General features: G+C 43.4%; 2 protein-coding genes and 1 long non-coding RNA gene across 23 annotated transcripts in view; 1 reads left to right on the top strand and 2 right to left on the bottom strand.

Annotated features, from left to right (window-relative positions):
- Nucleotides 1–42,136: 42,136 nt before the first annotated feature.
- On the bottom strand, nt 42,137–381,166 carry GALNT17 (polypeptide N-acetylgalactosaminyltransferase 17). 5 transcript variants are annotated; one of them, XR_016439053.1, is made up of 12 exons: nt 361,107–361,347; nt 289,884–290,067; nt 252,433–252,599; nt 236,711–236,885; nt 234,104–234,301; nt 154,147–154,264; nt 73,458–73,643; nt 69,227–69,364; nt 67,201–67,296; nt 50,568–50,735; nt 45,159–49,883; nt 42,137–45,059 (listed from the first exon to the last, which is right to left on the bottom strand). XR_016439053.1 is itself a non-coding variant. In XM_090026684.1 (11 exons), the coding sequence occupies exons 1-11, from the start codon at nt 379,241–379,243 to the stop codon at nt 49,755–49,757; spliced, it is 1,593 nt and encodes a 530-aa protein (XP_089882810.1). In that variant the 5' UTR covers nt 379,244–381,166; the 3' UTR covers nt 42,137–49,754. The 5 variants fall into 5 exon arrangements, 3 of the variants coding, with proteins under 3 accessions (XP_089882810.1, XP_089882809.1, XP_089882811.1); XR_016439051.1 differs by having other exon boundaries at nt 42,137–45,402; nt 45,558–49,883; XM_090026684.1 differs by lacking the exon at nt 361,107–361,347 and adding an exon at nt 379,210–381,166 and having other exon boundaries at nt 42,137–49,883.
- Nucleotides 361,266–379,220, top strand: LOC149854123 (uncharacterized). 2 transcript variants are annotated; one of them, XR_016439055.1, is made up of 5 exons: nt 361,266–361,404; nt 373,756–373,897; nt 374,839–375,008; nt 375,823–376,091; nt 377,380–379,220. It is a non-coding gene; the product is annotated as an uncharacterized LOC149854123 (long non-coding RNA). The 2 variants fall into 2 exon arrangements; XR_016439054.1 differs by lacking the exon at nt 377,380–379,220 and having other exon boundaries at nt 375,823–377,369.
- Nucleotides 381,167–460,263: 79,097 nt separating the features above from the next.
- AUTS2 (activator of transcription and developmental regulator AUTS2) overlaps nt 460,264–476,730 on the bottom strand; it is a 980,474-nt gene continuing 964,007 nt past the window's right edge. For all 16 annotated transcript variants that reach the window (XM_090024889.1, XM_090024895.1, XM_090024898.1 and 13 more), the window contains 5 exons: nt 473,593–473,734; nt 473,129–473,206; nt 470,686–470,769; nt 469,492–469,714; nt 460,264–463,444 (listed from right to left, as the gene is read on the bottom strand). In XM_090024889.1, the coding sequence (XP_089881015.1) occupies nt 462,208–463,444; nt 469,492–469,714; nt 470,686–470,769; nt 473,129–473,206; nt 473,593–473,734 (1,764 nt within the window). In that variant the 3' untranslated portion in view covers nt 460,264–462,207. The remainder of the gene's footprint in view (nt 463,445–469,491; nt 469,715–470,685; nt 470,770–473,128; nt 473,207–473,592; nt 473,735–476,730) is intronic.

Below are 476,730 nucleotides of genomic sequence, written 5' to 3'. Positions count from 1 at the left end.
ACAGCGTCTCCCCACCCCTCCCACCAACCAAAGACGATGTCTCCATGGACCATATTCATTCTTAACAAGAGCAAGACTGGATCAAGTGACACAGGCAAAAATCCCACCTAAGATGGTGAGGTTTGATCCCTGCAGAACGAAGACTACAGACTGGAGACACAGCAATGAGTAGTACTGCTAACCAGTCACCTTCCGACAAGCTTAAAAAGTCTTTGTGCCCTCTCGCACAGCAGGTCAAGTTCTAGCCTGAAAAGCATTTTTATTTTTTTATTATTTGTATAGCTAAACTGTAAAAACTCCTGGAAACAGGGATTTCAAATGGAAGGGCTCAGAGACCCTTAACTATAGTGGTAGGAACAGTAGTGCTATAATAAGGGTAATCACCGCACGTTATATGGAAAAGCTCTCAAGTGATTGCTGTTTGCAGAGGCTGATTAAATATAAATTAAACTCATCTGCATGTTCAGCAAGAGATGTGAATTGAATAGCAAAGGCATCTCTCACCATCAGCTCCACTGAATACTGCTGAACATTTGGCAAAGAGCATCTAATGACCTGGCATGTTTGTACAGAGAGGCTGCTACGGGAAAGCTGGAACAGCGCCAGTGACTTTGGCATCTGCCTATTATCTAAATTAAAAAGAAACATGTTCACATACATACATACGATTTTAGGTGAAATACGAACAAGCGATTATTTATTAGCCCCACGTTCATAAGAATGCAACTTACTGTATTTCTGCTGCTACATTTGCTTTGTTTCATTTTATTGGCTTATGTTTTGAGGATATTTAAGTTCCTGCTCTGCTGTTCCAGATTCATAGCCACCCATTACTGCTTTCTATGCCCTAGCCATAAAACAATGAGAGAGGCAATTTCTGGTCAGAGACAAGATACCATGCTTCACTCAAAGGGCATTCCCCAGCCATTCTAATAATAATCAGGAGAAGTGCTCACACTGCTTTGTTTGGATGAAAAAAACCCTTCCAAATTGGGAGTATCATTTGAAAGGAAACCCAGGAACAGGACTGGCACGCTTTTTCAGGTACAGACACTAGGGCTGTGTGAAGCTTCGGTCCCCAATTCAATTTGGCGGAGATTCAGCCCGATTTGGTGGCCAATCTCTGAATCCGAATCAAATCAGAAGACCCTTTAATCTCTCCAAATTGAATTGGAGAGATTTGCAAATGTTCAGAGGTAGACACAGCTTTAAATGTTTTTTCTATATACCTCTAGGTAGCAAGGGCTCGTGAGTGCCGCGATGGTGGGGCGCATGGAGCGTCCTACTGGAGCGTCGGGGGGGGGGGGTGGTCTCCAGTATACTCAGCAGCAGACCTGGCAGTGGACTAGACGCACTTCTGGGTCCACCAGGGAGTGCCCAGGACCCCCCCCCGCCCCATGCTCCCTGGCTTGGCAGCTGGTGCCTCCTGGGTCTGGGGGTGGGCATCCAGGGTCCCTCTGCAGCCGATCACTGAGCCGGGGGCGGGGGACTGGGGGGGGGCACCCCCTGTGCGCTCCCCGGCAGACCTGGAAGTGGACTGCAACCCCCCTGCACTCCTGTGGGACGCTCCATGTGCCCCAGCATCACAGCGTTCACGAGCTGCACTGGCACCTCGAGGTATGCACAAAAAACATTTAAAGCTGTGTCTATGTCCAAATTGCCGATTGTCTGAATCGGCATCAAATCTTCAGCTTTGCATTTGGCCGAATCAAATCAGGACAGTGATCCGAATCAGTGAATCGAATCGCTGTCTCCTGAGTCAGGCTGAATCCGAAGTGAATACGGCCCGCTTCGCACACGGTTGTTTGAGGGATAAGAGAATGAGAACTCCACGCGACCTCTCCTTGCAAAGTATTTGGAAGAGTCATCGCACAGTCACGCTCCTGCCAGCGCGCGGACAGTTTAGTTCTACACTAGACCGCAACACATTAGCTGCTCAGTGGAACAGAGAATATTATTTTCCCAGATGATGCTTAATGGACAGTTGTGGAGGTGATCAACCCTGAGATAAATATTTTGTTCTTGTCAGCTTTGAGATCATCTGGCAGGGAAAGAGAATGAAGAAAACAGAAAGAAGCAGGCAGCCAAGCCGACACGAATTCAGGAAGGAGTGAGGCACCAAGCCAAAAGCTGCCTAATAAGGGCTCCCAAACCTACGGGAAAGATCAAAAGTGAAGACTTCAGCCTCATCAGCTTCATTAGATTTTTGTTTACTTCATCATGCTCATTCTTATTGAGATGCGCTAAAGTCGCACCCGTACCAATCAGACACGAAAGCAGGAGAGGGACTAGCCAAAACGCCTGAACAAATTTTCATAAGACACTGCTATCTTAAAACAGCACTTTAAAGAAATATTTCCCATTTTCTAAAAATAAAACAAAACAAAAACCTCTTAGAAAACCCTTATACATGAAGCCCCACTGAAAATAGGAAAGGAATTAAAAGTGGTTGTAGGCCACCCCTGCTCTGGGGTTAATAGTTAAGCCAGGTCCTCGAAAGATATGTTTATTAAAAATATTGATGATGGTTAAGAGGAGGTTTGTAGCAAAGTATGTACCATCTTGTGCAAACTAAGCTCCTTGGGTCTTTGAGTCTTTTTTTTACTATTACTTATTTATTTTACATGTTTGGCACAGAAAGCTCAAGGCCTTTCCTACCTCAAAACAAAAAACTGCCCTTAAATAGAAAGTCAGTTCGGTTTTTTTTTAAAGTTAAAAGATGTCTACCCTGAGCAGAGATTCAGTCCCGCAAACTGAGATATGCCAAAGATTCTCCGTTTTTTTTGACGAAAGGCTCCCAAACACATTAGTGACAGGCAGCACTAAAAATCCTAAGATAGAAACCTCTGTTCTCTCCTTTTGTCACTTTGAAAGAGAAACTAATTCTTACTGTTCGCACCAGATGCTTGTAAGCACTGCCTGCCAGTGGAGCGCTTTTGACCTCGGTGGAGGAGGGTCACTGCACAAGAGTGTGGTTTTGTTATGGGTGGTTACCTATGTATCCAGCTGGTTTTGGTTGCTTTAGCTGAGTTACAGACAGAAAGGCATCAACCTAGGTTTGCCATAGTTAATGGAGCTAAACCTTCAGTGTGTCCTTCCTCCAAGACGGAAATTACACCCGGAGCTACAAAGTTCATTTTGCATCTTCCATTACCATTGTAAACACAAAGATGTCTTGGTACTTTACCTGGTCGGCATAGGAAATGTAGTAACAGAAATCAGAGCACATGCTGCACCTCAGAGGGTCAGACTCACTGGGTGCATCTACGTGCTCTACTGCTGCAGAGCAGGCTAATTCGCTCCACAGGAAAATGTCACTGTCTATATGTGCAGTAAATTAAATTGGGGATAGCACTCTTTTATGGTAGCGTACCTTACTGCACTGAAGCGGATGTGAAGATGCTGACCAGGGGTGTAAGTTGCCCCGGTCAGCCCAGTCAGCTGCGGGCCTGCTCTGCCCTGGCTCAAACTGCTGCTGTTCCAGGCTCACATGTAGACGGTGCGCCTGGGAGCAAGTTCCTCTGGCTTGAACTGCTCTGGAGTTTATTGCTTCAAATTAGCTGCATGTCTACATGCACCCATTGCTCCCTAAAATACCATATTTTTGGCCAAGTGGATTTAAAAAAAAAAAATGTTATGTAACTTTTGCATCTTTCCCATACAATGACATGTCCCTTGCTCCTCTTTGTATTTTATATGGCTCTTTTCCAGTATTTCAGAAGCATTGCCTACCACCCCAGCCACAAAACTGCACTCGCAAAGTTTCACAGGTCAAGGTTGGAAAGCACTCACAAGGACAGAAGAGACGGTCTTGTGGTATCACAGGCCAGTGAGTCTCACTCAAAATACTGTACATCAAATACAATGCTACTCAGTCACCAGGAGACTACACTATGAGATACTGTTCCATGAAAACAGATATCCCCTTAACTATTGGCTGGGCTCAAGGCATTGTTTCATTTCAAAAGCTTTTTCTTTTTAAAAGATAAAGTTTAGTCAAATTTTGGAAAAAACATCATTTTGGCTTGACACGAAACCTGTTCTAATGTTTTCCAATGTGAAAGACTTGACAGTTTTGAAGCATGTTTTCCAAACATTTCTTGTTAGGACATCTGTCAAGATGGACCTTCTTTCACAAATAGTTTGTTTTGCTGAATCTATGTTTTTTGGCAAAGCAGTTTGGTGAACGGTTCCCGTTTTATTTTACTCCCCATGAGCTTAAAAGCACAACACCCCCCTTCCAACACATGTTACTACAACCCCAGCAGCTGTAATATATTAACCAGGCAAATTATATTAATCTCCTCAACGTTTTTATCCTGACACACTGTCTTTTTTTTTTGTGTCCTTACAAGGCGAGTCACTCAACTTTCACAAGCTATTACTTCAGTGTCTCAACTATACTTTCACAAGTTATTACTCATATATTAACTCCTGCTCCTCTTCAGGGAGATGTTGAAGGCTTGCTTTGCAGAGCCACAGAGAAAAGGAATAAAATGTTTAAATTATAGCAAAATGACGCCATAAACGGCAGTAATGCAATTCATCTATATTTAAGATCTTGCACAAGGCACACTAAGGGAGTCTATTAAGTTTTCATTAGAGACTTGATGTAACGATTGCTTATACATCATGGGTTGTCAATAACAGTTATAATTTGCTGCGTTTATTTACATAATTGCAAGCCTCAAGATTGATCATGATGGCTTTTAAAGAGAACTAAAATAAGACTCTATTGGTCTTCTCATGGTGCCTGCAATTTTACATGGAAAATAAATGGTTATTGGAAGTAAGTTAACCATAGCCCATCAGTTTAATGGTTTTTGGTGGTCGTACAGGCTTGCAGTTAGGCAGGATGAGGCCACATCCAACGGCAAACAACTATGAATACAAGTTACTAATAAAAGGCACCGATCACCTTGGTAACCAAGCACTACGTGCATACTGAAGCTAGGGCTGTGCGAAGCTTCGGTTCCCAATTCGATTTGGCCCGAATCGAATCAGGAGACCCTTTAATCTCTCCAAATTGAATCAGAACCCTCTGAATCAATTCAGAGAGATTTGGAAAGATTCACTGGTTCAGACAGGGACAGCTTTAAATGTTTTTTCTACATACTACCTCTTGGTCTCATGAGTGCTGCGATGGTGGGGCAGACGGAGTGTCCCATGGGAGCATGGGGGGCTCCCCTGCACGCTTGGCAGTGGACCTGGAAGCACTTCTGGTCCACTGGGAAGCACAAAGCGGGGAGTGTCCCATACCCCATCTGGCTCGGTGACTGGTGCGTCCTGGGTCTGGGGGGGCACCCAGGGTCCCCTTGTGGCTGACTGCTGAGCCGGGGGGGGCAGGGGGTCCCCGTACACTCAGCAGTGGACCTGGAAGTGGACCAGAAGTACTTTCAGTCCACTTGTAGGTTTGCCACAGACCACACAGGGGCCCTCCCAAACTCCTGTGGGACTCTCCATCCACCCCAGCATTGCAGTGTTCACGAGCTGCACCTGGTACATTGAGGTATATAGAAAAAGCATTTAAAGCTGTGTCTATGTCCAAATCGCTGATTCTCTGAATTGGCATCGAATCTTCAGATTCGGATTCGTCTGAATCGAATCAGGAACAGCGATCCGAATCAACAATCAAATCGCTGTCCCTGATTTGGGCCGAATCTGATTTGAATACAGCTTGTTTTGCACACCCCTAATTGAAACTCTAAATGTATGGGCTGGTTTCTATACAACTACATCATTGAGTTTGAGTAAAACTAGATTTAATCCCACATGAAAACTACACCACTGAATTAAGAAAGCGTTTTGTTAGATGATTACAGTGCTTAACTGAGCGGAGTTGTGCTCGCTATATTACTGGCTCGTTGTTCCCTGGGTGCCCTGTGGTAAACCTAGCTCAATTTAGGCCAAAATGTTGTCTTCTAGATTCATACTGAAGATTGAAGCAGGGCAGCTAGATTTCATCGTTTTTAGCATTAAATTCAACTGAACAAGCTTCCGGTCCCATTCCTGCAATACACTTCAATTAGCACGGCCACAAAATTCAGGACTTCTCTCATACAAACTACCCCTGCGTATGTAGTGTTTAATGGACCCATCGTCAGAAGTTCAAGCAAGTTTTGTCCAGTTAGTAAGGTGCGTGTAGTCAAATACTAAGTTTGGCCATCTCAGTCAGTCATGACATTGGCAATATTAAATCTGTTTCAAAAAAAGATTTACCCAAAAGCTGGAATATATAGTTTTCTGTAGGCTGCAGGAGAAAGACCGTTAATATCATTTAATAGTACAGACTGTAATGGCACTGACCAATCTATCAAAATAATTAAACCCACATGATCTTTGTAAACGTATTTGCCTCATCTATTTCTGCGCACCCCGATGCATTTAAAAACTTGTTGTGACAAGTGCGCAGGTACGCTGAAGTTTAGTAGTGGCATCACAAGAGATGTTCAAGATCTGGACTAAGATTGACCAATGAAGTCTGGAGAAATTTTTGTTCTTATTAATCCCCAAGTATCTTTCATTGCCTCCAAAGGCAAACATATTAACATTAATCAACATTACTGACCTAACGGAGGAACTTTTACCACCTCTGAACTCCTAGCAATGTCAGAAGGAGAGCTGGCATAAGCAAAGTAGAAAGAACTCAATTCCCAGAGAACTTTTGTGGAGGGTCCGGGATCCGTTAGGCAGAATAAGTAAGGGTAAACACAGTCTCGGCAGCTTTTGAAGAATAGGAAAATATTACTTTTTTTTTTCCCGTTTGCCCTGCCTGTTACATTCTTCATATACAAACAGTACCTTATTAATGCTAACTTTTTATGAAATTAAAGCACCGTACATAAAGCCTCGATTAAAAAGCCAATATACCAACCAACTACACATCTCCTCAAGGGGGCCAATATGACTACTTCTTGATTAAATATTACAATTTAGTCAATATTTAACCATTCAGTTGCACTGACTTAATCTCGACATTATTCTGGGAATAAGCGTCCCTGAAGAACTAATTATAGTTTTGCTTTTTCTTTGTTGCTTTTTGGCACTTTCTTTTTGCCATTTCTTAAAATTTCTGACATAGCAGATATGCCATTCAGCTAAAATAAGTTAATTAACATAACCCACTATATTCCATTAAGTACTTTTGAAAGTTAAAGACAAAAACCTCACATCTATTTTAAAAAGTGGATTTAAAATATTCCCTGTAATGATTTTGTTAATGTGATGTCTAAGGTATTGTTCCACAACCTTGGAACAAATTTATTAAAAGTCCACGTGAGGCATTATGTCTACACATTCATTAATGCACCTTAGATACTGTGCATTTAGTTTAGCACTCCATTAATAAAGTACTAGCTAAATATGCAGTACCTAAAGTTACTGAGCATTAGTGCTGATCCGCAATTATTTAGCGACGCTTACTGTGCATTTGCCTAATGCCACTGTGCAGTAGGCTATTAGCACGGTTTGCACGGTGACGCTCTACTGCGCAGTGTTATTAGGCCAATGCACAGTAAGCAGCTCATGTAGACGCGCCCAGTGAATAGTTTTAGCCCCTTATTCCAAACCAGCCCACTGAGCATAACCTTTTCAGAGTCCTTTGTCCTATGGACAACTTTGAGGATCAATTAACCTATAGAGAGTCCACATATTTGCCAACATCTCTGAGCTTTAAAAAATCGTTTTAAAAAGTACATCAGTTTACAGACATGTGTCCAAGTTGGCCTGTCTAGGAATTGGAAATCTGCTTCAACTGCAGCCACTGTCAGTGTTCCTATTTGCAGTGCTATGCTAATACCTGACCAGCAATTTCTTCAACGTACAATGAAAGAATGAAATTAAGGGTGAGAATGTGAAGAGGGAAATAGGGTAAATGAAACAGTTCTCTATCCCCCCTTCTTTTCAGTTTCAATCCTTCCTTCCCATCCCAACTCATTATCCTTCCCTAACAAGGAGGAGTTCTGCCATGGCAGGTCAGTTTGCTTCTTTACCCCCAAAGCTACATAAGATGATCACCTGCCATAATTAGATTCTATATATGGAAAATTTATTAATTTTCTGGGTATGGAATCTAATTATTGGAAGTTTCCCTTGAATTTGTCCCCCTCCCACTGCAACATCAGGCAAAATAAACATAGGGGGCCAGGTAGCTCTCTTGCCCTCTGTTCCCCCAGCTTCTCCCCAGTATTACCCCTTTCCTTTCTCCTTACTGCCAGGCCCTGCTCTCCTATAGCACAAATGGATGTAGAAAATTTGAAAACACTGACCCTGAAATAAACCTAGCTATAGTAATCCCCGGATCCTCCTTTTTCCCTTTCTTAAAGAGGGGAAAATATTTGTCCTTTTCCAATCATCCAGAGCCTCCCACAACTGCCATACGTTTTCAAAGATAACGGCCAGCGGCTGTGCAATTACATCCACCAACTCCCTCAGTACCCTTGGATGCATTGCATCCAGCCCCATGGACTTGTCCAGCTTTTCTAAATAGTCCCTAACCTGTTCTTTCATCACTGAGGGCTGCTCACCTCCTCCCCAACCTGTACTGTCTAGTGCAGCAGCCTGTGGAGACCAAGGTATAAAGGCTGAAGTACTCAATGCCTTTTCTTCATCTGTTATTAATTTGCCTCCCCCGTAAAAATCTCTTAGACCCACAAGGGCTGCCACTTTGAGCTGGGAAGCTCTGCGTCACACACTCAGGTTTGAACTCACCACCCCTTGGTCTCCAGCTTATTATGTAAGCCCCTGTGCAACATACTGAGTTGTATTAAGCTATAGGGTCACCCTGGCCTGAAATGCTGTTGACCGTGTTGGGGCTCAGCCCAATTGATTATTGTAAACCATGAAACTTTTGGCCTTGGACTGATATCACGCATACTTTGTATTCTCTGTATATAGGTACAAAGTGTTACTCCATAAACACAGTTTTAAGCACCTGTGCTAAAAATGGCAGCAGTTTCAAAAAAACCATGCATCAATTCTGGATGAGCTAAGTGCATGGGTACCACAGCCCAGTCAGCCCCACCTCAGCCCCTGGAAAAATCGTGGAGCAGGTCCTCAAGGAATCCATTTCTAAGCACTTGGAGGAAAAGAAGGTGATTAGGAGCAGTCAGCATGGATTCACCAAGGGCAAGTCATGCCTGACCAACACGATTGCCTCTTATGATGAGATAACTTGCTCTATGGATGCAGGGAAAGCAACAGACATCATGTATCTTGACTACAGCAAGGCATCTGATACCATCTCCCATAGCACTCTTGCAAGCAAGCTGAGGAAGTGTGGGTTGGATGAATGAACTATAAGATGGCTAGAGAGCTGGCTGTATCGTTGGGCTCAATGGGTAATGATCAATGGCTTGAGGTTTGGCTGGCAGCCAGGCTAAAGCGGAGTGCCCCAGGGGTGAGTCCTGGGGCTGGTTTTGTTCAATATCTTCATTAACAATCTGGAAGAGGGGATGGAGCGCACCCTCAGCAAGCTCATGGACAACACCAAGCTGCAGGGAGTGGTGGATATGCTGGAGGGTAGGGCTAGGATTCAGAGTGACCTAGCTAAATTGGAGGATTGAGCCAAAAGAAATCTCATGAGGTTCAGCAAGGACAAAAGTGAAGTCCTGCACTTAGGACAGACCAATCCCATACATCAGTGCAAGTCTGGGACCGACTAGGTGGGCAGCAGTTCTGCAGAAAAGGACCTGGGTGTTACCTGGACGATAACCTGATTATGAGCCAACAGTGTGCCCTTGTTGCCAAGAAGGCTAACAGCATACCGGTATGCATTGGGAGCTGTGTTGCCAACAGATTGAGGGAAGTCATTATTAGGCTTGTGCAAAGCGGCTGGTTTCCGCTTCAGATTTGGCCGATTCGTGGTGCAGCGATTCAAGTCGGTGATTTGAATCACTGTCCCAAATTGATTCATCTGAATCTCCGAATCACCCATGCCCATCCCCAACCTGCCCCAGCTCCTGGCACTTGGAACCCCCCCCTCCCCACCTCATTGGGTGCTGCTGGGTGGGGGAGCAATCCCCACTACCCTCCACTGTGTGGGGGTCTCTGCATGAGTCCCCTGACCCCCACCCCCCCACTGTCCCAGCTCCCTACATGGCTGAGTGGAGGCTTTATTTAAAGCACTGGGAGCACCAGCAGGTGGGGCAGCCATGGGGGAGCTGGGATGGGATGGGGCCTGGCAGGGGTCTCGCCCATGGTCCCCTCTCCCCTCCCTCACCCCCTGCTTTGAGTCTGGCTCCAGCTCCCTGCTGCAGCCACTGGGGACTGCCCGAACCATCAAAGCTCTCTGAATCTTTTCTCAAGATTCGGAGAGCTTTGAATCAATACGGACCTTTTAACCGGTCCCCTGATTTGATCTGGATTCAGCAATTTGGCCACCGAATTGGGCCGAATCTCCTACGACTTAAATCAGCACCCGAAGCTTCGCACAGCCCTAGTAATTATTCCCCTCTATTCAGCACTGGTGAGGCTACATCTGTGTCCAGTTTTGGGCCCCCACTACAGAAAAAGATGTGGACAAGTTGGAGAGAGTCCAGTGGAGGGCAATGAAAATGGTTAGGGGACTGAGGCACATGACTTGCGAAGACAGCCTGTGGGAACTGGTCTTCATTAGTCTGGAGAAGACCGAGAAAGGATTTAATAGTAACTTTCAAGTACCTGAAGGGTGGTTGCAAAGAGGATGGAGCTGGCCTGTTCTCAGTGGTGGCAGGTGACAGAACAAGGAGCAGTGGTCTCGTGTTGCAGCAAGGGAGGTTTAGGTTGAATAAGGAAAAATTCCGATTAGGAGGGCAATGAAGCACTAGAACGGGTAACCAAGACAAGTGGTGGAAGCTCCATCCTTGGAGATTTTTAAGACCTGGCTTGACAAATCCTTGGCTGGGATGATCTAGTTGGGGATGGTCCTGCTTTGAGCAAGGGTTTAGATTGGACCCGCTGAGGTCCCTTCCAACCCTCATTGTCTATGATCCTACATGTGTGTCCTCTAGACACCTCCCCCAAAGGATCCCCGTGCTCATTAGCTCCCGCTGTGGACTGCACCTAGGTGTTCTTGTCATGAATCCTGGGATCCTTAAAGATGAAGCACAGGGAGGCCTGGTCCTGCTCTACCTCACGGAGGGTGGGGCCACACCAGTGGTATGCTACAGGGTGAGAGAAGGTGAACTATTTGGGGCCCTGTTTGGTGATGTTTGCCAGATGTTTAAGGCTGGCAAAGAAACAGGGATCATTGGGAAAGGGAAAAAAAGGTGCAGCTCAGCTGTGGGAGTAAAAAAAGGAAGTAAAAATCTATGCAATGTGATGGCTCACCATGAATTAAAAGAGAGTTGGGGCTGAGGGAGGACTGTCCTCAATCGGCACTACTGTGCATCTTATTCAGAGAGGTTGCACTAAACTACAAGATCTCATCAGCAGGTTTGCCCAAAACGGGCCATATATTTTATAGTCATGCTCAGTGTTGGCTGCATTTAATCAACTTCCTAGCTGGCTTCCATTACTGAGCACACCCTGCTTTTGGCAGTTGTTTCCTGATAGACAATTTATTTAATGATGCTTCCTTGTATGCAGATACAAGATAAAGGAGCTCACCTTATATTCGATTAAATACAGCAACTGCACAAACGCTGTCTGTGTATGCTGACATGCGTTCCCCAAATACAACTGCAGCTTCCCACGCTTCTGTGCATTTTGGACCCCTCACAAATAGAGCTGGTTGAGCGCTTTCTCCTGGAAGCATGTTCCCATCAGGAGAGTATTGCTTCTGTATGGCATTTGAACCAAAATGTGTTTTACTGAAAGGTACTGGTTTCAGGTTTCCTTGTGTCGGAAGATTACTACCTGGTTTTGCGAGGCTCATTTGATGGGCTGTTGGGAAGTCCCAGTTTCTGCCATGCAGACTCTCTCACAGCCAAAGACAACAGGACTTTCAAGGGCCCTGCTCTAGAGTCTGGAAACTCAGCTCCAAGTGGGACTTCAGCTACTAGGCTCAGTGCTGCAGAGACAGGAGCCTCAGCGGCTTGGTTCTCCAGCTCTGCAGCTCCCAGAAATCGTCCAGGTATGTTTAATTCTGAAGATTTTTAGACAAAAACTGATTGTTTTCCCCATCCAGGGTAACACTTTCAAAGTGCTACTTTTTAGTTTCAAGCTGAACACTTAAAATACCAGACTTTTCCATGGATTGCAAGCCAGCTCTGCTCCTACTTACTGCTTCAGCTGCATCCACAAAGATGTTTCCAATAAGATTTTGTTAATGCCTATGTGTGCCCAGACCTCCCTCCCATTGGCTCTCAGTCCCTGTCCCTTTACAAAATATTCAGCTGACATGAACTTGTACAGAGATCCCTAGATAAGTTTCCATTTCCCTTTACTCATGTCAACCCCAAGAGGAGTTCAGTGGTTTCTCAATGCCGACATCCTTCAATATGAACTCAGCTGCCTCAAGCAGGGAGAACCCCAGAAGGATTCTGCTTCCCAGTGACCCCCAAGGGAAAAACCCAATCAACATTTGGTTGCAGTCTCCTCCCAACGTTAAACCCTAACACTATGATTTCACTTTACCCCACCACTGGAGACAGACCCTTCTTCCCACCCATGCACTAAATCCAGCTCTACATCTACACTCAGGTTCCTCTCCAAAGAGAACAGATAAGACAAGGCCATGTGGTGTCCCTAGTAGTCCTGTATTTGGTTGCAGTTATACTATGGTTAGTTAATATGGGTTTTTTTTCCCCTCTATTGTGCAGTGCCTTACTGAGAAGTCAGCAGTAGACAGAGCTCACAAAATGGTTCCTACTACTTTCGCATGCCAGGGTTTTGCCAGTTATTTGTGCTTGCATTTTCCTCCAAGTTGTAGCAAGGGATGCCGATGCGATACCTTTATAAGCCAGGCAGCCTTCTCGAGTAACTAGGCAAAGCTCAAAAAGATGGGCTGTAGCTACCCCCGGTACCTTTGCCCCGGTATTCTTTAAACAACTGAGCACATTCTTGCCGTTGTCAAGGTGCTTCTAAGTGCCCGTCGGCGTTGTTTTTAAGATACACGGTTATTTCCGTAGGAGACACGGTTAAGTGCTGTATTTTATGTTCCTGTCCACTGTTTGCAGCGACAGGCTCTCAAAATAGCACAGACTCTTCCCCCATTGCATCTTTCCTTTCCAATACGCTCGGCAGGAACAGAAAACAGCTGCGGACAAAGCACCCTATGGGTGAGAATGAAAACTGATGGAGCTAGAATACCTATAGAAAGAAAGTGCTGCTCTACCTCCTAGCCATTAAGCGCTTGTATTGGCTTCTTAATTGGTTCTGCAGGAACGTCTCTGATCTCTGCCAAGCGTGTGCGTCTCGCCACACACTCGGAGGCAACGCAAGCCCTTTCTAAAGCAAGTCTTATATCTTACTTAAAAATACGTTTGCAATGTTACGACTTCTAGTGGTCTCTTGTGAAATAAGCACCTGTAAAGGATTCAATAAGGTCCCTGCGTGCTTTGTACTTGCCCAGTTGTGCAGGGGTTGGATTCATAGAGATTTGATGCATCTAAATACAGTCACATGTGTGGTTGCAAGTTGCCAGGCTGACAGAATTAAGTGCAAATCTCCTGTAGCACAAGAAAATTGTTGCTGAGGCAGAGAAACTTCTCCAACTTTGCCTTATAACGGTACACTCAACCCTGCAAACATGGGGTCACAGCCGCCTGAAGAGGAACATCTCTCTCTGGTTCATTCACTTCCTGGCCCTCCTGCAGAGGCTGCCAACATATACAGGATACACCATACTGCCAACATAGGCTGCTAGGATATACAGCAGATTTCCTTTGGGAAACGGAGTGGATATTTCTGACCTTGGTCAGAAGCAAGAAAACTTAAACCTGTCTACCTTGACAGTCTTAACAGCAGTTATACGGGTATAAAACAAGACAAGTCTGTGTGCTCCGAGAGCAGCAGCAGCAGCAGCGGTGGCGTACCACCCTTTAACCCTATAAATTACAGTGATTTTATAATAGTGCTCTAGGAGCAGGCAGATGTAAGCGTCACATTAGAAGAGCTGATACACGCTCCTTAGCAGCACTTTCCCTTTTCTTTGCACATAGTTGACAGTGAACCTGTTCCCAGTTTTCTGCACCCGTTTGCCCCTGATTGACCCGAGATCAGAACTCGGAATAAGCCGGTGCTAGGAGCGTTACACATCGGCCCTTGGCAAACATTACATTTGTTGCATGTTATATGTGAGCATCGCACGACAAATCTTAACACACCAGACATCAAACCAGTTTCTCCCTGGCTAAAAATGAAGTCGTTGCAACCACGACTGTAACAAAAAGTCCCACACGTAGCTGGTTGGCATGTCACAATTTGGCGTGTGATACTTGCCTATAACATGACAAACGTAATGTCTACCAGGGGCCACTTACCTACTCTGCACATATCATAAACTGACCTACATTTTTTAAATTAAACTTTGCGATCCCTAATGTTATTTCATGCAGGCAATACAGGTTCAGGTTAGGAACACTGACTATTTATGTACGCACGGTCCTCTGAGCTCAGAAAGAACACATTTATTTTTCAAGGCTGGCCAGATATTATCTTAATCAAATTATTGTTATGGTGAGTAACGGCTGAGGTTAAACAATTGCTATCCTGAATTGAAAGCATATCGGGCTTTGTTTGGAGGAAAGAAAATTGACAGCATGCCATCTAGTGGCCAAAGAAGAGACATGTCTTCACTGTGTAGATCTGCAGGACATTACCTATGGGGTAGAGAGAGAAAGAACCACACTGAAAATACAGCCATTCTGCTGCCAACACATGCTGATTTTCTCTCTCCCCCCTAGCTGACAGTAGGCTGCATGCAAAGTATTAAAAGTCAGTATTCTATATATAACTGGCTAGTGTGCAATTTCCCTAGTGTGTTATTGGGCTAGCGAATAGTGAAAATAGGCCTCATCTGTGTCTGAGCACAGGAAGATGCTATAAATACAACATGAAATACCTTTCGGCCCCAAAGACTCGGTCTGAGGTTTTACTTTGTAAAACGCCCAACTTTACAGAGGCGCTGAGCATCCATGTCTTCCGCTCAGCCTCCCTGAAAAATCCCGTCCCTGGACAGTCCCTGGAAAACTTGTCTCAGCTTCATCTGCAATTTGCAGACATCTCAGCAAGGTTCTCATGCACCGTGGAGCAAAGTTTACAGACACTACCAAGGTCCACAAGCCAAGGAAGCTGCTCCCATACCACCTGTTCATCTCATTTTATTGAGTGTTAAGTAATTACTGGGAGGAGAATGACACCTTAGCAGGATCACAGATTTATCCGTGCTCTTGAGAAAGTCGCGAGGCGTAGCAATGCTATCAGCAGAAGGTCGGTGGCTTCTTAGGGTTCTCTACAATACATTTTTGATTCAGGAGCAGCAGCAGAGCCAAGTCATTATAATACTCACATTGAAAGTTCAATTCCATGAACAACCATCCTGGTACGGAATGACTTGCAAGTGATTGTGGCCAGAGGGAAAACACTAAAGAAGATTCATTAACCAATTCTCCTGATGTCGCTTATTCAGGCCTTACTTTAGCTATCTCCTAGAGCTCATTGAAAATAGAGACTGGAGAGCATTTATTTGGGAAGTATCTTGAATTAAGGGTGTACAATGAAGTTATGACATTCAAGCCTTACAAGCAAGAGGGGGCCAGCCCAGAGGTACTAATATAGGTAGTATTAATCTTACCCTCAAGACTTGGAATATCTTCCCCTTTTTGAAATACACTCTTTCAAATCCCTTGAAACACATACTTTAGGTACCATCTGAGCTAAGGTAGAGCCTCTATTATCCCAGCATGGGGCCTCTGAAAGTTTGTTGCATTCAGTAGATACCTCTTCTCTCTCACACGTGTGCACAATTATTACTTGGGTCAAAGACTACTTCATGTGCTAGTTCTAGCAGTGATAACACAGGATGATCCTATGGTTCATATCTGTTGGGAAGAACTGACCAATAAAGTTGGTGACTGACAAAAATAGTCACCGATGTAATTCCAAGCAATTCCAAGTGCTTGATCTGAAACAACAACTGGGTTTAAGTACAGACCATGCCACTTCTATACGCAGCCATCTTTTCATACCAGAGGAGACAATCTGCACTCCACGTGGCCACAAACCACTGAATTGAGGGCTGAAATCTAATGAGCCCCATGGAAAGAGAAGCAGCACGGATCATAGCAGTAATGTGACAAGTCAGTGATCTAGAGACATATTTATTGCAAGGTCTTATCAGTAGCAGTAAGACTTGGAAATGCACACAGCATATAGAAAGGGACAGCAGCAATGGGACCAGCAAGTGGGGAGGATGTGGGATGGGTAAAGAATAGTGTCCACAGAGCCTGACAATTGGTTCTAGTCCACAGCTGAGCCCCTGAAAAGGAAAGGGAAGAAATGGACAAAAACGCCTTTAGAAGCAAGAACAGACTGATGCACAAACATAGCCTTGTAGTGCACAACGATAGTGCTGCTTAAATGTGCACCACCTTAGCTACAAGTTCCTTGTTATTTTATTGGTACAGAATTAAGACTTGTCCAGAGTGAATCAACTGGGACCAATTTAGAAGAAGATTAATGTTTACATAGCTAAACCCAGGTCCCCAGCTGCCTTTTAAAGCTATTCTTCATGCTATAAAAGGTGTCATTAAAAAACCCCTATGAAATATCTGCCTTTTTTTTGCTTCAGACACCTTTGCATCTACTCAGGGTTTTGCAAAATGTTACACAGTTGTGCCCCAGTTGAATGGCATGATTTTTCCTAAACTTTCAAGCCCAGTCAGAGAAAGAACAAAAAGTTGGATTGATCTGAGTTCACGTGACAAAGTGAGACACAAAAATGGCATTGGGACATTTATAACACTGCTCCTCTCAACAATGCTCTGAGTGTTAACTCCGGACTCAGAGCCAAATAAAACAGAAAGAAGTCTTTGCCCTGTGGCCTTCAAGACAGACAGCAGGAGAAAGCAAGGGAGAAATTCAAGAAACGGTTGTTCCTGTGCCAAATGAAGAGTGAGGCCATGCAGATCATTATGGATCTAGAGATACGTCTCCAAACATCTGAAGAAAAATGGGCAAATGAAGGATTCTGCTCAGCACTCGGCATGTGCCCATTTCAGTCATTACTTCCTAAGCAACTCTAGTTAATTATCACCCCCTCCAGCCAGTTATTGCACAGGTCTACAATAAAATCAGACCAAGCAATTAGCTTTTGGTACAGGATTTCCATCGACATGCAGCTGTGTAGCAAATAGGGCAATACATTTATACTTACACATCTAAGCGGGTGTGTAATGTGCTCTTAGAAGAGAAATGTTTTGTGTTCTGGTTCAGGTTCTGCATTCTGTCAGACGGGTCAGCAGTAGCATCGATAATCAATGCCACAAGACCATCCTTCTCCCCCTCTCCCCAAGTATAAGAAGAAACAGTTTGTTGCTGCTCTGAAATGAGATGTGCATGCCCTTGGTGCTATTCACTGCTTGCGTATTAGCCCAGTGTGTGACTGTGAACAGGCTCATGTCTGGGCAGGGACAAGCTAGCAGGCTAGCACTGGCTGCTAGGCACATGCAAAGAGCCGTAACATAGCTGAGTTCCCTGCTGCACCAGCCTGGATCAAGAAGTTCCCTCGCTAGCTTTCCTGAAGGCTGATGAGTTTGACCATAGGCCAGGATCCAACTCTGCAGTCCACATGCAACTCCACAGCTGTTCAAGTAAACAGCAAAGATGGGGTAGACCGTTCTTCTGTCCCCTACGTAACACTTGGCTTTTTAATAAGTGCTGTCCAAAGAGAAGGACAAGAGCCCTACACATAAACTACCTGAACCCCCAGTTCACTCTCTCTTCCATGAAAGGTTGTGTTAGTTGATTTTCTAGTGCCAAACTGCACTTCCCATTTCCGTACTAAGGCACGTGAACGTGTGACAAAAGGAAATGAAAACATATTTAGCAGCTAGGAGATAAATTTCCACGCTGTTCAAGAAACCCACAAACACACAGCGTACAATTGAATTAATCCTTATTTGCTCTTTTCAACGGATTAATATAGAAGAGGTCTACTTGAAAGTGGGATTCTGCATAATTTACTCCAGACTTTTTTCTACTACCTGAAGATGGCAAGTATTAAAGAGGGACAATGTTATGTGCAACCAACGCTTCAGTCATGCCCAGCATATGCTGCATTTCTGGCAAGGATGAGATATTATAGTGGGTCAAAATCCTAGGGTCAGATGCTCATTTTGTCGTCAATGAAAACTAGGAGAACCGGGCCTGTGGATTCCTGTGACGGTGACTCCTGTGCAAACTAGCCATCTGAAAATGGTTGCCAGCCCCAATGTAGGTGGGTAGCAGGGGTACTGCAATTATAGTTCCTTCCGGTTTGGCATTAATGACATTTTTCTTGGTTAAAAACGTGCAGAGCAAAGTAACTGTGCTCTTATCAGTAGGGCCAAAATGTACCCCAAGTCTTTACTCAAAGATTGGCACCACTGGGGAGCCTCTGGACTTGGGGCCAGACTCCAAGAAGGGCCAGCTCAGCTTCCACACAAGCTTCAGGTTGCCAGCACTGCTAACTTCCAGGCTCTTGCCCCTAAAGTTTTCTCGCTGGAGCAGCTCAATCAGTGGGGACTGGGGCTGCTCACCTTCCAGCAGAGTGGGACCTTTCCATGAAACCTGTCCACCTATGAGCGCCAGAACAAGGCTAATACAGCACTTGAATGCCATTAACCATTAGTATACAGTTCAGCACAGCTTTCCAGGTGGCTTGCAATTCTGTTGGCTGCCCCCTCAAGAAATAAACTATTTGGCCCTTGTGAATACAGCTTGTGTTTTACTTGGAAGTCAGGGGGAGCAGGAGGGGGAAAGAGCCTCTCCCCCAGGCTCTTGTAATTAGAACCATTAGATGCTTAGCAACCTTGTCCATGTTTGCCAAAAATAGCAAGCACAGAGAACAAAGTCTGCCTAGCTTATGAGTAGGTAAATAGGAATATCATGGGGAAAAGACATCTCTTTTATCTTCTGTAATTTTCAAAAGGAGTCCAGGTATTAAAAACCACTAAGCAGCATGCTAGATAGAAATTTAGACCAGGGTTTGTTTTTTTGTGGTGTTTTTGGACGGTGGTAGTGGGGTCTGTTTCTTGTGTATTTATTTACTGTGTCTACTGGAAACAAAATAGCTCAAGGAGATGCGTCCTTGGCATGTAGAGTCTCATTAAAATAAGAGGACAACAAGTTCAGGAAGGAAAAGGGAAAATAATATTGTCATATTCTGTTGGGATTCCCCAGTACATGATGTTAGGAAGCATTTGGCAGAAGATTTCACTGCCCGATCCCAGGTAATGACTCAAGTATTGTATGCCGCTTGGATAGCTCATGTTGCACTAAATAATCTTCTGCCTGTTAAATGATTACATGCTTTTCTTCTTTCATCAGGAAAGCTCAAACTTAAGCATATCGATTATGCTGATGAGTTTTGATGATAAGTACTCGGACAGCTGGGAAGGGAGAACCGAGTCTCCTCCTGAAGCTGTTCACAGTTTTGCTTTTCCTTGCGCACACTGTGAAATGCCACTTCCCCCTTAGAAAAAAGTCCTGCCCCCCCCTGCAAACTGGCGAGTCTTAAAAATTAAATGCGATACAAAACACACTCCTAAGACACCATGCTGTGATAGAAGAACAGTTCTAAATGGTCTTTGTCCCTCATCACCTCCCCCCAGAATGTTCTGGTTTTCAAGTTACCTGCAAAAAACAAGGCTAGTGTGTTTGCTAACAACATAAATGGTGCCACATGGTAGCAACTGAGTTTAGGAATAACGTGTACTAGGGAGGAACAGATGTTGTTAAGTGAGTGGGAGTAAAAAACCCCAACAATAATATAAAGGGAACCCATGGACAGTTTCCAGACAACATCCATCATGATTTTACACACTATTGTACAGGGCTTCTTCTGTAGAAGACATGTTTTTTCCTTCTAAGATAATACCGAGTGCCAAAGTTATCATATTTTCATTGCAATGCATGATGTCCTGTGGCTTGACTGTATCCTTATTGCTGGTGAACCTACATCCCAGTAAAGTGACGTAAAAGCAGGTGATCACGCATCATGCAAAGCCCAAATGCCTCGAGAAGAGCCATAAGCATTTCCAGTCTCAGCTAACAAAAGCATACACATGGGCACATTTAAGGGAAAGCAATTAGGAGAGGAGTTGGAAGCTTAGGTTACTCTCCCTCTTCCATACCTCAGAAGCGTTCCGATTCATTAGTTCCTTCCTTGCACATGTGGTTCACTATCCAGATTGACACAGCAGTGAGCCCCTGAGGAACAAAGAAGAGATGAGAGAGCCCTAGAAGGGAAAGGAGCAAGTGAAGGCTGCCATAGATGCCAGCGAGTCGAGATCAGGATGCTATCTGCCTTATTTATTCTGTATTTACCCACCCAGTCAAGCACAGCGTTATGTTGTTCCATGAGCTATTTGAGCGTGTAATGAGTGGCATTCCCAGGGGCTGAAGTTTGCTGCTGTTCTTCTCCAAGCTGTTCGGCTAAGGCAGAGCAAGGCTCTCAGACTCGCTGGAGCAGAGACCATGTCCAAGCTAAGGTTTCCAGCCGGCAGTGCCAGAATTCAACAGCGAACAAGTCCAGCCCAACACAGGCTGTGGACATAGTCCATGCATTTCCATTAGGTAGGGTTCTCAATTCAGATGCGACCCCTAGACCCTTTTGCTTGCCATTCCTCGCCACCAGCTAGATTTCCTTGTCACCTTCTAGGGACAGCCCAGGGCCGAATGACACTTCTCATCTCGCTGCAGGCTGCATGGAAGATGCTGCTTCTTTCCCAATTCTTTCTCAGGAGAGAAAGCCTCCTCTTTCTACCCTGGAGAACTGGTCTCAAAACAATGCAACAACTACAGCATCACTCCAATCTTGATGGTTTCATTAAGATACAACTTAATGAGTACAAGGTGGGGTAGGGGGAATGAGAGGGGAAGTCAAAGAGCAATTCCATAAAGTATCTATAGGGCCCTGGCAAATCCATGGTGGAAGTGGGTGTGCAGCAGCTCCTTTAATCTTGCAGGTCCCCCCATGCACCTCCCATTGAGGGGTCCCGGTGGCCCTGTTTTCTGTTGACTGTCTGGGAGCAAAAAAATGATGCCATTATATAAAACTGCAGTTTTCACCTCCCTGCTGATTAGGGAGGCTCCTCAGCCAGTTGGCAGGGGAATCTGCACGATTACAGTCACTGCTGCACAGCCCACTTCTGCTATGAATAAGGTAGGGCCTTAAATATTGAGCTTGAATTTCTGCCAGTGCTCCTCTAGGTAGCTTCCAGGGGCACAACATAAAGCATCCTACCTTTCTAGAGCCCTGGACTCTTCTTTTCTTTTGTGTTGCCAGCCTGCCTGAAAGCTTGTCTTTGGTGTGGGCCCGTGCTTCTGCCATCCTCTGGGTTCTGTCCTGTTTTAGTTTGTGATACTCCGCGGCCCTTAAGCATTTGGCAGAATCCATTGCATCTGTAGGTCTCTAAACAAGCAGGACTGATTCCCCGATTAGCCAGCACTAGAAATATCCCCTCTCCCCCATTTCAAAACCAGCCATTCCACCTTGCCTTAAGCACCCTTGTGTCAAGATCTCTGCTTGCATGTCCTACATGGAGTCCTTCTGAAGGTGCGCATGCAACAGTCTCTCAAAGACAGGTCTGCACTGCATTTCCAAATATACATTTCTGCCTCTGGGAAATGTTTGCTCTTTGACCTCACCTAACCACTGCGCTTTCATCTGCTAGCTGCCCAGCTAGAAATGTCAATCTGAATCCAGCTCATGTTTCTAGAGAGGGAGGGCTTATAAAACTAAGAAAGAACTTTTATTCAATTTTTTATCACCTGTGAATTATTGACACATCCATGCCAATCCAGAGAGAGAGCAGGGCTAAGGAACTAAAGGCAAGCTACGCACTCAGTAATCCTTGCAGAAAGTTGCCGAGGTGAGGGGCTCGGGTTTGTATGTGATGAAGTTACTCCAGGCCCCGTGATCAAAATGCAAACTTTATTGAGGACGAGTGGTTTGAGTAGAAACCTGGGACTAAGGACAGACAGGCTGTCTTCCCTACTTTGCTACAGACCTGTGTGTGATCAAGGCCAAGTCATTCAGGACCAGATCCTGTCCCACCTGTGAAATGTGTAAGTGGTACTCTCCCACCCTGCTTAGGTCTCCAAAACAAGGTAAACAGTGAATGCCTTTTCAGGCATTTGAACAAGATGGAACAGGAGCAGACTTTGATACCGGGACAATAGTCTGGCCCTCAGTCTCTGTACCTCAGTTTTCCCCATCTGTGAAATGGTGCTGACAGCACTGCCCTACTTTAGGCAGAGGGATGAAGATGACTGGTTAACTAGTGAATTTTAGGAAGACCTGTTAAGCATCTTTAAATACCCCTAGAGTTATCTATCTATCTACACAGCTCAAGTGTTCAGAGGTGAATCTGAAAGTAAAATAGGTACCGAGATGGATGATTAAGTGCAAAATCCAAAGATACCCCAAACATACAGTATTCATACAGCATTGCAGAAAAAGCAGCGAAGAACAATAGTGAAGGGAATAAATTACACATTACCTAGTCCGCTTGAAACATAAGAACTAAATGGTCCCCCCCTACTACCATTTGAAAGGGGGAAGTTGATTCAGTCTTGCCCACTGCTGAAGTGAATCCAAATCACAGCCAGACAGAAATCCATATCAACGCTCTGGTGATTCATTTTAAAAGTAACACTGAACATGTCATTGAAAACAAAATTCAGGATCGATATCCTCGTCTAGCTGATATTTCCCATCCATGCTACAATGAGTCTTTGCAAGGCAACTTGAATAAGGCAGCATTGTTTCCCCATTTCAGGGGAAACAACATGGCACTCCAAGAGGTTGCTAAAAAAAATTAGTACATCAACCGTCAATTCTTATGAGTTATTCCTAGAAACAGTGCAATTACACTTCATCTTCTCTGTCGATTCTGGCCTTTTTTACCATTAGTGTCACATGGCAACACCATTAAAAACAATGCATTTATGGGGTAGAATACAGAGGGGAGGGAAGGAAACACTCAGAGGATTAAAATTATTTCCAGGCTATATTTAAATTACTTTAAACTCTAAAAAGTGCCATCATAGCAGTGCTGGGAGATATTTTAAAATTAGAAAACAGGTCTCTTTTAAAGTGATAGGAAGAATATGCTAAATGGGCATTTTGTGTATGTGTGGTGAATGATATATATTGTCCCAGAGGAAGAGAGAGAGATGAAACATAAAGAAGAGATTTACAGTGTTAACAGATGCATGAAATGGAAAAGAAATGTATGTACTGGGCAGAAGAGTTGCATTTTGGATACTTGTATAGACTAAAAAACTGAGAGTTTGAGGTCTTCTTTGCTAAACGCTGTGAAAATTGCAGACAATATACATAGGCTTGTCAGAATTTGATTTTTTTTAGTAGATTTTGATGGATAATACTGATGTTTATTTTCAAGCATTTGTTTCAATTTGATCAATTTAAATTCTCAGGATTGTATGCAATAACAGGTGCGTGGAAAGGGGAAGACAATTATTAATGTCAGGATACTATTATAATGCAGCTTAACTGCAAATTTAACTAGTGTAGGACTGCCACCAGCTGAGCGGCAGAGCTGCCATGAGGCCTGCTCCGATCCCCAGTTGCTCCCTTGTCTGCTTTGTCACTTCCTCTTCCTTAGTTCCCAATTCCCTTGGGGTTTCTGGGGGCAGAAGTCCAAACTAGTCAGCACAGTTCTGTAGGACTGCTCCCTCTGTCATCATGGGTATAGGTTGTAGCCGTGTTGGTCTAAGGACATAGGCAGACAAGGTTCTTTGGGTGAATCTGATATCTTTTATTAGACCAACTTAAATAGTTGGAAAAACTCTCTCTCAGCAAGCTTTCGGGTTTAAAAACCCTTCGTCAGGCTGAGGAAGCCTCTGCAGTTAGTGTGTGCTCTTCTTGGATGGAATGAATAGTCTCACACACTCCATCAGAGCCATCATTTCTCTTATGCTCCCCTTTCTACAAATTTTGATTATTAACAAAGGAAATATTATTTGTTGGTCTGCAAGCACGATGCAAAGTAGCAAAGTAGAGGTTTATCTATTTTTTTTTTTTAAACATTGGTAAATCAAACCTGCTAGACCTAAATGTACAGTGTTGCTACTTTCCAACATACAGAGAAAATGCCCTGCAGTTACAATTCTTCCTACTGGGTCAAAATAATGATATAACACAAAACAGCATTTTTTTATAACACCAGCATTCCAGACCACTTTAAGGACTTGCCCCACACCTGTAAGTCTGTGCTAGAGAAAGAAGTTCAGTGTTATAAGCAAGAGAGGGCGGGGGGGAAAAAAAAAAGGTTGCAGGGATTTGCTGAATGTGCATTCTCCTCTACCAGAAAGTTAGGACAATGGAGAGGGGAGTACAAAATCCTACAAAGTAGCAAGGAGAAGAGGACAAGAAGAAAACTTAAGTAATGCGAGGCATTTCCAAGAGCTACGTCAAGAAAACCAAGCAGCATTTTGTGAGGACCATCCATTATTAAACACACAAATTGCCCGCTCAGGCAAGATATTGCTCAGCTGGGCAAAGAAGAGTTTTCTTGGTACTTGCCAAGATAGTGAATCCAAACCTTTGGATCTTGGCACAAACTCCCAGCTGTGGCCATGGGGGGAAATTTAAGACCATCTGAAGCTCTTCAGAGGGTTTCAAGTGTGAAGGAGTCTTCAGCGGGTGCGTAACCCAAGAGACAGGAGAGCTTTCTGGGTCCTATCACAGAGCTGTCCATGGTGCTGCATCGTGTTGTCCCACAAACTCGTGCACTAAACAGTGCAAGCCAATAGAAATGTCCACTACAAAACACAAGATGAGAGCAGACACAAGATTTTATCTGAAAAAAGGCTGAGAAGCAATCCATATACACTGCAAATATTTAAATGCTTTGTTGAAAAGCACAGAGTTGGGGGTATTATACTTATTTCCAAACTTGATGAAGTGAGGCAGAGAAAAGAAATGTGTCCTGGGGTCTACTCACTGATTAGCAGAAACAAGAAAGATGCTCAGTGATTGTCTGCACTAGACTTTATTAACCTCAGACTCACAGAGAGTTAACACAAGAAAGTACGGTGGTAAAGACTTGTATGGATGTTCCCATAGAGGGGAAGACTGGACACCAGAAAAGTAACCCAAATAGCCTGTGAACAGCCTAACTCACCTTGACAGGACTTCCATAGGATCAGCCTCTGAATATCCGTCTTGGAGAGGATGCACAAGTATGCATGCCTTCGGTATGCAAGGGGCTTTAGGCAAAAGAAGGATGAAGATCTCTGATAAAACTATGTAAAAAAAAAATACTGGATGCTTACTTCTGATAACGGAAGCTTCTTTTCTCTTCTATTCCCCGAAGAAGATGAAAGACCCCTTTAAGAAACTGGGTATATAACACAAGACTTAAACCAGTGTTTCAGATTATAATGTAACCTGGGAAAACAGGGAGGTTCTGCGAAAAGGAACCCGTATAAAATCATGACCGCGAGTAGGCAGAGCAGATACCAATGTTTGAGTCAAGCCAATTTAGAGCAGCAAGTAAATATAGTGAACCCAATTTAAAGCAGGGTGTTAATCAGGGACTGAAACACAACATTTCCACCGATAGGAAGATAAATTATGTGTCGCATTAAATCTAATGTTTGGGACTTATTGAGGAGGGTGTAGCTGCTCATCACTAAATAATCCATTTGCATGTAATAGCTGAATGAAAAAATAAGACAGGAGCTGAGTTCATTGGGAACTATTCACATGCGTCATCTCTTTTATTAATCAGTAACCAGAAAAGCTTAAGTGTCCACAGCAGAGTTCACCCTAAGAGGTCACTCCAATAGCCTCCTAACCTTTGCTTGCCCCCACCCTCTTTTGTTTTTGCCAGCCTGATCCCAGGACAGTTATTATATTATTATGCTTTTTTCAGTCTCAAACCTTAAGTTGTTTGCTACATGAAATTGTGCGAGTCATTTATCTACCTGCAAAGCATGTCTCTGAAGTGCACTTCAAATTAACTGCATCTATCTTTGCTACCCAAGAGAAGTGAAAATGCATTGCTAGGGTACTGGGCTGCTGTCCCTAAGTTTTCCATTAACTGACACCTGCGACTATACAGTCTGTAACCAGTTTTGGACTGAATTCTATTCCAGTAAAGCTTTCCATTTGACGCCTATTGGTTATGCAAGTCAGTCTTGTTAGTTTTGGCACTGAAACATGCTCTAAACTGAATTTTATGCTACATATCCTTGCTGTAAGAAATTAAAGAGGTCCATCACTCAGAAAACCTCAGAAACATAGCTTGCACATTCGCACTATTAATTTTACTTCAATAACTTGTTGAGATCTTTAGATACGATGGTGGACATGATCTCTACAGCAATATTTACCCTCCCAACAACTCTACAGGATAAGAAGCTCATTCTTCCCTGTAGAGAGATGAACAGCCAGTGAAAGCCACCAGTGGCAATGCAGAGTTCATTTTGGGAGGGGACAAACAAATGAAGGTTACTCAACTACAACCAGAGTACTGCAACATGAACTTTGCACATTCACCATCTCCTCGCACGAGTCCTAACCAACATGGACTCAAAGAAATGGCAGGAAGTCAATGCACTGTCAGGCCTCTCTTCTATACCACCTGGAAATTTCTACTGGTCCAAAGTCTGCCTCTGATCTTTTTCAAACAGAAGGCAAGGTAGAGTTGCACTATGTATGCATCTAGCAGAAGCTTTCATGAGCCATGGTAAATATATCTTGTGCTGTACCTGCATCTATACCTATATATAAAATTTAGTATATAGGTATAGATGCAGATACAGATACTTTGGTTAGTCTGCAAGGGGAAAATCTACCCTGCCTTCTACTTGACTTCAAACTAACACATTTCTTGCTCTAAAATCCCAGAGTAAAAACAACAGCTAAAGCCAGAGAGAGAGAGATCCATGCAAAATGCTAACTGTCAACTGTTTACCCACAGGTCATTTACTGGCCCTAAATTCCCTTTTGGCTTGTGTTCATAACAACAGGTTTATTTACATATAAAGAAACCACCCTGCAGCTATGGACTTTCAAGGCATTCAATGGAGACAGAGCTACAGTGGAGAGAGAAGGTACTCACAGTCCTTCCAATTCTGGGAAGACCATGTGGATAGGCAGGGAAGAGATTCATTTCATATAAGAGGTGAAACTGCTGTTTAATTTCTCATTCCTTAGTTAGGACAATTGAGGGGTGGGGAACGGTTTTGCCAGCATTGCTCAATAAGCAGACTACCCCTCATCACTGTGGTAAGGCTTTTTGTCTTTTCAAATTTCCATACTCATGAACTTATCACAAGTCTTACAATATTTGGAACTTTTTCTAAAGCCCCATCTCCCTGTCTTGTATATGACTCATTTAATTAAAAACACCAGCCCTCCTTGTTGCAAAAGAAAGCTTGACAAGGCAACTGGCGTTTTTGAATCTTTAAGATACATTTACAAGAGCACCCCTCTCCCTTCTTCCAAAATCCTGTGCTTTTCTGGGGGCTTGACTCATTGATTTTGAGAGCCTGGAGCTGTCAATACTGATTTTCACAACAGTGCTAAACAGTTGCTCTGCATCTAGTGGACTTAAATTCTTTTGTTTTAGGAAACTGGGGACCTCTTGTGGTAAAAAAAAAAAAATAGCACCCAGCTCTAGCATGCATGCATATATATATGCAAAATCTAAAGCTGTGTATAAGCATCTGGCAGTTAGATGTCCAATTGTTTTACAATGCAAATTTAAAATTTTTATCATCATCCTGAAAAAAAAAGTAATAATGAGACCATAACCACGCACTTCTCTTGAAAAAAAGCACACAATGATAAATTACAGCATGCAATTACAACATGGTTTATTTCCCCCCCATATCTGGGCAGAACAAGGAAATAGATCAATGATGTTGTAGCACCAACGGTCCAAAAATTATGCAAGGCAGCTATGTAGTTGATCTAAAATCACACCAAAAATCCTTGCACCTAAACAGATGAAGGGAGATACAAGGGGTAAATAATAGCTTAATACAGATCAAGGGCAGCAGGTGCACTGTGTGTCTATCTCCTGGATTTGTGAGGAAGCTATCCTATGTGTTGCATTTCAAGGCCTCTCTGTTGACCTGTTCGTCTTTGCTAGTTACTTATTTGCCTCATTTTTTAAAAAAGCAACTTCTTAGAAGAGCACAGAGGCAGGAAGGCTTAAGGCTGTAGAGAGCAGAAAGACATTTTTTCTACACTGTTCCTATATTGAGATTTTAGTATGGCTACCACCATTATATTATTATACTTTGCTGGAACCAATGAAAAACACCATGCAGAAAAACTGGGCGGATTTTAGATTTCAAGTACAGCAGACTCTTTGAAAAACAACTACAGATACATGTAAGGGAATTACTTTCTTACAACCTGCTACCTAAGAGGAGTTGGTCTAGAATAATTTATGCATGTTGCATGGTGACCTGGTTATTGGAATATTTACTCTGGGATTATATTGCTTTAGTTTAATTGAAGGCTCTAAAGAAAAGCAAGCAGGAAAAGCTTCAGAAAGCCTCAACTGTTTGCTAATGGTAGTTCAGTTTAAGGGTTGTTAAGGAACAGTGCTGAAGGTGTTAGCTTTGAAAATGTTTAACTCTTCTTTACCAACTTGCAAAACTAGTTTCATCTAGAAGGGCCAAATCCCTGGAACACAAAAGACAATGAGAATCCTTGGTCTCAAAAAACGAAAAAAAAAGAAAAGAAAAAAGGCATTGGGGGATATATCCCGGGGAGTCAAAGACAAAAGCAATTGAGGCAGTTAACCTAATAGGCTAGGGACAGACATTCAAAAATCTTTGCAGGTTAGTCTACCCTGGCTAGGCTGAACTGGTTTGTCCAGGAGACTGGACAAGCACCTAGCTGGTGGTGTCTGAGCCTAGCGCTCTTTCCTGCCCAGGGCAGGGGGTCGGACTCAATGACTTACTGAGGTCCCTTCTGACCCTAACGTCTATGAATCTGTGAAACCGGACGTTCTCTCTGGACCGAGGAAATCCAGGCACACAACTGCAGTGGCTCAGGCTAGAAGCCGGGAGGTGCTAGAGCAGCCCTCCCTTCCTTTGTATAGTGTTGAGATGAGCGGGGCGTGGCCAGGCCCAAGCAGGATGCTCGAATTAGGGAGGCCTGCTTGCACCATCCCAGGCTTTTCCCTGCTCAGGGGATGGGAGTGTTGCCAGCCCCCAGCCCCTTGCTAGCACTCTGAGGCAAAGGGGCCGGGGTGTAGTGCGTGCATCTATTGACGATACAGAGCTTTTCAAATCTCCCTCCCTGCTTCGTCATGCTGTCTGCAGCAAATTGACAGGCAAGCAAGCCAACTGGGGGGGCTGATAACATCCGATTAGCAAAATAGTAGTCTCTCTCCATTACTTCAAACTTTTTCAACAGCTTACCAGCTGACCTGTTGATTAGCTCCAAAAGCCGTAAGCAGTCACTGTTTTGCCTAGGGTCCCTGGGGCTGGGGTCCATGTTATGGGAGATGGGACCGGGGGGAGGGAGGTGGGGTAGGACAGGGGGTCACTGCTGGAGCCTTATACAACATTAGCTAGCATACCGCGTGCTGGCTACAGTCTGTGCTGTGGGAGAGAGGAGGAAGGGATCGCCGCTTAAGCAGCAAGTGGTGGGAGGGGGAGAGAAGGGGGCATGGGGAAGCCAGCAAACCCTGCTGTGCCTGCAAGTCTGCCAAGCTCCAGCCAGGGAGCAGAGGGGAGGGACCAGCCCTGCTGTAAAGCAGAGAGCTCTGCCCAGCCCAGAGAGCATGCTGGGATGCTGGGGGAGTCTGGTTTATCTTTAACCAGGAAGGGGTCCGGAACAGACACTGCATAAACCAGTTTGACCCAAATCAGTTAGGTCTGAAGCCTGGTTGAATGTGGTCTCTCTCAAACCTCTTTCAGCCATTTTCAAAGTGGTTTATGTGCACTGAACATCTGTTCTGTTACAGCTTTAAACCAGTTTCTGATCACGTAATCCAGTTTGTGTGTAATGTCTGTCCCTAGCCATAAAGTTCAGTGGAATGGGACAGCAGTGCACGTAGGTCATTTTAGAAGTCTGTCTGTAAAATGCTTGGCACATACTGTGAAAACAAACACCGTCTGGGATTTAAGAAGGCCATTTGTTCAAAACCCCACTGCTCAGACTCCTGAGGAGAAGAACAACAGGTACCCAAACTTGGTTGGACCTGCTGTTTAAAGTGTCAGGTGCTGCTTGGTATTAGTATGGTCAGGTGTACAAACACCTATGCACAATTCACAAGGTAAACCCAGATGCTCCAGAGAGGAATCCGCAACATGAAAACCTTCTGACCTGCCGTGCTCCTTCCCAGTTCTTTGCAAGGGGACAATTGCTCCATTATTTTTTTTGTAGTCAAACAACAACAAGCGAAGGCTAAGAGCTGGCATTTTGAGGGGTACCTTGAGTCCAAGAAGTTTGAGAACTACTGACCTAGAAACACAGACTCCATGAACCTGTGCAGTGCAGCTCCTTCCAGAGCCCTGGAGCAGTTTGCCTTTGGTTCTGAACTCCAGTTAGGCCCAACTGTTGGCATTGCTGAGCATGCTCGATCAGCCAGTCCCGACTTGCGCTGCTTAGCACTCCTGCAACAGCAGAAACATGACCTGTCATCTCCTCTAGCTGTTCCTGAACCACCGTGGAGAATTGCTTGCAGGCAAAACCAGTCAGTCTAGAAATATGACAGTCCATCACCATCACGCAAAGGACAGTTGTCTGCATACAATATGCAAGGGCAGCGCCATCCTGCTGCAGCGAAAGTAATAATATTTTAGACTGTCACATACCTTGACTGACCTTTTGGCATACAATTGATTTCTTCAGGTAGATCCCACTTGAGGGATCTCTTAAGCAGGCCCCCAAAACAGCATTTATACGCTGGGGCAGCTCATAAACAGTACCCAAGTAGACAGCATAAGAAACCTGTCACTGACTCCTGGGATGAAGTTCTCTCTCTTTCAAGGAAGCTGGTTAAAAAAAGAAAGCCATTAACATTTTCTTCAGACTGTCTGAACCAAGTTGTTGCCTCTGCTCAATGCAATCATTTTTTAAAATCCTTGTAAAAACATTTTTTATGTGCTACTATAATTAAACACCGATAATCATCTCATATCCCTCTGATGGAGATCCAGACACTTTATAACGCCTCGTTAAAATATTAAGATACCCTACCTCTCTCTTCTGTCTGTGGGTGCTTAAATAATTAACTTGTCTTTGGTTATTAACACCACTTCTATAAAGAATGCCTGCAAGAGACTCATTTTACAGTAAGCTGCAACAGGCATTTCTCTCCTTGGTGAGGATAAAAGAACAGGGTCAGTTTGTGGCACACAATGCAGTTTCTTTCTTGTTGTGGCATTACAATTGTTCATCTCACTAATGCTTGGGCACATACTGTGAGAGGCAGCAATATAATCAGAGATGGGAACTGAAGAAAATCATTTAAGGCCTGGCCTATGCAGTTTCCATATTGCTGTATGAGTTTAGTTAAACTCATATGACCCCCGTATCTGAATGCAGGTACTTTCTACTGGTATAACTTCCTTCCTTTGCCTTTATCTATATGGGGTAAGGGAGTATGGGGGGCATGTGATTTTGTACACGCTGTGCTTTTGTGCACAGAAATAGAGATTCTGCAATAATTGCATGTACATAGCCATCCTCCTCCCAATTCAGTCTGAAGAACTGTGTACACATGGCAAGGATTTTTTCTCCATATAAAAACATGGTGTCCAATGCCAGCCAACATAGATGCAACACCGCTCCATGCTGCACTCCTCAGTCACTTTGTTCCACAGAGGCTAGCGGAGATGCATCTGAGAGCTTGTTGCCATGTATCTTTGGCTTCAGAAACCAGCCGCGCAGGTTTTGGCCACTGCAAGAGCAGCTGCGTGACCAAGAATTGGAGGAGCAGCTCAGGCATCTGTTGGTGGATGATCTCTTCTTGGAGCATGTTTCACTGGCACAGTTATTTTTTGGCCAAAAGTACAGAATCAAATTAACTGGTGAGAAAGGATCATGTTGCAGACAGCATACGAACAACAGTGGAGGGAGGGTGGCATTTTTGCACAACACGGGCCACTTACTTAGTGCTCGGTCATACAGCACTCAACCCAGAGGTGTAGCACATCACAAGAACTTACCTAAGCTTTCAGAAGTATGTGGGCATTGCCATCTGGAAGCTTGCCACATTCAACTGTTGCAGGTCAACAGCTAACTCATTTGGCATGGGGAGACTGACTTGCGGGGCTGCTGTAATGAGAATGTGTTGCTATGGGATGACCTACACAGATCAGCATGGAGTTATTTAAAAACTCAGAGCTTTTGTTTAAAGACAGACAGAAAAGTTGCTCCCTTACATTAATGGCACCGATTCTCCCTGCATTCTAGTAAATCCAGCTTACCCTCCATTTACCTGGCTGACTAAGCCCTCTACTAAATCAAAACGTTACGACTGCCGTTTTCTGCTAAAGAAAAAAAAAAAAATTAGATAAAACCAAGTGTTGCAGTTTTGGACCGCGGATGGAAAATTCCATTCTTGAAATGCTCAGTGCTTGTACCTCCAGCCCTGCTCTTAACTAGTCCATCAGCTATTTGGCCATCAAGAGGCCCATGCCATTCTCTCGCCTCCACCCCCCACTGGCTGGTGTCACATATTTCTTAACATGTTTTAGTGCAACCTGTTCAACTGGTAGCCCACGGGCCACATGCAGCACATGAAGGATGACATTTCTGGCCCCCAGGCTCCCACCCAGCTGTTGCCCCCTTTTTGCTCAAGCTGCTGCTGCAGCAGCCAGGGTCTCTGGGCTCCCCTTCCCCTGGCTTCCTGCCCCCACCCCAGGAGCAGGGTGGCATGGTGCAGCTTGCAGTGCCAGCACGGGTGCAGCAGGGGTGCCTGTGGCCAAGGAGCTGAGGGTGGAAACCTGGATACCTGCATGGTCCAATGCAGCAGGGGAAGGGGGTACCCACGTAGTGAAGGCTGGGGGGTTCCCACATGTCACCCTGCTGCAGCCCCCGCTGGTGCAGTTCACAAGGCAAACAGCTCTGACTCCCAGCCACTTAGAAGCTGGACAGCCCAGTTTAGTGAATAAGCCTGGGGTATGGAGTCAGGCGATTCCCAGCTCTGTTACAAACTTGGAATGGAAATTCAGACAAATCACATACGGCCCAGCTTTGAGTACTGAGCCCCTGCTGGCTTCAGATGGGAATTGAGACTATTCCAAGGCAAACTTTGTAATGAAGAAGGGGGCTCAGTCCAAGTGATATATAAACCGCCTCAAAGGGCTATAAATGAAATTAGCATTTGAGAAAACACTGTGATGGTCAGGCAGAAGGTGACCTTTCATTTAATTTCTTCTTGGGGATGGTATTGGAGAGAACCAAGAAAGGGTTGCCATAATAGACTGCTGTCAGGCCACTAGCTAACTGGCATCTAGGGTCTCCAGGAGTTGAGTGTCAGCATAATCAGCAGAAATCCCTCAAAACACATCCCTCCATTTCATTTCCAAGCAACCGATTTGGCTGGGGAACTTTTTCCTGCTGTCAGGTTTCCCCCATGCCTACCACAAAGCTATGGGAGACTGGGATTTGGAGGAGATGTTAAACACAAGTCTGATCATCAGAGCCTTATGTCTAAGATTGTCAGGGACACAAATGCTTAACTGAGCCAGACAACATGAGCAACTTGCCCAGAACAAGTTCCTTCCCTGTTATATGCACCATTAATCAAATGTGTGTCTGGTATCACCAGCGCCTAGCTGTTTTCATCAGTAGAGGTCAAACTGCTCCCCGAAGAAAATCAGTATCCCTATCCTCAGTGTTGTAACAAGTGGCAGAAACTGAGGCACAGGAAGATGAAGCGACTTGGTCAAAACCACCCAGCAGCTCTGTGGCTGAGGCAGGAACAGAGTCCAGGTCTGAAGAGTCCTGGCCCAGCGCTGCAATCACTAAGCCACATTGCCTCCCTTTTTAAGTACAGCATCTGTCCTGAAGAGCTTACAGTCTAGAATACAATACACTGGATGTCCCAGAGGAGGTAGCAGACCTACTGACCATCACAGGCAACCCCTTTTGGAGGATTATCACGATATTTATTAAAGACTGCAGCAATGAGACCCATAAAGCAAGCTCAGTTGGCTTTAATGGAACTACACTCTGGGCACTGCCCCTGAACAACTTACTGGAAGACCAGGCCCACATGCATGACAACTATTTGCCCGTCTCCAAGGATGCTATAAGGATGAAGGAGAATTTTGAGGGGTGCTGCGAAGCAGAAGGTATTGTTAATAGGCAGAAACTCGGTGCCACAGGCCAACAGCACATATTGAGATGGTTTGCTGGACTTGAAAGGAATCCATAAGGTGACGATTTGAAAGCCCTGCAAACAATTAATAGCGGTCAGCTTCACTGCCTAGTTTTATACACGCTGTCGCTCAAACCACATCTGAGCATCTCCAAAAAGAAAGGTATGAAAGTAATTGAAGCGAGGGCTTAAAGTTAGCTCTACATTTACAGGCTGACAGAAAGCATCCGAGTCAGTAATTACAGAGCCAATGTTTGGATTGTCACCTTTTACAAAGAGACATTTCCAAGGCTTTCAATTTATCTCCCTTTTGTTAGATGCACTCATGTTTCACAAGCTCAGAAAATTTCTCTGTTGATCCGTGGGTTCAGCTAGGAACCTGGATTTGCACCTGCTGGCAAGAATACGAGAAAAAACAAAACCATCCCCAACTACCCCCCCAAACAACTGATTGGAAGCAAACAGCTTCTCAGCCTTTTCAGGCTGCTGTTCCCTTATTCAAAATAAATTATGTTCACAACTTCCTTATGTTTCCCATGACAGACTTTGAATTACGCATACAGAAGTGATGCTAAGCCTATAGTGCACTTTGTTTCAAGAGAGGGAGTGATGGCACCTTGGCCTTGGATAGTAACAAAATTTGCCACGCATCATAACTCTCACCTCTAACCCTTGCCTGCCTTTTTTGATCCTGCCCCACACCAGAGTTACAGCCTCGGAGTCAAGGACGTCTTTACTAGGACAAAACTTTACATTAAGGCAAAAGTTAAAACTTCAAGAGGAAGGGTATCAAGAGGAAGAAATATTTCCTCTGCACACAAGTGCACACGAGCTCCATTTTGCAACTGGCCATAAGAAGGGCTGGGCTCAAACGGCCTGTGCCTCAGTATATACAGCATGGCTAATAAAGCCATGTGCAAAGTAACCCCCTGAGCAGTTATTACGTTTTCTGCTTTGGGAACATGTTCACTGTGAAAAGCTTGTCGACATCTTAACAACCAGGGTTCAAAAACATAATGAATAAGAACAGACAGCTGTTAATTTACACGGTTCCCGATAGGATGTGCATGACCACGTGCTCACCCAAGGCAAAACCAAACACAGTAAACTATTCCATGAAGGAAGACACATGCATGTCTATGAACTTCAAATGAAGCCTGACTGACTCTGCAGAGATGAGGGTTTGTCTGCAGCGTTGGGTATGCATTCATACTTCAGTCCAGGGTTAAAACATCCCTAATAAAGTCTAAGCTTTGTGAGTGAAAACAACTTGCTTTAAAAGCTACCACTGTAATACTAATGGTCAAGTCACTTTTCATAAGAATAGAAAACTGGAAAACGGAGAAATAATTTGCCCACCAATTATTTACATACCTTGAACATGTAGAATTAAACTTGAGAGCACTGTTTATCAATTCTGATATCCCCCACCCCAGAAGCTCAGTTCTTGGCCTAACTCTCAACCTTGCAGACCTCCTAGGGAAGGTCACAGAGATTCAACTTTCAAAACCTGGAAGACTATGATTAAAAAAAAAAAAATCAGACACACTTGTGACAGTGTTTTTTGGCCACAAGGTGGCACAAGAAAATAGCCTTGCCTAAGCTGCTGGCTATTAGAAAGCAAGGTCCAAGTAACCATTCACTTCAGTTCTAAACCAATACCTGAAGACAGACAATTAAGACTGCTTCAGACAAGGCATTTTGATGGATAGACATTCCTTCCTCACCAGCAGAGGTATTTACTCCAATGAAAATTTTATAGACAGTAATAAAACTGCCTCAAGGAAATATGCAGAAATATTTCCTCTGCACACAATCTTGTAGAGCTGTGGAGGGCGCAGGTTATAGACCTGCAGGCAGATTCCACCTTGTGACGAACACCCATGACACTGTTTATAGCTTCAGCCGTTACATGCTTTACCGGCAAACCTGTGCCATTGAGGCATTTGCTTCTAAGCCTGCATTTATCAGCAGCTGAGACTTCAGTGGCTACCAAAACACCACATTAGTGCATTATTACTGACCCTTGAGTTCCTACCTGCTCAGGATGCTGAAATAAATCACAGCCAGGATCGGGACACTGTTCTTCCAGGGAGACGCTCCTGCAGAAGGTGGGTTTGAAGAAGGTCTTTTGCTTGGATGCCGGTAAGTATCTGGATGTAAATGAAAGATCCCACATGGGACAGGGCCTGAGACCACATAGCTGGGGAGAAGCTTCACAGAAGGCCAAGTGAACCAATCGTACCTTCAATGCCAAACCTCTTGTGGGGAGAGGGCAGAAGAGGGGAAAGCAGACAGAACTAAGCCCACGGCAGCTTCTAGATATGCTTTCTTTGTGCCATTTAAGTCCTTAAGCATCCTTATGAATAATATAAGCAAGGCAGCACTCCAGTGTCCCCATCCTGACTTCCAGCCAAGAGAGCCCTCTCTCCTCCCTGACAAAGCTCACCATCTGCCCCAGGCCTTCAGCTTAATTAGACTCAGCTGTGCTCAATTACTGGCAGGCTGGGAGAAGCCTCCCTGAGCTGACTCTGTAACCCCTGCCCCCCTCCCCTTCCTTCAGCTGTGACGGAGTTCAAAGCAACCCACCCCACTGCCTACCTTGGTGGGGTCTCTCTAGGGGCACGTGGAATAGTCTCTCTCCCCCTGTTCTGCCCCAAGAGGGCAAGAGAAAGCTGATAGCAGATCCCAGAACAAAACCCAGGTTTTATTTTTCACTTCCACCTACTCTAACCACCCCATTACACTTCCCTCCCCAAACTAGAAAAAGTTGATCCAGAACACCTGCCTCCCAGCGACTCAGCTCTGATCACTGGCTCTACCCTGCTCCTAGAGCCCCTGTGAGACTCCCTGATTGCTAGTTGCTCTCCAGCCACTCTCAGAGGAGACCGGCTGGGGAAGAATGCAACAGGTCCAGCACATCACAACAGGTCCAGAGAAGGGCCACTCGTATGGTTAAGGGCCTGCAGGCCAAGCCCTACGAGGAGAGATTAGAGAAACTGGACCTTTTCAGCCTCCGCAAGAGAAGGTTGAGAGGCGACCTGGTGGCTGCCTATAAGTTCGTCAGGGGGGCACAGAAGGGAAATTGGTGAGTATTTATTCACCAAGGCGCCCCGGGGGGTTACAAGAAATAATGGCCACAAGCTAGAAGAGAGCAGATTTAGATTGGATATTAGGAGGAACTTCTTCACAGTTCGAGTGGCCAAGGTCTGGAACGGGCTCCCAAGGGAGGTGGTGCTCTCCCCTACCCTGGGGGTATTCAAGAGAAGGTTGGATGTGTATCTAGCTGGGGTAATGTAGGCCCAGCACTCTTTCCTGCTTATGCAGGGGGTCGGACTCGATGATCTATTGAGGTCCCTTCCGACCCTAGCATCTATGACTCTATGAATCTCACGGGCTGGGCACTTACTGGAACTGGCTTGTAACTGGAGTATGATGGAAAAGGCGGACACGCAAACTGCTTTCTATGCATGCTCCTGGACTTGGGCCTTTCCTGGTGTAGATGCTTTTGTCTTGCTTAATGGCAAATTGTAGACAGCTGGCTGCTTGGAGGCATGTGCAACATGATGGCACTCCCTGGCTAGGGGGTCTGAATCACTGTACCCACCATCAGCATGACTAACTGAGACATCTTTGGCACTCGGCAGCCTTAGCAGAGAGCACATGATTATGAAAAAACTGAAGGCAGACCTCTCTCCTTGGCATATCTTAGGCAGCTCCCTGTTCAGCATGCCAGCTTTCCAGCATCTCCTTTGGCATCCAACTTCCCACTGTGAATTGTTGAGAGAAGCGGGGGAGGCTAACTCTAAATTACAACCCCTTCTGAAAAGATGGGCACCTAAAAGTCAGGCTGTGCGCTGCTGAGTTTGAGACCTTCTGAATCTGGCTTTCATTACCCTGGTCTGAGAGGGTGGAGGTTTTAATGTGAGACAACATGGGGGATTCTGGTCTATGCACCTCATCCTAAACCTGCTGAAGTCGGGGGTAAATCTCCCATTCAATTTAGTGACCTTTGGAGCAGGCTTTTATGTCAACCTGCTTTGCATTGTGACTTGTGGGGGTAAAGGTCGTTCTCCAGTATCTAGAAAGCAGAGTAGACCTACCAGGAGAAAAACTGAATTTTGGAGCAGCTGTGACATACCCCTCCTGAACCACGAGAGGGTGCAAGAAGACATGCCTTCAGTTACCTACACAGAGCATGCAACTGAGAACAACCCCTTCCCCTGGGAACAGAGGAGGCTGGCAGGAGGGTGTGCGCTGCATCACTTTTAATCTCTGCAGCAAACCCAGAGGGCAGCATAAAAAGACAACAGTAATTCATGCTGTGAGGACTCGTGCCCTTGTGGGAGGGGCAGGAGCAAAAGGAAAGCATTGCGCCCTGAATGTGGTGCACTATTTAGAAGGGCTGAGACCCCACTGGCTCAGTGACATAGAACAGCAGGACTATAAAAGCTGGCAAACTAATACACCTCATATACCCCATTTCAACAAACCTCATGCTCGTCTTCAGGGGCCCTGTACAATTCCCTGGAGACATGATACAGGCAGTCTGGCCCACTGGCAAGGAACCTGGTCTTGTACAAAGAAAAACTGGTTCTACCACTGACTAACAGTGTGACCTCAGTATAAAGCTTTCTGTCTTATTTTTTTGTGTGCGTGTCTGTTTAGATTTGGACCCCCTTCCCAGCAGAGACCGTTTTGTGCCTTGTGTTTTGCACTGCACCCAGCACAAAGGGGTTGCCTACCCTGATTGGGACCTGTAGATGATAAAACTTCTCAGGCGACTGCTGTTAGCCATAAAAATAATGACCATGAAATGTTAAACCCTGCAGTGCAAAGCAAATCGCAAAAGCACAGCAACATTCAAACCAGCATCCTGGTCCGATAGATACGTCAACTGTGTTGGGTACAAACTTAGCATGCACATGCAACCACTCGCTTGTAGTGATGTAAAATCACTATGTTCCTCCCTCCACCTTCAGCAACCCACCTCCAAAATAATAGTGCTTTTCCTGGAGTGTACAGATAACAATCTCAGGCCACGGGAAGTCCAACTCATTAATGAAACATAGGTATTGACAGGATGTTATATAGTTTAACAGCCAAAATATTCAGGTAATTTCTTTATCCTTTTGCTGCACCAGAAACACTCTCAGACTTGGAGATCCTAATCACAATTGGCTCCTTGGGAAATAATTATTAGCATTATTGACTAGACTGCCTGTCTTGCTGCAGTTTAATGGCATAATTATGGAGAAAAAGAATAAATGTATTGGCTTGTAAAAAAAAATTAATTAAAAAAATTGCAGTGTGAAAGATTGTTCATTACAATACAGCTGAAAGCTTGCTTGACTTCTGAGGAGTAAGGGTCAGTTGTGAATAATACATTTAGTCCACCTGCCACTTTTCAAGGAAAAAAAATAGGGTGCATAGGAAAAAGCCAACCTTGACTTTGTGTGTAATTAAATATTAAGTAACACATTAACAGGCCCTTTTCACTCCTCACCTTGCAGTTCTGGCTGTTACATAATTCATGAGCAGTAAAGACAAAACCCCTTCTCTTCTGATTAGGACGGGCAGGCGGCAGCTGTAATTTACATCACTTCACCTACAGCTCACGCTTTTTAGTAGAGGAAAATCAGAGTGTAATCTGATTGCCAGGCAGTGGTAATAAGGCTGGATGTTCCCAGCACTGAGGCCACTTCTGAAGCAAAGCTGACTGGAATAGTTAATAACCAGCTTGGAAACAGATGTGTTTCCCAAGGATTCTTTTTAAAAAAGGCACGTGCTGCAGAAAAATCATGTTCTTCCTCGATTGCTATTGTCAGTGATCACTTGCCTCCCGGCAGTCAAGAGATAGCTGCTGATTAATATCAAATCTCTAGAAGCTGTTAGATATCCATCAAAGGCCTGAAGTGTGTGTCTCTTGCCTATTGAAACAGTTTAACCACTGATGGGATTATAATTATCTTGCTATCAACTACAACAAAGCGGCTCAGCTGGAGCTGTTACACTTAACAGTGGAGGTCACCAGAATTATTCCAGTGGGAAATGTACTGTGGGACTATGGCAATATTCATGAGCCCAGCCCTGTCCATAATTAATTATTTGTATTATCTGTATTGTGACAGGGCCTAGGAGATTCACTGATGGACCAGGACACACCTGTGAAGATGATGATGCTATACAAACAGAACCGCCTTCATCAGTAAAGAGATGGGAGGGTGGTTTCCTTTACAGTGTGGGAGTCATGGTCCCCGGTACTACAATTCTGATATTAAGACCATCCGATGGTTTTTAAAGGACAGAAAGCCGGGCTATGGGCATAAAGTTATCTTTCCCAGTTTCCTCCTGATCGATACCAAATTCAGCTTGACCACAGATCAGCATAAAGGCCACGTTCAACTTTCTCAGCAGAGTTCCCTGAACCTCGGTCACAAACTCAGTGTTCCTCACTATCGCCTTCCTCCCAACCCGAGCCAAGGATCAGTCGGTTTATTCTGTCTGAGGAGCTTGGGGTGGTCACTGATGAACAAATGGAAAATGCCTTTGTCCTCACGGTTTGCCTCAGCCCTCGGCCTGTTGCAAAAGCCGGCTTGGGGAAAGCATGCTGTGTGTATCCTACCAAGGGGCCCTTTCATGTCTGACCACTGAATTTAGACCACTGTGTTTTTAGAAAGGGCCCTGCCCCTCTTCAGAAACCATCTCCATTTCAACATAACCAGTCCCTTCATTTGCTGTTTACTATTTCCTGGAATTTGATGCCTTTTTCCCAGGGCCAGTCTTTGGCAGGTGATGGGACCCTGCTTTTCTTTTACAATGCTGGATACATGAAAGGCCACTGGCTTCAACTGCAACTGTGTTTTCAACGTGTGGGCATCAGGTTTTCTTTGTTGGCAACCTCTAGGACAAATGCAAGCAACAGGGGATGATTTTTCTGGGAAGATGTCTGCATAATGTTACATCTGAAAGCCAAGTGCAGGCATCACATTGGCTCAGTTTACGCTCAGGTTAGTTATATATACAGACATAATAGTCGAATGCAATGCTCTTGTAAAGATCTAACAGTCCATCTGCCTTTTCACTATGTTATGGGTGCTTCCCTTCATGGCTTTATCTATGGTGGCAGGGTAAGAAACAAATTCTTGATGGCAAAACCAAGTGTAGTCACAGGCGCCTTGCCTGCTGAATAGGAATCAAAATTATTTTGTCAGTTTTGGCACAGGCTGAATATTTCATGAGGGTTGGAAGAACCTGGAAACTTTCAAGCTCTTTCAGACTACGTTTGATCTCTTGGAGTAGACTTACCTTTTCGTATGCATTTGGATGTCCTTTACAGGCTGTAATCCTGCAATCCACAATATCACATGCTGCTCTAAGTCCATTGACTAAGACTCATCCTCTCAGTCCTGCTTTGGCATCATCAAGAATATACTGCTAAAGGAGATGGCTGTGTTTTAGGGTCTGATTCTGGGGCTTTTATCACATCCCTTTTCTGTAACGTAGCTTGGTTTTAAATGATACAGGACTATCTGAGCTGGGCAGATACTGGTTCTCTCTCAGCTTGCTAGACACAGAGCCCACTTGGAAAGTACCAACAAAAGTAACCCATGCTGTCTGGGTGCATTTCAACACTGATTAAAAGGCAGGCTTTGTTGTGTGACTATAAAAATACCAGTAGCTGTGTGGATGCTTATTTATTAGCATTAGAAAGTAAATGCATCTGAAATACAGACACTAATGGTTACAGTTTAAAGAAAGAGAAATACTTAGCCATTATGCCTATGCTGGATTCAATCTCAAAAGAGAATGAATCTGGAGAGGGAAAAAACAGAGGAGACTTAGACAGGAGATGGGGAAATCTAAACAGTAAAACAGTGATGTATAAAGCGCAAAACACCGAGAGGAGAGAACAAAGCTATGGAGAAAACAAAGCAGCAGTTAAAAAGAGATGAGAGAGCCCTGAATGAAATAACCAGAAAAAAAGAAGTGGAAATAAACAATTGAAAGAAATGGCAAAAGAGAAACTGAACAAAGAAAAATGCATGGAGAATAAAGGAGCTGAGGGGAGCTGGATGGAAAAAATTCACGCTGAGAAAAAAAGGAGCCGAATGTACGGCAGCCACAGACACAAAATAAAACAAGGTGGTGCTAAAGACAAAGGGAAAAGGGGACAGAAATAGCACTGAAGCTGAAGACAGGATGGGAGTGAAAGTAAAAAGATGGCATTAAAGGGGGAAGTTGGGCGGGGAGGGGGAACCACCTCAACCAGTCCCAGAGAACAGAACAAAACACAACCCTGCAAATACGTCTGAGATCCCTGGCTGGCATAATCCAATGTTGTTCCACCAAAGCCAGCGGGACGATGATAATTTACACCAGTGAGGATCTGATCCAAATCACACACCCAGCCCCACTACCAACAAAATACATTGCTGCTTTTCTTCCTGTTTTCTCTCATACTCCTATTCCCAGGGGCTGAGCAAGATTGGTGGGCTCCAGCAGGGTAAATGGGCCCTAGGGCACGGAGCAGGGGAAGAGTAATGTACTTTCTTCCAACTGTGATCCCCTAGCTGCAAGTAACAAGGGTTAGCCACAAAACAGAGCTAAAAAAGAGGCGTATGCAGTGAGCCTGCTTGCAAGTGATGGATTTTTACACCCAGGCCCTTTAAGAGTAAGGGCTTAAAGTTTCCCCTATCATCTTCACAGCTGACAACTCATTTCTGACCTGAATTTAGGAGCACTTTGTCTCAGCAGGCGAAGACTTACTCTTGCTATTTTCTGCGCCTTTTGCTTCTTTCATTCTGTAGGGGGGTGGGAAAAATCAATGGAACCGTAAGTTAATGGACGGACAAAGACTCCACACTGCCAGGCACGGTTCAGGGGGAAATCATTTCCATGTAATAACAAACTTCCCTTCTCGCCTTACCCCCAAAAAACTCTCTCTCCTGAAAGTCAGAAAGCACACATATGTGTGAATAATATACAGGTAACGCTACCCGCTAGGCTTCCCAATATCTTCTCTTTAGAGACAATCCAAGGTGCCTTTGTGTAGGCAGTGAAGGCTCTTCATTGATGCCTATTATGGTATCTTAAGTCGGTAAAGGTCATGGAGAAATCCTTGCTCAGCTCCCTTTTGTCCCGGCCAGGGTAGGGGGAAGGACATGAGATCAACTACTTTGGCTCTATGCAACTGAGCCCCCTACACCGGGTTGATTTTCCCCATGGCCACTTACTCCAATATTAGGGGCCCTTTGTACTCAAGAGACCATTTCCATGCCTGGATGAAACTTGGAGGGCTAGCAAGATCCAGCTGCCACTGTACTCTCTCTGAAATTACAAAGAGCTGATAGAGGTTTCCCACAGGGCTCCTTTTCTTTACTATTACAGAACAGGGTACTTTCCCTATATTTACGATGTCAGAAGAGCACAATAAGGAATTAGTTCCTGCACAGGTTCTTGCTTTCCCGTGAGACACTTGAATATAACCAAAAAAACCCCTTGTAGTTACAATTGCTAGGGAAAAAAGTTCTGAGAGCTATTATCCGCTGTGTCTCAGAGCATAAGTGTACTGCCAAGTGAGATTAAAAAGAAAACCTTCCTTTGAGAGAAATGTCTAAAGAGTTGCCCAGGTGTATTATTATTATTTTTATTTTGCTTTTTTTCTGAAGCGTCTGATATAGGCCTCTAACAGAAACACAGCACTAGATTTGAAGGATCTGGAGTACCAATTCTTCTATTTCTTCTAAACAAACATTTAGCATATTGGGAGATATTGGAGCCGATGCCAGGATTATTAATTTGCTGATGTTCAGTATACATGGGACATTGCAGACAACAAATTACTTAAGATCTTGACGTGGAAACTGTGGTCCAATGTATTTATATGGGGCAAATCCCACTGAAATTAAGGATACTTTGTGCCAGACTGGCAGTAGATACTGAACTGCTCTAAATGGGGTGTGTCTACATGAGATATTTTGCTGTGCAGTGAACTAATTTACAGTGCAGTAAAGAGTCCCTGCTTAAATGTGCACACATTATTTACTGTGCAATAAATTAATCTACTGCACAGTTAGCTACTACCTGTAAATACAGGTAGTAAACTAACTGTGCAATAGACAATGCACAATAACACTTGTGTAGATGCAAACCAGCAGCAAATTTGCTCCTGATCAGCCTAGGCAGCAGGGGACCACAGGAGACGGGGAGTGCTCTGTTGCCTGATCAGTGCCAGGACTGGGTCCTGGCAGGAACTGGCAGTGGGGGCTGGGAATCCAACACCCGGCTGTCCCCGCAAAGCAGCGTGGAGATGGCTGCTCTGGGGAGCAGGCAGGACCTGGGAAGCCAGCCCTCACCTCTTCCCTGGAGCAGGTCCACATAGCATGGACCAGGCAGTATTTTACTGTCTAGTAAGCCTACGTACTGCGAATTAACAGCCCATGTAGATGTGCCCGCGCTGGCCCAAATCTGTTGGTCCATAGCCCAAATTTTCAGTGGGGTTAACAGAAGCTTTTAACTTCTTGTCAGTACTGGTATCACACCATTCCCTGATGAAGATCCACTACCTCTCAGACAGGACCATTTATCAAGATACCTCCCTGTCTGGAGACAAAAACGTTACCAACTTTTGAGGGTAGCAGAGTTAGAACCTAGTTCAACAACACTGTATGAAAGTTAGGACGGACAATAAAGATACTTTACCTGGTTAAGACTACTGTGGGAGTTCACCGAGGAATCTGTTTAGGACATTAGTTTTCAAGCCTGCAGCTGAGACTCAACTTGGCCGATTTATTTTATTTTTGGCTCAAAGTTAGTCCTTCCACTTCTGACAGAACATGCCCATTTTGTCCATCTCTGGCCCTGATTCTGCAAACGTGCACGCAGGCATGCACAACTTTATGCACCTGAATTGTCCTGCAGCCTTCCAACTCCTTCCAGGAAGTATCTGTAGGATTGAAGGCATCGATAATTTCAATTTGTACTTAATGATAAAACTAGTTTTGACACCTGCCCACCTCCCAAAATACCCAAAAGCTCTCAACTAATCTTTCAATTATCCACCAGGCCTCTGTAAAGAGGCAGAATACTGTGAGGCCTTACCTTTTTTTTAGTTGTCAGGCTGACGAGGCCAGGAGAGCTCCAGAATTCAGATCACTGAACTCAACAAAAAGTTAGTCTGACACTTACTGCAGATTTACAGGACACTTTGGTTTAATTTAGAAAGGACCAGCCCTTCATGCATTATCCAGATGGCCTGGGAATTTCAGGTGGGATTTCTAACGGTCACATAAGCTTTCTGTATTCCTCTTGCTAAAACAAGGCAAAATTCTCATCTGTGGTTTCTTAGCTGCTTCACAGGGCTATATATATAGGCTTCAGAAGGCTTAATTTCACACTGCATAATGGAGTGCTTAACTCTATGCTCATTAGCTGTGGATGAGTGCTTAAATTGCTCAGTGGTCAAGCAGAGAGCTTTTTCTGTTGGGGGTGTATGAGTTAAACTTTGACTTTGAAATGAAAGCAGTTTGACTTCATTTGACGGTTTAAAGTGAACTTTCTAAAAGTCTGGCTATCTGCCCAGGACAGCGGCAAAAATACACTAAATGGAGCGTGAGAATAAGAGCTCATTGTTGACTTCAAAGTCCCATGAAATAGGTTGATCGGATAGTTCCCTCTGACCTGGACTTGGCCCTTATAAAATCATACATTTACAAAATTGTATAGCAATAAAAATGCAGGTGTTCTTTCATCAGCCGCATGTTATCCTTAAAAAGAGTTTTAAGCACCCAGTCCTCCCATCAGGGTATGGAATGAATCACTCAGAAGCAACACATTTTCTTGTGCCTTTTCTCTTCTCTGATTCTTTGTATATAATTTCATTATCTTTGTGACTGGCAGACTGCATGGATGGATGAAATGGCAGGTTAATCTGCATAGGCAATCTCTCCTGATCTCTCCTTCATTTTCATTTCTTTTTTTAAACGTAAGTTCCATTAAAAACACTTTTGTATTTAATAGGCAGCAGAGAAGAATGAATCCCTCTATATTTCAGTGGCATTCAATCCTTTTGAAATTACTCAGGAGGCAAGACTCAAATCATGTATTTAATAAGAACCACCTGGATGTCAGTTGCTAAAGCAATTAACATATTACTAGAGATAGGCACAAGATACAACAGTTAATCTAGGTTTGTAGGAGAATCTAACTTGAGGAGTGTTTGTATCGGACTGTGATTTGGGCCATCTCCACATACTGCCATCCAAGATGCAAGAACGATTTGTGCTACATGAATGCCTCCTTTCTGTCCATCAGCTCAGCTGTGACAATAGGACTGAACAAAGTCTTGCTGTTCATTCAGTTTCTAGAGCCTAATATTTGTCAAGTGTTTGACCCGACTCCTTGCCTTGCCTGGCATTCCCAGCTGTTCTTCCAGTCAGGTACAAGCAAGTCTAAAGACCATTTAGCTTCCACATTTATTCAGAATAACCACCTGAAACTATATGAGTGCAGAGGGAAATCGAACCCAATCATAACACAGGTTCAGTTTCTTTCCGACAATCACCTCCAGAAGGCAAATCCCCAAGCCAAGCAAAGGGTTTTAGCCAGAACTGGAAGAAAATGCATCAGTGATACTACTTCTTGGCCCATCTGGTCCAAGCGGAGACAAGAAGTAAAAGAAATCTCACAGAAAACTCCATTCAACATGAGATAAGAGCCCATTTTTCAAGATTCATTGGGAACACAGGCCTGTAAATACTGTCGTAACAATGTAGGCGGCTTTTGGAATGCTAGTTAAGGGTTCCAGGCTGGTAAAACTAATTCCTAGGTTTGTAATCACCCCAAGAGTTTGGGATTGTTTTAAGATTTATCCCTGTTCAGATGTCCCAGCATTAAACATTATGAGATTTTTACTGCTGAAAATCCAGACAAAGTACTTAAATAGAGCGAATTTTACTGCTTTTACGTTTATTTTCCACCAGGACCCCCAAACTGTCTTGACATTCATTTCCTGGCAAATTGCTTTCCTTGGAAGGGGCAAAAATTAATATACCTTTGAAAACATAAATCATATTGGTTTTGTAAGTGCTAAAATTTATTACACAAGAGATGATGCAACAGCTAATAAGAGAGCAAAATTCTACATTGACTCTCTACTTTGCAATTTGGGACAACTAAAAGATTTCACTTCATTAAGGACAGTGGGGTAGGGGAAAGGGGAAATGAGAGAAAATGCCAATTGATGAGGGAGCCTTGTCAAGCATGAATGATCGCTCCTACATGACATTCATTGCCATAGAAGGAATAATGAAATACATCTGCTTCTCTCCAATAAATTACTAAATCAGCAGCTATAAACCTGTTGCATGGCACTGAAAATTAAATTCATTAAACATCAAGGTAGCATCTTCTTGACCCAAACGGAAGACAGGCAAGAGTGCTCTGCAGCAAACAACTCTGTGCACATCCAGTCTTTGGGAATCATATATACACATACATCTCATATATTAATATATTTTTAGTGCACCCTAACCAGAGGGCAACCAGAAAAAACATTATTATTCTGTGAGAAAGATAAAGGGAGGATTATTAGCCCCCCTCCCCCAACCAGCAAAGCTCGTCATGGAATAAACTCTTTAACATCCATGTAAAACACCATAACTTGGCGTGTTCCTACTTCCCTTTCTTAGTAACCCTGAACTGTAACCCGGCATAAAGGTCACCAATGATTACTGAGAATATTTGGCAGCAAATATCCTTATGGTTCAAAAATGAGAAGGTGAGAGTGCCTCCAGCCAATCATGATGGCTGGAGAAGAAACTAGCACCAGATCAGTATTGAACCAAATTGCTGTTCATTTATCTGTTAACCCCCCTCCCCCTTTACTTAGCCAATGCTCATAAAGAAACACAAAAGCCAGAAAGGTTGTAAGCAGGCTATAACAACACTGACACATGAACAGTGGTAGAGCAAATCCATTGGTGGGAAGAGGATGAACCAAGGGAAGAAGGATTATTTTTTCTTTAAGTCCTTATTTTGTCTTCACTCATAATTAGGGTATTTTAAGAATGTATCCCACTGCTTCGGTCTGAGGAAAGCCTAGCAGGATCTTCTCTCCTGGTGCTTGTTCTTGGCATGTCTGTGGGCCTTGTATGGTTATCACCACTTTGAAAAGCAGAGAAGAGCAAAGGGGATAAAGATGAGATTTAGTTCTGTCACAACTCTGCAAGGCTCCCCACGGTGCTGACTGATATCTTGCTTTTCTACTGATAAGTCTGCCTATCGGGCAGGGAGACTTCTGTTGGTCCTCCTTGCTGAGAGCATCCCGCACTGGTCCTGCAGTTGGCAGTCCATTGGAGTTGCTGTGAAAAAGTATCAGTCAGCCTCGGGGAAGACCTGGGAAAGTATTTTTTTCTTTTCTGGAGGAGAACACATTGAGGATGCTGGTGGGATATTGCTGCAACGGGGACAAGAAAACCTGTTCCGACAACGTGTTCAGCAGTGAGGAGGGCGGCGATGACACCGCGAAATGATTTTAAGGACTGAGGCTGGGTATTGCTGCTGTTGTAGGAGGCACGTGTGCATGGAGGTGGGAGCAACAGAAAAAAAAAAATCAACATTTTTATTTCAAACTGACTTAGGTCAATGAGATCCCGATGCTGGGAGGGGCAAATCAAGGGGATAAGGGGGATATTTCTGAGACCTTCATTTTAAAGCATGCTTGTTCCAGATTCAAATAGAAGCTTTGTTGTATAGGGTTGTGGGGTGGGGGGAGAGGGAGAGAGAGGAGCACATCTTAAAACACCCAGTAGATTTATCTCAGCTCATTCTAAGCTTGCAACCTTGGCAGCCTTTTTCTTTCAGATGCTTGCTTGCCAGGGGCGGGGGTGCTTTCCAAGGTTTCTTGCTTCTGATCCTGGTATAAGCTTTGCTGGCCCTTCATCAGAGCTTCAAGTCATCTGGGAAAGCAACACTTCTCTGTCAGTACAATGTTCACAAGACTGCATGGGCTTATTACAGTCATCCCAGCAGAAATAAGCAATACCTTCAGAGTGCTTGCTAGAATTAAATAGCAGTTCTGACCCTATTTCACTCAGTTGGGGCCAGCTGCAAGACACTAATATCCAATAAAAAAAAAAAAAAAAGACACAAATGCCCATTTCCCTCAAGGTTCTCTACAGGTAACGTGAACAGAGCTCCGATTTTACTTTTCTTTCTTCCCAAAAGGTTCCAGTCGGATTGGTCCAAGTCAGGCGTGTTTCAAGACAAGTTCTTCAGACTGTTCTAGCCTTGATACCTTTACTTGATGAAGTTTTTAATGGTCCACCTTTGCCCTGTACAGCTGCGAAGAATCAGATCGATGCCAGACATTCCTCTGTTCTCCACTTCCAGACAGCGGCCGGTCCCCTTATTCAGGATTGCACCATTCTAAAAGCAAAGGCACAGGTAAGTACACATCCTCTGCAGAGCAAACCCAGGACTGCATGCACGCTTGTCGGGACAGGGTTGGCGTCATCCTTTATATCTGCAAAGTGCATTAGCACGGCACTAATGCAAAGTAATAACAGGCACTACGCGAATCACTGGAAACTGCAGCAAGGCTCCTTCAGCCCCCAACTAAAAGTCCCTACTTCTTCAGGTGATGCTGAAAATCTGCAACCTGCAATAACCCCTGTGTATTGGAGACAGAAGCCTATACACTGAGCCTTCATATGATATGCTACCCCCTGTCTGGAGAACTCTTCTGTAATAAAACCATGGCCATATGGACCCAGGCACAACAGCAGTCATCAGGCCTTATGAATTTGAGACCTTATGCACCCAAAATATAAGACCCTCTACCCACCTGAGCTTAAAGGAAAAACACCTTTTATATGTTACAATATTTCATTAAGATGAAGTTGTTCTGAGGCTGAATGAGCTATTCCACAAGGCCAGAACAGATTTCTGGGCAAGTATAAGTGGTGAATGGGAGGAGAACACCTTTCTCTCCAGTGTATCAGAGAACATCCTTGTTTTCAAAGAGAAGCTCTCACTCCACATTATGTCAAATAACAAGTGGTGCAGGCCAGCAGAGCCACGCGAGGCAGAATATGGGCGTGCTGGACAAACCTGTAAGAAATTCCAGCGTTTATGGAGGCTGCTCTTGACCTTGTCGCAATCGAGGAGCTGAGGGAACCGGCTTTTCATGTTATCCACCAGGCAGCGGGTGTCAGGCAAGAGAGTCGTAGTCCCAAGGGCCCCTAGGTGAAGGAATCCCTCCTTGGTGTAGCGGGCCAGCTGGGGACGATTGGGGGAGAAAGACAGTTAGTACTTCTTGAGAGTTATGAGAAGAGACGCAGGAAGAGACCGAGCCACATCAAACACTAGCAGCCACCTGATCCCAAACTGATTTCTCCCACGAACCAATGAGTCTGGGAAAAGGAGCAGGTAGGAACGACAAGGGAAAGCCTTTTCTCAAGAAATTTCCAGCCCAATTTTATGGTCACACTCGGGGGTGGGGTGGGGGGGGCGTTACATAAGCTCTGTATAAAGTCACCCATATATTCAGCTATACCCCTGATCACTAGCTCCACCACACATTTAGATTCTTCTAGATTGTTCTTTGGGTGACGATAGCATGCTCATCAGGGTGATTAATAATCTCCTAGTTTTAGATTCAGGCCAGCTGGCTAGTTTGGTCATGCTGCTTCCAATGTGCTTGGCAGTAGATTCTGGTTTTGGCAACTAAATGATGGGGCTGCTGTGTCTGGAACTGTCCTGCAGTAGCTCCGAGACTGGAGCTAGTTGGCAAGTTGGCCGGCTGAGGGATTTGGTCTGTAATCGCATCTCCCAGGAATGTCCATGTTTGAACTGGGGAAAGAGGTGGAAGTGGGCCATTGGGTAAGACCATGTCTAATGTTGGGTTCTTCCCAGTATCTTTGTGGCACAAAACCGATTTCTCCCATGAATCCTGAAAATCCAGTCTCTCGTTTGGAGGTAATGTCAGGGTTGCTAGCGGAAGGAATCAGAGCTGGCTTGTAAGTATCTTGGAAAAAGATATTTTGCAGCTGGGTAAAGATCATCTATTGGAAGCAGATCTTTCGCCCTCCACCTCTCCTCCCCTTCATTTCCCTCCATTCATAGTTGGTGCACCTGACTTGGTTAAAAAATAGTCCAGTTCTGTGTATGGCTGTTTAAGATAAAGGGACGATACATTTGCAATGTTTAAAAAATACCACCAAAATATTTCCCTAAACATATTTAAATGCATGGCGTGAAAAGAGATGAGTGACAGCCTGCTTTTTATAGTTTGGGGGAAAGATATACACAGCTGCTTATTTAAAATATGAATCAATCCATTCTCCAGTAGACAAATGAGGCGTATTCAGCACATTAATTAACTGAGCATATCTGTGACCCAGATGTTTAAAGAGAGGCAGTAAATCACAGTGGGAGTTAGAGTTATCTTTGTTAGAATAATTAAACACCAAAAATAAAGTTAAAACAATGCACAAATGGGCTGACTTGATCCAATACAGACAGATATAGTTAAAGTGTTTGAATCTAATTTTGCCTTCCCTTTATTTTGTTTGGCTTAGTTATAAAAACACATGACCGGATTGGCATGTACAACTGTCTCCTACTTTTGGCAAGCATATTATTTATTGACTACTAATGGAGCTGCTACTTGAGCAAATTTGCAGGGATTTGTTTGGTGCAGCAGGTCTCCAGGTGGTGCAAGGGGACAGGACTAGGCCAAAACTAGGTAGGGCATATCCAGGCATGATGGTGCTATTCAGTGCCAGTTATCCAATGCTGCCTGGTCCCTTAAAAGCTCTACAGCAGTGAGGTCCACAGATACTCTCCTGACCCCACTTCCTTTACAATGAATGGAAGTCTAATAGGGGATCATGTGGCCCTTTAGCAGTAATATTGGGAACGATCTCTGTACAATAAGCATTTGTTTTTGTCTTTTTGGGTTTGCTCATGTTCTCAGTTTTGCTGGGGTGGGGCATGTGTATCAGAAAGGTGGACTGTCTAGATATTAAAGGAAGTCAAGATTCTAACTCTATCACTGATTTCCTGCCTAGGCTTAGGGAAGACATTTAACCCCTTTGTGCCTCAGTTTACCAATCTTTCAAATGGGAATTCATCTTCTCTGCGTGATGGTACCTTAATTACCTCAACGCTGCAACATGTGAGATTCTAAGCAGAGAGACATGATGGCGCACAATGTGTAGAGCATCCGAATAATGCTAAAACAAATCAAGTACAGCAGAATGGCACAATTTTGGACTATTGGTTTTTGATGGGTCTGCTGTTTTCACTGCTTCAGGCTTGATTCATCAAATGTTCCTTGACTGAGAGCATGTGATTAAGCAAAGCAACTGAACTGAATTAGTGTCTGAATGGCAACAGAAGGAAAAGACAAAAGGAAAAATAAAAACCCTTTCTTAATACTTTCACTTTAAGAAATCCATCTCTAAGAACAAACATGCAGTACAAGTCATTTCCTTTATGCTGCTTTTGAAACATTAGTTACCATATGCATAATTATTGCATTAGGCATCTTTTCTTTTATGATCTTTGGCAGCTTGTCTTCAGTCAGTTTGTGCAGTACCCACCAGGCATTATAATTTCAGTTCTTATATGTTATTTCTTAATGTGGTGGGAAAAGTAACTAGAGCAAAAATTCATTGTGAGGAAGTTTAGGGGGTGCTAGAAAATGAAATGATCTGAGAAACAAAATAGGGATTTAGTGAAAAATGCATTGCATGGATATATTAGATGTATAGCCTACTGGGTAAAACAGCGAGAGACAGAGACAGCCCTAAACACATTGGATCATCTTTAGCATACTGTATAATGTTGGATCTAGCTCACTGTCACCCAAAATAGAGTTTGCATTGCACTTGCTTTAATATTCACTGTCTGTTTTTTTTCCCACGCATCAACCCCAGGCTGTAGACAGTTATTTCAGGGAAATACCACTCCAGAAAGAAAGCTGTTCAGGACTGTTAATGTTGTGTACCTGAACTGAGGCGTTATTCTTATTTAGGGGTAGGATTTTCAGAAGACCTTAATAGTATATCGCACTGGTGCAAAGTGGTACTGGGTGGAGATACCTGAATGCAGGATGCCTATGTTAGCGAGGCATGGCACTTGGGCTAATAAGCTCTTTCTTTAATTTTCTCTACTTTGAGTCCTGTTGACACATAACACCTGAAGAGGTCCAGAGCGGTGATATGGTAGCCTGACTACTTCCAGCCCTGGACCTGACATATGCAGGCTTAGTTTGGGTATCTCTGCAAGTGACTTAGAAGCACAAGACTCAGTGCCTACATGAGATGCTTTACTGAAAAGTAGCATAGCTTACTGAGCAGTAATCATGTGTAGCAGTAATCACACATGCACATACTTACAGCTCAGTAAACCTCACTAATTGTGAGTAAATTTGCTACCTGCAAATGCAAGTAGCAAATTTACTCATGTTTAGTAGTGTTACAGAAGAGCTTGTGTAGATGCCTCATGGGGAGCAAATCTGCTCCCAGTCAGCTGGCCACCAAGGGTGGGAAATTGCTCCTTCCCACTGCTGCCAGGGTGGGATCCACCACTGAAGCCTGGGTAGGGACCATGCCCTGCTGCCCTGGCAGCTCCAAGCCCCCATTTTGAGATCGCAATTGGGGAGCAGGGGGCTGGGAGACTCTCATCTCCCAGCACCAGCTCTGTGGTTATGGGGCTGGTGCTGGGAGATCCACTCGCGCTGGGTGATCCTTATCTCCCAGCACAAGCTCTGCAGTTATGGGGCCAGTGCTGGGAGATAAGGATCACCCAGTGCCGGCCCCACGGCTGCAGAGCTGGTGCTGGGAGCTCCCTACTGGTGGAGGCTTGGGAGCCTGTTTCCTGTCCAGCTCTGAGTGTAGAGTTGCATGGGGAACAGACTGGAGAGGTGTTTTCTGGCCTGGTGCTCCCTGCCAACCCCTGGGCTAGTACCCAGGGGGAGCCTACATCTTCGCTTGGTTGTGGCAGGGGCCCATTGCCAGGCCCCATGAGGTGGGAGCAGTTTTCTACCATTAGCAGCAAATCTGCTCCCACTTGGACACCTGCCTGGGGATGTTTACTGGGGAGTCATTTACTCACAAGCAAACTGATCCTGGATCAAATTTATGTGTAGATGCACCCAGTGTGCTCCTAAATCGTATCAGTGCTTTTGAAAATTCTGCCTTATTTGTCCAATGGCCTGCTTTGATGAAAAGTTTTCGGGCGCCCTCAGTACAGCAACTAAGGGCCGTAACGAAAAAAATTAAAAAATGGAAACAAATCAGGAAATCCAATGTTAAGTCAAATAATATCCTTGCAGCAGGCACCAACTGCTACTAGTTTCTCTTCAACTGGAAAACAAATTACAGCAATAGAGTCCCTCAACTCAGAACTCCCTGTTGCTAGATCTAGATGGCTCTGCTGAGGAAATGCAAGCTGTCAGATTCTGTTATCGCTGCATCCCATAATTCCAAACAACACTGCATTCTTGTATGCTTTTGGTCCAGTATCAGATACTGTGATCAATGAGGAAAGTGATCAATGAGAATGCATCCTTAAGCTAGATATGAAAGCTAAAAGAACAACGGATAAGAGCAAAAGGTTTATGTCTCATCAATTCTGTGGGTGCTGGTAGCAAAGCTGACTGTGCAGCATCAATTCAAAACATATTAGGCAAAACACTATTTTGTGACTGTCAGAGAATGCAAAAAAGGAATGAGCAGCCATCTAATTGAAACTGGGAACTGAGCAACACTGGCTCTTCTGTTTTTTAATGGGACTCCTAAGGTGTAACCTTTTAGCAAGCGGAAAGCAAAAGGGTAGTATGGATTTACAGTTTCTGGGAGTAACCCAGGCGTTAGCAGATCCTCAGTGAAGACACATTTCCAATTATGCTCCTTCAAAACAAATACCTTTGGCATCTCCCAAGATCTCCTCCACTATGTAATTTTGAATATTAGTACACTTTCCTTTTCCAGAGTCAATTTATTCCACTCCTACCAGCCAATAACCTTCCCTTTATTCTGATACACTCTGTACCAGTATGTACTGTGGGAGTCACCCAGATGAGCTGCTCCTCTGACATCAGAGAGGCTCTATTGGGGGATTTATTTTCTGTATGCCTGCCCAGGTATTCACCTATGGGATGGCCACATGGGCACTGGATTTATTTGGAGATTTGAGAGGGGCCCTATTTCATGTAGACAATAGGATGACAACGTTTGGATTCATTCATTGGCTCTTTGATGAGAATCCTGATAAAATGTAATCTCACAGCAGCAAATGTATACAAAAGGTTATTCTTTTGAAGATATTACTCCCACTTTCCAGTCATTGGCAAGTTTTTTCACACTAACTTTTTCATCACCAATATGCCAGAGGAGAATGATGGAAGTGAGGTTCTTCTGAGAGAAGGTGGCTGCATTGGGACAAAGGGGAGGAATTCATTTCAAGATAGCAGAATCACGGTAATGATAATCCATGCAATAAAACCAAGCAAAACTACTGATGCCTGATGGAACAAACCCATGCTTTCTTGGCTGTGTGAAAGGGCTAGTCAGATAGCCAGACACATGTACAAATTCTGTTCCCCAATTGTCTTGAAAGTGCCTGAAACATAGTTTTTGTAGTTGTATTTCTAAGAATGTATTCTATACTACTGAACACTCAGTGCATGGGTACCACTTAGGCAGGGGCTGAATACACTCTGGAGAGCATAGACAGCTCAGGAAAGAAAGAATAGCAGAATTTTCCATATTATCGTAAGTGATGACTATCAGACCACAACAGGGCCTTGGAGGAGGAAGTTAAAGAGAAAGGAGAGAGAAAGAGCCAATACAACCCCAACAAAAGTATCTACAGAACAAAGAGTTTAGACAAGTTTAACATGAATTGCATTGCCTCTGGCTAAGCGCTGATTTTGTATTTGGTCGAGGGGCTACTCCTCTAAGCCAGGGCTCACCAGTACAAAGGCTGCATGATGTAGCTGCAGATTAGTCACCAAGGTTGTGCTAATGGCCTGCCTCTGGTCCCCTGTCCCAGGGGGTCACATTCTAAACATGTTTCCAAGTAGGAAGAGTGGTTTGCAGCTCTGCTATTCCTCCTCCTTCCTTTATAAAAACAAATTCAGCTGCCACACTTCTTTGAACAACACAGTGGGGGTTTTTTCCTCTCTCTTTTCTCCTTTATTTTTCCCTTTTTGCTAACCTCCAGCTTCTGAAATTTTAAACAGAGCTGGGGAAGCTGGGGCTGTACATGTGCACTGGTGCATCATTTAGTTTGATCTCCTCATTCGTAAGCCTGACGTTAACAATACATCCTCTTTGATTACTGTTTCTGGCTGGTTGCTCCTCTGTGATGGAAGAAAGTTAATTAGACTTCTTGGGACCTGCAAAATAAAAGCCTTGATGACCTTCATTGACTCCATTGGAAAATAATTTAGGGTTGTTTAGCTTCTTTTCTGCAGTGAGCAGCTCATCAACTCGCCACAATAAGTAAAGAGTACAGTATTTTCTTTTTAGCACAATTTATTCTGAAATGCTTCTCATCTACCATGACACTCTATACTCTTGGACAATTCCAATATTAATGGTTTTGTCCTCAAGTCCTATTTCTTTAAATGGGCAAAACATATTTTATCCTATAATTAAATGGAATGCTATGCTGGATGAACATTATCTTAAATTTTATTGTATTATAGTGCGTTCCATTACACCAATATATCACCACACTTCTGACACTCCAATGAAGTATTGCTGTATTATTAGTGTAATACATCATTACTGCAAGGTGTTTTGATGATGTATCACTTAAAAGATGAAGCCATCAGAAAAAGTGAGTCCAAGAGCAGATTCAATTTAATTACAGGATAAAAGGATTCTTCATCATCCACCCTGGTGATGAATTAACCTGAAAATGAATGAAAGCTTTATGTGAAAGAAGAGAAGAAGGAAAGCAAAAAGGAAGATAAACAGAGGAGACAAAACACCGACACACACGCACACGAAGTCCCGAAGACAAATGCTACCCCAAAGCAACATCAAGAAAATGCAAAAATCCATAATACACTTGGGACTGCAGGTCTGAAATCAAGCCTCCTTAGCAACCCTGCATTTTAGCAAGGCATAAAAGCCTGGGCTTGTTAGCTGAGATTAGTACCAAGCATGTAAGTGCCAAATGATATTCTTTCATGAGCATCTTAATGCAAGGTTTGGACGTTAAAGTATCCACATTTAGATTGGGCTCAAAGTTTCTACCCCACTTTAGATTCTTCCCCCACAAATGCGTCCACAACTCCAAGAGCAGTCCCCACTGACAGCAGCTGAGGAACTAGCCCAATAAAAGAAATGTAAATGTTAAACCAATTTAAATGAATATGGGAGTGGTTGCAAAGTTAGAGAGAGATGGCAAGTGAGTAGTTCCATATCAAACTAGGAGTTTAGAAAGAACGGTTAATAGAAATTAATAAATTAAAACTGGGAATTCTTAAAAAGTCTTATTAATTAAGAAATTAATACATTAAAATGGGGAGGTTGTAAAGAATGGTTAATAGAAGCACTTCCCAGCATGCTGTCTGGTAACGCAGTAGCCAGTAGGAACAGTTACTACTTGTTGTTAAATATATACAGCAAGGAGTTAATTAAACACAATGTTTATACCAGTCCTAATTGTATTGTCAATATTAAGTTACAATATACAGTCCATTAATTAAACAATAGATGTGAAAATCCAATTTCTTCCTTTGTGCATTGCCTATAATCTCAAGGGAGCCAAATATCAAAGCTTCTGCATTCACCAATAACCACTTTTTAAAAGCATTTTCAAAGAGTCACGATGCAAATGATTAGTTTGAAACAAAGGAACTGCCAGGAACTGGCTTTCAGACAGAGAGGAAAAGGACTATGTGAATAAGACAGAACAGGAAGAAAAATCTGCTTGGAGCTTGTTTGGCAGGTAGGCTGAAAGAAACTAGCAGCAATGCAACATTTTAATTCAGAACATCAGGTAGGAAAAGAAAACATCATTAAGTTTAATCAAAAAACAGCTGAAGGAAAAATAACCTGCTTTTAGTCATTCATCTCCAAGCCCAGGCTGAGCAGACAATGTCAGAGTAATTTAGTTTCTCATATAATAATAAACTTATAGGCATAGGTTTCCATCTAGAAAGTGCAATATGCCGTTGGTGCCATTTAAGAATGAATTATGCACATTTACAACAGTGGCTAAGTTATATTTAGTAGCGTGAGTTACACAGTTGGCTGCTCCTTGTAGACAGGGAAGGATAAACTAAAGCAGGATATCCATCTTGCCCTCAAGTCCTGACTATGTATATTAACTGATCCTATTCAAGATATAGGAGACTCCACTTCAGTTCAGCTTTGGTGGGTGTGAGAAGCTTATTGTCAAGACGGTTTTGGAGCTATTCTAACCCTGATAAACCTATACAGGACAGGCAGGAAATACTGAGAATAGATTCTCGAGTGACTTCTCTGGCAACTGGGCTTTCAAGTTTCCCAGCTGAAAATGGCACTTAATTGACCCTGGCAGTACCTCAGGAGTTCATTCAGTCCTTTACAACCAGGATTCCCTATTTACTTTCATCAGTGCTTCCTGGCCCAAGTACCATAGTATCTGAACATGTCACAGTCTTCAGTGTCATCACAGCAGTCCTATGAGGTGGCAAAATACTGTTATCTGCATCTTGCATATGCATCTTACACATGCTCAGTGGCGAATCCAGAAGTATTTCCGGTCCATTTCCAGGTCTGCTGGGGAGCGTGCTGGGGTGCCCCCCCCAGACCCTCCTGGCTTGGCTATTGGCTGTGGGGGGACCCCAGGAGACAGGGGAGGACACAGCCCCCCCCCACAGGAGGCAGTCACCGAGCTGGAGGGATATGGGGGGGCCCTGCGCGCTCCATGGCAGACCTGGAAGTGGACAGGAAGTGCTTCTGGGTCTGCTGCTGAGCACGCTGGGGAGCCCCCCATGCTTCTGTAGGACACTCCATGTGCCCCAGCATCACAGCATTCATGAACCTCCTGGTATCTTGAGGTAAATAGAAAAAAAATTTAAAGTTGTGTCTATGTCCGAATCTCTGAATCTTTCCGAATCTCTCCAAATCGATTTGGAGGGGTTTGATTCAATTCGGAGAGATTAAAGGGTCCTCTGATTCGATTTGGATTTGGAGATTCAGCCACTAAATTGGGCCAAATCTCCGCCGAATTGAATCAGGGAATGAAGCTTCGCACAGCCCTAATGGGCAACTAACTTGCCCAAGCTAAGACCCCCTTGCCAAGATCCTGTGTTCTAGGCTTGTATCCTAACTGCTGCACCATCTTTGAGGGAATAGTTGAGCAGAACTATATTCCCTGACAGGCAAGATAAGCCAGATCTCAAGGGCTGGCCAATTTGGCCATTTATAGATGTTACATTTTTCTAGGTTTAATCTGAACTACAGTCATCACTATATACCTGTGGATGCCTGTGGTCTGAATTAAAATTGGCTCCAGTCCTAATTAACTAATCCTAATTGAATGAGGATTCAAGTCAATGCACACTAGGGCAGTCCGAATTAGGCAATTTAAACTGTATGAATTGACATGTAGATATAGAGTTACTTTTAGGAAAAAACAGTCCTTAGGAACTCACAGAAGCATTCCTTAGGAATGCAGATAAGTATTTTGCAACACAAAAGAGGCTATCGGGCACAAAGTAACACCTTTACAAAGCCAAATGTGCCAACACCACCTCACCCCAACTAAGTATCAGTTTCCTGAGCCAGCAGCCTTGCCCAAGCCCACGAGGTGTGGACAGAAGTGCATCTCCCTGCTGTAACTGAACGCTTTGCAGGACGCGTTCTGCGTTTCAACGATCCTGGAACAAACAGAAGTGAGGCTGCAAAGTTTTGAGAATGGGAGTGGGGAAAGGGAGCAGAGGGAGCTCATTCTACAGGTTCCCCAGCTGGCGCTAGAGGGTGGGGTGGGTGAACTGAAGCTCCACCGGCCAGCAGGAGCTGAAAAACCCTCAGACGAAACTCCCTCCACTCTCTTTCCCTCCTTCCAAACAGCGATAGGTTGGCAGGCAGCACAGTCAGAAGTTACAGAAGATGCTCTGTTTTGAAACATCTTCAACTGACCCCTTGTGCAATGAGGGTTCAGATTTTCACCTAAGCAGCCATTTTTTAAGTTGGCTGCAGCCTGCAGTTGAATGCACTTGTGTTTGGTGACAGCTATAAACTGCGTTGTGGCCAGATTGGGCAAAATTGACACTTCTGGCTGAGCCCATGGGCTACGGTCTGTGAAGTAGGGGACAACCCACCTCGAATATCTATTAACCCTTGATTTGAATTGAAATTTGATTTGAACTGTGTAATGCAAATCAGTTAACATAGTTTAGAACATGGTGAGCATGTCTACAAATGGCCCATCAGTCCCTCTTCTCTATTAAAACAATCAAATCAAATGTACCTGAAACCAGGCTGCTGGCTGCAGTCTCTAGCTGTAAACTTGTACTCAAATGGCACTTTTGCTTCTTATGGAGAACTTTGTGATGAAAAGATGCAAAAAAAGTGTTGTATGGCAGTGGGAACTAAATAAGCCTCCTGTAAGAGGTTGATGTCGCACCTCTCGGAGCCACGTCGTCTCCTGATTGAAATGGTAGTGTCTTGTCATTGGAAAGGCTTTCTGCCATGCCTTAGATGTTATGGGAGATCTGTCTAGACACTCTTGGGAGACAACAGATACTATCATAAGCTCAGTATGTTGACGGTTCTTGCAGGGCTCCACTATCCCCATACCCTGCCCTCACCACACCTGATGTTCCAGACGTTGTCACGTGCCTCTGAGGCTGATGTTCCCACTCTCTCTCGAAGGACCCTTGTCTGAGTCTTTGGCTAATTGACTGCTTGCCCTGTTCTTCCCTGCATGGGTCCCAAGGCAGCTATTTCTCTCTTTTGGTCCCCGGTTGTCCTCCTGGGACTGGGACCAACTGTCTCTTCCTCCCACCCTCCCGGGGAGTAATTCTGTCCTTACCTTCTTCCTCCCCCAGGTTTCCAGAGCGGTTCTCTTCACCCCCCGGTACTGGATTTTCTGGTCAGCCAGCTCTCCCCATTGGATCAAGTTCTTCACCAGATCTCACCAGGTAAGGTGAGGGGCTGGAGCCTTCCCTAAGGCTCTGGGGTTGGTCCTCTCCTCCCGTCTGCTCTCCATTTTCCTCTCTTCTTCACTGTGCTTCCATCCTCCTCTGACCCTGGACGCTTCCTTGGTGTCCCTTAAATCCCCCTCTTTCCAGCTGGGTCTGCCATGGCAGCCTCCTATTCGCTGCCCATCTGACCCAGCTGTTTCTTCTCTTGCAGTCCAGCGTTGTCTTTTCTTTTGCTGCACCCTTTTCTCCCTCCTGGGTCCGAACCCCCGTGTTTGAGTTTGCTGCAGCAGTCTGTGACCTGCCATGGCCCCAGCTGACTCCCCAGATTGTCTGGAGCGTGGCATTTTCCTTGTTCCGGCTTGTTTCCTTCTCCTGTTTCTTGAGGTAAGTTTGGCCTTTTTGCTTCTCCCTTGGTGTTTCCTGTGGCAGGGTGCTTCAGTCACCCTGTCACACCTCCAGAGCAGTGGGTCTCAACCAGGGTGCTGTGGCACTCTGGCGTGCCTCATGGTCCTTTCAAGCATGCCACAGAGCGCCATGCAATGATAGCACTGTTATGTGTGCAAACATAATTCACAAGATAAACCCAGAGGTTTCAAATAGGAATTTATAGTGTTAAAAACCTTCTGATCGGTGGTGGTATGAGTTTTGTGCAACAGAAGAATTGCTCTGTTATTTTTCTATAGCCAAACAAGTGAAAATGAAGAGCTGGCATTTTCTGAGGGGTGCCTAAAATCTAAGGGTGCCTTGGGTCTAATAAAAGATTGAGAAAAAAAAAGAAGAACTGGTGATGCCATTTTTGTACTTGAAACTATATTCTTTACTACTACCAAGTAAGCTACAGAATAGGGCTGGAACATGGCTGGAATCAGTTAAAGAGGGACTGCCTTTTGTACAGTGAGAAAACTGACGGTTAAGTTGCAAATCTACTCAATAAATTAATTACCCCAAACAAGTTTAGGAACTTTCCAGTCTCCTGGGGCATTTTTCCCCTCCTGCACTGTTTTCTGATTCATGTGAGAAATTGATTTCCTCAGGCAAGCTTTTTATTATGCAAATATCTAGTGAGCACTTAATGTGATGGTCTTTATTGTGTTATATTTCACAGTTTTGATCTTAATGAATGCAATTGCAGTGCTGAGTTTCCTCATATAACACAGATTAAAGAAACAGCAGACTAACCCTCAGAGGCTCCCCTTCTCCGTACTTCTAATAAGAATTGCATTGACCCAAGAGTATTAGAGTAGATACTGGCTTAGAGAACACCTGGGACCAGGAATTAAGCAGCTGTAGTGAGTCTTTCTGCAACTTATCTTTTGAGATGAAAGCTTGATGTAAGCAGCTTGTCTTTGTGTGTAAAGCAAACCCATTACCAATGGGGGTGTAGCAGACTAGCTGGCAGAGGCGTGCATCAGACTGCACGTCTCAGGCCGCAGCCCTCTCCAGGTGTGCAAGGGTTGCAGCCCCTTTGGGCAGGGGGCTGGACTCGATGATCTCCCGAGGTCCCTTCCAGCCCTAATGTCTATGAAATCTATGAAATCTATGAAAAGTTGGGAGTGATTACAGGTTTGTAGGAAAACTGGGCCAGCTGAGAAAGATAGGGAAAGCCACCAGCCAGAAGGCCATTGTATTTGTGAGGAACTTCAACGTCGGGGTACGCTGGAGGAAGCTAGAGCAGGTATTCCAGGTGGCAGGGGTGATGGAGTACATGGTTGTCTGGCTAAATAAGGCTAGGAAGAGCCATGGTATGGGGACAGTTACATTTGTCCAGGGATGCCACAAGTGCATTGGCAATGTTTAACGGACAAATGTTGTGCGGCAGAGCCATGCAGGTCACGACAGACTGAAGGACTGCTCCCTATGGAGAGTACTGGACAGTAACACAGTTGCTCTGGGGTCCCAGGAACTTTGGCTTGAGATAGGGAACTGGGCCCTATCCTTCACAGAAGGAGGGACCAAAGGGGTGGCTTGTGGGGAAGTCAAAAAGACTGTGTATTGTGTGTACTCATGGAAGGTGGTCCTAGAAAGAAGGGAAAAGTTCCTCAGGTGGTGGTGGTGGGGGAATGCCTATGGTGAGCAGGCTGTAGGGAGTGGGCAGCCAGAGTGTAGTCATATGGCAAGCCCAATTAAGACTTCCAGTGGACCACTGGGAGCTACCCTGGAGCAAGCACTGATAGGAACCGCTGTGAGCGGGTAGGAAGGACGCACCTGACCAGGAGGGGTGGAGTTTGAGAAACATATTAACTGGGGCTGGTGCCAGAACAGGCAGTCTAGACCTGCAGGGGGCATGGAAAGGAGCTGTGTGCCAGGCGCCCACAGGATAACAACCACCTGATGTCTAAACTACCCTGAGAAGACAAGAAAGAGGCTTAAACCCGAGAGGAAAGTTGGACCCAGAGTAGGGTGGGGGGGGGCGGGGGAGGGGGGACTTCGGGTACAGCTGGTACTGGTGGTTTGGGAGGCAGTGTAGGGATGGTGGGGGTCCTATAGAGCCCAGTGGGGTAATCCCAGCTCCCTAGAGAAGGGCACAGAGAAGAAACCCCATGAGGGGCAATCCTAGAGCACCAGAGGGTAACATGGAGCTGAAGCAGTCCTACCCTGAGCCAAAGGGTGCTAGGGTGGGCTGGGCTAAACCAGAAGTAGATTGAGAGCAGCTTAGCCCTGAACAAGGGATGCACAGGGGAGCTGTGGCTCTGAAATTGTTGGAACTTGGGCCAAAGCCTGCAAGGGGGCCCAGAGGTAGAGAAGAGTGAGGCTGTCAAGGCATAATCCCACAGTGCCACTGGGCACGCAGAATTAAGCAGCTTTGCCCTGCACTAGGAGCAGCACAGGGGGGCCATGGCCCACTAGTCATTCAAAACCAAAGAGGGCACAACCAGAGCCAGGGGGCTCAGAGTGAGATCAAGAGCAGCTTGGCCCTGGGCTACGGATACACAAGGGGTGTTGTGACACAGGGGGAGCTGTGGCTCAGGAGCTGTCCAAACTCAGGCCAAAACCCAGGGCAATATTAGGCCTGGAGGGATGGGAGGGGCTGGGATGGAGGCAGATTAAGAGTGAGAGCAGCTCTGTCCTGTGCTAGGAGCAGCAGGAGAGCTGTGGCCCAGTATCCATCCAAGCTTGGGCAAAACCAGGGCCAGGGGGCCCAGACGCTGACTGAGAGCAGCTTTGCCCTGTGCAGTGGAACTGTAGCCTAGTAGCTGTCTAAGCCCAGAAGGGGCAAGCGTAGGGCCAAGGGGCCCAGAGTGAGATTGCGTGCAGCTTTGCCCTGGGCAAGAGACACACAGGGGGAGCTGCGGCCCAGAAGCCATCAAAGCTGGGGCCAAAGTAAAACTGTGAGGCATGGGCATGGGTACAGGGGAGGATGGAGCCCATGAAATAAGCCCTTAAGGCAACTAGGATGTAGATGGGACAGGAGTGCCCTACCTAGTGCCTGGGAGGTGGGGCGAGGGAATAGAGAATTGAAGGGGGTTCTCCTCTTGGGGGAGAGGGTGTGTAGCAGACTGGCTGCCAGAGGCTTGCTGCAAACCTCAGGCTGTAGTCCTCTTCAGGCTTGCAAGGGCTACAGCCCACCTGCAGGAGTGATTACAGACTGCCTAGGAGGACTAGGCCAGTTGAGAAAGATAAATAATTAGGTGGCTACAGAAGTCAAAAGGCCCCCAGGGAAAGGAGTAAAAATCAGATCTGACAGAGAGGGAGAGGGTTGCTTGGCCAGTGGCTGCAACACCAGGCTAGGGACTCCTGGGGTCTGGGAAGAGACCCAGGGGCTTCAGGATTGAAGCAGCAGCACCACGTGAGGGAACTGAGCTGAAGGCCACCTGAGAAGGAAGACAGCAGTGAGGAGAGAGCAGCAGGAAGCCAGAGGCACCTTCTCGGGGGCTGGAAAAGACTCGGGAATCTGAGTGAACCCTATATGGACTATGTTATTTGTGATGTTCCTGATGGGTAAGTGTGCCTGGGAATAAAGGGCTGCATGAAGTCAAAGACTGTTTGAGTGAAGCAAAAAACCCTGAACCCATTACAGGGAGTTTATGCAGCTTCAGCTTCATGGATTTCACCTTTTCTTCCCTTTCTACATATACTCCCTTCATCACTATGCTGTCCAAGTGCATTGATTTCAATGGAGTCAGGCAGTAGGCACATACATAACTTTCAAAGCATGTTCCAGCATAACTATTGTCCAACATATATGAGTCCTTCTGGATCTCAACCTCTCTCCGGGGGGAACTGTGTGAACAGTGCAGTGTTTTGTTTTTAGGTGGTTGTCGTGAACCAGACAACTAGGAGATGCTGGGACATACAGTGACATTGCCAAGCTGAAAGATGGCAGAGGTATATTAGTACAGAAAAAGAGGGAAGAATACATCATGGGGAAAAAAAAAAAGCTTTCAGAATCTCTGCAGTAATCAGTCAGTCCTTCCTTATAGCACTCATGGCTCTTTAGCTAAACTATATGGAGAAGAAAAAAACCCAGCCCTGCATCCTCCTATCATGGTTCTACTTCCAGACCTAACAGGAGCCTGTATAACTTTTTCTCCAAAAGGCTGCAAGCAAGAAGGGAATTTTGAAGAAGGACTTGAATGAAGAAGGGGTGACTATCTTTCTGATGTGAACAGAAAGAATATCCCAGGATTAAGGGGAGGCTAGACCGGGAGAAAGAAATGACAGGGATGGCTTTCCAAGGAGACGCTGGAGACTTACAGTTTCTGGACGTACACCGCAGAATCTGTCCCCTCTATTCTAAGGGTGGATATACTGGCATATTTTATGCAGTAACCCATCTGTTCTTAAACATAGGCTTTCCAATCCCATGACTGTCAAGCCAGGAGTATTCAAGTGCAGAAAAATTATTAATTTATTTTTAAAATACAATGAATAATAACATTACATAAAGGAATTAGTTATCTACATAAATAAAGCAGTTTTCACAAACTCCCCTTGCCACCATCCTGACAAAAACAAGCTCCTTATATCAAAATGGCCTAAACTGTATAATGGAGCCATGTTTTCTCCCCCTCGATTAAGATGAGAGGTAGCAGACCCTTTCAATTTGATCTGAATTTTTTGAGAAGTAAGAAAAACCCTAGAAATATAAGCCTAGACTCCAATAAGGTTACATACAATAAGTCTTTGCCTAGTGGAAATAACATCCTAGTTATCATCTCATCAGAAAGCATTATTTGTTTTGTTTTCCCAGTCTATGCCTCTTTACCCTGCTGGCATATAAACAGGAAAAAAAAAGAAAAGAAAATGCCTTAAAATGCTTTGCTTGTGCATGTTCTATTCTGCTGATTGGCTCTTTGCTTTTAGCATTATTTACCTAAGTCTGGAAGCTTTTTTTCTAAATTAAGCTTTTACTCACAGCTCTTGCAAGATTATGGTAATTTAATCTGGAAAATGGCTTTAAGAGTAGTTGGAAAAATATAGCTCTTTATCTGAGCTATTCTTTGTTCTTAACAGGAAGACTAGCCTTATCATTTGCGAGCCTAAGTCAGCACACACACTGTACATCTTTATTCTGCTTTGCAGCAATCTCTGCCAATTATTGATCGTTACATAGACTTCTGTATAACAAAAGCAAATCCTTACCTGAGGTCCCCAGCCATGGCATGGATACAGTATTGCTGTATGATTCTCCTGCGGACCTTGATCAAGGCATACATCTTTTGCTTTGTTGTTACGAAGCTGTGGGGGGGAAAAATATTGCCTAGTTATGCAGCTGTTCCCTAGGGGAGATGAATGCTGCTGACCGCTTACAGCATGGCCTCTGACCTTTAATGTTATGGGGAGGGAAAGATGCTTTACTGTGCCTTCAGGCATATTGATTCACAAAAGGGGTTAGTGTGGCCTACCAGGTTTTCTTTTAATAGAGAGTTTAATAATAACGGCTGTGGCTGTTATTTATACAATAATCACCATTACAATTACTACCACTTGGCTCTGGCACTGATTCCTGAGATGACATCAGGAAAGAAAGCACAAGGAACCCCTTCCATGCTATCAGGTAGAAGACAGACAGGAGAGCACATGCACGTAGCCGTCAGCCTAAGAGGCCAATGAAGAGGTGTTGTTAGACATCTTGAGAACATGGTCCAGGTATGGTATGGAGAGTACTGACCGACACTGCAGTCGGGAGCAAAGTGTACAGTCTTCATTTTGGAAGTGTAGCATTGACACTGCCTTGGTCTCTATGAGCATCTTTATACATGCTCTGGAGTAAGGGGTGTTTTAATTAGAGTGGATCTCAGGAGCTGCCCTAAATAAAGAGCCCACAGCGCCATGTTTATTCAGCCTCCTGCAGTTCAAAATGGTGGTCAGGGCACTTTAACTACAGTTCGTTTGATGAGCTTTAGTTAAAGCATGCCTGCCTGTATTTTGGAGCATGGGGACACTGAATATATGTGCTGTGGAGGCTGCTGAAGCATGCTAAGTAGCACACTCCAGAAGGCTTGATTAATCAAGTCTGCTCCAATGTGTGCATCAGAGCAGGCATCCAGCAGATGTATAGGTGCCCTATGTCCCAGAATTATCCTAGCCTCTTCTGAGAGCCCATCCATTTGGTGTTTCCCACTCTTAATCCTTCTGTTCAAAGCAAATAGCCCAGGTTTTGGCAGTAGGGATGAAATGAGAAAATCTTTCCCTCTGAGCAACATTATTGCCAGCAGTAAAACATTTGAGGAAACTTAATACAAGCTTGAAAACCAGTAGTAGAGACACGCTCATCATCACTACATAATATTTTGTCTGATCAGGAAGACTGAAACTGGACCAGTGATTTTTTTTTCAAGTTTAAAGGGAAACTAGCAATACATTATAAGAAACAAACCACTGTTGATCAATTCATATCATCAGGTGAATTAAGTGTTGAGAGATATTTGAGCCAGGAGATTTGCTTATGTATAGGCATTTGTTTCCCACCCAGGCCAATTGAAATGGAAATAGTACTCTGCATTTTCAGCGTCAAGGCATAAAATAACCTTAGGGCAACACACTTCCTCAGGATTAATAGCCATCTGGGGTCCTTGGGCTATATTTTAATTACTCCTTCCAGAGTGTCACTATTCCATGGGAAACTTACTGCAAAAGATTGTTATTTAATTATCATAAATACTTATTTTTTTATGCTCCTACTGCTGTCTCAAAGCCAATAAGGACTGAAATAAGTCTTTTTACATGACACAATAGTATGAGTTTGGGGTAAACTTAATTAGCCCTATAAGGAATATATATGATGATCATGCATAAGTTGAAACCCCTGCGATATCAGCAAAGGTTAGATCAAGGGAAAATGATTACAAGGGGAAAAATCATACAAAATACACAGTCAGCTGCTTATCTAATGGAGGCAATACTGCAATAACTCTCATTCACATTTTACAGAATATATAGGGTTTCTCAGGATTGGCAATAAATCTAAAGATAGAAATATTGCAGGGAATGAAGAACAAATTCTATAAGAAATAAAATATTTTAAATCCATATAGCTCTAATTTAAGGGTATTTTGGACTACACCCATTATAGCATGTTGTTACATAAATATGCATCTATAAATATTGATATCTTACTTCTTAATACTTATCAATCTCCTTTAAGAACATACTTTGTCTTAATTACCTCCCCATATGCAATAGTGTTGTTGTATCTTCTCATTTCGGGATAAACATGGTCCAGGTACCACTGGAAATTCCTACACTTTAAGCTTTTCCTTAAAGCTTTTCTCTCAGATACATCCCCGATGTCAATGCCTGGATTCTGAAAAATAAAGATATAACCTCAGCATCTTAACTATATATTTATTCTTTAAAAACAAGGTGTGTGTTTGTGTTTCATGAACATCTGATATTGCATCTAAACAGTCTGAAGCCTTTTAAAAGCTAAGTGACTCTGCATAGATGAATGATCATGCCATAGCATTTTCCCAAATCAAGTATGCACTTCCAGTGCTAAGACGAAAAAAACACTGGCCAAGAAGGTTAATAGAAAGGGAAGTCTTTCACTGCCGCACTAAGCAGGAAGGAGAAGTGTATATCACAAGAGAAAAAACAATGCTTTCAATGTTCTTTGAATTGTCAGTATTTGACAGATTTAGGCATGTGGGAGGAAATGCAGAGCAAGAAAGAAAATGCAGGGAGATGGAGAACATTACTTTTAAGCAAAGACTAAAAGCTCTTTATAGTCACTGGAAATAATCCCATGGACTTTGGCTCGGTCCCAAACACCAGAATTTTGGAGTGGCTCAGGACCCAAAATATTTTCAAGAGAGATCTAAATCCCACTCAGGTATCAAAACAAGGCCCTGGATTTCCAGAAGAGAACAATGCCATAGGTACTCATTTGGGTGGAAAGGCTTGTTAGAAGGGAGCGCCTGAGTGCTATGCTCACTCAGAGGTCTGACTCCATCGTTGGTGCTAAATGCATGAAAGTTTACCGCACAAGACCAAAATATGTGTCACTTTGCAAAAAAGCAGGAGCGTGGTTAGAAAGGCATTAAAAAAAAAGCAAAGAGCGATTTAGGATTGAAGGTGTCATGTTGGGGTTTAACTAACAGAAACAATAAAATGATGGGGAAACGAGTTTAGGCTGCACCTCTGAAGAAACTTCTGATAATCTGAACTATTTGTACTGTGAAATAGTTTCTCCAGGGAAATGGTGGAAATCCCACTACTTAAGCTGATTTAAAAGTAGATAAAACTATAGTTTATGTCTCAATGGGAATAATCCTGCAGTGGCCAGGAGAAATGACTCAACAGGTCACTGCATTTTTCATTCTACCTTATAATTTCAGGTAAAAGTCAGGAGAAGGAAAACAAAGGCATGCTACAACCATCCTTATTCTTTTAGACAGGTGTCTACTTTTCCTTTCTTTGTCAGCTCATGCTCTGGCCTTCCCAAATATTCATTAAATACAGCTGGGAAAGCAATTTTCCATTACAACACTTGTAATGATCTCCTAATGAATTATTCACCCTGCTTGAAAGAAGAGAGCATTTTAATGGGCTATGGGGAGCCAATAGGTGAATATAAATACGATTCAACATGGGCAGATGAGGCACAGTCCAAAATCAGCATGATCAAGTGAGGATTCTGTGTTAAGCAAGCCCATAAAACCAGTCTGAGACTGAAATAGTCCCTGATGGAAAAATAATACCTGAAAGGAATGAACACCTAGGTGTGTTTAATTAGCCCGGGGTGTCAAACGCACCTCGTGCCCTATGTCAGATCCAAACCATGCGGCTCCTTTCAGGTCAGATCCCAACTGGGGCATGAGGAAGCTGCAGTGGCAGCAGCAGCTCTGGTTCTGATCCAGAGCACAGGGCAGCAGCAGTGGTGGCAGCAGCTCCGACTCTGATCTGGAGCATGTGGCAGCTCTGGCTCCAATTCAGAGCACACATGGTGGCAGCAGCTCTGGCTTCAATTCAGGTGGTGGTGGCAGCAGCTGTGGCTCTGACCAGGGCAAAAGTGACTCTGGCCCCACATGTCCCACATTGGAGCTGCCACCACTGCATGTTCTGTGCCATGGCAGCAGCTCCATCCCTGGCTCCAGTGAGGGGCACAAGGTGGGGGTTGCCAGCTGGGGAGGCAGGGCCGCAGGAGTGTGGATGGGCAAATCGGCTGAAGGGCAACCCAGTGCTCAGCCTTTGCTCATCCTCCTGCTGCCAAGTGCTGTGTTCACTAGGATCTTGGATTCTGTGGCAGGCCACTTCCCCTGGCCAAGCTGTGGGCCATATGTTTGCCACCCCTAAATAAGTCTACAAGGTGCAAATCAACTCTGCCTTTCACCTAGGTACTAGCCATGACAAAATATTGTCTATGCAGATGAGTCTTCTTTAGAATTAAATCAGCATTGGGTAACTAATGAGGCTTGTATTAAAGTCCTGAGCCATGTAAACGAAGGTCAGATCTTCATCCGTAATCCCATTTCGAGTGTTGACTCCACATAGCCTTCATCATGACCCTATTAATCTTCTGAGTTCCAACAACTCATTTCAGTGCAAACCACTCTACTTTCCTCAAAACACAGGTTCATTTGAAGCTTAGGGTCTGAGCCTGCTAAGCACGATTACTGTCCCTCCTCCTGCACCTGTAGTCCTCCTTTACTGAGAGAAACCAGAAAATAACCAGTACTCAATATCCTGTTGCTTCTCTCTCCTGCTGCCCACGTTATTCTAAGAGACTGCACAACACGTGGCCTCTCTCCCCGGTTTGTCAGGTAAATGCAGCAGAGCAATCTGCCTCAGCTCATCGTTTTCTCAGCAAAATACTACTTGGGGACCTGGTGCAGTCCCCAGCACGTCAAAACAAAAATCCTTTTGGGATGTCAGTAGCTAATCAGCCACACTGAGGTTTCTTTTGTTCTCTGATGAAGCACAGAGATGCTGTTACTGGGTACCCAAATGCCAGTAAATCTCTGCAGATGTAACCTTTCTTCAGAGGAAAGTAGCAGCTCAGTTTTTATGTCATTCAAACAGCGTATCCCCCCTCAAGGATGGTGTTATCTTACAGGTGCACTGCATTTTAAGAGAGCCACAGGCTGTTTCACTAAATGGAATTCGTCTCTGGGAGTGCTCTATAAAGCCTAAATGGGGTTTTTTTCCCCAGTTCCCCACAGGCAAAAGCTCCAGCAGAAGGCAAGAGTTTTGCTTGTAAAAGTTTATCAACAGCGGTATCCTCAAAAATAAATTAAAAGAAGGGCATGTAGCAACAACCCTATTCACAAGGGGCTTGAGCACACAAGTCAACAGTCTATCACCACCAATATATGCCCAGGCCTTTAGTAAAGTTTATCAACAGCTGCTCTTGGAAGCCTTTAAGTATTGACAGCTAGGTCCCCCATTTTTTAATCTTGTCTCATTTCTGAACAAAGTTCTCCTGAAGTCAGTGAGTCTGTACAGAAGCAATGGTTCACTCCTCTTGATCAGCATGCAGGACTGGGGATTTTGTGGCATATTTAGCTTTGCAGTATCTGTCGGCAGAAGCTTATGGCTTCTACAGGGAAGCCACAGCACTTTGCTGTGAGGTAGGTTGTACCTAAGTTTCACCAATAGCTTCTTAAAGTTCAACTCTTCTCCTGGAGATGTAAATGAAAACACCACAGTGTTTCTACATATTGTTCTGTCCAGACCAGCTACACAAACACGGCAGCTGTTGGCATGGGACCTTGTTTCATGTACTGCCATCCTGTTGTCTTTTATGCCTGGCTGTTTAAGGATTTTGAAGGTGCCTACAGTCACTGTCTATAAATAGTAAGTGTCTCAATACTATAAGGCAGAGATGCAGCTTTTGAGGATCTACATTTTCAGCAGGATCATGATTTTGCAGAACACATTTGCGACAGAACAAGTTTTGGTTACGCAGCGGAGAACTGATGATGATGTTGCGACTGTGAGAGGTGTTAACATGGGCCTGGGTAACACTGGGTGTGATGTACATCTACTACCGGAAACAGTGTCAGTTAAAAAGACTCATTTACAGACTGTGCAGAAGGATTTAATAATTTGCTGTCTGCCGGTCTTACAAAACGACTCAATTCGTTGGGTAACATAGAGCTATAAACACATAATAAATAGAAGCTGAAGTGTGAGGCAGATACATTATACTATATGTCTAATCTTTAGAAAGAATAATCCAGGCTCCTCCGCTGATATAAACTGGTAGATTTCCATTAATATCAGCATTCTCCAGGAACATCCCCTCGCCATCAAAGTCAATGTAGCCACGCTGATTTATACCAGCTGAGGATGTGTTTCAATATATTTCAGGCTTTTTTTCCCTAATATAAAACCAAGTACTGTCAAATCTGACATCTTTGAAAGGTAAATAAAGGTGAGTGGATATAAGGCCATACCTCTAGTGGCAAATTCCATGCAATGTAAACGTGGGATTTGTAATCGTCCATCCACACCTCTGCAACACGCAAGGCATTGCGCTTGGTGTAGAAACCAATGTTGTTGTTATAGGGCTTCTTCTTGCGTTCAATGTGAGCCACTCTTGAGCACGGCAGGACCTCCATGCTGCCGCCACACAGCCACACCTGAAACACAACAAGATGAGACACATACTGCGTGAAGTGAAAAGGGACTTCATTTTTTTAAGATGAGAATCCAAGCTGTGGTGCCCAGAAACCAAAATGGATGACCCCTTAAAAGCAAAGAGGTGGAAAAGGAAAAAGGTTATTTTGAGGGATACATAGTTGGATTAATTCATGGACTGCAATCTAAATAGTCCAAACCATGGCAAACTGGAGTACTTGGCGATCTGATCCTGCACATAATACTGAGAAGAGTACTCACTATTGCCTATAATCGCATTGCCTTCCTCAGGAAAATGCACTGCGCGGGCAGAAAGCTGAGGGCTAATTTAAGTCAGTAGCAACACTCCAACATTTGCAGGATTGAGCCTTTAGCATACCATCCCTGGTGCTGTTGCCCAACAGGATAAATAAATGGATTACTGGAAATGTCTGTCCGGTTTGAATCTGCAAGAAGGATGCTGCAATGAAACATATTGCAGAAACAGATTTTTCTCTCTAGAAAACATTTGCTTGCCATTCTTTTCAACAAACTGCTTATAATTCCTTTAAATCACAGTTTACATTTTATCACAATCATCTCAGGCCTCCGTTACTTTGTACAGAAAAGGCTGCGTCACAGAACCCACGTATACATTTCTCCTAGACAAGTCTAATCATACCTGTCCTTTACGTTCCCTCCTTGTTGTCATGCTCGTTATTTATCTTAAACTGAAAATGGATCATATCCAAGACTCTCAGCACTAGATAATCATCATAAGCACACATGCCAATAATCCTAGTTCTGCCTATTCTGTGGTCTGTTGCTCATTACCATTTTGCATAGTTATTATAACACCTAGAGTTTCTGGGATTACTTCCAGACCTGCCACTCTTTATCCCATCTGTGTTCCCCAAATTTTATTGACCTCCTTCAGTATGATGTCCCAGCGTAATTAGCCATATTTTCCATGCCAGACTGGCTGAATCAGAGTCTGATCACCAGTGTGCTACTGTAAATCAAGGCTAATTCCGTTTGCCCAACAGGTGCACACAAATGAGGAGTGCACTGTGTGTTCACATGCAAAGCTCCATGATTCCAGAGTGACTTTTGAAAGCTTGACTAAACCAGATAAGATTATGTGCATGTAGTGGAGGTAGCCATGCCACAATTTAGCTTTGCACTCTCCCCAACCGCCACTCCAATTCCCTGCCTCTGTTCGATCTACTGCTCTTCCTTCTGCTCCCAGCCCTGTGCTGCCTGCCTAGTCTGCTGCTCTGCTTTCTGCTTCTTTCCCTGTGCTCTGTGCCCAATTTGTTGCTTTGCTTTCTGCTTCCTGTCCTATCTGCTGCTGTGGTACCTGTCCCTCCTGCTCCCCTCAGCCCACACAGAGGCTGCCCAGGCCATCTGCGCCACGATAGCATATGCAGCATGTTGCTAATGCCACAACTACCTGTTCCGAATATAACAAACTATGCTAAAAAAGTTATCAAAGCACACTGCATGTTAACAGCTACCCATTTGAATAAACAAATGCCTGTTTTCAATGTAGAAACACAGAAGTTCAATACGAGTCCATGTATTTTCCAGAAATACCCCATAGGAGGTGCTCTCTCTTCTGCATTTTTTGGTTCCCTATCACCCACCAAGTGAACTGAATAGGAAACACGAGCCTGAAAGCCCCAGCTGAGCTAGCAGCCTTAGAATTTGGGAGCTGGCAGGCAGTCAGGGATCCCAAAGAGTTTATTTCACTTCAGAAACAACAAATGCATTTTTGGGTTTTTTTAAAGAAAAAATTGAGAAAATTCAGTTCTCTGGAAGATTTTCAGCCTTTGGCTTTTTCTCCTCCTTTGGAATGGAAAATATTTCTGCGAAGTAGAAAATTTTTACAAAGTAAACATTCAATTTCCAGCTCTATTAAGCAGTCAGCTGCGCACTTGATTATTATATTTTTGGGCTTTGCCTATATAATTGCAAGCTTTTCATATGGAACATTTTTTACGTTTCTGGAATCAAAAATGCAAAGCAAATTTCTGGATAAATATTTATTGTAGTAAACTGGGGTACCAAGTTGCAAATTTCATTTGAAGTGCATTGATTGTATACAGAACTGAAAGTCAGTTCCAGAAAGATCAATAAGAGTTTAATTTAAAAAGGCAATTATGCTAGGCAAGATCACCCTTCCACTTCCCAAACAGAACTGAAGCTGTCAGGGTAATGAAAAAAAAATGCACTCAGTTCTACCAGATATTTATAATAGTTCCTAGCTGATGACAAGCAGAGCAGAGAGAAATATATCCAATATTATTTAAAACTTGATTTATTTAAATATTTTGGCAACTTTTTATGATCTTTCATCCTCGGAATGAGAAGAATGAGTCTTATAAAACTTCTGGCAGCTGGACAAATACTATGTTCGTTATATAGATGGGTAAATTAAGGTACAGGGAGAATCCAAGCTGTGGTGGATACATGTTCATCCATGGACAGAACTCAGAGTGCCATATTCTCACCACTGAGCAGCTGGATACATGGGAAGTTCCCCTGAAGTTGCCCAAAATTACATGGGAAAAGGATTTAAGAGTCTGAGGTTCCCTTCTTGTTCACTAAGCATTACACATACTTGTTTCAGTAAATTCAACAAGAAGCATTACACAGAGAACTTATTTAAACAGCACTAACATTAATTCTGAAAGCTTGTTTTCATATAAGTGCTGGTGTGAACGCTTCCAGACTTCATTTTCTTTGCCCCAGTAAGAAATGACATATAGGCCATGAAGTGGAATGGCTCAGTAGACAGCCTATCTTTCCAATTAAGTAGCTTTTCCATTGGCCTGAAGAGGCAAATAAAGTGATTAAGTGTTGAGCTTGAAGCATTGTTAAGTGTTTGAAATGCCTGAAATGTTTAAAACAGCTCTGTGCTTAAAGGCACCCACAAGATGCTTTAAGAGCCTGCAGCTTCTCAGCCTGCCTTAAATGTTAAGACAGCTTTGCACATACAACTGAGAAGTTCATTGCTAAGGACTGTATTCCAGTTAATCTTCATCGATAACCCTGTTGAGTGGCATTATATCCCAAATAAGATCATTGCCAATAAACAGGGTCCCCGTTAAGGGGTTTTCCAGTTAAGTGTACAGAAACCAGATTCAGAGCAAAGAAACGTGTCTCCCAAAAAGATATTCTCATCACTGGAACAGCTGGTTCTAACTGGTTAAACATCCTACATTGTTAATCTGTTGTAGGAAGGACTTTTCCCATTCTCAGTAAATCAGACATTTTTTTTTAAAGGAAGAACAGTAAACACATAAAAAAAATCACAATTCTTAGACAGTTGAGGGAAAAAATCTACTTACAAACCAAGTCAAATTTGGCCTATTTAACTTGGCAATGTTGCTTATGACAAACATATATACATACACACATATATATACACACATACATACATATATATATATTATATATACATATATGAATGTGTCTAACATATGTATGCATGTATCTTTGTGTGTGTATATATGCATGCTTGTATTCTAAGTGCACGTTTTAAGAGTTTAAAGATGCTGTATTCCCTGGACCTAAGAAGTGGAAAAAGGAAATCATAAAAGTCAGGAGCCTCCTCATTATTTTTCAGCAGAAAACTCTAATATGTACAACAGCTATTAGCCAGCCATTCATCTATCCAGAAAGGGTTAGGGAATTAAAACTGGAGGAGGCATCCCCCCACAGTAGATGATGGTAGTGACTGTATAACCTCTCCTTCATCAATCTAAGCGCAGAAGTAATCAAATGTACAAAGGCACCTAATAAGGACGCTAGAATACATAAATAATTAGTTAGAACTAAACTGTATGGAATGAATCCCGGAGAAACAAATCAAAACTAAATCCATCACCCTCAGATCTTTGATGCGCTTTACAAAAGAGTGGTCAGCAATGCATCTGCAATCATTTGCTACATAAAAAAGCATCACCTTATAAATTGATTGAGACAAGAATAATTATTTCTCTCCTGCAGTGGCACTTACTAGCAAGCCTGGAATGGAATCAGCAGTCCCCTATGTAGATATGTTTGTTATATGTGGGAGGGAAAAATTTGGTTAGCAAAAGATGAAGTAAAAAATAGCCCCCTTGTTGGAGTGCAGTGGTGTTATTTAGCCTTCCTTTCCAATTACCCTTCTAAAGCATGAAAGCTTTACAGGTGAGCTGGTGGATTAATGAGCTATTAGGTACCTCAGTGGTCTCCCTGAGCATGCAGCTATGCTAAGGCACTGTGGTGAGCTGAGTTGGGAAGGAGGCAAGATTCTGGCTGGTGCAACATGCATTCAGTCAGGATCTTAGAACATGCAGGTGCCCCTGCTCAGTGTTTCCCATTACCTCCCCTGCTCTGAATACCTGTGTTTCTGAACACCCTTGGCCCCAAAGCCTTGGCTCAGTGGCCACGCTCAGCTCCCACTGATTTGAATAGGTGCTGGAACAAGTAGTAGGCTGGAAGAAAACATAGTATCCTGCCAAAAGCAGAGAAAGCAGCTTGGGAAGTATTAGTTGAACCTATAAGCGGACTATTAGGATGGTGTGGACACATTCTTTCCATCTTAAATGGGGTGAGTGGCTTTGGACTGGGGTGGGGCAAGTGAATGTGTATACAAGCAGTAATGGTGACTCAATGAAATCCACTCTATGGTGCAAGTTCTATATCTGGGCAGTCTCTGGGCGCATGCTACACATGCAGGCATTCCCCATGCTGTGCTAATTTGCAATGCGTGGGGTGGGGTGGGGGAGTGGGGTGGAGAGCCCAGGGTCAAAAAAAAACCACTCTAGAAAAAAGCAGGGTGGCACATGTGGCCACCTGAAAAACCTCTGGCTCCCAGCCTGCTGCTGGCTTGCCACCACTGGAGCCCTGGGAGACCCCCAGGAACCCAGTTAAGACTGCTGCACAGCCCAAGCCTCCTCTACCACACCTGGGGCAACTTGCCACGTGCCAGAGTGTGCACGCACGGGCATTCTCTGGGGACACGTAGCAATGGTACAACCATATGCCTTTGCTATTTGTCCCTAGGGAAAGACATGTGTGCACTCATCTGGATGTGCCCCATGTGATCATTCAAGCCTGCATCTGCAAAACAGAAGTGGCTTTATTTCGCTCTTGCCATGAGAAAACCATTTTCATTGATCTATCTGTAAGGAGGGCTAAGAATCAAACATTCGCTGGAAAAATAAAGGTGACTGGCCATGTTATCAGTGTAAACTCTGCCTACTCCTGACTAGGCGTGGGCAGGAGATGGAGTGCTCTGGAACCTGCAAGGAAAAAAGGAACATACAGGCTGTGATTACTACCTGCTACGATTACCACACTCAGGTTAACAGAGAGAGAATGACAGGCTACTTTAGGAAATACAATATAGAGATGATCTTTTGTGCACATGAGAAAGATGAGCCAGCAGCTGCCAATTTAGCAAGACGAGCACATCACAGCAGCCACAGAAAATATTTTTCAAAGGGTTAAGTAGATAAGAACAATTACCTTTCCTGATCCTCTTGCCCTCAATGAGATACTGTAACCATCAATTTGCTTTGCTGCTGTCTGACAGAAGCTGCACTCTCTCTAAAGGAAAGTTATTTAAACAATATAGCCTTTCCTAATCAACCCAACTTCAAAGGAACTTGTCAGGCAAAAATACCATCACTTGGTTCTGGCGACACGGCCTGATACTGTATTTATTAAGTAGGCAAAATTCCCACTGACATACCAAATTCAGTGGGAGTGTTGCCCTGTGTAAGCAATCGAATATGGAGACAGAACACATTTCCCTTTGCCTCTGCTATATTCTGCAGCTGATCTAGCACTGATGTACCATGGGTGAATCACAAGTGTTCTCATCTGTAAAAATGGAATGAGTTGTATTTGCCTGGTTTACTGGATAACACATGCCGGAAGATCTGTGATGGAAGATGCAGTGTAAGTACCAAACATTACCTTACGTGAACTGCATGGAGAGAACAAGTCTTGTTTTGATTATGCATTGAGATGATTTTTATATTTTAAAAGATAGAAGTCATGCAGTATTTTAGCTGCTTGGCAACTTTAGCATTTGCTTTGTGGAGCAGATATTTCCAAAGCCCCAACAACAACATTTAAGAAGTCAGCTAGCTGCAGGTAAGTCTAATTTATTAAAAAACAAAACATTTCTTTCTTCCCACCAAAAATGCAAAAGCATATTAGCTATATCTTCAAATTTACATACAGGGAAGTGGCAATAACTTGCATAATTAGTAGACTCATCCTTAGGGAAACTCTTACAAACCAAAAATGTCCCAAACACGCATCCCTTGCTAAACTGGAATAGACTATAATACTGAACTCTTATGTAACACTTCTTATCTCACCAGAGTTTAACAGAGGAGATTAACATCATTATTGCCATGTTACAGGAGGGGAAACCATAGCCATGTGAGACCAAATAACTCATCCAGGATCACACAAAAGGCCAGTGCCAGAGCTAGGGGAACACCAGAGACCTCTGGAGTCCTATCTTGTGCCCTAAACAGTGAGCTATACTGAGCCCCAAGATGCAAACCATTCAGAGCTGTCCAACTGGTGGCCCTCAGGATGCCTGCAGCCCACAGGCGCTTAAACACAGCCCTCAGGCCTCCATTCGCCTGCCACTTACCCATTCCTCTGACTGCAGAAGTGGGCCAGGTCTCCAGGCTCACTCTCCCTCCAGCCTCCTCTCACCTGCTCCAGGGAGCACGATGATGCAGCATACTGCAGTCTGCAGCGCTGAGGAAGCCTCCGACCTGGGATATCTAAGCAGCAGCAGGGAGCTTAAAGGGAGGCTGGCTGCCTGGATATACAGGTGCAGCGGGGGAGGCATGACCCCCAGTACCGCAACTCCATCTAGTCTGACTCTTAGAAGCTGAACTGTCCTACTTCAGCAAATACATCTGTACTCTTGCCTTGAATGGTATGGATAGGGATGAGCCTGATTTCTCTGTGATTCCATGAATCTTTACTGCCAAACCAGTGTGGGCTCCAACAGCATAAAATGCTGCAGTCCCTTTCTATCTTTGTAATACTAATTTAAAAAAATAAAAGAAATGCAATACTGAGTACAGAATTATAGGCAGATCTGGGAGTGTCATCAGTAGTTAAGGCTGATACTTTCAATCATTACGACCTTGGTTTTAGTTGCTTACAGCTTTGCCATACTTCAGCCATCCGGAGTGAAATGTATACTGAAACAGCTAACCTCTGCCACCATTAAGATAAACAGGCATCATCTGTAACAATGTCCAGACCAGTCTGCAAAATAAACAGTTTATTTCTGGATAAATTTGACAGAAAGAAAAGGAAAGAAAAAACCTTCCCAACTTTTATTCTGCAGACTCCAGTCTTTTACAACTCACAGCTTCATTGCTAAGGTGATTAGCAAAAATACACCTTAATTAACAATAGATTCCCCATTCAACAGCTGCGCCTTACCTTTTTTTTTAAACAACCTCTCAACAAAGGGGAAACACAATTACCCAGGGCTGCAAAAATAAGAGGTCAAACTGTTCAAAACAAAGGCTTAAATATTAAAGTCAAGGACTGTTAAAAAGGCAAAGTAATAATCAGTTTTTCTGTACCTCCCAACTGCAGTTTGAGGCTGGGATTTTTTTCTGAATGATCCTCTTCTAATAAGAAATTAAGTTTTGTTTATATATTGATGTATACGTAATCTTACATATATGCCATATATACAGTTGTTTTAAGAGTTACTCAGTCTATACTTTTAATCTCTTTAGCATGAAAAAAATTGGCTATAACTTCACTGTAAAAATAGTACCACTTTTTATAACAAAGCATTTATCAAATAGCAGAATCTTGATGTAAAAATTGAATGCCGATAAGTCACAGTTGATTTTTACCTTAGTGTAGCTGATCAAAGGCAACTCTATATCCCCAACTCATCAACTAGCCACACTGAGGTAGTGACTCATCTCCATTCTTTTCTTCCTACTTTTTTTTTCAGTAAAGACATTGCCACTGTCTTCAAGAGTTAAAAGACCCCGTTGTGGAGAGGATAACTGAAATGTCTGTCTACTAAAGTACCACTTAAATCTTCCAAATAGGCACTGACCCTGTTGAAGAACTTCATGGAATAGTACAGTAGTTACAATAGCTCTTCTAACTGTCAGTTCTGTTCTGCTGTCATAAAGTCCTTGCAAAACTAATGCTAACAGTCAGATAAATGCCACTTGCTGGTTCACTAAATCCAACCCATTAGTAATGCATCTCTCCATTTCATTATCTGCTGTGTGTTTACAAGCGACAACCAGAATTTCTGTAAATCTTAGCACTACCGAGCTAAAGTTCTGGATAATATTATCTTCAGTTTTAAGTGCTGCTTCAAGGAACAGTGAATGCCATTATCTCACTGTAGCAATGACAGTTAGATTATGTCTGAGTTGAAAAAATAAAATAAAATAAAATTGCATTAGAGTGAGGAAACCACAGGAGGAACATAAATAAAGGAGAATGAAAAAGCTTCTATTTTAGATATAATTTTTTTCATATTCACCATACTGTAGCATAGTCTTTATCATCTCCTTAGTTGTTTGTTATACCCCCTTTCTACCAGGAACACCTATAACTCTCACGTAGTCAGATCTCAACAGATGGTGAACCAGAGAGTTTGCCATGTTACAACAATTTCCACTACATGGCAAGACAAAACTGATGAAAGAACTCCAACCATAATAAAACTTTACCAGCTTAATAGAAACAGGATATTCCCGTCAGAAGTACAGATTTTCTTGACTCTATTGAGCTCAGGACAAACTTGCCTCTTTTAGCACAGGTGCAGAGGCAGTATGTGATGTACATTATTTCCTTTTGCTGAATCTGGTTTCCTCTTCTTTTTTGAACAAATATCGTTTTTCAAGAAATGTGCCAGTCAGCGGGTATTTCCCATGCACCTTCCTTAAAGAGAGAGAAGTCCACTGGTCTCTATGGAAAGAATACACAAGCAGAAGGGGAGGCTGGGACCTATCCTTGCACTTCACTCTGTCAGAAGTGTGTCCTCTGTCAACGTGGTGTGTTGCAAGATCAAACGCACAAAGATCTCAGACCACAAGACAGACAAGTGAGTTGGGTGACAGGATATTATTAATGATTTTTTATATTGTGCTTGTGGAAGGCGCTGCAGCAAATGCTCTGAAAGAAAAAAGGGCCTTTGTTTATCCATAGAACAAGTACAGGATGGATGGTGACAGTGTAAAAAAGTACCAGTACACCTCAAATTCTCACTTACAGTGGTGGCAGGGTAGGCTGAGGAAGTGAAAAATAAGAAATAATAATACGCTCTTGTACTGCATTCCTTCCACCATTGTTTCTTGTCTCTTTATATGGCACAATATTTGGGACAGGGAACCTGTCTCTTCTGGTGCCGTGTAAAAGAAACACCCAGATAATTCTTGGCCTTACTGCTTAAGCAATCAAATTGAAGCCATCTGTGTTATTCATTTGATATAATCCAGTACAGTAACTGAATTGAGACCAGCAACTCATTGTATAAATCCCAGTGTACTGTAATATTATATAATCATTATATTTTATCACTTTAACTGTGGAAGGAGCATAACCAGCTTAACATTTGACACTGGAGATATTAGAATAAGGTGCATTTCAGATGCCCTCTATGGTACGTGAAGCTGAAGCAGTAAGGTGCCCTTATCACCACCAGAGCAGAATGATACACACACTTTAATTACATATGCACAAACCCAAGGCTTTTCCCATAAAAAGTTTATGCTACATTTCTCCAAGTATTCCAACACCGTTTTAAATAGAACATCATGTGCAGCTTCATTCAGTCGGGTATCATTCCTCAGCTTTGGCACCTCATGAATGTGACTTCTGTTATCTATAATTATAGATAATCAAATGTATATTGATTTGACTGTACCATCAATGAAAGATAAAATAGTAAAGAATGACTTGATGGGAGACTATATTTAACGCACTTTTAAGGCACAGACAGAAGTGACAATGTTCACTCAATTTTGCCCCTGAAAGTGCTCCACACAAGTGCATGGCTGTAGAACACTTTAAAAGGGTCCAGTCCCACAACAATCTAAACCCTCATTCCGTAAGTGTTCAGATGGACGTGCTTCAAAGTGCAGCGCCTTCATTAACTTGTGTCTGCGAACACAGGGAGCAGCAGTGGGCTGCTGCAGCCTAGCCTTGCTCCCAGTGCTGTTTTCAGAATGGGAGGAGGGAAAGGGAGTGGAGGAAGCTTGCTGTGGGGGTTGCCCAGCCTGTGCTGGGGTGCGGGTTGTGTGGATTGGAGTCACCTTGGAGAGGCTCCAATCCACCTACTCCCCCACTCCAGGACAGGCTGGGGAAACCCTATAATGGACCTCCATCCCATGCCTTCTCCCCCTCCCATCCTGAAACAGCGTCAAGGCTTGGGTGGGGAGGGGCAGGGGGGAGCTAGGGGAAGAGGCTGCAGAGATACAGCCTTTCTCTCTGGATCAGCTCTGAAGTGGAGCTCGATCCTGCACCCTACCGACCTAACAGATAACATCTGTTGGGTGGGAGGATCAGTTTAACTCATGGTGCCTTCTGTGAAGCACCGTGAGTTAGAAGCTGCACTTCTGTCTGCACCTTTAATCACAAAAGACAACCCATAGTATTAGCTGCTACTATGAACAGCTGAGAACTATCTGCTCCGGAAAACTATGGAAAAGGAATGTGTTACTTGTTTGCATTTTGGGGTTGATACTTGAGTTGTTACTCAGTTAAACTACTGTACTATTGACAAGAATGACTGCACAATCATATTATAATCTCAATATTTTGATGCCTTGAAGGTCAAAGAGGGATAGACTCTTTCTGATTGAGCTTGTAGGGATTTCTGCTCTAAAAGAGCACATTCTGCTCTAAAAGAGCACATAGGAAGACAAATTCTGCTTTGAGACTTAACCTGAATCCAAAAAACCATATGCTTAGTTCATCGTTAATATATGGTCAAATCTGCAGTCCCATACCAAGCAAATTAACCTTTATGGGCACGATGTATTTGCATGGAGGTATAAATCTCGATCTACCACAAATATGTACCACACTTAAATTCCCAGCACGCTGAGGTTATAAGACCGATCTTGGCAGCATGACAAAGACCTTATTATGTTGTAATAGCATAATACAAAGATTAGTATAGGCTCATAAAAGACAAGTACTTAAAAAAAAAAACAATATCAACAATAATTGCTATCCCCTTTGGAATAAACAGAAAGTGACAAGTGCTATGTGTTAATAGTATAGAAAATTATTGATGGAATTTGACCACAAGTTACTCAGATATGTTTTACTGCAGTGAACACATCAAAATAATCTTGATCCTATTACTGTTCCTGTCAAATACTGATTACAGGAACACTGTGGAAGATGTTCAACAGAATTTTGATCTATTTTTGATGCAAAGAGTCTTTAGAGCAAATTATCCATAGTCTGCTCTTTAGGCTAACAGGATTCAACTTTTCTTTTTTGGTGTCATGTTAAGTTTTAATCACAAAAAGCAGCTCTGAAACAGAATTATTTATGCAGAGACAGGAGTGAGCATGGCATATCGCCTTAGAGCCACTGGTGTGCGTGCTTCATTCAGTCGGGTACCACTCCTCAGCTTTGGCACCTCATGAATGTGACTTCTGTTATCTATAATTATAGATAACCTATCATCAAATGTGAATTGAAAATGTGACAGAAGGAAACTGAACCACTGCACAGACTATCCATGTTAATATAAGTGACGCAAGCCCAGCCTTTCTACAGAAAAATTGCTTGGTTTCCTCATCATGAAGAACGGATAATGAGTTTAAAGCCTAGCATGAGCCATTCAGACACCAGGAAGATGGATTTAGTTCCAAGGACGGGAGAGGATCTGGAGTGTGGACTGAGCAATTTGAAGTAGGAGCTTAGGCACTGATGCCTCAGAAAAATGGTTGATCCCCAACTGTATATTTTTATTAACTTAGTTAAGAAGTATTAAGAATGTACATAAAGATCTGCTAGAAGGCACCATTTGCAATGCATAACATATGTTGTTTAGTCCTACAAAGCCCTGGAACATGAGCACCATCTTTTGCTGCTTTATCTATTAACTACCTATAATATATGGAGACGCCTAAACTGTTCTTATAGAAGGAAAGGGGTGGGGTTTTTTGTTCCACTCATTGTCTGTCTTTGTTTCAGAGTGAACTGGGAAAGGCATCTGATCACAGATGTACATAAAGAATATCATGGCAACATAGGATGGATGGTGCAGGCTACTGCATTCCCTCCTGCTTTGCAAAGGCTGCTGGAAACAGACATCATGTGTGATACTTTAAAATGTTAAAATCAGGTCTGAAACAGATGGCTGGGGACTACTGCAGCTCTGTCATATTTTTGCCATTCATTCTGCCCATCTGCCTATCTTCCATGGCAGCCGAAAAACTCCTATTTTCATCAAGTCATTTTCTATTTGAAAATAATGAATACTTTGAAACTCAAAGCGGAGTGCAAAAATTTACAGCCCAGGCAGTTGCAATGGTGCTGAGATTTTCATTTCCAGGACCACAGTTAACTTCTGACGCTTACGGTCAGAAATCGGAACTTAGTCAAAAACATCTAAAAAAATTCAGGTATAGATGAATGCAAAATAATGTCCAAAGGCTCATAAGGATTAATAAGCTACTACCAGCTGCTTGTCTAAATAGTGGTAGAGGCTATCATGTTGAATCCACTTCTTTAAGTACAGCCAGAGCACAGAGCAGTTACCTCCAGGAATTGCACTGAAAGAGCAGCTCAGCTGGATCTGTGATTTTAAATTTGGAAGTACTATCTTCAGGGGCAATGCACCGTTCAGTAACAGTGGCACAGCTGTTTGATCTACCCATGGTGCTCTCCAAGACCATCAAATTACCTTTGGTGGCTGTCCATCTGGACTCTCTCTTTTGTCTTGAAAGGCTTCCAAAGCTAGTGCCTGGTTAACTAGCTCAATACTGTTAGTTAGATGTTGATTTAACAGAGACTACAATTCACTGGATTCTGAAATCCAACTGAGACCGGATGTACTGAGTGCAAATCTACTGACTGCAGTGGACTTGAACTTGTTTACAGCAGGTAGTAATTTGGCCTCCTGGCTTTTGAACATTGCACAAAAAGGGTAAGGAAGCTGAGGCTGTACACGTGAAGAGAATTAAAGAAGCACTTACAATGAGGATTCATTTCTGTCTGTGGAAATTAAAACCTGTCTGTTCTAAACATGTGGTAATTAACAGAGTATGTTATTTTCCTCATTTTACTCATCCTATTGTCTAAAAACAGAGCTGTCTATCACATTTTTATGAACAGTTATGTTAATTAAACCCTGTAAAGCCTAATTCTGACATAAGGCTTGTTTAAAGAGGAAGTTTTGGCTCCCTTGAAGTTAATGCAACCCCCCCATTGATTTGAGTAGAGACAGAATTTCAGCCTGTTTAGCCATGGTATTCATTTACTGAATTTAGTGCATTTTCAAGCATCATCTTGGTTCAGATTAGGACTATATTCACTGGCAGATACAATTATTTTTAGCCACTATGTCGCCGTAGCGTTGCACCATATTGTGGTAGTGCATCACTAGGGTGACATAGCTATGGCGTCACGGCTTTTGTCCGCCAATGCTGCATCCCCGTAGAGCATTGCTCCAGTGATGTACCATCTCATGTAGATGCACCCTATGTGTGGGAGTCTTCCCCATTACTGAGGGAAAATCAGCCAGCAGAGGAATAAAAGATGAGCATCCGACTTGATCTTGTGCAGCAGTGAGCTCCACAGCTACGTTTCTATTCCCAAAACCTGTGTCTTCTCTATGCATGGTAAACTCAAACCCTGATATTTTAGAATGATTCCAATGTGGTTGAAAAATCACATTTGTTACATACAGGGCTTTTCAAAGCAATGTCTTCTTTCTTTCTTTTTTTTCCCTTTTGTTTAAATTCATAGATTCATAGATGCTTCATAGATGCTACGGTCGAAAGGGACCTCAACAGATCATCGAGTCCGATCCCCTGCCTGGGCAGGAAACAGTGCTGGGGTCAGATGACCCCAGCCAGATGCCTATCCAGCCTTCTCTTAAAGACCCCCAAGGTAGGGGAGAGCACCACCTCCCTCAGAAGCCCATTCCAAATTTTGGCCACCCTTACCATGAAGAAGTTTTTCCTGATACCTAGCTTAAATCTGCCCTCTGTCAGTTTGTGACCATTTTTCCTTGTTACCCCAAGAGGCGCCCTGGTGAACAGAGCATCTCCGATCCATTGCTGCATCCCCCTAATTAAGTGGTAGGTGGCCACGAGATCACCTCTCAGCCTTCTCTTGCGGAGGCTGAAGAGGTCCAGGTCCCTCAGTCTCTCCTCACAGGGCTTGGCCTATAAACACTTAACCATACGAGTGGCCCTCCTCTGGACCCTCTTCAGGCTATCCACATCCTTCTTGGAGTCCGGCGCCCAAAACTGGACGCAATGCTCCAACTGTGGTCTGACCAACGCCGCATAGAGGGGAAGTATCACCTCCTTCGATCTATTTGTCATGCATCTGCTGATGCATGATAAAGTGCGGTTAGCTTTGCTGATGATGTTCATCTTGGAGTCCACTATGACTCTGAGATCCCTTTCTGCTTCTGTGCTGCTGAGAGGGTCATTCCCCAGCCAGCAGGTGTGCTGGATATTTTCACGCCCTAGGTGCAGCACTCTGCACTTGTCCTTGTTGAACTGCATCCTGTTGGGTTCAGGCCATGCTTCCAACCTGCCCAGGTCTCCCTGCAGTCATTCCCTGCCCTCCGGTGTGTTCACCTCACCCCACAATTTAGAATCATCCGCAAACTTGGACAGATTACACTTCACACCCACATCCAAGTCACTGATGAAGACATTAAAGAGTACAGGTCCAAGGTCTGAGCCCTGCAGGACCCCACCATCCTTCCAGGTCTATACCGACCCGTCTACTACCACTCTCTGGGTGTGACCCCCAAGCCAATTTGCCACCCACCAGGCTGTGTAAACATCTAAGTCACAGCTTTTTATGTTACATTTATCATAAAAAGTTATTTTACCCATGAAGAGTACTCAAGAGTTTCAAGAGTTTAAACATTTTTTTAACACTGAAACTCAATTTAACAGGAGTCAAACACATGCTCATAGCTATGTACCTTTTTTAATTTCCTTCCTGAATGGGGACCGTAGCTTGTTTGTGGCTTCCAGCGCACAGTCTGCCATTGTTAAGTTTTGATGGTTAGGACAACCATGATCTTCCCTCTAGTGTCCTGTATGCCCTTGAACTTCATGGGTTACACTGTCAGCCATTTACACTGCCTGCGACTGTTGGGGTGGGAGGGTGACAGGATACTGAGACTTGTTAAAAAAATACTGTCTTTTGTGGCTGCACAGAAATCATGCTGCTTTATTAGCCCTGCTTATAACCTACATTGCAAATTGTTCCTTTGATCTCCAGGATCAAACTGCCATGGTAGAGATCAAAATGATTTCAAAATATTATCTTTCCCACCTGCTGATTTCATTAGCTTTTTACAGCTGGCACCCTACTCCTCAGTAGCCTGTTTGAATGCTGTTCACTTGCTATCCCACTCCAGTAACCTCAGCCAAGAGAGGGCTACTTAATAAATTTCTATTTACCGTGGGGTCTGGTCACAGCACGGGCACTACTTTGTTGAGCATCTTCACTAATGATTTTTTGTGTAGCAAATGCTGGCTCACTGTTGTGCTCATTATGTTAGATCTTTTCAGTGAAATGTAATGGCACTGAGACCTAAATGAAATGCTATCTCTGTCCTGTCCTTTGATGGATTTGTTATTATTAGGCTGCCCAGTTGTGCTCTAGACAGTACAATCTGCTATGCTAGGATGCCACTTGTATGTCTGTCTGTCCCAGAAGGGGCTGCTAGTTGGGACTCCAGGCTGTTGCAGTGCCTGGCTAAAGGTTAAGCAGACCAGAAATAGATTGATTTACAGCAAACATCATTTAGCATAAGCCTGTTATTATTTAAACTTGTCTTCTCTTGATCAGTCCATACTGGTCCTCTGTGAAAAAAATTAAAAACAGGGAGTATATTCATGCAGCCAGGCAATATTTTTATATTTTCATCCACGCTCAGTAACAGAACTCTACTATGTATAGAAGACCCATAGTTTTTTATGCATATATAGATCGATAGACAGAGATAGAGAGAGAGAGAGTATTTTGCTACTTCATTTTTATATATAGTAATAGTTATAGTATTTTGCCTACGATAACAACCCATAAGATATCTGAATGCTATTTTATAGGATGTGTGATGCTATATGCAGGTCCAGCAATTATGCAAAAGGCAAGGATTTCTGAGGGTGATATATTTTACTGGACAAACAGAATAGTTGGAATAGAGTTACATAAAGCCTTTGAATGCAAGATATTCTTCACCAGGTGACCATGTGTGACTCTCTCTCTCTCTCTCTATATATATAAAAAATGGAGGATGCTGAGTTGCCTGACCTCTACATGTCCCATTTCCGTTATAAAATTTCTTGTTCTCTCCCACCTGGTGCTGATGGTGGTGTATTTATGGACGCCAAATATAAATCAGACCCATTTTGCTAGCCACTGTACGTAGTTTAAAGCATGAGCTAAATCCAATCTCACCTTTACATGTCTAAATAATACTTTCATAGCTGTATACCTGTAATTTCTGGCACTTCCATACAATTTGGATTTCATTTCCATCTGCAGCAGAATAGTGTTGCCCAGGTATGCACATACCTGCTGGAAGGTAGGAAAGATACAGAGGGCCCTCTCACCATAGGGCCGTTGCCCATGGATTGGGAAACTCAGAATTTGGGCCCCCATCATCCAAAGGGGGGAGGTGTGTGTGTGTGTGTGTGTGTGTGTGTGTGTGTGTGTGTGTGTGTGTGTGTGTGTGTGTGTGTGTGTGTGTGTGTGTGTGTGTGTGTGTGTGTGTGTGTGTGTGTGTGTGTGTGTGTGTGTGTGTGTGTGGAGAGAGAGAGAGAGAGAGTGTCACACATCCTATAAAGTAGCACTGAGATATCTAATGGTCTGTTATAGTATTTTGCTCCTTATACTGTGCTACTACCATGAGTGTATCCATTTATCCATAAGCTCATATCCATAACATACAGCTCGTACAACTATTAGTGGAATGGACCTGATTAAATGAACAGGGAATGGGAAAAAAAAGTGAAGAGTAAGGTTATAGTGCTGACATGAAGAACGTCTTGCATTCAAAGACTTGTCTAATTCTCTCCCAGCTATTCCATTGATCCAGTAAAAGACACCACCCTAAGAAATCCTTGCCTCTTGCATAATTTCTGGCCCATCATGGCTACAACATCACTCTCATGTAACTATGATGCAAATAATTGTTGTAATAATTTTGTAAGTAAAATCCTATTTCATTTTTGTCCATGTAAGTGGCGCTTGTGTGGTCAAGTAACTAACTTTTGGTGCTCATGCTCAGTTTGAATTCCCTGTAGCTACACTTGCCCTTTGCTTCTCCACAGAGAGTGCACAGGAGGAGGGCCTCTAGCCATGTAGGCACTGGGGTGGAATAGAATCCCTGAGACCCACGTGTATCACCAGTCAAGATATGAAACATTAGTCGCAGAAAAACCACGACTACTAGGCATTTAATGCCAGAGGGGGAGAAGGAAGACACAGACCCTCTCGCCTTTTAATCCAGTAGCTTTGTGACTAGGACACTTATGCTGGAGTGGGCTTCAGCTAACATCTACCCCATGGCCCAAAAATTGAGAAGCTTTTGCTGGGAAGCAGGAGATAGGTTCAAATACCCCTTTGGATGATGGGGGCCTATATTCTGAGTTTCCCAATCCATGGGCAAGGGCCCTACGGTGAGAGGGCCCTCTGTATCTTTTCTACCTTCCAGCAGGTACATGCATACCTGGGCAACACTATTCTGCTGCAGATGGAAAAGAAATCCAAGTTGTATGCAAGTGCCAGAAATTACAGATATACAGCTATGAAAGTATTATTTAGGCATGTAAAGGTGAGATTGGATTTAGCTCATATTGTGCTTTTAACTATGTACAGTGGCTAGCAAAATGGGTCTGATTTATATTTGGTGTCCATAAATACACCACCACCAGCACCAGGTGGGAGAGAACAAGAAAGTTTATAATGGAAATGGGACATTTAGAGGTCAGGCAACTCAGCATCCTCCATTTTAATACATAAAGACCCACCAGCTGAGTTTCACCAGCAGAGAATTTGGCTCAGCTATATTGAAGAGAGAAGAGTGAAACACGGCTATGTTTCAAGACATTGATGAACAAACTGTATCTGGCTCAAAGGAGCTCCAAACATGTCTGCTTAAGTCACCTAACCCATTCATACCTCTTCAGGTGAATTAAACTGGGTTGGGAGTTTGTGAGTACAGTCATTCCCAAAAGATTTCCAGTGCTTTTGGCTTCAGGTGTTTTATGCAAATACTTTGGACCATCCCACATTAAAGCATATCCAGATGGCAGCTTTTGACTCAATTCTTTTCATTTCTTTCTTTCTTTCTTTATAAGATTTTAGGGGCTAATATTATTTTTCTCTGCATGGAATACACAGGAGAGAAAAAATGAGAAAAAGGTAGCCAAAGCCTTCATATTTTAAAGGTAAGACTGCATTGTTTACTCACTTGATAGCATTTCTGCTTATCTCACAGCATGCACGTTCTCATGCCACATTACCCTTAAGGTCCCACTGAGCATTTAATAGTTTTTAAAATTTGTTTCTAAGCCCCCAAATGAATAATAATCACTGAAATGAATTTTAATGCCTATTTGTTTCTATTGTTTATATTTTTAAATAATTAGTGAATTTACTTTTCAGAAGAAATGGACAGCTATGATGAATTTATTCAGCCAATGCATTTCACAGGTACAACAAGCACGGACTATGGCCTTGCATTCCCTCTGACAGCGGCTTCTACTATGCCTCAGGGATATCACCTTTAAAGAGTGACGTGGAAGTTATATCCAATTTTTCCTTAATTTCCCTTGTTGTCCTTGCCTATTAGTATCAATTTGTAGTGGAAGCTTTGCAACTGTACCAATGCCACAATACTGATTTTATATAGATTAGAAACTGAGCAGCAACCAGAACGTAACAAAAATCCCTATGAAATGTTTTGAGGAAAACAACACAATTCCTTTTTTTTTTTGGGGGGGGGGGGGGGGGGTCAGGTTTTCCTTTTTTTAAAAAAATCAGGTTTTCATCAAGAAAACAGACCCTTAAGTTTTTCAATTTTCAATAACAGCGCCCAAAAAGGGGGAAGAAAATAAAAAATTGCAATTACAGTCTGAACGGACATGTTTACAGAAATGTTGGTTTTCTATGAAATATCTGAGTTTTTATCACTATTTCAATGGAATCCTGAAATGCTGTGGAAAAACAGATTTCCCATTGAAATTTTTGTATTGAGGAAAACAGCGATTTTTCAATTTTTCAACAGAAAATTCTCAACCAGCCCTATTCATACAGTTTTAATCACCATGATCCTGGGCTAGATGTGAACAACTGGCCTAAGAAAGACAGGTTCCTAAATCGTATCCTAATTCCCATCGCTGGCTCATTGCAGACCCTATTGCTACTCTCCCCCAAATATACAGAATGCTATGAAATAAAAGTATGCATTCTTGTGTGGCTAAATAATATCATTTTGACAGGTCACTGTCAAATCCTATCATACTGCCTCCTTAAGAAAGCAATGGGTAAAAAACCCAGCAGCATCAGGTCAGTCTGCACGCAGTTATTTTGGTGCAAGACAGTGAAGTCCACAGTTCCTTTTTATACACTGCAATGCAACTGAGAAGATGCATTCCACTGCATTTTGCTTGGCATGTACAGGATATTTTCCAAGTTGTACAATACTGTGAATGAAACATCGTGCATTTTGATGGATACAATGACCTACAGATATATTGCAACTGAAGTGACTAAGGCACATCTTTTCCAGCCTTATGCCACCTTTGGAATTCAGTTCAAACTTTCCTCTGAGCTCTTCCAAGTCTTGACTGCCAGTCATAAATCTTGAGTTATCTTCAGTTAATTAAAAACCAAAAGAAAATTCCTCACAGCCAGAGTTATACAACAAAGGAGGCTTCATTTCAACTCTTTGTCTCCTTGTATTAAATTCTCTCTTCATGAACTTCCCAGTTCTAAATTAAAATTCAGCGTAAGCAGTTAACATTATTTAATTCCTTTTAAACATATTTTAAAGACTAAAATAAATTTGGGCTGTAGCATAAAACAGTTTTTTTAAAAAACAGATCGGGTGCAGTGCGTGTGCTCATTTTCTCTCTAGGAGACTGATGTACAATGAATACAAATCAAACACATGGAGAGCGTATTGTTTTGGAGCTTCTGAGTCATGGCTGAGTGCCGCAAATGCAGCTTGTGAAGTTCTGGTAAACTTCCAAATAGGCGTCACGTTTCCATCAACCTCACTAGGGTTAGGTTGATCTAAATGCCCATCTGTGCATGCATTCGAGGGGGTTAAATGGGGCAAAAAATGGCAGATCCAATCTAAGTTAGTTCACCTGAGGAGGTGAACTAAGATCAGGAACAGGTAAACCTGAACTATCAACTCCCTTTACATGTTTGGAGTGCAGCCCAGGGGTTAGGAAAGCCCAACCACTCGCTCTTCCCCTGGGGCTATGCTCTACCTACTCCCCCTGCCCCAGGTCATGATGTTTTTAGCCCCCGCAATACCTCCCACCCCCACACAGACACACCACCTGCACCTGCAGACCCACTAACATCCCCAATCCCACTAACCCCTCCCCAACCTGACACAACCCCCATAGACCCTCAATTCTGCCCACTCCTCTCCTTACCCCAAGTTACTTACTCTGGTTTCCCCATGTGGCTCCTGGGACTGGCAAAAGGCTTTACATGCTGCTCCCGGTCTACGTTCACACATCTTAAAGCTAGCTCCATGAACATAGACGGGGTGTGGCAAATGCCTGTACTCACCCAGAGTTGATCACAAAAATTTGGACAATGTTTCTCTGTGGGAAAATGCTAAAATCAATGCCTTGTGCAAAAACAGTGGTTTTGATGAAATTGTGTTTTTAAAAAAAATGAAAAGTGCTTCCCTGTAGTTAACAATGTTTCATTTCAAACTTATCAGAACGGTGATTTTTGTTTTTTTTTGTTTTAATTTGAAATTACTTTTGCTTTGAATTTATTTCATACTGTTATAAAAATTGAAATATATAAGAAAAAAATTGCCATTGGAACCAAACTTTAGATTTATCAAAACAAATTGTCCTTCCTGACTTGAACTGATTTTTTAATTTCATTTTATGAACAAATCTCAATGGGGTGGGGAGGGGGAGAATTTAATTTGGAATGAAACGAATTACAAAACATGAATTTCCTATGGAAAGAAAATTCTGCATTTTGACATATTTCGCTTAAAAATGGGAATTCATGTAGTCAGTCATTTCCAAGAAAAATTTAAACCCAAATTAAACCCCATTATCTCCATCTATTCTTCCTATTACATTAATGTAATTCAAGATTACCTTCTCATCCGGTGCTTTTTCTTAATGACAGCCACACATTCATTTATTTAGATTTAAGTCCCTTCCGACCCTAGAAACTATGAAACTATAAGTGACACATATCATTAATTAATGTCTATTCCGGGCTCTAAACAGCTTAGTTAGTTTAAAAATACATTAAGAGCCAAAACAGCATGATGACATCCCTTTCCTAATATCCAAAAAATACAGGGACAGAAAAACTTCAATAAAAATATCCCTCTCTAATGGTCTCTGCAAAGCCCCTTGAAGCCTTTCCCAGTCTCTGCTTGAACAAATGCATTATGCAACAGGCTCCATGGGTCTATGGATATGAACTCTCTCAGGCTGAATGGAAGAGAACTGCAAAGCTGAGGGGCCCTCACGCAACAGTCCTGTCCAAGATCAGCCCTCTCTTCTACCCTATGGGCACATCTACATACGCACATTTACTCCTCAGTAACCAAAATTACTGTGCAGTACTACACATGCATGACCATACTGCGCAGTAAATATGGTGGCTTGTGCCAACTTGAGCACAAATTTGATACCTGCATCATGTAGGCATCAAATTTACACCTGATTAGTTGATGCACATTAACGCACATGTATATGCCTTACTGTGCGGTAAATTTAAGCCAGCATAAATGCACCTGTAGATTTGTTCAGTGAGTCATCAGAATTCCCTCCAGTGAAGTCTGACACACCGGTGTGGCAGGGAGAGAAGATGGTGCTTGGGTAGGATAACCTGGGAGCATTCAAGGTTTGCAGGTCAACAAGACCACCTTAGTCTCCACTTGCAGGCTAATAAGCAGACACAGCAGATCACAAAGCAAGGATGACACGCACTTACAAAGAGATCGCCTGTGTCCTGTCTCAGGGATATCCCTTCGTACCCCTCCTACCTTCCCCCCTCTCCCCCCCGACTGCATCACATGGGCGAGATTCCCCTTTTCCCTCACTGCAATGTGTGCTCTTGTGGGCACCCCGATGCAGGCTCAATCCTCCCCCCTCCTCCCCAAATGCAGCCTGGATTCACCCTCATCTCCTCAAGCTGCCCCACACTGCCCTGCCCCCTCATCTGAGGGCAGAAAGCAGCTGCCAAAGGATGGAGGGGGGCATGGGGATGGGGGGAGCACCAGCTGGGTGAGAAACTGTAGACTGCAACTTTACCCATCACAGCCCCATGCAACCTGTAGGCCACCAGCTGGACAGTCCTGCCCTGCTTCATGAGTGTGATAGATTCAACGTCCAACTTGGTTTATCATTAAAACTCCTGGAAGTCAGTGATAATCTACCTAAGTGACTTCTACAGACTCTGAATCAGGCTCTTACGAAGTAGTCCCTGGTACAGCACCAGTGCCACAGTTCTATCTAGAGATGACAAGAATGTGGATCATAGCAGCAAGAGAAAAATTAAAATCAGAACATAGTGATAAAACTATTTTTTAATTAAAAATAGTCTACTGAAGTGCAATAGCATCTGATCCTTAGAGGCACACACAGAGCTTTGGGTCTGAGAAGCCTCTCTGAACTTCGGTTCATTAGTTTAACTAGAAGCATGTTCATTGATCTTTCCCGTAAATTAGCCATCTCTACTAGACTGTGAAGCACAGTTTTGCACACCATGCTGGGGGCAAAAGAAAAGCCTAGTAGACAATTTGTGTCCTTTTCATTTCCTTGGACTCTCTAGAAAGAGCGACAGAGAGATACAGCTGTTCCACTTCATTTTCCCCCACTGTTCCCCAACTATTTTCTAACGTCCTTTTCAAGGGAAGACAAAAAGGCTCTCCCCTTCCCAGGAACCAGGGCTTCCAAAATATGCTCGACTTCCCTTCTGAAATAAACACTCGCTGTACTGACACAGATCTATTTTTTTAATGTTATTTCTACGCTGATACGCTCCTGATGAGCCTGCCTCAACCTTTGACTCTGCAAGAAAAGAAAAGACCAGACTTGTTACCAACAAGCCAGTCTCTGAGGCAGAGCAGCACATTACAAGCATACATACACACACACAAAAAGTTTGCTGCTATTAACATTACACAGTGTACCAAGGATAATAGGTTTTTGTACATGTTCACAAAGCATATAATAACTTACCTTGTTCTCATTTGCTGTATTGTATCTGTCATGGTTTGGGTGTTTTTAAATGTCTTTAGAGCTATTTAGAATTATCCCCGTGCTGCCATGAAATGAGAATCTGAACTCAAACTGCCAGCACATACGCTGTCACTGACTGTTTTGATCTCTGTATAATTACTTTGAGATAGATACCCTTAGCACAGACAGATGACTAAGCTTTCACAGAGACTCATGTTTTTCATATTCCTCAGACAGCCTTTGGAGCTGGTGATACCTGATGCATGGCTCTGGGGCTGAAACCATGGAGGCTTCATTCTTTGGACTTTGCAATAGACTCTCTGGTGAGCCCACAAGAAGGGCCATATGGTCTTCAAGAAGATGGTGCTTGTGTCTGGAGGTCTACCTGCCTAGGCACCACGGGAGCTAGGGTGAGGTGTAGCCAGAAGTTAAAATTTCTCCTTCTGAGGAGAAATGAAAATGAGCTCTTTCAAATGATGGGTATGAAAAAAAGACAAGTGAGCTTGTGTGCTTACCTTGTGCTCAGGACACTCACCTGGGCTGTGGGAGACCCAGGCTCAAATGCCATTTGAGTCTCCTACACCTTGAAACACTGGGATATTAGCTAGTGTCTGTCTCCCCCTCTTTTCCCCTTGATCAATAATTCCAGGCAATTTTTTTTTTGTCAAAATCAATACATTTTTCATGAAGCAGTTTGGGTTTGCCAAAATGGCATTTTTCAATGGAAAAAGATTTCGCTGAAGCATTTCAACCAATGCTGAGCTGCTACCATAATGCAAACATGACAGAATATAGGATTCAAAGCATAACTCTATTAGGCTCCTGACACACGCTCACTTAAAGGCACCGGAAGATCCCAAAAACAGTGCCTCCTGCTAGGGCACTGGCTTTAAGCCATGGCTGGCAGCAGGATGCGTGGAAATTGAGGGCCGAGCCTTTGGTGTTGGCAAAGATCTGTTCAATGTTGTAGTTCCAACTGATGGCTGTGCAATGCCACCACAGCAGAAAGCAACAGGCTAAATAAGAGAGAAAGACCGAGTCTAGTTTTCTGATTGTTCTTAAGTTTCAGATATTACTGTAATGACTTTACTGGGGCCAATGAGAATACATATGTAGAATTTTATTGTAGAAGATTATTGACTGCCTGGTTGGCCGAACCAGCCCAATAAGGCCAGCAATGAACCAAATAGTCATTCATGTCAGTGCCAAGCTAGGCTAAAAACAGCTGCTTTTTGTTTCTCTTAGTTTCCATGTGGATAGGAGAGGGATACATTTTCATTTCATACTCATCAAGACCATGTTTTATGAGGTCATATATGTGCAGTGTAAAACCCAGGCTTTCCCTTCATGCTGCCATTGGAACCAAGTGATGAGAGTAGGATCTATTCCCAACTCAACAAAGGGCTCACCATGGAGTTGAACTAAGAGAGGCTGTTAGACAAATTTACAGAGTTTAAAAAGAGTGAGGAATCTGGGATTATATCCTTCAAACCTCTTTACAGTGACAGTTTCTTTGGCATCTATACATTAATGAAAAAAAGACCCGAGGACACTATTGCCTCTAAAATCTGTAGTTGGAAAATGTCTATGGAATGGATGGAAACAAAGTTAGATGTTGGCATTAAAAAAATAAGCTTGAATTAAACAAACTTTAAATTGCTCCAATAAACACTTTTCAAAGAAGTAAGTACAGCTGGTAAAAGTTTTTCACTGAACGTTTTTCTTCCTAAAAGGATGGCTCTTAGAACAAAATGAAGTTTTTCATTTTGGTCAAACTTTTCCAATATTTGATGAAAAAGAGAAATACAAAATATTTTAATATTTTAAGCTTCCCAGGGGGAAAAAAAAGATGAAATGAACAAAATAAAAGAGAATGGAAACATTGCCCATTTTATGGGTGTCAGAAAACTGAAAAAGTACTGAACACACCACTTGCAAACTCATTTGACATTTTTAATAGAAAGTTTCTGACATTTTTAACCATCTTTAAACAAAATGTACATCACCACAGGGTAACAACTATGGACAATAAATAGGGACCTACTTAATTCACAATTCTGCAGATTTTGTGGAAACTGGGCATCGTCCGCAAAATCTGCAAAATCTAAAAAAAACCCCAAAACCAAAAAATAAAATGCAGGCTTCCCAGTGGGAGCCAGAGATCCTCATGGCTGCTAAGGGCTGAACTTGCAGCCTGCCAAGCAGAGGGGTGGGGAAGGGGAGCTGTTGGTATGAAGGGGAACATCCAAGATGGTACGTCCTTTACATTAATTAACTATAAGTCCTTATTTAATGTCCAGAGAAATGTGAAGTCAAGAAAATGATTGCCAGGTTCCTTCTGGGTGCTTGCGGCAATACAAACCCATAGACAAAGCTGAGAAATAAAGGAATAAATCACCATGTTTTCATAAAATAATTCCATCTTTTGTCAAAACTCAAAATTTGGATAAAAACCGTCACCACAAGGGTAGAATATGAAAAATATAGAGCAACCCCATTAAAATAGTAGTCGTCATCATCTGCAGCAGCGTAACATGGAAGATCGAATAGGAGCCTACTGAAGACATGCACAGTAGTATAAACAAGAAGTAATTTAATGTATGGGTTTTCAGAAATTAAGAGTTGAATGGAGATTTGGATTTTAGGTTTCCTCACAATAACATCCTTCCCTGGTCTCTGTTAATAATTTGAAGTTAATAATTTGACCGTTTTATGTTTAAGTGCTTCTTTGTGTTTAAGTGATTGAAATATGTAGGAAAATAGTTCTACATTGTAGCAAACAACGGCATTGAGTCACTTAGACAAAATACCATGGCAGTTTTTGAAAAGAAGAGAGTTCTTTCACTTACTGTTTATCTGGCTGCTACAATAAAGAATTCATCTATAAGTGCTATAAAATGCATGCAGCCCCCTCCAGTGTATTATTTTAGCTGCAGTAACTACAGAAACAAAGCAAAAAGCTGCACCAAACATATTTATAATTAGAATCACACTGTCACAGCCATGGCTGTCCAAGAGATTACAGGTTTTCTGAACTCATACATATTGTGAGTTATAGCATATAGGAGGAAGCAAAAGATAGACAGTCTTAGCTTAGTACTTGGTGATTTCAGTCCAGCTCTTAAAATGATTGGCTTCAGACCACAATAAAGAGGCGTATCCAAAATGAAAGGCACATTCTTGGAGGGGCTTTCCATTGCCATCTGCAAATAATTACCTAGTTGCATAAAAATAATTAAGTGCAAATGGCTTTATGACAGAACAAACATTCCTTAGGTAAAAACTTTGGACAGGACTTTTAATAAAAGCCTAAAAAGTAGACTATAGTGTAGTGATCTGTTGCAAGCACCTAATGATATGAAATTTCTCCTTACTCCTTTTTTATTTCAGACCCAGGGATTCTGTGCAGATATATCTTGCAGACCACAGTAAAGAAGGCAAGATTCAGAGCATGCATTTGCTCCATGTTTTTTCCCCCAAATAAATCTCTTGTAAAATACTCAACAAAGAAGGCTACATTGTATCTCTGTAAGGAAGGAAACAACCTAAAGGAATAACTGGAGAAGAGGTCTGCTTTCTAGAGGTCATTGTTGCTGGTTTTATATGATAAAATTCTTAAAACTTTCAGAAAAAACGTGTATGCCCAAATCTTGATGCATCTTGCAACATACTCCAAATATATCTTATTATTCCACCATTTTCCCCAAAGAAACACTTTGCAAGACAATGCGGAAACAACATATCTTTATAAATACATTTCAGATGTTTCTTTGTTTTTACGATTCTGTCCTAAAACAGGAACCAATGCAATGGAACACAAATTATGTGACTAGCTCAAGACTTAAGAGAAACTGATTGCAGGACAGACACAGGTCTTTTGAGGCTGAAACATCATTCTGGGAAAGGATAAAGGGGCACTTAAATGGGGCATTTTAAAGGGATTGCTTAAGAACAGGATAAGTTTACCAGAAGTGAAAGTGAAAACATGTCACCTTTGTGACACAAGGGAATTTTTCTTGGCAGCATAAAGGTCAAGCAAACAGATGTCCATACCCCTTGTCATGCCCAAAAGTTGTGGCTGCAACCAAAGTGGTAACAGTTGCTTCAGCTTTACTGTGGCAGATTTTGTCATAGCTGCCTATACTCTCCCACCACTCCAGGCAGGTACTCCTCAGACTCGATCCTGCGTGCAGCATCCGGCCCATCAAGCTCCAGGAGTGCCTGTTCAGCTTGTCCCTCTTAGTCTTCAGCCTTGTTGCATGTTAACTTTGGGCAACTCCTGGAGCTCCTAACCTGTAGACTGTCTGCACATTAACACCTTTAAGTGGCTTAAAACACTTGTTATGTGGCTCTACAACATGCTCGCAGGCAAGATAAGGAAGTATGGGCTGGATGAATGACTGTAAGTTGAATGGAAAACTGGCCGAGCATTGGGCTCAGAGGGTAATAATCAATGGCTCAATGTCTAGTTAGCAGCCTATCAAGTGGAGTGGCCCAGGGGTCAGTCCTGGGGCCAGTTTTGTTCAGTGTCTTCATAAATGACCTGGAAGATGGCATAGAGTGCACCCTCACCAAGTCTGCAGACAACACCAAGCTGGGAGGAGTAGTAGATGCACTGGACAGGGCAGGGCTAGGATTCAGAGTGACCTGGACAAATTGGAGGATTGGGCCAAAAGGAATCTCATGAGGTTCAACAAGGACAAGTGCCAAGTCCTGCATTTAGGATGGAACAATCCCATGCACTGGCTGGACACTGAGTGGCTGGGCAGCAGCTCTGCAGAAAAGGACCTGGGGGTCACAGTGGACAATAAGCTGAGTATGAGCCAGCAGTGTCCCTGTGTCACGAAGAAGGCTAACGGCATCCTGGGCTGCATTGGCAGGTGTGTTGCCCATTGGCAGGTGTGTTGCCAGCAGATCAAGGGAAGTGATTATTTCCCCCTGTTCAGCACTGGTGAGGCTACATCTGGAGTCCTGTATCCAGTTTTGGGCCCCCCACTTTATAAAGGATGGAGACAAATTGGAGAGAGTCTAGTGGAGGGCAACAAAAATGGTGAATGGGTTGGGGGACATGACTGATGAGGGAAGACTGAGGGAATTGGGCTTATTTAGTCTCAACAAGAGAAGACTGAAAGGGCATTTAATAGAAGCCTTCAACTACATGAAGCAGGGTTCAAAAGAGGATGGAGCTGGCCTGTTCTCAGTGGTGGCAGATGATACAACAAGGCCAATGGTCTCAAGCTGCAGCAAGGGAGGTTTAGGGTAGGTATTAGGAAGACTTTTCTCATGAGGAGGGCAGTACAACACTGGAACAGGTTACCCAGAGAGGTTGCGGACACTCCATCCTTGGAGGGTTTTAAGACCTGGCTAGACAAAAGCTTTGGCTGAGATGATCTAGTTGGGCCAGGTCCTGCTTTGAGCAGGGGGCTGGACTAGATGTGACCTCCTGAGGTCCCTTCCAACCCTAATTTTCTATAATTCTGGGATTCAAAGTTATGCCAGTTCAGGTCAGGGTTCTCCACATAACCCAGCTCCTGTTTCATTAAGGTGTGGCCACTCCCCACAGATGTGCTGCTCAAGGTGAAGGTCTGACTGCAAGCTAGCACTAAGCTGATCAACATTTGTGTGGTTTAATGTCACGTGTAACAAGGCTGTTACATAGACATGCCCCAGGCAGTCTCTGGGGTGTGGGTCTGTAAGCTGAGAACACTGGCTTTCCCTGCTTATAGCGACCAAGTCAGAGATTCCCAAGGGCATGTCTCTGTACATGGAGAATGTCAGGATTTCCTGCTTAGACGTGCCCCAGGGAATCTCCAATGCACACCTTTGGAAATGGGAAAGATGCACCCAAGGGAATTTCTTAGGCAAGTGTCTGTAAGTGGTCCCGTCCAGGGTTCTCCTCGTACAGAGATGCACCCCAGAGACGGTCCAGAAACCTCAACTTTCCCTGCTTACAGAGACATGCTCAGGGGAATCTCTGAGGAGCATCTTCATAAACGTGGAGCACACTGCCCGTTGTCCTGTGGGATTGGGTCTCTTCCCAATGAGAGACAATGGGAGATGCATGATTCACCCAATGACATGGATCAGTGAGCTGATCCACTTCATTTGGCTATGTCCAGTACCGTAGCAAGGGAGGGGTGAGTGGGGTGCCTGCCCTGGGTGCCGACGCGAAGGCGCTGCCCCCATCTGGTGGGGGGGTGGCTCCCACTGCTGCGTGAACCCCTGGGCAAGTATGATGAGGCATGTGCTGCCTGAATCTGTATGCAGGGCGAGGGCAGGCTGTCACTGTGGGTTTGCCCCAGAAACCAAACTTCCTTGCTATGGCACTGGCTATGTCAGTTTATACCCTAGAGCTCCCAGCTGGTTAAGTTCGACTAGTTAGGCCTGCCTCTCCATTCACTCATAGCAAAGGAAATCAGGGGTAACTGAACAGAAGTCAATGGAGTTAAGCTAGCGCCACTAAAATGAAAAGATAAGTTGGGATTCATATAGGATATTATGGGGCTAAAATAGGATCTCATTTGCAAGGGCTTGGGTTCAGCCCTAGGTTTTTCTCTTTCCCAGTCATTTAAATCTATTTATCCAGGCCAATCCTGGCTAAAAATCTCACCTCTACCTCCCTAGCAGAGCTGATGGCTGTGAGCAAACAAAGTGGAGACCAAATGTCAAAGCTGAAGAGACAAAAAAGGTCGGTGAACAATCAATTCACTTATGACTTGAAGCAGTTAGAATTAGCGTGGCGGCTCATTTCTTTTGCTCAATTGTATGTGAAGACGGATTTGTCCAGTGAAAGAACTTGCTACACCAGTATCTGGTGTGATCTTTTGGGCTAACTTTCTCCTTTCCACAATGAATCACGGGACCAGACTGAATGAGACTGGAGGATAACACAAGATCTCAGCTTCCGATCATTGGAAATATAAAGCTCTTTTCTCTCCAATGGTGATTAACAGAGAGTAAATGCAGATAAACACTAGACCAAGCTGTCTGCCATCTCTGCTTAATCTTCAGATAACTGCTTTCTTAAAACTCCCCGTACTTGCTGCTCCAGCACAGTGGTCCCTGCAAATGAGGCTGTCTAGAGGAGGAGGAGGACATAAGGGGAAATAGGAAGATAAAGAGATGGGAAAATGCCTGGCATGCTAAAAAGGGCGGTAGCCTACAAAGCTCTTGCTTAGAACCAAGCTAATAAGAAAGATGAAAGGAGATAGATTAACTTGTGTTGTTCAGTTTTATGAAGGCGCTACATACAGTTGGAGCTAAAAGTGTTTCCTGCTGGAAATCACACGGGACACTATTACTGGTGTCTAAAGTAGGCTAATGGAAGATTTTGAAGCTTGATTCTTAATGCTCCATAAATGTTAATTCACTAGACTAATGTATGTAAATGCCATACTCTTTTGAAGCTGTTTAATAACTCCTTCTGTTTGAGAGCAGGAGCACTATCGGTGAGCATGTGCAACAGTACAAACCAGGGCTGTCCAACTGCTGAGCGGCCAGGGTTGCACAGGCCACAGGCCCCCTGGGCTATGTGCAAGCAGGCCTGTAGGCCACACACCATGCTGAGTGGCAGACGCCCTCCACTACTTAGCACCCCCATCCCTACACACTGCCATGCATCCCTCCCTCCCAGATCATGGCAGACACCCTTCTGCTACACGGTGCTGGTGCTCCCGTGTCATATGGAGTCCCCAGGTCCTCCACATACAGCTTCCCTTGGCCATGCTGCACTGTGTTGTGATGCCTGCAAGGGGAAGGCTGGGAAATGGAAATTGGAGAGATGGGGGAGCCCAGAGAAGCCAGCAGCAGGTGGAGATCAATGTCCAGATTGGGAGCCAGAGGGGTAGTGGGGAGGGCGCAGCTTAACCCACTAGGGACCACATGTGGCCCACGGGCCAGTAGTTGGACAACCCAAGTATAAACTTGCAAAACAGGCACAGCCCAAACAAAGACCGTACAAATTTAGAAACACAGAATCATTTGCTTGGAAGGGACCACAAGGGTTATCTAGTCCAGCCCCTGGCACAGACATAGGATTTACTGAGTCTAAACCAGCCAACACAGAGACCTATCCAGACTCTTTGTCAAAGGAGATTTCACTGTTTTCCTAGGCAACTTGCTTTGTTCTCTTTACAGTTGGGATGTTGATTTCCTAAGTAGCAATCTAAATATGCTGTTCTGGAGCTTAAACCCATCACCTCTTGTCCTATGCTCTGTGGCACAAAAGAACAGTTTTTGCCTTGTTTTTTGTGACAGCATCACACCGTTAACTCACATAGTGTTTGCGATCCACCAAAAGTTCCTAATGTTTCTTGGTGTTTCTACTTCCTCTGACCCCACTGACAAAATTCAACAAACTTAATTTGAGGAAGAGTCTTTATATGCCTTCAGTTCCTAGCTTGTGTTGGGGTTGATGTGAAGAGATGAATTTGTCATGATGGAGTTTCTGGTGATCCTGGAACTCATGAAGAATTCAGCTGTGACCAAAGACTCATTTTATACAGAGCAGCAATTACTGTTATTCATAAGCCCCTAAACATCTGCAGAAGCATAGGAGAAAAGCCCTTGTCCCAAAGAGCAGACAATCTAAATCTAATCTGGACAAACAGAAGATTATGAAAAGCACTTGAGAAGCAGATGGTGGAGGAGGAATTGTGGGAAGAGTGAGAACAACTAAGGAAAAGAGGAGGAAGGAGCTGTGAGGAAGGTAGAACTTAAAATATTGTACCCTCTGTGTGATGTGTAGAGCAAAAAAGAGTTTATTAGGCATCTCATTTGATGTGGGCCTGCCCCAGGGTTTGATGGGGCTCAAAACAGGCATGGCACAGTCATTTACCCACGTTGCCCTTCCAAGCTGCACTGGTGCTCATCTACCAATAGGTGGCCAGTGAGAGCATACAGCCTGGCCAGCATGTCCTGGGAATGACCCGCGATAACCTTACATATGTACAAAGTCATGTCCCAGGAAAAAGCATTAGTATATTTTATGCCACATACATCAGAGGGATTGGAAGTGAGATAATGGACTTAGAACCCGGAACAAAAGACTTTCTCATGGACCAAATGTGACATCTATTTACAGCCTTAGGGTCTGTACAAATGTTAGGCTTACTTTAAACTGTATGATTATAGGTTGGGAGCAGCATGTACAGGTGTTCATTGGTGCTGGGAGCCACACCAGGAACCTGGTGTAAGTAACTTAGGGTGAGGGTTGGGGCAGGTGGGATCAAGCAGGGCTAGAGAGTCTGGGTGGGGGGCTAAAAATAAAGAGCCTGGTCGGTGTAGGAGGGGATGGTAAGAAGAGTGCAGCCCCAGGGTTGGGGCAAGTAGCTGGGACCTTCCCAGCACTCTGAATGTGCGTATACATTCACTGGATTTGGTCAACCTGTTCCTGATCTAAGTTCACTTGCTCAGGTGAATTAACTTAGATTGTGCCCTCCATTTTTGGCCCAATTTAAACCCCCCAAAGTCTACACAGATGGGCATTTAGATCAACTTAATCCTAGTTAGGTCAGTCTAAATATAATATCTGTACATACCCTTAGAAGAAGGCAACAAAGTCTTAAGATGAAAAGCAAAGTGAAAAGCAACAAATATTGATGAGTGGGAGTGTGAAAATTAGACGATTTTGCACTGCTCACTCCTATGCCTGCATGCCTGGTTTAAACATTCTGATTCATTTAGGATTTTTTTTTAAATTTTCCGGGTTCAAATTTTTCAGCAAACAGTTTTCAGTTTTCAATGACAGGCTAACACAAAACCCCCCACTTTTTTGGTTTTAGAAAAGTTTTACATAAAAGTTCAAGCATCTTCTATTTCCATTTTCTTATTTAAAATCTTATCAATTTCAGCCCAAATGCAAATTTCACAAGAAATGTCTGTTTTTATTTTACTCACTCTTCTCTAAATCTACATATTGCCAGTCTGCCTAGAATAATAAGTAGTAAAGTAGCAGTAAAATTTTTGATGTCCCACTGCATTCTCCTGACCTGCTTACATTGATTTATTAATATAGCTTATTCATGAACAAATTCACCTAGACAGGCATGTGCACACTATTTGCAACCCATACTCAGAGCTGCACAAATAACTGAGTTTTAATACACTAGCAGTTCTGAAAAATCAGGGAAAAACCTTTTTTTGGATCAATCCAAGTTATTTTTTCTGTTAACCTGGTAAATGAAAACACTGAAAACTGTTTAATTTTTTGAGCACTTAAAATTTTATTAAGAATAAAAACTATGAACATCCTGAAATGAAAAGACAGTTCAAAACAAAACAATACTTCTAGTTTTTTAAGAAAACTTTTGGCTTTTTTTAGTTTTTTCCTTTGAACGTACACAGAAGAGCGAAACAGAAGAGAATATTAGAAATGTTTTGATGGTGTTAAATCTCTATTTTTAGCATTTGCTTTTTCCCCAAATCTACCAATACAGTACCTAGAAACCTCAGCCCTGGACAAGAAGAAATGACCAAATTGGATAGTTAGATGTTTTTGGGGCCTTTTGGTTTTGGGGGCTGGGTGTGCAGCATGATTTTTTTTTTTTGGAGCATAGCTAGAAGCTATTTTTGTTTCATTTATCCAAAGCTGAAATGTATTACTGAGCTCTCTGGATTGAATTAGAGATGCAAAACTATCCCTATCATCATGGTTCTTTCAAAATCAATGTTAAAAAAATATATATATGGCCTGCTTTTTAGGTTGAGTTGTCAAAATATTTTACATGTGCTGAGCTGGTATAGACTTAGAATTGCCAGTTACTCCAGATGTCTCCTGTTCTAACTGAAATTTCACTTTCCTACTTGCTAACTCCTTTATTCATCCCATGTAAACACTTTATTCTAATTGTCTATTAAATGCGAGTAAACAAAATGTAATTTCCAATAGGATGCCCACGCAATGCATGTGAGAGACTACATACCAGATGAACCTCCCCAAATCACTGCTTCAGCAGACACTAGTTCAAAGATCTGGATCATGCATGCAGTCAGAGATACATCTTCCAATGAAACCATCAGATATTAAGATGGTGCAGGAGCTCCTGGAGGAGGTTAGCAGGCTGAGGGGAATCCGTGAGGCAGAGGAGGAAATTGATAGGTATTTTCTTTCTCTGCAGGGTGATACAACAGAGGAGAGGGCAGCCCGGGATGAGCCCTCCACTGCTGAGTGGCAGACGGTCTCCCGCGCCAGGGCTATTAACCATGTTGCAGCACCAGTTCCTCCTGTCCATCTGCAGAACAGATATGAGGTCCTGGCAGCCCTGGAGGAGGAGGGAGCAGTGGAAGATTCCAGGGAGGAGACTTTGTGCACACAATGTCCTGTGCGGGCGGCGGGAGTCAAGAGGCCTAAGAGGAGGAAGCGTCGCGTCATCGTGATTGGTGACTCCATCCTGAGAGGTACGGAGGGCCCCATCTGTCGCCAGGATCCCTCAGCACGTGAGGTCTACTGCCTGCCCGGAGCGAAGATTCAGGATGTGAAGGGGATGCTCCAGTCCATCATCCAGCCCACCGATTATTACCCCATGGTCCTTGTCCATGTGGGTACTAACGATGCGGCCAGGAGAGCCCCTGATCGCCTGATGGAGGACTACCATGCTCTGGGAGGCGTGCTGAGGGAGATGGGCGCACAGGCGGTCTTCTCTTCCATCCTGCCAGTGAGCGGTCGAGGCAGACGTCACGAGATGTGCATTGCGGAGACCAACTGGAGGCTACAGGAATGGTGCTTCGAGGCGGGCTTTGGCTTCCTCAGCCATGACCGGCACATCGTGATGAGAGACATGCTGGGATGGGATGGGCTCCACCTTTCCCCTAAAGGTAAGCGTGTGTTCTCTTCCAGGTTGGTGAACCTCCTTCGGCGGGCTTTAAACTAGGCTTGTCGGGGGAGGGGGAAGATGAGGGCGGAGGAGACGATGAACTACCAGGCCCAGCAACAGCCAGCGAGCCCAGACCAATGGTCAAAAGGGAGAAACAGGTAAGCGATGGGGGACGGGGCATTGCTGAGACTAGGGGGTCAGTGGGCACAACCGTTGAAGGCCTCAAATGCCTCTACACGAATGCTCGAAGTATGGGGAAGAAGCAGGAGGAACTAGCCCTCCTCCTAGCTGTCACCAGCCCTGACATAGTAGGGATCACAGAAACGTGGTGGGACTCATCGCATGACTGGGCGGTGAGTGTCAAGGGCTATAGGCTATACAGGAAGGACAGGATAGGAAGGAAAGGTGGAGGAGTAGCACTCTACATCAAGGAGGAATATACTTCCTCGTTAATTAGCAAGGGGGTAGAGGGGGGGCACTCTGAGGTGCTCTGGGTTAGAGTAAAAGGCAGTCCAGGGGAGAGAGACTTAACGGTGGGAGTCTACTATAGACCTCCCAACCAGGGAGAAGAGCTCGACCAGGAATTCTTAGGTCAGCTTACAGAGGCAGTGAGGGCTAAGGATGTGGTCATCATGGGGGACCTGAACTTCCCAGACATCTGCTGGGAGGAGCAGTCAGCCAAGTCTGATCGCTCACGTCGGTTCTTAGCCAGAGTGCAGGACCTCCATCTAACCCAGGAGGTGCACAGTCCCACCAGGGGAGACGCCTTGTTGGACCTGGTGCTGGCCACGGGTGATGACCTGGTGAGGGGGCTGCGGGTGATGGGCCACCTGGGAGACAGCGATCATCGCTTGCTGGAATTCACCATCCAGCGTAAGGTGGCAAAGGGCTGCAGCAAGGCAACAGCCCTAGACTTTAGGAGGGCTGACTTCAACAAGCTAAGGAGGATCGTTGGGGAAGCGCTGAGGACCCAGAGGGGAAGGGAATCGGATGTCGAAGGTGAGTGGTTGCTCCTTAAGGAGACGATCCTCCATGCCCAAAGGGAGGTAATCCCAACAAGGGTCAAAGGGAGCAGGAGGGCACATAAACCCCCATGGCTCACTAAGAGCATCCGGGAATGTCTCCTTGCTAAAAGGGAGGCATATACCCAATGGAGAGATGGGGTCATCACCAAGAAGGACTATGTTACAGTCGCCCGAGGATGTAGGGGGGCAGTCAGGAGGGCCAAGGCAGAGTTGGAGATAGGACTAGCTTCCCGGATTAAGGACAATAAGAAGTCCTTCTTCAAATACATAGAGGGTAAAAAGAGGGTCCCGGGTAATGTGGGGCCCCTGCAGGACACGATGGGCAACTTAGTCATCACGCCAGATGACAAAGCTAACATATTTAACGATTTCTTTGCCTCTGTCTTCCTAAGTAGGGACCAGTTCAGCCACCTCCCTGCTGGGCCCCCCTCGGGCCCCGAGAGAGACACGCCTGGGCCAAGGGTTAGCGAGGAGTTAGTTAGGGTACTTCTGGAGAGGCTGGACGTGTTCAAGTCCGCTGGTCCGGACGATCTTCACCCTAGGGTTCTACAGGAACTGGCCGAGGTCATTGCGGGACCCCTGGCGCGGCTCTATGAGCACTCGTGGTGCTCTGGCGAGGTGCCGGAGGACTGGAAGAGGGCCAATGTGGTCCCTATCTTCAAAAAGGGAAAAAAAGAGGACCCGGGAAATTACAGGCCAGTTAGTCTTACCTCAATCCCGGGTAAGCTCTTTGAAAAAATTATCCTGGCACACATCCAGGAGGGCCTTGCGGGGGAATGCATGCTCAGGGGCAACCAACATGGGTTCATCAGTGGCAGGTCTTGTCAGACCAACCTGGTGGCCTTTTACGATCAGGTCACCAAATCATTAGACGCAGGGGTTGCTGTGGATGTAGTCTTTTTGGACTTCCGGAAGGCTTTCGACACTGTCTCTCACCCTGTCCTCATCAAAAAGCTGGGAGACTGTGGTGTCGATGCCCACACGGTCAAATGGGTTGCCAACTGGTTGGAGGGCCGCACCCAGAGGGTGGTAGTGGATGGGTTCTTCTCGACCTGGAAGGATGTGGGCAGTGGGGTTCCGCAGGGCTCGGTCCTCGGGCCCGCACTGTTCAACATCTTCATCAGTGACTTGGATGAGGGGGTAGAAAGCACCCTGTTCAAGTTTGCTGATGACACTAAGATGTGGGGGGATGTGGGTGCACTAGAAGGGTGCAATAGGCTACAAGCTGACCTTGACAGGTTGCAACGGTGGGCGGATGAGAATAGGATGGGGTTTAACACTGATAAGTGCAAGGTGTTGCACATGGGGAGGAAGAACCGGCACCACACTTACAGGTTGGGGAACTCCCCTCTTGCCAGCACGGAGACGGAAAAGGATCTTGGAGTCGTCATTGACTCCACGATGAACATGGGCCGGCAGTGTGGGGAGGCAGTCAAGAAGGCCAATCGTACCCTGTCATGCATCCACAGATGCATCTCGAGCAGGTCCAGGGAGGTGATCCTCCCCCTCTATGCGGCACTGGTCAGGCCGCAGCTGGAGTACTGCGTCCAGTTCTGGGCGCCACACTTCAAGAGGGACGTGGACGATATGGAAAGAGTTCAGAGGAGGGCCACTCGTATGATCAGGGGTCAGCAGGGCAGGCCTTATGAGGAGAGGCTACGGGACCTGAACCTGTTTAGCCTCCACAAGAGAAGGTTAAGGGGGGACCTTGTGGCCTGCTACAAACTGGTCAGGAGGGATCAGCAGGTATTGGGGGAGTCCCTGTTCCCCCGTGCGCTGCCAGGAGTGACCAGGAATAACGGTCACAAACTGGCGGAGGGTAAGTTTAGATTAGATATTAGGAGGCGCTACTTCACAGTCAGGGCGGCTAGGGCCTGGAACCAGCTTCCAGGGGAAGTGGTGCAGGCTCCTAGCCTGGGGATTTTTAAAAGGAAGTTAGATGAGCACCTTGCCGGGGTCATCTGACCCCGGTGCTCTTTCCTGCTAAGGCAGGGGGTCAGACTAGATGATCTACCTAGGTCCCTTCCGACTCTAGCTACTATGAAACTATGAAACTATGAAACTATTAATCCACCAGATATCCATCAGTGAGATATTGCAGTGAATCAGTTTTTAGCAAAAAAACCAGCCACATTTTCAAGAGCTGCAGGGGTGGATACAGGATTTGGGAAGGGGGAGTGCATGAGCAGCAACCAGCACTGCAGGGGTGGCTGCACCCTTCACTCCCAGCTTCTACCCACTGATGCAGGCAGACAAGAAAAAGGGAGCTTCTGAGACATTGTTAAAGTCCATAAAGCACATGAGAATCTCCCCCCTTCCCCTCCATAGTCAAAGTCATGTCCCCTCCCCAACCCTTCCCCAGCTGCTTTCCCTGCTGTCCTGGGGGTAAGAGACATTTCAGAGCTGCTTCTGCTCAGTCCAGTCAGGCTGCACGGGGGCTGGGCTCAGTTGTGATATGACAGTGAGAGCAGTGACAGGTTGTAGTGTGGATTCCTCCACCCAGCCTGGTGCCCCAGGAGAAGGCATGAGAAGGGAACCAACCCCCGCCCCCCAGCATTGCCCCTGCCCCTGCTGCTGTCTCAGCTGAGCCCATGCAGCCTGGCTGGAATGGGCACGAAAGGCTCTGAAGCTCCCTCCACCCATAAGACAGTGGCAAGAGAGCAGCCGGGGCGGGGGAGAAGAAGGGAAGGGATATCCCTCTGTGCATGGAGGGGAAGGAAGGGGATTCTCACCTGCTTTGGGGTCTTTAAAAAAGTCCCCAGGGGCTCCTGTGGTGCAGTCCAGTAAGCAAGAGTATGACTGCACCCCTCTGGATCCACCCCTGGATAGTGGGCTTTGGTCAAAAGCAAGAGGCACTTGTCCTTCCAAGAGTTTCTGCAGAATGGCCAGTTTTATGTATTATTGATTTTTTTCTACCTTTTGGGAGTTCTTTATGGTGTCCCAGAAGTGGTCTGATGGATGGTCAGGAGGCAAGCTATGAAGGAGTTGCACTCTCTTGTTATTTTTTCCCTCTCTCCTATTCAGGGTCATATCAGACTCTGCTCCATGCCACTGCTTTCCCAAGGAGTATCAGATACATGCATGATTAAAAGCTAACAAAAACCAACATGATTTCTGCATGTGGTAGGGCAGGTCTTCAGTGGTGGGAGCTGGTGGTGTTTTATGCCACTTGAAGATCTGGCAGGTTGAAGAGGGTGGAACAGAATCACACCTGGGTGCCTAACAGATGAAACAGAACCTGGCCCTAAGTAGTATCATTATCCATAAGCCACTTTAAAACTAAATAACTGCAGTTGCGCTAAAAGGTAGTCAAGATCATTTAAACATTTTTGTCACCTAAAACTCAATGACAGTGTAACATCAAGGAGCACCCTCACTGCCAACACATACATCTATTAGAGTTACCGCCAGTGCCGGGAGTACAGAGGGCTTCATAATGGTTGGTCACCTAAAACAAAGTGTTGCTTTGTACTATTTAAACAAACGGCCTGCAGCCCAATTCCCTTATGCCTCCTTTATAAATGGGGTTGCTTAATTAGCCCTTGATGAGCTTCTGCACATATTAATAAAAAGCTACAGTCAACAGAGAGCCTGTAAATAAGCAATCTGCTCCGTCTAGCTTTGCAAATAGGCTCTTCAAGACAATGCACAAAATACAAAGCCTCAAATTAAATGCAATAGGAAAAAGAACTGGATTGACTGAAGGACACATTTGATTTCACACATTTCTTTGAGCTTTGTCTTTGCAGAGCAATCTCATCCCCTAGCCAGATTCCACGTGGTGACAGCCGAAGGCACATCCTGAAGAGACTACAGAGGAGCAGTCTGGCAGAATCAGCCCAAAGAAACATGCGACGTATCCAAACCCTACAACATGTCATTTCTCAAGCTGCATCTCTCTCTATTTTTAAAAACACACCTCCCTCTCCATTCACTGCCTTTGTACCAAGTAAGACATTACAAGGCTGGAATTTTCATCGGGGGCTGAGGGTGTTTGTTGTGTAATTCCCATAGGCTCCTTTGAAAAGTTCAGCCTAATTGTGTGTGACACCACATTTAATTTCTTCTCCCTCGTTCCCCACCTGCCGTGTTGCTCCAGAAAGAGCTAACAAAAATACAGACACTCAGCTAGCACAGACAATGATTATTTCCAACAGGCTGACCCTTGTGTCTAGAAAAGTATACAGATAAAGTGGGAGGAAATTTGTCTTTTAAACCATTGGTTATTGATTATTCCATAATGTCTCCTTCACTCCCAGCTATGACAATAGTGTAAGCATATAAAAGTGGATTAAGAAAAACCCAAATGCTTCACAGACAATGCATGACTAGATCACTTAACTTGTCACGGAAATGTAGCTCTCCATGGGACGGAGTATAACAGCTATTCAGTGCGACAACATTGCACAACATTTAGAGTGACTTCCCCACTGAAACTTCCCTCCAACCTCACTAAGTTTCACCAGACATGTTAAGAAGTGGTCCCCCTTTGCAAAGTCTCTGTAGCTCAAACAAGACAAACCCAGACCTAAACAAAGGAAACTTAATTATTCCCGTTTTACAGATGGAGAACTGAGGCACAGAAAGATGAACTGGCTTGCCCAAGGTCAAAGGGGAAACCTGCAGCAGAGGTAGAAACTGAACCCAGATTTCAAGTACTAGTACAGCGCCTTAACCACAGCACCCTCCTTCCACCGGTTCCATAAAGGGGATAGTCCTGTAAACGCAAAATTTGAATTTTGATGTATCCTATAACTCAAAGATGGCATATTTGATCACTCTGGGGGGAGGCACTGGGACAGATTTTGCATTTTTGTACTCCTTCTGTGGCAAAAAGGAGAATATTGGTCTAGCCACAGATGGGTCCAAAAGCAAACCTACCCAGAGGAGAAAATGCCTACAAGGGTGCTGAGAGAGGCTTGAGAATGGGAAGCCTGGAGAAATCTTGGAGGATTCCTTCTCTGATTGGAAAAACAGACCCACTTCTCTCCTGACACTCAGTTTCACTTAAAGTCAGGGAGAAAGCCATTGCACTGCTTTGACAGTTTCTTTGTGGATTTATGGTGAAATTTATGATGTTCCTGGAATGGAACGTAAGCTTCACTTTGGCCAAGATGTTAAACTGTACTGAATATCATCATGAGGGGAGAAAAAATATGTCCTTTCAATCTGGTGCGGAGGGTAGAATGCAGTAGAGTAGGAAAACCAACATTTACCTTCACAACATATTAAGGCTGTAACAGAAAAAAGGCAGTAAGAACAATCTGTCCTGCTAGGTCAGTATTTACAGCTAGGCTAAGGACTGCTGCACTTCAGTGTGCATGTACAACCCTCCCTCCTGCTTTGGCTGGCTTAAAACAATGGGTAGCTCCCTAAATCCAGCAGTCTTTCCTGCCTAGAGCAGAGGGGCTGGACCCAATGATCTCACAAGGTCCCTTCCAGCCCTAAACTTCTGTGAATCTGGCCTTGTCAAAAGTGACACAGAATATCAACACATCCAACTGTGTTTTAACTGCCAGTGCTTAGCCCATTTCCCCCATCCCCTAACCAAAGCAAAGGTGCCTTTTGCAGTAACTGAATGCATCAAAGACCAGGAACAGGAGAGCAATGGAGCCCGACAGAGACAGATGTAGAAAGTGCTGGTCCTGTGAGGCTAATTTTGCAAGGTGCTGAGTGTCTCAGATCACACAGCACGATCACTTCCGTACCAGGTTAAGGGCTGTTGAGGATGCTAAGCTCCAACACGTGATGTGCCCAGATCCCCAATTCTTACCCGAACAAAAGGTTCCTTGCGCATAAAAATTCAATTAGAGAATTGAAAGGCTCCTTCTCAGACAACTCCACACAGATAGGCACATCAATTTCTGCCTACAATTAACAGAGTGAAGAAAACAAAGTGAAATCTATGCCCCTGCAAAGAAACCTCATTCTCTATTGACCAAAATTCATACTTCGCTTCCAGATAAAGGCCACTGACAATCTATCAGTCAATCTATCAGCTTTGTCCAAGCCAGCCCAAACAAGTGTCTGAAGTATGAAAAACTGAGCCTGGAACTAATGAAAAGCTGAAAAGGATGAGAGGGGAAATAAAAGGCCGCTGGCATGCAAAATGATGGGAGGTTATAGTGCTGCACAGAGAGCACACAATTATCTAAACAACCTTGAAGATGAGGCACCTCTTTTGAGACAAGCCGCAGCTTGCGTTGGTTTCTTTGTATTTTTTGGTTCTTTTTAATTCTCTTCCCTCCATTTATTTAAAAAAAGGCATTTCTTAGCAAGTAATCCTGATGCTTCCTGGAACGTGTTAATGTTAACCTCATGAAATGACTAAAGTGCTCGTAGATGGTCATAAAGTCAATCCTTTGGGGACCAACCCTTTTCCTTTCTTCCTTCTTTTTTTTTCTTAAAAACAATCCTCATACTTATGATTTCCAGGCTGATTTGAAGAGTGAGGTAAAGGAAGCGACACGACTCCTTATTCTCCTCTTCGTTTTCCACTTTTGAGACTTCTCTGGAACCAAGACTGCTAATCATAAAGTCTTTAGGCACGTGATGCAGAACCACAGATGATTAGTAGGGATCTACCCAAGTCATGGTGGCCCTGCCTGTCGCCGCTGATTGGCAGAGGGGAAGGCTGCATGACAGGCAGCCCTCTCAGCCATTCAGAAGCAAGGGGTGGGCGTGATCACCAGCTTGGCTCCTCCCCTTGGTGCCAGCGGCTCCCCCTTCCCCACTAGTGGGCTGCAGGGCTGGGCCACAGCAGTCACGAGAACCTTTGGCTCCTGCTGGGGAGCCAGTATTTTATTTATTTTTTCTTTTTTGATTTTGCAGATTTCACAGACAACATCTGATTTCAGTTTCCACAAAATCTGCAAAATTGTGAATTTAGTAGGTCTTTAATGATTAGTCATTAAAGCTGTAACTGAGCCCATCAAACTTATTTTATGAGGATTTGGGATGAGTTTGGAACCAGTTTTTCCTTTCCAGGTGATCTCCCCTTTCCAAGCAATGCTCTGAAGGCACCTCCTCACATGCCTGCAGAGCCTTATACACCCTGATATTTTTATTTTATGGGAAATTTTGACATTTCTGAATCTGTTTTGTTTCACACACCAAACAGAAATCAGTAAGTTCGACATTGCCCTCAAATATCCTCCTAATCCAAGGCTAGTGCCTTTCCTGCTCAAGCACAGGCAACTGGTAAGGGGGAAACGGGGGCGGGAATATGCCCCCTCCTCCGAGATTGGCCCCTGAAAGCAGGACAGTTTTTGTGCCGCATGGGCTGGCGGAGCATTGGGGGGGCGGGGAGAGGGAGGCACTAAGCCATGGCACAGAAGTATAGGAATGGATATGGGGCTTTTGGCCTGCCCCCAGGCCCACCCACAAATTGTGCCCCTCCCAGGCTCAGGAGGCAACAGTCACCCCTGTGCTCAAGCATCTTCAGCACTTCTCATCCACAGATCAGGCAGTGATTTCCCACCCAAGTATTACTATTCCCATGATGCAGATGATGCCACTAAAGCACTGAGAGGTGGGGTGCCTTGTCACACAGCTGGTTGCTTCCCCTGAATCCTTCTCCCAGTTGCAAAACCCTCTCTTCTTCTGTCTGAATTTACAAACCATGCATCACTTTCTCCACAGAGCACAGTGCTAAGCAGATTAACATAAGTTTTCCATAGCTGGCTAGCACCATGATATACTGTCCATTTCTTATTTTATCCCAAAGCAGAATGCTTATACCAGATATAAAATAAGTTCTCTGATATACAAAATCTGCCTTCCATCTGCTCTTCTGTAATGGTTCAAAAAAAATCTATATATGCAATAGGTCCACGGTTTAAGCCAGGTGTTTTTACTGGCAACTCTTTGTAAAAAGATCAGTCACTTAGAAAGCTTAATAGGATGTGTCTGTTCTTCTGCTGGCAAAAAATAAAGTCCGAGAGTCAACTGGAGTTCATACCCTTAACAACAAAACCGACAGAGAAAAATTGTTAGAAGAGGCAAGCAGCTTACTTTTTGGCTGGTATAATAATATGGAAAAAATCGCTTAAGATAGTAGAATATGAGTTCAGTATGAATTTCATAAATGTCTACAAGGAACAATCTTACTGCAAACACTTCAATACTTTAATTATTTTCAACCTAAAATCCTCCAAAAAATAGCCTCAATAAAAGTTTTACAAGAAAACAAACTGAGAAAATATGTGCACGCTTCCATTTAATTACACCTTTTGTTTTTGCTGGGCAAAACGCCTAGAACAGTGGTGTCTGTCTCTTATTTTTCCTGATAGATAAGGCAGCTGTTCAAATGCCCCAAAAGCATGAGTAGTAGGGCTGGGAAGCAAGGTTGCCAGTGATTAATATTATGTGCTGGATAACCTGCTACAATTGTGAAGCTGTTTTTAGAGATAAAATTGGAAAATATTTCATCACCTTAATGCGCATGATATTCACCTGTATATTTAACATTAACTACCACACTCACATTAATACAATTAGGCTAAGGACTGAATGCAAAATTGCATTTTATCTCCCAATCTGGATTTTATACCCTAATTAATTGTACTAATTTCATATACTGACTAGAGCTGTGCCAAAGTGAGACTTCTTTGTGCACACTTCCATACAAAATGGTTCTGCAAAAATACTTCTTCCAAGTTACTTTCCAAGATCCAAGTTTTGCTCTTGGTGAAATATGAAGATGAGCATTTTTCACAGATCCATTTCCACGTAAAAGGAAGAAGGGACAGGACAGCAGCTATGCCTGAGATTTTTATTTCCTCGACCTAGAACGGAGAGGCAGGGAGGGAAAAATGTCATGTATTTATAAGAAGGGCTATGGTTCCTGAGCAAGCAGCTTAGCACTTTATTTCATATTGTCCTTCATGCTTGGGAGGAGCAACCTTTAAACATCTGCAAGTCCATCACATTGTTGTCCTTCAAATTCTGTCTTAAAACTTCCCTTTGCTGTGACACCTCCAAAAATGAGTAACATTTCAGCAATCAGCATACTGAGTCCACTAACTACCATGCTGAACTGCCATGCTTCTTCTCCTTGTTCTTCTGCTATCTATGTGTCATCTCTTGGCTCTTTGGGGTGGAGACTGTCTTAATATTTATATGTTACATGTATACAGCACCATACACACTGAGTCCATGGCTGGGACATCTATGTATTACAGATAATATACATAACAAATGACAGTATTGTATACCGGGGTGGGCAAAATACAGCCTGCAGCTGAACCTGGCCTGCCAAGGGATTTTGTCTGGCCTGTGGCGGAGGCCTTGGCTCAACACAGCTCAGGCGTAGTGGTAGCCCGGGCTGTGGCACGTGTGGCAAATCCCACCATGTCCAGGCGCGCGGTGGGGCTGGTGTGGCACGGCAGCTGGATTTGTTTCCTGGCAGCACCTACAGCAGCAGCTCCTTCCAGCTGCCACTGCCAGTCTCTGCCACTGCTACCACACCTGGCCCACAGCCCCATCCCATCCACCTGGCCACACACCCTGCCTGTGTCGGTCCCGGCTGATCTCCACTAAGATCATGGCAGAATGGGGTGGGGTCCAGAGCTGTGATCCACTCTCACACGAATCTGCCTGCAGAACTGGTGCCCATCACAGGAGCGCAAGGGGAGCACATCATGGCTCTGCCCTGAGCTCTGGCCCCATGCTGTCACCGTCCCACAATCCAAGTCCTACCCCTGGCCCTGCCCCAACCCATCCATCCCTCTCCTGGATGCTGCTCCCCACCCATCCCATCTGCCCAGCCCCAAAATAATTGCCCATCCCTGCTGGAGATGCATACTGCTGCCTTCTACTGGATACTATCAGAGTCCAATAAATCCAAGAGCTGCTAGAAATTATTTACTTCAAGAAGAAGGGGCATGGCTTGTTGAAACAAAGGAATTTGATTGTATGTCCCTTATGGGTGTGAAGTTTATGCTGTGCACCAGTGATCAGAGTGAAATCCAAGATGTATTCAAAACTGTTATTATATTAAACCTTATGGGAATAGAACAATACTGAAAAGGTTTATGGAAGATCTGCACCGTCTTTTCTTTTGAAAGAGAAGTCTGGTGCTGTAAGAGTTTTTCCGCATCCTAAAGAGCTGTAGGGGAACTGAAGAAATAGTTTCCAGATACATAAAAAAAAAATAGCTTCATTGTTTTATTTCAAACCATTTTGCAGCCAATTCAACAAAACATGCAAAACTTGCAAAAATAGAAACGGGCTCGCTCAGAATGGGATTTTTTTCCAAGTGAATAGACTGTGGTGTTTATTTTTAGTTGAAAATGGGTCCATTTTCAAGTGCAGAATAATATTAAAAAATAAGATCAAATTCCAAGCAGCTTCACCTTTCACTACAAATAATAGATAAGCATCTGATTCTCTTTCAGGATTTTTTTTTATCTGGCTCTGCCAAATTATTTTATATATTCCAGACAAAACCCATTAATTAAAGTGGTAATGGAAAGTTGTAATGCCTTTATTTGGACTTCTAAAGAAGCTCCATCAGAGCCGAGGCAGTCCTTTTGGAGCAGAAAGATCTTATTTCTATATCTGCTGGCACTAAAAAATGACAGAACTGGACTGGAATCAACCGATTTCTAGCACAACAGAAACAAGATAAAGACGCCTAAGGAAATTAACTAGGTGTGATCCATGTGCTTTTTTTCCACTGTCCCTTAAAAATAACTGCTCCTTCCAGCCCTGAAATTATTGAGATTAGAATAATGCATTTTTTACTTTAATAGATGGGAAAGCACAGGAAATTCAGTGGCTTCAAAATGAAAAGAAACAAAATTCAGCAGTATGAAGTGAGTTTTTACTTGGGGGTTTTAAAGGGTGCAAACACAAAGATGACAACAAAAGTTTACGTGAATGTTTAATGATGTTCTTTAAATTTTTTTAACACAAGACCTAAGGGATGAGGTCTAGGGAAGCTTCGGGGCAGAAACTTTCCAATGAAGAGGGTGGGGAAAGTGAAAAAGGGATGGGGAGGGAGAGAGAGATTCTAGTGTTTGTGCTAATGCAGAACAGTTTTAAAAGGAAGAGGCTGTGCTAGGGCTGGTTCATAAAATCATAGAAAATGAGGGTTGGAAGGGACCTCAGGAGGGTCATCTAATCCAACCCCCTGCTCCAGGCAGGACCACCCCAGACAAACTAGATCATCCTAGCCAAAGATTTGTCCAGCCAGGTCTTAAAATCCTCTAAGGATGGAGCTTCCAACACCTCTCTGGGTAACCTGGTCCACTGTTTTAATACCCTCCTACTAGGAAAATTCTGCCTAATGTCGAAGCTAAACTTCCCTTGTTGCAACTTGAGACTGTTGCTCCTTGTTCTGTCATCTGCCACCACTGAAAACAGTCCAGCTCCATCCTCTTTCAACCCCCCTTTCAAGTAGTTTCACTGTTGTCACAAGACAAAACGCTTTCTCCTAAATCTGTTCGGAATGGGATTGATTCAAAATTCATTGAACTTGATGAGGAAGTCCCTACTGACTTCATCAGCTCACGCACATTTGCTTTGCTTTACTTCCAAGTGTCTGAAAACAGCCTTTTGGGCCAAATTATTATTTAATTTATCTTGGCTTACTGACTAGCAAGCCATCAGATCATCATTATGGTCTCCGTTATGCCAAACTAATGGAGATCAGAATCTGGCTCTCATCACAAAAATGTTGACCCCACCAGTTCTGCAACAGTTGCCAATGACACCTCTCCACACTTGTCACATACATCATTTTTTGACCCTTTGATATTTCCTTCCTTGATTCCATTAGTATTGGTGGTTTGATTTTAGCTGTCAAAGAAAAGGTCAGTTTCTTCATTTCTCCCAATACACTGGCAGTATGACATAGAAAACAGGACTACTGCAAAGCAGTCTCCAAAGAAGACCCCTAATTTGAGGGGGGGGATGGTCGGGGACTGGAATTTGGCTTCCTAATTCTTCCAGTATGCTAATTCCTGCCATTAATTATCACTCAGTACATCTGGTTTGTCAGGCAGTGATTGCCACTTGAGCTGAGTTCATATATATGTGAATCTACTTACTCTGGCAGGAGATTTTTGCCGTGGGAATACGATTACCCTAAATCAGGATAAACAGACTGTGTTAGCTCTGGGGTTTTTATGCCTAGTCAATTGTAACCCTATAACATTCAAAATACCCGTGTATGATCCAAAATTAGGAGAAGCGCAATAAAAATAATTCACTAAGGAGGTGAAATCTGGGAGATGCAATGACTAATCGCCTCTTTGGTTCTGAGGCTAGGCTGGCTCTGAATCAGGTTTTCTGTAAGCGATGTGGAAACCAGTCCTTAATTTGTCCTGCTAATAAGGTACAGATAAGAAGATGGGGACAAAAACATTATACTTTAGTCTTCCTTCTACAGTTTATAAAACATTACTGAATCCAAATCAAGCTACTTTATACAAATGTAAGCAAATACTTACAGGGGAAATAAAAGGGAAAACATGGCTGAATTTGCAATATTGTAATACTGCAGTGGATAGACAGTTTAAAAAAATCTCTTTCAAGAAGAAATAATACAATAAACAGTAACAGCCTGCCTTCCATTCTGGAAATTATCAGGGCTGTGGTAAGTAATCCATCATTCCCAGCTCCCTATTCTTTCAAGTAATTATTTAGAGTTCACAGTTTATTAATTTGACAGTGCATCTCATCTACATAGTATGCTAAAAAGCTTACGTTTAATCAGAAAATCAGCATCACGGCTTGCTAAACACTAGTTCTCTCTCGCACTCCTTTGATTTAACTGATTTCAACACTGCGTATGAAGGACGAGGGTCCTTTATTTATATTCAGGTAGTGAAAGTTAATGCAAAACACATTAACTAATCTTAAATGCCACTGTGGCTACTTTCAGGGCTGAGCAAAATGTTCATAGGAAATAATTTATCCAATGTATTTACCTGCCCTTATTCCAAATACAAATTAGCAGCAAACAGTCTTTGATTTCTGTAAATGTATTGCTTCGTTATAAGTGCTCTGTGAGCATTGTGTGGAAACGTATTGTAAGCTTAGGGGATTACTATTATTTGTATTACAGTAACACTGAGGAGCCTGAGTCATGGACCAGGATCCTGTTGTGCTAGGCACAGTACAAACACAAAACAAAAAGATCAATCCTGCTCCAAGGAGCTTACCATCTTAGCAATAGCAGTGGGGTAGAACAGCCTTGTTTTCAAGCAGATAGGACAATTTGCATGTGAAGCAGCCATTTCCCATTGCCATTCCTGAGACAGACCATTAACAGAAATGTTAGGGAGAAAACTATCTTAATTTAAACAGGTATTTGAGGATGAGATTTTTCAGAATCGTCTAAATGATTTGGAGGCCTGATCCTCTACCATTTTGAGGGGAACTCAGAAACTAAACTTCTCATGCCACTTAGAAAATTGATTATAAACCACCCCTTTGAAGCATGCACCATGGTCTTGCTGCATATACACACAGCAGAAAGCTGGTAACACGCCAGTAAATGATTAAACCCTTGTATCTGGAGGGGTTGTTGGTATTGGGGACTGAAGCTAAGATACATGAATCTAAACCTGGGGTGGGCAATTATTTCAGCTGGAGGCCACTTGACAAATTTTGGTGAGCTGTTGAGGGCCACACACATAACAAGTTACCATTTTAACAAGCTGTTGATAAAAAACACATCATATACTGAAAAATTGAACAGCAACTATAACATTTTATTGAAAAACATAGGTGTCCTAATTTATGGTATTTTGAGTCGAGTATATAGAGATGATGGCATAAGAGCTCAAATAAAGTCTAACTCATGTATGTTATGGGGGTGGGGTGTGTATGTCGGTGTGTGCATGTGGCAGGGAGGTACATGCATGTGTCGAGGGCTGCCTGCACTCTTAAGTCCCGGAAACTGTCCAGATGGAGGGAGGGGGGAAGGAGGTGCATACAACAGATGTCACCCGGGCGGTGTGGTCTGTCCCCCTCATCCAGTCCAAAGCTGCCCCTGCAGCGCTCCATGTGGGCACAAGCCCTGCCGGCTCCTGCCCAGGGCAGCCCGCACCACTCTCCCACCCGTGACTGCCAACTCCAGCCCTGGCTGGCACGCACAGCTTTCTAGTGGGGTTGCTCCCAGTGTGGCTGCAGCTGCCTGGGTACTGCTAAGCTCCCCCTGCCTGCAACAGTTCCTCATCCTCCTGCCCCTGTTGTGCCACTGCAGGTGGGGGTGAAGCTGAAGCTGGGCGGCTCCTGCCCCAGTGCATGCAGCTCCAGTTTCAGCTCTCAGCCACCTTCCACTCACTCAGCCACCTGCTGGAGGTCAGGGGAGCTGAGCAGTACTTGGACAGCTGTGGCTGCACCAGGAACAGCCTGCCAGGAAGCTGTGTGCACTGGCTGGAGCTAGGGCCAACGGGCACAGGTGGAAGTGTGGCGCGGGCTGCTGAGCACTGCGGGAACAGCTGCAGGCTAGATCCACTCAGCTAGCGGGCCATATCTGGCCCACAAGCTGTATTTTGCCCACCCCTGTTCTAAACTCCTGACCCTGAATTACCCAAGGTAAAAGACCCATCTCAGGTGAGGCTGCAATAGACTCCTTTGCCGGTATATGAGGACTCAGTTGAGTCCAAAATAGAGAGTGGCTGGATGCTGTTGCTGGGTATGAGTTATACACAACAAGAGGCAAGCGCACTGATAGGAATGTTGCAACGTGGTCCAACAGACCTGTGCTGAGATGAGCTCACGTAGTTTTCTTGGTCACGCTTGTTTTAAGGTTTCTCTATATAAAGGGTTAATACATGATTAATAAACCTCATAAGCATGCTTGAGGCCTGAGTTACATGTGTAATAGGACGTAATAAACATATCGACAGAAGGGATCATAGAAGTGTCTAAGTCACGGTTATAAACAATGTATTGACCTGCTGGAGTCTATAACAATATATGGTGATTGATCGTACACTGATTAAAAGGTCTGTTGAACATTATTAAACCTTCACACACCATTATAAATGGGAATAAGTATATTATAATCATTTTCTTACTAGAGTGAAAAAGTAAAAAGGAGAGAATAATGTTTTACTACCTTGCTATTGGGCATCCCACTTGTACACTTTTATAACCTCTCCAGCTCAACATGCCACTGATCCATAGAGAGTCATGATCACAGACCTGCTACAGAATATGACAGTCATCCTCTAGAGAGACCACTTGCTAACACAAAAGATTTCCAGTTGAGATTAGTGTAGTATCGTTCCCTTTTGGCTTAGTTGAGAGGCGTGGTGAAAAGATAATGGGGATTGGCTTGTATAGACATAAAACTTTTACTGGTGCAGGAGTGAGATTGTTTACAACATTTTTATAATGGCAAAGGTGATAGAGAAGACTCAATTATACCAGCGGACAAGGTGCAGCGTGTGGGGGGTTGTTCTTTGGTTTTGCCAGAATACTTTATTTTGTTTGGGGAACAAGCAGTCTTTTTTGCTGGTATAAGCTGTGTTAAAGTGACAACGCTTTGCTGTTATACATACACTGGAGATTCTTTTCTAACTCAGAACATTGTTAGGTAATGTAAAATCTTGGCAGAAGTCCCAGCTCTGGTGATGTGTGAGATGTACACAGAGATGGAACATGCAACTTGTCGGGGTGAAGAGAGCCGTCGGGCTGAAGTGCAAGCTCTCAGCCTGCCACTGTCTTCCACAGCTCCTATGCCGAGGACCTCTCCCCTCCCCACTTGGGTTTTATGCATCTCAAGCCCTTTTACCTCGCCAGTCTCAAACAAAGGCCAGTGAACTAGGGATAAGCACAAGAACAAATGCTCTGTCTTCACTGTGTACTGTAGACTTATCCGTCTTAGACCATTTAAAGCATTCTTGGGGGATGTCTCCACTACACTGCATTTAACTGAAGAGTGACATCAGCCTATTCACTGAATTACTTTTAGGAATAATCAGTAAATCAGGCTGACTCTTCTGAGTATCTTTTAAGGATGTTTGAAAACCTTAATGAGAACAACACCTGCTGGAGGTCTTGGGGGCTTTAAACCTGGGGCATGCATGTGAACTGGATGGTATCCCTTCACTTCTGTGTACCTCTGAGTCTACAAATGTAAATGTAGGCCCAGTGTAACTTCCAGAAAAGTCAAAAACAGGAACCTCAGTAACTGCAGTAGGAATTGAATTAGGCCCAGTATTACTTACGGTATCAAGTTCACAGGCCTTTAAGATTCTCTGCTGAAATGTTTGACCGATAGGCATGCAAAAGATCATAGGATTACAGGACAGTTGGCTTAGAAGGGACTTCACAAGGTTACCTAGTCCAGCCTCCTGCTCAAGACAAGATCATCCCGGGCTAACCCATCCCAGCCCAGTGTCTGTCTAACTTGTTTCTGAAAGTTTCTAAGGACAGAGACTGCACTTCTTTAGGTGCCTGACCACCCACAGGTTATTGTTACGGTCATCACCGTGATCAATCTTCAGATCAAAAAGTAACATTCAATTCCATGAAGACTGACCATTTGATTTAGACTCCTGCCATGACAATGATTGATAGGACAAACAAACGTGAGAACAAATGCCTAAAATCTGCTCAGATGCTAAGGGGAAAATACAGCTTTAGAAACTTCATGAGATCACTGACACCCAAAGGGCCTATTGTTATCATCGTGGAGGGGACAGGGACATACATCTTCCTCAGACCTTGGGAATAGAAGGCGTTAATGCTAACAACTTGACTCCATTTGTAATCTCTGCAGTTTAGCTATTAGATAGCATTCCCATTTTGCCACTGGAATCCTCGTACCGAGTGTGAATAACTAGGTAACAATAGAATTGGGACATGGCTATACATCCACCTCTCATCTTCTGTTGTCTTCGACCCACCTTTCTCTGGGAGAGGATAACAGACAAAAACAGAGAGGCAGGCTCTCAGATGAATTCATTTCTGGGAGAAGGTAACAAAAAACAAAGAGGCGCACTCTCAGATGAGTTCTTCTTGCATTTAGAGCAGGGGGAGCAGATCACAGCTGTGCCCTGGTCCTGCTCTGCCACTGCCCCATAATCCCAGGCCCGGCTCTGTCCACCTGTCCTGCTCCCAGACATTGCTCTCCACCTGCCTGTGACCCAATCCCACCCCCCCACACCAAGCTGAGCACGCTCTGCCCGCTGGGGTCCCAGGCTGGTCTTCATGGAGATCTTGCTTGCCTGCCTGCTCCACCTGGTGCCCCTGGCAGTGGGTGTGGGGTGGACGGGTCCAGGTTGGATGGGATCATCTGCAACCCCTCCACACTGGGCTGTGTTAGCACTGCCTCCCCCCTGCAACAGCTTGCCAAAACTCACTAAGCAGTCCTCCAGCCCAAATAATTGCCCACCCCTTGCTTAAGCAGTAAGGTTTGGTTCTAGAGCTGATATACCCTGTGCCATCTCACTCCAAGGTTTCGGTTGTTTCCCCTATGCAGCAGCACTCTTATCATAAATGATTTAATAACAAACTCTGGGCACCAACTATTGAAATGTTTACTGCCTTTTCTAGGGAAGACTCCCATTGAAAGTGATGATAACTAAAGGAAATTGGAGGTTTGCTTGACTAATGGCTGCCTAGGGCTTCTGGACTTGGCTCGGTAAAAATTCTACATTGTTTCTCAATGAGATTTGCAAAACCAGTCAAGTTGGGGAAAAACGGAAGCTGCATGTATTTATTTCTAACTCAAGCCTTTGAGAAAAGTACTCTCCTTCTTCCTTTAAAAATAAGCAAAACTCAGCAGCATACAACTGGATAGATTTTGTCGATTCTGGTAAAAAAGAAAAACAGAACAAAAAGCCCCCAAACAATTCTCCTTTTTGTCTAAGACCAAGCAGTGGGCTATTTCAGGCCAAAAAAGAATTTGTTGTGAGCAGCTGAAAGAGCAGAGTGAGCATTTTTATACTAACTTCAGTTGTCATTTATTCCTCCGGCTACAGCACAAGACTGCATATATGTTTAAAGTACAAACATACAAAAATTTCATTACCATAACTCCTTGGGCAGCAGTAATTATAAAACAGAGCAACCTAAAGGCAAGAGATTTTTTTTTTAACCTTTGCAAATCAGACGGTCAGGATATAGGTGGAGAAAATCCTTATGTTACCTTATTCCTAATTTTTCAACCCCTTTTGCCTTTCAAAGAGGCAGGTACACGAATAAAAACAACCAATATAAGGTCAATCCTGACATGGGATTCATGTACAGCCCTAAAAGATGGGGCTCCATCTGAGCAAAACTCACTGATGGATCAATTCTAAGTAAGGAGTCAGGGACATGGAGTATACAAGCTATCAGGGAAATTAGATCACTTAGGGATAGTCACAGTCCAATATTTCACTGGCATTAGGAAGTTAAGCTGGTCATTAATGTGACAAGAAAGTGGCAAGTAGATACACTGCAATAAAGGGCCGGCTCTTGTATACTGTGTAAATAGTCCTTAAAAGAGATGCAGAATTAATGTCGTTCTGTTTCCTGCATGGAAGAAATCAACTTTGTACTGATATTTTAGTTCAAGCTTGAGGCAGTATGTCTCTTGGTTTCTGACATTATATATGTTGCAAATAGTGAGTCTGTGGAGCCCTGCCTTTCCTTGTGTTGGACCTGTGATCTTTAGATATGGCCTATGTTTTCCTCCATGTCTCATATTTCCTCAATTTTTCTAGCAATATTCCAATTACACGGCTCTCTCTGTAAGACACAGTAGGATGGTGACATTTTCTAGTGGCTACTGATACTGTGAGTGTACACATTTCCCAGAACATATCAGATTTTTATCAACTCCCTGGAAAGTATTATTTTTTTAATCTATTGTGTATGTGATAGACTAAAATTCTGACTCTAAGAGTAAAAAATAAAGCTTCCCGTGATGACTTCTCTGCGTGCAACTTCTTGATAACTCATTCACGTGCAAGTGTGCGCGCAAATCTACTCATTGTGTGTCAAGCTTCAGATTAGCACAATTTTTATGGCACAGTTAAAACCCCCTAAAGAGATTTAAAATGAAAATGCTGACACATCAATGCTGACTGCAGAATGGGAGCACTGAATGCTGTCCTCTTGTAGAGTGGGAGATATATAATCTCCAGGCATCTTCACCAGTGATCTGCATGGAAGGGTCAGATGAGGAGGAACAGCAGGAGAAAAGTCAGATAAAAAAATCATGCTGTTTGCTGACACCCACTTACTACTGGCTTAGATAGGCAGGTGTGCATGCAGTGCAGCTAAGAAGATGAGACATTCAAGCAAGTTAATCTGATTAGCAGGTTACAAAGGGCAGGGGATAGAAGGAGCATGTGGACAAAGAGTTAACAAATTCCACACTTCCAACAGCAGATGTGAGGATGCTTCCTGCCTTGATGATGAAATGAGTTTAGCTCTGACAGATTTGGGTCTGCAAAGCTTAACCTCTCCAGCAAAGAAATGTTGAGATGATTTGCTTTGTCAGAAAAAAATCCTAACTGCTGTGCACCTTCCCATACATATTAAGACTTAGCTGGTGGCGCAAAGGCAACTTGGAAATGACCTGCTGTAAAGTTTTGTGCCTTTCCTGGGTTAAAATATAATTGCAAAAAATGCAGTAAAGTTCTGAAACATGGAACAACAAAAGGAGACAAGGTCAAGAGTGACACACACATGTTTTGCTGACGGATCCAAAAGCAAATTCGGCACCAACATAGATGGTAGGTGTCAGCCGGTTAGAAACAGGTATACTAAAAGCTACACAGATTTAGCTTGCAGTGTAAAAGGAAAGCATTTTAAAAGAAGATACAGAAAAGGGTTGTAGCAAAGAAGAGAACCAAGAAGACAGCATAAAATAAGTCACATTTTCCCTCTGCTTTGGACTGTGTCTTGGTCCCATTGACTTCTCTTGGCTTGAAGGATTATGCATTTTATCTGACATTTTCTTCTTACCTTCATCTTGTTCCACAAAGCTTGGAAGCCAGAGAAAACCAGTAGACAAAACTAAGATATTTTGACTGTGTGGGTGGGTAATCATTTATATCTCTGAATTTTCAAGGATAGGTGTTTTTTGTCTTTCTTGCTCCCTCACAGAAGAAAGTTGTTCCAAAGCTACAAAAAGGGCATCATCATAAAGAGAAGCAAGGAGATAGGAGGAACAAACTTCTGTTGCCTCTGATCCTCCATCAGAGACCTGGGTTTTCTATGTACCCTACAATATTGTCTGTGTTACAGGAACAAATGCTTGAAGGGTAGCTTCAAGACAGAGCTGGGACAATGCAATTGTTTAGCAAGGAAACAGAACAGACCCCTCCAGCTTCCTTTCAAGAACAACTTGCCATTTACACAATAGGCTTTTCATGCATCTGTGGTGTAAGTTATCAGATATTCATTACAGCCTATTCTATTTACCCAATGCACACTTGCCAGGAGCTAAATGCAATCAAAAAGAACAACATGCTACACGTTACTGGTTTGGAAGGGATTCCTCTTTCTTCCTTTAAAGTGATGTTTTCCAATAATGAACAGAGGGGGTCCAGAAATGCTCCAGGAGCTATTTCTAAACTGAAGCCAAAATGCAGAAATGCGGGAAAGGTCTCTTGTGCATATACTGGGACCGGATCCAAAGCCTAGAAAAGTCAGGCAGAGCTTTTCCATCTACCTCTGTGGACTGTGGATAAGTCTCATGGTATGCTGTTCATGAAAGTTTATTGAGCTGTTTCTGGAGATCTTCAGCCGATACAAATGGGCCTACAGCTCCTTCTTCTTAACTGGAGCAAAAGTGATTTAAACGAGTTAAGGATCAGGCCCTTTAAATATCAAAATCTACATACATATGATGAATAGATCAATGTAATTAACTATATTTCAAATAGTATGTGCACACACACACACACACACACACACATATATATATACATATACAGTGTGTGTTGCATAAAGTTGGTATACTCTAAGATGGTAAATAAATCACCAGGACTTCAAATTTTGCAATAAAACGGGTATTTTTATGAGCTTATATTTTCAACTTATTTTTGTTGTTTGTTTTTAACCTGTGTAATGGAAGTCAGATCCACTTTGGACCTAAAAAAAGAACCAGGGATATAATTTTGTGAGAAAAAAGGAGAAAATATAATTTACCATTTTAATTCCATTACTGTTTCTCTTTCGGATGCTTCAGAGGCTATAGAAGTTATATATATATATTTTTTTCCCCCCTAGTACTCAGTAGCTATGTTTGTCTCTATATAAACACCAGTTAAAGTAATATAACTGGAAATAATGACATGCTGTAGGTATTTTATTATGCATTCAGCTTTATAAGGCTTAGATAATAATCATCACATAACTCTGGTCAGTAGAAATGTGAGAAAGTTTTGCAATGATAGTGAAACTGATAGTGCTTGGTCTTCTACTGAATTTTCAAAAAGGCTGGGAAAAAGGTTTCTTGCTTTAATATTACTTTCCTTCTTAATTTGCCACTAACTAATCACAGTCTTTAACTTATCGATGTCACAAAACACCTCAAGCCCCCCAAAACCTCTATGTCCTACTGTGCAAACCATCAGCAACTCTTGCATATGATTTAGTCAGGGATGATCCTGGCTTGACCAAGGGGCTGGACTAGATGACCTTGTGAAGTCCCTTCCAGCCCTACTTTCCTATGATCCTAACCAAATCAGCATAATCGAGAACTGGACTACATATTAAAGTGCAAGGAACACCATAGACCAAAATGAATGGGGGGCTCCTAATCAGCCCATTTTAAATTGTGGATTAGCAACAATTTGCAAGTCCCTTAAGATGGCTCATAATTCTGAAGAAGAGGTTGGAGTAGGGCCTTCATCTATAAGAGCATGTTAATATTGCTGCTTAAGAAAGCCTAGGTATACCACGAAGAGAGAAATCTCACCCACTCACACCTACTGTATGTGCTTTCAAGCCCACAAATTAGGCTGAGCAGTCAGCTCAGACCCATCAGCTGGGCAGACCCAAGACAGTTTGGGTACAGTGCTGAAGCATGCACTCAGGGCCACTTTAAGCCATCTACCCTGCCTAAATTGGTGGCCTTTGGGGGCACACAGACTAGGTCACACTTATTTTCCTGCCAGTACATCCAGATTTACTCAGGGGGTAATAAAGACAGATGCTAAGTGTTCTTCTCAAGGAAGGAGAGGTGAATTGGCTGTTTATTTCCAACTGGAAATTTGGAAGAGCCAATGGATTTAGACTTTTATCATCCATCAAAACTGATGAGAATTGTGTGTCTAAACTCCTTACAGTGCTTTGAAATCACCACCAGCATATAGCCAACTGCTTAGGTATACTGGCTACTTTTTGCCATATGAATGTTTCTCAGATGAGAAACAAGAGGATTCAACCTAATAACTTTTTAAGGAAGTATAGTGTTCAGGGGCCCAGCTGTGGGTAGACAGCATTCGGGAGGCTGCTTGTTACTTGCTTATTTTGTTGTTTGCTTTATTTGTTGTGGGGACAAGGCTGCTCCATGCAAAATAAAAACTACCTGGAAACCTGAACTCAGAGTGGACTGGCCTTGATAAGGAAGCTGGGTGAGCAACCTGCTTATAAGCTTTAAAACAAGAAACCTGCTGCTATCTCGTAGACTTCTCCTCGCTTCTTGTACGTCATCCCCCAGCACCCATCAAATTCTCTCTGCCAGATTCTTTGCAAGCTCTCTCCTTCTGCCTCCGTCCCCGCATTCACCTGATCATAGAATCACAGAAAATGATGGGAAAGGACCTCAGGAGGTCACATCTAGTCTGACCCCCTATTCAAAGCAGGACCAGCCCCAACTAGATTATCCCAGCCAAAGCTTTGTCTAGCTGCGTTGTGAAAACCTCCAAGGATGGTTTCCTTCACCTCTCTGGGTAACCTGTTCCAGTGTTTTACCACCCTCCCAGTGAGAAAATTCTTCCCAACATCTAACCTAGATGTCCCTTGCAGCAACTTGGTCCATACCATCCCCACATTTTCTGCACCAACAAAAACAAAAAATATAAAACAATTGCAAAATTCAAAAAACCAAAAGAAAATATGGAGCAGGAACTTGTGTGCTTTCTGAAATGAAAGACTTGTAAAGGAATGACCTGATCTTATCCCAGATTCTTGGTCTAAGAAGTGGATAAAAAATGAATAGTGGCAGGGAAGAGAGAGTTAACTTTACATGCAGCTTTATCTGTCCCTGCACATGCCTGTGCGCCAGGAAAGAATATCATTCATTATTTAATGGCATTTTTTAAACCTAAAAGGTAGTTTGCTTTTTAATGCTTTCAGTGCTGCTTTTATATCTTACAAATGCTAATCCCCTGTGAGTGACCATGTGTTAGTCTAATATGGTGGTTTTCAACCTTTTTTCAATTGCAGACCTCTAAAATATTTTGAATGGAGGTGCAGACCCCTTTGGAAACTTTGAATGGAGGCGCAGACCCATTTGAATTGTAAGTGTGGTAATTCACATACTTTGGATTGATCACAGTCATCTTTCACAGACCCCTTAGATGTAGCCTGTGGACCTCCAGGTGTCCACAGACCACAGGTTGAATCCCATGGCTCTAACGTAATCTAAGCAGGCAATATAACTCTTGTGAAAATAAGACAAGAGATGAGACAGGACACTCTTCTTTAAATGTGGTGAAAATAGCAGATGATGTAAATGACCAGGTTTGAAATGACCTGGCTCCTTTAAACGTCCAGATTTTTGAGAGGTAGCCAAATTGTCTTCGAGTTGTCATGCTTCGGAAAGGTATATATGCCATTGCCTTAGCGTTTTAAAGTTTTCACAAGTCTAGAAAACTCTTAGGAAATGCTCAGCAGGGTTTGAGGAGCTTCGTTATTCTGTTCACTTGCAATATTCTAAAACACCTGCTCCTTGTTCTTGAAGGTGCCTGAAAATGAAACTTTGGACCAGCTCTTGACCTGTCTACGCTCTGGCATAAGGGGACAAAGGACAGCAAGAAATCCCAGGCAGACAATTCTAGCATAAGTCACAAGGACTTAGCTGGCATGACAAGCTATACAAGCATTGCCCAAGGGTAAGACTCCTAGCCCCAGCTCCTTCAGAGGCAGCTATGACCCAGCCAGGACAGCAATGCACTCTGTGCTAGATCCTGTATGCCCTAAAACAGCACAAGGGAGAGAAGCTACATTAGGCCCTCACGGGGAACGAAGAAAGAGAACTGGGCTTGATGGCCAAGGCAGCTTTCATTCCTGTTAGAAAAGTTGTCCACTCTTGTCAAGATATCAAGATCACTGTTTAAGATTTTGGTGAAACTTCAGAAAGGTTTGTAGTTTATTCCAATAAGTAGCATTTGCAGTTCATTTCATAAAATTGCCTGGAATGGTCATTAAAATGTTATAGAGAAATGGCATGGGATCACAGTATGTCATCTCCAGAGAGTCAGCATATTTGACTCTGGGCTGATCTTACTTGCCAATTCAAGGTTAGCCAGGACAGCGAGATGGTAATAAATCTTCAGACTGGGCTACTGGGAGACAGAGCCAAGCAGATAGTTTGTAGACATGCATTTATTGCCCATACGGCAATCCGGAAATCCAGAGTGGTGAAAATACTTTTCAAGGTTCCTAACCCATCTTTGCAAACCTGTGCTGAGTTTCAAGTAAGCGGTCAATTTAAGGTTTTGAGCACAAACCGGATGAAACATGCTTTATACGTGAATCTCAGATACGTAACAGCTTGTAGTTTTGGATATGAACTTTGAGCTTTGGCAGCTCCAAGACTGCAAATTGAGCTAAACCAAAATTGCTAACCAGGAAATTGTTGATTTTGCCACATGGACGGTTCTGAATTTCAGCCTCTCAGAAGTTCAGAGTTGATCTTACTGTTCAGCTAGTGTAGCAAAATATATAAATTCTGGATTACCGCCAAACTCCTTTAGGTGCATTCAGATCCAGGAGCTTAGGTTGAGTTGGTTTTTTTTTTCCCCAATCCTTGCTTGGAAGCAAAGCAGTTAAGTAGTGATAGGAGTCAAAAGAGCTTGCTGCTCCATTAGCTGACCTTGGACAAATCGCTTAACCTTTCTGGGCCTCAGCATGCCATGTGTAAAGATGAGGATAATGATGGTAACTTTGCTTTAAGAGGCTTAACACCTGTGGATATAAAAAGCTATGGACATGAGGAGTAGTTTTATTACCACCTGCAAGTCTAATTAGTCTATGTCAGTGTTTGATATGTATTATAAGGTTTAGTAGCTATTGACAGCTACAGCTCACCCCTTAATAGGGCTTATTTCTTTCAGTCAGAAAACAAACACAAATTGCATCCCTTCAGGAGGAATACAGAAAATACCACTCTGCCCTTTGCACAATCAATGCACAAATGATGAGGAGACATCAAGTACCTACTTCAAAAAAAAGTCAGATCCAAGATGCTATTATGAATTTGTCAGTAATGAATACTTGTTTGCATTCCTGCTACATTGAAGTCAAAAGGACTGTGAAAGCCTCATGGCAGTATATCACAGAACCAGCATATTTAGAGGTCTTGGTATGACTATGGCCATGTGTAGAATACCTTTGGACCACTAAATTCACAGTTGAATCACCTATAGGAATAACATTCCCACTGTAGTGCCGAGGGCTGGTATTGCCATTCTGGATCCATTATGAAGGAGAAGGATCACAGGAGATGTGCGTGCACACCCCCTCCCCCCCAAATCCCCCGCCTACACACAAACATCATTAACAATATATTTCTGGCCAACATGGAAAACATGGAATACATTATTGTTTTATAGTTCAATACATGTACTTCTTAACATATTATGCTCATACTAAGCCTTGGGAAGGGATTATTGGACTTTAAACTCCTGTAGCATTTGAGAATTTTTTGTAGTTTCAGTTTCAACTTCAGCTCAACTACCTTCCTCCAATATAATCCTGTGGTTTTGGCAGAACAAAACACAGCTGTTACAGAAGGAAACCTGTTTTTCATGCTGAGACAAATCCAGACAGATCTCTTGAGTGTGATCACGCATAGATACTCTGGTGCCAAGCTGTATTGTCCTCAGCAGTTTTTGCAGAGGCAGGAACTCATGACCCCTGCTCTTTGCTATCTAGGCACAGGTCTGATACTAAGGGGCCTCAGATCACATGACTCAATCTTCTGAATAAGGTAAAAAATGCAATAAAAATGCTGATCTTTCTGATTTATGCCACTTTCTTTGTAAGTTCCCAGTAGCAATAATGGGGTTAATTAATACATACTCTGGATGATGATAAAATAATAATATTGTTATTGCATTTGGGCTTTAGGTATAAATCTATTCAAAGCGCAAATTAGTTTGCCTCCTGGTGTCTTTTCCCCTGCATTTTCTGTGCAAATGAGGTACAATTGCTCTCTGGAAGCTGGTGTCATGTGACCAAATCCAAGGAGGACGTGCATATATTTAAAAACCATCATAAGTTAATGAGCACACCAGCGGATGGAAAGATCCTTTTGAAAAAAACGTAAAAGATAAGAAACAACGTTTTCTTCTAAAGAAAATGTATCTGTTTTGTTTATTTTGCACGTATTGACTCTTAAAAGATTTTGCTTCAAGTTTGATTCTAAGAAGCCTCAGCCCCAAAACACACTGAAGTATGTTGCTAAATTTAATCATACAGAGTAGTCTCATAGAAGTTAATGGGACTTCTTTCATGTTTGGTAGTTAAGTGCTTCACTGGATTGAAGCCTATATGGCTTATTTTATTCTCTCAACTGGCTCATCCAGTCCTTGCACTGGCAGCCTCTGAATAGCTGAGGGAAAAGAGAAAATGCATGGTTCTAATACTGTGCCAAACTCTGGGGTCTTTACTCTTCACTATTCTATTTTGGTTCTTCTATGCACCTATAAACATGGTGACTTAGCATTTAGCTAAAGCCAGTGATCTTATGTCTTATGCCCTTAAACCATAAACACTGTAACATGAAAATGTGCCTTTCCTTCTATCTAATTTTATATAACCATGAAGACTCTCTTTTCAATGGGTTATCATTCTCTGGTGCTTCCTAACTCCTAGGAAAGCAGTGAAGAGAAAGAGACCGCTGAAGAAGCAGAGAGCCAAATGAGAACTCAATGCATTCAGTTATTGGGTTAACCACTTTTTATGTACTATGGCAACAAGTGCACTGAATACATCAGATTATATATGAATGAGAAGCTCACCGTGACTAATAAAAAAAACCCCATGGACAAACTAGCAAGTTTGCAACAGTGATACATTCATATTACATTGAACTTTGCTATGAATATGGTTCAAAATGACTCCCCAGGAACAATACTTTTGCAGTCTCCAGAAAGCATTACAAGGACATATCAGAGAGCAGGATAAATATATAGGCATAGAGGACATAAACCATCAAATGTTATTCCCCTGTTATTCTAAATAATACACGTGGCAAATCTCAAGACACTATACTGAGAATAGTAAATGCTGGTCAGGTCATCTGTCAAAGGAAAAAAAAGGGTGAGATTTTTAAGGGTGGTTGACAGAGCTAAGTGACCAATACTTAATGAATTTTGATGGGAGTCTCACTCCTTACTGCACTTTTTTGAGGTGCGCATGAGACTATTGGAACTGAGAGCCATTGGAAAAATGACTCAAATAATGTGAAGGAAGGCTGTGCAAAACTTTGGGTGCTGATTTGATTTGGAGAAGATTCAGCTCGATTTTGTGGCCAAATCTCTGAATTCGAATCGAATCAGGAGACCAATTAAAAGGTCCAAATCGATTCGGTAAAGATTTGGAGAGCTTTGACAGTTCAGGCAGTCCCTGCCCACTGCAGCAGGGAACTGGACCCAGACTCCATGCTGGTACGTAGGGCAGTGGTCTCCAAAATTTTTTTGATCGCGCACCCCATCAGTAAAAAATTTTTGAGCATGCACCCACAATATATGAATGAGGGCACCACTGTCAACCCCTCCATGTTGTGGAACTCTCACTCTTCCCTCAGGATACCTCGCATTCCATACATGACACGTGACCGTCTGACATACAGACTGAGTGAGGGCGCCAGTGTCAATCTGTATATTAAATATTAGTAAAGCTTAATTTCTTTCTTATTTTTTTAGATAAAAAATAAATATAAATAGAAGTTCTAGTATTTTCTTCCCGCACCCCAATGGATCATCTTGCGCACCGTGTGCACCCCACTTTGGAGACCACTGACATAGGGGACAGTGAAGGTGGGGCTGGAGGAGAGTGGGAGGGGACCATGGGGGGGTACCCTCCCAGGCCCCATCCCCTGCCTGGTCCCTCCAGACCCTCTGAGTGCCCCCCAAACCCCACCTGCTGTCCCAGCCACCCCCTTGGCTGTCCTGCCTAGTGGCTGGGGGGGGCAATCCCTGCTGTCCCCCAATGCCCCATGCTGCGTGGGGGGCTCTGCCATGAACCTCCAACCCCTGCCCACTCTCCCACATAGCTGCCCTGCCTGCCCCAGCTCCTGTCCCTTTAAAAAAAAAAAAAGAAAAAGGCCCAACTCACTGGCTGCTGCAGCAACCTCAGGCCTTCTGGGGCCTCATGGCAGAGCTCCCATGCAGCACGGGGCAGTGTGGGGCAGCAGGTTCACCCCCCCCCCCAGCAACTGGTGAGTGCCGGGCTTTTTTTTTTGAGAACTGGGAGCTGGGTCTGGTGGGGCAGCCATTGAGAGTGGGTGGGAGATGAGGCCAATTTGTATATTTGGCCAATTTGGCTGCGGCCAAATCTCTGAATCAGATTCGGATGAATCGATTCGGGACAGCAATTCAAATCACCAAATCGAATCACTGTCCCCTGAACCGGCTGAATCCAAATCTGAAGGGAATACCAGCCACTTAGCACAGGCCTAATGTGAAGATATAAACAATAAAAAAGGCTTTTCATTCAATAGAAGAATACCAAAAGCAGTTTTGAGCTGTCATTGCCTTGTCTCTTTGCAGGTGTTTATAACAGTCAGGACAGAATATTTTAACTAAGGGTTTTTAATTCATTTTGCACTTCCCACGTGTGGTAAAAATACAGTGCACTGCAGAATCATATCCAGTAACTAAAGAAAAAGCAAGAGGTCAATGAGGAAACAACCAGCATATGGATAACTTGAGGCCACGCTTCTTAGCACAAAGGATAGCTGTTATGTAGAACAATGCCATATTCAGTAGGCGAAGATTAAGATGAGGTAAATGGCATAAAATGTTAAAGAGGAGCCAGCATACCTGCTTGGAAAAGGACTATGATATTAAAAAAAATAATCTCTGGGAGTGGATGCCATGAATAAGATGCTACCGTTTGAAAGTAATTTTTTCATGGTATTAGAGTCTGACATCAACAGTTTTAAAAGGGATCCAAGTTGAGACCCAATGCAAACATAAAGATGGGGAAGAATTATAGACTACTCAGACCTCCTCTTGATGTAGCACCCTTACGTTGCACTGAACTATGACCCCATGCTCACGACCTGGCCACTACTGAAATTATTTTCAAAAAAGCTGATTAGGGGAAATTATTACCATGCTACTCACCAGACTGCTCTTTGCCTGGCTCCAAAGCAAAGGATGCAGACATGACCCAGACACCATTTTTTTAACTGGTTGGAACGGATGAGCTAAGGGCAGGGTGGACAACAGAGCTTGGTTCTACTTGTATAACCCAAATTGTCACCTAAGCAGGAAAAAGTCAGTAGCTTGATAGTTAGGACACTATACATTCATTGGGCTAGAGAAAAGCAGAAAGACTGACTCAATAGCCTATTAGTTATCGTGCTTCCCTGAGATATTAGAAACCCATGTTCAAGCTGCTTATATGGAGCAGGGATTTGATCCTTACGTAAGTAACATAACAGGTTATTTTGGGCATTTCTCTTATGGAAACCTGTGAAAAGTCTAGGTTTTTTGTCCTGTTGCTACAGAAGAAACTTTCTAAAACCTCAGAAAGGGTCATGAGATATAATTAACATTTCTTGCTCAGCTCTACTATGAGTCCTGACTTTTACAGAATTACAACATGACAAATTTTATCTTATCTTTTCCACAGTGTGTTCCTTCCTGTAACAAGGCAATATTGAGTTTGGTTTGGGCTTGGTGTAAGGAGGACATGCCACTTTGTTTTCCAGTTTATAGGGCAATTTATATCCCAGACATCCCAGGAAGTTAGACTCAGCAGTGTGCTCCTGTTCACCCACTATAACAGCAAAAGCGGGAACGAAAGTTGTTTTCAGAGATGATTGTTTTGTGCACTTTGGGACAATTCAAAGGGCAGTTGTGTCCTGGAAAAGAATTCTGTGCAAATGGCATTGTAGGGGTCTATCTTTGTTGCATTTTGGTAAATCTAGATCAAATTACAACAGGCAGCCCTTTTAGCCCAGCCTGTGCTTTAAGAGCTGGGTTTATTCTGGCTCATGCATCACCACTAACAAATGGCTGGCAATTGAAATTCAACAACACTGTGGATGATGTGCAGAGCAGACAGGACTCCAGCTCAATATTCCAGGGCTGTATTGATTCAACGGGTTTAACAGAAGTAATAGCAACACATCCGATCAGAAAAACGAGCTGACCTAACTCAGGGTGCATGGCGGGAGCGGACTGGTTGAATAAAAATAGTATTATTTTTTGTACTTGTTCTCTGATTGTAACTATATATTTAAAGAGGAATTGCACAATACAGGCATACCTCATTTTATTGCGCTTCGCTTTATTGCGCTGCGCAGATATTGCGCTTTTACAAATTGAAGATTTGTGGCAACCCTGTGTCGAGCAAGTCTATCGGTGCCATTTTTCCATCGGCGCCATTTGGCTCAGATGATGGTTAGCATTTTTTAGCAATAAAGTATTTTTTTAATTAAGGTATGTACATTGTTTTTTAGACATAATGCTACTGCACACTTAATAGACTACAGTATAGTGTAAACATAACTTTTATATGCACTGGGAAACCAAAAAATTCGTGTGACTCGCTTTATTGCGATATTCGCTTTATTGTGGTGGTCTGGAACCGAACCCGCAATATCTCCGGGGTATGCCTGTATATAGATGCAAGACAAAAACATAGGGTAGGATTTACAGAAGCAATCAGTACTGGCCTAGTCCTAGCTCTCATTCCATGGCAGTTTTAACCTGGGTTTCAAAGGAAGCAGAGCTAGGCCATTAGGACATCAAGACATCAGGCTATATTCTCTCCAAAGCCAGCAATGAAGGGTGTACAAAGTCAGCAAGGAGGGTCTACACTTCCTGACCATCCAGGCTTTAACAAGAAGAGGGGCTGCGGGTCCTCTCCACAACTAGAGCACAGTTAAAAGTTGGCCATCTGCTCCTGGGTCCCTGAGCCTGGGATTACAATAGTGGAGCACTAGACTCTAGTCCCGAATGTCCAGGATTACCTCAATCCTTTGGCAAGCCTTCAGCTAATGTTTGCTATAATTGCAATCCAACCCTGTGCAGAAGATCAGCAAAAGCCTTATATGTGCCAAGAGCTCAACTGAAAATGATGTGATGCCTAGCCTTCAGCTGGACCTCTGACTGCAGATGTGAAATTTCAACTGTACTATATTGCCTATTGTACTGGAAGAGTTAGAATTTTTTCCAAGATTAACTTCTTCCCTGCAAAAAACCCCCAACCAACCAAACAAAAAAACCTTGCCAGTAAAAATACTAGAATCAAACTGGGTGAACATGATTTCCCTACCACCTCTCTCTTCAAATGGTGATAAGGGGCAGAGACAAAAAAATCATTTCATATCAGAAAGAGAGGGAGGGAGGGGGAGAGTGCACAACACAAGATACATGACTGCCTGCTTGCAATTTCCCTTCCAAAGAAAAGACAGCTATAAACTGTCCAGGCTGCTGCAGCTGTAATAGAAGAGAGAGGTGTAAATATCTGCCTTACAATGCCGAGGTTATAGCCTGTTTAGAAAATCATCAAATTACTGCTCTATTTCTATAGAGATAGATTTGATGAAGGGAATTTTTCACTTTGGAAAACTACACTGGAGCTTCCTATAATAAAACATCCTCGAGCACCTATAGTAAATGCAGGGCTGACAACTAAAATGTGGAGCAAGGGGTCTGAATTCATAATAGCACCAATTGCTGTTGTTAAAATAAATGTTCTCACTGATTGGATATTTTTCAACAGTGAAAATATATATTTTTTCAACCACATAACAATAGCTCTGTCGGAAGAGTAAAATCCAGTGCTTAGTGCTATACCAGGGATACAGACAAATATAAATAAGTGACCGTGCACAAGGGCATATGCATTATTGGTATACAGCTGTATTTCTAAAGCTGTACTTCCAAGGTCAGTTTTATTTTATTTCTTTCTCTGTTCTGAGTTAATGAGATGTTTACTTGGAAACAGCCTTAGGCCCGATTTTCTAAATGCAATGGAGCACAGATTTCACTGGGAATTATGTGCCTAAATACCTATAAAAATTTGGGCAAAAATATTAAAAGAAGAGGATTTATGAATTCCTCAGTTGTAGGTATCCCTATGGACTGGGCAAGCTGAATGCAGATCCTATAGTACTTTGCAAAACATCCATCATCTTTGATCTTGCAATCTGTGGAGAAACTTGATTGTGCCTTGAAAACAGGAAAGATAGGGGCCTTCTCCTTGGGCAGCTTCTGCTGTCCCATGTATCAGACTGGACTGCCTGCCCCCCTTGCGGTCTGTTTCCTTCTATTCCTGCCATAAAAAAACTGCTTCAGCCCTTATGTGGGTCCAAATGACTACACAGAAATTAGGATCCCTATATGCCATTTATGGAATAACATACTACAAAAAACAAACAAATTAATACATAAAACAAAAGAAATATTCCAGGAGTGAGCTCCACTTTCACTTCTGTATTCCTCCAAAGCTGTCTCTGATATGTCCCCAGTTTTTCAAGAAAAAACATTAAATTTGGCTCAGGGGATTTCAGGCCAGGTGGCTTGCTTTTTTAGTATGGGAGAGTTTAAGTGGGTAGGAACCCCCACTTGCCCCCCGCTCTGCCTCCCGTATGTCACGAGAAACTCATTTTAATCCTAACTACTATCTTTTTATGCATACTCACGGGCCTAATAAAGCCTTATGAATAAATTATATGCTTTTCAGACTCAAGTTTTTCAGAGTGCTAAGAAAAAGTAACAATTTCTCATTACACATCTCGCACCATCCCACTTAAAACTGTCAGGGCTGTGTCCTACACACCTCAGTGGACACACACATTGCAGAATGTCTTCTTAAATCAGAAAACATGGCAGCCACAGGAGATACATGGTAATGCGTGCTCACACGTGGATGAGCCTGGTGTTTTAGGTACCAACAACCTATGATCACTTAACCCACCTGCACCCAAAGTTTAAATTTTAATCAGAAGCACAGAGATATAGTTCTGAAGATGATCAAACAAAAAACCCTAAGTGAAATACCTTCAAAATGACAGCAGGCAATGCATATTGCTCAAACATAAAATGTTATGTTTCCCATTGGTGTCTGTACAGTCAGTTAGAATTAAAGATATTGATTCAAACCGACTCTACTTCAACATTGTAATGACAAGTGCCAACCACTGCAGTTCTCAGGTAAGTATCTATTTAAGATACTTGTATGATCTTGCATTGCCATAGTACAAGAACACTGCAGAATGCATTTCTTTTCACAACACCTTTGTGAGGTAGGGCAGTGCTATTATTCCCAAATTAAAGACGAAGGACCAGGTCATAGAAAGGCTGATCCTAAGTCACTGGCCTGGGGTAACAAAGCAAATCTATGCCAGAGTATGAAGTTAAACTTGAGTGTCCCATGGGCCAAACCAAACCTGGCATTTTACCTACTATAAACCATTGTTCATCTATTTATGTAGAAAACACCAGGAAAATATTCTTTGCACCATTGAACTTTTTTGTCTTTCATTTAGGACAGGATACTGGATTCCATCAGCATGGACGAACTCAATGAAAGCTGAGGGACTCAGCTCCATTTTCCTTAATTTTATGGAAAACAGATGCACACAGGAAAAAAAAAGACTTTCTAAATCCAGAAGATGAGAGCTGCTTTGTAAAGGCATGCACAAAAATGCATATTTGTCTGACATTTTGTTTGTAAGACCTTTACTCTATGAACACTTAAACTTATGAATAATTTTTCTTGTATAAATTCAATGAGCGTAATCATTAGTGAATAGAGGAGTACACACACTATTAAAGTACCAGGACTAGTGCTAGGGTTGACATGGGAATTAAATAATGAATGGGTCTTCTACTAATATGCATAGGTGGTTGCAGGATTAGAATAAAAATAACTATTTATACAGCCATAATTGCCACCAAATACTTGATTCTATTTCCACACATCACTTTGTGACTCACTATCCATTAACACATGAAGCTGTACAAAGAGAGGCACCTTTACCCATTCATTCTGCATGCATGACTGCTGATCTGCATATTCAAATCTGAGATGTGCACATGAAATCCAGGGCCTTGTTACACTTTACACTTGGGCCTTGTTACCTTGTGAGCTGCACAAATGTTGAACGGTGTTAGTGCTAGCTTGAGTATGGAGCAGTCACACCTCAGGCCAGCAAGGACCTAGAGGACTGAAAGGTAAGAAACCCCTGCCGCCCCCCCACCCTTTCAATCTGGGCTTCCCCCCAGGTCTCTCCTGGTTCCCTGCCCTCCCTGTTGAGGTCTCCCTGACTCCTTCACCCCCATCTACTTGCAGCTGCCCAGCTGTCTGTCCTAGGGGAGCAGGCAAGGAAGGGTGCCCAGCTAGCACTGCCGGACTTCCGCCCTTCTTGGGGCTGAGCCCTGTCCACAGCTGCCATACAGGCAGATTAACCCTTCCCTGCCTGCTCCCTTGGGATAGACAGCACAGGCAGCCATAAGTAAGTGCGTGGGAGGGAGGGGGGAGCAGTGAACAGGGACCTGGGGTGTGAGGATGGTGGGAGGGGAGGGCAGTAGGCCCAATCCAGGCCAGCAGGTGAGGGGGTGTAGGTGGGAAGTTTACACCAAGGTGTAGCCTAGAGTGGCTACACAATTTTGGGTGGCTTCTGGAGGTCTTAACCTGGAGTGTCTGTACATTATTGCCTTCAAATGGCTTAAAACACTCATTTTGCAGCTCAAAGTTATGCCACTCTAGGGCAGGATTATCTCTTGATTTGCACAACCCAGCTCCTGTTCCATTACGGTGTCGCCACTCCCCACAGACATGCTGCTCAAATTGAAGGTGTGACTGCTCCAAACTCCAAACTAGCACTAAGCTGATCAACATTTGTGCAGCTCAGGGTGTATGGTATGATAAAGCCCTTAGCATAACACAAGCTGGGTAGTACGGATCAGAGATAATCCTGCCCTGGAGTGGCATCATTTTGAGTGGCATAATGAGTGCTTAAAAGCAGTTTCAGCTGTTAATGTGTGGACAATCCAGGTGTTATGGGCTCTAGGAGCCACCCCAAATTACCGTGTAACAAGGTCCTCATTCAAGTTAGGAAAGTTTGGCCTTTGAAATCTGAACAGACTGTGGTTTTATATGTATTAAAAAAATGAATTAAAAGACCCAATACAAACTAAGCCTCAAAGGAATCCTTGAACTGTATTTTTCTTAATGAATTCTATGATTGATTCTTACTACACAAATAAGGTGCGAGATAGATCATTTAATAAGCATTCTGAGTTAATTGCCTTCATCAAGTGACAATTCATACAAATGACACTATCAAAGGAGTAATAATATCCTTATTGATTAAATTAATCTCTAAAAGACAGCTCAAACAAGTTTAATTAGTGATGCATGACATTATCATGGCCCAATCTGAAAACAACCTTGTAACCCATCCAAATGTTCAAAACGATGACAACAGACACAAAATATGCCTCTGTAAGTTTGTTCATAAACAAACCTCATGGGTAGTTTTTCCAGAGAGTCTTGGTAAATGTCTGTGACCAACCATGAAAATCCATGCAAGCCTTACACACAGAGAAACAGTGTGATGCATATTAAAAGCCAATAACTACCTGGCAGTTCAAATGTTCCTTAAGAGCCGTATCCACAAACAGCTTTTATTTCAAAACAGAAAACAAAACCAAGGGAGTAAAAATTATTAGAGGAAATTTTGGAGGCAGAAGATGTAAATGCAGGTGGGCCACTCAATTAAAAGTCTTTCCCTTGTGGGGTGGCTGTTTAGCTGAGGGAGACTAAGCATTGGATTACAGAATTTGTATGCTTATGTCATTGGCTTGAAGCCTGCCTGCACGGGCAATACACCAAACTTGCTAATGTGTCATGGTATTAGCAGTCACAGGAGAGAGCCTGCCAGACACCTTTGCTCTAAGAGGCAATATTAATGCTGGTATTAAAAAAAAAAAAGAAGAACTGTCAAGACTATTTTGTGTATGGAAAATAGAGTTGTCAATTAACTTGAATTTTTCATCAAAGCATTTTTGTCCCTTCCTGAACCAGGGCTAAAATGCATGCTAAATCCATAGGAGTAAGAGGCCCACATCTACTGTTAAAGCCACTGTAAGTTTGGGGTCCATATCCAAGGACCTTTTCAGTTGTAAAATTAAAATATTGCCAAGTTCAACCCCGATGCACTTTCATGATTGCCAGGCATGCAGGCAGCTCCAGCTCCAGGTTCTCCAGGTACAGTAGCTGTGTTACTAGCTTTGTTGTGTTACCAGCTGTGCTGTTGTCTTTGGAAATAAAGTGGAATTGTTACCATTCTGTAGGTCAGAATGGTAACAAAATGGACTGTTGTGGGAAGTGTTTATTGCATAGGCAAAAAATTATTTGGCAGGGGGTGACTAACTGTGTGCATGCTTGCACGTGAGCCTGCTCTGCCAGTGGGTAAGTCTGCTCCTACCTAGCGGGTAAGTCTGTGGGGGAAGGGGTGGGGGGGGAGGAAGAAAGGCTGTGGGGAGGGGCAGATCGAGGCCCCAGTGGTGAGGGAGAGAGTGGCCCCACTGCAGCTGCCACTGCCTCCAGTGCCATGTGATGCCATCTGCGTTCTGCTGCCAGGCAGGCAGGGGCACGGTGCAGCCCAGCAGTGGCAGGCATGTGGTGTCACACTGCTCCCAGGGAAGCTGCAGTGGGGTTCAAATTGCAGTGTGCAGCGGCAGCTGCCTCCACCAAGGTGTGCACTGTGGTGGGAGCTCCTCCTGTGCCACTGGACGAGCTGCTCGGGCTCCGATTGTCCCACCACCAAGCCCAGCTGGGGCCCCATTCAACCCAGCCCCTGCCCCTGCCTCTGCCCCACTCCCTCCCTCAACGTGGGGGTCTTGATCTGCCCCCCGCAAGCTCCTTCCCCTTCAGAGTAGACTGGTACTTGCCTGCCATGCTGCCAGTGATCCACATTCAGGCTGCAATCATGGCTGCACGCGTGCCCCTCCCCACTCCTGCTGCAGTGGCTTGGAACCCGCAGCTGGGCTGCCTTGTGGCCCAGCTATACCCACTGCCCTGCATATGGGGGTGCTGAACTCCCTTAGCCCCTGCCTATGGTTTATTGCTAACTTTAAGAAGAGGTGATCAACTATATGACCCATGGGCATGGAAAATAGGGTAAGAAAGACCCAGCAGTTAGACAACAGGATAGCAAGGAATATCTATATACTGGAAGATAGATAAATACTGCATTTATTCAAATCCAAGATGAGGAGCCCCCCAAACCCCCATTTAACAAATGGTGAGTAAAAAAATCCTCATCTTGGATAGGAGAAACAATGAGAAAAAATCCTCATCCTGGATTTGAGTAGTGATGAGAAAAAAATCTGCATCTTGGATTTGAGTACAAGGCAGCAGGGTTGCAGCTGCTGCCTGCCTCCTTCCACCTCTGCATGTGGTAGTGGGGGAAGGGGAACAGGCAGCTGGGGAGAAGGTATGGGGGGCAAGGGGAGGAGGTCAAGCTACTTGGATCCTCCACTGCCCACCCCCTCTCCTGCCCCGCCACCTGCCCTGATGCTACCTCCCCCACTACCTGCCCCCAACCAACACTGCTTTACTTACTGCAGGGGAGGGGAAGGGCAAATTTAAGATGACTATCCAATAATTAGATTCTATACATGGAAAATTATAACTTTTTTCTAAATTTTCATGTATAGAATCAAATAACAGGGTAGGGAGGCATCTTAAATTCAGAGTTGTCTTGGATTTGGCTATATACAGTAGATAGATAGACAGATAATGAAAACATTCCATTTGAAATGTTATCCTGAACTCCTCAGCTTAATGGACACTTCTGTTCTCTCTGCTGACAAACAGATTGATGTGAATTTTTTTCATTTTTATACTGGCTTGGGAAGCAAAGTAGTAGACTAGGGATGAGGGGAGAGGATAAACAGAAGATGTAATTCTTTTTGGAGACACTGTAGTGAGATAAAAGGAACTATAATTATACACAGAGCAATATGTACTTCATGCCAGGACCACATTTATTCAACAAGCAGAACACAAGGTAGAAAGATGTTTTCCAGCTTCTAATGAGTAGCAAAGCCCCTACCACCAGGTTTACCTGCAGTCCTTTAAGCATGAATAATTGTTCTGTGGTTGAAAATCACTTAATTAATGTGGAAATGCTCTTTTTTTAACTCATTACAATTCAGTAGATAAAGACCATATATATATTTTATTGGATTTTACGTTATTTTATTATACTATTTTAATATTATATATAATATACTATTTAATATTATATATTAAAATGTCTGGACATTTTAATACCCCAGACTAAGTATATAACCTTTGTCTCTCTAATATAACCTACTTTTTTAACTGCTATTCTTCATTTAATTATACTAGAGTATACTTAATTTAGGCCTTTGCCTGCATTCTGAGATACTCCAGCTTATTTGTCCCTTTGATCTGACTGTAGTTGAACACTATTACCTAATTTTTGTTCTTTAAAAGTAACGTATACATGCAGCCAGGAGCATGAAGCAATTGTTGGTAATCAGAACATATTATGTTGAATAACACCAATTGATTTTCAAAAACAAGGTAGCAGTTGCATCACCATCATTGAGGAAAAAATATACATCTGTGACTTGCGACTTCAGTCAATTTTCATCTGACAATCATTAAGAATAAATCAAGAAGTACACAATTACTTTTCTGATAACTGCCATATTTTAAAAGGTATTAAACAACCAAAAACCAAAGCTTGTTCTATGAAGGCTCAATTTCTAAATGGGTTATAGAGGATTAATACATTATTTTAAAATGATATATTACAGATGGCTTACAGATGGTTAGAAGCATATCAGTTAAATCTGTAAGTAGTTGTAGGCTCAGGTTATTAAAATCTATTGACCAGTTGGATTTTGTAACTGTACACAATTGTCACAGAGGCACTGGGGTGCTCCGTGCCTGAGAGTGAGATAAGGTGAGCTGCCAATCACCGGCAGCCCAGCTGCTGGTTGCTGGGGCAACCAGGCAGGTCATGTGGCCAGAAGGGGGCAGAGCTGGGCCTTTATAAACAGCCCAGGCCGGAACCTGACTAGCAGTTCCCTTCTGGCAGCTGCTAGAGGAGGACCTCTGTGGCAGAGCTGAGCTGGTAGTTGCAACCTTGCCATTCTGCCCGGCTGCTATGATGCCAGGGATCAGAGGACACTGAAGGGAGGTATGGTTAGGAGCCCTGGTGGGGGCTTGAAGTTGCCTTATGAGCAGGGAGGCTCTTTGGTGGTCTTGTTACAGCCGTTGGGCTAGGGTTTTGTTATAGTTACACTGGAGGACCGGGTGAGGCAGTAGGGGTGTGAGGAGGCCTCACAGGAGTGCCCCAGTGGCTTGGGGGGGGGTCCTGGCGCCCAGCAGGGGCGCAGAGAGTGGTGCCACAGTGGGCACAGCGGACGAGTGCCGGAGAAGTGCTTGGTGTGCGGGGGTTGTAACCCCAGCTGCGGCAAGGGCCCCAGAGGGGGGCAGCAGGGCGCGAGAAGCTCGGCAAGGGCCCCAGAGGGGGGCAGCAGGGCGCGAGTGCAGGTCGCAGCACTGGCCCAGAGCCGCCGGTAACAGGGCGCTGGGGTTTAACCTGCCCGGAGGTGCGGGTAAAAGGGCGACAGACCAACTTGGGGGACGCTGGTAAAGGGGTGCCAGTGCCGTGGTAGGCCCAGGTAGGATTGGAGAAGGGCGCCGGGGCATGACGAACCCCAAGGGCGCCAGATCGGTGACAAGCCCGGGGGTGCCAGAGAGGGGCACCAGGGCAGGACGAGCCCAAGGGGCGCCGGAGAGGGTGCCAGAGGGCAAGGGCAGAACAACGTCCATAGAACAGCTGTGAGGCTTGGGGCATGCTGTAGGGGAGGTAGGAGGCACGCATTGCCCATAAGGCTTGGCGGGGGGGTGTTGGAGCACCCTACTTGAAACAGAGGTAACATCAGCGCGGTGTCTAAGGTGAGAGTAGGCAGCTTCCCATCTGAACCTATAAGATCAAAGACATGGCAGGCGAGTCGAGGGTGCTGGACCACCGTGCTAGGGAGTACACGGCCACTCCTAGGCCTCACTCCCTCACAACAATAATTGATTGACCATTTGTTCAGCTATGAAGGGACCTACCAAAACTGAGGAGACAGGTGAGTGATTTGTAGATGTCCACCGTCATTTTTGTGTGTGGTTTTTTTTTTTGTTTTTTGTTTTTCCTCAGTGAGGCCTCCCCATGCCCCTGATTGGTCAAGAGGCCCCAGTGGCAGCCCCACCTCTGACTACTGATTGGTTGAAAGGGCTACACTTGAGACAGCCCTGCCCTTCACTGCTGACTGGCCTAGAGGGCTGTTATTAATGTGGTTTTACCCCTTGCTGACAGGCAGCCCTCTCAGCCAATCAGCAGAAGAGGGATCTTGGCTTCCTTTCTGTGTGCCATGGGAAGGAATTGCTGGCTCCCACTGGGGAGCCAGCACTACATTTTCAGTGAGGTTTTTTTTAAATCTGGTGATTCTGCCGAAAATCATGGGAAATGCTGCTTTTCATAGAATTGACTTCAAATCACAGTTTCCACAAAAAATGCAAAGTTGCAATTTGAGTAGGTCCCTAACTATGAGTTATGTATTAACCCTGTATAAACCTTTTATAGAATAAACCTTAATAAGAAATGCAATTAGTAAGTTGGCACCAGGTACTTTTCTACTGAATTTAGTGGCAAAATTACTCATTGGCTACATTCTGATCACAGGCCCAATTTTTTTAATGGCAAACTCTGTTTACACATAAAAGGCCTACATTATTTGAAGTGATGAGTCAGTTTATCTGCCTTGAGATTCCACTGCCCAGCCTGAGGCACCTTAAGGAGACCAGATTTTTCAGCATTTTTTGCAAGTCAGGCCTCTTTAAAGTACCCTGAATGTTTATTCAATCGAAGCCACCAATGACTATTGAAAATATGGGCCAGAGGGCAGTGTGGACATGGGAGAATGCGATAGAAGAATACAGATTAGAAATTGATGTGGGAGTTTTCAGAGTCTTTCAAACGGAGATATTGGACACTTCCTTTTTAGTGTTGAACAATGTGAAAAACTGTGGTACATACAATTATTATTTATGCCTCAGACATCTCTTCTATTTTTCTAGTCAAGAAGATCAACATCCCATGAATTCACACACAACTGAGTGGATGATCTGAATTATTAATTAGGAGGAAAGTTCTTCCTAAGGTCTCCGTCAATCTCTGAATGACAGCAATTAAATAGCTACAAACTACCCAATGTAGGTACTCAAGAATCAAGATTATTTTGGAATTCGATACCTCAAGCTTACAGAATCCACTGCATGCTGATGTTGCAATAATTACCTCATTGGGTATGGAGCCAAGTGGCATATTTAAAGCCTTTAATTTCTATTCTGTTGTCTAGCAGAGTTTTATTGTTTTCCCCCCCCCGTGGTCAATAACAATAGATTTTATACACTACTTTTGATTTTCTAGCAAAGCAAATACTTTCTGGAAAATCTGTTAAATGACCAGTGATTTTTTTTTTCAACTTTTACAACAGCCTGGTCAACTCAATTTTTCAGCTGTAAGTCAGTCTCAAGTCTCTCCTCATCAGCTGGTTAACTCACAAGTAGTATACTAAGCCATTCATCTCCTTAGACTCTGTTTCTGCACGTTTGTCAGCATTCATTTTTTGGTTTATGGATCATCTTATTTATATAAATACTCAAATCATTAAAACCCATCTAATAGTGTCTACAGTAATCAAGTGATGCTCTGGTTGTAGATACTGTTACTTGGGGTAACATTTTTTTAGATTTACTTATACCCATACATGTATACATCTTATTATGCAACCTTTAATTGCCTTCAAAAGATTATTTAAGGGCTCTAATCTCATATGGTGCATTCAACAATAATAAATAACCCCATTGGCTCCCAGGGAGCTAATTCTTTGAGGAGGATAAACACAAGTTTTCTTGAATAGTGGATTAAAGATTCAACACGCCTAATACTCTCACTGTTCATAACTGACATAGATCAAGTCATTCCATTTGCCTTTTGTAGCTTTTAGATTAAACCTATGACAGGACTGAAGCCCCCAGGGGCAGCCATGATGCCCCCTGATTGCCATGTGACTCCCATGCTGCTCCAGCTCCTAGGGCACACTTCCTCTTTTCTTTCTTGCCATGCCTTTGTTGGAATACTTTGATTACAAAAAAGGGAGGCTTCCCCAGGGTCCCAAAGTAAGCCTTTATCTATTATCAGTCTGGGGGTCCTGCCTGGACCCAGCCTACTCCTGTCCTACCCCTCAGGTCTCTATGTCCTTGTTGGGGCCTTGACTTTTCCAGCCTCTGCCGCTTTACTGTAGCTGGCCCCTTTTGCCTAGAACCACTGCTCCAGACCTGGCTTCTGGGCTTTAGCCTCTGTTTCACCCTATTGGGCTCTAGGTCCTTGACCTGGCTCCTGCCCCTTTCTGGCTTTTGGCCCTTAGCCCCAGGTCTGCCCTTCAGGATGTAGGCCCCTGGCCTGGCTTCTGGCCCTCTCAACTTGTAAGTTCCACCCTTCTTGGGCCCTGGCCCTTAGCACGCTCAGCTTAAGGCTGCCTCTGTTGGCTTTCTAGCCCAGACTTTGGTTGCTACCTGCCTGTGTTATGAGCCCCCAGCAGGGCTCAAAACACCATGTGCCCCTTGGGTACCAGTGTGGCTTGCACCCCTCCCCCTGTCAGGCTCGAGACCTCACATGTCCTGTGAGGTCCTGTGTTGGGCTGGTAGGCTCTCCTGCTGTGCCTGGGCATCCTGGACACCCTCCATGGCCTCCAGACCTCCCCCAATAACCACACACAGTCCTCCAGTGTAAACGCTAATAAAAGGGTAATTAAGCATCTGCTTTAAAACGAACCTTTCCACTCCTTTTGCAAGGTATAGCAACATTTGGCCAGGACCCTTGCTCCTGGGCTCTCGCCTTGCTGTCTCCTGAGTGTTGTGTCCTGGTCGGGATTCCTTCAGCAGCTCATCCCTTCCTGGGAGCTCTGTTCCCTCTGCAGCATGGGTCTGACTCTCTGATTCCCCTCCTACTCGGAGAACCAGTTTTTTTTAATTGCCCAAGCCCCACCTCTTCTTCTCAGGTGCCTCTTTAGTGCCAGCACCACTGTCTCTTGCTAGTCCTAATTGGCAGCTTGTCCCACTTCTGTTTGTACCACGGCTCCACTGCCTCCAGCCCTCCATTTATGTCTGCTGGGGTGTCTGTCCTATTTCTCTCATCCACTGAGGTGCAAATTACCTTTAACTGTGGTTTGTTTTCCCTGCTGTCAGCCCATAATAAGCTGTCTTCCCCAACCTGGGGATCTCCCTGCTGCTGTTTCTCCTTTAAAGTAAAGGGAGCTCTGGTTCCCTGTTACAAAGCCTGGTATGGGAACTTGAGGAGAAGAATGAAAAATATATACCCCCAAATACATAACTTGTCTGCTGGACATTGTGACATATTACCAAAATAATTATAGATTCAGTTCCAGTGCAGATTTCTAATGGGTTTTGGCCATCAAAAAGAAGCTTTGGCCTGTGACAAGTTTTTTTAAATATGCTTTCAAGAAAAGAAATATAAATAATTGGAATAATAGTACAAACCTTAATTCCCAGCTCTATGTTCTCTCCTCCATATACATCCATTCCAGGATCCAAAAGACCTATTTCTCCGAAGAACTTCCTGTTGACAACAAAGGAGCAGCCAATCATTGCTGGGGTCCTGTAGGAAGAGAACAGTAAATTAAACTGGTGCAACATCATCAGCTGTCATTTTCCAGTAGTTCCATAGACTGAATCCATGAAATAGTAAAATGAGTCCTAATCCTAAATGCCACTGAAGACTACATTAAAGCTCCCACTGGCTTCTGTGGTATAAGACTGGGTCTAATGAGCTTACTGCCACTGGCAGGCCCAGTGGCTTCATAGTAGTAAGCACTATTCTTGGCAGTAACTTCAATTTTGGGGCATTATATGACAGAGATTATTTTGCTTGTTGAAGCACAACTGAACAAAATTCAACTGCTCAGCACACTCTTGTGTATGCAATGGAGAGGTAGAAGCATCCTATGGTTAAGGCTCTGAGCTGGGACTTAAGGGCACTTACACACATGCAGGAAGTCTGCTCCTATGTCCCGGAAATCCAGTGTGGTGGAGCAGACTGCTGGAGCACGTAAATTGACACACACTGGCACCATATGTACCAGTGGTGCGCATACCCCTACGCTGACAAAATGGCAATGGTGAGCTTTGAACTAAGACACACTTGATGCGCTTTAGTTCAAAGTGCACTGCTGCCATTTTCTCAGCGCAGGGACACACTTTGCAGCTGATACATGTGACACACGGGTAATTGGCATAGCTTGCTAATTAGAAGTGCCCGGCACCGTGTGGGGACACACACAACAATGCCCTATGAGATTTGCTTTTGATTCTTAGCTCTGCCACATATTTGTGAGGTTTTGGATGAGCTTCATAGTATCTCAGTGCCCCAGCCCCAAGCCCTACCTTTGTACTATGTATTTACTGTGTATTTGCAAATTCCTAGAATAGGGTCCCTGGCTGGGATCTTCAAGGGATACTGTGATGGCAATAACAGTATTAATAATTCAGAGAGAGGAGTGTGCCTTACTAATTAGTAAGAGCAACAACAATGCGGCTGAAGCAACTTCTTTAAAAATCTGGCAAAAGTATTCACAGAATTGTTTGTTGAATTACTTGCTTATCTCTTTCAATAGCTGCAGCTTTTCTGAGGTCAGTGGGTGCAAAAGTTTTGACCCTAGAATCCCACAAAACCTCTTGTTCTTTAAGTGATGAAGCAGCATTATTGATCTCTTTATCTGAAGACCAGCCAAGCTCAAAATATCCGTTAAGGGACAAAGACTGAGAATATGAGAGACAGGTGGGTACTGACATTAATATATGTGCAAAAAGAGAAAGCACTGGATATTTTTGTACGATATTAAGGGCATTTGCTGGCAGTTCTCTTTACTAATCTTGCCAGTTTCCTCCTCTCAGTCCTTCCCCTTAATTTTTTTATAAGGTTGGAAGAACTGAAAAGGTTTGAAATCACTGGGTCATATGTTCTCCTGATATAGATTCAAGGGATCTATTCTGTGTTACATCAACATACTATGTAGACCATTATTTTGCTGTGTTTTCACATTTGGAACCTCAGACTAAAAAATTTGCTTTACCACAGAGCACAGCTCATAACGTAACTATATCATTATTTTCTTGCTACTTAGTGATTTACTAATCTGCTGTGGTTGCGGTAGATGGAATGTTTATCACCTACTGGGACACTTTCCATTGTAAAATAAAAGGCATTTTCTCCTATTTAACCTAGACTCCGTTCCATGCTATACAGAACGAGCATAGATCCACTTGAGGGTACTAGCGAAGAAGAAACTGAGCGTGTTTATTACCTCATAATTTGGGATATGGAAAGACCAAAGTATATTGGTTTTAACTCTTTCCATGTGCAGCATCTTTTTGAGTATTGTAAGTACCAAATCTAAGAGGTGAAATTTCTTTGTTAGAGTGAAGTTCAGTACTTTGCAACTGGATGGTATAAATTCACATGGAGCTTAATGCCTGTGTATTTATGTCATGTTTTAAGCATACATTGATCTTGTGCTTCATAGAATGCAAATTCTATGTCATCATCAAGGCTAGGTACAGACATTCAAAAAGCCTGAGCCTGAATTGATTCAATTTTTGCAGGTTAGTCTAACCTGGCTAGGCTAAACCAGTTTGTAACCAAACAGACATCCCAGAAATGCAGGCACATGCCTGCAGTGGCTCAGGCTAGCAGCCAAAGGGTGCTAGAGCAGCCCTCCCTTCCCTTGCACGACACTGAGCTGAAGGGGGCACATCCAGGCTCTGATTAGCCCAGCAGGAAACTGATAACAGTGTTTATTATCCCTAACTCAATCTTTATCACCCAGTTAAGAAAACAATAAAGGGACATTACCAGCTGCCTCTTGATTCAGCACAGACTGTAGCCAGCATGTGGTCTGCTAGCTAATACACAGACACCTCTCCGCAAGGCAGAGGGGAGGGGGGAATTCCTGCTGAGCAGGAAGTGTTGGAGTCGGGTGAGCAACCTGCAGTCCCTGCCAGAGCTGCAGCCAGGGAGCGGAGGGGAGGGGCCAGCTCTACTGTGGAGCAGTGAGCCCTGCCCAGCCCAGAGAGCATGCTGGGATGCTGGGGGAGTCTGATTTATTTTAAACCAGCAAGGGGTCCGGGACAAACATTGCATAAATTGGTTTTACCCAAATTGGTTGTCTGATACTACATTCAACTAGCCTTATCTCAAACTGGTTTCAGCCATTTTCAAACTGTGCACTGAACATCTGTTCTGTTACAGGTTTAAACCAGTTTCTGATCACTTAACCCGGATTATGTGTAATGCCTATCCCTTACCAAAAACATAGCTCTATTTGCTCCATCAAATCTGATCCATTTCATAGATTTCATAGACATTAGGGCTGGAAGGGACCTCGCAAGATCATGGGGTCCAGCCCCCTGCCCAATGGGCAGTAAGTCTGCTGCGGTCAAATGACCCCAGAAAGACAGGCATCCAAGTGCATCTTAAAGATGTCCAGAGTAGGTGCTTGCACCACTTTTGGGGGGAGTCTATTCCAGATCCTGGGGACTCATATGGTAAAGAAGTTTTTTCTTGCATCCAGCCTAAAACAGTCTTCCCGGATTTTGTGACCGTTAGACTTTTTGTCTTCCCTTGGGGTGTCCTGGTGAACGGATGTTCTCCCAATTCCTGTTGCACACCCCTTATATACTTCTATGTGTGTGGCATCACACTGGTGGCTCACGTTCATTTTGTGGTCAATCATGATCCCCAAGTCTCTTTCAGTCATGGTGCTAGTGAGTGTAGCATTGCCGAGCCTATAGGTACGATGTGGATTCTCCCCTCCTCCCCCCCACCCCAAGGTGGAGCACCTTGCATTTCTCAGTGTTGAATGCCATCAGGTTTTGATCCCCGCCACCTTATGAGCCTGTCCAGGTCAGCCTGAATTACCAGCCTATCCTCTATTTTTCCAGGAACACACATTGCTTTCTCTGATGTAGTCTAGTCCTGTAGTAGCAATATGGCACTAGAAGCAGAAAACATGGCTTCCAGGTCTAGCTCAGCCAGTGATAGGATTTGTGATCTTTAACATGTATATTTTAACTGTAGCAACTCACTTAGTATCTCTGTGCTTCCATTTATATAACGTATCTTTACACGTGCTCTGGATGGGAGTGGAGGGGGCACTTTAATTAGAGAAGCTCTCGGGAGCCATTGTAAGTGCCCACAGCATCTTGTGTACTCAGTGTCCCATGATTCAAACTTCAACTGAAGCTTGCTCAACGAGCTTTAGCTAAAGCGCGTCCACTGCCATTTTGAAGTGTAGGGACATTGAATACATGTGATGTCAAAGCTGCTGGAGCGTGCTAATTAGCACACTCCACCGGACTCAATCAATCAAGTCTCCTTCGATGCATTCTAATTATAATGTGTCGGAGCAGATGTCAGGCACATATATAGGTGGCCTATTATGCGTCTACAAGTGGCTATAACCCTTTTAACTTACATAAGGCCAGATTATGATAACTTGACTCAATGCTGAGGAATCCCACCGGAATCAACAGGAATGAGAGACTGCTCAGCCCAGTTAAAAGTATTATAATTTGGCTCTCAGATAGCATGAGGCTGAATTTAACCTTTGTGAAGCACTTGACATCTGTGGCATGTAAGGACTTTAAGTGCAAAGTATTAATATTATTTACATTTGCTACAGTATTTTCAAAGAATCAGGAAACAAATGAATGCTGCTGGCATATTAAATGAGTAAGAACAGAAATCAGCAGAACTCAATCTTAGATAGCTGGCTGAAAAACAGTCGATCTCAGCCTTCGTTTCAATAAGCAGCACAATGTTTCATGGTTTGCTGCAACTCTAGTACTTAAGAATTCAATTTCATTGCTTTATTTGTAGCAAGATAACTACCATTAGCAGAAACAATTCTTTCTGGAATGATAACCACGTTAAGGGTGCCAGAATCTAATAGCTCCATTATCGTGGATTACCTCCAGGAATTAAATACAAGGAAAAGTCACTTTGTTTTCACAGAATGTTCATAACTTGTTTGGGGTTTCTTTTTCCTTGGCTGAAGAACTGGAACGGACGTGGTAGGGGAGCAGAAACCTTTCAATTCACTCTCATGCTTGGTTGAGGTCAGTTAAGACAGAAAAGTGTCATTAAAGCTATTCAAAACATTTCCACTAAAACCGTTTTTAAGACGAGACTGGATTTTTGACCAAAAGGAAAAAACCCCACAGAAAACTGAGTGCCCAGTAGGCAAAATTATTTTGATCATGACATAGTACAATACTGATTCCTGGGGGTTACAGTCTGGATGGTATATTCTCTTCTGTTAGCTAGGCTACTATAGGGGATGTGACCTAACCTCCAGAGGAGAATGGCACACCCAGGGTACAATTTGGGTGAGGTGGTGTTTTTAAGGTTTTAGGGTGCCTCTTTTTATTTAATGTTTTATGGGCTTTATTATGAGCTGCCTTAAGCCTTCTTTGGATAGGGTAGTATATACATCTGATAACTCGTGTAAAATCAACTCCCAACAATCACAATAAGGCATTTTAACAGGAAAATATATTTCTGTTTTTATTCCCATGTAGTGGGTTTTGATTTTCCCAGGGAAAATAACCCCATTCTTCTCCCCATCCCCCAACAATTTAAGTACTAATGTCATTGGTTCTGTGAATATGTTCTTTGGGCAGTCACAGACTGGTTACTAATGAACGAGCGTTCACCCCTAAAAATAGAACAAAATAGGCTGTCCCCATTGTGTCAGCATGAAAGATTTTAACAACGTAGGCTTGGATCCTGCAAAAATACCTATTCACTTGCTTATATTGATACACTGTGAACAGTTTCCTTAACACCCTGGGGCATATATGTAGTGCAAAGCATGTGTACATATCTTCGCAGGGTCAGATCTTAATCTAACATTTTTGAAGGCACAGGATACTGAATAAGGTCCAGAGAGACCTGTATGGTAGCAGCTGGAGTTGATGGGTATCTATCAGCTGATTTCTTTAAGCACTGGACCAAGTCAATGGCAAGCTTGGAAACGGGATTGCTCTCTTATCCCTAGAAATAACTACTTGTCCCAAAGACTGTAAGGAAGCTCTTGTTACCACAGCCTTAAGTGCACATTTTCTGGACACGCAACAGAAAGCAAATACTTTCCACAAACTCCAAATGCAAGTAATCTGGAAGACGTTTTCTAAATTAACCTCCAAATTCTGTTCTCCTTTAATATGCTCCATATTCATTTCCAAATGCATGCTACAGTTAAACATGCAAAACGGCATTCCTGAATAGAGCTCAGGTCCCTTAAGCAATACAAATTAACTGCTACATTCCTTTTCATAACAGCAGTTCCATATCAAATAAATGATAACTCATGGAACACTGGAATTTAAATAACAACACTGGATTGAACAGCAAATCTTTCAAAAGGGCAGGTGTTTAGAATAACAGAAGGCCTATCCACAATGAAATAACAGCCCAGGGATTATAAAGCCCTTCATTTTCCCTGCCCCTTAATTAAAAGCATTAACATAGCTGGTTTTTAAAAGCCACACACTGGGCCTCTGAATTTTTTATTTGTCCCAATTGCTATTTTTTCTTTAATGTGAACAGAAAGTGGAATTTGGCAGCTAGAATGAACAGAGGTGATTCATATTTAGCAGAATTATTGGTTTTGTATCCAGAATTCCATGGCTTGTTAGTTTCTTATTATTTTGCTTGGCTCCCATGAACAAATAAATGACAAAAGGTCAGGGCAGCATTAGCTCTTTTTAAAATACCCTCTCAATGAAGATAAATAAGGGAGGGAGACAAACATTTATCCCAGCCTATTAAGTTACTTTAATATTCTTTTTTTTTTCTCTGGTGCACAGTTACGGTTTAATGATTTAAATGTCTAAAGTTTATTGCCTCCTCCATTCAAGGAAATTAATTCTTTTATACAAATTAGATTTTGCCTCCCATCTTATATTTTACTTAAGGCACAAGTTATAAGCTGGACAGAAATTCAACTGATTTTCAGAAAAGGTTAGTGTCCATTCAAATAGGGACCGACAGACTGAAGGAGATATACTAAGGAGATGAACAAGAAGACCTAGTATCCATTAAAATGCCTCTCCTCCTAAAGCATTTCAGCTCTGCAAAAGCTCCACAGCTGGCACTGCAATCTTGAAGCAATACTAGGCACTGTGGCTGTTATCAAGCTATTCTACTTAAGGACTAAGTATAGACAGTCAAAAAGCTTGAGGCTGAATCAATTTAATCTTCACAGGTTAGTTTAAGCTGTGTAGATTGAACCAAGAAGCAAGCGAACAGACATTCACTTTTGATTCTGGAAATGCAGCCACATGTGTACAGTGGCCCAGGCCAAAAGCTTGGGGGGTGCTAGAACATGCCTCCCTGCTTGGCTGGAGCAGACAGCTTGTGCCAAGGCTAGCCTGCCCACCCTGTGAAGCATCCTAGGATGCTGTGGGACTGTGAGTTAACTTGAATCTGGAGGGGAACTGAGGCAGTTCAATAAAATGATTTAATTTAAATCAGTCAAGGCTGATACTAAATCCATCCAGGTTTATCTTAAACCATTTCCAGCCATTCTGAAAGTGATTTATGTCCACTGAACTTCTGTTGTGTTACAGATTTGAACCAGTCTCCAATCACTTATACCAGTTTATGTGTAATTTCTGTCCCTAGCCAAGGAGTTTAGGGGGAATTTGGAAGCACTGCCTAGACACTCACCCTTCTGCCCTGCTCTTGTCTCATCCCATCACTTATGTATCTTGACACCATGCTCTAACTAATATTTTAATTGTGAGGTCACAGAGCTGTAGAAATTTTGCATTCAGTGGTTGGATCCAGATGTGTAGGCACATGGAGTTTGTGGTACCACAAACCTCTTTGCAGCACTACAGACTGGATGCCCGGCATGTTAAAATGTGATCCACGCTGCAAATTTGCAGTGTGGGGGCAAAATCTGTTACTGGGAAATCCCAATAGCAAAAAAAAAAAAAAAAAAGCATGAAAAAAGGAGCATGTGCCAGCAGGCACAGAGGTTTCGTCCTCCTGGGAGATGCACTGACTGTAGGCCAGTGCATCTTGCCACCTCCAGTTGTCCCCCAGCTCCTGCAGCACGCTGGGAGGAGTGGGGAAACAGCAGTTTCCCTAAGGCAAGGCATTAGCCCTGCACCAAATCCCACATGCAGGGGCATGTGCAGCAGCAAAAAGTAGGGGAAGAAATTTGTGCCACTACTTTTTCCCCACTGCAAGTGCATGCATCTGCATGCGTGAACATGCTCAGTGGGTGCATCTACATGTGCTGTTAAGGTGATGTGATAACCTCTGGGGCACTTTGCACCAGAGTTTATTCATGGAGCATTAATGGCATGTGTAGATGCTCCAATTGCTGTGGTCCAGGACTGTGCATCTGGTATTGCAGCAGTATGAACTGGGTGGAGCTGCCCCTGACTAGCAGGGGGCCTGGGAGTCAGTTGCAGGCAGAAGGTGCAGAGGGGTTATCTGGGGCACAAGGGTACTAAAGTGTGTAGCTAGGCTGCAGGCAGCTGCCACACTTTTGCACCCTCATGCCCGAGCCAGTCCTAGTCACCATCTACAAGTGTGCTTTGGTGTAGGAAGTAGGCGCACCATAAGATAATACTGCCCCTGATACTACTATCTTAGGACACAGATAATGAATCTCCTGTGACGCTTTGCTGCACAGCTAATTAGTCAAGTCCACAGTAAAGCACACATGTAAACTTGCCCAGTATTTTTCATTTGGGCCTATCTCTGTACTTCTCTTATTTAGCTGGGAGTTACTGGAGGGATGCTGTGGAACTAGGAACATTGGGAAAACCATAAAAAGTTAATTCATATGAGATTTCTTGCATAAATTTGCAACCTCATGAGGTGATTCAGATTGTAAGGCTGAAATTCATATTCACCCAAACTATGACTCACTGGAATCACACCTGGTTTTCTATTGCAGCAAACACAGAAGTAGGCCCATATTATCCAGAAACATTCATGCAAGTTGTCCAACTTGACTGTATTAATAAAGTGACTTTAAGTAGCAGAGAGCCAATTATTTCCTTCTCCTCAAAAGAAATCTGCTCTGATAAGAAAAATACCATCTTTCCAAAGAGGTAGTCTTGGGTTGTATTTCAATTTGTATTTGGAACCATTTCTAACTGGTTCAGGAAAAGAACATACATTTACCAGCATGTTTAGCTACTTTACAGTTCAGACTCCCATGTGTCACTGGGTTTATATAACAGAAATCAGGAAATTTAGAAAACACAACCCCCTTTGATTTTGTGTATGAAAGCAGAATGGATAAATATTTCAGTCAATGGCTAACACTAATCCATATTAGATAGCCTTCCTGACCTCCCCTGCAGATTCTGCATGCTCCACTGTGGCCACGCAACTGATATGCACAAGCTCTGCTGCTGAAAAAGCACTTAATTTTCTATTAGACACGGCCAAAACTGCGTGTTTGTCTTTGTTGGATGATAACGTAAAATTACTAACAAACTGAATAATATATAACTTTACAGCTGGAGAACATGGCCTCTCCGTAAAGCACTCACAGATATTAAATACCAAAGAGGTGGTACCAAAGAGTGACCATCCCAAGTCAGAAAGAGGCCACAGATAGTTATTTAGTAAATGGCGGTAGACAGCTAGCTGTCTATTGCTGCTTGACTAAAGCTAAAAAAAAAGAGATCGGGCATAAGATGTCTTGTGCATCTGCCACCACTTCCTGATTGCACCTTCACCTGAACAAAACCCATTAATTAAAAAAAACAAGAATGAGAGAGAGAAGACAGTACTAGAAATATGCTTCCTGAAACCTGATTCGAGGTGTGGTTGCTTTTCCAATCTTTTGGCAGAGGGAAATATGCTGGTGATAACACATGATGTGGGTAACATTTTGGTACTTTGTGGTTTCTGAACAATGGCAGAAGGATGGCCTGTCTCATGGAACTAGTACACCTTTTGGTTAAAACCAATCAGGAAAGTAACAAGGTACCATCCCTATACTACATCTTGCTGGTTTTACCATTTGGGAAACTGTAGGAGAGAGAGCTTTTGGACAGCCAGAGAAAATATAGCTTGAACCAGAGTTACAGATCACAAGTTCTCTTTGTTTGTCTGGTGTTATGACAATTATATCTCTGCCTCTTTCCTTTGGGTTTATTTTGTAGCATCTCTCTCAAGCTATGGAAGGCTCCCTACATCTTTAATGAGTGCACTCACTGAGCACTAGCAAAGACTATCCAGGCATAGACTGGGCCCAGTTTGAAACCTAACATGATTTTTGGGGGGCTAGTCTCTTCTTTGATTCTCCTCAAGTCTCAGTTAGGGATCTTCATCTTCCCAGGGTGCTGCTATATCATTTCAATTGGGAAGTGAAGTAAATCCTAAAGCTTCCTTCTTGTTAGTGAAAATCCCAGAGAAACACCCTCAGTCCCCTAACCCCACAGCTGTCAAGTTTTGATTTCTGGAACAACAACGAGGCCCAGGGCATGAAGAAAATTTGAGGATGCAGAATAACTGAACCAGGTGCCACAATTTATGCACAGAACCCCTAAAACGGTTCTTGATATAAGCAGACTTCATTGTAAGTTTTCACTTATCTAACTAGGGTTGGGTATTTGACTGGTCAAAAAAGTTCAGGCCATTGACTGGTCAAATATCGGTCAAAAATTGCCAATAGAGCCAACTAATGCACAGAAAAGGCACAAATTTCCCATTAAACATGTCAGAAAAAAAATCATATTTCTTTCAGTCAAGAACATTAAGCAAAAAATTTTTTTTTTTGTAAAACTGTTATCATCTTTGACTGGTCATAAAATATGCAGTCAATTGACAACATCTGACAGGTCAGCTGACTGGCCTGCCAGCTCTGAATCTAACAACTCTGAGGCAACAGGAGGAGAGAAAACTCCAAAGAATTCAGCCTATCAAGTTTTACAGGAAGTAGGTACAAGGACTGTATGGCAACCTGGATATACTCTATAAAGCAGATGTTATTTTTAAGCAAGAACTTCAGTGAAATTATTCAAGAAGCTATCAATAACTATTGGTATCAATGGAGCCATGTGTGACCATAACGTAATAGTATTCATGTGTGATGATATCACACTCCTGAGCAAAAGTAAGCCTAAAACTAATGTCACAGTCATTTACAAAGGGTTTCTTTCTAAGAAAAAAAAATCAAATATTGCTTCTACCACATACAGGGGAAGCTACATGCCGTCCCGCAGAAGGGAACATTCTCTAAGCATCCCTTCATTGACTACATAATGGCGTGGGCAGAAACAGACCTGATTTCTTTCATAGGAGCATAATAAAATTTGTACAGAAGGAAGACTGTTTAGCCCGCAGCAATGTACCTTGGTTAATATTATCCCCAAGATGGCATGTGCAATAGTTGTTCCTTGAATAACTCTAGCTTCCTTACCCCAGTGACCTTGCTTAATTGTCTGTTTCAAATGGGCTTATTTTGCCACTTGCAGTAAGTGCTACAGAGTCTGAGAAACAAATTAAAAATAAGAGATAACACATAAAAGATACATTAGATTTAGTGCCTTTTCTGAATTTTCCATGAGATTAACAGGCCTTAAAGAAACTTGTAATGAAACACAAACCTTAGAAATTATATCTATTTGAAGGCATCCCTCAGTTCTACCAATTGATTTGACCTTGTCAGGGACATATTTGACTTTTCCAGTATTGTCTAAATGGAGCTACTTCCAGTTCTATGACTGACTTGCTCTAGGATCTCAGACAAAATATTTAACCTTTATGTGCCTTTGCATCCCATCTTTCCAATAAGTAAGCTGACCATATTATTTTAAAGAAAATCCACCCCCCGCCCTGCTTCCCCAATCCTATGGCTCCCAGGAGCCTTGCTAGCAGGGTGGGACAGTGCAGAGGTCCATGGCCAGGCTACATCCCCTGTGAGCAGAGACTTGACCTAGCTAGGAGCAGCCCCTGTGCAGTGCTCCCCAGGCTTTGCCAGCCTGTACGGTGGGTCCACACAGCACCTTGTCAGCAGCCACCCAGGGCCATCACATGCAGCCTGGGCCTTGGCAGCACCCACAGCAGCAGGAGGCAGCCATCCCAGCTTGCTCCATATGGGTACCACCCTGCCTGCCCAACCCTGGCCATTTCCTATCCCAGGCAGGATGGTGCTCAACCCAGCCTGCCCCCAGCCTCCAGCTGCTGCTTAGGAGGAGCCAGAATGGGCATGTGCAGGCAGGAGGGTGCCACCAAGCCAGGACTTTTGCTTTACTTTTAGCTAACTGGGCAGCACACTGGGACAGCCTATGAAATCTGGGACTTTCCCAGCCAAACTGGGACGTACAGTCACCCTACCGATACGTATAATATCTGGTAGGTTTCCTGAACCAGAATTTATCGTGCCTGTTGTGATCCTTGAATTAAAGCTGGTACATTAATTATGAATGCAGTTACATGTGCCGAGCACATGAATGTATGTCATCTGTGATAGGAAAAAAATCAGTAGGTAGGAAAGTGGCATCTATTGCCTTATGACTGCAGAATCACATTCAGTCTTTTGTTTCCACCCTGTGCTAACCACCCAAGAACAACGGAGGAGCATATGTTTCTACTTACTGTTCCTCTGGTGTGGTAAGGTGCAGCGGCTGAAGCACAGCAGATTCCTATCAAACTTCTAAGCTTCAGGAGTTCAATTCAACTGGAAAATTTCACTTCCAGGAGAACTGCTACCAAAGTGCAGCACTTTCTTTCCTTACAGATTTGGCAAAAAAACAAAGTAGTCCCAGCATTTCAGGTGACAGGATGCCCTCGCAGTCTGAACTCCAACAGTGCCTTAGAGGCTTTTTGCAAGGTCTTCAGTGTACACACAACATATCCAAGTATTTTAGGACACCGTATGGTAGGTTATAACCATTCTCAGCTCTGGACTATTAGCTAGCTGAATTGATAAACTTCAGGGAAGATCCTCAGGTAGTGTAAGTTGTCCACTGAAGTCACTGTAGCAATTGCAGTTTACTCCATCTAAGTATATGTCCCCCTATTTTACAAGGTTGGTAAATTTGCATTGAGACAGCCTTTACTTAGCAAGCTGCCTCATTGATTGATGGGAATTTGGATGATATCTACCTAAATAAGTCAGACTCTAGTCTGTGCCTATATGATAAGCCTTGCCAAATCTTTGTTTCGTCTTATTATTTTGTACTCCTCTTGCTTTCTGATATATTTTCTCTTTTTATTTCAGCTCTTCAGGTTCTGATTCTTACTCAGTTCATCAATCTGAGCTTTCCCCCTAGATTCTCTCTCTTTTTTCCACTCCTTACTTCTACTCTGTGGACCATAGTCTAATTGATAGAAAAACCATATTAAAAAGCAACACAATGCAAATGCAACGAGCTTTGCTTCTATATGCCTGAATCATCAGATCCAATTCTGTTTGCGGTATGAATGGATTTTGCCAATGAGTCCTACATACAAGTAGCTGAATTTAAAACAACAGCATAGTTTGTATTGGATGAGCCTGACCTTCAAAGTTCACATCCAAGGAACCTTTAGATCTAGGATCTGCGCTCACTCCAAACTCTGCTTCTACCTTAATATCTCCCTTAGAATGAGAGGTTCATCATCTCCCAGCTGCCAGTGCTCTCAGGTCACTGCACTGACTTAACCCCCTGGCTAAGCCCTAAACTCCCTTTCTTCCAGGGTTGAATGCCAAATCAAACATAAACCTAAAACCCAATCTTCTGCCTTGAACTCTGCCACTGGGAAGAGCCTGCCCTCTAAAGGGTACAACCTCTTTTACCTTATGGGCTCTCACCTTCTGGGATCTGACCCGTCCTTTCTTCCCCTTGTGTGTGGGAATCTCTGGCTGTCCTCTGCTGTGGGTTTCTAGCCCTGGAAACCCTGAAAAATGGGACTATTTGCCTTTAATCCAAAACTGTTCAGCAGGTCACCTCTCTCTAATTCAGCCCAACCAAACACTCTTCATTGGCTCTTTCCCAGCTGGCCTCCACTGATGGACCACTGACTCCCAGGTCAATTTTGACCTTGTTGGTGGTCATCTTTATAGCACCTAAGAGCCATAGTCGGGATCAGGACACCTTGTATGAAATGCTGTAGGGGATAAGAGACGTTTGCTGTACTGAACAGAGAGGGAGCTGTCCCAGGGAGACTATGATTATGATTAAAATTGGAGACAACAGATGCATATGGAAAAATGGAAGAGTGGAAGGATACAGAAACTCTGGGTTAGGACATACAACACATTTACACTGGTGCAAGCAAAGAGCAGACAAATAACATACGTCCTTGCAATGCTGTAACTCAGTCAAATCCCATATAAAGTTACCTTGGGATACACTGAGGTAAAATAATCATCTGATTCCATCCCGGGGGAGGTATCTGTCATAGGCAAGCAAGATATGATGTCCTTCCCATAACCTAGTGACAACCTGCTACCTTGGCAAGGTGGTTGCGTTTTGGGATTTTGAGTCAGTCCACTAGTGAAGGAAAAGCTAGCCTTGAAATTCAGGCTTGTATAAGGGTCCCAACATCTTGGCACGCCTAAATCCAGTAGGACACAGAGCACATCACAATATCAGTTTAGGTCCATTCTGTCCTAAAACACCAGGCAGAGAAACTCTATGCAGTGCATGTTCTTTGCTGGGGAAGGGAAGCCTCATTGTGCCTTAGAGCATTAGAATTTGGTCAAGGACAATTCATTCCTGTAAAGATATGGCCACAAATACTGACAAGGGTAGCAACATCTGCTGGATTGAAGACCGCTTTAACCTACATGTTTCTAGAGGTGCAGACAGAAGTTACGTCTGTCATGTGGCTGGCCTCTTGAAAACGCTCTACAGCCATGCCTTGTCAGAAATGCATAGCTACAGAGCACTTTAAAAGTCCCTAGTCATGTAACAAAGTAACCTTCATTATATAAGGGTTCAGAAGAAGGTGCTCCAAAGTGGAACACCTTCAGAAACTTCTGTCTGCTCAGGCAGCTGGGCTGATGCAGCTCAGTCCTGCCCCTAGTGCTGTCTGCACAATGAGGGGGAGAAGGGAGAGGAAAGAGCTTGGGCTGGCGTATGCCCAGATTTCACTGGGGAGGGAAGGGGGCTGGATTGCAGCCACCCTGAATTGTTGGGGGCTCCAATCCAGCCATCCCCACTCCAGCAGAAGTTGGACAAACCCCAGCCTGAGCTCCTTTTCCCTCCCTTCTGCCCCTCTCCCACTGCGCAGACAGCACTGCAGCTGGAAGGGGGAAGTGGGGCTAGGAGAGAAAAGCTGCAGACATGCAGCTCCTTGGATGGATCAGCTCCAAAGCAGAGCTCAAAAAACAGTGAACATCTGTTGGGTTGGGAGGGTCGGTGCAACTCGTGGCACTTTTTGTGAAGCACCATGAGTTAGATTAGAGAGCGGCACATCTATCATTGCCCTAGATGCCAGATACCACCTGGAAAGAGAGGACAGTGCAGATGCTGTGACGTTGCTGTGAGGAAAGGACCCTAATCTGCCTCATGCTTCTCTCTGTGTACACACCAAGAGTGTTTTTATGACTATGGTGCTGCTAATATAGCCCCACTGAAAGAAACTATTCAGAAATTAGTGTTACAGGCCTGATCAAGAACGACTGGTAAGCATTCACTCAGATGAACCATCCTAACAAAGTCACTACAGGGATAACTGTCCTATGCAGGCTACTTCCACATGCATAATACAGCCGTGCTTGCTTAGCCTGTATTCAGGTGAGTGAGACTTCAGATGAATAATCCCACAGGAATCACTGTGAGTTTAGTATACATGGCACAAGGCAGCACCGCGTAGAGCAACTCAAGACTAGCTCTGGGCTAGTCAGGGGAGACATAGGGCTGATTAGTCCTTTTGCAACAGTATAGTAGCATGCCTACACTGCCTATGTATACTTCTATCATGAAGGCTTTGGTCAACAGCACTACATTCACAGCTACCTTGGGGTGTCTGAACTACACCCCATGATTACTCAGATGAATAAGTGCTTGTAAGTGTAAGGGTTGCATAGTGTTGACATAATGAGCTCTCACAGTCTGCCCCAGAAATATGCGGGTTACAGTTATAACAGTTAGCAGCCAACTTGGGGCATATCTACCTGTTCCAGCTGACATGGCTCCAAGCTCACACTGTCCACCCACACCCACTGACCAGCTCCAATTTTGGACATAAGTTGATGGGGCTCTTCCAGGGACATTCCAGGCCACTGATCTCAAGCTCATCAGGGACCAAAGGCTCAAGAGTGGCAGCAGTAGGGTACGGCAGAGCAGCCTCTGGGTGTATGTTCAGGTTTGGAGTGTGCCTGTGGGAGAAGTGGGGGTACCCCTTCTGGGACACCACCACATTACAGACATATCCTTGAACATTAACCACCAAACCATGATCCCAGAAACAACCAGCCATGCAAAGCTGAACTAAACCAGAGATCACTGTAACTCAAAATGTATTCCTTTTGCAAATACAATCCTTCACAGGAGTTATCTGTATCATGCAGCATGAGCACAGGGATCGAGGATTTTATTCTCAGCTTTCCCATGGGATGCACTGCATGACCTTGAACAAAGCATTTAGCTTCTCTCTTTCCAGAGTTTCAGTTCCATCTTTTATGACCATGTTTATGGGAGAGGATCAATGTTGCATCAAATAACTTCAAACATGCTGCTGGAAGTTTGAGGATGATATCTCCACCCGTAAGTGGGGCAGCCCTGCTGTGAAAAATCACATTGGATAAGGTCAATTTGATAGTTACTCTTTAAGTGGGACTGTCTGTGTGGCAAAGGTCTTGAGAAAATTCTGCTGTGATTATATGATTCTTAAAAGTGCTACTCCCTTAAGATAAATTTAAAAGATGGTATTCAGTTTCAGCTAATTTTAATACAGGCTCCAGGGCTCTTTCAAAGTCAACTGATTCCTTATGGCAACATGAAGATAAACAAAAAGAGCTTCATATCTGTTCAAACATAACCCAGAATCTCTGGTCTGACATTATGGGGACCCATAGTCTTGCCTTCTTCCATCGAGGAGGGAAAGCTTGCATTTGCTTTGACAAAACTACCATGCACCAACTATCGAAAATCATACTAACAGGAGGTCTGAGTAAAATTTGCTATTAAACCAGATTTTTCTTCTCCTAATAATCTCCAAGCTTCTCATGAGGCGGAGCTATGGGAAATGATATGGTACTTAGAGGCAGTGATTTATTAGTGATGTTCCTATAGGGGAAAAACCAAACAAAGGTCTTAGAGGTGCAGGCTGATAAATAGAGCATCATTTTCATATAAATGCCAAATAATAATAGGAGCCACTGAAAAAAATAGATGGAGGGTGATGAGAAAAAAGACATTCCCTGCCTGGGAAGTTATTGAACATCAGGAATCAGTTAAGAGATCATTTAAAAGGGAGAAATTCCTTGTGCTCTTTCTTACAGATAAATCACAGCTTGCTGGGCACAGACTAAATGTTATGGATGGAAAGGGCAGGCAGCCAAAAATTTTTTGTTTGCCTTTTTGCTTTTAATTTCCAGATAAGACCAGTCCTCAAAAGCGACAGTAAATGTCAATGGATATTCATCTCAAACCACCAAACAGACAAAACGGACTCTGAAGTTGCTCCTGTGTGTTACATGCATCCTGGCAAAAGGTGTACTGCTATTGGCTCCAATGACTAGGCCACAAGGCCTTGTCATTACTATGGGGCTTTACCTTACGTGAGCTAGCATGTGATAATTAACATGTGAAGTAAAATCCTAGTGAAACAAGGCTATTTGTAGTTTTAACACAAGTCAGCTGGTCAAGATAAATCACATGCTTACCCATGGGCTTTATTTGGACCCGAGGTAAGGATTGTTGTGCGTGATATGTTTTATTGGACCAACTGTCTGCTGGGATAGACTTAGCCAAGATTTTGCATGTCAAGCATTCTTCGACAGGTCTGAGGAAAGCAGCAAACACAGGGATGATTAAAAACAGTGTGGTGGGCTGAGAAATTAGAAGAGAGAGAAATTCCCAGGGGGTAGCAGAAAAGCAATGAACAGAGGAAAAGGCAGCTTGATTAGTGGGAGATAAAGACCTTTCAGAAGGGAAGAGGGTCATTGTCACCTATAGTGCAAAGAAACACTCTCAGGAACCAGGTAGATCATAGTATCATAGAATCCAATGAGTGGGAAGGGACCTAGACAGATCATCTAGTCCGACCCCCTGCCATGGGCAAAATGAGCACTGGGGGGTGGCAGGGGTCATAAGACCCCAGCCAGGTGCCTATCCAGTCTCCTCTTGAAGATTTCCAGGGAAGGTGAGAGCACCACCTCTCTGGGAAGCCTATTCCAGGCTCTGGTCACCCTTACAGTGAAGTAGTTCTTCCTAATATCTAACCTAAACCTACCCTCCCTCAGCTTGTGGCCATTGTTTCTGGTGACTCCAAGGGGGACCCTGGGGAACAGACTTTCCCCGAGTCCCTGCTGCTGGCCCCTGATAAGGTTGTAGGCAGCCACAAGATCCCCCCTCAGTCTCCTCTCAGTCTCCTCTTGCAGAGACTGGAGATTCAGGTCCCTCAGCCTCTCCTCATAGGGCTGGCCACGGAGGCCCCCCAACCATGCGAGTGGCCTCTTCTGGACCCTCTCCAGGCTCTCCACATCCCTCCCAAAGTGCGGCGCCCAGAACTGGACACAGGACTCCAGCACTGCATAGAGAGGGAGCAAGACTTCTCTGGACCTCTGTTAGTGATGCCCCTGTTGATGCAGGACAGGGTGCGGCTGGCTCTGCCTATTGCTTCATCACACTGGCGACTCATATTCATCCTGGAGTCAATCATGACTCTAAGATCCCTCTCTGCCTCACTGCTGCTGAGCGGGTCAGCCCCTAACCTATAACCATAATGCTGGTTCCCTCTCCCCAGGTGCAGCACTCTGCACTTGTCCTTGTTGAACCATACAAGTGTGCCATAAAGTGCTGATTTCTATGAAAACCAGAAGCCTCTTGTTACTTACCATATGCTAGGTAATGTGAGGTAAGTATAGTCCCTTCTTCTAAGTGAGTATGTCCCCTTAGATGGTAACAGCCAACTACCACTGCCGACAGTCACTCTTGCAGTGCAGGAGCAGAAGCCCATGCTGCTGTTGTCACACCTTACACCACTAGTGTTCAAATTTCTGGTCCATGGGCCAGATAAACAGCCAGGAGCCAGTCCACATATGCCTGGTCTGGCATGCAGGGCCACCATGGATCCAGAAATCTGGCGGCAAGGGAGCAGTTGCAAAGTTAATTGCCCTGGCTTAATCCAGAGCCACAACAATTTATGTTGCCACCGGCTCCCTCGCTGCCAAATTTCTGAACCCATGGGGTGCCTCTCAGCTGGATGACACAGCCCAATGGACTGGATTCAGCCTGAGGGCCAGAGGTTGAACTGTCCTAAACCGTTTGTCAGCAGGGTTTTTGTTACATAAAAATCTCTGATTCACAGAAAGGTGTTTGTGCATGCAAGTCAAGGCTAGCTAGCAGATCTCTGAGAAACTGAACTCCTGAGCACAAATTTAGGGACCACACTAAAGCCTGTTTTAAATTAGGGGCTAAAAGGCTCATTTCAAAACAGGGGCTGATTACAACTCACTATCCTGGGCAGTTCACACAAGCAGCCCGCCAAGATGCTGATTCCCAGTACATGCTGGCAAATGCTTCAAAAAGCCCTTTGGGTTTCACAGGAGGACACCACTCTGGGTACTGCTTGGGAAGACTGCTGATCCTGCTCATATCTTAAGTAGTGTTGGGCAAAAGAAAGAGCCAGGTCTTCAACTGCTAAAAATGAGTATAGCTCTATCTAATCAGCATTGACTTCAAATTGAGATATACAAGTTTACACTAACTGAAGTTCTAGTCAAACGTGCTTCTATTATCATGATTTTGAACATAACCTATTTTCTCCTATGTTGCTATTGGTAATGAACTTAATGTACCAACTTCATTTACTTTTATTATTACCAGACTACTGATTAAATGATAATTGCTTTTGGATGGAATGTGTGTAATTAGCAAGTACTCAGCAGGAACATATTATTTACCTTTCTTTTTTTTAAATATGAATTAAAATGTTTGTTAAGGATGCCACAGTGACAGACTTGGAAATAGACTTGGAATTTAGTCATCCAATCAATGTTTGGGGCACAAGTAACACCAGAGTCAATTTTTTGTTTCCCCACCAAAGTACCTGAGTCATGACCCAGAAGGGCTGCTGTAGTCCAAGCCTGGGGGATGAGTGCTTCAGAGGTTATGGTGCTGGACTTAAACTCAGGATCCATAAGTTCAATCCTCTGATCCATCGAAGACTTTGAGTGTAACCTTGAATAGGTCACCCGTGCCCAGACCCACATAGAAGCCTCACAGTGGGAGGCATCTCCATCTAAGGGCAGGGTGTTCAAAAGTCCCATTTAACCCCTACCTTTTTCCAAATAAAGTTCCCTACCCACCTGCTTATACTGCGTTGAGCCAAACCCAGAAAGGTGACAGTGAAACTGCCTCCTAAAGCTACTTTCAAACTTCCAGTCCCTCTGTCACTGGCAAAAATGCCTGGGATGAGGCCTAGATATACCCTAGGTGACTTCTGCACATGCCTAGACTCTTCTCCATCTCATCAGAGCTGGACACTTCACACGGAGTAGGATCTTAATGCTAAAGATTCTTACAATTAGGTCCCAAGGGACCTAATCTTATATGTATGCTCAGCACTGTCTAAACACTTGCATACCAGGAGTGAGTTCTGCACAAAACACAGCAACCATGATTAACTTCCCTAGAAAAAACATGCAAAAACACATGGGAGGAAGTTCTTTCATAAAACCCTATTTGATGCAACAGATTAGTAGCTAAAGCACTCAGCCAACATGCAAGAGACCTTGGTTTTATGCTTACCTACACCTGAGGGGGTTAAAACCCTTCACTTCTCAGGGAAGTACACTAACCACCAGGGCACAGACTCTTCTGGGGTGGGACAGCAATCTGTAGACTTATTACTGAAGCTGTGTCCCTTTCTAAAAAGAGTTTAAAATTCATTTAGGTCAGCAAGGTAGAGTTCAGTTGCACCATAAGAGGAGGGCCACTTGCCTGGAAAAGGAGAGATCTAGGTTCTTGTTTCTGCTTCAAAGACCCTTCAATATTTTATCCAGTGACTAGTTCATCCAAAATTAAGAAAACTACATTTTGTTACTATGTGGACTTAAGAGTGTCACACTAATTGGAAAACTGTTCCTAAAAAAGGGCATTATGGCAGCATGCATGTGCATGCTGGGGATTATTGTTGCAAAGATTCCAGACCAAGTCTACTCTGTTTATGAGTAAAATGATGTCTTTGCTGTATGCCCTGCAATCTCAAGTCAGGACCGAAAAGTCAAGAAGGACTCTTGCCATTCCATGGATCATCACCTATAATGAGTGACTTCAAGCCAAAAACGATACATTCAGTGGCACTCGTGCAAGCAAAATTGCTTTCAATGGGTTTTCACAAGTATATGTTAAAGGGCAATTCTCTTGACAAGAAGACTAGAGCACAGCCCCCTCCCTCCCCTTCTCCTCCCCCAGCTTTGCAGGAACAACAGGGACAAAACTCAAAGACTTAATTTGCTCACTGACTAGCAGCTAGGATTCTGAATACACATAAGCAGTGCATCTGTTGCTTAAGAAGTTGCTATTTTACTTTTTGGAATATAAATTCCCTTCAGGGAACGGTTCTAGCATCCTCTAAAATCATTTGGGGAAGATCCTCATCTAGTGAAAACTGAACTCAAAGTAACTATACAGCTATGCTTCAGCTGAGGATCAAGGCCGTCATTAGTGTGTTTTACACAACACAGCTCCATCCCTGTAAATGGATGATGAAGTCTGTGATTCAAAGCTCTGAAGTTGTTGGGAATTTCTTGTGTCATATCTGAAGAAAGAATTTAGTCCAATATGTTCATGTTTGCTAAAGGCAGTTACTAACAATAGGAAAGTGAGTAATGGCTATTGACAGATGGAGCAGTCTCACTTTGTCGGTAAATGAAAGTGCACTCAAATAGCCCTGTAAGCACATGAAAGAAGCTGAGTAATGCATTTATTCTGACAATCACTGGGTACAATTCCAGCTCACTGGAAGGGTAGTACTTGGGTTTATTTTACCCTTCACACATCCATGGCACCAAAAATTAGGAGGGATTCACTGTGAGGGATAATGAAATAGTTGTGCCACGTGTCTTAACTGTTGATAGAAAATGATGCTTCTATTTATTACTTACGGGGGTTCTTGCAGATTTTACACACTCATTCTTGATAAATCACTGGTTCTGTGTTTAGACTAAAAGGGCCATTGTACACGCCACAAAATTGGCCTGTAAAGAGGTTTAAATGCCCTTTTGCATGGCTTTAATGGTGCTGCTGTTTGCATGCTTGGCGGCATATTCTGCTTTAAATGACTTTGGTACACAACAAGATAAAACACTGCTGAGGTGTTTTAGTTTGATACCTAATGAAGTGGAACAGTGTGCAGGGCGCTGGAAGCCAATGTGCTTGGGGTTTGGTGAGCCACACACAGCTTAGGGGCTGTGGGACCCAGCGGCAGCCCATGCAGGCAGGCTCCACTGAAGGGGAAAAAAAAAAAGCAGTAGCGAGCTTGATCTTTTTTTTTCCTCCCTGGAGACTACCTGCCTAAGCTGTATGGGGAACCAGCGCTTCCCTCGGGGCTGCGGGGGTGGTGGTGCTTCCTTCCATGGCTGTGGTGACCCCTGGGACTTCCCAAGCCAGGTGCCAGCAGGCGGGTACTGCCTGGGGTGCCCTCTTGCAGCTCAGGGACCGCTTGGCCCACCAGCAGCTCGCTCCCCACCCCCGCCGATGAAGAGTCAGGTAAGGATCAGGTCCCCATCCTTGTGTTTTAATTCTCCGTAAATTGAACCAGTGTTTTTAAAAACCCACCATTTCTATTTAGGGAGAACTAAACTGAATTAAACCCCCGTGACATATAAAAACAGCCTAAGACTATCCATGCCATTAACAGCACAATGAAGCTTCAACAGGCAGCTGTAGAATGGAGGAAGGAGATCATAGTGATTATAAAGACAGAAACACTGGACAAGGCAGAGAGAAAGAGTGGATGTCCTCAAATCAAGAGCAAACCCCGCAATACTTAGAAAGGAATTCAAACAGCCTAATTCTGCCTGATCTCACTAATATCAGGCATCTATACATGCAGGGAGGTACGTCAGTCCAGATCCGCAGCTGGTGGTAACTAACAGTGACTGTCATAGAGCTAAAATTAATCCAACATCAGCTGAAAACCTGCCCCACGGACTTTAATTGGGTACATAAAAAATTAGTCATGCAGAATAAGGCTCAATGTTGGTTTGGTATCTTTTTACTTCTACCCAATTGCGACATGCTAGATTTGTGGCCTGAAAGAGACTAAACCCATACTCAAAGCCAATTTTTAACACACATTTTCTGTAGTTAGAAAAAAAGCAATACATTTCTTTTTTTATTTTAAAAATCAAAGGCAGAAAATCTGGCCCTACTGAAATGAATGGCTAACTTCTCAGTGAGTTCAGTGGAGACAGGGGTGCGCATTCAGCATTTAAAAGGCCCTTTCAGTTATGAAGCTACTCTGGTGAGCAAGTGTTACACATTATTGGCCAGAGTGTACTCTCTTACTAGTCTGGGGCAACTAATCTCCACTGAACTGAACTGACCTACTGCAAGCAAAGCAAAAAGCTGCTCCTACAAATAACCAAATTGTAGAATTAAGCCATTTTTTGTAGGCCTAACTCTGAGCACAGCTTAGGGGATGCTTGTTTGAACTCAATGGGTGCAACTATAAGAGACACATACTGTACAGTAGCCTAATAACACTGTACAGTAGTGTGCCACTCAAAAACCATGTTAATAAGTTACTGAGCAGTAACCGTCACGAAAAAAACATTCACTGGCAATACTGTGCAGTAACTGTAGTTACTGCACATTTAGTTAGTACTTCATTAAGCAAGTACTAAAGTAAATGTGCAATAACTGCAATAACTACTGCACAATAATGAATGTGTAGGCATGCCCAGCATTGCTAGATACTGGAGGAATCTGAGAAAAGGGTTCACATGGAAAAGGAGATCACGTCACCTTCATGTTGACATCACAGGAAATGCGCTCTCTTTACTGGCCACACAAAATTCAATAGAGGAAGTCAGCACATCCTTCATTTAGCAGCATTTTGGCATGTGCTACCCTTGCCAACTTCCCTTGTTTCCTTGCAATTCATATCTCATTTGGCAAGAAGGTTCTCAAGTTGAAAAATGATAAGGCCGCAGGAAGGCTGAGCAGGTAGCATCCCCTCCCCCCCTGCAGCCATATTCTGCATGCCTGTCTTGGCCAAGATGCTGTGTCTCTTTCTAAGATGGAGCTACAGCTGAAATAAGTATGTGGAGGGTGATGCATTTTATAGTACCGAGTGTGATCAGTTTTTAGGAAGGGCTGCACAGGGAGGCATGGCTTGAACACTGACATTTCTAGGCTTGAATTCAGGAGCGGAGAATTGCTGCTGGGAACAGAGAGGGAGCCATTCCTATTCCCTAAAGAAGGATTAATGTCTCACAAAGAGAACCCTAAGTGCTTTGCCAGTTGTGCTTTGCTAACAGATCCTTTGTCTCACACTGTAATACATTCATGGCAGAAGGACTGAGTCTTTTTTTTTTGTATTTTGCCTAAGAGTTAAGCAGTACCAGATTCCTTGGCATACAGAATTTGCAGTTTCCCCTGGCACTGCTCCAGCCCACTGCAGGGTTTAAACAACTCAAGACTTTGTGAGTGAATCCACAGTCTGGAAAAAAACTGGAGAAGGTGGGTGTAAATGTTTGAACTTGAGAAAAGAAGTTGTTCTAACTAGAGAGGGAAGCCTTTATCTGGGGATCGTCTGAGGAGTCCTGAGATCCCAAGATGAATTAGAGATTGTCTAACCAAATGAAGAGATTGTCTTCGATTCTGGCTCATATTGCTACCACATGCTCCAAACCTTCTCATCCTAGCTGCCTCCTGAATCCGTGATTTAGTGTTCTAAATGGCGTTTTGTAATTCTTCTTCTTCTTCTTTTTTTTTTTTGCAATAGATTCCTGCTTATATAAAATTAGCAGTTGGAAGAAAAGGGAAAAATAATCATATGCTGGGAACTGTTACCAGATATTGCATGGAATAACAATTATGTCTTCTATTTGTATAGTGTGTTTCATGCCAAAAGGAGTCCAAAGTACTTTCACTCCATTTTTGGTCAGTCTTTACTCAGGCAAAATGTTGTTGACCATGACAGGAATTTTGTCTGAGTAAAGGGTAAAATAAAACTGTGTAAGGAGAGAAGATATTCAGACTAGGGACAGACATTCAAAAAGCCTGAGCCTGAATTGGTTCAATCTTTGCAGACTAGCCTAACCTGGCCAGGCTGAATCAGTTTGTAACTAGACAGACAGCCCAGAAATGCCAGCAGATGCCTGCAATGGCTCAAGCTAGAAGCTGGGGGGCACCAGAGCAGCGCTCCCCTCTCTTCCACAATGCTGAGCTGAGGGGGAATGGCCAGGCCCTGGCAGGATGCTCTGATTAGGGAGGGGTTCCCCCACCCCCTTCTGACCAGTCCAGCAGGGAACTGATAACACAGTGTTTATAACCCCACTAAGAAAACAACAAAGGGACATTACCAGCTACCTGTTGATTCTGCTTTTGTCTTGTGTGTCACCTCAGGACTGTAGGCAGCATGTGGTCTGCCAGCTAATGCTGAGAGGTGTCTGTATAAAGCAGAGGGGACAGGGGAATCCCTGTTTGGCAGGGAGCAGGGAGGAGAGCAGCAGGAAGCCAGACAGATGCCTGCAGTCTCTGCTGGAGCTCCAGCCATGGAGGAGAGGGGAGGGGCTAGCTCTGATGTGGCCCAGAGAGCATGCTGGGGGAGTCTGGTTTAACCGAAACCAGGAAGAGGTCTGGGACAGACTTTACATAAATCAGTTCGACCCAAATCAGTTAAGTCTGATATTCTATTCAACCAGGTTTATCTCAAACTGGTTTCAGCCATTTTCAAACTGGTTTATGTGCACTGAACATCTGTTCTGTTACAGGTTTAAACTAGTTTCTGATCACTTAAACTGGTTTATGTGTAATGTCTGTCCCTAGCCGCAAAGGCTGGAGGGCAGTGGTGCAGAGTGCTCATTGAGTACCCGGGATGGGGAGTTGGAGAAGATCCTAGTGCCCAGTGCACTCCCCTTCCCTTCCCCCCCGCCCCGCCCGATATATACATATTGGGAGGCTGTGCCTGCTCTGGCAAAGACTCCCGGGGTGGCAGGGGACGGGGAGCACCATTCTGCTTACCCCACTAACCCCTGCCCTCAGATGCACTGGTTGCAGTAGTGTTGCCTTGCCTAGCTCTGATTGCTGAGCAGAGGCAGTGAAGGGTCACCCCCACTGCTGCAAAGATTCCTCATAGTTGGTGCCCAGGGTGAGTACCCCCTTCGCTCCATCATAGCTACATTACTGGGTGGCAGTTGTTTAAAAGCATGCTGCAAAACATTCCATCTGTTAAGATGGGCAGTAAATAGTGAATCATTGGAAGTGCATAGGCCATTTAGGTTTAAACAATGCAGAATAAACACTAAATGAGAGACTTATGCCTATCTACCAAAGGCCCTGTTTACTGGAATAAACTGAAGCCTGTCATGTATAAATTCATTCCAAAGAATCCTCTTTGTAATTTTACTACATTGATTTTAACTAAGAAATCCAACATTTTAAAATTAGAGCTGATACACTGAGAATGTAGGACATGACAACAGAAGACACATTGGTAATATGTTTCTGGTAGCAGAATGGAAAACATGCTGATTGGTTTAAATTCTTTGTGCTGCTCATTAAAACAGAATTTAAATGAAACATGTATAATTGCTGCACTCTTTTTTTCCTACCATATAGAACTTTTGCTTTTGCTCCTCACTTTAGTCTGGGCTCAGCAAAGCACTTGTACTCAAGCTTAGCAGCTCATGATTAGCTTTCCGGATTTCAATGGCAGTTTTCACATGCTTAGTGTTAAGTACATGCTTAAGGAGCTGTCCTGAACTGCAACCTCACATAGGATAGCTAATCAGTCTTAGGCCCTATCATAGTAATAGTGACTTCGGCCTCAAAGATTGTCAAGGAACATTCAAACATCAAAAACATGCACTGCAATAAAAAGCCACAAAAACATTTGTTAATATGAAATGGTTTTAAGTGACCAAAAGGCCAAACATATACATATATTGCTTTACAATGCAAATAAGGCAGCAGTACTGCACCCTAACTTTGAAGTCGGAGAGTTTCCCTTTTAACATAGTAATCAGGATAATGAGCATTGGTTGACTTATACAAAAAGATGAGGACTGAAACAAAAAATACTTAGTAACAGAGAGATGTGATGATGTCTCTGCCTGGTAGGAAGACTGAGCTGTGTAGATAGAACAAAACAAAAGGAGAGATACAATGACTTTTCAGCTGAGTGGTCCTGTCTATATTAGAATGATTTTTCTTATACCGGTGTTAAGCTGGGCACAACAGGTTTAAATCAGTTATTTCCTTACTTTGTATTGGACCTTATCTGATTACAATCTATTTGCTAGCTATGGGTAAAGGGAAAAAAATGCCCTTTTACCTTTCTTAACCTTTTCTCAGCTTTCCTCTACACCTGTCAATCAAAATAATTAGCAAGAGGCCTTGGTGATATGACACAATGACCATGACCTCCACCTCCTGCATGAAAAAAAGACATCTGCTTCCATGGTACGTAACATCACCCTTCAGAGCAGCTGCAGTAGATGGTGCCAATGGACACGTTACTGGGCTATTTGATTTGGAGCTACTTCACAGCACTTACGACAATCCCGAACAGTAACAGGCAGAGATAAGATTACAAGTGTTCCTGGAAACTAGGTTCAGCCAGTAAAACTGCCAAAGCATCTGCTCTGTTCTCATGACTGCTGCTTGCTGCTCTTTGAAAAGAGCAGAACTTCAAGCTTTGGTCTTTCCCCGGTGGCTTCTTCCTGGGCATTTTCCTTACCCCAAGGAAAAAAAACAAATCGGGGTGGGTGAGAATCTGGGACAGCCTGAAAGAAGCTTCTAAGAAAGACTGGTAAAGTATAAATTGAGAAACATTGTATAAATTGACAAATAAATGCGTACAAATTCAGAAACATTAGGCTGCTGTTGCTGGTAGCCTAGCAATAAACAAGAGCTGAAATATGCCATTTCACACTGGCACTGCCAAGCATTGTTTATGGTCTTTTCAGTCGTCCTTGTACTTAGAAGGGTGACTCATTCCAACATGCCAGTTCCAACTTCCCAAATAACTTTTAAATAGTTATGTTAGCAGGCAGCTGGCTTTTAGGATGTCCAGTCTATTTTCAGACGAATACTCTTTGTGAGCATTATTGACTAGAACTCCACAGTTAATAGCAGCAAATCAGCTCTGGGATGTATTTATGTGAGCCGGTAAAGCAGATGAAAGAAGGAGATGGAGACTGGATGAGCCTCTAGCAGATTCAGGATTTGATAGGTGCTCTAGGCTTTTAGTGCCAGATACAGACTAGGCCTGTGAGAAGCGGCTAGTATTTGCTTCAGATTTGGCCAATTCAGGGGACAGTGATTCAATCTGGTGATTCAAATCACTGTCCTGATTCAATTTGGCTGAATCTGATTTGGAGATTTGACTGCTGCCGAGTCTCCCAGGCCCATCTCCTGCCTGCTCTCCCAGCCTGGCAATGGCTGCCCCTCCCACTCCAGCGCCTGGCTTTTTGGGGAAAAAAATGCCTCAACTCAGTGAGTGCTGCCAGGCAATACCCACTGCCCCCCACTGCCCCATGCTGCGTGGGGGGCTCTGCATGGGTCCCCACCCTGTTGTCCCAGTCCCCCCACAGGTGTCCCACCCAGCTCCGGGCCTTTAAGAAAACAAACAAACAAGAAACCCCCTGGACTCACTGTTCCTGCTGGAGCTGGCCTGGGCAGAGCATCCACAGGAGGTCTGGGGGAGTGAGGGAGGAGGTCAGAGGGCTTGTGGAAGAGCCCCCCATGCAGTGGGGGGCAGCGGGGATCCCCCCCCCCCGGCAGCACCCGGGGAGTTGGGCTTTTTTTTAAAGTACCAGGCTGGGGCAGGGGGGGCGGGGCAGCCATGGGGGGGTTGGGTGTCGGGGGGGGCTAGCAGGGTATTGCCCCCCATGGTCCCCTCCCTCCCCCCCAGACTCCCCTCCCCGCTATTTACCAGCTTCAAGTCAGCCACAGCTACCATAGACTGCTCAAATCATGAAAGCTCTCCGAATCAAAGATTCGGAGAGCTTTGAATCGATTCAGACCTTTTAATTGGTCCCCTGATTCAAGTCAGATTCAGAGATTTGGCCACCGAATCTCCTCCAAATTGAAGCACCACAGCTTTGCGCAGCCCTAATGCAGATCATGTTCCCACCCAGGACCAGCTACAAAATCCAACTCAGAGCTTTAATAAACATATCACTAGTGTGTGCGTGTGTGTATGTGATAAAATTCTCCAACATTACTGTTGAGCCAAACAGAGAAGATGTCAAAGTCAGAGCTCGGTAGTGTTCATTTAGCATTCAAAAGACCCAGTGTTTCCTCCATTATCTTTTCTCCTCTCCTCTCTCAAGTCAAGCGGGGCCAAGTGATTTGATGGAGACATCTGAACTAAAGATGTGGGGAGAGCTCATTGAGACAGATGTCAGCTAGACATGTAAAATCAAAGGTTTCACTCATAAATCAATCATGCCTAGAATTAAACTTACAGGTGTCAAATGGGTTAAACACCATGAAAAGCAGTCCTTTTGTGCAATGAAGACTGCAGGGGAGTCCAAGGGGACAAATTCTAAATAGTCTATACCTGGTCTACACTATGCACATGAATTAAGCCTGCCTTGGTCTCCTTTTAGTCAGTGCAACAAAGATCAAAAGGATGCAAGTGGTCAAAGCCCATACCCCTTGATCTCCATAACAAAGGAGTGTCACTAAGACCCCTTGGGATTCCTATAGTGGTTGTTGAAGGGATGCAGCTGCTGAGATGTTTGAAAGGCTACTATTAGGTCTCCATCTCCATTGGGGATTTGTCCTGATTAGTCATTAGCACAGCAGAACCAGTAGAGGCCAACTCAGCGTGGCAAAGAAAAGCTACTTGTGCATCAAACCAAGAAAACATTCACTGGTGCAAATCTAATTAAGAATCAGTGGCTGCTGGGTGCACACCTGTCCTCTGGAAACTGCCCTCTGTAGCAAGCTTTCCTCTGTCTACTCTTGAGCTTTGTGCTACTGCAGCGACACTGTGGCTGTAATCCAGGCAAACACAGAGTAGACAGGGTCAGCATTTAGAATAAGATCAACAGTTTTCTGAATGCTTTTTAATTTAAATAAAAGCTATGCTATCTGACTACAGCATTCTGCAATATTCAGCCAGGCTGATCCTAACAGAAGAAGCACACTTTGTAAAAATTAGACGGAAAAAACCCAGCAACCACTCAGTAGAGAACTATTTAAGAAAGGTTTAATTTGATAGTGAAAAAAGCTATTCCTTCCATCATGTTCGCAAGAAGGGAAGGCTGATAAGGATGACTGATCATTTCCTTTCATCACTTCAAGGAGCTGGAATGATCTTTTGTTGGCACTGAACTTCCTCCTCAAATTTAAATGCTTTTAAATCAATTTTATTAGGTAACTTGATTATTTATTTTGTGAACTTTGCCGTGCTGTTTGCCTTACTCTGTTGGGAGTAGAGTCTGACAGTCTTGGGAGCAGAGTTTTTAGTCTCCTGGGTGGTTCCATGAAAATGTAGAACCCACCAGATGAATTTGGATTTGTGATATAAAAGACCATTATATATAGGCCTGGTTTATAGGCAACATGAAACCAATGAAAAGCTGTATTACATATTGCCCTTATCTTCAAGGGCTCTATACTCAAGTTGCAAAAACAGACTCTGGGTTGAAATTTAACACACAGCCACAGTCACTATTTTAAAAAGGTTTAGCATTTTTAAACTGTCTCTCTAAATACGTATTTTTTTTAATGGAGCACACAAATATAGGTGTGTTTTTAAACCAAAATATTAATGGAAGAAGACAAGATGTGTCTGTAACAGGGCACTGTGGTGCCTGCTACTGTGAATCAGTAAGTAGGGAGCCCAGCTGCTGGTCGCCAGGGTGACCAGAGGAAGTCAGCTGACTGGAAGGGGCAGGGCCTGGCTCCTATATAACTCCCAGGCTGAGGCCAGGCGGGCAGTTTCCCTGCTGGCAGCTGAAGGGGCAGGAGCTCTACCTGAGTGAGGAAAAGGAAGAGGTCAGAATGCCTGAACAACGTGATGTGGGTGAGGGATGGAGAAGCTTTGGAGTGGCTCGAGTGTTGTTATAGCCAGAGGGCTTAGACTTATGTTAAAGACAAGGGACTTGTGTGTTGTTTACTGAGTTTCCACTGGAGGACTGGGTGAGGCTACAAGGGGATGGAGGAGGCCTCATAGGGGGGGCCATGGCTACGTGGAGACCCCAGAGAAGCCCCAGAGAGGGGGCAGCGGGGAGCGCTTGTGAGACACGGGCTGCGGGGAGCCTGAGTGCCAGAGGGTGCGCTGAGAGTGAGATGGACCAGACAACGTCCAGTACATCTGCAAGGCTTGGAGCATGGTACAGGGATGGTTGGAGCCATGCATAACCCATAAGGAAGGGGTGCCCAGAACCCCATTATATAAATAAAACTCGGGGTAGCAGGCACCGTGATCAGGAGGACGAGGCAACCTCCCTTTCTCTTTTATAAGATCAAGATGTGGCGGGTGAGAACGAGGGTGCGTTAACGCAAACTTGGCATGGTAGGGGGTGCTAGGGGAGGGCACGGCAACCCTAGGGTGTTTTCCCCCGCCTGGTACAGTGTCCATAAACCAAAGAACAATGGTAACGAAGAACTGCTGTGTGACTTATAATACCAACTCATAGTTAAAGGCCCTTTCTTTGGACACTATGTATGTGATAAACCTAACTGCTTCAAGCAGTAACAGTGGAATTTGCCTCTTCAGAAAACAGCATCCTGTAAACTATACCTATAACAGTACATGCCGCACACTACCTTTTACATTCTCTCTGCTTCATTGAACATGGTCAGGAACCATATGTAAAATTACTTAGCCTTCCATGGAAAATCATTACTGCTGGCTAATGTTTAAGACTTTACATAATTTTGCCTACCATCGTTCTTCTCCAAACACAACCCTCCCCCATCAAGTGGTCTAGATTTCTTGGTGGACTAATGAGTAATGACCTACACCATTTCTTTAGTAAAAGGTGAAGCAGGTTCTGTGTTTCAGGGCTACAAAGACGGAAAGGAACTCGGCCAACAATCAAAGAATATGTTACACTGTTCTCAAAATAAAGCAAGGGGTTACAGCAATGCCAACAAAATGAGCCTGAAAACACAGACATGTGAGCCTAAAGGAATTGGGTGCCTAATTTCAGGGGGAGTTTGACATACTATGTCCTTAGGATCCTTCATAAATCCCAATCAGATTCAGTCACTGTGCATAGCTATTGTGGTGTTTCTGGTTCATTTTCCAGGGTGATGTATAAGAAGACCATGGAGACCCATCAGAACCAAGGGAAGGGGTGCTGAGTGCCCACTACTCTACAGAAAAAGAAGAATAAAAACTAAATCCAGCAACATGATGAATGTCCTCCATTCTTACCCAAGACAGATGGGACTAAACAATGGTGAAAAAGGGGAGGCTTTTTCATGACCACTTTGATGGTTATGCTACTTCTTTTTTCCCCATTTAGTTCAAACCAGCAATAACAGTCTTGTATCAAATTTTGACTATTGAAATTTCACAACCAGGTCCAGAGCTGATGGTAAAACAGGATAAAGTTTCACAATTTGAACCAATACTAATAAAACCACATAAGGAGTGATTTAGTGGTAATGGGGAGAGTATGCGGTATCCAAGGGCTTACTTGCAGTTTATCATAGTATCATAGAAAATGAGGGTGGGAAGGGACTCAGGAGGTCACATCTAGTGCAACCCCAAAGCAGGACCAGCCCCGATTAGATCATCCCAGCCAAGGCTTTATCTAGCCGGGTCTTAAAACTTTCTAGGAGGGAGCTTCCACCACCTCTCTGGCTAACCTGTTCCAGTGTTGTACTAACCTCCTAGTGAGAAAAGTCTTCTTAATACCTAACCTGAACTTCCCTTGCTGCAACTTGAGACCACTGCTCCTTGTTCTGTCGTCTGCCACCACTGAGAACAGGCCAGCTCCATCCCCATTCAAACCCCCTTCAGGTAGTTAAAGGCTGCTATTAAATCCCTTCTGTCTTGTCTTCTTTAGAATAAATGCACCCTGTTCCCTCAGCCTCTCCTCATAAGTCACATGCCCCAGCCCCCTCACCATTGATACTGCCCTCTGCTGGAATCTCACCAATTTGTCCACATTGTTTCTACAGTGGGGGCCCAAAACTGAACACAGTACTCCAGATGAGGCCTCACCAGTGCCAAATAGAGAAGAATCACTTTTTGACCTGCTGGCAACATACCTACCAATCTAGCCCACTATGCCATTAGCCTTCTTGATGACAAGGGCACACTGTTAGCTAACATTCAGCTTACTGTCCAATGTGACCCCCAGGTACTTTTCTGCAGAGCTTCTGCCCAGCCACTCAGCCCCCAGCCTGTACCGGTGCATGGGATTGTTCTGTCCAAAGTGCAGGACTTTGCACTTGTCCTTGTTGAACCTCATGAGATTTCTTTGGACTCAATCCTCCAGTTTGTCTAGGTTACTCTGAATCCTAGCCCTACCCTCCAGCCTATCCACTACTCCCCACAGCTTGGTGTCATCTGCAGGCTTGCTGAGGGTGCATTCTATGCCAACTTCCAGATTGTTGATGAAGATATTGAACAAAAGCAGCCCCAGAACCGATCCCTGGACACTCCACTTGATACTGGCTGCCAATTAGACATTGAGTCATTGATTACTACCCTCTGAGCTCCAGCCAGCTTTCTATTTTCCTTACAGTCCATTCATCCAGGCTGTACTTCCTTAACTTGCCTGTGAGAGTGCCATAGGAGATGGTATCAAAGCCTTGCTAAAATAAAGGTACACTACATCCGCTGGTCTCCTGCATCCACAGAGCCAGTCATCTCATCATAGAAGGCAATCAGGTTGACTTACTTGCCCCTGGTGAATCCATGCGGACTGTTCCTAATCACCACCGTCTCCTTCAAGTGCTTAGAAATAGATTCCTTGAGGACCTGCTCCAGGGACTGAGGTGAGCCTGACTGGTCTGTAGTTCCCTGGATCTTCCTTTTTCCCTTTCTTAAATATCAGCTCCATGCTTGCCCGTTTCCAATCACTCAGGACCTCCCCGATCAGTTTTCAATTTTTATGAGTTTACATGATAAGCAAGGTTGAACAAGGCTGCTACGAGAGGCAAAGCGCTGCTCGACCTGGTACTGGCTACGGGGGACGACCTAATCGGCGACATAGTGATCGATGGGAAGCTGGGTGTCACGGAGTCACGTAGGTGCCCCGTGATGGTGAGTGAGATTGGCAGAGCTGCCAATCACCAGGGCAGCTCAGCTGCCGGTTGCCAGGGCGACTAGGCGGGTCAGGTGGCCAGAAGGGGGCAGGGCCGGGCCTTTATAAACAGCTCAGGCCAGAGCCTGACCAGCAGTTCCCTTCTGGCTGCTGCAGGAGCGCTGCGGCTGAGCTGAGCGGCCTGAGTTAGTAGTCGCAGCCTTACCACGCTGACTGGCTGCGATGATGCTGGGGACAAGAATGCCCTAAAGGGAGGTAGGCTTGAGAGCTTTGGTGGGGGCTTGGTGTTTATGTTTGGAGCACAGAGACTCTGTGGCGTTTATGTTATAGCCGGGTGGCTTGGCTTATGTTACAGTTTACTCCGGAGGACCGGGTGAGGCTGTAGGGGGGTGAGGAGGCCTCACGGGGGCTCCCCAGCAGCTTGGGGGTTCCCAGTGCCCAGGAGGGGCAGGGTGCCAGTGGGGCACTATTGTTGGTGCCAGAGAGGCGCGGTGTTGTGCCAAGAGACGCGGGGTCGGGGACCCCAGCCCATAAGGGTGGTGTTTGCCCAGTGGGGGCAACAGACCCAGAGAAGGGTCAAGGGGACAGGCACGGCGCTGGCCGCCGGTGCCCCAGCGTGAGGAGCGCGGTAGTGGCCCCAGAGAGGGCAAAGAGAGAGCGTGAGGAGCACGGTAGTGGCCCCAGAGAGGGCAAAGAGAGAGCGTGAGGAGCGCGGTAGTGGCCCCAGAGAGGGCAAGGCCCCAGAGCAGGGCAGAGAGAGAGTGCATGTGAGGAACACAGGCGTGGGCCCCGAAAGGGGGGGGGCAACGGCCGCGGAGAGTGCGGGCGCGGTAGAGGCCCAGAGAGGGGCGGCGGTGTCGAGCCAGGCCCAGAGAGGGGCGGCGGTGTCGAGCCAGGGCCAGGGGCGCCGGTAGTAGCCGGGCACTGGCGACACAGACCCGGGGGCGCCGGGAGCGGGCTGGTGGATAGGAGCCCGGCCCGGGGGCGCCAGGCAGGCAAGGAGCCCAGGGTGCCCAAGAAGGAGAGAGAGCACCAGAGAGGCGAGGGACCGCACAACGTCCCACGGAACAGCTGCGAGGCTTGGGGCGTGCTAAAGGGGAGGTTTGGAGGCACGCATACCCCTTAAGGGAGGGGCGCACCGAGGCACCCCATTTGGAGTAGGGGCAAGAACACATGCCGTTCACTAGGGGAATAAAGGCAGCCTCCCATTTAACCATTTAAGATCAAAGTCGTGGCGGGCGAGAATTTGAGGGTGCTGAGTACAGCCTTGAGTGATGGTAGGGGGCGCTAGGGAGTTCACAGCCGCTCCTAGGCCCCACTCCCTCACACTGGGTGACAGCGACCACAAGCTGATCACCTTCACCATCCGCCGTAAAGCTAGCAAGTCAGTCAGCAACACAAGTCCTTGACTTCAGAAAAGCCGACTTTGACAAGCTCAAGAGGCTTGTTGGTCAGGCCCTTAGGGACCATGACCCCAGGGAGATGGGAGTTCAAGAAGAGTGGTTGCTTCTCAAGGAAGTGATCCTCAATGCACAAGCTAAATCTATTCCAACACGGAGGAAAGGCAGCAAGAAGGCACAGCAGCCCTCCTGGCTCTCCAGGGACCTAGCGGACCTCCTGCAGCTAAAAAGGAAAGCCTACAAAGGATGGAGGACAGGATTCACCTCCAAGGAGGATTATTCTGCACTGGTCTGGTCCTGCAGGGAGCAAACCAGGAAAGCCACGGCTGCAACTGAACTCCAACTAGCTTCAAGCATCAAGGACAACAAAAAGCCGTTTTTCAGATATGTGGGGAGCCGGAGGAAAAGCAAGGGCAACGTTGGACCCCTGCTAAACCAGATGGGGCAATGGACAACTGACGCCCAGGAAAAAGCCAACCTATTAAATAGGTACTTTGCGTCAGTCTTTCATCAGTCCCATGGGACGCCCGTGCCTGCTATGGGACGGGGAGATCCGGGTGATGGGGATCCCCTACCCTCCATCAATGCTGACCTCGTGAAGGAACACCTTGAGAAGCTGGATACCTTCAAGTCAGCCGGCCCTGACAATCTGCACCCCAGGGTACTCAAGGAGCTGGCAAGCGTCATAGCCCAGCCCCTGGCACGGATCTTTGAAAACTCCTGGTGCTCTGGTGTAGTGCCCGAAGACTGGAAGAAGGCCAATGTGGTGCCGATCTTCAAGAAAGGGAGGAGAGCGGATCCGGCTAACTACAGGCCCATTAGCCTGACTTCTATCCTGGGGAAGATCTTAGAAAAGTTTATTAAGGAGGCCATCCTTGATGGACTGGCCCAGGCTAACATCCTAAGGGATAGCCAGCATGGATTTGTTGCGGGTAGGTCTTGTTTGACCAATCTCATTTCCTTCTACGACCAGGTGACCTATCACCTGGATGAGAGAGAAGAGATTGATGTCATATATCTTGACTTCAAAAAAGCTTTTGATCTGGTATCCCACGATCACCTCTTGGCCAAACTGGCCAGTTGTGGCCTTGGCTCCACCACGATCCGCTGGCTGGGAAATTGGCTCCATGGTCGGACCCAGAGGGTTGTAATTGATGGCAGTCACTCATCGTGGGGTCCGTCAAGGCTCTGTCCTGGGACACATCCTGTTCAACATCTTAATTAATGATGTGGACATTGGAATCAGGAGTGGACTGGCCAAGTTTGCCGATGACACCAAACTTTGGGGCAAAACGTCCATGCCAGAAGATAGGCGGGTGATCCAGGCTGACCTGGACAAGCTCAGCAAATGGGCAGATGAGAACCTGATGGTGTTTAACACCGAAAAATGCAAGGTTCTCCACCTTGGGAGGAAAAACCTGCAGCATCCTTATAGGCTCGGCAGTGCTACGCTGGATAGCACTACAGAAGAAAGAGACTTGGGGGTCATCATTGACCACAAGATGAACATGAGCCTGCAGTGTAATGCTACGGCTAGTAAAGCGACCAAAACGCTGGCTTGCATCCATAGATGCTTCTCGAGCAAATCCGGGGATGTCATTCTCCCCTTGTACTCGGCCTTGGTGAGGCCGCAGCTGGAGTACTGCGTCCAGTTTTGGGCTCCACAATTCAAAAAGGATGTGGAGAAGCTTGAGAGTGTCCAGAGGAGAGCCACGCACATGATCAGAGGTCAGGAAAACAGATCTTACGATGACAGGCTGAGAGACATGGGACTCTTTAGCCTGGAAAAGCGTAGGCTCAGGGGTGATCTGATGGCCACCTATAAGTTTATCGGGGGTGACCACCAGGATCTGGGGGAACGTTTGTTCACCAGAGCGCCCCAAGGGATGACGAGGTTGAACGGTCACAAACTCCTGCAAGACCATTTTAGGCTGGACATAAGGAAGAATTTCTTTACTGTCTGAGCCCCCAAGGTCTGGAACAGTCTGCCATTGGAGGTGGTTCAAGTACCTACATTGAACACCTTCAAGAGTAAATTGGATGCTTATCTTGCTGGGATCCTATGACCCCAGCTGACTTCCTGCCCTTTGGGCAGGGGGCTGGACTCGATGATCTCCCAAGGTCCCTTCCAGCCCTGATGTCTATGAACTCATAAACACATATTTACAAAAGAGCTCCACACCAAATTTACCAGCATTTGCCACTTGCAGCTGGGCCAGACTTGCTAAAAGATAAGGGTGTGCAAAATGGGTGGTATTTGATTTGGATTCAACCCAAATCGGGGACAGTGATTTGATGTCTTGATTCAGATCACCGTTCCCCGATTTTTTTTTTTTTTTTTTTTTTTTTTTTTTTTTTTTTTTGATTCAGCCAAATCCAAATCTGAAGAGTTGACGCTGATTTGGAGAATCAGCGATTCGGCCATAGACACAGCTTTAAATGTTTTTTCTACGTACCTCCAGGTACCAGGCACAGCTCGTGAACACTGCAATGCTGGGGCAGATGGAGCATCCCATAGGAGCAGGGGGGTGGAGGGGGACCCACTTACTAGGCAGTGAACCCGGAAGGGGACTGGAAGTACTTTGGATCCACTTTGGGGTCCACCACCAAGTGCGCTGGGACCCCCCACGCTCTCCAAGCTCAGTGATTGGTCACAGGGGGACCCTAGGTGCCCTGTCAGACCCAGGGGGCACCTGTTGCTGAGCTGGGAGGGCACAGGAGTGCCCCCAGCGTGCTCCCCGGCAGACCCAGAAGTGGATGGGAAGTGCTTCTGGTCTACTTCTGGGTCTGTGGCCGAGCGCACTGAGGAGCCCCTTGTGCTCCCATGGGATGCTCCATCTGTAGAAAAACATTCAAAGCTGTATCTATGTCTGAAACCATCCAATCTTTCCGAATCTCTCTGAATTGATTCAGAAGGTTTGGATTTGATTCAGAGAGATTAAAGGGTCTCCTGATTCAATTCGGATTTGGAGATTCAGCCCCCGAATGGGGCTGAATCTCCACCAAATCGGATCAGGGACCAAAGCTTCACACAGCCCTGCTAAAAGAGCTCCATTTCTCTTAAGCGGCTAAATAAGAGCTGGAAATTCAAAGGGTCAGCACCTTGTATCTGCTGTCACTTACGGCCAGATCTTCTGAAAACTGAGTCCCATAATTCTCACTGAATTCACCTAAAGTTATCTGAGAATCCATAAAGGCAAATGATCTCATGTCTTACCATACACATAAAAGTATTTAATATGCAGATGAATGTCAACGGCACTAGATAAAACTACTTGCTTCAGACGTTTGACCAAGAAATCATATCTACCTTCTTTGCAAGTAAATACAATGCACCATTCCCTATGTGATGAAGAAATTCATGCTGGCCATGCACTGCACAAAACAGATGCTTGACAAAACTCCAGGGATATAAATAGGACATTCATTTATTAAGGCCATATGTTGGAAGCACATAAAATGTGGTTAGATTTTTAACTTAAAAATCTCAAATAATGACCGTGACAGTAACAGAGCTGAGCAAGTTTCAGGTTTAGTTAATCCTATAGATCTTTTTAGTTCGGGGTCTGCTGTGTTAGAGATTGAAACAACTTCTATATAACTTTCCCAAATCCTCTGCCCTAAATCATCCTTTCCAATCATAAAGATTAGATAGCTGGTCAATCTGCAAGAGGAAGCGCTGGAGACATCTATAACCCACAGACCCAAAGGTTCCTAAAGTTTCTGCTGTGGAAATTATTTTTACTGACCATTCGGGAAAGCAGTCAAAAAGTGATCCCCTTTGTTATGGTTGTAGCTTGAATACCTATTGGTGATGAACAATAAAAGCACCAGAGGAACATGTGCTAAACAAGATGGGGATACTATGGATTTTAAATCACCACTGTTTCAAATTGAGGACAGGAGGAAGTTTGCAGGAGGAGAAATACCCCACACACAGCCTGGAGTCACAGCCAGGGCTGTTATTCTCAGGAAATGCGTTGCAGCAAAATCCCTGTTGCTTATTTGGGGAGGGGCGTGGAATACACAATAGCAAAAAAATGGAGTATTAATGATGATGGGCATTAAATACACTGACGTCACTAGAGTGACAACTGCTTCTGGTCAATGCCTTCAGTTTTGTGTTGATGGCTGACAGGATAGGCAACCAGAGGTTGACAGGAGGGGCAAGACGCACATCTTGGTAATTTGCTGGCCAAGTCCAAAAAGAATACATAAAAGGGCATCCCAACAGCCAGAACTACCTTCTCTTTGTCCCAGATGTGTATGCATGTGCAGAGTTGTTAACTCAACATCTGACTCCTCTTCTATACCCCTCCTCACAGAGCCAGTCTCTCACTGGGCTCACATCTGTGCTGAGTTTTCTGGCAGTCTCCAATGACAACAGCTTGACTGAATAATGACTTTGGGATCTGCACCGAACGTGTGCTGTGCAGCTAGGACAGGACAGCCCTCTCCCACCTACAAAAGCAAAATAAAGCTGCCTTATATTGCCAACAGTGGAGCAAAAATCGGATCCTGCCAGCTCCTGCCATCTAGAGAAGCATTCTGGGTATGTGGGATTTCTCCACCTTGAAGATTCTTCTTTCATGTGTCAAAAAATTCTCCACTCCTTAAGGACATTCTCGTGATCTAACTTGCATTTTAGCTCTTTCCAAGGACTTAGAAACTCTGCCAAGCTGTGTGTATTGGGTGATGCAGAAAAGAACGTTGTACAGTGTTGCTAGGATGACTCTGAGCCTGCAGAGTTCGTACCTAGATTCTTTAAAACAGTGAGGTCAAACTCGTGCAACTCCCTGAGTCAGACACAGGGCTACCTGTGGGCTGAAATGGGATGTGGTTGTGGCAGCGGGGCAAACAGCAGCAGCAGCAGCAGCAGCCGCCGCCGAGTGAGTAACACCAGGGAGATGCAGGGGGCTAATGCAGCTACAACCCTGCTTCTGACAGGTGTCTCCAGCCCAACATCATATTTGGATTTCGGTGGCAAGCCTTGTCCCTAAACTCCCAGCTCCTCGAAGAGCGCTGCAGCCATGTCATTTAACTTGCACAGTCCAGGTGTTTGACACCTTGTTTAAAAGTGTTTTGATTAAAGTGATGCAGTGGATGAAGTAGTCTGGAGCTTAGAAAAAAAATCCTGCTAATGCTTGTTAATGAAATACAATATACTGCACAACAATTTATTTTTGTTTCCCTGTACAGAATCTCTTTTGTTCTATTCATCTCCATTCGCATCCCCTTTTTTTTTTTTTTTTTTTTTTTTTTTTTTGGATCTTTAAATATTTCCTGGTTTGGATTTCTAATATATGGAATTTTAAAAGCCAATTCAGGCATATGTGAGCAGCAGCGGAAAGTGTGGGCAGCATGGGTGGGAGAAGTCTAGAGAGAATAGGAGCAGGAGGAAGGGAAGCTAGTACATTCACAACACTAACTTCACTAAGCTTCTGAGTGGAAGAAGGAAGAATATGGTAATGAGGTTTCAGATACACCCTTGTTCCATCTCTCAAGTCCCCTCTGGCAAGAAGGAATGAATCCAGGCTTGATGCCCACATGTGAAGCATATGGCGAATAGTTCATAATCCATCTTATCTCTGGACCAAGATTTCATCAGGAAAATAAAATCAAATGTCAGTAATAAAGATCACAGAAATACAGTGCCCAGGGGGCCAGATCCTGCAAGGTGTTGATACCACCGCCGGGCTCCTGAGCCCCCATAAATCCCAGCAAATTTTAAGGGTGATGAAAGAGCTTGGCACTTTTTGCCCTCTACTGCATTACCTGAATGCTGGGAGCAATTAGCTTTTTTCTTGCTGTTGTCAAGATGTGTTTTCAACTTCACTACCTAATTCATTTTCTCTTTCCTGTTCCTAGAGATTTCACATACTGCATCTGAATATGCAGAGCTATAAATCATAAAAGGGGCTCTACCGTTGACTCGGTTTTCTTATCAAGATCAATATATTCTGAGAGGCCAGAGGCCTGGTTTTAAAATATAATTAAAAAAAACAAACCCTCTGCTTCTAAGGAGTTCTATTCAGCAAAAAGAATTACCAGCAAGCCTAGAAAAAACATTAAGTGATGTCTACAATACAAAGAGCCTTATGGAGGAAGCCCAAGTCTCATTCCTGGAAGCTGTTTGGGTGCCTAGGAGCGGATCTCACAGATTTGGGGGGCGTCTCTTTTGCCTCTCTTGTCCTCAGTTTCTCCAAATGATAAATGGGAAAATGACTTTTTGTAACCTACAAAGGAAAAATGATATGTAAAAGCTAGGTATTATGATTACTAAGGTGAGTCTCAGTAACTTATTCTGATCTATTCTGGTTCTTATACCACTAGAATAGATATGTGGGGGTTGGCAGGAAACGGGGGATACTCTGTTTACCGTGGTGCCCCTCAGGCTTGCTAGAAACAATGGCCATAAACTGAAGGAGAGTAGATTTGGATTGGACATCAGGAGGAAATGCGGTGAGGGTTGCCAAAACATGGAACAGGCTTCCAAGGGAGGTGGTGCTTTCCCCTACCTTGGAGATTAGAAAAGCACCTGGCTGGGATCACTTGACCCCAGTGCTCACTCCTGCCCAGAGCAGGGGGTCGGACCCGATGATCTAATAGGTCCCTTCCGACCCTACATCTATGAAATAGAGACTTTGGCAGGGGGTGCTTAGGGGGAGTTAGGCCCCGTTAGAAATAGCTACCCAATCTAACTTAGTTCAACCAAGTGCGGACCTTACACTTAGATCCCTAGTTAGGCCAATCTACGTGTGAACTGTACAGAAGATCCAGAAAGACTAGATCAATCTAAAAATGACCGACCCAATCCAAGTTAACCCTAGTTTGAGGCAGTCTATCTTAGATCGGATTGGCCATTTTAGACTGATCTAACTTTCCTGAATTCCTGTATAGTTAGCAGTGCAGCCCCAGGTCTGGGAAAGCCCAGCTGCTGGCCCCAGTCCCAGGCTGCACTTTTCCTACCCATCCCTGAGCACGCCCTGCCTGCCCCACCTGCCAAGCCCCCAGTCCCACAAGCCACTCCAGCAGCCTCCAGCATCACATGTATCAGTGTCTATGGACTGAAAAATGGTGGTGGGGCACTTTGAACTAAAGCTTGTTGAATGAGCTTTAGTATCAGTGTGGGGACGCTGATGCATGTAATACTTGGGCACTTCTAACTAGTGCGGCTTCCTAATTAAAGTGCCACTTCCACCACCACCTCCCAGAGCATGTCTATAAATGCCCTGTGGTTTTCTCCCAATCCTGCACTGGTTGCAAAGGCCAAGAGATGACCTCGTTCCCAGAACAGGTTAAAAGAGCACTGGTGGCATGTGGATTTACAAAAACATGAGCAGTCCTACCAGTGGTCCATCTTGCATTGATAAGGGCTGCTTCTGCTCCTTCCAGCCTCAGCAGAACATGATACATCTTCTATGGCAGCTTTAGGCCAGACTGATTAACTGTCATGCTTGGAATATCCTTGGTTCACTTTCAGGGCATCTTTAAAGTCACTTCCTTCTGCTCTAGTGTCTCTGAGTGACCTTCAGCAAGATGCTGACCTCAGATCTACCAGTGTAAACTGCAAATGAGCTACTCTTGGGTTTAAGCCACTGCATTCAAAAATCAGAATCTGACCTCTCAGCATGGCCCAGGGGCTTGCCTAACAATGAGAACTGAGGCTTATTCCAGAGGTCCCCAGGAGACTGTAATTTTACAACGATAGCATTGCAGGGTAATATTTTCCTCCATGTTTAACAAACCATGCTGTGTTTTGTGGCAGCCTTGATGCTCTTTCATTGGAATGAAATAAATAAGGACTCACTTTACTTTACTGTACTTCTTAAACATCACCCTCCTCTGATTGGACTCCTGTTGTACCTTGGAGGCAAAAACTTTGAAATGCGACCCTTCCCTGATGCATTACAGGAGTGCGCTGTGCAGCCTGGCTGCTCTCATGTGAGAAAACTGATCCTCCCATTTAATTTGTGGCTTCTGTTTTCCTGGTGGTGTGGAATACAGCTCTGCCAGGCTGTATATGGGATCTCCGACACACTCTCTGGCTCACTGCACCCAGGCCCAGGAGATCCAATTCAGAAGCGACAAAGATGTCATTTATACTGCCACAAAGTGAGCCTCATGTATTATACATGGAAAACAGGCCATGTTTCCCTGAATTCACCGCACTGTTTTCTGTCAGCACAGCTCCATAAAGAGTAGGTCATGCCTTCCTATGATATGTAATATTTATTTGAAAAGTAATGTCACTGTGGATGTCAGCGAGTGGGACTACGGTAATTTATCAGGTATGCTGAACTATTCTTGCACTACCAGTGGACTGGCATTGCCCTATGCTAGTTAGATTCAGAGTCTACAACATACAGACAGGCACTTAGAAACTCACTGGGAAAATATTCCAAGGCTTAGCAGACCTTTCATGCTTACGATACACTACATTTCTCTCAGCAGCCCATCATTTATTAAGGGTTTGTTGCCGTATAATGCAGAACACAAACACCATCTTGTAAGAAAGCTTACGGTTTAAACAAGACAGTCATGGTAAGTAAGATGCACTGAGATATCTAGAAAGAAGGAATGAGGATTAGTCTTCTGATGAAGGTCCTAGATGAGGACTCAGTTCCAAGCTGTTCCACAGACTTGATGTGCGCCTTTGAGCCAGCCACTTCAGCTTCCTCTGCTTTGCTCGTTATTTGTAAATGCATTTATCTATCAATTTAGACTGTAAGGTCCTTGGGGCACATTTTGTTCCTGTGTGTCAGTACAATGCCTATCAAATGCCTGATCTTCTTGGCAATCTGCAAGCATTACTGTGACACAGGTTAAACAGCAGCAACCATAATGATGATCATTCCAGAAAAGGGAGTACCTAGGGCGTGGGTTTTAAAAGTTAATGATAATTCATTTTGCTTTTTAATGGAAAAGGTTTGTTGACCAAAACAGGACATAACTGGTCAACTTGAAAATAAGGGCTGGAATTCTCGTTAGTATATTAAAAAACTATGGCCATGGGAACATAGTTTCAGCCCATCTGTTACTGTTTTAGATCTGCTATAAAGGCAGCTAATGTTCTGAGTTGTTAATCTTTGTTTTTTAGGAGATTTTTAAGTAGTTATAAATTAATTTGAGTGCATGACTCACATTGCCATTAATAAAGTTCTTTAAGTTAAAAGGCACCAGATTAATTTTTCTTGTACTGCACAACTTTCTTCCATACATGTTTGGCCCCACAAAAGGCTGCAATAAGCATCAACAGGTCAAAGCTAGGAGAAGAACCAGTGAGTCATACCCAGCTGGTATAAAGTAGTGTAGAAATAATGGAGCTCAGCTGCTTTTCACTGGCCGAAGCTCTAGCACACTAAGTTTTCCACAAAGATCCATTACAGCGACTGATATTCAATAACTCTAAGTGACATTTTAAAAGTGTTGTGCATAAACTTCTTCGACCTATTTTTCCCCATTGAAACCTGGGCAAAAAAAAAAATCTCTCACCAGTAAAATATTCAGTTGCCTGCTATATTTATTTCCAGGAAGGGTTTACAGAAAACATCATTAGAGATGAATAGCAATAAAGGAAAATGCTTTACTCTAGAATAGGTTTTTGGGGGGTCAAACTTTTCTTTTCTTTTCCAGGATCAAAACTTGATCATTGTTTTATGTCTATGAGGGTGAAACTACATAGGGAGGACTTAGGTTTTGGAATCCAGGCCCTTGCTTTTCAGCCCTATTACCCCTTTAAAACATTTCTTAAGCAATCACAGCTACACTGTACAGGTGCTGCTATCATACCATATTGGCTCTGGATCACACCAATATTGGTTCTTTTGTGCTCGTGCAAGGTGCTACATTAACTTTACCAGGCTGACAATTCACTGTCCAAAAATGGGTATAATGTAAACAGTGGTATTGTGAGTTTAACACGGTCTTCCATGAGTTGGCTCAACTTGGATGGAAAACCCACTCTAGAAGTCAGACAACAGCTGGTTCTCTGCAACTATCCACCTCTTATCTGATGAGGCTGTCAATCACTACATGACCATTTGGGATGTTGACTTGAATTCCTTGGAAAATGAGCCCAAATCGGAAAACTTACTTTAAATATGCCACTGAAAACCCATAGAATAGTGGTACTTGTATGGCTGCCACTTTTTAAACTGGTGACTAAAAGATCCAAAATAGCTGGTGGTTGCTGACTTTGGTCCACATCACAAAACACATTTCTCTTTGGCTTTTGGTGGAGAAAAGTTATAGATGCATAATTCATAGCTAGATTCATAGACAGTTAGGGGCTGGAAGGGACCTCGCAGATCATCGGGTCCAGCCTGCCCTTCCAGCCCTGCTCCAGGCAGGAAGACAACTGGGGTCAAATGACCCCAGAGAGGTGACTGTCCAGTCTTCTCTGGAAAACCACCAGGGTAGGTGACCGCCCCACCTCTGGGGGGAGTTTATTTCACAGTCTGAGCACCCTGACTGTAAAGAAGTTTTTTCTGGTATTAAGCCTGAAGCGGCCTTCCAGGAGTTTGTACCCACTGGTGCTGGTCTTCCCCAGGGGTGCCCTAGTGAACAGTTGTTCAACAAGCTCCTAATGCACTCCTCTGATAGAGCGGTAAGCCGCTATCAAGTCCCCTCTCAACCTTCTCTTCATTAAGCTAAAGAGGCCCAGGTCCCTCAGTCTTTCCTCGTATGGCTTGCCTTGCAAGTCCCTGATCGTATGGGTGGCTCTTTTCTGGACCCTCTCAAGTTTTTCCACATGCTTGTTGAAGTGTAGCATCCAGAACTGGACGCAGTACTCCGGCTGCAGTCTCATCAGTGCTGAGTACAGCAGGAGTATCACTGCCCTAGTTTTTATATGAGAAGCATTGGTTGACGCATGTCAGCCTGTTATTTGCCCTGCTCGTCCCCACAGCTCATAGTCACACGATGGTCAATCATTATCCCTAGGTCCCTTTCGGCTGTGGTGCAAGTCAAGCTGTCCCCACTGAGCCTCTACGTATGTTGAGGATTGTTTGCCCCCAGATGAAACACCTTACACTGGGAAGTGTTAAACTTCATCTGGCTCCGGTCTGCCCAACTCTGCAGCCTGTCCAGGTCTGCCTGTATCTGCAACCTATCTTCTGGTGAAACGACAGTGCCCCATAACTTGGTGTCATCCACAAACTTGGTCAGCGAGCTTTTCACTCCCCATCCAAATCATTGATAAAGATGTTGAAAGGGTCTTGGCCCATGGTTAGATTGTAAGTTAGAAGATGCTTTTCTATCAGAGGAGTGACACTTTTAGAATGGTCTTCCCAAACAAAGCGAGGGCAGGAGGGCAAAGAACCTGAATTAGTTTAAGATTAAACTGGGTAAGTTTATGGGGGGAAAAAAGGTCTGATAAGACAGGGAATTGTGGCTCAGCAATCAGTGCATGAGTATGTGATGTGAATCATGTGTTTGTGGTTCCCAGGTTGGGGTATAAAGGTTGCTCTTGTGATGTGGAAGGCATCTGATAATCCCAGCCATCAAGGTTTTTGCTAGTTACCAGTTGGATTCAGAAAGGAATATATTGCCCTCAAGAATCCTACTGACTTGAGGTCTTCTCCACCTTCCTGAGGCATTGGGACACTAGGCACAGCCAAGGCTGAGGTTTTTCAACTAGAGTGGGATGATGCTTCCTCAAATGCTGAGAAAATCAGAGGCCTCCTGCTTCAAGGATCCTATTCTACTGCTCAGGGTCACATTGATCATCATAAATGAAGCCATGAAGAAATTCTGGCATAGACTAGTGGGAAGGCGGCTGTTTTCCTCTGTGCTGCAGGATACAGTCCTTTTCCTAGGATCTTTTGAGCATATATTAATCAACTGTTATTGCAGTAGCTTGGCAGTCCCCTCTTCCTGCCTGCTTTTGCCCATAGCACGTTTCATACAGGGTGTTTTGGGTACTCACTCTTCTAGCTGGATGCAATTCTGGTGAGTCTTTGGGTTAATGACTGACTGAATGCAGTAGACTAAACTGAGCGCAAGGAATCCACTGAACTAGACTCCATGGCCCTTTTAATCTACTGTTCCTATGTTTCTCTTGTGTATGGGGCAGCTGGGCGGGGGGCAAGTTTTGTCTGAATGTTTCTGTACTAGAAATCGTGTCCTGGAACTGGAATACTGTACAGTTTTAATTAGATGTCAAAGGCCATAAGAGCTCAGGGTGGGTATTTTTTTCCTATAGTGAGGATGAAGGGAAATTAATTGTTTAATAAAATATATCCCATTCTCAATCCCCTGAGCCACCCAGGCCTCCCTGTGCATAGCATGGGTTTACATGGTAGGGAACGTCATATGTGAGGTACAGTTGGGCCTGCTTAGTCCCCAAGGACAATTTATTTGCCTTCAAAAGAAAGAAGAGAAAACCCTCTCTTAATTCAGCATGACTGAAACTTCCTTTCAAGAGAAGCCCAGCCTTGGGATAGGAGATGTATTCCAACAGCGCAAGGTTACTCCGCTTGTCTAGCACCTTTCTGCACTGTGCACTATTCTCTCCCCTCCTTATTTCAATAAGCATAAAGCAAGAACTTAACCATAAATAAAGGCAGCCACAAACTAGTGGGAAGCCAGCTAAGGAAACAGACTTTGAGATACAAATTCAAACCTATGGCAGCCTGCCACACAAGCCAGTGGACTGACCTGGAAAGGTTCGGACCATCTGCGCTATCCATTGACTTCCGTAGGCATTGCTCATGCTCCATCCCTCTCAGGGCTGGCTTCTGAATACTTGCCACAAATCTCAAGGGATTGCATTTAAAAAAATAAAAAAATAATAATTCTCCGTTTGCCTCTGCACAGCAAGACAGATAATAGTGGCCTATTTTAAAATAAAAATGCCAGTAGTTATTTATCCAAGCACAGAATTATGTATACTGTGCAAGCTAGCAAAAGCTAAATGAAAAAGTAAATCCTAAGGAGAAAAGCACATGGGACAAAAATAGATTAATTGATTTGTGAGTACAAGGAGGTTTATTCTGAGCCTTATTTATTATTCCAGTGTGTTTGAATTGGGTAAAAATGCCACTTAATTTTCTGTTGCAGCTTCCCTTTCCTCCGAGAGAAAATAGATCAGCAAGAAAAGAGAAATGGCACATAATTCTAAGGAACATCAGTCTGCTTTAGAAAGCAAATTAAGCTCATGAGTTCCAGCTCAGGGAATATCTGCGCACAGCTCCATGCTCAAATGGGATAAGGCTGTGACGCAGCATTAGCTGTCTAGTGTTAAAAATGAACACTTCACAGATACTGTGATCCAAATTCTAACCAGCGGTAGGCAAACACCCACCTGGGTGGGTTCGTCTACATGTTTATTAATGCACCGTAGTTACTGCGCATTAAATTTAGTACTTGGATTACCAAGGACTAAATTAATGTGCAGTAACTGGCGTTACTGTGCAGTAGTGCTGGCACATGGATTTTTACAGATGCTAACTGTGCAGTAGCCTAATACTACTCGTGTATTAGCATGGGTTTTGCCTGGCACACTACTGTGCAGTGTTATTAGGCCACTGCGCAGTTAGCATCTTGTGTAGATGCACCCAGCAGCCTAATGAGACTCTTAGATGCTTTGCAGCTGACAGGTAGATACATGCATAGCTGTGATGGCAGCACTAGAACTCTTATCACTGGTGGGGGGAGGGGGGCATTGCCTCTACTAAGGCCATGGTTTTCAAACTGGGTTATGCACACACCTACAGACATGTAGCACTTTGCCAAGGTGTGCGTGCCAATATTTTAATTTTGGAGGCTATCCAAACCATGGAGGGTTGGATAAGGATAAACCTGTCTCAGGCAGGTGGTTGGACTAAATGACCTCTAGCCTTACTTCTCTATGATCATGTGGTTCCAAGATAACGTGTCAAAGCAAAGGATTTTTCTCTAAGGTAGTCTCATAACTCAAATGGGGACTCTGAGGCACTGAGAAGAAAAGTTCACAGAGCCAATAGAAATAGCATTTCTAAAAGCAAAGATAAGGAGGAGAAACCCCCCCCAAACTAGAGAATCCCAATACTCACTCCTCTGAATCATAGAATCATAGAAATTAAGGGCTAGAAGGGACCTCAAAAGATCATCGGGTCCAACCCCTCTGCTGAGATCAAATGAACCCAGCAAGGTGCTTGTCCAGTCTCTTCTTGAAGACTTTCAAGTTTGGGGACTGCACCACCTCCTTGGGAAGTCTATTCCAGATTCTGGTCACCCTTACTGTAAAGAAGTTCTTCCTTACGTCCAACCTGAAACCATTCTCTAACAGTTTATGGTCATTGCCCCTTGTCCTCTCCTGCAGCGCCCTAGTGAACAATTTTTCTTCCATCTCCCACTACTCACTCCTTACATACTTACAGATGGTCACCAAGTCCCTCCTCAGTCTTCTCTTCCTCGGGCTGAACAGTCCCAGATCCCTTCATCTTTCCTCATAAGGTTTGATACAGACATGTCCACTAACATGCTTTGGGTTTGACCTCCTAGCCAGTTCCTAACCCACCTGGCCATGGACTCTGCTAGTCCATAATCCCCCAGTATTTTTTATAAGAACGTCATGGGAAACCATATCAAAGGTCTTTTTAAAATCCAAGTATATGACATCAATCGCTCATCCACATCTAAGCGGTTCGTTACTTGATCGTAGAAGGAGATGAGGTTGGTCAGACAACTTGCCTGCAACAAAACCATGTTGGCTATCCTTCAGCATCATGCCTGCTACTAGTCTCTCACAAATGGACTTCTTAATAATTTTTTCCAAAATTTCACCTGAGTCCTGAGGTCAAAATGACCAGCCTATAGTTTCCCAGATTCTCCCACCTCTCCTTCTTAAAGGCCCTTTTCCAGTCTTCTGGGACCTCTCCTGACCACCACAAGTCTTCAAATACCTTCACCAATGGTCCCGCAATGACTCCAGCCAATTCCTTCAGCACTCGTAGGTGTAGTCCATCTGGTCCTGCCAACTTGAGATTCAGCTGCTTTAAGTGCTCTAAAATCACTCAGCCCCGTATTACCATTGCTAATATGGAGAACAGGGCCTCAATGTACTGCATGGTGGTTGCAGTACAACATGGACACTTCACTCGTGCTTAGAGCTAATTACTGCTCAGTAAGCGTCACCATCTACATGTCCAGCTACTTACTGCACAGTAATTTGTTTTAATCATGAATAAATTTGCTACCTGTAAATATGGGTAGAAAAATTACTCCTGATTACTTACTGTGCAGCAGGGCATGTGTAGATGGCCAACCAGGAGCAAATGTGCTTCCAGTCAGCTGGGAAGAACGGGTGGGAGATTGCTCCCTGCCTAGCTCCCTGTGGCTGCTGCAGGGGACCAGAGCTAGGCCAGGAAGGGTGGAAACAGACTGCTGCCGTGAGCAGAAAATCTGTTCCCGCATCCCTGAATGTGTAGATGGTTGCCTAGCGTGGGTTTACTCTGGAGTAAATTACTTTAGAGTAAACCCAGCCCAGAGTATTTGCATGTGTAGACTTGCCCAGGGAGTGTGATCTTGTGTTTATTTGTATGCTGCCCATTAAAGAGATCAGAATTAGATCTCTTTTAGAGATCTAATTTTTAGAGATCAACACATTTAGAACCTATGATAATCTGAATTGCTTCCTATCATTCTCATTTGTTTTCTGGTGGCAAGAAATCAGAAACAAAAACTGAATATCTCATCCAATTTAAAATAAGTGCTGTGTTAGTCCACACAACAAGTGAGCTGTTTAATTTTCAATTAAAGGATTAAGTCTAACTATAAATCTGGTCCATTTCTCATACTGTAAGCAATTTTGGAAGAAAAGTTCTCACTTTTGTCATTTTAATAAACTTTGCTTCCCTAAACAGACCCACTGTCCTGACTGAAAGAGAACGATAGAGACAAATGGAAAAAAAGCCACAAACCATTTCAGAACAAACAATATCAGGCTAGCAAACAGAGGGCCAAAACTAAGGGGTATTCTTGATGGCCTCCCCTGCCCATGCGTTGCCAAGGAACATAATTAGGGAAGAGCCTAAATTGATGTCATGCAGCTGAGGGCCCTGATTTTAAGAAATGTAAGATGCGTTTGGTTTTTAGCTTTGCAGCCAAAGTCCATCAGTACAAGATAAAACCCATTACAAGCTACAACTTGAGTTCTTACTGCCAAGGGCAACAGATGCCAATACAGGCCAACACAAAAGGTGACAACACAAAAGATGTACAGTACAATGGGAGCTTGGTGCAACAAAAAGAGCTTAGTGCAGACATGTCTAGAGATGCATCTGTTCTCAGGGGAGGATTTAAAGCTCTCTCCAGCTAATAAAAACCCATCTGGCAGGAGTGGACAGTGAGTCTCAGGGTGATGAAGCAAGAGCCAGGTTGGCAAAAGCTTTTGGTTACAACTTCCTGCATCAGCTCAGGAGAAACAGACTTAGAAAGTCAGTCATCCTAAAGGGATCACAGGATGCATCAGGCTGTGGGTTTGAATCATGGAAGTTCTGTGCTGTCAAAGTATTCTCACCTTGTTTCTCCCAACAAAATATTTAAGATTCACAGCATCTGCCTACTAAGCCATCACAGTGTAGTCACTGACATTTTTTGCTATAAACATCTGTAGGCATTTTTCTTTGAATTCTTGGTTCTCCTGACTCCATATGGAAAATGAGCCATGACACATGAGCCATTTGCAATGTATTGCAACTATGACATCAGCTGAATTTCCATGGCAACATACTTTCTTTCTCCCCTGGTTATGGATACGCATTCCCCACAGAGTTAGGCTGCAGATACAGATCATTATATTTAATCTGAACAACTCTGTACCTGAGTTGACTTCTATTTTGTGAAACTGCATTAGAAATTAAATTTCACTCACTATTTCCTTCTCCTGTGTCCCAGTATCATTACTTGCAGTGCCATACCATTACTTGCTGGCATTTTGCATCGGTACATAATGATCCCATATCAGATAATGTTAAGATGCAAAAACCACTCAAAACACCAGACAGCAATTTTCTGCTCAGTTTCTCAATTTAACCTGAATTGATACTACATTGTAAATTTGGATGGGGTTCAGGGACTACTCTAATTATAATAGCATCTTGGACAGCAGCAGTCTCTTGCATACTGCCCTTTTGATATTTGCCTTGATAGTGCAATTAAGAGGCAAGGAAGGCGAGGACTTGATTCCAAGATTTAGCCTAATGAACAGTAAAAGGCCCCTATCTTGGACCTCTCTCCTTTAACAGGCTGCTGTCTCCCTCTCCACATGGCTGAGAGCTCTATTGATATTCATTATGATTTCTGGATACCTGCTTCACTATCTATACATGTTTTGGTGTTTAAATTCCTCTTCTTCAAAGCAAAGTGCAGTTCAACAGTAAGCAGGCCTGGCAGGCTTTCCTATTCACTATCCTTCAGAGGTTTCTGCAGCAAATTTGGTCAGTTTACAAGTTAAAAAATGATTTTTCTTCCTAACTTTAAGACTACAAATTCAACAAGGTGGGATGCGCTGCACGTGCTACCAACAAGAGTTTGACAACACAACAGATGCCCTCAGCGATGCCTGTGCAAGCTCATCAAATGTGAGTTTCCTGAGGTGTCCCAGAGGGCGTAATCTGTAGAAAATGGAGCTGCTGAGGTGTAACTGTGGGAAGCATTTGTCATGCTGTCAAACCAAAGAACTGGACTGAGAACTGGCCCCATCCCTTCTGGACAGTCCACATAAATTTCCTAGTTTCCTAAGTAGAGCCTAAATACTAGGGCAACAGGCAAAGAAGGGGAGGTATGGAGGTAAGCAATAGGTAAACAGACTAATAAATGTAATTTAATCTACAAGGGCAATTTAATCTTTGACAGCCTGATTGTTTAAGGCCTAACTCCCAATCTCGGCATCTTGCCTAAAACCCTGGCCTGAACAGATGGCAAGGAAGAAGGCAAATTACCATGCTGCAGGCCCCAGGGCAAATGTCACCCTTTGGATGAAGTCCCCCATCGGACGGAGTTGCCTCTATTCTCCACCCCAGGGGAAGGGGTAATGGCAATGTTTGCAGCTCCTCTTGCCACGCAGAGAACTGGTGCTCAGCTCTGAGCAGCACAGGGCACGGCCACCCTCACTCCTACCTCTTATTGGTGGCTAAACACAAAAAATCCTGCTGTCAAGAAGCCCTAGGGAAGGAGCTGTATTTGACAACTCCCACCATGCCATTTAAATTAGTGATTCTCCTGGAGGAAACACCTTTCCTTTGCTTAAGAAAAGACTGCCTGGTTTATGTAAAACAGCCAAGTGAAGGATGATTGTGGATGGGAAGCTGGCATGTGGTAAGATAAACATAATTGGTTGAAATTGGGTGATTTAACATTTCACACAGCCCTTATCTATACTGAGCTTGTGTGTGCGTGCGTGTGTGCGTGCGCGCGTGCATGTAACAACTTCTTTTACTGGATGCCTGTGGATGGTACTTTCTACATTTTTAGCCAAGTCAATAATGATAAAACAAAATATATTAACCATTTCCATGCGCAGTTAGTCCCCTTTGGAGAAACCGACTCTCATCAAAATAATTGTGGTGAAACCAAGATTGATGTGCCTAATTTTTTTTTTTTTTTTTTTTTTTTTTTACTCTGCTCCCTATTTCTCTAGGATTTTAGTAGACACATCTTACATCCCTCCTTGTAAAAGGCAGGTGTGCAGGAAAAGCATTCTGAAGATGTTACAGTAATAAACAGATCTATCCAGAAAGAAGGTTTTGCTAATGTGTGCTATAACCCCCGGTTTTTAAACCAAGTCTTGTTGTCCATGCTTAAGAAAATTGTGGGCAAAAATTCAGCATTTTGAAATGGTATGACTTATTTGACATTATGTGAACTCTCAGGACAAGAGTTGCCTTATATTAGTTGTATTCTCATGGCACAGAATAACGCCCCGTTTCTTTGTTAATGTCTCGGTCAAGAGAGCCTGCATTGGTTCAAGGGGCTAGATAACAACCAGGAAAGTCATGATGTGGGTTTATATGGTAATGAGCCATCCTCCTGTGACATCAGATTAGTAGGGCTGGCTGGAATACAAGAACTGGTTTGCGAAAAATTTAAGCCTTTGGCAGTTGTTTGTGTTTTAGATCAAACTGACAGTGGTTTTGACCAGAGGTTTCATTATGGCCCTGATATACCTTCCAAACAAAAATACCGTTGGAACAGATATGTTGCCAATTTCCCCCCCACTTTTGATGAACCATTTTTTCATCAAAATATATTTACGTACATTTTGAGAGAAAATTTCCAGTTGGCTCTGCTGATTGTTTCCTCTTAGCTGGTGTTCCATGGGCTACATACACTGAGTAACAGCATTGCCAAGTGCTTTGTAGAGGCACTAAGCTTGTTTATTTCTAGGATTAAGCCCGTTTTCATTTTAGTTTTCCAGTCTGCCTTTAATAAATCATTTTCCCTTAAAATATACTATTGCTGTAGGGTGTTCATTCATGCATATGAAATTAAAGTGTTATACAAAATTAATTACACAGTCTCTAGCCGCAATATAAGCGCTTCTAAGAAGGGGGCTGAAAAAATATGCCCATGTTTTGATTAGAATTTTGGAGAAAGCTTTTTTTGGTTAGACTTGATCAAATTTATCATTCTAAGCAGTGTTAAATGGAAAAATTTCAATTCAAAGGAAATTTCAGCAGGAAATGTTTGATTTCAGTAAGATTTGTTGTGGTGGTAGTAGCGTTTTCTTGTTTTGTTTTTTAAAAAACTGAAAACCACTGGACAATATTTTTGTGCGTTTTTGGAAGCTGAAAAATTTCCACTGGACGCTTTTGAAGGAAATTATGATTAATGGTTTTGTTTTCTTTCACTGACATTTTTCATGGGTAATCAAGAAGAAAATCCCAGCCATTTCTAGTTAAGTTTCTTACTTTATCCAAAAAGGCACACATCTCTTCTATTTGTTGTCATTATTAGCGATGAAAAATATAGGTATACTGATTCCACATACTTAAGCAGATCAGGTGCTTAAGCAGAGTTTTTTGGTGCTTTTATATAAAGCTGAGTCAATCAGCTATTAGATAAAAATGCCCCAAAAATCCCCACTAAAGTTCCCAATAATTTCTTATACTGGCGTTGGGTGAGCTGAGTCCAATGAATGCTATGGCTCTTCTGGGCACGTGCTAGACTTGGCACAATGGGTGCACCGAGTTTATAGTAAAGTGATGTTTTGTTTTTTCCCCTAAGCAGCCAAAAAGTAGGTCATTTACAGTTGCCCAATCACAGAAGTATAGAAAACTGGGGTTGGAAGGAACCTCAGGAGGTCACATGTAGTCCAACCTCCTGCTCAAAGCAGGACCAGCCCCAACTAGATCATCCCAGCCAAAGCTTTGTCTAGCCGGGTCTTAAAAACCTCCAAAGATGGAGATTCCACCACCTCTCTGGGTAACCTGTTCCAGTGTTTTACTACCCTCCTAGTAAGTTACCCTTAATAAAGCTATTTGTCAATAGTTCTCAGCTTTATTAGGACCTTTTCCTGTTGCTATCATTTTTGTCCTCTTAAATAAGGCTGGTAATTTTTCAGTTTCCAAAAATATTGGTAAAAGAACTTTGTTAGGCATTGAATAGTTTTTGGGCCACAGAATTTTAACCATTCTAGAAATATCTCATCCATACCTGTGGCTTTACCTTCCTTGCGACCTTTTGCATCTCATGTACAGTAAAAGGTTGGGAAAGGGAAGAGGATGATGCAATGGTGTGTTTATTTGCCTTTAAATGTGATCTCACTTGTCTTGTTAAAAGCTTGTCAGTCGGAGCCTTAGACAAAGCAATGACAGAACTGGCTGTTGCTTCCAATCTAATGTGGGTTTTGGGTCTTGAAGTTTCAGTGCTTGAGTGCAAATGATGTAACATAGCCCACGCCTTGCTACTTGAATGGGTGAAATAAGGTTTCCCATTGTATGTCTCTATTTTTTTTATTTGAGCCTGTTCAAGAGATTGTAAGAGATGGGTGGCAATTGTGGAATCGTCATTTTCTTTAAATTCCTTAGAAAGACAATCGGTGTCTTCATTCCACCCTGGTTTGTAATTCTTTTCTGGATCCTCTTGGGATACATCTCTTAGCCACTCCTTTTTCAGTACGCCCACAAAACTCACACAATTTTTACTTCTGGCTTTTATTCATCTTGTATGAAAGTCAGTTTGTTTAGCAAAGGAGATCTAGTCAGCTTTATTAAATTTCCATCTGGGCGTTGACGTTGATTTGATGATTGAAATTTTAACTCCAACCGTATATAAAATTGACCTGGGATGACTGTATGGAAAGTTGTTAAGAACCTTGCAGTAGATGGGAGTGGGGGGCTGTGTTGTTGGGAGTTCTGCATTGTGAAACACTAATCAGGTATATTAGTCTTGTTGCCAGTGGGCTGAGTAGAATGTAGCTCCATCTTTTGTCACAGACTAATACAAGGTCCTCTCCCTCCATCCAATCTACAAGTTTAATCTTATTTCAAGCATTGTAGTGATATCCCCATAGACTGTGTTGACTATTAAAGTCACCTAGGATGATGGTTGGGTGATGTAAAGGAGGTAAGACAGGGGCTGGCCATGCAATGGTAGGTGGTTTTTCCATGTTAATTACTGTTAAGTCAGAAATTTGGACTGAGACTACATAAATGTCTTTCGTGCAGCTTGTTGATATGACTTTATGGTTGTTGAGGTTATTTTTAATGTAAATTACCATACCATAAGTGGAATGATTAATGGATGCAGCTGGCCTGAATCCAGAGATTCTCCCCCTGCTTTGTAGATGATGATCATCAAGCAGTATGAGTTTCTTGAAGGGCAAGGACACTGATGAAATTTTTGGCCAACATTTTATAGAAATACTTACTTTTAGCTCTGCTTATCCCTTCAATATTGAATTGACAGATACACAGAGAGGTCCCAATACTATGGGTCTGGAAGCTCTGTGAAGATCTGTTGATGTTCATTTGCCTTCATCATCTTTATTAGAAAGACTGATATAGAAAAAAAATTTGCAGACCATAAATGAACATATTCATCCTGAGCAAGCAGGGTTTAGACCAAACAGAGGATGTTGTAATCAAATCATGGCCCTGACTACCAACATAGAAAATGGCAGTGAAAAGTCACTAAAACTGTAGCAGTCTTCCTTGATCTCTTGGCTGCATACGACACAGCCTGGAGACTACGACTCATCTTAAAATACTTGGACATCATACCTTCTCTTAAAATTGCGAATTTACTAGACAACATGCTTAACAGTACATGGTTCCAGATTTTTTCTTACAATGTAAGAGTAAACCACGCAAATCAAACAATGGACTCCTGCAAGGATCAGTCCTTGCACCTCTACTGTTTAATAAAGATTAAACATTCATGACCTCTTGGGCACCTCCTCAAGAAAATTCATAGACCCTGATGACATAGCCCTTGTTACACAACAAGCTTGTTTGTCCAGAGCAGAAATAATCCTCACATCTGATCTGAATACTTTAGATAGCTACTTTAAACAATGGCATTTGCATCCAAGCCCTGCGAAAACAGAAGTGACTTCACTTCACTTGAACAATAAACAAGCTAATTATCAATCCATTATTGTTTTCACAAATCAGCTCCTATGCTATAATGGTACCCCTAAATATATAGGAATCAACCCAAATAGAACACTGTCCTATAAAAATCACTTAACTATTACAGCAGCTAAGTTAAAAACCTATAATAATCTGCTCCAGAATTCACTGGGACTTCTTCAGGAGCTGATGCTGATGCACTGAGAACAACAGCTTCAGCACTAGTCTACTCTTAAACTGAATACTGTGCCCCAATCTGGTTAAACAGTGCTCATGCTGATAAGGCTGACATACAACTCAACCAAGCAATGTGAATCCTTACAGGAACAATCTGACCCACCCCTCTTCAATGGCTCCCTATTCTTAGTAACATATCCTTGCCCATTAAGAAGAAGAAAATGCCTTATCTAAATTGTAGATTAAAAAATAACCTGAAGCTGTCTACACACAAAGATCTCTTAAATTCACCATGTCCAAGATTAAAATCTGGACATCCTGCTTGGAGAGCAGCAATTCAACTTGAGCAAGACTCATTTAACATTCAAGAGGTCTGCATGCAGGGGTGGTTCACTTCATCCCCTAATACAGAAATTATTACAAATCCTACCATTAGACCACCTAACTTTGATCTCCCTAAACATCTTTGGTCTTCTTTAAATCAAATCAGGACAGGACACAGCTTATGTGGGTTTTTGTTACATCGATGGGGCTGGGCTAGCTCACCGAACTGCGACTGTGGCACTGCTTTTCAAACTCTGAAATACATCACTTTTGAATGCCCTCTCCATGCACTGAATGGAACCCTGTTGGATCTTCACAATACTACACCTGAGACAATCAGCAGGGTGCAAAATTTGGACATTAAATTGTGAATATGTTTTTTCTTGCTTTGTGATAACTGTATCAACCTATGCTAAAAAAACCAAAAAAACTGCCCTCCAAGTGAGAAAGCAATATCTAACCTAAACTTCCTTTGCTGCAACTTGAGCCCATTGCTCCTTGTTCTGTCACCTGCCACCACTGAGAACAGTCTTGCTCCATCCTCTTTGGAGCCACCCCTCAGGTTGTTGAAGGCTGTTCTGAAATCTCCCTTCTCCAGATTCCCTCAGTCGCTTCTCAGAAGTCATGTCCCCCAGTCCCCTAACTATTTTTGTTGCCCTCTGCTGGACTCTCTCCAACTTGTCAACATCCTTTCTGTAGTGAGGGGCCCAAAACTGGACACAGGACTCCAGATGTGGCCTTACCAGCTCTGAATAGAGAGGAAGAATCACTTCCCTTGATCTGTTGGCAACACTCCTACTATTGCAGCTCACTATGCCGTTAGCTTTCTTGGCAACAAGGGCACATTTTTGGCTCATATGCAGTTTACTGTCCACTGTAACCTCCAGGTCCTTTTCGGCAGAGCTGCTTCTTAGCCAGTCAGTCCCCAGCCTGTAGGGGTGCGTGGGATTGTTCCGTCCTATGTGCAGGAGTTTGCACTGGCCCTTACTGAACCTCATGAGGTTTCTTTTGGTCCAGTCCTCCAATCTGTTGAGGTCTCTCGAATCCTATCCCTACAGCATGTCTACTACTATCAATGGGAATTGGACATTTCTGTAAGCTGCACTCTTTAGGCAGTTAAATACCCTTGTAAATCTGGTCCTAAGTGACTATTAAGTAATGAACTGTGTGCTAAATATTGCTAAATTATCTCTCTCATTATGCTGCTATTCAAAATTTTCCAACACAAAAAAAGAATGGCTTCTGGGACAAACATGTTAGTAAATGAAAGGCAGAATCAGCCCAAGAAAAGGATGATAGATAGAAAGTGCCAGTATAAAAATAAAATCAAACTTGACATTAATCTCTGCTCCAAGCAAGCATAATTCTTTCGTATCCAAATAAATTGTGCCATCCAGGACTACAATAATAGCACATTAGTGCAATGATGCATGTGACCTAAAATAAGAACATTAGGACCAAGAGACTGCTCTCCATAACACTTAGGTGTAAATATCTTTGAGAGAGTTATTAAGTACAGTTATGGTATTTAAATGGTAAATGAAGCAAAGAAAGGGTCAGAAGATTAATAGGAACTGTGGTCTGATCGCCTCACCTGATTTTGACCTTGGCCATGACCATAATCTTGTTTTGTTCTGTTTTTTTCAAAATTTCACAATGCTCCAGTGATTTATTTTTATGTTAGGGTCTATTTCACAGAAGTAAGGGAAAAAACTACTGCATAAAAAGGAAAAAAAAAGTGGCTGGTTTTGCAGGTAAAAATGAAACCATTTTACTAGGCATGCAGTAGCTCTTTGACAAAGCTCATCATAAATCGGGGGGGGGGGAGGGGAGATGGAACACCGGCTGAAAAAAGCACTAATATTACTACATTGTCTTTCAACAAGGCTGTTTCTCTCTAAAATGGAAAATGTTCTTCAGTCCTGAAAACCAGTCAGTCTACAAAAGCTCCTTAATTTATGTGAAGATCTCCCCAGGAATGACGACGAATATATCTTACTGTGTGCAACTTTTTAAGAGTCCTTTCTGATGGGTGTTTTGGTGTTCTGGATGTACTGGTATAATCCTCCTCTAGTGTCTCCCAGTGTTGCTGTCCAGTACACTGTTACTCCTTTATTATACTTACACTGCTGAATGCCCAAGTGATTTTTCTTGGCTATGTCTGAGCAAACCCATCCCAAAATCAGCTGGAATAATCAGCTTCTGGCTAGCAGTGAGCCAGCCATCTGCTTCCCCAATCTCATCATTTATGTTCCAATAGCAACAGGAATATTTTTCTTCCCCCGCTTCATTTCTGGACATCCTTCAGCCAGGGTCTGATTCTTTAATAATAACTAGCACCATATACTGTATATGCCTCTTTTGCTCTCTACAACCACAACTTCCTCTGACAGCTACAGTCCACTGCAACAATTAAATCCTCAACCCCACTGGGAAGAAAAGGAGCCTCCAAACTGCAAGGACACAAAGCTTTAATAAACTAGGACCAGACTGAGATCATGCAGCTCACTGACTCAGGTCATACAAGTGACCGCCAACATTGCTATATGGAATATAAAATCTGTTCACCCAGACTTCTCTGAAATAGTGCTTCCATTTTGGGTGGTATGTATGGAAATGAATAAGTACAAAACCCAACGTTAAATACAGGCAATCCCCTTTTCCCATATTTTGGCATGCTTTGGACAGAGATGCATCCATTGCCAAAAATGTTAAATGTTAAGCTCCACCCACAAAGAATCAGTTCAAAAATAAAAGATACATCAGCTTGATTATGGCTTGCCAGAGCCATGGTTAGCAAATGCTAACGTTCCTTTCCTTCACAGCCAGAAAGAAGGAAATGCAGAGAGACTATCTCGTGTCATTGCAGGAACTGCTGAAACAACGGTCAAAAAAGGCAATCGAGGGGAAAAAAAATCTAGAGAAACTGTTCTCGCTCCCGGCTTCATTTTAGACTGAATTAACACACCCTTCTCAAGCTAATTTATCAGCATGCTAATGGTGCCAGCTCATTCTGAGTTGCCTATAAAGGGGAAATGGATGGGGATATGTATATGCTTGTGTGTATTTTTAATGTATTAATTGGGTCATGCGAATTAATATCCTGGTACGAGCTTGTTCTGTCAAATTTAATTCTTCCCTGTCTTCAGATGCAACCACCAGCCCATTGAACCGAACAATTTACAAAATTCCCTGCCAATAAAATTACAGCAGTCTATGTTTGAGGCTCTTTGCCCTGCATTGGACTGATCCACAACACGGCTGACTGATCCATGTAACAGTTCAAATCTAACTTCATATCCAAACATTGGATCTGGGTCTGTTCCCGAGTTTCAGAAAAGGGAATGGTAGCTAGGGACTTTCAGACTTAAAGTTTGTAAGTCTGTAGCACTGTAAAAACTGCACATCTTATACTCTGCTTTCCGATGCACTGTCTTAGCTCACTTTTCACACTTAAGGAATGAATTCTGTCATGATAATTAAGCATAGCTAGTTTTAGTTCCAGGAGAAAGAAAGAGAAATGAGTCAAGTTTCCCTCTCTAAAGAGAAGCAAGAAAAAAATTAAATCATGTGGTTATAAAATCCCTTGTGCAAAACATACTTGTGAGGAGTCTCAGCCCAGCTCCGGGAAACCTGTCAGACATTCTTTTCTCTCCAAGGCTGGACCTGACAAGAACATCTACTCTAAATAGAAACGGAGATAGAAGGCAATTATAAAGTGCACATTTGTGAAACTGACTGATGGCTTTTCTAATTACAAGCAAAAATAGGAAAGTGGTGGTGGTGGGAGAATAGACTATTTTCTTTTCTGATGTCAATCCAATGCTTAAGAAGAGAAAGAGCTCCCCAACTTCTATAGATGGTGACTTTACAGTCATTTCCTAGTAAAATGGGCCAGTTGAAAATTAGCACTGAAGTCTCAGCTCTTGCTGCATAACGCCATGAGACTGACAGCCATTTACTTAAATATTTTTTGTCATTTCTTTCTGAATTACCAACCCTAGAGGGAAAACAAAGAGAGAGAGTGAGAAAGGGAGAAGAGGCAGATACTACACTAATGTTACAATTGCCAGTGCATCAACTAAAGTTTATTAAAGGTTGTCACTAGAGGACTCCTGGTTACATTCAAAAGTTAAGCTGTGTTTTGTCTACTGTCAGCGGGCTGCAGAGGTTGCCACAGAGATAAATGAAAGGTAGGACAGAGAAAAACTGTTGTGAGGGAGACCATTTTAAGGCTCTCAGTGGAATGAAAAAAATTGCTGGAGACAGAGATGGAAAAGGCCACTTTAATCCAGCCTGCTGCAGAATATCACTCAGCTCCAGCAAAAGGCTGAAGCTTAATGTTGTATCAACATATGACTAATCCCACGAGCTGCAATGGAACTACAAACCATGCTTAGATTTCAGCATATGCCCAAGTACTTTGCTTAGTTAAGCTTGACTGCTGAGAAACAGAGAAGCTATAGGAAAAGTTTAGTACGATGTCCTTACCAAACCACAAGCTAGGAACAAACAGGAGGTCCAAGAATGTCATAACATAGGCGTGCATATCAGAGCTGTGCCTCCCTCCCTGCAATATGTTAATGACTTTATTCATTTTGAGCTAGTCAAGAAAGTTATGCAGTTATACATGTATTCAGGGATTAAACAGAACAGAGGTCACATTATTTAGAACAAACTATGAAAAACAAGAAGCCTCCTGATCATTGATAAAAATCTGCACACCTCTAAAGAGAAGATTGACTGCAGTGCAGTTAGGGTCTAAAAATGGGACTTAGGGCTCAAGATCTAGCATCTGAAAAACATACGGTGAGCCGTGGGATGGTAGGACTTGTAATGTACTTGGTGTTGATGAGTGCTGCACTATTCAGGGAGCTTGGGGAAAATAGGTGTTTAATAGCTCTCTATTACTATATATAATTTATTTAGGATCAAACTGATAGTATAGCTCAAAAGACCATCTTGTGTTGCTGGAGAATTGGATGTGCAATCGAAATTCACAGTTCATCAGTGCTTCTTCAGATACCTGGCCTTTCTACCTAAAGCCCAAAGCAGTTAACATGTTGTCATCCTCAATGTGATAAATGTGTAGGATTCACTAGAAAGAGACATGTGTTCTGGATCATCGAAAATGCAGCTAGAATGTATTTGAGCAATCTTCATTTACATATGAATAGAAACTATCAGCAACATTTTTTTTTTAAACGTCCTGAGTGTCCAGCTTTATCATATTGTTTTCTGGGAGCGGCATAATGACATAAAAACTAGGCAGATGCCAGTCTTTCACTTTCGTTGTGATGAGGGAATGAGAGGGGGAAGGCAACCCTGTAAGAAAAAGAGCTCAGTCCATCCTAATGCCTTTCAGAAACACATAGCAACTAGCCTCCTGCCACTGCAGCCTGAAATGAAATTTGTTGATTAGAACGTCCCATATGATCTTACAAGTTTGCGCTGTTTTGCCATGTCATCTGCAGGTTAAAGTGCCAGGAACGTGGACGCTGTGTTCCAGTGTCAAGAAAATTGTTTCTGTCAAAGTGCAATTGTGAGAAAGGTCTCCTTCACCTGTGAAACAAGTAGATGAAACCACAACTGCTTGGCAACCGTGTCTCAGAAGGTACTTAACCTGCTCCTTAATAATAGCATTTCTGGTAGCTCTTGTTCAAGCCAGGCTTAAATTCATTGTAAAATGAAAAACTTTTGCTTGATTTGATAGAATGTGTTATACACCATCTTCAGTCAATAGCAGCTTACTTTGAAGAAAGCCTGAAGCTAGAACATCTTTCAAATATATCGGGCCTGTCAATGGAGTCACTCTTGTGTCAACTACTGCCACTACTCAGCCTAAAGACAGCTAAGTTCTGCAGTGTTATCTTCTCCCATTACTAGCTAAGGGGCAAACTTTTAGCTTATCAGCTGTCTTCCTGTATATCTGAGATGCTCAAGATCCTATGCATTTGTTTTCTGAACCACTGATCCAAATCAGTCAGGCATGGATTCAGACTTAGAATTGAAACAAGCCAGGAGGGGAATGTGGAAAGGCCAAATGTCAGAGAACAACTGGAGTTAAAAAAGGAAAAATGGAAAGAAAAAAAGAAAAGAATCAGGCATGTTATGGTTAAGGCAACGATTTTCAACCATGGCACTTTGGGATGCCTTATGATCTTTTCAACAGTGCCACAAGATGCCATGAAAGTTAGTGCTGTTGGATGTGCAAATGTGATAAACAATGATTTGAAAAAAGAAGCCATAGTGTAAGACACATTCTGACCTGTTGTGGTCTTTTGGAGATCTTTCCAAAAAAAGAAAAAAATCATAGACAAAAAAAAATGTGAAAACTAAGAGCTGGTATTTTTTGAGGGGTGCCTTGAGTCTAAAAATGTTTAGAGCCACCGCGTAAACGTCTTGGATTATACCTGTAGCTTCAATGCCATGCATATATGATTGCGCTTAATACATATAGATATTTTAAAAAGCCTGTTTAATAATGAGCGTTCTCTAGTTACCACGTGAGTAGGGTGAAGGCTACAACGTGTGACCAGTCAATGAAAGAAAACGTTTGAGGTTGCTTAGTTTAGTATGTTTTATTTGCTAGTTGAGAACTGTTCAACAAGAAACCCAGGCCAGGATGCATCTGTTTTGCCTGTCACTGTTGAGGATCTTGAGTAAGAGGGTAAGGACCGGTGTCCTAGATGGAACTGTTTGGCTTTCCATGTCTAGCTCCTTCCCCCCAGAGTTACTTCTTGTTTCAGCAGACAAACCAAGAATTAAATAGACAGCCACATTTTCAGATGTAAGATTAGATGCATGGACAACCTCAGAGTTTACATGTGATCTACAATGACATCTCCATAAGAAATTCCAAAAAACAAAATTATCCTTCCACAGCACCTCTCATGAGACAGATTTGAAGCACTTGGCAAATTAAGCCTCAATGCATTCCTAGAAGGGAGGTAAATATTATTCTCCTTGTTTTACCACTGAGGAAACCAGTGAGGTACAAGAAGGCTTAGGGACTTGCCAAGGTCACCGACAGATTTAGTGATAGCACTGGAAGCATCCTGGGATCACACAGCCTGGGCACAAGAACATTTCCTACCAGTGCATTTTGTCCACAAATGTTGTGGTTTGCAAACCTGCCACTTGCAACTCCATGTGGTGCTCTTACAGGGCCAGTTCAGGTGTGTGGTAGTTGAAAATTTAACCCCAGACAGATATAATTCAGTGTCAAACCCAGAAGAGTTCGGTGCAATGGGCAAAACTAAGGCGATGCAGCTTATAAGGACTCACATTTCAATGCAGAAGCAACATGGAGCACTCAAGCAACAGACACTTATTTCTCTCATTGATGGGTATGATAATAAAGATCTATTTTTCTTTTAATTTAAACTATGCCTATTTCTGCACCACTGACTGAAAAGGACAGTGAATTAAAGTGCACATAAAAGGAAATCATAGCCCTCAGCACTCATTCTCAAACACTCTCTTTTAAGTCTGTTTGATGAAGGGCTGCTATATTTTGTCACTAAGTGCAATCGACTCTATTATCACTTCTTTGTTTTGAACACCCACCTCAGAAGTCATTATATACTTGGCTTCTTAATGAGAATACATTGTTCTTAGCCAATAAATCATTTAAATGCCATCTGCTAATGAAAAAAGAAATTCAAAGAGCCAAATTCCCCCCACTCCTCATTGCATATTTTCCCTCATTTTATAATGTAAAAATAAAAGACATTTGTATAATCTGTCAAATGCAGCTTTCTTCTAGGGGAAGTGTGAACAGACCACAGAAAAGACCGGATTTGGCTGTGACTTAAAGAACCACTTCATGGCTCTTTAACCACTGGTTTGAAACAATTCAGCCAGCACGACAATTTTTTTTCACTGCTGCTTCCCTGGTTTGTTTTGGTTTTTATTCGAAAGAATATTTCAATGAAAGCAGGGTGACTGTGACTTTGTTTTTACTAACAATTGTTTAATAATTACACACCAGTCTCTCCCATTCTTTTAGTGCCTTTCATGCTGAAAACACTTTACAAAATCGCAGGCCAGATCCTGCTTGCCTCACGCGTACAAAAAAATGCTTTTGGCTTCTCTACAGCAACTGGGACTGAAGCCTGAGCTGCACTTAAATGTTTAACAGTACCAGTATATTGATTAGGCAGGGGATTTTTCTTTTTTTCTTTTAAACAAAATACATAAACCAGCAAAATCTACAGCATGACTGCAGTTTATGTAGGCATGGAAGTGGCTTACTCCAGAATACCTACTTGCCCTCTTGTCTGGACATACGCTACATTGGATAGAAATGTTTTTATACTGATGTATTGTGTCCATGCACTGAGGGCTGTACTTTTTGCTCTCTCTCTAGAGACACACACACACACTTTAATTTAAGCTTTAATTTATATGCGTGTGTTTGTGTTTATAGCAAGTAAAAAGATAGTACGTGTTTAAATTAAAGCAGCTCAAGTTTTATGAGTCCTACGTTGGGTCCAGTTTTGAAGTCTTTAGAAAAAGGTCCTGCTGGTTTCAGTACGACTCTTGCTTGAGTAAGGCCTTCAAGAGTTGGCACCGAGCAGGCTACGATTCAGCAAAGCTGAATTGGTCTTGTCAGGCTAAGTCCTATTCATTTCAATGAGACTTAAGCTTGTGCTTGAAGTGTACCGTATGACCAAACACTCTGCTGAACAGGGCTAGTTCCAGCGTTCAGAGGCCTGGGAAATCCTAATTCTAGAGGCTGCACCTCTGTCATGGCCTGTTCTCCATGAATTGGCCCAATCTCCTTCTGGTTAAAGCAGCCTGTCTCTGCAACTCCCTGTGGCAATGAGTCCCACAAGTTAGTCACACACTCCATGAAAAAATTCCTTTTGTTCATTTTAAACTCATGGCCCTTGTTCTAGTATCGCAAGAGACGGTAATAGTAAAAATCCCCCTTTACTTTATCCGAACTATTATTAAGTAGACTTCTCTCATAACCCCCTTGCTTGCCTTACTTATGCAAAGAAACTTCAGCTTCAGTAGAGGTATTAGGACTAAAGTCTGATCTACACTTAAAGATATGTCTTAGAGCAGGGGCTGTCAAAATACAGCCTGCAGGACAGATCCAGCCCACCAGGCCATTCTATCCGGCCTGTGGGGCCCCTCCAAAACACAATTATTACCAGTCTGTGGCTGCCCCCCTGAAAGCCTGCAGAAGATGGGCTTTCAGAGGTTGTGTACCACTGGGCTGGGCGGACTGTGCGCTTCCAGCTCTGTGGGGTTCCTGGTACTCCAGCTGGGAGCTGCATGGGGAGGCAGCGAGCGCAATGGCACGTGACTGAACAGCTGGGGAGTGGGGAAGGGGGCGCCTGCCTGCAGAAGTGGGAGGTCGGTGTGGGGGGGTTGGCACACAGCCCCTGCTGTTAGTAGCAGCAGTGGCAGGCAGTGAGCTCTTGGGGCGCTCATGGCCCATGGCAGGCAGAGCCCCCCGGTGGCATGTGGCTCTGGTAGAACCCCAGGAGCTGCACATGACGGCATGGAGCCATCCCAGCCCGCTGGTGCATGCCTTCAAATCAGACCGGGCTGGCTCCATGCCAGCACATGGGGCTCCCAGCACTGCAGACGGGACCTGCACACCATTGGGCCAGGCTGCCTCCATGTAGGGCTTCCAGCACCCCACAAATCCCTGACACATACCCCACAACCAATATATAATATTTTAGCTATTATACAATCACCACTAAGCAAATGCATGTAAATCAGGATGAAATTTTTTTTTTTAAATAAAATTAAAATACGTTAGTAGATGTTTCATATTTAGTATATGATTTGTTTTTGCTTTTTTTCCAGTTGCAAGATGACAACCCCCGCCCCTCCCCCAAAAAGAGCAACTTCCAGGGGTAATGGGCGGGACTTCTGGTGGCAAAGGTCAGGGAGGGAACTTCTGGTCCCAAGATGATGATCAGGGGGTAGGATACCTGTCAGGGGGCATGGCTACCCTTGCAATCTTCAACAGCTCACCGAAAGTCATTAAGCGACCCTCCAGCCAAAATAATTGCCCACCCCTGGCTTAGAGCCGCATTCAAGACACAGCATTCTCCACAATGTCTCAGATACTTTCAAACTTTGGATACCTTATCTCAGCATCTCTGTTAACATCATACCTGCTCTGACATACAACACAGTGATGGAGGTGTGTTCCAAAGTTCATGAAAATCAATGAGAGTAGAGGCAGAATCTGATCCTGCAGTCATCATCTCTAAGTGCAAGGACAGTCTTTGAAAAGTGGAAAGTCCTTGAAACACTTCAGAGCACAGACACCTGGAGGTAGGTTGGAATTTGTCTTAGCCAATAAATCAGCGTGGTCTGCTACTAACAGCTATTTCCAATAATTAAAAGAAACTGCTAGTCCTAGCCATAGCCTCCTGAAGGCGCTTCACAGTATAGGCTGCAGAACTCTTTAGACAGCGAGACAAACCTGTTACTCTTGCTAACTCAGACAGCGTTATAATTATCAGATTCCCTTATTCTCATGCTTTGCATTAAGTTCCACAATATTAAAAACGACCAGGCACCGAATTACGTATTAAATGCATAACGCAGACAATCAAAGATGCAACAGCTCTGAACTATCCAAACCTCACACTGAGCTTCCTGTGCCATGGGGTATTTCTGTGAAGCTTAGGAGCTTAAAGCATCCCTCTGGTGAGAGAAGTCACTTTGTATAAGCAGCAGGGGGTAGGGTATTTTGCCTTCCCAACGGTCTTGTCAGCCTTGCTCAGTTTACAAGTCAAAGTCGTCATTAGCTGCTTCATCTCATTTAAAAATCAATTTAAAATTAAAATCAAGACCGTCGGCTACGTTTTGTTTTTCCTTGTGGCCTAAAATTGTCCCTGAAAAACTTGTCACTGAAAAACAAATACAAAAGGAGGGAGGTGAAAGGTTTTGGTAAAATAAAAGTTCTCTGAAGCTGGCAGAAAACTTAATATTTGCAGTTTAACCTTGGGGCACGTGAAAAAAGATCAGATAACGCAAGATCCTGACCCAAGGCTTCCCTTCATTCTATGAGCTGATCTTTCTTGAGTTGTTAATAATAATAATAATAAAAACCGACTTGTTCCCATACCACCACCGCCTCCCCCAAATGTCTTCACACCTCCATTTCATATCATTCCAGTCATGGCTGGAAGGAAAAGTACTGGCCCGTTTGGAAGTAAGAATCATATTAAAGGAGGAAGCTATATGAAATATTCATTGAAAAGTTTAAATGTGTAGGGCCTTATAAGGCCTCTCCGGCAACAGTAAAACATAATGAAATCATGCCTGAGCCTGCAAGCAAGTTCTCTTCTAAGCCTGATAGAACTGAAGGGTCTGGGTCTGACACTGTATATTCTGAAACCAATGGGATTTTTATCATTGATTTCAGTGGCTACAGAATCAGACACCAATGCAATGCCCAAACACAATATAAGTGCAACTGTTTTTAAAAATATCCTTCCATTTCCAAGAGAAGGGGCTTAGAGAAGAGTGTTTACTGTGAAGGTCCCTCAGGTCTGCAACTGGCTGCCCTCGTGTGCTGAAATAATCCGGATTTATTAACCTTCAGGGCACTCTGCAGTGCAAATCTATATGTGCAGGCTACTACAGAGGTAGGATTTGGAAGGGTAGACTGCTTCTGGGAAAAGGACAGGGTTTTGAGTGTAGTTTAATTTTCTTTTCTTTTAAAATATTTTATGGAAAGCGTGCACTGACTTTTGGATAGATGCCCCCCCGCATCCACAGTTTTTTGTACATATGTCTATAAATTAATCAGACCCTATCTAACTGATGGGCAGTTGTCACTGCATTCATGCATCTTACCTAGTGTACAAGCAAACACTTGCACAAATATCTTTTTTCCAGACATACCATTTGGGGCTTTCAAAAATGGGTTTCAGTGTTGTACTAAGTCTGGCTCCTGTTGAAATCAAGGAGGGTTTTACTGTTGAATTAAGTGACACAGAATCGGACTAGTGCAGAATGCTTCCAAAAATCTCACCGCTTTTTATGCGAGAATAAAAATCTAATTGCAGTTTGCATGATCCCATAAAAAGGCATCCTTAAAAAAATGCAAGATTATGTGTAAACTCATTTTCCACAGTATTTTTGGGCTCTGTGCAAACAATAAGCATCAAGCAACAGGAAACAAGAAATACTCACAATAACTTGACCTAGTCTTACAAAGTCCTAGCAGTGTCATCTGAACTTAACAGTCTGCATAAAGTCAGAGTTGCTAGATGTCTTCTGATAGAAATGCCACACTAAATACTCAAATGTTTCTTAAAATGCTCATAATAGTTCAAGCAAGCTTGCCTAAAACTATCTATTGTGGTTCTGATGTGCTGCCGCAGTAGGTTAATCCCCGAAAAACTGAAGATGCAGCACAGAAGTGAGTTCCCCAGAGCCTGAAAACTCACTTGCGATCATAATGCATGACTACAGGAGGTTATTTTGGAGAAGCAGACTGATAGTAAGGCCAATCTAAAAATATGCACTCATTCTGTGCAAACAAGCACTTCAAACTATAAATGACGCCTGGAATATTTCTCAAAGGTTAGCCTGGCAGAGGAAAGAACACACAATAAATGGGGATATAGCTGGCAAAAAAATCTTCCCCAGGAATGAATCGACACAAGCTCAGTAATGAGCACAGGCCATTATCATCCAACGATGTCTGTCTGATGCATTAGGAAAGAGCATGTAGACTAGAACCCTAGCTCCTGATCCAACAATAGTGTGACTTTCAATTGACTTCATGATCATACATATTTTCACACCTAAAAAATCAACATAATGGGAGCCATGAATATACTAACCCAATAGATGGCAATTTCAGCAGAAGGGCTATGGAATGGGTGAACATAAAGACTGGAAAATCTTTCTTTTCCCAGAGATGGTCTTTAACAGTGGTGCACACATTTGCTGAGAACTGCCAAAAACCTAACTAGCATATGAAGTGGAGACTCCACCTTCATGTACAATCAGCACATTACTTTTTACGCTTGTTAAATTCACTTTCACAGCATAAGATTAAAGAGAAAAATAAATAGGAGAAAAAACACTAGAATGAAAAAAAAGATTTTTTTTTAATAGAAAACAATTTAAAGGCAGCCAATACATATACAGCCCCCACTAACCCTGGCACAGGGAGCAAACATGAGTTCTCCATATTACATAGGCTCCATGACTGATGCAATAACACTGAAATAAGCACAGAGTCTAAGTGCTACAGTACTGGCAGTGCTCAAAGTCAGGCACCTACATCGCCATACTTTGTTCCCACTCCTGCATCTGCTATCTGTTAAGGTAGCCTACTGCCTGGGTGCAAGTTTCCACAGACTTTCCAAGATCAGGAGAGCGGCAGCGTAAGGAAGGCATTGGGCAATGAGGATGTATTCTAGCTTAGGCAATCAAAATAAGTTGTAAGGGGTTGAGTGCCTGCCACTTGCATGGACTTCAGTCAAAGAGGGAGTATTGGTCACAGAAAGCTTTAGAGACAGTAAAATCTTGTCCCCACAGAAAACAATGGCAAAGCTCCCAATGATTTGGGGATGGAGGACAGTAGGATTTCAATTTGTATATTTAATTATGTCTCTAGTGTCTTACACTTCTCCCTTGCAACACAAGGCAACTTAACTGGCTTAGACAAGTACAATATCCCTATAGAACAGAGGTGACCCACCCTGTGGCAAGTGTTCTACAAGTTAAGTCCCACCCCCTCAGGCTAGGGACAGATATTCAAAACCCTGAGCCTGAATTGATTCAATCTTTGCAGGTTAGTCTAAATTGGCTAGGCTAAACCTGTTTGTAACCATACAGACATCCCCTCTGGACTGAAAAAAATGCAGACACATGCCTGCAGTGGCTCAGGCTTGAAGCTGGGGGGTGCTACAGCAGCCCTCTCTCTCCCTTCCACAGTGCTGAGCTGAGGGGCGGGGGGTGTGGCCAGGCACTGCCAGGATGCTCTGATTAGGGAGAGGTTCCCCCTTCTGACCAGCCCAGCAAGGAATTGATAACACACTGTTTATCACCCCATTAAGAAAACACCAGAGGGACGTTACCATCTACTTGTTGATTCTGCCTTTGTCCCGTCTGCCACAGCAAGGACAGTAGCCAGCATGTGGTCTGCTAGTTAATTCTGTAAATCTGTGTAAGGCAGAGGGGTCGGGGGAATCTTTGCTCAAAGGGGGAGTGGGGAGCAGAAGCCAGGCAGAAGCCTGCAGTCTTTGCTGGGGCTGCAGCCAGGGAGCAGAGGGGAGGGGTCAGCCCTGCTGTGAAGCAGACAGCTCTGCCCAGCCCAGAGAGCATGCCAGGATGCAGGGGGAGTCTGGCTTAACTTAAACAGCAAAGGGGTCTGGGACAGACATTGCATAAACCGGTTTGACCCAAATCAGTTAAGTCTGATACTACATTCAACCAGGTTTATCTCAAACCAGTTTCAGTCAAACTGGTTTCTGTGCACCAAACATCTGTTTTTGTTACAGGCTAAAACCAGTTTCTGATCATTGTAACTGGTTTATGTGTAATGTCTGTCCCTAACCTCAGAGTGCTGCGCTGATTTCCTCCCTCAGAGGTATTCCTGACTGCATTTGCCCCTAGATATTAGAATGCAGACAGGGGGCTTGAGCCTCTGGCTGCAGCTGCAGAGAGCAGACAGGAGAGGGGCTGGACTCTGTTGTGAGAGGTGGCATTACCAAGAGCCAGATTAATCTTTCTCTGGCCCTGCAACTACCGGAGATTGAAATGGAGAACAAGGGGATCCAAAGCTATGAATTCACCAGTGGCTCTGGGGTCAGGGAAGGGTTAACCTGGCATCTTCTCTAGCAGTAGCATCCTGTGCATATTCTGCTTGCTATCCGCCATACCTCCATTCTGGCACCTGCCTTTACTAAGCTTCTGGGGCTCAAGTGATACATACAGCACTTTTCCTCTGCCACTTGGGACGTGCATGCCATAGGCTGGCCACCTCTGCCGTACAGCACTGGGTGGTCATGTGGTTATAGCACTAGACTAGTACTTGGGAGATCTGAATCCAACAAACCACATTTAAGTTGGGTTCCATTCCTGGCTCTTTATACTACCTGCTGGGTGACTATGGGCAAGTTCCTCAGTGCCATGGTCCTCAGTTTCCCTATCTATAAAACAAGGATGATGATAATGCCTTCCGCTGTCAGTCTTTTGAGCTCTATAAGATCTGGATATCATTATTATTACTACTCCCAGGTCTGCTAATGGCTCCCTGTGCATCTTTGGATAAAATCACTTAGTTTCTCTGATCAGAACTTTCAAGAGACATCTTTGGGGATGTGATGAACACCTACCCTCTCAAAATGATGCCCTGTTAAGTTGTCTGCTATTATGGCAACAAACAACTGGGAGGCACACAATATAACATCACTACTAAATTTTTGAAAATCTGATCCCATGTGCCACCTGCACAATGGAGACAATACATATTTCCCTCCTGCAGAGGTGTGTTGAGAGGAGAAGTCCATAAACACTCGTGGGGCAGCCAGGTCCTGTGGGGATGTATAGCTAGGCAAATACATTCATAATGGACAACGGCCACGGTTAGGTCTTCTTGTGACAAAACCCCTCCAAAGTTTCTACTGTCTTGTGATCAAATCTCATCAGCGATCCCCCTAGGTGGCACACTTCTGATGAGCTTTGGTAAAAAGAAATCTTTTAAATGAACCCTTGCCTGTCTCTTAAGCTAAGAAAATTGGAATGTTATATATAACAGCTGCAACAATATCAGCTAACATCCTAATCTTCTAGCTGCTTCGTAATATATTCGTAATATATGCTAGGCCATTTGAATATTGCCCTCTGCTTGTCATTCCTGAGCCATCCCCTGAAACAAGCTTTTTTAGCTCACTTCCATTAAGCAGACATTTTGCTAAGTAAGTAAAGGGATTCTTCAGCAGTATGTCTGATGTCAGATGGAATTGATCTGTCCAGTCGAGTATAGAAGGTACACGGAAATGTCTGGAAATTCCATTGCATCCATTTAGGAACAGCATGTTCACAACATTGTCAACAGACCTGCAGACCCTCCAAGAGATTTTATTCCCCATAGGGGGCTCACGTGTCTAAAAACCATGACAACTTCAAGTCTAGTTCAAGCAAGCATTCCTATTCAAGAAGGACGCTTAACTTGAAGCATCTGCTTGACTGGGTTTTTGAGCAGGCATAGATTTAAGGGTGCATTTAACTGTTTGCCTGAATCAGTGCCCCAGAACTGAAGATTTCCTGCAAATGCACAGAAGATAATAAACTAGGAGTCCATCATGCATGGACTATGATCAGCCTGTCCGGTCATAAATCTTCTAAATACCAGTAATTTATATAATGGGTTTCACTGAGTACTAATCACTGAGCTGACTTCCGTGAACTCAAGAACTCAGAGAAGAGAAGCTGGTCCCTTTCAAAACAGCCTCCTAGTTGGGCTAAAGCAACTACCAGGAGATGAGAGTCCTGCTATGGGGCACTCTGCCAGGTATGAGATTAATTTTTTGAGTACCACAAGAAACTGAATTTCAGCTTTGGAATGTGCTGCTTCCAGACGAGGTGATCAATCAATGATTTCACACCATTTCCAAATGACCTTTTGGTGCTTCCCATGGAATATAAAGGGTGTTGATTTTGTCTGATTTGTTTTCTATGCCTTATTAGCTTCTCGGAACTTTTCCAGGGCCTTCATGACCGAATACGGTCCATGCATAAATACGAACTACTCCCCCAGAAGAAGCAAATCACGAGATCTAGAGTAGGCCACAGGTGATAGTGTTAAGGATCCATAATTGTGAATTACAGGCTTCAAATTGTGGCTGTTCTAATTTAGATGTGATCATTATATTGTAATCAGGATTTTGAGAGAGGAGGTCAAAAACAACTGTGTTAAGTCTGGCACAGAAACTCTATTTGTGAAATGCTTGCATGCATAAATAAGCACCAGGAGTCAGGACATCTTTATGTAACAGTTTCTTAACCATTACAGGAAGAAACATATAGGGCAAGGTATTTTACAGAGTCTAACAAACTGCTCCTGCTGGTCATTAAAAGGGCCTTTTTCCTTGTAGGGAAATTATTGCAGTAAAATAGGAGAGTGGAGCCAAGTTGAGATTTGGTCATATTTTATAGGAGTTGCATCAGCTCTCTTTGCCTGAGTAATTATATCTTGTGAATTATCCATGAGAAAAAATGATCTCCAAATGCAATCCCACAGCTGTCTCCAGCTTCTCTGCTGCAGATTCTGTAGGTCCAGGCACACTTGAGCAAGTTAGAACATCCTCTTTTTCATGCATAGTATGACTGGGTCTCTTCAGGGGACTGTCAAAAGCCAAGCATGACGAAGGTATAAATTTGAAAAATAATTCTCCCCTAACTGCATTCTTGTTCCTCTGTTACAAAAGGCCTCCTGCCTCTAAAACAGACAAGAGGCTGTTCATCTAACTTTGCATCTTACAGTTTAAGAATTTCTCATCATTCCTTGCTTAATTACATGGAGGAACACACTGCTATTTCTTTCCAGTAAACATTGTCATCAGCTGTGTACATGTTGCAGCACTGAATGACAAAAAAAACAATTGCAGTAGTTTGGTCCTGGTTTGTATGCACTTACACAATATAATGGAAAGAGGCAGTATTTCTCATTAGCTTGTGCTATGGACACTACCCATTTATCTCTCTCACAATCCTTCCCCTAATGCAACATAATAATGTTATTTTAGCAAGTTGTTAAATTATTGAGGAGATTGTGTCTGTTTTGGAAGCTCTTTTCCCTGTAGTTATTTGAAGGCATCATACCCTATAAATCCATATTCTCATAGACCCTTTCATCACCTTAGTGATTCCACGCCTCACAGACTGGGAAATCAGTTCCTTTGTCACTGGAGTCTCTAATAAAATAAAGAGAATTCATTATACGCTCTTGCTACTGTCTGCCCGGTCTTTAGTGCATCGCCATTACGATTCTCAGATCACGGCTCTTTTGCTTAGTCCTCATTAAGTTTCTTGCACAACAGCAAATGCGGTCATCTAGATTCTAGGACTATAGGAATTGTCAAACTTGGTTAGTTCCGTGGAGCTTCTTGAGGCTGCAGCTCCATTCACAGTGCTCTCAGCTGGGCTAATTAACCTGGGCACAGGGCCACATGAATGTGGGTACACTTCTTCCAGTTCAGCAGGAGGTAGCACGTGAAGAACAGCATGGTGTTTGTAAGCACAGTGCTGCCTGGCACGGCTTTGTTTGTGGTTTGGATGTGCCACGGATGCCACCCTTCAACAAGAGCTGCACCAGCTTCCTTAGAAGAAGGTGTAAGAGTCTGGAAATGAGCAGAGGTGGAATAATTTACCTCCCATGTTAGGGCTCAGTCTGATCTCTAAATCTTAGAGCCTGGTTAAATCCTGAAGCCTGAGGCTTAATATCATCAACTTCACAATTTCAAATTTTTTTTTATCATTCAGACATTTTAAGGCTAGAAAGGATCGTTATGATAATCTTGTACTGACGGTCAGTACAACACAGCCTGAAGAACCTCATCCAAGAATTGCTGCCTCAAGACTGTAGCTTCCATGCAGAATATTCTCTCTCTTCTACAACAAATAAGAAAGCACATGGAGCCTCCAACTACTTGCCCTAAAACACTGCTGCACAAAGCCTCTGTACTCAGGAGATCCATCACATTAGCTCAAGCTATTCTTCATATCCATGTAAGGCTCCAGCTCCCTTTGTGAATCTTGTTATGTTCCTGGCCTCCAAGACCTGCGATGGGGAGTTCCATACTTGTGGACTCTGTCATGCCAGGGTGCCCTACTCAGCTTACCTGACTTTGTGCCAGTCATTCTCTTATTTAAATGTCAGAGAAGCATCTCCATCAGCAGTATACAGGTGATCAGATTCTCTCCATCAACAGTATTAGGAGTGCTCAGACTGCACGTCAGTGGGAGCTACAGCGTATCTAAGCAGTAGCAAGAGCAGGAAAAAGCAGGACCAGAAGCAAAGCCAGAGCAGAGAGGTCTGTTCTGTCCTAACCTATTTTTAGAAGCAGTATGTGAATTGCTTAGCAGGGCTACAGTGGTCCTGCCAAGCAATTGCTTTAGGGCAAGACAGCAAGTGAATAGCTGAATTCCTGACTCACATGGAAGTCAATTCCTAAAGAAGTAGTGGGCAGCACAGGGAGATGTGACAAGCCTGCCAAAACTCCCCCTGTCTCTGTTACAAAGACAGACAGCACTGTCCCATGTCTCAGGCTGATGCACTGGGGAGCATGTTTGACTCCACTTTCTCCATCGCACAGCACATTCACTCTTTGTCCAATTTGCCTCCAAAATGCAGCCTTCTCTCCCAGCCATATCTCATCCATCCATCACCATTGGTTCCATCTCAGCTGCTTCAACCTGCCTCCCTGATACCTGCATTTGCAACTCCTTTCCCACCCCCCATCCTACTCCCATCCACTCCACCCAATCAAACTTCAGCTTCATTTCCCAGAGATTTTCCTTCCCTAATGCTCTGACTATGGATGTGATAGTGCTTTGGCAGACCAGTAAAGCCTCTCTGCTGCAGAACAAATTAAAGTGGCACACACATGACCCTCTCGGCTTCTTGGAAATCAGGCTGGACAAGCAAGGGAAAGCATAGTTTCATACTATGAAACTATGAAACTAAGTCAGATGACAGCTTCATCTTCCAATGCGATAACAAAATGCATAGAAAGTGTCAGCTTGATCCTGAGCAAGAGGCTCAGGAAAGCACCAGTTGGTTACAACTCATATGTACTGAAGGGCATCATAAGCTGGTGCTGAAGTCAATCCTGTAACCCCGGTATATGCAGTACCGTGGCAAGGAAATCTGGCACCCAGGGCAAACCCCACAGTGGCAGCCTGCCCTCACCCTGAGCACAGATCCAGGGGCCACCTCCCCCACCATGCTTGCCTGGGAAAGCATGCAATGGTGGGAGCTGCCCTCCCTCCATCCCCATGCCCCCCCCCCAAATGAGCCACTTGCAGCTTCATCCTGTGCCCTGCCTTGGCTGAGCAGTGCCTGTTGGTGCCCCTTTGCTTTGGCACCCACCCTGCTCACCCCCCTTGCTACGGCACAGGGTATATGCTTCCACGATGGATGCTTGAGCCCAGCTCAAGGCAGCCACATCATTCTTTGAAAACAGGGCATTAGCATAAGGCACCATCAACAACCAGGTACATTGGGGACACCTTCAAAGGCATATATGTGGGGCTTAGGTACCCAACTCCTACTTAAAAAAAAGTCACTGAGAGTTGGGGTTCAACTCACATTTGTTATTTTCTGCTAGCTTTTTTTCCAGGTCTATCACATCAATCATTCTGGAAATAGTGTACCCTACTAACAATCCCGTTAGCTCTATTATTCCAAGTTTCAGGCCAGGGAGACCATTAGATCTTCTCATCTCATTTTCTAAATAACATAGGCTGCTATATTTTACCCAGTTACCTTTACATTGAGTGCAATAACTTGAGTCTGACTGAAGCACGTGATGTATTTTGCTAAAGCATATCTTCCAGAAAGGCAGCCAGTCTTCAAGAGATGGAGAATCCACCAATTCCTTGGCTGTTTGTTCCAATGGTTAAACACCCACAGTCATAAAAAAAATTGTCCCTTATTTATCATTTAAATTTGTCTGGCTCCAGCTTCAGCCATTGATTCTTGTTATGTCTTTCTTTACTAGAACAGTTTTTGCTTGAGACAGATTTTGTGAGGACAAACATCTTTAGTGTAATAGCCTGATCATGTGTTGGTCAGCAGGGATTTAAAACCATATTTATAGATGAAAGATTAAACACTTGGATCTTCTGTGCTGGAGCTTAGGAAAAAAGTATATCTTTTTTCATGGCTACATTTGTAAATTCACGTAAAACAAGCCTGGGAGTAAAATCCTTCCATGTTTTAGTCCGTTCTAAAAGAGCAACATGCTGCACTAAGTAAATACACACCTGCAGTTTCTTAGAAATTATCTGACAAATTTCATTATATAAAAAAAAAAATTATCTAACTCCTTTTTAAGTTCAAAAGCTAACAGTATGAATGAATCACTTTAAGTAAAGCTATCTACTTATCTACAGTTCATTGTTCTGAGCTTGTTTCATACAAGAGGCCCTGATCCTGTATCCATGCCTGTAGCTGCTACTGTCCTTTTACTTGCACAGTGAAATACAGTCCTTCACCACAGTAACATCAGAAAACACACACTCATGTCTCACTTGATCGGATTATGATCAGGACCTCAGAATTGTCCCCCTCCATCACTCAGTCATTCCAATTAACTGGTTTTTCTTGGTGGATAGACATTTCCCTGGTTCTACAACATACCTGATTGGCAGCGAAGGGTCCCCAGCATCCCACCAGTCTTTGGGAGGGCTAATGTACATGCACCACAACTCCCAGCTGTATCCATGGGCAGAGTTCTCATAACGTTGTACCTCAAAGTTGTCCTGCTTTATGTTGTCGATAGAGGGAAGAATAACTCTTTTCCTGTTTTCTTGGATCCGTGAAAGAACTGGCTCAGCCCTAAGAAGGTGAAAAAGGAGGGTGCAGGAAAGGGACATCAACTTCTTTTACAGCAAAGACAGACCCTGTAGTATCTGAGCAGCCCACATATCTCAACTGTAATAGTGACACTTCATGCAGGGAAAGCAAATGCAAATTATCTGCTGAAGAGCACAAAGTCATACACCAGTTCAATGAAAGAGCAAAGATATAAACTGGAGAGTCCCTCAAAGTGTGGCTTACAATGCCATGCCTAACCCAGTAGGCAACTTTCTTATAAACATACCTGGAGAGTAAGAATTGAACTAAATAACCCAAAGGAAAATGATTTATATTACTAAAATGTAAAACACTGTAGCATTGTTAGCCATCAGGGAGAACTTTAGGGGTTTCAGGGCTTCCACTTCATGAGATTTCCCACCTGGGAGAAGCCTAGACCCAACAACGATATGGAACTGTTATTAGCTGGATGACAGGATACAGCTACTATATGTGGAATTCAAGTAGCAGCACAAGCAGCCCAAACATGCCAGGATCTCTCTTACACAATTGACATTTTTTATGCAGAATCCACCAGCCCAGCAGAGACTCTTACAATGCATGCAAAGACAATTTTACAAACTAAGATGACTTTAAATTGTAAGAGTATTGAAGGAGTCTCCAAAAGTGGAAACAATTTCTTTGTGTTGAGACAGCACATTGCAATGGTTTGATGTGTTACAAAGTTCTATCAGCTATGAATTATGTTGTGTTTTTAAAATGTATTTCCATGTCATTTTAACCAAGAAGGCATGAAATCAGGAAGTGTGGTGCTTAGGGATCAGGTTTTCAATGCTGCCTGCTTAAATTCACCTACATAGGTAGTACGCGCAAAGCCAATATTTACATATGCAGAATGGGTAATTACACACAAATGCTCAATTGGGAACATAATTACCTACTTTGCACATACAGGTGAAATTTCTGCATGCCCCACTGTGCATGCATATTTTTCTGGGGAAAATTTAGAAAGTATATTCTGAAGACTTGCCAGGAGGTACTAAAGTTTTCAGTGCATACATCTAAATTGCTCTTTAATTCCTTTATTTGCTTCTATAAACAGTATTTGCTCTGTGTGTGGAGTGTGTGGGGGTGGGTGGGTATGGGGGGGTGTGTGTGTGAGCGCACGTGTTTCCCAACTTGGGATTCACCCTCCTCCTTCTTCTATACTTACTTCTGAAAATCTCTCTCTAAATATAATAAATTATAACTAAGTACATAAAAGGATGCCCTATTATCTTTTCTTGAGATATGTACACTGAAAACCCAACATGGACCCCAGCTGCTCACTTCTGCAATATCCGAGAGCGTTTAGACATTTCTATTCAAAACAAGAATCGTCGAATAGGCAGGGGCTCCAGTCTATAAGGGGGGTCAGCAACTGCAGCTACCTTTAGTGTGAGTTGTGGGTACTCAGTACCTGACAGGATCAAGCTCAAATGGAGGAGAAAAGTGCCTACTCTCTTGCCTTAGTGCTAGAAAAGTTGTTTCAACTGTGAGTTCAGTAAATTACAGTTTCCCATACACATGAATAAAATCACATTTGAAGAGCTAATGGCCTGCACAGAGGAGCACTTTGCTGGGAATATAGGTACCAATGTAAAAACAGCCTTCTGAATACCTCCTTGAGCTCTATTATTAACATGAAAAATGGGATAACTCTGCACAGAAATCTCTCTCTGTTTGCAGCTGTTAGAGCACTTTCCTTGTCGATGGTTTTCTTTTCTTTCCTCTCTTCAGCTCATACAATGAAATGTGCATTAGCCTCTCCTATCTCCAATATTCTAAGCAAAGGGCGCATTTTTTCACTTTTTTTTTTTTTTTTGGCAACAAAATGTAAAAGTAAAAAAAGTAAAAAAAACCCAACCCTTTCTTATTGTCTAGACACTGGAACATAATAGAATTCCCTCAAATTCGCACTCGAGATGCATCTGTCCCTCTGAGACATTCCTTTTGAAGTACCTTCTGCTCTCTTTGCACTTTTGCACTTATTTTTAATTTAAGAAGAAACAAACCAATAAGAAACATAAAGCCTCCCCCAGTGGGATCAAAATGGAAAGGGCCATAACGTGGCCACCGCTTGCTTTTTCAGTTCCCTGTTGCACGATATTTTTAGCTTGAAGGATTCACTCAGGCTAAGAAGGGGGCTCTGACCTGAAAAAATACAATCAAGTTGTCAGGAGGGGAGGGCTAGGAAGAATGCAGCAAACCAGGACAAAAGCAGTTTTGCAGTGTACTCCCCCTGTCCGTTAGTGGTACCAGAGGACAGAATGAACCATATAAATTAAAAGATCGGTGCCCGTTTGCAAGACTGCCTGTGCCCATTTCTTTTCTCCTCTGATCAAGCCATACTGGGAAGTCACTGCACCTATATCTGGATTCTGTACTTACCAGCCTGCAGTGAATTCCACATGGGCATCAAAAAATCCAGTGACCTGGCCAGTAGCAGCTTTCCAGCCTTCAATACGAGCTCGGATCAGGCCTTCCCTTTTCTGGTTGCGCACCACCTTCACAAGCCCTGGGTATCGCTTGTTGACATACTCTTCCAGGGGAGCTTTCAGTTCTTCTGCAGGAGAGATCACAGAGAACCAACTCATCCTGGAGCAACTGCTTGCATATGGAATACAATTCATTAATCAACTCTGACCACTGATGGGTGCTAGCACAGTGCACCGGAGTATCACCTAATAGAAAGCAAAATAATCAGTAATTAATTTAGGCCTCGTTACTGCTAATTCATGGGAAAGAAATTTCAGGTGCTGATATATGCACGAACACAGTGAATGCAAAGAGAAGGAGAAATGTAGTCTTTGGCTAGTTTTTAACACAGCTATTCTGTTACACCCAGGCTAATGTTTTTTAAAGTGCTATCTTGACTAAGAAGGTCCAGGACTTTTTTCAGAAATAACTTTTGATTCTAAGTGCCTAAATCACTTAGGCCAATCTTAAAATTCTCATCCCTACCTTCTGCTTTTCATTCACGCTCCACTACAAGCTTAAATCTATCCCTATGGGCACAGGTGGCACCGGAAAACTTCAAGCAAGGACAAATTCTTAGCAAAGGTAAAGCCGGCACAACCGGCTTCTCTACCGCCCCATATTAGGGAGTGATTCCAGGATGTAATAGGAAGGTTCCCTTCACAATCATAAAGCAACACATGAGCTGCTGTCAGGGCTACTTTAGTGAAGAACAGACATGCAAGACGAAGGAATGATCACCCACTCCCTCACATGTCTTTCCTATGTCCAGCAGTTTTCAGCACAGGAGAAAATCTGTGCTCCCTCTTTATTCAACATCTTTACCTTCTCATCTAGCTGCTACTTCCTCTCCCTCTCTCTCTTTTGGCTATTTCTGCTCTTTATCAATAATTCTTGCTCCTTGCACATGATCATTCTTTAACAATCTTCAGCTCTTGCTGACTGCTTCCCAGGCTTTTACCACTCTTTCCTCTTAGTAGAGCCTGAGAGTAGGAGTGAAGGGACAGCCCTCTGCAAAGGAGCAGGAGCTCAGGTAAATTTCCCTACAGAACTTGGGGCCAGCGCTTCATTTAAAGGCCATCAAAAGGTCACTGGCAAATCAATTTAAACATGTTCTATTACTGACCATTAATAATACTAATTCCCATCAGCTTGAGGGGATGACAAGGAACATAGCCAAACGCGAGCAGTAAAACAGTTCAGTGAAGTTTAAAAACACAGGGAAGTGCATCTACATGTACAATTAATTCAAAGCAATCACCTCCGGAGTAGTCTGAGCTGGAGTAAAGTACTCCTGGCCACAGCATCCACATGTGCACCCAGGACAACAGCAATTTGAGCCAGGACAGAGCCGTTTATGCCAGGGCCGCTCCTGCCCTGCTCAGCCCGGGCTGGCAGGGGACATGATGGGTCAGCCCAGGGCTCTGGGTGGCAGTGGTGGGCAGCAGAGGGGCTGGCTGGGGCATGAGGGTGCTGAATGTGTAGAGCCATGTGGCTAGGTGATAGGCAGGAGTCTGGCCTCCATGACCAAGCACAATTTATGCTTACGGTCAATGTCTACACACTAGGGCTGTGTGAAATTTTGCCGGCTGTTTCATTTAGATGCTGTTTCAACTCGTTTCAAGCTCGAAACAGCGAAATCGAACTGACATGAAGGGCTTCGAAACAGCCTCAAAACAAAACGAGGGCAGTCGAAACGTTTAAAAAATTATGAAATGTTCCAAGTTTCAAAACTCAAGATGGGCTTCCCTGCATGAGTTCTGCTTGTCAGCAGCCTGAGGTACAGTCTCCCAGAAACCGTGGCACCTATCTCCTTGAAACCTGGCAGGCCTCATGGCCTCAGCAGGGGCTACCCTGCCTGCAGTTTTCACCCTGCCCCACCTTAACACACACACACACACACACACACACACACACCACGAGTTTTGCTTGTCAGCAGCCTGAGGTGCAGTTTCACAGAAACCTCTGCATCTATCTCCTTGAAACTTGACAGGTTTCATGGCTGCACAAGGGGCTACCATCCCTGCAAGTCTCATCCAAATCAGGCATGAACTGACAAAGGTATAGGCAGTTTTATGGTTCCCCATTATAGCCTATGGGTGAAACATCAAGACAGTGAAACAGTTTCGACAAAATGAAACAGAACAGTAGTTTCAAAATGAAATGAAACTCTAAATGAAATGCTGTCCTGTCAAAAACGTCGAAATGAAACAGTTCTGTTTTGCACAGCCCTACTACACATGCCTCCAATCGCAATTAATTATCCCACCATAAGATAGTACTTTCCCTGACAGTACTATCTTACAGTGACGTGAATTAGCTGACTGCAGCCTAACAGCATCACACGTGCAGACAGTGATGCTTTACTCCACAGCTAATTAGTCTTCTCCACAGTTAAGCGCACATGTAGATGTGACCAGGGAGCTGCACACCTCAGTTTTTTTCATCCCTGTTACTCAGCTGTGCCATTTCAGTCTCTGTGTTTGCTGTGTGCATCTTCCAAACCTTCCCATTGGATTAGCTGAAATTCCCCCTGCTCTTATTACAGTAATGAAGAGATTTCTGCTTCTTTCAGAAGAGCCTAATATCATGTTCTATAAGTACCTTCTACTTACTGGGAACTGCTGATCATTTAATTAAATTGTCTAAAGCTGTGTATGTGCTACCGCTGAATACATAATGGATCTGTCAGTTTCTAGAGTCATTATAGGTATCGAACTTATTAGTACTTTCAGATATCTACAAAGTATAAGAGACACACGGTGTAAAAGCAAAGTACTGAACATGCAAGTACATAAAAGGGAGATATAAATACATCATTGGTGCTACTCTTGTTCTTTTTGTTGCAGTGCTGCAAGGCTCAGCCATACACTTGTTTCTACTGTGCTGGGCACTGCATAAAATTCATTTAGAATTTTAATGGCTGCCAGGCTGTTTCTCTGACTGCCAATCAGTATATTTTATCCTGAGCCCTGCTATGGGTCTGCTGGATGATCATTTCTCTTCACAGTGCCTCAGTTCTCCCATTGGTAGTCATCTACTTAGAAAAAAGTGCTATATCAGAGCTAGGTGTTATTATTACAACAACACAGGCTACGCCATCATATTGGTAAAAGAAAATGCTGAGGAATGGCTCTCACTTTTGCAGAATTCGAGGGCTCTATGACATTACTTTCAGGCCTGTCCCCTTGAATTTCTAGGCATTTCCATGGATGTCTGAGTGACTTGTTTTTAACTCTTTTTTAAAAAAAAGCACTGCTAATGTAACATCCAAGGTCAGAATACTGATATACGAGCGGTGGAGTAGGTCACTATAAAACAACAGAGGACAAAAGAATCTACCGTATATCCCATCCATTGTGCTCAGCCAGAGACAAATTCAAGGAATGGGATGGGCTAGTCCCTCTCCTTATGTCTATTCTTCCACACACATAACAACTGTGCTTTCTTCAGTATCTTTCTGGCACTGTGTCCTCTTACACATCCATCCCCACAGGTACCATCTCTCTCTTTTATGTTGAAAGAGGGAGGAAGGTGGTGCTGGGGGGGGCGGGGAACATTTACATCCCACAGCATCTGCATCACATACATATACGATTGCAGCAACTTTAGTTTCATGCTGAGCCACTCATAGGAGACCAATATTTAATGGAAGCAGCATTCCCTCTGTGAGGCTTCAAGGAGACAGAGACACAGAAGTTTTTTGACAGACCAAAACCCCACATGTATAGCATTGGTTTCTCATGAGTTTTTTGTCAGAAGGTAAGTTATTAATGTTGCATATTGTGGATTTATTAGACAGATTAAAAAACAATTAAAAAACTTTCAAACCAGAGGGTGAATTTCTCTGCAGAAAGAAGGACACAGAGAAAGTGCCATAGGGAGTTGTGCATGCAAAGTCAAAAGGAGAGTACGACACGAGTAAAACAAGGAGGAATGGTGATATATCTATATAGCTCAGTGATGGGTGACCCTCAGGAGGCTTAAAACACTGGTTTGGTTGAGGTACGCACCAAAGGTTTCAGGGCCTTTATCCCAACATCTTGGTCTGCAAAACTGGTCAGAAAATCCAACAGCCGGATCTTGCTCGGTCACATATTCCCCTCCCTACTACTGTGCTGCAGGTAATGCATAGGCGAGGAATGGCTCAAACAAGAGAATAGCCCTAAGGTCATGTCCACACATGCAGGCACATGTGGTTTGTGGCACCATAAACCTTTCAGGTGCCACAAACTGCACACCATGAATATTAAACTGTGCACCGTGGCAAAATTTGCTACTGGGATTTCTGGTAGCAAAAAAAGCCCCAATAAAAAAAGTGAGGCAAAGCACATGAAAGTAGTGTGCACCCAGACAAATGTGGAGAGGGGGGAGCAGGCGGCCCAGGGCCGCCTACTCCCCCATCTTCATGTGCTGCAGAGCCCTCACACTGAAGCACACCAAGCCCCAGCCAGGCACGGGGCTGCTCTCTGGGCTGCCTGCTCCCTTGTCTCCACGTGCCGCTCCCTGGCTGGCTGGCACAGGGTGGTTCAGTACAGGGGCTGCCTGTTGGCTAGTCCTTCACTGAGGAACCATGTGCCCCAGCCAGCACTCCTTGCAGCACATGGAGCCTGGCCAGAAGCCAGGAGAAGCTGCGCATAGCCAGTTTGCCTGAAGTGGGACAGTTTGTCCCTCAACAAAGAGCATGCGCTGGGGCACAAATTTGTGCCGCTACTATTAGTGCTGTTGCAAGCACACACCCCTGCTCATCTGGATGTGGCCTAAGAGTGCAAATGCTCCTGGAGGAGCTTTATGTGACCGTTTCAGGGTTTGTATGTCTCACAGAAATGGGAACTAGCGAGACCCAAGACATTTCCATTTGTTTTGCTTCCATTTCTATTAACTCAACAAATTTTACCATTAACTCCTGACCAGAAGACAGATCCTATATCATGTTTCATAGAAAGCCATGAGAGCAGAAGAAACAATGCAGTTACCTTGATATATGGGGCAGGGTGGCATTTAGGCTGGCCACATGTTGCATCTAGTCCTCTTGTACACTCTGAGTGCACACTGGGCGCATTTCCATGCAAGAGAAGTAATGCAGTTCAGCAGATGGGCACTGGACATAGCCTCAGGGGTCTAATCCGAGCTCTGCTTGCTTTGTGATTTCTGTCCCTTTATTTGCTGTTCCACCCTTTGTCTATTTAGACAAAGCATTTGGGCAGTTTCTCACACAAGTCCCTAAACTTAGTTGGGGCTTCTTGGTGCTACTGCAGTACACATAAAGATCCTTAGTACAATAATAAGCCTTATGAGCTCTCCCAGAAAGGAGGTCCACAGACCCTGGGTATATTCTGAGGCTTTATGAAGAAAAGATTCAGTGCAGAGCCTGGGGACTTGGATTGTACATGGAGGAGCAAAATTACTTTAAAATCAAAATGGGGAAAGGAAAGATTTATATTTCATACTGATGCTAGACTCCTGCTGGGAAATTCAGATCTAAATTGGGTTGGGTTGGATTTGGATTTTCAGCCTTTTTCAGGCAAATGAGCTTGGCTCATAGAGATAGGTCTTGGTCACAAAACTAGTTTATTCAGATATAAGAAAAAATATCCTGGCCGCACAGAACTCTGGGCACATCTACATGTGAAGTTAGCACGATTGAATAAACTGTTGAAGTTTGCATTGGAGTCTATTGCTCCCAGGTGCAGCATTCACACATGTGCCCAAGACTGCATGTTGAGCCAGTGTGGCACAACCCCAGCTGGCAGTGGGCTTGGGGGGGTCAGCCTGCCAACCCTGAGGTGCTCTGCCCCAGCTCAACGTGCTGCAGAAGGGCTGGCTGGAGCACAAGGGTGCTACAGTGTGGGGCTAGCTGGCAGGCAGCCCTGCACTGTTAAATCCTCATGCTCCAGCCTGCCCCAGTTGCTGTCTACATGTGCATCGTGACAAAGTAAATAACTCTGCCATAGGACAGTACTTGTGTCAGGCAGTGCTACCCTTGGCGAAGTTAATTAGTTTACTCCAACCTAATAGCACCGCATGTGTAGACAGTGACACTTTACTGTGGAGCCAGTTAGTCATCTCCACGGTAAAGTGCGCATGTAGATGCCCCCTCAGTGGCAAACCTCTCCTGGATTTCAAAAGGACAAGAGCTTCACTCAAGAGCTAGGTTTCAACCCATCAAAAATGACCAGGCAGGAGATGAAGGGGGACAGCAGGAGAGGGACAGAAAAAGGACTAGAGTAGGAGTGGCCAACCTGCATTATGCATGTCTTGGTGTGGCAAATCAGTAAGGTGAAAAGCAGCACAGTGGCTAGGAAGCAGAAATGAGAGCAGCCGATTGGGTGGGAGCATAGGACAAGAAGCAGAAAGCAGAGAAGCAGATTGGGCAGGGGAAGGAGGCTGGAGTGGCATTTAGGGAGGGTTAATTTGTGGCATGCCTGCCAAAATAGCTTGGCCGCCACTGGACTAGAGGATTGTGTAACAGGGCACTAAGGTGCCTGCAACTTTGAGAGCAGAGATAAGGACCTAGGTGCAGGCTGCCGGGCCAACCAGTTAATGAGGGTAAGGACTTACACCTGCCTGGTCAGCTGACCAGAAGGGGCGGGGCCTGGTGCCTATATATATAAACCACAAGTCTGAGGCTGGGGTGTGTGGGCTGCTGGCCACCAAGGGAGAGAGACGTCTGCCTAGGTGAGTAAAGAGGAGAATCTGGACTGCACAAGCAGGCTGATATGGTGATATGGGGGGAAGAGACAGAATACCCATCGGGTGGCTTGAAGGATGTTACAGCTAAGCATCTAGAATTTATGTTAGAGCCCAGGGGCTTATGCTTTGTGTCTGTGGTTTACACCGGAGGACCAGGTGAGGCTATTAGGAGTTGGGGGAGGCCTCATAGGGGCTCCACAGTAGCGTGGGGACCCCGGCGCCAGAGAGGGCACAGCACTTGGGGGTGCACTGACCCCGGCCCCGAGGAAAAGGGGAGTGGAGAATCGGAGGCCAGGTAAGGCTAAGGCCACCTGAGCCCAGCAGGGGGGTTGAGACCCCACGGAGGAGAGTTGGGGCCAGGCACGGCTACAGCCACCTGAGCCCCAAGGCTGCGGTAACCCCAGAGCAGGGGGCGGTGAGGAGCCCCAAGGCAAAGGGGGTGGCGAGGAGCCCGAGCGCCAGAGAGTGCAAAGAGCGAGACTGACCGAACAACATCTGGTACATCTGCGAGGCTTGGAGCATGGTAAAGGGGTGGTTGGAGCCATGCATAGCCCATAAGGCTGGGGTGCCCAGGAACACCCATTAGCAGAGCCGGGCTAATGTACAGGAGGATAACCGTACCCAGGAGAACAGAAGAGGCAGCCTCCCTAATTACATAATTGATATCAAAAACGTGGCGGGCGAGGTTGAGGGTGCATCGTAGACTGACTGGGCACGGTAAGGGGTGCTAGGGGAGAGCACTGCGACCCCTAGGGAGTTATTCCTGTTACAGATTGGATCCTGAGCCTTTACTTCTTTTTTTTTAACTGAGCCATGTCAGTCCCACTGCAAGTCAGGTGCTGCTTCTTGTTGGACCAGCATCTGGGAAACCACCCTTGCCAGTGAGACTCAGTTCCTGGGGAGGCTGATTTTTGCAACATCTGAAATGCCGCATTCCCTCCACATGAATTTGCTTGGGCTGTAAATCAGAACTCACTCTCAAATCGAATCTTAATCTAAATCAGTTTAAATGAATCCTAATTTTGCATTCATATTTCTTTTTCAGCAATCACTTTAGTGAGTGCTATTAACATAACAGAAAACTAACTCAATGCTTCCTGACATGGCATCATCAGAACACGTAGCTTTAGGCTCTGAATTCAGAGAGCTGCTGCAGTTAGGTCAATAGTGACAAACTTATTCTCTGTCATATAAATTAGGAAATGCTTTATCCCCAGATATTGTTTCTCTGCAGCATATCCCAGAGCCATGTTATTTGGTGAGGCTGGGAGGTCTTGAAATAGCATGCCAGAAATTAAATGACTGCAACAAAGGAGGAAAAAAAAAAAAAGCCTCTCTGAAGAAGCTAGCTTTCAGATTGCCAATCTTGCCTTTGGCTCTGCTACTTTCAGGGCTTCATGCAAATTGCACTAGGGGAGAAAAACATCACATAGTTCAGAGAACTTACTAAAGTTTTGATCAGTTCTGTCTAACACTCTGTAAAAACAACATTTTGCCTTCCTAGATCACCACTAATGATGAGAAGATTTCCATGAGCTTCATAAAATTACTGAGCCTCACAGACCTTTTGAGAGCCTTTAGGATTATATCCATTTTACAGTTCATAAATTGAAAAGCACAAAGCAAGCTGACCTGCCCCAGGTCACAGAAGAAGAGCTGCTTTCCTGGCTGTTGATTGTCTTTCCTAATTACTGGACTATCAACCCAGCATACACATGACTAGGGTATTTGAGCACGGACCAAATGAGATACAGTTTAAGGCAAGCTAAACATTGCAACAGAATTCAGAGTATTACCTCTTGTTTCTCTGAATATCCTATGACGGCCATTCTCTTCCCTCTTGAAGAAAACTGGAGGGATGATTTTTCAGATCATATCCACAGCATTCAACGAACACACGTATTAAGGATGCAATTAGTATTTGCAAATGTGCAAGAGAAAAATAATGTCTGGTATTTGGCCATTTCCAGGCAAGACTTAAACAAAAGCCCAAGTAAAAAATGCCAGTCAATCCAATTTCAGTTCTCTCTTCTAGTTTCTATCTGCCTCCATTAATCTCTAGTGGAGGGAGAGTCCCAGGAAGTAGGAAACAATACATCTTAGAATAATACAAAATCTGTGGGTGTGCTACATGTTGCCCTATGGCAATGTAGTGACATGCTACATAGATGTACAGCGTGCCATGGCAATGTAATGATCACATAGGTCTACATGGGATTGACAGCTACATCACCATAGTGGCATGCTTCCCTGGTAGAAGCGTGCCACCATGGTCGGGTAGCAGCAAAATCTAACCACGCACACAGTGCAGTAAAACCACCCATACTGCACCATGCTTTAATTCTTCTAAAAGGAAGTACTAAAAAGCACAGTGTCGTGTGTAGATGCACCCAGTTAGAACGGACCTCGAGTGATCATCTTGTCACACCCTCCAGATCTGTTGCTCTGTTTTAAAACCCAATTGCCAACTATGATATTATCAACAGATATGTAGAATATGGAGAGCTGGGCCAGCTACCCGGGCCTGTAGAAAGATTACAGTGGCTTATCAGATACCGTTTTTGGTTCAATTTTGATTAGCGATACACTACAAGAAGCACAGAGGAAGACTAGATAACTGTGTTCAGGCAGTCCTCAACTTACAACATTTCAAGTTACAACGTTTTGCACTTACAACGTTTATAAATTGACACCCTGTTTCAACTTTACAATGCCAGTTTCGACTTACAAAGCTTGATCCAATGCAATGCCACGCCAGCTAACATGTTCACTGCGTCACTTATCTCCCTGGAGAACATCTGTCCAAACTTCCTTGGACACTTTCTTTAAGAAAGCAGACAAGACTCCGGAAAAACCTGCAGCCGAGACTCCTGCGAAGACTCCAGCCAAGACCCCTTCAAAAAGTCCAACCAAGAGCCTTTCAAAAAGTCCAGCAAAGTCACCTCAAAGAAGTCCTTCCAAATCAATATGAGTGCTATTTACAATACAAATATATTAATGTAGCTATATTACTCATCTATAATTGATTGAGTACAAAATTCTGGGGTATTTTTGGTGAAAATAGGGTATTGGGCCTAGGTTCAGGAACCAATACCTCATTTACAACGTCGTTTGTTATGAGAAAATTGGTTCCGAGTTACAACATTTTGACTTAGATGTGGTTTTCAGGAACCAGTCATGTTGTAAGTCTGAGGAACTATGAGCCAGCTATACTAGAACTAAGTTTTGTAATAAGAAACTCCTATAGTGGACTTGAAAATGGACTAAACTTCTGACCTTTTAGGCAAATTTTCTAGGCAAAGCAATAGGAAGGGAAATAAATGCTAGGGACTGAACTGGAACACATGGTGGACACCACGCAAAAACTGGTGATAGGGGAACATTTAGCTTCAAATCTTCACTTCAGTTGACCTTAATGCGCTCAAAGCTCAGAGGAATAAACACCAAAATGAGCAAACAAAAACGGTTCACCGTACTCCTAAATATCTCACAAAATTCTTATCTGGCTACAAAGTGAACTGCACAATAACAACTGTAATTAATTAGCTTGTTGTTAATTAGCAGGTATGGGCCACCGGGGATTTGGGGCTGGCTCGGGTACCTAAGACGAGTCAAAACGTGACTCAACTCCTCGTCAGCCTACATGAACTTTTCTTTACGTGCACTCTCCTTCCAAACCTGTAAAACAGTCTGCTCCCCAGGGAACACACCGGGAGCACTGTTGTTGTTGAAATGAGCTGTGGAGCAAGATAATGATATATCCAGTCACAGCTAAGATTGTTACACCAAGGTAAATTACAACCAGCCACATGCATCACTGAATGCAGCTAGGTATTTTAAGTAGCCTTTTATCTTGAGGTTTTCTTTTATACCGTGAGGTTTTCTTTTCAAAGAGATATTATTCCAGATTAAAAATGCTTGCAGACAGACAGCAAAAAGGCAGGTGATGCTTAAGCAACAGACTTGAACAATGCGTGCGACTGTGAGATAACATAATGTCTCGGGGGTATATTGCTGTACGCCTTCAACGACCTCGGAAATGTGTTATCGCTCAAAAACACAAGCTGTGTAGTGTCTTTGCAATTATAAAGCAGCAACAACAGAAACAAACAAAGACAAGCTACAAAAAGTCTTTACATAAAGTATAGCATGCACCTCAATGAGGGGGGAAAAAAAAAGTTTCAAACCTGAAATTCTCCTGGCATCTGCCTTTGGGGAAGGAACTTTGTGTTACAATGCATTAATGTTTCTGGTCACAATTTACAATCTAGGAGTAAACAATTAGAACTGTCACATTTATCAAAATTAGCTTCTTTTTGTAATATACATTTGTAGGGATCTGTGTTTTTCAGGTTTGTTGTACATGTTGCTGTGTAGTGATGCCAACAGAAAGACAAAAAAACCTGATGAGCCTATAAAAACAGTGTTTTTCTCCTCTTCAACCACAAACACCAAACTGATTTAGATAGCCTCTACCCTTTAAGTACACCATACAGTAATCATACAATTCTATCTGGATGCCAAAACTATGAATTTCTAACCTTCATATGTTTGGATTTCTTTGCAATATAATTGGAACTCTGAGCTTCCTAAATTTTAATGACTGGTTTGTAGATGATTAAAATATCATGGTAAAGCATTTCACTTGCATTCCTGGTACATAATCTTCACCTCCATATATTCTTGTGTAGTTACTGTCTGGGAACATCACACAGCTAACGCCACACTCCAAAATCTGACTACCAGAAACAGAAACTTAAATATGGTATTTGTGGGGGTCACTCATGATATTAAGTTCCCCAATTCCATGTGCCCAACCTCTGAACTTCAGAAATTTTAGAGCTGCTACTCTCTGAAAAACAGCCTTCTTTACAGGAATCTGAAAGATGGACACGCCAAACCTCCAATCAATATTTAAAATTTATGGAACTGATTAAAATCCTGTATCCATGTGCATACTAATTTCACATATCTATTGGAGTCCCTTACAGATGCACTTCACCAGTTCCCTTCGTAAACCAAACCTTCTCAACTCTAGTCACCAGTCACACCCAGACGACTTCATGTCTGCCCTCAGTTTGTTGCTAGTACTCCTGTAGACTCAATCTTCCTAGCTCAAAGCTCATAATGTAGAATCTGACATTATTTCCCTGTAGAATGCAAATCCATTTATTATAGCCATTTTATTTGTAATATCAGAAGTGTCAGGTATAAGATACCACGATCGCTTGTAATTATTTCCCATCATTAGCGTGAACTATGTAATGATGATATTGCCATTAGTAATTATTTTCTATTCTTGAGCTTCTTGCCTATGCATTATTTGCAGTGCATATGCATGATCTATGGTATGCATATGGTTTGGTATTATTTCTTATCACAGAGAAAAACAGATGAATTATTATATGCCAGGGATAAGCTCATGAAACAGCCACCTCATTATATTCCTTCAGACAACTCCTTAAAATGCTCTTCTGTCAGTGCCTACAAAAGGTTGATAAGGGTTAGGGTTCTGGTGTGCTGAGACTGCTGCTGATCATGCTCACTAAAACTGTCTCATTGTTTCCTTGAACTTCTCCATCTCTTTGTATCCATGCTTTCTTTCAGGCCTGATCCATTTGCCTGAATTGCTATATCAGCTATGGGTAAGTGTGAAAATATCAGAGTCATGAAGGCTGGTGTCAGCTATGCTAACAGAAGAGGTCATCTTCTGTGGGGAAGGGTTCTGTCTACTTATCCCGTGTCGTTTAGGGAGATGGCACAACTAAAGCAGCAGGAAAACTCCTTCTGCCAACATACTCAGTGCTTCCACAGAGCTTCTGCCAGCAGAGTACAACTACAGCGGCACTGGTTCCAGAGCACAGCTCAGGCTATAAACCGTTTGAGACAGAGAATGTAATTTTGCTCTGTTTGTACAGCATCTAGATCCTGGTTTATGACTGGGACTCCTAGACACCATCCCAATATTGCAATACTATTTTGGCATGTTGCAGAGTTCAGGTTCCCAGAATCAATGCGGTGATTCTGGCTGAAAGGTGGATGCTTGCAGAGTACTTTAATAAGTGGGGACAAGCAGACCATGAAGCTAGGGAACACACTGCAAAACATGAGAGGAACTAAAATTAACCTAACTCAGCCTCCTGCCTCCCACCACCACCCAGACAGTGGCTAACGTCCAGGTCTCTATTCCTTCTTTGACCAGATTACAGAAAGTAGTGCCTGCACTGGAACAGAATTCCTTAGAGCAGACATGGATGAGAACAGGGCCTTTTAATCTCAGCAGCAAATAAAGAAAAACAGTTTTTAATTTTGCATTCTCATTGCCAGCTGCGGTCTCTGCTATTCAAGGGAGGAAAGTTTTTTTTCAAAGGAATTCATTTCATTGTCCTATGCGCCTTTCAGAAACGTCTCCAGAGCCCACCAACAGCATCTGATACAACGTTTGTTGCTGGGCTACACACTGAGTGGTTGGTAGAGACTGTTTAGACATGTATTTCTTTGCACATGGCAGGGAGTGTTGCAGATAAATAATTAATACAGATGGGTTCCCCTTTAAGGCACACTTTTCTCTTTATCCGGTGGATGCAGAAGGACTTGGTGGGGTGCAGTATTTCATTTTGATACTTCCAAAAGATTTTACCTGCAAAATAGGAGAGCCTGAGAATGCAAATTATCTTCACCTTCCTTCACTGGTCACAGGAGGTTTTTCAGATGAGGAGCCAAAAACTGAGATGGTGTAAATCACCCATGATTTTAGTTGACTTCAGTGGAGCTCTGTTGATTTACACCAGCCGAGGAGCTGTTTTTATTACTGTAATTATTATAATTCGTCGGCTTTCTAATGGTACTCATTATTGTAGCACTTGAATGCCTATTTTTACAGGCTTGAGTTGCTTACTTTATTCCTATCTCATCTCACCACAAATGGAAATGCAAGCTCTCAGCCTCCCTTTGGAATGGTTTTAAAGGGAAAATCAGCTATCACTTCTCCTAATTCTTCCCTTGCAGACCTAATGCATCACAAGATAGATAGCCCTCGATTATTTTTATTACTGTAGTGTGTGCAATGGAAAAGGGAAAGATGGTAATGATGATGATTTGACCTAAAACTGAACACCACCTGACTGCACAAATTGTAAAACCAGAAGAGAATCAAGATGTGGGAATATTTTGGATTTTGAAAATACCAATAGAGGCAGTCCTCCCTCATAAAACCTAACTTCCAGACTGACTCAGATTCTCAAAGGAAAGAAGGGAAGGTGCTTCAAGGGAAAGAAAGACACTATCACAGGAGGCACAGAAAAGTAGGACCAGAAAGGACTTCAGGAGGTCAGTCAATCTAACCCTCTGATCAAGGCAAGTTTGTCCCCATCTAAACCATCTTAGACAAGTGTGTGTCTAACCTATTAAAAACTTCATGAACATCTTTCACAACTACCAGGCACCATCCCCAAAACATCAAAAAACTCCCTAATCTGCCACAGGGAAAGCAGGGGGATGAGGGCATTGCCACTTTTCCAGGAAATTGTTAAATATACTCAAGAAATCATCATACCCATTTCACCCATTCCAAACTGGAATATCCGAAGGGAAAATTACCTGCCCAATTGTCACTTATTAGGTCAACGGCAGACCCCAGGATAGGACCCAAGAATCCTGGCTCTTATTTTGGTACTCTGTCCAGTAGATGCCACTACTGTTAAATTTGCCAGAATCCAGGAAGACTCTGAATTTAAGACAAACCCCCAACAATTAGATTCTATACTTGGAAAATGTATACGTTTGTTACAATTTTCCACTGTATAGCATCTAATTATTGGCGGGTCAGCTAAAATGTGTCCCACTCACTGCTGCAGCAGGTAAAGTCATGACGGGGGGGCAGGCAGTGGGGGCAGCACCCTGACTCCTGCCCCTTGGCCTCCCATATGTTGCCCCCTGCTGCCTGTCCCCCCGCTGCTTGTTCCTCCTGCTGCCTCCTCCCTGGTCACCTGCTCTCCCTGCCCCTTTCAGTTTGTCCTCCCATGCCTACACCCCCTTGCACCTACCTGCCAGTGCCTGCCACCTGCTGCTGCTGTCTGCCTTCACTACTCCTCTGCCACTTCTACCCCTCGTCTGTGCCCCAGCCCCCACCACATACCCTCACTCTGGCTCCACCATGGTCCTGGCCCTGCTCATGGCTCAAGCTCTCAGCCCAACCTTGTAGTAGCAGTGGCAGCAGTTCCTGCCAAAGCTCCGGGGCCCAGCTGGCCGCATCAGCAGGGAGGGGACAGACAAGATGGGGCAGGGGCAGGGGATGGAGGGGCAGAGGTAACGGGGCAGAGGTGCTGCAGCTCCAACCTGAACCATGGGTAGGGGCCAGAGTTGCAGCAACTGCCTGCTCCCCCTCCCCCTCCCCCTCCCCACCATCCTGTACTTGAATCCAAAATGAGGGGGCTTTTCCCCTCCCATGTTAAATGGGTAAAAAACCTCATTTTGGATGAGAGCAAATGTGGTATACGCTCTTTGGGGACATGCCTTTTACTATGCATTTCGATAGTGTTTAGAATATTATTCATAGTGCTACGATCACAAATTCATCTGGGACTTCTTGGTGCTCTTGTGATGACAATGATGGTAACAAGGATACTATCTCTCTTCAACTTGGCTGATGGTTTCTTTTATTCCTCTGACACACACTGCTTGGAAATGCATTTAAAAGTCAAATTGGAGGTTTGGATGGGTTTTGTTCTGCTTATAGCACTGAAACTAAATGACTGTGGCTGAGTGATGGGTAGAAAGGCTCATATGTTGAAAGTGCCTCATCTTCCAAGTCATATGGTACTTTGTGTCCTGGAGTCACTGTTTTCCTATGAAGCTGAACCTCTTTATGTGGTTTTATGTATGAAAAAGAGTAAAAATGCACCGCTGAATTTTCTAGGATTAAAGAGCACAGCCCTGCTTACCTTCATCGCTGTTATCATCTACAAGGATAATCTCCTTCAGGAGGTGAGCTGGGGTGTGATTAACAGCACTGTGCACGGATCGCAGAATCACCGACAGCGCTTCGTTCACAAAGATAAAAATAATGGAAATTTGGGGCAGATCCTTTGCATATTTCAACTCTTTACACCTGCAACACGAAGAAACACAAAGAGAAACTGGATTAGCAGAATGCTGGCTGGACCACAGCCCTGGTAGAAGCTGCGCAAACACAAGCTACTGCATAGGGCAATTAATCAACTGCTACAGCTTTACAAAGCCATACATTTTGGCAAACACTCTGTACTGTTCACGTGCCACATTTCAGGCATGCATCCCTCTGCGCTGGAGTTTAGACTGCGGCTGGCACTCCTAGGGAGAATTTGCTTCTAAGGAATCTCAAAAACATAAATGAAAATCAGCTAATCAGTTTCAATTAGCTGGAGCCAGGTAAATCACAGATGCATATATGTGCAAGCACACACACGGAGATGTACAGTATGGAAAAGGCGGCTTTCACTGTGGAAAATGCCTCTGACTGCAATTTCAAGTCGAGCCTCCATTCATAGTCTGTTTTAAGATTAATGGTGCTCAGATATTTGCCATGTTCTTAAGCTGCGCTAGTATATCACCTTCTGCTTGCTTTTTGGTACTTCTAAAACGCAATGAACTTAACATGACCTCTGGTCAAATACCTTTAATCAAAGTTTTAATATTGGTTTTTCTAAAAGGATTTTTCCTGTTGCTGGAACATGCTTTGGACTGGAGCGTCACCTTGAACTGGCATCTTTGCACTTCACAGCTGGTACATGATTTTTTTTTTTATGCCATTTTATAATTATCCCCCATGTTTCCAGCCTTAATTGTTCTAAACAAGCTTTGCTTTTGTGGCTGGGCATTTATTTATTTGCATTTCTCCATCCTGGATCTGGGAGGTTTTCCCTTTGCAGCCAAACTCATTACTGACATACCAGAGGTTTCTGTTCCGCAAATGAATATAACTGTGACTGTGAGCAGGACTGAGGAGTTAGAGGTGGCAAAGAACTTTCAGATAATTAAATCCATGCTTCCACCAGGACAGGATATAGTTCCAGTGACACACAAAAGATAATAAATTAGCGCTGCACTTGATCCTATCCAAAAGCCTTAATTTAATCCATTCATCACAGGATGCAAACAGGTGAACACATTCAAGACCACTATGAAGTAAGCAGAGTGATAAAATAAAGTCTATCAGAAGTCAAAAGAGGAGTAAAGGTTTTGGAACCTCCTGATAGTAAGGGAACTCTATCTTCTATTATTTCTATCTTACCTGCCTTTCTATAAGCCCTCTAGACAAGGAATAATTTCATTCACTATTAATCATGCTCAGATGATTCTGTCATAAGGTTTTAGTGTCATAAAATCATAAGGCCAAAAAGAGATGACTGGGACCGAAAGTCCGACCCTGTGAACTACAAAGCACAGCTCACTGTTAGGGCCAAGTAAATCAGCTGGGATGAAACAAGCCCTGACCCAATTCTCTGTTCCAAAAACACCAACTAAACCCTGGGGTTTACCAAAAAAGTTCAGATAACAAGTTTCCATTTCCTAGTTACCTACTGGGAACCACAATGGTATGGGCTATATTTTGAAAGGAGGTCATCATGTTCATTGCACAGTAGCGACTGAGCTCTTTTGGGCTGGGGACAGACATTCAAAAAGCCTGAGCCTGAATTGATTCAACCTTTGCAAGTCAGTCTAATCTGGCTAGACTGAACCGGTTTCCAGCCATACAGACCATCCCTCTGGACTGAGGAAATTCAGGCACATGCCTGCAGTGGCTCAGGCTGGAAGCCGGGGGATGTGGGGAAGGGGGCGCTAGAGCAGCCCTCCCTTCCCTCGCAGAGCTGAGCTGAGTGGGGTGTGGCCAAGTCCCAGCAGGAGGCTCTGATGAGGGAGGGGTGTGAACCCCCAGCCTGCCTGCAGTCCCAGGCTTTTCCTGGCTGGCTGTTCAAGGGGTGGAAGTGTTACCAGCCCCCACCCCCCAGCCAGCACTGAAGCAAAGCACGTGTGTGCTGTGCATGCACCTGTTGATGATACGGAGCTTTTCACTCTCTCTCCCTGCTTCTGTATACTGTCTGCAGCAAACTGACAGGCAAGAAAGCCGGGGGTGCTGGGGGCTGATAAGCGTCACCCCTACCCCAGTGTTTGTCATCCAATTAAAAAAACAGAAGGACATTACCAGCTACCTGTTGATTCTGCCTATCGATTCAGCACAGACCCGGCACGTGGTCTGTTAGCTAATACACAGACACCTACTCCGCAAGGCAGACGAGAGGGGGGAATTCCTGGTTAGCAGGGAGTGGCAAGAGGGAGGGAAGGGAGCAAACAGCTGTTAAACAGGGAAGGACATTAAGTTACCTCCTCCAAGGAAGGACATTAAGCTACCTGTTGAATAGCTCCAAAAAGGCTGTCTGCCTCTGTCGTCTCCAACAGCACAGACGCTAGCCAGCAAGCGGTCTGCTAGCTAATGCTGATGTGTCTATGAAGGACGGGGGATACCTGCTTAGCATGGAGTGGTGAGGGTCGGGGGGAGCAGAAGCCAGGCAGACGCCTGCAGGGACTGCCGAGCTCCAGCGAGACAGCAGAGGAGAGAGCCCCACCCAGCCCAGAGAGCATGCTGGGATGCTGGGGGAGTCTGGTTTAACTTAAACCAGCAAAGGGTCTGGGACAGACATTGCATAAAGTGGTTTGAGCCAAACCAGTTAAGTCTGATGATACATTCAACCAGGTTTATCTCAAACCGGTTTCAGCCATTTCAAACTGGTTTATGTGCACTGAACTTCTGTTCTGTTACAGGTTTAAACCAGTTTCTGATCACTTAAACTGGCTTATGTGTAATGTCTGTCCCTAGCCTTGAAAGTCTGGCCCAAAGTGCACATTGGGAGGAGTGGCATGCTTACAGGAGCTGCAGATGTGGCTAATCTTTTCTGTAGATGGAAACATAAACCTTGCGTTTCTGTGTATTCCATGTATGCACGCTTAAATACATACATACAATGGATATTGAAGTGTAGGGGTTAATTTAAGCAAATGCTCTCGCTCTCAGGAAAGGAAAGGAAGGAAGAAGGAAAAGGAGGAAACTGCCATTCCATGAAAAAAATCAATTTTCGACATTTGTGATCGATTAACATGGGACATCCAGCAGTATTAACTGCAGTACAGTTAGTATTTATTTACCAAGTGTAGCCTGACAGACAACTAGAGAGAAGAAAGCACATAAAAGCTGTAACTACACAGTTAAATTACAGACCAACAATAACATTAATACATTTTTTAATTGTATTAGCTATTTCTTAGGCAAGCAACAAGCATCCTTTATGCTCCAAAATGAGACGGAGGAAATTGGAAAGATTTTTGTAATGACACCATTACCAGAGAGTACACCTATAAAGCTTTCTCACTGAACAAGCAGTTGAAAATGAATCCATATTTTTCCCACTGTAACTATTGCCTTCCTCCGCTGAACCTACCTTAATAGAAACAGATGCTGAACAGCTTTTGGGAAACTATTTCTTTCCAATCCTGCAAGAACATTAGTGAAGGGGTAAACTCAGAATTGACCTTGAATTTTCATAACAACCTCCTTCTAAAATATAGCCTGTGCTGTGGTTCCCAGGTGGTAACTAGGAAATGGAAACTTGTTAGCTGAACTTTTTGGTGAAATCCCCAGGGTTTAGCTGGTGTTTTTTGGAACAAAGGTTTGGGTCAGGGCTTATTGCATCTCAACTGACTGGGATGTGTAAAAGTCAAACTCAACTAAACTCATTTTGAGATTCTAAAAAATGCTTTCTGTTTGTCCCTCTACATATTATGTTGGCTAGATGGAGAAAGGGAGGCAGGAGAGAAGGAAAAGAAATAACATTTTGCTTTAGTTGTTCATACTTGTGCACAGCTACTCCCTGAGACAAGCTATTCTGGTGGTAACCCCAGCTCAGTCTGTGATCAGTGGCTTGAAGAAGCGTCCAAACCAAGCCCATTGTTACTTTCTATTCTATCACATTCCTTCTGCCCCCAAATACTGGGGACAAATGGGTAGAGAAACTGGGAGAAGAAATCAGCCACTGAACAGTGTAGGCACTTCACATACCCCTATTGCTAATATCTATAATGCTGCAGTTCTCAAAAGACAAGCTTGGAGCATAAACACAGAGATCTCCGGTGGCCGTGGCTGCAGCCATGCTAGGGAGGGCAGCAACAATGTAAAACAGAATTAAACTCCAACTAGTTCCAACAAAATCCAGTGTCAGTCTTCTTCAGTGTGCTTCCTTCACTTGTGGCATGAGGAGCAGCTGGTTTATGTGAGGCTCTGCCTGCAGCCATGTGCTATTGTTCTCCAACTCCTCCAGGCTCCACAGCAATAATTTATTATTGACAGGCTGACGCATCAACAAATATTCATGTGTTCAAGAAAACACCTGGTGCTTTTGTTCTCTCATGGGGCCAAAGTAAAGAAGATAAAGAAAAACACAGTGCTTGAGCTTAGACATAATTAGAGGGGCCAATGGAGAACTTGTTAAAAGCAGCAGGGATAATGACTGCTCCGTTCTAGAGGAGGCAGTTTTATTTTTCCTTGGCACTTAAAAAAAAAAAAAAAAAAAAAAAAAAAAAGTACCGATCTGAACACTGCTTTAGTCAGGCAGATCAGGTGGCTCCGAATATTTACAAGCTGTGGTTAGAGAGGTTGACAGCTCTACTCTTCCAAATATTTCTTGAGGCTTCTGAGATATTAGTCTAGGTATGTAGGATTTACCGTACCCTACCAAGGCATCGGTCTCTCAGATTACGTGAGCTGCCTGGGCTCTGGGCTGCTTCTGGTAGATGCTGAGTGGAAGGTGGGACTTCTCTAACGCACTGGGTTATTAAAGGATCCTGCATGCAAGAATTTTTATCCAACCCGTAGCAGGACTATGCCATGAACCATGAGATGGGATGACCTTCTTCTTGGCACATGGAGTTATAAATCAAGCTTGATTACAAGGCAGAGAAGCCTACAAGGTAAAATATCTGTTGATTTAACTCCCTCTTTAAGTAGCTGAGAGGAATGAGTCTTCATTGGCCAGCATCCTCTCAAGAAGCCCAGCAGTACCAGATTAAAAGGGGCTTGCAGGTAAAACCCAACAACACTGTTATGTTTTAGGGTCTAAAGTTATCAGAATTGTCTTTTGGACCAATATTATTTCTACAGGAGGAAGCATCCCCTTTAGGCATCGCTTACAATGACTGACTCCAGCCTGAAGCTACAAAATTCAGATCCAAACGCAAAATTCTTCAGTAACCCGATTACATATATAGGACCCGTCCCACAGTACAAGCCCAGATCTGAAATTTAAAATGTATTATAGCATCCAGATCTTAGATTTTAGAGCTAGTCCATCCTTAATCCTAGATCAACTATGTATATGTACACATACGTGGCATCTTCTCGGCCTAGCAATTAACAGTACTGAATATCAGGGCAGGGATATTTTCATGATAATTCTGGACCAATCAGAAGAAGAGGAGGAAATATAATAAAACCTGTTTTTGCAAAATTTTCCAGCAAGACACTGTGGCCAAGCACTTTGCTATGGTTGGATAAACTTAAGCACTCATGAACCATGCAGCAGTGGAGGTTCCTCTTTATCAGGGATCTGGCTTTTCCATTTCCTGTGGAAAAACAGAGAAAACTGCGGATTTTACCCTTTCCCAGAGGAAAACGTGGATCTCTCATTTTAACAGAGAAGCCCATGGATTTTGCCATTTTGCAAAGAGCTCTCTGCAGGCTGGCAGAGTTCCCACCTGCAAGGGGCTAGGGGGCAGTGGGAGGAGGGCGCTCAGGCAAGTGCTGCCGTGTGCCAGGAAGCCTGAAGAGCAGCTCCTGCGGGTAAGTTGTTGGGGAAGACTGTGGTCTGCATAGGTAAGAAGAGAGGGAGTTGGCCAGGGTTGGGGTTAAGGCTGCTGCCCAGCTGAAGCCACAATGCGCAGCTGCTGGCCACAGCAGGGAGTAGGATGGGGGTGCGGGTGGCTCATCTCGGGGAAGGGGGGCAGCTCCCCACCACTGTGCGCACTCCCAAAGGGGGTGGGGGGGACCCGTGCTCCCCAGATCAGTGCATGGGGTGGGCACAGGTTGCCTAAAGTGGGCTTGGGCTCCCCGCTCTGCTGCCCTCCCCCAGGACCTCCATAGTCCAGCAGGTGCGAACTGGCACTGCAGGGAACACCAGGGCCGCTCAGGGATCTCGTTTCTGCTGAGCTCTATGCTGCCCTGGCAAGGCACCCCTTGCCTTCCAGGGCAGCAGTGCAGGGTTGTGCCCCTCAGGGGGCAGGGGATGCCATGGCAGCACAGAGCTCGCAGCAGCAAGGAGATCCCTACGTGGTCCCACTGTACCCTGCAGTGCTGGGTTGCACCTGCTGGGCTGTGGAGGCCCCAGAGGAGGGCAGCACGATGGGGAGCCTGAGCCCTCAGTGGGCAGTCCATGCCCGCCCCTGCCCTGCACACAGATCTGGGGAGGGGGCACAGCTCCCCCAGGAGTGCACGACATAGTGGCGGAGAACGAGCCCTAGCCCCTGCCCAAGCCTGCGGTGGGCAGGCAACAGGCACTGGTGGGGAGTGAGGGACTCGGGCTCCACTCTGCTGCAGCAGCTCCCACCTTCTCAGCAGGGCCAGGGGCCAGTGGGGGGTGAGGGAGGAGTAAGGGGCACCAGCAAGGCTGTGGGGGCTGTGGAGGGGAGTGAGAGGCCTTTCATTTTAATCACAGATTTCTGGGTTTTTAATCAGAGACTATGCAATTTTTTATCAGATAATTTCCGATTTTTTTTAGCAGGGAAAAGTAGATACCTGCTCGTTATTAATGCAAATAGATTGATGGACTTTTAAGACCAGGTAGGATCATTATGAACACTGAGGCCCGTAACACAGGCCAAAGAATGTCACCCAATAATTTCAAATCCGTAACTCTAGATTGAGTGTAAGAAAGTCTTAAAAGCTGTCCAGTCCTGACTTAGGATGGCAAGTGATTGACTGTCCACTCTGATTCCAGGTCAGTTGTTCCACTAATTAATAACCTTCGCTTTTAAAAATGTGCTCCTTGTTACCATTCTGAATGTGTCTAACGTCAGCTTCCAACCTTGTAATTTCATAATGTCTTTTTCTGCTAAATTAAATAGCCATTTAATATCCCCAAGTCCTCTTCCTACATATGTACTTGGAGGCCATGCTAATCAGCATCCATCACAGACAAACCTAAGCCGAAACTGGAAGTTACTAGAGTTGTGTCACTTTAGACCGGTGGGGAATCTGGCCTCCAGAGTTGGGAGACAGATTCACACTGAGAGTTGGTTTCTCGTGTGCTATCTTTAGCACTTAATGAACACTTAACATCTGCAAAGCGTGGTACAATTGTTGGCAAATAAGTGACATTAGCTAATTAGCGCACATTACCCCCTTGATATTTTTACTACTATATGCTATTTTCACAGTTAAATGTGCTATGGCACCTGCTTGTAAGATCTAAATCAGAATACTGAAAATCAATAGGGAAAGAGCAAATGTATCCTCTGGCATCACTTGCTTTCTTGCCTCTTACTTTGATGTCCCATTGATCCGAATGAATGACACTTTTATGTCCCATTAAATCAGGGCTGAAAAAGACTACATGATTCCTGGCAAATGCCACATGGCTACAAAATCAAAGATGCTTCTAATGCCTACTTATTGGGGAGCCAGTTAGAAACTTATTTGAACCATTGCTGTGGGTCGTGATATATAGCTAAAATGGAGCAACACTGAATATTAGCATATCCCTGCGTTCAATTCACTGCTATACTAGACCCTTTTACATCACTTTGGCAGCAGAAAGGGGCAGAAACAGCCACCTGTGCAAGGCTGCAAAAGGGAACTATATACTGTTACCAGTAAACGGAAATTTGAAGGTAGGACCAGGAGCCTACGCACGGCTAAAGCTCAGTGAACTCTGGTCCATCTCCATTTCCCAAGACCTGAAGAGGGCCATAGAAGCAGACCTTAAGTTGAGCCATCTCACTCATATGCACAACACGGACATGCTCCCACAGATTGAGAGGTAGGCACAATAAAGTCCATTCAATCAGAACAGCTTCTGTTGTTATCCAGGGGATGATATAACAAGTGGTGGAAAAGGATTTTCCACTGAGTCCAAAATTGTAATGACCCGGATGAATGAAGAATAACATTAAATATATGAAGACAGACGTTTTTATAAATGCTTCTTCCCAGGTAGAAGATAACTGCTTTATAAAAGTAACCGTTCAAGAGCAAAATAGAGGATTGAGGGAGAGAGAGAGAAATATGACTGGTTTTATGCTGAACAGCTTGGTCTATGTCAGGCCATATTAATCATGTCAGGAAATTTCAGAATAAAATAAAGTTTTGTTGCTATATATGTTTGTGTCTGCTAGAGGAGTCTGCTGTGGGATCCATTGATCATTCATTTTTATTTTTGCCACACAGCTGTAAATCTAGTCTTCTGTGCAGCAAGTGAGATTAGAATGTTTATTGACTCTTTCAGTAACAGAAAGAGGATATTGTCTCATGTATTGCTCAGAAATCCTGGGGTAGAAAAATATCATAGAATCAAAGTAAGCGTTCTTAAAGCACAGAGGGACATTAGGTTAGGAAGTGACAATCTAAAAATAGTTAGACCGGCCCGCTAATTTAACTTGACCCACTTTGCTATGTAGTGTATATATATCAGCTGACTTCCAGAAGGCAATACCATGTCAATCTCGAGAAACCCCTCTCCATCACCAGCTCTACAAATCACTAGTCTGGCACTGATTAGGCAAGTAGTGATCTGTGATTCAGAATTAAATCTATGCCCAACCCAGCTGCCTATTTTGTTCCTCTGTTGCAACAACTCCGACACCTGGGCCCTGGCAGACATTCAAGTAAAAGCACAATGACCCCAACAATGATGCCTCCTGCTTCCTATACACCCTTGACTCCGATGCAGTCGCAAGTCTGGGAGTCCCCCCATCAGCTGCTTACTGGGAGCACAGACCAGCTGATAGGCCTGGCCACACAGTCAATGTACGGGCACAATGGGAACCAGCCACAACATCACTACACGTATGTGGGAGTTTTATCATGTCATTAATTGAATGAACATGTGGCCAGGTAACTACTTAAGTTGTGATTAATAGTTAATCATATCTTAAGTGTAAGGTCTGTCAGGGGCCTCTCACGTGAGAGCAATCTGGAACAAGGGCTGTTTGCTTTATTCCAAGCTAAGCGATGTGGGATGTAATTACAGAGCTCTTCTTCCAGCTTCCATTCTCCGACAGACATCTCACATAAGTTGAAACCAGGAGGTGCCAGCCTTCCCTTTCGCCCAAATTGAGAGCTAGTGAAGTCAAGGTACCAGCTATTTTCTGCAACTTACTCAATACCCAGCACCTGTATTAAGAGGATCCCCTTCAATTAGGTCCTACTAGATTGATTGTCCCATAAGTCTTTTCCCCCCACTTTGAGCACAAACATACCCTGCAAAATTAAACTAGAGGGGAATAAAAACCAACAAGCAGAAATTCACCTCCTTTTTACGTCTCTGCTTATTTCTATTGACAAAACAAAGGACAATCCTCCATAGCCTGAAATTCTCTCCTCTCATCATATGCCTCATAAGATTCAATTGCTTTACATATTCAGGGGTGAAATTAGGTTCCCATCAAGGGCAGACTTCAATAATTGTCTGGAAAACATCAGTCCATAAATAACCTTATTTTCTCAATGATTCATTTGATTGATATTTTAGAAGACATTAACCTTATTATATTTGGCTCAGCTTGAAATCGTTTCTTCGAACAATCATATACTGTGCACCCAACTTATGCATTCGTTAATTGCGTATTACAAACAAGAGGTGGGTGGACAGAGAAGCAGGCTAGGTGCTAAACAAAAGAAATATGAAGGATGTATGTGGATAAAAAGTTTTGATGCTTTTTTATCACAATCTTTAATAAGCACAGGGGAAGTCAATCTTTGATGTCCTACAGGTTCAAAATCAGGATCTCACATTGTTCTTTGTTCTTAAGGGAACAAATGAAAAATGTTGATAACAGAACACAACAGACTCTGATGATTATCAGTTTATTTAGAAATGGAGCTGTTTGTCTAACCATCCAAGAATTTGGATTTGTTTCTGTATATTTTGATTATATCAATTGGGACTGGAAGTCTCACGAAAAGATCTGCCAAAGTTACCAGTACTACTGGATAAGGAGTGAATTTGAAGTCGGCTCCCATATTTCCCTATACAGCTGAAAAGAGGAAGAACAGAGTTGTTCATAAAATACTGTACTTCAAAAGTTTCTAGAATCTAGGGGAAGCACATAGGCACACAACCACATGGGTTCCGGTATACTGAAACTCAATTAATTCTTACCCTTTCTCAAGCCAATAACTCATTCCTAACCACAATTTTCGAATTTATTACAAATGAACTTTGTTCATCATCATTGTCTTTGGGAATCCCTCACAGTTGAGGATAATGATCTTATCTGTGCGTCCAAAGATGGCTGATGAGGCCTACCCAGGATCAACAGACTCTACTGAAGTTCAGACATGTCTTTCCGTGTGGGGTGGGTGATGCTTGATTTGGTCCAGGATGTGCTCCCACTTTCTGCCACTCCCACTTTTCCATCTCCTGTTGTTGTCGTCATGAGGTTTCAAAGTACTAAGATCCCTGCAGCAGACTCTTCCTCCACTTGGGATGGTCCTGGGAGATAATATCTCACAAGTTGACATCAATGTTGCATATCTGTAAGTTGGCCTTGAGGATGTCCTTGAAGCACTTCGTCTGCCCTCCTCTTGAGCATATGCCTTGGCTGAGCTGGGAGAATAAAACTTGCTTCAGCAGTCTCGAGTCAGATATCCAGATTACGTGGCCAGCCCAGCACAGTTGATGTCAGATGATCATCACCTCAATACTTGTGGTGTTTGCTTGCAGGAGGACACTAATGTTGGTGCATCTGTCTTCGCACTGGATTTGGAGGATCTTCCATAGGCAGCACTGATGGTACTTCTCCAACAACTTTACATATCTCCTGCATGCTGTCCACATGTCAGCTCTGTACAGTAAGGTGGGGATCAAAACGGCTTGATAAACTATGAGCCTGGTTTCAGATCTGATGTCACAACCTTTGAACACCCATTTCCTCAAGTGTCTGGAGGCTGCACTTGCACATTTCAGGTGATATTGGATTTCTTTGATGTCAGCCTTCTGCAAGAGATAGATTCTGAGGTATGGGAAATACTCAATGTTCTTGAGTCTCACCATGAATCTTAATTGAAGAGCTGAGGACTGCTCGTTAAGAGCATGTTGATGAAGAACCTCAGTCTTTTAAATGTTAAACATCAGTCCCCATTTTCTTGTATGCCTCAGTAAAGCCATCAATGATTTCCTGAAGGTCTGTTTCTGAGTGAGCACAAACTACAGCATCATCAGTGTACTAGAGCTCAATGATTGAGATGTTGGGCTGGTCTTGGTTTTGGCTCAGAGTTGACAGAGATTATGCTGGATAGGAAAACTGTGAAGTCTTGGGACAGTGGCTCTTGCACAAAAATGGCTGGGGCAAGACTGGGTTGTGGTAACAAGACTGCCACAAAAAAAATCAAGCTCCACTAATTGCTTGCAACCCATTAGGCATGGAGACTGTGAAGCCTGAGGTACCCAACAGCACATGCGTGCCATAAAATAATAAAAGCAACGGTTCAAATTGTTGTCAGAGACCTGACACGCTCATCACATGTATATCTCCTAGCTAAGGAAGCCAGAGAAAAAGGCTGAGCCAAGGAGGAAACTACATATACATTTCAAATGAACTAGCAACTAAAGATGACAAATGAGTAAATACGCATCTCAAGCAAAACCTGTAAAAAATGCATTGAATACAGGAAAAATGTCCTGTACGTGATATCCTCACATTTCTCAAAACAGGCATCCAATGTCTAAGGTGTTACAAATGTCTCAATCATTCAGTGCATGTCTGGAGTTTTGTAAACACACCATCACTAGTACAAGCTATTGCAAATTTGCCCCACTGATAAGAAAATACCCAAAGACAGGTCCAGTAACCAATGCTTCTAAACATCCTGTTTGACCAGTCCAGACTCATCACGTGTAATTGACCATTAATTGTAGTGGCTGCAAGAAGCACAAGTCTTTACACCTAGACAAATCCAAAAACAGGAACCAGGCAATTTAACGATTGTAATTTGATGGTCACCCTTTTCCTCCCTGTTTTGTTCAGACTTTAACTGGGCAACTACCAAGGAAAAATGCTTTGAAGCTATACAGTTAAACAGTATATAGAAAGAACTGCCAGTAAGGTGTGCAGTTTAGGGAAGACCAAGAAGCCATCCTGCCACCCATAAGCAAAGGATCTGCACTGTGGGGCTGTACAAGAACTGCTTCCTGCCTGCACTGGGTAAAGACCTCTTTGCAGCTAAGACAATCCAAGAAGTAATAGCTCATTTTATTTTGGGAAAGAGTCTTTTTCTGTCATTTGGTTTTGTAACGTGTTGATGGCTATTAAAGCAAACCGTTTTGCTATTAATTAACCCAGTGTTGTGTCAATTCTTAGAGCACTAGGTTTAAAAACCCATTTTTAAATGCAACAGTTGAACAGTTTGGTAGTTTAGCTCGACTCCAACTGGAAGCTTGTTGGTGGTCAGATGTAGTAGCATTGTGGTAAGGAATATTGAGAAGAGCGTTGAAGTGATGACACAGCCTTGTTTAGCTCCCATCTTAACCTCAAAGGGATCCATAACTGAGAACTACCACTTGCATACTGTCATGGAACAGACAGAAAATGGTGACAAATTTCAGTGGGCACCTGTACTTCATAAGGCTCCTCTGCTACACTGCTCGGCTGACAAAGTTGAAAACTTTCACAAGGTCAAAGATGGCCAAGTAGAGAGACTTATGCTGTTCCTGGCATTTCTCCTGCAGCTGGCGAGCTATGAAGATCACGTCAGTTGTACCACTTGATGCCCTAAACCAACACTGAGATTCTGGGAGGAGCTCTTCAGAAAGTGGAAGGAGATGGTTCAGAAGGGTTCTCGCAATAATCTTTGCTGTGGTGGACAGCAAGGTGATCCCTCTGTAGTTTCCGCAGTCGGACTTGTCTCCTTTCTTGAAAGTTGTCACAGTCATAGTGTCCCTGAGGTCCTCTGGGATTTCCTCATCATTCCAGATCTTTAAGACGAGAGCATCAAGCTGTGATGTGAGCTCCTCTTTTCCGTGTTTGAAGATTTCAGTGGGGATTCCCATGTGCTCCAGGTACCTTGTTATTTTTCATCTCCTTAAGGGCTTTCCTGACCTCATCAATGGTTGGAGGGATTCTGATATCAGCTCTGACTAGATGTTGCAAGATGGAGTTGAGAACACTCTTGTCAACAGCAACAACAAAGCCAACATGGCTTTGTTGCTGGAAGGTCTTGCCTGACCAACCTCATCTCCCTCTATGACCAAGTGACGCATTGCCTGGACAATGGAAATGAGGTTGATGTCATATATACATCCACAGATGCATCATGGGCAGGTCCATCTTCTCCTTCTATGCAACACTGGTCAGGCCGCAGCTGGAGTACTGCATCCAGTTCTGGGCGCTGCACTTCAGGATGGATGTGGACAGCATTGAGAGGGTCCAGAGGAGGCCACTCACATGGTCAGGGGGCAGCAGGGCAGGCCCTACAAGGAGAGGCTACGGGACCTGAACCTGTTCAGTCTCCACAAGAGAAGGCCGAGAGGTCATCTGGCGGCCGTCTATAAACTTACTGGGGGGGGCAGCAGGGAATGGGAGAAGCTCTGTTCCCCTGAGCACTACCAGGAGTAACTAGGAATAACGGCCACAAGGTGATTGAGAGTAGGTTCAGCTAAACATTAGGAGGCACTACTTCACAGTTAGGGTGGCTAGATCTGGAACCAATTTCCAAGGGAAGAGGTGCTTGCTCCTACCTTGGGAGTCTTCAAAAGGAGGCTAGATAAATCACCTAGCTGGGGTCATATGATCTCAGCATTCATCCCTGCCAATGGCAGGGAGTTGGACTTGATGATCTGCTGAGGTCCCTTCCGACCCTAACAACTATGAAAAACTGTGAAACAACTATGAAACTATATCTGTATTTCAAAAAAGCCTTTGACTTTGTCTCCTATGACGTCCTCACGGTTAAGATGGGGAACTGCAGCCTTAACCATCTCACAGTCTGATGCCTGGGGAACTGGCTCCGGGGTCAGACCCAAAGAGTACTAGTTGATTGGAGCAAATTGATGTAGCACAAGGTCACCAATGGAGTCCCACAAGGCTCAGGACTCGGGCCAGTACTCTTCAGCATCATTAATGATCTAGATTTGAGTGTCAGATATGAACTGGGAAAGTTTGCGGACAACACTAAACTATGGAGGAAGGCAGTCACGCTGGAAGGCAGGCTGGGGATACAGGCTGACCTGGATATGCTCGCAAGGTGGGTGGACTAAAAGCTGATGGCATTCAATGTAGAGCAGTGCAGGGTGCTCCACCTTGGGAGAAAAAACCAGCATCATACTCATAGGCGTGGCAGACTCACTAGCACCATGACCAAAAGAGACTTGGGGGTCTTGATTGACTACAAAGATGAACATGAGCCACCAATGCAATGCTGTGGCTGGCAAAGTAAACCACACACTTTTATGAATCCACCAACGCATCTCAAGCAAAACCAGGGATGTAATCCTCTGGCTTTACTCAGCCTTAGTGAGGCCGCAGCTGGAGTATTGCATCCAGTTTTGGGTCCCCCACTTCAGGAGGGATGTGGATAAGCTTGACAGAGTCCAAAAGAGAGCCACCCATATGATCAAAGGCCAAGAAAGCAAGTCATACGAGGAGAAGCTGAGGGAGATTGGACTCTTCAGCCTGGAGAAGAGAAAGCTCAGGGGTGACTTGGTGGCAGCCTATAAGTATATAAGATGGGTGCATCAGGATCTGGGAGACAGTTGTTCACCAGGGCTCCCTTAGAGATAACTAGGTCTAATGGCCACAAACTCCTGCAAGACTGATTTAGACTGGACATAAGGAAAAACTTCCTAACAGTCCGAGTGTCCAGGGTCTGCAAGCACCTACTCTGGATTCATTCAAAAGGCATTTGGATGTTTATCTTGCTGGGATCGCTTAACCCCAGCAGACTTCCTACCTATGGCAGGGGGGCTGGACTTGATCTTGCAATGTCCCTTCCAGCCCCTAATGTCTATGAAGTCTATGAACAGCAGTGTCTCAATTGAGAAGGTCTTCAAAATACTCCTTCCAACAGGCATTGATGGCTCCCCTTTCCTTGATCAGGTCTCCTCCATCCTTAGGTGTCAAGGGCGTTGGTCCCGGAGTGCTTGGACGATAGATGGCTTTTGTGGCACTGAAAAAGCCACACGTATCATGGATGGCAGTGAATGGGACCGCTGGGAGCAGCAAGCTTCCTCAGCGCCGGGCGCGGGCTGTGCCCAGCACTGTTTCAGGCGGCAGTGGCAGCCTCCTGTCATCTGGCACACAGATCCAGGGGCCCAGAAACCTCTGCACCTATCTCCTTTAAACTTGGCAGGCTTCATACCCTACCATTCCTGCAATTTTCACCCGAATCAGGCAAGAATGACAGTTTTACGCATTTTCATGATTCCCCATTATAGCCTACGGATGAAATGTCGAAACAGCAAAGCAGTTTCAACAAAAAAAAACAGAACAGTGCTTCGAAATGAAACGAAACTCAAAACAAAACACTGTCCCTTCAAAACAGCAAAATGGAACAGTTGTTTGCTGAGCCCCTGATATAGCAGTAAGCTGCTACCAAGTCCCCTCTCAGCCTTCTCTTTTTTAGGCTGAAGAGTCCCAGGTCCCTCAGCCTTTCCTTGCTGTGTCTCTGATCATATAGGTGGCCCTTCTCTGGACTCTCTCAAACTTTACCTGTCCTTACTGAAGTGCAGCGCCCACAACTGGATGCTGTACTCCACTGCCAGTCTCAGCAATCCTGAGTAAAGCAGAAGAATCACTTCCTTGGTTTTGCTGGAGATGCATCGATTGATGCATGCCAGAGAATTATTTGCCCTGCATAAACCAAAGAGAGGGAGAAAAGGAGGGCAGCTCACACTTGGGCTGGTGGGAAGAATATAACTGAAGACCCCCCCTGAGTGGGATTACTGTTCATACCAGAGCACAGAATTTAAAAAGGCATTTTCTTTAAATTCAGCTAATGCTCAACAGAGACCTACACGCAGCCTAACATGAGGGAGCTCCTGTCACCCTCTCCCTTTCTCCCCCCAGTCTAAGGCTTGACTGCCTCTTCTCAATTCAAAATCCTTCCTCATATTCTTTGTGAGTGTAGAGGTCAACTATCTGACACAAAACTGGAAGCTTATTACAAAGCTTGCAGTTACCAGTACTCCAGGCACACGATGCTCTTTGGCAGTCATGAATCAAGTGTCTTTGCTTTGTCTTGCTAATTACTTGAGCCCAGAGCCAAATCAGTCACCAGCCTTGCAAGGGAAACACAAGTCAGCCTGCAATGAAATGAGAGTTGTGTGTCCTGAGCCACTCCTCAGGAACAGCTGCCAATTAGACAAATTACAATGTAGGCTTCTGCTTCTTGAATATGGCCCATAGATTAAGGGAACTAAGCTGGCACTTCTGATCTGCCAGCTGGCCCCAAAAGGTGAGAGGATCAGCACTGGTCCTCACGAGCAAATGGCTTCAAATTAAAAATATTCTTTTCAAAACAAATAAAGACAAGGTGTGGAAGTTAACTAAAAGGTGAACTACCCAACTGCAGGGGCAGCATAAGCAAATGCTTGGGGGTTACTGTTTCCATACTCTACGGTCCTACATTGATTCAGTAACTCTGGGTGCATCTACACGTGCAAATAATGTGCATGAATAAACTCCAGAACAATTATCTTCTGGAGTTTATTCATGCACAGCACGTGGAGCCCAGTGAGAGCAGTATAGGTTGGAAGGGGACCCAAGGGGACCGCCTGCCAGCTCAGGGCTGCTCTGACAGGGCTCCACATGCTGTGGAGCCACTGGCTGGGGCACAAGGTGCAGGCTGGCTGGCACCGAAGCACCCTTATGCCTCAGCCAGCCCCATCGCCATCTACACATGCACTGCAGTGCATGAAACAACACTGCCACAGGGTAGTTCTTGTGTTTGCAGTACCCTGTAGCAGTGTTTATTGGTCTACTGTGACCCAGGAGGCTTGTGTGTTTAGTCAGTGATGTTTTACTGTGGATCTAATTAGTCAGCTCTGCAGTAAATATCTTGTGTAGACACTCCCTCTAAAGCCAACCTATCTGCTACCAGAGAAAACTAGGAAGGAACTGCTGATCCTAAAGGAGGACTAGTTGGCATGCATGGGTGCAAAGGGAAGAGTCATGGTGCTACCTGGCCACCCAGTAAAGCAGTATAGCACCCTAGAGATCCATAAGGCCATCCCTGCCCACAAGTCATTACATGTGTAATACGCTGGAACACATCCCTGCTTCTTATCCCCACAGCCAATCTCCAGCTGAGCCAGAAGAGTGCACATCCCAACAGCACAGTGAGCAGGGAATGTTTTCAAGGTGGACTCCTATGATTTGGGGTTGTAGGCTAACTTAACAGTCAGAGCAATGAACACAAAAGGAATGCAGCCCTGGACATAAGGAGGAACAAGCTAGCAAATGCTCTTCAGTGAAGCATTGCACAAACCATTTGTACTCAAGCACAAACAGCGGCAATCAAAACATCCTGCAGACAGCGCAAAACAGCAAAAGGAGGTAGAATTCAGAAAACACAATACAGAGGGCTAGTATTAAATAAAAGAGTGGAGCCTTCCCAGTATCACCCACCAAACAGCCATCACATGATAGATTGCTGGATATGCATTCATGCTGATGATTTAGAATAATTGCTCCCCAATACCAATTACTGATAGCTCTATGTGCAAATTACCACATCCAATCTGATGATCTAAACATGCTGTGCACACATTAATCTTGCTATCACTCCTAAAAGCCAAGAATTATTACTGCCATTTGACAAACGATGACATGGAGACACAGTAAAGGTAATTCACTTGCCCAAGGGACAGAGCAAGTCCTTGGCAAAGAAGAGACCAGACAAATTTGCTGCTTTAACCATTAGGACTTCTTAAAGAATGACTTTTTTGGAAATGAGACCCTGATAAAGTGCGAGTCTCATTGCTCTTACCATGTCACTGTGCTGCTTCATCAGCACAAAGCAATAAGAAAGTTATGCCCTGTGGGACATGCCAGCATTTTGGGAAGGTATAAAGCCATGCTACCCAGCTGTGCACTCATGCCCTACTCTTCTTAAGTTGTATGTCAGACAAGGGAAAAGCTCGGAGTATCCATTGGGCCACAACAGCCTCCCTTGGCGCAGCCGCTCATGTAACTTAGAGTTGCCCTGACTTCAAATTTGGCATGGCTGAAGATTGGGCCCAAAGCCTGGGATGCCTTTTGGAGACGCATGGTTTGCTTATGTACTGACAAGCGTATGTGATTGCACGTGTGCATGCCCACACGTCACTTACCACAAGCCGATGCTAGATAAGACACTGCCCCAACGCTAGTCCTACTGAAAACCTCTGACATTTGGAGGTAAAAGTCCCGTGTTCTAACCCCAGTGCTGCCCGTGTACTGTTTGACTGATAACCATGAAGCTTGCATATGTAGCTGTGGCTTTGTTACCTTTTGACATGATGTCATTAGTCATCCTTTTCAGAAAAGTCATTTCAAGCAGCTAAGTACATGGTTATCTTATACAATAAGAGTGACAGAAAGTGCATCTTCAAGATATGATTTAGATAGCTACCAAAGGAATGGCTGAAATCCTAAAAAAACTGAAACATAAAAAGGTAAAATATGTATAGCATTTTAAAAAACCACCAACACAATGTTATAGTGGGGTATGCTTCCCTATTACAAAAGATAAAATAATGTACAAAGGAAAGAAGTCTTAATAAAATGCTGTGGATAATGCATTTTTGATAATATTCAAAATCCTAATTGTTTCCTCCTTATCAAATTCAACAACAGGACTCTTCTCATGCTGTGGACAACTGGAGAGAACCAAACAGGGGTTGAAGTTATTAAGTGACCTTTTTGTAATGCTGATTTGCCTGGAACTGAATTACTTTTTTTCTTAAGCATTTGCAAAATAATCCTGGTACATATCTGTCATCATAAGAAGGATCACTGCTTTTAACTTTACTTTACTTAAGGAAAGAAAACTCAGTTGCAGCCCATACCCAGGAATTGGGAGCACAAAATAAACAGACACAAAAACATGTGAATCCTAAAGTTTTGGGCTGTCACCTTGCAAACTTTGTAGAATTTAACCAGATTGGAGTTGGGATCATGCCAGACAACATCTCTAGTGCTTTTGGCTGTGAAAACTGGGAACCAACTGCATTTCTTTTCATAGACTCTGACCTTTGAGGACATATTTTCAAAGAGCTCATATCCCAATTTGGAATATAAACCAGGAAGCTACGTCTTCTAAAATTCACAGTATTCAGCAGCTCCCAAATATGACCCTTGAAGTCTAGTTTTTAATAAATTCATAGTTGGTCCTCATACAGAATAAATCCTGCTAACACGCTTATGCAGAGCTAATCCTTTCCTGACATTTGTTTCTTGTGAGAGTCCTGAAGGTTTGAATATCTAAGTTGGCAAATATCCTTTATGATGATCAAAATAAATGGCTCTTACTAAGTGATGTCTTGAAAAAAAATAGTGCAAACTTCTGAGACAGTTTAGACTATGTAGGTAAGGTTTTGTGGGATTTTGTAGATTTTCTATAAAACTTGGTTCTTTGGTACCAAAAAAAATTTGGCTTAATAAATTCATATTTTTTCACACATCTCCTTGTGTCTTAAAACATCTGTTATTAAAATATAAATGTATGGTGAAATGCAAGAGAGAACTGCAGAATTGTTCCAGGTGTGCAGGCAGAATTCTAACTCAAAATTACTGTAATATTTTGGATAGATTTCTATTTTCAAGCTTGAGCAGCCTTCTAAGAGCAGACTGAAGAAAGGGAATATTCTTTAGGTGGAAAGATTAATCATGCTTTGCACTTCTGCCTAGGGTTCCCTACATATCTAGAAACAGCACAAAAGTTTGATGTAACCTAAGTCCATCTGAATTCACCTCACCATAGGTCTATCTTACACCACTCGAGCCATTTTAGATTGGTCTGTGTGCGCCGAACTTCTGTACAGTTATGGGTTTAGATCGACTTAGGTTCACTTAGACTGGTCTAAGTATAATGTCTGTACATGGCCGTAGTTATCCCTGTCTTTATGGCCTCTAGCATCATATCTGAGCAATTTCAAATTCATGAGAAATGTCTTCTCAAAATCCGGCCAGGCAGAAGCTTATTATCCCAATTTCACATGTGGGGAACTGAGGCACAGACAGATTAAATGATTTACCCAAAGTCAAAGAAGAAGTCTGTGGCAGAGCTGGAACTGAACTTAGATCTTCTAATTTTCAGACAAGAACCTTATTCATAGATTCATAGACGTATGGTTGGAAGGGACCTAGATAGATCTTCAAGTCCGACCCCCTGCCGTGGGCAGGAGAGAATACTGGGCTCACATGAACCCAGCCAGGTAATTACCAAGCTGCCTCTTAAAGACCCCCAAGGTAGGAGCCAGCACCACTTCCCTTGGAAGTTGGTTCCAGATCCTAGCCGCCCTGACTGTGAAGTAGTGTCTCCTGATGTCTAGTCTAAACCTACTCTCTAACAACTTGTGGCCATTGTTCCTTGGTACTCTGGGAGGCGCTCGGGGGAACAGCGTCTCTCCCATTCCCAGGGTCTGGTACCCACTGGTAAGTTTATAGATGGCCACCAGATCCCCTCTCAGTCTTCTCTTGTGCAGGCTGAACAGGTTCAGGTCCCATAGCTTCTCCTCGTAGGGTCTGCCCTATTGCCACCGGATCGTGCGAGTGGCTCTCCTCTGGACCCTCTCGATGCTGTCCACATCCCTCCTGAAGTGCGGCACCCAGAACTGGATGCAGTACTCCAGCTGAGGCCTGACCAATGTTGCACAGAGGGGGAGGATCACCTCCTTGGACCTGCTCGTGATGCATCTGTGGATGAATGCGGTTGGCCTTACTGACCGTGTCCTCACATTGGCGGCCCATGTTCATTTTGGAATCGATAATGACTCCAAGATCTCTTTCTGCCACTGTGCTTTCGAGAAGGGAGGTCCCCAGCCTGTAGGTATGACAAAAAAAGACCAGCTGTCCTCCCCCAGAATAATATAAGGCATTCATTATTTAGGCACCACAAGACACCATTTAAAGTTAATATTATTATACTTCTAAATTATGACATACTGAAATAAAGTGGCAAACACCAAGGCTTCAGAAGAACAGTGGCACTCAGGAACAGAACCCAGGAATTCCACTTACTATAGTGTAATCACTGCATGGCTTTGCACTTTTCCTACATCAACTTTACATTTTCAAACTGCAGGTAACAAATGAACAACCAAACAGTTATTAAACGTGAAAAACAGGGAACCAGAATACAGGTGAACACGGAACATGTCACAAATATGCACTTAGTGGGTACATCTACATGAGACATTTACTGCAGTTGCCTAATTAGCTCTGCAGTAAAGTCTCAGTATCTAAATGTGTGGCCCTATTATGCCACAGTAAACTAATTAACTTTGCCGTAGGTTTGTGCTTGTAAACACGAGTACTATCCTGCAGTGGTGTTTAGTGTGCCGCGATGCACAAGTACATGCTGATGGGGCTGGCTGGGAGCATGAGAATGGGGGCTTTCTGCTGGTTAGCCCTACACTGAAGCACCCTTGTACCCCAGCCAGCCCCTCCACAAGACATTGAGCCAGGTCAGAGCAGCACCAGACTGGCAGGCTAACTTGGGCTTCCTGCCATCTGGGGCTGCTCTGACCCGGCTCAATGTGCTGTGGTCCCAGGCACACATGTAAACACTGTGCCCAGGAGCAATAAACTCCAGCACAAACTGTGCCAGAGTTTATTCAGCCAAATTAATTGCACATGTAGATATGCCCAATGAAGCCCAAAAGTCTTAACAAAGGATGGTCTAAAGTACTTTGCAAAAATAAAGCTTACTCATATAAAAAGCTAACCTTCCTTACCTCCCCTTGCTTAGAAGCTGAGAGTTTTCAGCACCTTGAACAATTGGGCTGCAACACTAATATGTGGGAGAAAAACCTCCCAATTCCAATGTTGGCTTTGCTGCTGAACACATTTGGAGCCTTGGTTTATTGACATACTTGCATCACATCAGTTTAACTCCGCTTATAAAGTAGGAAGAATGATGTCTGTACCAGGACGGAGAATTTCAAGATGCTGACATTAAAGCTTTTGAAATGCTTAGAGATCACTGGAAGAAAGGCACTAATACTTCTGAAAGTGTAAATTAACAGCATAAGCTTCAACATTCTCTGTTCAGTGCATCGGCTGCTCACTAAGTAATTTAAATGTAATACTTTGTCTGATAACCCCGGCTCATTTATTCCAAGTTAGCAGTGATATTGGTGGGAGTTTCGTGAGAAGAGGCTCAATGTTGTACTTGACTGTGTAGGTCAGCGTAAAACTACCGCAGGCATAATTTGCCTGCCAAATTTAAAATGAAACTCTTTATATGTATATATATATACACACACATTATTTTAGGAATTTCTGACTGGAATAGATCCTAGTGGGAATGCAATACTTTAATATGTTTTGTACATGGTTAGGGAAATGAGAATTAAAGTAGGTGACTATAAAGTCTGTCTGGCTTAGAAGAGACTACTGAAGAATGTCGCTGCTGTGATAGGTATTATAAAAATGATAAATTTAAAAGGAAATAGCTGATTTTACAGATATATTTTTTTTTATAATAATGGATCCCTGTTACTGACTGCCTGGAGGGTGGTTTATGGACTGGCAAGATTAATTTCTGCCTTTTATTGGTATCTGTGGAAATTTCCATTTGAATTCACAAAGGCTCTGTCACAAGAGTGGAGTGTCTGCACCACACTGGTGTTACCGAGCACTGCCTGGAAAGCTTTCAGTTTGCTCCATGGCAGGACTTGGGAAAGATTTTAAAAAAGAACAACCTACGCCAATAGAAATTACCCTCGAGATAAGCCTTGTTGGTATTTCCAGGGCTCATATCTGATGGCATACCTCATTGTGAAATAGTAACTAAGTGCTATGTTGCATCGTGAAACTGCAGCAGCCTATCCTGTTTACTTGTCGCAAACTTCATCACTACAGGTCAAACACCAGTGTTGCAGTTGGTGACTATAATACTTTGTTATTCTATTGATTTTCCAAGGCACCACAAAGTATTTTTCAAGAGCTAATTAAGTTATCGATTAAGGATAGGTACCACTGTTACATTTAGAATCGACTCAACTAGGGTTAGGTTGATCTAAATACCCACCTATGCAGAAGTTTAAAGGGGTTAAATTGGGCAAAAAATGGTGGGCCCAATCCAAGTTAGTTCACCTGAGGAGGTGAACTAACTTAGACTGGGAATAGGTTAACCCAATCTATCAAATGCCTGTATGGGTGTGGATCACAGCCTCTTGGCTGTGCTTTTCCTATCCTTCCAATCCTGACCAAGCAATCTTTAGCCTCCTAACCTCTCACCCGGACAGACAAGTCCCCCCAGTGGACCCACCAGCTCTCCCAATCCTGCCAACCCCACTGACCCACCAACCCCCGCTGCAGAACCCCAGCCTCTCCTCGAGCCTGAACATCTCTCTCCCCACCCTGAGTTACTTGCACTCGGCTCCCTGTACAGCTCCTGGCTGTACACAGTGCTCCTCGTTTACATTAACACAGATTAAATAGGCCACATGAATGTAGGCTGCGTGCAGCAAAATGCTCTACACACTGTCGACATGTCTGGATGCTGCTCCAACGCACTGTAATTACAGTGCTTTGGAGCAGACCTAATTAACTGAGTCAGCAGGAGTGTGCTAATTAGTGTGCTCCAGCAGCCTCTGCATCTCATGTAACCAGCGTCCCTGGACTTCAAAATGGTGGTAGAAGCACTTTAACTAAAGCTCATCGAATGAGCTTTAGTTAAAGCACCTTGAGTCACTATTTTGAAGTGCGGGACACTGAATACAAGACACTGTGGGTATTTTAATTAGAGCAGCTCTAGGATCTGCTCTAATTAAAGCGACTCCAGAGCGTATGTGAAAGACGCCCATTGTGACTAGTAAAATTACTTATGATCCTCTACATTAGAAGACAGAGAGGGGTCAAGGAACCTTTTTCCCTCCAAGGTTAAACACATAATTAATGAAGGAGAAGTGGGGAATTCAAATCCCTGCTCTTCTTACTCTAAGTTCTCAAACAGGGTTCCTCTTTTTTTCCTGGTATAAAAAGTAACAGCCTAAATTCACCCTGCTAAAACTTCACGGGGCCATGAGTCAAAGCTTCATGTGTCTAACCCTTATGGGAACACGGGACCCAAGGGCTTTTGAAAAATCTCTTTACTTGTAAACACCTACCTACTTCTACACATTTTGTGGTAAGCACTTTTTTGGAGTGGATGCATTTGAAATACTTTTTATTAATAAAGATGATAATACACACATTTGTTACTGTTATAACTGAGAAGCTAGCAACTGTGTCTGCAACCAGATCTATTACAGGCAAATAAATCAGTCCGAAAGCATAGGGACGATGGAAGATAAAAGCATAAAACACAGTATTAGAAATTTTGGAAACCACCATCTCATAGAAGAATTATAAACCCATCTCTCTAATATGAATGGGAATTACATGCATGAAAACTAAAAGGACAAAACAAATCATTAGTGTCTTCAAAGATACAACTGCTTAGATAAACAGAAGAGGCTGCAATGACAGAAACAAAGTACTGAGCATTACTGAAATAGCATTTCATATTTTACCATGTTATTCACATTAATCCTCAAAGGATACATGCACTGAAATTACAGGCTGTAAATATAAAATAGCTTATTATGGATTTATGGTATAATTCGGAAGCAATTCATATGGTATGCTTAATATGGGCAGATGTTTAAGCCCCCCCCCCCCCCAAATATCAAGAAACATGCTGGAACCTCCGTCTCAATTATTTTCTGCATGTAATTGTTCAAATAAAGTCACATGCATCAAAATGACTTCCCACAAATGGTTCACATCATGATCCAGGTCTGATACCATTATAACATAATACCCAACATTTTTATAGTGTATGGTACCAGGGTATGTTTGCTACTGGAATATACATCATATATCCAATAAGGTGATGAAAAGCTTCTAAACCGCAGAGCTGGGATTCCAATTGTAAACTTCCCAACGTTGAAAGATATTCAGAAGTGTCTGGTACCTCCTTTGTCCACATATAATAGTTCATTTTTAGGAGAACCTTGTCAGTATAGCACATATAATATGCTTCCATATGAGTAACTGGCATGTATTTTATTACTACAGCTGTGAAGCTGGGAGGCAAATTCCTACATATCAATGTCCAATGCTATGCTGCTTAGGCAGACCCCTTTACTCATGATTAGGCTGCATAGCACAGCAGCTGAAATAAAATATGTTACAGATCACTTTACAATCTTCCGTTGGTTAGCTTTCATTGAGTATGCATGTGTGCACACCTGCATGCAGGCTCAAAATTGTTCTAATTTTTTTTAATTCAGTCAAATCCAACTTTTTCTTCATCCTGCTAATGTACTGCTGCATATACATTACCCCTCACAATCTTCAAATCTCCGTAGAAAAGCAACATCCTTACATTTCCTACTACTTGTGGTAATACAAATCATTCCATGGCAAACTTACCGATTTAAAAGGAGCTCAATTCACTTGCTCTTCAGAAATATCAAGTTTACCTCGGAAATAAATTGATTCCTATTTGTTGTTGTAAAGATTATGAACATGCTTAAAAGAAAGCAGACCTTCAGACGGCTGTTCATGCTGCACTTCGCTAATCATGGTACATTCTTTGATTGCTTGTTTTAGTTTGTATTTTGCTGATTCAGTTGCACATGTCTTCTTGTAAAAAAGGGATTATCAATATTAAATCAATTCTGTCTACTCTACAAAGGAGAATGAAAAGCAGACCATTTTTTCCAATACAAACAGTCTGCAAAAGGTAAAAGGCAGGATAATACACTAGCATTTTAAGGCTCGAAAACGTAGAACAAAATAATTCAGGTGAACAACATATTTCTGAAACTTTCATTGACATTAGGGCTGGAAGGGACCTCAGAAGATCATCAAGTCCAGTTCCCTCTCCCCCCACCACCCAAAGGGGGCAGAAAGTCAACTGGGGTCAGAGGATCCCAGCAAGATAAGCATCCAAACGCTTCTTGAAGGAGTCCAGGGTAGGTGCTAGAACCACCTCTGGAGAGAGTCTATTCCAGGCCTTGGGGGCGCAGACCGTAAAGAAGTTTTTCCTTATGCCCAGCTTAAAACGGTCTTGGAGAAGTCAGTGAACGTTGGACCTTGTCATCCCTAGGGGTGCTCTGGTGAACAGGCGTTCCCCTAGATCCTGATGTACACCCCTTATGTATTTATAGGCTGCCACCAGGTCCCCCCTGAGCCCATGCTTTTCCAAGCTGAAGAGTCCCATGGCTCGCAGACTCTCTTCATAAGGCCTGTTCTCCTGCCCTCTGATCATGCGCGTGGCTCTCCTCTGGACTCTCTCAAGTTTCTCTTCATCCTTTTTGAATTGTGGAGCCCAGAATTGGATGCAGTACTCCAGCTGCGGCCTCACCAAAGCTCAGTACAGTGGGAGGATGACATCCTGAGATTCACTTGAGAAGCATCTATAGATGCAAGCCAGGGTTTTGTTTGCTTTACCAGCCATGACATTGCATTGATGGTTCATGTTCATCTTGCGGTCAATCATGACCCCTCAAGTCCCTTTCGGCCATGGTGCTGGTCAGCGCAGCACTGCTGAGCCTATAAGCATGCTGCGGGTCCCAACTCTCCCGTGGTGGAGTACCTTGTATTTTTCCATATTGATGACATCAGGTTTATATCCACCCACTTACTAAGCCTATCCAGGTCAGCCTGCATCACCAGCCTAATCTCGGGTGTGGAAGCTCTACCCCAAAGTTTACTGTCATCAGCAAACTTGGCCAGTCCACTTCGGATACCAGTGTCCACAGCATTAATAAAGACATTAAAGAGAACAGGTCCAAGGACAGAGCCTTGGGGGACACCACTGGTCACAGAGTGCCATGACGATTCACTTCAACTACCATTTTCTGGGTCCGACCTCAGAGCCAATTCCCCAGCCATCAGACTGTGATGTAGCCAAGGCTGCAGTTGACCAGTTTTTCCACGAGGGGATCATGGGGTACCTGGTCAAAGACATCCCTTGTGCTTTCAGGATCGCTCCCTTAAGGAGCAACCACTCCTCTTGGACTCCCCTCCCTGTCGAGTCATGACCCTTTAGGGCCTCGCCAACAAGCCTCCTGAGCTTATTGAAGTCAGCTTTCCTAAAGTGGAGAATTTCTGCATTGCTGACTGACTTGCCAGCTTTCAGATGGATAGTAAAAGTGATCAGCTCGTGGTCACTGTCTCCCAGCTTTCCGTTGATCCTTAGGTGGCTGACTAGATCATCCCCTTTTGCCAGTACCAGGTCCAGCAGCACTTTACCTCTTGTCGGTTCATAGACTTCTTGAGTCAGGTAGAGCTTGTCCACACACGTGAGGAAGCTTTGTGACCATTTGAATTTGGCCAAATGCTCTTCCCATGAGTTTTCTGGGTAGTTGAAGGCTCCCATGACAACCATGCACCGAGAGCTTGCGTCTTCATGGAAAGCACAAGAGTCTTGAAGAATCTTGTGTGCTCCCTAGCAAGTGTTATAAGGAAAATGGATTAGAGCTTTAAATACAATGTATTTGACAACTTTGCCCATGAAATCTGCATCTTCAAATATGTGTTTTATTTCTAACAACAAGTATTGCTTCTTCAAACTTGTTATGCTAGGTATCATAAATTAAGAAATTGCTGAAGATATGCATGACACTTTACATATATATGCATAAGGAGCATTTTAAAACATTCATGGTTTACCAAATAGAAGCAGTCATGTTCTATCAAGAAATGAGAAAGTTGTAAAAACAAAATGTACAGAAAAGGATTTATTTTTTAACTTTTTTCATACTCAAGATAGGAAAGCAAGTAGATATGAATAATGTAAGCATTAAAATAATTATCAATTACTCACTGCACCTGCATGTATATATTGCACACACACTTTGCTAATTTTAAGTATTTAAAAAACACATGGAGAATTGCTGAAACTTGCAAATTGGGGGCTAAATGAACTAGGAATATTTTCTTAAAAAAGCAGAACTAATGCATCAAAAAGTGTACCTTGTTCATTTTTTTTGCACATAGAGGTTAGCTGCAATTATTTATAATACAGATGTTTGCCTTCATGCTCTGAATTCATCAAAACACAGAGTATGTGATCAAGCGCATCATGATCCCATAGTCAGCAAGGATGGAATTTAGCTGAATCAGGAACTATGTTAGTAAATTTTCTATAACATATTTTGTAAAAGTAACATTTTTAAAATAATATAACAGTTCATTGGAGCACCATGTTACTAAATCTTTAAGGCTGCTGACAGACGTTAAAGGCGCGATGGGATTGCATGTGTGATCCCAACAACTGTACCTCATGCCATGCCACTTGTGCATGGCAGGAAGAGTGATTGTGGGATCAGATCCCAATATTGCTATATTTCCAGTAGAAAGGGAGCGTAGGATCAGAATCACAGGCTCCCCCTCCACTGGCAAGGAGCAATCTTTGCTATGCTCCTCAATGAGCTTACCGGTGCTTGCAGCCTCACAGAAAGCACGAGAGCCTCAAAGGCTCTTGCGTTCTTCTTAGGCTGGGAGCACTGGCCGCATGTTCAATTTAAGACGCTATGAGAACCAGCCATAAAATTATTACACTATATATATATGTGTGTATATATATATATATATATATATATAAAAAATATTAAAAATATTTTGTGTAATAACTTTGTGACTTATTCTACATAATCATGCCCTTAACTGAATGACTGTGTGGCCGGGTCACTACTTAAGATGTGATTAACCAGTCTTCTATGTTGTTCAAACATGATTAACCAGTTAATCACTCACGTGTAATGTCTGCCATGGGCCTAAGCAGCAGCAAAAACTGTTTAATTGTTGTTTTTAGTGAGAGTGCAGACAGAATGTTAGCTGCTGAAAGAAAACCAGGCAGAAGGTAGAGCACCAACTGCTTCAGAGAGGCATGAGGTTTTGTAGGCAGCAACCTACTTCATCAGACTCTATGACTAATGTGCCACCCCACCCTACCTTCTGCCTTCAAATAAACATGGCTAATCACCTCTCTGAAAGAAAATCTGTTTATTATATGCATATGTAAGTGTATGTGGCAGTGAAAAAAAAATCAATGGCTACATAAAACTTCAAGATTACTGCCAATGCTGCACCTCACAATCTCAGATAATTCCATAAAAGTAGCAAAAATAGACTCTACTCATTCAAAATCAGTCCCATACCAACAAAGGCAGAGAAGAGTCTCCAGCACTTTTCAGCAGTACAAGGCTTATGACACACATTTAATGAACCGATTACACTGTATTTGGATATATGCATTAAATTGTCATTGGAGATGAACTTTCACTTTGCAACAACATAACAACATTTTTTTTTAGTTTTAACTTTTCTCTTATCTGTCACCATATTAAATTTTCTATTTGCGAAAAGTATTAAAAACCCCAAACTGGAAATTTCTTTTTGTAATGTGCTGATCTTTAAATCCTATTCTTTTTTAATAGAGCTATGTAAAATTTCAAATAAAAAGAGCTCAAGATATTATCCTAGTATATATCTATATCCATGTAGCTGATGTTGAGCAGTATATAGTCCAAAGGCGCGCACACACAAAAAAGCAGGTGATACCCACAACTGCTGAGCTTAATCAGTAATAAGCATTCTTAGAGAACTTTTTGTGTGTTGTTCAAACACGAGTCTTGAAAATTTAACAACATACTCTGCACACACAAAAGTTCTGTACACTTAAGAAAAAAAAGATAATGCAATAGTAGCACTTATTTAATAACAAGCTTTAATTTGCTTCAGTTCTGCTGAGCCAACGTGGCATTATATGAGCAAGATGTATTCTCTGCCTCATGCATAATCAACAAAAGAATCAGTGAAGTTCTAATTGCAGCATCTTCATTTAAGAGGCAGAAAGAGAACACATATATTTGCAGATTCAAGCCTGGGTTTGCATGTGTAAATGAGGGCATAATTTACTCTTCAGAATCTTAATTATTGGTGATGATGCAGAAGGAGGAAAGAATCCAGACTGATTTTCACATCTCAGGTTGAGATTGTAGGGCGATCTTTTAGAAAGAGTCTTTGGAGCCTCTTTCAAACCTAATCTGGAATTCAAAGAGAAGGAATGAATACAAAAAAAATGGCAATGCTATTTTTAGTCACTTCGCACAGTACAAGTATGGGCCAGATCCTTCATCAGCATTGACTAAAATAGAACTAAGTCTGTAATGTAGTAGACAAGCTTGTATGTCTCAGCACAGGTCTAAAGGAATATGGTGGGGAACAGCACCTATCAGACTGAGAAGGCAGGGAAATGTTTCTGGTAGCAATAAGCCTTTGAACAACAAAATTAATGTATTCTTGCTGATGCCCAAACAGCTCCTGAAAATACCTAAATTGGCTGAACGTAAGGTGACATTTGTATGGCTTTTTGCCATGGCAGCCTCATCTACCCAAGTACTTGGGCGGAGGATCTTGATTTTGCTGTAACTGAATGTTTGACCCTTGAAGATACACAGGTCTTATTTGTACGGCTTCAACGGTAATCAACTAGGATTCTACATCCTTTAAATTCTGTGGTGGCTTCTCCCTTATTAGGCTGTCCTGCTCTTCTTGCAAATCTGTTGACTATATTTGTACAGAAAAAATCACTACACCCTATAGTACTTCTGTTGACCAGGATTTGCATGTAGGGTGGCTCAAAACCATCAAAAGGGTTCACAAAATGTCATGTTCAAACAAGATAGAAAGGATGTTCTTGACCTGCACTGTTCGAGATGAACAGTAATGATTGCCAAGAAATGACCCTGAAGCTTCATTTCCTGTCAAATGTTGTCCTTGCATTTTGACTAACATAGGAAAAAAGAGCACTGTCTTTCTCCTCACCTCATCTTATCAACACTGGCTAACACCCTGAACTGCGACGCATGGGTGGCATTGGACTAAGTAACTGGCACAGTGTCACAAATGTGTAAACAGAAGTGTTCCATTTTCTATGGAAATTGAGGAAATTGCCAGCAAAGAGCACTTTTACATGCAATACCAATGCCCATAGGTCTGTGGGCAAATATACCAGAAATAAATGGCCCAGAGGAGCCCGTGCTCTTGCAAAGATAACAGGCAAAAGCACTTTGTCGCAACTGCAGGATCTTTACAGTTTGTCCTTTAAAGAGAAAAGAAGATACCAAGATATGTTGGTGTCTTAATGCAGAGGAAAAACAAGGATTACATAGAGAAATGTAAAAATTCAGTCCTAAGTTTCACCCACAATGAGCAAATAAACATTTGCTTGGAGCATATATAATTGAATGCAGTTACATCCTGGTTCCTTTTTCATGTCCTTGTGTAACAAGGTATTTAGCAAAATTTGCAGATTCATTGGAATTGGCCTCAAACTTACCACCTCTGGGCTATCAACTGTGTGCTTTAGCACCTACACCACCCCAGCACCCCATTTTTGCGTGGGGTTGCACCCGTGGGGGTGGCAAGGTCATTCCCCCAGATGTTTGGCCAGAACTGCCTCCTGGGCAGTAAAGTCTGGGGGCAGAAAGTCTATCTATGGAGAACAGGAATGTGGGGGAGGAAATGCTTCATCCTGGGATGCTGAAGGACTGCAACTTGGGCAGCTCATCTGTGGGGAGTGGTCACACATTATTGGAACATGAGCTGGGTTACGTGCATCAGAGGGATTCTGCTCTGGAGTGGTGTAACTTTAAGTTGCCTAACGTGTGCTTAAAACTAGTTTCAGGAGCTGATGTGTGGGCAATCCAGGGGTTAAGAGCTCCAGGAGCTGCCTAAAATAAATGTGCAACAAGGCCCTTACCGAAGATGGTTTTAAAACAAGCTCTCAAGAGAGCTTGATATACAGCATCATCCATTTCCTTTTTTTAATTTTACAATAATTAATCCCACAATAAACACTGGTATATGCAGCATCAGTCTTGGTATATCTATGCAACACCTACTGCAACGTGTTTCAGCTTCACAAGGATAGCAGCTTGAGCAAAAGAGTTCACCTGAACCTCACAAACTGTCGGTCTCTTCCTCCATCTCCCACGTGGAGAAATGCCTGGAGGCAAGGGCTGTAATAAAGCCTACAAGAAAAAAGCATTTGAGGCCAGATGGTACCAAGAGCCCAATTATCCCAATTATCAGGGAAAACAGCCACAGAAATTAACTGGTGACTCAGAATCAGGTTGAGAATAGAGGGTAATAGTGGTGAGTCAAACCCTGAACCTGCCGCTGAGAACGATTATACTAATTAGTGCCGCTAATATTCCACTGGACATTTCTGAGCAATAACTGAGTGAGGAGCTAGCTCTCCTGCCCATTCCACTCAAAGCCATGTGGGCTGCTAGCAAATGTTAGCTCAACCAGCTGCATGCTGGAATAAATGCAAGTCTTACGTAGCACTCCTGAGCTCTCTCCTAGAAACACTCGTGGAACCAGGTAGGTGAAGGGGTGTAAAGAGAAAAGAAAAAAAGTAGGTTATATGATCTAGCCTTGCTGATCTAGCTCTTTTCTTCCCTTTGTTACGTTTCTCATCAGGTTGACAAGTGCCCAGGCATTCTCTACAACAGGAATGGGTCACCATCTCTCATGTTGTTCCCATACTGCAGTCCCAACACTTGTCTGCGTTATTCTCCTTAAATCTAGTCTTCAATCCCATAATTGAAAACCATAAGGCAGCAGTGAATTAGAAAGCAGTAAGATTCCAGAAAAGGAGCAGACCTTTCTATGAAAAACAGGCATGCCATAGTTATATTAGATGCAATTTTTAAAAAAGCAAAGAAAACATTTGAAACATACCCAATGATGGGCAGATAATTTCATAGTTGAGCTTCCTCTGAAGCTTCAGGCAATGAATGATGTTGGAGACAGGACACTGGACTGGGTGGGCTACTATTCTGATCCAATATATCCAACCCTATTTTTCAAATAGATTTAGGAGTGCCATGAACCGTTACGGTGTTCAGTCATCACAGGGCCACAGCATAAAGTTCAAGGGCACAAATCTACCATTACAATGGTAACACTAGTGGCCTGCCTGCTTGCCACATAAATGTGCTTCACTTCTGATAAAAAATAAAGCATGCACAAGTCTTTTCCCTGTCCTCTCATCTCCCTTCACAGATGAGTAGAAATTGCACCTTGAGTTTATCAGCAATAAAACCTGCAGCTGATCAGCTTTGTCCTTCACCTTCAGTTGCACACAGTGAAAAACATACAAGGAGAGAATATCTCTGATCTGCATTTCAGAGCTTGGTGGGTCACATGTAGCCTGTGGGTAGCACAGTAAGCAGTTCTGGTATACAGACAGAGATTGTTTCTAGGCAGAAGAGGAGGTTGCAAGGAAATCTCATCTTATGTCAAAGATGTAAATGAACTGAATGTCCAAGCCCAAGCATTGCTAGTTGGCATCAAAACTATCCATGTTCTTATTTGATGTAATGAGTCATATCATTGTTCAGTGTCAGAGTTTGAACCTCAGACCTTAAGCACCAAAAAACCTGACACTCTCCTACTTGAGCCCAAAGAATACCTCGGTCAGCTGTCAGCATCAATACGTTGTTCTTCTATTTGGGGACACAACCTGCATTTTAAATCATAGTGCATTGGCAAGACCAGCAGCTTCTGCTCCAGAGGGGACTAGATCGAAAGAATCAGTGCTGCAAAAGGCCACGAGTGACGTTTTACAGGCAGAACTATCTAATTTGGATTACACCAGTGATTTACCAAAAGCCAAAGCATCTTTCTTGCAGAGGAAGTGCCAAACTAAAAACCTGAACCCAAGCTCCCCAAACTAAGGAAAGTTCAGCTCTGGCCCTGAGCAACTTTCATTCAGGAATATGACATTCCCTTATTTGTTATCTTTATAAGGTGCAAATCTACCCTGCTTTCTGGGAAAAAAGATCCAGAACAAGAGACTCTGAACAGAAAGCCTTGCTGGGCAACATATTAACATTTTGAGTCTGTGGGCACTATAAATGCCAAGTAGTTTCTATCTGAGCCAATACGTTTTCACAGTTATATTTAAAATTAATACATGCTTTGTAATGCTCATCAGCCAGAGGGTTTTCAACAGTTTTCTTACTAATGCAGCAATTTTAAATCCATTTAGACTAATTTCCTTTGACTTGAATCTATTTTAATCAGAAACCAGGATACTCAACTTAAATGATTTGTATAAAACCCATCATAAAATTGCAATAAAATTTCATCCACAAAATAGAAAATAGATCTGGGAATAAGTAGGAGAATGCAAACTATCCAGATCCTTTAGCAAAGGCATACCCATACCATGCAAAGGCATAACCATACAAAATGGCCACGTAAAATGTAAAGATAGTCCAACCCTGAAGAAACATGAGCAAAAAGGGCATTTATACATGCTTTGAGGTTGGGGGGTGTTGGTGAGGGAAGAGGGCAATTTAATTACAGCGTCTGAGAGTCACTCTAATTAAAGTGCCCATAGTGTCACGTATATGCGGCAGCAGGGGTGCTTCAACTAAAACTCATTCAACATTTTGAAGTGCGGGGATGCTGAATAAACATGACACGGAGTCAGAGCAGACATGCAGCACATGTATAGGTGCCCAAATAGATTACTGAATTATTCATAATATACAAGAGACACTTACAAAAATACACAAGTAGAACACTAAAATTTCCTTTCAGAAACCACCTCCTTCCCTTAAACCATGCATGCATAACAAAAAAAAAAAAAAAAAAAAAGGAAGAAGAGTAACGTTCCCCAAACAAAACTAATAATATAATGGTAAGGTAAAAATACAGGAATGAGTCCACCCTGGCCACACACCATAAAGATCACAGTAAAACATAAATTCCCAAACTCATCTCACAAATTAGGGCCAGTAATGCTAGAGGACAGAGTTGCAGGTGAGGAAGTGTGAATAAGCAGCAAAAACTTGGATAACTGTAAGAAAAAGTCCTGTCTTGAGGATTTTTCTTTGTAGTAGGATTTTCAAACCAGGTAGTCAGAGATACAAATGTTCTGATTTGTACCTGCCATTCATTTTACTCAGATTTCTAAGTCTGAGTAAAATGAATGGCCGGTACAAATGAACTGTAAATTAGACCAGGAAAAATGGCACCAACCTCTTTGAAAATCCTTTCAAACATTTCCACTGGCCATGGTGGGGAGAGTAGAGACCATTTAGTGCATTTTACTGAAACTTATGCAGCATATTGGTAAATAAGAGACTACAACTTTTCATGCCATTAGCAACTTAACCATTTACCAGTGTGTATTACATGTTTATTCTTCTCTTTATTCACTATCATCTGTAGTTATCCTTGTCAATGGTCTAATGACAGAGCAAGTGGGCACACATCTTTGGGAATCTGTATCTTCCTAGCTGCATTTCATCACAGCCTTCAGTCATGTTACTGACCTATTGAATTTGATGCTTCCTATTGCAAGGAATATTCCTGAAACCCATATCTATAATTCAGCTTCATACAAATAAACTTGCAGCAATGTATTTTCCCAAACTCTTAGCAAAATGATTTGTCATTTCACTTGGCAACTGTTCTCCATCTTATCATTATAATCTTAAAGGCAATCAGGAAGAAAAAAAAAAAGTACTTTGTTATTAAGAGATATTTGGAGCCAGACGCAGGTCTTAATGCAGAATTAAGCCACCTAAGTCCAATATTGCAATCCAAAATGCAGCCTAACCAAAGAAGGAACCTCTTGCTTTGTTGTTTAGAGTGGAAAGTTTCAGTTACCTGCAGTTCTCTGTTGCCGCAAGCCTGGAACTGCATAACATGGGCAGCGAGCAACTTAGCTCCCACCTCAGCCCTGCAGTCTAGGTAGAACAACATCCAAGCTTCCCAAAATGCCCAGCAGATGCATTCAAAAGGATGCCTGATGTATTGTGACAGCGGTGAGTTCAGCCCAAAGCACAACAGCCACAGATACTTTCATTCAAAAATGTTTGGGGGAAGAGATGGTGGTGCTGGTGCCTGCCTTTTATTACAACAGCCTGGAGACTAGGGCACTCACTAGGGAGTAGGAGACCTCTGGGTTTTGGATTGCACTCTGGGGGCCGTGTCCCTACAGGCACTGAAATCAGCAGCTAAGTCCTTTCTTGAGTCCCTTTGAGCACCCATACAGAAGTGGCGTTCTTTATGAGTACATTGGTAGCACAGCAACGTGACTATGGAGCCTACGCATGACATTGAGTGTAAAGGAAACACCAGAAGACCTTAAACTGAATGAAATGTCTTTTTGACCCATATTTCGGGGGGGGGGTTTACCCTTTCCTCCCCCCGCCACCACACAAGAATGTCCTTGAACAACTGCCATAAACCGGGGGAGGGAGCAAGATGACAGCTACCTGAGAGGCAAAGACAAATGGGTGTTTTACACAGTAAACCTCAAGTAAAAGTGTTAAAGACAAAGTGGACATGGCCTTGGGTTCATTTATTGTCCCCTCATTCTCTGGGCTAACAGAGTCAGGGAATGCAGAAAAGGAAGACTGCTCATCTGTCCATTTGGGTGCGACTTCCAAATATCTCTCCCTCTCCTCAATTGCAACACCTCTGGGTTTGCAATTCTGAACCGGCACCAAAGGCAGTCCTATTAGACTGACTCATAAGGACAACATGGGATAACGTACCGGGCAACAGGATATTCCTAGAAGTCTAAAAGGAATATTAGGCACTTCTATAGAGTAGTAAGCCTTTGTGAAAGAATTCTCTATGGGATACATTAGGGGATAGTGGTCTGCCGCCTCAAATTATGACCACACAAAATAATACATTACTCAAATAAAGCAAGCATCCTCTGGTAAGCTCTCTCTCTCAAGCTATTTTGGCTTAAATCTAGCTAACAAAGTTGTTCACTATTGAGCAATATAGCCTTCATATAAATGAAGTGGGAAGGGAAAAAGCATTGAGAATATGAAGGATATCAACAAGTCTGGCTTATTGCTTCTACCTGTTGGTCTACAATGCTGGTATCTCAATACAGCAAGAAGCTACTTACTTGGTTGGGCGATAATCTGGGATGGAACGATCCAGTGAAATTTTCTCACTGAGGTAGGAATTATAGCCGTATTTCTCATGGGGTCCCTTTGCTTTCTCCTCCTCCTCAGGGGAAAGGGTGGCAGGAAGCCCACCTTTGCCACGCCCACCATAACCTTCAATGAGGCCAAGCGACTTAGACAAACCTGAGGAAAGACAAACCAGAAATCAGTGTTAGACGAACAAATTCACTGCAGATTCATCAAAAACGTAGTATCAAAAACTAAACATAATTTTCCTGGGAACTTGAGTTTATTTTGCAAGATTTTGAAATTCTGACTTTTCAGCCCATTGTGGAATAAAAACTTTTTCAAATTTTGACACTTTCCCCCAGGCTAGCTCTCCCATCACTAGCCAACTGACAATCCATCCCAGGGATCTGTGCATCTATTCAGTTCTTAGGCAGGTTATGGTTATTTATGCCTACTTCCCTTTCTCAGTGAGGTAATTACATGTAAGGTTAGATGTCCCCAGGAGGAGAATAGAATGAACAAGGAATAAGAATAGAAAAAGGTTGGGGAACTGCCAACTGAATGAATTTTTGCTTAGTATGAACGCTGCACAGCATACAAATGCTGTGGATTTAAAAACAATTTCCCCTTATAGGTTTCTTAACTTTTAAAGTCTAACATACTTAAACCTTTATCAAATGGAATTATTTATTTATATCTGCCTACCTCTACAAAATATGGCTCAAGAATGAATTGTTGAAAATAGTTCTAGTAATTATAATGGCGGTGACTGTTGGAAGTCAAGGTAAGACCTAATACTTTTCATTGGTGAAGATTCATGTTTCTTTCTGAGGACTGATTAAAACAAAAACCTTAGGTAGTTCCCTCTGCCTCAAAAATGAAGAGAACTCTGGAAAATTGAGTAGATATCCAATAAGATATCGAAATGTTATAAAGATCACAAGAGAATGACAAAAGGCAGTTGATGGCACAATCCTCCCCCTTAGAGATCATGTTAATTATAGGGTTACCATATGTCCAGATATGTCTTTTTTTCGGGTCCTCCCATCTCCATGCAGGAGGTTTGTTCAAATATCAACAAATGTCCAGGATTTGGGATTTTGCTCCACTCAGCACTGAAGTATTCCCTGGCACTGCGCTGCAGCAGGGCAAAGGAAGTGCCTGCCTCCAGCAGGGGAAGGGCAGCAGGGAGCTGCATGGCCAGGCTGCATCGGTGCCTGTGCTCACAGAGGCAGGGCAGATGGGAAGTGCTTGCAGGGCTAGGAGGAGCCAGGGACTGCAGGTTGGGAGTGAGGGGCACTGGCAGGGGTGGAGGGTGGGGGGATAGGGGCTGGAGGTCAGGAGCGAGGGGCACCGGAAGGGCTGGGGGGGCTGTAGTTTGGGAGTGAGGGGCCCCAGGGAAGGTAGGGAACTGTGGGTTGGGAGCACAGGCACTGCCAGGGGGCTGTGGGTTGGGAGCGAAGGGCGTCAGCACGGTCTGGGGGACAGGGGACTATGGTTCAGGATTCAGGGGCAGGGCAGGGCAGGGCACGGGCCCATCATTGCCTCTCCCACAATTATATTACCCTACCCCATCATGTGTCCTCTTTTTTGAAACTGTAAATGTGGGAACCCTTAAATTCACAGCCCAAATAGCCACAAACTCAAGTTTCAACATAATTCCAGGCAGAATGGAGTTCACAAGAGAAAAACGATTCTATTTTGTGGCAACTTCTAAGATTTAAATTGGAATTGGTTCATGTTGGAACCAACCCTAAACCTTTCACATGTTCTTTGAAAAGCAAAATTCTGCCAAAATGCCAGTCTTTGAATTGAAATCTGATCTCTTTGTTTCAGATTTCCCTTCAGGAAGGGAAGGTATAGGGCACGGTGGAGTCAGAGTGGAGGAAAAGCAAGTTGTAGGGATGAAAATCACTGCTTCACATTCCAGAGTGAGAGAAAATAACTTCAGAATTATAGCAAAACCAATATGCTTTAAAAAAACAGTATCTTTCAGTGAAATTTAATTCATCATTACCAGCTTTCATGATTTTGTCACGAAGCTCATGTTATCATGTTAAAACAGAAGGCAAGCCAAAGAGTTCATTATTAAAAAAAATCAGGATTTTTATGCTCATGTCTTATTTTGGGGGCCTGAGTCATATCTGAATGCCTTGCATAAGTAATTGTACCCAGAGTCACACAAGCTGTATTAGGATATGCTGGACCATGTTCTGATCTCAGTTGCACCTGGGCAAGTACAGAATAGCTTCCCTGGTGTATAGGTGTACTCTAGATTTATACCATCCTAAGACAGAGATGAATTTGGCTCCATTATTTTAATTCATTCTCCTTCACTCTGTTCATGAAATGTCTCTACCAAGAACTATCAGTTATGAGTGTGAAATTACTCTACCTTCTAACAGTGCTATTTCTTGGCTGGAAAGAAATAGCAGAGAGCTATGAAATACTCCCAAAATGTCTAGCATGCTCTTACTTTTATTACAGGTGCCTTAAACTCCTGACAGTTCACTTTTAAAACTCAGAACCCGTAAGTTTGCTTATTTATATTTATTTTACAAATTTCTTCCTCCTTACTGCTTTTACCACTGCTGCTTTAAAAGAACATATACACATAAGAAGGGGTAAGAAGTAAGCTGTTTTTTTGGCTGTAGCTGTGTTGGTCTAAGGACATAGGCAGGCAAGCTTCTTTGAGCAGGTGTGATATCTTTTATTAGACCAACTGACTAGTTGGAAAAAATTGTCTTGGCTTTTTCCAACTACTCAGTTGGTCTAATAAAAGATAATCACACCTACTCAAAGAACCTTGCCTGCCTAATAGAAGTATGAGCTTTCTGTTCAAAGATGCTATGCTGAGGGTCAGTTCTTACTGTCTGGTGCACTTGGATAATACTGACATGTTGAATAATGACATGTTGACAAGAATTAAAGCATTGTCTATGCTAGGGTTTCTTGGCAACCCTTTCCCATTGTAGTTGTTGGTGCCAGGGTATCACATTAGTTGCAGGTCTATGACACAGTGTTAAAAATACTCGTGGCCCTGGGAGCTGTCCACATTAGCAGGCCCACTGCAACTGGCACAGACATCTCTCCTGGCATTAACAGAGGTGGCACTTCATTGCTAAAGAAACCAGTTGTAAATGAGGTTTAAAGTCTTGCCAAAATGTAGCTTCTCAGTCAACTATGGTAGATCTCCACCCCTCCCCCCCCTCAAAAGGTTAAGACATAACCTTTAATTCAGCATCTTTGAATAAAATGCTCACACTGTCATGAACTCCTTTATTCCATGCAGACAAACGCACCTGGGGCACATTCACATCCACCAGCTAAAACTATTCACTACTGCTTATTTTTGCATATGAATATTGCTGCATTACTCCTTCTTGAGCACATGCTGTGACAAAATATAGAGGTATACCCATGTCAAGCCATTCAATCGGTGAAAGAAATTGGTTAAACAATGCAATCATTTCACCCACAATGGGTCAAAGATCTGCAACAAGCAAAAGACCTGTCTTTCAATGCTGTCCTATCAGAATATCAAAGGCACCCAGAGGTGTAGTCACAAAAATGAAATTTCCTGCATGTGATGTGACCATTTGGATCAAGGTATTTTGCTCTGTGTAGGTCCACATTTCTTCCTCTAGTTTACGCTGTCAGAAAAGATCATCATGCACCCAAAGTGTCATTTTGTTTTCAGGTGTGTGAAACTAAGGAATAAGAAATGTTTGGCAGGGAAAAGTATTCACAGCCAAACTTCAACGGAAGGGGGGAAAAAAGCAAAGTTTGTTTCCAATTGGCTTAGAAGATGCCTCAGGAAAGAGGGCTGAAAAGAACAGTTGGATGTGAAATCTGATCTAGCAAAGCCTTAATTACACACTTTTATTTTACTTACTTAGAGGTACAGAACTATTAAAAAGGACTCCTCTCTATCTTCACTGAGCACCTTTGACTTAACCCTTAAAAATATAGCCGTACAGTTTCAGCCGGGTGCCCATGAAGCCCAACATCTTAAGAACTCAAACCCAACTCAGAACAGCTCTGTACAATTATAGTTCCCTTCTCCTGTTCCAGTTCATTTCCAAATGTCTAACTGAAAAGACTTGGCTGCCATTATGAGTTTTATACAAGATTACAGTGGACTAATCCTGTCCCCTCCTTTATTTGTGCTTCCCCCTTATCTTTGTCTTTCTGTCTCTCGTCTTTGGGGCAGGAATTATTATTCTTTCTATTTGGTGTTTATATAGCCTCTAGCATAACAGGATCCTACAACCAGGCTCACTCTTGATACGAAACTTGCTTGTAACTTTGAGCACATGATTCTACTAGGGTAAATGGGATTACTTGCATGCTTAAAGTTACATGCTTAAAGCCATTGGGGCCCCTCTGTCTGGGGCTCAAAGGACAAGCAGCCCCTGCGACCACCTTCAGGTTGCATAAGACTGAGAAAGCATGAATCATTAGACACTAATGGTCACACGGAAACATGGAAGGGTGAACCAGTTCTGACACAGATCGAACCAACATGAACCATTCACAAGATGGAAACCAAATCTTCATTCTTCTGGCCAGGCAGAAAGGCTAACTCCTGCCAGAAAGCCTTTTTTATGCTTGTTCCATCCTTTTTTGTAAGTGATAAACACCCCTACTTGCATGACAAGACCTGATTTTCGGAGATTTTTTGGTCGATTTTGCAAACTCAGGAGAGTCACATAGCTTGTGTAAGGCCCAGATGCTGAAGTGGACAAAACTTCTTACCATTTATGTGTGCAGTCCATCATTAACCTCCACTTATCCAAAGCGTCTCAAAATCTCCCAGAAGGCTAAAGGTTGGGATAAAAGGAGCATACCTCTCTGACACTGCAGCAATAAAAAAAATGCCTCTGCCTACATCTGTTAATATAGGGGCCACTCCTGCTGAAAAGCCAGACATCAAATTCCCTAGGGACTGAAAAAGCGTTAGTTTTCTTCAAGATGATATAAAAATTTAATCTCCACAGCAAAATTATTCCTGCACTGAGGACAGTTACAGTAAATATATTATTCTCCTCTTAAACTGGCAGTATATTTCATAAAGAGATGGCAGCTTCCTGGACCAGAGAAGGGTTCTGGTAAAGTGGAATATAATACAATACATAGCCTTCATTTTTAGTGTCCAGTCAAACAGACACCCCAGGCATAGTGGAACTGAGGAGAGTGTTCTCCTGTACTTCAGCATAACTGAAAAAAAATGTTAATTTCTGTTGTATAATGATTTAGTGAGGAAACTTCCTTCGCTGAGAAGAGGGGTGCATTTGGAATGAAATGGCTCTTCCAGGTGGAGTTCTTGGCACCCCACATATTGCAGGAGAAAGGCAGCAAATGGGGAATTTCCAGGGCAAGATGTTGTTGAATTGCAGCTTCAAGGATAGCACACCATGCAATGTCTGAAATGGTGAATCCCTCCCTCTAAAGAAGAAATAATGGAGAAGAATAGACTCTCAAAGACCATAACTGAGCGCTGAGCAAAGAGCAAGTGGAAAAAGCCAGAAAGAAACTTGAGCAGCAGTAAAGTAATGCAGCCCCATACACCTGCAAAAAATGGAACCTGTAATACTCTGCTGTAAGGGACACTGAGTTTGGTTTTGAGATTCAAGTGTTACCAGATGGCTTTTGGTTTGATGGAGAAAGTGCAAGAATACTAAATAAAGTCCTTAATTGCTACAGGTTAAGCCACTGCTGCTATCCTGCCTGACCCCTTGCTGCGGAGGAAAGACTACAACAAAATGAATGTTCTTTGATGCCCATTCACAAACAGACAGAATATTATATATGAAAGGGCCAGATTTAACAGGGGTTTCCAGGAACAAAAAGAAACAGCAGATGCTTTTATAACTGCAGTTCACCGTCACGCTGAACACTTCTGAAAGGAGGACTAAGACGACAGGATTCTTGTTGTCGTAAGAAACATCAATTTATCAGCACAGCTTCAGTCAATCCTTGCTAAAGTAGGGAAAGGCAAAACCATAAAGAAATAGCAATGTGGCATATGCTGGTGACATAGGGAAGATTACAATGGATAATACTAATGAAGGAAGGAAGAAAAACAAAGACAAAAGGAGCCATCAGACTTCCTTTCCTATAACATACGAACAGTGCAGAATTAAGAGTGGGGGAGACTAAGAAACTTTCTCTGAAGGGAAGAGCAGAAAAGTGGTAGAATAAATGGTAAAAAATCAAGCCACAGACAGAAACAGTATGCAGCGAAAGAGGCACATGTCAGAGGAGTCACAAGAAAAGACATTTTTGCAATACCATGCAGATCTCTGAGAAAAGTAGACCATCCACAGCAGAATCCCCCCAAAATGTTCTTTATAATACCATTCAGAAAGATTTAAAATTACCAGAAAAGGGAACATAATAGGGTAAATAGTTTTAAGGAACGTGATGTTTGTTTTGAAAGGCTATATTATACAGCAAAGCATAAAGAAAATATATGTAAGCATTTGTAATGTTTAAGAGAGTTATCAAAGAGAACCAGAATGTGCTCCAGGGAGAAGACGGTAAGCCAAGAACTTGCAGGAAGTTAGCCCCCTCCTACAGTGTTTCTCAATCTGTGGGTTGCCACCTAGAAGTGCCTGCAAGAATATTTCAAATGGTTGTGATCAAGTGCCAGGAAAATGTGTGAAAACATGGGTTTCCCTTTGCAGTCTGGCAAGGTTGCGGGAGCAGCCTCAGCAGCCGAATGAAGTTAAGTGTATGGAGGGCAGAGGTTGGAGGGCCAGGGCTTGGGGACTATCGGGGTGAGGGGGGGGCAGTATGTGTGTGTGTGGAGGGGATGGGTGTGGGGGCAGGGGGCGGATGCCTGCCGACACTGGGGGAAGGTGGCCAGGTACCGAGGCTGCAGCAGGGTAGGGGAGGCAGGGCACTGTGGGTTAGGCATTGACATGGCCAGGGGGGTGTGGGTCAGACCAAGCCATCTGTCTTTGCAAGTGGTTCTGGTACAAAAAAGGTTGAGAACCACTGCTCTACTAGTAGTTTCAAGAACAGCTGGTTTTGGTTATGTCTTCATACCATGGATGTAAGGGAGTACATGATCAGCTATGGACAAGGACCAGCCCTTGCCACAAAGTCTGGATCTAAATTAACAAATTCCTCCAACAATTGAAGGTGTTTAAATTCTGGGGTTCAGTTCAGCCAGTCACAGAGACTAGAACTGAGTAAAAGCTTGAACCTGGTTACAAAGTTTGAGGATGTAAGGGTTCAGGAATTTGATTCATACATATGCTCCTCTAGCGACTACCAGAATAAAGACAGGATTTACCATAAGAACCAATCCAAAGTTGGAAGATGCCACAGACCTATTGGAACAGCCATGATATCTGAAGCTCATGTCTCAAAAGATCTCACAAGCTAAGCAGGGTTGAATAGTCAATCCTTGGATGGGAAACTTCCAAGGGAAGAGTGCTGAGTGAAGTGTTCTTGGTAATTTAATTAGAGCTTTTTTTTTTCAAAGTTTGTACTGAAATGACTTGCTCCAGGGGCTAACATGCATCTCAAGGTGCCAAGTTTCAAATGAGGATGCAAACACAAATGCTGATCATTTATGGTCATTAAAGATGTAGGATTTTTTTCCCCAAGAGAATGATTTGGCTTAAAATTGATTAATTGCACCCTATACCCCTCATGTAGCTTCAAATGGATAAGGTATTTATTTCCTTTGCTCTTGCTCTCAATTACTGGTGTACTGTTGCTATATGGTGTTAACAGCTGCTACATTCCACTCCTAAGTGCCTAAATACCAGCTGTGAGCAAAGTGATTCCTGTAAATGGTATATAGCTTGTAAAGCTCTTCAGAATAAAATATGACACAATAATCCACATCATTCAGTCAGAAGGTACAAGATACATATACTTTGAAAGAAAGGATCTACAACTACAGTGAATGTACTGATATATGGAGGCTATTGCCAAATGGAGTGGCATGTGTACCATGATCAAATGACTGACAACACCAGCCACAAGATAATGCACGTGAAGCTGCCAAGGTGGATGAAGTGCATTAGCAGGAAGGCCAGACAGAGTATGTATAAGCATTACATTTATATAGCTATAACCAAAATTAAGTTGATCTAAATGCCTGGGCATGCAAGTGTTCAAAAGGTTTAAAGTGCCCAAAAATGGGCTTAAATTGCCCAAAAAATGGTGTGCCCAATCTAACTTAGTTCGCCTCCGGAAGAGAATTAACTTTAGACCAACCTAGACGAATGCATGGGTTAAACCAGCCTAATGAATGCCTGCATACATTCACAGCACAGCCCCAGGCCTAGGAAAGCTCAGACACTTGCCGCAGCCCCAGGGTTGTGCTGCTGCTACCTTACCCCCACCCCATATCAGGTGATTTTTAGCTCCCTAGCTACTCTCTTCTTGGCAACCCCCCCACCCCCTCCCATCCCATGCAGACTTACCAGCTCACCTGGACCCACCAACTCCCCACTCCCAATCCTGCCAGTCTCTCCTCCCCTCCCCTCTGAGTTACTTACCTTGAACTGTCTGTGCCACTCCGAGCGATGGCGAACACCTGTTGGAACCACTCTTGGTTTAGGTTTAGGCAGCTTAAAGTACGCCACCTAAACCAGGTCCCACAAACATTTGTTTGTACCCAAAAAGAGCACAAACCCACTACCCTTAATGGCTATAAATAAACTAGAGATGTAAATATAGTTTTAAAAATTATCATTTAACCTCCTCTAATTATATCAGTTAAACAATTAGCTTATAACACAGGAGCTTGGACTCAAGCTGCCGAATGGCTTAAGCTCCCAGGGCCCTTTGACTTGGGGGACGGAGAGGATGAGGCAAGCCCTGCCAGACAACACAGCCCAGGTAAAGCCTTGCTCTGGGAGGAAGGGAGGTCTTGTGAAGGAAAAGCTAACTGCTTAATTGATGATGAGCTATTAGGCTGCTCCCTGTTTTCCTTTTTGACTATGGGTACTAGCCCTGCTCCCCTCCTCCTTGCTCTTCCTTCCCTGCCGCCTGCCCTGCTGCCTTCTGGTTCCTACTGGGGCTCTGTGTGGCTTAACTTCCCCACTTCCCTGCCTGACTGTACTGGCCCCAGCTAAAGGATAACCAGTAAGTTAACTAGTTATCACTGCACTTATCAGTTCAACAATTAATTGTTTAAACTTTTCACATCCCTAAGACAAATCTTATTGCCCAAACTAATGTAGAGGAGCACCTGATTCCAGCGATTCATAGGTGCTATTTATTAAAAAAGGTAAAAAGGTGACCAAGGGGCTGGGGCACAAATGTCTAAAAGGAAAAACAGGGTTAACCCCCACACCAAGATCATCCCCCACTCCCCCCCCCATGACTGGATTCCCTAAATGCCATGGCAATGCTAGTTAATTAGATACAGAAATCTATTAGTGATACACGTTGTGGCTGCTGAGGAATTTAGCAATCATTTTCCCCATATCTTTCTCTGAATTTACTCTCACAGGGTATTGAAATGTCACCCAAGTGCTCTGAGACCCTGCCAGCTCAGACACTGAGTAAATGCTCTGAGTTTGGATTAAATGCAGTTCTCCAGCTTGGCAAGCTGGATCCAAGACTGATGGTCTTAGGGACCCCAATTCAGCACAGAGTTAATAGAAAAGCAAAATTCCAGCCTCTGGTTCCAGCTGATTTAAAAAAGAGCAACATACATATCTCAGACGGCAGAATTTTAATCCTGCAGAGCTGAAAGTAGAAGAATCAAAGGGCAGAGGGAAAGAATCTTTCTAGGGGATGTCTCCTGGATAGAAAACGTTTTTTGGTAGATGAGAAGCTGGCAGAAGGAAGATCAAAGGAGGCATAAAAAACCTGGGTGATCTAGGTCCCATTTGGTTTTAATACACACTGCAGTTTCTCAGTGCATTTCATCACCTTTAGGTCACGTAGCTGGTTATGTATATAGTGTTCCCAAGGTTTCTCACTCCATTTATTTTGAAGTTTAACCTGCCCAATTCAGAATTGCCACAGTTTGTTTCCTTCATGACAAACAACAAGAAATGCCCATAAACCCTCTTCTCTTTTCCTCCATATAGGGTTGGGACTGCTTGTAATAATGGTGTGTGCGCACGTCTGGTTTGTTTCCGCCGTTCCCCTGAACCATAAATATGGGAGGTATTTCTTAAGGTTCTGGGACAGTGGGGAAAAAAGCATTATGAAAAATTGCTACCTGGCTGTCTCTTAGGAAGACATGCAGAAGCACAACTCGGAAGAATTGTGCCCAGAGTGGCAGCAACTCCCACTATTGCAATCCCTTTAAATTGGCACCTGGAGCTGCTGCCCCACTCACCCACCCCTGACAACACTCCTTCTTCTTTGGCAATCCCTCACAGGCAAGGATGATTGTTTTCTATGATTGTCTTAGCTGTGGGTCTGAAGATGGCTGTTGAGGCCGATCTGGGATTCAGGAATGGGTTTCCTTGAGGGATGGGTGGCTCCAAATTCTTAACTCAGTGAGATGCTGTTACTGGTGCTCACATTTTTTTGTCTCCTGTTGTCGTCAAAAGGTTTTAAAATACTGAGATCCTTGCGGCAGACTCTTACTCCATTTGGGGCATTCCTAGGAAATAGTCTCCCATGAGTTGATGCTGGTGTTGCATTATTTCAAATTGGCCTTGAGGACATCCTTCAAGCACTCTCTCTGCCCTCCTCTTGTGCATACACCTTGACTGAGCTGGGAAAATAGAACCTGTTTCAGGAGTCTGGAGTCAGACATCCAGATGACGTGGCTGGCCTAGTAAAGGTGATGGTGGATGATCATTGCATCAATGTTCATGGTGTTTGCTTGCAAAAGCATGCTAACATTGGTGCGTCTGTCTTCCCACTGGATTCAAAGGATCTTCTGTAGTCAGTACTTCTCCAAGAACTTTAGATGTCTCCTGTACATTGGCCACATCTCAGCTCTGTACAGTAAGGTGGGGATCAAAACTGCTTGATAAACCATGAGCTTGGTTTCAGATCTGATGTCACCATCTTCAAACACCTGTTTCCTCAAGTGTCCAAAAGCTGCACTTGCACATTTCAGGCGATGTTGGATTTCCCAGGGCCTGACTGGGAACAGGGCCCAGCTATTCCTTATAAGAGCAGGGTCCTGAACAGCAAAGCCAGCAGTTTGCTGGCTGCAGCTGTGGAGAGAACACTACCCGGATGGAGCTGCTGCTCACTATATCTTGGAGGTAAGGGCAGGAGCTATGTGGTTGGCTGGAGCCTCCTGGTCCTGGCCAAGTCAAGGGGTCAGAGACAGCGCCCAGACTCATGGTGAGATCTGAGGCTGCACAGAAGAGCTGGGCATGAGACTCTGGAGCTCAGGTCCCAGTGTGTGACACTGGAAGAACATGGATGCTATCTGTAAGGCATGGGACATGGTACAAGGATGGTCAGAGCTGTGTATATGGGCCCTTGGCATCACGACAGGTAAATAGGCAGCCTCCTGCCTTACTGGCATCCTTCAATCAATATCATCAAGGTGTGGCAGGAGAGGTAAGTGGGTGGGTGGGCCTATGTTCAGATCAGCCCCAGGACATTTAATAGTTACAGCACTGAAGGAAAGATCCTTCACAGAGCTTCTCAGTTGACAGAGTCTAAGGCTTTTGTGAGGTCAAAGAAGGCCATGTAGAGAGGTTTATGTTGTTCCTGGCATTTTTCCTGCAGTTGGCCAGCTGTGAAGATCATGTCAGTTGTGCGTCTCGGTGACCTATACCAGGGGTGGGCAGATCCAAACCACCAACTAATTTTATCTGGCCCAGAGGCAGGTGGCTACAAAAATGGGATCCAGCCCACAGGTAACTCCAGCTCCAGCCTCCATGTGCCTGCCTGGGGGTGCTTCCACCATGTTGGGCAGGTGGTATAAGCTGCAGATGGGGCTGGCAGGTTTCAGATTGGGGATGGGGATCGGGGCAGAGGTGGGAGGAAAGAGAACAAGACAGAGAGGATTGGGGCATGGTATAGCTATGGGGAGAGAAAAGGGGTAGCCAGAGATCAAGACATGCTACAGCTCCAGAGAGGGAGGGAGGAGGGGAGAGACAGAGAGAGAGAGGATTGGGATTGGGACATGCTATAGCTTTGGGTGGGGTGACAGGAGGGGGCAGGGGACAGAGAGGGGGAGAGAGAGACCAAAACTCATTAAGTAGCTCTCCAGCCAAAATAATTGCCCACTCCTATCCTAAACCCACACTGAGCTTCCAGGAAGAGCTCTTTAGCAAGTGGAAGGAGATGGTTCTCGCAATGATCTTCCTGCGATGGGCAGCAAGGTGATCCCTCTGTAATTTCCACAGTTGCATCTGAAAATTGTCACAATAATGGTATTGCCAAGTCATCTGGGATTTCCTCATCATTCCAACTCCTTAAGATATGGGCATGGAGCTGTGATGCAAGTCCATCTCTCCCCTGCTTGAAGATTTCAGCAGGGATTCCATCCACTCCAGGTGCCTTTTCATTCTTCATCTGCTTGATAGCTTCTGTCACCTCATTAAGGGTTGGAGGGATTCTGAGATCATCTCTGACTGGGTTTTGTGGCAGAGCTGTACTGTTACCCTTTATACACGTGGCAGCACCACCAGGATGTGGTGGGGACAGCAGATGGCAATGATTTCCCTCCTGAAAAGCCACATATATCCTTTGATGGTGCTGTGACATGGTGAATACAAGTTGCCACTATAATAAGCATTCCTAGCCCCTCAGCCATGGGTCTACAAGTCCTGAATGGCAGAAGATGTCAGAATCGCAATGGCTGTGAAGGCAGATGAAGGCTGCAGCAGAATGAGATCTCCAGTTATCTTTGACTCCTTGCCATTGGATTAAAGTACCAAAACTGCAACTGTGCAGCCTTGTTTAGGATCCACTATGCTCACCCCACAGGGGGAGAGGTCTAAAAAAGTGCCCTAAACAAAGTGTGTCTACCTTCTACCTGCCCGGATTCTACCTCACATCCAGTGAGACCACTTTTATTGTGGTCAAAATCAACAAAGACACACAATCAGTTTGGGGACATGGAACATCAGGACCCTCATGGACAATTTTAATAGTGAACGCCCAGAGTGTCCACACCAGTCATGGCTTGAGAACTCAGGTGACACAACATTGACGTTGCTGCACTGAGAAACCTGATGAGCAGGTGATGGGCAGCTCAAAGAAAAGAGAGGTGGCTATACCTTCTTCTGGAAGGGTAAACAGGAAAGAGAATGCCAGCTTCATGGAGTTGGTTTTAGCAACCTCCAAAACGGACCCACTGAACGTCTGGAATGGAACTATCGGCAAGGATAGGTCAACTCCAGGAAAGCTCAACTCCAGCAGCATCCTTCTCTTGATCAAATGCACAGAACAGGGACTCGCCATCAACAACATCCTGTTCTTCCAGAAAGACAGGCACAAAATATCATGGCAACACCCACAGTTTAAGCATTGGCACCTGACTGACTTATGTCATTTTTCATGGCCGGGATTGCAAAGATGTCCGCAGCCCCTTAAGCTATGCCAGGAGCTCATGATTGCTGGCCCGATCACCGAATCATCTGCTCAATTATCTCACTCAGACTGCCTCCCAAATGACAGCTGCAGCAAAAGCAATGCCAATGGAAAACCAAGATCTAATAAGGACTCAAGCAAGCAAGAACTCTTCCATCAGTATCTCAACAAAAAACTGGCAAATTCCAATTAACAAGAATGGAAGAATGCTGGTAACGCCGTGCTAAACATTTATCCAACAAAGCATCTGCAATAAGACAATATATATCTAATGTTTTAAAACCACAGAACTGTGGTAATATTTCTCATATATATTTAATAGTATTTTAGGTGTAATACAATATTACCAAACTAACAAGCCCTAAAAGCAGACTGGGTGCTATACAGACTGTCCTACTCTGCCCACAACTGTATATTCAGCAAACCCATACAGAAGGAATTCTATGAACATGTCTAGTTCTACCGATGTCCCAGAGCTACTCACACACTTGAATCTACCACATCAGGCTTCTGTAAGTCCTGGCCCCGTCTCGGGCCCAGTCGGGACCCCAAGCTTCTGCGCTCATCATGGGCGTCCCTCGCAGTGGGCCCTTGGCTCTTTTGACCCTTAGGTCCTGGCCCCAGCATGGACCAGTCAAGTCCCTCAACAGGGCCTTTACCTCCTGCCTGCATTTAGAGTGGGGTTCCCCATTCCTGGCTCAGGTGCCCCTGAAATTGTGCCTGTCCCTGCGGGGTCTCTCCTCAACTGGCTCAGGCACTTCCAGCAGCTTACCTGGCCTCTACTCCTCCCTTGATGTTATTCTTTGCACACACCATGGCTGGTGCTCCAGGGTCTCACAGGGACTCTCACTCCACCCCTGGAGCAGCAGGTCATTGTGCTTGGCCACTGATGTTGCTCTCTACCCACCAGAAAGTGAGGGCTGGGGTTAAGGCACCCCTACTCACCTTTCACCAGGGTGGTCACTGGCCTGGAATTTCCTGGTGGCTCCCACAGCTCTGAGATCCCCACCAGGCCACCCACTCCCTGCAGGGTGCAGTTTTCAGTCATGCCCAGGACCAGGAGCCTCCCAACCATCCCCTACAGCTCCTGCTTTTACCTCCAGGATGACACCAGTGGCCTTGCAGCCAGGCAATGTTGTTGCCTCCCCTGCCAGCAAGGAACTGATCTGGTTATAAAGGCAGCCAGGGATTTAAAATGGGTGCTGCAGTCAGGCATCTGCTGGCAGCTTGGCTCAGGCCCTTAATGTGGCAGGTACCCACAGTGCCCTGCCACACTGGTCATACTCAGTCCCCTCTCCCTTTCAGCATCCACTCTCTGCCACTGTGTGATACAGGATGCTGAGCAAGATGGACCTATAGTCTGGCCACTTAAATGGCAGTTCTTATTTGGGGTAATCGCTGTCAGGCACACGTGGGTGATTCTGTCCATTTCCCCTGGTGGAATCACCGTGGAGTAGATTTGGATTCAAGAGAGTAAGCTCCACTTTGTACCCAGAATATAAGATACCTAGAAATTAGGCTAGCTACAACAATTATTTGCCTGCCTACTACCCAGAAGAAATGGATGGGATATTACAACAGTGCATTTCAAGGTCCCTTCATGCTATTAGAAAGGTACTCATCAGTGAGGTTGTATTATGAAACACTGAACAGAACAGAATAGAGCCCTAAAAACAAAACAAACAAGACAACCCCCTCCCCCACCACAAAGAAAAAAAATATTCCTCAGGCAAACATATATATATATATTTTTTTTAATTCCCATCCAAGAGGTTAACATTTAGCACTCTGCATTCTTCCTCCTACATTTTTCCATGTGAAATTGTTTGTAAAAAACAAAAATGCATAGTTGTTTTTGCTTTTTGTGAAACATTTCCTTTGTCTACAAATAAGCCTATTACAGAACAACAAAAGAAGCTCTCTCGTGTTATGTAGTCATCTATTTTTAATTTGGTAAGAAAGCAAATGCCACATTTTAGTGCAGACATTATAAAACAAAGTGAGCTGGGCCAACTGCCTTTGTTATGTGAAAGGTCACACATTCACTGTGCATTCTTGATGACAACAAGACACAGCAGGAACAAAATCAGACTAGTATCTCACTAACAGAGCCTTTGATAGGTAGATAAAGAAAAAGTGCAGAGAATGCTATGAAGTTTGCTCGAGTTCTTGCTATGCTCATCCAATTTACCTGCATACTCCCTTCTCTTGACAAGTATGAACCTGTATTTATTTATGCTGGAGATTTCTGCACAAGACTAGTGCATCCACATTCCAGGTCACCCTTCTCAAGTTATTTCTCAACAGTCCTCATTAAGGTACTCTCTACAGAGCTGGTTACTATGAAGAACTTCATATCTGCCACCCCTGGGCACCGCTGCCCCGGTCTCAAAAAGTGGCTCAAAGTCAGGATGCTATACAATGCATCTGGAACAAGAGACATTTTTAGTCAATCTACCATATTGCTGTGCATATAACATACAACTTTTCCCCAAAACCAGTTAGTAAAAATTGGGATGCATAATATATGCAAGAAAAACAGATCTCCAAAGGTCCAGAAACTTGGTGGCACAGAAGCAGAATTAATTACCATGGCTCCGAGTCAGAGCCATGGCAATTAATGCTGCCATTGCTCCCCTGATACCCAGGTTCCAGAACTGTGGACCACATGACCTCGGATCAGGCCAGTACATGAGGCTGGTATGCAACTGGACTTGCTGTGCAGCCCTGGACCCAACATGCAGAGTCCAACCCAGCTCCGGGGCTGGTGCATGGAGTTGGACCTGGCACATGGCCCTGGAGTCAGCATGTAGAGTCAGACTCAGCAAGTGATCCAAACCTTGCATGCCAGGTTGGCTCATAGGCCCCATCTGGCGTCAGCAGGCTTGGCTCCCCAGCTGCTGCTGCTCCCCACAAAGATTTTTTTTCCTTCAGGCTCCTCTTCAAAAGCAAGGTGTGCACTACATATGGGAGCATGCTATACGTCAGAAAATACGGTATGCATCTCCTCCAACTGCCTTTGTGCTTCTCCCTGCTAATTACCCTTCATTCAGCTGTGGACTTGTTACTTTAAGGTCAAAAAAGTCCATTTTACTAGGTTTTGTGTAGGACATTTAATTTCTTTTATAGAGATTTCTTTGGCTGTGCTTGGACACTATTCTCACTTGGCGAGTGAAGCAATTTATTGTAGGTTTACCAGTGTGAAATCAGTGCTCTCAGACATGCAGGGCACCCGAGGGAGTGCTTTAGTTCTTCAAATTTCTTCCCATCTGTTTGTGCTTTGCAAATAGGTCAAAGGGGTGACATGCTAAGACTTGTAATATCTAAGGGCAGTAATACAGGAAACAATTCAGTTGCCAGCAAAGAATACTTTGTACTGCAATTCCTCTTTCCTTTAGTTTTCTCCCTCTTATGTACTCTCATATTCCCCAAAATGCACACTATTAATGGATCAAGATGTCTTACATACTAAAAATACGAGTGTAACAAACAATGTATGGGTATCTGCATATTGACACTCTCTAGAGGACAGAACTGCCCAATGGCGTCAAATCTATCCTGTTAATAGTTAAGATAGAAAGCGTTACTTAGCTCAGGTACAAGGGTCCTGTGGTACTGAGCCACAGTGCTGTCCATTGAAATCAATGGAAGTATTCACAGGTCTAAAATTAAGCACCACGCTCAAGCACTTTTCCATATAGGAGTCTTTGGGAAGGAGAACCAGGGTTTTCTGCCTGCTGCCAGTGCAGAATTATGAATGGCCAGGCTGCACAGCATAATGAGAAGAAGAAATTCCTAGGAGGAGACAGATTTGTGACAATTTAACTTTGAATGCTGATGAAAGGCACTAACTTCTTTAAAAACATAATTAATGTTCAAAGCACCCTTGTGAGGGAACTAAATGTAGTGCTCAGATTTTAAGCTCTTTGAAGCAGGCACTGGCTTTTTGTTCTGTTTGTAGAAAGCCCAGCACAATAGAGTCATGGCCCGTGACTGTAGTTCCCAGGCATGATCACTGTACAAAATAAAAATATATTACACCCATTTTTCAGATGGTCAAACAGATCAAATCGATTTGGAAGGTCATTCAGCCTGAAACCAGTAATATTTAGGACAAAGCCCAGGAATCCTTATGAAATCAAAAAAGCTGACTAGACCTAGAATAAAAACCTGGCTACTAGATTTCTTGCATACAGGCAAAATGTACTGTATGCATAAAACAGAATTTCATGGAAATGTTTCAATTCAAAATACTCTCCGATTCAAACTGCACTTTACGTGAATGTAGCCCATGCCTTCTTCCCGTCATTAGCTTTGTTAAGTGGCTGCCCTTTAAACAAAGCAACATACTGCGACATATGGCAATATTACTTTGAATAGTTAAATCCTCAGTTACGCCGCTGAGGCAAATTTGCTTACCTGACATAAAACAGGCACTTGACCTCAGTACACATCCTCTACAACTGAACTGGTGTCTCCCAGCAATGGAAATAGTCCCAATTCACAGGAAGATGCTGCAGGGTATGGTCTACATTCATGTCAAACAAACATTTGGAGAATGTCTCCTCTCTGAATGGGTAATGTGGAGGGATTTAGCCCATATTACTATGCCAGTGTTTAAATCAACCACCATCCAGCTCAAAAGAGCTGCATCTTTATTTACTCTCGACTGCTGTCAGAAGAAAGAAACATCCCTACAATCATTTGACCTGGATACACAGGAAGAAAGATCAGATGTGAGAGATATTATTTCAGTAAGTTGGCCAGGGAGGAAAAAAAAAGAAAGTATGACATTCATCTCTAGATCTTTACTTATTCAGGGGACACAACCTTCCTATAGCACCCACTATCTTTGAGCCACAACTCAATAATAGCAAGAAATGCCTGAGAAGAAGTGAGGGAAGGAGTGGGAAGGCAGTCAGCAGTTGCAACGACAGGCCGTTTTTGTACACGCCACAAAATTGGCCATTAAATCTTAAATTCCCTTTAATGACTTGGCTGTTTGCATGCTCGGTGGTGTAGTCTGCTTTAAATGACTTTGGTACATAGCAAGATAAAACACCTCCAAGGTGTTTTAGTTGCTACCCAACAAAGTGCAACTGTGCATGGGGCGATGGAAACTGATGTGCTCAGGGCCTGGTGGGCAGCAGTGAGCCTGATCTTTTTCTTTTTTTCCTTCCTGTAGCCTGCATGAGCTGTGTGGAGGCCCAGTGCTTCCGTCCGTGGCTGCAGCGCCCCCCAGGACTGCCCAGGCCGGGTGCCAGTGGGTGGGTGCTGCCTGGGAGGCCCCTGCACAGCTCATGGATGGCTCAGCCTGCTGGCAGCTCACCCCCGCCCCCTGCCACTGAAAAGGCAGGTAAGGATTGGGCCCCCACCCTTGCATACATGCCATGGGGGTTTATTTCGGTTTAATTTGAAGCAGTGTTTTAAAAAGCTCACTGTAAAAGTTAAACTAAATTAAACCCCCGTGGCATGTACAAGAAGCCTTACACTTGAAATTTTAGTTTGCGTTAAGTATTCTTAGGCCACAACACAAGCAATAATAGACTCATAGAAAAATAAGGTTGGAAAGGATCTCAGGAGTTTTTCTACTCCAGTCTCCGAGGCTCGAGGCAAGAACCTCCTCTTGCAAGCCATCCCAGTCAAATACTTATCTAATCTAGTCTTAAAAACTTCCATAAGATGGAGATTCTTAAATTTCCCTTGTTACAATTTAAAACCATTGGTTCTTGTCTTGTCCCCTGCAGACACAGGAAATAATTCCACTGCCATCCTCTTTATAACTACCCTTTCTGTGTCTGAAGACAAGTTATCAGATCCTCCCCTCAGTCAGTCAATAGAGTTTTAAGTGTTGCAAAATTCAGTCTAAGGAGAAGCATCAAACATAGGGTTTCTAAAAGAGTAGTCATGATTTTCATTCTGTGCATAAGAGAACAAGGCCTTACAATAGCTTCCTTAATTTGAAAATAACAACATGGTGGAAAGCTTGTCTTTGCATCTTACCCAGATCTAGCCTTTATGGTGCTTACTGTTTCATAGTAATTATTTGCTATTTCATCTTTTTTCCCCAACTGCCTTCTCTTTTGTCAGATTGCTACCATTGATAGAAATGAACAAAATATACAGGGCCTGAGGTGGTGTGGGCACTAACGTGCATCGACAGCCCAGAAGTTGCAAGCTCGAGGCCATAGCAGAAGCGTTCATGGTGCGGCCTGTCAGACTCCAACCTATCTGTGAATTTTGCTAAATACCTTGTCACAGGGAGGCAAAAAAAAAAAAGGAACCCAAAAAACCCCCAGATTTAGATTAAAACTTCAAACACTCTAGTGTCCAGGCCTGCTCAGATCCTGAGTAATGGGTTCATATGCAGTACATAATTTGGATACATACTCAAGTTTGGAAACAAAGCTGAAACATACGGAAGCCCATATCTTCTTTGTGGTCCTTAGGATGGTTATAGAAAGACTCCATGCCACATATAAACTTGATGGGACCAGGTATCACTAGGTGACACCAGTATCCTAATTAAACCCAAGTTTTACCTTAGAGCAAGGGAGGATAACCTACGGTTCATGGGCTGGATGTGGCCCGCAAAGGGATTAGATATAGCCTACAAAGGTTTGACCCTGTCCATATTTTATTAAGGGTGCACGGATCCTCAGCCATTTGATCCATTCTGTTTTGCTAATGGCACCCCAATTGCCTCCCAACCACACCAGTCAGTTACTCCAGCCTGCCTGGAGGGCTGCTCTTCCTTTCTGCAGCCTCTGCCCACTGTGGCATCAGCCAGGTCACAAGCTGTGGTCCGTGTTAGTAAAAGGTTGCTGACCTCTGCCTTACATTATTCTGAGCACTTGGGAATGTCCCAAATGCCTCATGAAAGCAAAAGACATAGTTCTTGCTCTGAAGAGCAGTCTATGCTCAACAAATATATGAAGTTACACAGTTCTTGCAATCGGTCTCTACACGCTCCAATTCAAAATTAAAACAAACATTGAAAAGCCTGGACTAAGGTTCCTTTGCGCTTCATTCAAAGGCCACTGAAATCAATGAGTGTCTCTCAAATGACTTCAGCGGAGCCCACTGCCTGAAGCAGTGGGCAGTTCTGCAAGAGTGACCTCTATAGGTCAACTTTTTGGATGAATCATCAAATCACAGAAAATTCAGGTTGTAAGGGACCTCAGGGGGTCATCTAGTTGAACCCCCTGCCCAAAGCAGGACCATCCCCAACTATATCACCCCAGCCAAGGCTTTGTCTAGCTGGGTCTTGAAAGTTTTTAAGGATGGAGCTTCCACCACCTCTCTCTCTAGGTAACCTGTTCCAGTGCTTTACTACCCTCCAGTGCTTTACTAACAGAAGACTGCCAATATACATAAGTGAAGCCAGTCTGACTTCAGTCATAGGAAGCAAATCCATCTACATTGTACAAAACCCATGCTATTCACACCTTGAAGCTGCAAATCAGATTACACTCAGTTCCAAAGTTTTTTACTGGCTGATAAACAGCACTATAAACCATAGATTGCAGCACGGATGGATAGATGCACGTATGTATTGGTAATAAGAATAATAAGTAGGCTTGTTCCTTCAAGGCTCCAAGCAAACTAGGGGCTAGGCAAACAACTATTCACGGGAAAACCAGGAGCAACTGTCATAAAGTCCTAGAAGAAGGTTTCAGACTGGATACAAGGAAAAACTTCTTCATGGTTCATGTGAACCGACTCTGGACTAGACTCCCAGCAGGGGTGGTGCAAGCACCTACCTTGGAGATCTTCAAAAGGAGACTGGATGCACACCTTGCTGGGGTTATTTGACCCCAGCAGTCTTTCCTGCTCAGAGCAGGAGGGCTAGATCAGATGTTCTCATGAGGTCCTTTCCACCTCTAAACTTCTGAGAAACTGCATGAATCAAACTCCTAGAGCAAATTCCCCATTTTCTGCATGGAATAATTGGACTAATTAGTTAATTAACTGCTACGACTGTAAAATCCTTGGAGCACAGCATGTCTTTCATAATGTGTTTGTATAGTGACAAACACAATGGGGTTTTGGTGCATGACTGCAATTCTTAGGCACTAGCCAATATAAATGATGATGACAATGACAAAGATGATACATTCAGGGTCAATAGGTCAACTCACGAAGCAAGATGCTAATTAGTTAAAAGGCATCAGAATTGGACAAAAAATGCAAATATCAGTTATTAGGAATTGAATCTAGATTGTGACTGTGTGTGCCAAGGCATTTCAAATAGATTAACAGCAACAATGAACAAAACTAGAGTCAAGATCTCTATACCAAATGGGATTCCACAATGGCATTTGTTATATTTCTGGCTTTATGGATTTAAAAATACATTCAGTAAGATGCTGAAATGTCATAATTTATATCTCTAGCCAACAGTTGGCTGCCACTCCAATGACCGGTTTTAAAAATGCTTCCCTATATCTATACATTATAAAATGTGCAAGTCTTCTTTTAATATGGAAATATTCAGCTGCTCCTCATTTAGAGGAGAAAACATCTAGCCCATACGGTGCCTGTCTTCGATTACTATTTCTCAATAGGAAGTGCACCAGGAAATACCAACAGTGGATTCTTAATAGTTTCTGAGGAGAAATGTATGATTATTTCTCAATATTCTTGGAAGGGAATAGGAGTGAATTTTTAAGGTAAGCAGTCCTCTTCCATGAGGACCAAGAAAACTAATACGAGCAAAGAAAAAACATTTTAGACTGTGGATTTTAAATGCTCTTAAATCCTGTATTACCTAGCTCTGTTGTATGAATAAAAGCTCTCCAGGGCTGTTTCAAGGGAACTGAAATAATTCCCCTTAAATATCATCTAGAAATGATACACTGCTTTAAAAAAAATGTTGTGTGCATAACTTTCATGACAGTAGCATGGGGAAAGCATGACTGCAGCACTGAAGCTTCAGTACCCACACTGAGGAGCAGATTACATGACTATTCTTGCATATAAGTGAGGTAGGATAAATGCTTTCCATATGCACTTATAAATAATTACAAATCCAACTCAACCCTCCTTCTAGCACTTGCAAAAAGAGGGCTGCCTAGCTGTCATCCACCAGAACTGACCCACTGCTTGTAAAGAGACAATTTCTTTTGTAAATTCTGTCTTTATTTATATATTAGTCAAATAAGGTACTAAACAGCTGTAAATCATTAGAAGCATATAAAATCCAGCCCGAAAACATCTTAGACTACTGTACACTGCATTAAAATGATGATTTCTGCTATTGCCAATAGGCCAGATCCTAGCATCCATAGCGAGTCTTCATTTAATCCCAATTAATGACCACACAAATCAACAAGGCATTCTTCTAAATTTGGCCCAGTGCATGTCTGCTATGACTAGTCTAGTTACTGATTTTGTATCTTAATTAGATCAAGTTTGTTTTTAAAATAATGCACCATGCACTATCACATTAAGTTAAAAAAATATTAGCATCAGATACTGAATAAAAACCCTGAATGATGCTAAAACTTTGAAACTACTAGTAATGGCTCTAGATAGGTAATTTTTATCTTGCTGCCCACACACTGCCCTTACAAAGAACTTTCTGTTATAAAAATAGCACAAAGCACCACAATGCAACAGTCAAAAGCAAGGAGGGGAAAAAAATTGCATGCTCTGATGAAACTGTAACAAAAGTTTCGGTAAAAAGAACACAAATGGGATTCAGCCGGTTTGAGCTGGTATCGCTAGTCTTGTAAGAACCATTGGTTCTTTAGTGAGCACAAATGATCATGACCACTGGCTTAAATCTTTCCCATAAAATGACACCTTTAATAGATTATCAGCAGCAATAATAGCATCAGGCAGGGATACTGATCCACAGCTAGTTCAGAGGGAATTGTCCCATCTAATAAACCATTTAACTAACACTGCCGCCAGGTTTCCAGAGGTCTTCCAGCTAAACTGTTGGTATCTTGTGCTATACTTAGATAGTGAAATATGGCAACAGTTCACAATGCAATGACTGTACATTAATTTAATGAGAAGTAAGGAAATGAACAGATATGTGCAAAGTAAGGATACAAAGATAGATGACCTTGTACTAACTTACAGTTATTACACTGCAGTATTTTCCAACAGGTTTATAGCCAAGTCCTAGCTACATCTGCTTGAAAGGAAAATGGGCTAACTATCCTTCAAGCAATCATGTACCTACTATACATAGCCTTAGCATGCCTCTCTCCTAAATTCTTCCGAAGAATCCACGATTCACTTCTCTAGGACTTACGACTAATAGTCCAAAGCTCCGAGTTATTTAAAACGTCTTGCGCTAGAACTGTTTCTCTGTCTCCAGATCAACACAATCTCACTTAATCTAAGGGGTAGGGCAATACTTGGTTATGTACTGATAATCGATTAAAAGTCCAGTATTACAAAATCATTGCTTAGTGTCATATTATTTATAGTAATTATGCAGAAAGCACTAGTAACCTGGTCCCCACATCTGAAAATGACTCAACTGATTCTGTTAATACTTACATGCACACAAATCAAACAAGCAAAAACAGAGCAAGTCTGGAGTGCCCCAGCCTTAAAGACCAAAGGTATAAACATCTGGAAACAGCTGTTAAAACGAAACATTCGGGCAACCGACCTAGAACGGCCTCTAGAATTCCATCAATATTACCATAATATAAGAACAAAGTCAATCTATAAGTATGGTCAAAAGAACTGCAGGGACTCTTCTGGTCTAAAAGGGTTACAAGTCCCTTACTAAAAATGAAGTCTAAGATACACACCTTGAATGATCTTATTGCCAGATAAAGAATATTTCTTCATTTACAGCAAGCAAATAGGAAATATGCAAGGGAACATAAAAAAGTCCTAGAAGACATCCTTCAGATATCAAAGGCTGCTACCAGATAGAGTGGCAAGGAATATAAAGATAGAAATTTAGACCCAGAAGGGGTCTCCCAAATCATCCAGTCCAGATCCCTGTGCTCCCAGACAACCATTTGTCCCACAGGTATACAAGATCTTCCACCCTGTCCTTTCTAATGCAACCACAAAGCATCCTATGAAAAAAACCCACAATGAGCTAAAGCTAAAGGACAAGGAGACGAGGGCACTGCTAGTCCTTTGCCATTGCAATGGCAGGTAATTTGTTTGGTCAACACTAGAAAAGGGACAAGTGTAGGAGTCACAAATCCCTTCTGTGCTCCCCCAAAATGAGTGAAAGGTCTAAGGATTAGGGGGTTGGTTTGTTTTTTTCAAGTGTCAAATTTTCAAAATAGAAGACTGGGCCTTTCTTCACTCTGAGGCTATGCCTATTTAACAGTAGAGAGATAAGCTACCTGCTAGTCTATCACATGACGGCCATAGCAACAGCATTGATCTGCTGATTGTATCTACTGGGACAGTGGGCTGCTGATGGAGGAAAGAACTGGCACAGCAGAACTTACACATGATCAACACCTGTGTGTAATGTCAAAACAAACATTTTCAATTGTGCCTTTTTGAGTTTCAAAACCCAAAACAAAGTGGCATTTTAACATAGTTTAAAAAAATAAAAATTGTCACTGTCACAACTGGAGGGAAAGCTGAAGATTTTGGAATGAAAAATTTCTAAGGACACATTTTGGTTTTCAACGCAGTTTTAATGCTGTCTCTCATGTCCAGGACATCAAACGCAGTTCAATGTAGCAGCTAGTTGAGAGCAACACAGAACAAAACAGAGCTAGTTGTGGAAATGTGAGCACAAAAATAATTGATGAAATCCTGATAAGATAAAAGCATTAGTTAGAAAATATTTGGAAAAATATGATTAACGTAAGAAAGTTGAAGATCGTGCAATGATTAAATAAGAGAAGATGCAACAGTCAAAGGGGACGTTTACTGGAGCAAATCCAAGCAGCATTATAGATCCCAAGTTACCTCCGGTGTCATCACCTCATCAGACTCGCCAAGCACAGCACGGCCGGTTACGCTGACTTGCCTCATTCTCTGCACAAACTGTGCATTTCCAAACTTGTATACATCAGTGGGTTTGTCATCTGGGGAGCTCTTAACCTGCTTCCACTTCACTCTGTGTCTAAGTGTATGATGTTCACATTTGCCAGAGGAAGCCACAGCAGTCTAAGCCCTCAAAGCGATAGATTTTCCTTCCCACTGAGGGAACAAGAATCTATTCTTTCTCTTGAATGAAGCCCACTGTAAATGGCAAAAAGCCCATTTGAAATCAACTGCACTACATATAAAATGCATACAACATGCAACCGCGAGGTGGTTATGGTGTTTGAGAAAGAATGGCTATTGTCTCTCTACTCACTCTGCACCTGCTTCAAAGGCTGAGCTCTTCTGCCCCTGATGCAGGCGGTTATACACAAAGGTTTCCTGCCCTCTGACCAAAACAGAAATCCATCTTCCATTTTAGATGCTTATACAGGGACATTACCAAACACTGAGTGCCTAACAGCACCCCTGTGAGATTTTTATAAATGGCACAAACACTAACGCTCCAGTCCTCCAGGGTATTTAGGCACATAGCACCCACTGATTTCAGTGCCTACTGAATAGGATTTATGGGCACCTATACGCATGCCTGCCACCTGCTCATTAGCACACAGTGGAGTAGACTTGATCAAGTCTGCTGGAGCTTGCTAATTAGCAGCCTCCACATCATATGTATTCAGCATCTCCACACTTCAGAATGGTGGCTTGTCGAACGAGACATTGTGGGTGCTTTAATGAGGGCGGCTCCCGAGAGCCACTTTAATTAAAGTGCCCTCCCTCCATCCTGGAGCACATGTAAAGTAAAGACACCCTAATAAGAGACCAAGCAGCTTTGAGGATCTGAGCCTTCACTGGAGGCCCATGACCATTAAGGGAACCGAACCTCAAATTCCCCATGTTGAAAGCTAACACACTTAACTGTTGGATAACACTCCCTTCCTGAGCATCGAAGGACCTTAGGAGGAAAAGAAAGGCCATTAAAAATCAACAGCATGTATAAACAGGCATGAACAGCTCAAGAGGCTGACATTTTTACTCTGCTCTGGGTGGTACGAAGATTTCAACCATAGTGATGGGAGAACTTCCTGATCCCTTCTGGGCCCTTATGGCACAGAAGGAGTCTGCGTCAGAAAGTCTGACTGTAATGTTCTCCAGTGCCCAGGTGGTCCACGATGACATCCTTCTGAATTCCCATGAAATGGTGGGCATTGGTACTGTTGTAATCAACCTAGTCTTGCATGAAACAGTCATAACTAAAAGCCACACAAAATGGGCCATATCACTAAAGAGCTGCCTAAATTCCAGAGCATTTGACCACTTTCCATTCCTAACGAGTTTACTGTCCTCCCATCCCAGAGTGATCAGGAAGTTCTGTTATCCCCATTTTACCAGCGGAAACCTGAAGCACAGAGAAACTAAGTAATTTGCCCACGGATAGCGAGTAATTCTCCGCGGCAGAGCACAGAGATGGATGCAGATCTCTCAAACCGAAGGCTTCAGGATCCTAGCCAGTGATCATCGTTCCCCTCTTCTGTTCATCACTGTTCTCACATCCTCAGTGGCAAGTGAGCACCTGCTTACAATCATAAGTGAAGTAGAACCGCCAGCATACAAAGGTCTATGGATTTATTTTACTCTAAGGTACAAAGTCAGCTATACCTTTGACATAGCCACTCCAGAGAAGAAAATTATATTAATGAAAATCCTTATTCTCAGTTGTGAGGCAAAATGAAACCCTTGAGAGCTTTTCCCACAACTTTCTTTTTCCAAGAAATATTTTGGTTGCGTGAAGCAACTGTAGGAATAAAAGTGAAGCTGTAACGTTGGGCCTGTTCCAGTAAAGCACTTAATATGCTTTCCTTTAAGCAAGAGAGTAAATCTCATCAGCTAGCCCACAATTTTAGAGCTAATAATGTACGTAAGTCTTTATCTGGATCTGGGCCCTAAAACGTTACCACAGCATAATGAGATACATATGGATGCTAGAATAGATTTTCAAAGGTGCAGATGGAAGTTAGGTGTCTGAATGGGTGAAAGCCCATGGGACTTGGGTATCAAATTGCCCTTTGTGTCTTGCAAAACCCACTGTGCAATCAGTTCCAGTAAAATAATCCACCTAACCCTTTCCAGAATCATGAAACTGTTTGACTTTGTTGGGAACCACAGGTGCTTATTGCCTTTAAAAGTCTGGGCAGGTTCCTAACTTTTGACACAATTTATGTGCGCTGAATGTCTGCAACTTTGCAGTAGATGATGCTGTGGTAACTTCTGTTCCAAAAATAAGATGATATCCCGGTTACAGCAGGTACAGTGGGAACTAAACATTAAGGAATATTTTTTTCCTGATGTGGTGCCCCTGCTAATTTAGCTTGTCATGGATATTTTTTTTAAGTGAAATTAAGTCTGAGGGCTGGTGGTGCATTGATGCATCTGGAAGCCTAAATCCCAGAAAGTGCTCTCCTGGGAGTTATTTTTAACACGGAAGAGAACATAAGGCCCTTTACAGGAGGGAGCTATAATTCACTAATGGTAAAACAAAGCAAAGCTACAAGTGGCTGTCACGTGATCATGCCTGACTTATAAATGAGCAAAAATAAAACACTCATTTGTTTTTATGTGCTTCATTGCACATGGCATTTTAAGCATTTCCTTGCATTTAGCAAAGGGAAGAGGTGCAAGAAGGAAAACTCTGTATGTAACCCTCCCTTCAGCATGAATTGATATGGTCTGACAGGGTTATGAGGAAGAGGAGGAGGGTTAAGGAGATCCTGGTTCAGTTCTTGGCTCTGAGGCACACACTTCTTGCATGACTTCCATCACATCACTTAGATCTACATGAAAGAAGGCCCTGCCATGCCGGCTCTAAACATGGGCTCTCAATCCAAATGCAGTGAAGCCACATTAGTGTCGTGCTGAGCAGGGGCCAAAAAGCTCTGAAATGCTAATGCAGCTATGTTGCTTCTGGCTTGGAAGCTAGTACAAGCAGAGCTAGGGCAGTGCGTCTCAGAACAGTACTGCCTTGTGCAAGATAGATACCCCTTTAATCCAACTGAGCTGCTTCTCCTAAACTGGAAAACAAGGACAATGCACTTTCATTCTCTTATTCTGAGCTCTATCCCTGCAAAGAGTGCGGGTGGACCCCCGCCTTGCAGTGATACAGCCACACAGCTCTCTTTGTGGCATAAGAGCCAGAGGCAGCAGCCCAGCAAACACATACACAAATATTTAACTAGCACGAGCAGTCTCATTGACTGCAGTGGACCTACTCGTGCTTATAGCTGAGTGCATACAAAAGTGTTTGCTGAATTTGGGCCAAGAGGATCTGAGCCAAGAGGATAATTTTCTCTCTCTAAATCTATACAGCACCTAACACAATGGAGTTCAGATCTTTTGATATGGCATCTAGATACCACAGTAATATAAAATATGACTAATACAAGGGTTGAACATAACTCACAAGGAAAAACAGTCAGGGTTCAAATTATGGGGGGTGTCTCAGGGGAGCAGCCCCCCATAAGGGACAAGAGCTCCCCATCCTTGCAGCCAGACAGAAACTGCTGTTTAGCATGGGGGAAAATCAGCCTCTCCCCCTCATCACTGCCAGGTGCTTTTTGCTGCAGCTGCCCAGAGCCCACGCCAATCCCCCCAAGAGTCAACGTGCAATTCAAACTCTGAAAAGAATGAAGCATTAACCATAGCTTGGCAGACTATTTTCCTTATACCCAGAAAGATCTTTCCTCAATTAAATGTTTTACCAAGCCAAACTCCCTTTCAAAATGCTCTGATTTATAACTCTGAAATGTTTTACCAACATGATGCTATGGTCTCTAAAACAAAATTCAGTGAGAGTGTGCCCATTTGTTTTCTTGCAGAATTGCTATTAAAAAGGAGGAGGGGAGAAGGGGGGGGAAGGAAAAAAGAAAAATAAGACACAACATATTAGACTAGAAAGACAACAGGCAAATGAAGGCCCAGATTTAGGAAAGTAATTAGGCATGTAGTTAACTTCATGCATGCACTGAAAAAAAAACTGGTGGCATCAACTGAAGCCAAGGAGAGGTACAGTAGATAACATTCCAAAAGACAGAAGAAAAAAAGGAATATCAGTTACTGTTATGTGGTCAGGGAAAAACTGTAACATCAGATCACAGATTAGATACAGTAGATGGATAAAATAAGAGTATATTGTCACCGATGGCTGCCTGAAAATTGGCTTTTAGCTTTGGAGTTTTGTAGATTGTACATCATTGGTCATACAGTCTGTGCAATAATACAGAGCAGAAGAGTCTGTGCACATGTATAAGTAATTCATGGAGACAGACTAAAGAATATGTGATGGCTCAGGTATTTTCTAACATCTATCTTCATGAGAGAAGAGAGACCTAACACCTCATGACTGGTATAGTCAGGCTTATCAAGTCTCTCTCCTCACTGAAAGAGATTAACATCATAAAAAATCTAAGCCACCATGTGTTATTCCCATGGTTCTTGCTAGACTTGTACAGTTAGGATGCTGTCAGCATTTCTATTAAAATCCATGTTTTTAAGTCGATATATATATTTGCTCCAGGCTGAATCTTGACATACAAGTTTATGCCTGGAAGCAAATGTTTTAGAAAATGTATTCAAATTCTTTGGCTCTGGTGCTGGAGACAGAACACAGCAATATAAAAAACAATCTGATGTATTATCATTATTAATTATTATTGCTATTCTGCTCTCAATAGCAAAAAACATTTCATTTACTTAAAAAAAAAATGGAAAAAAGAAGAAGTTTATGGGCAGTTGCATCAAAATTTTCTAATAGGGGTACCTAAAGTCAGGTACCTTGAATCATATTTGGAAACCTGGGGATGATTTCTAAAGGCATAGAGGGAAGGTGGGATTGGCAAAAGAACCTAAGCACCTGCTCCTGCAAAAGCTTAAGCACTTGCTTAGTTTTACATAAGGATGAACAGTTCCATAAACAAGACTACACACAGGGGGTAAAGAGAAGTACAAGCATAATCCTGTGCATGATGATCATTGCCTAAATACTATGAGTCCAAATCCTAAAGCTCTTCAATGGAGCTTTGGCTCTTAAATGATGCAAGTCCCTCTGAAAAATTTAACCTTCAACTCCCTTTGGCTTTTAGTAGAAATTGGGCACTTAGTATTCTTCCTTATCAACTACTCTGCATGACATCTATTTAATTCGGAGAGTGGGTGGGCAACAGAAGTATGTGGTGTGAAAAACAGTTGGGGGCAAGGGGACTGCCTAGAAAAGCAGGCTTTAGTAAATCTGATTTTTCATTGAAAATATTCCTGTGTGTTACATAAAGAACTTTAAAACTGTGTCACCAAAGACAGCAGAGAGCCAGGTCATCATTCATCATTTCAATAATTTCAGAGGAGGTACAAAGTGCCATCACTATGAAAAGATTACCTTTAACTTAAAAACAGGAGGTCTGATTCTCTTCTCATGCCAATTTTACATTGATTTAATTCTCCTGACTTCAGTGGAATTGCTCCCAATGTTTCACTTTTGAGAGTGAAAAATGGAACAAGGAACAGTAATTCCACTCATTTTGAGGAGAACAAAGGCATGATCTTTTTCTACCTTGAACTGGTTTCTCTTGGTTGAAATTCAGCCCTGGCCAAATGGTCAGAACAAAAATCTCTGCGGCACTTAAGCCCTACTGCAACTCTATCTGGGAAACTATCTGGGTACCACCATAGATGGGATGAATTCCACCCTATGACAGTTTAATAAAACATTTGCACAGCTGGAGGGGCAGCGGGGCTGTGGCTCAGGAATGAGGGGCAATGGCATGGGCAGGGCCCTGGCATATCAGGCTCAGAGCCACAAAGCTGGGGGGGGTGGCGGCATGTGGAAACAGCTGCTGGACCTGCATCCTGGTAAGCACAGGGGACAGGGGGAGCTCTGATTTTCCATAGTAAAAAACCTCAAATCAAATGCCAAAATGTATAGGTATTTACAATGTATTTTATTATAGTGATTGAGGTACTTGTAGGCTTCCAAAATGCTTGTACATATGTCAATAAAACATTGTATTCGACTGATACCTAAACGTATACAGTGGCATTTCATTTTAATCACAGAAAAATGCAGATGGGGGGGGGGTGTTATCAGAAAATTGGTGATTTTTAAACACAGAAAACCAGAATCCCTGGTGATATCTTTAGAAGAACATTTGTGACCCAAGACAAGGAAAGGACACAGCAAAGGGCATAATGCCTGCGACAGAGATTAGACAGAGAGTGTTTGGATACTGGGCTCATAAATGCAGGTAACAGCTACATGGTAGGTAAGTGATCATTCTGCATTTTGTTTCTGTGGGTTAAAAATACTTAACTACCTCAGAAGGGTGCGAGGCCATTATCTCAAATGTGGTAATAAGGGCATGTAGTGCCTAGGAACATGGACATTTCATGCAAATCAGGTATTCCTACATATTCAGGTGAGTGTGCAAGAATCAGACATGTTCAGCTAGTCGCTTTTAGTCTACATGCCATACTTAGTGAGAACACTGCAACTGAAAGCTAGATATAAAATCTTCTAGACTGCCAGTAAATATTGCTTTTTATTTGCCTCCTTATACACCTCCTCCATCAGGAAAGAAGTGTGCAATTTCTAAATTTCAGTTCCATATATATAGCCAATATACTGCTCTTCCCAATGCAAATGATCGAAAATGTCATATTAGGCATTTCCTTTGAAGGACTGAAATATCAAATGATATGGCAAGTCAAGACTGAGACTCATCTCCAAGCTAGTAATGACACCTGATTATAAAATTTGGCTCAACCTTTATTATTAGCCACTCGCCTTCATACAGTGCTGCCTTCATTTAGCAAGTTAAATAAAAAAAAAAAAATTAGAAAAAATATTTTGACTTCCAGCATTTGCAATTATAGGAGAACACTAGCTTAGCACACACAAAGATTGAGATTCCATGAACTGCATTTATGAAAGACATCAATATTTTTTAGAAGCTTGTTGAGCTGCACAATTCCTGGCATTATTATGGGAGGCTTCAGTTCTCCAGCATTGCTAATTTTCCCTTATGAAAGAGTTTTACAGAGTTTAATAGAACATGATGCTTATTGAACCATCCTCTAGAACTTAATAGAGAATTAGATCCCCTCAATGGGGTAAAAGGCATACAGGAAGGTTCTCATTCTCTGCTAACAGTCTACAGCTTTCTAGATAGATCATTTTCATAAATCTTTTTTCTCTTTTCTATACAAATTTAATCATTTTACTGTTGTAGATTTCTATGGTTAATATTACAAAGGATGCCATTAATGTTAATATAAGATATATGTTTAAATACCCTAGAAAACTATGAAAATCTCCACTTAAAAGCCTGTCACATTGCTTCTCATAAGCCCAAATTGCATCCAAAATACCTTCCAGTTATATGGGGCTTCTTTACATGTGCTCCAGGGTTGGGCGGGGGGAGCACTTTAATTAGAGCGGCTCCAAGAGCCGCTCAAATTAAAGCGCGCCATCCCTGTTTTGAAGCACAGGGACACCAAATACGTGTAACGTGGAGATTGCTGGAGCGTGTTAGCATGTTAATTATCATATGTCTGAGCAGACATTCGGCACGTGTATAGGTGCCCATGGTTATCAGCTAAACCTCACTGCACACTGCTGCTACAGCAGTTTATAGACACACTCAGCTGTGAAGATCACTGGTCAAACCCAACAGTGTTTATATTTTCCTGCTTACTTGACTATCAACTGCTCAATTAGACATTGCATTACATTGTATTATCTAGTATGACAAAAAGTACAATTGAAGAGGTGGTTAACTTAATTGGAAAATAGTTACTGAAGTGTTATATCTGCCATCCCATAAGCAGCGCAGATAATGTAATGGTGTGTCTGAAAGTATCTGCAGCAATAAAATCTTGTAAAGTTAGGGGAAAAGCGTTAATAATGCTACATAACACTAATGAGATCAGCCAATGTTAACAATAACCTGCTATGATGAATGCTAACAAAAACAAGCCAGTAGACTGTGTGGGCGTGGGTGTATTCAACAAAGCTCTTGCAAAAGCCAGCTGAAAATGGTTGGTACCATATTTACCCAAATCCAAGACAATTCTGAATTTAAGGTGATCCCCACCCCCCAAATAATTAGAGTCTATATATGGAAAATTTACACATTTGTTGTACTTTTCTATGTATAGAATCAAACTGTTGAAGGAGTAATCTTAAATTTATCCCCCCTCCCAACTGTAGCAGGGCAGGGGTGCAAGCAGCGGCAAGGGGAACAGGAGGTAGAAGGGTCAAATGGCTCAACTCCTACCCCTTCCCCACTCCCCACCCCGCTGCCTTACTTGCTCTGGTATCTACCTCCCCACACCCATTCTGCTGCCTGCCTGCCTCCACCTGCCACCACTTACCCTCCAACCCCATCTCTGACCCCACTCCAGCCCAAGGCACAGAGTACATGGTTGCTCTCGTCCCAGCCTGGCCATACAGCAATGGTTAAGGTGGCACCTGACCCCAGCTGGTTCATGGCCAGGTTCATAGCAACCATCTACTCCATGCCCCAAGCATGACAGTGAGGAAAGCCGGGGGGAGGGGGCAGAGGTGGTGAAAGGTGTGCGTGGAATCAGGAGGGGTAAGCAATAGCTGCCTGCCCCTCAATTTGTATTCATATTCAAGGTGGGGGCTTTTTTCTCCCCCATGTTAAATGGGGGTGGGGGGAAACCTTCTTGGATCCAAGTAAATACAGCATGTTATGCAGACTCTTACGGCATGCAAAGCTGCTCAGCTGGATCTCTAACATTGTCGCGGTCCTTGGCTCCGAGTGCTTCCTAAACCACCCATGGTACCACAAGTAAAAGGTAACAAAAGGAACCTTTGGAGGGCTACAGTCTGCATTTGCAAGCAATGGGTCCTTTCTTTTCTTATGTCATGACAAGGTATTTAGCAGAATTCACAGATTTGTTGGAATCTGACACCACCACGCCATGAGCACTTCTGCTGTGGCCTTGAATTTGCAACCTCTAGGCTGCCAACTGTGTGCATTAGTGCCCGCACCATCCCAGCCCCCAATCCATAAGTGCCAGCATAGAAGACAACAAATAGAAAGTAGATCTCTTTTTGGCAATAGCTGGCTGTAAAGCATTTGATATTTTTAATAATTCTCAATTAACTCAGGCAAAAGGAGACTAATTACAAAGCTAATACAGAAATTTGAAGAGCATTGCACTCCATGTAAAAAAATGAAACATATGAGAGGTACATGTTGAAATAGACACTGTTAGAAAATCAAAACAGAGAAAGCTTTCTTCCACAAGCAGCAGATCCAAACCCAGTAATTTTGGGGGTATCGAGTCCATGATAGGAGAACAAATTATGAATGGGCTTTGGGACAAAACATTCAGTTATCCACTACTGGAAGATCCAAAATTGACAGCTGAAAAAACAATTAGAATTTGCAGACAGAAGCTTGAAGGGGAAAGGGGAACTGGAAAATCTAAGACAAGGGCCAGAGCCCTTTAATACCACAGTCAGATGAACACCGACACCAAGAAAGGATTGAGATGGTTCTTAAGCCGGGTTACATATGCCAAAAATGCAGAAGAAGCCAAGAGAAAGTGCTCATATGGGTAGCACAGGAAAAACCTCTCCTCTGAAGCAAAGGTGGCATAGCTTTATTTACAATACCTGGAGGGAAAAGACCTCTATACTGGTCTTAGACTTTCCAGAGATCACCTTACAAGAGAATACTATAGATAAACAGGCAATTATGAGTATTAAAACTATTTTGGCTAAACGTGATCTACCCGACAGAGAAATAATATCTGGCCAGGAGCCACAAGCAGTGGCCATGATTTGAAGCAATTCGCAGTGAGGTACTGGTTTAGATAAAATCACTGCTAGCTCTTGCTATTCCCAGGCTAGCAGAGAAAAAAAAATCCAAATAAAGCTTCTGTTAAAAAAAACAAACCCTGAAGACTGATCTTTATTTATCACTGTTAGGTTACAGAAGGGTGTTGAGGAACATGGGGTATCAACTGCTCGCATGTTTTTCAACCAAAAGCTGAAAACAAGAATGCCTTCACTATTATAGAAACTGATGTCAGAGTCACTGAGGACTTGCAGACTCTAAAGAGAAAATAGCTAACAAAATACTTGACATGGTTTGGATCCTAGGACCTGACACTCACGCAGAAAAAATGATGCTGTGTCCCCCTACCATGGGAAGCACGAGTCACAAACATCAGTAATGTCTCAGCACTGGTAGCCCAATATTGGATAGGCTTAACATCTGAATGAGGATATCACCCCAAAGGGACATAAACTGTGAAAAAAGGTCAGAACTCCTCAGCAGCTTAGCATGAAGGCAGGTAAATGTGACTGAGACACTGGCTCTGAGGCAGCACAGAGGCTGGCTGTGGGGATGTACACAGAGCTGAAGGTGGGCTAGAAGATCAAGAAGGCTTGAGAAGCACTGATCTTACCAGTCTGGCACATGGAAGATTTTGAAGGGAACGACAGGTACCAATAAGTCACCGAGACGATAAGGACAACAGAAGCACCTACAACAGCCCAGAAGAGAACAGAATGCATAGCTTGCCTGAATGGAGCTGATAACTCATCCAGCCTTGGCCAAAGCATCCAGGTGATACATCTCTGTCATTTTTAGGCTTTCCCCCAGGAACATTGCTGTAGTTGCTTGGTATAAATCCAATGGAGTAAGCTCTGTCTCTCTGCATTCTCATTAAACAAGTAAAGAAAAATGTCCTTAGTGCATAACCCCAAGCTGTTTTCCAATCCTATTGTACTCAAAGATCTTATGAAGACTGAGCTCCAGCTTAGAATCTGTTTAACTAGATGGAGAGGAGAGTGATTCAGGAAAGATTTGCTGCATCTGAAATTTCTAGAACAGCAAAACATATTTAAAATTAAGAGAACTTATGGCCTCTTCTTGTGGATTTGACTGTTTCAAATGTAAAGGCATTTCAATGGAAAGGTGCTTCTGTGTGGTTGAGTTTTTAGAGATCTGGTCAAAAAACCTTATATTTTGAAATTTCAGTGTAAACCCTTTGCATTTTTTTCCTTGAGAACCTTTTTTCCTGTTCGGCTTTTTATAAGTGGCCCTATATTTGTGTGCATGTGTGTTGTGGGGGGCAGTGAACAAGACATCAAAATGGCAACACATTTCCATAGATTATTTTAAACACGTTTGCAAAACCTTCTCTCCACTTTTCATCCAACCAGAGCTCTTTTAGCTTGTTTAGATTTAAAACCTCTCCATCCTCCTCTCCCTTTAAGTGGAAAGGGCAGGAGATACTTTGCATGCCTGTTTAGGACATGAGATGATCACCCAGCTGCAGATGTTCCCACACATTAACCCATAACTTCCCTCAAGGACCCCTAACTCCACCAGCCACTTGCCTTTCCAGGACTAAAGAGAGCTATGTCGGATTAGTCTTGCTGCACAGTCCACTGAGTTTGCCATTGTGGCTCCAACTATCTTGCATAGTCTCTTTTTTTTTTCCTGCCTTTGCTAATATCTTTAAGGAAAGGGATTGAGTATCATAGAAAGGCTTTCCAATTACATTCAGAATGATTTATATACATCTCCTTAGTATGTAGCCCTTTCCACTCTCTTCATTCTTTCCCAGGAAAGTTGTTGAAAGGAAATGAAAACCAATGTAATCTGTGAGTTCACCAAACAGCTACGCACATCAGCCTCAATATTGGCTGTAGCTATGACCTGTTTACAGTGCAAGTACCAGCTCTCTTTTGAGTTAAGGAAGGTGGGACAGAGGAATGGAGCTTTTCTGTGCTCAGCTGGGAAGGTTTCATTTCAAACCAAAGGATCATCCAGATACACTAAAAGGTTCCACAGTTTTCCACAACTTGGGCCCTTTCCAACATTTGTCGATCATCTGACATGCAACTTTAACACCAGACCTTGCTTGCTTTGAATGGCCAGCTGACCCACCGGTGGAGCAAGAAAAGCTGGGAGCTGCTACAAAGGAGGATTTGTATGAGGTTCTGGCTTCCGAAGCAACAGGAAACATCCTTTCAATATAATGACCATCTGCCTCTGGCTGAGACAATGGCATCTACCTCCACAGCATTAAGAATTACAAGCAACATAACCCCCAACACATGTGCACATAACGTGTTATTTGCCAAGTGTTTAAGACCTTTTTAGTGGCAAGCTTGTGATAGTGCTCTTGCTCTCACTCTTGTGGGCTTTCCTGGCTGCATCTGAGCTGAACAGTTTACAGCAGTGGCTGTGTCTGTGTGCACTGAGCAGAGATTTCTCATTTCATACATCATTTATTCCTGCCGTGATTCCACAAAGTCACTACATGTCCTTAATACGCGCAAGAAGAGAAATCCATTCTTGTCATGATAATGGTAAAGGCTGAAGATACTAAGTGCAGCAATGCCACTAGCTGGGGGAATGAGATAATCCTATGTCCTTAACAGAGAACCACAAGGTAAAGATAGGAAGGAATAAGGTCCCTGCAATCAGAGGAAAATGTGCCTGTGCTTCCCTGCTCCTGCCACAGGAAAGGAACCACACTTACCTGAAGATCCCTCCTCCAGTGGTATATAACTTGAGATATGATTGGCATCAGTCTAATACACTCTCCTTTCTTGATTCTCAGAAAGTTAAATCTGTTGAGGGAGCAATCACTTTTTCTTGCCTCTGCTGGCAAGGTCAGCTCTGGCACAAGACCTCTCTTGGCTGGAGTTAAAAGCTATTCGAAACACCTGTGTGCCCAGTGTTGCCCCTCTCCCATCCCATCACTGTATTAACAAACTCTGCAGAGAGATCCAGCTCTTCCTGTAAACTGATGAGTGGAAGACCTGCTGATCAGCTGTACAGATGTTTGATATTATATCAGCCAGCGATATTATTATAAACTCTGAATGTGGAGGACAGTGGAAAAAGGGAGTAAAAGGAGGTAGGGAAATGGTTTTAAAAAGTTACCATCGATGGATAGGATTGAGTAAGCCTTGGGAAGTTGAAGGGCGCCAGGAACCAGCTTTGGAGACTTTCACCAGTGGGCTACCAGTCTGAATTCAGCTCAGGCAGGAAAAAAAAAATTGATACCATTCAATACCTCTTTGACAGCATTTATAAATGATTTTGAAGAATGCAGTATTTTTCCTTAGGAACAGAAGTTTGCATTATAAAAGCTGGTATAATCACTGGATCGAACTGGGAACTCTGGCTGCAGAGAAGCCTAAGCCTACATGGGTATGGCTAGCTGAGAGGGATTTGGGGGGGGGAGTCCCCCCCCACAGAAAAAAAAAAAAAAAATCAAGCTTCTCAAATAAAACTAAACTTCCTCAAAAAATTTCTTTTTTTCAATAAAATTGCAAAAAAAATCCAAAAAGGAGATATTTAAAAAACGGAAAGAAACAAAAAGCTTTAATTAGAAAAAATGTTTTTCTAAGCGTTCTATCCACTCTCATACAAAAGCAGGGGAAGAAGGAAAAGCAGAGGCAGGAAAGGGGGAAAGTTTTAAAGCTTTTAAACTAAGGAGAAGGGAATGGCAGAAGGATGGAGTGAAAGGAGTACGTTAAAAATTAAAAACAATGACGGGGAAGATAGAGGAAGTTCCTAAAAGTCTATTACAAAGTCATTTACACGCTTCTATTTTCTTTCCCAATGACACTGATTACCAAGAACTGGCAAAGATGAAAAAAGGAAATACAGAAAGAGTCCACAGACTAGCTTAAACAGGACAAAGACTTGCTCTTTTATAATTTATATCATATGACTCTTCCTACGTGGCGACTGTTGTCGTGTCCTCCCTGCCAAAAACAAAGTCGTCTGGCTAGCGTTCTTTTTACATTGCTCCAGGAAATAAAAGGATTGTCCAATGAGCATCACCAGAAATGATCTTGAACCAAAAACCCTGGATCCAAGCTTTCCCAGGTTTTTTATTACGTTGGAGCTGGATCCAAAGCCATAGTGTGGCTTGCATGCTATTCATGACCCTTGCCAACAGCTGCAAGACACAGACTCATCCACTGCTGTGAGTCAAACCATCATCTATCTATTAAGGAGGGAGCAGCCACAGGAAAGGGCCACGGGGAAGCTCTCTCCTGCCCAAATGAATTAGCAAGAGCTGTACTAGTCTGTTCCCAGGTGCTCCCTGGCACCTCTTCCGTTCGATCCCTCCTTTTGGAAGTAAACTGACAGGGAACAGCCCTTGGATTGGGTTGGGTTGGGTTTTTTTGGGGGGGTCTCCAGATACTGAACTAATTCTAACCCACTTGGCAGAGTCTTTATCTGGGGCCAGTGCCCTGTGCCTTTCTTATTACAGTATGAACCTGAATCCTCCCGGGCATGTTAGGGCAAACCCTAGCTTTTCTGCTTCCCATGGTTGAGCTACCAGGGACAGTGCTAAGCTCCTCTTAATTGGAAGTCACTTTGCATGCACATTGCCCTTCCTTTTCAGGAGCTGGTCCAGCTGGAAGCCGCTTGCTGTGCTTCTTCTGCACTGACATCAGTCCAAGAGAACAAAAGGAGTCCTGGGAATGTACAAGATGGCAAATACAGAGACTCAGGGAGCACAAGGGTGAGTCACTGATCCAAAGCTAGTAGCATGGCACCAAATGGAAACCATGCAAAGTACACACACACACACAACAAATCACCCATCTGCACAGGCTTGGAATAGGAATACTTGTAGCCCATGCTGCAGTGCACTAACCAGGGCCATTTGAGAGGGTTTCCAACCAAGTGCTCATTAACAATTCATGACTGCAGCTGACCCCCATTAGAACGGGCTTCATTAAATTAAAACATCAATCCGAGAAATATATGTTTGCTTAACAGACACAAATGATTTGGGGACCTCATGCTGCAAGCCGTAAAATAAAATCAAACTGCAGCAAAGCAATAGAAATTAAGTCATAAAGCAAAAGGGGTGGGAGGGACACAGAGATCTCTCGCCAAAGGGAAGCTGCTCATCCCAGGCTTGATATGGACCAAAAGCTCTCAGATTAACTACATCTAGAGAGCAAATTTAACTGAATGAAAGAAACAGCTAGGCAATTCTGAGCAACGGGTGATAAGGTGATACAGCTTACAAAGAGCCTCGCTCGATAGATCTTAGGTGCTGCTCTTGCCTGCGATAGTTTTATACATTCTCATCCTGGCTTCATTATTTATCATTAGCTTTATGATAGGGAAATTTTATATCTTCTAAGGTGCTCAACTGACAGTCTTAAAGATTCAGATCCTTCCTGTTAAGTCTAGGCATTAGTAATTTAAGTTATGGCCATCTTAGGCACTCATATCATTCCTATCGTATCTGAGCACTTTGTCTACAGGGTACTTACCCACAACACCCTGGTGACATAGGGCAGTGCTCTTACGCTCATTTTACAGATCAGGAACAGAGATAAGACAGGCTATGTGGCTCATTCAAGGTCACACAGGAAGGTCATGTTGAGAAAGAACATGGACTCAGGGTTCAAGTTTTCAGCTAGGTGTCCTAACCAGCAGATCATTCTTCATCTCTGGGTGACCTGACCTAACTATCCCACAAACGCTGGGCAATGCAGTCATGGTAAACTGGGTCTGGCCATGTTCATGGGACAGGGCTGAGAAGGAACAGTACCTAGCACCATCCACCAGTCCTCCCCTTTTTTGATCAATGTCTTGTCACAACACAGGCCACAGCAATTAGTTTGTATTACCCCAAGTCTCCTGTCATTGCTAAAACTTCTGAGTCAATGGAAGGAGCAAAAATCCTTCTTTTCCAAATACAGACCAGGGCCACATGGACAGAATTAGGCATTATTTTGCTTCCCAAGTGTTTGATTTCCTTTATATTTTTAGGGCTCAATTTTTCAGCATTTTAACATCCTCTGGCCAGATTTTAAAGAAGAGTCTAATGTACTAGAGCTGTTTGGAGATCAGTCCCCTTATTTTAGGTGCCTAAACAGGAGCTGAGCTCTTTCGAAATCTGACTTCTGTTCTGGTTACTGAGAGTTTCTGAAAAGCCCCAGCCCTGATCCTCATCTGGGATGCAGCCCAGGGAGAACTCCATCAGCATTCGGCACATCATCCCTGCACAAGCGTCACAGTTTAACAGGTTTAAAGAACAGAAACAGGAAGTGAGAGGAATTTATTTTGTTTAAAACAAGTGCATAGCCCAGTCTTGATCAGCTCTAGCTAAGAAATGTTTGTGCAGGAGCACCCGTTTGTTTTGGTGACAGGTTTTGGACACATCCTTTCTTTCTCTTCCCTACTGAGGATCTTTTAATCATTTCACACATCATGATGCAATGATTCCAGAAAAGAGTTCCTACATTTTTTTTTACCAAGCACATACACCCACACCCTCACAACCCTACACCCACTGTAGAAGACAAACATTTTTCTTCTAGATTAGGCTGGAGATAGTGCTCATGAATAACCTATCACAGACTCCCTACAAAGATAGGGCCCTAACACAAAAGGTAAAAGATGTAAAATACTTTTCAGGGGCCCTTGGCATCAAAGCCCCAGTCTGGAAACCGATAACAGACGCATGGATTTCTGTGGCGCTCCAGTGGTCAAAAGGTTCAATGCAAGTGCAATGGTCAAATGTGCGATTGTGACCCCAAATCTCCATGGTTGTCTGCATCACTGTACCAGCCGAATACCCCGTTGTGCTACACACTGGGCACGTCTACACATTGCCCTACGGCGATGTTGTTACTATGCTATGCTTTAGTATGCTGCAGCACAGTTATTTTTAGGAGCTACTTTAGCAGCACCATAATGAGGGAGTGTGCCACTATGGTGAAGCAGCTGCTGGTCACATGTAGACGCCCATGGCTGCTACGCTGTCGACATAGCATCACGTGTAGATGCGCCCGCTCCCAAGCAAATCTTACTCGAGTGCCTCCTGATATATGCCTGTAAAGGTTGTCATGGCACTGCCTCTTTGGGGTAGCTTGCTCCTGTTCGGCAGATGGGTACAAGATTTACGTTCTGAATTGAACCATGACTGTAAAACTTGACAAATCTGGCCTGAATATTTCTGGAACTTTTCTGCCTCTTGCTCATAGACCTAAACTACTACCTCTGCACAGACCGTTTTTCTTGAAAAGGAAAACAACATCCATAGTAAGCAATCTTTCACTCTCACTTCCACCTACCTCTGCTAACCAAGTAAACAGATAAGACAGAAAATTAGGTGCAACAATACTTCTTATTCAATCCACTCTGTCACTTGGTCCATGTGGAGGAAAATTGATAAGCATTCTAAAAGGATTTACATTTCAAAAGGTACAGCTTAATCTTTGTTATTATAACCCAGCATGGATGAAAACAACTTAGCTGAAAGAAGACAGAAGGAAAAGAAAGGTTTGCTAGTATGAACACAGGGCTGGCCCCAAGAAGTTCACGGTCCTAACCTTGGGTCTGATTCTCATTCCTCTGTCAGTGATAGGAACAAGTGGGAAAGCAGCTTTGTCTCCACTATTTGAGACTGAGACTGGCCCTGGGCACAGCACCTTCATTTAGGCTGCCACAACTCCAACTGGCCTTGGTCCTTGCCATTTATCCCAAAATTTGCTTCTGACATGCTGTTAATCCTATCCCACCCTCAGGGCTTGAGTTTTGGCACAGAGCCTCTCAACAGGAGAGGAGGGGATGTCCTTTCTTTTAGTTGTCCCTCTGGCCACGCTGATATTTAGAAGCCACGGATCCATGCTATGGCTCCAGAACCCTGAGCCATTCATTCAAATGCTCTGCCTCAGTTTCCACCTCTACTGATCTGGCCACGTTACTTAGTCCCATAGGGCTGTTGTGGGGATGAATTAGTCTAACACAAGCAAGATGCAGCACCGGGGAAATTAATAACCTCCTACAGGCACGAGGATTCTTAATGAAACTTAACGCATCTAGTTTTCCCATTCAAATAAATGCAAAAGTAGATCAAAAAAGCATCGCCTCATTAAGTCACCAACATTTTGGCTAAAAGAAGTCAATTTCTTGTATTAAATTAAAATAAACCCTTTTGAGTAGAATCATCAAAATTCCATCGTAGAAACAGTCACTTTGATGTTTTGGAATTATATTGTAAAGTTTCTTCTGCTTAGGTTTCAGTTTGGGTAGTTTATATTCTACCACACATGCCCACACTAAGCAGGGACTCTAAGGTATATTATGTCAATAACATACATTTACTATAACTGTCATAGAATTCAATAACTTATTGGCTTCTGGCATTATATGAGGAGAAACTAGATTGTGGGTGATTGAAAACAAATGAGTTTGTATTGTGAAAGGCTTAGAGCAATGTGTCTGCAAGAGGAATAAGTATATAGTTGGGATCAGAACAAGTTCAAACTTGCAAACTCTATGCAGTGAAAATTACAGAAATTTCCAGATTCGGTATGTTCAGGACTCAGGGGGGAAAAAAACAGTTACATCCTTGCCTGTAGAGGGTCAGACTCTCATGAGCAGAATATAAAAAAAAAATATTTAAAAAATAATGATAGCTGATGTTTTCAGAAAGAGCCAACAGCTCTGGAGCGTCTTCACTTTCAAGGGCAGCTTGGGCCTTATTTTTAGAGGTGTGGAGACACTACAAATCCTGTTCATAAATCTATAGTTTTTGAGTGCAGAAAGGACCATTTTTGTCATCTGTTCTGACCTCCAGTGTAACATGGACCAAAAAATCGAAATGACAGACAATCCACCATATTCCTACATAACTCGATCCAACAGCTAGTCACCTTCATCGTTAAAAAAAGTGCACCTTATTAACTTCAGGTGGAGCATATTACCTCTAAAAAATAGGTCCTGGACATCTCACATCAAACTCCTAAATAAGAAGGTGCTGAAGACCAGCGGCCACTTTAAAAATGTGAATACAATTACATTTTAGGGCTGTGCGAAGCTTCAGTCCCGGATTCAATTTGGCGGAGATTCAGCCCAATTTGGTGGCCGAATCTCCGAATCAGAACTGAATCAGAGGACCCTTTAATCTCTCCAAATCAGACGTACAGAGACTCAGATGTACATACTGCTTTAAAGGTTTTTTCTACATACCTGTAGGTAGCAGGGGCTCTCAATGCTGTGGTGCTGGGGCAGATGCAGCATCCCACAGAAGCACGGGGGGCTCCCCAGAGCGCTCAGCAGCAGACCTGGAAGCGGACCAGAAGCACTTCTTCGTCCACCGGGGAGCATGCTGGGGGCCCCCCCTGCCCCCTCCTGGTTTGGCAACCAGTGCCTCCTGGGCCTGGAGGGGAACCCAGGATCCCCCTGTGGCCAATTGCTGAGCCGGGGGAGCGTAGGAGGTTCCCCAGTGTGCTCCCCGGCAGACCCGGAAGTGGACCAGAATTACTTCTGGTCCACTTCTGGGTTCATTGCTGAGAATGCTGGAGAGCCCCCTGCATGCTCCTGTGGGACGCTCCATTTGCCCCAGCACTGCAGCGATCACGAGTCGCACTGCTACCTCAAAGTGTGTAGAAAAAACTTTTAAAGCTGCGCCTATGTCTGAATCATTGATTCACCAAATCAGCATCGAATCGTCAGCTTCGGTTTTGGCCGAATCAAATCAGGAACAGCAAAGCAAATCAACAGATCAAATCACCGTCCCTGATTCAGGCCAAATCCGAATCAAATAGGGCCTGTTTCACACACCCCTATTACATTTACATGTACAGTAATGTAAGAGCACCTCCTTGAAAAAGATAATTAGGCCCTGGAGCTCACCTAGTTCACGGAGCTACACAGATGTGCAAGCTAACAAGACCTAGCGGGCACATCCACACATGCAGGCACATGTGCTCGCAGCAGCTCAAATAGCAGCAGCACAAATTTGTGCCAAGGGTTTGTGCCTCAGCACACATGCCTGAACATGCACTTTGGTTTGGGGCAACTTATGCCACATGGGGCAAAATGACCTTGGCCCAGCTCCTCCCAGATCTAGCCAGCGGGAGCTAGAGGCTGAGGGCAGCACCTGTGCAGGCCCCAGCAATATAAAAAGTTGCCTTGGTGAGCAGTGCACGGCTACTTGCCCTCAGGAGCTTCTGAGGCCCAGCCAGTTGGTATCTGGGGACACTAGCCCTTTGTGCTAGATGGACTGCTCAAGCAGCCCTAACTTAGAGTGGCCCCCGCACCCTCTACCCACTGCAGTGGGGGCTGCTGCCTAGCTGTGACCTGCTGCCAGCTGTGACAACATCCAACCTCTTGGATCTGTGGCCCCATGGCTGTACACCTGCCAGACCCAGATGGGGACCACACAGCCACCTGGGCCAGCTGCCAATGGGCCGTTGCTGCACAGTTGGCCGTGTGGCACTGCTCTCATGTCTTCTGGTGTCCCCGCTCTGCCATCTGGGCAGCCATCGCCCAAAAGCTGTGCTCTTTGCAGTGGCCCACTTTGAACTGTTGAAGCATGTCCTCCTGGCCCCAAATGGCCAGGAGGTCATCCACCTCATCTGCCCTCCAGCTGGGTCCCCAGTGCTGGCCCTGGGCAGGTTCCTCTGCCCAGGTCCCGCCACTTGCCTCACCAGCAGGGATCCTGGTGTTCCATGTTTAAAAATTGCAAATTCTCCAATTAAAAAACCCCCAAATGCTGTCATGAAAATACCCAAAACACACGTTCTTCCATGATAAAACTTAAATGCCAAGAAAAGAGCGGGACAGAGGGACCAAGGGACCAATTGGGCAATGTTTTATTGATATATTTCAATTTTAAAGCAATCTGAAAACCTACCTGTGCCTCTATCATCATAATAAAGTGCATTCTAAATATCTACGCACTTTGGCATTTGCTTCCTTTTTTTATCATTAAAAAAAAAAAAAATCATAACTGCCCCTGCCCCTACACTCACCAGGATTTGGGGTGCTGAGCAGCACTGGGATGCCAACCCAGAGCCCCACCAGTGCCCTTCACGCCTGACCCACAGCCCCCACTAGCTTGCTCCCGGCAGCAGCTCCATCCCAGCACCAGGACATGAGTTCAGCTGCAGCTGTCTCACCTGCTGCTTTGTGTCTGTGAGCAGTGCCAGCCCTTGCTGTTCTGCTCCCTGTGCCTGTGCCCAGGCCCCAGCGATCCCCATGCTGTTCCTGGGAAGCCCTCAACTCTGGCTTAGGGACTAGGCTGGGCAAGCCCTTTCCCTTCCAGGCTGGCCTCCCCCTGCACAGGATGCTCTAGGCAGGGAGCCTCTAAGCCTAGCTCTGGCAGCCTCTTCTACCCAGAGCACTCTCCCATTCCTGACCCCCGTCTCTCTCAGACACACATACACCACCCTGCTGCCACCTCCACCCCTGCAGTGCTGAGATCCCTGGGTCATAGAAAGAGCTGGCCTGGTCCTGCCTGAAGGCTTGTGCCAATGTGCCACATGGAGCCCCTTGGTCTCCAGTGGTGCTGTGTGCCGCTGGGGGTCTCTGCCAGCAGTGGACCATGAGTGCCCTGATGGCCCACTGCTGCTGCAGAGGGGGCTGTGTGGCAGGCAGGGGGGCAGGTGGAGGACCCACCCCTCCCACACAGTCTCCCCCACCATTCCTGCTTCTCTGGGACAAATCTTGTACACCCAGGTCTGGACCACTGCTGCCAGATTTTCCCACTTCTATTTGCTCCAGCACACTGAGCAGTGGAGGCACATGGTATTCACCTCTGGCCAGGTGCTAGAGCATTGGTTTCCAACCTTGGGGCGTGACCCAAATCACACTCGCGGGGGGTCCTCAGTAGGGTTGTGAAGGGCCTGTGCACACTCGCATGCACTGCCTGGGAGTGGCGGGTGAGGCAGGGCCGCTGCACACAAAGGAGGCAATGGTGGCTCCCTCACCCCCAGGTTGCTACCGCTGCCACACTCCACTCCCAGCTGTCCCTGCAACGCTGGGTTGGGAGGTCCTGTTGGTGGCCAATTTAGGGTGACAGCAAAAAAAAGGTTGGGAACCACTGTGCTAAAGCATCTCTCTGGTGGACCCAGCCTCTGGCTGCTTCAGGGCATGCTCCAGTAGTGCACCCTGCTTTTTCAAGTGACCTAGCCCAGGGGTTTTGAAAGGGCAAAAGATGATTGGAGGGCTTACGATTGTCTTTCCGCACCAATCAGGCCCCAGAGACTCACCCCCCCCACCCCCCGTGTCCCAATTTGTCCCTTGGGTCACCTGGAGGGGGATAAAAGGGGCAGCGTGGGCTGACTCAGGGGAGAGACCAGCAAGGGACAACAAGGAAGGAGCTTCACAGAGCTGGCAAGAGCTGAGCCAGCAGGGCAGGAGCAGTGCCCCAGAAGAGCCTGAAAGAGCAGGACCTGCAGGCCGCAGTGGGACCCTCAGCAGCGTGGTGTGCAGCCGGCAGGAGAGGCTCCCCACTGGGTTCCAGGATCCCCTACGAGAGGCTGCAGCCAGCAGGAGAGGCTCCCCCTGCTCCAGGAAGGATCTGAGCAGTGACCTGAGAGGTTCCCAGCTCTGCTTCCAGTTCCTCCAATCAGAGGCCAGGCAGCTCGACATGATGCCAGGGCATCCGGAAGGTCAAGACCCCCAGCAGGCTGGAGCAGTGGTGGGTGTGTGGCAGTGTTCCTGCCTAGCACATGGGAGATTGGGTTCAAGTCCCAGCTGAGGTGACTTGGGGTGAGTGAGATAACAAGAAGCAAATCTTCTTGCAGTGGAAAGGGGCCATTGTGCTTTCTCCCCCTCCAGGTACCAAGGCCCTATATTTCCTTGACATTTTGCATTTTGTGCCTTTTTATATTTCACCAACCCGTATTGTTTGTTCTACTGTTTGTGTTTTATATTTTGTTAACCCTGTTTTTTGTCAATGATTGTAAGTGTCTAACCTTTGTTGAATCCTGCCCCTTGGGGCACTGTAGTGTCCACTATACCCTCCGATTTATGCCTGTTATGTTCCCAGTATTAAAAGGTATATGGTTAAGTCCCCACTGGTGGTCTGGCTCTGCTCTATAGGGGGAGGAGATTCCCTACATCTCCCACCGTGCTTGTGCACCTGCTTTGATCCCTTCAATTGGAGAGGGGGTACCTTTTGGAGTACCACCCGGGTTACACGTTTCTTTGTTTGTTTGTTTGTTTTTGGGGGGGGTGTTATATGAGGATTTCCCAGTATCAAACTTAGAGTCTGCACTACAAACATGCAGCGCAGGGAACATTTTTTCATTCCTAGCATGCCTCCTGTGGCATCTGAAATGCTGCAACAGGAACATGCTCGCTCGTCGGGACGTGACCCGTGAGTCATACAGTCCTCCACCCACTGAAATCAATGGAAGCTTTGTTATTGTTTGGAATGAGTGTAGGACCAGGTGGGCCACAAGGACTCCAAAATGTGTCCAATGCAATGAAATTAAAAAAGGGAAGCCATTAAACTCTTCACTCATTTGGAGTTCTGGCTTTCCCTGTGGTATTTCCCCTTCCTTGTTGCTAGTTCCCTTCACTGTCACCATTCCTTCTCCTTCAGGCCTAACATGCCTTATCTTTAGCCATTCTGCACCTTGATTTGATTCTTTAGTGCTAGCAACATTTGGATGCACCAGCACAAGCTGCATTAGCTATTGCCAACATGCTAGAGGCATTGTTGAGGCAAATGCAGACGCTGAACAGAAGACCTGGAAAGCAACATATTAAAAATAAATGGAAGTTATCTTTTCTTTTTTTTTCTTCCTAGAAAGCCTTCAGGATTTGCAACCCAAAGACTTGGGAATGTTTTTCCTAACATGACACCATGCTAGCAGTGGCTTAGAATACCTTCCCCTTCATGACAGGTCACTCAACCTTCATATTTTATTAAAAAGATAGGTATTTGTTGACCAAGATCCTGTCCTCCCCCATTTGCAGTTCTTAATAAAGGTTTTATACAAGCCTTAGGGCACAGAGTAAGGGCCGTGCTGAAGGCTGCCCTCAGTTAGCCGAGCTGGAAACGAGTACCATAGTCACTTGAACAGGAGAGTCAAAGGTAGCCGAGACGTCACGCTCGCCATTCGTTTAACCGTGAGCTATAGAAATGAGTGTGCCTTAACCACACTCTATACAGTTCTTATGAAATGCAGTCACGTCTGGGGTAGAAAAGTTCGCAAGGCACTGAACAGAAATTGGGGAAGAAGAAGAAGAAGAAGAAGAAGAGAAATTCTGAGTCAAGACAGTCAGATGAACTCTGCTACAAATGATTCCATAGGATCACTGTTCATGCAAAACAAAAAGGGTTAAGGTCTTACCTGGCAAAACTCCCTTAAAAATACCTGCATGCAACTCATTTGTCTCTCCCACCATCCCAAAAAGAACTCAATTAACCTTGTTTCAGTTAGAGACTTAGACCAATCAGTCATCCTCTCTACCCTGCATATCAGAATGCCCTAATACTTTGGAGGCAACAGCAGCATTTTAATGTATTTCTGAGCATTTAGAGGCTCAGGTTTCTCTTACAGTTCCACCTGACCCAATTCTGAGATGCAGAAATTATAAAGATTACTCTGCAAATGACACTGATGAGTTCTAATCTGGAACACAGAGCAGACAAGTCAAACTACATTTAGCCAAATTTTGAGTTCAGCGTGTGAAGAGATTTAGAGTTATAAGCCACTCCAATCAGGGCACAAAAGCAGCCTTCAGCAACAAACAGAATGCTCATTCCTGAGATGAGCTACAAAATCAGTGGCCCTGATTGACCGTCTTTCATTTTGTGTAGTCACTTACAGTACAGTATATTTGGTGTAAGCCATTCAGTCTGATCTCACTTTGTTCCCACTTAACACTGCGGCACGTGACAGAACAGAAGACAAGGCAAGGGCAAATGGCTCCTGTTGGTTTCCCCACAGTCCTATGTACAACATTCATACTCAATACTCTTCCCCGCCCCCGCTCCCCCAAAGCTGTTCCATACCATATTCAGAATATAGTATTACTGAATCAGATACGAGCTAGGGAGTATTTATTTTAGGGAAAACCGCAAGTGGTATCTCTGTCCAACCATGTTTCTTCTATTTAGAAACCCATATGCATTATGATCCATTTCTTTCTGAACCCCTGCTCCCTTCCATCAAGGAATATCTACAGTCTGTTGCATTATTTGGCAATTCCTCCCATTTAGTCCTCAAAAATGTTACCGAACATTGTGTCGCTTGAAAATGGTACCCGAGAGTCCAAGAAACAAGGCTCTCTGCTCCTTTTCATTTAAGGGAAGTAATGAAATAGAGTTCCTACAAATGTTAAACTGTGATTAACATTCCCCAAAGTTGTGTCTTTGATTTTCCCCTTCCCGCCTAGATCTGAGAAGCCCTTCAACTTGGTTTCCCAGCAGCAACAAAGGGCACATTGTGGTCTTCCTATAGCTAAATGGAGATGAAGTGGTTTGCCGGCTGGAATGCCTTCTGGCCAGAAGGTAGGATCACACGACAAGATCCCCTAATGCCTGGCAATTTTATAATCAACTTCATTAAGGGGTGGTGGGGGCAGGGGGGAATCAAAAGCACAAACAAAACACATGGGGTACTCACACCACTGAAAATGCTGCATTATGTAACACAGCCTTGGCAAACACGTGGCATAGTGAGGATTTGAAATACACACGGTAAACAAACAGATTAATATTATGTACACTATGTACTGTGCAACAATCTTTCATTAATGGACTTCAGTGGGTTTCTATGACCTGTCAAAGGTTGGGGAGGGGAGGGGGGTTGGTGTTTTTCCCCTTATTTTGGCACGAGAGGATCTTTTTATGATTACCAAAGTGAAGGGTCACTTTGATCCTCTGTCCCTAAAATTTCAGGCAACCTGGATATTAGTAATCTTCCAAATGCCTAGGTGCTGTACTATGCAGTCCTGTCACAGCCAGCAACACAAACAAAAACCCTTTAATACAAAGGAAGCTCTCGAAGGAGAAAAGTTTTTTCTTAGGCCTCAGATTTCTGCAGGGAGAAAGTCAAGAGCGAGCTTAGCAATAGAAGTGGTAAAGCAGATCCTTAAAATTAAAATAAATAAATAAGTAGCTCATTTTAGACTCTTCCCCACTCCTTTTAAGTAGGTCACTCTGCTTGCTATGGAAATCAGCTTCTCTTCAAAGCAGGTTTGCTTTTCTCCTTCCTTATCTCCGTAATGCTAGAAATGTGCCAAGCATCGTAAGAGCAAAGGCTAATTTCAGACTAATTCGATTTATGCCTTGCATGGTTATAAATATGAAACAGTATTTACTTGTCAAAAAACAAAGTTTGTCTCAAAACTGAATGAAAACTTGCTATGCTATTTCCAAACCCTCTATTTCTGAATTCAACGCAAGGTTAAGAAACCAAGCCACCAATTTTCAGCACATTCCAAGTGAACAACTTAAGAGTTCAGTAACCCAGTGAAAAAGATCGCTTAAATTCATTTGCAATCATTTGAGGAGCTGATTTTCAGAGATGCTGCATATGCCTAGGTATTAGGGACTCTGATTTGAAAATAAGCGCTTAAAAGTGTTTTCAAGATAACATAACCTCCGAAATCTTTTTACCAATTGAATGAGCAATTAATAAAGTGTCTACTATAACCCATTCTAGTCAAGTTTTTCCATTGACTTCAGTGGCCTCAGAATCTCATGCATATTGTATGTAGATCTCTAAAGTTCAAATTAGAATTCTTCAAGTTTTCCCCAGTTTACCCAGCGATGGGTTGGAGGGTCAGGATTCATTTGCTAGGTCAGATTTAAAATCCAAATGGCTTGGGTTACAAGTTCTTGCAGTGGTAGAGGACAAATAATGCTATGAGTGATTATACATATACACTCAGAAAAGATTCACATGAGGCAAACCAGGTAATTTAGGGTGAAGTTACATGTTATACTTAGACCAGGGCTGTCAAACATATGGTCCACAAGCTAGATCTAGCCCACTGAACCATTTAATCTGACCCATCAGTAGTCCGCTGTGCTACCTGAAGTTGGGGGTATGGCAGAATTTGGGGTCTCTGGACCCCGATGGATACAACGATCAGTGACAACCTCCCAGCTCTCTGCTCCAACCTGAATGCAACCCACCCCTGCTGTGGCCCAGCCTGCGCCCCACACTGCCCCATCCCCCACCCCTTGCTGTAGTATGCTACCAACTCCACTCTGCCACACACTTCAAGTTTCACCTTCTCCCTGGCCAGAGCCCCACGCAGACACATGCCCCCCAGTCTGCTCCGATGTGTGTGCAGAATTCCATGCTTTTGCCCAAATGCAGCCCTGTGCTGATGCCTGACACCCAGCCCCACACTGCCACCCAAATGCAGTCACTGCTGGCCCCACAAATATGCTGTGAATGGTTGCCTATTAGTGGTTAATACGGTTTCTTCCCTGCACAGCTCTGATTTGCCACTAGAGGGCTTGTGAGCCAGGGTATGGGTAGGAGCCAGGACACTTGGGCTCCCTCTCTACCCAGGGTGAGGGGCAGGTCTAGGAACAGTGCATCCTGGAATACTGGAGGACCTCAAATTGCTTATTTTATCTCTGTGGAGCAGACTGAAGTTACCTTAACACAAGCTAGGGAGCACAGCTCAGAATGAAAGCTCCCCTGAAGTGGAACTTAGAGATGCTCAGAGGGCACTTTGTGCAGTTCAAAGAGGTTTAATGTGTGGATGCTTGCATTTGAAGTGCCCCTGGTACGGGCAAAGTGTAATGTGTAACTTCACTTTATTTAACATGAGCCTGGGTAACTATCTACAACTGCCCTAATTCCATTACTAGGAAGTCATTCCCACAAAGTGCTGAGAATTCCTTTGAGAAGGCCTGCACCCTCAACTCTCGCAAATTTTGATGACTGTTGATGACACTCCGCTCCTGATCAAAGTAGCTCAGAAACTTGCAGGACTAAGGATTAAAATGGCAAATGCAAAAGAGAGAGATGCAAAGAAGCTCCAATACTCCTAGAAGCTAATAACACTGAAAAGGAAATCCAGGAAGATGAATCATCTGCTTTACAATTTGACCCAAGTTCATATTAGCATCTTTAAAAAAAAGACAAGCAACATTTTAGAACTTGAGCATCTCAGAGAAATTTCAGGAAACAAACATTCACTTAATGCACCTAAGGAGATCGCAGTGTGCTGCCAGATCCTGAAACACTTGTGCAGGACACTTGCTCCAATGCATTCTACTTAAAATGTGTCGGAGCAGACTTGATTAAATCAAGCCTACTGGTGTGTTCTAATTACAATGCTCCAACAGTCTTGCCCCCAGATGTATTCAGCATCCCCATGTTTCAAAATGGTGGGGAAGCACTTTAACTAAAGCTGGTTGAACGAGTTTTAGTTAAAGCACCCCGCTGCCATTTTGAAGCATGGGGCACTGAATACATGAGACGGTGCAGGCGTTTTAATTAGAGCAGCTCCTGAGAGCCCCTGTACCCAGGAGCATGCTGGAGCCTGCTGTGTCCAGCAAAATTGTCTTCATTCTCAACTGTGCAACTTCAGCCTCTTCCCTTGCTTCACCGCTCACCAGGTTGAGAACAGCTGACCTAGGAGACGTCTACTTCTTGAATTTCAGCTGGGAAGAAAAAGGCACAGGCAGGTTTTTAAAATTCTTTACCTTTTCAAAACAAAAAAGATAGCAAGGCCTTATCTTGCATTGCTGCCGCCCTTTGGAAAGGAATCAACCCCTGGACACAGATGAAGTCTATGGGAAGGAAGTCAGTGAGTGCAGAGGCAAAAAGTAAAACACCGTAAGAAAGCTGACATGTACAGCAGGAATTGTGGTTGGTTTGCAGTGTTCAGCACCAGAAGGACCTCCAGCACATTCCCCCCACCCTCCCCTCTCCAGCATCACAGTAACTCTTGCTTTCAAGTCAAAAAGAATTAGCATTTCAAGGGATGAGAAGAGAAAGAGGCAGAGTAGATCATATACAGTGACTGTTATTCATTGTGTAGGTCCACATACAAATATACATAATATAGGTATACAAATCAGAGTGAACACTCTCAGGGAATGCAGTGATTAGCTCTTCATACTGGCCAAGTCCATCTCTGTTGGCTGTCATTGGGGAGTCGACTACTAGAAGATTGTTTAATGAACAACTGTAAGAGATCAGTGTTCACCAAAAATGTTAAAGTAGTGATATGACTGAATTTTCTAGAAAAAAAAACCAAACCAGTTAATTTACCACAGTAACTAACAAAAATATTACCAATTGGAAAGACGCAAAGGCATTACAATTAATAAACATCAAGACACCCAAAATATTGGGGGAAAAAACGCAATATAGACAAAGTTTCTAATACCCACACATTTCATACATATAAATGTGAAAAGTTACCCTTGAGAGCCTTATTGCCACCTTAAGTCTGACCACCAAGGCCACATTAGGGGAAAAGCTACTTCATTGCTTGAGTTATGAAAAGATAATTTTAAAATGTTTCAACACAAAACCCCCCCACAGTTTCTGCAATACCAACAATTGCCTTGTACTGCATAGCTCATAATATTCTTTCTGCTCTAATGCACGCACATCTTCTGAAAGCTGCAAAATACGAGCATTTTCATTATCAAATAAAGGAGATGTTACCCAGGAACCAAGTTTTCCATCTGACGTTAATGTAATTAAGGCATCTTTCCACTGTACATCTTCCCTAGATAGCTAAAAGTAACACAACCTTCGTATTTGTTGTCCTTCCACAACAACTATGTCTATTGTTCAATTTTCTGATACCTATGCCTTCCCCTTCCAAAAATAAAAATGGGGGCACAATTAAGATTCTTGGGAATGTCTGATATGAAATTTCACATCTGCATTTTTGTTAAAGACTGCCTGGACTGGATGGATACTGCAATCTTTATATTTCCATACATTTTCATGCTGAGCTTTTCCAATTTGTATCATTTCTATACTGTCTTATTCTTCTCTCTATTACCTAACATTAATAGTAAGCTCATTAAGATTTTATTTAGACATTTCCTTTTAAAACCCACAAGTTTGTAAACAAAATATTAAGGTTGAAAACTTTCCTCTATAACGTTCTTTAAGTTTTTTGTTTGCAACGTCTTAGCTTTTTTCAAAAAAAGCAAGCTAAAACCTGGCTATTCCATCATCGGACATCATGTAATGAATAGGAGATAAATGAATCAGCAGAGCTGGCACCTTTAGCTGCACAGACACCCCTGCCACTTAACGGAACAGAATAACTGACAGCAAATGTAGACCTGCGCTAGAAGATGAGATATGCACTTTGCCAGCAGGCTTCATCTAGTTATTGATCACCTACAAAGGTGAGATTCAAGAACCTTGAGCAGCATTTCAAGCTCTAGACAGAAGCGTGCAGTCACAGGCATAGACCCTTCTGCCCCACCTCTTCCAAACTGTTCCTATCCTGCCTCCTCCCCACCTCTAACCCCTTGTCCTAGTCCAACCCCCGCCACCCCAGTCCTAGGCCTACCACTACCAATCCTGGTTACTTAAGCTTCTCTTTGGTCATCCAGCTTTAGCCTATACTGACTGGCTTGCTGAAACTCCCTGCCTCCAAGTCTGTTCTCCTCCCTATATCCATTGCAAGTGATTTGCCAGCCAGTCCCAGGTACCCACTTCCATCCCAGATCCTTGTTCTAATCTTGCTTAATCTGTTTCAGTTCCTCTGGTGAACCTCTGTCCTGTCAGTGCCTCGCTATCGCCAGTCTACCAGAGTCCCAATCTGTTCCTCATCCAGTATTAGTTTCTCTCCCTTCCCACTCCTTCCATGGCTCCCTGTTTCAGTCCCTGTTTACCCACTCCCACTGTCTTCTTGCCTCTCAGACCCTTGTCAGACCTGTCTGGCACCCCTTGTCACCATCGTTGCTTCCTACACTTAATCTCCTGGCCAGATAGCCTAACTCCTTTTTCCTCCTTCCTCCAAACCAGCTGGTCATCATATTTCCTTCATGGTTTCATCATATTTCCTTCAACCAATACAAGCCTCCCTCCTCCCCCCCAGTCCCAACCCCAGTCTTAACCAGACTCTCTCCCAGTCTACTGCTTTCCCTACCTGCTCTACCTTTTGTCCCTCTTGCATTTGAAGCAAATGGCCTTGAGTTCATCCTCACATGTTTGAGACATTCACAGCTCCTAATCCTCCAAGTTCTCAGTGCCCCTACCCCGACAGGCATGTGGCCAATAAGAAGGAAAGAAGTCAAGCAAGACCTATTACTATTCTGAAAGATCTAAGAAGCATCACACAAACTGCAACAGCTGGGAGAGATTTTTGTGCAAGGGACACAGAGCAATCAATAATGGCAAGTTCCTTGAGATTCTCAAAGGAGTATGATGTAAATGTAAAGCTCTATTCCATTGTCCACCTCTTTTAAACTCATCCAAAAAAAGTCGTCCATTGATTCTGGACTAGATCCAAAAGCTACTGTAGCCAGTACTGCCCAACACCACAATTTCCTTTCACATAAGATGTTGGCAGGCAAAAATTACCTTCAGCCATTACTGACCCAGGTAAGAGTTTTAAATTAAAGCTCTCTGTATCCCAGTAACAATTCCCTGTGTGATCCACTATTCTCATAAATCCCTGTTCCTTTTATATCATGTCACTCATGCTGAGCACTGATCAGCCAATAAAGCATTTGAATTGAGACCTCCATGTTTCAGTAGCTAAACTATCCTCAGACCTGCAGGACCAGTTGGTAATTCTTTGGTGGTAGGAACTATAGATGAAATCCTAGCCCTGCTCCAGTCCACGGCAAAAAAACCCAAACCATTATCCATACTGACTTGAACAAAACCAACATTTCTCACTATGTTGTCTATAAGTGTACAGAACGCCTAGCACAATGGGGCCCTGGTCTTCACCTAGGATCCTCTGTAGTACTGTGAGTAAATTATTATTATTGTTTTCTTAACAGTATGCACATGAAATATTAAAGTAAAATGTGATAGGCTTTTTTTTCCCATTACAGCCTGCCCACGAATCTCAGCATTTGGGTTTATTATATGAAAGTGGGTGCACAGAAGAAATACACAAAGGCCAACCAAAACTATTGTAAAACCAATAATGGTAAATTAGCAAGCTTTAGAGCATCATTAAATGCCTTTTCACAGTTTTGTTCCTTAACTCTCTTTTCATCTGGAAAGCATGATCAAGCAATTGTTTTGGAAGAAATTGTAGTAATCTGGCACAAACATGAATGCTTTCATGATTTAATTTAAAGTGCAATGCAGGCAAGGACCCAGAAAGAAATTCTAATTGTTCCATTTTAAAACTAACCTTTTCACTTCATCTTTCTGCTTTGCAAACATCAACACCCATATACAGTGGTTTTGCTCATCTAAATGCTACAAAAGGCCTGCAAGACAAAAAGAGAAACAAGACTCTACCAAGGATCATGCAAAAGATCTTAGTTTGATTCCTCGTCCTAGTCACTCCATTTAATTCAACTAGGATCCCACCAGACAATTTGCATAAGTACCCAGAACCTCCAGCAAGCTTGGGGTCCTGTTGTATTCAGCACTGTACAAATAGGCAAAGTTCCTTCTCTGAAAACTTTACACTCAAAACAACGTGATAAGAGACTAACAACATGTCTCTCTCTCCTTGAATTGTAGGGGAACTAAGGCAGTAGACGCTGTTCAAGGCTCTGCAAATGTGTTAACACATCTGTTTTTGAACATACCACCATCCTGGCCTTAAAATTAAGTCACAAAAATGCTGCAAAGAGGAGGAGGAGGAACAAGACCAACCTGCCATTTGCATTTGCTTTCTTTCAGGGACTTGAACGGAGCAGAACAAGCTCATGCTGAGGCATCTAATGTGTGGAGTAGGATCTGGCCCTAAAGAACTAACTCAACCGGACTTAGGAAATCTGTGGAAGAGGCAGGAATTCAACCCAAGTCTCCCACGTTAAAGGCCAATATCTTTAGTATAGAACACTTCTTTATTTTCAGTGAAGGTCATCTGACCCCAGCACTCTTTCCTGCCTTGGCAGGGGGTCGGACTCGATGGTCTGTTGAAGTCCCTTCCGACCCTAGCCCCTATGAATCTATGAAAGTGGGAGAGAATTTTTTTAAACCAAGGGGAGCGCAGGAAACACAGTTGTATTTGCACATAGGGAAGAGATGCTGAGAACATTCCCTTCATTACCTTAGTGCAGAATGCAGAGTCTCCATGTACTTGTTGTCACAGTGCTAAAAGTAAAGTAATAAGACATGACAAAATGTTGGTGCGTTGCCTACCTTCTGCCCAACTATTCAAGCATGGAGATAGCCTCAATATAACACACTTGTCCCCAGCTTTTAGGAATCCTTGCATTTCCACAAGTCAGCAGTGGCAGCAACGCCTTGGCACGATGCCCAAGGTCAGAGCAGCTTAAAAAGAGTTCCCATTTGGAGAGGGGAAGAAAAAAAAAAAAAAAAAATCAATCTTTACCAGCCGTTAGGGCTGTTGCTATTCCACATTCTGGATACTGCAAAGCTCCACTTATTTCCCATTCCACGTGTACATGAATACTCCAGCATCTAAAAATATCTGACAATGAGGGCATCGTTATAGCTCATACGCACTGGATAAATACTTACCAGAAAGATGCCCAGGCCATAGTATTTACTCATCAGAAATCTGGTGGGAGGTGCAGACCATCCATTTTAAAGCAGGGGAAGGCTAAGTGGAAGGACTAGGTTGATTTAATTCAATCTATTCCTAGTCTGAAGGCTCTCTCTTCTCTGTCAGCTAATCGCGCATCCTCACTGACAGAAATGACAGAGATGCTAGATAGCATCAGGAGCACAGCATGCAATTGTTCAAATACACCATGGGATCTTCACACCAGTTCACACTTTGCTTTAATTTAATAGTCCACGTAGGGGCTCTAGTTACATCATTACCACATTATTTTTAGATAATTGTCACTGTAATGTCAGGATACGGGTCAATAGCCATTAGATTTATTGCCAAAACTAGCAAGGGATGTGTCAATAAGAGGTAAAGAAGTTGACAACTTCTTGAGAAAATCTGCCAACAGGGATTTGGGGCTATAAAATATGGCTGCCAGCACTGACAAAACTGTTTAGGAAAAATAATATTGCACAGCTAGGATACATTGCTAAAGTTATATCACCACAGCCAACTTGTAGTGGAGTTGGATGAGGATACAGTTTGAACAGCCCTTTCCTTAAAGACATTCTACCCAGCCAGAGGGATTCTAATATAATATCGGAGCCTTTCCCTTCCAGGATCCTGGGTTCAGATCTTTGAAGAATGGAAGTATCATGAATTTGGTGATCTCATTGTGACCATTTTGTACGCACAAGACTTGTACAATTTGAACAGTCTTCTTAGGGTCTGTCTCACTTTTATTACTCCTATACTTTTTTTTATTATTATTTTTTACTTTTCACTCTCAACACAAAGGACCCAATATTTCTTGATTCTGAATTGTCCCCATCTACCCTTTACCCTTGATTTCAGAAGAAACTGAGACGGCTCAGAACTTACATGATCCTTAGAATCATAGAAAATGAGGGTTAGAAGGGATCTCAGGAGGTCACATCTAGTCCAAGCCTCTGCTCAAAGCAGGACCAGCCTCAACTACATCATCCCAGCCAAGGCTTTATCTAGCTGGGCCTTAAAACCTTCAAGGATGGAGCTTCTACCACCTCTCTGGGTAACCTGTTCCAGTGTTTTACTACCTTCCTAGTGAGAAAATTCATCCCAATATCTAACCTAAACTTCCCTTGCTGCAACTTGAGACCATTGCTCCATGTTCTGTCTTCTGCCACCACTGAGAACAGGCCAGCTCCATCCTCTTTGCAACCCCACTTCAGGTACTTGAAGGCTGCTGTTAAATCCCCACCCCCCCAAGTCTTCTCTTCTCCTGACTAAATAAGCCTAGTTCCTACAGCCTCTCATAAGTCAAGTGCCCTAGCCCCCTCACCATTGTTGTTGCCCTCCACTGGACTCTCTTCAATTTGTCTCCATCCTTTCTATAGTGGGGGGCCAAAAAATGAACACAGGACTCCAGATGTAGCCTTGCCAGTGCTGAATAGGGAGGAAGAATCACTTCCCTTGACCTGCTGGCAATGCTTCTACCAATGCAGCCCAGTATGCTGTTAGCCTTTTCGGTAACAGGGGCACACTGCTGACTCATATTCAGCTTATTGTTCACTGTAACCCCCCGGTCCTTTTCTGCAGAGCTGCTGCCCAGCCAGTCAGCCCCCAGTCTGTACTGGTGCATGGGATTGTTCTGTCCTAAGTGCAGGACTTTATGCTTGTCCTCGTTGAACCTTATGAGATTTTGTTTGGTTCACTCCTACAATTTGTCTAAGTCACTCAGTCCTAGCCTTACCCTCTCCAGTGCATCTACTACTCTTCCCAGCTTGGTGTCATCTGCAGACTTGCTGAGGGTGCACTCTATGCCATCTTTCAGGTCACCGATGAAGATCTTGAACAAAACCAACTCCAGGACCTGGGGCACACAACTTGATACCAGTTGCCAACTAGACATCGAGCCACTGATTACTACCGTCTGAGCCCAATGATCCAGCCAGTTTTCTATCCACCTTACAGTCCATTCACCCAGCCCGTACTTCCTTAGCTTGCCTGCAGGGAAGTTGTGGGAGACCATACCAAAAGCCTTGCTAAAATCAAGGTACACCACTGGTCTCTCCACACCCACAGAACCAGTCATCTCATCATAGGAGGCAATCAGGTTAGTCACACGTGACTTGCCCTACATGAATCCATGCCAACTGTTTGTAACCTCTGATGTGACTTCTCAATATACAGAGAAGTGGAATATCTGTTTCCCTTGGTGTGTTCCCTTATACAAGCAAAACCTGTTAAGTAATTAAGAGTATCTGTTTCAAATGTCTTTTATGTTCCACCCTTGGTGTGGTCCCCCTGCAACAGATTCAAATGCACTGTGGTCCCACTAAAGCAGACTCCATGGCTGCCTAGACAAGCGCTTGTTCACATTCTAATTAGAATGCTCCAGCATCATCTCACTGTCACATATATTAAGCCCCTGCACATTTTAAAATGGTGGTGGGGGCGCTTTATCCAAACCTCGTTGAATGACGTTTAGATAAACCATCTGTGACTATCTTTAAAATGCACGGGGACTTAATACACGTGGGGGCGAGCCATTTTAGTTACAGTGCCTGTCCAGGAACTGCTCTAATTAAAATGCCCTCCTCCCTGAGCATGTGTCTAGGCAGCCCAAGAGATGCGAGCTGTATTTCCGCTTCTGCCAAGGATCCACTGGGCAACTTTGGGCATTTCCTGTCTATGACTCTGTTCCTGCTCCCACCCTTTGTCTCTTTGGTCCATTTCTGAAGCCATGGACCATCTCTTACTTCTACACTTGGACAGCACCTGGCATAATGGAGTACTCATCTTGGTCAGGGCTTCTAAATATTCCTGTTATGCAAGTAATGATCCCTGGGTTTTATTTAAAACCTTGGCAAAATTTTTAACCCATCTAGGAGACCTGCCTAAGTGCTATTTTCAAAGATGACTTGGGTTCCTAAGTTGCTTTGGTGGTACAAGACATTTTACCATTTATCCATACATCTGCTTTTTACTCAGAGACCTGTGCATTAATATGCCAGAGTAAAATATCAATGTTCTCTCTGTGCCCTAGTCACTGCTGCAACACCTCACAATCTAAGCATTGTCTGCATGATGAATGTGTTAGAAGCTTATTATTCATTCATTGCCAATGCCGGTGTATATTCAGATGACGATGCCAAACAATTATTGAAAACAAAAATTATCTATCCGTTCTTAGTCAGCACGGTTGTAAACTAAATGTCACAATAACTTCCAACCTGACAGGCAGTTCCCAGATGACTCTCAGAAGCCTAGTCTCTTAACTCCATTATTCCTTTAAGAAGCATTTATTTTAATCATGCTGCAATGGGTATCAGACTCACTTTAGATTGTCCCAATAAGAATAATTTACTTTAACGACAACAACTCTTGTTTTGCCTCAAGGGATTAGTAAAGTCTATAAAATCCATTATCCTGCCATTAAAAACTGAGGATGAGATTTCCAAAGATGCCTAAGGGATACGGATGCAAAATTTCCATTCATTTTACTGGGAATCTGGCATTCAGATACATTAGGCATGGAGGAAAAGCTCACTGTTTATCACCAAATTCCTCCACATTTCTGCATGAGATACTGTAGTCATTTTCTATGAAGCCTGGGAGTGAATGGAGAAGTAAATTGAAGATACCTCAGATACAAGTGTATGATAGGCATTGGTGAACACTGACTATTTAGCAGCATCAACCATGTTATGCATAATACCATTAAACTCTTTTCATACAAACTTTCCTTACTTAAACATCTCACCCAACAAAATTCTGCTCAAAGTAGTTATTTTGACTTTGGTCATGTGAGTAAAATTCTTTCTGGAATGGACCCCTGCTCCTTTCAAGCATCATTTCCCATTCCTAGCTCTTTGCTTGTATCTGTTTATCTTAATCAAAGAATCTCTCCAAATTTTTGTTATACATAACCTGCCCATTACATGAAAAGCTTCATGTAACTGAAGTCTGAGAGCACTACACAGTTGCATTTCAGTTAATGACTGATGCATCTGCTTTTAATATCCTTTCATTTATGTATATCACTTTAATATTCAGAAGTTAGCTAATGTGTATGATGTACTCTGAAGGGAAGTGCTATAAGTGCTAAGCATTATCAGCCGTGGTAACATGATAGGTAATCCAAATTTCTTTGAAGTGTTTTAAGTGCCACTTTAAAAAGGGGAAAAGGTATTTTCATAAGACAATGTAAAAGGACACATTTCAAAATGTGCTTCCAATCTGCGTTTGTTATGAGTTTTAATGTGCAAATTGTGCAAGCTGATAGCTAAGTAACATGTGTGTGCATCTTTTGCAAACATTAATTCAGAGTGTAGCACGTGCAACTAACCTGGAGATGAAAATGTAAAGAATGCTTTAAAAATTACCCTACAATATTGAATGGGAAAATAATTTGAGGTTCTAATTGGATTTTTAGCAACTGTAACATCCATTTACCATACTTTGTCATATACTAAACATCTCCAAATAAGGCATGTACCTTGTTTCTAGAAGGCAGCACGCAGGAAGAACAGATTTTTCCAGTCACCGTGGGGGGGAAGTGGTGACTGAGTGATGGAGTACACGGTCCTGGAAACAGAGTGCCCAGGAAGCGTGGCATCTCAGGAAACCATCTGGGTGAAGCAGCAAGAACTTCCTGACGTGGCAGGACAGCAACAAGGCTAAGCCCTAGAGGGTTAACACAGGATTCTGCCCAGGCTTCTTGTTGGGACCAGAGAAGTGGCAGCCACTTTGGCAGCCAGTAGAGCATCACGCCTCCTACTCCTAGTCTTCCCCGAATCTAATCTGGTGAGGATAAATCAGCTTCCTTGCTCAAGATACCCACCCCAAATTTAAAAGGCTCATTTGGGAGGGAAAGGGTGCATATGGTATGCAAGTAAATACTTCTTTCTGATAGAAGTAGTCACATTTACGCACACCAAAAAAAAACCTGCACCCTGCTGTTTAGCCACATTTCACTTTCAGATTGTCCTTTGCTACGGCAACCTCATTATTGCTGGAGATTCTGATACTGAAAGGAGATTCTTGCTATTCAAACTAGCAGGGGCTCAAAAACAAGTTCTATTCCTATCAGACCTTGTAATGCATCTATTTGGGTTTTTACCAATTACAATTTAAATGCTGAACCTAAAATGAAGCCGGCCTTGTCCCTTCAAAGCATTTTTTCCCAGTATTTTTCTGAGGCTTCATCTCAACACACACATTTTTCACTCTATTCACCAAGGAGCTCCGCTCCTAATGACTTCAATGCACTATCCAGCTTACTGGACTGAGCCATTTGTATACAATGGCTAAAGAGCGCTAGACAGTTTGCGGCTTTACACCGATAGCCATTGGACTTGTTAGTAATAATAAAGACAGACTCTAATACTGTAAGCTTCAGGGATGTCAGATCAAGATCCAAACTCAGTGTCTGTCTGCCTGTTTACATAATCCTCACTGCTACAGCAGCTGGATGCTCCACAACCATGAACAAATTTTGCCCTTACAGCACCCCTGTGAGGTAACAAAGTGTTAGCCTCATTTTATACATGGGGAACTGAGGCACAGGGGAGATTAAGCTTCTGACCATGGTCACTCGGGATCCTGGGTGAGTCAGGAGTCAACCTTGGTTCCCCAAGTCCCAGATCAGCGGTTTATCCACAAGCCCCTACCCTGCTTCCTACACTCAAATTCACATCAACATTTAAATAGCAAACTGTTTGATTATCGAAATAACAGCCTTGACTACAGACCTCGGAACAAAAAATCTCCATTTATGCAAACCGGATGGCACAGGAAGAGCAAAAGCAAAAAAAGCAGTGTAAAAATCAACTTCTGGGCTCATCATTCCTTCTTCCTACCACACTGGAACCCTAAATACCCTTGTACAGGCAAAAGTCCCGGTGCTCTGCCCATTCAGGGAAACCATTTATGAAGCCCTATACTTCTGACCAGCTTCTTGATGTCTTGGCAGCTGACAGGAGTGCAGCATGCTGCCCTATGGGAAGGTCAGGCTTGTGTTCAACCTCTCAAGATGACTTGCACCTCAGGCAGGTAGAAGCTGAGAGCAAGCACCAAGGTGACCCTCTGTCTCTGCGGAGAAAAGGCAAATGCTGCAATGCTGTGGAATATTTCCCTTCCTACCACCCAGCACAGAAGCAAGCACAGCCTCCAGAAGAAGAGGCAAGCAAAAAAGGGAGTACAATCAAGACTACTACAGTGGTGCATGAGGAAAAAACCACCCTGAATATACCTTTCAAAGCCAGTCCCTGCCTTATGGAAGCAGCTCCTTGTTATAGCAGAGTGGCCAATCCCACCACAGACACGCACAGAAAATAATCAATCTAATCTTAAGATAAATGTTTGTGACCTAATCGCTTCACAAAATAAGCTGGGGTTTTATCAAATAGTAGGATTCATTCTCAATGCCAGTGCAATTTGACAATATCTGGCCTGGTCTCCCAGCCATAGGGGAACCCTAGGCCTATACACTTTACTGTTGTTGTATTAAGATACATGACAATCATAATATCAAAGCCCCTCGCAATCATTAGCATTATTCTTTGTATCTTTTGTATTTTATCCCCTTTGTACCGGACAGAATTAGGGATAGAAGGGACCTCAGGAGTCATCAAGTTCAAGCCCCCGCATGAATACAGGATGGACTACTCCTAAATCATACCTGTCAAATACTTATGCAGCCCCTTCTTGAAAGCCTCCAACGAAGGAGATTTTATAACCTCCCTGGAGAGCTTGTTCCATTGCCCTACTCTTCTGACTGTAAGGAAGGGTTTTTTTCTGAGCTTTAATCTAAAACTGCTGCAGTTTAAGCCCACTGCTTTGTGTCATGTCCTCCCAGGTAGAGAGAACAGCTGTTCTCCTCCTCTCTGTGGCAGATTTCAAATATTTGAAAGCCGCTATGATGTCTCCTCTTAATCTCCTCTTCTCCACACTAAACGTATTTGATTCCCTTCACTTTCCTTCATACAGTTTGCCTTCTAACCCCTTTATCATCTTTGTCACCCATCTTTGGATCCTCTCCAGTTTCTTTATGTCCTTCCTAAAACATGGAACGGTGCACAGTACTCCAGCTGAGCCCTAATCCGTGCTGAGTGGAGTTGTACTATTGTTTCCTAAGTCTTGCATGCAATACTCCTGCTAAACTGCATTTAGAGTTTTTTTGTGACTCTCACATTGCTGACTCATGTTGAGTCTGATCCACTAAAACAACCAGATTCTTCTCATCAGTGTTACTTGCCTAGCCATTTCTCTCTCATTCTGTACTTGTACACTTGGTTTTTCTTCTTTAGGGGTAACTATTTATATTAGTCGCCACTGAATTTCTTTTTGTGGTCTATAGACCAGATCTCCATTTTATCCAGATCATTTTGAATTCTAGTCCTATCCTCAAAGCCTTTGCAACACCACCAGCTTCCGTGTTACATGCCAGCTTGATCAAGGTGCTCAGCTCCAGCATCCAAATCATTAACACAAGTGTTAAATAGCATCACACCCAGCCAGTGGAAGTCCACTCAAACCTCCTGCTCTTCTAACATTGATCCACTTATACTTGTTCTTTGCTTGTGGTTGTTCAGCCCATTATGAATCCACCCAGCAGTAACTCTATTATCAGCATGCCACATGGGACTGTACCAGAAGACTTACTAGTCCATACCGTTTCCGTATCATCCACCAAACTCGTTTCCTTACCACATAAGGATATCAAGTGGACTCAGCATGGTTTGTCCTTAACAAACCCAACGATGGATCTGGTGAAGGAGGTAGGGATGGATTAAACATGTTTTACAGAGCATACAAGTGACTTGCCCAAGATGACACAGAAAATATATAGCTGAGCTAGAAACTGAATGATAATTCCTTATCCACTAGATCTTTAATCCTCACCTAAGTATGGTCCCAGGAACTGGAGAAGTAGTTTTCCTGAGGTCAATGAGCGGTCAGCAGTGCCCAGGACACCAAAGCGGTAGTTGGGCTTGCCTGGTCATATGTACACATGTACAAATGTGCACAGTCTTTTTCTGAATATGGGTCTGCAATGCACAGTTGTCATGCATGATGAACTGCAACAAAATCCGTGGCTCCTTAGACCAGTGGGGACCAACCTTTTGGGGAAAGCATGCTACGAATTAGTCGCACACCTTCCCTGAGTGCCACACCGATCCCCTTTCTTGGCCTGACCGACCGCTCTGCTTTTTCCTTCCTGCACTGTGCCCCCTGCCCAGTCTACTGCTTTGATTTCTACTTCTGGCCCTTTCTGCTACTGTGCTGCTTATCCCCTCCCCAATCTGCTGTGTGCCACACAGAAACCGCCTGTGCCACTTGTGCCAGGTTGGGTACTCCTGCCTTAGATCATGCCCAACGTTCAGCTGCTATTGATGGAGATGAGGAGAGACATTAAGTTTGGATGAGAAGATAAAAAGAAAACTTACAAACATTAATTGAAATAGAAGCCACAAGAACCTTCTCCAGCAGTATTCACAGCCGTTCATTACCTTTCTTGAATTATCTGAAGCATAAGAAAAACTGTATTCACAAAAAAATGATATCACCAAAATTACAAATTTCCAAAATACTTGTACAAATGTATATATTCACCAAAAAAAAAAAAAAAATAATCAATCAGGCCAAAAGAGATGGCATGGGCACCCAGGAAATCCTCTGTCAGCCATCCAGTTAGGGAGCAGGGCAAAAGAAACATTCTATACAATGCAGCAAACAGAGAGAAGACAAAATTAGATAGAGTGATACTTATGGCAAGTAGCTCATGACAAGCCGCAGGCTGAAATATATTTGTATAAACTATTTACCTAATAGTTCTGAGCCAACAAATTTATAAAGATCCAAGTATCTTTTGTGGATTTATGAGCAACAAAAAGGGAGGGAATTAATCAAATGTACTGCTTACTGTGAACAGTTACCAATCCTTAATGTAATACAATACCCACACCAAGCATTCATCTGACAGGCAGTCTGGAAAATGCCAGCGTTCCAAGGGCTAAATTATAAATTGTTGTGCACGGAGCCTAACAAGCAGCAGCAACCCCAGCTTACACCAGCCAGAAACTACTCTGAGCCCATCAAGGTGCATCATCCAGAAAAGAAAGCTAAGCAGGTTCTAAGTGATTCATCAGTCAGTACAGTTGCAACTATTTTAAGCTGCACTTTAGATTTCCAGAAACCTGAATGGCCTTATCTTCTTCCTGTCTGTCTGAACAGGTCATTTAAGATGGGAGATCAGGTTCATGTCTGGGCTAGTGTTTCAAACCTTGCATGAAGAGCACATATGGAGAGGAATGGGGACCTATGCAGCTAGTTACAAAATGTCACTACGAATAAAATATTGATTCTGTAGCACAGTGCAGTTATCAGCCATCATCAGCAAAGACTCCCACTTTTTTTAATGGCCAATGTTCACCCAGAAAGTTTCCAATGAAAGCAGGGGAATGCAAGGAAGTGTGAGGCTGGCATTCCCAGTATGGCTTATACCAAAAAACTGGCAGTAACGGGAAGCACAGCCAACGCTTGGCAGAACACAGCACATAAGAAGAATTTAGGCTTAACTTACGCTTTGGGCAAACATTCCCTGCTTCTTTCCATGGGGCTGAACTACAAGGTGTCCTCTGAAAGCACCAGGATACCATATTCTACTATCCCAAATACTTAGTGCAACCTATAACTTCTAGACCACAAGTAACTTTTAAAATAAAACGTTAAAACATACCACGAGAGAAGAATTTCACTGGCTGATGAATTTTGTAAGGAGAAGCCCCAAATTGGGATCAGTTTGCTAGTTGTCACCAAAACGCATTATTTTTATGATAGATATTAAAAATCACAAGCAAAGTCATACTAGGTGCCTGCATGTGTGAAGCAGGTGCTAAGATTTCAGCCTGGTAATTCTTCTTCAAGTGACTGGAGTTAAAATGAACTCCAGTGCTGGACATTTTTGAGAAGATGTTTCATCTTCTATTACATCCTGAGATGTAAGGATTATCTGAAACCATGTCGCTACTCCTTGAATTTGCACAAGATTTGCACTGATGGATGTTGTTTCTTATTTCTTTTTACCATTTTTGTTTACCTCAGGTCTTGCCTTACTGATGCATAAAGCTTATACATGTACCCCAGGGGAAAGCATGTATAAGCACATTAAAAATGTAAATATCATGTGGACCAAAAATATACCTGACCTTAGGTTACACAGTGAACATTTTTGAGCCTATTTTTTCCCAGGTACACTCATTAGTACTGCTACAAATTATCCTTGTATGGAAAGGCCAGAGAGATAAACAGCTACCTTTACGTGCATGGCTTAGGAGTCTCCCCTAGGAAAGCACTTGTGGTTTGGGTGAACATTGACTCTATCCCATTTCATGGTGTTTATGTATTTGGTAGCATTTCCCAGTGCTACTACAAGGTAGTGGATGTGTATGTTGTACTATAATGCAAATGCCAGCATGCTGAGAGTTCACTACAGATGGTGGCACACTCAAGAGTGTCTACCATGTCTACCTTTCACACTAAATTTTCTTCTTGGGTACTTCCATTTGCCATAGTGGCATCAACCACAGGTTCCTCAGGGTTGACTCTCTCATCTCTGAGACCGACTAATGTCAACTTTCACTTGCTCCTAAGTCATGGAGTTCAGTGATGGAGTACGTGGGGTGCTTCACACAGTGGAGCTCTTAGCTCTGGCTAGAGGCTCTAGGTAACACCACACTGTAAATGAAGATGGTGGTAATGAGAGAGACCATCTTTCTGACTCTGCTGATGAGAACATTATGCTCTGGAGATATCAAGGGTGATATCTTATATCATGTGTAGCCTAACAAATATCACTGCAGACAATTATTCTTATTTTCAGAAGTGCCTAGCTTATCCTTTCTGAAAACCTTCAGACTTTGTAGCTCAACAACATCCTGCAGGGATTTCACGGGTTCATTATATGGAACAGTTTTTATAAAGTATTTCCCATTTGCTTGTTTCAACATCATTTCAATTGCTTCTGTCAGGTAACCCGGGGTTTAGATTTGACATAAGCCACCTTTGCTGGCGGGACACTGCATGAAAGTGTGGAGCAGCACTGTAAAATAACCCAGTCTTGATTAGCTTAGTGCCTCTAAACTGACCCCCTCCTCTTTCCCAAACCCAAGTATTGGGCGAGATAACAACGAGGACTGAAGAAAACACCAACAAACACATGCTGCATTCCAGGACCTGTCTGACATCCGCTGGATAATGCTGCTTTCTGCAATAGTTCAGTTTCAGTACGCAAGCACCGAACTGCTCATTTCAGTTGTACAGAATCAAGCATGAGTTTAGTATTCAAGAATCACGGAGGGGAGCTATACAGGCATTCCACAAAACATTAACTATGCTAATTTTGCCAAACTGAAAGCTGTAGTCTTTTATGCCCATAGATACAGGCAGCTATAAATGGGACTCTGGATTGAGATCACGTTCCTACTTGTGAATCTATAGGGAGCACTTTAAAAAAATTAGCTTTTCACAGTCAGTGTTTTAATTAGATCTCTCACCTACATTTCTTACATCTCTTACAACATGTTTCTCTATCCCGCATGGCATTTTGAAAACTCCCTTTCTACGTCTCAGAACTACTGGACCTGGTGAGATTTTAATAGAAATCTCTGCACTGTGCTATAAAGAGAAACATTACTAGAGGTTTTAATTAGCAGCTGTCAAGGCTGAGCCATAGGAAACCTTGAATTGTTTGTTTAACTTATTGCAAAAAGCCCATTTATTGTCTGACCTACTGCACTGGAATGATGCACAAAAAACAAAACAAAACAAAAAAAACCCTTAAGTGATTTAGCACTTCCCCCCCAAATAATAAACATCTGGTGGTAAAAGCCATTTTCTCAATCAATACACAGCATGCTTCTCTAACCTTAGGTTTGGCTGCTGAACTAGTTTCTCATCTCCCACGATGGGATCATTTCCTGACCCGCACAACAAAACTGAAAGCCAGCATAATGTCATTATACAGTCCTCCCCTCTTAAAAGAACCTCATACATCAGATCCTAGGGCAGATTCAACCAGTCTCCTCCAGATAAAGCTCTGGCGATGAGGCAGGCGAGCAGTTCTACTTTGGGCAAACTTCAAGAATCGCCATGACCCCCCTCTCCCTTGCCGGGTCTTTTCTTTTTCTCGCCCACCCTGTTTCCAAACCCGGCTGTCCCCCCCACCCGGCATGGGCAAACACGAGCGCCTACCATTGAGTTGCCGGTAGACGATATCTTCCAGAAGCGAGAGCCTTTTCAGGACCGCATCCTGGAGAGGGCTGATGCCACCGCGGGCCGTCAAGTTGGCCACCTCCGCCCTGGGGTGGACTTCGTGGAAGGAATCCCCTGTCTTCACAGCGATGGGTCTGCACTTGGCCAGGAAGAGGACGAAGCCAGCCACGGCCAGCAAGTTGAGCGCCAGCAGCACTTTGACTCGCCGCAAAGAAGCCATCAAACTTCCCGGGCGGCTACAGGGCTAGTGCAGGACGGCGCTGGCGGGGGGCCGCAGGTGAGGGCGCATCCCAGGCGGGGGTCCTGCAGGCAGAGCGGAGCGGAGGCGTGGAGCCCCGTCCCTCCCTCTCTCCCTCCCTCCCTCCCACCCCACAGGTGCGCCCCAGGGGGGGACTGCGGCACGGCTCCCGGGGGTCCCTGCTGCCCAAACGTACGGGGGCACCGCTGCGGCAACCCCCCTGCCCACCCCACCCATCCCCAGCAGCACGCACTGGCACTGGTGTGGGGCGGCCCCCGCATCCTCCTCCTCCTCCTCCTCCCCGGGGATGCGGGCTCAGGTCATGCTGGCGGCCGGGACTCGGCTCCGCTGCAGCCGCGGGGGCCGGCGCCTCTGCATCCCCATCCCCATCCCCATCCCCGCGGCCGGCGGCGGAGCCCGGCCCTCCCGGGTGCCCGAGTCCCCGCCGCATGCCTGGGGCCGGGCTGCAAGGAAAACCCGGGCTGGAGAGGGGACGCGCAGGCGGCTGGAGATGCACCGGGTGCGGCGGGGGAGGAGGAGGAGGAGGAGGAGGAAAGGGAAAGGAAGCGGGGCGGGCGGGGGGGGTTGTGCCTGGTGCTTGGAGACGCGCAGTTGCTTTTTGCAAGCGTTACGGACGGGCCCGGTCCTACCAAATGCAATAAAGACACGGGCCTGGGTGCACTAGTTGCGGGCAGCTCCTTGTCGCGCTGTTCGCTGCAGCTCCGAGTCACCCCCCGCCGGAGCAGGGCTCCCCGGTCCTGCCTCCTCGCCCAGGCTCTCCAACCCCGGCTCAGCAGCCCTCTAGTGCCAGCTCCCGGCGCTGCCCCTGCTCACCTGGCTGGAGAGTCACAGCCGCAGAGGTGAGAAAGTTTCCAGGCTGAGGATGCAACTGCTCTCACGTGCATCAACACCGTGCCAGCTCCAGCAAGGCCCCAGGAGAGAGGCCCGAGGCCTCTCTTAAAGAAGGGCATTGCCCCTGCCCGGAGCTTGTGAAGTCTACAGCCACAGATGCAGGTGCCTAGCCCTGGCCTTCGCCCTAGGGACAAGCTAGCAGCAGAGTTCAGATACGCGATGGAAAGCACGTGGACAGGAGCGAGGGTGGTTGGGTTTTTGTGTGTGTGTGTTTTTAAGTCAAATAATCCAAATTTTAATGTGCCCCTGGAGCAGACTTGCAGCAGGGCTGCATCCATGAGCCTGCGTGGCTTTAGACGGCCGCTGATTGGGCCTGTGAACTTCTCGTGCATGCTCTGGTTGCCTGTGATACAGTATTTTCATTCCAAAAGACTGAACTACTCAGCAGAGATCGCTGCTGCTGGAAAAGCCCTGAGAAGCCCACGTCTTTACAGCTGCATCAGTTTACCATTGTTAGGCCTCATTCTCTAGCAGATGCTACATAAACAGAGTAGGAATTCAATCCAAGTTGGGACAATACCATTCCCGGGTGCACTTTCTTATTTTCTTTCTTTTTTTTTTTTTAACTGCCCAAATATTTTCCCTCTCTAAAAATGAAAATGAAAATTAAAAAATGCCTTCAGAGGATTGGATATTTTTCATGACAGAGAATAGGATAGCAAGCCCTTTGCCATTATGTCTCCGAATCAAATATTGACAAAGGTTAAGTGACCAAATATTGCTGCTACCCAAAGAATATGCAAGAACCTGTATAAAATGAGTTGGTGGCCCCTTGGAAGTTTTTAGTGGCCACATGTCTGTATCAGAAAAAGCCATTGGCAAAAATCCTTACTATCCACACCGAAAAGGCAAACTGTGAATGACTATGACTGGCCTGAAAATTAAAATACTCTGCCATTTCCAGATAAGGAGTGAAGGCAGCTGCAGAAAGGTGTGGGGAAATCTACCCTGCATTAACCTGTTTGGGTTTGTCTTTTTTCTACCCAATCTAAAGATAAACACAGAAAAAGACTTCTGTTTTCACAGCTGCGAGGGCAGTACTTAATTGAAAAAATAATCACTCACAGAGTTGTGTACCAAAAATAAGAGCCACGTGGAACATCAGAGCTGGTTTTCTAGATCTCAGCATATTTTTAACTGCTGCTTATGGGATTTGGTCTTGGAAAGAGAGGACCCACTCCTGCAAGCCTTGCATTGTAGACAAATCACTCTGCATCACACATATCATGTAACAAGACTTCTTAATGATAATATACTAATAAAAGCTCCCATTTTAAGAGATGATGACACATAACCAGTTCATTATGCATCCTTGCATAAGGAAAATGCATAAATTCTTAATTTCTATGAAAAAAAAATGCACTGAACCATGAACATTCAGTTGCTCAACTACTGGTATAACAACAGCCAAACTAAAAATATTGCTGATTTCAAGGAACTGAAGTCAGCAATGACTTCCTGAATTCAAGGAACCTTGGCTGTGAGTTACAGGATATTTGCAAAGCAATTTTTTTTTTTATAGTACTATGCACAAGTTAATTATTTCAATTAGTAGATTGCTCTGTCTCTCTGATGAATCTACACGCAGGGGTGAAATCAGGAAGTCTGAATCAGTCTACCTTTAAGTAGAGGGAGAGAAGAAGATGGTATGCCCTTTCTCCCTACTGAGTGAGCCATCAAAACTAGAACCTCAGAGGGAGTTACCAAATGAAGCCTCATGACAATTCCAGTGCATCTGGATCCAGCAAGAGTTTTTGCTGGCAACGCAAGTAACATGTAGAAATACAAGCAGCTAAATATGTATATTGGGACAGAAAACAAAGCTTTTCAAATCATACTCCATTTGGGAATATTTCCATTAGGTTTTCATTTGGGAAACAGCATTTGCTCCCTGAAGAGTTTAAGAACATACATGCAGAAGTTGGCCACACAAGTTTTAACACCCTCCTGGCAAGGTTGGCATGCGAGACGCTCCTTGTTTTGTTTTTTCTTGTGGGGTAGGGAATAGAGCTAAGGAAGGGAACAAAAGTGTCACCATTTTTCAGGCCCTCAAGATAACAAAATTCAACAAACTGCCATCATGTGGAACTAATGGCTGGATGCCACTGAGATGTCTTACCCCATGATCTTTACCAGGGTCACCAACAGAAAGCCTCTTCCCTTTGTCTCTTTCCCATTTGCAAAGGTCCTAAGAGGAATCAGACAGAGCAAGGCCCTTTCCTGTGCACTTTTCAAACTACACACAAGCCTACCTTGAATGTCCCTCTACATACTGCACATCCCACAGGAACCCTTCCATCGGATGTCCCTCCTGATCAACAGCAAGGTAGCTGAACCAGAACCACACACTTTTTGGGAAGATAAAAGAGGAGTCAGGAATTACAGAGGCCAAAATGCAAGAGATGAAAATGGAAACCTGCATGAATTCTTAAGTATATCCTATCCAGAATACTAAATAGCAATATGGCAGCCTCCATCATTATCCACTGGGTATCACCTGATTGGTTCTGCTGCACAGAGGAGGGATCTGCTTTCAATCAGCCTGCTGCCACCTGTGTGGTCTCAAGTGTTTCACTATTAACCTATCTGTCTGTTGATGCTATTGTACTGTCTCCTAGGTGATATGGGGGGCAAGGAATGTACTCCAATTTGCACACTAGGATAAGAAAAGGCAACTGGAGTGTGCAGAAGAAGGTGCCATATCACATTGCAAGAGATCAAAAGAAGATTGTGCTATGTGGCATGGAAATCTTGAAGAAGAAAACCACCCACTCACCCCGGACTTACAAAAGCTGATGCTTTGTTTATAATGTGCAGCAATACTGTGAGACCTGAGGGAATTAAAAAAAAAAAAATGCAATTTTCCACAGATATACAAAGCCTATGGAAATCCTCAACCCAAAGCATCAACCCCAACTCTATCGATTTGGGGTCTTGGCTCAAAGGGAGACCTGCACCAGAGACAGCAAAGCTATTTTTCTCTCTCTGCCCATTTTCATTTTCCTTGTACAATGGCTGAATGAAAATGCTATTACAAAATAAACAAGAAAAGGAACAAAGAAATACTTAACAAGAATGGTGAGAGAAGGCCAATTTGTGTGTCTAATATGCTGGAAAATTTCTATTTCTGCCTAATACATTGAAGCCAATATCAGCAGTTTATATTCTGTATATATGCTGGCCAAAATAATTATTTCTCTCTTTCTGAGAAAAAAAAATTCCACTAAATCATGAATATTCAATGGATCAATTACTGCCATAACAGTCTTCTAGCTAAAAGCTCTGCTCTGTGAACACAATGAACACTGGCTGCCAGTTACAAACCTTTTTCCCCTCCAGAGTAATTTGGTTTTCTGAGGTTATGTCATCTGGATCATCCTCTCACTTACACAGGCATAAAGGCTTTGTATCGCCATTGAAAAACTGAAGCAGATGTTCTTCACAACTCTGCTGCATCTTCAGCACTCAGGGAACAAAAACCGGCTACAAATTAGTCATGGGGACACCTCCCAGAAGATAGAGCTGGTACAGCCAGCTCCTTGTGCAGCCTTCTCCACAGCTTCAGGTGAAGGCAATTATGGGAGACTAGGATGTTGAAGAAGAGGAGAGGAAGTGGCTGGAGTCCACCAACCCTCAGCGAGTTAAGAGTCCCAGGGGGTACTATCATTTTCCATGTATATCACAGGTTATAGCTCAGAAGTGTTCTTCGAGTCAGGGATATAGTATATGGCTCCCTGGCCACAGCAAAGAGTTTGGCCTATTGTGTTTTCCTGGCTGAAAGCAAAATGTATATAAAGCCACATGACCTGCAGCGCTTAACTTGACCTTTGACTTTTAATCCCCCTGTGAAAACTGAAGAAAAATACCAGCAGAAAAAACCCCCCTTACCTTCCCCTCCAAAATCAAAAATCAAAATTCTGCCTGAATGACTGGCTTGGTGCAATTTGCTTCCTTTTCTCTCTTCAGGCATCTGCTAGCTGAGGCTGATACTCAGGAACAGTTACTCTCCCACATTTCCATTAAGCTCTTGAGGATTCCTAACTATTTAGATTTACATCTGCCACACTAGGGTCTTTAACCATTGCTGAAAGACTTTCTCTTCCCATCAGTTCTAAGAAATTCAGATCTCACCTGCCAGCTCTCGCATTTTTTTGAACGGGAGTTTGTTCACTCCAAAGTCAATCGTAAAAAAATGCTGAGTACTTCGGCAAGGTGCCAGTCATCGACTTCTTACACCTTTGGTTTTCTTAACCATTTGAAGCTCAGTCCTTTATGAAGATTAAGCATCTTGCAAGGAAGGGCCCTAAACACAGCCATTTTGAAGTTGATTCCCATTCCAGTCATTTGTGAGAAGTAACAAATCCAAGTATTTAACTAGAAGTAAATCTCTTTAGCCTCTGGTAGATGTTATATATATCTAATGACTGTGCTAGTCACGTGCTAAATTGTAACATGCCACACGTTAAAATAATTTATCTTCCAACAATGAGTCTCAAAAATTGAGATCCAGCCTCAAAGATGTTTTCTTCCAACGCCTTCTCTGGCTGTCCCTCTTCCGTGATGATTTGTGCATGGAGTTGAAGAAGGTCTCGTGTTCGCAGATGCTTCTGAGCCTCGCCACCTCCTCCTGCAGCTCCCTTACCTAAGATTCCTGAGACAAACCTCCCAAAACAACTCTTGCAACCCAGTGGTCTTTGGCAAGGACACGAAGAGCATAGTCCCTGCAAAGCCTACATGGAGATGGTCAATGGCTGTATCTGGACAGAGCTCACACAGGTACAGGCAGGAGGAAGAGCTGGCAGTAACAGGGGTTTTGGCATTGCAATGTCTTCCTATCATCCTGTTGATTCTCCTACTAACTTCTTCTTCCTCTTTTGCTGCTACTTCCTAGAAAATCCCTCCTCCTTTGTTTGCCTGATTCCATTCAGCAAGCTGACAGTAAAGGCAGGGTAAAAAAGTGGCTGGGCAGACTCCCCAGAGCACTCCCACTCAAACTCCCCTGTTGACCAGTTCACTAGTCCTAGTACTGCTGGCTCTGGTGTCTTTCTGACTATGAGAGTGGCCGAGCATCTCATTAGGTGTCCCAGAAGAGTTTGAGCTTTGCCGCTCTTGCCCTCTACTCTGCACAACATTGCGGGAACAACCCCTTCACCCAGGGGCAGTTCAGAGCTCATTTCTCATTGGCATCACAGTTAAAGTGGCGCAATGGGAGGAAAGGGCTGATAGCCCCTGACAGCAGGTCTCTAGCTCCCCTGGCTGGCAGAATGAGTTCCTGGGGTGCTTTTTACTGCTATGGATAGCTTGCCCAGCATATGTGAAGCAGGTCACATGGCACCAGTTTCCATCCAGCAACTTTACTGTTGCTTAATGGAAGTAACGTCTGCCAGAGGCTTTAGTTCCAGGCATCCAGACTTCTCGCACTACAGGAACAACTGCTTCATGTAAGTAATTTCCTTTTCAGCTGAATCATTAATGATTTGGAAGGGTACATTTTTAACCTTACATTTTCTGCATTCTGGTCACATTTCATGACATTTTAACCTAAGAATACGACTGTAAGCTACTCATCAAAACATGACACGTTAATGAAAAGGAATGGAAAATGGTCAACATTTTCCATCATACTTTTTTTTTAATTTAGCTTCTGCCATTTGGTTATGGGCCTTTAAAAAATTCAAATAGTTATTTCACCAATTTCCACCACTTTAGGCATCATTGTATCTGAGGATTCTGAAAAGTTTTAAAATCTCCGAGACTACAGATGAAAGAATTCATTCATAAACAATGAAAATATTGGCCTAAAAACTAATGCGTTCTTTACCTTTTATCATTTTTTATTTCAATATTTGAGCTGGGATTGGAAGACGTTATATTACCACCATATTATTAGAGCTACTCAGATATCTTCCAACTAATTTCTCGTTGCAACCGAAATGCCAAATTATTGAACCTGAAAATGAACACAAGAAAGCCTCAGTTTGATAAGTCTCCCCATTTGAAATTTTTTTTTACAAAATTGTTTTGAAATTCTTGCAATATATCATTTTGATTTTTTGTTAAATTAAAATTTTGTTTTCTGGTTTGAAAGAAAATTAGTATAAAACACTTAAACAGCATTATATATAACATGCTCAGCTTTGAAATTACTCAGCATTACTCAGCATTTTCAGTTTCCCCATCCAAAATGTTCAAGAATGTGACTTTTCATCTGAATATGAAAGAAGAAGAGTTTTCAAAATCTCAAAAGTGTTAGGATAATTGGAAAAAAGTTTCCTACCATCTCTACATATTATCCCAGTTAAGATGGTATTTTAGACTCTCAAGCTTGAGTCTATTTATCGGTTATATCCCTTTGATATAGGGGAGGTAAAGTTATGCCCATTTTACAGGTAGGAAATTGAGGTAAAAAGAGTAGGATCCAGATTCTCAAAGCGTTAAGGCACCTTCCATTGAAATCAGTAGGAGTCAGGCCTCCAACTAGGTCTAAATTGAACTGCCACAGTCATGCAGGGAGTACATCTACATGTTCATTAACATGCCGTAAGTATGGCGCATTGTTTAACTTAATTCACCATAACTGGCGCTACTGCATGTTAGCACCAATTAATTTATATGATGTTAATCTGCATTAGACTAAATCTAGTGTACAGTAGCACAGCTTTGCCAGCCGCACTACTGCACAGTAGAATTAGTCTTCTGAGCACTGTCTTGTGTAGACATGCCCACGGCATCTGTGGTAGAGGAGGGGATTGAGCCTGGGCCCCTGAAGTTCCAGACTATAATTCCCAATCACTGGCTCCCCTTCACAAGAAACTATACAATATTTTGAAGCCAACAGGATGAAGGGAAATCCAGAAGTTTCACAAAAACTATTCTTAACATAAACCTGCTCCCACTAAGATTGATGTAACAGAACATAGGTTCAGTACACATAAACCAGTTTCAAAATGGCTGATAAACCTGGCTGAATGTAGTATCAGACCTAACTGATTTGGGTCCAACCAGCTTATGCAGTGTCTGTCCCAGTCCCCTTCTCGGTTTAAGTTAAACCAGAGTCCCCCAGCATCCCAGATGCTTTGCTGCCTGCCCCACCCCTCTGCTCCCCAGCCAGAGCTCTGGTGGAGACGGACCGCTGGCACAGCAGGATCTGCCCAGCTTCCCCCTGCCCCACTCCCGCCTTGCTGCTCAAACAGGGATCCCCCGTCCCTTCCAGCTCCCACAGCATGGACCCCAACCCCACAGAGCCTAGACATGTGGTATGCTAGCTAATGCTGAGAGGTTTCTGCCTGTGTGTGTCTCCAGTTTCACTGGGACAAGCAGACAGAACAGTGTCCACTGCAAGCTTTTTGGAGCTAATAAACAGGTCAGCTGGCAATGTCCCTCCATTCCTCCCTTGGTAAAAGCCATCTAAGAAGAGCTTGAACTAACAAGGGAAGCTTTTGTTTTGTTGTTGGGCTGATAAATGCTGTTATCAGCCCCCTGTTGGCTTCCTCACCTGTCAGGTTTGCAGACAGTATGAAGACGCAGGGAGAGGAAGTTTGAAAAGCTCAGTATCATTAGATACATGCGCTGCACACCCTACCTTTGCCTCAGATTGCTAGCCCAGGCTGGGGTCCGGCAACATTCCCACCCCTTGAGCTGCGATCAGGGAAAAGCCTGGGACAGTGCAGACAGTGTGGGGATTTACACCCCTCCCTAATCAGAGTGTCCTGACAGGGTCTGGCCAGGTCCCTCTTCAGCTGAGCACTTTGGAAGGGAAGGGAGGGCTGCTCTAGTGCCCCCCAGCTTCTAGCTTGAGCTACTGCAGGCATGTGCCTGCATTTCTTCAGTCCAGAAGGAATGTCTGTGTGGTTGCAAACTGGTTCAACCTAGGCAGGTTAGACTAGCCTGCAAAGATTGAATCAATTCAGGCTCAGCCTTTTTGAATGTCTGTACCTAGCCCAGCAGAATTAAATATTTGATAGTGCAGGTAATAAGACAGAAAAGCCCTTGCACCTCTTTCAAGGTTCATCTCTCAGTAATGGTCTGATCTTGCTTCTGTTGAAGTCATTGGGAGTTTGGCCACTGTTTCAGTGGAATTAAGATCAGATCTTAATAGAAATTAAGGTAAGGCATACAATATTGCCCCTGCCTCCACAGTATTACAGAACTGTTAATGCCTTTGCAGCACTTATAAAACCATTCAAGCACCTGCAAAATGAAATACCTCTTGGTAAGAAATGCTTCCTGTTTAAGTTGGCTCAGAGTAGGCTCCTTAGCCTTCTAGGCAATACTCAAGCTTCAGAGCACTGCTCACTATTTTACCTTGCATTAAGGCAGCTGATTTAGTATTGGGTGTATTCCACAGGGAACAGAGAAAAAAAGCACGCCCCCCTCCCCCACAGGAACTTAGCAGAGCTGCTCCATAATCACAATTGGAGCCTTGAATCCCAGCTCTTCTGTGCTCCTCCTGCAAAGGGGCTAATGAGTGATGGGCCCACAGTCATAGATAAGTTGGCCTTCCAAAAACCCCATGTCCACAAGCCCAACTTTCAGGGGCATGTCTTGACACTCAGTCACACAATTCTTAGGATGCAGGGAATGTGTCCAGCGTGCAACCTCCCTATATACTGTGATCCCACACAGCAGTAAAATTGCACTGCAGCTGGGGCCATATGGTACTGCAGTGGGGACAGGACAGTGCTTGTGTCTACATGTGCATTTACTGCGCAGTAAGTTATTTGCCAGTAACCAGTTTTTACACCAGTGTCTACATGTGCAGGTGTTACAGCTCAGTAATGATGTGCGTGGACTGACTTGGGACTAAAGTTAGTCTCAAGTCAGTTCACACACACAGGGTTACTGTGCAGTAAGGTGTCTACACATGCCTTACTGAGCAGTAACTACTCCGGCATAAATTTGCTACCTGCATGATGCCCAAGTCGGTGTAAGTTGCCACAGTTACTGCGCAGTACAGACACACACACATGTAGACATGTGCCTGTACTGTGCAGTAATTTTTGGTTACTGTGCAGTAACTTAAATTACTGTGTAGTAACTGTGCATGTGTAGATGTGCCCAACATGTAAGAAATCCAGTGGCTCCACTATGGACAGGATCGTTCAATGCTATTCAGTGGGGAGAGGAAAGATAGGATTACTCCTCTATTCTTAATCTGGACATGAACGTCAAAGCAAAAAACAGACATCTAATTCTGCCTCCTTATCTAATGAAACCCTTCTTACATTACTGCCTATGATATGAAGGCAGTAATTTTCAGATTTGCATCCGTTAAGTAGGGCTTTTTAAAAAAAATATACTACTGAGTTTATGGGCTAGAGTCTGTGAATAACCTGCTTCTGTATGTCTTTTTAATGAGATTCTTTATAAGATAATTAAAGTCTCTCTCACACTGTATTTGTGCTTAAACTATGTTATAATAATGCTAGGGCGGTTTTTACCCTGCTGCGATGCTGAATGTTAGTTGACCATCTGGAAGCAATAAACCATCTTAACCTTAAAAAATTTAAACCTTCCAATAAAAAAAAGTTACCACAAATTGCAACAACTACTCATTGGATGCCAATGTACTGGTGCGAGCGCATCACGCTAATTTCATCTCAACGAGAGCTACAAATAAAATCCCTGTTACAGGATTTAAAGAAGCTTCTTATAAAAATTTCAATAAGCCTGCATCCCAGCCAAAAAAAATAATTTTTTTTTTAAAATCCCATACCACTTCAAAGCAGTTCTTAACATTTAGAAATACAACTGGGTCAAAAAACAGAAATAAGTTTTTACGCTGAATTAAAGCAGCACATTCCTTCCTGACATGTAGTCCTCCTCCCTGATATGGTATATATATGGGCATCATGTATAAGTCCAACATATGTGCACTCCTCTAGACACTTATGCAACATGCCTGTGATAGACAGATAGATAGATAGATAGATAGATATGCAAGGCTTCTTTCCCTGGCTCTTGGAAAGGCAGAACATATTGTATAGTGCCTAGAGGACCCCCCAAGATGTCCAAGCATTCTGTCATGCGACTTTGAGAAGGTCATGCAAGGCTGCATTTGCAAAACAGCTCAGGTCCAGATTTTTGAGCATTCAGCACTAACCTTTGGGCCAGATCCCAATGTGCACCTGCCAATATTGCTAAGCTCTTTCAAAAGTCTGGTCATTTATTCTGATGTCAAAACAAGAGCTGTGATCATTTGTAGGTCTGGTCCCAGTTGTTATATTGCCATTTTTTAAATCAGCCTTGCAAAGCACTTTGCAACTCCCAGCTGAAGAATACTGCATAAGTCTTAGAAGCACTGGTCCTGAGCAGAGTATTTTCTGAGGTGTGGCTAACTGCAAGACTCAGTATGAACAGAAAGTTTCTCCCTAGAGCAGTGCCTCACAGAGAAATGAGGGATATCCAGTACTTATCCCTGTGTGCTCTCATGAAGAGTTAAATCCTGTCACCATCTTTTGTCTATTGACTATATAAGGCTACTGGGAAAGATGACGAGTTCACAGCATCACCCGTTTTCTGATGCTTTCTGGCCCCATGTCTCTTTTTCCATTCAGCTCCAGTACTGTAGTCAGGCTCATCTAATGTCCAGAACAGCAGAAGCCAAGCTTTTTGCTGGGTGTGCCACAGATCAGCCCCACACCCTCCCTGAATGCTACTCTGATGCCCTTCCTCTGCCTGATCTGCTGCTCCAATTTCCATTTGATACTCTGTGCTCCCTGCCCCATTGCTTGCTCTGCCCACCTGCTGCTGTGCTGTCTGTCCCCTCCCTGATCTGTCACATGGCACACAGACATGGCCCGAGCCACTTGTGGCATTCATCCTGCAGGCTGGCCACACCTGGTCTAGAAGGAACTAAAGCAAACCAGCTGGCTACAGGTTCACTTAAAGAAGCTTTTGGTAATGGAGATGTAACTAAAGCAGGGCAACCAGGGCAGCTATCATTCTTGATACCAAAAGGTCTATTAACTACTGTTTTCAAGGAAAACAATGCTCTCCCTTCAGGAGCACGCGTTGTCTCAGATATCCACAAACCTTCTCAACTGCAGCGGGGGTTACCACCGACTAACCGTGAGAGCAAGTAGCCATCTACCTCTTCAGCCTCTGCAAGAGACAGTTGAGAGGCTACCTTGTGGCTGCCTGTAAATTCATCATGGGGGCACAAAAGGGAACTGGTGAGGCTCTACTCACCAAGGCGCCCCTCGGGGTCACAAGAAGTAATGGCCATAAGCTAGCAGAGAGCAGAATTAGACGGGACATTAGAAGGAACTTCTTCACAGTTAGAGTGGCCAAGGTCTGGAACGGGCTCCCAAGCTAGGTGGCGCTCTCCCCTACCCCGGGGGTCTTCAAGGGGAGGTTGGATGGGCATCTGGCTGGGGTCATCTGAACCCAGCACTCTTTACTGCCTATGCAGGGGGTCGGACTCGATGATCTACTGAGGTCCCTTCCAACCCTAACATCTATGAATCTACTTTCCAGGCAAGGTGGGCTGACAGAAGACACAGTACAGCTGTGCTCCACTGTCTGGTGACTGCCAAGCCAATTGCTTTCTGCTTTCGCATACCAACTTCTAACTAGACTAGGTCCATTTTGAATGAGATGATGTCGTCTACTTCACCAGGTACCTGCAAAGCATGATTTTACTATTTCTGGCTTGCTATGAACCCGGTTAACCTGGAGTACTAGGATGTGTTGTCCCAAAGATGACAGTCACAGGAAGTGGAGGCAGGGCCATTATGGGTACTAGATACTGGAGGCTACTCCAGTATCTTGGAAAGTTGCTGCCAGTCTTAATAATGGGGTCTCCGTAGGCACAGATAACCCTAACATCACTTCAACACCTCTACAAGCCTGTTTGTGCAATGCTGGGGTCTTTTGGCTTGGTTGCAGAGGAAGGATTTCTCATCCAGAGAGCTTAGTCATGACTCCCTGCTTGCTAACAATACAACACTTGGAAGAACTTTGGGATGTCAGATAGAAACAATGCTGCCCTTTGTTTTCTGCTTTCCTTAACTGCTTTTTAGCATTTTAAAGCACAACACACTCAAGAAAGCTTGTAAAACTCCTCATAAACTTGATGGTACCATAGGCTTGTAGAATACCTTCTAAAACAACGGATAAAACTAATCTTGGATTGGTCACAAGAAACCACTAACATAGTTTGAAAAGCTATTAGCCTTTAAACCAAAAGCAACTCAGAATTTGATTTGGGAGAAGGGACTATAAAATACTGAAATTGTTTGGCAACTCTACATGGATAATGGGTATAAGAGGCTGGAAGAGATTTTATAACTATTTTGTTCTGTTACTTAGCTTTGTTTTACACTGTGTCTGCAATCTGCATACAATTCACTTTAAATAGCCAGGAAATCTGAAAGAAGCTTGCAGAATCCATAAACAACACAAATTTGCTGGAAAGAAATACTCCTTTGTTATACTGCAGAGGTAATCAAGCCAACATGGTTATGAATAATTATCCATTGCGATTACGTTAGGCATTGCAGCTTTAAAGAACTTCATAAATATTAAGGTTAATTAAGACTGATATTAATTAATCCCCAGACAGACGCAAGCAGCATTATATCCATTTTACATATGGGCATGCTGAAGTATATACATCACACTAAGACTCCAGACACGGCAGCAGGAGGAATGTCTGGACCAAAAGAAACGAGGGGAGTAGAGAACAGACCAAAAGGGAGGTCTACGCCACGTCTGGACCCCAGTGCAAAGTTAGTTTTGACTCATCTCACCTCCCCCACTTTCCCTAGTTTTTCTGCAACTCTCACCCTGCCCTTCCATGTTGAAGGTTTTTTCTAACATTTTGGGTGCCAATAAGTAGAGCAAACCACCCTTAAGATTCCCTTAACTTCCCCAAAGCCACAGAGGGAGCAGGTGCAACAAGTAGATTTCAGGAGGAGTCCCTGGCTCCTACTCCTGTGTTCAGACCACACTTAAGGGAAAGGCTTGGAACATGCTACGGGATGAAAACCCCATAACAGACCTGAGCTTCAGCATCGTCAGAGATGCATTTCAGTGTAGGGTTGTTTGCGGCCTGTGCAGCTTATCTGCATTCCTCAGATAGAGAGGATACCGCAGAAGGAATAATATTTATGGGAAAAAACATTTCTGGTATTTGGTAACCTACTATGTGCAAAGGCATATTTTTATGACAAAAATGAACTTAGCTTCAGTGCCTTGTGGGGTGGGGGGATGCACAGATAATTAACTGGAGTGATTGTTCTTCTTGTGTGGCTGCACCTGCAAGTTTTGGGGCATGGAAATTAGCAGCTCGGTGGCACGAGTGATTTTATTTGCCTCCTCATCACACACAGGACTGGAGCCTGACAACCGTGCCTCTTGTAAAATCAGCTACTTGCCCTGCTCTTGCACTGCCACAAGCCATGGCTGATTTTACAAGATAAGCAGCAATGTGCACCCAGCAGTGCCAGCCCAGCATCAGACTTTCAGCACTTATGTTTATAGGGTGCCCTCACTTTCACCAATGTCGTTTGTTTGTGTTCTGTTCACTCCTGGTCTATACAGGTTTCTACTGACGGCAAGGATGGCAAAGAAGTCTGAACATTATGGGCATAACTAGAGGCAAATGCCAGCATCTGGACCACCATCTGAGCTGCAGCCACAGGGGCAGAAGCCCCACTGATACTCATCTAACATTTAGTCCTCTTACAAAAAAGTATTGTGCTGCATGGAGTCTGACCAGCTTTCTGCTGGCTGAATACTCCAGGGGGTCAAGCCGAGTCCCTGGGGAGGTCATCTCCTTTGTCATAGCTCTGGTTGGGCAGGAATAAAAGGTTCTTTCCTCCTCCTTCTGCTTAAAAAAAACAACACCTTCCCTCTGCTCTTTTTTTAAAACCTTTTTTTCCTGTGCACATCTGCATCGATTTGGAATTCCTCTTCTCCTTTCCATTTCGTGTACATACTCCCACAGTTTAAGGTACACGGTGTGCAGCAGAGTAAGGAATTGCCTGTGGTGATAGTTGATCTACTCAACTATCCTGGTCCCAAGCATATCTAGATGCAACCATAGCAGCAGCAAGGCTCCTTCTTGGCAGAAGATTATGGAATACTTTACGGATTGGAAATCTCTTTTTAACCACAAATATCATTCAGTGTTTAGATGGATAATCCAGGCATGTACCTAAAAGACCTAATACAGGATAAGACCTCACAGTGAAGCAGCAGTGTCGGGATGCTGGTGGACACCAGAGGCACAGCAGAAACAGTGACTTCTGGTTGGCGCTGTTATGACAAACACAAAGTGTGGCTGCCAGCAGCAACCACTTTTCCTCACTCCCCCTCATGTCAGCACCTCGGATGGTTGCCCCAAGAGTTCACACCCCCCACCCCAAAAAAAGTCTTGACCATCTTTTCCAACAGAGGCAATGGTCTTAGCCTTTTACCCTTCCATAGCAAATACATTCAGTTCTAGGAAGCTTATATACTTGTGGGGATTAAAAAACCCACCGGGCTTTTTATGAATAGGCATTTTTGCATCACTTTGTCTTTCTCTGGTGTATACCATGTTGCTGACTGCTCTAGGCACTGAAAGAGGCAGAGGCACCGGTGGCCACCTTCCAAATTGTTTCAGTGGTGCTCTCGGTGCTTAGCTTGCAAGGTATGTTGGGGTCCCTTGACTGAAACACACTATATAAATTCAAACCCCGCTTCTATAGTTTACATGCACATTTGGAAAAAAAAAGTGACCCTACATATTTCAGAGACTTTTATACACAGAGCAACATGCACTCAGTCATCACAGGGGTCAAGAATGTACTCCCCAGGGTTACAGCTATAGAGGTGTCTTTTCATTAAATTTCAGAGATACACTAAAAGAATATTAATGGTTGCAAAGTCAAGTGTTCAATAGTTAAGAAATGCCTGAAGGAAGTTATCTGTAGAATCTGAATTTTTAACCCTTGTGTATATGCTTTATAGGCTTTAATTATATCACCCTACATCATTTTTCCCCCATAGGAGCCCAGGCCTTTTCAGCGTCTAAAACAGGCTGCATTACGACACTGAATCAGGGCTATGTATTGAATGAGGCTGTTTGAAGCATCCATGTCTCATTTCTTGCAGGAGCTGAAAGGTGCCTAATACATGAAACGGTGAACACTCATCCAGCATCAAGGCTGAGAGAAATTGGAGGACTGTAAAAGGAAATGGGAAATAGAACAATGGTGTCATAGATGGTAAAACAAGATGGCATGATAGCTGGATATGGATTCAGGGAACTTTTTCCAGAAGCAAGGCATCACACAGTGTGACTATTTTTTGTACCAATAGATGTCTGGAGTAGATGTTTATTTCTGTAGCGATACTACAGACTCACTTTGGTACAAATGACAGAATTTCCACTGCACAAGGCAGTTGCTGGAATAATGCTCTGCTGTATGTGGGTCAACGCATGCAATTAGTATACCTGAACTGAAGCATAAGTGACAGCTGAAGGATGGCAAATGTTTTCACAAGGAACTCTGTTACTGCAACCTGCATCCTTATTTTGGGGGCTTTCTTCAAAATAACCAAGGACACGTGTGCGTGATGAGAAGTTAAACCCAAAACCCAGTCAAAAAATAGGTTACACCGATAAAGAAATTATGCCTTTAGCAATCCTTCACTCAGCAGTGCATAAGCAATATATAGCTGACTCACTCTAATGTTGCTGTCACTGACATTATAAATATTTCAAAACAGAAGGCATTTGAGGGAAGGAGGAAACTAGTTCTGAGAAATTTTAGTTTGACCCACAGATGTCTAGGAAATAAATATGAAAAAGATCAGAGGCCTGGGAAACTGAGCAGCTTTTAATAGCAATTTTGCCAACTGTGTTGCCATCACTGTTAAATATTAGTGTGATGCGACACCTCACATACCAAGATACTTTCTGAGTGCTGCATTGTTGTTTCAGCATTTTTTTAAGTCATCACAGATGGTTAACATGGGCCATATATTTTCTCCTTTTAGTAGTCAATGAACCTCTGCAAAGGCAGAGAGTGACCCTTTAACATCTCCCCAGCCTTCTCTATCTCCAGTTCACTGGGTTTACACTAAACTCTCTTCTGCACCATCTGCACATAACCATAGAGAAAGGCCTCCACATATGCAAGCACAGACAGTTAGAGAATTAGTTACACATGACATATTTAAAAATGGGCACCGACCTGAACATATACATACGCATGGTTCTTTCTAATTTCTGGACAAATTGTGAGACATGGATCTGAAACTGTGCATTTGTAATTTGCAAAAGAAAAATCTGTGTGGGTAGATTTCTTTCTGCCTGGACAAATTTAGATAAAGGAAAGAATTAAGTAATTTTGGAAATTGTGTGTATTTGCATAAATTAAAACAGAAAAGCCTCTATTCACTCAGTTTAGCTACAAGGCTGCATACCAGGGCTTTATATTTGATGAAGGAGGGACCACAGAAAATATCAAAAGTAATTATTCAGTGGGGGCAAACTGCTAAAATACACAGACATTTAAAAGCTACTGCTTTCTGGGATTAATACAGTTTAGAGAAAGATATTCCAAGCAACTTATTCCAGTAAGAAAGATATTGTGACAGGGCAATAAGTCTACCCTGTCACAAAATGCAGAGAGAACAAGGGGGAAACAGAAAATTACTTGCCAATAGGACTGGACAGGGGGAAAACTGCACCAAAAGTCCCGGATGCCAATTAAGATCATCAGTTGGGAGAGCTGGCAAAGCAGCTAATGGGATGCTGCGGCCGGGCTCGAAGCTGATCAGCAGAGGGAATTAAAAGAGAGCTGACCGAACAGTCGGCTCTCCTCCAGCAAAGGGAATGGCACGGAGGGAGACCCTTGGGAGCATGGAGTGACGGCAGCATCATGTGGCCAACCAAAGGGACTCTAGAGAGTGATATACTTAGAAAGATATACTTACCTGTGGAGCTGGGAAGATGAGGTAGTTGGAGCATCCAAACCAGTGAGTCCAAGTCCAGTGGATGCAGGACTCCATTCTAGAGGCCTGAAGGAGGGAAAAGAAAAGATGGAGCATGAATGTGAGTTTGGGGCACTGACCCAATATAATCCCACCCTGAAGGATAAGGGTAGGGACAAGTTGTATGACGGTCTGCTTGGGACCTGTGCAGGAAGAATGGAGCAAGCACCTTGAACAACTGGGAGAACTGGGTAGGGATTAAGGTCTTACCTCCCAAACTCTTATGCACATGCCAAGCTTTAAGCATGTGATTTGACCCACTGAAGTCAAAGGCCAATGACCACGCTTACATAGCTAAAAATCAATAACCTGCACAAGTGTTTGGAGGACAGAGCCTTAACCAATATTGGTACTGCAATAAAACCACTAAGCCATTACCTGGATATAGGGAATCTGTTCCATGAATTTAATGGATTTGGACCCATCTTTAGCTTGAGAACTGTTTGCAAGACAAGGCGATTGTACTGATTTGTCTGACACTGTAAACATTCAAAGAATATTTTCAGACACACGTTTCAGTCTGTCGATTGCTCTAAAAAAAGTGAAAATGCCTTCGCTTCAAATGGCTAGCACAGAATCTTTGCACCATTCAAATCCCACCAAAACCCTATTTTTAAAAATTTAGCCCATTACTGAATTAAATCTGGTGAGCAGGTAATTCAGTGTGAACTCTCTCTCTGGTCACCCAGTATCTTTTGCATTTGATTTCTGAATGAATCAGCAGTTACAAACATTAATTTCAATTAGCAAATAAGATTCGTTTAACCATACTTTGTAATAGGTTTCACCTATAGTTAATAAAGAGTTAATAAGTGATTAATGAATTGTTATAGAGTCCACTAGATTGATAGGAAATTAGAGACTCTTATAAGCATCCATAAGCAAAGCTACTTGTGTCTGAAATGCAATTACAACAACATCCGATAATCATTCTTTAACCCTTTGAACACCATTTATAATTGCACCTTAATGTAAAGCATGACTGAATTATCTGCAACATTTGTACAAACAAATCTAGTGGGCATCCACACTAAGCTGATAAAAGGAGAAAAAACCTGGACAACACAGGAATTCGACTTAAAAGTTAATACATTTTCATAAATCATTTCTCTTGGTGCAAACCTGCCTCTGCATTTTAATAACAAACATGTTACAACCTGTTTTTCCAAATGGGAAAATGTAGCATTTTACCTGTGTTTACAATTTATCTTTGGGAGAAGGAATTTCAGCTCCACTAAGGAGTAGAGGTAGTTAGCCATGTTAGTCTGAAGTAAGAAGAAGAGACTTGCAAACAGAGCTTGCAGCTTTTGCTGTAGGTGTAGTTTTAACCACTGGGGACTACACTCAGGCAACTAAGCCTGTTGATGTGGTATTTCTATAAGACATAAGGAGCTTTCATGGTTCCTTTAAAGACCTGCCAATGCCTGGGAAAAAACAGACCTCTGAAAGCACTCTATTTAGAAAGAACATCAAGATCATATTTTCTGTATTGATCTCCCCCTCTTTCTGTATCATCAAGGACATTTGCATAAAAGCAAGCCCTTTATTCAGGCATTCATTTGCTCCTGCTGCATATTCTCCAAACTGAAGCTGTAACCCCAATGGGCCTCTCATTCTCATTTCCCCTGCATGAATATTGCTAAGTCAAACACAGGCTCCAAGGCGAGAGCAGACAAAACCTGTAAACTGAGGAAGAGACATCCTTAATTAAAAAACAAAACAAAACAAAACCATCCCGACAAAGAACTGGTTTGTAGGAAAGTGGTTCCTCAAATGTCTCTAAGTAATGGGTCGATAAAAGCGATGAAAGTGTTCACAGTTTATGCATTTGCTTGCTTTGTAGCTGGGATTTAACTTTCATTAAAGGGAACATCAGAAACTGAGAAATCTAAAATCTCTCATTTTTTATATAAGCCGTGCCCATAAAACCAGAAATCTTTGCAGTGTATGTGATATAAAGGGCTTAGGAACACAACTGGAGCACTAACCCATGCCTTATTTGCATTTTTATTATGGACCAGATTCTGATATTTTTTTTGTGCAAGTCACAAGACAGGATGCAGTTCCAGGACTTCTACTGAACGTCAATGCTCTAAAATGCAGGCAGTTTAACTCAAGCAATGCACTGAGGAGACTGAATGCAGAACCAATTAGAAACAACAGAAACAGGCACATCTCCAATATACTTTAGGCGTGCCTGTTAACATATTGTATAATTTGAGCACGATAGTGATCATTTTTCTTTTGGTCACACACACATATATATATATATATATATGTCTACTGCATTCTATCTAGCCCATATTTAGGCAAATATTTATATTTTATTTTGATTTTAGACTGCCTAGTTTAGTACCCTAGGTGCTTCGCACAAGTCAAGGGCAAAAATGATCACTGCCATACACTTAGAACTGCCATCTCTCTCATCCATACAAGAACCACACTCATTCATTGTCATAATTATAGTCCAGTGTCAAACATACTCATCACAGATCAAGTCAAAACTTCCTTCGTGCAAAGGAGGATTTTGTGAGCAGACCCCAAGATTAACAAAACCGGGCCCTGGTAGACCAGCGGGAGGCAATTTCCAAAGCCCATAAATATTTCAGGACTAGGTAGAAAGGTTGTGCCTTGTGGTCAGAAATGGACTCTATTCTCATGACACGCCACTGAACCATGATCCCCTCATTTAGGTGAAAAACCAAGGCACACGAGTAGATTAAGTGGCCATGCAGGGAGTCTATGGCAAAATGGGAATCAAGTCTCCCAAGCCTTCTCCCCTACCTTAACCACAGGACGCCCCCTTGTGCCTCCCCAGTAAAAGTGTTTTCCCAGCAGTCCTCACTCATTAAAACCAAGGGCACACTACCTCAAGTGCCTCCGCTCACCTGCTGAGGCAGTGCACAGAAAGATAGATAAGTAACTTGAATAATTGAGTCCCAAACTATTTACTTCTCTTCAAAATAACTGGTTCCCCAAGTTATTTATATAGAATATAAAACACTATTCTCTGACAGTATTGGAAAATTACTGAGTAAAGGGAAACAACAGTAAATCTACAAGGAGACAAGATACTTAAGATAAAAGTAAAGCCAGGCAAAAAATGCTCAGGTCGCAGTGCATAATTACCTCACAGGTGTTTAATGAATACAAAAATTTAATTTAGACTATATTATTTATAGCTGCTAAATGTGATAGCATGGAAAGCACTGTTCTTTACACCAGATGATAAGGATCATAAAAATGAAACATGAAATGTCTCCATTGTGAAATTATTGATTTGTCTGTTTACCTCTGGGAAAAGCATCAGGGTCCTCTTGCAGTGCAATTACCTGAAGTATCTAAGCTAGTTAAGGTAGTTTGAGGGAAAGCAGAGCAAGACAGTTGCCTAGAAACCCCTAGTGGCTAGGTAGAAATAGTATTGATGATACAAGAGATGGGGCAGAATTGGCATGGCATAACAATCGGGCTGAGACACCAGGCAAAAGGGGATAACAAGGACACAAGCAGCTTACAGATCTATCAGGGGTGAGCATCAGGGGCTAGGTGAACATCTGTTCACCAAAGCACTCCAGGGGAAGTCCAGGAGCAATGGTCAAACTCCTAGAAGAAGGTTTCAGACTGGATATATGGAAAAAAAAGTCTTCACGGTTCATGTGACCAGACTCTGGAATAGACTCCCAGTGGGGTGGTGCAGGCACCTACCCTCGAGATCTTCAAAAGGAGACTGGGTGCACACTTTGCTGGGGTTATTTGACCCCAGCTGTCTTTCCTGCCCAGAGTAGGGGGGCTGGACCTGATGATCTTGGGAGGACCTTTCCAGCCCTAAACTTCTGTGAACACATTCTGTTTATAAGCTTCTCTAATAATGCAGCTATATTTTTTACCATGAAGCTAGAGTGGAAAGTGAACAGATTTCTTAGAAGCACCCCTCAAGTCACAGGCGCCAGGCCGATATATTGCAGGACATGCAACAGCAACTCCAGAATGATTTTTTAAATGATTAATTATGTCTAATAAATAAATAATAAATTTGTTTCTTTATTAAATTATGAGGTGACTAAAGAAACAACACCACTATACCAGAAGTAGCTCAACAGTGGTTACTTTCGTGTTAGAAAGGAATAAAGATATATTGGAATATAACCCTGAAGGAAAGCAGCCTTGCCTTCTATGGACCACCAAACCAGGAGGATGAGGTAAACCAGGCTTTTTTCAGACAGCTAGCAGAAGTTTCCCGATCACAGGCTCTAGTTGTCAAGGGGGTCTTCAATCCCCTGACATCTGCTGGGAGGGCAATACAGCAGTGCACAGGCAATCCAGAAAGTCTTTGGAGACAACTTCCTGGAGTGGCCAACTAGAGGCCACTCTCTTCTTGACCTGCTGTTCACGAAAAGGGAAGAACTGGTGGGGAACATAGTAGTGGATGACAACTTGGGCAGCAGTGACCATGAGATGACTGAGTTCAGGATCCTGAGGAAAGGAAGGATGGGGAGGAGCAGAGTACAGCCCCTGGACTTCAGAAAACCACTTCAACTCACTTGGGGAACTGATGGGCAGGATCCCCTTGGAGGCCAGCCTGAAGGAGAGAGGAGTCCAGGAGAGCTGGTTGTACTTTCAAGAAACCTTACTGAGGGCACAGGAACAAACCATCCTGATGTGCAGGAAGACTAGCAAGTATGGCAGAAGACCAGATTGGCTTAGCCTGGATCTCTTCAATAAGCTAAAATCACAAAAAAGGAAACTTATAAGTAGTGGAAACTTGGACAAACAACTAAGGAGGAGTATTGCTTGGGCATGCAGGGATGAACCCAGGAAGGCCAACATGCAATTGGAGTTGCAGATAGCAAGGAATGTGAAGAGTAACAAGAAGGGTTTCTAGAAGTATGCCAGCAATAAGAGGAAGTTCTGGGAAAGTGTGGGTCCTTTACTGAATGGGGGAAGCAACCTAGTGATAGATGAAGTGGAAAAGGCTCAAGTACTTAATTTCTTTTTCACCTCAGTCTTCACAGGCAAGGTCAGCTCCCAGACTATGGCACCTGGCAGCACAATTTGGGGAGGAGATGAGCAGTCAATTGTGTCAAAAAAACAGGTTTAGAGACTATTTAGAAAAGCTGGATGTATACAAGTCCATGAAGCTGGACAGGATGCACCCAAGGATACTGAGGGAGTTGGCCAACGTGAATGCAGAGCCACTGGCCATCATCTTTGAAGACTCATGGCAATTAGGAGAAGTCCTGGATCTTTGGAAAAGGGCAAATATAGTGCTCATATTTAAGAAAGGGAAAAAAGGAGGATCCAGGAAACTACAGATTAGTCGGCCTCACCTCAGTCTCTAGAAAAATCATGTAGTAGATCCTCAAGGAATCCATCTCAAAGCACTTGGAGAAGGTGACAAGGAGCAGTCAGCATGGATTCACCAAAGCCAAGTCATGCCCGACCACACTGGGAACGCATTGGCAGGCATGGGGGGGGGGGGGGGAGCATGTGTCCCTCCCCAAATCCTGAGCTGAAAGCGGGGCACAGGGCTGCAACCTGGCCAGAATCAGGGCCCAGCAGCAGCAGGGGTGATGGCAGCAGCATGATTTCTGCAGTGGGGCACTGGGCTACAGCCTGGCTGGACCCAATGCCCAGCAGTAGAGGAGGCGGCAGTGCAGAGTGGTGCCTCCCATTGCCAGCATTTATGCGTCACCTGGGCCTGACCAACCTGTCTTCTGTGATGAGATGGGTGGCTCTGTGAATGCAGGGAGATCAGTCAGTGTGAATACCTTGACCTTAGCAAGGCTTTTGATACAATCTCCCACAACATTCTTACAAGCAAGCTAGTAAGAAGTCCAGGTTGGATGAAAGGACTAAGGTGGATAGAAAGCTAGCTGGATCACTGGGGTCAGATGGTAGTAGTCAATGACTCAATATCTAATTGGCGGCCAGTATCTAGTGGAATCCCTAGTTTTGTTCAATATCTTCATCAATGTCCTGAAAGATGGCATAGAGTGCACCCTCAGCAAGTCCGCAGATGACATCAAGCTGGAGAGAGTAGTAGATAAGCTGGAGGGCAGGGCTAGGATTCAGAGAAACCTTGACAAATTGGAGGATTGGACCAAAAGGAATCTCACGAGGTTCAACAAGGACAAGTGCAAAATCCTGCACTTAGGATAGAACAGTCCCATGCACCGGTACAGGCTGGGCAGCAGGCTCTGCAGAAAAGGACCTGGGGGCTACAGTGGACAATAAGCTGAATATGAGCCAACAGTGTGCTCTTGTTTCAAAGAAAGCTAATGGTGTACTGGGCTGCATTAACAAAAGCGTTGCCAGCAGATCAAGGGAAGTGTTTCCTCCCCTCTGTTCAGCACTCGTGAGGCCGCATCTGGAATACCGTGTCTAGTTTTGGGCTCCCCCAAACAACAAAAATGGTTCAAGGGCTGGGGCACACAACTTCTGAGGAGATAAGGAAACTGGGCTTTCTTAGTCTGGAGAAAAGAAGACTGAAGGAGATTTAATAGCAGCTTCAACTGCCTAAAGGGGGATTCTGAAGAGGATGGAGCTGGACTGGTCTCAGCGGTGGCAGATGACAGAACAAGCAGCAATGGTCTCAAGTTGAAGCAAGGGAGGTTTAGGTTAGATATTAGGAAAATGGTCTCATGAGGAATGTAGTAAAACACTTGAACAGGTTACCCAGAGAGGTGGTGGAAGCTCCATCCTTGGAGATTTTTAAGACCTGGCTAGACATTCCTTGGCTGCGATGATCTAGTTGGGGATGCTCCTGCTTTGAGCAGGGGGTTGGACTAGATGATCTCTTGAGGTCCTTTCTGACCCTTATTTTCTATGATTCTATGAAAGGTGGGCAAGATGTCATTCCATGCCTCACAGTAATTAGTGGTCAACGAGATGCTTTGTAGGCTAGTTCTTTTCATCCTTAGGAAAAGGCAGACATGAAATTCTACGAGCATAATCAAGTGGCACTGAAAGTTCTGCACGTGTTCCCATTTTTCAGTAAAGCAAGAACTGTGGAGTCAGGGTTTATAAGCCAAACCAATCGTGACAAATACGAAGCAACACTGAAATATCTGGTATTTTATCTCTCTCTCCATACTTGTCCTAACAGCTAAAATCAGCTGAGGCACTCAAACTAACAGCTACCACAAAAAAGGAAAGATATTTAATTACAATTTTAGAGACATTTTTGGCTGAGGGGAGTTTTAGTAAAATATTCTCCTAGTTCTGAATATTATTTGGACCTTAGGAACCAAAGTATTGTCAGCCACTGCAAACAGCAATACGAAGACTGAAATAAGGGAATACAATCACATTTTTTCCTCGTGTAAAACACTCAGAATAGTCACTGTTAAAATTCTTCAGTTGTCCTTCGCCTCCATCCTACAAAAAAATAACCACATATGCAAGTCTTTCCAGGATCCAGGCCTATGATATCTAAGTAAATATAAATAAACCCAGTATTTCAGATACCAGAATTTGGTAAAATGTCTTGATTTTTCATGTTGACCACTATATATGTAAACGACAGTATGTGCAAACTAACGGTGCCCCACAAAACATCACCAGGAAGAGAAATGTTAATTCTTGATCCCAGGGAAGTCCCCTCTATTGGAAGTGCTCTGGGGCTCTTAATGTACAAGCTGAACTGTTGTGATATCAGCTGTAGGGATTTTCTCTATGAGACCCTACACAGCAAATGCTTATGTAGCTGATATAGTCAAGTAAAGGAAGAAGGGCTATCAACCCTGTTTGAATGGTGTCCAAAGAAAGCAGTTTCCGTGATGTTCAAACCTGAAATAAAAGACTCACCCCCGTTCAGACAGAATGTTCCATCCCTCAAAGGGTCACACGTTAAATTAAAAATCATCAGTATAAAAGACTGAGGCATCAGGAACATCTTACAATCTGCTTGCAGAGCCACCTGCTTAATTTACAGGATACCTCACTCCAACTCAGACGTGAAGGTAACACGTACCCACCCTCACTTTTGTACCCCATGATTGGAATAGGTTAAAAGGGGTCACTAATGTAAGTTGAGGTAACTTGAGAGCAAAGGGAGTGAGTATTAAATAAGAAAGAAAAATGGATCCTGCTTTCAGGCTAATTAACTCAATACAGGCAACATACTTCAGGAACAGCAAATCAGGATTCCAAAACCTCAGGCCAAAACCTCAGCGTCTGCCCTCAGTTAAATCTTTTGTTCAAATCAATGGATGTTTTGGCTAACTAAAGGATTCAGAAATTTCCCCCTCTGTGGATGGCTCAGATCCACAATCATTAAGACAAGATATTTTATTAAAGTAATTCAGACAAGAGACTTTGTGCTCCACAGATTTTTATATCCTTGTTTGAAGTTTGCTAAGTCAAAAACCCAAACCACCCAATGTTGAAGCTAATAAGAAACACTAAAATATGTTGCAAATAATATAGTTTCCCCTTCAGTATCTGTAACCCTTTAATTTTAGATCCCCAGGGATGAGGATAGCTAGCGTAAACAGACCATCATTTTGATTAGTGCTTGAGAAAAGCATCTCTAAGGAAAAAAGGGTATGTGTTGACTTGTAACAAATGGAGCTTTTACTTTTGAATTGGTCTCAAACCAATGTCACTCTGGAAAAGAATTAGCGTGTTACTAGAGCTGTAGCTTCAGATAAATCGAAGCAATTTATCTGAAGCTACAATTCCAGTAACACAGTAATGCGGCTGATCTCCCTCAGAAACAACCAGGCAGGCAAACAAAATACTGCATAGTGTCAAAAACCTCTTCCTATCCTCCTGAGATCTGGTCTGGTTACACAGTGACCTGTACCAAGGCCTCCATAGCCTTGCTGGCTGTCCATCACTCAATGGATTTCTGGGTAGGTAGCAACACCCTTCCCACTGTGTTTATAGGATACGTCCAACTGTTTTGCAACCCGCAAACCCTTTACCTCTGGAAGCATGTGATTAAAGTGACTAAAGAATGAGTAAAGTATTGTTTCATCTTCACAAAAGTAAACAGCACATCCAGCCAGGGGTAAAAACAAAGGTCAATGAATGTAGCTCCCCTTACCTAAGCTTTAATTCTCCTCTTTTCTTGCAACTGGTTGCAAGTTTCATTCTGCCCCTCTGTGCATGGAGAGAAGAGCCTGCCCTAACACACATGTTCTTTGTGCCCGTCTGCCACAGACTCAGCCCCAGCTATTGCTGCTTTACTCAGCCCCTTACTCCCATTTGATTTTTTTACCTGTGGCCTTCAATGACTTCATATTCAGGGGAGGGGGGAAATAAGTCTCGCTACCTAGCCAGAGCCAAGAAGGGGCACTCCCTAATTCACAGCTGCCCTTATTGCACTTGTAAGGAATTTCTCTCTAACATTGTTTCATTTCCTATTTGCTTTCTTAATGGTAAACAGGCAGGCAAGATGCTATCAAATGGTCTGTTTATGCATATATGTTATAAACGATGCCCTCATTCTCCAGAAGTTGAGTAGAAAAGGTCCTTAATATGTGAGTTTAACTTTAGGGTTCTTGCAAAACAAATAATTAACTTATTTTTATTCCTTAATTTTTCCTAGAATTTCCAATTGAAACTGGTGTGCTTTTATACTAAATCAATGCATAGGGTTTGCTGCCTGCTGTTATACAAATGCTGCAATTCATCTTAGCGAGTAAACTGACCCCTACATACCATTTGCTTTGGTTTTAAAGCACTTATTTCCTTTTGAATGAAAGGCACTATATTAAAGCAAGCCTTTTTTTCCCCCACTTTCAGAACATGACAGAATACAGAAGCATAGAACAAAGTCTGTTTAAATACCTTTTCTAAATCAAGAAAACTCCATCCATTTTAATAGCAACCAGAACCAGTAGTTCTTTATACATGATCTGAATGCAGCAGATGTTAAAGACGCTATTTATTCTTCCTCAGACTGCTTTAGGTAAAAAAATCAGTGACTTGCAAACATGTACACAAAGAAGGTCAGAGACCCAAGATGCCTTGAAAGTTTTGCTACGGGGCAAATGGGAGCTTAAGTGACCCTCATAATTTCCCAAGTTCCTAAATTTCATTATGAAGACTTTGTTTCCTTTCTGATGTTTTTTTCCCTTTGCAAAAAACGGGTGTTGCCTCCAGCAGACCTAAAAATTTGAAACATTTTCATTTCTTCTCCTTGAAAGGTTAGTATACCTGAGGCTGAAGTTAATGATCAGAGATGCACTCAAGTGTAGACTTTGCATAAATCGCTCTCTCAACCCTGCTATAAGGACAGCCCTGTAATTTTTCTTGGGCGATCGAGAATAAATGTAACATCCTCTCCAAGTCTCAAGCAATACAACTATTTATAACGTTATTTATACCAAATTTATGGTAACTTCCTTTCACTTTACAAAAGGATATGAACTTCTTTGTAGTGCTGATTCATTCCCATGAAGAACATGACAGTAAAACATCTCAAAGATAGTCCTTTCTGGCAGCAACACCGGTGTGAATGTAACAACAACTTTGATGGGCACATCAAGTGTCAGTGGACATTTATAACCAAGAACCTTCAAACTACTTTTCCTCTTGTGCATCTGATCCAAAGCCATGCGAGATTAATCAAAAGACTGTGTTTATTTCAATGGCACAGCTAAGACGAGAGAAGAAATAATTTATAATCAACCGGTGCTGTAGGGCTAAAGTGCAAGAGGACCCAACTTCCAGCTGCTGCTGCTGGGAGAGGGGCATAATGGAAGTGGAGCTATTTACTCATGATACATTGGAAAGTAAGAGGTGTGGACCTTTTAGCACGAAGATGTGCCATGTTTTCCTCCAAATTTCTTTCTGGGAATTAAAATGCCTATATCTGCCTTTTTCATAGATTTGTAGGAAAGTAGAGCTGGAAGAGGCCCTGTGAACCGCAGTCGAATTGATTTTGACCTGGGTCGGGGGGAAGGGGTGGTTTTCCACTGCAGTGCCCCCCCACACACACACACTCCCACCCATATGTTGCCAGCCCCCTCCCTCCATGCCCCACCCAGTGGGGGGAGGAGGGTGCAGGAGCCAGTTTAACGCTGGTTAATACTCTTCTACAGTGCAAACATTTAACTGTTCCTTTCATCCCCTGCATCAATAATCAGAAATGCTGCATTTCAGGATTGTAAGCTAGAAGGAAGGCAGATGCAGGCCTCCGAAAGCTGCTCTCTCCGTGGTGCATGCAAGTCATTATTCTGAATGCTTCTATCAATTATAAATGTATTAGTGCTTATTAACTGTGGCCAAAAGGCATTTTTTATTGGCGCACACATTTCATAGCATGAGCAGAACAGGGCATCTGGAGGGTTATCTCCTTAACTCAAGCCAATAAAATATCATTTTGTGCCTTTGGAATAAGTTACAATTCACTCCTTTGTAGCCATACATAATAGGTTACATGTGAGCACACACCACTGGTACACCTCACTGCTTAATCCTTTTGTAGGGCTAGTTCAAGGTTTTCAGGTACGACGGGCCTGACAACAGGATCTGAGAGACCATTCTTCCCACATCTGCTTGTGAACCGAACAGTCAAGGTGTTACTTCCATTTTCAGGTCTTAGGAAGATCATTTAAGGGGGGAGCCCCGAGCTTCTTTATGTGAGCCTGGCACAGTTTACCCTCAGACTAAAGACCTAGGTTTCACTTTTGAGCCGGGCATTACTTATCCAATGTCAAGTATGGCATAATTCATTGTACAAGCAAAAGGGGAAAGATGGGCACTGTCCCTCTTTGAAGTAACCAAGCTTTCTCTCCAACCCTGTTATGTAGGGGCAGCCAACATACTGTTTGTTTGCACAAATGACAAAATGTTACCGAGTGGCTTCCCTTAATACCTAAAGGAGATACTGCATTTGTTTTTCCTTCTTGGGCAATGACATCAGTCTTAAATAATTCATCCTAACTGTAGTAAAATACACATTTTGCTCTTTCTGTGGAATACAGAATATTTTAGGCAGAGAAGAGGCAGTCACATATCTGTAGCCACAGGGGATCACCAAGCCAGTCACAACAGAGTGTTACTCTTATTTATAGGGACCCATCCAAATTGTGAGGAGACAAAGGGACTTTCATGGGCTGCTCACAGTGTGGAGCCAGTTTTGCAATTTTTTTTCCAGTGAGCCCCGCCGCTGATGATTGGCTAAGGGGGTCCCAGGAGCCCCCCCCCCCCACACTTGCGATTGTCTGAGAGGCCAATCACTCTTCAGACCGCAGCATTGCATCCAGCTTCTTAAGAGACGGCACCAAAACCCTTTCACTTTCTGACTGGTGCCTTCATGGAGTCTATGCTGATAGCTCAGCCTCTCAGTAGCTCTCAAACCATATGCTCTATGGCTGCAGAGATTGCCATGCTTTGTTGTATCCCAGTAAGGGGAGATTCTACACAAAATTGTGGGAAATGCCATTTTTTTGTGGAAACCGCCTTTTTTCATGGTTCCCACAAAAATAACGAAAATGCAACATAAGTAGATCCCTACTTATTTAGTCCAAAACAGTAAATTATTGCCTCCTAAACTCAGTTCTAAGAAACTGCTTGATGAGCAGAATCTTATTTGCCATAAGGAAGTGAGGATTTGATACAATAAGATTCCTGACAGTCAATGCAACAAATACTGAAAACACATGTAATGGGACAGTGAATGTCCAGTGGTTAGGGCCTCACGCTATAACACAGGTGATAAGGGCTCCTATCTTTTAGGCAGTCACTTAGGGCCAGTTTGAAAAGCAAGATGTAGCCAGGTGCTTAACAGGGCTTTCAAAAGCTCCTGGGTACCATACTTCCTTCCCATACAGAGCACCACCTCTTAGAGCTCATATACAAAGCATGTAGGCCTGAAAGGCCTACATCCACAGGCCATCTAGTCCAGCCCTACTCACAGCTGTAGGACTGGTCAGCTGTTCCCAAACAAACACAAAGAGATGTATGTTTAGGATCCCCTTAAAAAAACCACTAGTGAAAGAGATTCCACAACCTCCCTTAAGCAGCTTGTTCCACTGCCAGCTGTTCTTATTAGGATCCCCACCCTGCCCCCCAAATTTGGGCCTTAAACCAGGGAAGTTCCCCCCCAGGAAAAATCTGTAAGAAAAATATACTAGCGTGAGTGTTGTCTGTCCACTCCTGGCCCAGTCATTTATGATAGCATGTACCAGGTTTGCCTTTCCCATCACCTAGGCTAGGGACAGAAGTTACATGCAAACCAGTTTCAGCCATTTTGAAAGGGATTTATGTGCACTGAACTTCTGTTCCGTTACAGATTTGAACCAGCTTCCGATCATTTATACTGCCCTAAGTGAAACCAGGTTGGATGTAGTTTCAAACTGTACTGATTTAGGTTAAATTAGTTCATTGAACTTCTATCCCAGATTCAAGTTAACTCACATTCCCCCAGCATCCCAGCATTCTTTGCACCCCCACTGCAACCCTCCCCCCCTGCCACCCATCACAGGACAAGCAGGTTAGCCTTGGCCCAAGCTGTCTTCTCCAGCTAAGCAGGGAGGTGTGCTTTAGTACCCCTCCAGCTTCTGGCCTGAGCCACTGCAGGCATGTGGCTGCATTTCCACAAGCAAAAGTGAATGTCTGTTCACTTGCTTATTAATGCAGTTTATGCAGCTTAGATTAACCTGCAAAGACTGAATCAATTTGGCCTCTGGATTTTTGACTGACTGTACTTAGCCTAAGTGGGAAAACCTGCAATAGCACCTACCCAGATAGCAGGAGCTCCTGTGCATTTGGGACAAAAACAAATCACTATTTTTCTGTAGTCCAAAAAAAAAAAAAAAGTGAAAGCTAAGATCTGGCTTTTCTGCAAGGGATGCCTCAAATCTATCAACGGGTACCTCACAGCTAAAAAGAATGAGGACCACTGGCATAGAAAGTAAGACCACAGACAGAAAGTGAAACAATGGCAGAGCTGAGGTTCCATAATGTAATGGAATCGTGCGGGTAGCTACAATTTGGAAAAAGCTTCTTTCTGCCTCCAAGCTAGCTGGTCTGACCTGCATCTTTGTTTAAAAGGGATAGTAAAACCTTAAAGCTGCTGGTATAGGGAAGAAAGGCACGGTCAAAAACAAAAAAAAGTGGTCAGCAACTACCTGTGGGTAAATTCATACAGATGCAGAGGAGAGAGAATGAGGCAGGGCAAACTGCTTCTCCAGTCCAGAGATGAAGATAACTTGGTTAGAAAAGAATTGACTAAAGCTCACAAAGAAAGATTAAGGTTCATGTGAGGGGAAATATGTGCTCAGGCCTTCATTGTTTTTATCCTTTGTTCTGCATGCTACCTACTGTTAGGTGAATAAATAATGAACTATGTCAAAGAGGCTGTTTTGAGGCACTTTAATCAGGTGCTGTCATAGGTTCCAGGATGAAAAAGGCTTACAAGATGCCAAAGACAATTGGGCCTGTCAAGTGAGCAGGGCTGGCAAGCAGGGAATCTGCAGATCAGAGACAAAAAAAAAGAAAACCTGGAAAAGAGAAGAGTGCAGGGTTACATTCAGACAGGGGTGAAGAGGGTGAAGCCTAGCCTCAAAAGGGGCCCTGCACTCAAAAGGACTGAAAAGAGGTCCAAAGCATAGTTCACCTCATAGGCCAGATATACCCATTTAAAGAAAAAAGAAAAGAAAAAGACATTTGGAAAGAAGATAAAGGTACCAGTTTCGTCCCATTATAGTGAAGCAAGGCTCTAGTTTATTTAGCAGCAAATAATCAGTAGATGTGCTGGGGACCAGATTTTCAGATATCAGGGCAGCTGGCAATGCCATTTGTCCCCTAAAAGAGATCACTGTGTAGAGCACTGAATGGCTTTGAAAATTGGACCCTTGGTTACCAGCCTGAGAGAGAGCTGATCCTTCTTTGAAACACTGGCCTCAGGTGTCAGCACTGAGAGTTTGAAACATCTGGCCCTGGATACCTTAATAGGTATTTTAATCTCCGTCTCCCTGACCATAAAGAATTGTTCCCAATAGTACATTTTTTCCTTCTCTATACAATCTAGCTTTAAAACATGTTATCGGTAGAGCTTCCACCATTTCCCTTGAGAAAATGAATCTGCAGCCTAATACATTTCACTGTCAGGAACTTTTCCTTGAATTTATCACATACCCCCTAGCTGGAACTTGTTCCCTTCCCCACCTTTATGCTTCAAATATTTATAGATTACCTTGCTCCCTCTCCACCATTCAGTCACTTTTGCCAACTGTTAAGAGCTTTCCATATCAGTCAAACCACCCAAGCTCCTGTCTTAGCCGTGTGTAGATGAAATGGGGGCATGTGCGCATGACAGTGTAAGCGGGTTAAATGCTTTTGCACCACTTTAATGGTGTTGATGTTTGCATGCGTCAGCAGCGTATTGCGCAGTAATTCCAGCTGCTGTAGCAAATTCGGTGGCCTGATGCACCTTACAGGACTTGGACTGCAGCAAACTAAAACTCCCCCAAGGAGTTTTAGTTGACTGCCCTACAGCCATGAAGTGAAGCACTGGGCTCCATGCAGCTCAGGAGCTTTGCAGGAAGCCCATGCAGGCAGCCTGGCAGCAGCCTGGGAAGGCAGGCTCTGCCTAAGAAAAGCGGTAAGCCTGATCTTCCCTTCCCCCCACCCCCTAGCCTGCCTGAGCTGTGCGGGGCCCCGGTGCTTCCCTCCGCGGTTGTGGTGCCCTCCGGGACTGCCTGAGCCAGGTGCCTACAGGAAGGTGCCACCTGGGCAAGGACCCACCACTGCCACGGAGGGAAGCACCATCCCTCTTCCTGCGGCCCAGACACCACTCCACCCGCCAGCAGCTCACTCTCCCCTCCCCACCATCAGAGAGGCAGGTAAGTTCAGTTGTGTGCATGACGCAGGGGTTTAAAAGGCCCTAAATTGAAGCGGTCTTTTGAAAAACCCACTGCTTCAATTTAGGCTCCCCATTTAGTCTACACATGCCCTTAGCTGCTCTTCTCTGAGCACCTTCTTTTACAACTTTTCTGGAAGTAGAGGGATCAGAATTTTTAAAAATAATTTACTTGCACTTAGGTAAGTGGAGATGCACAAACAAGTTGAGTAAAAGGTATCTGTGATTAATTTTGTTGCCAGCACCTCACCACTCACAATCTCCAATTGTCTTTTCCCCACATTCTTCACACAAATGGGTCACACTGACTGAACACCCCAGTGGCATGCATAATGGTTGACAATTGTCAAATGCAAGCAGCTATTTGCTATCCTACGAATTCTCCTTGCAGTCTCTAATGTTAATATACGGGCTGCAAAATGATCACCCAAGTCACTTGTTTTTCTTGTGTTCTTTGATGAGCTGGCATGGGCTTATATGCCAACACCCACAGTAGCTCCCACTTTCTTAAGGAAAAAACTATGCAGGGAGCACATAGTGCAGTGCTAGTAGGGGCGGTGGAGGGTGAGGAGGCCACCTAGGAAGATCTAAATCTTTCTTCCCTGTTGTACATACTCTTCATCAGCACAAAAGTGGACTTCAGAATTTAAAATAGCTGGACTCATTCCTAAGGGAAAGGTGCATTCATATGTTATGTTTTTACTGGATAAGATATGCAGATTCCATTCAAAATCTGAAGGGAGCTTGTCTACCTTTTGAGGATGCTATTCCACTTTCCTGTCTAGCTCATATTTCACATACCTGTCCCAAGGCATTAAAATTAAACAGTCCAGAGACATTAAAATTAAACAGTCCAGACATTTGTGCCCACAATACCATTCAAATAAACCTTCGTACTCTGGTTATGGATCAAAGAAAGTCAATGGAGCACTCGGTACTGTTAAGGAACAAAAAGATCCATGTGCAAATACGAGTGAGCAACCTAAAGTAATCTTGGTATATGCTAAGAACAGTAAACAGAATGCCCCTGTTTTTAAACTTATCCAATATCCATGGTTTTAATCGAATTGAGTGTGCGAATAAATGCAAAGCCATATGTGTTCCTTGTGAGTTCAGTAAAACAGCCATAGTCTCTCTCACAGGAACAGATTAACTACATTACTAAAAGCTAAAGTAAAAAAGAGAGATGTCTTCTTTTTACTTTTTTAAATGACTCATGCATCCCAGTTGTAAGGCAGAGACAGAACTGATAGCACTTAACAGGCTTATTTTTTTCTAGCTCATTTTCCATCCGGAATTCCTTTGTATACATATGGTTCTTGTTCCCCAACTTATGCTCTGTTCCAGTTTCAAAGCAGGTGAAATTGCAGTGCAGTGCTTAAGAAATATTTCTTATTACCACTATGCTGGCTGGCCCAGAGATTCCAGACTAAATTAAGTTCCTAGTTCTACAGGAGTAGACAGTCTACAATCAAATTCACACATTTTCCTACCTCTTATCTTTAAAAAAAAGTCTCTCTCTCTCTCTTCCCCCCTGGCTTACAGACCTGTGTGGAATGGGAAGGAGGAGGGGGTATGCTTCCCTGTCAGGAATTCAATTGCTCATCTTTCTCCTTATCCCAGCATGTCAAGATGTTGGATTTTCCCAGAGAGCTTTTCACCATAGGAACTTACCCAATGTATTGCTAACTGGCTGATGAAGAAAACAGTTTCACACTTGGAAGGTCAGCGATAACAAGTCTGAGACGGAACTGATGAGCGATGGCATGAAGAACCAGCGCCCCTGGCAAGCTTAAAGGTTGCTGGTAGGAGCTTTGGGAAGCACACTTGGCAACAGGAGCAGCACTGAAAAGATTATCACTCTGCAGTGGGCTGAAATTAAGGTTGGCATCTGCTGATATGAGTGGGTTTAATCAAGAAAACCTTGCTTGGTTTGCCCACTGGGCATTATATAGATCTAATCATTCATACTAGAACTCTTATAAGCCCTCTACACCAGGCGCACTACTGAGCAACAGTATGAGGTTTGCTCTGCAGAGGTTTATTAATGTGAAATGCTGTTTTCTGAACAGAAGAGTGATAGAGCTAAAAAGTATTCAATTCCTTCCCTTTGTCCAGGCCATTTCAATGTTATTTGAAACATGAGTCAGCATAAAGTTCTGTCCAAAGCTATGCACTTTTACTCTTTGGGCAGAAAGAAGTAGTTTTGTCTCCATATTCAATATCCATATTTGTTCTGATAGCTCGAACGTAATCACTGTGGTAACAGGGTAACTATGCAGCTGCATTCTAGTTCATTACATTATGGCTTTTACGCAAAGATTTAGGACTGACCTTTTTGTGAAATACGTACAGCAGAAGCAACAAGAGCAACCGTCCGATTAGCCAGACCCTCGCGCATAACTGCAGATCAGGTACATTGCAGGTTATGGCAGGGAAAGCTCCCCACTCTGAACTATCCCACACACAAACAGTATAATACAGACATACTTTTCCTTATCCCGATCTCTTCATTTGACCTGCAGCCAGTTGCAACTCCCCCATGCATCAAAAGGGCCATTGACTTGATTTGGTCTTCACCAAGAAGGCTCAGGCTTTACTTCACAAAGGCTCAGGAGTGACTTGGTGGCAGCCTATAAGTGTATAAAGGGTGTGCATCAGGAACTGGGAGAACTGGCATCTGTTCACCAGGGCACCAAGGAAAGACAGGGTCTAATGGTCACAAACCGCTGGAAGACTGTTTTAGACTGGACAAAAGGCAAAACTCCGTTACTGTCCAAGTCTCCAGTCTGGAATAGACTCCATGCAGCAGTGGTGTAAGCACCTACTCTGGATACCTTTAAGAAATGCTTGGATGCTCATCTTGCTGAGGAGATCTGACCCCAGCTGACTTCCTGCCTCTTGGGCAGGGGGCTGGACCTGATGGTCTTGCAAGGTCCCTTCCAGCCCTAATGTCTATGTCTCTATAAAGAACCACTCTCTCTCTCTAATTTTTCTGTTATCAGACTTATCTTCTCTGACCCATCACCTGGTCTCTTTTAGCAACGTCTATCAGCACCTCTTCCTTCCTTCCCTGTCACATGGCCTTTCTGTGACTCCCAGTCAATCACCGCCGATTACTTGTCTGCTCTCAGTGCTCTCTGCCCTTCTTTCCCATTGACCTGGTCATTGATTCTCTCACACTTCACTCTGCTCCAGCATTAACACTTCTGCCCCACTGTCCTATTGCTAGATGTGCTCTGCCAATCCCATCTTCCTTTCATCTCGAAACACACTGAACAGGCTGCCTATAGTAACCACCTGGAGTTCCTCTCTCCCGATTCCATCGCAGACTCAGTCTGATCTTACTTGCCCCTTGCACAACATAAACCACTCTTCTCAAAGTCTCTGATGTCCTCCTCCAAGCCAAAGACCACATAGCTGCCTTGGAAGCCTTTATCAACCTCTACTTGAAGTCTTGCCTTTCCTGGACTTCTATAAATCTGTCTTTTCCTGGTTTACCTCCTCTTCCGCTAATTGCTCTTTTAGTGATTTCTCCTCATCTTCTTTCCAGTGGTCTGTGGGGGTTTCCACCAGGTTCTGTCTTTGGACCTTGCCTCGTCTCCCTCCACACCTTATCTCTGGGTAAGCTCATTCACATATATAAATTCAGCTCCTACCCGTAGGCTGGTATTCACCTCTCTTCCTGATCTATCTCCTTCTGTCCAAATGAGAAATCTCAGCCTGTCTCTCTGGCATTTCCTCATGAGAAGTCTAGCCTTCAGCTTAAGCCCAGCATAGAAAAGCTAAGCTCTTACCTTTTCCTTTTCCCAAATCTAACCTTTTATCTCATTTTTCAATCACTGTGGACAATTCACCATCCTGCCTGTCACTCGGGCCACTAGTCTGGCTGTCATCTTCAATTCAGACTTGGCCCTTCAAGCGGCATCAAAATCTTGCAAGTTCTTTCTGAATATCATGTCCGGGATGTGGCCTTTCCTGTCCACACATTCAGCTAAAACTCTGGTCCAAGCTGTCAGCTCACATCTTTATTATTCCAATAGCCTTTTCTCTGGCCTTGATCAAATGCAATATTAACTTGCTCATAGGCACTCACAATGTTGCTGCAAAACGTTCACGGTGCCCAGGAAAGATAGATGCTGTAGTCCAGCCTCTAGGACACTCACTTGAGATGTGGGAAATAAGATTTAAGTCCCTGATCCAATGAATATGTATTTGTAGAAATAAGTCCCAGCAGACTGGTTATGACACCCCTATTTGAATTCCCCATAAGCCTCAGGATTAGGGTACTCATCTGGGATATGAAAGAACAGCAGGACAAGGATTTAAATGTTAGTTTTCCACATCTGATGGGTGTGTCTTAATCACCGTGTTAATGGCTCTTTGGGGGTATGAAGCCCCTCTCTTTCTCTGAATCCCTATCCCCACCCCACCCCACCCCACCCCAGTGTCTTGATTTCAACCTGCTTTGAAAGAAGAAAGCTTAAGTCACAAAAAAAGTTTGCAGTATAGGAAAAATGGTGCAATGCCATGTTACCATTCCTTGTACCAAATGAAAATAAATTTTAAAAAAAGAGGAGTGGAAGAGGGACAAGATACTCATGTGAAATGCACAATAACTTTATGCAAATTCAACGCAATAGCAAAGCAGCAGCCCAAATAGCAGGCCAAGCTATATTTTATGAGATTGGTTCCACCTAGGTTACTGCATCCAGGCATTTTCCCTGTAACAGCTAAATGAATGCTTAGGCATAATTTATGAATGCAAGGCAAGAGAAATTGGCTTCGTTCTCCCTTTCCCCCTTATTTTTGTGTATAGTTTATTACTACTCCATCCTGCAAACAAAACAGTTACCACCTTTCAGACAGCCCTGCTTACAAAAACTGGTTATAATTAGGGACCTACTTAATTCACAGTTTCACGGAAACTGCAAAATCCAGGATTGTCCATGAAATCCACAAAACACAACAAAAAAACAACTGAATAAAAATAAAATGCTTATTTTCTTCAGTGGTCCTAATTGCCAGAAGGGGGAAAGTGCCAGCTGTTGGGGCAGCATGAAGGGCAATAGATGAGATGGTGGCAGCCCCCTCATCCCTTCTTCCCCTACTGGTGTCTCTCTGCCAATCAGCGCTAAGAGACAGGTCGCACGAAGGGCAGCCAGCAGTCAAGACGGCAGCCGCCCCCTCGTCCCTCTTCCTCTTCCCCAGGGCCTCTACACCAATCTGGGGCAGTGCTGCCATGAAATGACCACAGAATTAGATCTTTATGCCAAATCAACCCATGAAAACTGGCAAGTCCCCCTCCCTTGCAATTTAGGTAGACATCTAGTTATAATTGGATGAAGATTAGTATAATGCTCAAAATTCTTTAAACCAAATAAAGCATCCTCATGAAATCAGTTTCTTTTGCTAACCCTTGTATTTCTCTCTTCCATTCAGATCAGATATACTAGAACAGCAGCCTCGCAGAATCATTCAGAACGTCTGACCAGACCCAGGAATTAAAAGTCTCTTGAAAGCTCTGTTTGGGAAGTTAATCAGAAGGTATGATAATTCATAGAAGATTTGCAGTTTTAGCATAAGCGTTAGAAGAGGAGACTAAGAGTAGCTTTTTTTATCTTCTTTAATTTGAGGCATACTCCTGCGCTCCTTGACATCAGGGCATCTGGACAAGCTTCTAGTTCCTGTTTTCTAGTCTCTAGTACGAGCGATACCAAAGACTGCTCTTAAGTTAGATCCCTGATCTGATCTCGTACAGACGACTGTGGGAAGATGGAAACAGAATAACAACTCTGTATTTGAAAGGGATCTTATTAAATGCAAATGTGATATACAGGTAAAAGATTAAAGCTAGTCTCAGAGAGGATAGGTCAAGAACATTTTTGTTTTACAAGTTGATGTACGAAAAGCAGTAAGTAGGAAGCATTCTGGCTCCCAGGCACTCAAATCCACAGATTCCTGCACGGAAAATTATGGGTATTTGTCAAGGCCTTGCTATTCCCTGTAGCAGACCAGAAAAAAGACAGCACTATGACCCAAGATTAGCATATTTTATATATATAGGGACTCTAATTTAATAAAATACAGTAGCTACTTTAGATAGCTTGACTAAACTATGCTTGTTAGGCTGTTGCCAGTGCACAAACTATGAAAGGAAAATAAACAACCCCCCTTCCCCCTTCAGCACTCATATTATTCTTCTGAGATTAGAAGTATTGCTGGTACTTACGCTTCTGCTGCTGTCAAGAGGGTCTTGTCATGAGCACTGAATTCATTTAGAGACATAAAAGAAACAGGAATGATGTTCTAGTCATGCTACTACATATATCTGAGATAAAAGCCTCTATTTTATAAAATAAAGTTGCATCGCTGATTGTTTTGCTCCAATTTAAGTGACGTTTTTGGATTTGAACGGAGCACAAGGAAACCGAGTTTGGATTTTCCATTCAGCCAACTGGAAGGACACTGAGGCAACTATTTAAAGAGGTTCTTACTTCCCAACTGAGGAGTAGCAGCAACCACGCCCAAATACACAAGTATCACAAGACATACACTAACAGGATCAGTTTGTCCCAGTCCTATTGCACACACCCAATTCCCAGCACCAGCATTATGCCTGAATGGGCAGTTACAAAGGGCCCAATTTTCAGGGAGATTGAGCAATAGAATTCAATGGGAACTGCAGTGGTGCGTACATCTCAGAAATTAGGCTGAATGTCCTGAAAAGAAAACGAAGCCTAGAATAAAATCTGCTTGCCAGTCACAAACATAGTTTCCTCTGTCTTAGATGAGATCACCTCTTTATCAGTGTCTGAAGAGAACCAACGCAGTGCAGAGCCAACAATAAATAGGGAAAAGTGGTTTAAGAACGGAGGGGAGGGAGACTTGACACTTGGAAGCATGCAACAGCCGAAGAGAAACAACTGTTCTAAATTAAACCTGTATATAAAAGTTAGAACAGTTTAGCTGTTACATTTATTTAATATTAATTACACTGATTCAGCATGACCTTGGTGGTAAACCAGAATAATTTCAAACTACTGCAATTGTTTCATGTGTCCATACCCCCCAAATATCCCAAGTTCTACTCCATACCCATTGCATTGCTGGAAGAAGTTACCTACTGTTGCATCTTGGTTTCCCTGCACTTGTAAAATGTGAATAATGATACAGATTCATTTGGAACTTGCTTAGATGTGGGGATGAGATGGCCTCCACCTCTCTCCCCTGGGGAGGAGGCTCTTCTCAGCCAGGCTGGCTGACCTGCTCCACCGGGCTTTAAACTAAGCCCACTGGGGGATGGGGGGACTACTGCCACTGCTGGCCCGCTGAACGGCCCTTGCAAAGCCAGCGGACCAAGGCACTTAAGGGGGCACTTAAGGAAGCCCACCCCTGCCCCAGCCCTGGCACAATCTGTGGGCAAGGCAAGAGCCCCCAAGGGCACACTTGCCTGCCTGTACACTAATGCCAGGAGCCTGGGCAACAAGCAGGACGAGCTCGTCCTCCTGCTCAGTGCAAAGAAATATGATGTCATTGGGATAACGGAGACCTGGTGGGACTCCACCCATGACTGGACCACTGGTATAGAGGGCTATACCCTATACAGGAGGGATCGTGTTGGCAAAAGGGGCGGGGGTGTAGCTCTCTATGTGAAGGAAAGCTACATGTCCCTGCAAGCTGATGTTGGCAACCGCCATGGACAGCTAGAGACCCTCTGGGTAAAAATTCGTGGGGAATTCAGCACAGGGGACACAACGGTGGGAGTCTACTACAGACCTCCCACTCAAAGTCCCGAGCTTGACCAGGAGTTCGCCCAGGAACTGACTGAGGCCGCTTGCTCCAGGACCTTGGTTGTCATGGGTGACTTCAATTACCCGGACATCTCGTGGGAAGATCACTCAGCTAAATCTGAGCGGGCGCAAAGCTCTCTCTCATGCGTGGATGACCTCGACCTGACTCAAGAAGTCTATGGGCCAACGAGAGGCAAAGCGCTGCTTGACCCGGTACTGGCTACGGGGGACGACCTAATCGGCGACCTAGTGATTGATGGGAAGTTGGGTGACAGCGACCATGAGCTGATCACCTTCACCATCCGCCGTAAAGCTGGCAAGTCAGTCAGCAACACAGAAGTCCTTGACTTCCAAAAAGCCGACTTTGATAAGCTCAAGAGGCTAGTCGGTCAGGCCCTCAGGGAGCATGACCCCAGGGAGATGGGAGTTCAAGAAGAGTGGTTGCTTCTCAAGGAAGCGATCCTCAGTGCACAAGCTAAATCTATTCCAACATGGAGGAAAGGCAGCAAGAAGGCACAGCAGCCCCCCTGGCTCTCCAGAGACCTAGCGGACCTACTGTGGCTAAAAAGGAAAGCCTACAAAGGATGGAGGACGGGATTCACCTCCAAGGAGGATTACTCCTCGCTGGTCTGGTCCTGCAGGGACCAAACCAGGAAAGCCACGGCTGCAACTGAACTCCAACTAGCTTCAGGCATCAAGGACAACAAAAAGTCCTTTTTCAGATATGTGGGGAGCCGGAGGAAAAGCAAGGGCAATGTTGGACCCCTGCTAAACCAGATGGGGCAACTGACGCCCAGGAAAAAGCCAACCTATTAAATAGGTACTTTGCGTCAGTCTTTCATCAGTCACACGGGATGCCCATGCCTGCTATGGGACAGGGAAATCTGGGTGAGGGGGATCCCCTACCCTCCATAAATGCTGACCTCGTGAAGGAACACCTTGAGAAGCTGGATACCTTCAAGTCTGCTGGCCCTGACAATCTGCACCCCAGGGTACTCAAGGAGCTGGCAAGCGTCATAGCCCAGCCCCTGGCACGGATCTTTGAAAACTCCTGGCGCTCTGGTGTATGGCCTTCTTCCAGTCTTCGGGCACATGTGGTGCCGATCTTCAAGAAAGGGAGGAGAGTGGATCCGGCTAACTACAGGCCCATTAGCCTGACTTCTATCCTGGGGAAGATCTTAGAAAAGTTTATTAAGGAGGCCACCCTTGAGGGACTGGCCCAGGCTAACATTCTAAGGGACAGCCAGCACGGGTTTGTTGCGGGTAGGTCTTGTTTGACCAATCTCATTTCCTTCTATGACCAGGTGACCTATCACCTGGACAAGGGAGAAGAGATTGATGTCATATATCTTGACTTCAAAAAAGCTTTTGATCTGGTATCCCATGATCACCTCTTGGCCAAACTGCCCAGTTGTGGCCTTGGCTCCACCACGATCCGCTGGCTGGGAAATTGGCTTCGTGGTCGGACCCAGAGGGTTGTGATTGATGGCAGTCACTCATCGTGGTGCCCTGTGACCAGTGGGGTCCCTCAAGGCTCTGTCCTGGGACCCATACTGTTCAACATCTTCATTAACGATGTGGACATTGGAGTCAGGAGTGGACTGGCCAAGTTCGCCGATGACACCAAACTTTGGGGCAAAGCATCCACGCCAGAAGATAGGCGGGTGATCCAGGCTGACCTGGACAAGCTCAGCAAATGGGCAGACGAGAACCTCATGGTGTTTAACACCGATAAATGCAAGGTTCTCCACCTTGGGAGGAAAAACCTGCAGCACCCTTATAGGCTCGGCAGTGCTACGTTGGTTAGCACTACAACCAACCAAGTGCCCCTCCTACCATTTTGATGCTTGGGGACACTAATATATGAGACACTGTAGTGCTTTAATTAGAGCGGGTCTTGGAACCACTCTAATTAAGGCACTGTTCCCCCACCACCAGAGCACGTGTAAAAGTGCTCATTTAGTTCGGAGAAGAGAGAGGACTGAAGGGGGATTTAATAGCAACTTTCCAACTACCTGAAGGGTGGCTCCAAAGAGGATACAGGTAGATTGTTCTCAGCAGTGGCAAATAACAGAACAAGGAGCAACAGTCAAGTAGCAGCAAGGGAAGTTTAGATTAGATACTAGGAAAAACTCCCCTGAGGTCCCGTCCAACCCTAACTTTCTATAATTATCACCATGAGTGATAGCGGCTCTTGGGATGCCCTTTTTTTTTTGTTTTTTTTTTGGCCTATGTCCCCTAAACTTACCCTTGTGATACCAAGGGGGCAAAGCAAGGAGATTCCCACACTGAATTTACTTTCTTACCTTTTTCGTGTCTTTGTGACAAGGTATTTAGTAAAATTCAAAGATTCGTTGGACTCTGACAGGCTGCACTGGGAACGTTTTTGCTGTGACCTGAAGCTTGCAACATCTAGCCGATCAACCGTGTGCCTTAGCACCCGTGGCACCCCAGCCCCCCTTGATTTGTCTGAAAAAGCAGAAAGGCTCATCTCAGGGTAGATTCAAGTGTTTACTTTACTTGGTGTTGCAAAATAAATAAAAAAAAACAAACACATTTTTCTGCTTCTTGGCCCCTTTTCTCTCTCTCGCAATCTCTTGCCCACACCTAAAATGTTAAACCGTTCTGTTAACAGATTTCACTGAACAGAGTTTGTTTTCTATATTGATTTCTTGAAGAAAACCTTTTCATTACACTCATACTCAACTCGTAAGAGAATTACTATGAAACAAATGGCCTGAGGGAACCAAGCATATGCTACACGACACAAATTTCATATCTTTAGTTGCTGCAATAATCAAAGCCTACAGCTGCTAGTTGAAGGCATGCAACTAGTGTATATATAAATATAAAACCAGCCATTGTGCAAGATATGAGCAACAGGAGGAAAAGTGGGGGAGCGAAGGGGGTTGGGCAGGTAAGGTAATCTGAAGTTATAGCTATTTTCCCCAATAACCTGCTCTTATGTCTTTTAAGAAATTAAGCTCTCCACATCAGAGACTGTTTATTCCTATGGCATCCAACACAGCAATGCTCTGATGTAGAAAGGGACGTCTGTGTGCTGCTCTATTAGACATCTCAAAGAAAAGAAAATAAGCAAATCTCAAGCAACTTTCTAAAGCCACTGGGACTGGTGCATATTTAGGTAATTATGGGTACAACACATCTGAAAGGGGAAAAAAAAATCTGTGTGTAGCCGATAGATATCTTCTTAAGCATGAAGACGACAGATTTTTGGAGGAGCTAGAAAATCAGGAATCCAAACCCCAAGGACAGGGATTTAACTGGCTGTCTAACAGCCTTACCTTGTTTGAAAATCTCAACCAACACACTCATGAAAATCATGGACCCAGTTCTGGTCCAGCTGATGGTTATGACAAAAATAACTGATTTCATTGGTGTAGAATCAGGCCCTGCACCTTTAATGATTGACTTCTCAGACTGACAGGATTTGCTCTCTTAACAGAAGAGCAGAAGCCAGTTCTCTTGTTCTAAGTTCAGTGGTTGCACTCTGTTTCTTTGACAAAATCCTCTGTCTGAGTTTTCTTACTAGTTAAAACCAGTATAAGAGAGTGTAGTAGTTACCATTAAAAGGAATCGTATAACAGCTTTCCCCCCACCTTTATTATACAAATTAACTGCAGTAACTCAGAAAGCATTTACCAACAGCTGGGACACTGCAGTAGACATTATAATGGTAATAACTATTTTCAAATTTACCTCACATAGAGCTGTGAAAATTAATTTATGCCTGTAATGTTAGTTTGGATTTACAGCACTGGAACTGAAAACAAAACCTGCCCCTTTGAGCACTCCACTGTGCTGAGACTGTGAGACCTGAAAGCAGAATGAGAACCAATTCATCTTGAGAACACTGAGTTTCTAGGCTGCCAGTGTCACAAGTATAATGCAAATAATATATGTGCGCACACACAACATATACGCATATATTTGTACAAGCACTCAATACCAAATTGCCTCAAGTGGCCTGTATTCTTGACCCACCATTTGGCTTCAACGATGTTGAGGATTCAGCAGCAATTGTATATTCTGGATCAGACTCTTGGGAGGTGTGAAAATGGCACCATCTCCTTTTCCAGTAAAGGAGCTGTGCTGATTTATGCCCGTGAAGACCTGGCCCCTCAGTTAGACAAGTCTGCAGCTGTGCCAAAATACAGAGGATGTATATACTGCATATTTCAAATAAAATGTTGAATGCTTGGTCCAGATTCAAACATTAGAGATGGAAGAAATCCACTGATCATCAAGTCTGTCCCCAGCTGCTATTGCATGACTGCTTCCAATCGCAGTTTAAGTTTCACCCCATCTGTACAACCTAAGCAACAACATTTCTGCCGCTTCCCTCAGATGATTATAAGTTAAAAACTAAGTTTTCAAATAATGCCGTTCATGCTGAGAAACTAATCTTTACCTTTTGAACTTGCAGACTTCCCCATGAACAGAATGGATGTGGTTTTCTTTTCAAGCTGCACAGACTCCATTTACAATTAGAATTCATCTCTCTTGGTAAAATACATAAAAGCAAAATTACTTCAATAAAATACTTTCAGATCCTAAAAAGGTTGGAAGCCAGTTAAATACACACAATGCAAGTGCACTTGAACTCAATCCTTTCCCTGAGACTGTCCAATGGGAAATACAAAAAAGCAAATAGAACAAGCCACTGCAATTTTTCCTTGATGTCTGCCATTTCTGAAAACCCAGAGGAAATTTTAAGAATAGCCTAATACTGATGAAAAATTAAGCAATCAATAGGCAGTAAAATTGAAAATCGTGTACATTAACCACACAGAAATATATCTTCCAGGAAAATTCACAGTAATTGTCACAAAAGTAAATCACAAACACATACTATTAGTGTTGCAGGAATTAATGTTGCCTTTCATGTTAATTTTTACTGATGGGTTACTAATTTATTTTTAAGTACACTATAATTAGTAGCCTGTGTAACAATTTAGGTAAAAAAAAAAAAGTCTGAAGCTATGTAGGTCAAAATCAAAGTTGTTTATGTTTTTAAGAAGAAAGCAAGTCCTAGAGGATTCAAAAGGTTGCTTTTCCAATAATTGCTGATTCCTAGCTACATAGACTCTTAATTGCTAGTTGGAATGGGAGATTTTAATTAACATTTTGGTTAGCTATGAGGGGGAAAAAAAAAATACTGTCCTAATTTTTATTGCAAGCATTTTGTGTATTCCTTAACCCAATATGCACTTTGGCTGTAGTTTTGACATGATGTGTGAAATAAAGATTAATGGGGGGAAAAAATGAGATGGGGGTTAAGTGGAGGAAGGTTGCCCCTATCATCTTAACTGCAAATGCAAGTCTAAGGGTAAATAAAGGACATTTTTGTGGCTCTAAAGGAAAGTCAGTGTCCACTCATAAAGGCAAGAAGCCATCCCCTCATTTGCAACAATGAGGGAAACAGATACATTCTGCCCTTGGTCACCTCTATTGATTACCCCCGGATGGTTGTAGCACAAAAGCAGTGGCCTTACCCCAAGAAGTTTCAAGGAAGAAAACAGACTTTATTCGCAATATACTCCACTTCCTAAAAAACACCTATACCTTTAGACAAAAAATATACCCAGCAACAGAATTATTGGATTGTTGCCTTCTGACATGTTTCAGTAATTTTTATCTGAGAACAATTTTAAGTCATAATATGAGTTTTAAAGGTCTATAAAGGTGTATTAAAGCCAGATGGAAATATATGGATATGAATGATCGTTAAGTCTCTTTGCCTGATATAACAGCAAGCAATCTAATTTTCAAACTTTTCTTCATCTCTTATAGATAGCTCCATGCTGTTTTATAAGCAGGGATCTGGGTTTTCTATTCACTGTGGAAAACACCATGGACAAACACGGATTTTCTCCTTTGGAGGAGAAAAACGTGAGAAACCTCAGGTTTCCCCTTGCAAGCTGGCAGGGGCTGTGGGGAGCAGGGGAAGGCAATTAGAGATGGGGGGTGTCATGTGTGTATACACATGGCCAGAGCAGGATGGCACACCAGCACAGAGCTTTTCCTCTTGGTGGCCAGAGGCTATGAACTTTGCTGCTATGTGCCGTGAAACCTGCCTGCTGTCTCAATGCCCTCTGCCTGCCGGCAGGTAAGCACACAAAGGCAGCAGTGGGGAGGCAGCACTGGGCAGTGACAGGTGGCAGGTGCCAGGCATGGGCATAGGCAGGGCTGGAGCTCTTGTGGCTGCACAGCAGGAGAGTGACAGACCTTCCTCTACCAAGGTACTATACCTGCTCCCCGACCCCCAGCCCAGGGGCTTGGGATCAACTTTGGTAGGCTCCCCCATGGGCCCATGTACACCCAGCAAGCACCCTCCCCGCTTCCCCCAGCCATCTGGCTCCCACCCATTCCCACTTGCCTGCCTTGCACTGCCCCCCTCTCCCCACCTCAACTTTTTTTTTTTTTTTTTTTGACTGCACAGCTGACAACATGGGGGAGGGAAGGGACTGCACATTAGTTGGACCCGGCTCTGCGTGTATGTGTGTGCGCGCGCGCGCGTTTAAATGAAACACCATTAAGATTTGGGGTTTATCAGAGAATTTGGTGGTTGTGTATGTGTGTGTGTGGGGGGGGGGGGCAGTGATCAGAGAAAAATCAAGACCCCTATAAACATAAGTCAAGTCACAGGGCCAACATAATTTTTGCCCAGGTGCTTAAAAAAAGTGCATTTCCAGAATGTGAACCCTTCTCTCCAGAGATAGAAGAGTCTCTTATGGGTGAGAAAGATATTTAGATAACTTCCTTCATTAGGCATTCTAAAATATTTATCCTTTATGGACACAGGAATGTGTGTGTGATGTACTATAATAAATTATTACACACAGTCTGGATACAAATCATTAAGAATTAATGTTTCTCCCTGGGGATTAAACAAACAGAAATAGGATTTTAAAATTATTAATGTTCTGTGCATGTAAACAACAGCAAATTGGCCCGACTGTACTGAAATATATTTTTATAGTTTTCATATTCATCAGATTATTCAAAAGGCTCTACAATGGGACCATAAAGGCCCCGTCATGCTAGCAAGCAGGAGGGGAAAAATTAAGGAATAGCGACTGTTAGAGATTCATACTTATCACAGAAGGAAAAAAAAAAAAAAGACACCAGGCAGGCAACTGAACGAAACACAGAGCTTTAAGTATTGATCTGATCCTCACAAAAGGAATGTGTATACACTTAACTGCAAAGGTACTTAATAAATATGATTTGTAAAAGTACCGGGAGGGGGGAAAAAAAAAAGACCCAATACCACATTAAAAATATATCAAGCCCTCAGTCTCCTCACATGTGTACACCCAGTGGCAGAGGTGCCGTATAGAAAAAAAATGTGCCCAGGACAGCTTTCTTTCACTCTCCATGCCCCCACCCACCCAATTTCCCTTATACCTTCTGGCTTGCAAGGTACAGGAACAAGCAAGATGCTCTGGGAATCAGTTTTGTAGAGCAGCAGTGGAGTTGGCTGCTACTGGTGGGAAATTTTCACACACCCTCCCCTTTTGGCAGATGAAACCCATGTCCAGAAGCAGGGAAAATGCTGCTTTTGAGAGCAAAAAACTGGGGCCATTTCCACCTCTCCCCTCGGGAAATCAGTGGACTCCACTTCCACTCTACAACCTACAAGTCCTGGAGTCCCTTGCATTCTGTGACACATGTTGCCTGCACTGGCTGCTTCCTGCAGTTGAAAAGTGCAGGCACAGCGAGCCATCCAAAGCAAGGCATGCCCTTCCTACCCCCCGCATCCTCTGGCACTCCTCCCCTTAAGCGGTGCCTGGGGCATGTGCCCTGCTCACTGGAAAAAGAAGGGGCAAAAACTGAAGAATTAAAGGAAGAGCTTGAGAATGTTTTTGCGGGGGGAGAAGAAACTCAAACTCTCAACAGAAAACAAAACAGCATTGAAAGAGCCCAATTATCTCAAGATTCATGCTCCTGAGTAAGTTCCACTCTTTCTAAGGCATGTGCTACAAGAAGAGCTGGATGGACCTCCTTGCTTTGGGAATCACAGGATGAGCAGAAGAACCAGTGGAAGGGTATACACTGTAAGGAATAAAAATAGAGCCTTTCACTTAAATATGGACCCCAAAGCATTTAAACAACTAAAAAATGGAACATTCCCACCATCTACAACAGGACACATTATAGGAAAGATGGCCAAAGCCAAAAATTTTTCTGCACTTGCTGCGTCAGCAGGGTTCTGGCAGGTGCCTTAAGCTAAAGCACATTTGTTTGTGTGTGTATATTTGGCCTGCCATGTTCCCCCATCCCCAATACAGTTTTTTGTGGTATGGAGCAGTGGGTCCCAAAGATATAGGTCACATGCCCCTTTTCTAAGTTTAACTTTGTTAATACAAAGAATAAAAATTTACAAATATTAAAAAACATTTTGCATCACTAAAAACATACTGCGGTCTTTCCAATAACTAAAGTAACATTGCAGAGTTGCTCTTCATTTTTAGCTTTTCTTCTCTTTTCCTCCTTTTTTATTTCCTCTTTTCCTCCTCCTGCTCTCGTGTCCCTTCCTCTCTCATACCCTGCAGAAGTTCACCCCATACCCCAGATGGACTGAACACTAGTATAGAGAATACTAATGTCTGCCAAGGTGATGGCCCAGATCTTATTCCATCTCCAACACACATAGGCTAGAATGCAGACAATGAATACAGCAGACCACTGTCAGACTCCTCGACACCGAATAATTTCTGCACAACATACTACCTAGCGTTTGTATTGCATCCGTCACTATGGGTACTTGGTGCCTGTATTTCACACGCACACACCAATAAATCTAGTAGAAAAAGGTCATTTTGGAAAGCTGTGCACTCTATTAAGAAAAATGGAGCACAGAGCACTCAAAATATGAGCATCAACCTATCCCAACCTGAAATATCTGTACTCCCCAAAGGCTTAAGCTTCTACCCGGAGAAAAAAACCTGACAAAGTACTAATATGTGGAGAATTAGAAGAATTATTTCACAGACTGTGCCTGAAAGAATACTTCTACAACCAGGACACCATTACCAGTAACGACCCCCCTGCCACAACTGAGAAAATAAACAATAATAAAACATCCGACTGGACACCTCCGAGTGAACATAACGACACACTGGACTACTACATTGACTGTTTCAGGAGGAAGTCAATAGCGAAATTCTCACCTAGAGCCAGAACCACAACCACCTATTTCCCTCAAAGAGAAAAGCCACGCAGTCTAAGATCCAACAACAATATAATAACTAGCAGACAAAAGGTGGAGTTAGTCATCCTCAACCGTTAAGACTACATCAATGGAACTGACAGACAGCTCTCAGACACAAAATACTACAAAGAACTCAGGGAGGCGCCCACACCAGAATTCTCTCTGGAACCGGAAAATATCCTTAAATCCTTCCCATGCCAGCTTCAGGAAAAACTGCTTTCACTTCTGGCAGGCTGGCTCACCAGCAGCCTGGACCGTTAGCTTGAACCCAAAGGGCTCAGGCTCCATTGGAGGAGGCAATTTTTCCTTCCCCACCAATCAGGGGAAGGCAGTCCTGCCCTGACCCAGGGGTAAGGTGAAAGAGAGGACCTTAAAAGGAACTAATCCCTCAGGCTTCCTCACTGGTCCATCCCTAATCTGGGGCAGAGCCTCCATAAGGAATAAAAAGCCCGCGTGTCCAGCACATGGGAACTTTCAATGAGGGACGACAAAGACGAGGGCTGTAGAAGAGCTGGTTGAGCTGACCAGCAGGGGCAGAGAGGTTGCCCCAGAAGCACCCTGAAGATGCCTCCAGCTGCATCCCAGCCACTACGGAAAAAATGCAGTGACAGCGCATGGGTCGGTGCATGGAGAGTCTGGAGGGTGGACAGGACTTTGGCAGCTGCACAAAGCAGTTCAGGTCCCCAACCCTGCATGAAACAGGAGTCCAGCCCCTTCAGTGCACAGAGCAGTGCACAGGGCTGGTGGAGAGTTGAAGGGGTCGCACAGCTGCACGAGGCAGCTCGGGTCCCCATCCCTGCATGAGACAGAGGTTCAGTCCCTTCGGTGCACAAAGCGGTGGACAGGGTAGTAGAACTGAAGGGACCATATGGTTGCATGAGGCAGCATGGGTCCCCAACCCTGCACAAGGCAGGAATCCAGACCCTCCAGTGCACAGAGCAGTGCATGGGGCCAGTGGAGAGCTGAAGAGACCTCAGTGGCTGCAAGAGAAAGCACCAGTGCCCGACTCTGCATGAGGCAGGATCCCTTGGTGCACAGGGCTGGTGAGGGTCTGGGAGTGGATGGGACCTTGGCGGCTACATGAGGCAGCACAGGTCCCCATCCCTGCATGGGGCAGGACCCCTTCAGTGCACAGAGCAGTGCATGGGGGTTGGTGAGCTGAAGGGATTGCCATGGCTGCCATGGCATGAAGCAGCATGGGTCTCCATCCCTGCATGGGTCAGGAGCCCCATTCAGTGCACTAGGCTTGGAGAACTGATGGGACGCCCTGGTTGCATGAGGCGGTGTGGGTCCCCCACCCTGCACAAGGCGGAAGCTATCAGTGCACAGGGCTGGAGAGGGCTGACAGGCCTTAGTGGCTGCATGAGGCAGCTCAGCCCTTCCTGCCACAAGTGGTGACCAGACAGGTCAACCCCCTGTGTGGGAGGATGCTGAAAGTCACAGTTACCTGGAATGGGGATTCCCACAGGGGAGGAGTGCTACTGCAGGCAATCAAGGGGAAGCCCCTAACGGGAGGGGATGATTCGCCCTTGGGACCAGAGGGAAGTCTAGGGCCCCTGTTTGTTAAGGGTCGTTTCAGGGTTATGGGCCCTTCCTAGTTGAGTGACCTGGGAGAGGGTAACTACGTTCTATTAGGTAACAGGATCCTTTCCCAGGTTGTCATTTCTTCTTTGGGCACAGCAGCTGTGCCACTGTTGTTTCTCGTATTGTTAGGATTCCTGTTGTGACCCTGCATCCTTATTACTGTATTGGGAGAGGATTATAAGCTGTTTTATATCTGAATTTATTATATGGGTTATCTGTATGTTTGTGACTCTTCTGATGTAACCTGATAGCGTATGTTCAATTATTGTCCCATCACTGCCAGCTATTTCTGTTGTTGATTTGTTAATTAACCTGGGTTTTATATCATTGCATGCTCCTTTGCCTACTGCCTAGAGGTCCCGCTGCAAACTAATCAGAAGGCCACGCAGGTGAGGCCTGAGCTTGAGTTCAAAGTTGAAAAGAGCTATTGCCTGTGTAAATCTGTATTTGTAAAGAACATCTGTACATGCATATATGTTCACAGTTATAAGCCATCTATTATTTTGTATTCATTAAACGGGTACATAGTTAAATATCACTGGGTGTCCTGGGTCTCTGCTCTGTAGGGAAAGGAAATGAGCTGACCTCAGTTAAGTAGCCACATTCCCCATAGCATACATGCACCTGCTGACATCCATTCAATTGGTGATGGGGTACCTTCCGCATACCACCTGGGTTACACCCTCATCCTCAACTCCCCCACCCCAAAAACTTTCTATATGCTCCCAAAGATCCAGAAACAAAGCAACCCCAGCAGACTCATCATATCCAACTGTGATATACTCACTGAAGAGCTATCAGGATTCATCGAAAAAATATCACAAACCCACTTGTCACTCAAAGAGCAAATTTCCTACAAGACACTGCAGACTTCCTAAACAGACTCCAGAACCACTGCCACATACCTGAGAAGGCCATACTTGAAAATGTGGATGTTACGAGCTTATACACTAACATCCCACACCAGGAAGGCACAGCTACCTACCTGAAATACCTTTAGGAACATGGACTAGGCTCAGATTTGCAACATGTTGCACAAATCATCCTCTTCCATTACAACTTCACTTTCAACAATTATCGCTTTCTCCAAACCACAGGCACAGCTATGAGCACAGAGATGGCACCCCAATATGCCATCGTGTTCATGAGCCACCTGGAGGAAAAATACCTAGAAAACTGCACCAAACCTGCACTGCACCTGCATTATATAGATGATATTTTCAGTATCTGGACTGAACACCTGGACTCACTTACTGACTTCTACCACAGGTTTAACAACCATCATCTCTCATTTAAAAACTCTCTCTGAAACCTCCTACACATCCAGGATGGCGCCCTATAAAACCAGTATATACAGAAAATACACACGCCACTATACACACATCCACAAGAGCAGTAATCATCCCAAGCACACCAAAAAAGCTATCATCTACAACCGGGCCCTCAGAGCTCAAGGAATAACACCTGTGATGCCCACCTCACCAACCTAAAGTCTGCCTTTATACAACAAGGATGCTCCAGTAGAGAAATAGGTCACACATCTGCAAGAGCTCCAAATAGCCCGCAGCAACCTGCTACAGTACAGAAAGAAACTCCCTGCAACCACACCTCCCTTGTGGTCACCTACTACCCCACACTGGAACCAACCAGAAGAATCACCAAACTATTACAACCCATGTAGGACAAAGATCAGGTCTTGAGAGAGATTACCACCACTCCTGACTTTCAAACAGACCCAACCTTGCCAAACCCATTACCAGAAACAAACTCTCCACTGACCAACAGACACCAGCTGAAACATAGCCTTGCCTTGGCAAAAAATGCTTAATTTGTCAACATATCTCTACTCCCATAAAGAAGCCATCAGAATCCATGGTTCCTATACATGCCTGTCCCAAGATGTGATATACTTGATCCAATGCACCAAATGCCCTTGTGGCAACTATGTGGATGAAACTAAGCAGCAACTACACAAGAGAATGAACACACACAAACACTATAAAGGACCGAGACATACACACATGCACCCCACGAGGAGCATATTTCTCACAGAACAACCACTCTCTCTGACCTTACTATCCCTGTGCTCAAGGGATATCTACTCAAACACCTATAAAAGGCAAACTGGGGAACAAAAATTCATCAACTGGTGGACACTAAGAATCAAGGGGTCTAAACACTAATATTAGATTTATGGACCATTATAATGTATCCAATTCTTGAATATTTTCCACGCAAGGAACGTAAGACTGACTCCTCACCTCACCCCACCCCATTCCCCCTTTTGATAGGCCTTAATCTCCCAGCACTGTTTCTTTAGTTTTGCTAGTTGTGTCTGCAACACCTAAGAACTTCTTTCAGCCTGTTCCCTACACTGTGTTTAACTTTCTGTGCCTAGTTTCCTATAATCAGAGGAAAAATGTCTTACATTTTAAAGCTTGTCCAACTTTATCCCAAATACACAGTTGGTACCCAAAAAAGATGTCACCCTAAAACTCCTTTCCTTTCCACTGAGAAGGCATGCAACACATTCTTGTATGATTTGCAAGCTTACTATCATGAATAAGCTAGTAAGATCTTTTGTGACCCCAGACAAATAAGATGGAAGTGAAAAATCTTACAAAGTTCTGGGAAACAGGGGAAACTGACAGCAAAGATTTAAGCTGCATGTTTCATTTATGGTAACTTTTGACTTTACAACCATCATGAGAAATCCTAATGAGCTCAGAGCTCTTGATGCTGTGATCTGCCAATGCAACTGAGTTCATCTCAAGTCTTGTCTGTAGGACCGTCACAAACCACCTTTCATTTATAAGTATAGACCCGCTCAAATCACGGTTTTGCAATTTTTGTGGAAGCCACAAAAAATGGCAGTTTCCATGATCACTGCAAAAGTATTTCCTGCAATTTTGTACAGAATCACCCCAAAATAAGTAAAATCTTTCTGGAATACAAAGAAAGCGTGGCAATCCCTGCAGCCATACAGCACGTAGTTTGAGAGAATGCTACCGAGAGGCTGAGCTAGTGACAGACATAGTGAAGGTGCCAATCAGGGAAGTGAAAGGGTTTCGGAGCCGTCTTTTAAGAAGCCAGATGCAATGCCGCAGCAACGCAGTATTCTGAAGACGAGCAATTGGCCTCTCAGCCAATCAGCAACAATGGGCAGGGCTGCTGGGGCCCCTTGGCCAATCAGTGGTGGAGGGGGTGGGGGCTCGCCACAAGACCACCGCAAAAATCAGCTCCATGAGCAACCCACAAAAATCCCTTCAGCTCGCTGGGATTTAGGTAGGCCCCTAATTATAAGTGCGAGTCACCTCTCTTTGATCTTGCCTAATCACATACAGAGCACACCCACTTGGCTATAGATTTAATGAAAAAATCAAAATCTACAGGACATATTTTGCTCCTGGGAAGAAGGTGAGAGAACAGATGAGTAGCATTTGTCATACTGCTTAATCCACTACAGGAAGCAATGAGTGTGACAGCCCCTCCACCCCCCATAATGGAATAAATAGTATTCACATCATTTTCTTTCTGACAAGTTGACTTCATCTGCCCCATTGTACTGTTCTGAGTGGATGCTGGAACAGGAGGTTGGTATTGAGCCTTTTGGGTTTCATGGCCAAATGTTTTGTTTTGGAAGAGATAATTTAATATTAATAAATTATTGACCACTGTAAATAGCACAAGCTAGCCATGAATGTTGAGGAGAAGCAGCAGGATATGCTCTGCATCCCTGCTTTGCCTTTATATTTCTTTATTTTGAAAGAACACAGTATGTTCTGGTACAGAGTCACACTAGGACTCAAACATTAGTCACCGTAAAGTCAAAGCGATTCCTTAATCAAGATGTATTGTTCTTATTGGAGAAAGGTGTTTACCAAGTCACCTCCCAATGACCACGATGGATTTCTTTTTGCAGTAGTGGATTTCAATTAAAGAGCTCCTTATAGTTGTGAGCAAGAGCATAAAGTGGCTGTTTTGGGGATTTGTTGGAACTGCCTGCCTGAAAATGTCAGGCTCTGGACTCTATGGCTCTGAAGGTTACTTTTTAGTTCTATATTCCTAGTTATTGCCATTGTTAGCCTACATTTAACAAGTGACCAGATCTGGAGAGTACCATGCACAGGTTCGATTTTCCAATAGCACTGAATAGTAACATCTGAAAAAAATGAAGTACTTTTACATGTACCTCAGCGTGGGCACTTAAAGGCATTCAAAAATCTGCATTCAATTCTGAAAAATCCTGGATCATAGTTTTAACACAAGTCGTTATTCTTCTCCTCCTCCCCCCCACACAAAAAAAATCACAAAGATTTGTCTTTTAAAAGGGGAAAAGTCAAGACAGGGAAGTGGAATTAACATATATGAAGTTTTATCTTGTTCAAGATACATTTAGAAATCCATTAAATGCATATCTTTAGGCTTATCTTCTAGTTTTCTATATAAAGAAAATTTGGAGCAGGAAATCATTTATATCACCTAGCATTAAAATATAGCATCATGCTGAGGTTCAATACATTAGTGCCAATTGCTCACTAAATACCCTGACAGCCTAGAAATTAAACCAATTAAAATTCTAGAGTAACTCCTCTATTTTACCATCACGAGGAAGTTGGTATGTTAAGTGGGTATTAAATTAATGAGCAGATATCAAGTTTCTGGTTCATACATAGAGACTCTCTTTCCTGTTGAAATGCAAATTTGTCAGACCAAAGAATAAATTAAGAGGAAAAAGATGTATATTCTTATACGTGTAATGAAAGGATTATAGGTAAATCAGAAAGCTTAGTCTGTTGAAGTAAAAACAAATCAGTTCTTAATGCAACTCTAGATGCTAGACTCATCAAGACCAGCATGTGAACTTTAGTTGTAGAGCACAGTGCACACATGACCACCTCCCCTACCACTCCACAATGGTCTCAAATGAGATGGGGCAAAAACTGGCATGTTTCTGCCCAGGGAAAGGGAACAGATTTGTAGACAAAAGCATTCTGGGTAAACGAGGGACGGGAAACAGCTGAACGGGGACAGGAGTTCAATGCAGGACAGAGGGGCAGAATTTGTATTCTGAGGCTGAGCTGGGGTGATGGAGAGCTGCAGTGAAAGGCAGACTGTGAGTGCCTATTTGCACTCTTCTCCAACACTTTAAAATAGTTCCACGTTGAAAAAAAAATGAGTAATACACAGCATAATAGGTTTCCACACCTATTTTCTTTTCTCAGTTTCCTTGAGATCAAAGCTGCTCAATTTACTAACAAGTAGATGTGGTTTCCCGTTCCTGCATGGTCCCTAGTCACCAGCTCTGTGCTCTCATGCTGGAATTAAGTCAAGCTGCCTTCTTTTTGGCTCATATAACAATGAAACTACTGCAGAGCAGGGCTTCACTATCCTCTTGGCATTTCTGAGCCAGCTGCTGCTGCTATTAACTGTGTTTTACGGGGGTTTTTTTAGGGGAAGGTGGGGATGGGTAAAAGGGTTACAAATCTTTAACTGCTCATGGGAAATATTCACTTTAGACATTTTCCTGTTGGGAAATTCCAGTTCTCCCTAAAGCTTTATTTTAATTAAGGTAGTTTGGGAAGAACTACTTTCTTCTTTCCTTCCAAATGAAAAAAAAAAAGGTGGGGAGGGGGATAAAACATGGGGGGAAGCTTACTATTTATAAATGAAAAATTACAGGAGAGGAGACTCTTCATTTTTATTTTTTTGGTTTGTTTAAGGGCGGGTTTTTTTCAGGTTGTCAAAACTGACATTCTTTTATCAAAAATAATGATTGACAATCTTCATTCTCTTTCAGATAAAGTGTTTTTGTGCAAAAAATTCTATATACTTGGCATCATTTGGCAATATGACACCAGTCAGAGAAGCAGAAATTATTACTTCTCACTGGGAAATTAATCTTATTTATATATTTGCTTGTTAATTTAATTTATAAGCCATCCTTCCCAACAAAGGCTCAGCCCAGCTTATAACAAGAGTAAAATAAGCCATAAAATCAAAATATGAACAAGATTTTTCCATGCTGGTTGATATGAACATATACTCTTCTCCTCCAGCACTTGTATTTGTGTACCCTCTTCCCCAGGTGCAAATCTACATGTAATAGTACATTCCTGCTGACGTTTTAACATTATGAGGAAAATATTATGCCTGTCCATCTCTGATAGATAACAATAGTTCTTCAGCGCTTGTGTTTGCAGTTTCTCAACCATTCCAGTAGTAATTTCACAACAGTCCCCAGCATTGTGTCTGGAGGTTTAAACTGTTATGGTGAGGTCACTCTCATTGGCTAACTAGTAATAATAGCATGAATAACTCCAAAGCATATTTTGCAGGGTTTCCCCAAAATCTTTTCAAGACCCTCTAATGTGGCACTGAGAACACAGTAAGGATCATAGTGGATGACAGAACAGCTTACTATTTCCATTTGTCTGTACTGTCTAACTAAGGCTAGCAAACAGCATCCCCTATTATGCTACTTCCCTAGCCTGGTATTCCCTTCTCAAATGCAATTCAAAAAGAAGTATACAGACACAGACCATACCATTGCCTAGCAGAACCCAATCCCTGAACAGTAATTTGGTGGCCTTTCAATTCTTCTTAAAGATTTGGGCGGTGACTTGAGCACTTGCAACTATTTTTAACATTTGAGATTGTATAAAAGCTGTCTGTTCACAGACTCCTTCCCCTGGAAGGAAGACAAACCAAAGCCAAAAGAGGTTGCGTTAATCCTGAAGAGCTGGACACTGGACCACAAAACACAAAGATGTAGAGTGCCACCAACACATGCAAACTGCTCCACATAGGTATAAGCACAGCTTCAAGAACACAGTCCTCATTGTGCCTCTGCCCAGTTGGATTTGCTGTGCACAGAAGTGTGTGCAACTGTTTTGGTTAGGAAGATCCTCTCTATTGTTTCAAGTGCAGAACAGCTCGCAAAAAGTTGAAAGAAAAAAAAAGATCTTGTCCTACACACAACTGGACATAGGCTAATCATAGAGTCTTACAAAAGGCAGCTGCGGTTTCTCCATTTTATAGATGGGGAAACCTAAGTTCATAGAAATGGAATTACTTACCCAGGACTAACAGAGCAAGGAACAGAATCCAGGTCAGCAGACTTAGTCGGGTGCACCAAACAGTAGGACACACCACTTGTCCAAAGCTTAAGTTCTTTGACAACCAAATCAGGGACATTTACAAAGCAAAGATGTCTTTTCCCCCATTACTAGTGGTTTGCCCACTAAAATACACTCACACTGCTGCTTTATGTTTACCAATGTACTCACTTGTCACACTAGCAGAAAGAGAACTGGAATATTTGACACACTTTCTGAGTCCTATTACAATTTTTGGTAAGATAAAAGGCAAAAAGCATAGAAGCAAAAAAGTGAAATGGGAAAGAAAAAAAGGATAGATAAACTGGAAGGAGAGAAGGAATGAAGAGAGCTGCTGTCTTGAAGTTGACAGGCTTGTCCCGTAAGTGAGGTAATAGAGCTAATCAACATGCTTCCACCTGAAAAAATGTCACCAGAAAGTGCTGATTCTGCAAACCTGACATTTCATCTTTGTCACAGTTTGATAGCAATTTATCAAAAAGTAACATTTCAATAATATGAAACATTAAATTATTTTCTGAAAATATTCAAAAATACTCAGAAAATACTCAGAAGTGATATGGTTTTCTGAAAAATAATCAGTTTTCAATTTTTCTTTCCAGTTTGGAAATGTGGCAATTCTCTCTGGGAAGGAAATTCCATGTTTGTCCAGTCCTTGGATCCATGCGTTTATTCTTGGACCTGATCTATGGAAAGTGTGACCAGATACCATAGCAAGGGTCAGTCCATCAATGCCTTCAAATAGTGTCCCCTTACACAAAAACTGAACAACTCATAAGACAGCTCTCTCTTAGAAAAGTCTGTTTTCTTTTGATGAATGAGTGATCCACTTCCCCTAGCTCTCCACATTGCAAGCAAACAATCAGGACCACATGAAGTGGAGAGACTTTGAACTTAAAATCCAACCCGTCTCTACCAGGAGCAACTGCCTGAAGTCTCGTCCAAGGCAAAGCCACACCTGTTCAACTTTCCATCTTCTCATACAGCAGAGAGAAACCACGAGAAGAGAAAGACACACTTCTTTGTGCCTGGTGCATGAAATTCCTCACATAAACCTCACCTTCCAGAGGACTTTCAAGATCAGATGGTTCAACTTCCAAGAAAGCACTCTGCTTGGACAACAGAGAATCTCAGTTCGCAAAGTTGAATTTCTAATTATTGTTAGCTGGAAATGACAAACTTAATTTCTTTAGGTAGTAAATTATTTATTCTGAAACATTCTCAATTTGGGCCATGGTATGGCAGATATAACAGCAAAGTTAATGCATTCTTCTCTGAAAGCGACCATAGTTTATACTAAACTGCAAAACCCCTACCTTGATTTCACAATAGTTCTCTACTAACTACTAAGCTTACCTACTCTGCTTCAATCTTTTACTACTAGTTTTTCTCAGTATTTGCACACTATTTTAGAAAAGCATTGGGGAGCCTGAAAACTGTGGGATGAATAAATTCTAGTACAGCCTGCAACTATATAAAACTTCCCCCACAGATAACCTGCCTTTTAAAAATTACCCTGACAATATCAAGGTACTGGAGAGGGGACCACACCAATACCTGAACTCTCATCAGTCAAGTGGGAAGAGGGTAGGACTGGGACTTGCAAAAGTAGGGGTCAGAAACCACAAGTCAGGAGTGAAATTCCAAGGTAGGGCCAAGAGCCAGAAATCAGAAACCTAATTACCAAATCTGAAGAATGATCCACAGTGCAAAGTCCAAAAGCAAGCCAAAGCAGGGTCAGGAACCACAAAAGCTAGAGATGTTGCTAGGACTGGAGCTCCTCAGAGACCAAAGAGAAGCATGTTGTGCATCAAGGATCAAAGGCTGGACGAGTTCTTGAAAAGCAGCTGCAGGATCAATCACAGGGTAGGGACTGGGGATCACCTGGCCTTGATTATTGTAACTGGGTCAGCTGCACTTGACAAGGGCTGCAGGGCAGGCGCCTACTTGAGCTTTACAGAACTGACCCAGACTGTAGTAAAGGAAAGGAGTCTTACAGATCTGGTCAGTAAACAGTCCTTTCAACAAGGAATATACCGTATTAATGGTCTTCAACTTTTGTCAAGTGTGCCATGTGTTTATCTTCAAATACACAATAATAAAGCTGAGCTACATATTCAAACTCAAACTGAAATACATCTTTATCAAGGTTACCTGACCTGATGATATTACAAAAACTGAATAGAAAAATATCTACAAAACATCCTTGGTGTTTTAGTGCTTCCAGTCCAGTCTGAATTAAAAAAACATGGAGATGAGAAAATTATTAAAGATGAAAAATGACAGAGGGAGTAATAAAATAGACTTATAGAAAATTAGGGTGGGAAAGGACCTCAGGTCATGTAGCCCAACCCCCTGCACAAAGCAGGACCATCCCCAACTAGATCATGCCATCATGCCAGCAAAGGTTCGTCGAGCCGGGTCTTAAAAAATTCCCAGGGTGGAGATTCCACCACCTCTCTGGGTAACCTGCTCCAGTGCTTCACTACACTCCTCATGAGAGCATTTTTCCTAATATCTAACCAAAACCTCCCTTGCTGCAACTTGGGACCATTGCTCCTTGTTCTGTCATCTGCCACCACTGAGAACAGGCCAGCTCCATCCTCTTTTGAACCCCGCTTCAGGGAAATGAAGGCTACTATTAAATCCCCACTCAGTCACCTCTTTTCCTGACTACACAAGCCCATTTCCCTCAGCTTCTCTTCACAAGTCATGTGCCCCAGCTCCTAATAATTTTTGTTGCCCTCCACTTGGCCTTATTGAACCTCATGAGATTTCTTTTGGTCCAATCCTCCAGTTTGTCTAGGTCACTCTGAATCCTAGCCCTACCCTCCAGCATATCCACTAGTCCCCCCCGCTTGGTATCATTTGCAAACCTCCTGAGGGTGCATTCCATCTCATCTTCCAGGTCGTTGATAAGATATTGAACAAACCTGACCCCGGGACTGAATACTGGGGCACTCCATTTGATATTGGCTGCCAACTAGACATCAAACCATTGATTACTATCCTTTGAACCCAACCATCCAGCCATTTTTATATCCACCTTACAGTTCATTCATCCAACCTGTACTTCCTTAGCTTGCCTGTAAGCTGTATCAAAAGCTTTGCTAAAATCAAGATACCACATCCACCCATCTCCCCGCATCCACAGAGCCAGTCATCTTATCACAGAAGTCAATCAGGTTGGTCAGGCACGGCTTGTCCCTGGTGAATCCATGCTGACTGCTCCTAATCACCTTCTTCTCTTCCAAGTACTTAGAAATGGATTCCTTGAGGACCTGCTCCATGATTTTTCCAGGAACTGAGGTGAGACTGATTGGGCTGTAGTTCCCTGGATCCTCCTTCTTCCCCTTCTTAAATATGGGCACTGTATTTACCCTTTTACAGTCATCTGGGACCTCTCCCGACTTCCACTAGTTTTCAAAGAAAATGACCAGCGGCTCTGCAATCACATGAGCCAACTCCCTCAGTACCCTCGGATGCATCGCATCTGGCCCCATAGACTTGTACACATCCACACATCCAGCTTTTCTAAATAGTCCCTAACCTGTTCTTTTGCCACTGCTGGCTGCTCACCTCCTCCCCAAACAGGGCTGATAGGTACAGTAGTCTGGGAACTTACCTTGCCTGTGAAATCTGAGATAAATAAGGGATTGAGTACTTCAGCCTCTTCCACATCATTTGTCACTAGGCTGCCTTGCCCATTCAGTAAGGAATCCACATTTCCATGACCTTCCTCTTGTTTCTGACATACTTGTAGAAATCCTCCTTGTTGCCCTTCACATCCCTTGCTAGCTGCAACTCCAATTGCACTTTAGCTTTTCTGCTTACCCGAGCAATACTCTTATACTCCTCTCTAGTCGTTTGTCCAAATTTCCACTCCTTCTAAGCTTCCTTTTTTGTTTTAGCTCACTGAAGAGTTCCTTGCTAAGCCAAGCTGGTCTTCTGCTATACTTGCTAGTCTTCCTGTGCATCAGGATGATTCATTCCTATTCCCTCAGTAAGGTTTCTTCAAAGTACAACCAACTCCCCTCAATTCCTTTCCCCTTCCAACTGGCCTCCTCAGGGATCTTGTCGAAGCCTGCTTTTCTGAAGTCCAAGGCCTTATACTGCTGCTCTTTCTTCCTTTCCTTTCCAGGTCAAGAAGAGCATGTTCCCCAGCTGGCCTCTCCAAAACGTACACTAGGAAGTTGTCCCCGACACTCTCCAAAAACTTCCTGGATTTCCTGTTCACTGCTATATTGCCCTCCCAGCAGATGTCAGGGTGATGGAAGTCCTGTATGACAATGAGGGCATGTGATTGGGAAACTTCTGTTAGCTGTCTGAAGAAAGCCTCATCCACCTCATCCTCCTGGTCTGGTGGTCTATAGCAGACCCCCACCACAACATCACCCTTCTTGCTCTCCCCTCTAACCTTAATCCAGAGACTTTCAATAGGCCTGTCTCCAGCTTCGTACTGGAGCTCTGAGCAAACATTAAGCTCTTTTACATAAAAAGCAACTCCTCCTCCTCTTCTCTGCCTGTCGTTCCTGAACAATTTATATCCATCTATGACAGTGCTGCAGTCATGTAAACTATCCCACCAAGTCTCTGTTATTCCAATTACATCATAATTTTGTGACTGTGCAAGTAAAGCCCTCCTCAGGTTAGTGAGTCTGCCTATGATGATCCTCTTCCCTCTCTTCATCAGGTAGATCCTGTCTCTTCCTAGCAATCTTCTCTCTAAAACGACGTCCCATAGTTGAAGAAGCCAAAGACCTGCTGGCAACACCATCTGTACGGCCAAGCACTGATCTGCAGGATACATCCACTCCTGCTCGGGCCCAACCCCTTTGCTAGAAGGATAGAGGAGAAGACCATCTGCACCCCTGTCCCACTCACCCTTGCACTCAGACCCCTGTAGTCACTTTTCATCTGTTCAGGGTCACCCCTGGCAGTATCACTGGTGCTCACATGGATGAGCAGCATGGTATAGTAGTCAGAGGGCCAGATGAGTCTTGGCAATCCTTCTGTGACATCTCAGATCCAGGGTCCAGTCAAGCAGCAGATCTCCTAAGACACTGGCAACATGCAGGGGGTGCACACAGGTGCACATGCCCCCCTAAAATTGGCCATCACCAGCTGGGGAGTGGGGGGGCCGAGAGAAGCGCTGGTCAGTGCCCCTGCCCCATCCCTGAGATTGGCACTGGCTGGGGAGCAGGGACATGGAGAGAAGCATCGGCAGCACTTCCAGTTTTCCCGGAAAAGCCGCCAGCTAAAACTGGAAATGCCGGAGATCACAAGCTTCCAGTTTCCACCTTCCTAGGAGTCCATGTCCTCTTTTTTCTCTATCACCGCCTCTGGCAGGCCTTCCTCCACAGTCATAGAGGTCTCTTCCTGCATCGAATCAATGAAGTCCTCATGGCGGAGGATGCTTTGGAGCCTCGCCACCTCCTCTTGTAGCCCTCTTGCCTGCTCCCTGAGGGACACCTCCAGGAGGCACTGCTCACATCACAGGCACTCACCGACCTCACTGTCACTGGAAGGAACCTGCAAGCTGTAGTCTCCACAGCGCCAAACCAGGACCTGGGTGGAAGTCTTGAGAGTAAGCGGTCCTGCCCGGACAGACAGCTCACAGATGCAACTAGAGGGAGACCTATCAGTGGCAGTGGCTCTGGCACTGAGATGTCCTCCAGCCATTTCTCTGCATCTCAATCTCATGCCTCTCTCTTCCTGCTCCCCTTTCCAAGCAGATCTTCTTTAGCAAGTTCCCCTGTAAGCTGTCCTGTTGGCTGCTCCTTAGTCCCAAAAGGTTCCCTTTTCCCTGCTAACCTACTTCCTCTCACCAAGCTTACAGTGAAGGAAGGGGAGAGGGCTTCCAGGCAAACTCCCTAACAAACTCCCCCTCACTCTGGACTCTAGTTAAACAAGGGGCTTAAGGACTGATCTAATGATGTGAGCTACTTATGCCAAATATATATAGGTTAGTTACTCTTAATTGAAGAAAGAACTTACCCGAAAGGCTGCCCTTCAAAGAGTGGGGTGGCAAACTGACCTGCAAATTGACTTGCAAACTGCCCCGTTAGCTGCCCCTGTTTGCATGCTCCCTGGCCATTTGGGGAGTCTTCTTTTTACCCTCCTGGGCCTGAACCGGCTTTGCCCCCTTGTTAGGGCTTTTGTCATAGACAGGCAGCAATAACCCAGCATAACCAGCTCCTCAGAGCACACACACAAACACACAGCCCACCAAACAAATACTCAGCAAGCCAAACACACAGGCAGCCCTGGCTCATTCACCTTCCCAAAGCAGGATCTGGTGCCTGGATCCTGGCTCCTCTTGCTCCCAGAAAACTGCTTGCAAGCTGCCCTGTTTACTCACTCCCTGGTCACTTGGCTGCCTTGCCACTTCTTTAATACCTTCCTGAATCACAAAAAACAGCTTTGGCCTGTCCCTGAATACAACAGAAACTATTCAGTAGTAGTAGACTTTATAAACAGAACTGATTTGCCTTTTTATATGATACAGACTAAACCTGGCACTGTTTTTTTTCCTAAGGACAGACAAGTTTTAATGATGGCCTCTTCACATTCATATTGCTTCCCTTTGGTATTATTTTTAAAAAGAAAAATTAATGCAGCCAGTTAATTCTTTGCTTCCCATCTCTCAAGCTGATTAGCGTAAATTAAATGTCAGGCTAATTGACCTGAGCACTTACTATGAAACATGGAAGTCAGGGAGGTCTGCCACTTGGGTTATAAATGCATGCTATTGGTGTAATGGCTTGATGGTTTATTACTAACAGAGTTTCTGCACTATCAGTTCTTCTCTCTGATCCCTGAAGTCTCACTCCCATCTTCACTACAGGTGTCACTTATAGATATCCTGGGAGAGCATATATGACCCCAGTCATGGACAGGTTGACTACAGAGCCAGAAAAAAAATAGTCACTGACATAAAAGATCTGCAATTACTGGACACCCCTTAAGTCAAGCCTATACAGAGTACCCAGGTCCTTGCTGTTCAGTATTCTATCATATTTGAGAAAGACTATTAAATACAATAGATATGTATTAATGGTAATTTTGCTACTGACTTTTGTGGGGCTAGAATTTAATCCAAAATAACTTTCTAGATTGGAGGGATTTTTGCCAGTGATATCTTTTATTGGGCCAGCTGCCTGGTTGGGACAGACTGAGACAAGTTTTTGAATGCTTGCCAGCATTTAGTTCTTTGTTGTTAGTGATTAAGGACAAGGACGCACAAACACGTATGTGCCCAGCTACTGTCTTTCTGACCTATCCTTGTGCCCCAGGGCAATATACCTCCAAAAGGTGAGCTTAGGAACAAAACACTCATTGACTGAACACTGTTACTGTCTTAATGGCATACTATAGTCTACCTGACTCCCGATCACCTTTCTTTACACTACAGGACATAAGGACCCTCTTCCTTTTTGAAAGGTCTTGACCTTCCACTAGTCAAGCTATCCTTTCTTCTGTGATTTGTTTGTTTGCTGATCCTGGACATTTTCTCTCCTCTCCAGTTTCATATTGCATTGCATTTGAAAGCCTGTCTCAGTCTGCCCCAACCATGCAGCTGCTCCAATAAAGATGTCACTCACAAAAATCATTGCCTTGTGCACATATCCTGGACCATCACAGCAACAGCATCACTCCAACACTCCCTTTCTAGCCTGGAAATAATTTTAGGTCTTCGGCTTTTAGCTGGGGGTTTGAGAGAAGAAAAATCGTAAGCCTGGTACTGCATGGATGGCACTGAAGTAGAACACACATGTTCCTACATTAGAGGAAACAAGGAAGAGAGGGTAGAAAAACAGCATGTTTTACATTAAAATGTACATGCATATAAGGCTTTAGTTAGTGGTGTTTATTTTTGCCTTCAGAAGACACAAACCGACCATATTGCAGCTTTACTCCTGTCCACCGTTGTTACCAGATTTCCTGTGTGGAACTTCAGTTTTTTGTTTCTTTTCTTTTCTTTTCCAACCTTCATGTGATGTAACACTGCAAAACAGTCAACCATGAAGTCTGTTTCCTTTTATTTTTATTTTTCTGCTCAACTAAATCCCCTGTGAAAAGGCACCAAGATAAACCCAGAATCAGAGGAAAAGTTTTGAAAAACACTATGATTTCCTGTGGAGCCGGTTTGTTTCTTATGTTTGTGTTATGGTAGAACTGGACCCAGCAGTTGGTGACAGGTTCAATACAGATGGTATTTGGAAATTCAGATATCTGCCATACAGCGCAACCTAATTTTTAGTTATCTTAACTTTGGATAACAACAATATCTAAATGCCAAACTGACTTCACTTCTGAAGATGCAGGTCTGCTATCACCTACTCCAATTTCAATACAGCAAGAGCCTAAGAGCCTGAAGAGAAAAATGAAAGAATCCCAACCTCTTGCCCAACACTACCCATCCAACCAACCCATTACTTGAAATTAGGAAGCTGTTACTCAAAAACATGGCTGCAATGACTTCAGTCCTGTGCTTCAGGAATTACAAGGTGCCAATCTGAAGTGCTATGACTGCTAACGAAGGAAAGCCTATATTTGTACAGACTAAGTAGAATTTTTCCCTATCCAATTCAATATGCAGGTATCCTGTCTCCATGTGCACGTAGACACAACTATACAAAAAATGAAGAATGCAACAGGAGGCCCTTTTGAAACTTCAGTCCTAGACAAACGGAGCATCAATATGTTCTGGGCTTTCAGTAAATAACAATCTATTACAGATACTTTGAAATAATGCAAAATTATACAATGAATGGGGTATTTTTTAAAAATTTTCTTTGAACAAACAAAACATCTCACTGATAGCTTTGCATTGACCAAACTTATTTTAAATGTTGAGTATGACTTATTTTAAGGATGGTACAGGGAGGTACACGCTCCTTAGGGGCGGGTTCAAAGACGGTTTGTAAAAAGGAACAGTTCTCAACAGACCAGGAGACAGCAGCTAGATATCCCATTGCTCTATTAACACAACAGTTTTTGTTATAAGAAGGCCTCATCAACACTTGGGTTTTTAAAATCATGTGTCTCAAGATGTATTAGTCACTCAAGTAACATGGTGAATAATGACTTTTATTATTCAATGATTTATTAAATAAAGATCCCCAAATTAATCAAATAAATTATGCAGTGAGTATTATTTGACCAGGTTTAGCTGCTAACATTGCTAAAAAGAATTGGCGTTCCTAAGAAATAAGACAGTGACACACACAAAAAGGCTGATGCCCACAAAACAGCTTTGCCAAAATATTTTCAGTAGATTATTTCTTAGCAACACTCAGCCCTCAAAATAACCCCCACTGCCCAGTAACAGGCCAGTACAAGACACATATAATGGAGGTTGACTTTCTAGCATCAAAAAAAAGGAAAAATATATATTTATCTTAAAGGTTGGTTCAGTCATTGAACAGTTGCCTAGCAACATTTCCTAGCAACACCACTGCAGAAAACCACACAGAGAGAGCATTTCGCTACAAGTCAATTAGATATGGTAATTTGTATGGGAAGATACCAATGTCCGTTCCAATCAGAAACAACAAGTCTCCTCTCATCTCTATTCTTCTTATTAGAGGCTTTCTAAATTTATCCCTCACCCAATTTTTTGGTCTGCCTTTGTTCGTCTCCTACTCCTAGAGTTATACAACTTTACGTCAGCAGCAAGTCAAGGTTGACAGCATTAAAAGCAACACCTAAAAATACAATACGGCCCATTCATCTTAGCTTCCAACTCAGAGACTGATTTCTTCTCTTGTACAAAAGAAACCCATAGACACACAGCTGGCTCTTCAGCACTCTTGTGATTTGAGGGTATTTTCAAAGGAAAATCCTTAGTACAACTTCTAATTCTAGCATGAATAGTTGTATTCTGCCTACTTAAGTTCACCGCCTGTGATTGCAGCTAGAAAACTGTTATCTTCCCTTCATGTCCTAAACTAAAATTAGCTGGGGAATGTGGCTCTGCACTGTTAAGCCTTTGCCATATTCCACTCCACACAGGTTGCATACAATAATAACGGGCAAAAAGGAATTGGCGGTAAGAGTCGTTAAAGTGCCAGGTAATTGCAGGTTATCTGACACATCGTATTCAGACATGGGACATCAAAACTAAGGAGCCAGTCAAATGCACAAGATTAAGAATACCACACAAATACTTTTTTCCAGACTAAAAAAAAAAAAAAATCAATCATACTTAAAATAAATTTAAATGAAGAAAAAAGGGATCAAGGAAGAAATTGTGGCTACCTTTATACTGAGTCAATCAGCTGCTCACACAATACCACCTGCCAGTCTTTTCAATAGTGGGGTAAAACACAAGGGGCTTTTTCCTACTAAATCACCACAGTTTTCACCTTTTCCAGTGCCAATATCTTCTCTTTCTTAATGGTACATAATGGATTTTACAAGCAGTCTCATTAGTAGATTCTCTCTACTCACCCACTCCAGTATACACCACTATTGGCACTTCAGAGAGAGCCATCATGGCAAATTTGAATCAGGGAGTGGTTAAGATGTATTTATTTGCCAAGCTGACCTTGTAACCCTCCCATATGCAGAACATCTAGGCTTTTAAAATAAAAGTCTGTTCCACCTTTCATTCATGGATTAGTTAGAGAAAAACCTTCAGAACTTCAAATTTTAAGGCATTTTTCCAGCATCGCTTTTCAGAATAAATTATCCTCACCACATACCTGGCCTGTCTAGAAGATTCCTCAGAGGAAAAAAGCATGTTTCAATAATATGCATCATGCTGCCATCACTCTGAATAGCCTGGGGATATAGGGAAGTAGGAAAATATAGTGAAGGTAAGTTTAAAATCAGACTGTGTCTTCATATGAAAACATACAAAAAACTAGAACTCTTGGTTCCAGAGTGATACCTTTTATTATAATAATATATGAAATACATTCATACATATGAATATATAATATAAGAATATAATATATCAAATACTCTTCTAATGAAATGCATTCAACATATCACCCTATGACAGTGATTCTCAGTGGGCATACTATGACACCCTGGGGTACCAGGAGAACCTTTAAAGGGTGCTGGGGGCGGGGTGCCATGCAATACTAGCACTGTTAGATGTGCAAACATCTACACATGGTTCACAAGCTGAACCCAGAGATTTCAAACAGGAATCCACAAGATCAGAAAACATCCTGACCTGTTGTAGTCTTTCTGAATTCTTTGCAACAGAAGAATTGCTCTAGTATCTTCCCACGGTCAAAAAACCAGCAAAATTATTTTTTAAAACAGGGTGCCACTAGAATCAGAAAAATTATGGTGGGGGTCTAAAAGGCTTGAAAACCACTACCCTATTATGAGATTTTCAGTTGCAAATCATCTCAGCTAGGAAGTCTTGAAGCTGACTAATGAACTACGTGCATAAGTAAGAAAAGCAGAATTTGGTCGTTGTTTCTAACTATCCTACTTGAAAGAGTCATCTCGAGAGTAGTGGCCAAAGATTCTAAGTTGGCAAAGTTTTTATACTTACTGAATTAAACTTCCACTTCTTTAGAAATAATAGCATGTGCACCTTACAGTAAAAGTATGGTCCCATGGTAACTCATGCACACTGCCCCCAAATTAAAAGTCACCTTTCTCATTTATATCACAGCATTTTGTTCTTAGCACATCGAGAACATGTTTATTCATATTTAAAAGGAAGGTTATGCTTTTTACATTATTTAAATGAACTTTGACATATATTACTATTTAATTATGTGGTTGGTCTTCTCTATCAAAAGTCTGCTTCAAGTCCACACAGAAAAGGAGGTGAGGCAAGCTGGTAGGGGCAACTGAACTTTTATATTCCCTGACTTTTGAGGACTCAACAAGCTGAATCTTATGTCATGTCCTGCAACAATCAGCTGCCAAAGGCATATACATAAAAAAAGGATTAGTTAAAAAGCCTCCAACTGGGTATGACTGGCACACGTTGGTTATTCTACCCATGTAACAGATGTACTTTGTTAAAAACAACGTCGCAGTGGCCTGGGTTTAACACGTGGTTTTAGACACAGAAGCTTCCACTACTGTAATGAAGGCAGCCCTGGTGACTATGTTAACAGATGATTTTTACTAGTCTTTAGAACATAACGTAGCATAATCACGAAGAAGAGATTTTTCCCTAGTGCTCATACTTTTAATATGCCATGGTTTCCAAAGTTCACCAGACATGGATACAACTTTGAGAAACTAAAAGTCTCTTAAAAGATTAGCAAGGTCCTTGCTTTAATGTCATTATCTGTGATAGTATAAGTTTTGCATGAAGAACACAGGAACCTTTTTCTAACTCGGGGCTTTTAGATAAACCAGGATGCTGAAAATGAATATTTTCATTCCTCAAAAGGACAGGGATGACTTCTTCAAAATAAATAAAGAGGTAAGACTTGAAAGGTAATAATTACTTCTGAATTTACGTTTCTTTTTTTTTTTAATTAAGTCTTCAGCCCTCCAGGATAGATAGGGGGCTTTCATTGTTTTGTTACAACAAGCCTGAAACAGCTGTCAAGAAACTGGAAGGGAGAGAAAACAATATAAACCCAACTTTTCAATGCTAAAAGCATATGTGCTTCACAGAGCTCAAGATCTGAAAAACTTTCCCTCACGGCAACACCAAACAGGTGAGGGTTTCAAAGGATAAACAAAGCATCAATCACCAGAGATGGTCATTAATAGTGGATCAGACAAAGCACTAGAAATATGCCCCTCAGGCCAGTGCATTTATAAGCTGGAGTGGATTATTGTTAGTGCATCTCAGCTTGCCTTTAGAGTGCCCAGCTATAGCCTCCCTATGGCAATGGCAACTGTTCCTCTCTCTAGACTAGCTGTGTTAATTAATTCTTGCTGACCTTGACTCAGTCACCTGGTCAGCCTGCAACTGGAAAAGCCCAATGTTAGGCTATGCCCAAATTCCTGTAAGGGCAGAAGCTGGCAAAGATGAATGAGAGCCAGGGAGCAGTAATACACTGGGACTTTGCACCAACACTGAACATCAGGACAAGTGTGAGAGCATTCACCTGCCAGTTAAGTCTAAACTACAGTTGATTTGGAACAACAGGAAAAGATACAGGCCAAACGGGCCAGATTCTGTTCCACCTACTAGACATGTAAGTGGACTTAGGCACCTATTTACAAGTCTATTCCACTATGTTCAAGTCCCTGAAAAACAGTTAATGAAACAGGTGAGCAGGTCCTCTTCCTCCTCACTGCTTTTTTTTAAAGTCAGTCCAAGGATCAGATGATGGCAGGTTACAAAAGTAAATGCACTGATGGATTTTCAGGACTTGAATCAGATGGAAACATTATAATGCTTAGGCAGCTATGATCACTTGGATGTTCAATAGGTAGGACAGAAGCTGGCTCCCGGTCTCCACGTTGCCATACTCACCTGTAAATCAATTCTATAACAAAGGCTCCCTAAATCACCCAGCTTATACAAAATATAATACTCTGAAGTAAGAAAACAGTTCTACGCTATGGGGACAAGTTGATCCCAGTTGGTCTATTGGTAGCTGAAGAGTAGAAGGTAGCCCTTGAAGCTAACAATAAGAAAACACAAAATATAATAAACAATTAGTTTAAAAATCAGCCTCTACTAGCAGGACAATAAAAATCCAACAGGAAGAAACTAGCAGCAACCATAGAACAGCACACATACTTTCAAAAAAATTAGGAATTATTCCTGAATTATTGACAGAGGGCATCTGATTCTTCAAAACAGACAAAAAATACTAGTTCAATTTTAGTTCTTATGCCATTTCCACCGGTGAAGAGTATGCATGCCTAAATTATTATCAGTTGCTATTTATATTACAGTAGTGTCCATAGTTACCAACTGAGATTGCAGCCATATTATGGTAAGAATCATATAGTTAATTCCCTCCCCACCTATGCTACAATCTAAATAAAAAAGAAGGAACAGATCAGAAAAGAAACAGGAGCAGAAAGAAAGGAGAAGATTTACCTAATGTCATCAATAATAGGACTCCGAGCAGAACCCAGAACTAATATCCAGACTACTGCCCATTGGACTCAAAGGGCCAGGTGTTAATGACTCTCAATAAAGACCGCATCAGCAGGGCTGAAATCAGAGCCCTCAGTTTTCAAACTTGTAACATCTATCATTTGAGTTAACAGAGCAGGAAGCAAGAACTGGCAGCAGTCCTCTATAGACCGGATCCACACTTGACGAAAGTATTGCAAAGGCAAATCAAATTTGAGACTTGATTATATATCAGCTAGGACTGTAGCTTAATGGATTAGGTTGTAATTTTCCAAAAATAGTAGGTCATAGATGCTAACCTGAAGTTCTTAAAGATATAGAATTCAACACAAAAGATACCATTCACCATTTCATTAAACAGACACCAACTAAGTTGACCAGGCACAATTATACATTAGAAATTCAGTAAGGTGCCTGGCCACAGTGGAAAATGAATTCAGAGAAAGGGAGATACATGCTTCCCTAGCCTATAATGAGCAATGTTGCTTAAAATCAAGACTCAGATGACAGCACATTTTTTTGTGTGAATTATACCTCCAATGGAAAAAGACAATTTGGGTTGCAAGTACAGCCTGTTAACCTTAGCACATTTGTATAACCTTTTCTTAAAGAAAGATCCTAAAACACTTTGCTGAAAGTTGTTTTGCACAAATACAAGCACCTTATAAAAATAAAATGGAATTGTTCTGCACTGATCCAATATTTAACCATTTATTCTGAATACAATGTCCTCACCAGCAGCCTAAGCATTTTCAGAAGAGACTACTGCCTGGCATTGCTCAGGGGACAAGATACAGTTTAATAGGAGAAGGAGAGACCTGAACAAGGCTTCATACCTGTATTAAATTCCCAGTGGCATATACTGAATTAATGCAACTGCAGATGCAGCACATCTGAGGTAGCAAACTGTGAGGCAGTCAATCTTCATGCAGGTTGGCACCTTCCCTTTCTGAATTTCACTCTCCACTCTGCTAAGCGTGGAGAATGAAAGCAGCTAGGAGAGACGTTTCCGTTAGGGCAACCGAAGCATTGCTCCACACACAAGAGGTAGAAAATGAGAGTCGGAGCAATGTAAATTTGTCCTTATCCAAATTCTATGCACCATTCACGGCTGTTCAACCAGAAGAACTTATTTTAATAAATTAAGGATTTGTGTGGGTTCCCAGGCCCAGTGGCAGCTATAAAGAGCAAGAGAGAGACTTTGTCCTATGGAGAACATAAAGTTCTGCCTACTTTTCATAGCATTTTTTTCTGGAAAGGTTAAAAGAGCCAATGTGTAAAAATCGCTGTTCAGAACCAGCACACTCTCACGTGTGATTCTCCTGGGGGCAAAGGAGGGCAGCTGTGGGCAGAGCAGCTTCCCACCTGAGCCCCTGGATCGTTTTCTCCATCACAGCCCTTCTGACTGCAGCTTTGTTAGCATGCTTAGGGTTCAGGGCAGCTGCCAGTTTCAGTAGCACTCTCTCTCAGTGAACAGAGATGGAGCCTGTCAGCCTGAGGCTGTCAGCAGTGTAGGTGGCTACAGGTAGGGTTATACAAAACCTTCAGTCTGTGCTTTGTAAGTGCATCAGCTCAACCAGACACCTACATGGAAGGCAAGGGAAAGGGAAATGTTGGAGTGAACTGTGAGGAGAGGAGGCAGCTAAATGCCAAATGGATATTCATAACAAGAAGCAACTTTGATCAGCTCTGCTTTGAATGTAGCACATGCTGTAGATAGTGAACTGCAGATCCTTAGTCACCTAAGGCAAAACTTTGTATTTAACACCTCTAGCTTTATTGAGTTCAGATACGTTAATAGGGCCCCTCGTCTATAGTTTCTGCTACAACAGAATATCAGTGTTGAGAGGTAGGGGAATATTTTTCATTGCCCTAAAGTATTCCCTGGAGTCATCTGAAGAGCGACTTCAAGAGAGGAGCCACAAGAGCACTCAAACCAGTTGTGGTATGGAAGGGAAGAGTCCTGCCTGGCCCAAAGGGGAGGGAACAGAAGATTACAGGAGCCTATGGAAATGTGAATAGATTAAAATGATACTGCGTTAGCCATTTTAAAGGAAAGGTACACATACTTTCTGTCGGCCTGTCAGCACCAGTTTAGAGGCAAACGTCCCAGTACTCAAGTATACCATTTTTAGTTATTCTTTCTGTCAGCGAGTTCCTGTACAAGGTGATGGAAAGCACTGTATTAGTACCTGCCACACCTGTCTATATACGCACACATTTTATTTGAATAAAACATGTACAGCCAAAAAGAGAGAGAAACAAACAGCCTGACAGACAGAGAAAAAGAGTGAGAAGAAAAAAGGAAAATTTATGGGCAGCTGGCTCCAATTTCTGCTCCTTGCTCTGACCCAGTTTTAAGATTGTTTTGTAGTTAGAGAAAGTATGGTTGTTAGTTATCTTTGGATTGCTTTGTATGCAATGGCAAGCCTCCCAAAATTTACCCAGCGCAGCAAGAAAAAGACTATTTCAGAGCAGATGTAAATATTAGGCTGTGTGACAGAGTAATTAATCATTCCTAGTAAAACGTACAGAGTGAAATCTTTGGTAGGTGGCCAAAAAGGGAAGTTTTCCCAGTTTAAAGGCTAGTGGGTATCAACTTTTAGAAGCAGACTAGTAACCTGATTGATTGAAAAACAAAAACGCTCATCTTTAAAGGGTACATTTAAAAAACAAAACAAATAAAAAACCCTGCTACCAAAACTGAACATATCAAATACAGGTGCATCAGACTGACTGCCAGAGCTAAACGAGCAAGTCCTGTTTCTAGTGTTACATTCCTTATGGAGAACGGATACCTAGATAGCTTTCTTGTACTTTGCACATTAAACCAGTCACTATATTATCTTGGGCCTATTAACTCTAGATGCCTGAAGCAAGTGAGTTGCACACATCCTTTTCTTTTCTATCCAAAGCAAACTTAAAGTCTGATGTGTATTTTGAAGTGTGCTTGAGGTGTGTAAATTGGCTAACTTCTTTTGAGCCCGTAGGTGGTGGTAATTATCCAGAGACTCTGACTGGCTACCTAGAGGGTTTAATGCAATTTATTTATTTATAACAGAAGAAACAAACTAGGAAGAAGTGTTGCATTAGAACAGGATAGTAACATGGGTACCTAGCACAAAGGACCAAATGAAGCATTCTTTAAAGAAAGCTGTATTAGAAAAAAAATAAAACCAGGCTGAAAAAGATCTGCAGGACATTTCACAGAGGAATATTAATGCAAGATAACAGCAAGAATCTATGTAAACAAAATGTTGATTCAAATCGTAAAATACCAATTTTTAAATTTAGACATATTATGTACACAAACGCTTTGGCCTTGTACAGCAGCTACTTGATAAACTAGTGCTTCAAATTCAAACCCTAGTTAAAAATATGCAAAGGAACAGGAGCAAGGAATTTTATATTCAGACTTAGTTATAGAGGAAAAAGCCACAGTGGGGAAGAAAAATGTCTTTATTCCAATGAGTAGTGAAGTTTTTCAAGAGCCACAATCCTTAAGGAGATTCTACATACTAATTTTAAAGTGACCCCTTATCAGACTAGATGAATAGGAATGGCCAGGTCTGTGTGAAGGAAAAGTCTAAAATGGTCAACTCAGCTGTGGTTTTAAGTCATTATGTCAGAGGAATCATCTATGGATGTTGACGTCTCCCAAAAAACCAAGTCTTTAGAACTTAAACACCATCAGGCGGACATCAAATGCATTGCAGTTTGGATTGCTGTAGTGTACTGTATTTCTAAAAGTAGTCCATTACAAGGGAATGTACCATGCTCTGTTTGGAACGACTTCCAGGATCAAGGAATACAGGAATGAACTCTAAGAAAGGTGGCATTAAGTCATTTTAATCATTAAGTCACTCAAAGCAAGCAAGGGATTTATGTAGTTCACAAACAGCCAGCCACACTGTGAGCAACAGGGAGCTAACAGCCCCATTTTAGCCCCAGCTAAATTAAATGAATTAAAACATAAAATTACACATGTGCACCCCCACCTTTCACAGCGTAAAGGCTAACATTGCAAGAATGAAGCTTTGATTCAATGGAAATTTCTGTACAAATTAGAGTGCTCAGGTAACCCAGAAACAAAACAATCCCTCAGACGGAGGGCCTAATAACAGGGTGTTTGCAAAGCAGCAGGAAAGAGACACAGGAAGCAGGCCTGGCAAGCACACATGCAAGCACACATGCAAACACACCCCAGACATACACACAGAGGCTGTAGTTCAATTGACTAAAGAGGTCTGTGGAATAAGCAGGGGCAGCTGATGAATGAACAGAATAATGCACATAGCCCATTACACTTTGAGTGGTGGAAGCGAAACAACCACCACCAGCTGCAATTTCTTGCCAAGCCTGGTAGCGGCTACACGGCCCCTTGTTAAAAACACGTGCTCCATACTGTTGCAGTCCCTTCTCCCGATTCCAGCCCCACAGCCTCCTATACTATGTTTGTGCTATGTGCATCCTAGAATTACCATCAACCCATGAGTAACTAAACTACACAAGAAAATAGCATGGAGGCCAATTTACCCAAGGAAATATAGCAACAAACAAGTAAACCACAGTCTGTTTAAAAACAAGTTAGCCTGTGAGGGGTGCTTTTAAGGGAATATTTAGTGGGAGGTACAGGGCTAAGGCAGTGGACAATATAGCTACTTGAAGTCCTGTTCCTTGTAAGCCATAGATTTTAAATTCAGGAAAGGGATCAGGCCCTTGGATGACTACACGGGAGAGAAGTTCTTTCCAGTTTCAGCTAGCTTAAATCACCATCTCCTAGTCACACTCGCTTCCAGCCCCCACACTATTCATTTGAAACCCTAATTTTAAGACTTACCCAGAACCCCATTAACTTTGACAAAATTTGCTTAAGCAACCACATTAAAACAAGACCAAGCACCTATTTTATACTGTCCATTTTGCTCTGCTGCTGCAACCCTCCCCATCCTTTACTCTGTGGCATAAGTAAAGGGAGGGGCCTTTTAAAAATCAAGAGTGTAACCTGGCTTTGTAGGGGGACAAAGTTTTATAAACATGCTATAAATCCCTGTAAAGTTCATAATGGAAACCTCAATATAACCTTAAACCAATGCAGCATTCCTAGATACTTTTTGTTAGTCTATGCCAGTGATTCTGGGTCAGGGTGCCTTCACATCGTTTCAGGGTGCCACACAATGTCAGCATTGTTACGTGCAAACATGATTCACAAGATAAACCCAGAGATTTCAAATAAGAATCTGTACTGTTAAGAACAGTCTGACTTGTTGTGGTCTGCATTCTTTGCAACAGAAGAATTGCTCGATTATTTTTCTGTATTCAGAAAAACAAGTGAAAACTAAGAGCTGGCATTTTCCAAAGGGCATTGTGGGTCTCAAAGTTGAGAACGACTGGTCTACATTCTTTAATATCAATTCTGTAAAAGTCACTTCAACTTTGTGACTCAGTTTATCCATCTGCAACATGAAGATAATTTTCTGAGCCTACTCTATAAGGTTGCTACAAGGCTATGTCCAAGTTTCTAATCCTTGGATTCAAAACTGTATGTACTGTATATGTCAGGGCCAATAGTTTAATAAAAAAAGAATCACAGGCTTCTGGGAATCCATTTTACAACATCCTTTCAAGTTGGATATTCCATTCATTTGCATTGAGACCAATTGTGTTAAATTGATTTGTAGGCATTTTAGTTTTTTAAATGCTGAATATTAAAGCTGTGCCCATCTACTTCTCATTACTGCAGTGACTGGATGCCTGCCAAAAGGAATTATGCCCACTAGACTAAATAGGGGATTTATTACTTGGAAACTGCAGGATAGGTTAAAAATCTCCCACAAACTGATTGATTTCAATTGATTAGAAGTAATCGGAAATGACTGATAGCAAGTGAAACACACTGCAACCTAATTGAAAATAAATGGAAGGAACAACATCACTTCGAATCCTGTTTAAAAGCAAAATGCAGCTGATATCCTAACAGAAAAAAATGACACTTTTAGGAAACATGAATAGAAAAAAAATCCCAGTTATCTCTGTTATTATGTACTGATGGGTCATTTTTATCTATTTAAAAATAGTTAGACAGTAAAGTAATTATAGCATCACACTTTAGCAAAGATTTATATGCAAGCCTGAGGGCATGTTAAATAGAATTGGACAAGAATGGAGCTTACACTGAGAAGGAGAACAATTTGATATGTGAGATGCAGTTCAGGAGACATCAGTTTATACCTAATATAGAAGCTTCAAGGTTTGCCTACTTTCCCCACCAAAATATGGTGAAATAAATGCACCCACTTGACTAAAACATGCCTCCCTAACTTCCAAAGGAAGCATCTGAGGGGGGAAAAAATTAAATTGTGAAGCCGAAGCTATCATTTCTACACTGGATCTACCTTACAAATTCAGGTTCAGGGAATTCTGCTTGTCAATCATACTTGATATTTCACATAATTGGATCCCAATTATCCTTGGCAATATTATTGAACCCTATAACCTTCTTCATTTCCAAACAAGTTAAGTTCTTTGCTGCCTTTTTAAACTTCCAACATATAAGTAGTGCTAGGAAAAAGAATCTGGTTCAGAGCTATGTCCCTTACATTCAAAGTTTTCCATTAATATTAAAGGCTGCAGAAATCCTTTTACTTTGCTTGTTTACTAATAAGAGGCATACAGAAATGTGGTAGGCAAAATAGGCAGCATCTCACCCACTCTGCTATCTAATGCAGCCCCCTCCTGGCTTCTAAGCAAGACAAAAATACTTCTCTCATTTAAAAGGCTGTTAGAGATTGGCACATACCTCAAAATGGTGTGCTCGTTTGTTGGACAGTAATCTTGAAACACAAGTATATTCAACAGCAGTGAATTAGAAACAAATTTGACATCTCTAACCATACTGTCAGAAACATTTCAACAGTACTTTCCATTGTTGGACGCATTCAGACAGTTCCTTATCAGTTGCCATTTCCAGTAATCATTTCAGATAACAGGATAAATTAAACGTAAAGGCCCAGATTAGCTGTGCAGGTTAGCTTTGACTTTGGATTGCTTGAGAAAAAGAAATAAAATAAATTGTCACTGTTATTTAACTTAATTGTCCATTGTTGTTTAACATGGGTTTCATTCATGATTCTGGCCCTGATTCTCTGATGAGCTCCATTACAGGTAGACCATTGTTACCTTGTTTCATTACAATTCAGGTAAATGCCACTTGCACACAGAATACTGCTGGACTTTGGCCTTAGGGAATTTGCTATGTTCATGGAGCTTGTTAGGTTTCCGGATATCTAGAACAAGAGAACAGCTTGGCATCCAAAATGTAAATTTACTTTTATTTGAGTACTTATTATTGGACACTTGTTTGCTATTATTTATATACTAACGTATTCCCTATATCTGTTACATTCTGACTTAATATCTTGAATTACTTTCAATTTTAAATTATTTGGATGATATCCTTTCATAAGACCTACTCTCTCCCCAGAAGACTCGCCATCTTATTTATTGAGCAGTATTACCTCCCACTGCTAAAGTTAATCTTTAATTAAGGTTTTCCTTTCTTAGCCTACCTTGAGGACTTGATTTGCAGGATCTCATCCCAAATGCAATGATCTCTCTATATAAATTTTAAACCATTTTAAAGACAAAACAAACCCTAACCACATAAGTGCTTGTTGTTCATTATATAACTTTTAATAGCTTGATTGACATTTCATAGGAATTCAGTACTAATGTTTTAAACCCAGGCATGCAGTTAGGCACCAAAACCATATTTAAGCACCTTCATAAACAGCTTGAATTTCAGTGGTGCTGAGCATCTGCACCTCATACAACAACAAAAAGTCTTTCATTGATCGATACAAGTGACAGCACCATCCAGGAGCCAGAAAAATCCTTGACTAGTTTGCTCATCTGTGACAGCTACATTATGCCTTCAAGAAAGAACACAGAGGAGCTCTGAATGCAGTCTGTACTATAAGTTGTAAGCAATGAAATAAAAGCATATGACCCACTGAAGTTTTTTATAGAGCTCATAATAGATTAAGTAGCACCTATGGCCTTCCATGGCAATGGTTTTCATTCATTATGAATACTCACAATATCCAATATACATAACTAAGTCATAACATAGGTTTAACAGAGTTATTCTTTAATGGTAAATTCATCTGAAACTGCTAAGGCTAGGAGGCCACAGTCTCTGCTGATGCAAGTTTCTGGTTTAAGTTGGTGTGGCACCAATGATTCCCTTGGAAGGATGGCTGGTTTACACTGGGTGGGCATGTCTACATAAGACATTTACTGCACAGTTGATTAATTAGCTGTGCTGTAAACATCTCAGCATCTACACATGCATCCCTATTAGGCCAGACTAGAATTTTTATTTTGCAGCGGGATAGTACTTGTAAATACAAGTACTATCTTGCTACAGAGTAAAAAAACTCCATAGCAATGCACTGGTAGATGCTGTGCTAACCGGCTGGGGCATGAGGGTGCTTCAGTGTGAGGGCTGCCTTCTGGTTAGTTTCACACTGAAACAACCTCATGTTCCAGTCAGCCCCTCCACACCATGTTGAGCTACGGGGAGCATCCCCAGCTGGCGGCCTGACCCCCCACTCCTACGCTCCTTGCCAGCAAGGGCTGCTCCGACCCAGCTCAATGTGCTGTGCTCCTGGACACATGTGCAGATGCATCTCTGGCAGCAAAAAACTCTGGAACAATAAACTCTGGAGTTTACTGCTGCACATAAATAGGCATGTGTAGATGCTCCTGGTAAGGATCTGATCAGCTATATTTATCCTCTAACGTTGGCGGAGCAATATTTTAGAAACATCCGAGGGAACCATAACTTAAGATTCAAAGCTGAACTGTGAATTGGGGTTTTTGATAAAGCTGTTCAGTCGCAACAATTGTCATATATGACTAAAAAGCTGTTCTCAACTATCTAACGGAGCCTAGAGTCAGCAACTTGACTGGAGATGCCCCTGACAGGTCACCTCCCTCTCATAAATTTCCTTTTAAAGTCTAGAGCTCTTCTCCCAGATGGGCACCCTCTCAAAATTGAAAGCAACGTCAGCTTTGATAACAACACATAATGTTGTTTGAAGAGCAGGCTTTATATTTGGAAAGACCACACAAAAAGTAATGCCAGATTTTCTAAGGTTTACCAAACACCAGAAATAAACTCAGTTTTATAGCGGATGTATCAAGTGTAGGCAAGTCGTAGGAGTGATTCATCTTTTTTCCCCCTGGGGGAAAAAAATAATAAAAAAGGAACCGTTCATGTAAAGGTAAACTGCTAAAGGAATAAAGCTAAAGCTTTTTTTGAAAAGCTGAATTAGTCCAAGTGCACCAAACTAAAAGCTTTCAGCTCTCTCCTCTCCCCACTCCTCCCCTTTATCATTGTGGATATTTTCAGTCTCTCAAGCATATTCCAAAGAGGTGACTCCCATTAACACAGAGAAAACCATTTAGTGTGTCCAAAGTAGAAACTTCAAAAGTCACTGAGAGAACTCCAGCAGGACCTTTGTAAAAGAACTGCACAGTCACAGAATTTGAGAGCAGGCTGATGGCCTCAACATGTTTAAAGTCCGATATTGTTTCTATGCACTGGGATTTGCAAATTACCATTCTGGTCATAAAGAAACTCCATTCACAGAAGATGCTCCTACTGAACTCACACAAAGTAAAAATTCTTCTCTTGTCTATCTCTAAGCTAACTTTGATACGAGGGTAGAGCTAGTCAGAAAGTTTTCATCGTAACGACAGACTTTTTTGACAATATAATTCAGAAAGTTTTATCAATTACAATGAAAGTTCCTGTGGGAAAAAACATATCAGACAGAGAAGTCACTTCAGAATTTTAAAAAAATCTGTTTCAAACTTTAATTCTAATTTGTCAGGCTAACAAAATGCAAATAGAAGTCCATGATATATCACTACCAGCACACACTACTGCTAATTCTACCTAAGAGTTTAAATAGTGCACTATTTTATAGACTCAGTTTGCCATTACCCTGCAATGCATGAAATTATTCTTCAGCAAAGGGCAAGGACAAACAGGACATTAAAAAATCCCTACCAAATCAGTGGAAACAGAATCAGTGGAAACAGTCTGCATCTACCTGGCAGTGGAGTAACTGATGACACAAGGCACAAAGGTGGACCAGGCTCATAGTGATTCACACAAAATGAATCTAAAAGTGCTTGAGAGGTAGGAAAGATATAAAATATGTAGCTGTCTTCAAGACACGATTTGAAGTGAAGTGATGGGCGAGCCGCTCCAGATAGGAGGAACTAAGGAGAAATCTCTTGTACCAACAGGTATAGACTTGTGGCAGAGAAAGAAAAACAATGATAAATGTTTTCCAATTTCTTTCTGAAAATGTTTTAAACACTCCCCGCCCCAAAAAACTCAAACGTTTGCAGAATATTTCTAAAAGTTTTATCTAGCTCTAACAATCTGTGTTACCGTAGCACCTAAAAACACTAATCAAGTTTCAAGACCCTGTGATCTCTCTAGTCAAGGGGTGATCTAACACTACATATGTAAGGCAAGACAAATGGGCTAAGAAAAAAAAGGAACAATTACTGCACTCCTGCAGACTCCAGTGTCACATGTGTCGGCATCCCTGCATTGAAAAGTAACAGTGGGATGCTTTAAACTAAAGCATCATTTGATGAGCTTTAGTTCAAAGCTCCCTGACACCATTTTTCAGTGTGGGGATGCTGATACATGTGACACTCAGGGCACTTTTAATTAGCACAGCTGTCACAGTTGCGGTAATTAAAGTGCCCCCTCCCATCTCCCAGAGCATGTGTATAAACACCCCAAGTCCCTGCTCTGAAATAGACTTCCTATATGATTGAAAAAATCACTTACTTGCTCACTTCCCCAAGTCTGTAAAAAAGGGAAGTAAAAGCACCGGCCCACTCAACGCGTGCACACACACAAACAGCCAATAGCCTGATTAAGTACTTGCATGGGATGCAAGACCCATGCTTTTGCTCTTACTGATTTGGAGAAGGGATTTGAACCTGTGTTTCCTATATTGAATAATCCCCCTTTCCCAGTTCCAGACCACCAAATACCATCCTAGACCTGGAAAACCTGCCTGACAAACTAGTAAGTTTCTGGGGAAAATTTGGTTTCTGACAAAAAGAAGAAGAAAACAACCCATCAAAACAATCCTGATAAACAGTAATCCAGGGGTGGGCAATTATTTGGGCCACTTAGGGAGTTTTGGTGAGCTGTTACAGGCAGGTCAGCTCCTCTCCCCACCATGCTGGGTCAGCACCACCTCTGTCTCCTGGCCCACAACAGCTCACCAAAACTCCCTAAGTGGCACTGCCCCACACTAGGCTGGATGGATGCGATGGAGTTGTGGGCAGGTGCAGACTCGAGGAATAGGATGGGCAGGCAGAGCCAGGATTGGGATTGCGGGGCCATACCAGTTTGGGGCCGGAGCTTGGGGTAAAGCCACAGTCTTCTGCCTCCGCACCTGTGCAATGTATATCGGTTCCACAGACAGTTGCATGCAGGGAGCAGACTGCATCTCTGCCCTGAGGCCTGGCCTCAGGAAATGAATCCTGCTGCTGTGCCACCCCAGCCCTGCTGTGCAACCAAGGGTGGTAGGACTGGTTACCATGCCACAGCCTGGGCTGTTCCCTGTGCCTGTGCTGGGCAGAACCAGAGGACCCGCCACAGGCCAGATAAAATGCCTTGGTGGGCCAGATACAGCCTACAGGCTGCATTTTGCCCACCTCTGCAGTAATCCTAACCTCTCTGAAGATTTTTCAAGGAAGATTTGAAGTCCTGGTTCAACTTACATGGAAAAAAAGTGAAAAAATTAAGGGGGAGGGGGGAACATTACAACAAAATTGCTGTCCTTTACGGAAGGTTTAACATGAAAAAATGTTTTGTGAGTGCGTGCCTCTATGTGTGCATTTTCAAATTATGAACTAAAGTTGAAATTGATGAATCATCAAAACACACCACTGTATAATTGCATCTTCTTTTGTCACTGTCATGTGTGACAGTTTTCCCTGTTTACAGCCTGTTCCTTTCAGGCTGTTGCCCTCTCTCCGCTCAGAGTACAGCCCTGGATTTCAAAGGAGGTGAAATGTTGATATTGAAAACGTAGAAGAAATGCATTTGTATGATGAAATAGTGTGCTGATGTAGAAACTGCCAAACTGATGAAAAGTCTTATAACTGTCACACTGTGAGAAAATATGCCTTTAAAATTCAATGACAACTGCAGAGTGAGGTAGAATGTGAAATTGCCTACACTAGTAGAATTTGTTATTATGCAGGTGAATTCTGCTTAAGAAGTCATTAAGCCTTTCACTTTTGCTGGACCATAGACTTGTGTTTCTGCAGCCACTTTGAACGAGGAAACGCAGGTCAAACCCATTTGTCTAAGATGGTCATACTTGACATTTGTCGCAGATGGTCATATTTGACATAATATTGAGTTAGGGTCAATATTATGACCCTACGCAAGGCTAAGGAAATGGGAGAACTCCCAAGGGCCACAGCCTATGCTGTACCTTCAGAAAAGTCTGTTTGTCAATTGGTATGCAGGCTCCCGGACCAACAAGCACACACAGCTGGGATGTGATGCTTATTTCACGGGAAAAGTGAGGCCAGAGGGTGGTGCGTTGACAAGGAAGAAGCCTCAGTCCCTTTGAGATAAGTAGTGTTGTGCCACTCCCAGTTAGCATCAGATCCATCTGGGGTCCATTTCCAACTCACCCTATGCTACAGATACTATTTGTGGCTATTTAAGTCAGTATAAATATAAATGTAAGTGGTAGGTTGAAAAAACTCTACAGATGTTGCATACATTGTGTACATTGTTTTATGCAACTGAAACATGCTACGAATGATGAGAAACTAAAATGTATAAAACGCCTGTTTTGTACAAGCAACTTTGGGATTAACGATCCCCTGTTAATCCCCACAGCTCAAAGTCTAATCAGCTCTCTGATAGTTTGTTACAGGCTATTCTGGTAACAAACTCACAAGTCACACTGTGCGTTTAAGCTCATGGACAAAAGGTTGGGTTGGCTGCAACACTTGGGATAGAAATGTCTAGCAGAGTGGTTTGGAGCCAACAAACAGTAATAAGAAAATTAGACAGCAGAGTTAGGAATAAAATTCAGGTATTACAAAATCAATTGCCATGGATAAACCTACTGGGTTTGAGAATTCTATTCAATTAGCTGAGTGGATTATTAAGAGTGTTAGGTAGGGATGTTAGTAAGGCAGGAATATTGCAAGGGGCTAAAGTTTGCTGGGGAAGAGGAAATGTGAGGCAGATGCACAAGCAAATGAAAGACATTAGCCATCTGGAGAACTGGGAAGAGGAGCAACAGCACTAATGCTCCAATTTAATGTGACTTTAAGTGAAGCTTAGACCCTAGGCTAGGTAGAGACATTCAAAAGGCTCTAGGAGGAACTGATCTAAGTTATGCAGTTTTCCATAAGCAGTACCATTTAGATCGGTAACAAACCAAACACATATTCACCCCTTGTTTGGGGGGGGGGGTGGAGCAACTTAGACTGTGTTCCACCATTTTTAAACCAGTCTATACATGCTGAACTTCTGTTCTAAGTATAGACTGGTTTCCAATCACTTATACTGGTGAGACTGTAATGGCCCAAAGTGCACTTTCAAAATACAACTTTGACATGTAAGTCATTTGGGTACTTCTGAAAGGTTTAACCCATGTCATTAACTCAGTAAGAAGAAAAATCAGACAGGAAAGGCTTCAATGGAATTGCACTGCGCATTGAAGACTGCACACTTTCACAATTTTATAGCAAAATCTTGGAAACAATTTTCTTTTTTGTCAATAGAGAGGAGCAATTCTAACGAGATCATTTCTACTGTGCTTGTAAACTTCCTGCTTTAAGGCCTGCACACTGAGGCAGTTAATCTGTTTGTTAATTATGTTTGTATTGTAATCCAGTGAAAAGAAAGAGAAAACCGCCACTGCTGTAAGGGAAAGGAGCTGTCTGTCTGTAGCAAGTTGTATTAATTTGCACCACAGCCCATGAGTCCCCAACAATTACTCAGATTTACACATTCAGATCTAGCAAGCAGCTATAAAAACAATGAGGACAACGAGGCTGAGCTCAAAAAAAAGTATTAGCAGCTGGATTGGAACAGACATTTTTATTGCAACTACACAAAGGATGCCAACATTTAAGGCAGAAAGCTAAACTAATACTTACTCTCTCTCTCCTAAAATGTCTATTTACACTGGACGATGACTCAACAGACGCTACACATACAGTCATTAGCACAGCAACCTGTAAAGCTTTTATGGTCAACTAGGTTCTTTGGTAGGAGGCAAAGCTCATCCCCCTGGGCGCTTATGTAGAAGCAAATGAATACTAACTTAAATATACATACATTATAATTTTCCCAGCATTAAGCATTTTTGCTTTTATGTTTCTCCTGTGTCACTTGAAAGCAAGACAGAAGCCGAAGGACATTGTTAAGAAGAGCAACATCTCTTTAAAGGATTAGGAATTAAAGTTAACTGCACATTAGAGATAAAATAGCAGAACATTTGCCTTATGGTTTATTATTAAAAATAAGGCCATTGGGCTACACAAGCAGATTTAATGTCTTTCAAATCCTGATAATTACTGCTGAAACAGCAAGATGTTGGTCTTACAGAAACACCAAGAATATAGAGCAATTCAGTTAAAATTAAGTGAATGTAGAGGTAGTGAGAGAGGACATCTTGCTAGCCTTGGATACCAAGTCCTTTGCATATCAGAAGAGCAGGCTGAGCACAGAGACTAGCAGGCTAACTTCCCCCCACCATGTACATCATCCAAAATTTGAAGTCACCAATCCTGGTGGTGAAAGTATCTGTATGACTGCAGGGAATATCTTCTTTGCATCTGGCTGGAGAGCACCACTCTCCATTGTTCTCCTGCATTATAATTATTTGCTCTCATTTCATAGGTGAATTTACACGACACTACAGCCATACCTGTAGTTCCAATCCAGGATCGTGGCTTCCTCTGTCCCAGGTAATGTATATACACATGGTGAAAAGCAGTTTTTGTCCTGTTGAGCTTTTTATCTAAATATAAAGGATAAAATTGGAACTGGTTAGCTATTTTGAAATTTTGTGAAAAAAAACAACGGAATTTTGGGCTTTCAGCTAGCTCTAAGTAGAACACGCAAGCAGAAGTTTGAAAACTTCACGGAGCTTAAATAACGTGTCCAAGGTCACATAAAATCTTCCCCTGCTTCGCAGTCTAGTTCCATTGCCACACGATCATACCATCTCCCTCTTGTTCCATGTTTGGAATATATAATACAACAGCTCTGCAGCATAGATTGAAGAGGGCAATTCTGCTGTCATTTTTCCAGCAACTTTTTAATAAATCTTTTATAACTCTGGCAGCTTCAGAAACTCCAGGGATTTCTCTGATATTCAATAACCGAAGATTTTAATTTTTTTTTTTTTGACAGGTCACCAGCTGCCTACAGGACAGGAAAGTTTCTCAGTGACAGCACTTTTCTACTCATGAGGCTTTTTTAAAATCTATAAAAAAATTTGCAGACTTTCCTGCAGGGTTCCCCATTCAGAAATTCACAGTGCAAAGGAGTCCAGTATTGAATCCAGCAGTTCTGTCATCACCAGACTGGTTCATATATGACATCCTCTGACCACCACTTACCTTAGATTCTCCAAAACAGGCACTGGAGCAGACTGGGCATGAAATGAGGCTGAATTGTTCCTCCTTGCCCTTCTATTTAATACCACTAGAAAATCTGCAGCTGCCCAGGGACTCTCTTTCTTGTGCATACTGGACACATTTGGCTGTAGAAGGCTTTTTTGCTGCCTTTACAAACCAGCAAATACCCATCAGCACCAACAAGTAAGTCATTGCACTAAGGCCACCAGCCTCTGCTGCATTGTGGAGCTGGCCTTTGTGCTGACAAGTTAAATGCCTAAGCGGCATGGCTAACATCTCCTGCACTCCCCCAAACAAACACTAGTAGCACAGACATCACAGAGCCTCCTCTTCCAATACCAGGTAGGGAAACGATAAAAAATACAATGGCAAACATCATCGCAGGTATACAGACCTGTGTTCTTTGAATAAATCTATGTACCTGCATGCTAAAGACTCTCTGAAGACACAACCTACCCCCCAAAAAGAAAGCAATACCTAAATACAAGTTGCTCTAAAGAAACTGCCCACGCACAGAGCAAGAGCATACAGAAACCACCCCACTGCCCACCACCTGACTCCCTCACCTTCTCCATGGGTTTAAAGTTATTACAAAAAATGTTCTTTCTAGGGGGTTTTTGCCTTATATTAGGAATAGAAATTGTATAGGGATTTCAGTAAATGAGTCCAGAAGAACAAACAGCAGTTCTAGGAGGGATGAAAGAAAACAGTGGTGATACAATTATTTGCCTGCACTTTCGCTCCAGATAAAATAGGGCCTATTAGCTTTGATTATCCAAATCAGTACTGGAAAGCAAGACAATGCAAATAATGAAACGGATCTGTGCTTTAGTTTGTGGTTCAACTTCTCAGTCCAACACAAATGTTTTGCTTTAGTTGTTCCCCCAAACATAACACATACGTATACCCAGTTAGCTATATTTTAGTTAGCAGTGTAATTGCTACCATAGTGGATGTACCCTTAGGGCACTCGTAATCTAGCTACATACAGACAGACAAATCCTGCCTTCACATCTCCAGGCGCACCGACGTTAATTAAGTGACACTCACTATACCAAGATTTACTCTGATGCGGAGTGTGTAGCGTCTGGGTGGTCTAAGGGCAGGAACGGCATGGCAGTTCACTGAGTTGTTCAGCTAGAAAGGGCTTGAAGCTATGCAATATTTGGTTAGGGCTAATTAGGTGGTGGTGGGCGGGAGGGTTATGCAGAGAACAACTGTGGGACTGGGTGGGAGACCAGTCGAATATGGTTGACTGCTGGTTAGGATGCAGGCTTATCGACCGTCTTCAAATATGAATTCTATGATACTCTTCCAGCATAGAATTGTGGATTGTAAGCACTCTGTTACCACTATTATAAATTATTTTGCACTACTGAACAAGCAATTCTTAAAAATCTGACATGCAACACAGAATACAATCCTACAAGCAAAGCAGGGTTTAAAAAACCCCCCCAGAAAATCCCCAGCCCTGGTTCACTGCATCTCTAATCAGACTTGTTTTGCTCACAAATTGAGGTACATATATGTATGAGCAGAAAATAACTGCCATAAAAATAGTAACATGACGTAGCACTTTATACAGCAGCTTCTACCGGTAGGCTTCAAAGTGCTTTACAAAGTAGTAAAATATCATTAGGCCCATTCTAGACATGGAAAACTGAGGCAGAAGAAGGACCTGGCCCAAGATAACCCAGCAGGCTAGTGACAGGGTCCAGAAGGGAACACTGAACCAATCTAGTATTTATTAGTACTACTTAGTTGTTTTATAATGTTTCATCAGATGAGCTGAAAGTGCTTTAAAAACATTATTTTAGTCTCTCCACCTCTGCAAAAAGGTAGAGAATTATCAGCTCAATGTTAACAGGTACAAAAAAAATTCAGTTATTAACGCAAGTTAGAGAAGTATTTAATCACTGCCATCACACTGAATAACTAAGTAGATCCAGAAGCTGTGAAGGAAATGGAGCTAATCAGAGTTCTGCAATCAAAACTGCAATAAAAAGGGTTTATTTTGTCAAACAAACATCCTCATGGAAATCTTTCTACTCTTGAAATTCTCTCACAACAACACAAAAACATGGGAAACAAATATTAGTCTGTTCCACCATAACCTCAGCCACTCTCTCCCTTTTTCATGGAAAAAGAAAAAGAAAAAAGAAATGGGGGAGACAAATAGGACAAATAAAAGATTCCCCCCCCCTTTAATTACAATTGACTGAAAAAATAGATTCTACTTTTCAGCTCTTTGCTGCTAAATGTGCCCAGACTAGAGCAGAGATCCACGTGTTAGTCTTCTTCAAGCGCTAGGCCATGCCTTCTCGGAGGCATGCTCCTGGTACTTCTTTCTCCACTGACATGGGCAACAGGAGACTTTTCTAGCAGCTTTTTCTCTCTGTTTTGCCCTATTTTTTTCCTAAACTGTTCAGAGCTATTTCTTAATACACGCATGTGCTTCCTGTCTTAAAATACATTAATCCTTCAGTAGGATCTTTCCTACACCAGTCATATGATGGCCTGAATTCAGAACTCAGTTCTGCCTAAATATGGCAAAGAGAAGCCTCTGTATTTCTTTCTGGATCAGATAAGTGGCATTTCACATCCACGCTGCTCCTGTGCAAGCATTTGCAACAGACACTAGGCAGTGGATAAGCAACCGCACAGAATCTGCTGGAGGCTTTGAGGCAGGGGCATTTCTGCAAAACGCTGAATGAAACACCTTTCCAGACAGACACCCTGGTTACCAGAAATACAGCAAATAAGCCTTTAAGATTCAGATCCTCCATTTCCAACCAGTTGCACAGAAATGAGAAAGAACGATTGAAGAACCAATTCTTGAGTGTGCTGTGGAAGAAGCTGTTTTATATTTAGCTAGTTTCACAAAAAATTTTAGGGAGCGGACTCCCTCTACTGTCCACAACAGTGAAAGCCCAGCTACCTCTGCTTACTGTGTATCGTTGGCCTGAAAGTGTAGAAGTCCCCAGCAATAAAAAATTACCTCACCTATATTGCCCTCTACAGCATATCTTCCTGTACTGCATTGTTTTAAAAACAGACTTCTGACTGCCGGGCCTCCAAGAAAGAAGTTTCCCTTTTGAACCAGAAGATGCTTGTACTTCAAGCCCGCCAGTCTGGACAAATGAAGCGTTCTTAATCAATTCTTCCACTGAGGATACATGAATGCACTTCTTCGCGTGGTTTTAGTCTGGAAAAGTTCACAGCAGTCGCCTGCAACTGAGAAATCCTGCACAAGTCCAGGACGGCACAGCCAGTAGGCATGGAAAGGATTTTTTTCCCATCTAGCGTGTTCTTCTGAAACCAACACAACTATATCCTCTTGCTTATGGCTTCTACGAGTCTTTAAAACTAAAATGCCAAGTTCAAGCGCAACAGCTAACTGCAACTGAGTTTGAAAGTCAGCAGCTAATTGCAGCTGAGTTTCTGAAGGAAACCCTACTGCTGCATCAGTATTTTAAGTTACTGCTGTGCTTTAGACCTCAAGAGGCTCCCTGCGTAGCTTTCCAGTCAGAAAAGTCCCGATTCATTCTTGATAGAGCTGACCAAGGGCTGCATTTAATCCGACTATCGTTTGGAGTCGAAAAAGTGCCTGCTGCTTCCTCCTCTATTCGCGTCTATGGAAAAAAAAAATCAGTACGAATCAGCTAGCCTCCAGCCAAAGAGGACCCGGCCTGGATGAACTGTGGATCCAGAGGAACAGCATCTGAATTCATAGCAAGTTCCTGAACGAGGGAGTCTCTCTCCCTCATTTCTTATAGTCATGCCAACCAGTGCAGCGGGATCCTGCCAACAGTCGGTGTAACGGCAAGGACGGACTGGATCGAGACCAGCTAAGCAAAGCCCATCCGAAAGCAGAAGGCCGCCTCAGGGTGCACAACCGGCTCTTCCTCTGCGCTGAGGACCATCTTCTGGGCAGCCGAAGCCAACCCGTTCGTCGCCGCGGCGCTCAGCGCGACACCGGGGAGGGGGGCCGGTGAAAGGCTGCTCTGACCGTTGAGTATGAAACGGCCTGTGAGGGGACAGCTCCAGAGATGCCACAGGGGCTCCAAACCCGCCTCCAAACGCATGGCCCGGGGGGGCAAGGAGCCCTGTGCGCCCCTCGCCCCCGGGGCTCTGCACCAAGGGGGTACCCCAGGTGGGACGAGGGGGTGCCCAGATGGGTGGGGGACGACGACAAGGCCCCGAGCGAGCCGCGCAGCCTCGCGCGCCCCGCCGCGCGCGGTCTTTTGGCGCCACCCAGCGGCCGCGCGGCTGCACAGCACGCGCAGGCGGGAGAGCCGCGCGCCGAGGCGGGGCGGGGGCGGCGGGCAGGCCGGGGGGGCCCGCTCCTGGCTGCCCAGGGCATCAGGAGCCGAGGGATGGGGCAGGCTGTGCTAAGGACAAGCACTGGTCTCCGAGGGTTTCCAAGATGCCAACCCTCTCTGCGCTGCAGGTCTTGACGTGCCCCAGGCCCAGTTCAGTCCCGTGGCTGGCGAGCCTAGGCCAGCCCAGCCAGGTAGGCATGGAAAGGTCTGCTCCCCACCGGCCAGGGCGGCTGTCCGACACCAGCACACCTGTGGGGGAGCCAGGATGCACGCGCTGCCTTCACCCCTGCTGCTGGCCTGGGGACGGCCTGTGTTTGCCAAGCTTTAATGACCAGGGCCTGTGACTGTGCAGGGCGACGTGAGGCAGCCAGCCAGCACACGCAGCCTTTGGTGGACGGGAACTCTCTGCCCCGCGGTGCCGGCTCTGCCCCCACTGGAGCAGGGGGGATGTGGATGGGGCTAGTCACTACCGCCACCCTCCAGAGTGGGGCGTGTGTGTGTGTGTGTGTGTGTGTGTGTGGGGTGGGGGGAAACAGGAGCACAGGGGGTCCTTCCCCCTCTGCCTTAACCACTTCTGCACCCAATAGCCGGCCTAAGCACATTTAAACTTCTTCCCAGCCACCTTCTTCTGGCCTTCCTGATGAACGGCAGCCGACCCTGAGAGAGTCTTGCACACCTCCAGCTAGCCTGGGATGCTCGGCTACAACTCGCTCAGCCACATTTCTGTCAGAGAAACAGCAGCAAAAGCTAAAAGGTGCTATGATCTGCAACTGAAGTATGTCTGCTGCAAGCAGGCTGAGGTCCTTTAGCAAATCCCCTACAGTTAGAGGGGGCTGTTTCTATTGCGTATCTGTTTTCCACTTCTATTGCACGCCCAACCTGGGGATCACACTGCACTTGCCCTCTCTTCTCTGCTTCCCTGTCCCCCTCCCGTCTTCCTACCCGCCCAGGGAAAGTTAGCGAAGCGCTCTCGTTTTTGACACTTAAAGCCCTGAATGACTTGGAGCTTACAAACCAAAAGAGAGTCTGCTCTCTCCCTATATCCCATATTAACAGCAGCGTTTCAAGATAAAGCTCGCTGCAGAGGAGCTGCTGACACTGCCCGTGGCACAGATTATTCAGCCCTAGCCCTGTTGACAAAGCAAAAATTTTAAGTGGTGACTTAGCCTGAGTGATGTATCCTTAAAATGAGACCTGGTTGAAGGGCCTGATACTCACTCTCTGCAAATCAGATCTCATCCCAGGGCAGACCAGCCAAGGCACCAAGACCACCTTTCTCAGGTACCCTGACTGCCCAGCCCATATCCGTACCCAAATTTTAAAGGTATCGAGTGCATAAAAGTGCAAAGAGGCATGAACGACATTTTTTCCAGAAGTAATTGGGCACTTACCTGGGTGTCGTCTATTAGTAGCAGTTCAGTTGTTTTCAAGCCCTGGCAGGAAGGTTGGTTGGGCTCAGCGTTTCCATCCTGTCTTCGGTACAGGGGTCCAAGACCTAGTGGTGGCTCTTACATAATAGAAATGTGTTATCAATCTCAAACTAGGATGTTCTATTACGACTTGGCTTGAATTCTCAGACACACTGGTGGCTTACCAGACCGTTTTTGGCACTGGCCTCTACTCTATCTGCCCTAAAGAAATTACATCATAAAGAATGATCACAGTCCTTCAGCAACTCAAGTAAACCACTTCTACGTCAGGTTAGTCCTGTAAAGTACTGTGGTAGATTGGCATCCACGCTTAAAATCTGCGCCAAATTAAAACAAAAAAGGAAAAGAAAGGCTGGGCTGTATTAAACAGCACCTTATTATTCACACAAGCAAATCACGGGCCTGTTTAATTGCCATTAGGTTTTCTGGTATTTTTCCATAATTTAAATTTATTAAGGGTTTTGTTTGTTTTTTTTTAAAAAAGTAAAATGTTTTCTTTAATTCATTTAACAAATACTTTCAGTGTAAAATGACTGCAGGTCAGAGACGTTTTGTGGGTAGAAGAGACCGTAGAGTGGAGGGTACATTTTGAGCACAGGAAAATATTCCACGAAAGCTCTGATTTGTGTATGGGCCTGGATCCTGGTTCCTGCCTCTAGCCTTGACTCAGGGACCCTCCTTGCCGGCGTTTTTGCATTAGCAAAACTGGGAGAAATACATAGCAGAATACCCATTATAAAGAAGTGTTTGGACCACACAAAGCACGAAGACCAGGTACTCAGGAACTGACAGAAGGTGGAGGGGTGCTAGCAGTTAATTAGAATGGCTGGATAATCCTGTCAGTTTATTGAATGCTATGCTCTGCTGTTTGCTTATGAATAGCTTTCATTATTGCACCCAGGCTTTAGTATGCATGCCAAATCTACTGCACTGTCCAGGAACCTTAATTCTCCCTGGCAAGCAACCATCTTCCATTGTGCAGTAATCATTTTAATGTGCCATATATAGAAAGGAATAGGGCTGGGTTCAAAAGGACAACTAAAGAAAACTGACAGCACTATAATCATATTGGAAATTCATTGGCTAGAAATGTAGATGGTCAGCACTTAGGCTTTTAAATGTGTGCAAACGCGTGCAGTAAGTAGTACAATGAGGCCTCCCAACTTCTACTGGAGCCTGATGCTACTTTACTGGTATTTGCGTTTCATATTTAAAGCTAAACAACCATTCAACATTAGGACCCCCAACCTTTAAATGCAGTACACATGGTAGGAGGTAAACTCTGTACCAAACCACTCCAGTGAAAATCAGGCACTCAAAAAATTAAGACCTTGTGGATCTGGGTCTGACATGCCAAAGGGTAAGAAAAAAGGAGCACTGTTTGTATTGTATAGATGGGACAAAGTGATTCAAATGACTCCCTCCCCCCATGCCCTCCCATGAAGTTGGTATCCAAATAATGAGCCTACATCATCTTAGTCTCAGCCATTGGACTCTCTTTCCTCCCTTATAACAAACAGCAAGCAATAATAAGCCAAACTCCTTTTTCAGTGGAATAGAACTGAGAACGGATTACCTGGTTCCAGTGCCTGAAGCAGCCTTCAGTAGAGGTAGCCTGCACGTGTGCAAGAGTAGTTACGGTAAAAAAAAGTCTTGCATGCAACATAGCATCACGTGTGCACGTACACACGCACGTATATTTATGTCACGTGCCACGTTCTGAGAGAAGGAAAGCATTTTCCAAAAACGTTCGTCTGTCTATCCGGAGTCCAGTTACCGGCTGCAGTCGTACTTTCAGAATCCCATCTATCTGCAAGCAGTAAGGAGTAACAATCTGCCATAAATGTTTAAAACATTCATCTAGAATTGTAATCAACTAATATTAGGTGGTTTTACTGGGGTGAGCTCTGAGAGGAGCCATGATCCGTAAATATTAAAAAAAGGCCTAGAGAAAATTACAGTAAGGTTTGAACAGCACAAAGCAGACTGGAACTAGGTATCTATCAATCAAAGAAAACATAGACATTAGAAAAAGAAAAAAACTGAGAATAAAGAAAACACTGCATCAGGGAACAAATGCTATGACCGCTCTTAAAAGAATTACTTCTTGCACACACTGCATTAATTGGCATCCCAGATGGTAGTGAGAAAATGCAAAACAGCAAATTGCTAGTGGGGGAGTGGGGTGGAGGGACTATGAAAGATGAGCTCAAGACACTGTGCTGTGCGAGCAGGCTTTTCCACATGCAAGGTGTTGTGTGCTCTATGGCACATGATACTCTTTGGGTTCATGTAATTTTCACAGCCAATATTTTTATTCTCTTTATATTAGCAATTCAGAAAACACCAGGATGAGAGAGATGCGTCTTGAATGGAGAAACTCTTAAAAAAAGATTAATTAATCTGTAGCTGGAGGATAAAATCTCCATTTTCAGGCTTTATTTTTAAAACATATTTCATCACTTATCTGTATCAGCACATTCTTACATGTGGCAGCTCTCCTATTGGGAGTAGAACCCAGATCCTCAGAGGAATTGATATGTCTAAACCTCGTTGGTAGTCAGTCCTACATGCTTTTTGAGGATCTGAGCCAGAATATCTATTGACGTCAGCGGTAATTGGGATCACCAGCAGGGACTATAATCTGTGATCATTTAGGGGTTGACTCAGCTCCAATTGAGGCAAATGATAAAGCTCCCAGGATGTTTAGTAAAACGGAAGACTATAGGGGTGGAAGATCATTGGCCATTCCCCTTGGGTTTCTTTCCCCACATCAGTGCATGAAGAGACCTCAATTTCCACCAACTTCCTTCAGTAATTTCCATTCTTCCACATCCATCTAAGCCTCTGGCTTCTCTCGGAGTTGGAAGTATTTTTAACTACGTGCATCCAAAAAACTAAGACTAAGACTTAGTTTCCTTGGAAAAAGAAAAGAAAGCTGTTTCATTATGCAATTACTATACAATGCTGCTGGGAATATGCACAGTTCATACAAAGTAGAATTTTAAAGAAATGGCCATTCTTTGTCTTAACTACACAGGTGAAAATCCAGAGTAACTGCATCAACATAATCAGATTTGCATGGGTGTAACAACAGAATTTGGACAATGGTCCATGGCTGGAGAAATGCAGGAGAGCAGCATTTGACCAGCAGAACAACTTGCACACATGATCAAACACCTTTAAATGCTTTCAAAAAGAAACAGGCTGTGCGTGCGCGCTAGTGAGGGGGAAAGGAAAGATTTCTTAGGTCTTGCTGAAGATGTCACAAGTTACTCCTGGTCAAAAGGTAACCTCAAAGTCTCCATTGTGCTTACAGCAGGTTTCTAACCAATACCAATTAAAAGACTTACAAGTCACACACAGAGAAAGTAGATGAAGTTCCTAAAATTGCCAACAGGAAAGGAGCACCAACAAGGGCTGAATAATGTTCAAGAAAGAAACAAACTCGTGTACAAATTAAAGAGAATCCCTTATAAATTAATGCTTTTGTGCATATATGTACAGAACAGTGATTCTGATGGAAGGACAACATTTAGGGCCGTATCTTCAGCTGGCATCAACCAGCACAGATCAGAGGTGTGAATGGAACTGCAGCAAACTTGCACTAGACTCTGAAGCAGCAAGGCACTTAAGTACATGCTTAATTTTAAGCACCCAGTTAGTCCCATTGGCCCCAGTTAATGTTAAAGCAGGTGAAGGCAGATGTTTAAATATGATGAAGAATGAGGACCTACCTGAGAATCTGACCTATTATATATATATATATTAGTTACTTTTATAGGTCAGGCTTGTGGAGGTCAATCGCTTCCCCTGCCCCAAGTTGTTTTATTGTATTTTTTTTTTTTTAATTGAACAAAAGCCCGGTCTTGGGAAGAAATAGGATTTCTTCCCCATAGCAATGATGGGGTACTCTACACAAAGAAGCACCTGGCAGTTTAGTTCACATTTTTTAATAACATGGCACAATTTACATTACACAAGTCTTCGCTGATGAGGAAACATGCTGAAGATTGAGAGCCGCTTTACTTTTCTTTTCACATAGGATCTAGAAAGGACTTTATTACATACAGGATAAACAGCAAAAAGGTTTGTATATAACAATCTCTTTACAATACTGAAAGCTACCACTACGGTTCCAGTGTACATATTTTTCAGGGTTGTTTTTTTTTTTCCTTTTGTTCTTTAAAAAAAAACCACTGCACAACATCTGGAGTTCACAAAATCCGAAGCTCACAACTAAACCTTCAGTTGACTACTAAAATAGATCTCTGATCATTAGAAACAACTGTCTGTAGTTAGACTTTTTTTCTGTCTTTTTTTTTTTTTTTTTTGCCAAAACAGGATAACAACTTCAGATAGCACTTTAATACACTAGAAGACCAATGGAACTAATTTTATTTCATACATATATTTTACAGTCCAGTAGACAAGATATTGAATTCTCTCTGATAAAGTCATATTCTCTCCAAATATTTAGACAAAAACTTAACACATTATAAAAACAAGTGTTATGAAAAGACAGATTTCAGAAGATTGAGGCTTTTTTTAAACAAAAAAAAAAAAAAAGGAAAGAAAGAATGAAAAGGACCGTAATTTCATAGCATTGCATTCCTTCTGCGATTAGGGAACAACAAAGCTGACTTCTTAGCTATTCACAGACTTTATTGCCAACTGAAATACAATAAGTTGCAATATGAAATCTGCATTGGAGTTCATTATTTTAACTATTGATCCACAGTGAAAACATATCCAACATCTTAAGAAAAGTATTAGCTTTCTTGGAAGATTCAAGATTTCAGGGTAGCTAAATCGACTTAACCAAAAAAAAACCCCCAAAAAGCGTGTGTACGGATAAGAACGACACACCATAAAAACAGACACAAATGGCTATGATCAGGTTATTTTCTAAAAATAAATTTGACATGTTAAGTGACAAAACTTCCAAGAAGTATCCGACATTTGACTGTTACTCTGTATAACCCAGATTAAATGTGGCTGAAAAGCCATATTGTCATGTTAGACACTAGAGTATTAGTGGTTACAGTCTGCTATTCTGCACGAGAACTAAGAGAGATGTGCTACAGTTACATTAGCATCCTGATGCTGGGGTTCATACGGAAAGCTACATTTCTAATGGGCTGTTTCTTAATCAGAACAAGCGAGGAGAACTGATTCATTTTGTAGATGAGCTTGTTCAGGGAAAATATGACTTTAAGTATGTTGTGTGTTGAAAAGGCTCCTTTGATTTTTAAAGGCTTTTGTGAAAAGCCTTAATATTCATTGCATAGTTGAAGGGGTTTAGCGGTCTATAACAATATATGTAACACAGCATAAGCAGACTGTGTTGATCAATATTAAGTTTGCAAATAGCACAGTTTAAGAAGGATTAATGTATCATGTTACTTAATTTTATCTATTTACATTTGTACAAAGTAAAGCTTTCATCTTACCCTTTTGCATATATGAACCATTAACCCATGACGCAATCTTTATACATATATATCTACAAATGTCTTCACTTCTGGTCAGAAAGAGCTTTGTATGGTTGGTTGTGGTAGTGGTGGTTTGCTTTTAACCAAATTATTCTGAGTAGCGCCTTATTCTTCAGTTCAAATTTTTTTAAAATTGTTAAACTAGAAATAAAATAAGAGGAGGAGACACAAAGAACATATGGACTTGGCTAAAAGATCTGGAAAATTTCAACATATAATATACAAAAAAACCATTTCAAAATCTTTGCACTTGGGTCTATACATTTTGTACAGTGGGTCACATCCACAGTCCGAGTCAATGACTAGTAAGAAGGTCTTTATATTATGTTCATTTACAAGGTTCTGTCTCTCTTTCAGCTTTATTTTTTTTGCTTTTTTTTTTCTGTTTATCGAGCTTCAATGTCCTTTAGGGTATGAGAAGGAGGCCTCTCTCTCATCTCTGTTGACAGAGGAGTAGTCCTTCTGGGGGACCCAGGCCGAGGTCCCAAAGTAGAAATAAGAGGTGGAGGGGCGCTGAGAGCTGCTGTGGGAGGAGTTTTATTGAGAATGCCATTCTGGTGTCCCGTCGGGGGACTGACTCTGGGGTAGTGCATGCTGGGAAGTCCTGGGGTGATTAAGCTCGGGTGAGGCAGGTGACCATCCAAGGCGGCAGGGTGAACTGAGTGCAGGCGTGCATGTTCGTAGTCCTCTCTGAGCATGTGCAACCGTTCCCTGTCATCCAAGTGGTTGCCCCTCTCATGCTCACGCCGTGGGTCGACAGAGAGAGGGTGGTGGTGGTGGTGGTGATTGTAGTCATGAGGCTCCCTGTCCCTGAACGACCTGTCAGCTTCATATAATCTTGGCGTAGAAAGACGATGAAGGGGGTCATTTCTTAGCAAAAAGTCTCTCCCCAGAGGGTCTCTCCGATGAATATCTAGCTCCCTGTAGGGATCTCTCAAGGGATCCCTCATTGGATCCCAGTGAAAGGAAGGGTAAGGGAAACGTTCTCCACCTGGAATTGGACTTATTCCCATAAAAGGTGTCATCATGCGAGTCCTATCCAGGCCACTGATGCTGTTCATGGGGTGTATGCCAGTCACACCTACAGTCATGGGCATAGACACTAAAGGACTTGGATGGACACTGGATGTAGATATTGGTGGGGGTTGGTCAGTTGACCTATGAGTTTGAGGTCCCTCAGGTGGAACATCATGGTCTTCCTTTCGTTCCTCCTTCACTTTGACTTCACTATTTTTCTTCGGATTATCATACACCGGTTCATTCTTCCTCTCAGCCTCGCGGTTGGAGGTGCTATTAGGCCTTGTGCTCTCTACTATGGAGGGTCTAGCATAGGGTGAAGGAACCCTGGACAATTGTTTTGTCTCTTCCACCACTCTGCTTTCGTGACTCAGGCCTTCTTTCTCTGAAATGTAGTTGTCTTTCACTTTGTGCTCTTCAACACTGATGTCCTTCCGAGATTCAGAGTGATCCCTCTCTCGTTCCTTAGGCTTCTCTTTTTCTCGAATCTCAGGATTGAGATGGCTCCTGATCTGCTCAGCTGAGCTGCGGCTATGTCCAAGGGAGCTGACTGGATGGATAGGTGCTGGCGAAGGATGGCTGGAGTGTCTTTTCTCAATACTCTCCCTGGAAAAAAAAAAAATGCATAAATGTTAAGGCCCGAGCATCTCTGCAAATAAAGCAAAGCCTCAGGGTCCTGACTCCCTCTTGATAAGTTTTGCAGGAAGTTAAGAGAGGTGCCCACTTTAATCTATTATCTGTTTTGGCATCACAATACTACTAAAACACCCCTTTTCTAAACTGTTTTTATTCTATTACCTAGACCCAAAATAAGCAAGGTCTCTGCAGCTGTCTTACAAACCACCTACCAAGTTTTCATCAGTGAAGACAATAGTCATACCAAGAGAGACTGGCACTTGTCTATGATTTTAAGGCAACAGCCTCGAGAATTTTTAAAGAGGTGAGAGCCGAAAAAAACCCCATCCTAACTTCACCCTCAAGAGTAAGTGAAACGTTACATTTAAACTGAATGGGTAAAATAATTTTACCTGACAACTTTTGCTATTATAGACTTGGAAAGAGAAGCTTTCATGTTACATCTCTATACCCTTATTTACATAACTCACTTCTCGACAGCATTTCTGCCTTTTTTCCCTGTTCAATTTACTTTGTGAGGGCTAATTTTTTTTTTCTAGAAGTGAAGAGAACTTGGAAATACAAATGATACCTTCCCTGGTACTGCTGATTGAGATAACCAAGAAACTCAACCTAGGGCAGAGGCCAATGCAAGACTGAACATTTAAACTCTCAACTAGGCTTTACGTAAAACATCTGTGTTTGCACAGATCCTCGGCTAACTTCTGCATGAGGGTGATTTCCACCCTGTATGCATTTTGTTTCTAAATTCCCTTCTTGAGGAGGAGCAGAGGGGTGCAGCAATACACCTCTGGTACTGCTGAGAAGTCTCCACGTTCCTGGAGCATTTCCATTCCTATTGTAGACCTAATTTATGGCACAAAAAATGCATTAGAACCATAGGAGACAGCAAACCTATGGCCCACCTGCAGGCCTGATCTGGCCCATAGATGAGGGGCTTTGGTGGCATCCAGTGGTGGGAGATCTTCCTGTGCTACCACCAGGGTGAGCAGGAGCAGCAGCAGGGTACGAATGCCTGCCTTTGACCCAGGGTGCGTCAGTCCAGCCCACAGCTGGAAAAAGTTGATTACCCCTGCGTTAGAAAATGATCTCCTCTAGTGTTTGAAGAACTGTTGACCCTGCTACAATTGCTGCCAGCAATAAATGGAACGACTTCACTACTTACTGTGGGCCAGACCCACAAAGGTATTTAGATGCCCAGATCCTACTGATGGTAAGCACTTAAGTGATGTCAATGGGAATTAGTGCCTAAATCCCTCTGTGACGAGACCCACGAGAAGAGTCAGTGCTGGGCAAGTGCTCCTCGGTGGTAACGGTTCTCTCACATGAACACTGCAGAGTTGTTTGCTGTTAAACACAAGTGACGCAAGCAATGAGGCAGCCTGTGGTGCAGCCCCATTACGCATCTGCATCCCTCGATTATCAGGTTTGAGTGATGCAGTCTCTCTGCTTTCTCAGTGCCTACCCAGGACTGGGGCCTGGATGAGGATAGCACATTTCAGGCAAGATGCATAATGCTGGCTGGCTGGAGGACACATCCAGAACAGAGGCTGGAGTGGCTCTCTGTCCCAGCAATCAAGCTTTGCTTGCCTCCCTTTTTAAGGTATACTGTTTAGGGTGCCTGCTTATGGACAAAGGTTGATCTTCGAAGGCCAAATAGCAGCACCTTTGCCACCACTATCAAAAGGCCATCTTTTCACCAGTGAGTAACTACCTGAACACAAATCACAGCGCAAGTATCCCTGCCTCTGTTTCTAGATGGGCTCACAGCTCTGTGAAACTCCAGTTGCTACACGAAAACTCCAAACAGTGCAGAAGCAGCTGCTCTGCAATGTTTCTTTGCGAGCCTACCGTCTGCTCTAGTTACAGATTTATTTCCCGATGCCAATTTCCGGTATTGCTTTGATCTACTTTTGTCCTAAATTGTTTGGATCTTGGCTCCCATCTCCTTCATGCTCTGTACCAACAGCTAAGACCAACTCCTTGAATCCTGATTTGTACATCAGGATTTGGTTCCTTTATTCCCCCGGCTTGGCTCAATGGCTGCTTGCAGACACTAAAAAAACCCCCAACAAAACAAAAACTCATACTTTACCAGAAGCATCAGCATGTTACTTTGACCTGGCTCTGCAGCATTCATAGCTCAGGCGCTTCAGCAGGGCTTTTTGGCACGTTTAGCTAAAGTTGATTCAATCAGCTATTAGATAAAAGCGCCAAAAAGCCCCAATAAACTCCCGGTCTCTACAGATGTCAGGCAAGCCAGGTCCAACTAATGCACTGCCTCTTCTGGGTATGTGCTGGGCTTGGTACGGGGCCGTGCCAAGTTTAAAATAAAGCACTGCTTCTTTTGCTTTTAAACATCAGCAAGCAGGCTATATTACAGGGCTGCTGCCCCTGTAACTTTGCTGCCAGATCTATGGCATCAGACCCCTCTAGTGGAGACATGGTGCATAATGAACAGATTTTTCTGCTGGCTTTGCTGCATTCTCTCCCCAGACAACAGAAGCCAAGTCAGCAGAAGTCCTCCATACAGGAGGGTTGCAAGCAGAGCTGCATCAGCTATATCAGCTTAGCTCAGACCCCCCAGCAATTCTGACAGAATACTGTCACATACACCAGTCTTCCTTTTTCCAGCTTTCATGCCCCTCAGAGATGCCTGCTTCCCACTATACAGACTCTTGTTTCGGGGAGTGATTTGGGGGGGCTATTTGTTTCAATTATTTATGAGAGGAACTTTTATCCAATCCTTTAACTGACATGAAGTCAATTTGCTGCATCATTTATATATTTTAAATAGGGTACACATAATTAGAAAGTACAGCAAGCATCTTGCATGATTAAATAACCCCAAATATTTCATTAGCATTCTTTCAGACAACCACATTAAACACTTATTTTTCTGGCAATTCTGTCCTACCCAATTAAGCAACCCAAAGATATTGATGAAGTTATCTCACAGTGCTATTAATTATTATGCAAGTCATCCAAGTAAAGTGTAGCTTAGTGGCTAGAACTGGAAGTCAAATTAACCTTTGTTCTACTCCCAGGTTGTCACAGGCTTACTAAACTACCTTGGGCATTTGTCCAGTTTTGGGCCTCCCGCTACAGAAAGGAGTAGACAAATTGGAGACAGTCCCGCGGAGGGCAATGACAATGGTTCGGGGGCTGGGGGACATGACTTCTGAGGGAACTGGACTTATTTAGTCTGGCGAAAAGAAGATTGAGGGGGGATTTAATAGCAGCCTTTAACTACCGGAAGGGGTTTCCAAAGAAGAACTGCTTCTCGCTGGTGGCAGATGACAGAACAAGGAGCAACCATTTCAAATTGCAGCAAGGGAGGTTTAAGTGAGCTATTAGGAAAAACTCTCATGAGGAGGGTAGTAAAGCACTAGAACAGGTTACCTTGGAGATTTTTAAGACCCAGCTAGATAAAGCCCTGGCTGGGATGTAGCTGGGGATGGTCCTGCTTTGCGCAGAGGGTTGGACTAGAGAGATGTGACCTCCTGAGGTCCCTTCCCACCCTCATTTTCTATGACTCTAGGTCTCTGTACCTCAGTTTGCCTGTGTGTGTAATGAGACAGTAATACTTGAGTGAATGTGAGAAGTATTTTGATTACTACTACATATGATGCATCTTGATGACGCATACTATATCTTGCCAGATAACGCTCATAATATCTGTGTATGTTATGTAACTAAGGGAGTCGGTAAATCTCTTATATATGTTTTTTTTTTTTTTCCAGGATCATATGCACATCCATGCCGTCTTCAAGAACACAAATTCTTGTGCGGTGCATTTGAAACAGACTATTGTTAACAATTATCTTGTCCGTGAGCTGCTTTTTTTCTTTTTGAGTGCCATTTGGGAGTGGTGAATTTCTCAACAAAAATGTGACAAAGATACTACAGGACAAAAAGCAGACTACATTACAACCTAACTGTATACCAAATATTGGGCGAGGTAGTGATTTACTTATGCAGGTTTCATACCAATGCAACTCACCTGACTCCACTGGAATTAATCTTAATTTACACTGATATAACTAAGATCAGTATCAAGAGTTATGTACCTCATCAAGCTAACATGATGTCTCTGTGCTATTTGATACTTTCTTCTGATCAGATCTAAACTTGTACAACACCAAAGACCGTTTCAATATTAAGCTACTTCACAGCAACTCAGGTGACAGCCACACAATCCCAGCAAAGCCACAGACTAACTGTAGGAGTTGGGAAAATAAACCCAAATTGGGTTTGGAATTCAGCTATCCAACAGTAAAATGGGGCTAATACTTCTTTTGCCCTCAAGAGGGTATTATTAGGCTAAGTCTGAGTATGCAAGGTGCTCAGATACCATGGTGGGCAGTGGCAATGGAAGCATCTATTTGACAGGGTTCCAGAGTGGGATCTGTGGCATCTTCAAGTACAGATATTTATGTTACTCTATTGAAAAATAAGTCTCGAAAAAATCACCCTCTCTCTGTATGATGCATCATTGCACTAGATAAGAGAAAACCGTATTTTACTTGGATAGGTGTGGTAACTGTAATTGTGCTGAAGTATGATGTAAGAATGAAGCTTAGCTTTTTTCAAGCGCTCAAATCAGGCTGATTAATAACAAAGAAATGTGTTTCGAACTGTGATATGGAGTTCAGAGCAATGCAAAAGCAACTTGTGAGGAATACATTTTTAAGTGAGTTTCTTTAGCAAGATACATTTGTAACAAAACAACAAAATAGCAATGAAATAACCATGCCATCCTACAATCTACCCATATAACTATTTTTGCCAGCCACAGCCCATAGTTATTCACAAGCCTGAGTGTTTGCAGGACTAAGTCCTTAGTTTGCAATAGTAATTACTTCTGCAGCATTAAAATTAGAGTTGAAAAAAAATGAGCGTATACTACCAAATGGAAAATATTTCAAATGGAAAATGTAGGTGAAAAGATCTGTAGCTTGACTTATTCAAAAAGCTCTTAAAGTTTTCTTTTAGAATATCAAATATGTTAGTATAACTTCTGAAAAGCACATCCCTTAAATATTCCTTTTTTAAAAAAATTAGAAATAAATAGCCATTATGCAGTAAAATAAGAAGCCAAATTGACAGGAAAGCTAGTCAACTACAGCTTAAAATCTGAACTGGGCCTCTATATGTTTTTCAAGCAAGATATAACACTTGCCAGCTGACAAACTTGTAATTTGAAGTTTAAATATTAATAGGATCTATTATTGATGTAACTGTATAATGGGAACAGTTCTTAAAAAATTGACCAGGTTTTACTGTTTGTTAACCCTTTCCAGCTTGGACAGGTTTACGTGAACATGAAAATCCATATAAGGCAGTAAATTACACATGCGCTCTGAAATGCATAAAAGCAATGCAAATGTGTGGATTTTATTTTTAAGGACTCAAGGAAGGTTTAATGGACTGAATGAAAACTGAAATTTGCTGTATTATTGAAGCATGGCACACCTGAGCTTTTTCCAGTGCTGCATTTTTTTTTTAAATGCTGCAAATGGAAGAATAGTCTCTTTAGTCAGGGCTTTTTTTCCCTTTCCTTTTTTTTTATTTTTTTTACAGTACCTAATGCATTTAGGATTAGATTTACCAAGGTAGTTAGGTTCTCCGGGGTGTAATTAGGTGCCTGAGGGGATTTCAGAAGTGCCTAACTCCATTGTCAGACATCCATCTGCTACTTCAGCACCTGAAAAGAAATCTTTTGTAAGCGTGCCCTCTAAGGCCCAGGTCACTTGTGACACTGGCAGAATCCTACCTCAGCAAAGCTGCTTCCAATTAACATAGGAGGAAATGAGAGGTGAATCAGACTGAGCATTTTCTAGGAAGCACCTGTACAGGAAGCATCTCTTCTGCATTATCAGCCTAACACTATTTGCAAGGACTGTTTTCTGCTACTAGAAGCTAAGCTTTAACAACGTGCCAGGCTGGGAAGGGTTAAAAACTGAACAGAGCCCCACGCTTCGAACTAGACAATTCTTGGAAGTGTTCTTTCGTACCTTTCTTTGTCATCTTTACTAACAGATGAGTCTCGTTTATCTACATCTCTATCTCTGTCATGAGCTGCAGCAGATGAACTGCGCTCCAGCTCTCCTGGCTTCAGCCAGGGCGGAGGGGTCGGGAACGAAGGAGGAGTTCGGTGCAGTCGGTTCCAGGGCTCGTGAGGGTTGCTAAAGCTCTGCATACTGGGGCCATCCTTGTGGCCGAACATTGAGTTGGGTGCTGAAATGGTGAAGTGGAAAACAAAAAGGTTTAAGAAAAAGGTGTGCTCTAGTGAAGGTACTTACCAAAACAACCTTTACAGCACTCAGAGTTAAAATGAATACATATTATTGGGAGCTGGAAAAGGAAAGGAGATTAACAGAAATTCATTAGAGGGTGTCATTCCTAACAATGGACAGGCATCTGACAGCTGTTTTAACCATAAGGGAAAATTCTGCATACAAAAAGGGAAAGAATCAGGATAAAACTGACATTTTTCACATTCCAAATGTTTTGGTAACAGCAGGAAATGAAAGTTATACCTGTTCAAGGAACAGGACTTGATATAATCAGTCCTGAACTCATGTAAAATGGGAGTATGCGTGCACGTGTGTGTGTATGTAATATTCTATATAAGACATGCACACATCATATATATATAAGTCTATAGACTAAAATCATAACATACAAAAGGTGAGGAGCAAGACAGTAAGAAAAATGTTGGGATTTTTAAGGCCTGATCATTTTTTTTTGTTTTTAAGTAGCCAGACCAAGGAACATTAGCAACTATTTTCACTACCAATAGGCATGGGGCTAGTAAACTTTTCCAGCATATGTTCTGGATCAGTAATCAGAGAGCGAAAAAAAAACCCAACCTATCCTTGGATACAGATTACAGCTAAGCAGTATGCATTAACCACCTTAACCATTAAAATCAAGCTGTTAAGACCTTCACAGGCTTATTCAATAGATGGCTTCCAAGTTGCTTTGTCTTTTACAGTAAAGTTGTAAGGTCACCGTTGGGTGATAAATTTAATCCAAACTAGCATAAAATTGTACCTTCACAAATAAAGGCTGCTTTTCAAAAAACAGTCCCTTTATGACTGCATGATCTAGAGTAGCAACTGCTGAAGATACAGCAAACAACCATCTTCACTCAACACTCTGCATCACACAACGAACAGGAAATCACACAGAAAGATGTTACTCACTAACTGTTGGATTCCCAAGTCCTCCAAAAGCATTACTACCCACGGCAGCAAGACCGCTGAATGAAGTTGGTCGATTAAAAGGCTCTGGAATCAAACAGAAGCAGTTGAAACACACAAACACAATAGTAACTATGATAAAATATTAGTGCATTACCCAGCTGCATTGTGTTTGCATGAAAACCAAGTCCACATCTATCACTAGTTGAACACCATTCAAAAGACAACAGTGTTTAGAAAAATACTTCAAAGAATACATAATCTTGGACCTTCTGCGCTACAGGGAGTGGGAGCCAATTAATTAAAGGCTATATAAGTGTCTTTATTTTGCTCCATTCCCACCTCTTTTTCACATGCCCTCAGAAAATGTTCCTGGCTGGCTCGCATGGTACTAATCATCCTAAATAACATTAAGCCACACTCCAGCTGTGTCTTCTACACCATGCTCAGGATATAAACAAAGTGTAAAAAAATGACAGGGTGTCCCTATATACTATTGCACTGATCCACTGCATGGACATAAGTAGTGGAGGCTGCTGCAATCATTTGTTAATTTTGTCTATGAAAACCTATGGATCCTTTGAAAAAGGATTAAAATCAGTTTTCCAGCAACTAAAGCACACAAGACACTCGTAAGCTTTATACATCCAATTTTCTCTTCACTTTAATGCTGGCAGAAGTCTAGTGACTTCTGTGAAATTAATTCTGATTAATACTTGTCTGCACAAGTATTAACAAGAGAATCAAACCCAGTGTCTTTTGTGAAGCAAGCAAACAGCTGCTAGTGCAGAATGACAGACACGGGAACAAAGGACTGGAAGGGATCTAGGCTATCTAGTCCAGTCCCCAAAGTTTGATGGCAACTATTTCTTCAAAGGGTCCAAGAGGATGCCCATATTAAGATGCACATACAACACAGCAGCAAACACCCAACACAAAACCTTTAAAGGGCTACAGGAAGAGAGAAGGGGAGCCAAGTGTGTTAACACCGCCCAGTCAGGAATTCAATAGGTAAGCTATGCTCGATGATCCAAAGAAGTAGATCCGATAGATCAGAGGGAAAATTCCTTCTTGACTCCAAAGCTAAGTACAGACAGTCAAAAGGCAAAGGCTGAATTGATTCAATCTTCACAGGTTAGTTTAAGCTGCATAGACTGAACTGATAAGCAAGTGAACAGATGTTCGGTTTTGATTCCAGAAATGCAGCCACGTGCCTGCAGTGGCCCAGGTCAGAAGCTGAGGGGAGCTAGAGCAGACCTCCCTGCTGGACTGGAGCACACAAACTGGGCCCACCCTGTGAGCTGGGGTTTGCAGTGGGAGGTGCAAAACATCCTGGGATGCTGGGGGACTGTGAGTTAACTTGAATCTGGAGCAGATCTGGGACAGAAGTTCAATAAACTGCTTTAACCTAAATCAGTTAAGTCTGATACTACATCCACTGAGGTTCATCTTAAACCAGTTTTGGCCATTTTGAAAGCAGTTTCTGTGCACTTTCCCTAGCCCCTCCTCCAAACCAATACCAATGGTTTCTCAGTACCATTAAGACCACCACTGCACCCTAGCCAATCTCTCACCTCTAGCTGTGGCCCATGTCCAGTGCTTCACAAGAAGGGCGCAAAAAGCTCCACCCCGCTCCTCCAAATTAGAAGTCAAATAATGCATCCCAAGGGGCAAAACATTGCTCTCTAGCCTCTACAACCTGGCAGGAGCAGCTCTCAAGTGTGGGATTATCAGATAACTCCCAGGTATCACTTCTCCACAAATGCGGTGACTTTAATCCTCCCAAACACCCCCTTCCCCAGAAATGCAAGACCAAATTAGCTACTCAGACTGATTCTCCAAAAGGCAGCATGTCGTATTACTGTGTTGGAAAGGTTGTAGAAATTTTTAATGGCTTGAAAAAAAACCTTTTTGTTTCAAATCCCTACTTGCACAAATGGAGGCCCAGCCATTATACTTGTTACTATTTTTTTTGACAAACAAAACTGAATCTCCTGTAAGCAACACTGCAGTGAAGCCTAATCACCTTTGTCTTTTTGAAAAATCATTCATTTTGCGCCAAGTTCCCAGCAGATATTTTTTTCAACTATTTGCCAGGTATGATTTCAACGCTGTTTCTGTTTGCATTTAAAATGACCTGAAATTTGTATTTTGCTTTGTAAATTTTAAGCAACCGCCAGAGCTTTTGTCCAAACAACAGAATGCCACTATTCTTGAACGGTAATGGGTGGCTGCTGTTTAACAATGCTCCACGCGCCATTAGAGAAGAACTGGGGCTACCGAGTAAAGAACAACTCAGGCAGTTGTCACTTTCAGTGGGTATTTAGGAGAACAGAATAGTTCAAACTGGAACTTGGCAAGGGCGCAAAGCGTGCCTGTACAGTATTTCCCTGTGCTAGTCTCAGTTAATCCTTTAATGCAAATCCATAGCTAGTCACTCACTTACCTAAGTGAGCAGCTGGGTTGAGAAAGTTGCTGTGATGGGGAGGAGGGCCAAAAGGCGTCCCAGCCGGATGAGCACCACCTAAAAACACAAAGTCAATGAACCGCACTATTCGTGGCTTAAACTATTTGGTCTGTGAAAATGTCAAGTCACGCAAGTAGGAAAAGTTACCCTATTCCCTGCAGACTGACTAGTTAGTTCTCTCTTCTCAAGTTAGGGTCACAAACAGATATCAGGAAACCTGACATGTAATAGACACCAGGACCTAACAGATACCAGGTTCCTGATTTTAAATGTACAAGATAACGAATACATTACGCACATACCCACCCACCTACCCATCCAAAGACTATTATTTGATGGAGGGCTTACGGCACAAAGGAGATTAGCCATTTCCTTTAGCACCAGGAGGATCAGCGTTCCAGCTAGCACTCCATAAGAAGAATTTTTGATCTTGTAGTACTCACTGGCTGCAGAGAAGAGAGTTGAAGGCCGGGCCAGGTCATGGGGGTGGTGAATGGCTCCAAAGAGGCTAGGGCCTGGTGGCCTGCTTAAGAACTCGGGCTTCAGGCCAAAGTCCAGTTTATGTGGATCAGACTGCATCTGTTTCTGAAACAGAAAATGCAGCTTGAAAAAGCCCATCCTAAAATCATCCTCCGGCTCATAATGCAGTAGCAGTGTGTTCACAAGAGAAGTGGGAAGAGGTCTTAATAGGAAATGGTATTAACCGGGTACTAGCTTCTGGCACCTTGAACAGAGGTGCAGAGGAAGCAAAGGGCAGAGAAAGAGAGAGCGAGCGAGAGAGAAAGCATAACATCTCAGGTTCAAACTGGTGTTTTTAAAAAGCCTCGAATCAGCAAACCATTTCAGTCTGTGCCTAACTTTATATATATTCTTAAATCCAATCCTATTCAGCAAAGCACATAAGCACACACTTAATTCAAACATGTTTCTGTCCCTGTTTACAAATGTATTTTGTTAACATATCCCTTCACAATGAATGAAGGGAATCATGAGTCGATACCATTAAGATTGTGACAAACCAACAATCAGATCTAATGAAGAAACCCCATTTTCAGTTCCTAGATTGGTCCTTAGCAGTGATCTAAGGCTGCAAACACAGGTGGAGCTGGACATGTTAGGGACTGAAGAGAACAAAAGTTAAGAGTGAAATAAGTACATCCTAAAATCTAACGAGTGGTAGCCGCCTCAATATTTGCACCACAAATGCAAAGCAGGATTTAGTACCATATGACCTCCAAGTACATAGTATTAGAATAGGTCCCACTGACTTTTTTTGACCAAAAAAATCTTATCTAGATTGCTTGTTTCCAGGACAGCAATCTCACACCCCTTCTACAAAAATACGGGATTTTTTTTTTTTTGGGTGACGTGTACTTGTAGCGATCACTACTCTGCAACACTTTTATAGGGTGAAAAAAAAAGATCAAATTTCCAATTATCGGTGCTGTCAGAACTCCCTAAACACAGATTGCTGATTAATTGTGCAGGTCCAACTGAGTGAATTTTAAAACGCATTATATTGAACCAATAGATCTTAACAGCAATTCTGCAGCATGTTACACTTTATAAATCAATATTTAATACTGTGCCAATTCAGAGTAAGGACTATTACAATAGTATAAACATGCATATTAAAAAGTTATGACCAAGTTAATGTGCATGCCTAGTAGCTGTTTTTCAAGTCCTAATAAAATGTCCAGGTAGATGTAAGAACCAAAAAATGCCATTGTCAATGTTTTGGGCTAATAGCCTGCAAAATATTAAAATGCAAATGACACCTGTGTTAAGGTCATGTCATTCTGAGAAATAATATTTTAGTGCTCAAATAATTTAAAAAATAGTTACAGAAATGCACAGGCCTCAGTGGAGACCCTGCATGCCAGACTTTTTGCCCATTAACATTCTTCCCCTTTTTTTAAACCAAGTTATAGATCTTTGAAGATCGTTACTCCTAATAGCAAAAGCTGTCAAGAACTTTAAATATAGCAGTATGACTACCCCCACTGTACTAATAAAGAAACAAAATACCCTCATGTTATTAAGAAGGGCATGCTGCAGGCATATTAAGAATGGGACACCATTCTCTGAATGTGATGGTTTACCTTCAAATAGCTCTGAAGACCTAAAGTGGGGTTTTTGGGGCTCAAAGGATAAACCCTAACTCAGAAAAATCATCCTTGTTCTTAACAACACATGCATAAGGGCTTTCAAGTTAAGCAAACGCTTAAGGACCTGACACAATGCTCACTGAGATCAACAGAAAGTCACACTGATTTCAGTGAGGAGCAGAATAGACCATAAGTGCTTTTCTGAATAGGTTTAGGTTCATATGGGCTTAAAGGCGTTTTTTAATCTGGGCTATAGGACATGCAAACTGGTTAGTCTAAGAGACGGAGCAAAAATATACCATCCCAAGGGAACTTGGAGAAGGCTGTAAACAGCTTTTACTATACATCTGAAGTTCCCTCACCTATAGGAAGAATGCATAGGCTGCCTCATGGTGGCATCTGCTCCCCTCTCAGGGGCCAGATAGCTTCATTAACTAGTGTAGAAGCTAATTAGCTCCTTCCCAGACTTTGGAGCCCAAAGAGGGAGCAGTTTTTATGCTAGTCCGACTGCAGAGACTGCAACTATACCTGCCCCTTGCACAAGGCTGTAAGTAGGGGCAAAGGTCCTTCCACCTTCCATAATCTAACAGGCACAAATGGCCTACACCAGGGGTTCCCAAACTGCGGTATGCGTACCCCTAGGGGTACACAAGACATCTCTGGGGAGTACACAGGAGCAGTTCTGTAATGGCAGGCTTAATTTTCATTATAAGAACAATTAGCATTTAAGGGGTTAAAAAATATAAAGCAGATGCTGGTAGGGGTAAGCAGGCAGCTGGTAAATCTGGCAAAGGGCACGCAATAAGAAAAAATTTGGAAACCTCTGGCCTAGGAGTAATCTATTTTAATCACAATAAACCATAATTGAGCTCCACGTTGTGTTTGATGGCAAGGTATAAAACAGTTCCATTGACCTCTCGTGAAGCACACTGAGATGTGGGGAACTGAAAAGACAAAAAAGCCCAACCAGCAGAAGTCTGTCAGTTAGGAGAAGGTGATTGCTGCCCACACATTTCAAAAATAACTTTTTCGCTGAATGGTGAGTAGGGACAAACAATCAAATTAAAGCAAGTGAGCTGGGGCAAGGGCCTTATTGCAGAACAGGTGGTATGTTTGAGTGCCCACAACTGCCACGTAACAAGTGAAAGTTAAAACAGGACAGCTTACCCCTGAATGAATCAGGGCTACGATGCTATGTTTCAGCTTTCTCTTACTGCAGGGTAGTTGCAGGCACACAAACAGTCACAGTACATCAGCTCTTCCACATCAAGTTCCAGCCAAACAGTTACCTTGCTTTAATGTGATAATTTGCCCGTACTCTTAAACAGTGAATTTCTCATTATGCTCGAAAAGTTAATATAATCAACCCTGCAGACAGATAACATCCTGCACGGCTCCTGCTTGCATTAGACAGTACTTTAGACATGGAACCAAATCATTCGATAAAATATACAACAGCGGGAAAACAACATC

This window comes from Crocodylus siamensis, chromosome 13 (genome assembly GCF_052110815.1).
Source record: "Crocodylus siamensis isolate JL-2025a chromosome 13, ASM5211081v1, whole genome shotgun sequence".
Classification (NCBI taxonomy): domain Eukaryota; kingdom Metazoa; phylum Chordata; order Crocodylia; family Crocodylidae; genus Crocodylus; species Crocodylus siamensis.
The sequence above is the reverse complement of the archived record's forward strand: the minus strand, read 5'-3'. Positions and strand labels throughout refer to the sequence as shown.

Coding starts and splice junctions, on each gene's coding strand:
- GALNT17 (XM_090026683.1), bottom strand. CDS start 361,347: ATGGCTTCTTTGCGGCGAGTCAAAGTGCTGCTGGCGCTCAACTTGCTG. Junction 73,644..154,146: donor ACATAGAGCTGGGAATTAAG/GTTTGTACTATT, acceptor GTTGTGTTTCAG/GTGTGGCTGTGTGGCGGCAG. Junction 69,365..73,457: donor CATGGAATTTGCCACTAGAG/GTATGGCCTTAT, acceptor TTTATTTTTCAG/AATCCAGGCATTGACATCGG.